Raw genomic sequence first — 576,716 nt, 5'->3', positions numbered from 1 at the left:
GAAATGTTTTGTAATTTTTGGTGGGAGTTATATCTTTTGAACACTGTATAAGAATGTGCTCGAAATAGTGCACTTATGCTGCACAGCAAACATGCTTCGACCTTTGCAGTACTTAAACCTGGTTAACAGGAAACTACTCCAGCAAAATCAATCGATAAAGTCTAGTCTATCCTCCACATTGAACGGTGGACTACACTTATGCCCATATATGGCACTTGCCAATAAATAATCACCGACTTGAAATCCCCTGGCTCGCTGCACTGACCAAAGTTATTGACAGATATGGGAGCTGTTTTTGCTGTTATCTGTCATTTACATATCAGGGAAGTACGGATATTTGCAGATGTCCCACCTACTCAGTTTTTAGCCTACATGTACTGTATACATTATTCTTGATTGACGTCAAGTACAAAAATATCCGTCAAGTGGTTTAGCTTTAATGCCCTTTGGAAGAGAGCGGTCTACAAGTGAGTGATAGTCACTAAAAGTTGCATTCGATTTAGGGAATTTTGCAGGCATGACGTGCCCTTCCTTACTAAAACACCAAAGTGCGAATATTTCCAAATATCTAAATTAGCTAAAAGGACATGTTACAAAACTATATTTTGTAGAATTTCAGAGAGTACAGATAATATTGGCCGGTTATTTTTCACACAGTGACGTTAACTAGGCAATGACCTATACCTCTAACATACACTGTTTGTAGAGGTCACGCGTCAATGGCGAGAGCACTGTCTATTGTGAAAGGAAAATAATGAACTGCAGTATGAACGGCTTCTTGCCAGGCCGAAAGGGGAAGCAAATTTTGGCAGACGATTATGCCCCGATATTACACATGCAGCTTATTATTTGATTTGCAATAAATGATTTCTCGTCGGTTTTGTGTCAGTTCAATTTTGCTTTAGCTGTTTAGAATTATAGCCTACTTGACTAGGAACCATATCCGTTGTTTTAATTGTTTCCAATTAATTTAAATTAGTTGATGACATGAAAGTACCGTGAGAAAAGTGGAGTTAAAAGAAACGTTTTGTGACATGTGCACTGACACATCCATATCGTATTGTTACAGTTACAGTAATCATGCTTAGTAATAAGCTTGCCAAGGGGCTCGTGCTGAACGGTCCGTACCAGGCGATGCCTATTAAAGAAGACCCACTCAGTCACTTAATTAGGCGTTTGAAACGACCCACTCCGAGTCAGTCACTTAATTAGGCGTTTGAAACGATCGAATTCGGTGTTGAAATATAAAGCAAAATTTTTACATCGGAGACAGGTGAAAACTATACTTTTTCTAAATCCTTCTGACTAGAGGAATACTTAGTATATTGGTATGGTTTTTTTAAACATGATTTGACCAACTCTGCCATTTTCACCCCTGCATTAGCGGCCAGTTGGGATTTATGCAAATTAAGCATTGTGATTTTCGTGGACTTTTGGTATGTTTTGGTGTGACCTTTTGGGAGATGGGCGCATGTGATTGTTGAAATTTTATTTTTTGATAGAAAATAATTATTTGTTTTATTATTCTCCCAAATTTGGCCCCTTTGGAAGCCAGTGTAAGGCCGAACATCTTCAAATCACTCCGCGCGCGATGTAATGTGGATGAGCTCCGGCAAAAACAAAATATTTTTAGAGGTATTTTGGGCCTTTTTGTGGACTTGTAAGCAAAAAGAGAAGCACGTTATTGCTTAAATAAATGTTTGGAGACCTACATGAACTTGGATCGCCCAAAATTTGTTGAAAATGATCAGAAATGGGTTTTCAGGGTTGAGAAAAAATGGTGATGGTGATTTAAACGATCATATCTCGACATTTAATGGGAAGACTACATGTACATTGAAACATACATAAATTTTTCATCGATTTGCAATCGATTATTGGTAGTTTTATATTTAATTTGTTGCCCAAAGGGTCTAAAATCGTGCAAAGAAAAGGCACGTTTTCACATGTGTTTCAATGGGACGCTGTATTGGTGAAGTGTGCCCGTAATTCAATGAGTTCAGACGTGATGCAGATGTCTTTTTTTGCAATAAAACTTGTTTTTGTTTTTGGATTTTGTTGATACCAATTAGAGACTATTAATCTATTACTAAGAGTATACGAGTGGCGGTCAATATGTTCCTATAACATATGGAAACTGCCTGGGTTATTATGAAAAGTCATAGTGAAGAAAAGAAAATTAATTCATTAATAAATTTAAAGATTACGGTCAATGGAAGTAGCGTGAGAAAAAGTGGAGTTAAAGGAAACGCTTTGTGCACGGATCATGTTTAATAATAAGCTCGCCAGGCGGGTTGCTATAGTATTGTTTGCCATGCATGGCGATCCAACATTTTCGCAAGCACTGAACAAGTGGTTGAAGGGCAGGGGGCAAAGCACCCCGTGAATTTAAAGTGCCCCCAAATCGAAGAATGGATCTCAGATGTCTAAGAGTGGACATTTGTTACCAAATCTCCTTAAGGTGTCCGTCTAGAGATCGGAAGGTCGTGGGTTCGATTCCCATGCCGGCACATCCCCTTGCTTTTTTTTCAAGTTGGGTTGTGTGCCGGTCGGGATTTGTATTTATTTGTTGTCTTGTTTAATTGTAACACTTTGGGTTGGTAAACTGTTCATTCTTTCTTAATGATATTTACTAAACGTATTTGTAGCTGGGATACTTTTCGTATTTAAAATGTATTTTTTTTAATGTGTATCTTCAATAAGAAAGGTCAAAAATTTCAAATGATCGTCGGCTTTTCCTCCCGGCTACATATATTTTAAGCATTGTTATTTTACTTCGAGGGCTGTTAAATATGAAAAAAAAATCAATTGTTAATAATATGCTATAAAAAAGTATATTATATCGCCAATTTCAAAAAGTCAAAATTATTTGAAATCAGAAGGACATTCCCCGTATTCAAAATGCAATTCCATATGTCTGATGTGCTCCCATGTCCCACAAAAAATACTGTGCAAACGTTGTTACCCAATCCCTTAATGAAGATACTCGCCAGTTAACGCTTCAGAGCAAATCCCAAAAAAATTAGTTCAGTATAAAAAGATACTCGGCAGTTGCGGAGTAGCTACTAAAGAAGTATTAAGATTTGGTGCACTCCGCCGAAAATGTTTTACAGAAAACGTTTAAATGTCGGGTAATACAAAGGGTATCAACACGTTTCACATTCAGTAAACAGTTTTGAAAACGTGATGCAAAACATTATGATAACATAATGTTATTTAACTGTTAACAAAATATTTTTCAAAAATGTTTATCCAACATATTTTCCAATTACTTTTTAAAACATATTCATGCAGGAAAGTCCCATATTCTTTAAAATGCTGCACACATTTTGGTTACCTTATCGAAAAATATCGAAAGTTAATCGAGTGGAGCGTACACGTACGCCTCACTAGTACAAGGAGAGCGTGACCTAATGGTTAGGGTACTTGCGGTCCTGGGTTCAATTACCGGCGCTGGAGATTTGCTGCAGGATATTGACTTGGGCATGTTGGGGAAAATGTCTGAAATTAATTGGCAATCTTTGTAATATTAAATTCAGATTTCCGCTCTCCCCGTGGTTCATTTAGAATTGGGTAGATGAATCATGAAAGTACTCCATCCTTCGGAGGGGACGTTAAGCCGTCGGTACAGAGAGGCATACGTTGTACCTCGCATTCAGTTTTAAAAAATAGGGTGTTTACCCCTGACTGTTTCCAACCCGGTGTTCAAATGAACCCCAATGGAAAATAGGCTTTAATATAGGCTTTCTTGGATTATCCAGGGTTGTCAAAACCCGAGCAAATCAAATCCAAATCAAATCAAATACAAGGGCGACTGCTCGACACGCTTGCGGTATAATCGCGAAAACGCATTGACGTTACTACTGAACTTTAGGTCAACCACATAGTATTATACTACGCCTTACTAAAAGAGTAAGGCGTGATGTGTCAGGGCAGGTGGTGGCCGCATTGTATTCTCTAAATTCAGTAAATTTTCATCGTTAACCGTGTAATTGAATGGGATTATTTTGAAATTTTAAAACGCTTGAAATATCACAAACAAATAGGCCTATGTTGATAAATAATATAAATACAAGCTGAAACCGTTGGGGTTCGATAATGAACCCCACAAAACTAACCGACTACTATATTGGAAAATGCCATACGGCCGGGCGGTTTCACAAGTTGCCGGCTCGATCATGTCATCCGCCGCCTGTGTCAGGGGATGTTTTTGAGAAGTAGCTTGCCAAATGAAGTGATGTGCGTGTAAAAGGTGAAACTGTTATTCTGCATCGGAACGTCGAACTAATAATGAAGTCTGCGTCACGTAATTAATTCCCGTACGTAAGTTGGGTGCTATTTGATAAACTCCTCAACAAAAGTTTGGAAAGTTACAAGCATCGATATCTCAGATTATATGTGACATGTTTATATCGTGTTGCATATCAATGGACAGCTAAGTTATGCCCTTTTACAATGACACCACCTTTGAAATAATCACCCTTTTCACGGCTGAGTACAAAGAATGTGCCAAATTGACAATTATTCTGTGCAGCAAGCTGCAATTCCTTTTCTTTGCAATCTGGGACCTAATGCAATCCTCCAAGATGACAACGCTCGCCCCCCACAGAAGACTCTACGACTACCTACAGAATATGGGAGTAGAGCAGTGGCGGCACCAGGAATTTTTTCCGGGGGAATAGTGGATTTCGGGAGGGGGGGGGCAAAATCAACTAATTTGCGCAAAATTACCGCAAAATTTTGTGTTTTTAAGGGGGGCAACAGGGGACAAGAGTTCTGACGGGGGGGGCATTTGGCCCTCATGCCCCCCCCGCGTCACTGGAGTAGAGAGAATGGAAGGGCATGCCATCATTTCTGACCTCAACCCAATTGAACACTTGTGGGACCAGCTTCGTCGTGCTGTGTGTCAGAGAAGGCAATGCAATCACATTGAATGACCTGCGACGAATCCTGGTTGAAGAATGGAACGCCATCCCACAGCAACGTGTGGCCAGACTGTCGACTGGTGAGCAGCATGAGGAGGTGCCAGGCTGTTGTGGCTGCGTATGTTTTTTCCACCCGTTATATACGTGGATTTAGGGTTTCTCTACCGGAAGTCAATTTGTGCCGAAATTCCTTCCCACAATGCAATATGCGTATTGCATAACAAAGGAGATGGATTAACCTCTGAACTAAATCTATTGTTATGCAAAATGCTTATTGCATTATGTGAAGGAATTTCGGCACAAATTGACTTCCGGTAGAGAAACCCTAAATCCGTGTATTGAGGTTAGTGACTAGTGTTGTTTGAGCACAGAATTTGCACATTCGGTTTGAGACCCCAGTACGTTCAAATATTTTTCTTACTAGAAAATTCTAGCCTGCTATTTTAAAACGATCCGAGACGTGAATGTTTGACAAAATATATTACTGTTCACGAGTTTTCATTTGTACAAGTAAATTAATCGGAAACAATGATAAGCTTTCAACTATAGCTTTTAACTATCAAAATGATTGGTTTTTTTTTTATCCGTGTTTGATGTTTTTGAAATACATGCCTCTTCCAAACCTTCCAGTGTATCGACTTGAAATGACCAGATTTTATATAATTAAGTGTAACAAGAACAAATTGTGGTCATTTCAAGACCCAATACACACATATTGTACATGGAAAACACTGTGACAATACGTAGTTTATTGTCACGGTGAAGACCATGCTTGGAAGAGTATGCTGTATGCTAGCATACGTATGGTCACGGTGTATCCCGTTGTCAAAATACCACGTACTTTAGTACAGTAATAGCGCCCTCTGTTGGTCATAATTCACTTTAAAACGTATTTTCAACGTAGTGAAGAAATATGTTAGGTAATATAACACTATAGAATATAAAACTAGTATTTTTAGAAGTTACATTTCAAGGTTACTCAAGGTTACTCATTAAGGTTACTCAGGGTTTTAACATTAAGGTTGATTTTTTTAATAATTAGAGACAGCCTGTCACCCTTAAGGTTACTCATTGTTGTTTGTTGATGCTGGGGCTCAGTATCAACCAAAAACATCAAGGCCGCAGGGCCGGCAGGCCCGAGGCCGGAGACTCCTACACGACGACTAAACACTCCAAGTGGGACCCCAATACAAGGGCCCTGCAGGGCTAGAAAGCAAGAGTAACCTTAAGTATGACGAACTGATAACGAACATTTTGTTATATTTACGGACAGCTCGTCACCCATTTCATAGGCCTACTTTTACATTTTGTTTTTAACTCTTTACCCCATAATTTCCCTCATTCTTCAGGCCCTGCCCTCTATCGGGGGCTAATTTATAGTTTAAGCTTGTTTGCTATTGTTTTTGGAGCAACATTGTTTCTTTATAAGCCTGCGAGATAAAGATTGAAAATAATCATTTTGATACAGCTTGTATTACTAACAACAACAAGAATAACAAAACAAAACTGCTTTGTATAAGGGACTCAAGAAAATTTCAGATTGTATTTGTCGTCATGATAGAACAAAAGTAGACGTGTGACACCTTCTTCGACTTTGATACCACCTATTTTTCTTCTTCTTCTTCCTTATTAGTACCTAACTCATGAGTATTATCGCACTGCGTACAGACAAGCTGTACTTATTTTTACTCTGGAACCTAGAGTAGATGAGTGTATTTTTGAAGTACAGTCAACAGTACCGGGATGATCCACTGCTCTTTTCGAATAGCATGTGACGTTCTTTAACGTGCACGCTGCATTAATGTCAGAAACACATGTACACGGGACCGACGGCTAAAAGTGCCCTCCGAAGCACTAAGCAAGTAGAGTGAAGTGCCTTGCTCAAGGACACAAAGAGCGAGCCGAGCTCAAGTGGACCTACTCAGATTTCGAACCCTCGACCCTTGGATTCACAGTCCAACGCCTTAACCACTCGGCCACGCTCCCCTCAAAACAGTACAAAGTAGTACTTAATTGTATAGCCCTTTAAGGCTTTAATACAATTAGTATAATTGAAAAATTTACGAAGAGAACTTAGTTGAGAAGTCTTGAATCTTTAGTCTAACTATATCTTATCATCGTTGATGTATCGAGCTTGGTTAAATCCACTTGGGCGAATAAAAAATAGATGAAATACAGAGTTACGAATGTTCTCTTTTACAGGATTTTATACATGTAGGTCTGTCCAAACTAACTAAACACTTATTTAAAACAAAATCTTTATAGAATTGTTTAAAGATGTTTATGGCTTGATTCGCATATCATACAACTTGCGATAGTGAGGTTCGCAGAGTTTGCCGTACTTGATGACATCAGGAGGCAATGTAGAAGGGAGCTCTTTAGCAGGTTTAAATTCAGTGCTAGCAAACGCCGCATCGAAGTAATGCATCAGTCGATTTGCTTGAAGAAATCCTTTTGAGATGATCCAACTCCTATTCACGATCCCATCACCAGCTTCCCATGACAGGAGACTTTTACTGTAAGGTATACCGGTTTTCACACAGTATTGGCTAATAATCGATTCTGGATGATTCTGCAGATCATCAGCATCTATGATTATTGGTTCTCCTTTCATTTGACCGCTTTTTTTGAGGTGCTCTATCAACTCCACCATCTCTCCAAAACCGTACCCAGGACACATATTCAAAATTGGGACTGCTGTAATATCTACCTGATCAGGGGTCATACCAGGTTGCAGAAAGGTTGCCACCACTCCAGTATGGAGGGACAAGCCAACCCTTAGCGGATTACGGATGATAAAGGTGTGTAGATACCCTTTCGGCAAATAATCGTGTTTTCCGTAAATGCCACTGATGAGATCTTTGCAAAATACCAGCTTCTTTCCAGGAAAATCACTTTCGAGAGTCTTTTGAGCCCACTCGTACGTGCAATATTTATCATCCCAGCCAACATCACCGCTGTCATGTTGTTCAATCTGGTGTGAAAGATCTTCTAATACTTTCTCCATTTCATCACCTCCACCTTGTTGAGTTCCAGCTCCTCCCATTATTCCTTCAGGTCCTAGAGTGGCTGCACATTGGTACGGCTCATTGATGATTTGGACTCCGTCAACGAAACTCAAACACTTTTCAAAAACAGTGGATAAAGATTTAGCCGGACCCCAGGTCATAATACGGAGTGGTGGGTTTGGTCTAGATGCTTCTTCGGCCATCTTAGGGGTTGGTAATAATCTGGATGGAGTGAAACGTACAAGAGTTTGAATATTATGCATTTTGTACATTTAGTTAAGTTTGAAATTTATTTAATTATTATTTGATTTCAAACATGAACTTTTTTACTCACCTTCAAATATCTTTTGTTAGGTTTGTTTGTTTGTTTATTTATTTATTTATTTATTTATTTATTTATTTATTTATTTATTTATTTATTTATTTATTTATTTATTTATTTATTTATTTATTTATTTATTTATTTTTTTATTTATTTCTTATTTAACCTGGGGTGACCAATCAATATATTGGCACTGTTCTCCCTTGGTTCCCAGGTATTTATATATGTGACCCGGCAGCACAAATGAGCCGTAAATTCCCTAAATTGTATTCTGAGTTACAGTGTAAAATGTGTACGAAGGTCATATTCATCGGTAACTTAAGCTGGCCCGACATCCGTCTCATTTCGATAGTCAAAATCTAATCAATAATCCTATTGTTGAAGTGGATAATAAGCTTCTACCTTAGAACTTTTAATAGCTCTGGTCTTTGTTTGCTTATATTGCTAAATCCTGTTCAAGTGGTGGGTTACCAGGCATTGTATTTTGTACAGGTATGCATAACCAACAATTAACAATGAGAGAACTTTCTTAAACCTCGTTGACTTGGGGATGATTTGAAATGACCGCCAATTATGACTGTTTGATATTTATTGCCAACAATGTGGAAAAAGAGACACATGTAAAAACGTAAAAAGCTATAATTTTGTTGAAGGAGCAAAGTTCTGGATATCGTTTGAAGTCAAATGATATACCATTTTTAAGTTTATGATGTTTATTTTTAAACACGAAATAAAACAAAATTGACCGGGGAGGAATTTACGGCTCATTCGCCGTGGACGGTCACATATGGCAGAGTTTTGATACACCATCGCATACCGCGCCGTTGCAAGTATACACATTACTGTCCAAAAGCAAACTATATATATATATTTGCGGGTAAATTTTGGAAATTTTCTGCCATGCCACATATTTTGATGTTTCACTCGGATCATAAAATGTAATGTTTGTTTCATTTAGGTCAAGCATTTTCGAACAATTTTTTCACACGTGTAAACACCGGGTTTCGTGTTCCTTTTTTTTTCTTTTTCTTTCAAGATTGAGTAGGTGACTGTTTGATAATATTCATTATTTTAAGACTGTGGCGCAGTGTCCAAACCATAGACGAATCCAATTTCACGCATTCCTACACCTACAATGGCAGCCATAGCTGGGTCCCCCCTTTGGTCTATCCCTCCTGAAATGTGAAATGACGTGGCCTTGGCGGGGATATTAAACTGCATTCTATCACCCGTGTGCACACGTAGACAAAAGAATGATAAAAGTTTACAACACAATACAATTCAACATCGATTTTTAAGCGGATTTAATCCACCCAATTGGGCAGTAACAACACTAGTTTGGTGCAGACGGGACCCAATAATGGCTGACTGAATTCCCCGCTGAATTCTGACCATCACTTGGCTCGTTGGATTCGTCTTTTGTATAAATGGATAGAGGAAGTGCAACGCCGGGGTGCAACGCTGGCCACGAACGATATCATGATAATTAAATTACCGAATAGGGCGCAACTTGCTAGACTTGAGTCCAGTCCTCGTTTACGGAGTTTAGGGTTTGGGTTGAGTGAGGTAGGGCAGTCGTGTAATAAGACTAGTAGAGTTGCACCCTATTCGGCAATCGCTCCGTTCGCCAGTATTAAACATGCAGTTAATGTGGCCTTGCTACATAATGTTCTTTTGAAATGAAATTGGTTATTTTGTTTTTTCATACCTTTTTTTGGCACATTTTGTAAATGTTTAGGCTAAAGGAAAGTCGATTCCCAGTTTCCTATTATCCGACCCAGTCCCGAAAAATTGCCGGTCAAATAATTTATTATTTCCAAATATTTACAAAATGTGCCAAAAAAGGTCTGAAAAAACAAAATAACCAATTCATTTCAAAAGAACATTATGTAGCAAGGCTACTTTAATACTGGCGAACGCCTCTTTTGCATATTATCATTCATTTCTGAACTACAATATATTACGGTATGTATGCACTCGGATCGCCATGCAGCCGTGACCTCTAATAAATTATATAAATATCGACTGTAGAAAAAGAACCGGTCGGAGGGGAAAAATTACATATTATAAGTGTACATGGTATACGTGTTTGAAGCTTGTGTAAGAAGCTATATATTTATAATACATGCATACAATATGATATTAAGCGCGCTTTGTTTTAATATTTTCGTATAAAACTGAATGAGATTTTCAAATATTTTCATAACCTAAAAACACACTTACCCTGCTTTGCAGAAACGATGACAGACAAATTAGGAAATATCTCCGTTTTATACGTTGAAAACAGCGTACAAAATCCAAGACATATGCACCATGGATGGCTGTCGGGTGGCTGTCTTACCAGAATGAACCACTAGACCTTCGGATTTAAATTTAGACTTCGTGCAAGGTCTCGACATGCATGATACATACTTTCCATGCATACGTACTGCACACGCAGCGCTGTGTTCCTTTATTGGTTTTAAAGTAACAATATTTTATAAAAATATATTCTAGGATAAATAAAAAACCCTTTAAAAGGGAGCGCTCAGGCACGATTGGAAAACATGGTTGTGGAATGTAGGTCGGTTGTAATTCACGTTTGTAGGTAGGAGGTAGTTGGTCAGTGTGGAATTTATGCACCCTTGTGGCTGTTATGATGGATGTGCAGGCATCACATTTATTTGAGCTGGAATGGGTATAGATTGAATGAACAGTTGGAGACATTGTTTTTTATCTACTAGGGCGATATTATGTATATTGACGCAGTAAAATGTTTAATTATATAAGGTAACAATAACATAGTCTTTTAGAGTAAAGCAAGAGGCAATGTATCATATGAGGCAATAGTGAAGTAGAATACAGTTATAATAATATGTATGAATTACCTACCTAGAAGAATGGACAGGGTAAATATTCTTTAAAGTGAAACTAATATTAAATGCGAATGCAGGAGACAGAGTAATATTCAAGGCAATTTTATTCTGTTATAAGCGTGTACTATAAGTCTATTCATGACATTATTTTACTGGTGAACTGTTCAAGAAAAAGTTTGAAATTAAATATATTTGATGACTGATCATTTTTCTTTTTCTAGTGATACTGCATTTTGATGTGAACATATGCAGTGTTTTATTGTAGTTGTTCATGTGCTCACATGTTTGAATGAGAATATGATTTTTGTTTAAATAGCGTTACTACTACTATAGGGTTGTCTTCAACACAAATCGACCTATGACCTCTTCCTACCCCTCCCCTGCCCCTCCCCCGAAATGGTTTAAGGCGCGAAGCGTCATGGACAAGGTCGCTGAACAAGTTATAACTTGTTTGTTAATATAATTCTTTTGTTTTAAGTAAAGGTGTCCCCCAAAACACCTGGGATCGTGTCAAAGAAGAGTGAATTGAAGAAAAGTCAGGGTTTTCAACTGCCCGCACTGAGTTTTGCATCTGATAATATAATTCTTTTGTTTTAAGTAGAGATGTGCTCCAAAACACCTGGGATTATATCAAAGAAGTTGAAATTAAGATAAATTGAATATAATTCTTTTTGTTTTAAGTAGAGATGTCCTCCAAAACACCTGGGATTATGTCAAAGAAGTTGGAATTAAAATCAATTGAAGAATTGAACAAAGAGGAATGGTAAGATCTGAAACTCGAACACACCTGGGTTTATGGCATTGTCTTAAAGAAGTTTTGAATTAAAGAAAAGTCAAGGTTTGCAATTAACCGTTTGTTAATATAATCGTGTAAAACGAGAAATAAAGGGAAGTTACAAAGAGTTTTTAATCATAGATCAAGTTGACCGCTCACTATTTGATACCCTTTTAGAGTGAATGATTTTGAATTGGAAGTCAATGACTTTTTACAGCTTAGGTCAATATATAAAGCGTGATCTTGCTCTACAAGTGTATTACTTGCAATCCGTCAAATAGCTTCATTGTATCAACTAGAAAACTTTTAATCCTCATAGAAAAATGGCAGCCGTATTTGCTTAAAAGGGTAAGTATTTTGAATGAATATATTTTACAATTATGCTTAAGAAACCTTTATAAGAAACTTTACATCTCAAATCATTATTCACCTCAAATTGTTGACACCTGGGATCGTGTCAAATAAGAGCGAAGTTGAAGAAAAGTCAAGGTTTCCAATTACCTGTTTGGTATTATGATTCTTTTAAAGAAAGTTAACTATTTAAAGACTCGAAGACATGGGTTTATGGGATTGTGTCATAGATGTTTTGATTTAAAATAAAGGGAAGAATGAAACAAAGAGTTTTTTAAATGATGGAATATCTAAAATTAGATTTAAAATGCCCTACCAGCAGTATGTGATCTTTGGTCGTGAGAAAAATGGAGCCCTCGTTGGTGACGTTTGGCCAATAAAAGCAGCGCCAATAAAGATTTTATGATGGTAAACAATGAATTCCTTTATAAGAAAAGAAAATAGTATCTGACATCAATGTAATTTTTAATATAGATCTGATTCAACATGGTACGTATTTCAGGAAATGGAAATGTTGTACTTATTATCAATCGTGAAAGCACTGTTAGTTTTTCTGATAAAGATGATGGAATGGAAAGAATAATTGTTACTGATAATGTTACAGAACTTCATACAGTGGATGATAAAATGGATGAAACAAAATCAAAGCGGAAAACAATAACTACGGGTCGCATAGATGGAATCTCCAAGAAGAAAAACAGAAGTAATGGAAGGGACAATAGTGAAAGAAAATCGAAATGGAAAACAGTATCTAGCGGTTGTATAGCAGGAGTGTCAAAACAGAAAAACAACAACACTGAATTGCAAATTACTAAGGATATCAAGGCTCGTATGGTGGAATTATTGAACCAAATAGCCAACAATGGAAAGTGGAAAGAAATGCAAAACAGAAACAATGGAAAACACAAATAACACCTCCTAGTACTAGATTGTGATATATAGCGGGATTTTTAATCAGATACTTTCACTTGCAATTTTCATCTTGAAGCAGTAAAGAGAAAAGAGATCTTGAATAACTTTAATATGACCATGGTATAGTACTTCCATGTAAGGGGTTGAACGCAACTTTCGACCATGGCAATCCAAGATTTGCAACAGCTGATAGCATAGGCCTCTACTCCCGCCTCTACTTATCATGCTTATATACTGAAAATATCAACCAGGCCTTCAGTACACTTGTGAAGGAACGTTCAGTGTGTTGGATGTCAGACTGATCATCCATCTCAGCCGCATAGCTCCTGAAGAGAATACATTGGCTCCCATTCTGTTTGAACTTGCAAAAGAACGTGTTGATGAATTTGATCTTCGACTACTATTTATTAAATCAGCAAATAACCTATTCATGGACTGTCGTGTCATCCACTTTCAACATTTTTTGTAAGAATTAGAAACATAGTCAAGAATGAAGCAATTTGGAAGAAAGCAGCAAGGTTTCTGTACATGTTGTGATGGTATTATTGACAGCTCGGCTGACACTTCTTGTCTTGGAGAAGAGGATCAATTCTTGAAAGACTATCGTGACTATGAAGAAGAAAATGTACCGGTACATATCAGCCGAGAGGATAGCGGGATTTTTAATCAGATACTTTCACTTGCAATTTTCATCTTGAAGCAGTAAAGAGAAAAGAGATCTTGAATAACTTTAATATGACCATGGTATAGTACTTCCATGTAAGGGGTTGAACGCAACTTTCGACCATGGCAATCCAAGATTTGCAACAGCTGATAGCATAGGCCTCTACTCCCGCCTCTACTTATCATGCTTATATACTGAAAATATCAACCAGGCCTTCAGTACACTTGTGAAGGAACGTTCAATGTGTTGGATGGAAATCTTCAAAATCTATGTTTTAGAGCACTCACACTGTATATCTTTACCATGGACCTGTGCCGAAATAGGCTCAAAGACAATGATTTGAAACAGGCACTCTTAACAATTACAAAAGATGCTATTGAACAGTATGACATTGATTGGACAGTTATATTGGAGAGACGCTTGGTGAAATGGGAAATTGTAAAATTCATATGCACAAGCGTCATTATGTTTGGATTTGCTCTTTTCATAAAATATCTGGTAAATTAACCATAATTAGATTTGTATATTTGAAAACAATTAATTTTTAATGAATCGAACATATGAATACATGTATTTGGATTTTCTTATTAAATAAAGAGAGAAAATACATCATTGACTGACTCAACAATGTGTTACATTGCGTTCTTTGTTGCGTAAAATGCGTTACGCCGCCAAAATAGTGCGTCCAAAAGCGTTACGCTGCGTTGATATTGCGTCACATTGCGTTACGGCGCGTCAAAATGCGTTACGCCGCGTCGATAGTGCGTCAAAGAGCGTTGCGCCGCCGAAATAGTGCGTCAAATGCGTTACGCCGCGTCGATAGTGCGTCAAATGGTCTTGAATCATGAGTTATTTTATGGTAACAGTCTATCTTCTTGCCATTTATACACAATCCTTCAAAGAGGCAACATGGATGTTCTTGATGCTAAACCTTACCGGTGTTCCTTGTGTGATAGAGGGTTCACTCGCAAATATGATCTAAGGCGACATGAGAAAAATGTACACGAAAGAGAGTCTGAACAGGAGGAAAGTGATTCAGAAGTATATGATATGGACTCGGATGGTTCACAAGTAAATGACAACAACGAATCTGACGATTCAGTGTTAGAAGCTTCTGAATCTGAGGAGGAGTCATCGGATGAAGAGACCAGCGATGAACTGGAAGACAACGCTACATATCAAGAATGGTACGCACAAGCTATGGAAAACACTGAAAAGATGAGAACTGAAAAATATGAAAAGTACATTGCCGAGGGATTGAACCAAGAGCAGGCTAAAGAGAGAGCCTACACGAAATCCGTGTGGGCTGTTAAACGTGTCTTTTTTGACCACTTTCTAACATTTTTATGGAGTTTTCAGCATTTGAAGGATGATGACCTGTATCAAGAAATCACGGAAGAGCTTGAAGACAAAATGGACAAAGGCGTGGATATTACCAAAGCTATAAAAAGAGTGGTGGCTAAATATCAAGCCAAATTCGATGGTCTATTCCTGTACGATGAAGATGAGGAGGAAAACATGGAAGACTCGAGCGGCGACAGTGACGAATAGTTCAAAGACATAGAGACTTTATACTTTTAGACTTCTTATACTTTTATACTTGTGATATTCTTGCATACCTTTTGACGATATGTAAACACAGTGTTTAATCAATGCATAAACAAAATTAATTACTTGGTAATACTGAATAAAATATAAATTTTTCAAATACACACATCTACCAGGTATACTTTGTTATCGTTAAAAATAATAAAATAATTAATTATCTCTTTATTATTGCAATCAGATATTGAACTGTTCATAACTTTACCCAATGATAGTGTCAAAATGTATACTAAATACATGAGTTTACACTAACGATACTGTATATGTTATTTTGTTGTTGTAGTTGTTGTAGGTAATAATAAACCAGTTTATTTGATCATGATTTGATCCTGTTTCTCGGTAATAGTAAATAAACTTATAAACGTGTATGTACTGAATAAAGTAGAATAAACTAAGGAGATACCCTGTTCATTAATTATGCATATACGAGTATGGTGCCTGGTTAGACAAAATAAAATATAATCGAAAAACAAATTTGCGAGTCGTATAGTACTTTGTTTCGTGCGTGTCGAGTTTCAAGGGTGGGTTCAATTGACTGCAATTCATAATCAGTCACACAGTAATTAGGTAGCGCTCAACTTTATCCATAATTAAAAACCTTGACTTTCTTCAATTCAAACTTAATTGATACGATCCCATGTGTTTTCGAGGACATCTCCATAGTCTTTTCTTATGGCCCTTGTAGAACCAACGCTTTTGGGCGCACTATCGACGCGGCGTAAACCGCGTAACGCATTTGACGCACTATTTCGGCGGCGCAACGCTCTTTGACGCACTATCGACGCGGCGTAACGCATTTTAACGCGGCGTAACGCAATTTGACGCAATATCAACGCAGCGTAACGCTTTTGGACGCACTATTTTGGCGGCGTAACGCATTTTACGCAACAAAGAACGCAATGTAACACATTGTTGAGTCAGTCAATGATGTATTTTCTCTCTTTATTTAATAAGAAAATCCAAATACATGTATTCATATGTTCGATTCATTAAAAATTAATTGTTTTCAAATATACAAATCTAATTATGGTTAATTTACCAGATATTTTATGAAAAGAGCAAATCCAAACATAATGACGCTTGTGCATATGAATTTTACAATTTCCCATTTCATCAAGCGTCTCTCCAATATAACTGTCCAATCAATGTCATACTGTTCAATAGCATCTTTTGTAATTGTTAAGAGTGCCTGTTTCAAATCATTGTCTTTGAGCCTATTTCGGCACAGGTCCATGGTAAAGATATACAATGTGAGTGCTCTAAAACATAGATTTTGAAGATTTCCATTCGCAAACAATGCATTTTCACACAAAGTTTTAAATTTGTCGGTTATTTTATCCTGTCCAAGTGGCCAATCTAGCAATATTCTATAGTCATCATGTACACCACATTTCGCCATAATATATTCTAGAAACGCTTGCTGTTAGAATAAGAAAAATTTTAATTGTAATTTTTGCACAGGTCGCGGCGACCCTGTGACCTTTCCGGAAAAAGCCGAGTGGCAGGTTTTTCAAATAAATATTTTCTGTGTAAAAACTGTACCATCAGACGGGTAATGGAATATATGAATATTAACTGTACATCTATCACAACAATTTTTGATAACAACTTGCGTCACAATTGATCTAGTATAGAAGGTAGAGAATTTATTTCAATCTTATATACGCCATTTTTTTTTTGGAATTAAGTGAAAATTAATTCTGTAAAAACTGTATTTTTTTAATGTAATTTTCACATTAGACCCGACAAAAGATTACAGTTTTGTTGTTATGATAATCTAATCTTTTGATTTTGTAAATAAAATTAGGGGTCTAATGTGGATTTAGGATGCAAACTGGAACAATCCAATGCCTTGTCAAAATCATTTGCTTCAAAATGGAGTTCGGATGCACTTCGTAATACAACTTCCGCCACTGCGGGAAACCACATGCACAGCAGAGCACATGGCCGATATCAAAATCGATTTTATGTATTGTGTATGTAGGCCTATTCATAGGACCCTCGTATTAATTGTCTCTATGCGCTTGAGAATTCAACAATATAAATAATGGTAGCTTTATTATAATACACATTAATGTTTTAAGCAGATAAAATTCCAAAATATGATGCAGTAATGAAGTTGTGATTTATTAATATTATATGTATACATTTTCACGATGACACTATCAAGTTCTTCGTGGTCGAGCGGTCTAAGGCGCTGGACGTATGGTATACGTGATACTAGCCAAAGCGGTGAGCCGTGAGTTCGAACCCCGCCTCTGCCAAACTTTAAAAGAATTAAAAATTAAAATTTTACTTTAAAAAATTTCATATTGGGGAAATGTGACTGGGAGAATTTATGTATGGCGTGGAGTGGTGTGGTCATCATGTTTTCGGATGAGGCGAATCATATTTGCTATATGCATCATTTCATCACGGTTCAACAGTTTGCTCTCAAGTCTCTCCTCAGCAAGATAAAGTTCGATATAGTCAAAAATGCTTTGTACACTGTTTACATAATCCTCTCGGCTGATATGTACCGGTACATTTTCTTCTTCATAGTCACGATAGTCTTTCAAGAATTGATCCTCTTCTCCAAGACAAGAAGTTTCAGCCGAGCTGTCAATAATACCATCACAACATGTACAGAAACCTTGCTGCTTTCTTCCAAATTGCTTCATTCTTGATTATGTTTCTAATTCTTACAAAAAAATGTTGAAAGTGGATGACACGACAGTCCATGAATAGGTTATTTGCTGATTTAATAAATAGTAGTCGAAGATCAAATTCATCAACACGTTCTTTTGCAAGTTCAAACAGAATGGGAGCCAATGTATTCTCTTCAGGAGCTATGCGGCTGAGATGGATGATCAGTCTGACATCCAACACACTGAACGTTCCTTCACAAGTGTACTGAAGGCCTGGTTGATATTTTCAGTATATATAAGCATGATAAGTAGAGGCGGGAGTAAAGGCCTATGCTATCAGCTGTTGCAAATCTTGGATTGCCATGGTCGAAAGTTGCGTTCAACCCCTTACATGGAAGTACTATACCATGGTCATATTAAAGTTATTCAAGATCTCTTTTCTCTTTACTGCTTCAAGATGAAAATTGCAAGTGAAAGTATCTGATTAAAAATCCCGCTATATATCACAATCTAGTACTAGGAGGTGTTATTTGTGTTTTCCATTGTTTCTGTTTTGCATTTCTTTCCACTTTCCATTGTTGGCTATTTGGTTCAATAATTCCACCATACGAGCCTTGATATCCTTAGTAATTTGCAATTCAGTGTTGTTGTTTTTCTGTTTTGACACTCCTGCTATACAACCGCTAGATACTGTTTTCCATTTCGATTTTCTTTCACTATTGTCCCTTCCATTACTTCTGTTTTTCTTCTTGGAGATTCCATCTATGCGACCCGTAGTTATTGTTTTCCGCTTTGATTTTGTTTCATCCATTTTATCATCCACTGTATGAAGTTCTGTAACATTATCAGTAACAATTATTCTTTCCATTCCATCATCTTTATCAGAAAAACTAACAGTGCTTTCACGATTGATAATAAGTACAACATTTCCATTTCCTGAAATACGTACCATGTTGAATCAGATCTATATTAAAAATTACATTGATGTCAGATACTATTTTCTTTTCTTATAAAGGAATTCATTGTTTACCATCATAAAATCTTTATTGGCGCTGCTTTTATTGGCCAAACGTCACCAACGAGGGCTCCATTTTCTCACGACCAAAGATCACATACTGCTGGTAGGGCATTTTAAATCTAATTTTAGATATTCCATCATTTAAAAAACTCTTTGTTTCATTCTTCCCTTTATTTTAAATCAAAACATCTATGACACAATCCCATAAACCCATGTCTTCGAGTCTTTAAATAGTTAACTTTCTTTAAAAAGAATCATAATACCAAACAGGTAATTGGAAACCTTGACTTTTCTTCAACTTCGCTCTTATTTGACACGATCCCAGGTGTCAACAATTTGAGGTGAATAATGATTTGAGATGTAAAGTTTCTTATAAAGGTTTCTTAAGCATAATTGTAAAATATATTCATTCAAAATACTTACCCTTTTAAGCAAATACGGCTGCCATTTTTCTATGAGGATTAAAAGTTTTCTAGTTGATACAATGAAGCTATTTGACGGATTGCAAGTAATACACTTGTAGAGCAAGATCACGCTTTATATATTGACCTAAGCTGTAAAAGTCATTGACTTCCAATTCAAAATCATTCACTCTAAAAGGGTATCAAATAGTGAGCGGTCAACTTGATCTATGATTAAAAAACTCTTTGTAACTTCCCTTTATTTCTCGTTTTACACGATTATATTAACAAACGGTTAATTGCAAACCTTGACTTTTCTTTAATTCAAAACTTCTTTAAGACAATGCCATAAACCCAGGTGTGTTCGAGTTTCAGATCTTACCATTCCTCTTTGTTCAATTCTTCAATTGATTTTAATTCCAACTTCTTTGACATAATCCCAGGTGTTTTGGAGGACATCTCTACTTAAAACAAAAAGAATTATATTCAATTTATCTTAATTTCAACTTCTTTGATATAATCCCAGGTGTTTTGGAGCACATCTCTACTTAAAACAAAAGAATTATATTATCAGATGCAAAACTTGCGGGCAGTTGAAAACCCTGACTTTTCTTCAATTCACTCTTCTTTGACACGATCCCAGGTGTTTTGGGGACACCTTTACTTAAAACAAAAGAATTATATTAACAAACAAGTTATAACTTGTTCAGCGACCTTGTCCATGACGCTTCGCGCCTTAAACCATTTCGGGGGAGGGGCAGGGGAGGGGGAGGAAGAGGTCATAGGTCGATTTGTGTTGAAGACAACCCTATAGTAGTGTTACTAAGGGGTGGTGCAATAATTATGTGTACCCCGGGGTGAATTATAGGGGGGCAAAGATTTTTGGCAGGCCAAAAGGGGGGGCAAGCATTTTTGGCAGGTCGAAAGGGGGGGTCAAGCGATTTTTGGCAGGTCGAAAGGGGGGGCAAGCAATTTTGGCACAGATATTTTGGGCACCGTTTCTATATTATGCCCTAAAAAGGTGTAGGAAAACGCTACGAACACGTTCAAATATGCAAAATTTCCTGCTCGCTGCGCTCGCATTATATGTTAAGACAATTTAAGGTTTTAAATTCGGGTTCCCCAAAATCTTGCATGTGTAAGGGGGGGGGCAAAGATTTTTGGCACGTCAAAAGGGGGGCAAAGGTTTTTGGCACGTCGAAAGGGGGGGGCAAAGATTTTTGGCACGGCCAAAGGGGGGCAAGCGATTTTTGGCAGACCATTTTGAGAATTCACCCCGGGGGTACCCATAATTATTGCACCACCCCTAATGTGATGCATGCCTCCGCACTAAGCTCCTTTGAATACTGAAACAATATGATATTATTAATAATATCATGCATAGGTATAGTTTCGCATACCTTCAACTGTTACCCTCCCTTTCATGTTGAAAGGCAGTGTCAATTAATTTTTAGGTAAAGGAACTTTGAGGAAAGGAGTCTTGAGGCAGCTGTCATTCTTGTTAGATGATAAAAATATAAATTTGGGCTGAGTTGTGGGTGAGTAAAAGTTGAAGGTATAGAACTGGGCCTGTTCTACAGTCCATGGTTAATTATTACGATCCACAACATGCTCATTTATTAGGGCACTGTTCTTCAACCCCAATATGTTTGTACGTTCATTGGATGACCTTTGAAAATTTGGATACCAAACTCATACTTGGCAATTGGAGGTTGAATTGGACACTATATTGTTTAACTGAGATTATTGAAGTATGCCTTTGGGATGAGGCCATTGGGGTATAGTGAGTGCTGGGAAGTTCATTAGTGGCCACTGTTCCGCTATAAAAAGTGAAGGTCTCCAGTGTGTGATGCTTGTAATTGTATGGATCAGTAATTGAGCTAAATAGCCAAAATTGTCTTGGGGCTTTTCTCTCTGACACACAAGACAATAAATTTGGTTCTGGTTAGTCGGCTTGTTCTGTGTATAATTCCCAGGTTAAAGTGTATTACCAATTAGTTAAAAACACAAGTATTGACAGATTTGGCAAATTTTGCATAAATGGGAAGGGAAATGGGACCTTGGCAGTGGGGTTAATTTCAACAAGAGAGGGATACATGTAGTAAGTTGAAGGTCTATGGAACTATACCTATTCAGGTATTGCATGTGTGCAATATAATGGAGAAGATACTTAGTAAGCTAAAATATATTGAAACAGGTAGTTTTAGAATTCAATATAATTAAGAATGTTGTTGTATTGGGCGGATCCTGCTGCGAATTTGCACTTCAGCCTATTCAGAATTTTATACCACTGGAAACCTCTGGCAAAATAGTTTCTGTATAAAATAATTCTTGCCGATTAATTCGTTTAACAAGCCTATGGTCAAATTTGTTCCCAAAATAACACAGCAAGTATATGGGCCATATATAAATATACATAGCCTGTATCAAAATGCTACCAATAGCTAGCATACATGCTTATTTATTTATTTATTTATTTGCAAACAAACAATCTGATCCTGGGAATCTGATCAACTGAAGTTGTGAGATTTAAGTTTTTGCTTGTGGATATAAATCTACTGACAAATCTCATAAAAAGTGTATGCTAGGATTGTGAAATACCCCTTTAACATGTCACATTTAGTGATTCGAAACAGACATGTATGCACTTGAATGTTACCCATGAAAATGAAAAGTAAATTTTAAGTTGTACATGTTATAACGATCTGAATAATACAATTCAATTAAAATGTTCCACCACTTTATCACCAATGCATCATAAAAAAAAAAAAACAGAACAGTCAGAACACGTCTACTTACTTACCTCTCAATACAAATTTAAGAAGTTCACGGACATTTGGTAAACTTGGTATACCATGCAGGCTGACCTAGCTTGCTGACATTGTCCATAAAACAAAATCTGTTCATGGCCAATATGTATTTAACTTGCTAACTTCCACACCACTATCAATCTGTCAACATGGTCAACGCTCATAATTATTGAAACTGATTATCATTCCCAGGTAACAAAACCCTCCACTAAGGGCAACAGAACATAGTTTTATTAATAATTTCATGGGAAATGAGGCTAATATTTCATCCCCACCTCTGTTTAAAATCTCACTGCTGCATATATTTATGAACTATGTCATGAGGAGTGAGGTTAATTTTGGAGCTGGCATTAATCTGCATGTAGTGCATTTCTATTACTGAGATACCATGCATTATTCTGCAAAATATTTTTAGTGATTACAAAGCAAAAGCATTTGCAAAAGAAGCTCGACTTAAAGCTACTTAGGTTCAGAGGTCGATTTTTTTAATTTTTATTCCAAGGTCTAACCTGAATGTATAGATTCACTCAGGTGTACCTGAGCGAAAAAAAATAATGCAATCACACAGCATAGTCCTACTACTACTACTACTGTTAATTATTAAAATTTGATATTTTTGATATTTAACAGTCCTCGCAGTAAACTAACATTTCTGTAAATGTCCTATTTTGTCTTTAATACACGACTTTGATTGAGACACGAGCAGACTATATTATCACATCTATAACTAACAAAGGTGAAAAAAAAACCCAGTTAAACCACCCTGAATTTTGATGATTTTTTTCCTAATGAGCAAATCACTCAATATAGGCGTTTAAAAATTTGTATTTCAGACTAATTAAAAAAATAGATGAGAATATGACAAGCACGAATTAATATGAATCTACACATATCTTATCCGTCAAAAACAGCAATAAGAACAACTGATAAAATTGGACTCTTGCTCGCTCTTTCTGACCACATTTAGGTTCCACCATCCCATGATGACCACATGACTATTGTCTGTTTTGTCTCAAGTTGAAAGTAAACGCCATGTCGGATTTCGCAGTGACTACGGAAAGCGATATCGGATACGGAAAGCGATATCGGACCCCACCGACATGCTATGGTTTACCGCCACCGACAAGTTACATACCGTGCCCGATATGTTTGCCGCCACTGACAAAATATATCGGTAGCGGTGACCTATGCCGACGCTTTGTATAAATCATCGGTGGCGTCTCAGTAATGCCGACGCCGATGTTTTGTAAAACGTCGGCTAAATGCCGACGCCGATATTTTCACAACGTCGGCAATTGCCGACGCCGATGTTTTGTACAACGTCGGCTAATTGCCGACGCCGATGTTTTGTACAACGTTTTGTAGGCTTTTTTGGGGGGGGTGGTGCGTATAGCCAGTGATCATTAGGCAGAGTAAAATAAAAAACATGTTTCACGTCCGGGTTTTTGAAAAAAAAGGAAGTGGTGGCTTTTTGTTTTTTATTTTTTATCACAAAATCGGTGTTTTAGCGTATACAATAATGCCTGGAAAAAGGAGGAGGCCTCTTTTTATTTGTTGTTCTGAGAGATAGGCCTCCTTTAACTATCACAAAACCTTGTAAAAGTGTTTCTTGTATATTAGCAAGGCTATAGAAAGCATCTCTACTTCCTAGACATGATATCTTGAAAGGTTATAACTGAATTTCAAAAATCCAAATATAATTGAAGAAACCTCCAAAAAAGCAGCGGGAGGAACGTGAAACATGTTTATTTTTTTATTTGGCCTTACCAAAAACGTATATAAAATCACACTATGCTACTACGATACACTGCTGTTGTTTGCGATGCCTGCTTGATGTCGCGGCGTATTAAAGCACACATTCGGCTGGAATTACCAGCCACAAACTTCGTTGAAACTTCGATATGAAGCGGTGTGTGGCCTAAATGGTGTCGGCTGTAATCACCAGCCGTCTGCGTTGAAACAATGGCGATGCATGATGCAGTCATGTCTACAGTAGAATTCAACTCGACCTTTGCAGGACTTAAACCCCATTAAAAGCTATTAAACCAAGATAACACTCATTGAAAACAGCTCAACTGATTAAATCATATCTTCTCTGGTTAAATACACACAGCATATGTGTCTGCTTTACACGTACAATGAAGCAATGCGCTGGGATTATACTTTCAGTTGGGTGAACGATTATAAAGCGAGCGCTAGAGAACAATTATGTGTGGTCTTTGTTTACGAAATGAGACAATACGTGCTTATTGTTAACCAGCGTTCTTGAAAATGAGAAACATGGTGGTTTGCAGACTTAACACGGTTTGGAAATAATTTCTTCATATTTTTGGTGTTATCTGTCGTTTACATATCCTTCCTAAAACACCAAAGTACGCATATTTCCAAACATCTAAATTAGCTAAAAATTTAGGACATGTTACAAAACTATATTTTCTAGAACTTTAGAAGAGTACTTTTAATATTGGCCGGTTATTTTTCACACAGCGACGTTAACTAGGCATATCCCCATACTTTTAACGTAGGCTATTTGTAGAGGTCACGCGTCAATGGGAAAGAGCACTGTGTATTGTGTATAGGAAAACGGACAGTAACTGCAGTATGGTTTTCTGTTAGGCAATGTGTATGTTGCTACCGTAACTTGTTACCTTTCGTGTTGAACCAATGGCGTACATGTAGCGTCATCGATGGCAAAATTTAATACAAAATTCAATAGGAAAACTGCGGAAAAACGACCTGTTGCCCCCCTCCCATCAGACCCAGTACCCCTAATCATGGTCGGTTCCCCCCTCCCAAGGGCGGATCCATGACTGGTTCCCCCCGGGGTGCAAAAATGTGCGCGAAGCGGGCGTCGCGTGGCGCTTGCGCGACGCAGGGGGTGTCTGAGGGTGATTCGCCCCTGAGAAGTAAGAAACTTTTGCAAAATGAAGACCTAATTGAAGCGATTTGGTGGACCATTTTGTCACTATTAGTGTGTAAAATTTTGATTGAAATAGCCGAAAAAATTGAGAAATGACAGGGCATGAAGCTGTTTGTGGACAAGTTTTCCCTATTGTTATAAGCCTATAAATTGTTTTAAATATAAATTGGCAAATGTTGAAAACAGAAGCGAAAATGGCCACTTGTACATGCACTATGCAGGGGGTGTCTGAGGGTGGATGGTGCCCCTCAGAAGTTGGAAATTTTGCAAAATGAAGACCTACTTGAAGCGATTTGGTGGACCATTTTGTCACTATTAGTGTGTAAAATTTTAGATTGAAAAAGCCGAAAATTTGTGAATGACGGCCCTACCAAATGAAGCCTTTAGTGGACAAGTTTTCCCTATTATTGTCGTCTAGTGACTTTGGTGACCGTGTAATAGGCCTTGCATATCGGCGGGCCCACAGTAATTTTCACAAGCTTTTGGTACGAGGACCCACCTTCAAGCAATGCGGAAAATAATTGCAGACCTATAGGGCCTATACTTATGATCGACCCGACTGTGCGGTTTTTTTAGGCATGGACCATCTCAATTTAACTTTTTCTCTCCTCCTTTTCTCCCTTTTCTCTTCTCTTTTTCTCCTTTTTTTACCTCTTTTCCCCTCTTTTTTCCTCTCATTTCCTCTTTTTTTGTGGGAGGAGGGCCACTTCCCCTAAACCGCGCCTGCTGTAAAGTTAGTGACCAATACGGGGTCCAGAGTGTTGGAAGGTAGTACAGGTGCGGAAGAACGGGAAGAAGCATGGAGATAAAATTAAAATAACTTTCTCCCCAGGGGGTAAAATTTCAAATGGCTCGCGAAAAATCGCCCCCCCCTCTCGGCCCGCCAAAAAATTCTTTGCCCCCACCCCTCAGCCTGCCGGAAATTCTTTGCCCTCCTCTTGCACATGCCAAATTTTTGGGATCCCAATTTCCAAATCTTAAATGGTCTATATACATGTTGCGATCGCAGCGAGCAGGAAAATTTGCATATTTAAGCGTTTCTGTAGCGTTTTCCTAAGCCTTTTTAGCACGTTTTATTTAAAAGGCGCCCCATTATGAATGTGTGCCAAAAATCGCTTGCCCCCCCCTTCTCAACTAGCCAAAAAATGCTTGCCCCCCCTTTCGGCTCGCCAAAAACCCCCCCCCCAATTTTACCCTCCCCCAGGGCTCATAATTATTGCACAGCCCCTTATGAGGGGGAACATCCCCCTCAGATACCCCCTGCGTATGGATAAAGAACTGGTCGTTGTCCCTTCTGCATTGGACCCGTACACTTTATTTTTAAGCAATAACTTAATAATTAGGCATAGCCTACAGTAATAGTAAATAACAGTTCACGAATGGCTTCAATTGAGCCTTTATTTTCACACTTTTTTTTCTAAATAAAATTTTACACAATAATAAAATTTTACACAATGATAAAATTTTACACAATGATATTGTTAAAATCGTCCACAAAATAGCTTCAATTGGGACTTCATTTGGCAAAATTGTATAACTTCTCAGGGGGAATATCCTTAGATACCCCCTGCGTATGCATAAAGAAGATGTCGTTTTCGCTTCTGCTTCGGACACCCGGCACTTGATGTTTGAAGCAATAATTTATACAATAACAGTAAAAACTTTTCCACAAATGGCTTCAAATGGGCCGCCTTTTCATAAATTTGTGGCTTTTTCAAACTGAAATTGTGCCAAAATGGTCCAACAAATGGCTTCAATTAGGTCTTCATTGTGTAAACGTTTCTCACTTATGAGGGGGAACATCCCCCTCCGACACCCCCATCATTCCCCCCTTCTCTGACTGTTCTAGATCCGCTACGGATTCTTTCACATATTGAAGAACAGATACTTTGACCAAAAACTCCACTGCATACAAACCGCATCAATATTACGGCATCACAATACGTCGCCAGAGTTTCAACGAACGGGCAGCTGGTGATTACAGCCGCAACTGTGGAGCATGCACACCGCGATATAACTATTTTGGTAAAACACACTACGTCGCCAGAGTTTCAACGAACGGGCAGCTGGTGATTACAGCCGAGTCTGTGGAACATGCACACCGCGATGTAACTATTTTTGGTAAAACACACTACGTCGCCAGAGTTTCAATGAACGGGCAGCTGGTGATTACAGCCGAGCCTGTGGAACATGCACACCGCGATGTAACTATGTTCGGTAAAACACACTACGTCGCCAGAGTTTCAACGAACGGGCAGCTGGTGATTACAGCCGAGCCTGTGGAACATGCACACCGCGATGGAACCATTTTTGGTAAAACACACTACGTCGCCAGAGTTTCAACGAACGGGCAGCTGGTGATTACAGCCGAGTCTGTGGAACATGCACACCGCGACGTAACCTTTTTTGGTAAAAAATTTCAAATATCTAAGTGTCAAATGACTCAATAACACGAGATCGGTGTAGAAAAGTGGTTTTAGATCAAAATTTGGCGAAATAAAAAAAAAATTAAATATTTTGTCAAAAATTTTCGGATGTCAAAAAATGATGTCAAATTACTCCAAAACACGAGATAGGTGTAGAAAAGTGTATTTAGATCGAAATTTGGCTTCAATTGGGCCTTCATTTTGCAAAATTTTATAACTTCTCAGGGGGGATATCCCCTTCATACACCCCCTGCGTATGCCATGATGCATAAAGAAGTTGTCATTTTCGCTTCTGCTTCGGACACCAAACACTTTATGTTTGAAGTAATAACTCAGCAAACACAAAAACGTTTTAAAAACGTTTTTAATAAGTTATATTTGGCTTTTGGTTTACATAAAAACGTTTTAATAACATTAAAATATCGGGTTATATAAAGGTCATGAAAACGTTTTAAAACGTTTTGTATGAAAACACTACAACAATATTTTTAAAATGTTTTCAAAAATGTTATTGTAAACTATTTTTGCAAACATTTTTTGCAAAATATTTTGTCAACACTTAAATAACATTATGTTAAAATATTTGCACTCAGCAAACACAGAAATGTTCTTAAAATGTTTTTTTTTTTCAAAACGTTTTAATAACTTTTTAAATGTCGGGTTATATAAAGGTCATGAAAACGTTTTTAAAACGTTATTGCAAATATTTTGGGCAAACATTTTTCGCAAAATATTTTTCAACTCCCCAAAATAACATTCTGTTTAGAATGTTTTGTATCAAGTTTTCAAGAATGTTTTTGGAATGTTATTAAAACGATTTTATACCCTTTATATAACCCGACATTTATATAACCCGTGTCATTATGATCCCCTTCCCTTTATAAATGCGTTTCGCTAATTGTGTAGGCCGACATAAATCAGTGTTATACGCGGTTTCAGAAAAATTGGAATTACAGGATCTGGTTAGGCCTATTGAATAATTTTATTCATCAAAATATTATGATGATAAAGCTATAGGCCCAGGCCCTATTGCAATGAGTGGTAAGCTCTCCTTCATATAATCTAAAGGCCTACATTTCATCTCGAGTGCCATCACATTCATTTTATACCCAAAACACCTAATTTTTTAGGTCTTTTGGGGAAAAAGTGTAGGGCCATATCTTCAATACAAATATGATGGAATCTTTTTCATCCAAGCTACATACACTTTAAGTAGGCATACATATCATTTGTAAAGTTTACTTCGAGGACTGAAATGTTAAGTGTCAAAAAATAAATTTAATAATTTGTTATAAAATTTGTCTCATATCTCGAATTAAAAAAATTGCCGATGCCGATGTTTTGTATAACGTCGGTGGCGGTCGCCGACGTTTTGTATAACGTCGGTACTTGCCGACGCCGATGTTTTGTATAACATCGGTGCCGGAGACTTATAGATAGGGGCGTAGCTATTACCCATACTAATAAGTGCACTACGTTTGTGATAATGCCCTACATGACGCGGCGTGTATGAAGCACACATTCGGCTGTAATGACCAGCCGCACACTTCGTTGAAACATTGGCCGACGTTCTGTGTTGCCCTAACATGGCTTAAACAGTTCGCAAAAACGCTGCAATGAAGTTGTCCTTTGAAGGTTTATTTTTAAGGAGAAATCGCACACGAAATGTGCAATAATTTTAAACTTTGGGGTAGGATATGATACAAATTTTATAACCAATTATTAAATTTCGCATTTTATAACAAATTATTAAAAATTGATATTTACTTTTTGACACTTAACATTTCAGTCCTCGAAGTATTTACAAATGATATGTATGCCTACTTAAAGTGTATGTAGCTTGGATGAAAAAGATTCCATCATATTTGTATTGAAGATATAGGCCTACACTTTTTCAAATTTTTGGGCAGCCGGGGGGGTCAAGTATTTTATACGGCACACATTTATGGGGCACTTTTTAAATAACACGGTACTAATCGGTAGGCCTACGCTCGCATCCAGTGGTGGCGCTACGCCCCCCATTTGACCCCCCCCACACACTTTTGAGGCAAAACCCCTAAAATCAGGTAAATTTCCACTTTTTTGCGGCAATTTCCCCCCTGAAATCACTTCACCCCATTCCCCCATGCCCCCCCCGAAAAAATTGCCTAGTGTCGCCACTGCTCGTATCATAATAGACCATTTAAAGTTTGCAATTTGAGGACCCAAAATTTTGCAAGGGGAGGGCAAAGATTTGTTGACAGACGGGGAAAACAATTTTGGCAGGTCGGGGGGGGGGGGGGCAAGCAATTTTTGGCACACCATTTTGAAATTCCATCATCCCCCCATCACGTCATATAATTCTCTTCCCTTTATAAATTCGTTTCGCAAATTGCGTAGGTCGACATATAGGCCTAGGCCTAAGTCAGTGTTATACAGGGTGTATCAAAATGATTGGTACCGTCACTTTTCTGTGATTATGGGACAGGACTGCCACATCACAATGTAACATGGAATGCACCTAATTTATAGACAAATAATGTGAACGATTATAAACTGCAAATTGGTGTCATTTTACTGTGATCCGCCGCTGCATTTGGAAGCAGCAGGCTTGTCAATAAACATGAAAACGGGTGGGTACCAATCATTTTGATACAGCCTGTACGCGGTTCAGAAACATTCGAATTGTGGGATCTGGTTGTTGAATAGTCTTACTCATCAGAATATTATTAGAGGCTGATAATAAAGTTATATTAAAATGAGTGGTAACTTCATATAATCTATAGGCCTACATTTCATCTCGAGTTGCCTATGTGGCCAACATGTATGCCATTTACTTGTCTCGTCTTGTCTTGTCTTCACAACAAAGTATTGTCTTTCTGAGTGTCCTGTTCTTTGCACTATTATACTACACTCAATATTATTATTGAGTAATAAAAGCATTTCTATTTTATTTGGATGACAATTTAAGTCGAGCTTTTGCTCTGTATGGTCTACCTACTACTATGCTTATGTATCTTAATTATTTAATTATTTAAAGTATATAGGTCTATATATTTGCATAATAAAAATACACTGAAACTGAGTGCTATTCATTTTCCCAAATCACCTAGTTTTTAGGTATTTGGGGGAAAAAGTATGTATCTTTAATACGAAAGGTTCAAATTTTCATATTTATAAAGTTTACTTTGAGGACTGTTAATGTTAAATGTCAAAAAATTTAATTTTTTAATAATTTGTTATAACATTTGTATTATATCGCGAATTTTAAAAAATCTATATTATTATTTGACATCCTATAGTATTCAGAATGCAATTTGATGTGTCTGATGTGCTCTCAGCATGACCATGTCCCACAAAAAATACTGTGTAAACGTCGCTGTTCGAGCCCTTAACTGTAATCATCATGGTAATGTTCCACACAGGGATTTAGATAATTTATTTACTTCTGTTGTCATACAATCGCTAATGAATTTATCTGATTTACAATTCGAAATAGGTGATAATTGGGATATTAAGTAGCCAACAATCTAGTGTGTATTTTGTTTAAATGTTGCACATTTATGGCTTTAATAAGTCAATTTAGGCCAAGTAAAAATAAAAATATGTTTCTCGTCCGGGTTTTTAAAAATTGGGAGGATAAGGGGCTTTTTATTTTCTATTTTTTATTGGAAAACGACGCTAAATACCTGTATTTGGCACCATATTCTGGGTATTCGACATACAGATCGATCATCTGAGAAAAAGGAGGAGGCCCTTTTTATTTTATTGCTTTGAGAGGTAGGCCCCTCTAGTGATCACAAAACTCTTCTTAAATGATGTATTATGTATTTACAAAGCCGTAAAATAAGTTTCAACTTCTGAAACATCTTTTTCAACAAGTTATAACTAAAAGTTTACAAAATAAAAAGAAATTTGAAAAATCTTCAAAACAGGAGGAGGGCGCGGACGAGAAACATGTATTATTTTTACTCGGCCTTATCAACGGCATAGGGTGAATTCTCCTCATGTCACTTTAAGCGGGACTTTAAGACGACATTATAGTTTAGTTGTTGCAAATAATTTGTTTCTTGAAAATTGAATCGGCAGAATCACAATTCGCATGTCACATTGTATCATTTAATATACTAACTTCTTGTCATCTCGATGTCAATTTCAGATAAATAGGTCTATACCTAAAATCATGAACATTTTGTGAAATGTGTCTCAAATATAGGCTCCACAAATCAATTGTAAATGGATAAAGGTCTGCTTTCCCGGGGTCTGCTTTTGGTCAGATTGAAGATTTTCTTGAAAATATCTAGGCCTACATCTGGAAAATCCCCCCCGTAAAAATCATTCGCTATCGGCCGTGCTTCACATCATGAATTCAAATCAGTACGTTCGGCAAAAGATAAAATAATTATGCCTGCGCCTGCATACAATCATGTAGGGTCTATGAGTTACTCATGTTTATAATCATATATACTTATACTCACTGATTATACACCATGATTGTGTAGTATCACATATTGATACGGCTGATACGACCTCGGCCGGTGTTTTACGTAATGTTTACTGCCATATGTTTAAAGTGGCATGGCTCGAAGATTATTGCCGATGATAATTCTTAATATGGAAGTCAAACATTACAAACATCGAGGTCGTATCATCCTTGACGGCACAAGTCATGACTGTATATAAGTGAGTATAAGTAGGCTATATATGATTATAAACATGATTAACCATAGATCCCCATGATTGTATGCAGGCGCAGGCATAATTATTTTATCTTTTGCCGAACGTTCGACTGATTTGAATTCATGATGTGAAGCACGGCCGATAGCGAATGATTTTTACGGGGGGGGGTATTTTCGTGATGTAGGCCTAGATATTTTCAAGAAAAATCTTCAATCTGACCAAAAGCAGACCCCGAGAAAGCAGACCTTTATCCAGTTTAATACAATTGATTTGTGGAGCCTATATTTGAGACACATTTCACAAAATGTTCATGATTTTAGTTATAGACCTATTTATCTGACATGTAACTAAAAGTGACATCGAAATGACAAGAAGTTTGTATAATGATACAATGTGATTCTGCCGATTCTTTTCAATTTTCAAGAAACAAATTATTTGCAACAACTAAACTATAATGTCGTCTTAAAGTGACATGAGGAGAATTCACCCTATGCCGTTGATAAATTGACTTATTAAAGCCATAAATGTGCAACATTTAAACAAAATCCACACTAGATTGCTGGCTACTTAATATCCCAATTATCACCTATTTCGAATTGTAAATAAGATAAATTCATTAGCGATTGTATGACAACAGAAGTAAATAAATTATCTAAATCCCTGTGTGGAACATTGCCATGATGATTACAGTTAAGGGCTCGAACAGCGACGTTTACACAGTATTTTTGTGGGACATGATCATGCTGAGAGCACATCAGACACATCAAATTGCATTCTGAATACTAGGATATCAAATAATAATATAGATTTTTTGAAATTCGCGATATAATACAAATTTTATAACAAATTATTAAAAAATTATATTTTTTGACATTTAACATTAACAGTCCTCAAAGTAAACTTTATAAATATGAAAATTTGAACCTTTCGTATTGAAGATACATACTTTTTCCCCCAAATACCTAAAAACTTGGTGATTTGGGAAAATGAATAGCACTCAGTTTTAGTGTATTTTTACTATGCAAATATATAGACCTATATAATTTAATAATTAAATAATTAAGATACATAAGCATAGTAGTAGGGAGACCATGAGAGCAAAAGCTCGACTTACATTGTCATCCAAATAAAATAGAAATGCTTTTATTACTCAATAATAATATTGCGTGTAGTAGGCCTAAATATAGTGCAAAGAACAGGATACTCAGAAAGACAATACTTTGTTGTGAAGACAAGACAAGACGAGACAAGTAAATGGCATACATGTTGGCCACATAGGCAACTCGAGATGAAATGTAGGCCTATAGATTATATGAAGTTACCACTCATTTTAATATAACTTTATTATCAGCCTCTAGAGTAATAATATTCTGATGAGTAAGAATATTCAACAACCAGATCCCACAATTCGAATGTTTCTGAACCGCGTACACTGACTTAGGCTTAGTATGTCGACCTACGCAATTATAAAGGGAAGAGAATTATATGACGTCCATTTTAATGGGGGATGATGGAATTTCAAAATGGTGTGCCAAATATAGCTTGCCCCCCCCCCTCTCGACCTGCCAAAATTGTTTCCCCGTCTGTCAACAAATCTTTGCCCCTCCCCCTTGCAAAATTTTGGGTTTTCAAATTGCAAACTTTAAATGGTCTATTATGATGCGAGCAGTGGGACACCAGGCAAATTTTTCGGGGGGGGGGGCATGGGGGAATGGGGTGAAGTGATTTCAGGGGGGAACTTGCCGCAAAAAAAGTGGAAATTTACCTGATTTTAGGGTTTTGCCTCAAAAAGTGGGGGGTCAAAGGGGGCGTAGCGCCACCACTGGATGCGAGCGTAGGCCTACCGATTAGTACCGTGTTATTTTAAAAGTGCCCCATAAATGTGTGCCGTATAAAATACTTGACCCCCCCCCTGGCTGCCCCAAAAATTTGAAAAAGTGCAGGCCTATATCTTCAATGCAAATATGATGGAATCTTTTTCATCCAAGCTACATACACTTTAAGTAGGCATAGGCCTACATATCATTTGTAAGTACTTCGAGGACTGAAATGTTAAGTGTCAAAAATAAATATCAATTTTTAATAATTTGTTATAAAATGCGAAATTTAATAATTGGTTATAAAATTTGTATCATATCCTACCCCCCATTGCACATTTCGTGTGCGATTTCTCCTTAAAAAATAAACCTTCTAAGGACAACTTCATTGCAGCGTTAATAGCGAACTGTTTAAGCCATGTTAGGGCAACACAGAACGTCGGCCAATGTTTCAACGAAGTGTGCGGCTGGTCATTACAGCCGAATGTGTGCTTCATACACGCCGCGTCATGTATAGGCATTATCACAAACGTAGTGCACTTTAGTATGGGTAATAGCTACGCCCCTATCTATAAGTCTCCGGTACCGACGTTATACAAAACATCGGCGTCGGCAAGTACCGACGTTATACAAAACGTCGGCGACCGCCACCGACGTTATACAAAACATCGGCATCGGCAACTTTTTTTAATTCGAGATATGATACAAATTTTATAACAAATTATTAAATTTATTTTTGACACTTAACATTTCAGTCCTCGAAGTAAACTTTACAAATGATATGTATGCCTACTTAAAGTGTATGTAGCTTGGATGAAAAAGATTCCATCATATTTGTATTGAAGATATACTCCTACACTTTTTCCCCAAAAGACCTAAAAAATTAGGGTTTTTGGGTATAAAATGAATGTGATGGCACTCGAGATGAAATGTAGGCCTTTAGATTATATGAAGGAGAGCTTACCACTCATTGCAATAGGGCCTGGGCCTATAGCTTTATCATCATAATAATTTGATGAATAAATTTATTCAATAACCAGATCCTGTAATTCCAATTTTTCTGAAAACGCGTATAACACTGATTTATGTCGGCCTACACAATTAGCGAAACGCATTTATAAAGGGAAGGGAATCATAATGACACATCCTAGTCCTTTTGAATGATTCATAGTGTTTAGACCGTCTTTAGATGGGAATGGATTGACGGTGGATGGATGGGGATATTTATAATCGATGGGTCGCTTCCTTGAGTCATTTTTTGGTTCATATCCTTAGATGTATGGATACGATTGATTAATCGATTGGACGGTTGATTGACTGATTGATTAATTATTACACTGCAAAAAAGAATTGCCCAGATATGAGCAAAATCTTACTCTTTTTAACAGTAAGAAGGAGAATACTCCATTTTTGAGTAAATTGTACTCCATCAAGTTTGATTGGGCAGGGCTAATTGTTTATACTCATCTTGTTGATAAGAATTAGGCCTACTACAGGATCGAGTATTCCCTTTTGACTCAAAATAAGAGTAAAACGGTACTCAACTGAGGTTGAGTAAGATTTACCACTTGAGTTGAGCAATTATTTTATTCAACATTTACTCTTCGATTCGAGGAGTATAGGCCTATATTTTGACTCAAATTGTGCCATATGATTTCAGGGTACGTGATTGGTGTAGAAAGAGGTTTTTGGTCACAAATTTTCGGATGTTAAAAACTGGCGCGGCTGGTATGATGCACATCGCTTTTGGTTAAAAAAAAATTCTCAAGTTTAAGACATTCGTGACTTCGCAGAATTTTCATATAAAATCCACTTTTCTATACTGATCACGTGCCCTTGAGTCATATGACACCATTTTTTGACATCCAAAATTTTTGACCAAAAAACTGAATTTTTAGACCTTTGTGATTTCGCAGAATTTTGATCTAAAAAGCGATTTGCTACACAGATCACGTGTCCTCATTTTACACTATTTTTAGACATTAAGAATTTTTTTTTAGATATTCGTAACTTCGCAGAATTTTGATCTAGAAACAACTTCTTTATGTATACGCAGGGGTGTATGAAGGGGATATCCCCCTGAGAAGTTATAAAAATTTGCAAAATGAAGGCCCAATTGAAGCTATTTTGAGGACGGTTTTGACACTATTAGTGAGAAACCTTTGCATGCAAAATGACAAAAATTTTAGATATTCCTTATTTCGCCCAATTTCGATCTAAATACACTTTTCTACACCTATCTCGTGTTTTGGAGTAATTTGACATCATTTTTTGACATCCGAAAATTTTGACAAAAATTTAATTTTGAGACATTCGTTATTTCGCCAAATTTTGATCTAAAACCACTTTTCTACACCGATCTCGTGTTATTGAGTCATTTGACACTTAGATATTTGAAATTTTTTACCAAAAAAGGTTACGTCGCGGTGTGCATGTTCCACAGACTCGGCTGTAATCACCAGCTGCCCGTTTGTTGAAACTCTGACGACGTAGTGTGTTTTACCAAAAATAGTTACATCGCGGTGTGCATGTTCCACAGACTCGGCTGTAATCACCAGCTGCCCGTTCGTTGAAACTCTGGCGACGTAATGTGTTTTACCAAAAATAGTTACATCGCGGTGTGCATGTTCCACAGACTCGGCTTTAATCACCAGCTGCCCATTCGTTGAAACTCTGGCGACGTAGTGTGTTTTACCAAAAATAGTTACATCGCGGTGTGCATGTTCCACAGACTCGGCTGTAATCACCAGCTGCCCGTTCGTTGAAACTCTGGCGACGTATTATGATGCCGTAATATTGATGCGGTTTGTATGCAGTGGAGTTTTTGGTAAAAATATCTGTTCTTCAATATGTGAAAGAATCCGTAGCGGATCTAGAACAGTCAGAGAAGGGGGAATGATGGGGGTGTCTGAGGGGGATGTTCCCCATCATAAGTGAGAAACCTTTGCACAATGAAGACCTAATTGAAGCCATTTGTTGGACCATTTTTGCACAATTTCAGTATGAAAAATCCACAAATTTATGAAAAGGCGGCCCAATTGAAGCCATTTGTGGAAAAGTTTTTACTGTTATTGTATAAATTATTGCTTCAAACATAAAGTGCCGGGTGTCCGAAGCAGAAGCGAAAACGACATCTTCTTAACGCATACGCAGGGGTATCTACCCAGCAAACACAAAAACGTTTTTAAAACGTTTTAAATAAGTTATATTTTGGGTTTTGGTTTAGGTAAAAACGTTTTAATAACATTAAAATGTCGGGTTATATAAAGGTCATGAAAACGTTTTAAAACGTTTTGTATGAAAACACACTACAACAATATTTTTAAAATGTTTTCGAAATGTCATTATAAACTATTTTTTTTTTTTTTTTGGCCAAATATTTTGTCAACACTTAAATAACATTATGTTAAAATATTTGCACCCAGCAAACACAGAAATGTTCTTAAAATGTTTTTTACAAAACGTTTTAATAACATTTAAATGTCGGGTTATATAAAGGTCGTGAAAACATTTTAAAAACGTTATTGTAAATATTTTGGGCAAACATTTTTTGCCAAATATGTTTTAAACCCCAAAATAACATTCTGTTTAGAATGATTTGTACCAAGTTTTCAAAAATGTTTTTGGAATGTTATTAAAACGTTTTTATACCCTTTATATAACCCGACATTTCAATATTTTCTGTAAAACATTTGTGTTTGCTATGCAATAGATTACCAACAAATGTTATTTAATGTTATGAACACGTTTTATACCATTAATGTACCCTTTATATAACCCGACATTTAAACGTTTTCTGACAACCTTTTATAACCTTTTGCGAATGATGTCGAAAACGTTTTGTGTTTGCTGGGTAAGGGGGATATTCCCCCTGAGAAGTTAACCAATTTTGCCAAATGAAGTCCCAATTGAAGCTATTTTGTGGACGATTTTAACAATATCATTGTGTAAAATTTTATTATTGTGTAAAATTTTAGTTAAAAAAAGTGTGAAAATAAAGGCTCAATTGAAGCCATTCGTGAACTGTTATTTACTATTACTGTATGCCTAATTATTAAGTTATTGCTTAAAACATAAAGTGCACGGGTCCAATGCAGAAGGGACAACGACCAGTTCTTTATCCATACGCAGGGGGTATCTGAGGGGCTGTGCAATAATTATGAGCCCTGGGGAGGGTAAAATGGGGGGTTGGCGAGCCGAAAGGGGGCAAGCAATTTTGGCTATCCGAGAAGGGGGGGGCAAGCGATTTTGGCACACATTCATAATGGGGCGCCTTTTAAATAAAACGTGCTAAAAAGGCTTAGAAAAACGCTACAGAAACGCTTAAATATGCACATTTTCCTGCTCGCTGCGATCGCAACATGTATATAGACCATTTAAGATTTCGAAATTGGGATCCCAAAAATTTGGCATGTGCAAGGGGGGGGGGCAAAGAATTTTTGGCGGGCCGAGAGGGGGGGGGCAAGCGATTTTTCTTTTTTTTTTTTTTAATTTTACCCCCTGGGGAGACAGTTATTTTTAATTTTATCTCCATGCTTCTTCTTCCCATTATTCCGCACCTGTACTACCTTTCAACACTCTGGACCCCCGTATTGGTCACGGTTTAGGGGAAGTGGCCCTCCTCCCAAAAAAAAGAGGAAATGAGAGGAAAAAATAGGGGGAAAGAGGTAAAAAAAGGAGAAGAGAGAAGAGAAAGGGAGAAAAGGAGGAGAGAAAAAGTTAAATTGAGATGGTCCATGCCTAAAAAAACCGCACAGTCGGGTCGATCGTAAGTATAGGCCCTATAGGTCTGCAATTATTTTCCGCATTGCTTGAAGGCGGGTCCTCGTACCAAAAGCTTGTGAAAATTACTGTGGGCCCGCCGATATGCAGGGCCTATTACACGGTCACCAAAGTCACTAGACGACAATAATAGGGAAAACTTGTCCACGAATTAAGGCTTCATTGGTAGGGCCGTCATTCAAACATTTTCAATCTAAAAATTTTACACACTAATAGTGACAAAATGGTCCACCAAATCGCTTCAAGTAGGTCTTCATTTTGCAAAATTTCCAACTTCTGAGGGGCACCATCCCCCCTCAGACACCCCCTGCATAGTGGCCATTTTCGCTTCTGTTTTCAACATTTGCCAATTTATGTTTAAAACAATTTAATAGGCCTATAACAATAGGGAAATTTTGTCCACGAACAGCTTCATGCCCTGTCATTTCTCAATTTTTTCGACTATTTCAATCTAAAATTTTACACACTGGTCCACCAAATTGCTTCAATTAGGTCTTCATTTTGCAAAAGTTTCTTACTTCTGAGGGGGCAAATCACCCCTCAGACACCCCCCTGCGTCGCGCAAGCGCCACGCGATGCCCGCTTCGCGCACATTTTTGATAGCCTACGATTCTTTTTAAAGCACCCCGGGGGAACCAGTCATGGATCCGCCCTTGGGGGGGCACCGACCATGATGGGTACTGGGTCTGATGGGAGGGGGGCAACAGGTCGTTTTTCCGCAGTTTTCCTATTGGATTTTGTATTAAATTTTGCCATCGATGATGCTACATGTACGCCATTGGTTCAACACGAAAGGTAACAAGTTACGGTAGCAACATACACATTGCCTAACAGAAAACATCGCCATTGTTTCAACGCAGACGGCTGGTGATTACAGCCGACACTATTTAGGCCACACACCGCTTCATATCGAAGTTTCAACGAAGTTTGTGGCTGGTAATTCCAGCCGAATGTGTGCTTTAATACGCCGCGACATCAAGCAGGCATCGCAAACAACAGCAGTGTATCGTAGTAGCATAATGTGATTTTATATACGTTTTTGGTAAGGCCAAATAAAAAATAAACATGTTTCACGTTCCCTCCCGCTGCTTTTTTGGAGGTTTCTTCAAAATATTTGGATTTTTTTTATTCAGTTATAACTTTTCAAGATATCATGTCTAGGAAGTAGAGATGCTTATATAGCCTTGCTAATATACAAGAAACACTTTTACAAGGTTCTGTGATAGTTAAAGGAGGCCTATCTCTCAGAACAACAAATAAAAAGAGTCCTCCTCCTTTTTCCAGGCATTATTGTATACGCTAAAACACCGCTTTTGTGATAAAAAATAAAAACAAAAAGCCACCACTTCCTTTTTTTTTTCAAAAACCCGGACGTGAAACATGTTTTTTTATTTAACTCTGCCTAATGATCACTGGCTATACGCACCCCCCCCCCAAAAAAAGCCTACAAAACGTTGTACAAAACATCGGCGTCGGAAATTAGCCGACGTTGTACAAAACATCGGCGTCGGCAATTGCCGACGTTGTGAAAATATCGGCGTCGGCATTTAGCCGAAGTTTTACAAAACATCGGCGTCGGCATTACCGAGCCGCCTTTATACAAAACATCGGCATCGGCATTTCTGAGCCGCCACCGATGATTTATACAAAGCGTCGGCATAGGTCACCGCTACCGATATATTTTATCAGTGGCGGCAAACATATCGGGCACGGTATGTAACCTGTCGGTGGCGGTAAACCATAGCATGTCGGTGGGGTCCGATATCGCTTTCCGTACAGTGACAGATTTGAATCGTGCACACTAATTCCGTGGGGCGTATACACACGTGTAGAAGGGCGATTTGGCAACGCAACCGCGTAAACGCACCGTATCTGCATGACTCGAATCTGCAAAATCCAACAATGCGTTACTCTCTGCAACTTGAAACGAGACTCCGGAACGAGACACACTATACGTATCAATAGCAAACATGTGAGCAATCGTGATTTTCCCGCTGAAGACATAGGATGAAGATCTCTAAACCACTAGGTGTGCCTCCACGATTTCATTGAGCATTAAACGGCCATTATACGCAGGATTTGATGCAAACAGACAAATTTTGCAAACATACAGTATAATAATAGGGATGCCCACTGTCCATACAGTTTCTATTAGAACGATTTTTCATTTACTGTGTGCGTGCACTCACACACGTATTGTCTATGGAGAAACTGATCAATACAAGAAATCCCAGGCCTGTTAAATGGCGTACATACTTGTTTTTGATCCAAATGTAGGCCTATATCAGGGTGTTTCAAGAAATTCCTGATTCCACCGGAAAACATTAACCAAACTTTTTCCTGATTGGTCAGTAAATAGAGAGGACCTTCCTCCATGCAGAGATCAACTTTTTTAATGAAAAATTTAATGAGATGAGAACTACAACAGGTTGAAGTGACACCATTCCGTGCATCAGGTGTTCAAACGCAATTATTTCCGAATTTGGAGTGAATCAGACAAGCAAACTTACATAGTCATAAAATGTAACTATTTTTGAAGACAAAATGTACAGGATGTTAAGAAATTTAAGAATGTTTAAGCCTACCGCGGCCCATCTCAAATCATGCACTTCTCACTACCATGTCCATTTCATATGCTATCCATCATGGCTTCCATGCACACACAGTGTATTGCTCAATGTATTAAAGATAACCTTTGAGTTGGAGCAAATTTCTCAAAATTGGTAGTGATTAATATTACCAAACTTATGCCATGATGAAATATAATAATGTTTGAAGATAAAATGTGCTGACCGTAAAAGATTGAACAATGTTTAAGACTACCGCCATTCATTTGAAATAATGCACTTATTGTTCATCTCCTCTATGGAGATATTTTCCATGGCGGCCATCTATGATCATGCTTGCGGTTTCACCAAACAAACCATGGGTTTTGAGGTCTTATATTTTTTGTTGTATGTCAACAAAATCGATTAAATTTTCAGGATGATCTTATTTTCATGTTGTTATAAGCAAATATAATGTTCCAGATAACGCTAGTTAATAAATACATTAAGAAAAAGTACCTTAAAATTGCACTTTCTGTTAGTAATCCTTTTTGGACTTTAACTTTTTAACATGTTCTAGCAGCCCTATATAAAACCGTAACACTCAAAAGGCCATATCACTGGAATGAAACGTCCGATTAAGATTATTTAAACGCCAAAATGTTTCTTTCATCAATTCCCAGCCAATAAGTTAGGTCTGAATCAATTTAAAAGTACTTCAATTTTTAGTGGACATGCCTAATAATAATTATCAGTGCACACAAAACTTTGAATTGGTTGACCCAAAAAATTGTAACCCTTAAGATAGCGCCCAAAGACAATATTGTTCAAGGTTGCTGCGCAGGGCTACAAAGAAACAATTAGCACTCAAAAACAATAGCCAACAAGCTTAGTCTATAAATTAGCCCCCGATAGAGGGCAGGGCCTGAAAAATGAGGGAAATTAACTTGTGTAAAAAGAAGAGCAAAGAAAAAAAAAGTGACGGGTTGTCGAAAACTAAAGGTTACGCGTTGCTTTCTTGCCTTGAAGGGCCTTTAATATATTGGAACTCCATTAGTCAATAACTCAACTATGGGAGTCTCCGGCCTCTGCCCTGTCAGGCCTTCGGCCATATTTTTTGTTGATACTGCCCAGTATCAACACATCAAGGCCGCAGCCCAGGCAGGCCCGAGGCCGGAGACTCCCAATATATTAAGGGGGCACAACACTAAATCCTTCCGCATTTGGTGTAACCTTGTATAGTTCCGGTTAAAAATAGCGCCTGAGCGAAATGTAGCAGACTCTCGAGGGTACTAAATTTAAGTGAATCGTGCTTGTTTTTATGAGAACAATAGGGTAGGACCTCAACATTAAAAATATGTTCAAAAAATGTTTCAAATCGATTGTGAATTGGTGACAGGCTGTCGGAATAATATTAAGACCGGAACTGGTAATGAGGAGCAATTCTCGACTGAAATTCGTGAGGGCGCTGTTCAGATGCCCGTAGCTCAAAAGTTCATCTAGATTGGTCACAAAAAACTAATTTTTAAAAAAAATTTCAGACTTAACACTTTAAGAAAGTTTTCTCATCTTCGAAAGAAAGGGTAGAAAAAAGAATTTACTTTCTTGTATTTCTACGTGTATTTCAATGGGATGATTATTTAGTGGTGTGCCCCCTTAAAGGACCAGCAGGGCAAGAAAGCAATGCGTAACTTTAAGGGTGACAGGTTGTCTCTATCGGAATTTGCATTTTAACTAGACCTTAATGTTAAAACCTTGTGTAACAAGCATTTAATTAGACGAAGGTCCAGTTTTAAAAGTTACATACTGGCCTATTCAAAAATTCACGGACTAGACATTTGGTTTGAGAATGGTGAATGGCTAATTTATGCGTGCCTTTAAATTAAAGCAAAAGGAACAAAAGAAACCGAAACAAAAGAACTGACAAATAAAATGAAAGTTATGAAAAGTACAGAGTAGTAAAAACTGAAATAAAAACTGCTTTAAATAAAGCTTCATTGAAGAATCTGTGTTATTTCTTTGTTGCGCTTGTTGGAATCTTTTTGCGTCTTGTATAGGACAGTTTGTCATTTTTAAAACTGGACCTTTGTCTATTCAATTTCTTGTAACTTTAATTCTTGAGGTCACATTGGATTCAATGTGGTGTCATATTGTGCAGGATGAAATAGTGCATCTATTATAAAAAAATACCCAAATACCGTTTTATTTTGAAATTGCAATTTTTTCCAAGTGTAAGGAAACTTTTTTGGCGCATTATAGCCTATAATCAGTTTATTATCATCTGTAAACTGACATAGTTTAGTTGGGAGACCAGGTTGTGTGGTTTTGTAGGTTAGATATGAAAGTTAAAACAAAAACTATAGCCTACACCTGATGAGTGTACTTTAACTTTTTTAAAGACTCTTCTTGTTTGTCTCAAAACCACAAGACCATGCAATACTTGAATTCCTTGACTTTTTCTCTCAATAATGCACATTATTTTGTTATTTTGTAATATAAATATCATATTTTGGCACGGAAAATAATGTCAAAACATATCTATCAAAAGGGCTGTTGACCTGCGCACAACCTACAGATTGTGAATAAATGTCAAGGCAATAATGATCCGGAAACAGTTCGATTGTATTATTAGGGGAATCCCCGTGCAATCATCGTACAACGCAACAACAGTTCAGTCGATGATACAAAAATACAACGCAAATAGGGAAATTGTCTATTATGGTATGATTTCATTTAGATCTTATGCAGTTTGCAAATTAATTGCTTAAAGAATTTTGTTTTTGTGTGTTGATTCGGTTCAAGTTGAAATTAGTAAAATTCAACAACCATTCCTAGTAAATTTAGGTAAGCAAATCGCACATCACGCTTGACGTTGCGGTATTAATGTGTAAGAATTGTATGTGTACGTACAATACATGGAGGTTCAAGTCAAGCCAGTATATATAATTCGATCATTTGAATAACTCTACAAATCAGCCAAAATGTCTGATGAGGAGGACTTCAAGCAGCTACTGACACAACATCGTCTTCAAGACTTTACGGAGAAGCTTATTCACATCGGTGTAACTGGCAGAGTAGATCTTGAAAATGTAGAGTCACAAAATCTTTCGGAAATGGGTAAGTACTTTGTCACACTAAAGTACCGTATTCAAGAAGCGATAAGCGTCGGCTAAAATACGTGTCATATGGTTGGGGTCACTGTGGATATGCTCATTTCCAAATGCTATTCATTGTGTAGAGTTTAGGACTATGTCATGACGCAGTATATTGATGTATTTCAACCTTAATTGTCATTCCAAAATCAATAAGCATTGATAATGAGTATATAGATACTATGTATTGTAACCTTTGTCATTCATAATCGATAAGTATTAACCATGGTAACCTCATAGATACATGGTTTGGTATATTCAGAAATCACCTTTTAGATTACCAGTTCAAATAAGTACAGGCTGAGTCTAAAAGAAGTAAACTCATGTTTGAGGGGCTGTAACTAGAGATCTGTAAGGAATCTGCTGAAAATGAAAATATCATTGGAAAGAGCACGTCCAAATTAAAACAAAAAAGAATTATTGCAATTGCTTACAGCAAACTCACGTTATACTCATTTGAATACAAGTACCCATTTTTGTAGCTGCAGACGGTTTCACTTCCCAAGTACCTATTATATTGATTGGTAAGGCGCGATATTCCAATGCAAATAAAGTTACGTGGCAGGTGTGGTTTCGATCAATAATTCCTACATGTTACTTAAAGGGTTCTTTTCAATATGAGTTTACCTCATTGCACTACATTCTAATGAAACGGGTCAAATGACAACATGGCACCACAATTTACCGAACGGGAGCGCACATTTCTGTCGACGAAGTATCATGATACTAAGAGTCCCACTGAAGTTCAGCGTCTTTTTGGTCTCCAATTTCCCACAGCTAATCGGTTTCCATGTAAGGGAACAAGCTCAATGTGCATGGGACACTAAGGAACCGACAACCGGAAGCTTCAGGCAGACCACGAACTGCTAGATCACAAGTGAACACTGCTAGAGTTAGACCATGCGTTAAAGCAAGACCCAAAGATCAGCTCAAGACGCAATCCTTTACCCAACATTCCCCAATCAAGCTTCTGCCGGATCGTTCGTAAAGACTTGAATTGGTATCCCTGCAAACTACAGTACCGTCATGGACTTCATCCTGGGTTTATATGCATTGTTTGTTAACATATTTTTTGAAAGTGACAATTGTCATTTTAACAATAAATCCTGTTAGTATTTTATTGATTCGTCAAAATTGAAATGTATGAAAATCAATCAGCCGTGTGCAGCTGCAAAAATGGGTGGTTGTATTCAAATGACCATAACTTGAGTTTGCTGAAAGCAATTGCAACAATTATTTTTTTATTTAGACGTGTAGAATTTGTTCCTTCCAATGATATTTTCATTTATAGCAGATTCTTTACAGATATCTAGTTACAGCCCCTCAAACATGAGTTTACTTCTTTTTGACTCAGCCTGTACCCTACCATTTTGTGTGCATCGTTCTTTATAAGTCCCTATTGAAAACCTACAATTGTGATCTCCGACTTTAAATGTATTTAAATGTTGTTTACATTTAATACCGCTTCTCTGCTATACTGTTTTACATTTTGTGAAACCGACATGCATATTTCGTGTAATACCTTTTTACCTATGTCTGTGTATGTCTCTCACTCGCAGGAATATTTTTCGGGGAGAGGGGGCAAAATCAACCAATTTTTTCTCAAAATTGCAGCAAAAAGCGGAAATGTTCGTAATTTTGGCTTTTTACTTGGGAAACGGGGGGGGGCTGGAGACGCACGAATTCTGACGGGGGAGGGAGGAATTTGCAGTCAGCTGCTTTGTGCTGTTACTAGCATATTTCCTACAAGTAAGAACATGAAGCCGGTTCAAGGCCATGACTCCACCTTTGTGGCGCTATAATGCAGCCCATACACGATCAATCTTATTGATCAATATTGGGGACCCTAGATACAAGAGTGGATACAAAATCTACCATTGATCCACTGCTGCATCTAAGGTCCCCAATATTGATCAATATTTTGATCGTGTATGGGACGCATTATTAAACCAATTCGGCCACATAGAGTCAACTCGGTCCCATGCCAACTCGACCACAAACTAATTCGGCCTGTTTCTGTTTCTGTTTACGTAACTTCCCTTGGGAAACTCAGTATCACAGACAAAGCTGCACCTACACTAAGCTGGTTAGACCAGTTACATTTTAGATGAGAAACGTTTTACGTCTAGGTTAATCAGTCATGCTGGCTGACCATGTAGACGTCAGAATGAGTTTTACTCTTGGACCTATCAATATTGATTAAAGTGAATGCAGCGACAGAGGTGGGGGTTCGAACTCACAACCTTGTGATCACGAGTCCGGTGCTCTATCCACTAAACCACAAGGCCCATAATAAACCCACTTAGGTTTTTTATGTGTAGATACCGCTCTATTCCCCCCTTTTTTCTTGGTATGTTAATGTATATAGTATAAACAGATAAATCATAGAAAGTTGTGTTTATTTTCTTTGGATTCAAATATGTAAAAGGAATGTCGCAGATTCAGAAGAATCGCTTCAGGAAGATGGTGACATCACTTGGACTTCGCCGATGGGATTCAACGGAATCAATGGCTAGTGTTAGTTCTGTGCAGCTGCAATTACAAGAACACGGGTCACTCTCTCGAAAACGTCCCAGGTTCTGTTCCCCACAGGTACGCCACAATGTTTCTGCATGTTTTTTAAAAACTCTAATGCCTATATAAAACATACTAGTTTTTAGGAAATTTTAATCAATTTATCCTGTACATTGTACAGTGTACAAAAGCGGCCAATGAAAAGGTAAATTTTAAACCACTTCGGGGACTTTTATAGCACCACTGGAGTGAGTAGGGGTGAAGTCATGTCAGAGATTTCTTTCCCCCCTGTCCTTCAGGAGTAACTTCGATAAGTTCGATATCTCTGAAATGCACCCTGTAACATAATTATGATCTTCACAAGTTGTGAAGTTGAGTCCTTCTAAGAACTGCATTATTGTCCGTCTGTTACCATGTTACCTCTGGCCCGATTTCACAAAGATTTGTGACGCTGACGCATCGGGATTGTACTAGTCCTACTACCCAACTCTAGCATCCATATGGAAAGAGTTACGACGGGTTTAAGACTTATGAAGCGCCGCAACTGTTAGTGATATTAACACGACCCGAAAGGCCTTTAGTTTTCATACATTGATTCTCTCGCTTTTCTAATTATTGTTCTTTTTGTTTTTAAGACTTCGGGATACACTCTAAACTACGTCGTTCTCCAAAGCATCGATCGTTACGAAGTGAAGTCGATTCCAAATCTACAAGCAGATATAACCACAATCGATACATTGAAGGAGACGATTCTCAAGAATGAAAAATTACAAGGATCTCATTTAACGTCCGAGTTATTTACGACTACAGGGGTGCCACTTAGCAATGATACTTACTTGTCAACGTGTGAGTTGGGGACAAATATACCAACATTAGTTGTATTATTATTTTCTTCTATATAATTACGTTAATGTCTGAGCCACTACGAAGGCGGGTTGCAACTACCCCAATTTTCTATTATAAACGCCATATACTGTTATATTTGGTACCAATGTGTATAGCTACAGGTCTCTTCTATCCAGTGATACCAAAATAAGTACAAACATTCCTCACACAATGTTGATATGCTGTCATAATATGAGCGCGCCGCCGCAAAATTGTGATGATTCTGGCTATGTACAAAAAGTATTGGCAATTGATTGCTGGCTGAAAATTCTAGGAACATACGATTTTCATTTTCTCCTAAATATGAAAGAAAATAAACTATTTTCAACTTAACTTCCAAGTAAAAAGTCAATATCTCTTCCAATAATTGTACAAGAGCAAAATGAAAATAATTTTTGATGTTTTTGATGTTCGGTCCTATCCCCGGGTAATGCTACGAGTAAAATAAGCGCAAAAGATGGATCTACGATTAGCTTAAGTCGTTTGGGCGTAGTACACGTACCTTCGGGGGAGTGTGAATTGTTTAGTATCATTGTTATTATTATTATTATTATTATTATTATTATTATTATTATTATCATTAATCATTAATATTATTATTATTATTATTATTATTATTATTATTATTATTATTATTATTATTATTATTATTATTATTATTATTATTTATTGTTATTATTATTATTGTTGTTGTTTTTAACATGTCAAGGGACCTTGAATAAACGTTGTATCAAAACCAACTCCACCATCTGCGTGATTTTGCGAGATTCAAACATCGGTCGTAGAGGCTACCAGATGTGGGATGACACCACGCGATCAGAACAGGGCGCAGAATACATCTTTTGTGAGACAAGTCATGGAGAGTATCACAAAATACAGGTTAATCTGGAGAAAGACACACCACAGGTGAGGGCAATTATATAAACCATATTGTCAAAAACAATGAGGTCAGGACCTTAACCAGTGCAAATTGAAGTACAGATATTACAGACAGCATATTTACAGTTATATTATTCCGTTTAGATGTTATTAACGAAAAAGTGATAGACTGATCCCCAATTGTGCTATACCGCACATACCGTTCTAATGGGCCGTTGTGAAAACATGTTTTTACTTCGAATATCAAAACGACAAGTGCAGTTAACTTTAAAACTTGGGATTTGGATTATTTTGGTACAGGCCTCAATGTGAGGTAAAAATACAATACAAAAAAACAACTCTGAGCACCTACCTTTAAGTATAAGCTATAACATTCTACCCACTGATTGCACTTTCAAACTCTTACTTCCGCCACGTCTTTATTTAACTCATAAAGACAAAACAATTCACTCGCAAGAGGATAGCGAAAGTTGAACCCAAAATAAAATTAATTAAGGACTAAAGTCTTGCAATCCAATATAGTCATCAATTATTGACTTCATATTTGTGTTTTGTCAAAATAATATAAATGTGACCGTACACCACGAATGAGCCGTAAATGTCCTAAATTGTATTCTGAGTTACAGTGTAAAATGTGCATGAAGGTCGTATTCATAGGTACCTCAAGTTGGTGCTACATGTATTTCAATTTGATAGCGCTGGTGAAACACCTTTCAGTGACCTTTTAAACCAACAAATAATCCTATTGTTGAAGAGGATAATAAGCTTCTACCTATGTCTATAGAATTCTTAAATAGCTGTAGTCTTTGTTTTGCTTTGGCTAAATCCTGTTCAAGTGTTGTGTTACAAAGTATCGTATTTTGTCTAGGTATGTATAACCAACAATTAACAATGAGAGGACATTCCTAAACCTCGTTGACTTGGGGATGATTTGAAATGACCGCCAATTATGACTGCTTGATATTGATTACCAGCAATGTGGGAAAAGAGACACACGTGGAACCGAAAATGGTATACCATTTTGTTGAAGGAGCAAAGTTCAACAAACCATATTCCCGCTTCTGGATATCGTTTGAAGTCAAATGATATGTGACTGGACACTACGAATCAGCCTTAAAGTCGGCCCGGTCAAATTTGTTTTATTTCGTGTTTAGAAAATATATATCATAAGCTTTAAAATAGTATATCATTTAACTTCAAACGATATCCAGAAGCGGGGTTATGGTTTGTTGAACTCTGCTCCTTCAACAAAATGGTACCTTTTTCGGTTCTACATGTGTCTCTTTTTCCACATTGCTGGTAATAAAGTCATAATTGGCGGTCATTTCAAATCATCCCCAAGTCAACGAGGTTCAGGAATGTCCTCTCATTGTTAATTGTTGGTTATACATACCTAGACAAAATACAATGCAATTGTAACCCACCACTTGAACAGGATTTAGCCAAACCAAACAACGACTAGAGCTATTTAATGAATCTATATGTAGAAGATTATTATCCTCTTCAGCAATAGGATTATTGATTGGTTTAAACGCTATCAAATGAGAAACATGTCGCGCCTAATTGAGACACCTATGAATACGTATGAATATGTATCTCAGAATACAATTTGCCGAGTTTACGGCTCATTCGTAGTGTCCGCTCACATATACCATTTTAAAGCTTATGATATATATTTTCTAAACACGAAATAAAACAAAATTCATGGTGTACGGTCTATTACAATAATGAATAATGAAGACTATTGCAATGATGAATGCTGCCTTTTCATGTCACATTATTCTACCAATAGGACGTGAAGAAGAAGATGGCATACCTGGCTTCGATTCCAGACAGTGTGCAACATCTCAGGTAACACTTAGCCTATTGCAAGATACGATGGAAAAAAGTACACATACAGCTCAACTGATCATACTTTTCCTACATTCGACCTTTCATGATTTTTGAGTTGACACAGTCATGAAAATAACTACAGATACTTGACAGACCATTAGTAGCCCAGTTCTGAACCTTAACATTGATCATTCATAACAATAGGTATCTGATGGATCAGTGAAGATAAGAAGGGATTATAATATATCCGTAACCTTGATATTATAGTATATCTCGAGGAAAAAGTGCAATGGACATGTTTTCATTTTATGTTTCAAATATCCCGCGCATGAAAATTGAGTATTTAACCCAAAATGGAAAATGGAACAATTTATTGACATCTTTTTCTGCACTGTATTTTAAATTAAGAACTTTTTATACCTAAAGAAAATATAGGTGATCCAAAAAATTGTGATTTTTACACATTTTGGGGCAAAAAAGGAAAAAAAAGCAAAAATATCAAAATCTGTTTAACAGCTTCATTCATCAAGTCATAACAAACGGCCTACATGCTTAATTTCTAATAAAATATTGAAATTGTGAAAAATATAGGTATTTATTGATTTTCATGTTTTTTCTTGCAAATATGCTAATAATATGCAAATTATGAAATTGCAAAATAAAGTTTCTACATAGCATACATCTTTCAAGTGTGATGTTCAAAATGACAGACATCAAAAAGAGATTCGTAGAAATGTAAAGGTGTAGTAACAATTTTGGCATGGACTGTCTGGTCAGGAAAAGTACGGTAAGTTGAGCTGTACAACTTTCACGCTATTCAGTATCGAAGTTACGTAATGTTACTATGTCAACGGGATCACGCGCTAGAGTAATGAACCACGATCGAAATGATCACCACATAAAGTATATGGCACTCGAAGGCATACCAAAGTAGCGTGATCCGGTAACCAAGAGAATTACGTAACCACTTCGATGCTGAATTCCCTTGCTTTTTATAGCTTCTTCAAAGAGAGTGTTTCAGTACAAATATTAATATCATTCGAAAATTGTGTCCTTGTTTAGTGTGTCTAAATTTCAATCGGTGATACCTTATGGTTGTATCATCGACTGAATTGTTGTTGCTTTGTATGATGATTGCACGGGGATTCCCCTAATAATACAATCGAACTGTTTCCGGATCATTGCTTTGATGTGACGGGTGTACTTCCTTTCGCTAACGTGTCTCTCCATTGCATTCAGCAGTGACTGCTCAAGGCTATCAAATACCTTATAACCCAGAAATTCTAAACAAACGTTGAAGTGGTGTTCTTGAGCTTTCTGAATAATTTGGCGGGTAAATGTTGTCTGATGTTCTGAACCACTGCTTGTTCTTGGGATTGGTTATCATTCAGTTGTTTTCTCTACCCTGTCAATTGGATGAGAACCAACCAAAAAGCAAGTAGCAAGCTGATTGTCTGTAGTTCCTAATATCCACAATATCCCCCTTTTTGGATCAATATGAAGACTTTGGTCTCATCGCATTTTCATTGAAAAGTTTGGCTAAAATATCTATGGTATCTTCTCCTTCCAACTTGTGTGTATCAGCTGCTATTATTGATTTTCTCCAGGAGCCTTTTTTATTTTGATCCAAAGCACTTTTATCTTTTAGAATTGGTGTTATTTTCTCTGCCTTGTCAGTCCCATCTTTATTCAATCTCCAGTTTGGGATATCTGTACTATACAGTTCTCTGTAAAATTCTTCAATTTTTTTCTGATGATCTTGATCTTGTCTGTAAGCTCTGATTTTGTCCATATTGATGATAAGAGATTTCCCACCCATCGTAGTTTCCTGTTGATGGCTTTTGGTCCTCTGTTGCTTTATATAATTTGGTCTTCAATTATACCACTTCTCTCACCATTTGTTTTCTTTATTTTCTCCGACTTTTTCTCCTCTTGCGAATTATTTGGTTAATGTGTATTCAATCTGGCTGAGTGTTAAGGTCTTTCGGAAGCAGTTGAGAGTTTTCCTCTTCCTCCTCTATCTCCTCTTGCTTTAAAGCTATAAATAGTGTGTGTCCATCTTTCTCTTCTATCTCCTCTTGCTTAAGCTATGATTAGTGTATTTCTGCAAGTCCTATCAGTGGCGTACCGTGGCCGCCCCAACCCCGGGGGGCTGAAGCAGAAACAATTTTGCCGCCCCTTCCTTAACAGCCCGAAAAGGTTGACCCAATTTTTTTCACGGTCGTTTGAAAAAGTTAAGAGCAAAAAAAAAAAAAAAAAAAAGAAGGATTTTAGGCGCTAGCGTCCCAAAAGCAACCTTTTAAAAAAAATGTTTATGCTTGGCGCCCTTTTTTCTTTGCTAATTCGTTTTGTCGCCCCTTCGTTTTTGCCGCCCCTGTTTTTGCCGCCCCTTCTTCTTCCGCCGCCCCTCCGTTTTGGCCGCCCCCTACTTTGACCCCGGGGGCTGGCGCCCCAAAGCCCCCCCAAATACGCGCATGCCTATTATGTGCCACTATTTGTTTGCTGTCTACTTCAAGATCGTCAATGACCTTACATTATAATGTTCATATATATATAAATCTGTACGATTCCTGAAGATACTTAAACCATCAGAGTTGGATCTTCCCATTACGGTTTTAAACTCCACATCCTCTGGTTTTTCACCACAAAAATCAACAGTCACCGGTTCAATCCATTAAACTGGACCCATTATTTCCAAGGTCGTCACTGCCAAAATAGTTTCTAAATATTAATATTAATTAATGAAGTTAAATAACAAAACTCAAATTTCTTGATGCACGATTCCAAAATCAAGTAAATTCCAGTGAAATATTACATTAAAAAATTGTGCTTCCAATATTTATGATATTTATGATAAGAAATATTATTATACAAAAACCCACAGACTTCCTGGTTCGTCGTTTACACTGAACTGCCACACTACTCTCCAAAATAACGGAATCAAAGAAGGCGATACCATATTGATCGATATCCAATCAGTCGATAGCAGAGCTCAAGGATGGCTCCAAAATTTCAATTGTGATGTGCAGCCGCATGTTGAGCAGACGCGTAAAGGATTGTCTACGTTTGCTTGTTTCCTGTGTGTTGTTGTAAGTGGTATCTGGTTTTACTCAATCTATACTGTGCATAAAAAGTATCCGAACACTTCAAAAGTAATATCTTAAAGTTACTAAACCTGATGAACCAAATGAAGTAATAAATAGGTGGAGTATTTTGTTCCGCTTATTTTGATACCTCATTCGACATTATGCGACTTTATTTTTCCAAATTTTCACAATTTGAATTTAAAAAAGAATTCAAAAAGTGACAACATAGATCTTTCTCTCGAAACAAGCTAATTATGAGCACTGCGTTGACGAGTGAGTGTTGATTTGTCACGCTATAATGAGCCCGTTAGAAATCACCCTGAAGGAGCCAGTGGCGGCGGAATGATTTTGAAAGTGTGTATGTGTGGGGGTGGGAGGGGGGTGTGTGTGTAGGGGTGGTCAGTGGTTGATGTAGAAAATGTAAATAATGGCTGCGAAGCGGGCATAACGCCGTGCTTGCGGGACGCAGGGGGGTGTCTGAGGGGGATATGGTTCCCTGAAAAGTGAGAAATTTGTGCAAAATGAAGGCCCAATTGAATTGGTGGACCATTTAGGTACTATAATTGAGTATTATTTTAGTTTGAAAAAGCCAAAAATTTGTGAAATGAAGATTTAAAGTGTCGGATGTTCAAAGCAGAACGGAAAAGGGCGAACGCATGGGGTGTCTGTGGGATGCGCCCCCTTAGACGTGAGAAACCTTTGCAAACTGCAGGCCCAATCGAAGCCATTTGATGGACCATTTTGGCACTATTATTGTGTACAATTTTAGTTTGAAAAATCCGCAAATTGAAGCCATTCGCCGTGGACAAGTTTTCACTATTATTATATAATTTATTAGCTATTATTGCTTTAAATATACAGTGTTGGATGTCCAAAGCAGAAGCAAAAAGGGGACTTGTTTATTTATTTATTTATTTATTTATTTATTTATTTATTTATTTATTTATTTATTTATTTATTTATTTATTTATTTATTTATTATTTAACCTGGGGTGACCAATCAATGCACTGGCACTGTTCTCCTTGGTTCCCAGGTGGCACAAGGCCATACATATAATACACAATAAAAAACGGCATATAAAACATTATATCATACGATTGCACATATTACAACAAATTACATCAAGAGCAATACAATAAAAACATCATTTAAGGCATAGGTCATATGATTGCACATTACATCAAAAGCATCAAGGAAATATACAAACAGTAGAGAAAATTTTTATTTTTTAAATATTTTTTTTATGACAAAACACAATGGATTATGGTATCTGGGGCCAAAGCTGGAGCAACGTCAGATCTGACCCAGCATATCCAAGAACAAGAAACAGAAGCGCAGGGACATAACTGAATGGAAAAGAACATCCCTGCGCCCAAGACATGCTACCAGCAGGCAAACACCGGGGTCAGCCCGAAAAACACTCCAACAGCACCCCAGCTACCTAAACCAGTGTAAAGATCTGGATGAAGCCCTGACCACCACCACCGCCCACTCCATCCACCGGAGCACCCCCACGGGTCCCAAACCACTACCCGCGAGCCAGCAGCCCCAGCATGCGTCCCATGAGCCAACATCCCAAGGCAAAAACGAGCACACAGGTGACTCCCAGGTCTACATGCCGCCACTACCAACCCACAGGCAGTCGGGATTAGGCCCATGGCCATGCCCCAGAGGGCAGAGCTAGAAATGCAAAAGTCAGGGGTTTACCCAGTCCGAAAAATTGCACACAAACATTTAAATAGTTCAAAAGAAATTAAAGATATAAAAATGCACCAATTAATATGAAACTAGAAATAGAGAGGAAATAATACGTTATTCATAACCTGCATTGGATGAAGCCCCGACCCCCACCACCGCCCACTCCACCCACCGGAGCACCCACATGGGCCCCAAAACACTACCCACGAGCAGGCAGCACAACATACGTCCCAGGAGCCAACATCCCATAGCAAAAGCGAGCACACAGTCAGGCTCCCAGACCCACATGCCGCCACTACCAACACACAGGCAGCCAGGTAATGGGCCCATGGCCATGCCCCGGGGGGGGGGGGGCAGAGCTAGTGGTGCAAAAGTCAGGGGTTCACCCAGTCAGAAAAATTGCACACAAACATTTGAACATTTCAAGATAAAAAAAGATATAAAAAAATGCACCAATTTTTGATGAAACAAGATCTAAAGAGAAAATTACATTTTTTTCATAACCTGCTTGAAGTTTTTAGTACTAGGTGGAAGGGGATTTTTACAACCAACTGGGAGTCTATTCCAGGAAATTGCTCCTCTGTATCTAAAAGTTCTTTTACCAGTGGAAATCCTTATTTTGGGTGGAACTAAGTTACCATGCTCACTACCTCTTGTTTGGTAGGGGGAGTTGTCACTGACTTTATGAAAAATATTGCACAAATACCTAGGGACATTTTCAGTGATAGATTTAAAAACCATAGTATTGAGATGAAGTAACCTTCTAGTGTCAAGATCCTTCCACCCAAGACACTCAAGTATGGATTTGGTGGGGAAACGCCTGTTTACTTTGAGAATGGTTTTGCCAGCTCTATTTTGTAACCTGGTCAACTTGCACATACATTTATTGGCAGCGTTTCCCCACACAACATCACAGTAATGGGAGGACTAAAGACTGATACATGGTATTTAATGTGTCATCTTGTAGAAAGGTCCTAGTTCTATTTTTTCTACTTACTGAGTTCTTAACATGATTTATGTGAGCCCCCCAAGAAAGTGATTGGTCTAGATAAACACCCAGGTATTTGAATGAATGTACCTCATCTAAGACTTCATTTTGTATCTTCACAGTAAAAGCTTCAGAATTTCTTGCCATTTTGGCATCTGTTCCAAACAGCATAACTTTATTTTTTTGACATTCAATGTAAGTTTATTTTTACACAACCATTTAGCCACTTTATCCATTTCATGAGTTAGGATTTCAGCAATCTGAGATGCACCCTGTCCCCTGGCAAAGATGGCTGTATCATCTGCATAGAGACATACTTTAGCTTGTTTCTTGTCAACAAGACAAGGTAGATCATTAACATATAAGCTAAAAAGCAAAGGCCCCAAGATGGAACCTTGGGGCACGCCAAAAAGGACAGGGAGCATATCAGATTGGGCATCATTAATTTTGCAAACTTGGAGACGTTCACTTAGGTACGATCTAAACCAGTCAAGCTCCAAACCATTTATTTCACTCTTGCTCAGCTTGCTAAGAAGCGTTTCATGATGGACTGTATCGAACGCTTTCTTTAGGTCAAGAAAGAGAGCACCAGTGAGCAAACCATCATCCATATTTTGGAGAAGGTAGTGTGTGACATCTAGTAGGCAAGTTTGAGTGGAATGTTTTGGTCTGAAGCCTGACTGGTCACATGACATAATATCGTTATCCTGTAAATAACTATACAACTGATCATGAATTAATCTTTCAAACACCTTCATAATTGCTGAAATTATTGAAATGGGCCTGTAGTTGTTTGTTTCAAGCTTGTCTCCATCTTTGAAAATAGGTGTAACTCTACTTTGCTTCCACATGGATGGCACAACCCCACTGCGAATACTCAGGTTCATAATGTGAGCTATAGGCTCAGCTATTGCACGAGCTCCTGCTTTCAGCAATCTGGGACTGATGTCGTCAAGTCCCGTAGCCTTACCGGCGGGCATTTTGGAGAGTTGTTTGTAAACATCTTCGGTTGTGATTTCGCGGAACTTGAGTATTCTTTGGGCAGTGTCATCCAAGTGGCTATCAGTCCCAGATGTATCATCAACAAAAACTTCTGCCAATCTTTGACCTACATTACAAAAATATGAATTGAAACAATCTGCAATATCTTTATTGTTTGTTACATACACACCATTACTATTTATACCTGTGATAGTCTTATTATTAGTCTTATTTGTTAAAATAGTTTTTAAGATTGCCCAGAGTGATCTTGAATCATTCCCAGCTTCACTAATTTTATTTGTATAATGATCACGTTTGAGTTTACCAGACAAAATATTCAGAGAGTTTCTTAAATTCCTAAATGAATCCCAATCAGATTGGGTCTTGGATCTTTGGGCTTTTTCCTTAGCCTTATTTGCCTGTAATCTAAGGTCAATGTACTTACTATTTATCCAGGGAGGGGGATTGACAGGAACTATGGGAACAAAAATGGAAATAAAATTGTCACAGGCAATATTAGGGTCATCAGTTTCAAAAACGTTCCAATTAGCTTTGTACAGTTCTTGTTGGAAAGAATCTTCGCTGAACCTTTTATAGGATCGAGCTTTGATGTATTTGGAACCATTTTTGATATTTGATTTTTGATTTTAATCATACACAGGGGGTTGGAAAAGTTGCAAAATGCAGGTTCAATAAATTGAAGCCATATGGTGCATCCTTTTTTACACTTTCTTCAATTGGCTAGAATAGATATTTGATTTTACCCAGACAGTGTGACACGGCACATTATGGGTTTGATTTAAGGTGAAGTGTCTTCAAGATTTTGCTTTTGTTTCAAGTGTTCGAATACTTTTTGTGCGCAGTATATCTCACTCCCTGTTAATTATTGTTTTGTATAGTATAGTTTTATTGATTCGTCGGGTGCATCACATACTGATCTAACTCAAAGACGGCTTTGTGTGATTTTTTCTTATTGTCATCTAATTGTTTTGTGAAGAGATCCCTCATTTCAAATCTTTAGTTTTGGTTTCTCTTTGTTCAGAAACCAAAAATCAAGGGATTAAAAAGTAGAGCAGATCTGGTCTGCAATCATAACACTATTATGCTGGGAGGACACAGTATAGGGTATATAACCAGAAGTATACAATAGCCTATTGTGGTAACATAATTATTATCATGATTGATATCGGAGATCTATCCCGCGGACGACAGTTGATGCTCTCTGTCGAAGGTGGCATACTACACTCACGAGTTCTAGGCCTAGAAATTATATACATGCGCGTATATTGAAGGATGGGGGTGGGGTGGGGGCTTTGTTTGTATGAAACATAAACGATGCATGGAGATAATTTGATTATGAATTAGTTTATTATCCCCGGGAAGCACAACCCATACCTCTGTAAGTGGGGGCTCCCCTCCCTACATAACCACCTCTTCCCTAAGTGGCTCCTTCTCCCCCCTCCTCCTCCCCTACATTCGATATCTTCATCTCGAGCTCGCCTCCCCTTCTCTTTCACTTCCAATGCTCTCTCCCATCTGTTTCTCTTTCTCCCGGCCCATACCCCCTTGCCCCCCCACACACACACCACACACAATCTCTTCTCCCCTCTATCTTCTACTTTTTGCAGTAAAAATTGCTTCAGTAAAAGTCATTAGGTTATTAGAGGTCATATAATGGCCTTCTATCGATTCTGGTACATGGGATTAAGGACATGAATCGATTTTGTTTATAGCACCTATACAATTACAAAAGTGGCCCATTTGTAATGTCGCATGCAAATATTTCGATGGTCTATATTTTTTCACAGGTGAAATAGCCTAGGCTTATTCGATTTTGTAAACCACGTCTTTCAATGTAGATTACCATGCTCGATTTATCTCCTCGTGAATATTGCACTGCGAAATGTAAACATTTCTTTTGTATACTTAGAGTAGGTAACTTCAAACCAAATAATTTTTTTCTTCACACCACTTATAAGAAAGGTAGAAAGAATGAGTTTGATATCTTATCATTCAAGTGGTTAGGCAGGACAATAGGCAACCACGTGACCAAAACCAAAACCAAAACTAAAACTAAACATTTGAAATGAGGCACTGTAAAATTAACTTGATATATACCGTATGTGATGCGATCAAGCCAAATCAGTGGGAACTCGGAAATATTGAATTTGCGATATAGCCAAACAAAGGAAATTTTTCCTTTTGTTTTCTGTTGTTTTGGAAACTCTTTAATTGCTCATATCATTGGAACTGGTTTCTCAATTTCAATCTGGTTTTCTGCAAAATGCAGCTTTGTAAATGTTTTTTTACTATCCTAGTTCCGACTGATTTTGCTTGATCGCATCACATATTTGATGTTGAGGTCTTATCACACTATTGTATAATCCCATATAATGTTCATTCATAAAAGAAAAAAGAATGCTGAAATTCTAGAATAACAATATGAACTACAATAATGATAATAAACATCACAAGCAGCCTATTGAGATCAGTATGTGATGCATAATTATATCATCAAGGCAAGTAATATTATCTCCATTATTTTTTGATTGCCCAAAATGATGGAAATTCATTATTATTTCACAAATTGTCCATACAGGGCTGTACAAAAAAAACCCACAGGCCTACTATATAGTAAGATTAAAATGTTGAAACCTTTCGATTTTATTAATATGCGGAAACCTTACTATAGGCTACTACAATTTTTTTTAAAGATTGGCATGAGATATTCATTAGATATTTCTAAATAATTAGTTTCAAATTGCATTCCTGGAAAAAATATTCATAGAAAAGACTAATAAATTATTATTTATCGCATAAAATGATGAATCTTTTTTCACGAGATTGCTGCTTCTGCAACGTGTTTACGTTAACTGATCAATTTCAATTAGGTGTCGGAACTTAATTCCAACTGTCTTCGATTGATTCCTTGAAACCTTTCGATTTTATTAATATGCTGAAACCTTACTATAGGCTACTACAATTTTTTTCTATAGATTGGAATGAGATATTCATATGAGATATTCCTAATCAATTAGTTTCAAATTGCATTCCTGGAAAACATATTCATAAAAAAGACTAATACATTATTATTTATCTTATAAAATGATGAATCTTTGCCAATTTTTCACGAGATTGCTGCTTCTGCAACGTGTTTACGTTAACTGATCAATTTCAATCAGGTGTCGGAACTTAATTCCAACTGTCTTCGATTGATCCGTGAGCTTACTAACTGGCCTCCGTTGATTGTAGCCCTCAAGAAACTTGCAGATAGAAGCTCCTTGATCTTCTGTGAGCAGGTAAGGATCTTCATTAATTATACATGGATCCTGGGTTTCTCTACCGGAAGTCAGTTTAACCGAAATTCGGTCCCACAATACAACAGTATAAAAAGCAGATGGATTTACCTCCGAGCTGCAGGCTATGCGATTTTACATTACAAAGGAGATAGATTATCCTCACAGCTGTATCTATTGTTACCTTGTAGGAAGAATTTTAGTCAAATTGACTTCCGGTAGTGACACCAATGATCCACGTATTAGTCCTATATATAGGGGTTTAATGTGTATCTGCCCCTTGCCAGGACTCTACCAAACTAACTTTTTTATCTTCCTTTTATGGTCCTATAAAATAAGAATATATGGTCCTAATAACAGTAATTCCTATCACTCCGGCCATATTCACGGTCAGAGGTCACATTTCACAAGTTGCACAAATTTGGTCAAAAACCATACCAAATTATTCCTCTCTTCCCCGTTTTACAGATTACCCTAGGTCAATCTGTAAAACGGGGACCCCAAAATTTTGTATATTGGACAACTATATAAGAAGTGCTTACTACTTTCATAAATTACATTTGTAATATTAGTATATCCATGGTGAATATTTTGTCGAGATTTGGAGACTCATCAGTCCTAAAATAGAGTGAAAAATAGGGGTCCCCGTTTTGGGGTCCCCGTTTTACAGATTACCCTGGGTCAATCTGTAAAACAGGGACCCTAAAGTTGAAAAAACAGGGACCCCTAGAAATTTGTCAGTAACTTTATGGGGTGATTTTAAGGGTTCCCCGTTTTCGGGGTCCCCGTTTTTTGGGTCCCCGTTTTATATACTCCCTCCGATTTCAACGCAAATGGTCTGAAATAGCTTGTCGAGTAAAACACATCTTTATATTGCAACATATCTGTTATCCCATTCGTAGCGACTTATTTTTGATAGTGATAATTTCACACAGGTTGCAGTTGTTGAAGGATTGTACTTCTTGTTCAGAAGGATTCTCCCAGCCAGTAAGTTTTAACATTATTGTTTTCTTATAACTAAAATGGTGCAATAAGATCTCTCCAATAAATGTGAATTTAAAATGTTTCCTGTGTATAAGGGGCTGACTAAAGCTAGGTGATTTTTTTACTGGAAAAAGATGAAATAATCAAATGCTGAAAAAAGCAGAAATGCGAGAAAGGTATTTTTAGTACAACTTTTCTGAATCGTATACATGCCACTACACGTGCTATAGCAATTTATTGTTGACAACTTTATACCTAATACCAAAAATTGAAATGCATTATTATCAATCAATCTTTTCTGACATGTTATTGCTTATTAGCTATTAAAGTATCCATAACTTGTTTACTTTAGTCATATGCATGTCCATACACGTGCCAGCTGTAATTGTTGACAGCTTCATGCTTTCAAGAAACAGAAAGGGAATTCTGAACTATACAGATAATAAGAATACAATATTTAGATTTCAAAGTTTTTCTTAGCAAAATTGCCGAAAATGTCTGGAAAACGTGAGTTTTTTATTGGAATTTTGCTAAGAAAAACTTTAAAATCGGAATTCTGAACTATTATAGTCGTATGCAAGGAGGTTAGAGATAGAAAGGAGCGGCAATAGATTACGTAATGCTTTGTTCATTTGATGCCGATTTGCGGGTATCAATAAGTGACCATAATAAAGTCATGTGTAAGGGGAGTCATGTGTAAAGTGGTACCATTGTTCTCATGTATCCCAAATGTGTGCTTGTGCGGGTCTGAAGTCTATAAGGAGGCTTTAGCCGTCGATGTAATCTTCTTTATCACCCACCTGACTTTAGGCGCTTCATTAATGAAGTTCATTTAAATAAATTGAATGCTCTTGCTGATCGAATAAACATCAAAATGTATTAAAGCTGCCAGGTCCACATATTTATAGTACTCTATAATGGTAGTCGCTACGAATGTGTGTAAGTATAAGTAGCCTATATGATAGTTCATAAACATATATAGAACTGTCAGCAGAATTTTGACAAAGTTGATGCATTTCTCCGAAAAGTGCAAGAAGTAGTCGCTACGAATGTGTGTAAGTATAAGTAGCCTATATGATAGTTCATAAACATATATAGAACTGTCAGCAGAATTTTGACAAAGTTGATGTATTTCTCCGAAAAGTGAACTTTCCTAATCAAGTAGTCGTATTATTCATCTTTTACACAGATGAAGTGCAAGATAAGGACGTGTTCGAACATTCGGCTCTTTGTTGGGCATACTTGCTGCACAAATCAAAAGTAAGTGTAAAATGATTATTAAAGGACTATTGTAACATTTTCATAAGGCGACAAAAAACAAACATGTCCTACGCGCGAACGGACTTGCCAGGTAGGTCGGTTCAGAATTTTTTCTGGAATATAAGACCTAAAAAATGACTGAAAGCTTTAAAAATAAAAAAAAAGAAAGAAGGAAAGATGACGAAGATTACCATGTGTCGTCTTGTCCTGTACAATTTCATTGTTCAAAACATCTGAAAAACAAAATCTCAACCATGAATAACAAATACAAAATAGTTACATGTAGCTATAGACTCATTTTAAAATAAGCTTATTGCAAGTCATTGACCTTTTTTTTTAAAAACCAACCATTCTTTTGTTGTGTATAATAGATTATCACTTGTCACTTGATTGTTTTCTATAATGTCGGCCCCGTGACCAACTAACGAATATCTAAATTCGATGTATACTAACTGGACTGATTATTATTAAGGGGCTGTGCAATAATTATGAGCCCAGGTGGGAGGGTAAAATGGGGGAGGGGGGCAAGACTCGACCCATATGGAAGTCCGTATAAGAAGTGTGAATTTCAAATGAAGACACCCATTCAGGTAACCCTATTAGAGATTCACACTCCCTGTGTGGAAGATTGAGGCCATGTCTTCCATATGGAAGGAATGGAAACTTCTACAAGGTGTGCACCATTTATAGATTTCCAGGTTAGGTCATGCATGGAATTTTTTGAACATAAATTATGGTGAACTTTTGAAGAAGAAGAACAAAACTATAATTCCATAATTCCCTCTACTCAACTCTTTGCATAATCAGTGATATTAAAGATGTAGGCCTACTAGTATATTTAAATTTGGTAATGCAGATTTGGTCGTAATAAAGGTTTTTCGCCCAACCCAAGCTCTGATTCCATGCTCTGATTGCTCTCCCTGGATAATGGTGCGCCCGGGCCCATACGCATGATTTTATTGGGGGAGGGGGTGGGGGTTGTGCGGATTTTGAAAACGTGGACCTTTTTTTCCAAGGGGCAATTTTATGAAAAGTGGATTTGTTCCCAAAATGTTGACCTTTTTTGACCAAAAAGCATAAAAACCCTGATTTTTCCGCACCGCCCCCCTGCGTATGGGCTTGGTGCGGCCCTAATGATGACCAGATGACTGGATAGGCTACTTGAGGACAGGCTGAGTATATTGATGGGGCAGGACTCCCTAGTGTAGACGGGGGGGGAGGGTCAGGTGATTACTTGTATTAACCACTGAATGAGTAACCGAGGATACAAAAGAAATAAAACACACAGACAGATAAGAGATCAAAACTGTTGGCATATTTCCCACTGTATCCTTTTAAATGTGCATGGTTTAATTCAAAACATCAAAGAATTTGATGTGAAGTTAGTTTTCGTAATCAAGTGTTCCCAAGACATCGACGTAACATAATTATTTTCATTATAACCACTCCTTTTTCACAGAAAATTCAAAAATTTGCTACCTTTTTTGGTATTATGTCCGAATCACAACGATATCAATTTGTGACAAGTTGTATAATGTACAACACAAGTCATTATGCTAATCCACCCTATTGTAATATATCAAAAACCACCACCTATATTATGTTATGCGTTGATAAAATCAATTATCCCGTGCGCGTACGATCAGAGTGTAATCGCCGTCTCTATCTGCCCAGGTTAGTTGCGTTCCTCTTCGTTAAATAACGCCCTTTGCTGCACCTGCCTGGTATCATCCTCTTGACGCGGCGGTGGAAGTTCTTCGCTTGAACCACAGCAGCGTTCCTCTTCATGTGCAACCTGTCCGGCACCCCAGGAACGTTCCTCTTGACGCGGCGGTGGCAGTTCTTCGCTTGACCCACAACAGCGTTCCTCTTCCTATGCAACCTGTCCGGCATGGTCCAAGAAGGAACTCACTTCATGAATCGTGAGCATGGCAAGTAACAACAAGATAACCGTCTTCGGCATTGTCATGTCCTGGAGAATTAGAGAAATTATTCTACAATATTATTTTACAGAAGCATTTTTTCCTCGAATTTCTACTCTTTGCATGCCTGTACCAATGGTGTACTAAAATAGCACATGAAAGACAAAGTGCTTTAAAGGTACAAGCAATTGACTAGACGAAGGTCCAGTTTTAAAATTGACAAACTGGCCTAAACACGGCACAAAGAGATTCCAACAAGCGCAACAAAGAGACAACACAGTTTCTTCAATGAAGCGTTATTTAAAGCAGTTTTATTTCAGTTTTTACTTCTCTGTACTTTTCATAACTCATTTTATTTGTCAGTTCTTTTATTTCAGTTTTCTTTTTTTCCTTTCGTTTTAAATTAAAGCCAAACGCATAAATTAGCCATTCACTTTGTCACTTTTGAAACTGGACCTTCGTCATGTGCAGAATTAAATAGTGCATTAAAAAAACAAATTTGCTCTAATGTTGTTCAGTTTGGAAATTGTGATTATTTTTCCAAGTGTAAGGATACTTTATTGGCGCAGTATACCAATGCTGCTACTGCACAGGACCCACCAGCAGTGGTACTGCTGCTACTGCACTGATACTACACTGGTACTGTCTGCACTACCAGCCAAGTACCTTGGTGATGGTGTTCCTGTGCAGGCATAGCAGGCGGCCCCAATAGAAATCTGGTAGTGTATATCACAGTCAGTTTCACAAAGAGTAGAGTGCGAACCTCTTACCTCGACCGTCCCAATGTACGGGTTACATTCAAAAAGGACCAGCAATACCTTGGCACTGATTATGGCTACCCAGTGGGTAACAAATGTGACCGTCCCCCACGAACCAGCCGTAAAGTCGGCAAATTGTATTCTGAGTTACAGTGTAAAATGTGCTTGATATGAAGGTCGTATTCATAGGTACCTCAAATTGGTGCTACATGTATCTCATTTTGCTAGTGCCAGTCGAACACTTTTTAAACCAATCAATAATTCTATTGTTGAAGAGGATAATAAGCTTCTACCTATGTCTATAGAATTCTTAAATAGCTCTAGTCTTTGTTTGCTTTGGCTAAATCCAGTTAAGGTGGTGGGTACAAAGTATTGTATTTTGTCTAGGTATGTCCATTGGAGGACACGGTAGCTCAGTGGTTACGACCTTGGACTTATAATCTGAGAGATTGCTCGACGTGCGTGGGTTCGAGTCCCCGTCCCACCACCGTGTTGCGCCCTTGTGCAAGGCGCTTTGCCTCGCTTGCCTCACCCCACCCATGTGCAATGGGAAGCTGTTAGGGGTAGTCACAGTCGTTGTACTGATGAACCCTGCGCCATTTGTAGGCTGCAAACGTGGTTCTGACATATTCTAATGACGGCGGAATAAATCTATAGCGCTTTGAGGCTGTTTACGGACGGCATAAAGCACTATAAAAATATCTACATTTATTTCATTTATTTATGTATTGTATAACCGACAATTATTAACAATGAGAGGATATTCCTGAGCCTCGTTGTCTTGGGGATGATATGAAATGACCGCCAGTTATGACTGTTTGATATGGAAAATTTAAAAAATGTGGAAAAAGAGACACATGTACAACCGAAATAAGGTACCATTTTGTTGAAGGAACAAAGTTCAACAAACCATAACCCCGCTTCTGGATATCGTTTGAAGTCAAATGACCATTTTAAGGGGGTACAACACCCATTGCATTTTTTTTGCATTTTTTGCATTTTGTGAAGAAATGAGAAAAAGAAATTGGACAAAGTGGTATGCAAAATGAAGGGGCAAATCTTCTCGTTCAATTGGTGGCATCAGTATCAATGACGTGTACATGCTTCTAATGGTATAAGCCAAAAAGTGGTACATCACTGATGTTTTAAATTCACTTCATTTTGGAAAGCTTACTATCAACGGATTTCGTTAAAATTTTAAAATGTGTTGCTAACACATTAGGGAAATAATGTTGATATGTAAAATGGGAATAAGTGGTCCCTGATTTCTTTTATGACTTCATTAACATGGTGCTCCACAACTATCAAAAAACGAACCGGTTAAAATGCTTCTATTTTCAATGTTGAGTTATATTTAGTATTTTGAACTTGCGACACTATTTCACTGAAACTTAATTAAGCCATAGGTAACAGGTTACCACAACCACACTACAGCAATGTTGAAAAAGATTGTATTATTATTTTTGGTTTTGTCACCTATACCACCATATTAGGTAGTTTCCCGTAAGCTTCATTTTTGTGATTTTGGTAACTATTTTATATTTATTTGCCCAATCCATCTCAACTAGGCAATCTAAATTGTACTCACCATTTACATCCCAAGGTATTTTAGTATATCCACCTCACACATTTCCATTATATATCCAGTAACAGACAAAATATCAAAATTGATGCCTCATTATGACATGTATGATATCACAGACTATCACATGTATTCAAAATTGATGCCTGAATTTGACCTGAACCAATGACCTATAACCTGACCTTTGATGACCTTATAGCCTTTTTTAATCTCTTTTCCTAACAACACATTATAGAAGATACATACCAGGAGGGTGAAAGTGCATAGGAACAATGCCGGAAACTACGTCACGCTATTGTTCGACTTAAACTACATCATTTTTAACCCCTTCCGTTTCCGTTAATACAGCTTTAGTCTCCTCCACCTTCGCAACACGGTACGTGGAGTGGCTGGAATCACAATGACAGCGGAGGAGAATACTAGCTGGTCAGACAATTAATTCTATCAAGCATATAATACCTGAACAATCACCGTCATTTGATCGATTTACTACAGAATATATTGTATACACAAAATATAATTTTAAAATTGTAAACCTGTTAACTTATATACTTGTGTACTAAAGTATAAGGACACGTGAATAAAATCATGTAGAAGACAAAATGGCCGCTAATCCGCCTATTGTCTAGACTTAAACTACATCTTCCGGTTTGTTACGTAATACAAGGATGCCATGCCCTGTACATACATGGTGTAGTATTAAATTGTCTATGTGGAAGAGATTAGGCCTATTTAATTTATTCAGTGTTATAATCAGTGAGTACATTTCTATAGATAGTATAACAAAGGATTTAATGTATTCTATTCATGTATTCTACTTGGACATGTTCAATAGAATAAATTATGGTTTGTTATGTTCACACATCTCAGTTACCAGGATACAGTAAACAAAACAATATGTAGGGCTAAAATGATTTTCTAAAATGGTTTAAAATCACTTTGTAGGTAGAGATATTTTATAAGTTTAGGACATGAGATGATGAACATATTTATGTAGTTCATACATTTGCAAGAAAAAAAAAGAAGAAGGGTACTGATGAAAATCAGGGTATTATTCCCCCTTAAAGCTTATGATATATATTTTCTAAACACGAAATAAAACAAAATTGACCAGGGGCCGACTTTACGGCTGGTTTGTGGTGGACGGTCACAAATGACAAGTCAACCATGCAATATTACTTATGCGGCCCATACACGATCAAAATATTGATCAATATTGGGGACCCTAGATACAGGAGTGGATACAAAATCTACCATTGAACGTGTTCAATGGTAGATTTTGTATCCACTCCTTGTATCTAGGGTCTTTGATATTGATCAATTAAGATTGAACGTGTATGGGCCGCATTAGGGGTGTATGAATTTCAACTGGAATAGGCCAATGCATTAAGGGATCTAGAATGAGCGTTTATTGCGTTTCGACAGTATTTTTTGTGGGACATGAGAGCAGCTCAGACCTATCGAATTGCATGCTGAATACGAAGCATGTCTTTCTGATATCAAATAATTTTCATTTTTTAAAAATCACAATATAATACAAATTTTATGACAAATTATAAAAATTTGATATTTTTCAAATTTTTGATATATAACAGTCCTCGAAGTAAGTTATATAAATCTAATGATATATTCTTAAAGTGTATGTAGCTGGGAGGAAAAGCCGACGGTCAATTGAAAATTTTGACCTTTCATATTGAAGATATTTTTCCGGATGAACTTAAACTACATCATTTTTAACCCCTTCCGTTTCCGTTAATACAGCTTTAGTCTCCTCCACCTTCGCAACACGGTACGTGGAGTGGCTGGAATCACAATGACAGCGGAGGAGAATACTAGCTGGTCAGACAATTTAATTCTATCAAGCATATAATACCTGAACAATCACCGTCATTTGATCGATTTACTACAGAATATATTGTATACACAAAATATAATTTTAAAATTGTAAACCTGTTAACTTATATACTTGTGTACTAAAGTATAAGGACACGTGAATAAAATCATGTAGAAGACAAAATGGCCGCTAATCCGCCTATTGTCTAGACTTAAACTACATCTTCCGGTTTGTTACGTAATACAAGGATGCCATGCCCTGTACATACATGGTGTAGTATTAAATTGTCTATGTGGAAGAGATTAGGCCTATTTAATTTATTCAGTGTTATAATCAGTGAGTACATTTCTATAGATAGTATAACAAAGGATTTAATGTATTCTATTCATGTATTCTACTTGGACATGTTCAATAGAATAAATTATGGTTTGTTATGTTCACACATCTCAGTTACCAGGATACAGTAAACAAAACAATATGTAGGGCTAAAATGATTTTCTAAAATGGTTTAAAATCACTTTGTAGGTAGAGATATTTTATAAGTTTAGGACATGAGATGATGAACATATTTATGTAGTTCATACATTTGCAAGAAAAAAAAGAAGAAGGGTACTGATGAAAATCAGGGTATTATTCCCCTTAAAGCTTATGATATATATTTTCTAAACACGAAATAAAACAAAATTGACCAGGGGCCGACTTTACGGCTGGTTTGTGGTGGACGGTCACAAATGACAAGTCAACCATGCAATATTACTTATGCGGCCCATACACGATCAAAATATTGATCAATATTGGGGACCCTAGATACAGGAGTGGATACAAAATCTACCATTGTGCGTGTTCAATGGTAGATTTTGTATCCACTCTTGTATCTAGGGTCTTTGATATTGATCAATTAAGATTGAACGTGTATGGGCCGCATTAGGGGTGTATGAATTTCAACTGGAATAGGCCAATGCATTAAGGGATCTAGAATGAGCGTTTATTGCGTTTCGACAGTATTTTTTGTGGGACATGAGAGCACCTCAGACCTATCGAATTGCATTCTGAATACGAAGCATGTCTTTCTGATATCAAATAATTTTCATTTTAAAAAATCACAATATAATACAAATTTTATGACAAATTATAAAAATTTGATATTTTTCAAATTTTTGATATATAACAGTCCTCGAAGTAAGTTATATAAATCTAATGATATATTCTTAAAGTGTATGTAGCTGGGAGGAATAGCCGACGGTCAATTGAAAATTTTGACCTTTCATATTGAAGATATGAATTTTTTTCCAAAAAAGACCTAATTTTTTTTGGTGTTTTTGGAAAAAAAATCCATATATTCAATACGAAAGGTCAAAATTTTCAATTGATCGTCGGCTTTTTATCCCACCTACATACACTTTAAGTATAAATCATCAGATTTATAAAGTTTACTTCAAGTACTGTTAAATATCAAAAATATCAATTTTTAATGATTTGCCATAAAATATATATTACATTTCGAATTACAAAAAATCAAAATTATTTGATATCAGAAGTACATTCTTCGTATTCAGAATGCAATTCGATATGTCTGATGTGCTCTATTGTCCCAAAATAAATATTGTCCAAACGTTCTTACCCCAGCCCTTAAGAATGTTAGAATTCAATAAATTCATACTCAGTTAATTAAAAGAGACTTACCGTGGTTGTTTAGAAGAACAATCTTCAGCAACGATATGTAGTATGGAGTTTGAAATTATTTCGAATTATACTGACACCGAAGGAAGATACATTATTTTAGACATGAAGGTGAACAATAACCCCATACTTTTGGTTAATGTGTATGCTCCGTGTAGAAATTCTCAGGAGCAAATGCCATTTTATAATAAATTAAAGACATTCTCTCTGATTTGTACAGTGTTGATAAATGTATTATCTGTGGCGGGGATTTTAATGTGATGTTGAATTATCATCTTGACAGAAGCGGGGTAACCTGCACCAAAAAGCCTGTGTTGTTGATGCCGTTTTGAATTTAATGGATCAGTTAAACCTTATTGATATCTGGCGGGTTCGAAACCCAAATCTTAGAAAATATACTTGGCGCCAACGAAATCCCTTAATTCAGAGTAGACTTGATTACTGGTTTATTTCCGAGAACTTACAAGATTGGGTTAAAAAGTGTGATATTTGCCCTGCAATTAATACTGATCATTCTTCAATTCATCTTAATTTGGAACCTAATGATAATAATAATCATGGCCCTTCGTACTGGAAATTTAATGATTCTTTATGTGATGATGTTAAGTTTATTGGTGAGTTAAGAGATAAAAGATCAGATTGGATTGAAAAGTATAGTGATGTGACTGATCAAAGAATCCTTTGGGAGTTAATGAAGTATGAGATTCGTTGTTATACACAGTTGTACAGTAAAATTAAAGTTAAAGAAAGAAATTGTAAGGTTAATGACTTGGAAAAGAAGCTCAAACAGGCTGAAGATATACTTAATACCAATCCTAGTGATGAAGCAAATACTAATTGGGAGAAGTTGAAATCTGATCTTGATGATCATTATGAGTATGTAACCCAAGGAGTAGTTGTAAGATCTAGAGCAGACTGGTTGGAAAAAGGGGAGAAAAATAGTAAGTTCTTTCTCAATCTGGAAAAGTCAAATAAAAGCAAAAGCACCATCAGATGCGTGTTAAGTGAAGACGGTACAGAATGTGTTGATGAAAAGAATATTTTGAATGAGATTAAACATTTTTACTCTACTTTATACTCATCTAAAGAAGTTGATCTTGACTCGCCATCATCTCAACGTTTTTTTAATGATTCAATTCCCAAATTGTCAAATGATGACCAAAAGAGCTGTGAAGGTGAGCTCACGATCGAGGAATGTTATAAAATACTTAGCAGTATGAAAAATGGCAAGTCACCTGGTAATGATGGTCTCACAGTTCTATTTTATAAAACTTTTTGGGTTGAATTTGGATGTTTCCTAGTTGACTGCTTGAATGCAAGTTATAATTTGGGTGAATTAACAAATTCTCAAAAACAAGGTGTCATAACATTAATTTTGAAAAAAAATAAAGACAAACGTAAGGTGGATAATTATAGACCCATTACTTTGCTTAATGTGGATTTGAAAATTGGGTCAAAAGTCATTGCCGAAAGGATTGCTAAGGTTTCTCCAAAATTAATCGGCTGTAACCAATCTGCTTTTGTCCCTGGTAGATATATTGGGGATGCTGTAAGAACTGTGGCTGATATTTTATATTTTACTAAAGAAAGAGACATCCCTGGAATTTTACTGTGTATAGATTTTGAAAAGGCATATGATTCAATAGATCATAAATTTATGCAACATGTAATGAAAAAGTTTAATTTTGGAAGTTCTATTCAGAAATGGATTGATACTTTTTATAATAATATCACAAGTTGTGTTATGAATAATGGTGTGTCGACCGGGTATTTCCCCATTAATCGTGGTCTTAGACAGGGTGATCCCCTGAGCTGTCAGCTCTTTAATTTGGCCATTGAAGTCCTTTGTATTCAGATGAATAATAATGAGGACATTGTGGGCATTCAAATCGATCCTAGCGATCGAGGTACACAGGTGAAAATGTCTTGTTATGCAGATGATATGTGTCTATTTGTTAAGGATATTGATTCAGTTAAATGTACTATGAAAGTGTTAAGGGAGTTTCAGTCATGTTCTGGTTTAAAAGTAAATAATAATAAGACCGAAGCAATGTGGATCGGAAGTGTCAGGGATAATAAAAACAAACCGCTGGATGTACAGTGGACTAAGACTGTAAAAATCTTAGGAATTTACTTTGCATATGAGGAAAAAGAGGTGATAAAACTGAACTACAATGATAGAATAAGATCTCTGGAATGTACATTAAATTTATGGAAACAGAGAGATTTAACAGCAATTGGCAAAATCTTGGTGATTAAAACATTTGGTTTATCAAAACTTCTCTATACTTCAGCAATGATTGGTATGCCATTAAGTATTCAAAAGAAGGTTAATGATATTATTTACAAGTTCATCTGGAATGGCCCAGATAAAATAAAACGGTCTGTTTTGTGTAGAGAATTAGATGAAGGTGGTTTGAAAATGGTTGACTTACAAGCAAAAATCAAAACACAATCTGTTATGTGGCTTAAGAGACTAATTATGCCAAACAAATCTGGGTGGAAAAGTATCTTAATATTTTATCTAAGAAACCTGGGTGGCACAGGTATTCTGGAGTGTAATTTTGATTTTCGAACACTATCAGGAATTATTCCCCCATTCTATTTGAATGCATTCAAATTATGGTCAAAGTTTAATTCAGGTGAGCCAAAAATGCTATCGAGGTTTGCAAACAAGTGATTTGGAATAATAAGCGTATTCTGATTGGTAAAAAGTCGGTGTACTACTCTAAGTTTGAGGAAGCAGGCTTCCATACAATTAACGATTTCATTGATGACAAAGGCAATTTTAAGAATTTTGCTAATAGGATGGGTGATAACTATAATAGAATTGATGTGCTTAAATGGTTTGGACTGATTAATGCAATTCCAAAAAGTTGGCGTGACATGATTGGTAAGGAGGGGACGACCCTTCCAGAGGACTTAGGCATAGTGATCAACTTATCGAGAGGAAGTGTTCCACTTCTGAAACTGAAGTCCAGGGATGTTTATAAGTCATATATTGATAGCATTAAAACTGATCCTGTTAGCCAATTTTCATTAAAAAGAGTTTATAATATGACCGAAGCCGAATGTTGCGAGTTGTATTTAATGCCTTTCAGAGCTACGCTAGATGTGAAATTAAGATGGCTTCAGTACAGAATTACTCATAACATTTTGCCAACTAATGACTGGCTGTGCAAAGTTGGTTTGGTTGACAATGATAAATGTGTCTTTTGTAAAACAGAGAAGGAAACCATTGTACATCTTTTTGGTAGTTGTAATATTGTGAACTCTTTCTGGCAAAGTATTCAGACTTATTTTGATTTCATACCTGAGTTCGATGAATTTAGTAAAGTATTTGGTTTACTGGATACAAATGTTAATTACTGGGCAGGTATTAATCAAATTATGCTCATTGCTAGAAGATATATTTACAAGTGTAGATGTGAGCAGTCTAAGCTATCTTTTAATGGTTTCAAAAATATTGTTGTTGATACCTTGAAGCTTGAACATTTTTGTGCACAAAGAAAATTGAAGTTGGATTTACATTTTAAAAAGTGGGATCCCTTTCTCAGCTTGTTGTAGTGCATGATATCTGGGATATCTCAGTTTGCCCTTATTGCATTTTATGTATACGGTTGAGGTGGTACTGCACCCCTGGCCAATTTGATGCCTATTTTTGCATTTTTCTACAAATTTGTTTGAGAGGAATGCAAGGATGGTCATGGTTTTGTCGGAAGGTGTGGTACCGCCTTAAATCCTTTAGTCCATAAAAGTGTACTAGAATTTGTTTGTTGAAAATTCATATTAATTTCATGACCCCATTTATATGCTTGTCTGGAACTTGTTGTGATGCATTATATCTTGGATATTTTAGTAGCCTTTATTGTATTGTATATTATGTATACCGTTAAGGTGGTGCTGCACCCCTGGCTAATTTTGTGCCTATTTTTGCATTTTTTCTCCAAATTTGTTGAGAGGAATGCAAGGATGGTCACGGGTTTGTAAGGGGGTGTGGTGCCGACTTAAATCCTTAACTCCATAAAAGTGTACTGGAATAGAATATTGTATTGTTTTATATACTACCCACCTTGAACTTATCTGTATTGTATATTCTTTTTGTATATTCTTTTTGTGCTTGTATTATTATTGTACTGTTTTTATTTGCAACGCATGAAATGATTTAAATAAAAGCCCGATTTCGGGCATGAAATACAAAAAGATATGTAGTATGGAGTTTCCTACTTTTAAACAGACGCTGGATGGCTGCGAGTTTCTGTAACGAGTGATCATATAAATTCTTCCACCAAAATATCTTTATATTTATACATGTATTGCGGACCTGATAATAGATTTTGGTATATGCGTTTATTAAATTAGTATTGTGTTAGCACTTTTGTGCTTATCATTAATGCTCTGCGTGCTAGGCTTCATCATAAAAATTTCAAGTTTTGAGATATTTTGAAATCTTAAGAGCTATCTTAAGAACCACTGAACCAATACTGGGCTTGTTTGTACTCATTTTAATGCATTTTTCATGCTGATTCCAAATATGATAATGATAATTTACAATTTTTGAAATTTTTAAATTAAAAAAAATTGAAACTTGTCGTCTGTACTAGACACCCGCATTGAGAGGGTTAATACGCAATATGTGCAGGGTTAAGTTAGTGTACTTTATAGCTAGAATTTTCCGTATCTCATGATTTATTTCAGTTAAATCCGGATGATTTTGTGCTTCGTAGAAACATTGTTTGGTAGATAAAAACACAACCGACGCGCGACGGCATATACAATTAAGGTTATACGAGGTATTGTTGGTCGAAGCAGCCATTATCTGAATCAATATATTATTGAAAAATAACACTTTGGTGTTTTGCAAAGGTTCATTCTACAAATCATATACTTTGAAAACTTGCTTAATTTATTGTTGTTAATGAATTATGTACGTTTCACAGAAGTGTTGTTGTTTCAGCCCTCTTTACAACATAACTCAAGAACCACAGGACCTACAAAAGTATATATGTGATATTTGAATTCTACTACACGCTCGCTATGAATTGAGCAATGCAATTTTTGCTAAAGCTCACTACCATTCGCAAGATGTTGTGAACAACATTTTTTTGCTGCTTCGACCAACAATACATCGTATACCCTTAAACCACGTCTATAAAGAAATGTATAACAGAGTTGAGAGTCCCAATGTACTTTTACCGCCATAGCTGTTTAACCCTGAATTTACACTTCATTTAGGTGTAATTTGTCTTGGGTCCAATCTCTACCATGGAAAGTTTGCTATATCTTTATGATGATTGTTTGTACTAGATTTGGGTTTTTGCGTCTTATATTTGACAGAACCAATGTTTAATTGCAATATTTCAAAACCACAAACCAAAACTGTGTGCTATAATGTACGAGATTGGGTTACGACATACATATTACCAAGTTGGCATGGCAATACGCGGATTTACGGTTTCTCTACCGGAAGTCAATTTGTACCGAAATTCTTTCCCACAATACAATAAGTGTTTTGCATAACAATAGATACAGTTCGGAGATTAATCAATATTCTTTGTTATGCAATACCCATATTGCATTGTGGGAAGGAATTTCGGCACAGATTGACTTCAGGTAGAGAAACCCTAAATCCGCGTATTTGAATTTGCTTCATTTTGCATATGCATGACTTTTTTGTGTGATGACCTTGAAGATGTCTATTTTCAGAAAAAGAGATGAGGTTGTTTATTATACTTTAGGCAGATTTAGGCAGTTATGAAATGTGCTGGATAGGTTTTTTTTGTTCAGTGGATGAAATTTGCTGTAATCATCGAAATCTGGCGAATGGCTCATTTTCTGTCCGGATTGACACCCAACATATTCAAATTGGTTAAATTTGGACGAAAATAGGATGTTTTTGTCCAATTGTTTTTCCGGTATCAGCCAAATAGTATTGAAATTCCCAGTAGCCAAAGTTCACTAAATATGTAATCAGTTATACCACATACATAAATCCCTGGTATCTGACTTTTTTCGTATATACTCAGAAACGGATTTTATTATAAGAAAGTTATCTAGTGCACGTAGTCTCCTTCACATTCAGAAAATACAAGTTTGCATTGAGTAATCAGTCTTTTTGATTGTAACTAACAGTAAACTATACATTGCGAATAAATATATTTTAAATAAAATGCCATGCTTTTAAGGGATTGCAGGAGCCATATTTCTTTCAGTTTTAACCATTTAATTAAAAACTGTAGCGTACTAAATATTGGTAAATGGTATAAGACAGAAAAGGCAAAAAGACAGAAGTTTGGAGTTATGAATGAGAGAGTTGACAGGAAGTTGTAGGAGTTAGATTGTTATAGACATGATGGGTGTACGCGCAAAAATGTTGAAGGTCAGGTCAAGGTCATCCGAGGTGAATTGAGTATTGATTGTCGATCACAATTCTGCACCAAAATTGTTAAAGGTCATCTGAGGTCGACAAAGTATTGATTGTCGGATTGTCATAAAACGTTGTGCATCTAATCACAACTGAGCGTCAAAACTATCAAGGTCATATCAAGATTAACAATTACTGATGATAGATAGTTGGATTGTCATAAAACTTGGTTGATATGATCACCCTTGTGCAGCAAACATTCTTAAGGTCGTCTGAATATTGATTGTTGGATTGTCGTGAAACTCGGTGGATGTGATTTCCATTGAGCTCTTGTTACAAGTAAATGTAGACCTATGTTGACCAATAAATGCTGATATTTCCCACCCGGTTAGTTGTGTCACACACAAACAATTACTAGCATTTCAAGTACTTGAAAATTATGAAACAGGCTCTTCATCCATGGCGTTGTCTTTTTTAAAGACAGTTCTTGTTAAAAGTTTGATGATTAAAAGCGTTTTGTATGCAGGTGGCTGACAAAATCAACATATAAACCATGGTAAAAAAGTACGATGATGAAATCATCCGTTTACAGTATGTTTCAAAATAATGTGTATGCCATTTTTCTTTAGGGAACCGGATAGCAACGTTTGCACAGTATTTGTTGGGGGACCTGAGAGCACATCATATATGTCAAATTGCATTCTGAATACGAGGAATGTCCTTCTGATATCAAATAATTTAGATTTTTGAATTTCGCGTTATATTTTATTGATATTTCTAATATTTTTGATATTTAACAGTCCTCAAAGTAAACTACATAAATGATGATATGTACTTGTAGTGTATATAGCTGGGATGAAAAGCCGACCAATTGAAAATTATGACCTTTCATATCGAAGATATACATTTCCCCCAAACAGGCCTACATTTTGTTGGTGTTTTGGTGTTTTTGTGGGGGGGTAATTTACATCTTCAATACGAAATGTCAAAATTTTCAAATGAAGGATGACTTTTCAACCCAGCTACATACACTTTAATACATATCATTAGATTTATACAATTGACTTCGAGGACTGTTAAATTTCAAAAATATCAATTTTTAATTAAAAAGGTTTAATGGCTTTTAACTTAGGCGACGTCTGCTTGTTCTATGTTGACAAGGGACAGTCTTCAGTGAACGGCTCTTTTCAGACTTAAAGCCTATGAGCCATTATACATGAGACACGTCCTGCAATTTTATTGGTTCCTAGCCGTGATTAAAGTGGCTGAACGCTTAAGTTCGCAAGGCCCAAGGTTTGCAAGTCCAAAAATAAGGTTCGCTTGTCCGAAAATAGTTTCTTTAGTCCAGTCCGAAACATAAAAAGGGTTCGGTAGTCCAAAAGTTTAGGTTAAGGTTAGAGTTAGGTTTACGATGGGGTAGGTTTAGGGTTATGGTGTAGCGTAACAGCGAACGTTCGGACTAGAGAACCTTATTTTCGGACTTTTTTAATTTTTGATCAATTGGTGGTCAAAAGTTTCAAAACCAACAAAAACAACAAACAAGGACAAATGGGGGAGTGGTTGGGGCTTCGTTTTGGTGGTGGGGTCGGAAGCTTATTTGACCCCCCTCCCCCAGCGTATCTTTACACGTCGTGTCACACCAGTCTATTGTATGTTCATATATAAATTTCTCCTGGTCAAACCAATCGAATGCGATGCGGACAATGACATATGGTTACAATGTGGTTTTCATCCAGGCTTATCGGGCTATTCCGTATGAAAGACATGACCTTAATCTCCCACACAAGGGGTGTACACTTCAATTGGAATCACCCAATCATGTAACCCTATTAGAAATCCACACTCCCTGTGTGGAAGATTTATGCCATTCCTTCCATAGGGAGTGTATGGTTTCTAACTATAGCCCATGGATGTTTATGATAAACACAGACAGTATTATAATAGGGTTTCTTTAAAAATATGGAGGGTCTTTTTTCCAAACTAATATTTCCCAAGGGAATTTTTTTCGAGACACTCTATTACCATATTGTAAAAATAAATAAATTGATTAGCCCATATAATTTGGCATTGTCTAGTACTTTAAATTGGTAATACCATACGTATTTGCATTGTTTATAACTGATTGGAACCATTATCTGCTGCAGACTGCACAAGAGCTGGATATTCCATAATGTTTCCAATAAATTCATTGTTGTGTTATGCATTTTGTTTTTGTTGCAGTCGATTTAATGACTATTGTGATTAGCACAATAAATTAGTACAAGTACAATAAATTAGTACACATAAGTTCAGTCATTATTCACGAGCTTCGTGTCTGCACTGTTAGAACACAGGGTAAACCATTTGGGTAAAATTTGGTTGTGTAAACTTTGCCCAACATGGATAAATGGTTGGGTAAACATTTTGTCTCTTAGTTTACCCATTAGTTGGGTAAACAGTGTAACACCACAGAATGTATATTCCTACTTTTTTGTTGGCATATATATATCTAAATGACGCCATGTAAAAGTGTTAAATGTTGAATTGGGTAAAGATAAAAAGATAAAATTTAGCCTAAAATGTAATAAAATAAATGCCCAATACCATCAGGAAATTGCCCAATATCATTGGGTAAAGGCAATATATTACCCAACAAATGGACCAATAATGTGGTAAAATAATTGCCCAATACCATTAGGAATTTACACAATACCATTGAGTAAGGCAATATATTACCCAATAAATGGACATAAACATAATAAAGTACCCAATAATGTAGTAAATTAAGTACCCAATACCATTTGGTAAAATTATATTACCCAACAAATTTTTTTAAACATATACCATAATTTTGTGTAGCCTTTACCATGTTTACCTAACCGGGGTTGGGTAACACGTTAACCCAGAAAAACTTTGTTCATGTAGCACCCAGTGGTTGGGTAAAAATTAACCCAACCGTCCTAACAGTGTGTGCACTCTCAGAAATGCAGTAATTAAAAGTATTCTGTATTATTCATGCAAGATGTTTATAGGTTTTTTTGGAATGGAAATTAATCAATAAAGGTAAAAACACACATTTTGGAGAAAATCTCAAATTTTGTCAAATTAATACACTATAGAAAAAGTAAAAATCCAAAATTGGCCGTTTGTGTGTTTTCTGTAATCTATACATTTCTTTCCATGAATCGTTTTTTTTGTTTTGTTTTTAGTTGTTAATATTGGCCTTATTTTGTTAATTATCGACCAAATAAGACAATTTTTGACTAAAATTGTCGTTTTAGCTAACATGGTAGGTCATACTTTTAGCCTGTGAATTGTCTCAAGGTATTGATATCAACCCTCAATCCTTCCTATGCTCTTGCGGTCACGAACACGACTACATTCCGGTGCAAAAACAAAAACTGATGCGAGTCTTGTGAATGCAATGATTATATGATTTCACGTTGTATTCATTTTATCGTGTTATCATTTCTTCCTGGTTTATCTACAGGGAAATAATTCAAATAACGAATTCAAAGAAATTGGTCTGAATTGCTCCCACTGCAAGACGCGTTTATTCTTGCCCGTCAACGTACCAAGAAAAGGTGAAGTTATGTGCATCCATGACTTTGAGAAAGATTTTGCCAATGGTGAGTATTACTTTTTTATAATTTAGATGTTATTCAGTACCAACGGCAGTCATTACGCTGCAGCTCCCTTAAAGTTTCTTAATTCTTCTTGAAGCCATACCATACTAGCAATCACAGCGTGCGAATCAAAAACTGCTAGTGATCAAACGCTGTTAGCGTTTGCACAGTCGCTACCAGCGGAAGTCCACTGAGCAACATTGGTTCAGTCGTAGTTGGCGCCGTTACGACAGAGTCAACTGCTCAGGCGGCATAGGACACGCAACACGGACGTACGAGGCTGGCGAAGATACAGGGCTGACAGCCCCATTCACAATACACGGTTAGCGATTATAAATGGACAATTAACATACTTGCAGTGGGGTACTTTGCAGAACCCCAACGGTTTTAGAGTAAGATAATTTTGCTTTGACACCACATAACAAATTTAGAATTGTTTGTGAAGATTTCATGATTATGTGTTAATCCAATGGCGACGTCAAAAATCGCGATATCGCATCCACCATCATCTGCAACTGCTAACGATTTGACGTTTGAGCATGCTAGCGCGACCTATCTATCAGATATAGAAAATCACCTTTCATGTAAGCGATGGAAGTTACATAACAGAAAAAGCTACACTCCTTGCGTTAAGGAGTATGACATGGGCATAAGTTCGTAAAGGAATTTGTTCCCTGTCCTTGACATTACAAAGTTACCAGTTTGCCGGGTGAGCATGGTAAATACAGCCAGGGACAATAACCCAGATGGGAATCAGTTACATGGCTTATATCAGAGGGTCTTGTTAAGTCCAGCTTTCCAGAAAGTGCCTTTCGCCTCAGGTAATTGGTTGTCAAATGTTGACAGTTGATAACACATGTCTGGAAACATTTCCTGGCATGGTTAAGTGAGATGGCCGCTTTTTTTTAAGCTAACACGTTGTCCCTGATGCTCTCAATCAGGGAAATCACAAAACATGTCATGAAATAAATACCTCTTGGTCATGTTGGTGAAACAATTCAAAAAGCTCGATTTCCTAATTATTACAAAAGGAAATTGGTATTTTCGATGCGGAGAAAATTGGCTGAAACGGCCAAGCCCTGTAGGCTTACACTGAACAACAGGGGTTTCACGAGGGTATCCCCTTTGACAGATGTGAGAAATGGGTAAGTGTATGCAATAGATGGAACAACCCCAACCGAGAGAATATAATAGTACGTATGTATGATAGTTCGCCTTTGCGAGAAACTGGTGCAATAACAACCAACTGCGACGCGGCACCGCCGCGAAAAAACGTCGAAGCCTTGAACAAACATATAAGGTTTTTGTCGCGTAAACGTCAGGTTATAAGAGTAATGACTTTCATTAAAGAATGTCCATGGAAAGAAATGTTATCTAGCTTTTATTTAATTTATTGTACGATTCATTTGTACATCATCCAACAGAAATGATGCAGGTTTTTCGCAATTTTCAGTGCTACGGGATGGCCGATACTCCCCCCGACGAAGAGTCCTGACAATACACATGATACAAGTCGATTAGAGTACGCCATCCCCGCGATCAAATGCAATGTTCAATAGTTAAATAGCGGTAAACACGTTGCAGGGGGCGTTAACTGGTTTATAAACCATGCAAGCAAGCATCAAGCATCAAGCACCGCTCATACTAAAAAAATCAGTGTTTTGAGTGATAAAAATATTATAAGGAAACAAACCAAAAGATCAAATCTTATCACGGCTGTTTGACGTGATCATTTATTAAATTCTTTAACAAAACATTATTATAATGTTCAATTCTAGACCTGAATCATATCAACAGCTATCACACTAATAAATTGTATATAATGTGCATATATTTTTCAGCAATTTTTAACATAGTTTTTCGTTTCTATATCAAATTATGCATCTTTTTCTGCTTTTTTTATGGTAAATTTAATTCTATAAACTGTACATTTGTGTGAAAATTGAGGGCGCTATTAACATATATTTTAAATTTCAATTGGCCAATTAATATGAGTTATACCTAACATTTCATGATAAAAAGGTTTTTTTTAAATTCACTTGTCATTTGTTAGTCTGTTTGCTGATGTTCTAATACCATTTTACAAGTGTCTTCCTCTTAGATAAATAGCGCCATCATTGTTCAACTTTTCTTCAGAATGACGCAGTTTTACATGCCATCGTGCTATAAACGTAACTAAGATCCGTTTCATAGTTGACTCCTACCTCCTCGTCTGTAACGAAACCGGAAATGGGTCAAAAAAATAACAAAGTACCTACATAGTACCGATGCTGCTACTGTACATAATCGGACCTAGTGCTACTACTCTGGTACTCCTCTGGTACTGCACAGTACCAGGCAAGTGTCTTGTCGACGGTGTACCTGTGCAGGCAGCCCAAATAAGAATCTTGTAGTGCAGTTTCGTTCGTAGAATTTCATCGATGTTTTGGTGTGTTCCCTAAAGAATTTTTTTTACTGATACTGTATAATAGCCTGAAAATGAAAATCTACCGCACACTAGGAACCCACTCCTCCCGTGGGTTGAAAGGCAAAAATAAACAAACACAAAATAAAAATACATCAGTGCACAATGACATTCGTTTCTTCAGAATAATTTTTTTTATAACAATACCTCGTACAATTATTCATATTGCACTTGACCTTTTACCTTTGAAACATCAGGAACATCCGATGACGAAGCCCTCCGATGCTCTGCCGACTTAGACATGCAGCAACTACTATTGTGCTACCCACTAACGACCGAATCATGCCATGTATGGGACCCTCCAAGTAATGTCACGCTGTCTTCGCGGTAAGGTCTCATTGCACAGAATGGTCATTTAGTTAATACGTTACAAGTGCCTTATAATAATATGCAATGTATCACATCACCGAAATGATGGGATATGAAACTCCTCCAAACTTTTAAAAGTATTGAAAACAACTACAGCAAATAATCAAACGGGCAGCAAGTTTCCTTCAAAATTCTGAGCAGAGTGTGCCTTTCGTAACACGATGACGACGATGATGATGATGATAGTCAGTGTTGATGATGGTGACGATGATAATAATAGTGATGACGATGATGATGATGCTTACGATGATGATGATGATGATGATGCTTACGATGATGATGATGATGATGATGATGATGATGATGATGATGATGATGGTGGTTGTGGTGGTGTAACGATGACGACGATGATGATGATAATGCTTAAGATGATAATGATGGTGATGATGTAGTAATGATGGTGATGATGTAGTAATGATGATGATATTTTACGTGCTTCTTTTGAAACTATGAGCAGGATGAAGGACATTACAGGAAAGAGCTTGAACGATCTACGAGCAATTCAGAGCAAATTTGACAGACTGAAGATAAAACCGCCACTGCAGCTAAAAGGCGGGTCCACTCCCGTACCGCTAGTAACTCTAAATGAATTTGGTAAGTGAAAGATGGTGAATTTCTATTCATGACAAAGACATCGTAGCCAGTTGTTCGGACACCCTGTCCAGTCATAATTTATTTTATGTTGTCCTATAGTGCAATGTTTAAGAATACAAATAATGACACCGAAAAAGGGTATCTTGCCCATCACACGTGTACAACGCGACTGCATGAATCACAGAAACGAATACGCCTAGGCTGATATCCACAAAAATGGTTAGAGAGAATTAGCCATGTTTTACGCACATTCTCGAGTTTTCTTCTATAACAGGCCTACCGTTGTCTTCTCTGAGCTGAGTAAATCTGCTGCGGATGCCTATCCTCTTCAACTTTACGACCCAGTTGCCAAGGCTACCAAAAGTGAAGATGCGGATACCCTCGCTGAAAGGTGAACATTAATTAACTAAAGTCTGCACAAAAACTAACTCAGCTGTTATAAATACGCCTATAGATTCAGAACTAATAATTGTTTTCACAATATTTTAACATAAAAAGAAGCATGATTTATTTACGCGCATTTTGATACCCAATTTGTCCAATTTTGTTCAATATTGACAATACAGCAGTGTTTTGAAAGAAAAATACCCCAATTTAAAAGTTGCAGTTATTTGTATTGATTTGAAGTAAGCGTGAAGATAATGGCGGGCTTTACGTGTTTACAGTGCTGGCATTATAACCATTGATCGCTGTAAACGGCAACTTTTAAATTCGGGTATTTTTCTGTAAAAGCACTACTGTGTTGTTAATATTGAACGACATTTGACGAATGTGGTATCAAAATGCGTGTAAATAAATCATGCTTCTCTCTATGTTGAAATATTGTTAAAACATTTATTAGTTCTGAATCTATATGCGTATTTATAACAGCTGAGTTACTTTTTGTGCAGACATTATATTGCAGAACTATCTTTAAAATAATACAGAACAATTTGTTTATCCACATGAAATGTCATTATTTATATACGGTGAAAGAAAGAAAATATATATCTAAATGTTAACATGGTAAAGCCAAATTTACATTCAGTTGCTGAGCAATGAGCGATGGATTTTTGACCAATCAAGAAATTTCCTGTTTGTCTCTGGGCCCCTTGTATTGCAAAATCTTAACCTTAACATCGAACAATTATGTGTATTTCGTGTATGTATGATGGGGTGGGGTGTTTGTAGGGGTGTGTAGACTGTGGTGGCTCAGAGAGGTGGGTGGGGTGCGAGTGATGATGTGACCAGTGTACATCGAAGGTATTTGGAATCTATTAAAAGGTGCGCAGGGGAAAAATTTGGAAATACTCACCCAGCTTTGGTCTTTCTTTATTTTTCTTTCCATCTCTAGAACAAAGAAGTATTTTAGCACAACTGATGTGGTGACGGGTACCGACTGTCTATTTACTAGGACTCCAACAGAAGCTATCGTGGTGAATATAAATTAACATATTTTGTCTTCCCAACTGCATGTGTAAAATATAAAGATCAGACAGGTGTGGATTAATTTCAACACCATAAAAGCTCTACCTAAAAAATTGACGTTCGTAAATGGAAACTTTTAATGTAATGCAGCCTTTTAACTATATAAATGTAGTGCGGGTGACAAAACTTGGCCATTATCATGGAAAGTGCAAATCGTTCGGGTTTTACATTGCGTTATAAAATAAAATATAATGAAATTATTATTTTGTTACTCATGTCGTAATAATTTAGATAGCTGTTGACGTCAGCGGATCGATGGATTCAAATTCCTTTGCCAGGTATTAAGGCTACATTAAATTTCTCTTTCTTTCCTTTTCCTCTCTCTTTCTTGCTCGCTTTACTTTCTTTTTCCCATGTATTTTGGTCTTCTTTTTTCCCCATCAATTTGTGTCTTCTTTCCCAATGTATTGGGCTATTCCAAAAATTAATGGCACCCCCTAGAAGAAGACATGTAAGTTTGTACCATAAATTTTTGGGAATTCCCAGACCAAAATTTTATCAAAAAAAAATAAATAAAAAATGTCCCTAAAGAAGATAGGCAAATTTTTGCCAAAGTTTTTGGGAATTCCCAAGCCTAAAATAAAAAGGTGTATTTTTCTTGGGAATTCCCATGTCTTCTTTAGGGTTGTGAAAATAATGACTTTTTTAGGGGGAGAGGTGCCTTTAATTTCTGGAATAGCCCATTCATTAGGAAACGAATTTGGAGAAAACCTTCTGTTAATAAAATACTCTGCTGAACCACCAGCCTGGGTGGCTCACGCTCCAGTAATTTCAGATGATTGAGCTCAGTAATACATCAAAGAATGTCTTCCAATTCATGAAAACAAATAGATAATCAGCTTATCGGATTAAAAGCTTAGAGGGAAGGTCTTGCTGCTCAGCGAGTGTTTGTAATTATCAGAAGGTTTTCCAAATTCATTCTCTAATGTGTTTCGTTGCTTTCTGTGCTGGGTATACACCTCGAATTTCTTGATTTGCCGTAAAACTATGTCATTTAACATCAAAGAATATTGTACATGTTACGTATTATAATGCGTATGCCTAATCCTTTGGACATTAACCTGAATTCCTTTATATTTTTAACTGTTTTCTTTACAGGGACGATTCAGATGACGGGTAAGTCTTCAGTTTTGTATTTGTTTTTAAATGTACGTTGTCTTCATGCATAATAAATTGTACAGTAATACGGTATCATATTACATTATATCATTATAAGTTAAAGGGAATATTATACTAATGTCAGAAATGTTATTAACGACAATAATTATGACAATTATGTACATAAAGTCTCAAAACAATATCCAAGATTATGTACTCACAGTTTTTTGAATCTCAAAGTTTCGAAACCTTGTCAATCGATCTGCCATAGGCACTACTGGTGTTTCTTTAGAAGTTCATGTGTTTCTAGCATTAGACAAGAAGTTTTCGAAACTTCGAGACTCCAAAATTCCCTGGAAAATGTTGCCTTCAGAAATGATGAAATACATTACAAACGGGGAAATAAACTAATTATTTCTAGGAACTTATGTTTTGTCACAGTGTTTATTATAACTACTTTTAAATCCCTCACGAAATTTTACATCGTACAATTTCAGGTCGGATCAATCGAGACTTGAAGTGGTTCAGCAGATGTTTTGTACATTTGCTGATAGGAGTATGGCTTACAATTTCCAGCATGTTGTAGGATTGGTAACATTTAATTCAACACCTACGGTTACCGGCAGATTAACCGAATTCTTTGTTGAGTTTAAGGTAAAGTAGACGTCCTATTTAAAGACGAGCAAATGTTTAATTTTGTTCTCTACTTCTTTGATCATATGGAAAGGTTTCTATACAAAAACGATTCTCTTATGAAACAACTACGCACAGTTTCCACCTCGATACACCTGAGTAAACATTTTCGTCCAAGAGCTTCCAAGCAGAGAACAGCAAGCAGTGAATTGTCTCCACCACAGTCTTTGATTACACCACACGGTTGAGTGCATAGCATCGGATGAACTGTGGAAAATAACTGGAAAATGAGCCTCTATAATTGGTTTTTGTCGAAACCTCAAGTGTTCCCTTCATCCAATCAGAATTCTTTTTTTATATCAAACGAAAGCTAACACTTCCCCTTAAAAACACTTTTCGTCACTAGATCAACAGATAACAGATATGTTATAGCAAGGCGAATGTGGTAAATCTGTTAAAAACTAATTTCCAAGCACATTTTTTGACCAAAATATAGGTTTTAAAAGTAAAAACCTCAAGTATTCCTTACAATATTTGTCAAATTTTATGTCATTAAATGAAAAGGCACACTTATATTGTCCATAAACTAGCGTCACTAGAATGAGCAATGGCCAATTCTCTTTAAATTCAAATCTTGTGCAAAAAGTTACTATTTTCGCCTGTTTTGTCATACGGTTGTAAATTCAATGAACTATGACTTGCTAAAGAGCGCTTACAAACTGATATGGTTTTTCCTCTTGTGGTAGTTTAAATACCGTATGAGTTTTGACCCAATACTATTTGAATACATAATCTTATGGCCTTTATGTTAATGTTTTCAAAATGCTGAGATTGTCATAATAAGTGTAATTTCCAAAAATTGTTTTAATAAATTGCAGGCAAAGCTAGAAAAAATGAGAGCATTCGGCATGACCGCCATCTACGATGGAATAAGTACAGCCATAGATCAGTTTGAAGAAATCAAGGCACGATTTCCTCACTGCAAAAGGTAGAAATATATAAATTATGTCCAACTTGTAACGTGCACTCCTGACTGAATTACTTTTAAAAAAAGGCCGAAATTTGACTTTTACACTTACATACAACCTTGGTTATCGGTAATATTTTAAAGTAACTTTTTTGTGCTTTTAGACGAATCATTTGCCTCTCTGATGGAGTTGACACCAAATCAACATCAAACCCTGTGACGATCGCAAAGAAATTGGAAGTAAGTTGAGGTCAAATTTAGGCAACCATTTTGAGCAACATTTGAGATAATTCTCACAGATTTCTTGTGCTGGGTGCCAATTATTGGACTATGAATGTGGTCAGGATGCTATTCCATGTCAGTACATTTTGCTGCTGTGTCAGTTGGACAACTGACAGTGTTTAGAGTAGAGTATTGAAGTAATCCTGTGTGTAAATTTTGGTTCATTTTGATGGACAGGATTTTAAGATATGACCTTGTGATTATAAGTTTCTTTTTTTGGCTTAGTGTATATTATGGCTATCATTACATGTATTTAACCTGAAGACAGCATATTGATGGAATTGCAAAATAGTTTCTACTTGACTGATTTTCTTGTGTGAAATGTACTTTCTTTCAGTTGGAAAAAATAGTTCTCGATGCAATTCATATTGGAACCGAAAACGACCAGACACTGAAAGGCCTTTGCCATGCTTCTGGTATGTTGATTATGTTTAAGGCAGCTTGCATGAACCTTACGGTACTTTCCCGTAAACTTGACGGTTATTTACCGTAAAATTGGAATGACTATTTAACTGAAAATAGGCATGTTAGTACCGTTAGACTGTATTGGTTTATTTATTTGTGTGTGGGGTATGTTGGGGGGGGGGGTGTAAAGTGCTGCATCTTCAATATTTTTAAATAGTAAATAGCCGTATTATCCTGACAGATTGTGTGTAAATACTATTTCGTATAATGTGCAGTGTACATTACGGCAACAACTGTAATTTTAACGGTAGAATGTTGGCAAACCAGTTTCTAGGTATTTTACCGTAAAATATACGTGCCTTCTACCGTATTTTATACATGATTAAGGTCATTCTATCGTAAATTTATGGCAATATACCGTAGATATGCTAATTATACGATGAAATACCTGTAAAATCGTCGTTTTTATGATAGACTTACATGGCAACTAGTTGCCAGGTATTTTACGTTTGTATTTTGGTGTCCCTCGAGCCATAATGACTACTATAAATATTCAATGCGGGTTTTTTTTCAATTAAACACACAGGTGGGTATTGTTTTCGCCCTATCAACATAGTAGAAGCAAGCAAATTATTTGAGTTGGAGACGATGTTGTCATCAACAGTTCGGGAAGAAAGATCTAGTCAACCGGTCAGAAGTTCGGTAAGTATTATGATCAAACCATGAAACCTCTATAATGTATCGCGCAGTTAGTCTGGATGTTAACCTATGACTGCACTGTCCATTCTTCCCGGTGCTTTTTGAATATGCACAATCGTAGCATGATCTGAACTGTGATCAGCCCGTGTATATATGTAATGGCTGTATTTGCTATTGTGTGATCAAACGAATTTTACAGGGAATTTTATTTACTTTTTAAAGGCAAGCCTATGACTGTTCTAATATTCTGGAGATATATTTCTTATTTCTGCTCAGTCGGATTTGGAAAGGTTGTCGAGGACCAGGCCATATGATGATCATCCAGAGCATAGACTCCCATCTGATGTCAGAGGGCCAGTTACAAACACTGATTTGTGAGTTCACGCTACTACCGTATATATCATTATTCAACCTGGTCTCTCTATTATTCAGTCTATATCGCACTGAATCACATTCGATATTCAGACTATATCGCTCTGAATATACGGCACAAATGTGGCAATGGGTGAATGTTAAATTGAGGTTATTGTTGATCAATGTTACATTACGGTTAATTTTGCTTTTTTGCTCAGCGGGGCCCTTATATTGGGGTCGCACTTGGAGTGTTTAGTCGTCGTATGGGAGTCGTGGGGCTCGGGCCTGCCGGCCCTGTAACCTTGATGTTTTTGTTGATATAGTATCAACACATCATGGTTCGGTATCAATATAAAACATGAAGGCCGCAGGCCCGCCAGGCCCGAGGTCGGCGACTCTCATACGATGACTAAACACTCCAAGTGCGGCCCCGATATAAGGACCTCACAGGGCAAGAAAGCACGAGTAACCTTAATGGTGGACTGTCTCTACTTTTTACTCTTTTTAAAATACTCTTTACCCCATAATTTCCGCATTCTTTAGGCCCTGCCCTCTATCGGGGTCTAATTTATGTATCCATTCTTGTATTCAGGGTCTTTGATATTGATCAATAAGCTTGAACGTGTATGGGCCGCATTATGGGCAAAAAAATACTTTTTTGCATTTATATGCAAGACAGATGGGAATATCAAATGAACATGATGAATATCCTGATTTTGACTGTGTAAATTCATGCATGTTGCAGATCTCTCAAATATGCCGCCAACAAAGGTCAATCTGCAATGGCTACTCGGCCAATAGTGTTTCGTGTTATGCAAGAGATGTCCAAGATACACCGGAAACCTCATCCAGCATTTAAGATATTTCCATCACAAAACAAGTAAGAATTAACACAGTAATTAACACACAATATACTCATAGTATACTTTTGTTCCCAAGTAAATTAGTTGGCAGATTATTTCCATGAAAAAATCTGAAAAAAATAATTGTCCACCCAGTAAACACAGAATGTTTTTAAAACGTTTAAACGGGGGGGGGTTATTTTGGGTTTTGGTTTTTAGCAAAAACATCTTTAAGTAACATTTTAACGTGACTTCCAGTTGAGATGAGTTTGGTATTTATTCTCAGAGCTATTATCATGATTATGTAAAAAGAGACGCATGTAGCAGCCAACAAATGCATTCTTTATGATATGGATATTTTTGTATATAGTTCAAAATGAGAAGTCGTGGTTCTCGGTATTTTAGCACCATGGCTTCATGTTGACACTTGCTCCTCCAAAGGACATTCTATTCCATGGCAAATTCACACACCTTTCGTTATTTTCTTTATTTCAGCGTCTGTTTCTGGCGTATCTTCATGACTGGTCCAACTGGAACACCCTACGAGAATGGCGTATTTGCACTTTTCGCTGATTTTCCAAATAATTATCCAACAGTTCCACCGGTCGTCCGTTTCATCACACCAGTATCCTTTGCTATGATATTTTAGTCTTGGAAGCCTACAGCTCACTGACAGAGTAAAAAGAAAAAAAAATTGAAAAATTGCAAAATTGTCTCTCCAACAAGTGTGCGCTTTACAAAATTAGAGGTGCGTTATGATTAGCACTCAAGGCGAATGCAAGGGTGCACTATTTTCATTAGCGACATTATGCTGTGTCGCTAATTGTTCTGTTGTGACGATAATTCATTCGATAATTGATATTGATCTTAGTGCAGTAAGCCATGATAACCATTCATCAAGTGAACGTTTTATATCCGTGCATCAATTGCACTGGCTGAAGCGATGTTTTGTTTGTGCGTTAATGAAGACTTCACTCCTTGTTAACCCTGCGACCGGTGTAGACGTGCTCAGGGTGGCTCATGATGATTAGATAGATTGGTCAACATGATGACGATTATATTGTCATCATGTCTTGCACGTGAATCATATTCAATTATAATTATTATGATGCGATGTAACTCTGGTAAGACTTTATATTAATACATACATTATATTATTTTGATCAGTTTGTCTGATGATGTGAATTCATAATAAATTGTTATACTTAATTTCTGTTTCATCTGGTTCATTTCGTGATAGTCATTCCCGTTCCCGTTCATTCCCTCATCCCTTGGGACTCCAAATCTGGTACCTCGCTTTCCTTTCCCATGGACTAATTCCCCAATTTAGATTCATAATAGTTCTATTGGTATCGTCACATGTTAGGTTTGGGAGGTATGCCCATGGGCGTCAATCCCGGGTGGGTGGGTGTAGGGGTACGTGTTCCCCACCTTTCGGCAAAATGACAAATTTTTTGTTCTTTTCACTCACTTTTAACAATTTTGGCTGGTTACCCCCCCCCACACCCACACATCCCCATCTTTCAAGCCGGATTGGCGCTAATGGGTAGGCCTACATGATCCCAGGTAATTAAGGCTGGGGGAAATGACTAATACAATGGGCCTTTCTAAGTTTTCAGTTCTGTATTAGTGTTTTTCATTTCTGCTTATGATTTCTGATTTCTCCCAGATTTGAGTGACATTCTCAATTGCTGGGTTGGAGGATGTGTGAAAACCCCCCTTAAGTGTTGCTGACGTACCTTCAACTTTTATCATTAAGCAAAAAATTGTCCTGACCAAATATTTTTATATGCTCCGTTTCACCTGTAATATGCCCAATTAAATTATCGCTACGGAAGGATGCTGTTCTGAGCATATCTTAATGATTTCCTAAGTTATTCCAAGCTCTCGACAAGAGTACTCCAGGGAAACCCCTTAGCTATAAATTTATGCACTCAAAACCATCGTCCCAATTAAGATCTCCCGTATGAACTGAGAAACGCTGAAATATTATTCACACAATGTGATTCAATAATGTCTGTGATTTTAATCGATTGCAATTTAGAGATTGCATTAGAATAATATACACTATACCTTGCCAAACTGCATTATTCCCTGGCATGGTATTGTGTTCAGCTAAACGTTGATCTGCAGATCTGTGGCATTGTTAAAGTAGCCACAACACACCTGTGACACCATATTGTACACCAACATAATTATCATGTTGGGCCGAAATAACGGGATTTCGGTATAAGCCTGCCGAAATCATTTCGGCAGAAATTTTTTGCCGAAATCCTGGGATTTCGCAGCTCCGAAATCACAGGATTGCCACCCTAACCCTAACACTACCCTAACCCTACCTAGACCCTAAACCTGAACCCTAACACTAACACTAACACTAAAGCTCACTAACTTTAAGCATCCCGTTATTTTGGCGTTACAATCAGGAGGGTGAAAGTGCATATTGTAATGTAGAGTCAATGGTCACAAACAATGTTCGACCTAAGATACACATATCCGCCATTTTATATTTATAACGCATGGTATGTGTTTGAAGCGTTTCCATCGGGTAGTCTCTGGCTAGTCTTAGAGCACCTTCGACCATGCGTTTTAAACTCCCACCCATGCTAAATCAGACAGACGTTTTACGTTATGCGCAGGTATCTCAAAGTCACCACCATATTTGATCTATATTAACTACAGAATAGTTTGTTCCCGGTAGTTCGTAGCCTGGTTATATTTAATAACTAGAAATAGAGCATAAATTCAACATATTAATATTTTTACCTACTGGTATTACAACAGGTAATTAGAGAGACTGCCTGAGTGACCTAACCATATTTAAACCTTTGACGTTTCCCCTATGAACTCTAACCCTTGGACGTTTCCCCTCTGAACTCTAACCCTCTTCCTACAATATAGCGCCTATTGTCTAGTCCTCTGCTTGAATTTGAAAGGTTTCAGTTTTCGTACTTCGAGAAGATTTCGAGTTGTTTTATCGCAACTGATGCATCAATCTGTAACTTACAAAATTTCTTCACGTGCACATTTATAAATTTTTGGTAGTTATTAATCAATTGTATCAAAAATTATGACCTTGAGAGAAAGGTGAACTTTCTTTTTGTGCGGTGTGTATATTTGTGAACTATATATATGTGATCCTTTACCAAATACACAGATTCATCATTGCAATATCAATAGCGTTGGTCGGATTTGTCACAGCATATTTGACCGTGATTACAGTTCAGACATCACGATGTACAAGATACTGAGCGCCATTTATGGGCTTCTCATGACTCCAGAACCGGATGACCCACTCGACACGTAGGTATAGATCTTAAGTGTATAGTTCTACATCAAAATATATGAGCATTCGTGAACTGGCCTGCTTATAAAGGTAACATTAAGAAGATAAATATACATAATACAAATACTATATACACACTGTTTATATCGGGGAAATAGGGCAACTATTTCCCCCTCGGTACTAGCTACGGGCTATCACCGGGTTTGGGGGGTGATAGGCTCGTAGCCAGTACAGTGGGAAAAATAGTTGCCTTAATTCCCAGATATAAAGCACGTAGTACCTGAGAGTGTATGTTATTCATTACACCGAACTTAGGCTACAGGGATGAGCTTGTCATGTAGGTATTGAAAACTATCGCAAGGTGAAATAGGTCGTGTCGTTTGCAATTGACCAATAAAGTGCTATGATTTGCTCATGAATATGTATGAGGTGTAATAACAGGCTCTGTCAATTGGCTAATGGCTGGTTTTTCCCGAAATTAAAGTGGGGGTTGCACATATACATGATGTAGTGCACTGTCTTTTGTTTTTAAGGAGCCACTGAAAATTATTGATATAGCCCGAATAAACATCATTAACTTATTTCCTTCACACAACACGTGACAGTTTTATCTGAATTATTAAAACTTGTACATTACAACACGGGTTAAAACCAAACAAGATTTCAATGTATAGTGGCACCCGAATTCCCTTTTGCGTCATTCGTTATTCCCTGGTTGTACTTTAGAGTAAACAATATGGATATCAGACGACAGTCCTGGATTCCTATCAAAATGAAACTACGAGGTCTAGTTCTAAGTGGATCGTATGGCCAACGTATAGCAGCTTATGCAGTGAAATGCATTTAATGCGACTAATGAGTTGATGAAAAAAGCCGCGTCTCACATCATGATGATGATGAGTTCAAAAGACGCAACAACAGAGCCAGAAAATGTACCTGGGAACAAATTACGTCACGTGTATTAAGGAGTAGGTAGGACCGTAGATTGAGAAATACCTTTTTATTTTGTTAAATTTATTTTCCCTTTATATGAAAAAAAGACAAAATGTAGAAGAGAAAGGCATATAACATAAGCGCCATTGACGTTTTTAGACAAATAGCTTTAGCAGAAAAACTCACTGAAAATGTATAAAGTTGAGATTTGCAATGCCTTTTAGCCTTTTGAAGTTAATTTTCGGTTTTATGTGTTTATTTTCCTTCTTCGATTAATGTTTTTCTGTTTATTTCCATTGTAAAATTTTCATCCTAACTGTACACTGTACAGGGTGTCCCAGAAAAAATTACCGGGCAAATAAATTTGAACGTAAGTCGAAAAATAGACATCAGAATCCAAAAATCTAAACATCGGCGTGTAATCCATCTTATTCTGCATCTTATACGCCAATTTTACTGGAATCAGTTGACTAATCGCGAAGATATGAGCATGTGTTAAATCACTTCATTCCAAGTTTGCAAGAAAGATCATTCAACACAATGCGCACTAGTGGTTAAACTGTCAATGGGCTTCATATTTTGTTCTATGAAATCGTTTTCGTTCTTTTTAAACAACCTGTTTCTTGCAAAACATTTAATTGGGTTTTGTTCAAATTTGAAAACCTGCACGATATTGAAAATGAAAGCTTGCATGTAAGATGATGCTCGGTATTTGTAAGTATCTTTTTTCGTTAATGTTGATATAAATGTTGCATAAAGAATTACTACATAAAGAATTCCAGCTGGTTTAAAAATTTCACACACACATTAATGTTTTCGGAATATTTCCAAGAAATTGTAATGCAAAGTTAAAAACTTCAACATTAATGTTGCGTGGTATCAAATATCACACGTAAAGCTGTAAGCACTTGATCATTGTCATTCTTGGCTCAAATGTCCTTTGTAAAGTATATTTGCACAAGCTAAAGAATTAAAGTTCGAGAGCTTCCAATTGCAGAAATCAAAGTTTTCTCGGAAAAACTGTTATTCATCTTCAGTGAAAGCATGAATGACATAAAACCGTCGGATTTAAATAGGTAATGTAGACTAAATTTAATGAGATACACAAGCTTTAGGAAGCGGTGAGTGAGTATGAAAAAAGCGCCTGTAGATCAAACTTGGAATGAACTGCATTGATGCACGCATTATGCAATCGTTCATTTCTCCGGAACCAGTCAACCGAATCAAATAAAATGTTCGTATGTGATGCACAACAAAATAGGCTATGCGCTACATTTTGAATTTTGATTCTGATGTCTATTTCTCGACTTACGTTCAATTTTATTCACTCGGTAATTTTTTCTGGGACACCCTGTATATCGCGATGTAAGATATACTCTCCTTGAAATGGAATTTTAATTACACTCTGGAAGTATTGATTACATGCCTCCCAATCTTAAACGAAGCTCGCCTTCTTGAAATCAATAGAAAGTTATTTGCCCGTTGCTTTCCTATCTACTTAAAATATAATTAGAATTTTGAGCTCCTAGGAATATTTCTCATGACATGTAAATTCTTGACTTCTTTCTGCAAAAGTATTTCCCCTCAAACTGAAGTTTTATGATTTTATTGGAGATAACTTGCGGCATGCATCAATCCGTATACCGATTTGTGCCCATCGACTCAATTCGCTGTACAGACTCTTTTACATACCAGTCTGTCCTATTTCACTGTCCTGTTTGGTTGAATACCTCATGCATTTCACTCCACTGTGACCCAACAATTGACACCCAATTGCCTCAGGCGAAGGGCACTTTCTGGAAAGCTAGACAGAACACGATCATCTGATGTAACTGATTGCCTATCATGACACCTGTTACCAACTGTCAACATTGGAAAACCAATTGCCTCAGGCGAAGGTCACTTTCTGGAAAGCTGGACGTAGCTGAATAAGATCATCTGATCAGCTATTTAAAATTCTTTGTCAAGATCAAAGGAAAAACTTATGCTGATAGTTTCGCCAGAAACCTTCCGGGTTTCTCAAAGCGTTGATGTTTTGGAGGAGAGGATCGAAAATGTGAAAAAGAATGTCCCCTCGTCTCGATCTCTTCCCTTTCAAGGATTGATGAAGTGTCCCAGTCTTTTGAACGGTTAGCCCTTGACACGCGTTTAGTAATGGCTGATTATGTTTATTTCGGTGAGCGATTCCTTTATTTTTGATCGTGTGTAAAGTTGGTTAACTTTCTCCCTTTTGCCCTTTTGTGTTCATTCATGCAGAAACCGAAGTGTCTTTTTGTCGTAACAATGTATCAGGGATTTTTGCAAGGTATTTCATACACGCATGTCACCTGATGTAACTAAATCCCAATCTGTGTTATATATTCCTCATGGCTACACTGAAAGCCAAATTGGAGTCAGGGTGCCTCAAAAAGCAGAGTCCAACCACTCTGCGACTCTATGTCTAATGACTCCATATTGGGAGTCATCTGACTCCCCTGAAGAGTCATAATTTTCTTGACTCCGCGGAAGAGTCACCGTTGATGACTCTACACAGGAGTCATTTGACTCCCAATATGGAGTCATTTTAGACATAGAGTCGCGTAGTGGCTGGACTCTGCTTCTAGAGTAATCCAGACTCCATTTATAAAGTCACCCTGACTCCATTACAGGTTCACTCCGACAGTTTGGAAATAGCACAAAATAATGATACACATAGATGTACATCAACATAAAAATTCAAAGTATATACCTACCGGAATATGAGACTTTACTTTGAGTTTCACGCCATATGTGACCGTACAGCACGAATGAGCCGTAAATGTCCTCAATTGTATTCTGAGTTACAGTGTAAAATGGGCATGAAGGTCATATTCATAGGTATTTCAATTTGGTGCTACGTGTATCTCATTAAATGAGGTACACGTAGCACCAAATTGAGGTACCTATGAATACGACCTTCATGCCCATTTTACACTGTAACTCAGAATACAATTGAGGACATTTACGGCTCATTCGTGCTGTACGGTCACATATAGGCGATCGTCAGACGACAGGATAAAAAAATTAGGCTGAACATCATCCCTTAGGTATGGGAGAATATACATTCCATGATGTCAACAGGTAAACTATTGCAGAGTCTGACTCTCTTCAAGAGTCATAAATTTATTGACTCCGTCGACGACTCTGCATGTAGAGTCAATTGAATCCACAAGTAGAGTCAAGGTGACTCCTTTTGAGAGTCAGTGCTTGTTTAGTCCACTTAGAGAGTCACTTGACTCTAGTCTGGCTATCAGTGTGTGTGACAATTTGGTAAAGTGGTCATTGCTGGGACAGTGAAAGAGTTCCGTTGGGAACTAAAGATGTTATAAGGAGAATAACTGAAAACCTGAAATGGACCTGAAGCGTAATGTGAATATGTGACCTGGTACCATGATATGGGCATAAAGTCGCAAGTTGGTAGTTTCGAGACACTCTAGCTACTTTGTTGTTTATGAATGAGGGCACTTCACGAAGGACATACTTCTGACTTGTACTTTGAGAGCGTGGAACGTGTAGCATTCTGGGGCTTCACGTGAGGTCACGAAAAATATATTTATTGCACGACAACACATTTTTGGTTCTGGTTTATGCATGCAGGGTCGTTGCCGAGGAATACCATACAGATCCAACAGAATACAATACCAAGGCTCGGAAAATGACAAGGAAACATGCTGCAAAACCGCTTACGGAATGCATACAGGTAATCATATTTAGGTTTGTTTTTAATTATCTGGAGAACATTACATTCATACATTAAATGAGCTTGTGATCTGTTAGAGGCGAATGATTTAGTCACACCGCAATCAATGAATCTGCGCAGCCAGAATCAGCGTCCTGAGTTGTGGAAGTGTATTAAGGGGGTACTACACCCTTGCCCAATTGTGTGCCTATTTTTGCATTTTTCAGTATAGCGCATTGGTGACAAGTAAGATATGTATATTATAGGGGCAAGGACTACAACTACTGCACTGGAAATTTTATTTCAGTACAGACAACAGTTGTGGAGTTACAGTCAAAAATGAGGGAAAACCAATATTTGATCGATAAACCAATAACTACTTGCCTTGAGTTGCTGAATTTTCAGTGCAGTAGTTGTAGTATTTGCCCCTATAATATACATATCTTATCTGTCACCAATGCGCTATAATTTTTGAGAAAAATGCAAAAATATGCACAAAATTGGCCAGGGGTGTAGTACCCCCTTAAGCTAGCGTAAACTAGGACAATTTAGTATTTGATTCGTCATGATCCTTGACTAGGATATTGGGAAGGGGGGTATTGTCAAGGTACTTAACTTTTAACAGGAGCATTCTGCCCCGCATTCTGCGAAAGTTAACATATTTACGAATTACATTGATTACACACAAAGCACCATGCGAGTCGAAAGCCATACCGATTGAATTAACTTGACTTTGCACGAATTTGGTACGCGCAAGCATTCATTCTAAAACATTTTGCTCGTTTTATTCTATAGCTGATTTAAATTGTTTTTTTATTGTTTAATTGAAGTCAACCGCGAGAGGTCTGTTACACAACTGTCTAATGTATACTTCATGGTACCTTATTAAATGTCGGCGTTACATAAGTTGTAGATAGTCGATTGCTTGAAGGGTCCTTGACTCCTTGTATAAGTTGTATCAAATGATTGATACCCATCAGTTGAGTTTGGATGTTTATTGAAAAGCATGCTTCTTCAAAATGTAGCATTGAAATGACCAGAATTTGTAGTTTTATAACACCTTATAACAACTAAAGGTGGGTCTTATGTTATATTTTGATGTGTCCGTCTTGTCCATAGAAAGTGCAGAGGTAACAATCATTTTGATACAGACCTGACAGACTGTGACGTTTCTTGTTGTTTTAGCGGATCGGGTTATCAACATAAACAGTAGACTTCGGTTATATATATAAATGCGCTTTTATAAATGCGCACGTGACCAGATGGCCAGCGCCATATTTGCATCACATCACTGTCAATCACTGAAATGGCGACCATTGAGGGAGTGGCTACAGTTGTGACCTTGTTTCGTGGCTAGCACTGGCAAGGAACATTGGCTGGAGGTTCGATGCTAATTTGCAAGGATAAATCATGGATATCGAAGGATAAACAATAGATTACGTAAAGCATTGTTCCTGTGATGCCGAATTGATTTACACCCGGGTACAAACATAACTAATTTTTTATAGTATACATCTTCCTCAATATCTTCCAGCCGGGATGATCAGATCATGTGCAGTCATCTACGTGTTTATACTCTAAGTTGTACATCAAAGGGTGTACATATTACCGATTTAGCATGCAGAGACACAAAAAGGTGCTAAAAACACATTTTTGAATTTGTTTTTTGTCCATTTTAATATGTGAGCGAGCGAATGAGTAAGTTAGGGTTGAGGGGTCGGGCGGGGACATCTAGCCTATTAATTCGAGAGGGTCATTATTCCGAAAAGGGCTAAAGTTATAATAGTTTCGTCAATTTACGTTAAAATTCGAGTTAAAATTAGGGTCATGGTTATATTCAGTGGCGGCACTACAGGGGGAGGGGAAATATTTCTCTTTACTCCCAAATAAATAAATTCATGACCCATTCCTTCCGAAGAAAATGACAACCCCTACGTTCCCTATCATCACGTGCAAAAATTATCAAATAACATCATCGGCAGCTACACAGTTCTGACCCTAATGCCCGTAAGAATCCCATTTCGTCATCAATATGGCCAATTGCCACGCCCATTTAGCACGGAAATAATTAAATATAAGTTTTTAAATCAGCTATATCTAGCTTTTCCGTCGTTATTTTTTTTTCCGTAATGGAAAACCCAAATAAAGAGTTTATGTTTCGGGTCAAATTATTTTACCCTTTGCAATAAATGCCACTATTTTGCAATAACAATTTTCCTTGCAACCTGTCATTTTCGCCTATACTTTTGCGTGTGGAGTTTGTGTACATCCGGGTACCTTACATCGTTGAACACGGTATCAGTGGCGACTTGTAGGATACTTTTGTGGGACGAATTTTGTTCGTCTCACTAGTGGGCGATTTTTTTCCCAAAACACCCACATGCCACCTGGAATTCAGCTGGTGTACGTATGGACCATTTTGAAATTTAAATGAGTTTGGTGAGAACGAACCAAAATGTCAAACCCAAATCTATATGTCAGACTTACATGTTGTCAAGGAAGGTCAACAAGCTTTGACGATGTGTCTTCAATTTAGACATCACCTGTTGCGGATCACCTGTTGCTGTAACCATGGTAACATCCAATTCACAAACATCATTAACTTTGCATTGGACGATTTTACTTATCACTCTAGATTTGCGAACATCCCATGGATTACATGTATATGGCCTTACAGGGTTTAGGACTAATCTGAAGATTTACTTTGGACATTATGTTTTGGTTAAGTGACAATATGAAGAGCGAAGATTTCCCTGAGGTTTACCGTAAACATGGTAAACAATCGCAAGCAAACTTAGCCAAATGCATACGTAGCTATTATGTTTGAAAGATCTTGAGATGATTTGCATGTCGCATTTGTCTGTCACAATATGCAAGTTGACTCTTTTTAACTTAAAGTTTGCAATCGATAACCAACCTCAACTCGTAGAGATTTGTTTGAATTCCCGGGTTTAAATTACTGTCTGACTTGTTGCTGCTAGGTGGGGTCCATTTCACTAAACCTTTGTAACTCCAGTAACCGTTCATAAAGTTACGAATACCCAATACTAGATGTAACTTTACGAAGGGTCCCTGTAGTAAATCCCTATTTGTAGGATACCGTTCGTAAGTAAGTTTATTGAAATGGAACTTATGACTCGTCATTACTAGTAGTTACGAACGATTTCGAGACTTACGAAGCATCGTAAAGTTGAGTGAAATGGACCCCTGGTCATGTATAACATATTTTCAGTATTGATTTTCTCATTTTGGTACACTTGGCATGATATCCTTTCCACTGATTATGTACAGTCTTTGACATTCAATGCATTTGGTTACTTTGTATTTCGAAACTTTCACTTTCAACATATACAAAAAGTGGGTAAATGAGGAGTTCGTGCTTTTTATAATGAATTGTGAAATTGTATTATCATACGGTTACAACACTTCATTCAATCACTTTCTTTTTCCTGCCCATTAGTCATTTTACTTTTTCTGTGTGATTCTCTTTCAATTCTTTTTACTATTCAGGAAATTCTTGGATCCGCATCTGATCATGCAAGCCGACCCACGCCCAAACATCTTATCTGTCCGTTGACAGAAGAGCTCTTCGTCCAACCAGTAGAAACTCCTGGTGGCTATGCCTACGAAAGATTGGCTATAGAGCAACACCTACGGACACATGCGACCGACCCGCAATCGAAAGAACCGCTTACCATAGGAGAGCTTCAGGATGCTACGTCAATACGTAAGGCTGCTGATGACTTTAGGGCGTCGCAAACCAAAGTGACGGCTTGGTGGTTTAACCGATGATCAAGACGTGTTAAATGGTGTAGTGTTTATAACGTACATCTTATGTACAAAAGTTTATCGCAGTTGTGGTCATGGCGATTGTTCTCTTCACACAGTTTTATTATTATCTCGGGAATAAAATCTGTGCAGAAAAGAAAACATATTATAGTTGAAATATTCATATGTATCAATATGTGTATATGAGCAATTTCTTTCACGTCTTAGTTAAGCAGAAGAATATATGAAAACAAGTTATAACTTTCCAAATGACCTTGAAATAATAGAAAAAAAGCATTTGTGGCAAAAAGTGGCCCTCAAATGTACAAGAGGGGTCAAACTGCAGATTTACTCAATAAAAGATCAAACCAAAGTAGTATTCGGGTCATAAGGATTCATAAAAAAGTATAGTTTGATCTGTGGTTTAATGATGCGACAAAATCAGGCCCTATCAGTGATCGGGTCAGTGATTCGTTAAATAATCAAATCTAAAAAAGATCATTCGAAAATCAGAGGTTGATGGAAGTTTTTGCATTTTTGTCAAAAGTATAGGGTGATAACATACCTGCAAGTGATACAACTGAACACTTCATAAGGGTAAAAGGGCACATATTAGTCCCGGGTATTAGTCAATCTTGGAGGATATGTCTTTCATACGGACACTTGTACAGGTATATTGAATAGAGCAGATTAGAGCTTCATATTTCTGCCATTTAACCAATTGTTTTCATATGAAAACACCAAAGGACAATTTTATATTGACTTATATCCTTCAATTTTAAGCCATTCCTAAAAATAAAATATTTGTCTCCTTTGAGGGGATAAATGATAGTGCCTCCATTATGTTGCTGTAATGCCAGGCAGTATAATTGTATCAATCATAGAAAACTGTTCATGGATCCAAGGTCAACTTAAATGCTTGACAAGTCCCACATTATGAGGCGTCTATTTCAATAGAAATATACATGTAAGCTCAGGTCGGAGACATAGTCTTACTAAAATGCATTTGCTTAAGAATTGCGTCTTTCTGTCGAGTTGAGCCCCAAAACGTTATTACAGCACAGTTGCATTTGAGCAACTTTATGTGTGTTTGTTGCAGTTCAAATCTCCCTGGCATTTGTTAGAAAATTGAATAGTGGCCTAAATATTTTGTATATATTCGTATATCTGATGTATCCATATCAAACAACTAACAAATAAATCACGGAATGTCTCTCTTTAAACTTGGTTTGGGCGTATGGAAACCTATCATCAAGTATCATATAATACTATATAGTAGCAGAGGAGATTGATTTATCTGGTAAGGATAAAAACTAAATACAGTACTGCTACAACTTCTACATTATCATGGTGATACTAACACTCCACATCCTGATGTATATGATGTAGGGCATTTTTATTCCTCGCCAATATGTGACCGTCCACGGCGAATGAGCCGTAAATTCCTCCCCCGGTCAATTTTGTTTTATTTCGTGTTTAAAAAATAAACATCATAAACTTAAAAATGGTATATCATTTGACTTCAAACGATATCCAGAAGCGGAGTTATGGTTAGTTAAACTTTGCTCCTTCAACAAAATTATAGCTTTTTCGTTTCTATGTGTGTCTCTTTTTCCACATTGCTGGCAATAAATATCAAACAGTCATAATTGGCGGTCATTTCAAATCATCCCCAAGTCAACGAGGTTTAAGAAGGTTCTCTCATTGTTAATTGTTGGTTATGCATACCTATACAAATAACCCACCACTTGAAAAGGATTTAGCAAAAGCAAACAAAGACCAGAGTTATTAAAAGTTCTATAGCCATCTAAGGTAGAAGCTTATTATCCACTTCAATAATAGGATTATTGATTGGTGTTGTGACTATCAAAATAAGACAGATGTCGCCGCCAGCTTTAGTGACCGATGAATACGACCTTCGTACACATTTTACACCATAACTCAGAATACAATTTAGGGAATTTACGGCTCGTTTGTGCTGCCGGGTCACATATAGCACATGGCGGGAACTGCCCTGGTTATACGGAAATCAATGCTGCATCGCGTCATAGATTGATACCAGGCCTTTAAAAATGCCAAGAGTTGAAAACATATAGTGTCTATCTAAATATACATGTATTATGTAAGTTTGTTTGTAGTATTACTTTTTTCGTAAGTTTGGATTGCACTTTGCAATATATACAAATCAAGGAACCTGTTTGCAATGTTGCTGTTATGAAAATAGGTGCAACCAAGGAGAGAAGTAACCAAATTTGACATAATCTGAATTCCAATCAGGTCAATTAAATTGCAAAATTGAGATAGAGGCAAAAATGGAGCAAAAAAGAATAAAATACACAATAAGAAAAGATATTATAAAGTTAAATAATAAGCTGATATGTAAGGATTTCTGCTCAGTTACTTGAAAATTATAGTAACTCAATTTGCAAAATTGTCTCCTTTGAACTAGTTGGACCAGCTTGTGACAAATAGTTTTAAAAGTTAACAAATAATGCGTCGTATTGTTTTTTTGATTGAGAAAACAGAGATCATATGAGGTAGCTTAAAGCTTAATCCATCCCTGATCGACGGGCGATTGATATTATTTTGACCAATAAGGTAACACGCTATTCCGAAGGCAGCAAATAAAAAAGTACTTCATTGGCTAAAAAAAAAACCCACTCGCTATCACTCAGCGATGTAGTATAAATTCAGTTTTCAAGCTGAACTTAATATAAGTGCGTACCATACCATTACAACTTTATTATTCATATAATACTTATCCATTTCTAGATCTAGGTCGAACCTATTTATTGTAAAATAAAGTATGTCGTGGTATAAATATTGATAATAACACTACTGTTTGTAATAGATTATGCTATCTTGTAGCTATTTAGAAGAGTATCAGTGTAGCTTGTGCTTTATTATGAAAAATTCAAAATCTTAATGCATATTTAACATGTAATGGGAAACAGATTTAGAACATAGTAAATGACTTTAGCTATGTGGAATGTAAACTACACACACAGCACACAAAAGTATGGCAACATTGCTAAAAAAGATGAATTCCGCAAACTGTATGTTGAACATTGATCCAATATCCAGTCGATTTTACATGACTCACTGGATGGAAATGTTAAGTTGCATGAAATAAGTAAGATTATAAATAAAATCACAGATGGAAGATGTTACTTGTGATCACATCTTGCGTCTATTCCAGTGCCTACAATGGCGGAAAAACGAAAATCACGTTTGAATGCAGAGGTGAAGAAAAATATTTTGGATGCTAGCAATAAACTTGTCATAAATAACATTCGTGTAAGTGTTTTTTTTTTATCATCAACAATGTGTCTTTTTTAATTGGACCGCTTACCCAATTTCACGATATTTATCAGGTTTATTCTGAAAATTACTTCGGACATATGTTTTGCTTAAGATGCTAATATGAACAGCTAAGAGTTCCAGCGGTTGGAGTTGGAGTACCCCCCCCGCCACCCCGGTCTAAGCCGAGCCTCACTCAAAAACCTTATCTGCCCACCGTCAGGGCAGTTGTTGGTTCAACCAGAAGATTAGAAACACCTGTATGGTGGACATGCCTATAAAAGATTAGCTTAAGCAACACCTACGGGCACAAGGGATTAACCTCAATCAAATTAAAGAACCGATTCATGATGCTACGGCATTGCGTATTTAAAAGGCTGTTGATGACTTTAGAGCGTCGCAGACCCTTAAGTGACGGCTTATGCTTTAACCGATGGTCTTTCCAGGATCTGTGGTCTAAGTATCTTGAATGGTATTTATAACGTGCTTCTGATGTACATAAATTAGGCAGTTGTGATCAAGGTGATTTTTCCTTCAAACGGTTTACTATTCTCTTAGAACAAACAAAACCTCATATATAAATTATATGAGTTTAGTAGCTTGGTTTTAAGAATATATATATATTCGAATCTATCTATATCAAACAACGCGTACAACTAGACGACATTATATTGAATATATCATGTCAGTGGATGCTTCTTAAACTTGATTACAAATATGTCAGGGGAAGCTTTTAAAACTACTTAATGCTTCTTTTAAACTTCTTAATGCTTCTTAAATGTATTTAAACTTGATTTGGGTGTAAGTGTGCGGTAACCTCTATTTCTTGTAAAGAAGAACTAAATAAAGTATAAAACCGCTACATTTTTGTGACACTACTTACACCCACCACTTTCTATAATGTTACTTGCCTGATGTATCACATGAAGGGGTTTGCCCTGGTTATACTTAAATCAATGCTGCATCACGTTATAGATTGATACTTCCATTGAGTATAATATGCCTTTAAAAATACAAAAGTTGGAAACATGCATAAGCGTCTATCTAAATACATTATGTAAGTTTGCTTGTAGTATTATAAAGTACATGTACCATTTTTCGTAAGTTTGAATTGCAATTTGCAAAACAAATCAAGAAACGTCACAACGTTGCTGCTTATGGAAATGTGCAACCAAGGAAAGAAATAATAAAATGTGACATGATCCGATCGACCCTTTATTGAACAGCAATATAGCACATGGTGGGAACTGCCCTGACCATACTGAAATCAACGGCTGCATCACGTAGATTGATGTCAAGCCTTTAAAAATGCCAAGAGTTGAAAACATGTATAAGAGTCTATCTATACATATTACCCGACAAACACAACAACATCACCAACAAATACGTTTTAAAACGTTATGTAAAATGTTTTGAAGAATTCCATTGTGAGGGATCCACTTTCCAAAGAAGCCAATAGGTAGAAAACGCGGTAAATCGCACATTATTTTTGCTAAATATACGGTCCACAACTTATAAGTTCCCCCTAATACTTAGAATAAGTCAAAAAATATTTTACGAAATGTAAAAAGTAAAAAGATATGTATAGCGATCTTTGTTTTACACATGTGGACCAATTTATAGCGTTACACGTCACAATGGTTAATTGTGTAAGAAAAGAGGCTGTTTTAAAAGTTGCACATGAGTCCATAGCAGTCAGGTTTTCGTTAACAAACACATGAATAGACCTGGTCTACTCTATTGTTTGAGAGCTGACTCCTACGGACTCAGATGCAACTTTTAAAGGTCCGTAACCCGATTTTTTTCATTGTTGATGAGGTTTTGGTATCACATAGATACTATTTTTCTCATTACTATCCTGAAATTTGACGCTCCAAGTCGATGTATTTCCGGAGAAATCATGAAACACAGCGGTTTTTACAGGCTACCAGTTATTCGCATTTTACACGACACGGGAGTTTTGGGTAGTTATAGAATGAAATGGGAATAGATTCGGAAGATTTCACCCCAGTACCAATTCGTCCGCAAAAATACATCAAATATGCCCCCTAATGTCAAACTATAGATGGCGCTATAATGATATAAAACAAAAAACAAAAATAAAGAAATACATAAGAGGCGAAATAAATAAGGAAACATGACCTATATTGTCAAGCATGATACGAGGAATATATAAACAAAAAAAATTAAACAAAGAAAAATCATAAATATGTGAAAATGTGCATCATATAGCTAAAAATAAAGAAATAATTAAGCGAAGTAAATACAGCATGGGCTATCTTGTCAAGAATGGTAATGAGCGCAGTGATATGTAATGTTTTTTAAGATTAATCAGTATGAATAGAGGGTATAAAAGTGTACAGGGGCGAGCCGGTTTTCAGTGCCAAGGCGAACACTTCCTGTTTCCACCGGGACATGCGCTCGGCCGTTGTTTTCGGGATGCCTGATCAGAATGCAATTCACGCGTACCAGTGTATTGGCTTGCTAATATGCTAATTATTCACATTTATGCTGAAATTGTTCCCGTTTTCTCACATAGATGGATAAAGGGGACAATATTTGACATTGTATGTAAGTTTGAAGAGAATCCATATTCTAAACCGATAGGGTTACCCCCCTTTAACACTGTTCAAAACGGTCTCTTTTTTTTTACATAATGAACCATTGTGACTGAACGCAATGACGTGCGACGCTATAATTTGGTCCATATGTGTAAAACAAATACGGCTACCCATACCTTTGCATTTTGTAAGATAGTTTTCGATTTATTTAAAAAAGTATTTAGGGGGAACTTACTTATAAGTTGTGGACCCTATATATGGCCAATTTGTAGATTTTTTAAAAGCTTTCATAGCAATTTTGTTGGCGATTTTAGCCAATTGGTCAAGATTTGAAACAATTTTGTAAAATTTATCTGAGTTTGCTGTGGTTGATCAATTTAGCACAATTTAGCATCATTTTCAGCAATTTACTGTGATTTCAGCCATTTTGCAGATTCCGTGTTTTCCCTTGTGACATAGGGCCTTGTTAAGCCGCTGATCAAAGTAAACAATCGGCTTTCCATAGTATAACATTTTGGTATAAAAATAAATGTAACCTTTCAATTTATTGTGTGTATACTTAGAAGTGACTTTTGAAAATCTTGAGTGCCGAGTTCTGGTGAAATCGAGCTAAATACGGTGTTAGTTGTCATTCTGCTGTATCGGTCCATCTGCATGATAGAATTCTATTCATAAAATAACAGATATGTTATTTGATAAAGATAAATAATCGAGTATACAGAGAGTTTGCGAAATGAAGTTTGAAAATTTACTTCAACTTTAACGGCAACTGCACATACATGTATATGTATATCGATACGTCTGATTGGTTACTGCACCAATAGCATCTTCTCGCTTTAACTCGGGATGGCGTTCAAAAGAAGGGTATGTGTAAACAGGGAGGTTCATGTGAGCCACTGGACCATTATGTCTGATTATAGTGCAGATTGATATGTTTTCACAGATTCATGTACAGGGTAATAAAAATGGAGAGAAAAAAGATTTTCTTTGAAAAACAAATATCACTGCTGCCTGGTGGGATCATAGTAGATTCACCCATTTCCGGAGGTGTGAACTTGCTAGAGGGCGTTTTTATTCTCTTCAACAGGTACGATTCTCTAAACTTACGACACATCCATGTGGTCACCTCAATAAAAGGGTCGAGTAAGAGTTATGTGAATTATTCATAACCGATTGATACCTTGCCTCACTTTGTAGATCACAAACCTACGGAATTCGCATAGCTTTGCGTTGCTAATATAAAAACGTGAATTTTGTGTCATCCCCTGCTATTAATTATTATCAGGTGAGCCATTCTCATAAGGATATAAACATCATGAATATTGACAATTCAACGTTGGTTTATATTTTGTTTTAAGCTCTGTCCTCCCTTCACGAGATGTTTGCAGATTATGCGAATGTCTGTTTAAATTTTTTGGAGGCGGGCAGACTATAGATTTGTGTACAATCTATTACGTCGAGTGTTCGTTACATTTTCTCCATAATACGTAACATTTAGAAACGTTTCATACTGTGAAGATGTAAACCGCTAGTTAAAAGCGACTGGAATATTGAGGCTTGTGGGCCCAGCTGATTGATAGACGCAATTTGAAGGACTCATGATCACAAGCGACTGAATGGTAGAGCCTAAGGCCCAGATGCTTTGACGAAACAAATGCCGGTTTATATATTTTCGTAAACCGGTATTCAATCAGAAACTTTAAATTTGGGTTATCCCCACACATAATGTGTGTGGCAAATTCGCGCCTGATATAAACTCCTATCGAGATATTTCACGCGTAACGTGATACGAATGTTTGCATGCAAATATACAGTTTAAAACCAAGATGACATAATTCTTGCAATTACTAAGCATCGACTTAAAAGGATTTTGTCAAGTATTAAAGCACACTGGAAAGCTTTCTCTCTGGGTCACTTGGGGCAATGCACTAACATACTTCAAATGTGTGAACATATTTATCCTAAAAGATATTACCCTAAAAGAGGTTAAGTCTGTTTCAAAATGAAACACGGCATTCTTTGTTCATTTTCTAAAATGATAGAATGCCGGGATGGAGAGGGAATTAGATGTTGGGAAAAACGGCTGGAAATGCAAGGATACATAACATCGCAAGACGAGTTAGACATGATTTTATATTCAGGAACAAGAGCCACTTGAGAGCGATGAATGGTAAGATAAGACTTTGCCGGTTTCATGTGATGTCATGTATGTGAAGAGCCAGAGTTTGCACATCGGCATGAAGCTTGATATTTTGTGAAAATCACGTGATCATGATTTTCTAGGTGCGACGACGTAGCCGGGACTTTTCAGAGGGGGAGTGGGCAGGCAAGAAGACGGCCAGCATTCAACAGGAGGGAAGGAGGGGGGGCAAGACTTCCGCTTGCCCCCTGGCTACGCCATTGGTGACAGGCTCCATAATAAAAGATCGGACATCTCCCATTCATCCGTGTGGTGAATTGACTACGTAAATAATCAGACACTCACTTGAAAAGCACATACTGGTTAAGGTGTGAGAGGTCCCGGGTTCAAATCCACTCCTTTCGAAAGCCGTATCTTGCTAAACAAATGTATTTAGGCCAAAATATCACAATTAATATTGATTTGAATTATGTTATCTTCATCTTACATGCAAAAAAAGAATTTAAAAAATAAAAAACCGACCCATGTACCTGATGTAATTTCAACCAAGAATTCCACCTGACATGTACAGAAGGCTGTGTGCTACCATTAATAAAAAAAATCATAAAAATTCATTCATTTTTGTCCGTTTTTCCTATTCAGTGCACACACAGCGCTCCAATTGATGATTGACCTTTAGCTCAATCACTGTACTGTAGGAATAAGCAATATACTAGTTAGTGGACTGGAGGGAAACCCCTTCACCCAATAATAGCTATAGAGGCTCACTTGTGAATTATAATGTTCATCCTTAACATACTACAATTTGAAGTAAAAAATGTCACGGGAAAGCTGTTGTCGAGTTGTTTTTCCGAAGAGAGTCTTCCAAAATTTCATAACAGTCGGACGTATAATTTTAATGGCAAATTGTGCTCAACAGCTGACTCGAGATAGCTCCAACTTCGAGCTAGCACCATCGTGTGATCGGTTTCATCAATTTTCCCCATAGAAACTGTAAAAAAACTTCAATTCTTTCCCTCTATGGTCATCTAAAAATGATTAAAATGCGATTTTGGGAAGATTGTTGTCGAGCCCTCCCAAATATTGAGTGCTGACTGCCCGATAGGGAGCTAAAAAATGGAAAAACTTTTTCCAAACCGTGTTAAGTCTAAAAGGACATGTTTCTCATTTACTTGTGTGATACGATCACAATAAAAGTGACAAGTTTGACATGAGTTGTACCATCAACATGGCTGGATAACAATATGCAGACTTTTGTTCTCATTTCGGAAACAAAGGCCACGCTCAGTATTGTAAATGTGCGTTTGCTTTGTAATGGTGCATCCAACCGAAATTATAATACCTATTTCATCACAGCACATTGCGATATCGCACAGGTAAATCAGACACATGTTTATGGATTTAACCAGGGATATCAGACGCATCCCTGATTTAGCATAGTTGAGCTGTTTTGAATGAGGTTTATCTTGGTGTAATGGGGTTTAAGTCCTGCAAAGGTCGTGGTGAATTCTGCTGTAGACATGACTGCATAATGTCATTATTAAAAATATGAAACTCACTCGATAGTATGAACCTTAACGTATATTTGAGCCAAATTTGGACATCATTCTGTTTATGTTTATGTACCATGCTATATTCATAAATATTGGTCGGAAACCACCCAGTCGAGCCAACTTTATGCAAATCGATCACGCATCGACTCATGACCACTTGACGCAATTTTCCAGAACTGCTTGGCTGATCGATATTGCATAGCATGTACACTAGGGTGATTCACAAAAAATGAAATTGGTATTTTTCAACGGGACACCCCCTCATTTTGTTCATTTTGATAATAAAATCATACCTGCAAAATATTAAAAAATTCAAAAGAGTTTAGGGGTGCTACCGGTCAATGAACTTTTGTACACAAAGTCAATGGGATTTATGAGCCATTTTCTTTACAACACAAAAAAGCCATGTTAATTTTCCCTGATTGTGCCAAAAATATTTGATCATAGTGTGAGTAATGTCCTTAAAATAAATGCTAAAGAAAATTGTAAAAATGTTAAACCGCTTTCCAGAAAATTGCATTTTTGTGAAAACTGTTACATTTGGGGCAAGGCAGTTGCTGGAACAGCCAAAATATTATGGTACTTGGCTAATATAAAGTTGTGTTTATGGGGCTCTAGTTCTTTCTTTTTTTTTTAAATGATTGAAATGTATGTAGGTTTGTAACTGTAAATTATGTTATTCAAGTGTTGAATGTGTGTAGGTTTGTAATTTTATGTAAGTGTAGTGTAATGTTTAATGTGTAATCCAGTAGTAAATGTGTCTTAGCCACTTGTCACAAGTACCTTGCACAAGGTGTAGTTTTGAACTGGCCACTATCCAATGTTGTGACCCCAATTTATATACATTTCTTTTCAACCATGGTGAATCTAATCCTTCCTGTGGTCATTCAATTCAAACAATACAAATCTTCATCAGGTATGGCCATAATGACCACCCCTGATACAGATGTATGGATTTTGATAGTTACTATTACATAAGATTTCAAAAGCTGGTATCACCATTTAGGTAAACTAATATTTATCAACAGTTCAGTTCAATAAGGTATACATTTGGGGTGCCTGGTGGGATTCCAGGGGATATCCCAGGGTATTCTTTTCTTGAGCTACACTCCCTCTGTCACTTTTGAAACATTTTTTATTATTACAGTCAACTATGTACTTTAATTTGGTAAAACCCATGTTTTCACAAAGTTAGGTATATCATTGAACATTTACTTCAGTTTTGCAAGCCTGATAGACTTTTTAGGCCCTGAAATAAGCGTTTGAAATTTTTGACAAAAAATCCCATTGACTTTGTGTACAAAAGTTCACTGACCGGTAGCACCCCCTAAACTTTTTTGAATTTTTTTCATATTTTGCAGGTATAATTTTATTACCAAAATGAACAAAATGAGGGGGTGTCCCGTTGAAAAATATCAATTTCATTTTTTGTGAATCACCCTAATGTACACATTTCAACAAAGGATTTGAACCGGTGTCCTTTACCGGTATCAGTAGCGCAGTACAGTTCATTCAATCAAATGTTGTCATCAACATATTTGATGACTGTGCATTTGTTATGTGTGTGAGACGAACTGTCGAGGTAGATTGCAATCATGCTTTTGTTGAATGCATTTGAGTAGTCCGCCATATTTGCGGTATGATACGTCATATACACAACCTCTATAGCCGTGCACTGTGTACATTCTCATTTACATGATCATCCTCTCATGGTATTACCAGCAATTACCAAGAAGTGCAGAATAACAACAAGTTACCATAGACTGAGTGACAAACTATAATGAGCTGTGACATCATCACCCAATTTACATATCGCCGTCCACAGCCAATTCAATTTGCCAAATATTCATGAGAACCGCGTACACTGCCATTGTTTTCTTATTATTTTCAATAATTTACATACTCTTTTTACACTTCTCTGAGAAACCATATTTGCATCTTACCTTTGTTCTTCAATTAAATCCTAATCAAATGATGGATCACAAAACATTTTCATGCCAAATATACTCATGGTTTATTTGTTCCTTGAATTATGGTTTAAATTGAAAGCTTTCAAGCTGCACATGTTTAAAAGGGTGATGAATTGTGCTCTCAGAATCAATTACGCTGGTATATAGTAGCTTTGTAACGTAAAAAGTATCATGGTACGAAGTAGCTTAAACACGTGGTTGGAAAGTCAACATATGGCCATAAAGCATTTTCTACTTACACGAACATATGATTTATATGAGAGAGCTCATATAAGGAATATGAACTGTTTATCCCTAAGATCGATTTTGAGTTACGACTGAAAGAAGTGGTCGTTTGTTTTCAGGGGGAGCGGGTTAGCGTAGCTTCAACATTTGCAGGTCTGTCAACTCTCACGCATTTGAAGTGAGTCTCGCGCATTTTCACCCATTTGGACACTTTTTCGGTCTCAACAACAGGGGTCAACAGAGTTTTGGAATTAAATCTAACAACCAGACTTCATCAGGCAACTGACCCGCTGGGCTGTGATAGACGGCTATCACGTGACCAGTCCAGCGGGTCATTTGCCTGATGAAGTCTGGTGGTTCCAGACGCAACGTACGTCGCAACAGTTGCAAAAAGTAAGTTCCAGTATTATATAGATTTAATTCCAAAATTCTGTTTGAAACTACTGGATGACTACGAACATTCACTCATTGAACAGGGGTCAACAATTAAGAATAGTTTTATAATCATTGAGGTATGGTACTTTTAGGGGCAGGCAGGGCAATTACTTGATTATATTTCTTCTGGCACATCATATTCTGAAAATTTCATATTTTTAGAAATTAACTTTTGCCTAAAATGGAGGCTGTATTGCCCTCAACGGACACATTATCCATAGAATTACATGTAAAAAAGAGAGAGCTATAGAGAAACGGCCCTAACATAAAAATGATCGATTCGTTTTTTGCCCAAATTTGGCATACGAGGTAGATTTAACACTTGTAATGTAACCCCCCCCCCCCACGTAGCGCCGCCACTGCGCTTGAAAGTACAATTCATACTGCAGTTACTGTTCATTTTCCTATACACAATACACAGTACAGTGCTCTCACCATTGACGCGTGCCCTCTACAAACAGCCCAGCAAACACAAAACGTTTTCGACGTCATTCGCAAAAGGTTATAAAAGGTTGTCAGAAAACGTTTAAATGTCGGGTTATATAAAGGGTATATTAAGAGTATAAAACGTTTTCATAACCTTAAAAAACATTTTGTGATAATCTACTGCTCAGCAAACAAAAATGTTTTACAGAAAACGTTTAAATGTCGGGTTATATAAAGGCTATAAAAACGTTTTAATAACATTCCAAAAACATTCTTGAACACCTGATACAAAACATTCTAAACAGAATGTTATTTTGGGGTTGAAAAAATATTTTGCGAAAAATGTTTGCCCAAAATATTTGCAATAACGTTTTAAAAACGTTTTCATGACCTTTATATAACCTGACATTTAAATGTTATTAAAATGTTTTGAAAAAAACATTTTAAGAACATTTCTGTGTTTGCTGGGTTTAAATATTTTAACATAACGTTATTTAAATATTGCCAAAATATTTGGCAAAAATGTTTGCAAAAATAGTTTACAATAACATTTTTTGAAAACATTAAAAAATATTGTTGGAGTGTGTTTTCATACAAAACGTTTTAAAACGTTATCATGGCCTTTATATAACCCGACATTTTAATGTTATTAAAACGTTTTTACCTAAACCAAAAGCCAAAATATAATTTACTTAAAACGTTTTTAAAACGTTTTTGTGTTTGCTGGGAGTGTATGTTATAGGTATAAGGCATTGCCTAGTTAACGTCACTGTGTAAAATATAACCGGCTAATTTATTTTGTACTTTCTGAAAATATAGTTTTGTAACATGTCCTAAATTTTTAGCTAATTTAGATGTATGGAAATATTCGCACTTTGGTGTTTTAGTTAGGAAGGGCACGCATGGCCTGCAAAATTCCCTGTGTAAATCGAATGCAACTTTTAGTGACTATCACTCACTTGTGGACCGTTCTCTTCCGAAGGACATTAAAGCTAAACCACTTGACGGATATTTTTGTACTTGCTGTCAATCAAGAATAATGTATATATTACATGTAGGCTACAAACTGAGTAGGTGGGGCATCTGCAAATGTTCGTACCTCCATGATATGTAAGTGACTAATAACAGCAAAAACAACTCCCATATCTGTCCATAACTTTGGTCAGTGGAGCGAGCCAGGGGATTTCAAGTGGGTGATTATTGATTGGCAAGTGCCATATTTGGGCATAAGTGCAGTCCACCATTCAATGTGGTGGATGGGTGCGGGCTGGGCTAGACTTTATCGATTGATTTTGCTGGAGTAATTTCCTGTTAACCAGGTTTAAGTACTGCAAAGGTCGAATCATGTTTGTTGCGCCGTATAACTGCACTATGCTTTATCAATTCTATAAGCTTACGTTTTCCCATCGTTTCCTATGCAATAAAAATGTATAATGACTATATAAATGAATAACAATAAAATTAAATGAATTAAAGTTTTAACTTCAACACTACACTATTTTTCGCTCACCTGGAACGTTTTCACTAGTCCGACTAGCGTCTTCAGCAGATGGTGATGCTGTGTTGATATCTGCTGAAGACGCTAGTCGGACTAGTGAAAACGTTCCAGGTGAGCGAAAAATAGTGTAGTGTTGAAGTTTATCTACCACTACGTATGAATATCCACTCGTAAACAATAAAATTGAATAGCACAGCTGTAACCCTATCTTTCTAACATTTTCTGTTAGTATAGTGTCTATTATCACAAAATTTGCAATACCAAATTTTGAAGGAAAAAAACACTGATATTTGTAGGGCGCAATATGTATATTTCTATGATTATGGATGTGTGTATGGGGTGCGTTGGTGGGTGGAGTTGGTGTACAGGGTACGTGGGGGGGGGGGTGTGCGTGTAGTTTGCATTAATGTATATTTTGTGTTCTCTTCACCTGCTATGATATGTAACGTAAACTTTCTGGTTTCTTTGTTTGCCTCACACCACTTAGGTGTTGTAGGGAGCTGTTGAAAATTTTATGCTATGTCACGCACAATGTTGACGCAAAATCTAAAATAACTTGGCGGCTGCATAAGAATTGTAGCGGTGTTCCCAAGTGATAAAATCCATAATGTTTTTCTTTATTCATACTCATGTACCAGAATGCACATTTTTCTCAGAATTCTGTTTTTGCAAACCGCACACTTTTACTCAAACTCATCTTCGTTGCAATCTGGCTTGATATTTCCATCAATCATTTATCACAGCACAAAACAAATTACAATGTTTGAAACATTCAATTTCACTTTTTGTCAAAGGTAACGACAAAATGTCAACATCCAGACTTGTTATATCTACAAGTGTCAATTTGTTATGAATAATTTGATCAACCAGTTTCTTCTGTATGATCAAGCATGTTCTATGGTACAGACGTAAGTTTTACACATCGATTTGAAATAAAAGACGACTAACGCTGTATATGAAGTAAATTAAAATGATATTTTATACGACTGACAATATGAGACTACATGATGCAACACGTGAGCATAATGTGACGTAATTGAGCAAGATGAGACGCTTTTTACTAAAATCGATTTTGAGACGGGTCAAGAGAAGTGTTGAATTTGTTTTGCATTTGACTGTATACAGTAATCTGAAAATATATTTTTATTTTCATGAACATTCAACAGTTCGTTCAATCTTAGCGGCTTTTTTTTACCTGGGCAAAAATATGAAACGGAAAATTCAAATACTAAAAAAGTACATGTAGATATCAAGCGACATTCATGTTGCCCTTCCGCCATATTGTCCAAAAAATGGTTGAGGTTTTGATGGCTGCCACATGTTGTTCTAAGAAGTAATAAAAACAAAACCAAAAAACACATCCAGTAATAGTGGGGTTAATATTAATAGCAGCGTAGTCGATGTTTTGTAACATTTGTAGGATCATATTTATTTACCGTAAAAACTCGATAGTTAGCATATGTGTTTACTATCGAGTGATTTTGAAAACATGAAATTGTACCAAAGTCCTGCGCTTTCCCAACTGAGCTAATGGGGTTGAGAGACACATTTGCAGGTTTGTTCGCATATAACTATATGTGTATCGACGATTTGCTGAAAACCCTTTACACTTTGGTGGACGGGCTCTTGATTTTTGCAAACGTGTTCTCAAAGAGTATGTAAAACGTGGTAATGTTCCCTTTAAAAAAAAGGAAGTAAAGTCACATTTGTCAAGAAAATTAGTATATTTTCATATTTTCATAGTGGGTTTTCGGTTAACACCAACCCACTCACCCAATTCAAAATCAAGACAATACATGATAGGGACAGGAAATACAATCGTTTCATTTGAGCTGTCTGTTTCGCATGACTTGGCAAACATGTCAGTTCTTATTGCAATAAAACCTTACGTAATGTACACCCTGCTTCGGGCTTCATTGATGTCTTGGAGATCATTGTCTGAACGTGTTATCTTCCGCATGATCAACACAGCTTATAAATAAAACTTATATAACAACTATACATGTAATAAATTATTGTCTGGACATGTTATCTTCCACATGATAAACGTTGATCATATTAAAGACTTCTACATAATTAACTGAAGAAACGGCTAGTACCGTAGTACGATTTTATTTTCACTTATATGTCGATTTACTATTTGTTAAGGAAATCTGGAGATAAAGCTGATCATTTTAAACAGAACCAACAAAGTATCAATCTGTCTCTGTGACCTTTCCCCCTGTTACAGGTATTTTCCACAAAGATTGGCACCAACTACTTTTCAAGGTAAAGCTCATGGCGATGAGAGAACGGCGGTTTTCTAATCATTTCCGACATTTTCTCTTTTCACAAAAATATATGTGCGTGTCTACTTGGGGTAATATATTCCAAGCATTGATTTGGTGAGCCTTGGGATTCTTCAAGATGATTTTATTTAACAAGTTGAGTCTCATCTTAAATTGAAAAAATTAAATCAAGAATTATGTTAATAGGAAGCGATTTAAGACTTCTACACTACTCAAATTTCATTCACCGGAGCGCTTTCACCGGGCCAACCGGCGTCTTCAGCGGATGTTATTGCTCTGTAGATTGTTGTTAGTGATGTTATTGGGACACCTCCGATGATGTCACAGATTTAGGTGTTCTAATAACATCACTAGCAACAACAAATCTTCAGAGCAATAACATCCGCTGAAGACGCCGGTTGGCCCGGTGAAAGCGCTCCGGTGAGTGAAATTTGAGTTGCGTAGAAGTCTTAAATTGCTTTCTATTTACGTTTATATCACTATCATTAGTTATGATGATAATTCATAAGCATTTCAAACTTAAGCCTGCAAAACGGTACGAATAATGACATCAAACAGCAAAGTGTGTTTATCCGACTATATTGTGCAATATCCGGTGTACTGTCAAGTTGTTGAAAAACTCGCCCCTTGTGAGATATTGATCGCAATTACGTGCTATTTTTCTTGCCTACTTCTCACCCTGGATCTGCTTCATTGTGTACAGAATATTTCTGTCAAACCGATGTTTTGTGTCACCTGTCTGTGGAGAATAGAAACGTTCAAATGCGGATATTTGCCATTGAATGATCGATGTCTGGGGTTGCCTCGCTCAGCAGTTTTATGACGGCAAACTTTAAATGCCTGCGCGGATTGCTTGGTTTGTATGCCTACGTATGTGTTACGTGCTAAATCCTGAAATGAATTTGGTTGGGCGAGGGGGCAGACTAGATTTTGTATAGAGATTTACAGAAGAGTTTTTATCACATTTCTCCATAAATGAAACATTGAGCACCAAAACTTCCAGATTAGTGATATTATTGGCTTGTTTATAATAACAATTGAAACGTTTCATACAGCGGATGTATAAACACCAAGTTCATTAAACATTGTGACCGAACTCTACTAAGCTACTGGAATATTGAGGCTTCGTGACATAATTTTTATGACTCGTGATCACAAGTGAATGGAATGGTGAAGCATAAGGTCCAGGTGTTTTGATGAAACAAATGCCAGTTTATGTATTTTCGTAAACCGGTATTTCATCAGGATATTCATCCTCCCACATATGTGTGAGGAAAGTACGCACACGGAAAGAGTGTTATATAAACTATCCAGACTTTTCACGCGTAACTTGACACGAATGTTTATATGCAAATATATAGAGAGTTCAATACCAAGATTAAATATTTCTTGCAATTACTAAGCATCGACTTGAAAGGATTGGTCCAGTATTAAGGTACACAGGTAAGCTCATGGGTCACTTGGGGCAACGCACTAACTTATTTTAGGGTCAAGATTGAACAATGAAATACACTATCTTGGCCTATATTCTAATGATAGAAACTTAGAGAAATTGGATTTTCGAAATGTTATGATGGAGAGCGAATTATATAGAATTATATAACGGCTGGAACTGCAATGAGGCATAAGATGGGAACAAGGCAACTTAGACATCTGATTTTACATACAAGAACAAGAACCAGTTAAGATCGGCGAATGGTGAGACAAGGCGTATGGATGAGAGATTACCACTCAACAACAAACATTTGCCAGTTGCATATGCCCATGTGAAGAGCCAGAGTCAAGAAACTTTACGACGTATATTCTTAGTTTTTGTGAAAATCATGTGATCATGATTTTCTCGGTGAGGCAGATCCATAATAGAAGTTCCGTTTTATTCCACACCATTATTTAACACCATTGTTTCCTTATTATTTTCAATTATTTACAATAATTATTTTACTATTTTTATTATTCTCTGAGAAACAATAATTACATCTTACCCGTGTTCTTCAATTAAATCTTAATCACATAATGGATCATAAAATATATTCATGGCAAATATAGACTTTAATCATTAATCATTAGTTTATTTGCTCCTTTAATTATGGTGTAAATTGGAATCTTTAAAGCTGCACATGAGATGATAAATTATGCTCTCAGAATCAATTACGCTGGTAGTAGCTTTTGTAATGTACAAAGTATCGTGATAGGATGTAAAGGGTGAAATATAGCTTGAACATTTGGTTGAAAAGTAAACACATGGCCATAAAACAGTTTCCATGTATTCACGAACATTAATGAGACAGCCCATATATGTGACGCACCAAGGAATATGAATTGTTTGTCGCTGATATCGATTTTGAGTTTCATCCGAAAGGAGTGGTCATTTATTTTCCATAGGAGCAGATTAGCGTAGGTTGAACATTTGCAGGTCTGCAGACTCTCTCACGCATTTTGCGTGAATCTCACACATTTTCACCAATTTGGGCACTTTTTCATTCTAGCGCACTCGCGGCAAATTCAGGGGTCAACAATAAAGGAGATTTACTTCGGAGAAGAACAGGTAGGGCAACTACATGATAATACTTCTGCACGCTCATACCACTCATTCTGGAAATTTCAGAAAAATAGCAAGGGTCATTTTTGACTTTTTGTTACTAGAAATGGAGGATATAGCGCCCTCAACGGGTAAACTATCCATAGAACTATATGTAAAGACCGGTTACAGAAAAACGGCCATAAAATAAAAGTGCCCAGTTCTTTTTGCCCAAAATGATGCAGATTTACTCTGGAATGTAATGCAAGTGGTACGTGTCATAAATTCATTATTTCCGTTCCCCTGCGTCCCGTCTTTGACAACATCTCACGCCAAATAATTCTAAAAAGTTGACAGCCCTGAATTGGTTGCAATGTCAACAAATGGACATAACATTTTCCACATATTTCAACATCAGCCCATATTAGACCTTCTACCACGAAATGAGCGAAACTACCATCTTGAGACTTTATACTCATTTCGTTGTAGCAGGTCACCTTTGTGACCTAATCAGGGGAAATTAATTATTTGTCGCTGAAATTTATTTTGGGTTACGACCAAAAGAAGTGGTGGTATGCTTTTCTACTTCATTGTTGTCCAGGCGAACGGGTCAGCGTAGCTGCTCTGTCCTCGCTTTGCACCTGTGAGGTACTGGGTTCGAGCCCCGGTCATTCACAGATTAGTGTTCTAGTCCATATTCGCCCTCACAGGTTTTGTCCGGGTTCTCCAGTTTCCTCCTGCATCTAAGGTATTGTAAAATGAGGCAATGCTCTGAGTAAGCGATAGACGCCAATTAATAAATAAACGTAAAAATAATCATAACCAAGTTAATGTTAGATGTAATTTTTAGGCTATTGTTACCTGTTAATCGAGGACGTATGTTGATTGGGGAAAAAAATGCGTCAACTGGCTCGTTTGCTTGATCGCGGTACATATGCTGCCGACGGTATGATCTCGACATGCCTTTTATTGTACATGATATTTTACATAAAAGAATATATATATTTATCTGATACATATGGGAGAGAAATGTGTGTGCGTGTAATACATGTATGTGAGGGTGTGGGGTGTTTTATGTATTTTATGCAAAGCTAAGCGCCTGTGTGAGGAAACACCACGAATTATTAGTAAAATCCATGCACAGAGTAAATTATATGAATACTAGGAAACATCTGTGTAGTAACTAAAGTACAATCTCTTTCAATTCTGTACTTTTTCATATGCAATAATATAATTATGAATAACAATAAAAAAAATTAATAGCACAGCTGTAACACTGTCCATCTGAAAGGATATAACATTTTCTGTTAGTATCTGTTAGTGTCTATTATCACAAAAATGAAAAAATAAAAAACACTGATGTTGGCAGGGCGCAACCCAGCAAACACAAAACGTTTTCGACATCATTCGCAAATGTCGCATTCGTTTAAATGTCGGGTTATATAAAGGGTATATTAAGAGTATAAAAACGTTTTCATAACCTTAAAAAAAACATTTTTGTATAATCTACTGCTCAGCAAACAAAAATGTTTTACAGAAAACGTTTAAATGTCGGGTTATATAAAGGGTATAAAAACGTTTTAATAACATTCCAAAAACATTCTTGAAAACTTGATACAAAACATTCTAAACAGAATGTTATTTTGGGGTTGTAAAAATATTTTGCGAAAAATGTTTGCCCAAAATATTTTCAATAACGTTTTAAAAACGTTTTCATGACCTTTATATAACCCGACATTTAAATGTTATTAAAAGGTTTTGAAAAAAACATTTTAAGAACATTTCTGTGTTTGCTGGGTTCAAATATTTTAACATAATGTCATTTAAGTATTGGCACAATATTTGGCAAAAATGTTTGCAAAAATAGTTTACAATAACATTTTTTGAAAACATTTTCATACAAAACGTTTTAAAACGTTATCATGATCTTTATATAACCCGATATTTTAATGTTATTAAAACGTTTTTACCTAATCCAAAAGCCAAAATATAACTTATTTAAAATGTTTTTAAAACGTTTTTGTGTTTGCTGGGTAATGTATCTATATGAGGATGATGGGTGTGGGGTGTGTATATAGTAGGTGGTGTGTGGGTGGGTTGTGTGCATGTACGGGGTGCACATGTTCGGGTGTTGGTATGTGTGTGTAGTTTGCATTGCCCTCTATCGTATGTTCTCTTCACCTGCTATGACAATGTAACGTAACCTTTCTGGTTTGAGTTTTAAATATGCTCATGACTCGAGCCACGGAATGCCTACTTAGACGAAGTGCTTAACTCAAGTTAACTGTACTGTATTTGCTGTACAACACCTAGGTGTTAAGGTGGTGTAGGTAATTTTAGTCCTGAAAAAAGCTATGTCACGCACCATGTTGAAGCAAAATCTAAAATAAATTGGCGGCTGCCAAATAACTATTGCAGTGTGCATAAGTAATCAAATACATTATGTGTATTTTATTTATATATCAGAATTGCAGGATATTATTTCCAGAATTGTGTTTGTACAAGCCACACTTTCTCAAAGTCATCTTGATTTCAATCTGGCGAGATATTTGTATCCATCATTTAACACAGCACAAAACAAATTACAATGTCTCTGAATTTCCATCTTTTATCAAATATAACGACAAAATGTCAGCATACGGGTTTATTACATTCTACAAGTGTCAATTTATTATGAATAACTTGATCAACCCATTTCTAATATGTGATCAAGCATGTTTTCTAGTGCAGACATACGGTTTGTCCATATACATTGATTTGAAATCGAAGACGACTAACGCTGTGTATGAAGTACATTAAAATGATATTTTATACGACTGACATATGCGACTACATGATGCACCAACAAGTGAGCATAATGTGACGTATTTGAGCAAGATGAGACGCTGTTTACTAAAATTGATTTTGAGAAGGGTCAAAAGAAGTGTTAAATTTGTTTTGCATTTTATTGTATAGGCCTACAGTAATCTTAAATATTTTCTTATTTTCATGAACATTCAACCGTTAGTTCAATTTTAACGGCATTTTTTGACCTGCTAAATGGGAAAAAATATGAAATAGATAATTCAAATAGATATCAAGCAACAAGTGATTCGAATAAAACATTCATTTTGGATTTCCGCCATATTGTTCTAAAAACGATTGTGGTGTTGATGGCTACCGCATTTTGTTCTAGTATATAAAGAAGAATAAAAGCACATCCAGAAATAGTGGTAAATAAATAGCAGTTTTTTGTTTTGTTTTTTCTTATGTCAAGCATAATTATCAGGGGAGATAAGGCTGACGAAACTTTAACCAGGCCAACTGACATGGTGAACGGGGCTGCCGTCATAACATTATTACAGGTCAGGCTAGTGTAGCCGACAATCGCAACCGGCGGTAAAGAGGTCTTTATCATGGGGCATCTGCCTCGCCGTTTCTAGATGAGCCACGTGTAGAGCAGATTAGATTTTGTTGGTCCTGCGGAGATTTGAACCCGGGACTTCTCGCACCAAAGCGGGACTTCTCGCACCAAAGGCAAAGACCTTAACCAGTGTGTGGTTTTCAAAAGTGTTCTCTAAATATGTAAAGCTTATGGTGATGGAAGAAATTAACGGTTGCCTAATCATTTACGACATTTTCCCTTTTCACAAATAGTTGTATGTATGTGTGATTGTCTACTTTGGATAATATATTCCAACATTGATTTGGTGAGCCTTGGGATTATTTTTTACATGTTAAGTCCCAGGGAAAAGATGTTTTTTTGCACACTAGTATAAATTGAAAAAAAAATCAAGACTGAAAGTGTTGTAACAAAATATGGACAACACAGCTTTGATACATACATACATACATACATACATACATATACAATTTATACCGCGCATATTATCTAATTAAAGGTCAAAGCGCCTTTACAAACTACAGCCAAGGCTGGAATGAAACAAACAAAACAAAAATACATAAGGAAATAATTACAAATTACAATTACATAAAAAGATATGTTTTTAAAAGTTTTTTGAAAACAATAAGGGAAACAGCTTCTCTGATGGAGAGAGGAAGCATGTTCCATAGCCGGGGTCCAATAACGGAAAAGGCTCTGTCACCTGTTGAACGATGGGTTTTGGGAATGTGGAGCCTAGTATGATCAACGGATGAACGGAGGTAATGATGTGAAATGCTTTGACTGTTGTATAAAGTAATATCGGAGGAGAGGTATGTTGGTAGTGAGCCATTCAAAGATTGATACATATACACAAGCAACTTAAAATTAACACGTTGGCGGACAGGTAGCCAATGAAGCCTCGCTAGGTAGGGAGATATGTGTTCACGTCTCTTAACACCGCAAATCAGGCGCACAGCTTTGTTTTGAATACGCTGAAGTTTGTCAAATTGCGCATTGGTGATGCCTGCAAGCAATGAATTTCCGTAGTCAAGGCGAGATAGAACAAGAGCCCTGATAATACGTTCCGCATAATAAAGGCAGTAAGCAAATTACACAAAGAGAGATTCTAGAAATAAATTAGAACTTAATATTTCATGTTCATCATGCGTTAGTAGAGAACAACAGGTTAGAGTGGATGCTAAGGAGGTCTGTCTAAACAAATCTGCATCGAAGCTATACCGGTTTCATTGCACAATGTACAAAAGCTGATGCTAAGCTTGTTTGTACTCATTTGAGCGTAATTTTTGTATGACTCAAATATGGTCATCAAAATGTAATCTTTTGATGTTTTTAACAAATATTTTTTTGGTAGGCTGAAAGAGTGGTAACTTTGTAAGAACATTGTTTTTCACTAACAATATTTTGAGCTGCTCATTACTTTATGATTGCCTCTGGATAGTTCGTCATATGAAAAAGTGAAATTAAAATAATGATTGCAATATCCGGTTGATACTAATTTTTCTTGATCTTCGATTTAGTTCCCCTCCCCAAATACACCTTCGCTGAGGCAGGCAATAATATCACTATCATTAGTTATGATGATAACTGATAAGCATTTCAAACTTAAGCCAGCAAAACGGTTCAAATAAACACATCAAACAACAAAGTGTGTTTATCTGACTATATTGTGCAATATCCGGTGTACTGTCAAGTTGTTGAAAAACTCGCCCCTTGTGAGATATTGATCGCAATTACGTGCTATTTTTCTTGCCTACTTCTCACCCTGGATCTGCTTCACTGTGTACAGAATATTTCTGTCAAACCGATGTTTTGTGTCACCTGTCTGTGGAGAATAAAAACGTTGAAATGCGGATATTTGCCATTGAATGATCGATGTCTGGGGTTGCTTAGCTCAGCAGTTTTATGACGGCAAACTTTAAATGCCTGCGCGGATTTCATAGTTTGTGTGTCTACGTATGTGTTATGCGTTAAATCCTAAATAAATTTGGTTGGGCGAGGGGGCAGGCTAGATTTTGTAGAGAATTTTGTTACGAAGAGTTTTTATCACATTTCTCAATGAAATAAACACTGAGCACCAAAACCTCTAGATTGGTGCTGATACTATACCGTAAAGATTCGCCTAATCGCATGGGTTTAACATAAGTGGAATTTTAGGCACAAACTAAAAGTGCCCTCTCGTAAAATTCCCACCAGCAAATAAGGGCACGAAACCTTATTTCTTGTTGGGATTTCAGAGGAGGTAGCTCTCTATTTGCACATGCAATTTACCCAAAGACAAAGGAGCCCAAGTGCGCCATTAGGCGAATCTTTACAGTATGGTAATAACATTTAGAAACGTTTCATACTGTGAAGGGGTAAACACTGGAATATTGAGGGTTCTAGGTCCAGCTGCTTCAGAGACATAATTGAAAGACTCGTGATCACAGGCGACTGGAATGTTGAAGCAGGTGTTTTGATGAAAAAAATGCCGGTTATACATTTTCGTAAATTGATATTCCATCAGAAAGTTTAAATTTAGATTATCCTCCAATGTGATGGAAGTTTACGCCCCGCAAAATGTCTTATTACCGTACACTGTAAAAAATATTTTACTCAACACTGAGTATAAAGGTCACAGCTCAACAGTTGAATAAAGAATTATTGTGACCTATATGAGCTCAATGTTGAGTAATGTTTTACTCAACTGTTGAGCTGTGACCTTTTTCCTTAGTCATGTTAGTGTTGAGTAAAATATTTTTTGCAGTGTATGTTAGAAATATGATGCAATATTTCTTTCAATCACTAAGCATCAGGCTAAAAGGATTTGAGGATTTGAAATTTTAAAGTACACAGCAAAGTTTTCTCTGTATGTCACTTGGGGCAATGCATTACGATACTTCAATATGTGCCAAGATAGTGACATGTTGTTAACCTATCGGTTTCAAAATGAGTGTAAACAGTGAAATAAATCATTTAGGCTCATTTTCAAAGGAAATACGTTATGTTATATCCCATGTTTCAAGCAACGGCTTATGAGTAAAAGGAAACTGCTCTTAGAGGAATTGAACTTCAAATGCCAGAATGGTGACTCGCGAATTTGATTTTTAAAAAAGTCTAGAAGTGCAAGGAGACAACAGATCAAAACAAAACAAGTTAGGTATGATTGTATATACATGAACAAATAGAACAACACATCAGCAAAAAGCTTGATATCCTTAGTGCGATGCGGATTGAAGGAAATGATTACATCTCGTTTACCATTTAGATGGGTGTGTCTGATGGAAGTGTGCAGTGATGCCATATTTATTGAAAACCCGCTGTATGCGTTGGGAGAGCCCTTCTTTATAAGGAAGGACTATCATCCCCGTGGTTTGGGAATCAGTTTGTTTCTTGTCCTGTGGTTTGCTCTTGTTCGGCGTTTGCTTGAAGGCCCATTCGGGTTAGCCATATCCTTTGAGAGCTTCTGTGATTTTGTGCACTTCCTCCTTTTTGTCTTCCTCTTCCTATCCTTTAATGCCCGGGGGGGCCTCTTGGAAAATATTTGTACGGGGGTGCTAAAAGTAGACCTCTGAATGTTGACCATCTCTATACCTGCATAGTGCAAAAAAACACCCGATCACTATACCTCGCTTCTATCAGTAAACCAACCCATCTCTATACCATTTTTACTGTAATCATGGTAATGGTGACCCATCATTATATCATCAATATAACCAAAACTTACAACAGACCATCTCAATACCATCACAGAAATAAGGGGTCATTAATATACCCGAAACAACTTCAAAACCACCCCATTGGTATACCAAAAACGATGAAAATGCACCTCAAAACCTTTGAGCATCCCCGTATACCATTTCTCAGGGAGAGGCCCCCCGGGCTTTAATGTTCTTATGACGCTGAGTTTATGGTGCGATGGGTGAACGGAAGTACAAATATTGGCATGTGTCTTTTTGCGATAACCCAATAATTTGATGGATTCATCCTTCTTTTGACGATTAGTGGTGTCGAGAAATGGAATCTGCTGGTCAGCTTTCGTTTCATATGTGAACTTGATGTTGCCGGTTTTATCAATTTGGTTGATATGTGCGTTTAATTTTACTGCCGTACCCTTCTTCACAATTTCGAGCACATCTTCTACATATCTCTTCCATAGTCGGGTTTGATGTCTAATTGAGGTTGGTTGCTATTGGGCTGACGGGGGACCCCATCGCGGTTCCAAAGTTTTGTTGGAATATTAAAAAAGAAATAGGTGGTGAGTGTAAATTCTAAAAATTCCATAATGTTCTGGATAGTTAGGGTGTCATCTTTGATTAGCCGCTGAGGAAAGCCATGTAATTGGTTGGGAACAATCAGAAATCAAAGACGGAGAACAGAACAGAAAAAACATATTTATCAAGGAAGCCATTTGGGTTAGAAAGAAGGGGCCAAAACACTCGACAGAGACGACGGGAACTTTCTTCCGCATATATATGACCAAGTCCTAAATCAAACAGCGTCGGTCACGTCAGCTCCGCCAGGAAGTAGCCGTTGAGGTGCAGGGACTGGTCATGCAATTTGAGAAAGTGTTAGCACAACACTGTTATTGATCGGGGTGTGTAACATCAAATTTTGGATTTGTTTAGAAGAATTTTGAACGATATAACTCTCATGGCTTATTTGCCGAATTTCAAATATTCCTTATCGGGGAGGACACAATTTGTAATTTTCTACTCAATTGAGCAGCATGTGAACCAGCCGTGTATCTAACGCACATGAGTTGAAGAGTCTATGTAGTAAAAATGTTTTGATCATGATTTCCATTTGTACATTAGTTCCAAGTAATACAATGTATAATTAATATGTTCAATTATTTAGTCTACGTGCTATTTTTGTACTTCTCAGACAAACCCTAATTGCATCTTATCTTTGTTATTCAATTAAATCGTAATCAAATGATGGATCATAAAACATTTTCATGGCAAATATAGCTTTAAATCATTAATCATGGTTTATTTGTTCCTTAAATTATGGTTTAAATTGAAAGCTTTCAAACTGCACATGTTTAAAAAGATGACAAATTATGCTCTCAGAATCAATTACGCTGGTAGTAGCTTTTGTAATGTACAAAGTATCGTGATAGGATGTAAAGTATGAAATATAGTTTGAACATTTGGTTGCAAAGTCAACATATGGACATGACATTTTCCACGTACACGAACATGTTTGAGAGTTTCTTATGTGATGTAATAATGGAATATGAATTGTTTGTCGCTAAATAAATTGTTATGAGTACATTGTTTTCAAAAACGTAAAGATAACTCTCAGGAAACGTAAGTTAAATTTTGCTGTAGAAGTAATAATCGGATTAACTACCAGAGCAATAGATGAATACAATTGTTGACTATATCGCCCCGCACTACAACATTCACGTGGCATAAAATCAAGTGGTACCTGTGGAACCATATCATGTTGATCACTCGCACCTGTAAGATAAGTATGTTTGAAAACAGCGGTATTGTATTCAATCTATACTGCGCCAATAAAGTATCCTTGCACTTGGACAAATAATCACAATTTCCAAACTGAACAATATGGGGGTAAATTTGTTTTTTTAATAAATGCATATTATTTAATTATTTAATATCCGGCACATTATGACACTTCATTGAATCCAATGCGACTTCAAGAAGCAAAGTTACAAGCATTTGATTAGACGAAGGTCCAGTTTAAAACCTTGCGCAATGGACACCCTGCTTTGGGCTTCATTGCTGTCTTGGATATCACTTTTAAAACTGGACCTTCGTCTATTCAATTGCTTATAACTTTACTTCTTGATGTCACATTGGATTCGATGTGGTGTGCAGGATTAGATAGTGCATCTATTAAAAGAATAAATTTACCCCAATATTGTTCAGTTTGGAAATATTATTTTTCCAAGTTTAAGCATACTTTATTGGCGCAGTATATGATTGAAGACATACACAGGTGATGAGTGCAACCTGCTCGTAGTGAAGGGCGATATAGTCCAAATTGTATTCATCTATTGCTATAGTGGTTAATTCGCAATCAACTCGTTTTGCGTGACTGTCATTATTCTCAGACAGTCTAATCTCTTTTTGTTGTGCAGGATATTTTATAAACGAATAATTATTCATCAGGATAATGTATGTATTAACCCCCTCAGCACTACCTGCCGATCTAACATTGCCTCTGATTGGTTAATTACATGATGTTTTCACTTTATTCACCAATCAGAATGGAGGTTTGCAAATAATTCATCCCAATTTTATTTGAAAACTTCATTTTGGCCAATCGGCAGGTAGTTCTCATGGGGTTAAGCCTGTCAAGTATCAGGAAAGAGCATATCAATATTGGGTTAAGAGCGGAGTTCAAAGAGAAATATGAATACTACGACATCATTATGTGCAGTTACGAAAGTAAAATCTCATTCAATTCTATATTTTTCCTCTTTTTTGCTATGCAATATAATTATTATAATGAATATAAAAAATTATATGAATAACAATAAAATTGACAAGCACAGCTGTGACATTCAAAGCCACATTAAAGCCACGCTAACTAAAAATAAACTAAAACGACTTCATATTTTGCGTAATATCTATTAAAACGATTATAATTATGCTAACAGTTTGAAGGAAAACAACACTGATGTTGACATGGTTGATAAGGCGCAATATGAAGATGTGTTTAGGATAGGCGTGTTGGTTGTGGGTCTGGTGGAGGTTTAGGTAGGGATGTGAAGTGGCTGTGGGTGTCCACACGGATATACGTGTTATTTGATTCAATATGTATATTATGTCTTCTCCGTAATGGAATATAACGTCAACTTTTTTTGGGTTCCACATAAAATGGTTATCAAAATACACCTTTGAGGATTTGAGATACAAAATTCTACCTGTTTAAGGCAAAATACATGAAATGAGCTATGTCACGATTAAGAATAATATGGAAAATAACAAATTATAGCAGAATGCACACAGTTCAAAATTGGATTTTCTCTCTATGTATAAGCGTTTCTAATTTATCATATATTAATTATTAAAGTGAAAATGGTGTTTGTGCAAGCCGCACACCTTTATCATTCAAAACTTATCTGATTTCAATCCGGCACCAGTATTTTCATCCATCATAGTTTATGCAACATTCAATTTTATTTTTTCAAATGTGACGACAAAATGTCAATATGCAGGTTTATTACATCTAGAAGTGTCAATTTATTATGATTGATTCGATCAACCATGTTCGATCAACCATGTTCTGTAGTACAGAGGCATTTACATCGATTTGAAATCAAAGACGACCAACGCTGCGTATGAAGTAGATTAAAATGATATTTAATGCGACTGACATATGAGACTACCTGATGTACCAACAGCTGAGCATAATGTGACGTAATTGTGCAAGATGAGACGCTTTTTACTAAAATCGATTTTGAGAAAGGGTCAACAGAAGCGCTGCACTTGTTTTGCATTTGCTTGTATTCAGTAATCTTGGAATATTTTTATTTGAATGAACCGTAAGTTTAATTTCAATAGAGTTTGCAGCCGTTTGTGACCTGTTAAATGGGCAAGAATATCAAATAGGAAATTAGAATAGACATGAGGCGACAAAGGACACATTTAGCTGAGACGCATCGCGCAAACATCTATGTTAGACTTCCGCCATATTGTTGTAAAAAATTGTGTTGTTGATAGCTGCCGCGTGTTCTTCTAGTAGAAAGGGTACTTTATACTTCTTCGTGGGAAGATGCTATATACGAGTATTAGCGGCAGATTCGGGAAACATATGCAGGCCCTTAGGCCTATGTAAAAAAACAGCTCATATCAAAAGTCCGTGAATAAATTCATGAATGATCGGCTATCGCAGATTTGCTAAGTTCGCTTTCAAACTGTTTTCTAGTCTGACGGGTGTAGTTCTTTTTTAAACCCGTAACTAAATATTCAGTCCAACAAAACCATGTCATCGATTGGAAAGGGTCCAAAATTCCTAGCAAGGAAGGTGACGCGAGATCAAGAAGAAAAATGGAATCCATCTGGATAAGCATGATAAGAAAGAAATCCCCGCAAGTCATGAACAGAGACGAGGGGCCCATTTTCTAAGTCACATCTATGACCCAATCATCTCCGCGAGTAGTGCGCCCTCTGCAGGCCGAAATTCGCCGGAGGTGTGTGGATATAGCTCACTCTGAAGAAGAGTGTCGCCCAAGACACTCGAAACTGTCAGGTCAGTGAAAAACAGTATTTAAAAAAAACGAACTTTGTATTCAGCTCATATCAAGATTCGGCAATCACATGTCAGTTCTAATTGCAATAAAACCTTGCTTAATGGACACCCTGCTTCGGGCTTCATTGATGTCTTGGAGAGTTTAATTTGAATTCGTTATCTTCCACATGATCAACACAGATTAAGTAAAATTAAACATTAACAAATTATATATAAATTATATAAAGAAAGGCCTATAAATACGTGCGCATTTAATTTGTCCATAATGTCGACTGTTGATATTATTAGTTATAAATATTGGTTTAAGGGATCGGAGAAGTAACGTTTTCACAATGGGACCTGTAAACACCAAATTGCATTCTGAATACGAGGAATGTCCTTCTTAATATCAAAAAGTTTGATTTTGTTTGAAATTCGCGATATAATACAATTTTATGGCATATTATAAATACAATTGATATTTTTTTAAAAATATTTTTGATATATAGCTGGAAGGGAAAACCGTCCATTATTTGAAAAAATTTGACCATCCGAATTGAAGATATGCAAAATGTAAATCTTCAATACGAAAGTTCAAAAGTTACAAAATGTCAAAAATATTAATTTTTAGTAATTTGCCATAAACTTTGTATTATTATTATTATTATATTATAATTATTTGATATCAGAAGGACATTCCTCGTATTCAAAATACAATTTGACATGTCTTATGTGCTCTCATGTCCTACAAGGAAATAATGTGCAACGTTGCTATCCAATCCCCTAAGTGAAGCTTGAAATAATGCTGATTATTTAAGACAGAGCCTATACGCCGTAGAAGTGACGTCATAATCGGATTAACTACCATAGCAATAGATGAATACAATTTTTAAATAAACCGCCCTGCACTACAAGCAGATTGCACTAATCACCTGTGCATGTCAGCAAACATAGATTGAATACAATACCGCTCTTTGCAAAGATACTTATCTTACAGGTGCGAGTGATTAGCATTTCTTTGACATTATGGTTCAATGCATCGGTACCGCATGAACGTTGTTGTGCAGGGCGGTATAGTCAAAATTGTATTCATCTATTGCTATAGTAGTTAATCCGATTAACTACGTCACTTCTACGGCGTATAGAGTCATACACAATCTGTCCCCACACCACATTTCGCCAAAATACATTCTAGAAACGCTTGCTGTTAGAATAAGAAAAATTTTAATGCTAATTTATTGCACATTCTAGGGAAGCGTGGTTACCTTTTAAAATAACCGAGTGAGAGGGTTTTCAAGAAAATATTTTTCCTGTCAAAACTGAAGCATCCTCTGCATAAAAGAAAATATGAATATTAACTGCACATCATATATAACGATTCGTGATACCCAATTGTGGCACATTTGATGTCGTTTAAGAAGCAGAGAATTTTATTTCAATTTTATATACGCCAAAATATTTTTTTAATTGAGCAAAAATAAGGATAGAAAAACGTTGAAAATCCTATGTGAATATTACATTAGACCCGGCAAAAGATTACTGTTTCGTTTTTATGGTAATCTAATCTTTTATTTCCTGAAAAAACATTTGGGGTCTAAAATGGAATTTTTATGTAATTGATAAAAACATCGAACGTGATACAAGAAAATGGTAGGTTTTCCTCTATAGTATTTTACTGACCATGGAAATGTACTGAGACACAAGCACGTGTCAAAATCGATATAATGTATTGTCCATACAGACGCCCAGTTATCACTGTTTATTATTGGATTTTTTTGTATAAAACACGCAGTTAACTTAATTGAGCGCTAATAATACACATAAATGTTTTTAGGCAAATACAATTCCAAAATATGGTACGTTTTCTGCCTTTGCTTGTCACGTGGTAGGCCTATGTTGAAGTTGCGATTATACCTTCAAATAAGTTTCAAATGAATTCCAAGAAGACAAATGGCCGAGTGGTCTAAGGCGCTGGGTTCATAGTGTATCCAAAGCAGTCCGCCGCCGCCGTGAGTTCGAACCCCGCCTCCGCCAAACTTTAATGAAGTAAAATTAAAATTGAAATTTTACTTTAAAAAATTTCATATTGGGGAAATGTGACTGGCAGAATTTATGTATGGCGTGGAGTGGTGTGATCTGTCCCTGTGACTTTTGAAATGCTATACATGTTTTCTATAGAGAATGGTGACAGCTGCTTTGTAAGGTAAAGCTCATGGCGGACAGAAAATTTCACGATTGCCTAATAATTTACGACATTTTTTCTTTTCACACGACAATATGATTTTTTGTTGTCATGTTTCATGCATTGATTAGATGAGCCGTGTAACTCTCCATGATGTTTTTTACACACCGAGTCGCTGGTTTTTGTACATTTAAATTGAAAAATAAAATTTTATTTTTAATGCCAATATGGACAACACACGGCTTTGGTTGTTATGAAGATAAAACAATATGTTCCGCATGAGAGTAAACAAATATACAGAGATAGAATCCAGGGCAAACCAGAGCTGGTCATGATATGTTCATCATGCGTAAGTTTAGAACAACAGGTTGGAGTGGACGATATAGGAGGGCTGTTTAAACGGATTTGCATTGAGGCTATAAGTTTTACGCATGACTTTTAGAACAGGCTTTGTTCGAACAGGTTATCTTCCGTATGATCAACACAAATTAAATAAGCCTTATACATAATAGACTGAAAACGATTTTTATTTTCATTTTGAAAAGCAATATTTGCGAAAAACCTGTCAGTTCCTTTTGCAATAAAACCTTGTGTAAGTATACACCCTGCTTTGGGCTTCATTGATGCCTTGGAGATAATTGTCTGGATACGTTCGTCACATGATCAACACAGATTAAATAAAACTTTGGCATAATAATTGACTAAGAAAGTACGATTTGAGATAAAGCTAATCATGATGGTCAGAACGCATAGACTCATAATTTCTTCCTGTGACTTTTGAAATGCCACATCTATTCTCTACAGAGACTGCCAATAGTTGCTCTTCAAGATAAAGCTCCAAGGCAAATATATAAAGAGTGACTCCAGGGCAAATGAGAGCTTGACCTGATATGTTTATCATGCATAAGTTGAGAGCAACAGGTTAGAGAGGGTGCTAAGGAGGGCTGTTTAAACGGATTTGCATCAAGGATATCAGTTTTACGCATGACTTTTCAGAATTTAAAGAAAGATGCAGCTGATATCGAAGACTCTGCCAAAACCTGTCAGTTCCAATTGCATAAAACCTTGCGTAAGTGTACATATTGCTTCGGGCTTCATAGATGTCTTGGAGATCATTGTCTGAGCACATTATTTTCCGCATGATCAACACAGATTAAATAAGACATACATAATTGACTGAAAACTCTACAAGTACGAATTTTATTTTCATTTAAAATTTTTTAAAGTAATATTTAGGAGCATGTTCCAGAAGTTAGTACATCAACCATAATTTTTAACACTAGGGAATTTTAGAAATTCGGAAAATGAGTATAATTATTAAGGTCTCTTTTGCCGTCAAATGTTGTATATTTTTGGAGTAAGTTTTCAGAATCCCAGCCGCACATGCCCACCCAATGCAAAGACCCGCCCACGTCTGTGATTCAAGGTGTTTGATACAATACTTGGTAGGACCATGAAATACAATCGTTTCATTTCCGCATGACTTTTAGAATTAGATTATTGAAAAGATACAGCACATATCCAAGACTCGGCAAAAACATGTCAATTCCATTTGCAATAAAACCTTACGTAATGGACACCCTGCTTCGGGCTTCATTGATGTCTTGGAGATTGTTGTCTGGACACGTTATCTTCCACTTGATCAACACAAATTAAATAAAAACTTTCCACAATTGACTAAAGAAAGGTCTATAAGTACGAGCATAATATCGATTGTAGATATTGTATAAAGCATTGGTTTAAAGGATGCGATATGAGCGTTTGGAGTATTTTTCATGGGATATGAGAGCACATCAGACATATCGAATTGCATTCTGAATACGAAGAATGTCCTTCTGTTATCAAATAATTTTCATTTTTTGAAATTCACAATGTAATACACATCTTATGGCAAATTTTAATAATTTGTCATAAAATTTGTATTATGTCGCGAATCTCAAAATATGAAAATTATTTGATACCAGAAGCACATTCTTCGTATTCAGAATGCAATTTGATATGTCTGATGTGCTCTTATGTCCCACAAAAAATACTGTCGAAACGCTCATTCCAGAGCCCTTAAAAGGGAATCTTGAGATAAAGGTGATCATTTTGGACAGAGCTCAAAGAGTCATAATCTCTCCCTATGACTTTTGAAATGATTTTTGAGAATGAGTTTCAGAATATTCAGAAAGATGCAGCTCATATCGAAGACTCGGCAAAGATACGTATGTCAGTTCCGATTGCCATAAAACCGTGCGTAAGTATACACCCTGCGTAAGCTGAGAACAACAGGTTGGAGAGGATGATAAGGAGGGCCGTTTAAACGGATTTGCATTGAGGCTGTAGGTTTTACTCCTCATAATGTGCAAAGTGCACAGGTTCTTTATAGAAATGTCAAATTTCACATGAAACATTTGGAATCTGCGACTGAGTTAATATATTCCAAGCATTGATTTGATGAGCCTTGGGATTCCCCATTGGTTTTAAAAGTGGAATCTCAGAAAAAGATGTTTCTATGATGTTCCTGGTACACAATTATAAACCAATACGTTATGTATGAGACAGTATTACAAAATATACAAAGATAGAATCCAGGGCAAATGAACTGGACATGATATGCCCGGGATAATATGTTCATCATGCGTAAGTTGAGAACAACAGGTTGGAGTGGATGTTAAGGAGGGCTGTTTAAACGGATTTGCATTGAGGCTATGTTTCACTAGTGACTTTTAGAATATTACGAATGATGCAGATTATATCGAAGACTCTGCAAAGATATGTCAGTTCTAATTGCAATAAAATCTTGCACAAGTGTACACCGCATCGTGCTTTGGGCGATTGTTGATATTGTTTAAAATAATACTAAAATCTTGAGATAAAGCTGATAATTTTGGACAGAGCACATAGACTCATAATCTGTCCCTGCGACTTTTGAAATGCAATACACGTATCTATTTTCTATAGAGATTGGCAGCAGCTGCCTTTCAAGGTAATGCTAATGGTAGAGAGAAAATTTCACGGTAGCCTAATCATTTGCGACATTATTTTTACCTTTTTGCTTTAGTTAATATATTACATGCCTTTATTGGTGAGCCTTGAGATTTTTCATGATGATATTTTTACAATCGAGTTTGAGGAAAACACTATATATTGAAAAAAATGAAATCAAGGATTACAATGTTGTGACAAATATGGACAACAGGCAAGTGGTTGTTACGACGTTGTTCCTTGTACACGACGATAAATCCATGTTATATATTCCGTATATTAGGCAGCAAACTAAGATATACAAAGAGAGACTCCAAGGCAAATAAGTTCATCATGCGTAAGTTGAGAACAACAGGTTGAAGAGGATGCTAGGAAGGGCTGTTTAAACGGATTTGCATTAGGCTATAAGTTTCACTCCACAAAAGTGTACAGGTGCTTTACAGAAATATCAAAACTCACATGAAAATCTGGAATCTGCGCTTAACATGCTTAATATATTCTAATCATTTGGTGAGCCCTGGGATTTTTCGTGAGTATTTTTTAGAAGTCCAGTTTTAGGAAGAGATGTTATTGTACACTATGAATTGAAAAAAATGAAATCAAGGATAACAGTGTTGCGACAAAATGAACAATAGACAGGTGTTTGTTACGACGTTGTTCTTTGCATACGAAGATAAACCAATATTACGCATAAGGTATATAGTAAACAAAAATATACAAAGAGAGCCTCCGAGGCAAATAAGTTTATCATGCGTAAGTTGAGAACAACAGGTTGAAGAGGATGCTGAGGAGGGTTGTTTAAACGGATTTGCATTAAGGCTATAGGTTTCACGCCACAAAATGTGCAAAGTGCAAAGGTGCTTTACAGAAATATCAAATTTCACATGAAAAATTTGATTACTGTACTTGAGTTAATATATTCCATGCATTGATTTGGTGAGCCTTGGGATTCTGCATTACGTTTACAAGTTTACAAGAAAAATATGTGATGTGCACTACAAATTGAAAACTACGCTGTTCCTTGTACCCGACTATAAAACAATACGTTTCGCATGAGCAAGTAAACCAAATTTCCAAATATACCGTATAATCCAGGGAAAATGAGCTGGTTGATTGGTTGATTTAGTGAGCCTTGGGAGTCCCCATTGGTTATACAAGTGGAATCTCAGAAAAAGATTTCTTGTGCACTATAAATTGAAAACTAAAAAATGAAATCAAGATATTGCACCAACTGCAGTTTTTACTATGCTGTTTCTTGCACACGACGAAAAACCAATACGTTCTGTATGAGACAGTATTACAAAATATACAAATCCAGGGCGAATGAACTGGACATGATATGTTTATCATGCGTAAGGTGAGAACAACAGGTTGGAGTGGACGCTAAGGAGGGCTGTTTAAACGGATTTGCATCGAGGCTATAAGTTTCACGCATGACTTTTATAGTGTTACGAAAATGCAGCTCATATCGAAGACTCTCTCAGTTATATGTCAGTTCTAATTGCAATAAAATCTTGCGCAAGTGTACACCGCACTGTTGTTTGGGCTTCATTGATGTCTTGGAGATCATTGTCTGAATACGTTACCTTCTGTATAGACTTATACATAATGGACTGAAAATTGTCTAGATGTAGATTTTATTTTCACCTGCGAATGATGTCGTTTGTCGATTTTGTTTAAAATAATACAATGATCTTGAGATAAAGCTGATCATTTTTGACAGAGCACATGGACTCAGAATCTATCCCTGTGACTTTTGAAATGCTATATCTATTTTCTATAGAGATTGGCAACAGCTGTATTTCAAGGTAATGCTCATGTTGGAGAGAAAATTTCACGATAGCCTAATCATTTACGACATTTTACTCTTTCGCATGATAAAAATTAAGTTCTGTACTGAGTTAATATATTATATGCAATTTTGGACCATCGTGATTATTTTGTAGAAGTCCAGTTTTAGGTAAAGATGTTTTGTACACTATGAATTGAAAAATAAGATTAAGGATTACAACGTTGTGACAAATATAAACAACAAGCAGGTGTTACGACGTTGTTCTTTGCATACGAAAATAAACCAATACTAAATATTACGCATAAGGTATATAGTAAACAAAAATATACAAAGAGAGCCTCCGGGGCAAATAAGTTTATCATGCGTAAGTTGAGAACAACAGGTTGAAGAGGATGCTGAGGAGGGTTGTTTAAACGGATTTGCATTAAGGCTATAGGTTTCACGCCACAAAATGTGCAAAGTGCAAAGGTGCTTTACAGAAATATCAAATTTCATATGAAAAATTTGATTACTGTACTTGAGTTAATATATTCTACGCATTGATTTGGTGTGCTTTAGGATTCCCGTTAAGTTTTACAAGTGAAGTCTCAGAAAAATATTTGTTGTGCATTATAAATTGAAAACTACGCTGTTCCTTGTACAATACGATAAAAGAATACGTTTCGCATGATATAGTAAACACAATTTACAAAGATATAATCCAGGGCAAGTGAGCTGGACATGATATGTTCATCATGCGTAAGTTGAGAACAACATGTTGGAGTGGGTGCAAAGGAAGGTTGTTTAAACGGATTTACATTGAAGCTAGTTTCACGCATGACTTTTAGAATATAAAGAAAGATGCAACTCAAATACGTCAGTTCTAATTGCAATAAAATCTTGCGCAAGTGTACACCGTGCTTTGGGCTTCATTGATGTCGCGGAGATCACTGTCTGAATACGTTATCTTCCTTATAATCAACACAGACTTATACATAATTGACTCTTATTGACTACGTTTTTATTTTAACTTATAATGTCGATTACCGATATTGTTTAAAATAATACAAACATTAGTTTAAGGGAATCTTGCAATAAAGCTGATCATTTTGGTCAGAGCTCATAGATTCATAATCTATCTGACTTTTGAAATGCTATATCTGTTTTCTATAGAGAATGGCAATAGCTCTTTTAAAGGTAACGCTCATGGCGGAGAGAAATTTTCACGGTAGCCTAATCATTTTCGACATTATTTTTACCTTTTCGCATGACAGAAATTGAGTTCTGTACTTGAGTTAACATAATTATTACAAGCATTGATTTGATGAGCCTTGAGATTTCTCATGATGATTTTTTGACAAGTCAAGTCTCAGGTAAAGATGATTTGGTACACTATAAATTGAAAAATAGAATCAAGGGTTACTGTGTTGTCACACGTATGAACAACATACAGGTGTGGTTGGTACGACGTTGTTCCTTATATACAAATATACAAAAAGAGACCCCAGGGCAAATGAGAGATGGACATGATCTGTTCACCATGCGTAAGTTGAGAACAACAGGTTGAAGATGATGCTAAGGAGGGCTGTTTAAACGGATTTACATTAAGGCTATAGGTTTCCACAAAATGTGCAAAGTGAACAGCTGATTTTCAACAATATCAAAGATTGTGTAAAGTTGATACTAGGCATGTTTGTAAAAAAAACAATGAGTGCATTTTTCATGTATAACTCAAATATGGTCGCCAAAATTTATTTTTCTGATATTTGGTAGCAAATAGTAGTTTTGGGTAAGTCGATAGCGGATTTGGTAGGCTATACAAGACAGGAACGGTAACGGTATCTGCGTCATCAAGAAATTTGAGCACGGCAATCGTATCAAGGCAAGATAAAGTTTCTTCAGTATCATTTGTATTTAGATATTCTTGATAATTGAAATTGTCATTCGGCTGTAAGAAGGCCAATAATCAATATGCATGTTTGAGATTTTTTTGTTGGTGTGTGTGTGTGTGTGTGTATCTTAATTTGTTTTAATCACTTGAAAAAAGCCCGGGGTGGGGTCACACACCACATATCTTGCTACTCATACGCGTCCAAGAAACACGTCTCTACGGGGTCTATTTTTACCACACGACCTTGGTGACGTCTTTTTGAATGGGGTACCTTTTTTCATTTAGGGGTTTTGAACAAACAAATACTTCGATGTTTAAGGTTGGTTTGTATTTTATTTGCATTTGCGTGACTTTGAAATAAATTGGAAAAATCAGCAGTTCTTTGTTGATTGTTATGGAAACAAATGCCACAGAAAATGCTTTGAATAAAACATGTTTTCGTGGGTTTTGCGTTTCCTATATAGGAAACCTAAGGATATCCAATTAGCACATGTCCCTGTTTACGCCATTTAGGATCACCGTAATTTTCTATGCCTTACGCCATTTAGGAGGTAGCACTTGTAGGGGCTCCTCAAACATCCCCAGGACAATCCACAATTTTGGAACAGATATTCATTGTTGATTTTGGTTGCAAATGTTTATCCTTTCTATTGTACAGATATACATGATTCAACAGGCGTTTATTCATCTTTCTTCCTGCCATTTTTAGAACATAAAGTCAAAAACGCGCTTTTACACAATGCCAGTGCAACTAAAGATTGACTTTTCACTTTATACCTTCCTCATTTAATTGTATTCGAATGAGGAAACCAAGCGTTTGGCAGTGATAGTTATTCTGCAATCAAAGTAAATAAAAATGCATGGAAAGGACATGTAGTTAGAAGTTTTGATTTAATTTAGTGATTGACCTACCATTCGCCCTTGTCCCCATCATCAAGTCTAACGTGAAAATGTACCGCGCCCTGGGCAGTTTATGTTGATGAATATTGATTGTGTGCCTAGTACTCCGAGAGTCGTGGCGGATCACTAGATTGCGCAGCTAGCTTGCTTGCTATGCTGCAAAAGCATGGACTGTCTTTAATTTCTACACCACTGTTCTCTAGTGTGCAGAGTACACATGTCTTGCTATCTGAGTTATCATTGAACCCACTGTGTGTTGATACTTGGAACTTATACATAATTTGTCATTTTTCTTTTGGATTTTTTAACAGGAACTACTAACTGCTTCATTGTGCGTGTGTAAGCCTGCCACATATAGCTATCAATTTTACGTGGTGGTAAAAAAACACACAGTGTGACATAGTCAATAATATATACGCTTTTCTGTGATCGATGTAACGGGAATGTAATACAGGCAAACCAAGGGATTTCTGTGTTAAACTGAAAATCGTGGGATTGTAGCGAGTACGACGTGAGAGGAATATTTGAGAAGGGGGAAATATACTCTTGCTTCAACTGTACAACTTGAAAAGTAGATAGTGCGTAATAAGACGACAAGATATACCTGGCGATGTAGCCGTTTAAAGATGATAGACCAGTTTCGGTTTCGGAATAGACAAAAACAGTAAGTTACGATTTCAATTTGATGTGGTTTCGTGTGTCTGTGCATTTGTATGTTGTAACGTTTTTATTAAGGAATTCTAATCCGTGTTACCGATTTATCAACGTAAAGCCAAGTGGTTAACACAATATTAGACAACATAGCATTGTGGGAACGTGTGTAATATCTTTGGAAAGATAATTAAACATTGACAATTAATTACGGGTGAGACAACCGACCTAGACTAATGAAATTGGACAGTTTTTTCTTAATTGCCTATCGGCTAACGATTTCTTAAAAGCAACTAATGAAAAATTCAAGACATTTTAAGGAGCATGTGTATATTTCTTCTTTGTAATGGTACATTTGGAAGATGTTTGAAATAAGTTCTTAAAATAAAGGGATTTACAGTTTCCATAAACAGGTGTTTACAATTTGTTTTTTTGTTTTGGTAAGAGTATGAAGCTCCAATAAGTAATGCAATGTGAATTTAAAGTGTTTTGTGAGACTTTCTGGTGTTAGTGGTTTTCTTATTCGGAAGTGACCACAAACACCCAACCCCACACACCCAACATTACACAAGTCACACACCCACCCCTACTAACAAACACATTTCATTTGGAAATCTTTAGTCTGGAAAGAGTACATTAGAATCGTGGTTGCCAATCTGAACAAAATATCGAAATGTAAAGACAGTCGAGACGTAGGACGAATTTTCCATTCTAAATTTGTCAATCTGAAAATAATTAGTCCTTTATCTCTAAGCTTATTTGAAGAAGAAAAATACTAATGCTAGTCGTAATGGTCATTGAGTGAGTACAGGATTACACGCATTATATATGCAATAGTCATTAAATAATTGAATTTCCGTAAAAAGACTTTACTAAGTATAATTAATACCATCAATGATACCGCGGTGATTATGTCGTATCCTTGCATCTTATTAAATACAATGTATTAATATATCATTAAACACATGTTAGCATGTCATTATTTTGTTCTGACAAATCACACACCCACAGTGAGACGACATTACAGTGAGACGACATTTTGTCAATGAAATTATATTCCTGTATAATTGTATATTATTTTAAATACATACGGTGTATGCTATTACTTCACTTTAAACCCAAATGTTAACATCGTTAGTTCTGAATACTCAATATGCATTAAAGCGAAACAAAACTCTACGGTATGTCTTTTTACTTTCACTTTAAACTCGTACGCTTGTGATGCATACGTACAGAAAATAAATGTAAAACATTAGTATGAGCAACTACGAACTACATTGCGATATTCCAGAAATGCGCACCAAATCTCAACTTCTTGAGACCCTCAGGGCTTGAATGTCAATGGCTTGTGGCTCCAAGAGGAATACTATCATTTATTATGAGCATCATGTTTGCAACCTGTATACTGGGTGTATAAAAAAAACAGGACCTAATAAAATAATTTGAATACTAACGTACAACATTTTGTGACACAAGTTACGTGGTTGTCATGTCAACCAGTGGTTGAAATGAGTTATAATAGAGTTGCGGGTTTATTCTTTTATGGAACAACAAACTGCAATATTCCTTTTAAAAGTATAATTTCAAGGTACTGTGAAGATTTTTTTTCATACCAAAATAGAATGGTTTTCTGATAAGGCAGAAACAGAATCGATTCAAAACGCATTTTGTAAATCCTGTTGTTTGGTTCCTGACTTACTAGACAGAATCTGTTGAAAAGAATGGATGCGTGAAACATCTCAATTTTGAAACATGGATCACACTGCGCAAAGGCTAAATATACTTCTTTGTAATTTTGTTTGTTACATTCGGAATTTGATTGACAACACCCTATTGTGGACTCTATTACCTGATAATACGTTTGTGGAAAACGGAATAAATTGCAAAAAGATCAGATATTTGATAGAGAAAATTACCAAAAACTTGAAGCTAGCCACTATAGACCAGTGTAAGAATAAACACATTGCTTAATTATTTAGCATCTTCAGAAACAACAGCGCCTTTCACGTGAATCAAATCGCTTTAGTAGTTAGAATATGTCAGTTGCCATACAATACCCAAGGCATGCTCATACCTTTGGGAGGCGCTCAATGTACAATAATCCTAACAGCTCAAAATTTCACTCCTGGGTAGTGAGAAGCAAGTAAAGGTAAACCGCCTTTCCCAAGTGCACAACGCGATGGCACCACCGGGGCTCGAACTCGTAACTCTCCGATTGCGATGCAGAGCCAGTACCGCTACGCAACCACCACAACTATGACACACAGGTACTCAGCTGTGACATATATTCTGACAACAACGCCCGCTTTTGGAACACCTCACCTTGGTAATAGCTTGAACTTGAGAAACATTTCCTATGTTCAAATAGGTGGTATAAGGGCTCAAGTTGTATATGTTTCAGGCCTGACGTTACCATTGCTGCCATTTTACCTTACTTACTGTCATCCCCTGATTTCTTGTCGTGATTACAAACAGAAAGCAAGGTATTATTTGTTCAATGCTAAATACGCATTGAAATGAAACGCAATCGTACCTTAATTAATTAACTCAGATTTTGTTCACTATTTTTCATGGGAATTGCACAACTGGACTTACAGAAACAATAGCTGTGGTATAAATAGGCATACTAGTATCCCCAATGCATTAAATTGATTTTTGTGGTTTGCAATCATTTTGTAACACACGTACATTAATGATGCAAACGTTTATATACATAAATGAAAATCACGTTTCATGTGAGTTAATATTATTTTGGAAAAGTGTAAGAAACGCTCTTAGATTTGCGTTGCAACACATCTGCCTTGTAAATAGGTCCTACGTGCTGCCATTAACAATCCATGCTATCTTCATTGATGCATAAATGCTTAAGAAGTGTGTTCGTAAATTGCGCTGCGAAATTAGGTTTGCGACCCACTCTTTCCCAATAACCTATTGAAGGGTTTTGGCGGGTGTTTGATGCTAATCGGTGTGATCGTTTATATTTGATTTTTGAACTATTTTTGATTTATCTTACAGCCGAGAGTGCATCTTTGTAAAAATAATTATTCCAAATTGGTCGGATTATGATTGATTTAATTTATCGTTTGGACAAATGATTTTCCCCTAATGCTTAACAGAAATTGCAATTCTACTCTTATGGAAATGAATAAAGCACTGGTTTATGGTGTACAAAAAAGCCCTTCTTGTATTCATATTGAGCGAATACTGATGAGTGAATCCATATTGGAATGGTGTGTGAATCCGATGTGTTACTTTGTAATAATACATATGTAGATATTAACATACAACTGTGATCGTTTTGGATTTAAATGTAACAACTTCAGGCGAGGTTGGAATTTAATTATGACTAGACGTATAAGGGTCGAATGCTTGCGAAATGAAATCTTAATTTATAGTTTTATTACAATGTATTGGATTGGGTATTAGCGGCGCCGGTGCATAAAAGCGCATTAAATTATTTTGGGCCTCAGTATATCTAAAATAAGTATTTCGGTATTTTGGAAACAAATTGAAAAATGACATGAATAAGTTTCTATTGGATCCTATGAGTGACGCGTATCTGTTATAAGGATTTACACAGTCTAAGATCAAAACATTATTTTACTGTACCAAATAAAAACACCTTTCCCTTCTAAGGGAGCACGGTGGCCGAGCGGAACGGGCCCGACTCATAATCAGAAGGTTGCGGGTTGTGCCCTTGAGTAAGGCACTTTATCTCGATTACTCCTCTTCATCCAGGTGTATAAATGGGTACCGGCATTCTTAAATGCTGGGAAGGTAATCGCTGTGGAGGAGGTGTAGCGATCCCTCTATAGCAACATTACATGGAGGAGTCTGGCCCAATCGCCAATGAAAGAGAGATGGGCACTCCGATCATTGTTTATACAGGATCGTCTCCTTTACCTTTACCTGTTTTACCCTTCTAACAAGAGTGGTTTACGACTTTATTGTTTTTTAACTATGCTATCTAAGTAAAATATTAATTATGCAATATTTATTTGCATGTCCCAGTACTTCCCGGGAGTATTTCCTGATCTTTCACTTCAGTTAAAGTTCCCTGTATGGTAATGGGTAAATACCAGTATTTACCATGTTTACCGACTTGGTATTTACCCCCCCCCCACCCCCAACATAAAATAAAATACATCCCAAATTCTAAGTGGTCTTGGTGTTACCAATAATTTGAAAACCAAGGAAACAACAGCAATCAGCAGCTATAATCATGACATAATTCGAAACATTGGGATTAGGTACAATCATTGAAATATTCTAAATCATCATCAAGAATACTCAAAGGAATGTTCACCAAAAGTCGCCAATGGCCAACAGAACGGCAAGTCTATCACAACATCATAATCATAGGACTTCTTCTGATGAAGATGTATGTCACACATTGAAAATTCAAGGTTAGTTGAAAGGAAAGTCACTTTAAACTTTTAGCAATGGTCAAGAATACCTTTTCTTTTTAATTAATACATGTATCATTACTTTCAAACTGTTATTAATTCTTAACAAAAAGGAAAAGCTACCTACACGAAGGTCCAAATTTGAAAAAAAATCACAATAGGTACATTCATGTAGGAACTATAATAAAAAGAGCCTCCAAAGTACATTTAAGGGGCGGGTTTTGTTTACATTGAAACCGATTTCCTCGCAAAATAAGTCTACGTTTCGGAAAAATAAGTCTACGTTTCGGAAAATCTATACGTCAGTAAATTATTTTATTTTATTAAACCCTTACACTTGATTTACCAAACAACAAAGGCGACCAACCGGCAAAACTGTATGCAACGACCATTGATGCTTATCATAAAGGAGGATTCTTTTCAGTGTTTAGTGGAGACCATAATTCTCACTGGAGATAATATATAGAGTCAGTGATGCAAAAGAGCCTGGGTCAAATTTCTTTAATTGCTACTCTCCATACCCTGGATAAAACAATAACAATATATAGAGACTAAAAATATGGATACTTCTTCATTTATCTCACCTTTATTACAGAATCTTTAATTCTTCAAATGTTTATGCGATATAAATTTACATGATAATTATGCTTCTAGTGCGAGATGATATAATACTTACTCTTTCATTATCATATTCTTGTTTTGATATTAGGTAACTTAAAACCAGATGAATAACTCTAATACTGATATTGGCAACTGATTCAATAGAACAGAAAAGGGTTTGTCACCTGTGATTTCCATAATGCATAAAGAGAAAATGCAACGTAATATTTGAAAGTTTTAACAAATCCTCTGTTTTGCGCTCATGCACATGGATACACTCTAAATTACAGGGATTTAAATTCAAATCCAAAAGACTTACTTTCAAAACTTTCAGAGACTGTAGTTAGGGACCAATCAATATAGGATTAAAATAAGTCTTTACAAAGTTTTATAAATTTCAGTCCCACAGGGATTAAAAAATGCAAGTCCATTGCATTTAATATTCAAGTCCTTTAAGATTTACTTTTAAGCATATCTGGGATTTATTTCAAAATAATATAAATCTTTATGGGGATTTAAATATCGATATTAAATACAAGTCTGTGTGACTTCTTATCAAGCAATACGTCTATTCACGGCAGTAATACCAAGTCAGGACTACTTCTTTCATAAAGTTCAAGCAATAGTCTGCAGTGCCGGTGACAATTCCAGTGTCACTGCAGTGGCCGAGTGTGATCCTTCATGGAAATAAGCTTACCCATTTATAAATTATATTATGTGTATAGGTAAGCTTATACAGCAGAAGCACAGACTACTACCTCGGCGATTGAAGATAATGTTCACATTGGCCCTTCGTGCACAACAATGTAAGCTTTTTCATGGAAGTTATAGTCACTGACATTGGCAATTACAGCATCTGGGATGCCATTCTGCAAAACAAATTCGTTCATTCGCTCGCCACCACACGAAATCGCAAAAGAAAGATGGCGGCTGAGCAGTCCAGGAAAACGTTTCGATTTGATCACGTGCACGCACCATCGCGTTGTGATTGGTTTAATGTTTAAGTCTTTCGAAAGATTTAAAAATAGATTTTCTTTTTCCCGATCCCAAAGAAAATTTAAATCAAACCCCGCGTAAAATAAATCTTAAAGACTTAAAAATTTACAAGTCTCAACTAAGATTTAAATTTTAATTCTTTCTAATTTAGAGTGTACAAAGTTACGACTTTTCTTAATATATGCAACTCTAATACTTCCATGAAGTTAATACACACCTATGACGTCGCGCTATTGTTTTACTGCTCCATTATGTTCCACGAATGGAGCGATGATTAATAACACGCCATTCGTAAATGCCTTTTCTTTTTTCTGAAAAGCAAATACTTTTTAGGTAAAAAGTACTGTCATTTACGAATGTAGTGTTAATAACAATTGCACTTTCGAAAAGCACGTATTTGCGTAAAGTGCAGTATTGTTATCATCACTTCATTCATGCAAAACAATGATACGAAAAACAACAAAACTATGATTTTCATTAATACAATAAATTAAGGAAGCGGATAGCAACATTTGCACATTATTGTTATGGGACATGAGAGCACATCAGACATATCGAATTACATGCTGAATACGAGGATTGTCCTTCTGATATAAAAAATAATAATAATTTTGATTTTGTGAAATTCGTGATATAATACAAATTTTATGGCAAATTATTAAAATGTCATATTTTTTAATTTAACAGTCCTCGAAGTAAACTTTATAAATCTAATAAATGATATGTAATGAAACTGTAGGCCTATGTAGCTGGGATGAAAAGCCGAATTGAACATTTTGACCTTTCATATTGAACATAAACATTTTTTCCAAAAAGACCTACATTTTTTAGTGTTTTGAGGAAAAAATCTATATCTTTAATAATGAAGGTCAAAATTTTCATATGATGGACAGCTGTTCATCCCAACTTTATAATCTTTAGGTGCATATCGTTAGATTTATACAATTTACTTTTTTTTACAATTTACAATTTTAATAATTTGCCATAAAACGTGTAATGTATATATCGCGAATTTAATAAAAATCAGAATTATTTGATATCAGAAGGACATTCCTCGTGTTCAAAATCCAATTCGATGTGTCTGATTTGCTCTCAGGTCCCACAAAAATATATATATAGGCCTACACGTGAAAACGTCGCTATCCGAGCCCTTAAACATAAATTTACAATGCAATCTGTGAAAAGTAAGGCAAGATCAAAACGGGCAGGTTAAAAGTTGTATATACTTATTATGCAAGATGTGTTTTTACGCTCACTTTGGAAAATGCTCATTTAGGCTTCACTTAGTAAGCCCGTAACTTTAAATTATTTGGACCTTTCTTTCTACGCTTACTGTTTTTTATATCATTTTTTTGTTCTTTATATTTTTATACGTTTTTAGTGGCTTGGGACCAACGTTTAATTTGTTACATTTTGGGCAACATTGCTACATAATACACATTATGTATCATGTATTTAGGCCTATGTATCTGTTTATTTTTAAATCGTTTGCTTTGGGCATGTTTAATAATGATAAAAGCCACAGTAGGTCTATTTTCGGTATAATTTTTATTTCACTTTAGTACATCTGATGTTTCATCTGATAGTATTTTGGCATGTTTGAATATTTACTTACATCGATCAGTAGGCCTATCCGATAATTAAATATTATAATGTTAGGGACGCTCCAGTTGATTTCGGGAGGGGGGCTGAAAGTTAAGCTTTTATTTCGCGTAGGAAGCGGCGAAGTTTGTTTGTTGTTTTTTTGCCGCCGAAGTTCAGGGACATAATAGGCCTAGGTAAAATGGGTTGTAATAAGGCCAACCAAATAAAACAAAGTTTACACATTTAAAATGTTCGTACCTTACTTCGGCTTAAAGTAGAATCATACCTGGTTTAGGTCCTTGCTGCGAATCAACGATATATATCCTCGGAATGATTCCATCACAAAATTATAATTACTAGTATCCAAGATAAATAAATAGTGTCCATAATTGCAAGGTTGTCCAAAATCGAACACTCGATTCATAGAGAAGAGTATCATTGCATAGCGGCAGGTCTAACTTTCTTGAGGTACAAAACTGCAATGATCTGCATTTAACTATTTCATATTAACCTATGACCATTTTGCCAATTTTCTTTATTATGCAAAATAGAGACCTAAACGCAACTACTTCAATCATGTCAATAGTTAACACATTAGAAGTGGGCATAAAGAACTATTGATTGTACTTCTAATCACTTTAATGATTTTACGAATCTACGTTTATTCAATTTGGGTAACAAACATTTTAGATCTTTATAATTCAAGAACGTGGTTACGGATGATTTAAACTAAACACCTGGATCGTGATATGATGGGTAATTCTATAGAAATTTTACATAAAGCTGAGTCCGTGTATTTTTCACCCGCGCCTAGTACGATCATTCTATTAGTGTATTTGATAGTGTATTCAGTGTGAGCAATTGATCAATTTGTAAAGAGCACCAAATTTCAATAACACTTCATTCGTGGAAAATAATGGAGCGGTAAAACAATAGCGCGACGTCATAAGTGTGTATTAAGTCGAAAGATGGTCGCGGATTAGAACGTGAGTGGCTAAGAATGGCCTACGGCCTCGGCCCACGGCCATTCTTAGCCACTCACGTTCTAATCCTTGGCCATTATCCTATACATAATATTTGCTACACATAGCAAATGTTTCACACCCTTTAAAATTAACTATGTTAGCCAACTTTATACCATGAATACATAATTAATCGATTGCCCTACGATCATAAAAATTTAAAAAAACTAATTTTATGATACTGACATTTCATTTAGTGGCGAATAGCAACCGCAACCATTTAATTTACCTTTGAGGCTTTATTAATACATTTAGCTCAATAATGTAATTTATTTAAACTAATTAATTATTTAAGTATAGTTATTAAATTTTGACGTCATGACGATGTATAACATAAACATGATATCACCTGCCTATTTCTTGTTTACATTATATATTGAGGGCTCATTGCACCACTTATCTCTACAGATTGCAGAAGAATTCGCGGAAAGAAAGTATATTCGCTTTTACTAACACAAACGTTTTTTCCAAAAAATAGTCCAGTCGCTATTAATTTTGGTCCAATCGACTGGTTTGTATTTTGTTTTAGAGGTTAATAACTGCGCATCGGTTATTTGGAGGCATTGTGAAAATCTAAACATTTTGCCTTTGAACCGAGGAATATCCGAGGGCGTAGCCCCGAGGGATATTCCGAGGTCCAAAGCAAAATGTTTAGATTTTTCACAATGCCCGACATATTACCGATGCAAAGTTATTAACCTCATTCATAACCGTCAACTTGATCTTTTAACTTTACAAAATAACACAAAATGTTCCTCAAAAGTTTGTAAAAATAAACTATTTTTACATCTTCCCTTTCCCAAAATCGATCAGGCTAAAACAAGACGACCAATAACAAAAGTGCGTATCAGAATCTGTGCAAATATGGCAGCGGGCAATCCAAATACGGCAGCCAGCGCGCGCGCAGTTTGTTGGACGCACAATACGGCGCACGCAGAAGTCAATTGTGTGCGACATTGGAACAATTACGCATTTTGCGGTCAATTGTGAGATATTAATGACCTCGATTTGCGTTCGCGTTTTCGCAAATAATAAAATATGATTGGATCGCACGAATCGCGTTTATTAATGAGGTTATGAATATTTAGTAATGTTAATACAGTTAATTGGTGAAAGTTAAATGCTTATTCCGAGATCCCAACAAAAGTGTAAAATATTGAAATTGTTTATAAATTGCATAAAAGTGAAAAATAAATAATTAAAATCATTAGATATTTTTGAATTGAAAAGTGTGACCAAAACGAGGAAAACCGTAGTATTGTCAAAGTTGAAGCCACATTAAAATACTTGTAGCTAATTTCTTTACTTAGGTAGGGAAATTACAGATTCATGTAAATCACTTACTTTGTCTTTCGACATCTATAACACTAACAAAGGTGCCAAAATCTGATTTGTTGATTTTTACGTTCCTCCGGAATGAGCAAATCGTTTTTCATGCTAGCGACTTCGATAATATAGCTCAGTCCTATTTAATGCAATGGACAGGGCATACAAGTAGCCCAGTTTTAGCTTGAATCTGCTTTAACATTACGGCTACGTATATAATAAAAGTGTTTTGATTAATGGTTTCAACAGAGATACACTACACAACACAGATTATCATGCTAATGATGAACATCATATGCCTTTTAAATCGTGTAATGCATTATTAAGTACTTCAATTACTAAGGTCATATATCCTCTTAGTTGGTCCGTCATGTATAGTTTTGCTCTGTTCGATTAATATCATGATATGCGTTCTCTTGTTACAGGCTGTGGTTCTGGCTATTATTTGTCGGACGTTGTTTTTCATACAAAAAAGAGACTTTTACGAGCCAAATCGTTCATGACCATGACAATTACTATTGCTCTTTGCATATGAGATGATCAGGTAATATGATACATTTAATTTGGCAACCCTAATTTTTAAAGCCAAATTTAAACATGTCAAAATATGAAGTGAAGTGACGATTTTTCATTCTAAGATAGCAAAAAAAAACACACCCAAAAAACAAACAAGCAAATGTTGTATATATTGGGTGTCTCAAAAAAGCAGGCCCTAACAAAATAATCTGGTTCTACAAATTTGCTTTCTTTTATATTAAACCGCAAACTGCAACATTCCTTTTTGTATTATTTCAAGGTATCGAGAAGATTTTTTCATACCCAAATAACTATGGATATCTGAATGTATGACACAAACAGAATCGATTAAAAATGCATTTTTGTGACTCCGGTTGTTAGGTTCCGCATTTGCTTTACTGTGATTCACATCAAATTTGGTAGTAACGTCAATGTTTTTTCGCGTATGCGCCGTTAGCGTGCAGACAAACTACCCTTGTACGCGTGTGAGTATGCACTTCGCAATTAACTTTACCCGTGCGGTTCCATACTGCGTACAGCGAAATACGCACCTACGCCACTACCGAACCACAGTATAGACAAGATATGTTGAAGTGTTGGATGCGTGAAACATCTCAATTGTAAAAAATGGAACACAACACAAAGGCTGAATCTATTTTGTAATTAGGAAATTTGATTGACAACGCCCTATTGTGGACCAAAACCTTAAACCGAGCCACTGTAGACAACTGTAAGAAAAACAAATTTGCTTAATTATTTAGCATATTCAAAAACAACAACAACGTTATACAGCAGATACATAGCCGCAATATGTTTTTACATCAACACCGGTTTTTGGAACACGTCGGTGATATTATCGTTAATACTGGTTTGACATTTCAAGATAAGGGGCGCAAGTTTGAATGTTTTCCGGCCTGACTGAACATTTGCCGCCATTTTGGCTACACGGTTGTTTGATGTGATCATTTATTAATTTTTCTAACAAAAAACATTATATAATGTTCAATTCTAAACCTTGACAATACCAACAGCTGTCGCACTAATAATGAAATATATTTCAAAGCTATTTTAAGCTATTTTTAATTTTTATTCTATAAACTGTACATTTGAATGCAAGTTGAGGGCGCTATTTACATATATTTTAAATTTAAATGAGCCAAATAATATGACTTATTCCATGATAAAAAGTTTTTAAAAAAATGTCCTTGCCATGTGTTTGTCTTTTTCTGATGTTCTAAATACCATTATACAAGTGGCTACCACTTGTAAAGATGCAAACAGGATTGTTGTTAAGTAGCGCCATCATTGTTCAACTTTTCTTTAAAATGACACAGTTTTACATTACATCAAACAACCGTGCCTGATAACCTTATTTACTGGCATCCCTTGATTGCTCGTCGTTATAGCAAACAAAACTCAAAGTATTATTTGCCTTATGCTTAATACCCATTGAAATGGACAGCAATCAGATTTTGTCCACAATTTTTCATGTGAATTGCACACCTGGACTTAAAAAAACAATAGTTGTGGTATAGTATCCCCAATGCATTAAATACATTTTTGTGGTTTGCAAGCATTTTGTAACAGAATTTACGTACATGCAAATGTTAGTATATATTATTAATGTATTTATATGAGTTAGTATAACAAACACCCTTAAAGTTGCTTTGAAACGCATCTGCCTCGTAACTAGGTTCTACGTGCTGCCATTAACAATCATCGATGCTCTCTTCATTGATGCATATTAATGCATGACATGTGTGCTTGAAAATTACGCTGCGAAATTAGGCTTGCGACCTAATTTTACTCAGTAAAGTCTTGAAATGGTTGACGGATTTGAGATACTAATTGGTGAGATTGTTTATATTTGATTTTTGAAACATTTTTGATTTATCTTATAATACAATCATCATACGAATGATTCCTCTACCTTGTTCAGAATATTAACTTACAGTAGCAATTTTATTATTGATTATTTATTTTAGTATTTAAGTATATATTTTAAACAAATGATTTTCTTCTAATGCTAAACAGAAGTTGCAATTTTACTCTTAAACATATTATTAATGGATAAAACATGGGCTTCTTGAATAAGAAAATCGCTTTTTGTATACTTATTGAGCAAATATTGATGAGTGACTCCATATTGGAATGGAGAGTGAATCCTCTGTGTTGCTTTATAAATATACATAATGTGATATGTCGATGACATTAACATACAACTGTGATCGTTTTGGTTTTAAATTTAACAACTTCAGGCGAGGTTGAAATTTAATTATGACTCGATGTATAAGGGTCGAATGAATGCAAAATGCAATCTAAATTTACAGTTTTATTGCATTGCATTGGTAAGAGGTGCTGGTGAATGAAAGAATATTCAATTATTGTATCATATCTAAAAAAATATTTCGATATTTTGGGAACAAGTATCAAATGAATGACATGAACCGGTTTTTCTGTTGGAAACCCATAAAATCCTTGCTCTGACCATAATATTAATCATATCTTGGAAAATAAATTATATGATTTAGACTTTTATTTGCTCTACCACCCAATATCATATATTAAGAAACATACGATATTCTTAAACACTTGAGAAAGTTTCTGCAATCTTAGTCATGATACGATGTTGCACGATTCAGCGAGTCCGAGTCGATGCGATACGCGTATTAAGAACTATTTGTACCAATCGGAGGCGTATAGCAACAATGGGACTGGTTGATTCGCTAGGTAATTCTTTGCAAAATGTAGTATTTAATTTTGATAAAAATTTGGTATACTTATGATTAATATTTGAATTTGAATTAAAGTGTTCACGAATGAGAATAGAGGTATTGGTTTTAGCCACTGTCTTGCATCTACAGTCTCATATAACACGGGCGACATCATTATGTTTGGCATAAATCAACTCTGCTTCGCCTCATTGTATAACTTAAAATAATGATGTCGTCCATATTATATGAGACGATAGATGCACGACAGCGGCTAAAACAATACCTGTAATCTCAACATATTCACTCATACATTTCACGGAACAACATTGTTAATAAGGAACGTTTTACTCTAGGGGACAGAACAACCAGCATCCCATATTACTGTCTATATCGAGACTGTTGCAGACAAATGCGTATACCTTCAAAATGATCTGAATATATCTTAATGTTAGTGGCAGAGAAATGCATGAAGCATTTGTGGTTAGAAAGAGACACGAGTTAATAATCTCTACTTACCCAAAGGTTCAGAGTAAACAGGTTTTGTCTACAATATCTGTTTAATGTTTCTCATTCTAAGACGTTAAAATGATGTTTTTTGCAAATGGCCATTTTCCCAGGGCCAGATCTTGGGTGGGGATCCATTCGCTTGCCAACTTTGCCACGAGCATTGCTAGACAAACGTGACTACCGGTATATCATTTGTTTTACCAAATACCATTTTTCTTTGCAAAATTACATTTTATGTTACCACTTTACTTTCTTCACCAAATAACGAAGTCGACCAACCGGCTAAACTTTATAAGAGAATGATTCTTTTTAGTTATTTTATTTTTGATAGACAAATCCAGGCTCACTGCATCTCCCGCGGGAACTGGTAGTCTCGTTCTTACGATGTGATGTATGCTTAATCAGTGAGTCATATACGTGGTCAAGAGAATACATTCCAATGTCCCTGTTCATGGTTTTGTCGACCCCTCTGCGAATCCATATTGCTTCGCGGATCTTTCTGGTGTGTTGATTTGAGTCCTTGTCTATGATTTTCGCCCCCTCCCAGTTGATAACATGGTTTTCTTGAGAAATGTGGTCAGTAATGGCAACATATATCGCCAACGCTTCGGGACAGCTATGGGTAGCCCAGTAAGTGCCATAATCGCCAACATTTATATGGAGTGGTTGGAAGAACAGGCCATTGTCAGCGCACCACTAGATTGCAAACCAAAATTATGGCGGCGTTATGTCGACGATGTCCTCGAAATCATCCAAAAGGGCACAACCGAGCAGCTAACCGAACACCTCAATTCCATAGACCCCACCGGAAACATAAAATTCACCCATGAAGAGGGGGACGATAGAAAGATACCATTCCTTGACACCCTGATCGTTCGAAAACAAGATGGAAGACCAATACTTGAACTTTACCTCACAACATCCTCTACACCAAAAACTCGGCGTAATAAGAACACTCTTAGATAGAATGCACAACATAATGACTGAAGACGAAGACAAAAAGGAAGAGGAAGAAAGAATAAGAAATAGCCCTTGCAAACTGCGGCTACCCAAAATGGACAATTGAAAAGGTCAAACAACAAATGAAAAACAAAGCTAAGAAAGACACAAAAACCAAAAAATCAGACAACGATCCATCTAAAGGAATGGTCGTCATTCCATACATTGAAGGACTTTCAGAAAAGCTTCAACGCATTTTCTGGAAACACCGGATCGCTACTGCCATGAAACCCCACAACACGTTAACGAGCCTTCTAGTGCATCCAAAAGATAAGCGGGATCCCAACGAGACTTGTGAAGTGGTATACAGAGTGGATTGCAAAGGATGCGACAAAATGTATGTGGGCGAAACAGGTAAAATGCAACAAGACAAAGAACATCAAAAGGACGCCGAGAAGATAACAAGCAACAGAAATTACACCAGAGCAAAAAGAAAAGAATCATTGACAGAACAAAACAAGTCCGCCATTACTGACCACATTTCTCAAGAAAACCATGTTATCAACTGGGAGGGGGCGAAAATCATGGACAAGGACTCAAATCAACACACCAGAAAGATCCGCGAAGCAATATGGATTCGCAGAGGGGGCGACAAAACCATGTGATCAAGATGGCATACCCTGCTATCGAAAGCTAAGAAACGTGAGTTTTATTCTCTGGATTTGTCTATCAAAAATAAAATAATTATTACGAACAATCCTACAGATGAAACTTTTCAGGTATTCTTTTTAGTGTTTAGTGGAAACCATAATTCTCACTGGAGAATTATATAGAGTCAGTGATGCAGACGAGCTTAGGTCAAGTTTCTTTAATTCCTACTCATCATACTCTGGAAAAAGGAAGTAAAAACATATAGAGGCTAAAAATAGGGATACTTCTCTATTTAACTTGTCATCTAACACCGTTAATCTTTAATATATACTTCAAATCACCTAAATGCATTGTGCGATATAAGGCAGTGACAGATCCACTACGCTTCTAATGCATGGTAAAATACACATCCTTTATATACTTGTTTTGATATTAGGTAACTTAAAACCATATTAATAACTCTAATGCTGATATCGGCAACTGATTCAACAGAATAGAAACGGGGTATGTCACCAATAATTTCCATAATGCATAAAGAGAAAATGGAACGTATTATTTGAATATTTTAACAAATCTTCTGTTTTGCGCTCATATGCACATGGGTGCGAAAGTATGTTTTATTAATATCTACAACTCTATAAAACACATCCATGAAGATTATTATTTTCTACACATAACAAAATGTTTCACGCCTTTCCCAATTAACAATCTTCGCCAATTGTATGGAATGGATACATAATTAATTGCTTTTCGTACGAACAATGTAGTGGTTCAAACTAATTGTGTAAGACTGAAATTTAATTTCGTGGCTGATAGCAACCATTTAGTTACCTTTGGGGTAGTACATTATTAATTTAGCTCAAGAATGAAATTATTGTAAAAGAATAGTTAATTATTTAAATATATAGTTTTTAATTTTTGATGTCATAAAGAATATAACATGAATATGATTTCACCTGCCTTGTATTCATGTTACATTATATCGAGGTCTAGTGCAATTTTGTTGTAAAATGCTATTTTAAGTAGCAAATTTTCAGAAAGAAATTCTCTTCTCTTTTAGTAACACAAGCGCCATCCTCATACCATACTATTCCAGTGGCTATTTACCAAATACCGTTTTTCTTACAAAATTACATTTGCTGTTGCTACTTTACTTTCTTTACCATACAACGAAGTTAAATAACCAGCAAAACAACTCTGCAAAGACCTGGACACTTATTATAAAGGATGTTTAGTGGAGACCATAATTCTTACTGGAGATGTTATATAGAGTCAGTGATGCAGAAGAACCTGAGACAAGTTTCTTTAATTGCAACTCGCCATACCCTGGAAAAAAATAAGAAAACTATATACAGACTAAAAATAGGGATTCTTCTTTATTTATCTCCTCATCTAACACCGTTAGTGCAGAATATTTAATACTTTAAAACCTCTAAATGTATTATGTGATATAGATGGTGATAAATCGGTTATGATTCTAGCACGTGGTAAAATAATACGTCCTATTAGCCTATTTCAATATAATAATCTTGTTTTGATATTATAACGTATTATTTGAAAATTTCAACAAATCCTCTGTTTTGCCCTTATAGGCGCATGGATAAGAAAGTATATTTCATTAATATCTGCGTCTGTATAAAACACCACCATGGAGATTATATTTTATATACATAACTAACTCACACTTTTTCAATTAACTATGTTCTTCAACTATAGCATAGCTACATTATACATAATTAATTAATTTTGGGGTTAAAAAAATATTGGGTACTGTGAAATTTCAATCAATCGCTTATAGCATCCATTTATTTACCTTTGGGCTTTTCCTGATAAATTAGACCTCAAGAATGTAATTATTTCTTAAATAATACTTTTTAGTATACTTAAAAGTATTTAAATGTAGTTATCATATTTTGATGTCATAACGATGTATGAGAAGAAGATGATTTCACCTGCATCGTATTTATCTTACATTATATCGAGGGTTCAGCGCAATTCTTCCTCATCTAACAAAACAACAACAACAACAACAACAACAACAACAACAACAACAACAACAACAACAACAACAACAAAAGAAAAACAATCTGCAGATACTTGGTCCTTTATGTATATAGGTTCATTTAGGACAAAATAAATGCTAGTAATACTGATCAATAATGAGAAAATGAATGTCTAATATAATAATTCAATTTCAGCAGTGAGACACCAAAGATTAATACTATCACACTTATGCTGTAATTATGTCCTGTCCATGCATGTGAATAAAATTTATAATTAAAGGGTATTTGTATATATTATTAAATAATACAAATTTTAAAATCATTAGTTCTGAATGCTCAACACACATATTACTGCATATTTCTTAAAATAAATAATCCTATAACTTCACTTTAAACTAATTTTGTCCGTAATGCATATGTTCATTTAAAAAATAGATGTAAAGCATTAATATGTGCAACTACGAACTACATTGCGATATTACAGAAATGCGAACCAAATCTTAACTTCTTGAGCCCTTTGGCATGTTTGGGGCTTAAATGTCAATGGCTTGTGCCTCCAAAAGGAATACAATCATTATTATGAGCATCGTGTTTACACCCTGTATACTGTATAATAATTTTAACACGTACAACATTCTGTCACCCAAGTTATGTGGTTGACCCGAGTAAAATATAGAGTTGAAGATTACCTTTTTTCGAACAACAAACTGGAATATTCTTTGTTAAAGTATAATTTCATGGTACGGGGGAAGATTTCTCTTACCTAATTAAGTATGGTTTCCTGAATCGATTCAAAAATTATTTTGTAAATCCGGTTGTTAGGTTTGAGACTTAAGCTAGACAGGATCTGTTGACGTGGTTGGATGCGTGAAACATCTCAATTTTGAAAACGAAAAACATTTGTAATGCCCTTTGCTAAATTCGGAATTTGATTGACAACACCCTATTGTTGACTCAGATTTTGCATGATAGTACGTTTCTAGAAAATGGAATAAATTAATATCTACAACTCTATAAAACACTTCCATGAAGATTATATTTTCTACACATAACAAATGTTTCACATCTTTCCCAATTAACTTTCCTCGCCAACTGTATGGAATGAATACATAATTAATATATTCAAAATCTACAACGTACGGCTTAAGAACTTATTTTGTGACATTAGTATTTCATTCAATCGCTGATAGCAACCATTTATTTACCTTTGAGGCATTTCCTGATATATAATTCATTTAGCTCAAGAATGAAATTATTTTAAAAGAATAGTTAGTTATTTAAATAAATGGTTATTAACTTTTGATGTCATAAAGATTATAACGTGAACATGATTTCACCTGCCTTGTATTCATGTTACATTATATCGAGGTCTCAGTGCAACTCGGCTTCATCTCTATTTGTTGCAAAAATGCTATTTTAAGTACCAAATTTCCAGAAATAAAGTCTTTTCTCTTTTAGTAACACACGCGTCATCCTCATAACATACTATTCCAGTGGTGTTAGACCCTACCGAATAAACTCAACCGGAACGGTTTAAAAATGGCAGACATATTAGTTCTAAGTGGCAGAGGCATAAGTCTCTAGTTCGATTCCATTTCGAGACTTGCTAGACAGGATCTGTTGAAGGGTTGGATGCGTGAAACAGTCTTAATTTTGAACGATGGAAAAGATAACGCAAAGCCTTAATCTATCTTGTAATTCCTTTTGTTAAATTCGGAATTTAATTAACAACATCCTATTGTGGACTCGGATTTGCTTGATTGAATTACCAAAACTTGAACCGAGCCACTGTAGACGAGTGGAAGAAAATATGCTGAAATATACTTGTCTATTTATTTAGTATCTTCAGTAGAAATATTATACAGCAGGTACAAAGCTGTAATATGTTTTTTTACAGCAAAGCCCAACAAAAGTTCAATTAGGTGGGATAAGAGGTGCAAGTTTGAATATGTGCCTTGTAAGTAAATAAGTCCTATACGTTCTGCTTTGCATTTGTAATCATCGATGCTATCTTCATTGATGCCTTAATGCATAACAAGTATTTTGGAAAATTGCACTTCGAAATTAGGTCTGCGACCCGATCCTATCCAATAACCTATTTAAGTGTTTGGCGGGTGTTTGATGCTTATCGGTGTGATCATTTATATTTGATTTTTGAACCATTTTTTGTTTAACTTAGAGGTGGTAGTGCATAGTACAAATGATTCTCCCAACTTGGTCGAGTTATGATTAATTTAATTTAGCATTTTTTACCACTGTTTTTCTTGTAATGTTTTGCCAGCAGTTTCAATATTACTTTTAAGTTATGAAGTTATAAATTTTATTGTATATGATAACAAATCCTTTTTTGTATTATATTGAGCGTATAATGATGAGGGAATCCATATTACTTACTGTGTTGCTTAATTATAATCATGATAATATACACATGTAGGTATTAACGTACAATTCTGATTTTTTAAATTTTATATTCAACAATTTCAGGCGAGGTTGAAATTTAATTATAACTCGACGAATCGAATCGAATGAATGCAAACTGCAATCTAAATTTATTACATTGGATTGGTAAGCGGCGCGGGTACATGAAGGCATATTTAATTATTTAGAGCCTTATCATTTCTAAAAAAATCATTTTGGTATTTTGGAAACAAATATGAATTTGACGAATGACATGACGCAGTTTTCTATGGGAACACCATAAAACCCTGCTATGACCATATTGTAAATGATATAATTATTATATCATTTAATGGGAAAATTAGCTATACGATTTAAACTGGTATTTGCTCAACCATACCCTTGTTTAGAAACAGACAATTATATTCACTCATTTGCTCACGTTAATTGTCAAAACGGGACTTATATTCTGGGGGACATAATCCATGTTAATTACTGTGCGATGCCATCTATATGGGCTTTGTTACAGTCTAATGTACCTACCTTTAAAATGATTTCAATATCATCTTCATGCAAAATGCATGACGCATCTGTGGTTAGAATGAGACTCGAGTTAAAAATCTCTTGTTAGGCAAAGGTTCAGAGTAACTTGATTCGTCTACAATGGAAACCATTATGTTTTATTGTTCTTTCTCCTAGATGTAAAAAAGAATGTTTCTTGTGAGTGTCATATCGCCAAGGACAGCTCTATGGGTGAGAAATCACTAGCTTGATGACTTTCCCATTTAGTATCTACAATCCGCGAAAAAAATAGTTGGCACACCTGTACTAATTAATTGAAATACGTGCCCTATCACAGTTGGAGAGGATAGTCAAACATACATGCGATATATGTGACGCACAGACGAAAATAATCGGCAATCATATAATATTCTTTTGACTTATCCCTTATTTCACAATATTTTTTATTAATATGACTTTAATATATTGATATGAATGTGAGGAGTATTTTCTGAAAATTTGGTGGCCATACCTTTTATGGTTTTTATTTTATAAGCCAAAATATGAAATTAGATGTATATTTTTGGAATTGATTCGGACAATCCGCGAAAAAAAAATAGTTGGCACACCTGTACTAATTAATTGAAATACGTGCCCTATCACAGTTGGAGAGGATAGTAAAACATACATGCGATATATGTGACGCACAGACTCCCCCCTGTATCTCACCCTTCCCCACTCCCTATCGTTCAATGTTGGAGTGTCTCACGGACCTGTTCACAACATGGCTTGGTCCAACATTGAATTGGGGGAGCGGGGGCAGAGATATACCAAAAGACAGGCAAAGTGTGCCAACCTTTTTTCGTGGATTGTAGCACTGCTAAACAAACGTGGCAATTATCGTATCCATTCTTTAAAAAAGTTACTTGCTTTGACGGATCGGCAAAACTGCAACGACTGTAGATACTTATCATAAAGGATGTATTTTTTAATGTTTAGTGGAGACCATAATTCTCACTAGAGATATTATTATAGAGTCAGTGATGCAAAAGAGCTTGCGTCAAGTTTCTTTAATTGCTACTCGCCATACCCTGGATAAAATAAGAAAACTATATACAGACTAAAGATAGGGATACTTCTTAATTTATCTCCTCATCTAACACCGTTAGAATATTTAATGCATTATGCGATATATGCATTGATAAATCGGCAATGCTTACGCCCTAATTCATTCTTGTTTTGATATCAGGTAACTTAAATCACACGAATAACTCTAATGCTGATATTGGCGAGTGATTCAACAGAATAGAAACGGGGTTTGTCGCCAGTGATTACCATAATGCATAAAGAGAAAATGCAACGTATTATTTGAAAATGTTAACAAATAATCTACAAAATCTCTGGATAAGGAAGTATAAGTATCATTAATATCAGTAACTCTTTAAAATTCATCTGTGAAGATTATACACGTAAGCTTGCTCGTCGTTAATAAAAAAAACCAGAAATTAAAGTATTATTTATTTTTGCTAAATACGCATTGAAATGGACCGCAATTTTAAATTAAATCAAATTTACTGTAATATTATTTGCTAAGTTTCAATTTATTTTATAGCATTGTAATAGGTGTAGTATTAATCGTAGTTTCTAAATTCTATAAATTCTGCATTACATTGATTTTTGTGGTTTGCAATAATTTTGCAACACAATTTACGTACATTAATGCGAATGTTATTAAAATTGGAAACCACATTTCGTGTGAGTTAATTATTTCTGTAAAGTGTAAGACACGCACTTAGAAACGCATGTGCCATGTAAGTAAGTTCTTGTAAGTCCTGCCGTTCTGCCTTGCATTTGTAATCATCGATGTTATCTTCATTGATGCATAAATGAATTATAAGTGTGTTTGATAATTGCGCTGCGAAATTAGGTTTGTGACCCAATTTTACTCAATAATCTATTGAAGAGTTTGGCGCATTTAGATGATAATCGGTGTGATCGTTTATAATATTTGATTTTTGAACCATTTTTTTTATTTATCTTAGAGCTTTTAATACAATCTTGGTCTTAATATTGAACACACAGTAGCAACTTTACTGTTTATTGCGGGTGATTATGATAGCATTTTTTGGACAATTTATTGATTAAGGATGGTTTTATTGCCTTTTTTGTGTTCATATTAAGGGAATAGTGATGAGTAAGTCCATATTGGAATGGTGTGTGAATCCACTCGCAGTCGCACATATGTAGATATTAACATACAATTGTGATCGTTTTGAAAGGCCGATTGCATGCGAAATGCAATCTACATCTATAGGTTTATAACATTGGATTGGTAAGCGGAGCCGTGCATAAAAGCACACTCAATTATGTTGGACCGGAGCACATCTAAACACATATTTCGGTATTTTATGAACACATATCAAATTGACGAATGACATAAACAAGTTTTTCTATTAGAACCCCGTAAAAACTGTAAAATCTCTGCTATGACCATATTGTAATTATGTCTTTTAATTGGACCATTATCTATACCATGTACAAAAACAGACTTTAATATTCACTCACTTACTTCAAGGAATATACAAGATTGTCAACGCGGGATGTAATACTCTAGGGGATAGAATAACCAGCATCCCATGTGTATTACGGTGCGATACTGTCTACTGTCTGTTATAGACTAATATGCATACCTTCAAAATGATTAAAATAGTAGTATATTCATGTCAGTGATAAATAAATGTATGAAGCATCTGTGGTTAATAAACCAGAGTACTACAATGAAACCGTTAAAATAATTAATTTTAATTAATTATTTTAACGGTTTCCATTTTAAAATGTTTTACGGTTCTCTCTTCTAGACGTAATAACAGTGTTTGTTGTGAGTGAACATTTAACAAGGGCCAGCTCTATGAGTGGGAAATCACTCGCTTGCTAACTTTCCATCTTTGCCAAATACTAATTTTCTTAAGAAATTATATTTGCTGTTACCACTTGGACTCCACTTTAAATACTTTCTTTACCCAATAACGAAGTCGATTAACCGGCAAAACTGTATGCAACGACCGTAGATACTTTTATAAATATGATAAAGGAAGATTTAGTGTTTAATGGAGACCATAATTCTCACTGGAGAAATATATAGAGTCGATGATGCAGAAAAGCATGGGTCAAGTTTCTTTAATTGCTAATCCCATATCCTGAGAAAATATATAGAGACTAAAATATAGGGATATTTCTCTATTTACCTCATCATATAACACCATTATCATATCATCTTTAATACTTTAAATCACCTAAATGCATTATGCCAAATAGGCAGTGATAGCTCTACTATGCTCTAATGCGTGGTGAAATCCACATCTTTATTTCAAAATAATATACATATTTTGATATGTGTTAACTTAAAACCAGATGAATAACTCCAATACTGATATCGGCAACTGATTCAACAGAATAGAAACGGGGTTTGTCACCCATAATTTCCACGTAAATGCATTATGTCAAATAGGCAGCGATAGCTCTATTATATGCTTCCAATGCGTGGTAAAGTACACATCTTTATTTCAATATGATATACATATTTTGAAATTAGGTAACTTACTAAAACCAGATGAATAACTCCAATGCTGATATCGGCAACTGATTCAACAGAATAGAAACGGGGTTTGTCACCCATAATTTCCATAATGCATAAAGAGAAAAGGCATCTTTATTTCAAAATAATAATACATATTTTGATATTATAGGTAACTTAAAACCAGATGAATAACTCCAATGCTGATATCGGCAACTGATTCAACAGAATAGAAACGGGGTTTGTCACCCATAATTTTCATAATGCATAAAGAGAAAAGGCATCTTTATTTCAAAATAATAATACATATTTTGATATAATAGGTAACTTAAAAACCAGATGAATAACTCCAATGCTGATATCGGCAACTGATTCAACAGAATAGAAACGGGGTTTGTCACCCATAATTTTCATAATGCATAAAGAGAAAAGGCATCTTTATTTCAAAATAATAATACATATTTTGATATTATAGGTAACTTAAAACCAGATGAATAACTCCAATGCTGATATCGGCAACTGATTCAACAGAATAGAAACGGGGTTTGTCACCCATAATTTCCATAATGCATAAAGAGAAAAAAGGCAACGTACGAGATAGTACGAGTTTCATTAATATCAGCGACTCTATAAAACACCTCCATGTAGATTATGTTTTGCGACTCTGTAAAACACCTCCATGAAGATTGTTTCATACATATAACAACTGTTTCCCACCTTTTCCAATTAACTATCTTCGCAATCTGAATAGTATGAATATATAATTAATTGATTGCCATACGATTAAAAATCTACAACTAATTGTGTGAGACTGAAATTCCATTCAGTCGCTTGGAGCAACCATCTCATACATTTTGCTCAAGAATGTAATTATTTAAAAAAAATACTATTATTAAATTTTGATGTCATAACTATTTATTACATGGACTTGATATCACCTGGCTTGTGTTCCTGTAACATTTTATCGAGATCTTGGCACGACTCGGTTTCATCTCTATTTGTGGCATAAATTAAATTTTAAGTACCAACATTTTCAGAAATAAGTTCTCTTCTCTTTTAATAAAACAAGCGACAAGAACACCCCAGTCCAGTCACTATTACATTTTTTGACCAATCAACAGGTTTGTATTTTGTGAAGCAGTACTAAACGATTATGTTCATTGGTCAAATTTAAATTGTTTCTCATCCCAGCAAACACAAAACGTTTTCATAACATTAAAAAACATTTTTGATTATCTACTGCTCAGCAAACACAAAATGTTTTACAGAAAACATTTAAATGTCGGGTTATATAAAGGGTATAAAAACGTTTTAATAACATTCCAAAAACATTTTTGAAAACTTGATACAAAACTTGCTAAACAGAATGTTATTTTGGGGTTGAAAAAATATTTTGCAAAAATGATTGTGCTCAAAATATTTGTAATAACGTTTTAAAAACGTTATCATGACCTTTATATAACCCGACATTTAAATTTATTAAAACGTTTTGAAAAAAAAAACATTTTAAGAACATTTCTGTGTTTGCTGGGTACAAATATTTTAACATTATGTTATGTGTTGACATAATATTTGGCAATAAATGTTTTAGTTTACAATAACAGTTTGAAAACATTTTAAAAACATTGTTGTAAGCGTGTTTTCATACAGAACGTTTTAAAACGTATGACCTTTATATAACCCGACATTTTAATATTATTAAAACATTTTTACCTAAACCAAAAGCCAAAATAAAAACTTATTTAAAACGTTTTTAAAACGTTCTTGTGTTTGCTGGGATGTCACAAGCGAGTAAGATACAGCAGCTCAGTCCCATATTAGGCAATGGATAGGGTCTAAAATTGGTCCTATTACCTTGAAGCTGCCTTGTTATTACTTCTTATTATACAACGAATGTGATTTGTTTAATGGTTTCAAAACACATGCATACACTGAAAAACATAGATAATAATGCTAATGCCAATGATGACCATGCGCGTATTTTTTGGGGGTGGAGGTGGGGGCTTTGGGGGCGCGAGCGGGCGGCCAAAACGAAGGAGCGGCAAAAAGAATTAGTAAAGAAAAAAGGGCGGAAAAATGGTACTATACATCAACGTATGTTGCTTTTAGGGCGCTAGCGCCTATAATCCTTTTATTTTTTTATTTATTTTTTTGCTCTTCACTTTTCAAACCACCGAAAAAATAAATTGGGTCAACCTTTGCGGACTGTTGAGGAAGGGGCGGCAAAATTAAATTTTCTTCAGCCCCCGGGGTAGGAGCGGCCACGGTATCGGTAATTAGTATACCTTTTAAATCGTGTAATACATTATTTATTACGTCAATTACTAAGGTCATTTAACTCTTACTTAGTAAGTCCATCATGTTAAATTTCGCTCTGTTCGATTAATATCACGATATGCGTTTTCTTGTTGCACCTGTGTGTCTGTCCATTATTTGTCAAACGTTTTTTGATACAAAAAAGACACGTGTACGAGCCAAACTTTTATAACCACGATAATTAGTAAAAGGGCATTTGGGATGATCTGGTGTGAGTACTTGAGTAATGATGCAGCTGGAAATGAAATATAGATATTGCCTTTTTAAATGAGAGAGTGATATATAATTTATTTTTCCTTGCCCAACGACGATTTGGTAGAAAGAAAGGGTTGACTGTTCTAAAGTCTTTTTCAGAAGTAAAGGCCAATATCTGAATGATTTCAGATATTTTCCCGATTAATAAATCAGATTATTGCGGCTTGATCCGTAAGGGCAGGATTATTGTTTGTTTCTGTATATTTAATTATATTATAATCTGCGTTCAGTTGTGGGTTTGTGCAGTGTGAGTTTCCTATATTTGTTTTCCTATCAAAGTCCCATTTAGTGATCCCAACGAAAGTGTGAAAAAATTATTGTTTGTAAATTGCTTAAAAGTGAAGGATAAGTCATTCAAATTATTATTTGGTATTTTTGAAATGAAAAATTTGGCAAACAACGAAGAAAACAGCAATATTGAGAAAGTCGAAGCCCCATTCAAGTACATGTAGTTAATTTATATACTGTCAGTATAAATTACAGATTCATGTAAATACGTTATTTGTCTTAAATACACAGCTTTCGGCTGAACCACTAGCATGCTATGTTAGCACATCTATGACAATGACAAAGGTACCAAATCTTAATTTTGATGATTTTTACGATCCTCTGGATGAGCAAATCACTAAATGGGCCTTTAAACTTGAAATATAATATATATCCATGTACCTACAATGCGGTATGCCTGCCTACCTGCAGAAATACAAACGTTATAATTTTCCAATTAAAGTAATGTACGATATTGGTGCTGAGAGGTGTATATTCATTGCTTCATTTACTATATCTAATCGATCTATCACTGCCTATATCGCATAATGCATTTAGATGATTTAAAATATTAAAAATATATGATAACGGTGTTAAATTATGAGGTAAATAAAGAAGTATCCCCATTTTTAAGTCTCTATATATTTTTAGGGTATGATAAGTAGCCATTAAAGAAACATGACCCATGCTCTTCTGCATCACTGATTCTATGTAATACTCCAGTGAGAATTGTGGTCTCCACCAAACACTAAAAAGAATCATCTTGTATAATAAGTATCTACGGTCGTTGCATATAGTTTTACCGGTTAGTCAACTTCGTTATATATATATATATATATATATATATATATTTATCTCTAATCATAAAAAATAAGAATGTTTCGTGTTACACTATCAATAGTCTCCATTCTAGTAGGCACAATTCATCAAACACTATTTACCAATCATAGCTCCAAATTTGACCTCACGTTGTGGATAATGGGATTTCTACCCAATTAACACAGTCTAATGTCATTTGTATGAATTTGAATGTACAATCATATCAGACGTAAAGAACTGTGTCCTTATAGATGAGTTAGTTTGAGATTCTGTGTTAGTGATCAAACACAAATTGTAATACAACACTTTATTTCCTATTATAGCAAATAAATGCAGCAGCAGTTGGTCAAATGTAAATTTCCCACTTTGTATTAGCAATGATTAGGTGACTAGTGGCCTTCTTTCATTGTTATTAATAGATAAAAAAACAAACATTGCAGAATGATATATTGTTTTCAATACGGTGTTTTATTAACAATCATAAAATTGCACAAAGTGTTGATCTATTCATCCTACATTAACCAAACATTCTTTACCAAACACAGTGTTTTATCTTATAACCTCTGGCAGTGTTTCTATATCAAAGTGCTATAGCTCAAGGGAATATTCTGGTTTGAAAAAAAAGAAAGAAAAGTAGCTTCATAGAAATGGCTTAATCTTATATGCACACAACGCAAATGGCACTGGCACTTATTTGCCGAGAGTTGAAAAGAAGAGCATTTGGGTCACTTCATTCACCGGATAGCAAAACTACTTAAGAGTCTGCGAGAAGAATCTTGTTACTAATGTATCAAGTAAATGGTGTTTCTAGAAGATATAAAGCAATTATATTCTTCAAGACGACATTATACAACCAGCCAACTACACTGTAACATGTGATAAAAATGAACATTAAATCTACACGTTAATATAAACTACCAACTACCAATACTAGTACTCTACTCAGTGTTAAGAAAAATAAATATCCAAATCGATTTTATGATCTTGTTATTCTATACTAATTGAGTTGTAATAAATTATACGTTGTATGCAACGTATGTGAATTTAATTAGAAACAACCACTTGAAGCATAATAGTAAGTTATTAAATTGAAGGTCACTTTTTTCATTTTATAACAATTGAGCTCAGATGGTATGGGTACAGTGCATTATAATAATGCTGGGTTTTGTCAGTACAAAGGACGCAACAAATGTTACCAAACAATATACAAAATAAGTGTTAGACATGTATAGCCATTTACATTTTGTGCAGGAAAATAAAAAAAGGTATTACACATACGCATTCATGATAAACAGAGATTTTAAACAGTTCTCTCAACAAATATTTGACTTACTACATACATATCCACTTGTGGTTTGTTGTTCCATTTCGTCTAGAACACAGCATTGGTACTTAGACTACTAAAAACACAGACCACCATTTCCTCAAATCCAAAAGTACCAGGGGAAGAGTGCAAATCTTCAGTTACATATATTTAACATTGGGACCTCATGCTCCACACTCTCTGTCTGATCTTACCTTCATGTAAGCATCACGAAAATTTTATATCCCAAACCCTAATCACTAACGCTATCACTAAACCATAACCCTAAACCCTAAATCCAAGCCAAAAAGACCCACCTTTCTTGATTTATTACTTCTGTTTATATTTGAAAGTGTGAACACTATATATTAAAACATTTTAAGGCCATATAATTCAAAAGGGACCACAAAATGATTAAGAGCTGACATTTGGCAAAGATAATATTCATAAAAGTGAAAAATATATCCTTCAGCTGTGAGAAATTCCAGGTTTCAAAATACCAGGAAAATCAATAAATATCTTTGTTTCTTTCAATCAGGCTATTGATCACGTAAATAATACTGCCCATTTTATAGAGCAGTTTCTATTCTTAGCTATTATATAACTCAATTTTTTCATTAACGATTCAAACTACTATCTTCAACAGTAGTCATATATTTATATTAATACAAAAACGTTTTCTTTACCAGTGTTTATATTCTGAATCTGTGTAAAGAATTTATTACAAAATGTCTGAAAATTGCTTTTTTAAAGCACCGGATATGATAAACATAAGTGTTCTTCCCGCCGGAAACTATTGCACTCAATAAATATATCAGACGAGAGAGTTGTCGTCTACTTCGTAGGTAGTATCTTCAGCATTAAAGACCCAGACAATGTAAAGATTTTAAAAATGTCATGGTACATTTAATATAATTTTGTCCATTGACCATTATGGTCAATATGAAGAACACATTCCAATATCCAGAATAAAATCTGCGATTTAAGAAGTTTTAGCATGTAGCCATAAGCAGTCAGCATCTCAATCCTTTTTATATTCGATAAGTTGTGCAATACGGACATTTATTTCTTTGGCGTTTCTATTTCTGAGTATTATCTAGTGAATAGAACTCTCCAAATTCTAGGACTCTCGACTCTTGAAATAAAGAGGTCCCGGGATCGATTCCCGGCGCTATCTGTTTAGAAATCAGTTTATTTAATTAAAAAAAATTACAGTAGGAAAAACTCCGTCTCAAAGTCCGAGATATTGGTTGGCGGAATTGAAATGACGTAAATTATCGTATGAGGTACAGGCTGGGTATTCAGTGGTATTCGGGAACTTTAATTTTGGGTACTTTAATACCCAAACCAAACTAAACTAAAACGGTTATCACATACTTTGCTTGAATTTATAGCGTCCAAAATTACAAACATTGAAATTGTGAGACACCCGTTTTCCGAAAGCCCTATGTACATTTATTTGCAAATACATCGCAATTGCATGACTTTGTATTTCGTAAAAAGTTATACAACTATGTATGATTATCATAATTGTATTGTATTGTATTGTATTGTATTGTATTGCATTGTATTGTATTGTATTGTATTGTATTGTATTGTATTGTATTGTATTGTATTGTATTGTATTGTATTGTATTGTATTGTATTGTTTTCACCCACCCTAATTATACCCGCTGGTCATCGTGATATATATCATGTTTAATTGCATACTTGAATCAAATATCAGCGGTTCAGATGTGAATTTAGAGAACCTTAACGAAGTTCGTACCAACTTAAACCCATATTGTAACATTTGCTGCGGAGGACGCCCTCAATATATTTCAAAGTTCTGTTTTATACACGACTATAATGTACGTTATTAAATTAACATACCCAGCAAAAAAGACTCTGGGTGCTAAAGCTAACATTTTATGGAAAAGAAATACTAATCTATTTTTTATGGAAATGTTACAACATGGCTTTAATAGAAATATCAAAGGAAATGACAGATGTCAAAAATGTCAAGGCAATCAGTTGTAAATAGCTTTTAAATTTCACGGTATTTAACGGATTTACTTGGCCATAAATCTTGTCACGTTCAAGAAACGTGTATCGATCTCTATCATGGACGTGTCACTGGTTTTTATACATTTAATGGGAATTGTGGTTATGTTAGAAGTGTACTAAACGTAAAAGAGTGAAATTCCATTATTTTATGGATTGCCCACAGTGATCACTTCAATGAGTGAAATTGCATTGCACTCGATTTCTACTCTTTTATTTCACTCCATATTTGACCTTTTAGATTGACCTTTAGGATTGACATTTGGATTGACCTTTTAGAGTAAAATTCTCTCTTTTTAGAGAGTCTCGTATATAATTTCACAACTTCATGTAGCAAGCTTGTCCATAATAAAAGATTAATTTTGAACAAAACCAAGTGAATGTGTACTCATTACAATATTTTGGCCTACACATCTGATATGACTGATATGGTTATCTGATATTTTTTACCGGGAAACTGATTTCAAAAAGTATAGAGAAGTCCAAGAAACCATGGAGATACGAAGAAGTGTGAGCAAGACAGTAAACAGAGAGGAGGCACATACTTCTTAAGGTGGTACTACACCCTTTGATAAATGTTGTGACTAATTTTGCATTTTTCTCCACACTGGTAACAAAAGTTATGTAAACTATAGGGGCAAGGAATCCAATTACTTCTCTGATATTTCAGTGATTCAAGACAAGTGGTTCATTATGTAAGAAATGAGGTACATTCTAGCGGTACCTCTTTTCTTATCATAAATAACGTACCGCTTAATTGTCTTGAGTCACTGAAATTCCAGTGTAGTAACTGGATTCCTTGCCCCTATAATATACCCAACTTTTGTTACTAGTTTATTATTATTACCGTATTATTTTAAATGCAAAAATAGGCACAAATTTATCAAGGGGTGTAGTACCACTTTAAGCCACGCATACGAGCTGCTTTTTAAGACTGGCAGAGAAACTTACACCGGAAATCAGTTTCTCCTGCAGTAATATCAGATGACCATATCAGTCATACCTGATGAATTGAGTTTGTTTTGTGACAGGACAAATCAATCTATAATAATAAGAATTAAATATATTTACATAATTCATGATAAATTGAAGGAAACAACAAAGAGAAAAAATACTTCAGCTGTTCAAAGCTTCTCATTATGCTCGTATTGACGAAGAGGTCAAAAAGACATTCACCATAATGGGCCAGCCACAAGTGATTCTGCAAAAAAAATCATATTCACGATGCATTGTGTTTGTGTATTTTTAGCAAAACTTGCAGTCAGCCAGCATGGTTAGTGACAAAAATGGTTTCAGGGGTGCGTAAATAAATAACTAGTGAAAATTACTGGCGGGCATAATAAGAGTGGGTATTTCGGTTAAATTTGGTCACACGTGTGTACACTTTCATATTCGGTATCCCTCGGGTTAAACACTTCAAATCAACTCTTCCTTCTAATATTAGCTAATAAGTGAGTTCACACGAAGAGCTGAAACGTAGCTTAACCTGACGCTAATACCCGAAAAATCTAGAAATTTCTGCTCGGTCTCGGGCAAACTCAGCTACAAACATAAGATTAAATGTAATTCCATTTATTCTGAAGAAATGGTGTGGACATGAAAGTGAAACACGTTAGGGAAAAATATGTTCCATATTTTAATCTGAAGCGATGCTCTTTTAAAAAATCCCACCAGGATTTCAAAATGGCTTTTGTACTCATATATTCTATCATCCTATACTATGGATTTGCCGTATTTAGTAATCATGGTAATACACATTATGTCTTTAACACAGAAGTTTCTCTCATCGAGTCATTCTATTGCTTATAAGTACTTACATACTGTGTACGTATCAAATTAATTGTTGTGGGACTTATATTCATGTGGAAATAACGAAGTCAATGGGAATGTCGATTTTTATGTTGTTCCTATGGTATCTAAGATGGAATCTGAACAAAAACACCTCTCTACGAAATTGAAGAGGAAAAAACAAAATGCTTATTAAGGAATGTAACTTCAGTCAAATATAAACGAAAGTGTTTTAGGTAAAATGTCAAAGAGATAATATTGCTGCATCTTCACCCAAATAATTGAGATGTTATCATCCCCTACAGGCACAATTTATGTAAAAACTTAAAATACTAGTATTATGAGTACCTAAAAGTGATGATGTATATTAAAAGAAGGAGCACCAATACTCTTATTGTTCCTGCTGCGTGGGCGTACGTCAGTAGAAGTAAGTTGTCAAGAATGCCCTTTGAAAGGTTTTGTAATCGTAAGAGCAGCATTGCTATTGAATCAATCTGTGTGATTTGGAAGTACCTTCAATTGCAGCTTTTAGGCGTAAGGATAAATATTTGAGAAGTAGGATTCTCTATCTCCATAGCGTTAAATACCACACTTTTATTCAAATATACCAAAAGGAAGAATAAATACTACTCGAGCTATTGTGTGAGTACCATTTCGTGGAACATAGTAGCTTCCCAGCAAACACAAAACGTTTTCGACATCATTCGCAAAAGGTTATAAAAAGTTGTCAGAAAACGTTTAAATGTCGGGTTATATAAAAGGTATATATTAAGAGTATAAAACGTTTTCATAACCTTAAAAAACATTTTTTGATAATCTACTGCTCAGCAAACAAAAAAGTTTTACAGTAAACGTTTAAATGTCGGGTTATATAAAGGGTATAAAATCGTTTTAATAACAATCCAAAAACATTCTTGAAAACTTGATACAAAACATTCTAAACAGAATGTTATTTTGGGGTTGAAAAAATATTTTGTGAAAATGTTTGCCCAAAATATTTGCAATAACGTTTTAAAAACGTTTTCATGACCTTTATATAACCCGACATTTAAATGTTATTAAAAGGTTTTGAAAAAAACATTTTAAGAACATTTCTGTGTTTGCTGGGTTCAAATATTTTAACATAATGTTATTTAAGTAATGACAAAATATTTGGTAAAAATGTTGCAAAAAGAGTTTACAATAACATTTTTTGAAAACATTAAAAAATATTGTTGTAGTGTGTTTTCATACAAAACGTTTTAAAACGTTATCATGACCTTTATACAACCCAACATTTTAATGTTATTAAAACGTTTTTACTTAAACCAAAAGCCCAAATATAACTTATTTAAAACGTTTTTAAAACGTTTTTGTGTTTGCTGGGTTATGTATATGTATTTTAAAATATAAAATAAGGAAAGGACGCAACAACTTTAAGGGTATACGATGTATTGTTGGTCGAAGCAGCAGATAAAAATTAGTTCACAGCATCTTGCAAATGGTAGTGAGGTTTAGCAAAAATTGCATTGCCCAATTCATAGCGAACGTGTAGAAGAATTCAAATATCACAGATATACTTTTGTAGGTCATGTGGTTCTTGAGTTTGTTGTAAAGAGGGCTGAAACAACAACACTTTTGTAAAACGTACATAACTCATTAACAACAATAAATTAAGCAACTTTTCAAAGTATATGATTTGTAGAATGAACTTTTGCAAAACACCAAAGTGTTATTTTTCAATAATATATTGATTCAGATAATGAAAATCGATTTTTTTTGGCTGCTTCGACCAATAATACCTCGTATACCCTTAAATACTAACTACACTCAGTAAATCAAAATCAAATAATTACAAAAAATGGAGTAAACCACTAAACAACACATAAGAAATTACACATCACAAAGTCTCAGACCTTTAGAACCAAATATTTTAGACCTTTGTAACTGAATGTACCAATTATAGTAAGTCAATTTGGGTTAGCGGTAGCCACTCTTGACATTACAGTTATCTTGAGCTCATAAGTTAAGTTGTTTTTAAGATACGGAGATGAAAGTAGCAGATAATTACAAGAAGGATGAATAAATAATATCTGAGAAAAATAAAGTACATTGCTTTTTTTGTCCCATCACAAAATGCGGTTCATTTTCTACATGTAACCTTTTTATGGGACTGCTTGCTTATGGAACAAATAAAGCTGATTACAATATTGTTATGAATCTAAATTGGGGAATAAGTCCAAGGGGAAAGCAGAGCGAGGTACCGGATTTGGAGACCCAAGGGATGGGGGGAATGGACGGGAACGGGAATAACTATCACGAAATGAACCAAATGAAACAGAAATTAAGAATTTATTATGAATTTACATCATCAGACACACTGATCAAAATACATAAGGTGTATGTTAATAAGTCTTACCAGAGTTACATCGCATCATATTAAGTATAACTAGAGCGGTTCTCGGCTTTCGCGGTTCTCGGCATTCGCGGTTCTCGGTAGTGTGGGTTGGTCCGTATGTGACGTTTCTGTTCAGAACCTTGTGTGACCCTTCCCCCAGAAAAAAAATCATCCGCCACCACTGGTTATAACAAGGGCCTTGTAAATGCAACTGGTGAGACAGAGCCTCGAATGACGTTTGTGTTTTCAGTCTGATTTCAGTTCCCTAACAGGTACAAAGTTTACGCATTATCATTAGGCCTACCAAGTATTGTATGTCCTATAATCTCTTATGTATGACATGGATCTTTACTATGATTGTGCAAGCCAAAAAATATCATTTCAATACCCCAAACATGCGTTAAAAAAAGACCATGTTTTACACATGCAACCTCAAGTTTAGACATATAATTTAATTTTCCCTAAACCCTCATGCACGGGAAAAATCATGCCGCCACCATTGGTTATGACAAGGGCCTTTTAGGGTGCACACCAGTAAATAACCCCACTGACTTTCTGTACAGACAGGGGCCGGGAAAACAACTCAGTTCTTCAAAACTTCCCTTTCTGCAAGCAGAAGGTCAGATGACGACATCCATTGTAAAAATTAATATATGGATTTCAGGATTTTTTTTCCAGAAATATTGTAAAAAGTTCAACCTATAACCCATACAGCTAACGCCACCTCACAAACAGCTTGGTGTTTCTGAAATGTAACACATTTTGAAAGTCGTCATAAAAAGTCGGATCCTGCTAAATTTACACAGACAATCTAATTTACAGGCCTAAATGATGATTAAATATGAATCAGGGCCTAATAGTTGCCTTTTAAGCCTTTTCTAATGTATTACATTAAGTCATATTGCACATTTCCTCGTTTCAAATACTGTTTTTTTTCCTTCCAGGGTGTAGCTAGACTTCTCCGTACTCCACTTGCCAATTGTGCTTCTGGCTATTGCATTTAAGCTTAAAACTCCGATTATTATTTGTGCACAATTGATAGATTTTCACATCTAATCTTTTCAGTCACCGTACGCCCTCTGTTTGTTAGCTTCCCAAGTGGACTACTGACTTTGGATTGCGGATAACTTTTTAACACGGGATTCTATGGAGAGTTAGGCCAATTTCTGGCCTAACTAAAATTGGTCATGATGTAATGCATCTTTAAATGAATCTGGCTTGTGATTGGTCCCCAGATATCGTTATTGATTGAACAAATTCATCAGGATCGGTAGAGTAAACTAGTAAACCAGAGTTCGTAGTATCTGATCCAAGAAAATGCACTTACTGTGTACGTTTCAACAACCACTGTTGTCTTTGTCAACACTTGATGAGGAGTGACTGCAATCTACTGACAACCAACGCTAGAGGGATATGTAAAATCAGGCGGTTTTTGGCGATTTTAGCCATTAAGCCCCCCCCACCGCATAAATCTGAAAGCCCTCTGAGCCCCCCTCCTGGAACGCTATTGCAAAATCAATGGAGAGAAACTATACTACCTTGTTTCTTAATAAAATGTAACAGGGTACATCAGGCAACTGTGAGAGCCAAAAAGGCCTCAAATTGAGCAAAGAAAGACATTAATTTTCACGTGCATTTCAACCAAGACGCTTCATTAGTGGTATTCACCCTTAATGTCATATTATCATGACCGTTTTATTTTGTTTTATGTTAAGGGCTGGGGTATGAACGTTTGGACAGTATTTATTGTGGGACATTAGAGCACATCAGACATCGAATTGCATTCTGAATACTAAGAATGTCCTGATATCAAATAATTTTGATTTTTTGAAATTCGCAATGTAATACACATTTTATGACAAATCATTAAAAATTGATATTTTTGATATATAACAGTCCTCGAAGTAAATTTTATAAATTTAATGATACATTCTTTAAGTATATGTAGCTGGGAGGAAAGGCCGACGATCTATTGAAAATTTTGACCTTTCGTATTGAAGATATGGATTCCCCCAAAAAATAGGTCTTTTTGGGAAATAAAATCCATATCTTCAATATGAAAGGTCAAAATGTTCAATTGATCGTCGGCTTTTCTCCCAGCTACTACACTTTAAGAATATGTCATTAGATTTATAAAATTTACTTCGAGGACTGTTATATATCAAAATTTGAAAAATATCAAATTTTAATAATTTGTCATAAAATTTGCATTATATCGTGAATTTCAAAAAAAAAAAAAATTATTTGATATGAGAAAGACATTCTTCGTATTCAGAATGCAATTCGATATGTCTGATGTGCTCTCATTTCCCACAAAAATACTGTCGAAACGCTCAAAACGCTCATTCAGATCCCTTAAGTATATGTCATATTACATGTTTCACATTTGTACGATTTTAAATAATTCTTTATCATGTTTATAGGACATGCTCTGTTATATTTTTATATCCTCTTTTCATTCTTGAAAAGATAGATCATGCTTTTATTTCACCCATTGGGTATTTCTTTATTAATTTGTGTTTATATGGCGATTTCAAGTGGGATAATAACTCCTGGATGACGTAAGCATAATGTTGATAGATTTAAATATCATTATAAATAGGCACTTAATAATAATGATATTGAAATAAATTGATAAATAGATAAATTAATAGATAAATAAATAAAAGATATATAAGCCTAGATAAATAATAAATAAATGATAAACTAGGAGTAAATTGCAAACATTTTAATGTTTAAAAATATTTTAATATTTAAAAATATCTTAGAGCAAATGAGCATTTAATAAGTTTTTGCGACAAATATTTTGCCCCTTCTTGTACGTTTTATCATTATTTTATCTTTTACTAATTTTTTTTGGGACATGCTCGCTTATTTATTTTGTATGTGTTCCTCTTATCATTTGTGAAGTATTTCTTTATTTTTGTTTTAGTACAAGTGATCACTGAGTATGTTTAACTGTGGAAATATCGGTAGATAAGGTGTTTTTTATTTCACCCTTGAGTATTATTTATAAGTGTATCAACATACATTTCACATGTCATGATTTTTCATTGTTTTATTTTAAAGCAATTCTTTATTGGGGTGCATGCTCTCATATATTAGGTGGTTTTTTTCATGTTCCTCTTGTCATTCTTGATAGATGGCTGTTTATTTATGTCGCGTGTTAAGTATTTTTTTAATTTTTGGTCGAAGTGTATAATTATCATCAGACACATGTCACATTTTTATGTATGATTTTGCATTATTTAATTTCAAATTATATAATTTTTTAAACGTACTAACGTAGTTCTTTATTTTTGTTTCTGTGAATATCATCCGAAAAGTAGGCCTCCTGCACATTATGATTTTGCCTTGCTTTATTTAACTCTTTACTGGGGTGCATGCTCTCTGCTGGTTTTTTTCATGTTCCTCTTATCATTATTGACAAGATAGCACCTGCTGTACGCTGTTTATTTATTTCGCCCTAAATTATTTCTTTACTTGTGTTTTTAGATTTTGAAGTTTATATCATGATAGCACACGCTATGTTTTTATACCAACCGCGTTTTCTTTTTGAAAACAGTTCTTGTTTCAAATCCTGGTCCGCAATGTCAACATTCAGTTCGTTCATAAAATATGGCTATTTATTTATGTCGCGTGTTAAGTAGTTCTTTATTTTTTGCTCGAAGTGTATAAATATCATCAGACACCTGTCACATTTTTATGTATGATTGTTCATTATCTAATCTTAAAATATATAATTCTTTAAACTTATTTCTTTTTTCTGTTTCAGTGAATATCATCCGAAAAGTAGGCCTCTACACATTATGATTTTCCTTGTTTTATTTAAACTCTTTATTGAGGTACATGCTCCTCTTATCGTTATTGACAAGTCATCACATGCTGTACGCTGTTTATTTATTTCGCCCTCATTTTCTTTACTTTTGTTTTTAGATCTTTAGTTCTTTATTTTTGTTTCTGTGAATATCATCCGAAAAGTAGGCCTTCTGCACATTATGATTTTTCCTTGCTTTATTTAACTCTTTACTGGGGTGCATGCTCTCTGCTGGTTTTTTCATGTTCCTCTTATCATTATTGACAAGATAGCACCTGCTGTACGCTGTTTATTTATTTCGCCCTAAATTATTTCTTTACTTTTGTTTTTAGATTTTGAAGTTGATATCATGATATCACACGCTATGTTTTATACCAACCGCATTGTCTGGTTAAAGACAGTTCTTGTTTTAAATCCTGAATACAATGTCAACATTCAGTTCGTTCACCTCACAATGCGGTGCGATGTTATATAACTGTATATATTGCAGGGTTGCCAAACCCGCGATGTAATAGGCCTAGGTCAATAGGATGAGTTTTGAAGATTTTCCTCGCGACAATTTCCTGTCCTATAGACACCAATTGATGGTTAAGAAAAATATTGCATGACTTTTCAACATTGGCTTACGCGACTTCTGGTAGTTTTTTATCTCATAGAAACCAACGGTTGATAAAAAAAATATTGGGTGACTTTTCAATGATTTGACCCGCGGTTTGCCCTCATTTGTTTGGCAACCGTGGTCTGTGTTAAGTGAATATATTTCGGTAAGAAAATAATTATCATAGACCATGTAGACAGAACGGACAATAGTCATAGGCGCTCTCCTCCATTTTGAGAAATATACTTTTACACACACACTACATTTAATGATCAGCCTTAAAGTTTTACCTTTTAGTGGGTTAAGCCAAACCTAAGTGGATGAAATATAAATCAACACTTCTGGCACTGATTGGTTTCCGTAGTTGTTATATGGAATACGAGCTGTCTGTAGCTACAAAATTGTCTGCAAATCGGCTTTTGCCGGGCCTCTCTTTTTCTTCGTTTTTCTCATTAAATTAGGGTCCCGTTCAAATAAAAAATAAACTGGTGTCTAGATGTAATCACAGTTAACACACCAGGAAAATTATAGAATATACAACAACCTAGTTACACCTGTAGACTGCGAACAAACATGCACCTGGCCAGACCTGGCCGTAAAACAAAGTGTTCTCCCTACGGATACCCTTAAGGGTCACACAATTAAAATAATTGAATATGATTCACGTGCAAGACATGATGACAATATAATCGCCATCATATTGACCAATCTATTAACTAAACATCATGAATCGATCCAGGGCACGTCTGCTTCGGTTGCAGGGTTAACAAGGAGTGAAGTCTTTATTAACGCATAAACAAAACATCGCTTCAGCCAGTGCAATTGATGCACGGATATAAAAACGTTCACTTGATGAATGGTTATCATGGCTTACTGCACCATGATCAATATTCAATTGTCGAATGAATTATCGTCACAACAATATTCCCTTTCTATTTACCATGTAGGAATTAATGATTATGAGAGAAGGAAAACACATTTCGGTCTATATTTAATAATAGTCAGTGAAACATTACGTACTTTAAATTGGGATGTGAAATTGTAAACACAAATCATATGTTCTTGCGGAAGGAAGAGATATATTACTGGACATTACTATACATTTCATTCCTTCCACTTTAATAACGATTTATTGTAAAGCGAATACCAGATGAAATCAATGCGACCATCGACCTACGAAAAATTGACCTCGTATAAACATGATAAACCACCTGTCATTTGACACCTACTTTAAAAATCATCTGACGCTTCACGACGTTGCTTTCAACTTTCACTGCACACAACTTTCCATTTACAAAATGTATTAGTCTCAAGAACCTCTCAACCAATACCGGGCATGTTTGTACTCTGATTTTAATGCATGACTCCCTTTTAAGCTTTTTTAACAGGTTCTTCCTTCATTTGACTCAGAACAAAGGAATCGAACAGGCGTGCTATACCGTGATAAAGTCCATTCAATTTGACATGACCTACTACTACCAAAATGTGAGGCAATAACTGAAATGTGGATATTGTTTTCTGTTACCATGCATCCAGTTACGTTGAAAGAACTTTAGTAGTACGCCATATTTACGGCATAATACGTCATAGGCAAAAGCTCTATATTTTGTTTAATCATTGGCGCTGTCATTGATTTTGAGGTCACCATCCGCCTAAAGACGCTAGCCCGCTAAGGCCCAATCGATGTAAAACGCCGGTATATTAGGCAACTCCGTTGCTTTTTGACGAAAGAATTGCCTTCCACATCTCATTTTGTTAAAGTCCATAATCCTATTTTTTCTTTTAAAATATTTCAATATTCAGATATTTGTTGCTGCCCAATTTTTTCTTTTGATGAAAATTTCGACTTCTTAAAAACTTCAATTTCCCCGTTGGGTTAATATTGATCCAAGCATTTACACGTTTCACCTCCTGAAGGTATCAGTTGGTGAAAAAAAAAGCGTTGGTCAAAATGAGGCGGCAGATGAAAATGAAGGGCTCTAGGTTGGCAGGTGGTAAGAAGAAGCTTTTAAAGAAGTACTAGCAGGTGTCCATGCGTTACTAATACTACTACGACAACAACAACAACAACGACGACGACGACGACGACGACAACACACGATAATAATTATGTTGATGATATAGAACTGCAATGCGTGGGACAAAATGTGTTTAACGAAATCAGGACAGTTTATGTGATGTGATCCCTGCACGATGTTGACCCTCCAAATATCATATTGAATCTGACATGCGCCAACGTTGCATGCATCTTATAATCTGACACGGATGTCTTTTAACGATACGTTTTGGTAGGTTTGTTGTTTATATCATTATACTACATTGCTGAAGATGTTTCTCTAAAAGAGCTCGTGCGCGGGCTCGTGCGATTCTAAAGGACAGGTAGTAAGTCCAGATTTGATTATAAATAGCTGGGTTATAATAGGTTGTGCAAAGATTTTTAATGTCTATTTTCCTATTTCCGGGGCTCCACATAAAACGATTTCCTGCTCCCGTCACTGCTCATCTAAATGTCGTTGAACTGATAGAGTATGATAGTATAGGCATTTTGCGAAATGATGATGATGATGATTATGATGATGCTGCTGCTGCTGCTGCTGCTGCTGATGATGATGATGTCGATGATAAAAAAAAATGAAACAAAATTTTTACTTATTAATGTATAACATTTTACGATATTGCTTAACTTCTGTTTTAAGGAATTTAGGTATATTTCAGATGTTTGAAAAGCTTCATATATTGTTTTGTTGTTGGTCGTATAGAACTATCTACGTCGCCTTGAATGTGCTAAAAAATTACCAACGGATAGGAGGGAGATTGCGTCTAACAGTATTCACAGTCAATTAATTGGTAGCCACCTGCCTTTAGTATATTCATTGAAATGATATGTGTACGCCTCGTGACCACTGCTTGTCATCATAACCATCAAGTCAAGAGAAACGTACATATTCGAGTGGCGATTTTTGTCTGTGACATTTAAAGAATAAATAACATATTAATCTCTTTTTTTAAACATAATAACTTGTTAACATTGAGTGAATGTTTGAAGAATTGAGGATATTACCTACAACAATCTCATTCCCAATGGTTTGATTCTTTTGCAATAAATTAACCTTTCAGATTGTGAGTGGTTCAAACGTGTGTGTGAATGAAATTGAATTCAGACTAACACAAATTGACTCCGGCTTGAAGTTTTGAACCCATCACAGGCTTGGAGATGTACCTTTATCTCACCGCCAATCTCGAGCGTTTCGTGTGAATGCACGGCTAGAATTTGATTATTTTGAAACAGTAAGCACGATAAACTTATCATATCCGAATTATATATATATCGATGATATCCAGTGACTTGCTCTGAATGCTTTACTAACCAGCATATTAACATTGTCATTACGTATTGTCTTTCCATTATAGTTGATAGTCTGCTGAAGCTTGGTAAATTTTTAGTTCAATTAATACGTATTTTATTATTTGACAAGCCTTTTTACATCACGTAAAACCTTTAATCTGATAGAAAGAGTTGTCCTTCTCAAAATGGCTTAGTAGACAGCACAATCTCAAGTGATCTCAGTTGCTTCGTATTTCTAGTTTTATAGCAGCTGACAGCCTGGGTCTTTTGAGATTTGCTGCCAACGATTTGGACAAAAGAATAAACTATACGTCTTGGTGCCACAACAAACCATTTCTACAGGGTTCCAATCAAAATAGTGACGTTTATCCAGACGATCTACATGATTAAGATGGCGGTATAATTCCTTACATAAATTTTACATCGAACTTCAATGACTCACATAACATTTCGTAGCATGCTGATAAAGTGCTGGTTAAAGATTGCGACACTTTACACATTTTCTGTGCGTAATTTTGCTGACATCAATTTCCATACTTTACCATTTTTCTGTGCGTAATTTTGCTGACATTAATTTCCATAGTTCAGATGCAACTGACACACTTTCAGCCCTCCCTGGAAATCAAATGGTGCGTCCTTTACTAGCAGTTGAACTTTGAAATTGATACAAGGTCGTCGCTCCAGTATAATTAGCTCATTAAATCTGAATTTATACTCCATCGCTGAGCGACGAGCGATTGGTATATGACCAATGAAGTCTCGTGCTTTTCCCAATGCAACAAAAAGCCTCATTGGCTAAAAAACCAATCGCTCATCGCTAAGATGGAGTATAAATTCAGCTTTATTCGTACGATAATACGATACATTAACAGTCCATTAAGGCAATTAATTATAGAAGCAAATAAATTGGGAAGAGTTACTTGATGACAAAATTTTTCATTAAGTCACTGTCAAATGCATACGTTAACCAATTGTTAGAAGAATAAAATTACATTTAAATACTCTTCCAATAGTACAATTATTGTATGAAATTGTATCAGGTATTTATATTACTTACATAATATTTTATTTCATCACTTGTTAACCTGATTAGCACGCCATTATGATAATGATTAGGTTCTTGATAGTGAAAAGCGATATTTCTATTATGTATCGGTTTAAGCATTTGTTATGTGTAAATCTGGCTTACAAATCAAGTTTCTGGGCTTCAAATCATTAATCATTAATCTAAAAGGCAACGCATCAGTAAATCGAGCCTACACTCATGTCTCGGGCAACATATGATTTAATGAATTTAGAGTAATAATAACAGAATAATTCTACAATATTTCTCTAAACCCAACTATAAGCGTACGTTAAAAGTGTATTATATCAGGCAATAAAGATAATAACACCAAACAGCCACTCAACGACACTATAAATAACTTTCATTTAATGCATTTCAACAAATTTCGCCATTGCAGATAACACTGATTTTTAAGATGAATGTGTGTTTTTTATGCATTAGCAAATAGCAATGCTGATTTGTAGCATCTAGGGATAAAGGATAATACTTTTTATGCGTTTCTTATGGTCATTTCTAACTCACAATAATTTGAAGCCTGGGGTTAAAAATAGTGCAAAATTTCAAATTACTACTATCCAATTACTACCCAATTAACATGTACTTTCCTGATTTAAGTTTTAAATGTGAATGCGAGTGAATGCAAGGATTTTTGTTTTAAGTTTTAACGTCATTGATTCAAGGTCTGTGAATTCAAAACAGGGAATGGCATGGTATCAGGCATAGAAATCACCTTGGGTTTCTTGTTTGTTTGATACGATTGTCTTAACACTGAGCTCAGAGTCAGACATTCAGTCCTATTACATAAATTCTTAGTTCTGAGAAATTCGCCACAGAGCTAACAGTAACACATTTCAGCACATGCCTCAATGTATACGCTTCGTGTAAACACTTGAGTACATGCGAAGAGACAACTTAATCTTAAATATAATTATATTAGTTTGTCCCAGCTTATTGTCATAGACGAACTGAATAGAATAGATGAAACTAATTACGGATATAGGCCCCCAATATCGATAAGTTGCCTGTATAGCAAACTAAAAACGTGTTTTTATCCATCTATTAATCTGAATTTAATATTATTCCGAGCTGCGCCACACATTAAAACAATAGCTTATTTTAAGGACTTATGATTAATCATTAATCTTAAAGGCAACGCATCAGTAAATCGAGGCTTTTTTCAATGATATAATGATATTATGATGTTGAGGCTAAAAATGAAATATAATTACACTCATGTCTCGGGCAACATATGACTTAATGAATTTAGTAATAATAACAGAATGCTACAATATTTCTCTGAACCCAAGTATATGCGTACGTTAAATGTATATTGCGAGTACTATAAATAACTTTCATAATACAATTCAACAAAATGTCACCATTGCAGATGACACTGATTAAAAAAAAATCTTTTAAGATAATGTGTATTATTTCAATGCATTAGCAAATAGCAATGCTGATTGTAGCATCTACTGATAAAGGATACAACTTTCTGTGCGTTTTTGGTAAAATTTAACCCACAATGTATTTATTTTTTTAATCACACAATGAAACCTGGGGTTAAAAATAGTGCAATATTTCAATCTATTACTATCCAATTAGTACCCAATTAATACTTTCCTGATTTAAATTTAAAAATGTGAATGCTAGTGAATGCAAAGATTTTTAACATCAATGATTCAAGGCCTGTGGAGTCAAAACAGGGAATGGTATCAGACATAGAAATCACCTTTGTTTTCATGTTTGTTTGAAACGATTGTCTTAACCATGAGTTCAGTGACATTCAGTCCTATATCATGTATATTATAAATTCTTAATTCTGAGAAACTCACCACAGAGCTAACAGTAACATATTTCAGCACTTGCTTTAATATATACGCTTCGTTTAAACACTTGAGTGCATGCGAAGAGACAACTTAATCTTAAATATAATTATATTAGTTTGTTCCAGCTTATAGTCCATATAGACGAACCGGATGGATTAGATGCAGCTAATTACGGATCTAGGCCCCCAATTCGACAGGTTGCCTGTCTAGCAGACGTACTTAGAACATGTTTTTATTCATTACAATCTATTAACTTGAATTTAATATGATTCCGAGCTGCCTCACACTTTTAAACCTACCGTTTATTTTAAGGACGTAACGATTTTACAAAGCAATAATATTCTCATAAATATCTTCTTCCAATTTCCTGTCTTCCATGGTAAAAAAAAAGGGTAAAAAGTCATGCTCACGTGATTTTTAAAAAGTCAAGGATTTGCTTAGCTTTGTTATGTATATAAATTAAGATTAGAAATTTAAAAGCATAATGATGAGCTTTCGAGAGTATTATCAACATAAGTTTTGTTTTAAACATCAAATTGGCATTCATAATAACATGCCATTGGTATTAATCAAGGTACTTTAAAACATGTAGTTTCAAATGATTTTTTTTACCTGTATAGTTAAATTTAATATATATGTATAAGACAAAATTCCTATGTATGAAATTTTTATATCGGCTGAATATTGAATATCCCATTACTAAAAAAGACGCGTGTAAGGAACTTTATATAAAATAGCAGAAGAGTATAACAGATAAACCTTACCACGCGCTGGATATATGTAGTTCATTTATCTCCTGTCATTTTAAAGGAACCGCGGAAAAGACATTTTTTTATTTTCTTCAAAATCTCATTACTTCATGTATAGGTTCTTGATCTTGAATAATGCATTGAAGATATAAATTGATACAAATAATTTACTCAAAAGCATAGAAATCCAACTACTAGTTAATAACATTGTCCGCCATGATGTATTCTTCAAGAATTGAATCAATATTGATCACACAGAAGCATTTGCTATATTCTGGGTTTACAAGAAGCATGTAGACAGCCAGAATAGTCGGTTTGGATATAAAATCAATACTTACGTGTCAAAGTAGCTATCTGTTGTTCTTGTGAAAACACTTCAATGTGATAGGACAACTGTTCTATATGTTGATAAAATGAATTTCAAATGTCATTTCAAAATACCCACAGAAGCGATCCGTTTTTTTATCTTAGGTTTTACAAAATACAATTATTATGGAAAGTATTATAGCATATTTTGAGGTTTCAAGCAGTTCACTGCACACGAGAATCTCATCAAATTGAATTGCCTGTGGTTGCATGCGATTAGAGTTGACTATTGGAGTGGAAGCATGGCGTAGCACCTTGGGATGTCACTGGCTACTATCAAGAGGAAGTATGGAGAGGAGATTATTATTTAAGAAATAAATGGTGCAGCATTATCCCTTACACCCAAATAATGTGTCCGAGGCAGTAAAAACGTAAATAATGGGTGAGGCGCAGTTTTATTCAAACGTTTTTACTGCCGAGGACACATTATTTGCATGTAAAGGATAATGCTGCACCCTTTATTTCTATTCTATTACCAGAAAATAGTGCGATTTAAAGGGGTAATATCATTTTTTGGCACAAATAAAAAAAAGTGACGGCGCGTATCGCGGACATATTGCACGCGTAACCAAGCGTAATGCTGTGCGTAGAATGTGTTACGGCGCTTGACCCATTATTTCAGAATAATGGGCTCTCACGTGACGTGTTTTAACAAATCACAGTGCGTGATTTTGAATAATGGGTCGTGAGAGTAATAGAATTGGGTATATTTGGTAAGTTAAGTCGATGAGGACATTTAATTGTCAACGTGATCTATGACAGGGAATCTATTTTGTTTAAGAGGGTTTTGAGTAAATTTCAAGTCATTCCCCAACCAAACTGATGCATTTCGTTTACGAGGTTGAATTAATTAATACCGTCATTATCTAGGGAATTCATTGAAGAACTTGGCAATTGTAATCAATTGTCTGATACTCGTATATGAAATGGATATACATGTAGGTGTAGGACTGGCACTTTCGCACTAAGGGGCATTCGGAGAGAGCAAAATGTAAAAAATATGGGGTCATTGGGTGAAAACATGACCCGGGACTCGTCTTTACGTCTTCAACATCAAAAACTATGAGTTCCATGCTATTTTTTGTGTTGAAAAATAGCACCCTTGCAAGAACCAATAAATAAACTTAATGTGTATGGTTGTACTCATTTGGTACGCGATTTTAATTTTTTGAATTTAAATTGTGTCACGCGCTCCAAAACACATTTCAATTCTCTGCTACTGTCTATGTATCAATAACTAAACCGAGAGAAAATTGTCTTGCTCTTGGGTATGAGTTAAATTTCCGTGCTCCAATACATTCAAGATCATCCATTGCATCATGGTTGCATGTATGGGACAATATATATTAGCCAGGCATGTATACCGTTGTTACGTCATTAAACGGTGTCACGAGTTTAGTGGAAACAGTCTACTAATTTGGCGTCAGGCAAGTTGAAAGGTGCTGTAGGTGAAAAATCTGAGTAGACATGTGCAATGTAAGACAGATTGCTCGCTAACAAGGAGAAATGAAAATAAACGGAGGCTCAGTTGCAATGTGGTGTGTTTTGGTAACCTTTCTCCTCAACGAAACCTATGTAAATTTTAATTCGCTTGATAGAAGAAAAATCTGTGTGAAAAAACATCCTGTCATTTTGAATGGTGGCCGTAACACGATGAGATTGTAATGTGTAACGTGAGAAGGTTCTGGGACAGTGATGCTGCAAGGGGGTAGCTGAATAGAAACATTGTACACCTGGAAATGTTGCACTTTACCCTATGATGATAAGATATATGCTAACTTACGCAGACACAGACGCTTTCTTTTTCCGTTTTTCTCCATCTGCCTCTCTATCGATCTCCTCTTCTCTCTTGCATTGATTTCATTGTATGACGCTCTTTTGTTAGTTGTTGAATGACCTTAACCATCATTCCTAACCTGAAGAGTTTCTAAGGCACTACAGCGAATTTGGTCCTATAGACATGATAGAACTATAGCGCTATAGGACCAAAAAAGATGTTATGCCTAATATTTTTAAATCTGTGAAGACACAATGTGCATTGGAATGTCCTGTAGAGCACTGTGTGAATAATAAATGGGTTAATCTGTCTAACAGGCTGCCTAGCAATAATCATATAATATCGAACACCTTTTGGCTTATAAAACCTTTACAAATCATTTCCTAAAGATAACAACCTCGTTGTGTACGATGCTGCCTATTTATGAATTAAGCTAGATTTATAATTCAATTGCTAGCTATTTGGATATAAAATCAATGCTTACGTGTCAAAGTAGCTATCTGTTGTTCTAGTTAAAACACTTCAGCACTGTTCTATATAGCATGTATTTTAAACGTCACTGCAAAAATACCCTCAGAAGCGATCCATTTATATCGCAGGTTTTTACTTATAAGTACACTTATTATGGAGAATATCATAGACATCATAAACATAAGAACTCTTAAAGAGTTTGTCCAGTCCAGTTGCTAATAGGTTTTACGTAGAAGCTTGTTTTTGCTGCTTAAAGCCGTAATATACGATTTGGGTCCAATTTTAATTAGATCTTTCTTTGCCAAATATTATAAAATATTATTAGTAACAACTGTCATGTTATTTTAAGCCAAACAAATGAGGTAAAATGAAAGTAACTCACTGAATATCTTGGCCTCTTGAAAGAGCATTGTGGCTAAAATGGTGATAGCGTTGTACCTGTTTCGTCAATTTGAGCATATTGGGCAGTTTTGGATAGATTAATTTTCTTTAATATTTCGAATTTAAGATGAAAAACTTTTTTTTCATAGATAATTTTCATAGATGGCACTTCTCTGTCACAGTTAGCAGTTAGAAAATGTTTCTTCTGTAAAGTGCAGCATTTCCAGGTGTACATTATCGTATTACAGGCACAATATAAAATGACAGAATGGGTTTTTTTTCGCACAGATTTCTTTCCTATCAAGCGAATTTACTTTTTTTTATTTGCTAGATTTCGTTGAGAAAAAAAGGTTACAAAAACACGCTGCATTACAAGATGAGCATCCTTTTTATTTCATTTTTTCTTTGTTAGTCAGCAATCTTACATTGCATATGCCACTTAAATTTAAAGTATAACGCTATCACCATTTTAGTTACAATGCTCTTTCAAGAGTTCACATTTACTATGAAGTTACCGTATTATTACTTTCTATTGTTAGAAAAACATGCAGTCAGCCGGCATGTTACTGACAAAATTGTTTTAGGGGTGAGTAAATAAATAAATAGTAAAAAATTGAGGGGATGTTAACTTTAGTGACATTTGTGTACACTTCCATATCCGGAATCCCACGTTAAACACTTCAACTCAACTTTTCCTTCCAATATTAGTGAGTTCACACGGGAATCTTGTAGTTACATAACATTGCAGGATAAATCACAGTTTCATCACTCCGAATAAAACTTAGTTTTAGATCAACATGACGCCCCAACCTAAGAGACATTTTGCATCTTCTTGGTAAATTTAGAGACATAAAGAAATTGTACGTACCATTTATTCTGAAGAAATGACTTTAAAACACAAACACAGATGCTAGTTGAACAAGTTTTGTATTTAAAAACATATAATTCACTCTTGCCTATACTTACATTACAAGTTCCATTAATCTGAAGCATTGCTCTTTTGAAAACCCAACCAAGATTTCAAGATTGCTTTTTTAAAACTAATATAGTCTACCATAATGTGTATATTCTGTGTTTTGTAACGTACATTCTTTCAAACCCAGATTGTTCTCTCCTTGAGAAAGTCCAATTGAATATAGTCCTATCTAATGTCATATGTACTTGCCTACGTTGTATGTATCAAATTAAATATTGACTAATAACTATTCGTGTGGAAATGAGTAAGTCAATGGGAAAGTCGACTTTTATGTAACTGCTATTTGGTATCTCAGAGGGATTCTGAACAAAAACACAAATGCTCATAAAGGTATGTAACTCAAGTCTAATGAGGAAAGCATATAGATAAAATGTCAAGAAGATAATATTGCTGCATCCTCACGTAGTAATTGCGATGTTATCATCCCCAACAGGCATAATTTAGGTAAAAAAACCCCTCTAAATACAAGTATTACGAGCACCTAAAAGTAATGATTTATATTAAAAGAAGGAGAGCCAATTCTCTAATTGTTCCAATACTACGTGGGCGTACGTCAGCAGAAGTAAGTTATCATGAATGCTCTTTGAAAGGTTTTGTAATCATATGAGTAGCATTATTATTGAATCTGTGGGATTTAAAAGCACCGTTTGCAGCTTTTAGGTGTAAAGATAGATATTTGAGAAGCAGGATTTCCTACTTTCATAGCTTTATATAGCTTAGTTTTATTCAAATATCGCTGATATTGATATCTATAGAACCAAAAGGACTAGCTATTCGAGCTGTGGGTGCCACTGTGGGTGCCATTTCCTTATTATGGAACATAGTAGCTTTAATATGTTCATGTATTTTAACACCTAAAATTGAAGTAATTTAAAAAGAAAACTCAAATAATAGTGAACAACAGAGGAAAGTGGAGCAAATAAGCAAATAGCGTATGCAAGCGGTATAAAAGTCAGTGAAAAGTCAACAATGTCGACATGACACAAACAAATATCCTTGAATGTTAAAATAACCGGGATAACACTGATTGAATGAATGCAATACACACCCTTTTCAAAAGTATTTAGTAATCTGCTTGACGAAAGACTGCTGAGGTGCGATTTGTCGTATTGAGTCCGACTAACCCAAGGACACTCAATTCCACTCTCAAAGAAAAAAGTTAGGAAGTAATGGTTCTGCAAAGAGCGAAGAAAAACAAAACACAACAAATTATGGTATATTTTTAAGAAGAGTCAGCAAAACATTACGTACTTTAAATTGGGGAATATAAAACTCAATAAACACAAGTCATAAGTTCTTGCGGAAGGAAGACATATTACTGGATATTCCATTTTGATAACGTTTGTTAGCCGAATACCATATCAAATCAATGCGACCATCGACCTACGAATATTTGACCTCCTATAAACCACCTTTCATTTGACACCTACTTAAACCATCTGACGCTTCACGACGTTGCTTTCAATTTTCACTGTACACAACTTTCAATTTGTGAATTTCTTATTTGTCTCAAGAACCTCTCAAGCAATACCGGGCATATTTGTACTCACTTTATTGATTGTAATAGCTTGGAATGCATAATCCCATTTTGGGCAAACGCATTTCAAACATGTTATATATTTTGTTTAATCATTGCATTGGCGCTGTCATTTGAGGTCACCGTTTGGCTAAATATTCCTAACCAGCTGAGAACCAATCGATGTAAAGTGCCGGGAGATTAGGTAACTCCATAATAACTGTTGTTTGTTTTTTGACGAAAAAATTGTTTTCAACATCACAATTGGTCAAAATCTTACGTGTATTTTTCAATATAAGTATTGCAATATTTGTTGCTTCGCTCTTTTTGCTGTTCCCTTTTGAGAATTTCGACTTCTTAATGCACCAGTTGCCCCCTTTGGGTTAATATCGATCGAAGTATGACAAGTTTTACCTCCTGGGGATATCATTTGATGAAGTTGGTCAAATGGACGAAGAAGATAATGTAGAACTCTAGTTCAGGTGGTGCAAAGAAATTGAATTGATGTGCTTATAGATGTACGCTTATTTATCGAAGGGATGACGGGTTAGTGTAGTGGTTTTCTCAATTGCTTCTCAACGCTGCGTCTCGGGTTCAATTCCCCGCGTTGTAACATATTGGTTTGGTTCCTCGCAGATTTTTCTCCGGGTGCGCGTTTCCCACCTGCTTCTTAAATTGGACCTCCTCCCATATCCTTGTAACATCATATGTGACCCGTTACAGCAAAAGGTACCTTAAGTCGGGAGCTACATATGTCTAGTGCCAAATGCATTCTAAACCAATCATTAATCCTATTAATGTAGAGGATAATAAGCTTGTACCTGTCTATTTGCTATGGCTAATCCATGTTCAAGTTCATGAGTGGTGGGTTACAAAACCATTGTATTGTATTTGTATAGGTATATATTAGCCACTTGGATATGATTTGAAATGACCGCCACTTCAGATTGTCATTGTTGTTTGATATTTTCTGCCAACAATATGGAAAAAAAAGAGACACATGTAGAAGCCGATACCTTTCGAAGGTACCTTTCGCTGTAACGGGTCACATATTTGATTGGCATCGCTTTAATTTAGTATCCTCTGAACATTATTGGGCTTGCCTGGCTCCGGCCAAATGTTATAAATAAAAAAACAAATACGTCGTACTCATGCCTAGTGTTAATGCATTACCAACACAACAACGACGACAACAACAATAGCAAAATCAATTATACCACCACAAGCACGACAACGATGTTCTAAAGGTTAGCAACTATTTTAAACTATTGTGATTTGGTAGTTCACAGTATCTTGCGAAAAATTGCATTGATCATTTCATAGCGAGTATGTAGAAGAAGTCAAATATCACAGATATACTTTTGTAGTTGCTGTGGTTCTTGAGATATGTTGTGAAGAGGGCTGAAACAACACCACTTTTGTAAAACGTACATAACTCATTAACAGCAATAAATCAAGCCAGTTTTCAAAGTATATGCTTTGTAGAATGAACTTTTGCAAAACATCAAAGTGTTATTTTTCAATAATATATTGATTTACACAATGAAAATCGACTTTGTATTGATCTCTTTACACAATTGGGCTCTGTTGGACAAAATCAGTGGACAAGAGCATACATGTGATTGTGATTCTTCTACAATGCAGACCGTCAAAATATGATATAGAGCCTGACATCCGGCTACTTTGCATCTTATAGCTGACACGGTTGTCTTTTACAGATTGGTTTATTTGGGCTCGTGGTTTATACCAGGATACATGTTCCCTGTAAAGAGCTCATGCAATGCCTAAGGGCAGGCAATAAACGCAGTTATGATTTAGGAGCACCACATAAACGATTTCATTCTCTGATCAGTTCCGTTTTAAACGTTGACTGGAACCGACAGTATGGGCTTTTAATAGTATTTAGCATTTTCTGCAATGATAATGAATGATGATGATGATGATGATGATGAGTGATGATGATGAATGATGTTGATGATGATGATAATGATGATGATGGTGACGATGATAAACAAAACGGAACAAAAGTATAACTTCTAATCACCTCACATCACATGATATTACATACTTTATGTTTTAGGGACTTTATAGCAGCTATCTATGTGACCTCTTTGGCTGTATATATATATTCTACAGGATTTTATGGGTAGACAACCTATGTACAGTTGTATCGCGCCCATCTTGTCCTCTTGAACCTGGAGGGTTGAGTGCAGATATCAGAACCGGGGATGATCCCCCTTCTCATTTCGAATAGCCCACGACACTTTTACGTGCACAGGGATGAATCCTCCTGAACACGGGACCAACGGCTTTACGTGACTTCCGAATCACGGACGAAGCACATACACTACCTATATCTGCACGTGATAGGCAGTGTATGGGGGCGAGAAGAAATTCTTCAATTAAATTCTGAAATTAAATTACTGAACTTAATTGAAGGATTCCCGACCATATAGGAACTTTTTGGGAGGGAAGAGAATTTTCACCTAAGGCAAGCCCAAGGCTCGAACCCTCGTCGATCGTATCTCCCGGCCGGCAGCGCAACGCCTTAACCACTCGGCCATCTCGCCCTCCCCAAATATATACACATCTTTTTTCATCTGTTCGTATAAAAGCTTATAAAACTATTTACTTCGGCTTGAATATGTTAAATAAATAATGACGGAGGGAGATTGCGTCTAACAGTTTTCACAGTCAATTACTTGGTAGCCACCTGCCTTAGTATATTCATTGAAATGATATGTGTACGTCTTGTGACCACTTGTCATCACAACATCCAAGTCACGTAGTTGATCACCTGAGAATTCGTCTGTGAAATTTAATGAATAAATGAAATTGTAATATATTTTTTACATATTTGTTTAATATTGTTTGAATATTAAGTATATTGTTCACATTGTTCTAATTTTTAATGGTATCCATCAATGACCCCAACAAATAACCGTTCAGAGTGTGAATGGGTCAAACTTGTGTTTCAACTGTATTGGATTCAGACCTTGGATCGCTGTCCATCTTGAGCGTGTCCCTACACTTTGCTTATTTTGAAATAGTAAGCCCATAAATTGTTAAATTTTATCCAAATTATTTATTTTTTTAAATCCAGTGACTTGTTCTTATTACTTTACCAACCAAAAAATAACATTGTTGTAAAATGTTGCCTTTCCATAATTTCATATGTATTTCATTTTTATTTAACATTTTACCTTTCAATGTACTAGCATTGTTCTTCCAAGATGCCCATATTGGTCTTGGTTTTGATATTTGCTCAATTCTCAGTATCAATACCGTATAACATTATTTGACAAGTCACTTTACATCACTTTAAAACTTTTATCTGATAGAGACAGTTTTTCTTCTCCAAATCGCTTAGTAGACGGCATTTCGTCAAGTGGGAGGCATAAATATGCGTGTTTGCAATCTGAAGTGATCTCTGTTGCTTCGTTTTTAGTTTTAGCAGCTGCCAGCGTGGGTCTTTTGAGATTTGATGCAAACTTTGACGATCTCCGACAAGAGAATAGACTAACACTGGTGACGTAACAAACCATCAGGATTTGTTACACAGTGTCTCAAAATGATAGGTATCCATCCATAGAGCAAAATATACAGATTTGCAATATTCCACTACCACTTTACTTAACATATCCAGTTTGTGTGATTTAAGTTTTTAAATGCAAGGATTTTTGTTCCAAATTGATACGTCATTGATTTCAAAATATGTGGATTAAAACAGGAAATGACATAAGACATGGAAATAACCTTGGTTTTCTTGTTTGGTTGATACACGATTGTCTTAACCCTGAGCGGAGACACTCAGTCCTATACTTAGTTCTAAGACATTCACCACAGAACTAATAGTGACATATTTCAGCACTTGCTTCAATGTATACGCTTCATTTAAGTACTTGCGTACATGTCAACAGACAACTTAATCTTGAATATAATTATATTAGTTTGTTCCATTCAGCTTACTGTCCATTGACACTGGATGGATTAGATGAAGCTAATTACGGATCTAGGCCCCAATTCGATAAGTTGCCTGTCTAGGAAACTAAAAACATGTTTTTAACCATTGTAATCTTTTAAACTGAATTTGATGTGATTCAGAGTTGCGTCACACATTGAAACTTACAGTTTTATGTATGGACGTAACGATTGTTCAAAGCAATAATATTCCCATAAAGATCTTCTTTCAGTTCCCTGAAGTCATGGTTACGTGATTAACAAAGGTTTTACTTTGCTTTGTTATGTTAATTGAAATAAGAAATTTAAGAATATAATGACGAGCTTTTGTGAGTATTATCAACATAACTTTTGATTATTTTAAACATCAAATTTGCATTCATAATAACATACCATTGGTATTAATCAACGTATACTTCATAACATAGGTAGTTTCAAATTATTTTTTTCTAACATACGTTTTTACATGTATAGTTAAATTTGATATTTATACATTCAAGACAAAACTCCTCTGTATGTAACATCCGCCGGATATTGTATATTTGATTGCTAAGAAAACAAGACGCAAGCTTATTGCATTAAGCATTAAAATTATTTCAGAAAATATAGTTTCAATAAGTTAAATATGCCCTCCTTTCAAATTTTATTTCATTAGATTTATTTAATGTTATATAATTCCTTATCAATGATGTTTTATTGTGACTGGGCAATGAATCCTATATACAATAGCAGATGAGTTTTAAAGATAATTCCTACCACGCGCTGGATATCGTAGTTTAAGTATGTGATATCATTTTAAAGAAACTGCAAAGTATGAAAAATGTGACACGATCTGGTCCACGGGGACCAAAGGCGGCAAATTTGAAACTGAGATAAAGGTTAAAATGTGGAGTAAAAAAACAATAAAATACATAGAAAATATACATAAAAAAACTTCATAACTTTAGAACCAAGTATGCTAGACCTTTGGTTTTTCAATAAATGATAGCCTATTGCCTATATCACACCTGTGCTTGAAAAGTTGCACTGGCTACCAATTCAACAGCGGATAGCGTTCAAGATATTGCTTCTCTGCTACAAAGCCCTTCACGGATTGGCCCCTGAGTTTATTACTGACCTTGTCCACCAATACGTACCCACCAGAACGCTAAGATCTGCTTCTGAATGTCGTTTGGTAACAACGAATCCATCTACAAAATCGTATGGTGCTAGGTCCTTCTCATTCGCTGCTGCTAATTTATTGAACCAGATTCCAAAAGCAATCCGTCAATCTTCATCTGTCGACGTTTTCAAGTCCAAGCTCAAGACGCATCTTTTTACCATGTATTTTCATCAGGATCAGTAATGCTGTATTTTTGTGTATCCATTCACTTTGTGCAATTATTTAAACCCAGCCCACTTACCATCTTTGGGAGCAAAATGCTGTTGCCTTGATCTTGCTGAAGAGTGCACGTGCTAGTAACCTCTCCTCTCCTGGGTTATTTCTCGCCTTATGTGCCGGTCACATTCGCTTAAACCCCATGCTTTATATTATTGTTTATTTGTTACTTTATAATGTGCAATTAACACCCAGCCCAACTTACCATTCAATGGGAGCAAGATGCTGTTGCCTTTATCTTGCTGAGAGTGCACGTGCTAGTAACCTCTCCTCTCCTGGGTTATTTCTCGCCTCATGTGCCGGTCACATTTCGCTTACTTCCATACTTTGTATTATTGTTCTTGTATAACGTTATATTGTGCATTTAATAACACCCAGCCCAACTTACCATTCAATGGGAGCAAGATGCTGTTGATCTTCGCTGAGAGTGCAAGTGCTGGTAACCTCTCCTCTCCTGGGTTATCATGCTTTTTCATGTGCCGGTCACATCACCAAATGTGTTTTGTATGATATCATATTTTGTATTTTAATTTGTACATTTTATATTACTTGCTACTTGTATTGATTTTAAAAACAATTTGCCTATTCTCATGTTATAGTAATATTATTGTATTTTGTATATATTATCATGTTGTATCATGTGTAAGTTTAAGTTATTTTTGGTAGTTTTAAGGTTTTGCATTGTTTTATCTGTAAAGCGCCCTGAGGCTTTTCTGCATAGGGCGCTATATTAAATCTTTGTTTATTATTTTATTATTATTATTATTATTATTATTATTATTATTATTATTATTATTATTGTATGTTTAATGTAATAATTACAATAACTCAATTTTCAAAAATGCCTCCTTTGGCCCCCATGGACCAGATCGTGTATTTAATACACTTTTTTATTTACTTCAAAATCTCATTTCTCCATAAAATGTTCTTAATCTTGAATAATGCATTGAAGATTGATACAAATAATTTTCTCAAAAGCATAGAAATCCAACAACTAATTAATCAAATTGTCCGCCATGATGTATTCTTTAAGAATTTAATCAATACTGATCAGAAACATTTGACTATTCGAGTTTTACCAGATACATGTAGACACAGAATAGTCGGTTTGTATATAAAATCAATGCTTACGTGTCATAGTAGCTATCGTTTGTTCTTCTGAAAACACATCAATGTGATTAGAACACTGCTCTCTATGTATTGGTAACATGAATTTCAAATGTCATTACAAAATACACACAGAAGCAATCTGCTTTTACTCTAGGTAATATTTTGACGCTTTAAACAGCCCACTTCACACGACGATCTCATCTAGTGGACTTTCATGTGGTTGCATGCGATTAATTTTGTCTAGAAGAGTAAAATCACCTTGGGATGTTTAAAAAGATATCAGGGATTAATTTCAGTGATCTAGCATCCCGTTTTAAATTAAGGAAAATCAAGGCTAATTATTAAGACATATAAGAGGAGGTAGGGAAGGGAGATTGTTATTTGGGGGAGGGTATATTTGGTAACTCATGTCGAAGACGTTTTATGGCTGCTACCGCGGCGTAATCTCTGACAAGATAAATGTTTGTTTTAGGGAATTTTGCGTAAATTGTAACCCATTCCTGAGTAACATGTTGTATTCTTTGTTTACGGTTAAAAATATCACCGTCATTACCTGGGAATTCGTTGAAGAACCGTACATGCAATAAATTGCTTCATGCACATCTATCATACGCCTTCACCATAAAAACTATGAGTTTTATTTTTGTGTGCATAGCGCAATTGCAAGAGCAGTGGGAAAAGTTGACTTGTTATGTTTGTACTCGTTCCTAACTTTGTATGCGTAGTGAATTGGCATATTGTTGAGTCAGCATGAGTAAGCAATACGGCCAAATATTTTGGATAGAATTTAAGGGGGTACTACACCCCTGGCCAATTTGTGCCTATTTTTGCATTTTTCTCAAAAATTATAGCACATTGGTGACAAGTAAGATATGTATATTATAGGGGCAAGGACTACAACTACTGTACTGAAATTTCAGCAAACTCAAAGCATGTAGTTATTGATTTATTGATCAAATATTGGTTTTCCCTCATTTTTTACTGTAACTTCACAACTGTTGTCTGTGCTGAAATAAAATGTCCAGTGCAGTAGTTGTAGTCCTTGCCCCTATAATATACATATCTTTCTTGTCCCCAATGCGCTATATTTTTTGAGAAAACTGCAAAAATAGGCACACATTTGGATAGGGGTGTAGTACCCCCTTAATTCTGTCGTCTGCAAATGCCACCGTGAATTCAAATAATGTGCTCCAAGATATAATTCAATAATACGGTCGAGTGAAATCTTGAAAATTGTCTTGCTATTGGGTATGAGTTAATGTGATATCCAATATACATTCAAGAGCATTCGTTGCATGTATGAGACATATTAGCCATGCATGTGGACCAGTGTTACGTCATGTTACGGTGTTATAAGTTTAGCGGAAACATTCTACTAATTTGACAGCAGCCAAGTTGAAAACTGTTGTTGTATGAGGTGACAAATCTGAGTAAACATGTGCAGTGTACGACAGAGTGCTACACTGCAAAGAAATATTTTACTCAACGTTGAGTAAAAAGGTCACAACTCAACAGTTGAGTAAAAAAATACTCAACATTGAGCTCATATATATATATAGGTCACAACTCAACAAATGAGTAAAAAATTACTCAACATGAGCTCAATGTTGAGTAATATTTTTTACTCATTGTTGAGTTGTGACCTATATGAGCTCAATGTTGAGTAATTTTTACTCAACTGTTGAGTTGTGACCTGTGACCTTTTTACTCAATGTTGAGTAAAATATTTTGTGCAGCGTAGCTAACAAAGGAGAAATGAAAATCAACGGAGGCTCATCTTGCAATGTGATGTGTTTCTCTTCAACGAAACCTAGAGAATGTAAATTCGCCTGAAAAATCTGTGTTAAAAAACATCCTGTCATTTTGTATTGTGGCTGTAACACGATAAGATTAATGTGTAATGTGAGAAGGTTCTGGGACCGTGACGCTGCAAGGGGTAGATGAATAGCAACAATGTACACCTGGAAATGTTGCACTTTACCCAATGATGATAAGAGATATGCTAACTTACGCAGACACAGACGCTCTCTTTCTCTATTCTTCTCTCTCCACATCTCTCCCCTTCTTAAAGGAAGATGCATCGATTTCCATGTAATTTAATTGTATGGTGCCCTTTTGACTGTGGTTGAATGCCCTTGACCACCATTCCTTACCTGCGGAGTTTCATGATGGTTTTGTAATCTGAGACAGACACAATGTGCTTTTGAATTTCCTGTAGAACACTTGTATGAATAATAAGTGGGTTAGTCTACCGAATCTTATAGAATCTTTACAAATCATTTTTCAATTGTATTATTTTAATACGCATGTCTTCAACTGGAGCTAGTATCAAAAATATCATGGGGGCTATCAATTGGAACATATCCTTTGATAAACATATACTAAAAGAAACACACACAAACATCAACACACACCACTACACCACTAGCATTATACATATTTAGTAGAGAAATATATATAAAAAGATATTATCAAAATGCTGTTAAAAGTATGAAAATTATTTTCAATTGGCTCAAGAATAGCAATACAATCTTGTGCGATGTTCCAAGGGCTGGAAAGAGTATCGTAACATATATCTTATATGGTCTGACTTGCTTTTCTCATTAAAATGGATTAGTAGGGTTTTTTGTCTTAATAATCCTTTATTGTCTCCAAGTCGGCGCCATAGGCAAATCTAACAACTAACAACATACAATATAAATGTTGTTTGTAACGCAAGTCCTTGTACATAGAATCGATAACATTACTCGCTGTATACGATGCTATCTATTTGGTATTTCTATTTATAACATTGTCACATGCTTAAGCTAAATTCATCATTCAATTGGGTGCTATGTTGGCAATCGACCAATGATGTTAACAGGAACTCTTTGTGACGTAAAGTACGACTCAGCGGATTGGCCAAAACATAATACTGATTATCGCCTGCGATTGAACTTAAAATATTGAGCTTGGGCATTTTCTTTATTACTTGATAGAAAACTTAAGCATACACCATAAGAATGCAATAGATATTAAATAACTTATTCAGAGTCACAGGTGTGATCCAGACATTGGCAAGTTAACAATGTAGAAAAACAAAATGCACCTACTGTTTTCCCCAAGGACAAGGTTGTCTATTATTTTCCAGGGAATTAAAATTACACAACCATACCAGTTGTTCGCCTGTGGCTAAAACAGTTACATGTCTAGCGTTGTGTAAATTCCCCCCTTTAATACGCGCCACCATTCCTTAAGTGTTATGGATTTTGATCAACATTATTGGCACTCAGAAGAAGTATTTCCGCTATCCTATAAATCATTGGGGTATTGTTTCGGATTTTTTGAATATAAAATAGTCAATTTTACTGATTTAAGTAATCTATTTTCCTGATTTCTACAATGCATGTATTGTTTTAATTTTGAAAGACGCAATAGATCAAAGTTTGTATACACAAAGTATGTGTGCTTCCCCCGATGCTTCCGCATAGGAATATGATTCAGCTTTGTTTGTACCATGTATCAGTTTTTCCTTTCCAAAAATCCTTACGAGGATTAATATGACAATGCACTACCACTCAAACTTATTAAAAGAGGGACTGACCTGCCCAAAATAGGCAGCATTGTTACCATGGTTACGTTTTATCATGCCATAGCCTCCCGAATGTTGCGTGATCAAGGACGTGCCTTTCACATTACGAGTGACTGTCTTTATTCGATAGCAAAGTGTTACACGTAAACCGATTATCACTATGTCTACTGGATCATGCTTTTGAGTTCTTCACCACGATCGAAATGATCACAACACAAATTCTATGGCATGTACTTCCAATTCCAAAAGGGGCATGATCCAGTTATCAGGGGGTTATGTAACCACTTCGATGGCGAATAACACCATAGCCGGGTTTTGCTGCTGATATTTTGTTTGGGGTGATAGAGGGGTGGGGTTGCTTTGATCTATGGCATTAGCTTTTGAAAATATATTAAGCATATTTTGCCAGTCTTGTTTATCTACTCTTTTCTATTTTCTATTTTAGAAACATTACCTTATTTTATGCATGAATTATGTCATGGAGGCTGCCACATGAATGCTTCTTTTAGATGGCCTTGATATTTATGCATATTTTACTTTGCAGTGTTTTGCGTTGTATGCTGGGAAGAGCCGACACTTACTTTACCCTGGTTGGCACTTAATATTACCAGACTGCTAATCCTTATGCAATAAGGCGAATAGCTAGAAGTTACTTGAATATCATACAACATTGACGGCAAATCTGCAAAATACAATGATTGTACAATCACATGTGTAATTTAGGAAGACAGGTTAGGTAACCCAAAATGCCTAGATAACGCAAAACTAAAAACATAACACTTGTTTTTTACATTAGCCATAATTCTAATTCTAATTCTTTTATTAAAATAGCCCTGATCCTTATACTTTTTACCCTAGCCCCTTACCCTAAGCAAACCTCAAAAAGGCCTTAAATTTTTAGTTGTTTCTGGGAAAAAGTGTATATCTTCAATACGAAAGGTTAAAATTTCAAATGATGGACAGCGTTTCCTCCCAGCTACATACACTTTAAGTACATATCATTATCTTTAAAGTTTACTTCGAGGACTGTTAATGTCAAAAATATCAGTTTTTAATAATTTGCCATACAATTTGTATTATGAATTTCAAAAGATCAAAATTATTTGATATCAGAAGGACATTCCTCGTATTCAGAATGCAATTCGATACGATATGTCCAACAAAAAAAAATCTGATTCCTTAAGGATTGCTCTTTGCTCAATTTATTTGCACAGTTTTTGCTTGTTCCTTAAATGACAAAATCTGAATTTTGGTGAATATGTATTCTGATTTAGCAAATCAATGGTAGTCTCTTTAATATCGAACCAGGAATCTGCAATATTGTCTATAGCAGGCACTGGGCTGAACAAACAAGTTTACCGAACAACGTTTTAATAATGTTGCAAAGAAACCTCAACATGAAAGCAATGATGTGATTTTGTCAATGCTGCGCCACTGAATAAACTATATAAATTCGACGAGATAATTATTACATTAAAATGCGCATATAGACCTGTATATATACATGCATAAAGCTATTTACAGCAACAATATTCTCCATGGCTGCATTTGCCCCTCAGTCAGAAAAGTTTTCGTTCCTTATTTAACTCAAAACTGTCTTTTGGGAATCTATGGAAGACGTAAACAAACAGGGCATAGTATCATGCCGAAAAGGGTTAGTGCTTGCTTTGTATGTTATCCAGACGAAAATGTGTTGCACATTGACATGTTTACAAGATAATACTACTAGTGATAGGACCATTTGTTGATTCAGCTTAAAACAGAGATGCACCACCAGAGTACCTTTTTAATATATGCATGTAGTATGTTTCATGGACGTAAAGTTCACTGTTGTCCCGATAGATGAAAATGATGATAGCGTTGTTATTATTGATAATGATGTGATTTAGCTATATCAAGCTGCTCAAGTCAGTCATTTGTGTGCTAAATGGGGTGAGAAATGATGTCCCACAAGATAAGCTTGTGTCATAACGCTTTAACTTCTGCCTGACTTGGAGTGATTAGTTAATGTGATTAGATTTTGTCCCAAGGTAGCCAATATATAATAGGTAGTATATTATATGGTAGTACATGTATTAAAACATGGCATGCTGTTTTTTTTCTTTGAACAAGTTCATTAGGAATGTTGATTTCAACCAACAAGACAAGACCACCAGGTGGCTGAAAGAAGCCATCTGGATCCGCCGAAAAAGACATGACACTCTAAACAAGGACGAGGGGGCCTACGCACTAAACAACATATTTGAACAACTCACCACGCCCTCTACGGTGCATCCTGTTGCCTATAAAAGTGAGCAGTCAGATGTGATGAGTACATCAGTTGGGATGCTGGTTGTTCCGTCTTCTGAAGTACTGGAGAACAACAGCCCGTGTTAAAATTGAAATATTAACATGACTGTAAGCATCCTCGACAAATCTAAACGTTTATTTGCATATCTTACTATTTAGATTGGTAGCCCAAGATACATACAGACTTAACAAGATACAGACTTTTAGTAAGAGTTGTCATGTGCGTCACACGGAATTGGTTTCATAATTTTAGCCTTACGGTTAGCTCGATAATCAATAATTTACATTTTACAAAAACAATGCCACATTAAATTTATAAATCTCACTATTGAATTGCATTCATTGATCCCTTCCATTGCGCATAGATTGCGAAGAAGTATGATACCAACAGCACAGTGCCTTTGCTTTTTATCTGCCAGGTGCTATTGTTAATAATAATCTGTGATGTATATATAGTGCTATGTTACTCGTGGAAACTACTGCAATAACATCCTGAAACAGAGGGGGAAATAACATTTCCCACAATGCTTTGCGACCTTCAAACAAGAGCAAACGAATGCTTGATCGCCGTAGGGCAAGCCCGTGGGTCATAACAAAGAGGAAACACCGTAGTGTTGCATGCCAACTGGGGTTACCAACATGTGGCGAAGACGTTTGCAGCATATTGGAACAAGTTTATGTTTCTGAAATTTATGCCGTGAGTAAAGATTTACCTTTATGGAAATTGTTGTTGTTGAAAATGTGGTTTGTTTTTCTGCACGGTTTTTGACATTTTCATGGTACTCTCTGTGAACAACAATCACAAGCCCTTTAATATTTCAACAGGCTTCTTCACAATAACGACGATTTTGTTTACGCATCTGCATGAGTACAAATTATTGATTGTTATAAATTAACACACTCGCACCAGGTATCTTTTGTACAGAAAAACAAAGTGCCGGTAATAAAGAGACAAATTACATTATAAAAGAATACACTATAATTATTATGTTTAACCTTAAATGTTACATCCACTATTGCTAGGGAATTATAAGGCTCCCGCAAGTGTTTATCAAAGCTAAGTACACTCTATTCCCGTCTTCATAATGCCGTGTAAGGGGACATGTTATTTGGAAACTCTCATGTCTTGAGTTTTATTAAATATATGTGTAGTATATAATATTGACATAATTTACACCTCGATAATCCAGGGCAGCCACACTTGATGCGAATATTACCTGTATGTACCGTAGCTAAGAGCTGCTAAGCTGTTTTAGGTCACTTTAATGGTAAGATTAAAAAAGATACCTAAATAATATTTAAGCTACTTAGACTTTTCACGGCCTTTCTAGCATTTTAGACTAGAATAAGGAATTCTCAGACGCTGCTTGGTATCATAAATATATCAATGATAGTGTCATTGTAAAATGATGTCATATGTTTGATCGACATTGGCCTGAGTCACAACTATGAGGAAATACTAAAGATTGACAGGTGGCTACGTTGTCATAAGGTTAAATACCACTTATTATGTATTACACTGGTTTCAATGGGAAAATGGCTAATTTCGGGTGGAATTTTCTTATATTCAGAACCCTCACAGTTAAATGCCACTAATATCAGGTGAAACTATATTATTTAGATGCCAAATGATCAAAAACTCAACATAGGTTGACCTGAGACTTCTTGTTTTAACGCACTGAACCGTAATCACGTTAAAATGGCAGTGCGCCCTCGAAGCTGAAAGTTACAATATGGTAGGGCGAATATTTACTAAAAACCGAAGCCGTACGTATGAATTTTGGTACTATTACAACAAAAATGTCATATAATGAGAGAAAATATACCATTTTGAAGCATCAAACCCTAAAAAGTACTTTTTTGGCTATATAACTTGATTAATATCAGCGATTTTAATGCAGTCTTTTCAGATGCCATGCAAACATGTATCGCCCAGGCCTATTAGTGGTACATAAGGCAGAATGTTTAATAAAATTTTACATTTATGGAACTTAGCACTGAAAATGTGATTAATTTCTATGTCGCTATCTGGATAGAACAATCACATGCCCTTTAATGTTTCAACAGGTTTCTTCACATATGTTGCTTACTCATTTGCATGGGTATAATTGATTGTTATAAATTAACATAATCGTAACAGGTGCCCTTTAGAAAAGGGTGTTTTGCTTTTGGGAAAAATAATATCCAATATCCCAAAAAGAAGACAGACAACTTACATTATAAAAGAATACACTGATAATGTTTTATACCCTTAAATGTTACATCCACTGTTGCTGGGGAATTATAAGGTTCCCGCAAGTGTTTATCAAAGCTAAGTAAACTCTATTCCCGTCTTCGTAATATCGTGTAAAGAGATATGTTATTTTAAAACTCTTACGGCTTCACTGCTTTGAGTTTTATTAAATGTATTATACATGTAGTATATTAACACATTTACACCTTGATAATCCAGGGCAGTCACACTTGATGCTAATATTACTTTGACGTAAGAAGCTGAGAGCTGCAAAGCTGTTTAAGGTCAATATAATGGTAAGATTAAAAAGATACCCAACATTTACTTAGTATTTTTACCGCCTTACTAGCATTTAACTTACCAATTAAAACCATCCGTTTTATTAGACTAGAAGAAGGAATTCTTAGTCGGTACTTGGTAACATCAATATCAATGATAATGAAATTATAAACATTGGGAACCTTGCAGTGCAAATGTAAAATGAGGTCACGTAATCGATATGCTACTTACCTACAGCATCGGCACAGCATACGGTAATTGCAATACTCAATTATTGTATTATCCTTCTTCCCGCCAAAATGAAAAGCAGACGACGCGATTAAAACATCGTTAAAATATTTTAAAAATATACTAGTAATCAATCCACAAGTTTCTTGACTAACATTGATTCATTTTCGTGACGAATGTATTCAATCAAGTAAAACTGTGCTTTATTCCGGGGTTTTATTGGATTAAAAATTCTTGGTATAGCTCTGGAAATTATGTAGATACCAGATGAGTTCTGGACTCGTTTCGTCATGTTCGCCTCAATGCTAAATTAAATTGGAGTGCTGGTTTGAAGTTCCCTACAAGGTCGTAATTCTATTATATTTCATATTATATGATTTTATTTTACGGTTGAAAAACAAGAACTCGGAATGTATCCGAAATTGAAATCAGGTGTAGTAATACACAAGAAACTCTAGCCAAAAGCATAGTATAGGTATATACAAAACACTGTAATACACAGTGTCATCGCCCCGATATCTTCATGGCAGAAATCGCCATGGTTGGTTGAATTCACGTGTATCGATCCCGGGTATTTATTTTAGTGTCTCTGCTGACAAAGTAATTATTAGCCAGGCGATGTCGGTGTGTAATATACTTCGATGTGAGACGCAGTGCAGTATGCACTAAATATTAAACTCAGTTCGTTAAGTGTAAAATACCACCAACAGGTCTGAATTTGATAAATGTTTTATTTTTTGTTTGAACCAATAATTTCCTGCTCATTCTGTAATATGTGACATGAAAACACATTTGTAAACTATGCTTTAAAATAACCTTTTTGCAACACACACCACACTTAAACTAATTGTATGGGCCTATTATACACGGATAAGATATCAGTCAATAGAGAGTTGATGGCGGAAAGGAACCAATCAAATAGAACAAGACGGTTATATAGTTTTCATAATTTGCGGTCATTGAATCAGAATTCGAATTAGAACTTTAAGGTAGTCATGGTAGTACGATAAAGCGAAGATATAGCAAATAGTTAACTAACTCTTTAACAGTTTATGTATAAAAAGGCAAGGGGTTTCTAATCAGTTACCTTGGGGTTTCTGTGAGCCGTTAACTCCCTCCCCACCTCCTCCCCGCCTTGGATCAACATAGGAATTTAAGATACAAGATAACTTTAAATCCATGATAAGGGTATGAGGCAATATTGCAAAGTTTTTAATATACCGGTAGAGCAAAACTGGGAGTATTTATAAGAAAATGACATAACATTAATAAAATGTAACCTAGCTAAGAGGGTTTTAGCATCACAGCCTGACACTACTTGTCATTAGTAATTGTCAAGATAATGATAGTAGCACAGTTTGACTAGCTAATTTAACTGACTATTGTACAATAAAGTCAGTAGTATAGTGCTTATATATATTTTGATATTTAGCTTAGTGACATTAGAAGCTTTTAGTCACATCAAAATAGTTTCCAATTTGCTAGTTCTAGTGGTTAGAATACGCAAGGTCGTATTTATTCAGCGTTGATATATTATTTGAAAACACATTATTTAGCTTGTTGTGTAATTGAAAAACGTCCAATCAGCTAGTGATTTTAATTAATGGCTGCGTTTATTAAAAGCAAACTACTCTTGTTTAATCAATTTTCAATAAAAATTTCCTATCAAGTGAATCAACTTTTATTGTTTATTATCAACACTGTATTAGGAAAGAAATGAATTGAAATTGACAAACCAATGTTGGTGCAATAGGTAAGTCGTGATACGTAAATTGTAACCTTTGCAAAAATCAGCGAAAATATATTTGAGTGAGGTCAGAAAAAGTATGAACAATTATTAAAGCAATAATAAAATATAAAGGTTTTCTTATCGCGGGCTTACAAGCTTTTAATAGCATCATAGATGTAGTTGATTATGTTTTTGCATTAATTTATTTGTATCGATACATAATATAAAATAACAAAAAGTATTTCTATAAAGCTTTTTCCTAGCTGGGCAATGGATGATCAAAGCGCTTTACAATGATAACGAAGGAAACATATATGTATACAAAAGGATCACTCACAAAATGATCTAAATAATGTGGCAGCTGGGGAAAGGCCAAAATACGCAGTGTATCATGGCAAAATTTCGACATCCAAAGCCCGCGTAATACGAATACAACACATGAACATGTGTGTTTAAATGTCAATATAATTATGTTATATGCGAATGTACACTAAACAGCAGTTTACAATAATTGTAGGAGATCTATTGATCACACGGAATCGTTCGTGAAGCTGTTTTCAGCATTATTATTATCACACTCGCGTTAAAATCCAATGGTGGCTAGGAAGGAGATTTCGACACTGGAGGTCAAAAATTAGACAAGCAAGAGCAACCGTTGGCGGCGCATTGTATTGTGAATCGCGAGAATTACGACAGTCACATTATTTTGACATAATGTGTCAAAAACACTCACTATTTTAGAAACAAAATGTGTGTTGAATTTAAAGATGGTAATATATAATACCAGGAGATTAACTCAGTGGTTCTGGTAAAGTATTCCAATATTTACGAGCTAGATTTGAAAAGGCTTTATAACCATATCTCGTGAAAGTCTTGTTACAAGTAAGCTGTGTTTGGTCCAATTTGTGAGCGTAAGATAGTGCCATAAGAAACTTATTCTATGGGACATATTGAACAGTTATGATATAGGTAAATTAATCAAATGGCCATTCAGACTCCGCTCAGTGTTGCTCACTATGCAGCCTTTCCGCCCAAGGTCAGAACTACTCAAGCGTGAGCTGATATGTTTAAAGAGAATGGTCTTACACCCAACCCTGTCTTATAGATGCAATTGAGTGGACAAAAGAGTGGGCACGATTAATCACGAAAGTACACGAAACTTAAAATCTTGATGAGAAGAAATATTGATTATGAGAACAAGCAGAGTGTCAAGTTAAATTTGCCATAGTTAAGGTTATTAATTATTTTAAACTGTTGTGATTTGGTAGTTCACAGCAGCTTACGAATGATATTGAGCTTTGGCAAAAACTGCATTGCTCAATTCATAGCGAGCGTGCAGAAGAATTTAAATATCACAGATATACTTTTATATGTGCTGCGGTTCTTGAGTTACGTTGTAAAGAGGGCTGAAACAACAACTCTTTTGTAATATGTAAATAACTCATTAACAACAATAAATTAAGCAAGTTTGCAAAGTATACGATTTGTAGAATGAACTTTTGCAAAACATCAAGGTGTTAATTTTCAATAATATATTGATCTAGATAATGAAAATCGATTTTAGGTTGCTTCGACCAACAATACCTCGTCTACCCTTAAACTGTAGTAGTCTTGTGTGCGCTTGGATGCATAACTCAGTATGCATGTAGAAATGAATGAATTAGTTTGAAATGAGTGGATGTATGATTGGATAAAATAAGATCCATGAGATACGAATTTCAATACGCTAGATGCTAGTATAAATGTCTAGCCCTGACAATATTCAAGTAAATCTATGAAGTAAAGTAAGTATGAGAAGATTTTTCTTTACTGTTTTCCCGAAACATTCAAAAATATAACATACATTTCATAGTGTTGACGTCATCCATTGTTCAGAAATCTGTCCGACACCCCCCCCACACACACACCCTCCCTACCCTCCACACCCACCCCCCTCACCCAACACCGTCCCCAAACAAGAACAACCCCAGACAAAGACACCCCTCACAACATGTTAATGATATGAATTCAGTATTAACTAGAGCCGCTGTGGCTCTCGAGCCACATATATCGTAGGTTTTTTCTGTGATGGCTGTTGTTACTCTGGATGGGGGCGGGGATGAGGTGGGGTTGGGGCTTGGTTGTTAGGATGTTGGTGGTTAGTTGTGCCTAATGCCCTACCAAAGGCTGATATCCTTCCCAAAACCTTTCCTATTGCACCACCAACTGCAAATTAGGTGTGTTTAGACGGTAGCCCACTTACAAGCAAGCCGGCAATTAAATTATGCCAGGGAAGTGAGACTAGGCTGCAAGGGAGTGTGTGTCCACACGGGACTTACTTGTAAGCCAACATGGTCTATGAGCCAACTCAAAAGTAAGAGTGACCTTCACTGGTAAATTATGCCATGATTATGCACAATCAGAATAGAATTGGGTCATCAAGGTCATGCTTACATGCGAGTTTACAAGCAAGTCTTGTTCACACTGGCCTTACATTCGAATGTACTTCGCTACCCCTGGGGGGGCACTTCAATATGAAATGGATATAGGTGTAGGGATGGCACTTTCGCAGTAAGGGCCATTCGGTGAGAGCAAAATGTAAACAATATGGGGTCATTGGGTGAGAACATGACTTTTGGAACCTTTGGGTGAGAGCCGAAACAGTGTCAAAAAACCTCAAAAATCAAATTTTTAGTTCAAAAAGGCTTCAAATTTCTTTGTTTTGTCAAATAATAGGTAACAAAATCAGTGATAAATGAAAATTGCTGTTCAAATTGAAAAATAAGGGTCTTTGGGTGACAGATCAAATGGAAAAATAAGGGGCCTTCGGGTGACAGAACATGTGTTCGTAAAAATATGGGGTTTTTGGGTAGAGCGACGATGAAAAAGGGGGTCTTAACAGCCCTACATAAGCGTGACCTCCAAAGTGGGAGTGCCCCCGGGCTCGCTACATGTAAGATATCTTACATGTAAAATCGTCACTTGTAACTTGCATGTAGCTACATGCGAGTGCGTTTAGACGGGCACTACATGCAAGTTTACATTTGAATGTAGTTACAAGCGACTTTACAAGCGATCGTCTGAACAAGCATATAGATGGGCGGTCGAGTGCCACAATAGCTTTGTTATTATATGGTTTACTTGGGGGCCAGAAACCAATCACTCCAGTGATGACCTATTATTAACTTGTTGCTTGTTTATAAATACCATTTTTTTTGTGGCTATATGCCCAAACCTGAGATATTTTCCCCAATATTCAGAACTTATGACTCTTATGAGTTCGTTCTGTCAATAAGAACTAGCGATCTTGATTGTACTTATCATTTCCCCCATTTCATTCTGATCAATAGGCCTACTGCTGAAAATTCTGATCAATTGACAATTTTTAGAATGATTCCCTCATGTTCCATTGGCATTCATCAGTTCAAACTTGGTTCAGAAGCTTACCTTTTCCACCAACACAACTCAAAATACACATCACGAATAGCAAAAATTACAAACACAAATAACCCAACAAATCTGTCCAAATCCATCAAAATATTATCCAGTTCGGATGTGAAGACATATTAACATTGTTGCAATACCTCTTTATCTCAAACAAAGGTTAAGTTGTTACATCAACTTACATCATAAAACTGGTTTCAAAAGACTTTTGACTGTTTGATACAATCAAGATAATTGCACTATGATCATTTTGTTCAGATATCTCCCCTTTCGCACTGAAACAATACCATAATATGTTTTGACAGAGAAAGTCACTGACCTGGTCAAGTTCATATTCATATATACCACAGTCCCTATAATCTGTGGGTATGTACAGTGACACCATCTCCGTAAAGGCTATCGTTCACCAGCATAATACCAATCATTGCTCAAATTTGACCTCATCTTTTGGAATATGAGTTTTTGTACCTAGCACATTCAAAGGTCATTCAATTATTGTACAGAAATATTGGGCAAAAGAACTGGTGCGATGGGGATTGATGTTAGTGTTACTACTAAATATTAAACAGACTCTCCCAATGGTCACCCATTCTTACAGGGCCTTCTCCTCTAAGGTTTACTATCTCCCGGGTACTATCTACATGTATACCCTGATGAGGCAAGCAAATGGTTAGTGACATATTCCTCAAGTACTAGTAATATCTGTCTTTAAAGCTCTTAAACAAACGTTTTGTAATGAGTCAATGGGGTAAGCCTACAGTACCACACGCTTACAACAACTAGGCACTTTACTCGACGTATAAATACCCAGTTTACTCGAGTTAAATACCCCCTCTCGCAATACAGCTAGTGTGAAAGTACCTTCGCATACTTACAACTGAACACCCCTTAGCTAGTGTGAACACCACTCCCTTCATTACAAAACAGCCACACCAATCCTGCCACTAATATAACAGCTCCTTTAAACAAACGTCCCATATTACGCACAATTAAGAATAACACAAACAGCACCCACTCACCTTACAGCAGCTATCACACAAGTCATCTACAAAACTTTCTGAGTTCAAAGTAACTAAATTATTTGGTTACAACTTCCTACAACCTTGAACTTGGTTCAAGTCCATTCAATCAATATCACATTACTTACTGCACTTACAACTCCTAAAATCCCTACTGGTATTTCACTTCTAGTAAACACCTTTCACTACTCCCTAGGGATCATTGTGCATTCACAACCTTATCAATCCATATGTTAATACTCTCTCCATTAATCTCCATCAACTGAAAACAAACAATTTGGCCAAGTTCAACTAAACAAACTTACCAATTCCCACTGCAAATTCCAATTAATATTAACCCTTGAAACTCCACAAAAACCAGTCCAAACATTCATTAACACCACATTCATTAAGGGATGGGTTTATATGTGTGTAAATGGAGGAGAAATGGGAGGATTTTGGCATGTTTGCTGTGATTGTTTGCCTAGCAATATTGATCACAAGTACACAATTGATGGTGCATATCAAGGACCAAACTCGATAGTTTTATATTTGAGCACGATCACTTCTGTAAGGTCATGGGAAATTATGTAAATCGGCTTTTATATTTGATGTTGCATATCGGCTCACGCACTTTTTTTTTGTACCCAGTATTTCACAAAGTCCCTGTACTCTGATGACCCTATGACTTTTTGCTGGTATGTTGAGCACTTTAAACAATTAATTATAGTACTTACCTCCTACTTTAGGAACATGCGTATGCCTTAATGTATGTCGACCATGTCAACAACCCAGTGTAGTTTTACATGGTTGGAAAAGTCTATTTCCTTTCGCTATTTTGCCAATCATAATTCATAAATTGTCCAACTTTTTGACAAAAAGAGTTTTGCAACTATTCCGCCAGCAAGGAAACACAAATTTATGTGTATCCAGTGCGTCCTTTACGTTTAAATAGTTCAGTTTATTGTCAAGTTGTGCCTCTATACGCCATATTTACGGAATTGATGATACAAGCTGATACGGAATTTTTGAACCCAAATTTCTTGAAATATACATTACCTTTTTAACTTCTCGCCACGAAATTGGATTCATAAGAAGGTCAAATACAAGCCTTCCATTATGGCTGGTATCATCATCTCGATTGGTGTCTTGTGTTAGTATTATTCCATATTTTGCTGGTAGAAGTTCAATGAAACCCTCCATAATTCACGAGTACTGTCACTTGTGTTATAAACTCGATGTGTTTACTATATTGTCGCTCGGGTCCGCGACTAATCGCAGGGACCGGTCTATCATTAGCTATTCTATACACTTTTCAATAGCCTTATTGTGATGTGTGGGAGTTTTAAAAGCCGAGCCATGAACAAAATATACTGCGAGCCCCCGGCGGGGCATCAACTTTAGAGATGACGGTATGTGCCTGTCAATATATGCCCCTCTTTTGAAGCCGACTATACCCGATGACCAGGCACCTTCAGTTTTCAAAATATTATACCCAATTACCCCTTTTTCATTTTGATTGTACATAATGACCCTTTTTTTTAAATAAAAAAACCCCAACGTTTTGTACTGATATGCGCCTACTTCGCGACGCTTGTAGGCACATATACCCATCAATTCTAAAGTTGAGTGCCCTGGGGCGAGTGCATACTGCGGGCCAATGAACAATGAGATAGTGGTTTTTCTGATATCGCTTTGAGGAACTGTTGAAGTATAAATCAGCCAACGAGTAGGTGTGTCCAAATTGCACATCTTGAATTGAGACCAAGACATGCTGTTATTTCAATTGTTATACCGTTCCGGTTGGTTTATTACCTACCATTGCCTACGAGATGCAGTTCTAAGGTGACAGAGGGACAGGTCTGCAATTCGATTCCACAACCATTCATACCTTTCATCTGTTTTATTGTATTATCGTGCGAATTGCTCCGTGGTACCTTACGGGTACCTGAATTTTATTTGAATGAAGATGACTCTGTCATGCTCGACGTCATATTGCATAATTTCTATACAGTATATGCAATAAACCAACCAGAACAGTATAACAATTGAAATAATAGGCAGTTCTAAGATAGGTTAAGAAGAATATAACGTCACAATTCTGTATTATTATTCAAGGTTGTAACGTGTGTCTATGCTGTCATGTAGGCCTACCTGGCAACAGACACGCCCCGGTACAAACAGATGAAATTTGTAGAAAAGCGTGATTATGACAAAAACATTAAAAATGATACTTTGAGGTATTGTTTTTTTAATTTTTGTATGGCAGATCATACATACACATGTGCTGAGGTCAAAAAGGTCAAAATTTTGTTTTTGACCCCTGACTCACCTGTCATTCCAAACAACCCCTTAAATCATCAACTCCTCCCAAAACACATTTTTCTACCCTGTCACGCTCCACTACACAAATCGCAATTGAAAAAACAATTCAATATCCATTAATTACTACACCACAATTTATCGAAACCTAATACCATGTACCCAAGCACTCACACTATTTCACTGAAAATGAAGTAAGCTCGTGGCCACGTACAAATTCAAGTATCGTAGGAGGATAGCTTCCCTACGATAAATAACGAAATTCTTGATCAATATGTACTTGGTTATACCATGGAGGTATATAAATAAATGGAGAATGATCTAGCCAAGCATCTTTTGTACTACGTTGGTTATGACCAATTATTGTTGAATAGGCAATTTCAGGGGATATTGATTATGTTAAGCTGATTACATTGTTAAGTCTGTTTCACTGGTCATTTATTTCATTGGGGTGCTAAATGCAGTTACTTATAATGTTTATTGGAAAGTGCTCATGTTTCAGGAAATTTAATATCAAAATGTCATTTTCGCCAAAAAATTGCATTGAAATCAGTCTGTTTGAATAAAATAACCACCCTATCTGTAGGCCTATATCTGTGGTCATATTGTGACCCCCTACATTTTGGTCATGATTCTTGAAAAATTAAATTAGGCTATGACCCCTATTTTTCTTTCCAAAAGTTATGACCCCCCCGTATAGGCCTATTTGGAACCCCCTCCAAAGAAAATGATGGCCCCTAATTAATTATAGTAATAATCATTTAGGCCTAAATACTGATAATTATTTATTATAAAATGAGAAGTTTAATGATGATGAAAAGATTTTAGCTGAATTCCGAAGTACTTCCGGTAAATTTTACTCGCTCTTAACTCAATTGGCCCAAATTGGCCCAACATAATTTTTTTTTCACAATCGGAAGGTAAAAACGTTTTGCTTTCATTTGCACTATATTTGAACTCCCTCAGACCCCCTTAAAAGCTTAATATATGAACATGAAAACTAAGTATATTTGTCAAGTTACGGCACAACTAGTGTTGAAAACAGTTTCATAACTTGAGAACAGAACATCCAAATTTCATCGGGTTTTCGCACAATCATACATTGAAACTATAAGCTATCAAAACTGGCGACTTTGAACAGCTAATTGACTAGCTGACGTCATTATACAGTCTCTTTTACAAGCCTTCCGGTACGGGTCAATGTAGGGTCAATTCCTATGAGGACATTTTGGGAGTAACGATCAATGAACCATGGTAGAGTCTCATAACCATCGTGGAGATCAATAGCTTGGCTGAAGTGGCTAGTCATTCAAGTTTGGTGACTCATTGAATAGAGGTAATCGGATAATCTCCACTTAAGAGATTAGAATTCTGGCGATCATTCTCCATTTATTTATATACCTCCATGGTTATACGAGTTCATACCTTAGGTTAAATGATCAAATAGTGGTTATATAGACTGTCCTTTGTTTGTGTCTATACGTTATTGATTCCATTAAACTGGTGGCACTTTGAGTTTATTTTGCTACAGTCAATAATCACCCTGGGTGAAAATGTTTCACAACCACCTGTCCCTCAATACTATCGAGGTTAAGTTTTCCCTGCGGAGTGCTATGCGGAGTGCTATTTAGATGGTTATAATAAGATCGCATGCCAGATAGTAAACCGGGAACTATATAGTTCTCGGTGTCGTAACTTTATCGTCTACCACTCATGTTGCTATACTTTACTTGGGAATTACCTGAATAACACTTCGCATAGCGATGCGCATAGAAATCTTAATTTCGATGGTGCTTCGTGAGTGCAAGTCGGTTTAAAATATCAAAGGTAATTAGTTGCTGTATATCGATGGATGGTTCACATCAGAGATGCACAATTTTGACAAAATTGGACACTTTCCGTGAAAGTTAGGTATAATTGGTTTCTGCTTTACATGTACAATGGAGCAATGAGCTGGTATTATAGTTTCAGTTGGGTGAACGATTATAAAGCGAACGCTAGAGAACAATTCTGTGTGAGCTTTTGTTTACGAAATGAGACAATACTCTGCTTATTGTTAACCAGCGTTCTTGAAAATGAGAAGCATGGTGGTTTGCAGACTTAACACGGTTTGGAAATAATTTCTTCATATTTTTTGGTGTTATCTGTCGTTTACATATCCTTCCTAAAACACCAAAGTACGTATATTTCCAAACACCTAAATTAGCTAACAATTTAGGACATGTTACAAAACTATATTTTCTAGAATTTCAGAAGAGTACTTTTAATATTGGCCGGTTATTTGCCACACAGCGACGTTAACTAGGCAATGTACTATTACCTATAACATACACTAAAACACCAAAGTACGAATATTTCCAAACATCTAAATTAGCTAAAAATTTAGGACATGTTACAAAACTATATTTTCTGGAATTTTAGAAGAGTACTTTTAATATTGGCCGGTTATTTTTCACACAGCGACGTTAACTAGGCAATTACCCATACTTCTAACATACGCTATTTGTAGAGGTTACGCGTCAATGGTAAGAGCACTGTGTATTGTGTATAGGAAAACGGACAGTAACTGCAGTATGCTTTTTTTACAGTTATATAGAGAGTATTAGCATACCGAGGCCCAGTGGACACATGTCCGTATTAAAGATCCAACATTTTGCATGCATTTTCTCTTTAAAAATCATACAATGCTTTAAAAACAAACACACATACCTCCAGAGAGAAGCAACGATTAATAATATACTCATGTCATGATTTTTCTAACATTTAATACTGAAAGCTCCAGTTAACTATCTAAACAAGCACGCCACGATGTTTTCCATGTTTCAACTAAATTAAGATTTACAACGGTAATTAGCCACTAACTAGCTACATTTTGTTGCTGTTTATTTCAATAAAATGCATTGATGCAAAAATTTGACCCGACATTAAACATAATGCACTTAATAGCAGAGTGTGTTTGCTATAATCGTTGTCGCATCATATTTTACTCACAGAACTTCATAACAGTGTATAATGGATCAAATTCTCTCTCTCTATTTCTAGAAAATATTGCAATGATGTCATTTTGAAAAAGGACCAGCTGAAAACGTTTGAAGGTACGTTGTTATTATTCATATCTTTTTTCTTTTTTTTGCATGTTTTTAACAACACGAGGTAGTTGGTTGAAATATTTACTTTCCTACATGTACGTGCAGCAATATCGTGTGGACGGTATAGGCATATCATACTAAGCAATCGCTAGGAGTGTAGCGTTTTCTTGTGACGTAACTTCAGTCCTCATTAAAGTTGTTATCCTAAAAACCAAAATTATAATCAGGACCTGAGCTGTATCTATACTAGAAATTTCAATTGAATGAACACAGCTGACAACAGCTGTACGCTATTCGACCGAGATTGTTTAACGCGAACGCACGACCATGGATACAGTAATGAAAATACTAACCAATCACGAATGAGTTGACATGTTTGGATTCACTCCCGCGTTACGCACACGCAGGCGCTGATCACACAATGTACGCGGAGAATAATTACGCTGTTGACAGCTGTGTTCATTCAATTTCAAGTATAGATATACTGGGCTATTAGCGATCACTAGATATTTCGTGATCAGGGGGAATGGGCCAGGGGAAGGGGCAGTCTCAGGACCTGTGTGATCACATGGTTTGTGCCCTAGTTACTAGACTACATATGTCATATCACGAGGTCTCTGATTAAAAGCTACAGACGATCAGCAATCAGCAATTACATAGGAACTTGTACAAAAAATAAAAGTGTAAATTGCAATTAACATTTTCAGTAAATCCCATAAGCCTTTGCGAGCATACCTGATTTGACGTCACGCCGATCTGCGCCGATGCGCACATCGTTTATCGAACATCGTTACTGCGCATTGTAAGTCGGCGTGACGTCAAATAAGGAAATCTCAGGTGTACTCGCAAAGCTTTATGGGATTTACCGAAAAATCAATCTATCTACAGTGTCGACTGATAGCGTACGTACGCTGAAAATGGCTTCCGAATTCGACAGCCTCATTCGAGGTAATATAAGCACGGCCGTAATTTTATTCCATTCTCATTTGATGTCAGAATTTTCCTTAAATTGGTATTTTGATGAATTTTAAGATGTTCTGGTTCGACAAATCACTGATATTCCCTTTAATTTATTATTATATTATTTTCGTTTTATATTATCATGATTATTTATATATTATCAATTTATCATGTTCACGTGGTGTGTGGGTTGGGTATATTTGGGTATGGGAGTGTGTGCTATGTTGGTGTGGGTGCTAGACTGTAAAGTGACGTGTGGGGGAGAGTTGTGTTGGATGGTTTTTTTTGGTAAAATGTCGTTTATCATTACAAAAGAAATCTCATGTACAACAATATCAATCATATCACAGTAATTATCATGTGACAATAGAATTGCATAATACTAGAACTACTTATTGTACACCAATAATTAACAGAATACCAACGTATTTGCCGGCGTATTTGGACCAAAATGGATGTCTCAAACAGTAGCCTTGACTGTGTTATGTGAATGCCTAGTTTCTGAGCATAATAAACAATTACCATCATTGTATATATCGCAAGCTTTCCCCGGGAAGCTTTCATTGACATGTTTATTCAGGGACTCTTTATATGAAATGACCTTTCTATAACTAGCAAAGAAGCACTCATAGTCTTCACCTGTAAAGAATTGCATACATTTGGTCAATTCTCATTCTCTAATTTAATTCCTATCTCTTGACGTCAGTTTGTATTTTGTGCGTAGATGTTATACAAATTTAAACTGCCTCCTGAGACGCTCTGTTAAACCACTGTGCCCGAGGTGATATAAATAGTGCTATAAATTACAGCTATTATTCTGAGGAGCGCTATAGCTCAGAATGAAAATTGATGGCACTAAGGGCCAATGATTTGGTCACGTGAAGTACTTTTTACCATGAGCAGGAATCTTTTACCCGCAACTGGGGGGGTGGGGTGGTGTGAGGGGATGTGTGCGTATGGGGGGGGGGGGGGTATGTGAGGGCAACTGTTTCTGTCGCTGTTGTGGTTACTTAAAGGGGTATTTGGTGATAGCATTCTCTTTTTAGGGCACGTTCAATAGATATCCACGAAAAGTTACGCATAACAAATGTTGTATTTTCGGGTTGGTGACAGCCCGAAAGTAGACATTTAACAGTATCTTTGTCAAATGATCAAATTTGCAAGAAAGCTTATGAGCACAATCATGATGCATTCGATTTCCAGGTTTTTGATGTTATTAAAATCGCAACTTTTTTTGGGTATTTTGGGGGATGAGGCTGTAGATCACGACGTTTTCCTTTAAGAATGTACATTTGCATAGAATTAATAAAAGTCAGGAATTCAGGAAATTGGTCAGCGTATTTTAGTATTCCATAAGACGTCCGTGCAAGAAGGGGACTATTTTCATATTGTGATTTCTAAGGTTCCGTGCGTGATGGGACATATGTAAGTTAAAGCCGGTGATATTACCTGTTCGTGACCGACCACATCGACCGGTTTGCTTGACCTGTTTTGTAAAATTGCTTGTAGTTTTACCTGGTCAAAATTGGTGTTAATTAAACTGCTAAAATTGACCTCGCTGTCTTTGACAATTTAGAAAAATCACTGGAGAGGGATAATTCATGATGGATGAATATTTTGTTTACTCCATGAATATACCAATTACCCCTATAACTGCTCAATTATTTCGGCTATCTTCGTAATTTCTTCAATCGTCATTTTGTTTATAATAGCATATAAATCTACAACTGTCTTGGTTTATCATTACCTTCGCCCATGACAATATGGCATTGTCCACTAACACTCCGAAATGACATACATTTTAGCCCGTGATATGACCTGCTCATTCAATTTGAATTTGATTCCCTCCCTTTCACATGTTCGAGTTTAGTTTTTTTGTAACGTTTTGTCATCTTCCCCTTGTTCCATACCCTATATTAAATTTGCGCTTTGAAATTGCATCCTCCGTTTGCATTTGCCCCACTGTGGGCTTTAATGACCAGCTGTTTGAGCATTTTTAATACTCAATATACAGTATTACTCAATCACAATATTTGGACAAAAGAAAGGCAGCGTCTCTTGTTGTTGATCCAGGCAACGCAATTACCTTAATGAATGATTGCTTGTGTTCCATATTCATAGTTACCTGTACTGGGACTTTTGTATAGGGACAGAAAATGGGCACTAATGAGCGTATGATGGGGACACGATAAAGTAGAGCATCGCATCGTGATTGGTCAACGTCGAACAGTCACAGAAGTGAAGTCCGCATTACGCTATTGGTCCGTCTTAAGTTTCCAGGAATTATTCTTGACAATTGGGTACTAATGAGCGTGTGACGGTGACACAACGAAGTACGGCATCGTATCGTGATTGGTCAATACCGGACAGTCACAGAAATGAAATCCTCATTACGCGATTGGTCCGTCTTAAGTTTTTAGGAATTATTCATGACAGTTTGAGTCCCCAAGGGAATTCTCTTATGTCTCTAAAAAGAGCAGTTTACAGGTTTGGGCAATATATGACCTAGATTGGAATTCAGTTACATCAGATGACTTTGTTCAGTACTGCTTTCCAGAAAGTGACCGTCGCCTATGGCAATTGGTTGTCAATTTTTATTAAGGGGGTACTACACCCATTGATTTTTTTTTGCATTTTTTTGCATTTTGTGAAGAAATTACAAAAAAATTGGACAAAGTGGTATGCAAAATGAAGGGCAAATCTTCTCGTTTTATTGGTGGCATCGGTATCAACGTAGCTTACATGCTTTTAAAAGTAGAAGCCAAAAGGTGGTACATCACTGATGATTTAAATTCACTTCATTTTGGAAAGCTTAATATCAACGGATTTCGTTAAAATTTTGGATATGTGTTGCTAACACGTTAGGGAAATAAAGTTGATATGTAAAATGGGAATAAGTGGTTCCTGATTTCTTTTATGACTTCATGAACTTGGTGCTCCACAACTATCAAAAAAAGGAACTGGTTAAAATGCTTCTATTTTCAATGTTGAGCTATATTTTGTATTTTTAACTTGCGACATTATTTCACTGAAACTTAATTAAGCCATAGGTAACAGGTTACCACAACCATACTACAGCAATGTTGAAAAAATTGTATTTCTTGTCACCTATACCACCATATTGGGTAGTTTTCCGTAAGCTTAGCTTTTGTGATTTTGGTAACTATTTTATATTTATTTGTGAAATCCATCTCAACTAGGCATTCTAAATTGTACTCACCATTTACATCCCAAGGTATATTAGTATATCCACCTTGCACTTCTCGATATATATCCAGTTAAAGACAGAATATCAAAATTATTCCTCATTATGATACATTTTGTATCACAGACTCTCACATGTGTATTCAAAATTGATGCTTAAATTTGACCTGAACCAATTGACCTATAACCTGACATACGGTGACCTAATAGCCTTTTCTTCTCCTAACAACACATCAATAACAACATCAATATCAAATTGACTAATGACTATGCATCTATTGTGTAAGTGTTTATTTAATTTATTCAGTGTTATATATTTTGCAAGCACCACTAGATTTTCTATAGAGAGTATAACAAAGGATTTAATGTATTCTATTCATGTACCCTACTTGAACATGTTGAAAAGAATAAATTATGGTTTGTTATGAAACACGCATCTGAGTTACCAGGATACGGTAAACAAAAAATATATAGGGCTAAAATGACTTACTATACAATGGTTTAAAAACACCTTTTTATTTATTTTTTAAATTTTTTTAATTTCACATGATCCGTGCATATATCGCCTCGCTATAAATGAAAAAATATTTTTTTAGACCAATCAAACCAATATATGGGTGTAGTACGCCCTTAAGATAAATAAGACAAAATACGCGGATTTAGGGTTTCTCTACCGGAAGTCAATTTGTGCCGAAATTCCTTCCCACAATGCAATAAGCGTTTTGCATAACAATAGATACAGTTCGGAAGTTAATCAATATTCTTTGTTATGTAATACCCATATTGCATTGTGGGAAGGAATTTCGGCATAAATTGACTTCCGGTAGAGAAACCCTAAATCCGCGTATTCCTTACATCCGTCTTTACCATGTTGCCAGAATTGTTATAGAAAAGCCCAATGCAATGCACAGTGGCGGATTTAACCTGAACAGCTTGGCTTTCTCTTATGACTTTCAAAATCCTTTCTGGGCTTATATTTCCAGAGTCTTCAGAATATGCAGTGAATATGCAGTGAATAACCCAGTTTTTTCGCCAGCCCATAGGGCTGGTATCTAATTCTGAGATGGGATTTGTGTACACTAAAGATTAGCTAAGATTATAGCCTTCTTCTATTGGTATGAATTATTTGTTTTACTTCTTGTGGTGGAAATGTTTTTGATGTCTGCTAATTCGATTTGCAAGGAAAAGAAAGTATGTTTTGCCGTTTCAACGAAAGAAAACGATTGAGTACTGCCAAAGTTATGTTTGAATTAATTATGACTTAAAAAGTTATCATAGGTTAGGCCTACACATATAAACATAAACTTGTTCAGCAATCAGCATATCAAAAAAAATGACAAAAAAGTAATTAGTGGGGAATGATCACTGGAACAAGGTCATGTCAGTGGACTACTGAGCATAGCATGATGTTTGGTTGCCTGTGAGTGCATAATTGATATGTTGATAACAGATCTAATAATGTTGTAGAATCAAAATCTTCATTGATTATATGGACCACATTGAAGTCAAAGTAATTATCTATCCTATCCTGTATCGTTTTATGGATAAAATTGACTCAAAATGTTATTGATGATATTATTGCTATCTTTAACATCAGTTTTGTCTTTTCAACGGGAAAAATCCGATGGAAAATAAAGTTTTTAGGGGCTAGCTATAATATTGAACAATATATCCCATATTTTGACATGCACTTATAGAAAATAAATAAATTATTGTCTTACTTTATAAATTATAAATACTGTAAAATGACACATAACTAAAGTGAGGCCACTTTCTATCTTTTTTATTTGATTCATAAAATTACATTAAACAAAATGATTGAAGACTGAGAAAACACATAGTGCAGACTATTACAGAATGTAGTAGGTAAGATGCCATGTCCATAGCTTTGCAGGAGTTTCGGGCTAACAATCAACACAAAAAAAAAAAATACAGTTTAAAAGTGAAGATTGTAGTGAATGATCAGTCCTTTATCATGTGCTTGCCACTATCTACTTTATAGTAAACTATACATTGCGAAATAATATAAAATCATTTTAAAATAAAATGTGCATGTAAGTTGAGTTTACATAGCGAATTAACTAACAACTGCAGTGTATTTTTTGATTTTAATAATAAGCATGGGTAAAAAGCAGTAAAGACAAAAATACAGAACAATTTGGAGTAATGAATTAAAGAGTTGACAGGAGATATAGAAGTTAATGTTTTTTGCTGTTCCAGTGTGCATGTTCTCACCATTGATGGTTGGTGAACTGTCATGTAACATGGATGTAAGCGTGATCCTAAAAATGCCTTTCACGGTGACCCAAACTATTTACAAGACCTCTTCAATTTTTTTCTTTTTCTGTGTGGTGGTAGATATTGATGAGAAAGTAAAATCCCGAAAATTTGAGCTTCATACTCCATTTCGTTTTCCCGTGGCATCAATTTGAAATTTAGGGGGGTCAGCGTAAAAAATGTGTCGCAATGCGAAAGACAACGTTTGGAGGTCCATAAATGTATAAAGGGAACCCTTTACAACTTTGAAAAGTATGTATCCTGGGGTACTTATTTGTGTAGAATTCAAATCTGGCATCAGAAAACTTGTAACTCCTTTACTTTAAAAGATATAGGGCCCTCAAAATGCAACTTCGTCCATCCAGGGCCAACTTTGGGGGGGTCAGAACTCCAAAAGTAAAAATAATTTTATTGTCCATTTTTTGCCAGTCAGAGCCCTTTGGTAGGGCATTACTCTTATCCAATATTGAGCCTATTAGAATACTTTTAGCTGAGATATTACCTATGCAAAACCCCAATTGTACATTTTTTGTACATTTTGACCCCCCTGAAAACCAATGTCAGACATTTTGCCCCACCATCAACTTCAGGTATGTTGAAGATATGTCCTTGGAGAACATTTCTGAGAGATATTGGCTTTGGGACTCGATGGCTTCAGCACATCAGTTAGGTTTGCATTCTCCATAGAGTTGTACGTAAGTCATTATACATGCGAAATCAAAAATGTAGTTACAAGTTTTCTGATGCCAGATTTGAATTTTACATAAATAAGTACCCCAGGATACATACTTTTCAAAGTTGTAAAGGGTTTCCTTTATACATTTATGGACCTCCAAACGTTGTCTTTCGCGTTGCGACACAGTTTTACGCTGACCCCCCTAAATTTCAAATTGATGCCACGGGAAAACGAAATGGAGTATGAAGCTCCAATTTTCGGGATTTTACTTTCTCATCAATATCTACCACCACACAGAAAAAGAAAAAAATTGAAGAGGTGCTGCGGTGCACATCCCTGGAGTTGACATGGAATGGGTCTTCTGCATTGAGGCTGGCCTTCCCTTTCAAAGGGAATTTTTATTAAATATGTTTTTCTTCACATGTAGTTCGACGAGTACTCATTCAGCCTTGTTTTATTTTACTAGAGGCATTATGAGCCAGTTTGCAATTAAGTAAGATTAGTGCAATCAGATCTTTAACCTGTAGGCATTTTGCAATCACCCACATTGCACCTGGGAACTTAAAAACACCTCCATAAAAATCCACTCTTCCCTGGATTTTATTTTCCTATCTCCACCACTGCTCAATACTCAGTTGTTAAGATATGGTGATAACAGATATTGAACTCCCAGACATGTGAAAAGTACCTAAGAGTTTAACAATTCTGCACTTTCGTGGGTAGTCGTCTAGCCTACAGTATTACAAAAACATCCGACATATTGCTTTCGAAGCTTATCTACCAAACTAAATATTCAACTCACCCAAAACACTGGTTTTTATTAAATTATTAAGTTATAAGCATCCATTAAGTATTATAGTTTGGAGAATATTGTGCTTGCATTTTTAATATGTCTTAATTTTAATAGGTTATTAAAATTTAAAATAGGAACTAGTTATGGTAAGTGCTCCCGTAGGAATCTTTAGCATTTCTCATTCATATTTAGTTATTTGGGTCAATTGACATAAATTGGTTATTACGTAAATGAAATGTACATATTAAATATACCCACTGAAAGCTTGGGGCTCCACGACGTAGCCTTAAATTTCAGCACAACCAATTAATTACATGTATAGTGTTCATTTCAGAAAAAACTCACTCACGCTTTTAACTTTTGGAGTTATCTAAATATTCATTAGAATGCTTTGAGTAGTTGCTGCTGGGCATTGTGTAGATAACGAGATACGGCAAATAATAAATCAAGGGCCTGATTGTCCAATATTACACCAATAATGTTTATAAACCAAGCTTTTTTACTTAATCAAGTTGCTTTACTTAATCATGTAGCTCTAAATTGGTACCCTATTAATGTGTATTGTAACAAAGGGTATGTTATATTACTGATGACACCCGTAATCAAAGTGGCAAGATTTAAAAACAATACTCTCTCCAGAGACAAATAGCAATCTAAATATTAATAACTTCTAACTAAGGTAACAGAATTGAAAGTATTCAAAGATAATCACAGAACTATTTGCTTTTCCAGATTAAATTTGACATGCAATTATTGTAAACTATGAGGTTTCTTTATAGAAAACCCGTCATTTGAAGTAACTCGACTTGTACCATCTAACAATGCATAATAAAACTTCAAAAGCTCTTCGCTGTGTTTTGCTGTTGTCTGGTTTCATTCATGAAGCTAGATGCAGTACAGAGGCGTGCCATTTGCATCATACATGTCATTTAACTCCTTGGGCCCACAGTAGAGCAGTTGGTGCCACTACTATGTTCCGTCAAATGTTCTTTGTGAATGCTCCGGGGTTATTATGCCAACTACTTCCTGACCAGCTCCAGGCTGACGCTCGTCTTCGCCGATCCGTTAGATCTTACAACCTTGCAGTATAAAATCCAAGATCTAAACTTGTCATGAACGGTCCTTCATTCCATATACAGGCCTAACAAGGAATTCACTCCCGCCTCACATTTCAGGAATCGTGAAGCGGACCAACTTCCAAAAGGCTGGTAACAGCTTTCTAGGCGCCAACCCGTGAGCTTTATCGTAATGATAACAGCTGTTAATGCCTAAATATGTCTTGACAAAAATGCATTACGCTACAGTCTCCATAAACAAATCTCCTCGAAAAAGTATTACTATTTTATCAACTTTCCAAAGAAAATGTCGGTAATAACTAATTCAACCGTACAATTGTCAAAATAATTGAAAGCTTGACTGAGTACGGTATGGTCATGATTCCTCATCTAGGTCAAATGATTATAGCTAGAATTTCGATTCGGTATTGTAATATCTTACATAATGACTTTAGATAGCATAAAGCGTTCAAACATAAAAAAATAGTCTAAGAAATAAAACAAGCCTGTAAGCGAATTTGATGTGTTGATTGTATTTAAAGTCATTGATATTTAGGTAGAGATAGTCACATATTTCCCATGTGTAAAAAAAGATTGCCGGCGGAACGAGATTAAGTAGCCGGTGTGTTCCCATGCCACTGGGGTTTTCGGGCAGAGTACAATAACATATCACACAAGTAAAAAGGAACTGTATTCATAGGTTAGTCTATTTAGAAATATCAAAATGAAATCTGTCAACATTTGTAATGGTGAAGATCTCAAAAGTTTTCATAGTATTCATAGTTTTGTCGCTATAAAAATATTAGTAGCGATTTCTTTGTGGCCACTAAACGGAATCGTATTATCCGGAGCAGACATCTCATTGTTCATTGATCAACCGCTCATTGTTATAATTGACCGATAATATTAAAATTATATGCTTTTGGTGATTGTGTTGTTACAATTTTGTGGGCTATTTCTTCAGATTCAATGAACAACATTTCTGATTAGGTCACCAAATTACGTCCAGATTGGATACTCAATCATAGCATTATCAATGAAATGAATTTCATAAAGCATTGCTTTTGTTATTTTATGTGCTTGAATATGCACTTATTTCCAGTAATAATCTGCGGGACTACCGCGACTCGGGAGTTCATATCTTCGTAGCAGGCTATCACACCGTCTGTACGAAGAATTTATAAGCCCACAGATGGGTTTTAATACATTTACCAGCTCAAGGGCTCTCATCTTTAAAGATACATCAAGATGTACTCCAATTTCCTTGAAACCTACTGGGAAATTCCGACTCAAACAACGGCATTATACCGGATATTCTATTTTGATACGTTGTAACCAGACCTGTACATTGTCAGCTTGAGTGCCTGAAACCTAATTAGACCAAGGATAATAACAATCAGGAGAAAATGAAATTATCGGAATATTTAATAAAAAATGATCAGGTTACTACTATTAGTAGTAAAGGTGGGAGTAATTCCAATATTTGACTGCTTGAAACTCGCTTCAAATCCGTCACGCAATAGATTTGGGTAAAGTAGAGCAAAGTAAGGAACTCACGTACTGGATATTTTGTAATTTTCACATTTGCACGTTTGGGAGTGTTGAAATTGGAGTGTTGATGTAAACTAGGCTTGGAAGTTAATTAATTCACGATAGGAAGTTGAGGAATCGGAATTTAAAATGGCAGTGTTCAAAATAACGAAGCTATAGGGTGACCGATGTATACTGATCGTGCGATTCACTGAGGTAAGTCAGGAGTAAACTTTTAAACTTCAAATGTGAAAGGCTGTCAGTTACATTTTAAAATAACAACCGCTGACGCGTTTATCATTCTGGTCTACCAAAACTTATAACAAATATATTTGCTATTGTGAATCTCAAAGAAAATGAAGATGATTGACTCACATTTTAATGACTTTTACCACTTCACTGGTGGCTTCTTGAGACGAGCAACACATCACATCTGATTGTTTTCTTTTATAGGCAACAGGATCCACGGAAGAGAGCATAATGAGTTGGTCAAAGATGATGCGTAGGCCCCCTCCCCCTCGTCCTTGCTTAGAATGTCATGTCCTTTTCTGCGGATCCAAATGGCTTCATTGAGCCGTTTAGTCTTGTCAGCTTCACGATGAATGACTTTTAGAGTCATCCCAATTGATAGTGTGATTTGTAGAGAGGCCACATTTGTGAATGTCTGTGACACAGGATTTTGTAAATTGCACGCATAAATGGCCTCGATTCAAATTTTCTCCACCTTTTTTATTGCTCTTTAAGCCGAATGCCAAAGTGACGGCAAGTTTCAGCAATGTAGGAACTGAATATCATTCTACGGCGTTTCCTGTTGCCTATAAAAGGGAACACTCAGATGTGATGGGTTGTCAGTCTGATGAAACCACTAGTATTTCAAACTCTAATGGTGACCCGCAGGTCAAATTGCTAGAATTGAACATTAAACACACCTAAACAGACACAATGCAATTTGCAGGCAGCAGCTTAATCAGCGCCAATATTGCAACATTGAAACAAACAACTATACAAACATCCAATCCAACCCAACCCCATCCCCAGTAGGCAATGAGGATAAAGTGCCTTGCCCAAGGACACAACACGTTGGCACGAGCGGGGCTCGAACTCGCAACCTATGGATTATGAGTCGGGCGCCTTATCCACTCGGCCACACGTGCTCCTGCATCACTAAAATGAGAGAAACATCTTCATTTCTCCTTGGAATTGTTCAAAATTAACAAAACTTTCATATTTGAAATTAAAATGTGTAATGAACATGATGATTTTCTTCAAAAATTTCAAAATGCTGTTTAACGTTGAAACTCTTTAATCCCGACCTTGCACTTCTTTATCTAAAGAATGAGCTACTGAGACAAAAGACATAATCATGAAGTCTGATGAAGTTCAATGACCACATGATTAAGCAAAGCAAGATTAAAACAGTAATCGTCCTGTTTGCAGCTAAGCATAATTTAAGGACAAAGCAAATGCCTTTTTAATGTAGTGACATATTCACTTTTCGCAGAATCATGAATTTCAAAATAAGGTGGACACGGAAATGAATAATAAATACAGTATTTAGTTTCTGCTATTTAAATGCCATGGTCAGTGGCATTCTGTAAGCAAAAATCTCTCCTAAGAAAGGCCACCATTAAATGATATACGGACAATGCCAGCCTCTCCTTGCTTGTATCACATGGTCGGTCAATGGCATTAAATTAGTTTAACCATTAGAGCACAGCGCTCCTCCAGTTATTTCTTTGTAAGCCACTGAACTCAAAAGATTTATTGTGTCTGTCCCTTGATAAAAATGAGCTTTTATGCTGAGAATTGGATATGACAACTCAGTGATGAACGTCAAATCAGATGACCACAAGACTTTTAAAGTGTCAATGACAATCTTGATCATTGAAGTGTTGGGAGATAATGTGGGTCATTCGTATCTTAAGGTGATACTAGTTTTTCTTTAAAGGGTTCGTACACAATCTAACTTAGGAATATGATATGTGTCTGACAACCATAGAGCTTAGTGTGGATATCATTGTATAATGTTTAAATATTATCTTCAAGGTTAATCATCAATTGACTCGTAACTCAAGGTTGAGGTACATAAGGGGTTCCAGCCCCGGCGGCGCCATTGTGCTGTGCACTACTCACGAATCGCGCATTTGTTCCACTTTTGCACCATATATCATCATTCTTGCTTCAATATGGCACATTTTTCGCGCGCTTCGTATGCATTTGTACCATAAACTTATTCTGTCGCCAGAAGGTGCTAGATTCACTATACTTCAAGAACCTTTTACCAACACCCACTCCCCCATGTCCAAACGGAAATCTCCGCCACTGCATAAAAGGGGAGTGTAAATAACGGAGAGCGTCCGATTTGATAGCTTTTTATGCGTTACGAAAAAGAAGATTTGGTTAGACACTTTGGTACAGATTGTACCTTTCATTTGTATAAAATAAGGAATGGATTTCGTCCAATATTTCACACACTTTACATAATTTATCAGCACTGTTAATTTATTATTCATGGCATTGTTGTTATTATCTACAATCCATGTTTGTTTGATGGCATAGGTCTGTATTCATTTTTAAGCAAAGTTTAACACTGATGGCGCTATTTATCTTAAATCTTGTTTCTATCTTTACAAGGGGTACACACTTGTATAATGGCATTAAAACACCATACAAATGAGTAAGATATAGTGTGTAAATTTTCAAACTACTTTTTATCATGAAGTGAAAGAAATAACTCATATTATTGGGATAAATGAATTAAAATTATATATAAATAGCGCCCTCAATATGCACACAAATAATATACAGTTTATAGAATAAAAATTACCACAAAAAGGCAGAAAAAATTACAAGCTTGACGGATTAATCTTTAATTTAAAAGACACCCAGTTATTAGAGTAAATGTGGGGTGAACACAAAAACCAACAACAAATAACGAGCTCCTGCGATGCAATATTTTATCCAAACGAAGTGTGTTCAAAACAATATATGACAAATATTTTTGCATTTTCTTTTGACCTGTCTAATTTATTGAAACAGCCGCACAGACAGTGATAATTTCAGTGCCCACTATAATGCTATAAGCTCCCACTAGGTCCCTTTTAAATCGATAATAAGGTCCAAGTGCATATCCGATTTCCTGAAGCTAGTTTTGAGCCTACGCAAGAGTTGAACCTCTGAGAATTCTGAATCCACATTATATTTATTATTCTTTTTTGAGATGATATTCCTCCCGGTGTGCCATTAAGTCACGAAGTCCCGGTTGGACGAAGTAAAACCCGGTTTTTCTCGGACATGTCGCTCATTTGTTTTTCCTAATCATAGTAATTGACATCAGTGAAGGACTGTCTGTTGAACCAGCTAGTGTGTCTCAACTGAAAGATGAGGGAAGGTGACCTTTTAAGTAACTGCTTTCAAAACTTTTGAAGGACCATTACTTGACCCTCTCATGTGTTTCCACCACAGAAGGGGAAGTGCAAGATTTAAATAACTCGCCAATGCAGTCGCTACTATTAGTTTCTCGCCAATGTAGCTCATCTTCGGCTTTGAAAATCTTCATCTCGTTATTTAATTACAAAAAGATGTTAGGTATCGCTTGTCGACAGCGATTGAACAGTAAAATTAGCTTTTTACGCAGGCGATAAGACATGTCTTTAAGGCGGGTTTGAGAGGAACATGATCTGGCGATATTTGAACTCAAATATTGAGACAAATAAAGCTGACATATACGAATAGTATGGGTTCTATAAAGGCGATACCAATATTTGATATTAGGGGTATCGTTTTCACGACGTTTGCATGATTCTTCTTGGGAGGGGGAAACGCTCCAAACTTCGTTTCGATATATTAACTCTAGAACCACAAGATCTGTGGAAATATAAATGCAGTTGTTATCTTCTTTGACTCTTTTCCAAGATCAATTTGCTAATATAAAGAAGTACACTGCAGTCATTTAGTTAAATGACTAAAACTTTAAAAAAATATGACACTTGCCATCCCACTCGCTTTGAACGGTCGCTATTTCATCTTAGGTCATAGACAGTAATATATGCGTCGCGCTTACGAGTGGTAGTAAATCACCAGTGGATTTAGTTGCCCGTTTTGGAAGCCTTGGATAAATAAGGCCCAACAGGCGTAGCAACCAGCTGGATGATTACGTATGAAACTAAATATTAAGCCGAAAACACTTTCTTCAAGTGTTCAACCGGAGAACTTTTAGCTGTACGATAATGGGAAACCACGTGACCAGGAATCAAAATCAGGAACTTTAAAAGACCCAATGTTGATGTTTTTAGTTTGTCCGAGAGCGACCTAATTAATAGGGTAAATTTGACCTTATAGTCAATGTTTGAGAGGTTTAGCTTTTCATGTGAAATACTAATTAGAATACTTAACATTCGTCAAATAAGTTGTTCCCCCAAACATTTGTATGCTTTCTCTGATATCACTGATGCATTTAAGTAATCAATTTATTCAACATGTAAATTGATAATATAAATTTAGTCGAACAAATATGTTAGCATATTTAACATCAATATATACTCATCGTTATTCATAATCATTGACTAGGTATAAAGGAAAGATTACCTGATATTGTGTAGGGGTTTATAGATTTTCCTTCTGAATACCTTCAAGCTATATAGGTATTAGGTAGGTATTAGGTTCGCAAACCACTTTAGGCTTATTATAGGGTAGTAGATTATTTCCTTAATCATTTTTCACTTATATTTATACACTTCAATAAGATTACTTTAATTTCTTCCGCTGAGGTATATGACCTAATTTTACTGCTTTCACTGTGAATTCTCTCGTCGTCCCGACGGAAAATGGCGTCAGTTAAAAATTAGGAAACTTACATTATGTTCAAAGATTCATAGTTATCGTAAGAGCACACTTACATCAGTTTACATCCAAAAAATCTAGGCAGACGTTCAACTAATACTTCACCGTTGCTGTACCTTAAGGTATAATATTCACTTTCCTTTGCATGACGCGTGCCTTTCGCTTTCCGCTATAGTAGTTGGCTATAATTTATACGGTAACACAGGATTTCCCGTCATACGTCGCACTATACGTCATCTGTCAATCTATAATCCCTGATCCATGATTGGATAACGATTTAAAATATTATCCCAAAGAGGATTGTCCCACCCATAATTTATGCTACGGCCAATCGCAATTCGGCTTTCAGCTGCATGCGATGACGTAGAGTGCAACGTATGTGATTGTTGGTTTCTCTGACTAGAGTAGAGCTCGAATTTTTCGCTCTCACACACACACACACATTACATGATAGAAAGGGAGTACTGAAGTTGGGCGCATGCTGTTAGGATTTCATAAAATTTTGCCTGTCGGAAATTTATCTGGCATGCATAGGATGTGCATTCGTATCATTGAGCCCAAAGCTCGTCAGTATCACAGTTACGTAAGGTGATTCGCGCCCTCTTTCCATTTGTGTGCGTATGGGACAACATGCAACACAGCAAATTACAGAAATCATTGGAGGTGTTCAAAATAAAATTCCACTGTTAAGGCTATTAAGCATGCCCTTAAGAAATAGGTATCTCGGACCTTATAACATATCCATCCCTTCAATGTTTAACTTAATGCGATCGAACATTTGCCTAGGTATATTTAGGGTACTATATATTCTAATATTTCATTAGATGAACATTCTATATCAAAGATACATGTCAGCAGCCTCTTGTCACATTTTCACGATATCCGACGGGTACCCGAACAAGCGCACCTAGCATTCTACCAAGCATCCACCGGGGTTCGAACCAGCAACCTATCGATCCATATTCGAGGCACAACACACTATGCTACAAGTGGTTGTGCTAGAAAGCCGTCTATTTATTATACTTATTGTTTGCGGAATAAATCGCGCGCACACGGTATACTATTACTATTACTATTACTATTACTAGTATATTACCAATGAATAACCCTAACCCTAACCCTAATCCTAACCCTAACCCTAACCCTAATCATAATCCAACCCCTAGTCCTAGTACTAATGCTCTGCGCCGGGCAAAACAGGTACGCCGGGCAAAACAGGTACCTGATCGACGCTACTAAGCGAATCCATAAAAGTCCTTTTGATCGCTACGAAGCGAGCTAAAATGTGACAACGGGGTGATGTCAGCCAGCAAGAGCCATTTACACGTGATATAACTCCTTGCATTATGTCTATATCCTTTATGTCTATTTTGCTCGTTATTTTCATAATAGATATATTTGTACCCATAAGTATACCATTAGGTCCGTATGCACAAAAGAGTTAGACCGGGTCTAAAGTTAGACCTGGTCTAAGCAGAATTTAGTTCCACCAGCAATGGACCTTTACTCTTATTTCCTTCCTAAAGTAGCTAGCAAATTTTAAAGATTTAAATGCAAAGTTCAAAAATAATACAAAAGAACTTAAGAAAATGTAAAGGAAAATGTCCTTTCTCCTGGTATTAAATTCCACTTAGACCAGGTCTAACTTTAGACCCAGTCTAACTCTTTTGTGCATACGGACCTTAGGGTTTAATAATGCTAACCATGAAAAATAAAACCTATATCGTTATATAAATGTAAAACCACTCAAGCTATCAATCCACTTGGCTTTTTAGAAAACAATATATGCATGGATTTATTTGTTAAAAACAATATATGCAGAGATTTGTTTTGTTACATCTAACTGGCCGAAATCAATGGAATGCGTAGGCGCGAATAATGCTATAAGCATTTCAAAGACACAATCATCTGCTTATAAAGGAATCGGTTTTGATTATATTTGATTGTACTCATTGAATACACTTTTTCTCGCTGCTGTTAAATGTGGTTATGAAACTACAAAGGTTTGGAAAAAATACAACTTTGGTGAAATTTTATCTTCTCGCGAATTGAGGGGTTATTATCAAGCCCATTTTAGCCTGAAACTAAACTTACCTAGACGACCAAATATATCGAGAGTTCAGCGTAAGGAGGCCCCACCTGCAATAGCTGCCGGGTGTAGTATTTTTTTAGATGTGTACAATAAAGAATACAGAATTGTCAAATGTCTATGTGGCAGCTATTTGCAGATAGGACATTCTTTCACTTAACCCTCGATATGTTTATTTATGCTCTTTTCCTAAACGACTGCAGGGTAAAGGATTTGACACCATTACAAACATTGAATTTCAATATCCCAACCTCGTGCGTAATAATGTTATCGGTGCTCGGGTATTGGGTTACTATTATGACATCACATTCAATCACACTTATAAGGACAATAATGCTTTAATGATTTATATTACATTTTATGAAATCTTATTTTTTAACAAATTGCACGGCCCGTTCATGTCATTTAAATATCAGAGGAAAGTTATCATAAACTGCTCAAATAAAGAAAGTCCGCAGTCATGTAACTCGTCCTACTTCAAAACCTGATCTTGTTATGGCAATTTGATTGATACGGTCGTGTGCAGGATCTTGTTAGCTCTAATTTGATACCAAATTTACTACCAAACACTCAACAGTAACAAGGAGTGATACCAGTTTATGGCATTTGGTGCATTTTCAAAAGTTGCAAATCAAAACGATACACGCGGTCGAAATTGCTTAGCGTGTCAATGTGGTCAAGCTTGTTTGCCCACGATGAACCCATGTCGACTATCCGAAGTGCGCGCTTTATTCAATTGTTAATTTAAAACGCATGGATTGTTACAGTGCTTTACTGATGAATACTAGGGCACGATGCGATCGATATGACCTAGCGGTTGTTTCGGGCTATGTCAATGGTCGTACTCTGCCATTCACCTACAGATCCGCGTGCTCCGTTTTTAATTTGCAACTTTTGAAAATGCACCAAATTTCATATACAGGTATCAATCTCTGTGAATTTAGAGTTTTGGGTAGCAAATTTGGTATCAAATTGGAGCTAACAAGATCCTGCACACGACTTTATCAATCAAATTGTCACAACAAGATCAGGTTTTGATGTAGAATGGGTTACATGACTGCGGACTTTCTTTATTTGAGCAGTTTATATGCACTTTTTTCATTATCAGAATACTTAGTATACACTTTTTTCATTATCAGAATATATGTTGACGTTACAAATTTGGTAGAACATAGTTGTGTTTGTCATTGCGGAAATTAAAGCCCTGACTACATATCTTTAGGAAAATTAACACATGCATTTACTTCGACGCATTTGCAAACAGTGCTGAGGGCTGTCATCAAAATGTGTTTTATTGTACCATCACTTTCATCACCTTTTGCACAACAAAGAAGGTATTATTCATTTTTTATGGTTGAATGCTGTTCAGGTTTGCCAGATTGTTTAACACCGCCACCGATAGATTATACCCGTAGAGGGCGGACGTTATGAATGATGCCAAGGCATTTTTTAAGATTCGTAATTTATCCATATCGCTTTTATTCTATGAAGTAGAATTGCAGGACAGTTTATTTTAAATCTCCAATGATAAACACAGATCTTTCGGCATTTTATGCCATTCAAAATTTAGAGAAAAATATTGATTGAGATATTTATTTAAAATAATGACCAGAAGTGCTTACATACTGAGGTGTTACAACGCCCTCAATGGCAGAAAACACAGCATTTCAATTTTTAATGACTTCCTTCTCTAGACTTAATAAACATTTTTTTAGCCTATTTTACTTATTATGTTAAAAGATATATATTTCACTCTTAAGTGTATGGTAAAGGTTTATCAGTGGTAATCTTGAAAACTAAAACCCATATCGTTATATCAATGTAAGCCCATTCAAGCAATCAGAAAACTACTTAGCTTTGAACATGAAATCACATTTATTTTGTTAGTAATTGAGCAAAAGTAATGGAGTGCGTAGGCAGGCGCGAATATCGAATGCTGCATTTGTGCATTTTCCAAGAAAAACCGTCTGCTTTAAAGAAAATAAATTTTGAGTCTATTTCAACAATAAATAAACAAATGCTAAGAATATTGTACTCATTAAATATACTTTTCATGCTGCTTTCAATCGTAAGAAAACTACAAAGTGTTGAATTTTGTTAATCAATACATTTTGGATGACATTTTATTTTCTTGCGCGTGGAGGTGTTATACCAATCCCCTATCATTATACCATGAATCTAGACTTACGGTGAAGACCAAATTTATCGAAATGTTTGTGTAAGAAGGTCCCACCTACCATAGCTGCCGGGTACAATATAGAATACAGACATTGCCAAATGTCTATGTGGCAGCTATTTGCAGATAAGACCTTCTTTCACTTAACCTTCAATATATTTATTTATGCTCTTTTCTGCAGGGTAAAGGACGCCATCACAAACATTGAATTTAAATATCCCAACCTCGTGCGTAATAATGTTATCGGTGCTAGGGTATTTGGTTACTATTATAACATCACATTCAATCACACTTATAAGGATAATAATGGGGTAACGATTTCCAAGGGGTTCTTCCAGGTTGAAGGTAAACGGGCATGTGCGGTTTGGGATACCCTTTAAGCGATTTCGGTATATCGATGGGTGGGTTTTCAGTGGAGACCAATTGGGCGAATTTGGTCAAAAGTCCCCATAAAATCGCCCGATTATGGCAAATCTGGGTGCTTTTGTGAAAAATTGGTACACTGATTGGTGGCAAAAACAGAAAAAAAATAGGTATAGAGAAAGTCAGCGTCCGAAAGTTTGCGTGGCACATCCCTGTACAATTTTTTTTTCGAAGCCCCCCCGGAACGATTTATAAACAATAGTGCATTTTACTTATTTGTAATAAGTGCCACGGTTAGTTCATGTATTTTTAATTTCAGGTGAATGATATTACATATTTTTTCATTATCATGATGTGTCAAATTAGGCGGAGCATAATTGGGTTTACCATGGCGGAAATTAAAGTCCTGACTACATATTTTTCGAAGAATTCAAAATGTCATTAAAATGTATTTTATCTTATGTTACATTCACCACCTTTTGCACTATGTAATTACTAAGATAATGAATTTTAGTGGTTGAATGCTGTCTAGGTTTACCAGGTGTTATGAAACCGTCACCGATAAATTATACCATTAGTTGGCGGACGTTATGAATGATGTCAAGATTCATTAATTGATATGACGCTTTTGATTCTTCTAAATTTCTAATGAAATGACACCTGACTTATCGTTATGTATGCCATTCAAATTTTAGATAAAAATATACGATGAGTCTTCATTCCACGGTTGTTTGATGGCATATAAAACTGGGTCATTTGTTTGCATCTTTACAAGAGGTAGACACGTGTATAATGATATTAGAACGTCAGCAAAATGACAAGGGAATGTTCAAAAAACAGAAATGTAAGGTGCAACTCATATTATTTGGCTAATTTAAATTTAAAATATATGTAAATAGCGCCCTCAATTTGCGCACAAATGTACAGTTTATAGAATAACAATTACAGCAATTGCTACAAAATATAATGTGTATATACTGTTTATTAGTATGATAGTTGTTGGTATTATTCAGGTCTAGAATTGAACATTATATAATGTTTTGTTGGAAAACTCAATAAATAATCACATCAAACAACCGTGATTCAGGGATGTAACCAGCTTTCTGGGTCGGGGCAAAATAACAATTTCGGTTGAACCGTATTCTCGGTGGGATATAGACATATATAACTGTTTTTAGAGAGACTGTACATATAAAGTCTTCGAGCTTCCAAAAAGGGCTTTATTGGGACATTGTGCCTAATATCAGGCCCAAAAGGGCTTATATACTAGGTCTACAACGCACTCAATGGCAATAATAAATAATGGTTTAATTTTTGTACTAATTTACCCTCTCCAGCTCCAGCTTAAAAACAAGATGCAAAGTTCTATAGAGTACCACTCCATAAAACTTTTCTTGTATGTTAGTGCATTTTGTTCATTTTTTAAAGATATACGTTTCAAGTATAGCGTAAGGGTTTACTAGTACTAATCATGAAAAAATAAAACTTATATCGCTTTATAAATGATAAATATCAAACCACTCAAGCCATCAAACCACTTAGCTTAGAACATGAAATGATATTTATTTTGCTATATCTAATTGAGCGAAATCAATGAAATGCGTAGGCGTGAATATTCTGCTTTAAGCATTTCACAGAAAAAAATCGTCTGCTTATAAAAGGAATCAATTGTAAGTATATTTGTTTATACTCATTGAATACACTTTTTCATGCCCTTTTCAAATTTGGTGTTAATGTTTTAAATGTTGTTTAAAAAAACCCTCATTTGGTGAAATTTTATCTTTTCGCTAGTTGAGGTTATTATCCAGCCCATTTCATTACACCCTGAATCTAAACTTACCTAGACGACCAAATATATCGAGCGTTCAGCGTAAGACGGCCCCACCTGCAATAGCTGCCGGGTGTAGTATTTTTTTAGATATGTACAATATAGAATAAAGAAATGTCAAATGTCTATGTGGCAGCTATTTGCAGATAAGACCTTCTTTCACTTAACCCTCAATATGTTTATTTATGCTTTTTCACTAAACGACTGCAGGGTAAAGGATTTGACACCATTACAAACATTGAATTTCAATATCCCAACCTCGTGCGTAATAATGTTATCGGTGCTCGGGTATTGGGTTACTATTATGACATCACATTCAATCTCACTTTAAGGATAATAATGCCGTAACGATTTATATTACATTTTATGTCTGCGGCAAAATAGTGCATTTTACTTATTTTTAATAAATGGCACCGCCCGGTTCATGTAATTTAAATGTCAGGCAAATGCTATTACATTATCCGAATCTATGTTGATGTTTCAAATTTGGTGGAACTTAATTGGGTTTGTCATGGCGGAAATTAAAGTCCTGGCTACATATCTGTAGGAAAATTAACACATGCATTAACTGCGACGCATTAGCAAACAGTGCTGAGGGCTGTCATCAAATGTATTTCATTATGCCATCACTTTTTTCCACCTTTTGCACCACCTATTAAGTCTAGGATAATGATTATTTATATGGTTGAATGCTATCCAGGTTTACCAGAGTTTATGACACCGCCACTGATACATCATAGCATTAAATGGAGGACGAATAATGCAGAATTCTAATTTCTAATAACAACCAGTGGTAGCATCAGGATTTTTTTCCGAGGTGGAGGGAAAATAAGGCAAAATTCCTAAGATATTAGGTTTTTAACCCAACATATTGGGATTTACGGTTATTTATTGTCCTGATTGAGCACCTGGCACAGTGACATCGCCCCGATATCTTCATAGTAGAAATCGCCATGGTAGGTTGAATCCACAGCCACCCATGACCATTTTATTCGGACCTTATGAGATGCATATTATTAGCGAAGTGACCTGACTAAGGCTACTGACATAGACGGGGTAATTGATTTCTCGCTCTGTGAGCAAGCTTGTATACGACATTGCGGTCAATGGTTATACTCTCTCCACTTGAGTGAGTGCCGCTATAGCCTGCTGCGCGCTGTAGTCCATACAAGACCAACGCAATATAAAATTGAGAGTCTTGGTCAAATTTTGAGTTCAAAGCGCACGGCCAATTTTCAAAGCGCACGCTAACGACTATAATATCTGTTCAACACGTATTTTCAAGTGTATGAGACCACATCTGGTTTCTTGAGAAAAATTCATTTACGGGAGATATTCATCATTTTCTAACTCAGTATCCGAAGATTTTCGTCTGATATCAAAATCGTGCATAGCAATTCACGTGTATCGATCCCGTGTATTCATTTTAATGTCACTGCTGCACCAAATAATTATTAGCCAGGCGATGTCGGTGTGCCTGGGGCCAAGCCATAGTTTTGGGAAACGAATGTTTCAATGTCCCCAGCCTGAATCAAATTTGAGGACAGGTTTTGACAAAAGATCATATAGCCTTAAGTCATTTGCATGCTTTAACAATAATGACACTGTAATTTTCAGCATGTAAGCACTTTTGGGCCTTATTTTAAGATTTTGCATGGCATAAATGTAGATAAATAATTAGCAGTTAGGCAAAAAAACCAACATGTTTGTTTCCTGTAGCGGGTTAAAAAAGTCCAATGCGAAACTTTTTTTTGCTGCAAATTAGAATAGGAATTTACAGTGAGTCTCTCCGACACACACACACACACACACACACCCCCACACATTTCTTCATATTCAAGAATATATATGAGCCCTTTCAATCTGAAGATTAAAAAAGTATTAAAAAATGTGTGATGTTTTCTCCAGTAGTTTTTCACTACGCTCGTTTGTTGTGTAAATGTTTACTCCATTAGTGTTTTATATTATTTTTTTGTGATTTTTCCGTTTTTGGGTTTTTTTCTTTGAAAAGTGAAAACAAATTCTAATGTGCAAAATGTAATGCGCGCGCTACATTCTCAATATTCTGTTATCTCAGTGGCAGCGCTACTAATTTGGGTTTTTTGTTTGTTTCAATATATCACGTTCCCTCTTGATCAAAGGTAATGGTAGATCAACTAAATTGAAATTCTATAAATTGTTATAATATATTCCAAACGATCGACCAGTTTGATTAAGGATAGAGGGCATTGGATCTGATGGATCATGACTATTGTTACAAATAGTGAATTGAATAAACACAAGCATACTTTGATCTCTTCATGAACTCCTCGATTACTGATAGGTTACTCCAAATTCGCCGTAGAAGTAGTGATGTAACAGGATTAATTATATTATTTTTGAATGTATTGCCCCGCACTGTAAGCAGGCGGCACTCATCACCGGTGTATGTGTGCAATAATAGACACTAAAGGTGCGAGTGATCAGCATGATGTGAAAATGAAATTACAACCCAGGTTTTTATCCCTGTTCTTTGATAATCCATGTGCAATGCAGTGGAACGGCGTAACGTCTAGTGCATGACAATACATTAAAAAATAGTGTAAGGCAATCGCTATGGTAATTAATCCTGTTACATCACTACTTCTACGGCAAATTTGATTGAAACATAAAATAATTATAATGATGTCAGTTAAGGGCTGGGGTATGAGCGACCTTAAAGTACCGGTATCTGGAGAGGGGAAGCAATGAGTTACCCCAAATCACAGCGGCAGGTAGTGACTGGGCCGCCGAGTGCTAATATATATTTATTTTGGAAGGTTCGTGTTTGTTTTAAATTTTGGGGCGTTTTTCCAAAATTTGATATTTTTGGTGATATTTCAAAAAAGCGACATGCCAAAGACAACTCTTTGGGCACATAGTTTGTTATTGTTATTGCAGTTATTTTCCACATACCTACGTTAACATTCGATTGGGTGATTTACTAATATTATATATTTTATGACTGCAATTTGGCGTTTTCAATGCGTTTTACACGTATCATGAAATTAACGAAAATATCTAGTAACGCTGCTTTCAGAATTTTTACCTGATCGTCGGCTTTTGCAGGCAACAGAATGCAGATTGGCTCACGATAGATGTCGTATTCCTCTATGTGGTTCACTTATTGATAATTTGAGTTTGCCTTCCTTGTAACAACACACACATTGCCGTCTGGAAACCGGGTCTGGTACTGATTTTGGGACAGCCATTAGACTTCAGCGCCGTATCAAATCTCATAAAACCACACGACTGACGACTATGTGTTTATTTTCCCGCACGAAAGCTTGTGTCTACATCTATTACTATACTTCTTTGGAAACGTTGACCTTTGACCATTCTTTGTATAACGCCCTGATATGACCTTGATATGTTCGCTTGATTGGGTACGTTATAGCATCCATTTCATTGAGGTGTTAGGACTTGGTCAGTAGATAATACTCCAGGGATACAATAGTTTAACATGGTGTGTGAGCATGGTGAAAGACTCATTATTGATTAGGCGCGGACATATTAAAGGCACAGGTCCTTTGCGTGTATAGCAGAAAATTATAATAGAATGTGTGAATAGAATGTTTGGAATTTTGCAACTAAAATACTAACTGCATTCTGCATTCTGTATTTATTTATTTATTTAGGCCTATGCCTATTTATTTATTTACTGACTTATTTATTTATTTTATTTATTTGGTATATTAGTTAGTAGGCCTAGTTAGTAATATTCCATGATAGGCCTACGTCGGTTTATTATTGATTGTTGATAACTTGACAACTTGATTGATTGATCGATTGATAGTCATTTCACATTATATTCCTAGTTTATAGGCCAATTTGAATAGCATCGTACATTAGATAAATAGACCTATCAGTATTGATTTATTCTATTCAGCAATATCAAGGATTACTATCAAACTTCTCATAGCTAATTGTCAGTTGGCTCAGTGGTAACGCAGTAGGTTTTACAACACGGAGGTCCCGGGTTCGATTCCCACCTCTGCCTATTTTTTGCAAGGCTGAGAAAAAAATGAAATTTCTGGACTTATTTGGCGCGCGATCTGAGCTGGTCCTTTTCTGGTGGCTGTGTCTGTTACAGGCACACTCCCTCTGCATCCAAACCAGGTTCACGCTCATTGCAACTCCCTTAATGATCATTTAAAAAAAATTCTTTAGCCCGTTTAGTTTCGTTATAGTTGGTCATTCATTTGGATCAAGGTTTCTCTGGTTTGTTAAAGGAGAGCAACATTGAAGACTACGAACGACTTGGAACATATTAAAAACCTCGCGTCGAGGTTTTGCCAAGTTTTAAAAATAACGGTTACTTAATGAAATAACGGTTAGTTCATGAAAAGAAGAAGTGAAATTTAGCAAAACGCGACGAGGTTTATTTGCCCGTAAGAGAGCTCTATTGTTCCGCTATTGTATCCGCTATTGTATCCACTATTGTATTCTATTCATAAAAGCTACTGCAGGAATCGCGGCAATCCCTGATATTGCTGGTGTCTACAGCCGGCGTTTCGTATTTATTAACATTCAAAATGATCCGATACTCTTTCATTTATAGACTTATTCCCACCTTTTATATAATATTCAGAAATTGCAATTATGAAAACTACAAACTTTGAAAGTGAAAATATATTACCATCGAAAATATATCATACTTAAATTCTATAGAATCTATAGAGGCATTGCATGTGACGTATCATCCCGTAAATATGGCAGACTACTCAAATGCATTCAACAAAAGCATGATTGCAATCTACTGTGACAGTTCGTCTCACACACATAACCCTGCACTACGATCAAATAGGTTGATGACAACATTTGATTGAATGGACTGTACTCCGCCATAACTACGGTGAAGGACACCGGTTCAAATTCTTTGTTTGGCGCCAATCAATAATTTCATGCAGGGCCTCTATAGATACCCAACCCAGAAGTGCCCATTTATTTTCTAATTTTTTGTAATCGCGCCCAAATATCCCCGCAAATATCTTATACACGGTTTTATTGATTCATTTGGGGCATTTCAAAAGTTAGAAGTCGTCAAAAATGGCAACATCCATTGATAGCAATGGTTGAGTAAACATTGTCTAAACACTAGATAAAAAGACAGCTTTGTACTACAGAGAAGATGTGAGGAAAAGGAGATAGATCCAGCTATCCTCAAACAAAATATGTGTGCTGCCGCTCATTCAAAAGTAATCACGCTAATCATGTTTAACAATAAAATACAATAAAGGGGTTCGAACCCATGATGGGTGTGATACACAACTTGCTGCTTAATAGTTTTAGGGAAAGGTCAGTGTCTGTATATCATCATACTATGCATACCATGCATGCAGACCCTAACATCCAGTTATATTTCAAATAAAATATGACCGAAGTTCCATGGCAAATTATAATTTCTGACGCTTGTTGACTCTTTCAATACGATTTATGATAAAGACTATTTTCAATTATCAAAATATCTTTATTAGGTTTGCAGGAAATGACAGGAAAATACATATATAAACTATAGGGTTCATCTATTATTTTTTTAAATAATTCTTTTACCCCATGCAGCTGATTGGGGTGGTTACGGGTCGTTTAAAAACCACTAACCGCGAAATGAGGACATCGAACATAGGCCCCGCAGGGCTACAAAAACTGCTAACCGCAAAATATGGATATCCAACTAGTTTGCCCTCGAAGCTGTAAAAACCACTCATCGCGAAATATGGATATCCAACTAGTTTACCCCGCAGGGCTACAAAGAACCACAAACCGCGAAATATGGATATCCGGATGGATATCCAACAAGTTTGCCCCGCAGGGCTACAAAGAACTGCTAACCGCGAAATATGGATATCCAACTAGTTTGCCCTCGAAGCTTCAAAAACCACTCATCGCGAAATATGGATATCCAACTAGTTTGCCCGCAGGGCTACAAAGAACCATTAACCGCGAAATATGGATATCCAACTACTTCGCCTCGCATGGCTACAAAGAACCACTTACCGCGCAATATCTTTTACCTCAAAAAAGAATTAATATCTACCAAAACACGTTTCAAAACGTAAAAAGGGGCCAAGTTTAACCAATCTTGCTTGTGTGGCTTTTCACCCTTTTTTAAACTTGGTCCCATTTATGAAAGTTTCTAAAGACCCATACGAAGTCATCTTTAGGCTACTTGTTTGTTTTCTTAGTTGTCAGTGTTCATTTTGTAGAGTAAATTAATTAATGTTCGTGCTTGATTAAAGTTTTTCCGTAAAGACGTTATAATGTATTTTGATTTAAGCAAAAGTAGCAAATACTCACTTTGTTCAATTCTTCATCGTCTTGTGCGATCCTGCGCCTTATGTACAGATGTAGGGCCTATAATATGTAACAGGTTGACAGACAGTCAATTTGCTAAGTATATATAATACTCTACTACTCTTTATGAACACGCAATATAATGAAACATAAACCTTCAAATGTTTATGATAATACATAGCCTACGTCATATTGCACCGCTTTCGAACTGTCTTAAACCTAATTGTTGCATGTAGAAATTAGGGCTCATTCTTCATGTTATTACGGTACCACTTTACTGAATGGGACCAAGTTTAAAAAAGGGTGAAAAGCCACACAGGAAAGATTTTTTAAACTTGGCCCCTTTTTACGTTTTGAAACGTGTTTTGGTAGATTGTACTTGCAGACTGTATACTCGAGGTGACAAAATACGTAGATTTGAGTCATCTTTGACGGGCGGTGCCGATAACCGTTTTAGTTGTCTGCAGGACAATCTGCTAATAAATATGCACTAAATGCAAATGGCAGAAATGAAAAAATCACTGTGACAGGTGAATTGGTTGAAACTACAATGCTTAAAAGGCACAAAAGAAGGCACAAAAACAAATTCAGGTCTGCTGTGGATGTTACTATATCAATAATATGTATGAAGCCTTTACAAACCCTTACAATTCGCCTCTATAAATGTGTATGATTGAATGATTGGATATACCTTGCATATTAACATATCACAGTAGAAAATAGGATAAACCGGTAATACCGTTTCCCGTGCCAATAGCTAACAATTATAGAGGTTTTTAATCTGCCCCTCGTAGGTTTACACATTAATTTGAGGTGTCCCGCAACGTGGTTAACATTTCAAATGACATACGATTTCACCCATCTGCTCGGATGGCGCACTTTGGTACATTTCTTCGGGTGAAAATAGAACTAGAAATACCATACTTAAACGAAGAAGACCTTTACACGTAGTGTGTGTATCTATTTGGTTAATCTCTCACCGCAACACTTGAATGAAGGCGACATAGACGCCATGTTAAAAACAAATTCCTCAAGCAAACACTGGAGATCTTCAATATAAGTTTGAATGTAAGTGTTAAATGGGAGTTAAAACATGCATAGTAATGGTTCAGTTGTTCTTGAGAAATAATTGTCTAAACTAGAGCAAACATGTAAAAAGCCATAACCTTTAAAGGTAATCTTCGACTGAGAGCATGATTGGTTAAATTCAAATTGTTTTCAAAGGTGCAAAACATAATGAAAGCTATCAGGTTTCCTGTGTGCTCTAGATAGTGTGAAGGAAATTACTATGGTTGCATCATATTGGTGATGGGTTTATGAGCATCATAATGTATTGAACAGATAGATATGGGACGATTCCTATGTAATTGCTATGTGCTTAGTATATATTTCACACCATGTGATAATTACTTAACCATATTATTAATAATGACCGTGTCTGCATAATTGAGGAAATAGTATCACCTAAACAGTGGTTTAGGTATATGCTTTTAAAGAAACTAATGTACCAAATCGAGACAAAAATTATGCTTGGCTTTACCCCTCCTCCCTCCACACACACACCTTCAATGTATGATGGTCACTGAAAAGCAGAGCGCAAAGTTTACTCCCCATTCCAGAAAAATACAGCAATAATTCTTTTTTTATTAAACCCCGGGGATTAAACAAATATTATCAGGTTCTGCCAAATGAATTTAGTCCTAATTGGAGATAAAAGAAAAAGTTCACTGATTTCTTGAAAAAAGGAGCCAAAAACATGCATTTTCGGCATGTTTTCTGACAATAGAGTCACAAAAATCAAAGACTTGGAACAAGTCTAAGCATTTAAAATCTTGATTATATGCTGAAATTTTGCTATATTTTTCATTTTGTTGTGTAAATGGTTGCTTATAAGAAGGAAAAATCATTGTCTTTTCCAAACATTAGAATGCATAAACTAAAATTAGTCTTAGGGAGTAGTTCTACGATTATCTTGAGTCATTTGGGTGTAAATATGAGCATGTACTATACCGGCTGAAAACCCTTAGGTACGAAGTACCGTTATGTAAAGTATGCCCTTCAAAATGCAGAATTGCAGTCAATGCAAGAATAGTATATTACACTGACCTTTTTGTCAATGTTTTAAATTGGTCAATGATGACAAAGTGTCATCAGCTCATTCATTGTCAGGACGTACCAGAGAGAGTCATGATGAGCAAAACAAAAAATGCAACTTTGCTGTCTTTAAAGTCGAAATTCATCTCTTAATCGAATCGACTGCTTTCAAAACTGTACCAAAAGTGAAAAGTAATTATAAACAAACATTTTTATGTACTAATCCAAATATTAGGGATTAGATACCGGTATTCATTAAGATGCAAGTTGTATTTATACAATTAGTCAAGCTATCCACTATTGAAGAACTTTTAACAACTTGTATTCAGCCAAATTCATTGTGTTTTTAGGAAAACATAGTAATTCATATTATGACGTTAAATTCCTCATAGAACACTACAGTTAAGAGGCTAAGATAGTAAGTGAGTTTTCTTTCATTCGACTTCTTTAGTTTGGTGTAAAATGACCAGTAAATTTGTTAACTTACTGATAATATTTTATAATATTTGGCAAAGAAGATGCAAATTTCGCCGAAATCGTACACGAAAGCTTTAATAGCTGGTCACATAAATGGAATTTCTCCGGGCCTGATGTTTTTAGCCATTAGCAAATCAACATTATGAAAATAAATTTTGTTATTACACTCACTAGCATAAGAATACCCTACCCATAATGACTTTCAGGTGGTACTACACCCCTTGATAAATTTGTGACTCTTTTTGCATTTTTCTCAAACTGGTAACAAAAGTTATGTATATTATAGGAATCCAGTTACTACTGGAATTTCAGTGACTCAAGACAAGCGATGCGTTATTTATGATAAGAAAAGAGGTACCGCTAGAATTTACCTCATTGAATTCCTTGCCCCTATAATATACATAACTTTTGCTACCAGTGTGTAGTTATTTTTTTGAGAAAAATGCAAAATTAGTCATAATATTTATCAGGGTAGTACCATCTTTAAGGGTTAGGGAAAGAAATGTTGTTCCAGGATCTGTGCTTTAGGTTGAGTTCTGTTGAAATGGGCGAGGTTATATACACACAAAAACATAACTTTTACAAAAACTCTACACAAAAATACTTTTAGACTTAATTAAATAAAAGAGTATTTCGTGATCCTAGCATCCTCTGTTTATGACATCGAATTAATCTGAAAGAAATTTATTATTTAGAGAGAATATTCATCTAGCTGTCTTTGGCAATATTTCCATTTACAAATTATGTTTTTATCTTATGACTTCAAACAATGGATTCGAACTTGCGTGCGTATCCGGTTGTAATACAGTAAGAAAGTTGCCATGCAGCAAAGAATACGTACTACGAGTAGACAAACGTTTACTCAACAACGTTTGGTAACATTATCAGTAACTTTTGTGCAACGTTTTTGCAGTGTATGCTTCTATTGAACAAAGTTGAACATACTAATAAATAATAATAAACTACATCACATGCAGGGCCTCTATCCAAGCAACTGCGTGATTCAATAAAATCACTCAGGGCGAGACAATAGGGATCTTACAAACTGTTTTTGAGAAATATTTGTGTAAAAAAGAAAATATAGTTGCAATTACTCAAATTACGGCAATGCTTGTATCCGATGTTGGCTTTCAGTAAAATCTATATCTTGATGAGGCCCCTTTAGAGAACCCAAACATACTAAGCCCTCAGCTTATCTGTCTTCGTATGCGACTATTCAATCGACAAATCGATGATGCCTCTTTACATGGCGCACTCACAGACTGCATGCAGTCAGCAGAGTGTATTAAAGGCATTCGAGGGGACTACAACGGTTTCTGTCTTTCAATTTTCTTTGATGACATGAGAAATTGAGAAATTTAACAGATTATTGTAGCCATAACATTGAGTAGCCTTTGACGACTGATATTAAAAACTGTTTCAATTATTGGTATAAATTATAGAAACACAGATATCTGTTCAAACTCATCAGAAAGGTACAAATATTAATGACGGATCTGAAATATATAACAGTGCCATACTGTACAAAAGGGTAAAACTGGAAACAAGATTAATGTGACACGGCATCCATTTGGGGAAGCAACTTCTGTACCTGTCAACTCATTACCGTGATTACTGAGTGTATTAAAGCGGTTGAGGTCGTATACAGAACGACTCTTTGCATGTATTTGAATTAAAATACCCGTAGAAACTATTGTATATCTGCTTGCTTAAGCCCCTTAAAATAAATTTCATAGGGGGCTGTCCAATGTTACAAATGCAGACTACTTCCATTTCGAAAAGGAAGCCACTTCAGTACATATCAGCTTATTAGGGAGTGTAATCAAAGTTGCTGAATATAAAAGGTCTTACAGAACGGCTCTTTGTCTTGTATTTCAAACAAGAAAACCTTGGATATATGCCTGATTAAGCCCTTAAAAGAAAAATTATACTTTTGTTTGTCGTGCGTTAATAATTGCATTTTGACAGCCACCTTAATGCCTGTTTAGGTAATATATATAAATAATCACAGGCGTGTCATTAACATTGCGATTTGATTAAAGGATGTTTAAATCCCCGGGTTTAAATCATTGGAACAGGGTAATGACTAACCACAAGGAACCACCTCGAAGAAATATTTATGAGTCCAACATCGAAGCAAAATCCTCATATCTTTATTCATTATACTTAACCACTGGCATACAACCAACACAGCATGTCTAGGCCTGAACAGGTTTTTAATTATTTGATTTGTGTATAGAAATTCAATGTTTATATCATCAGCAGATTTTAGCCCTTGGAGTCCCCACGATTTTTCTCACCTAAGAGCCACAATCATTTATCAACTGTCAAATTAAACTCAAATTGCCAACACGTGTTGCATCAAGTATACATTTGAACAAGGTGCTACAAATTCCAACAGCTATAGGGTCCCCTTTAACGCGCCGGCGCAAAAAACAAATTCAAAGCATGTGGTACTATACGCTATAGTGGCTCCCGTTGTGAAGAAAAAAAAATCATTCCATTACACTTGCTTGCACCGTACTGAAACATATTGTATGTTTAGCTGGTTCGAATATACTGTCACAAAAGAGCATATTTTTTGGAATAATCACTATATTTTCGATCAAATGGAATAACATATATCGAGTGAGGTATTCTGAAGTGGCTAATGAGTTAATGCAATCGGTTAATACCGTTGGACCTGTTCTATTGTGTATCTCCCGAAGGCAAGATAACCAAGTATTAGAAGTGGAGATTACTTATTTCTCTCTTGTTGAACTACTGATGCTTTTAAAAATGGAGCAGAAGATGAGCATGTATGAGACATTGATCCGCTGGAGTGATAGGGTAATTATTTATTTACGTGTACAATGTGTCATCTTTATTCCATGGAAATAATTAGCGATGATCCGACTCCGCATGTGTGTCATTTGCAGTGTTGTTGTTTTTTCTTTATGTATATATTTGTTTATGAGTTAAATTCAGCAAATGTCTATTACAGTTATAAAGGTAATCATTTATTTCACCTGTTGACCATTAATAGATTTAATCATTGAATTAACCATGCCCTCTTATTGCTCTTGATTATGTACATGATATACAACTTCACCTGCCCCTTTGGGAAGGAATACCCTCTATTGAATGTGTTAGGTAGTGTGATTTCGATCTCGTTTATCAATGTTTCGATGTAGCACAATGCGAGAGTTAGAGAGAGGGGGGAGAGAGAGGGGGAGAGGCAGAGGGAGAGAGAGAGAGGGGAATGAGAGTGAAGAACAGAGATGAGAATTTCTATACGAAAGAGAAATCGCCGACCATTAGATATAAACATTACATATTGAGCACTGTAAATTGATCTATCATAATTACATTAATACCTTAAGTCCAATTTGAATGGAAATGTTATCCACATGGAAAATTATCGTATGGAAGGGCAGGGTTATTGACATATCACTTAAACATATTAAGGATCAATGATTTATGTAGGATGGCAGTCCTTATCATGGGACTCGCCGCTTTCTATCACAGAGCTCGTAGTATCGTTGTGTATACCATAAAAGCTACACCACTCTGGTGAGTTACTCGAGTTTTAGTTAATTGCATTACATTATGAAGTATTCCCAGGTGACCCTTCACGTGTACTCCCTAGTCATTTTCTATAATGACGGGCAAGGCGTTTGACATATCACTTAAGCATATTAAAGATCTATGATACATGTAGGATGGCGGTCCTCAGGACTCATCACATTCTATCACAGAGCTCATAGTATCGTTGTGTGCCATAAAAGCTGCACCTCTCTTGTGAATTTTAGTTAATTCAGTTAATTGCACTAAAAGGTAAACCAGGTGAAACCTTCACTTGCACTCCTAAACAGTCTCTCCCGGCATGCCCGGGCAGTCGCTAATGAAGGGCAAGGCTTTTGACATATCACTTAGGCATATTAAAGATCAATGATACATGAAGGGTGATTGTCCTCAATCATCTTGGAACATTCCATCACATAGTATCTTTTTGTGCCATAAAAACTACGCGTCTCTGGAGAAATTTACTAGTTCTTTTAGTTAACTGAGTTAGTCGAACTAAGAGGTATATATCCCGGTAAAATCTTCAATGAACACCTAATCATTCACTATAATCAAGGGCAAGGTATTTAATTCAATTTCACACATCACCATTAATTCAATATGATTTGTAACAAGATCTAGCATGTCAAAATCATTGTTAATTATTTAATCATGTATTTACGGACAGATGTAAAATTAATGTTTTGTCAAACGAACATAAATAAAAATGAATAAGCCCAATTAACAATCGATATTATGCAATTTGGAACATCTGTGGCAATGCTTTAGTTTGGATTCAACATATTTTATAAGCAATTGTTTAATTTTTGCATAGCCGTTATATATACTAGTTATGCATTAGTTCCTACTACAATTATTTGTATCTGTGCACCATTAGCATATTCTCTGAAATGTAACAGTTTGAACATTAGCTGTTCTACACTACGCGTGTGATTTTAAATTGGCAATAAAATTCAGTATGTTGCAGTTTATCATTATTATTAAAATATTTGTGAGGTCTTAACGGTTCGGGAATATCAAATTAGCCTTCCTAAATGGGCGGGTGGCCGGGGTGATTTATATAGCAATTTGTTTTGGTTGACCACTGTACGTTCTAGGAGAAATGAGGGCTTAGAGCCAGAACCATCTATATCCATTTGTTTTCTCAATTACTTATTACTCATTTCGGCAACAAATGGTCGGTTAATTATGCCCTCCATACTATATGCAAGTGACTTTGGGGTACATGCATGGTCACTTAAACAGTTAGTTACTTACATTTTCTTACATGGAGGGCAGAATTAACCGTCCATTTGTTACTGAAATGAGTAACATGTAATTGAGAACACAAATGGACATAGGTGGTTCTGGCTCTAAGACCTCGAAATGAGGTAGTTTGACATTAATTATGACACCTGTCCACTCCATTCATAAAGAAGCTCTTAAAAATATTCAAAGTCAAATCGTCATTTTTGTAACTACATTAACATGAGCATAATATATTTTCTCCTTAGTACAGATAATACAAATATGAAATCTTCTGATAATTGTAAGGTGATTCTCCCCCTACTTAACCTCATTTCACCCCACCTCACCTCACTTCACCCCACCTCACCTCACTTCACTCCATCTCACCTTACTTGACGTCACCACACCACATTTACACACATGTTGATAGCCGCAAGCGGTGTTGCATAGTTTAGTTCTATCTATCGTATCATCGTAATATAAAAATCATTGGTATCGCCGCCATTCTAATCAAGCATTATTCTAAATATGTAACAGTTGACAGTAAGCAGTTCTCTAAGAGAAGAATATGTAACTTATAACTGGATATTGACTTAGCGATATGTGTCCCTCTCGGCAACTCTCGTGTACATATCGAAGAAAACAAACTTGGATATTAAACGAGCCGTTATACGACTGTGTGTTTAATCATGGCATGTGCATTTGCGATATATATTGACATTTTCTTCTCTTCAGAACATTCAGTATCGTTTTTATCATAACCTTCATAATCAAACTGGTTTAATAGCTCAAAGTAGACATGATTGTTTCATTGCTTAGATAATTAATCAAGTTTAGTGTCTCGCTTCAAAGCATTATGAACTGTTGCTTGAGGTTCGTGACATATTAATCTGGATTGGAATCAAGGTCTGATAGGTACCATCAGGTCAATACGTCAGATGAGATGAGGCCATGTAAAGGTAACAACACTTACGGTGATCCCATCTCCGAAGATACTAGTGGTATGCAGTGTAAGAACTTTGAACACAATTCTTATTCAGACTAGAAGAAGTCACTTTTTCCCAAAGTTATAAAGAAATGATAGCCGTTGACTCCTGGCCCTGACTGCATCGAACTTACCTCTACGCCATTAGCTACCATTGGTCAATAAAACCAAACAAAAAAGCTTTAAAGGAAAGCACTACGAAAACAAAATATATTTGGTCTAGGTTAAACTAAGAACGAACATCCCTTATCTTCCATGATATCTAAAGCCTTCATTAAGACAAATCACCCGGTAATACCTGGTAACAATTATCTGCCATTTACAAAACGCATGGACAGTGGACACCCATTTTCATTATGCTCTCTTTGCTTTAGGACGAATGTCCTAAAATTAGTATACTTGGCAAACAAACCTCAGGACACAAGGGAGCATTTTGGATTAATTTTATGCAGAAGAAAAAGGGAAACCATTTGAACGAGAAGACTATTGACACTTGTTCATCGCGGACCTCGGATAAGGAGGATCGCAGACTCTGACAATACTTCACTGAAATCCCCTCTACAAGGCTCAGTCTACTATATACCCTCATTCAAATAGCCTTTTACATTTAATTGACTGAATGTTTACAATGGGTTTTTGTTTGTGCACGATGGCCTCAAGACCACGCAATTTATTTGTAAGGCATGAGGATAAAGCTTTACGGTGGCTTGTTACATGGATACCAAAATTGCTGTTAGTGTAATTGTGTTCAGTACAAAAAATGGTGAGAATTAGAATAAGAAATTATGATAAAAAACTCCTTTAAGGCATTTTGAATTAAATGATGTTGATCAAAATTATTTGTTCCATAATAACATCTAAACCTACCAGAGATTAATCTTAGCTTAACAAAATATTACACTTATCCAAACAACAGCTATATACATGTATACATTCAAAACATCAATCATTCCTTTTTCAGCTCGATCGAAATGATATGGGTTAAAAATCCAATCAATTTTAGCGCAAATGTAACTGTTCAAACACTTTTCATACTTATATGTAATGAAATATTTGTATATTCTATGTAAAAAACTGATTGTAAGATTTCAATATGTATAGATGATGACAATGTTAAACTATATATGTCTGATAGTAATAAGGCAATTCATCAGCGGAGATACGCAACATTATGTGCATTAATCTAAAAAACCGTAGCAGAACATTTGTGCTAGCTAAGTCATGATAATGTATTAGCATAGAATTCGTGCTCAAAGTATGACAGGTTCGTTCAATTATACAGGTGTTTTTGCAAGTATATTTTTTTGTGGTTGAAATTTGTAGAAAAACACATTGAAATCGTGTGTGTATAGTAGTGTCATAATAAAAGAAGGGCTCTGTTTTGTTTGATTGGAACAAAATAAATATATATAAACCAAATTATAACAAATATTGCAGTTTGTATAGCTAAAGATAAACAAGCTTTCTTATTGTTAGGATATTAAAGGGGCATTTCGTGATCCACAGCCTCATCCCCCCACTTTTCTCAAAAAAAAGTTGAGATTTTTATATCACTGGAAACCTCTGGCTACATAATGTTTATGCACAAAATATTTCTTGCAGATTAATTCGTTTAGCAAAGATATCGTGAAATTTGAATTTCATTCTGGTGCACCAGAACGAAATTACAACGCATTGTCTATGGAGCAGTGTAATACACATAATCATGCATAACTCGCGAACGCAAAATCGGAAGCAACTGAAATTTTGGGAATTGGTTTTTTTCGTGGATATCTAATGAAAAATGACATAAATAGAGGATGCTAGGATCACGAAATACTCCTTTAAGCGTAATACTAAGAATTATATAATTTTACGCGCTTTCTCCTATTTTCACTATTGAAACTAACCCACATAAAACAATGAATATTTTAAAATTAATGAAACGTTGACATCAGCGATGTTTACTTTTAATAACTCAATCGTAGGATATAAACAAAGAGGAATACTATATCTGAAATCACTGATGTACTTCATATGAAGGGTAAAGTAGGTCATAGATTCAAGTACTTCTTGTTGCATTTACGTTGCAATAGCATTAGCATTAACAAATAAAGTTCGTTTAGATGACTCTTATTTTCAGATTTTGTGTTATATTATAAAATCAGTCCTTATACTTAAAGGTCCGTAACCCATCATAATCAAAATGCACTGAACTTACCTCTACACTATTAGCTACCATTGGTCAATAAAACCAAACAAAAAAGCTTTAAAGGAAAGCACTAAGAAAACAGAATATATTTGGTCTAGGTGAAACTAGGCATGAACATCCCTTATCTTCCATGATTCTAAAGCCTTCATCAAGACAAATCACCCGGGAATACCTGGTAATAATTATCTGTCATTTACAAAACGCATGGACAGTGGACACCCATTTTCATTATGCTCTCTTTGTTTGAGGACGAATGTCCTAAAATTAGTATACTTGGCAAACAAATCACAGGACATGAGGGAGCATTTTGGATTAATTTCATGCAGAAGAAAAAGGGAAACCATTTGAACAGGGACCAATTTGATCGAGAAGACTATTGACACTTGTTCATCGTGGACCTCGGATAAGGAGGATCACAGTCTTTGACAATACTTCACTGAAATCCTCTCTAAAAGGTTCAGTCCACAAACTCACTTTCTGTCAAATAGCCTTTTACATTTAATTGACTGAATGTTTACAGTAGGGTTTTTTTGTGCACGATGGCCACGATGACCACGCTATTTAATTGTAAGGCATGAGGATAAAGCTTAGAATTCTTTAAGGTGGCTTGTTACATAAATACCAAAAATTTAATTGTGTTCAGTTTAAAAAAATGGTGAGAATTAGAATAAGAAATTATGATAAAGTAATTTCAGGCAATTTCAATTAAATGATGTTGATCAAAATTACTTATTCCATAATAATGTGACGCCTAAACCTACCAGAGATTAATCTTAGCGTACCAAAATATTACATTTATCAAACAACAGCTATATACATGTATGCAGTTAAAACATCAATCATTCCTTTTCAGCTTAATCAAAACGATATGGGTTAAAAATCCAATCAATTTGAGCGCAAATGTAACTGTTCAAACACTTTTCATGCTTATATGTAATAAAATATATTCTATGAGAAACAACTGATTGTAAGATTTCAATATGTATAGATGATGACAATGTAAAACTATGTCTGATAGTAATAAGGCAATTCATCATTGGAGATACGCAACATTATGTGCATTAATCTAAAAAACGCAGCATAACATTTGTGCTAGCTAAGTCATGAAAATGTATTAGCATAGAATTCGTGCTCAAAGCAAAACAGGTTCGTTCAATTATACAGGTGTTTTTGCAAGTACAATTTATAGTTTTTTTGTGGTTGAAATTTGTAAAAAACACATTGAAATCGTGTGCGTGTATAGTAGTGTCATAATAAAAGAAGGGCTCTACTTTATGTCTTATTGGAACAAAATAAATATGTATAAACCGAATTATAACAAATATTGAAGTTTGTATAGCTTTAATAAAGATAAACAAGGTTTCATATTATCAGGATATTAAGTGTAATATTAAGAATAAAGAATTAAGAATACCAATTCGCACCAACTGAAATAGGTCCAAAATAATAGAGGAAATTGTATGTAAGTTTAAAGTTAATCCATATCCTAAACCGATAGGGTTACTCCACCCCCTTAAATACTCCTTACATAAATGATAAGAGGTGAGGTGGATTAGAATGCAATGTGATTGATGAATATGCAAACCCTTCAGACAATTATGTTTCTCTTTCATTAAATGAAAAGTTACTTATTGGTTGGGAGTGGGCTTTTTTATTATCCCATGTAATAGACAAGTATAAACATATATAACTTGTCCAAGTCCAAATGAAAATATTGAAATGCAGTATTTCCAAGATGTTGACTTGCAAAACGTTTAATCCCAGCTCGCAAAGGTTTGGCAGTTCTATGTTTCATCCAAACTTATTCTTCTCTTGGTAAACTTAGCACTGTTAAATAGAATGTGTCTGTCATTACTATTAAATTACAAAAGTGGCGACAGTTTAGTAAATCCGTAGCAGCCATCTTTCATTGAGCATAAATCTGGTAATTCTTTATCTTCAAAACTTGTCTTGATTATGTGACATGGCGGTGTTAAAAGACAATTTGCTTGTACTGTGAAATATACATACAGTACACAGTTATTGTTGTAAACATCAAAAACAATAATGAATGAAGGAAACCAACAAACTCGTGTATGATTATAATCTTGTGGTTGTGCTACAATGGTCAAATAAAGCATCTACACTCAAAGCAAGCTTTGCAGCATCGTACTGCTTAAGAACACTTACTCTAAATAATGAATAGGTTTAAAAACTAGGCCGGTATAACACTAATGCCTTTTTCCCTATCTACGCCGATTTAAACAAATCACGGTCCATTATCGTCAATACTAAGTAGGAAAAACTCATCTCTTTTATTTGTATGAAATTGGATTATTACTTATGGATGAAATATGGTGTAAATAATATCTAAAAAACTATCTGAGGATTGAAAACGCATTGAACTGTGTATGTCGTGCCTTGGAGCTATTATACATGTATCAAACAATAAATAAACAAAACACTTACACACATAAACCCCATCCACCCCACCTACACCCCCCCCCCCACACACACACACCCAACAATAGGGAAATTATTTTGTATTCGTCCGACTCGGGTTCCACATAAATGTTGCTGTTTTTACAAACATCTGGCAGGACGAGTGCTTTTATTTTTGTATCACCAAACATCGGTTGTCACAAACAATTGAATACATGAATCCAAAACCCACCCAAGTCCATGGGAAGTGATTTTGAGAAAAAAACCTGTGTATCATTTTAATTCCTTCAGTTAGATTTACCTGGTCAATATGGTAAGTTGTACGTGCAAATGGGTGGGTTAAACTGTATTAGGTATGACGATTAGCATTTCAGGGACTTCGTGGGGTTCATTTTAAATTCTGGACTTGGGTGGTTTTTTGAATCATATACTAAGACAATAATGTTGGAATGAGATTACCACTAGTAAGATAATACAAAATAAAGCACACAGTTATGTATAATGTTGATAAGCATTCTGCCATGTAACATAAACCACACACTTTCCTTGATTAAACCCATTTTTTTTTCAAAAGTCACTCTCCAGCAATAAATGTGTTACAAGTGGACTTTTATACATACTGGATTTCAATCAATGTGTTACAAGACTCAAATCATGGACTTGGGTTGATTCTTTCATACATGCTATTTTTCACATGTTCAATAGACACAGAGGATGAATTTGAGTTGTTCTTTCATACATGTGACAGGCATATGTATAGCAACATTTTCCCATGCTTAACTCAATTTGGCCAAAGAATGGACTTGGGTGGCTTTTGTATTCATATATTCAATTTGCAAAGTAAAAAAACAACTACATGGATTCAGGTCAATCGGTACATTGGTTTTAACATCAACACAGGTGTAATAATGAAACACACATGTTTCAAGAATTAGGGTATATTGGGCTTGAGTACGTTTTTATCAGAAATGGAAAGATTATAATAACCTATGTTTGTATAATACATGTGGATGTCTTAAGCGATTCTCTACCAAATTAAAGTGAATCTCTTAGGTACCGGGTTCGCTAGATTCGGGTTGAAGAAAAATAAAAGATCTGATTTGTAGTAGGTATGCAGGTGTATATAGTATATTGGCATGGCCTGGGTTTGTACAAAAATAAGTTGAACTTTAAAGTACTTTATTTCGCACTAAAAGGGTCGCTGGTCGATGGTGAGGAAGATTATCTGTCTGTTTTGCAATACGTATGCAGCTGTCTGGTGTGTTGGCCTGCGACTGTACCGAAAATAAGATGAACCTTTACACAAAAAGGATCGTTAGACGGAGTTTAAGCGAGATTACCCATATTTAGTTCTGTCATGTAATACGTGTGCAGATGTATATAGCATGTCGGACTTAGCATAAGATAAATAAGATAAACTTCCAGGTACTTGCTTCACTTTAAAAGATCGCTTGATGGGGCTAAAAAAGATCGCCTATATTTAAGTTATGTAATGTAATACATATGCAGGTGTCTGGCATGCCAGCCTATAGTCTGTACAAATAAGATAAGGTGAACTTTAAAAGCCTTGCTTCGCTTTGAAAGGATCACTAGACGGGGCTAAAGAAAAATTACCGATGTTTAAATATCTGTTATGTAATACGGGTGCAGGTGTCTCGGGTGTCGGTACTGTGCCTTTACAAAAAATTATTTTGTATTCGTCCGACTCGGGTTCCACATAAATGTTGCTGTTTTTACAAACATCTGGCAGGATGAGTGCTTTTATTTTTGTATCACCAAACATCGGTTGTCACAAACAATTTGCAAAGTAAAAAAACAACTACATGGATTCAGGTCAATCGGTACATTGGTTTTAACATCAACACAGGTGTAATAATGAAACACACATGTTTCAAGAATTAGGGTATATTGGGCTTGAGTACGTTTTTATCAGAAATGGAAAGATTATAATAACCTATGTTTGTATAATACATGTGGATGTCTTAAGCGATTCTCTACCAAATTAAAGTGAATCTCTTAGGTACCGGGTTCGCTAGATTTGGGTTGAAGAAAAATAAAAGATCTGATTTGTAGTAGGTATGCAGGTGTATATAGTATATTGGCATGGCCTGGGTTTGTACAAAAATAAGTTGAACTTTAAAGTACTTTATTTCGCACTAAAAGGGTCGCTGGTCGATGGTGAGGAAGATTATCTGTCTGTTTTGCAATACGTATGCAGCTGTCTGGTGTGTTGGCCTGCGACTGTACCGAAAATAAGATGAACCTTTACACAAAAAGGATCGTTAGACGGAGTTTAAGCGAGATTACCCATATTTAGTTCTGTCATGTAATACGTGTGCAGATGTATATAGCATGTCGGACTTAGCATAAGATAAATAAGATAAACTTCCAGGTACTTGCTTCACTTTAAAAAGATCGCTTGATGGGGCTAAAAAAAGATCGCCTATATTTAAGTTATGTAATGTAATACATATGCAGGTGTCTGGCATGCCAGCCTATAGTCTGTACAAATAAGATAAGGTGAACTTTAAAAGCCTTGCTTCGCACTGAAAGGATCACTAGACGGGGCTAAAGAAAGATTACCGATGTTTAAATATCTGTTATGTAATACGGGTGCAGGTGTCTCGGGTGTCGGTACTGTGCCTTTACAAAACTTTTAAGGGTAGACGAGGTATTGTTGGTCGAAGCAGCCAAAATGTCGACTTTCATTATCTAAATCAATACATTATGAAAAATAACACTTTTGATGTTTTGCAAAAGTGCATTCTACAAATCATATACTTTGAAAACTTGCTTGAATTATTGTTATGTATGTTTTACAAAAGTGTTGTTGTTTCAGCTCTCTTTACAACATAACCATGATAACTCAAGAACCACCGGACCTACAAAAGTATGTCTGTGATATTTGAATTCTTCTAGACACTCGCTATAAAATGATCAATGCAATTTTGCCAAAGCTCACTACCATTCGCAAGATGTTGTGAACTACCAAATCGTAAAAGTTTAAAATAGTTGCTAACCTTAAGAACATTTAAGGTATCTGGTATGCTCAAAGAGCGCAAGAAGGGCTGTAAAAGGTTATATCTGCTACCAGAAAAAGTACATCCATGCAATGAAGTCAAATATAGGATCACCAAAATAATAGAGAGAATGTAAAATCGACGTAATATTTGATCCGTGTCTGATCTAATATATCCTCTCCTATTTGTCTGGTCTAGCTCCTTGTGTTATGTGTGCACATGAATTATAGTTGTTGAGACAGAAACGTGGCGCAGTGGTTAGAGTGCTCATTTCTGGTGCATAAGATCCTAGTTTTAATTCCCGGTGGTGGCAACTTGTCAGTATTGACTTTGAAAAGAGCAAAACTTAATTCGCTATATCGGTTTCAGATTTGGGTTAACGAACCATGTGAGTACTTCGTCCTTAAACCCACATGTCTGTTCCCAATCCGTCTTGGTTTGTTCATTGGGAGTCATAAGATTACCATTGCTATATAATTTGGGTACCCTTCTGCTTAATGTTAGAACGATAATGTTTTAATTCCGTCCTGATGATTGGAATACAAAATCCCTGAATACAATATTCCTAGATAATTAGTTTTCTCATAGGGCTCATCACAAAATAATAATAATATCAACAACAACAGCAGAAGCAGCAACAACAAGAACAACAACACCTAAGAACAACAACAAGAGTAACAATAATAATAATAATAATAATAATAATAATAATAATAATAATAATAATAATAATAATAATAATAATAATAATAATAACAATGGTAATAATAATAAGAAGAAACCTTCAAAACATTTCTGGATCCATGAAAATTTATTTAACAAATTCTTGGATGTTTTTGTATTTCCTGTTGTTTGTCCTTGCACTCGATATCCAAGTCAAACGGAACACCGCTTTAAAATATGCAGTTCCACACGCTATCACAAAAACCTGTTAACGTTGACGGTTTACCAGATCGTGGAAAACACATATTACACATTATGTGTCGATGTATACAGAGGTATTCATGTAGTCGTAATACGGACATCACATTCTCTCATACAAACATGAGGTCATTTTGAATGCAACTTCCACCTGGATAGGTAATCTTGAAGGACACCAACATACCGAACCACGATGGCATTATAGAATAATATTTACAACGGGACAAGACAAAACCGATATTCATATTCGTATAAAGACAAATCAATAATTTTCCAATTTTCATTCGATTGAAATAGGTTTTTTTCAATACAAACTAAAAACTAAAGTCATTTAAGAATTTTCTTCAAATGTCATTTTTACAAATTTCCCACCTGATACACAATGTCTCATCCTCTAGCTGTTTACATGGAAAAAGTACGTGCATCAGATCATATTGTATTGAGAATGTAACATAGCATGCTTGTAGTATGCTTGTAGAATACGCGGATGCTACTTGAGTAGCCCACGGATATGCACATGCTAAGATACGGGGTACCTATCAAGAGGGACATAAATAACGCAAGTACACTCTAAATCATATGTATGAAGTACTAATGATAAGTCTTATTTTGTTTCGTACGTTCAATTGAAGCACGATTTAGCTATAAAGTTTATCGAATAGGTTAGCTTGCGTGATTTCATTACAAAATCAGGACGTTTTAATGTTATATATATTCTGTGTGCTTGTGAGATTTTCTTCATTGATTTACCATTGGGATATAAACATAAGTTGTTGTGTATGGAACACTGATAATCAGTCCCTACTCTACAAAAACAGATATGGGAAATAATGAAGGTATTAAGATTATAACCAGAGGCAGTTTTATGAAGTTGTGTAAATGAAAGTAGAATTAAATTCAATTTTGTTATTTCCTTGTGGGAAAAGATAATGTTCTTATAACAAAGTGTGAGCTGATTATAGTATATAAATAGGCTAAATGCTTACTTCTAATACTTCTAATATGTTCTATATTAGTCATGTTAGCATAAGTATATTAATGGATTATAAGATATTACAAGTAATTGAATAGTAACTTGAAAGAAATCTTGATTTGTTCATATTCTTTGTTTCATATTCCCTGCGGTACATGTACTGGAAATATATTAATGCCCATCCCCATAGAGTTTTAGAGCATTGTAAGTTTTAAAATCAAGCTACGTAATAAAATATCTTATACTTTCATGGTATATTTGTAGCAATTTGTCGGATATGTTTGCTATTCTGTTTTACCTTATGTCATTTGTCTATTTCCTGTCATTCATGCCATTAGCCAATTGTTGCTATCAATGACTTTACTGTATATTTCATTTAGATTTCGATTTAAGATTAGAACATCTTTTCAGAAACAATGAGCGATTTTTTACTTTTAAATATGCGAGCTTGGCAGTCAAAATGTGTAAATGTTTGTGTCTTAATACATGTATTGGCACAGTATTATACGATTTGTTTTAATAAGAACATTCAGGTTAGCGAATCCTCATTTTACACTGTGGGCTGAGCCGGTAAATACAGATAAACAAACTTGAGAAAAGAGAAATAGTATAGGTATGTTTATATGGTACACTTTGGTGATATATATCACGTGAATGCACGCAACCTTTAAATCACATCAGACTTGAGCTACTAAAGTTTCCCAATAATTGTCCCAAGTAATCAGGGGATGTAGCAGGGTGTCATATATCAAAGGGCAAACAAACCTGGATGGTTAACAAGTTGAAGAGAACGCATTCTCTTATTCTTTCTTTTGCATTTCAAGTAGTTCTTAGCATAGTTCTGTCTAATTTCGTCTAGTACCTCACAAATTTAATAATTTAGGTGCTTCGTCTCATCCATCAAATAAAATTGAAACCTATCTATCGCTGATACCTCACTCACATAATCTTATTTCAAAGCCATTCCCAAAAGTACATACAAGCGACTCGTTGAAAAATTATAACACACTTTCAAATTTGTATTTCTGTATATGTGATGCGATCAAGCAAAATCAGTCGGAACTCGGAAATATTGATTTTGAGATATAGCCAAGCAAAAGAAATAATTCCCTTTGTTTTCTTTTGTTTTGTAAACTCTTTATTTGCTCACATCTTTGGAACTGGTTGTTCAATTTCAATGGGGTTTTCTGCAAAATGCAGCTTTGTAAATGCTTGTTACTAACTTATAAGAAACTTAAAATTTAATATTTCCGAGTTCCGACTGATTTTGCTTGATCGCATCACATATAGCCTTTACATAACAAATTCTTTTTATGGGAACAAGCATCCATTTGGTCATTTCGGTTAGAAAGTCAGGATAATTACTTTTTCAAGTCAAAACTATCCCCACCCTAAAAACAACTACCTTGTGTAAAGACCAAATGCAGACACACATGTGTTCATGTTTAAAAAATCAAACGATGTCTATGAAGTCACCTATGGACGTTCGTATTCAGAGCATGTATGAGTCAGTGATTATCTTGTGTTATCTGATTCCTTCGCGAACCGGATTTCCCATGATTCCATCTTACCATAATCAATATGGATTAACAGCACGAGGTGCAGCACATAAATGAAAAGATGAAAAAATTTAAAGGTTTTACTAGATCTAGCACAAAGTAATTGTTAAATATCTTTAAATCAATTTCAATAGGTCAGATAAGATAACAAGGTCAGATAAGATGAACAAGGATAACAACGTTCACGATGAACTCTCGCTGTCATTATAAAGTTCAGAAGAAAGGAATTTTTGTGTCAGTTCTGTGTCCTTTCTTGTACAGGTTTGACGATCACCTGACAAATCGAATCTGTGACGTCAATATTGATATCGATATCAATTTAAGGCTGTTCTAGTTAAATTACATACCCATTGGCATTTTGGCTGTTCCATTTAATTTACATACCGGGTACTCAACATTTCCCTGTGCACTTTAATAGTCCATGAATTGATCTTGTTTTGCATTGTCGTATAGAGTTATTTTTTGTACACAACAGGGATGTTACTATTGTTTAACTAAATGAAGCATACTTTTGCTTTTATCTTTCTTTGTCCTTTATTAATTATAAATTAGGTGATTTAATTAATATAATTCTTTGTTTCAGCGACCCTGGGGTAAACAGACAAACAAAAACATGGGTCAAAATCCTTCAATTTCTGTGAAAATTGAACAAAAAGTACCCAAATCCCTACATTTTATATCTCCCTGTGTTTATAGACAAATTTTATACGTCACATTTAAAATCATTTAAAATGACTTATAAATTGCCTTATGCTATAATGGGGTCTTTATACATTTGTATTGTGTGAACTTTGTTTTTAAATGCCTTTGGCTTCCAGGTTAGTTTCTCGGAGCTGGTGAGGTGTATTGGGGTGTAACTTGGTAGGGTGGTGTAAGTGGCTGCCCTAAGACTTGATGCAATTTTTGGCGCAAAATATGCAAATTAGGTAGCTAATTTGCATATTTAACTTAAAAATTGTTTTTGGGTGTGTTTTTTTTGCCATTTCGAAGAACTGATGAGGCGTATAGGGATGTAACTTGATGAGGTTGTGGTAAGCGGCCGTCGTAAGATCCGATGCAATTTTTGTCGCAAGATATGCAAAAAATGACCCTATGTCTTAAAATCAACATTGCACCAAACTTAACCCTACACTTTTGGTCAATAGAAAACAAAATATCTTTGGTCTGAGTTAAACTAGAGACGAACATCTATTATCTTCGATGAATTTTTAAAAGCCTTCATTAAGACAAATCACCCGGGAATACCTGATAAATAATTAACTGTTACCTAATTTAGTAAAGGGTATGGATATCGGACACCCATTTTCATTATGCTCTCGTTGCTTGAGGATGAATGTCCTAAAATTAGTATACTTAAGCAAACAACCTTCCGGACATAAGGGAGCATTTTGAATTAATTTCCAGCAGAATAAAAAAGGGAATTCATTTGAAGAAGAACCAATATGATAAAGAAAATTATTTATACTTGTTCGCCGAGGACCTTGAATAAGGCGGATCACACGCTTTGACAATACTTCACTGAAATCCCCTCTACAAGGCTCAGTCTACTATTTACTCTCTGTCAAATAGCCTTTTACATTTAATTGACTGAATGTTTACCATGTTTATAGTGGGTTTTGTTTGTGAAAGATGGCCTCAAGACCACGATATTTCTTTGTAAGGCATTATGATGACGCTGATAAGTCTTCAACGCGGTTTGTTACATCCATGAATACCAAAATATATCCAGTGTCACTGTTATGTTGCTTTATGCCGTGTTGATTATGAAAATGGTGATGAGTGTTAGAATTATAAGAAACAGAATTATAAATTTAAAAATAAGATAAGCAACTTCTTTTTAGATATTTGATGATGATGATTTTTTTTTACATTGATTTCAGGGGGTACTACATCCCTGCCCAATTTTGTGCCTATTTTTGCATTTTTCTCAAAAATTATAGCGCATTGGGGACAAGTAAGATATGTATATTATAGGGGCAATGACTACAACTGCTGCACTGTAAATTTTATTTCAGCACAGACAACAGTTGTGGAGTTACAGCCAAAAATGAGGGAAAACCAATATTTGATCAATAAATCAAAACCCACTTGCTTTGAGTGGCTGAATTTTCAGTACAGTATTTGTAGTCCTTGCCCTATAATATACATATCTTACTTGTCACCAATGTGCTATAATTTTTGAGAAAACGCAAAAATAGGCACAAACTGGCCAGGGGTGTAGTACCCTCTTAAATATACGCGGTGACGTCAATATTTAGTCAATTGCTACAAATGAGGTGTCAAAATGTGAAGAAATAAATTCTGCTTCCAATGCATTTCACAGATTTGTAATACAATCGCCCATTTTTTAATAATGGTCATTATTTAAGGGGGTTAGTTACTTTTTTTGACATGTTTATATCTAAACCTTATTCATTCGCCTCTCTATTATTGCAAATAAAATCTGGCAAACACCTCCTTCATACTCGATCAAAATATTATATGGGTTAAAAATTCAATCAATTGAAGCGTAAATGTAGCTGTTAAAACACTCATATGTAATGAAATATTCCATAAGAAAGAATCAGTATGCATGTATCATTCTATCTACGGATGATGAAAACGCTTAGCCACATGTGGCTCATTGCAACAAAGGCAATTCAGACTTTCATCAGCGCAGGTACGCATTATCTAGAATAGCAAGTGTAATTTAGTCATAATACTGTATTGATAAAGTGTGCAATAGAATTCGTGCTCAAAGCATCACAGATTCATTCAATTATATAGGTCTTTTGCTAAGTATATTTTTATACTTGAAATTTGCAATAACAAAAATATTGTAATCGCGTGTGTGTATATGTTTATAGCAGCGTCAAATTCAAGAACTTTATTTTATTAGAACAAAATAAATATGCATAAACCAGATTCTCCGAGATATCGAAGTTTGCAGCATAAGATAAACAAGCTTGTCAGGATATTAAAAAGTATAATACTGAGAATTAATTATATATATACATTTCACATACTTTTCATTCCCCTAATAAAAGCCATTGTCAATGAATATTGAAAAAATTATATTACAGCGATGTTTACTTTTAATAATCGAATCGTAAGATATAAACAAGAGGAATACTATATCTGAAATCACTGATGTACTTCATAATAATATGAGTAAAGTAGTTCACGTGAAATGTAAGTACTTTTTGTTCTGTTTACTTTGCAATAGCAAATCATGCTCAATGACTCCTCAATGCAGATTTTGTTTGTATTATAATATCAGAAAAACAATTACCCCACACATAAATGTGGAGGATGTGTGGCTGCGATTGCGGGTGTATTATATGCAAATTAATTTGAAGAATATGCAAAAAACATCCGACAACTTTATTTCTCTTTTATTAGAGGGAAAATAATATAGGTCGGGAGTGGTCCTTTTGTATACCGTACAACTCGATATTTAACATACGTGCTTACTATCGAGTGCTTTTGAAAACATACAATTGTACCAAAGTCCGGCGCTTTACCATGTTTACTAACTGAGCTAACGGGGTTGAGATTGAGACACACATTTACAGGTTTACTTGTTCGTATATTATTATGTGTATCGGTGATTTGCTCAAAACCCTTTACACTTTTGTGGATGGGGCTCTTCATATATGCATGTTTTTAAAGCGCTCGATAGTAAGCACATATGCTAACTATCGAGTTTTTACGGTAAACACCTATTATAACTTGTCAATATCTGAATTTAAATGTTTGAAATGCAGTGTTTTCATAGGTACCGGAACTCAAAAACTCACCTTTGCAACACCAACTTGCAGATTTGACAGTTCTATGTTCCATCCAAACTCACTCCGCTATTTGTAAAGTTAGAACTGTTTCGCTAGAATAATGTCTGTCATTACTATTAAATTACAAACGTGGTGATAGGTCAGTAAATCCGTGAGAGACATCTTTTATCGAGTCTAAACCTGGTAATTCTTTGTCTTCAAAACCTGCCTTGGTTATTTGAAATGACTATTTGCTCGTACCGTGAAATATAAACATACAAATTGTGCTTCAAAATTATATTAAATCAAATTAATATTAAATTAAATGGCTAAGCTAATAGGTTAACTTCTGTAGCTAAGGGGTTTTAACTATTACTTTATCATATCTATATGTCTGTGGGCTAACTTTGTGAAAAATTTGTGAGCGATTCTAATGAATTACATATCAATTTGCACAGTTTTGGTATTTCATAAGCAATTTGTTGGGCGAAATATCCCTCATAGTTCTTCTAACAGCCACAGCTGTTCACGAAAATTGACAGTGTTTTTGTCCAATACACCAATGAAATTGCAATTATTAAATCAATGCAATTTGTCTCATACACAGAAACTGCAAAAAAAGGAAACCATGCATGATTCAGTAATCTTGTGGTTGGACCATATAAAACATTAACACTCAAAGCAAACTTGTAAGCAACGTATTGCTTAAGAACACTTATTCTAATAATGAAATAGGCTTAGAAACTAGACCGATATACCGCTAATGCCTCTTTCTCCCCCATCTATACCGATTCTGCAAATCACGGTCCACCAACACAGAAATATTATCTACATAAGTTAGGTTCCACGTACATGTTACTGTTTGTTACAAGCTTCTGACAGGACGCGTGCTTTTATTTTTGTACTACCAAACATCAGTTGTCACAAATAATTTGCAAAGTAAAAAAAATTTACGTGGATTCATCAATCGACACATTAGTTTTTACATCAACAAATTGCAGCTAACAAACACACACATCTTAAGAATTAGGACAAATTGGGCTTGAGTACGCTTTTATTAGCCATGGAAAACTCCTGATCACCTACTTTTCAAGAACTGTTCTGTAACACGTATGTCCTAACTAGGTCTGTATTCAAAAATAAGATGAACCTTTAAGGTATACCTGCTTCGGAAGTTTGCTCTAAAAGGATCACAAGTTGAGGCTAAAGAAAGATTACTTAAGACAATCTGTTTTAATAGGTAAGCAGGTGTGTTGGCCTGAGTCTGCCCAAAATAAGTTGAACTTTAAGCACTTTAAGGTGGTTTTTGCTTCGCTCTTAAATGATCACTACACGGAGCTAAAGAAAGATTTCCTATATTTAAGTTCTGTAATATAATACGTATGCAGGTGTCTAGCGTATCGGCTTAAGTCTATACATTCAAAAGAAGGTGAACTTTAAAAGCCTTGCTTCACCCTGACAGGATCACTAGACGGGGCTAAAGAAAGATTACCTATATTTAAATATAATGTTATGTAATACAGGTGCAGGTGTCTTCGGTATCGGTCTATGTCTACACAAAATAAGGTGAACTTTAGGAACGTTTAAGATATCCGCGGTGCTAGAAAAAGAGCGCCAGACAGGGTTTAAAGAAAGATCAGCTATATTCATGATATTTGTTATGATATTTGTTACCTGAAAAGTACACCCATTCAACGAGGTAACATATATGTCTACAAAATGTCTGATCTATTTCCTTGGTTTAAAATCAAGTCGTGGATATGTAGTGTGAAAGTAACCTTCCAAACATTGCTGGATCGCCATTCTATCATTCATCGAGCATAGATCTAGTAATTTTATGTCTTCAAAACCTGTCTTGAGTATGTGAAATGAAGATGTTAAAGACATTATGTTTACACCGTGAAATATACACACTGATGTTGCAAAATTATTGTTTTCAACATAATCAACAAAATGAAAGGAAACCAAAATAAACTTGTGTATAGTTCTTATGGTTGTGCAAGCTTGGAAGCACCGCATTGCTGAAGCGCACCTGTTCTAAATAATGAACAGGTGTACAAACTAGGCCGGTTACACTTTAATGCCATTTCCCCTCCATTTACACTGGTCAAGAGTTAGTAGTGAAAACACATCTCTTTTATTTATATGAAATTAGATTATTAACTTATGGATTAAATATGGGACAGATGATATTTAAAAAAACTATTGGCGTATTCAAAATGCATTTGAATTGTGTGTAGAGGCGCTGGAGCAAATCATATCAAATATTGAACCAAAAAAGAGCACATACACCCACACCCCTACGCATTCCCAACCCACCCCCACCACCCCTACACACATACCCAGTTGTAGGAAAGTATTATCTATGAAAGTCAGGTCCATGACTCCATGTAAATGTTGCTGTTTTTTACAGAATCTTGCGGGGCGAGTGCTTTTAGTTTTGTGATACTAAACATCAGTTGTCACAAGCAATTTGCAAACTGCAATAAACATGATAAAACTACATGGATTCAGGTCAATCGGTACATTAGTTTTTACATCAACAAACACAAACATCGAAGTATAGGATAAATAGGGCTTGAGTAAGCTTTTATTAGCCACTGAAAACCGCCCTGATCACCTAAGTTTAAGTTCTGTTTTGTACTACGAATGCAGGTGTCTTTTAAGACTTAAAGTGTGTCTCTGGCAAATTAAAGTAAACCTTTAAGGTACCTGGTTTGTTCTAAAAGGACCGCTAAATCTGTAATGCAATACGTATGCAGATGTATAGCGTGTCGGTCAATGTCTGTCTAAAATAAGGTGAAGAAAGGTTCCTGCTACCTGAAAGGGTACATCCATTCAAGCAGGTAACATAATAGTTTACAAAATAGAGAAAAATGTAGAACAGACATAATATATTTGAATACACATGTCCGATTCCCCCCCTAGGATATATGTACCTCTTGAAAATTAAATCATCGATATGCAGTTTAAAAGTAGGAAACCTTGTGCAATTTCTGGATCTCAGATAATATTAAGACCATGAAAATCTAATTTCCAAATTCTTGGATGTTCTTGTATTTCCTGTTGATTTCACTTGCGCTCGATATCCAAGTCAAGCAGAAAACCCGCTGTAAAATATGCAGTTCCACGGTATTATGAAACACTTTTGTCGTTGACGTCGGTTAACCAGATCGTGGGAAATGCACATTACACATTATAGACTGGTTCTATTTTGGAAAAATCGCGTTCCGATCGGGAAGTTTGCATGAGAGTTGGCAACTAGCTTATTTTTGTTAATTTGAGTATATTGAGCTCGAATCTGTTGTCCACCAAGCAGTATTTTGAGACCCCCAAATGACCCATATAATCGTATAGGGAGGGGGAATTAATTTGATTTCAATGACACTGTCAAATATGTCATGTGCGTCTAGCCTCACGGATCCCAGAAATGTAATGAGTGTGCGTGTACGATCTATTGTTAAGAAGTTATGGGGTACAAGGGGCACAAAAGGTCTATGGTCGATTTGCTTGTTGTGTATGGGTTAAAAGTCAAAGTTGCTCCATTTCCGTAAAAGTTGAGGTAAATTGTTCTCCTTGCTTAGAGATTTCAGAAAATGAATAGTTTGCACTATCTGAGATGTCTAGTTAGCATGTTACGCAGCAAAGGGTTAAACGATATGTAGGATTTCATAGGATTCAATGGCATGTGTATTTATTTATCTTCAGATAGTAAAAAGTAAAAAGGAACATTTTGCATCAATTTTAACAAAAATCGGAATAACTTTCAATTTTCACCCCTGTACATCATCCAAATTGACCTTGGACCTGTTGAGCCTCATACCTTCGTAACTTTGTGTTCTACGCGCAAATATGTTACATTTTTGTCATCCTTAGGCCGAGGCAATAATTTGACGTACTTTTTAGTGAATTTGGAGCATGTTTAATTCCCCTCCACCTTCTATGATCATCTAGGTTTTTTTGGGCGGGGTCTTTTTAGGGTCACGGGGTTCAGATTGGCAGGCAAAATTTTTGAATTCAGCATACCCGACTTAACTAAAATAATTGATTTGTGCGAACATGCCGTTTGATGCTTAAATAAGCACATATTTCAAAAATAGAATGGCGATTCGGATGAATACGAGGTCAGTTAATGTAAATTTAACTTGGTTAGAGAATTTTGAAGGACACCAGGACACTAAACTACGCTGCAATATTCTAGAATATTCTAAAAAAACTTGCACAAGAAAAAAGTTGTATTCACATTCAGACGTTTCCAACAATTTTCCAATTCGTTCGACTGAAAGTAGTTTTTTTTCTAATACAAAATAAAACCTTGTAAAATGGGTCATTTAAGGCTTTCCTTCAATTTATTTGCACAAATTGCCCTGCTGATACAGAGTGGTTCACACTCTCGCTACTTACATGGATAAAAGTACGTGCATCAGATCATATGATCAGATCTGTGCATTGAGATTGTAGCATGCTTGTAGCATGCTTGTATAGAATGCGCGGATGTTACTTGGGTAGCCCGCGGATATGCACATGCTAAGATGCGGGGTACATTTCAAGAGGGACATAAATAACGCTAGTACGAGGGGGTATCAAAAAGTTTTAGAAATCGCCCAGAAGTGAAAGACCTATATCAATGAAATTTTGTCAGCGCAATCACTGGTCCTTATGTACATTATGGTTCAAAAATGGTCTCATATGTATGTTTACTTTTTTTACAGGTGGCACCAGATGCCAATAACCCGCTGCCCCAGTTACTGCGCATAAACTGCAAGATTGAGAAAATTGAGGCAAGCAGCATTATTAAGATCCTGCTTTTGAAGGGTTGCAGTGCCTAGAAAATTGATGATGAAATGAAAGTTATCTTCTGTGGTGATTGTGATATGTCACTGTCACTTTTTGGAAAATGAATTTTTATTTCATCACAGATTTTCTGGGCACTGTAGCCCTTAATATGGAACTTAATCATGCTGCATGCCTCAATTTTCTCCATTTTGCTGGTTATGCGGTTACATAGGCAGGTAGTGACATCTAGCTCCTGTAAAAAAGGTAAACATACTTATGAGACCATTTTTGCATCATAGTGTACATAAGGACCAGTGATTGCACTGACAAAATTTCATTGATATAGCTCTTTCACGTCTGTGCGATTTCTAAAACTTTTTGATACCCCCTCGTACATTCTAAATCATATGTATATTTTAATATACTTAAAAGTATAAAAGCTAAGCTTATTTTGTTTTGTACATATTCAATTGAAGCAGTGTTTAGCTATAAGTTTATCGAATAAGTTAGCTTGCGTAATTTCATTATGAAATCAGTACGGGATTACAAATAATGCGTTTTATATCTTTTATGTGCGTGTAATTTTTTCATTGATTTACCATTGGGATATAAACACTGATAATGAGTCTTTACAAAAACAGATATGGGACATTATTGAAGGTACTTAGATAATAACCGGAGGATGTTTTATGAAGTTGTGTAAATGAAAGAGGCAATTAATTCAATTTTGTTATTTCCTTGTTGGAAAAGATAATGTTGCTATATTACGAATGCTTAATTCTAATAATGTTCTGTGTTAGTATAAGTATATCCTACACATTAGAAGTAATTGCATAGTAACCGGAAAGAAATCCTGATTTGTTTCCACATTCCCTGCGGTGCTGGAAATGAACCAATGATTTCAAGATGTGTACAAACACATAGTCATTCCGAATAATATATCCTGGTAGAATAACCTCCTCCTATCTTCTGTAGAGCTTTTTGCTGCATCGAAAGTTTGAATACTACACAATCTTATAATATCGTAAGTAATTAGTTGAATACATGTATGTTTATGTTTATACTGCTTTATCTTATGTCATGACAATTGTCGCTATTACGCTGAGTATTTTACTAGATTTCGAATTAAGATTAGAACAAAATTATTTCAGAAACAACAAGCTTTTTAAATAATACATTCAGATTCTTTAACATGATTAAAATGCATATGTGCACTTAATAGTTATAAAGATAGCACAGTTTCTTGCCATATGGACACATCATTATACTTTTTGTTTTAATAAGAACATTCAGGTTGGAGAAGCCTCGTGGCATACTTAGTTTGTGGGCTGAGCTGGTAAAAACAGATAAACAAACTGGAGTAAAGAGAAACAGTATCGGTATTTTTATGTGATACACTTTGATGAAATACAACATTACAACGTAAATGCATGCAACCTTTATATCAGACATAAACTTCTAAAGTTTCTCAATAAGGGGATGTAGCAGGGTGTCATATACCAAAGGGCAAACAAACCTGGATGGTTAACAAGTCGAAAAGAACACATTCTCCTATTCATTTATTTTAGATTTCAATCAGTTTTTAGCATACCTCTTTAATTTCGTCTAGTACCTCACAAATTTAATAATTTAGGTGTTTCGTCTCTTCCATCAAATCAAATTGAAACCTATCTACCGCTCATGCCTCACTCACATAATCTCATTTTAAAGCCATTTGCGCGCGAAAGTACATACAAGCGACTCGTTGAAAAATTATTACACATTTCAAATTTCCAAATGTGTATGTCCGTATTTAGCCTTTACATGACAAATTGTTAAAACATCTATTTGGTTAGTTCGGTTAGAATGTCAGAATAAATAGTGTGCTGCAAAATCATCCTTACACTAACTTCAAGAACTACCTAGACAGAGACCAAACGCAGATAACACTTTGTTGACATTATTTCAATCTAGCTATGACCATCAAGTCACATGACACCTGCGGACGTACGTCCGCTCAGGTTAAAAACATGCATGAACCAGTGGTCGTATCTCATGTTACCTTGTTCCTTCGCAAATCGGATTTCCCTTGATTCCATCTTACCATGGTGCTATATGAAAACATTTTATCGATATTGTATTTATTACACTTATATAAAATATTCCAATGTAGCAGGTCACATTTCGTTAAGCCCAAGGTTAGTGAACAATGCCACTGGCAATGAGGTCATTGGGGCTGATGATTCCAGTGGCTTGTGGTTATATTTTACTACTAGGAGTATGGGAATTTCACATTATGCAGAGTCCGTGTGCGTTTTACTCGCACCTGTATGGTTATTGTCTTTGAAAAAAGCGGTATTGTATTTAATCTATGATTGCACACATACACAGCACACATACACACACATCCCAGATGATGAGTGCAGCCTACTCAAAAATTGCTTTCACCTATTGCTATGGTAATTAATCCTGTTACATCACTACTTCTCTGGCAAATACGTACGGTATGTCAATAACGGGGTCAATAGGTTAGCTTCATGCGGCATTTTGGCAGTAAAGATAAACAATCAGAATGAAAGTTTGAAAGAATGAAACGACCATGGAACATCCATAGATTTGTTTTTCTAAATTTGTAATATAATGCCGGACGAGGTTAAAACTACGACCAGGAATGACCAGAGTGGTAACCTCGTAAAGGTTGTTAACATTACGTTTCTAAAAAAACCACTTAATGTAAAGATGTATATATGGACAGGACATCTTTATTTTATGTAAACACATTAAACTGTGCATTTATTTCTGGTAGGCCTTATCTATAAATTAGACAAGAAGAGAATACATATTGGGGTTTGTTAGACATTGCAAGGAACAAATGAAAATCAAATGAAAACCACAAGTGGGTTATATTTGGATAACGTATTCATGAACAGGTGTTAAAAACGAAGGTTTAATAGAAGGGTCCAGTCAAATATCATTTCTCAAATCGTTCCTGCTGACTCGTGCAACGCATGCAAAAATAAAATCGTGATTGAAAGAGAAATCTAAACCTGGCCGGTAAAGAAAACCGATCCCTCAAAGATTATTTGTTTTTTCATTTCAATTGACCTCAACCTGTTGAAAACAAATCACGTTTTTACTAAGAAAGGATGATAATAATAATCTAATCACGTCTACTATCATATCAAAACAGATAGTTTCAAATGTCAATTTTTGAATACAATTGGCCGATTATAGTTGAAATCCATACACCCCTTATGGAAGATACGACCTTAGTCTTCCACACAGGGAGTGTGAATGTCAAATGGGATTACCTCAATGGGTGACCCCATTTAATATATACCCCCCTGTGTAAGAACTCGTGGATTTCAACTTCAATATCACATTGCGTCATGTGGCAAAAAAATTAGGTCAAATTTTCCCCGTAGAGGTTAAAGAGAAATATTTTTTGCTGAGATTAGGTGAAATCAAGTAGACACTGATCCACCCGTTTCGGTGCAGATGAAGCGCGTGGGTATGCCCTGTCACGGATAAGATTTCTCATCTCTCTTTTATAAATCAGGTTTCTTATCTGACACTTTATTTCCCGTCTCGCTATCGGTCGACAGGTTATCGATAAACTATCAGGGGTGTACATAGAATTAATACCTACTATACTTTCCAACATTTCTTAGGGGAGAATGGCGTAAAGGACGATAAAGCAAGCAGCTCTGTTAAATCTTGAATTGCTATGAAAAAGGACAAAAACGACTGATCAGTGCCAGAAGTGGGTAAGTCCAATAACTGCAATGTGAGTACAATATATTATGTGTAAATTGCTAAATGTTCACAGGGCAGCTAATGCATATACTCACTTCTGGCACTGAGCAGTCGAAATGCAAACCTCAAAATTAACGATATTTTGTGCTTTGATGAATTAACGAAGGTTTTTTTTTTTTTCTGATTGTCTAAATTTAGGACCTTCCTTGTATCATTTATAGTGCAATTGACAACGTTTAAAGGCAGCATAGCGTAGTGTACTGATTGAACTTTTTGTCCTTTCGGAAGAACCCTCCCTCTTGAACATCTCAAAAGGTTCTTTGATTTTGGAGAACCCTTGAAGGTTCTCTAAGGAACTAAAAACGGTTCTGTATCACATTTTGGGGCCATTTTCGACGGTTTTGGAACCAAACCAGTTTTGGTTATTTAGAGAACCTCTAAGGGTTCTCCTGAGAGGACAACTTTAGAACCTAGATGATTATAAGAAATACATCATCACGATTTCTAGATACAATAGAGTAAATTAAATTCAATCTGACCGCTTAACTGAAAATCTCTCCATCTATACACCTCATCAATATACGTTGAGTCTATAGAGTCCATTAGCTTCATAAATTGCACAAACATTATTGTAATTCCAGTTGAAATGTTTCTTGTTTAAAAAGACACCTCTTGCGATTTGCTTGATGTCCTTAGAGAATGTTAGTTATAAGTCTCAATGTAATACATGTCCCAGGTCACGGGCACAAAGTGCGTAATGCTGCAGCACATTATATCATGCAGGTAAAAGTGCGTAATGCTGCAGCACATCATATAATGCAGGTAAAAGTGCGTAATGCTGCAGCACATCATATAATGCAGGTAAAAGTGCGTAATGCTGCAGCACATCATATAATGCAGGTAAAAGTGCGTAATGCTGCAGCACATCATATAATGCAGGTAAAAGTGCGTAATGCTGCAGCACATCATATAATGCAGGAAAAAGTGCGTAATGCTGCAGCACATCATATAATGCAGGTAAAAGTGCGTAATGCTGCAGCACATCATATAATGCAGGTAAAAGTGCGTAATGCTGCAGCACATCATATAATGCAGGTAAAAGTGCGTAATGCTGCAACACATCATATAATGCAGGTAAAAGTGCGTATTACTGCAGCACATATAATGCAGGTAAAAGTGCTTGACGTACTCCAACTACTAATTTGGTACTAAGAACCATGCCAACCTCTATTGAAATCAATTAATGCACTCATTAACATATTTGGTTCTATAATAACTACGATATATGCTTTGTGTACTTTGCAACGTTTTGGAAGTGGCGTGTAATGACAACGGTGTCCGCGGTCGTCAGTTCTTAGTTAATAGGTAGTTTTGTGACTTCGTTATTAAATGTTTTGCCTCTGGTTAAGTGTTAATCTGTCGCAATTCTTTACAAAGTGTCAATGTCCTAGAGGCATCAACTTATGTTCAGCACACCTATGGTAAAGAAGTATTGAGTACACTGTGACTTGCTTCCATCTCATTATCGATTAATGTCATTTAAATGTTATATTAATTGAATACTATTGAATACTATTGAATAGAAGTGAATACTTGATGGTCGTGAATGATGATAACTAATAAAACGTGCGCAATTGGACATCATAGAATGATGATTCAATACTTGGTACTATATACGCTCATATCGCGTTTGAATCCATTTGTTTAAATTATAGAGTCTACATGCGGCTTATAAACACATGTGATAAACCTAGGTTATTACTTTTCATGTCTTTGTCTCAGATAATGAAAAGCATTTTGAAGGTATATACCCTTACAACCTTTTTGAAAGAATTAAATCCTGTTAGAGTGACCGAAGAATTAAATCCTGTTAGAGTGACCGACATCCCTGGATGTGACTATAAAATAAAACACGTCAAAAAAGGGGAAGCAAAGGATATGAAAAAAGAAGCCAATAAAATAACGGACGAGACGCCTTTCTAGCCTGTTCACTCTTATATCTTATTTTGTTAGTTGTCTTTGCATCTGAAGGCTATCCCGCAAAGAATCGACCTGTTGTGTTTTCTTAGAACTCAATCGTTCGTGACTGAAAGATTTAAAGGATAACATCAACTTTCAATTTAATACTACTTAAAATCCTGCTTGTCTATCAAGATTAATCTTTAGTTGTTGAATTAGCATTACGTATTTAAGTAATATGTTAAGAGGTTTGGCGTTAATGTCCAATACCCATAATTCATAGCGACCGGCAGGATACATCATGTATCAACATGATTAATAACACTTTCATTTTTGGTGTTTTTAAAAAAATCTACCCCTTTAAACGTACCATTGGAACTACTTGAAATGACCAGACATTTCAACTTGCAATAATTATGGGATATGGCCATCTGCAGGGGATTTGGTTAACGACATCTAAAGCCAAATCTATCCTCCTGTCGCCACAATCGAACGATTGGATTTTGACCAATGAACTGGATGATCTTTTCAATGACGCAAGTAAGGACCGAGTCAATTCGTAATTTGTTAGTCGCTCCTTACTGATAGAAAGAAGAATCATTGCAGCTTCAAGATGATTTTTAGGGTTCACCGACCGACCGACGCTCCAACGTTTGCCAGGTGAAGCAAATGAATTATTCTAGGAATGCTCTCCGTGAGTTTTCAAATCTCACCATTCAGAAATATGATTTGAATTTGATTGAAAACCTTTCAGACCATTTTAGTCACGATTCAAATCATTGTGAGTGCAATATATCTGACATGTTAGATGAATGGCAAAGATAATTGACAACCAACAAGTCACAAGTCACAAAATTAATTTCATTGAGGTGTTTGACATAACCTGTAGCATAGAATAATGTGGCGTGAACAAAAAGATTTCTGTACATGTCATAAAGTTAAAAGTTGAATCCTTCCCAAGCCTTTCGGCCCATTGGGCGGCGCCTATCTCCGTTTCATAACCCTAGGCCACATGTCTGCAAGCAGAAAAGCTACAGCAGGGGGTTAGTCCACTGGTAGCCATGTGTTTAACATTCCCTACTCCATTCTTTCAATGCCGAACGCCTGGCAAGAAGGCAGTTTTTAAAGCCTTTGGTATGGCCCGGCCAGGATTCGAACCTGCGACCTCCCGATCGTGAGGCTGACGCTCTAACTACTAGGCCACCACGCATGTCATAGCTTTGCTAAATGCACTGTAAAATTTAAGTAAATGACAAATCCTTGCGACTACTGGTTATAGTGAAATCACTATGGATGTGAAAGCGTTTGAATGACAGTTTGCCTTCCATAATATGACAGTACTAATTCTATATGATAAATGTCCAATCGGATAATAACACTGAGAAGCGTTCGTGCCTCGGGTTCATGTCTTATTTTCTTCTTGCATCAAAGATTCCACCCGGCTTGCTAGAATATATCGAAAACATCCTTTAATTGTACCCTAGATTATGAAAACATACGTTTTAATCTGCCCTGGGAATTATTGTTATCAAAAACATTGATTCAGGAATAAAACCAGGTGCGTCATTTGTATTTGCATATCTTTTCAGAACTCGATAGTTTCCCGTTTGGCACAACGAATGTGTTCTTAATGTGCCTTTTGCACTTCTCTAGATTTCTATAATGTAATGATATTACATAGATGGAATAATCAAAGTGAGTATTCAAATATATTTGGTTGTTATGATATGGAATTATACTGTTGATAAACCGGGTTAAGCTGGTCTCTCACTCTATCTATATCCACAATCTAAATCATTGTGTTACAAAATCGTTTGCGCGGGAATGATACATTTATCTAGAATAATAGAAGCGTTGAATAAGGCTACGGGTTTTGACGTATTTACGTCATACTACTGCGGGTTCATCTCAAATTTTAAAAAAGGCAATCTCAAACTTAAGATGGGCTATTCTATTACAAAATACCATTTTGGGAAATATCTTCCACGGGGGGAGTATGAATTTCAAATGGAATGTCCACATTAGGCAGCTCCATTTGAATTTCATACACCTTCTGAGAAAGATCCAACCAGAATCTCCAACTGAGGGAGGGTGAGTTTCATTCAATACATACTTCCCCTGTAGGAGATATTTCCATAATCTTCCACAGGGGTAATGTTGATTTTAAATGGAATAGCCCAATAGTATCATGAAAAGCAATACTCGTGTATTTTCATAGTTAATCTCTAAATCAACCAAATATCTTTTTGGAGGTGTCGTCTGCATCGGCACATTTTCGCGCGAAGAATACTTCACAAAATATACAGTCATTTATAAGCGTTCATCCTGTTGATTTTAAATGGAATAGCCCAATAGTATCATGAAAAGCAATACTCGTGTATTTTCATAGTTAATCTCTAAATCAACCAAAAATCTTTTTGGAGGTGTCGTCTGCATCGGCACATTTTCGCGCGAAGAATACTTCACAAAATATACAGTCATTTATAAGCGTTCATCTTAATGCACGAAGGATGTGCACATGTCATAGGGATGCCTTAAATAATCTTTGGTTATCTCAAAAGGAGTATGGGTAGTACTTATTCATAGATTTGTCAGCGCATAACACGAATAGATCACCAATTTAAGTAATGATGTATAATGAACCTTTAGGTTAGTATTTTCAAGAAATAGTTCTGCTTATGATTATTTAAATCCCTAGGTTGTTTTTAGTTTACCCACTCTGGCTGCTACTGAAGACGAGGTTGCTAGCCTCAAGTGCTCTTGGAACAAAACGACTATTGCCCTTTAAACGGAGCAAAACGCGAGTAGAATTGTATCTGAAATAGAGAGGACAGTCGCCATGTCGACTATCTATCTACTTTATAATGTAACTGTATGCGGACTGTTTTTGCAACCCATCAATATAATAATTTTTCACACAAAAGCACCAACATTTGGTGCTTTTAAATCGGGTGTTTTTAACGACACTGTTGCCATTGGGCGCATTGGTCTTCACTGACAACCTACCCATAGATAAACCAAAATCGCTGAAAGGTACCCCAAAACCGTGGCACATCCCAGAACACCTTCAAGAAGGGAGAACTCCTTCCAGGGAAATAACGACATGATTGTTAAATGTTGACGACGCACTTTGAACAAAAATAACAGATTGGCATAATCTGAGACTGACAAAATACCGTTTTGAGGATGTTAACCGCCACCTTTGATTTATGTGAACATTTTTTATATTTTTTTGTCCATATAACCAAATTAATCATGCCACAAAACTGTGAGGTGCTTGAAAACGACAAAAGTGGAAAAGAAGATAAATGTGAAGCACGTCGTATTACATAATGAACTTGTCCTGACATATGAACCCGACGCCTAAGTAGAAAAGACTATCGAATGCTTTAATTACACCCAGCTTTTAACAAAACCAATTCTTCCTTTTTTTCTTGCTCAATTTTGGCTCAATTAACGACTACGAGTAATTGCTATGAAACTTTATCTCCAATGTCACTATAAAAGATGCTCCCAACATTCATTGAACTCTTCCAGAAATGCCACTCTCCCTGTTCAATAGTCTAACCCGTGCGTATATGAATTGAGCTCTGATATAGTATAGAAGAGACTAGAATATGTGTTAAACCCCGTGGGTTTCAGCTTACTGCATGATCGGTAGGTATAAAGTAATGTTATAACATTCAGCTGTATATGAGTGGATCATTTAATTAAATTGGGATTGTCTCAAACGCCGCCTTCTCCTATTTTGGTGATACAAATAGACTTTGAATAATAGTTCAGACTATTTAAACTCAAAAAGTGTATGACTTCTCATTGTTACGCGTCAGCTAAGTTGCATTTAATTACGATCTTCTGTTTGACAGCGTGATTACGCTTTACTATGATTTTCAATGAGTCGATAGCACATAGGCAACGGCAAAGCCTTTCTATCGTCATTAAATAATACGAAGAATGGATGTTGCAAGATTCACTAATGCAGATTATGTCAGTGAGAATCTTTAGTTTGTTTTCACCTTGATTTTATATGAGTTATTCTACAAAGTAGAGAGGCTTGGATGTATTCTAAATTTGAAATCAGGAAAAGCCCAAAATACCTCAAAAATGTTTCACCGGAACTCAGTATGGTTGCATAACATATAATTTGTAAGCGATCTTTAGCAAAGTCATAATTCATTGAATGTATAACCGTATGATAAAACAGGCGAAAATAGTAACTTTTTGCACAAGATTTGCAATTTAAAGTGAATTGGTCATTGCTCATTGAAATGAAGCTAGTGTATGGACAATATAAGTGTGCTGTTTCATTTAATGACATACAATTTGAAAAATATTGCAAGGAACACTTGAGAGTTTGACATTTAAAACCTACACTGTGGTCAAAAAGTGTGCTTGGATAGGTAGTTTTCAACAGATTTACCACATTCGCCTTGCTATAAAGATTGAATAGCGTTATCTGTTGACGGAATGAAAAAAGTGTTTTTTAAAATATAAAAAACATTCTGATTGGATGAAGGGAACACTTGAGGTTTTGACAAAACCAATCACAGCTCTTAGGATGCAATGCACTCAACCGTGTAGTATAAACACAGACTGCGTAGAGGCTAGACTCACTGTGCTTGGAAATATCAAATATCTGTGTACTCGGGTGTATCGAGGTGTGCATAGATGCATTTATAAGAGAATCGTTTTGTAGCCAAACCTTTTCATATGATAGCGCATTGATTTAATAGTGTGCTCCCTGTATGAAACGGGCTGTCTGTAACGGAATTGGCATTCCTCTATAGACAGCCCATCACACTTACCTTTTTATATTTGCCCTCAATTTCCCTCATTCTTAGGCCCTGTCTATTGGGGGCTAATTTATAGTTTAAGCTTGATCGCTAAGAATATTTCACCAAACTGTGATGGGATTAAAAATTAAAGGTAAATAGGTAAAGGGTATGGTACAGGGGACAGAGGATTAGGTTAGAGTTAGTATAATTGTGTTTCTCAGTCCTATAGATCAGGTATCAGGAAGATCGAAGTATTAACAAATAGGTAATCTGATGTTTTAATATGATAAATACGAGTTTCAATATTGCACTTAAAAATTAAACATGTTAAATTGTAAGCAAACGTTTACAATGGAACTATCAGCGCAAATGAATTGTAATGGTATGTTGAAAACAGAATGTCTTTGCAACATGAAATGTAATCAGATAATATTATTCGAAGACTGTGGTAATTTTCTTTGTTTTTTCTTAAAATATTAGCCGAGAGCATATTTCGTTTTATACTCCGGTCTTTGGTAACAAGCATTTGATACAGACACAGTATATACATGTACATGGTATAGTTCGATGTGCTGTAATATGCATGCCGCTGATTTGACTAGGCCCCTTTGATTATTGAATACATGTTCGCAGGGTTTAGGAAGCATGATGTCATCATACTGGTGCCTGATGCTAGACTTGGAGGAAGTGCTTTATATCGTCACGTTACGTACATAATGTATCTTTTGCACATAAGATATAAAATGTCTGTCTTTGATGCATGTGATATATAATTCATCATTCTGATACTAGCAATGTATACTGCAGTTACTGTCCGTTTTCCTATACACAGTACACAGAGCTCTCACAATTCACGCGTGACCTCTACAAGTAGTGTATGTTAGAAGAATAGGCAATTGCCTAGTTAACGTCACTGTGTGAAAAATAACCGGCCAACATTTAAAGTATTCTCTGAAATTCTAGAAAATATAGTTTTGTAACATGTCCTAAATTTTTAGCTAATTTAGGTGTTTGGAAATATTCGCACTTTTGTGTTTTAGGAAGGACATGAAAACGACAGATAACATAAAAAAATATGAAGAAATTATTTCCAAACCGTGTTAAGTCTGCAAACCATTATGCTTCTCATTTTCAAGAACGTTGGTTAACAATAAGCACACTATTGTCTCATTTCGTAAACAAAAGCGCAAACAATATTGTTACCTTGCGTGCGCTTTATAATCGTTCACCCAACTGAAACTATAATACCAGCTCATTGCTCATTGCACAGGTAAAACAGAAACATGTGTCGTGTAGATTTAACCAGAGAAGATCTGATTTAATCAGTTGAGCTGTTTTCAATGAGTGTTATCTTGGTTTAATAGCTTTTAATGGGGTTTAAGTCCTGCAAAGGTCGTGGTGAATTCTACTGTAGACATGACTGCATCATGGGTATAATTCCGATTGTATTCCTTTATGCTGTTCATCATAACACACTTCTCTATACAAGTATCATACTTGTTATTGGTACTTACAAATGCAATCGAAACCCTTGTAATTAAACAAGACCGATTGTATCTTATTATCACAGAGTGTCTAAGAGTGATAAAGCGACTAAAACTTTCAACCTGCTCTTCAAAATCAGACTACTAGTACTAAGGAGTATTGAACTTGGATCCAGTAAACAGACGATTGTTGACGTGGGAGCCTCATTATCTTCGTACTTGTTTACGAATAGATAGTGATGCATGGATACTTTCCATATATTGTCTGCAATCTTGTCTAAAGGGGCAAAATTGCCTCGGGGCAAAAAAGTTCATTGTAGTATCTGTAGCTACGTCTTTAAAGTAAGGTCAAAATACGAGAGATGAGGGGGTATACCAGGGCTTGACTTGATGTTAATTGACTTGATGTCTTTTTTAATTTCAATGATGTCCTCACCACATTCAGAATTGTATGGCATTGTAAGTAATCCTTATCAATTATCATTCTTTAGAATCATGGTAACTTTACCCTATATCTGTTTTGAGGCTACACATTCAAAGGAAACACTTCTTAGTATAAACGTATAATTGCAAATTCCAAAGGGTTGTGGATTCCGTGTTTTGTTGGTTTTACCCATTGTTGTTGCTAATGGGTAGTTAGTGACATATCACGTTTTTTGTTAAATACTGGACACTAGCTGAAGTTGCTCACCTAGATCTAGCCTTTTCTTCGGTCTTTCATACGTATAATTTGGCTGATACTTACCATTATTTTAATGATCACTTATCATCGCAATGTTTTAGGACCAATGAACATTAGTTAATGAGATTTCTGAAGAAAATAATAGCTTAATTGAACATAGCTCCTATTTCGGATCAAATCTCGAGAAGCTACTTAAAAGCATTTCCCTGAATGACACTTTTATAACAACCGCATAAGTGTGCTATCCATCTGTGAATTTGTAAAAAACTTTCTATAAAATTACAATATCGTCACCACGATATAAAATATTTTGCAGGCAAAGAAGACTGTAAACAATACCCCATACCATATTTGGTATCGTCACTATTTCTTCCTGTTATCGGTATCGATTAAATTTCATGCATCCCCAAAACTGGGCCAACATTCGCCTCAGCAAACCTATTTAGATCTGCGTCAAGTGCATTAGACTACATTGCTTTATATTAAAGCCAGTGATGGTTAAGTGCATCGTTTTATTTCTTCTTTACATTGTTCTTACACTCACTTAATACTCTTTTCTATAATAGAATGTTAAGCCTCTCAATGTTCATTGGACTAAACGTTTGATCAAAGGGTTAAGTGCATCAATATAACCTGGTAATTGTTTACTCAAATGCTTAAATAGCTGATGCCATAATTTGAAATTGCCAAATGTGGAGCAAGGACAAATCGAAATTGCCATTTGGACCATTTTGTCATAATTATAGATTAGTCAAAGCCGGTAAACTTGTGTAAATCCTGAAAATATTAACTAAATATAATTTCACGCCCCTTTTACCATTGGCACACCACATGTGTATGTGCCATTTAACAACTACAGGAAAGGTGTAAGCGCATCAACATGCATTAGTTCCATAATTTTTCATAATTCAACTATTTGTTATTCTGTTGGGCCATTTATTTGACATTGCCAAAAACAGCATTTAAACAGCAATAAACATTCCGTAAATCAGTTTCGTGTTTGTTCTTACTTAAATGATGTCATATAACCCATTTGATCCCAAGGCATGCACACGAAATTACGGCGCCGAGCGTTAAGTGGGCCCTGAAGGTAATGTAAAAATGCAGTTGAGAATCTGGACCTAAACATGCAAGTTTCTAGTCTTGAATTAAAAACGAAGATTCAATGTAAGAACAACATTGTTCAATTTTACAAGGCAGTACGGTTTACTAAATAAGTCAAAATAATAAATTGTGTATAATTTTCAAAAGGGGGTAGGGAAAAATATATTGAATAATCTTCAAAATGTATACATAGAATGTTTCTTATTTCCTTCGGTACAAATCTATAGTTTCGATAAAAGTCCAGCAACTGTAATGATTCACAAGTGTTATACATTACACATTAGGTCAGCAAGGCCACATAATGTAACACGCTACTCTATTAATATAATTTACTTTTCTCATGGACTCTTGGTCGGACCCATTTCATTCTTGTTATGACGTCAGTGCAACCATAATAGTCATACGTCAGTGTCAATTCTGAGAGTGAAACCCTAAGGCCAGTGGCTAAATTCAATAGTGTATGGCCAACCCAATCACACTGAATGCTACTAACTCAATTACTCGCGTTTTGTACTTCAGTCATTGCTTAAAGTCTTGGCACGGTACGCAATCAGTTTGTTGTATGTAACGGAGATTTATATCTCCTATTAAAGTCAAATTTAGTTTGTAAATTGTTCGTGGAAAAAACAAATGATGTAATAATACCATTTAAAACTAATGACGTTTTAGGTCGCCTGTTTCAGTTTTCAGTGGTCAGACAAAAATCATATGATGTCGTGTTTCATTATACAGGGGGTTGTTGCGATCATCTTTAAACATCTTAAAAATATTCTGTATATGCACATAACAACTGACGTAAACGTAATGTTGTAGTACAAGTAAAACATACGGTAGTAATCGCAAGCGTATTTTTGTATCAAAAATCCCTGGATGATTTTCAGAGAACCATCGATATCCAAATGCTTACACGTACGCTATAAAAAGTAGTTTTTCTCCTTTTATTTATTAATATTTTTGGTCGAAGAAAAATAAAAGGTATTATGATCAGCAACAGGTACTGTTTCAATTATTTATATCTCTTCATCAACAAGTGCCTGGGAATGGTGTAAAAGACGTGGATGGTTTCTATATGAGCCACCTGTCCGCTGATAAATAGCTCTTAATCTTATATCTCTTAAGTTATTGCAGATCTGAGAAAGGAAACATGTTCTTAACTACTATAAATATCCATCATGGCGTTAAAAAGGATGGACCGATCAACAACCTCATCTCTCTTTTTATCCATTGAGTTTTTTATCAGTGGAATGCTCGCTAGCGACTGAGAAAAGAATCATTTCAGCTTGAGGATTATACTTATAGGCTGATTTCAAGGGTTACCGACCGACGCTCCAAGGTTTAACAGTTGATGCAAAAAATATACTGATTCTAGGAATTCTCCCCGTGAGTTCTCAAGATATGTAATTTGAATTTAACTGGAAATCTATTAGAATTATCTATTTATGATTCACCGCGCCAAATTGGTTGAATTTCAAAAATAATAGTCAGCCAACAATTCCTTGCCATAACTTGGTTATAAAGGCAACGAATGGTGAAATCACTACGGACTTCACGGAAGTAAAAACGCTTGAATGACAGTTTGACTTCCACATGAGAGTGCTTTGCAATACATGTCCAAGTAAAAGTCTAAGAAATCAAACAGAAAACCGTGCATGCCTTGTTTTCATGTATCTCAGATTTCTACTTGGCTAGCTATATCCAAAACATCCTTTAATTGTAAACTGGATTATAAAAACATGCGTTTGAAAATCTGCCCTGAGAATTATTGTTATCAGAAAACAGGGTTTGGGGGTAAACTAGGTGCGTCATTTGTATTTGCATATCCTTGCAGAACTCGATAGTTTCCTTTCGGCACAACGAATGTTTTCTCAAAGCAACTTTTACACTTCTTTTGTTTTGTATTATGTAATGATATTACATAGTTGGAATAATAAAAGTGAATATTCAAGTATACTTATGTTATGATATGTAATCAGATCGTTGATAAACCGGGTTAAGGCGAAGTGTCTATGTCTATAATCTAATTATTTTGTTACGAATTTACTTGCGAGGTAATGATACAATTTCTGGAATAATATTAATAGAAGCGCTGAATAAGGCTACAGGTTTTGACGTATTGACGTTATACTACAGTTGATTTATCTCAACTTTAAAAAAACAGTATCTAATTTGAAAATAATATAATTACTGTATGTCTCATTTGAAAGTAGTATTCAGATATTTCCATAATTTATTTATAAAGATGTTGTATTAGTTGAACAAATTTGTAAATTCTACTAAAATCAGTAAAGGTGTAATCAGCGGGACACATTTTTGGTTCGATAAAAGCGCTGTTAAAACCCTGGGTAAAGCAAACTACATTTCTTTAACATACATGCCGCAATTCATGTGCGAGTTCATCTCCACATTATGTAGAAGGGTGTACATCTCATGTACACACAGTGATATCTTTAACAATTTTGGTTATCTCAAAAGGCAAAATATTGGTAGCTGATGGGAAAAAGTGGTACCTATTCAAAGACTTGCCAGAGAATAGCACCAATAGAACACCTGTTTAAGTTATTAAGTATAATGAGCCTTCAGGATAGTGTTTTCAAGAACAAACTGTTTATGGTTATTTGAATTCCTAGAGTTTTTTTTAGTTTACCCACCCTGGATGCTACTAAAGACAAGGTTGCTAGCCTCAAGTACTCTTACGGAAGAAATCGACTATTGCCCTTTAAACGGAGCTATACGCGAGCAGAATTTTAGGTAGAACGGGGAAACAGAAAGCAGTCGCCATGTCGTTTTATAAACGTAAATGTATGATAACCTTTGCCATGTTTACTTGTGGCATCAACGAATATTGTTAGTGTATTTTTACGGAAATTTACTTGTGTTAAGGGATCGGATAGCAACGTTCGCACAGTATTTATATGGGACATGTGAGCACATCAGGCACACCAAATTGCATTCTGAATACGAGGAATGTCCTTCTGATGCCAAATAACTTTAGAAATGTTGTGGCAAATAATTAAAAAGCCGTCCATCACTTGAGAACTTTAACCATTCATAACATCTAAACGGAACATATTTAAGGCCTAAAATGTCACCGAGATTATGAGAAAAATATGAGCTTTGTTCCAATGCTAAAATCTCTATTTTGATAAGAAAAAGTGGGGGATGATGCTGTTGATCAGGTCGTCCATCTTTAAGACTGAAACACACTTTTAAGGATTAGTGGGTTTGTGAGCACTAAAAAGACTTTTGAAGTAGAAAAGACTTTTGAAATCTTTAATTACACCCGGCTTTGAGTAAAACCAATTCTTCCTTATTTTCTTGCTCATGATTTTAGTTCTAACAATTAAATTACCCAACATACTTTGAGTAATTGCTATGAAACTTTATCTCCAGTGTCACTACAAAGGATGCTCCCAAAATTCGCTGAACTCTTCAGAAATGTCACCCTCTCTGTTCAATAATCTAACCTGTGCGTATATAAATTGAGCTCTGATATAGTATAAAGCGTGTTAAACCCCCTGGGTTCCAGCTTACTGCATGATCGGTAGGTATAAAGTAATGTTATAACATTCAGCATATACGAGTGGATCATTTAATTAAATTGGGATAGTCTCAAACACCACCTATTCCTATTTTGAGGGTAAAAAAAGACTCCTTTCATATTGAAAAATAGTTCAACTCAAAAGTGTGTGACTTTATTGTTACGCTTCGGCTCAGTTGAATTCGATTACGATCTTCTGTTTGAGAGCTTGATTATGCTTTACTGTGGTTTACAAGTTGACAGCACACAACGCTAAAGACAATATCAAAACCTTTCTATCATCATTAAATATCACAGGAAATGTAGGTCATCTTGTGTGCTGTTAGAACCACAGAAACATATATCTGACATTGAGTCATTGAGAATCTGCCATTTGTTTAACGTTAATTTGGTGTGTCCTGTTATTCACACATAAAAATTAATTACAAAGGAGAAATTGCTGAGCTTATGAGCTACTCCATAAATTGCACACAATTAATACACAAAGGTGGCCCACGCTGTTTTGGGACCATTACACAATTGGCCATATTTTTGCTTGTACACCACCGTTTTATTGAAACAAATCTCATTATGCAGCAGATTAAGTGAAACTCAATACAATCAATAAGTGACATGTTTCTGATATTTTTTTATTACAACCTGTATATTAGCTCATTTGCTAAATTGTGTAATTTTATTTTCCTTTGCACAAATTTTTGCCGTACAAAGACATATTTGTTCAATGATGTAGCTGTAACTGTAGTGTGCTAATGATGTTATCACCACATCTGCAAGTAAACTCATTAATAGCCTCGATAGAGGAGGTACATGCATCGTGGTTTACCAGACAAAACTATAGAAATTAATGTATGTACCCTACAGTTTGATCAGCTCGTAATCGGCGGGCCTTATAACATCGCGGATTGATATAAATTATTTTCTTTTCTTGTGACAACTCGTCAGAAGTATCGCAAATTATTAATTAAAGTCCTATAGTTGGCTACTTTATTTAACGCACATAATATAGACCAGACAGGTCAACCATATCACTCTTAATGTGGATCTATTTTTCGGCGTATTGGTAAAAACCTAACATTTTCCGCCGATTACGAGCTGATCAAAGTATAGTACTGAAAAAGCTTCCCATCTTGTTGGTTTCCTTTTAGTAATATACGTTAAATCGATTAATGTTGCATTGTAAATTTAATATTAAATTTGAGCCAAGTACATTTTCAATTATTTATGTCAGTTATGTAACATCAGCTTAATCTGTATCTATGTAATCGTAATTACAGACAACATGGTGTAAAGGAAGATGGAACAATGAACAACCTCATCCATTCTCATCATTTGGGGATGTGATTTGAATTTGATTGGAAACCTTTCAGACTATTCTAGCCATGATTCTAATCATTACGAGTGGCATATATCTAACAGATAACAAGTCAAGGAATGCATGTTACTGAGGTGTTCGACATTACCTGTAACATATCCTAATGAGGCGTGAACATAACTTATCTGTTCACGTCATCGCTTTGCCAAACTTGCTGTTAAATTTAAGAAAATGACAAATACTTGCCACAACTGGTTGCAATTTAAAGGTGACGAATTGTTCGAATGACAGTTTTACTTCCATATGATAGTACTAACATTTCATGATAAGTTTCCATTCTAAAAATAACGCAGAGAAGTGTTCGTGCCCCGGGTTTATGTCTTATTATCTTCTTGGATCTAAGATCCATCCCGCATAGCTAGGCTTTATCCAAAACAACCTTTAATTATATCCTGGATAATGAAAACATACGTTTGAAATCTGCCAAAGGGAATGATTGTTATCAAAAAATAGGGATTTAGGGACAAAACAGGTGCGTCATTTGTATTTACATGTACATACCTTTCCATGTTTTGAGGACTAGATCGTTGTTCTTTTCACACAATTGAAGTTTTTTCAAAGTGCCCTTTTGTACATGCGCATAATACCCTATCCTCTTGACTCCACCTGGAGTGTTGGACAGTATACTATCAAAATCAAGACTTTGTAATCAAATCGTTGATAAACCGGGTTAAGAAATGTCTAAAATCAAATGACTTTGTTACCAAATCACTTACGAGGGAATGATACATCATCTGGGAATACTAAAATCTTTGAATAGGGTTGCAAGTTTTGTCGTATTTACATCATAATTACAACGACTCATCTCACAAAACGATCTTAAGATCTAATTAATGCACCATATCGGGTTGTAAATCATTTTGATTGCAAAAGTTATGAAGTATGATGAGCCTTTGGGTTAGTATTTTCAAGGAACAAACTGTTTATGGTTATTTTAATTTCTAGGTTGTTTTTAGTTTACAGCCCTAGCTGCTACTGAAGACGAGGTTTTTAGCCTCAAGTATTCTTACGGAACAAATCGACTACCGTATTGAAATGAAATATACCGGTCTGTCAATGCATCAATTTAACACACGTTGTTTTAGGCCAAAACAACAACTCTCGTAACCATAATCTTAAAATTGACAAAACAAAAATATTAATTTGTTGGGCAATATTAAGATATATTTGAGCTCTTAAACAGCTTTTATATGCCCCCAAAACGGTGCATATTTTTTACATAATTAGACTTGAAATGGAATTCTTATTCAGGCTAAGCTGCAAACGATAATGCAGAGGATGTTATGGGTTGTTATTTTTTATTCTATCAATTTATCTATCAAATACTGCTGAAGTCGTATTCAATCTCTGTTCGTTTTTCTGTGTATATGCCTATCAAAAATACCATTCACGTGTTGAATGCTGGGCTTGTATGAACATGGAGTGCTAGTTTTTGCAACTAGAATCTGAATCGATCGAGATCAAAAGCTATACAATAAGGTACAATATTGCCAACGCCGCGGTTAAGCCTCCACATTGTGCTAGTTCAGTTTATAACACCAAAATAATATAACAATAACATTATATCCCGGTTTTGGATATATATTTTTAAGAGTTAATAGAGCAACAAACATCAATAGGTATTAGGTGGTTTATCAATGAAGGGTTCCTCCGTTGGCTAAACGTAACATTGACTGATATCGAGATGGTGTCAGAATGAGGTTTTACTGCTAGGTCAAACATACGTGCCCATGTCACTACAAACTTTGTTTTCAACATGCATTGAACTCTTCCAGAAATGCCACCCTCTCTATTCAATAACCCAAGTCTAATCTGTGTGTATATAAACTGAGCTCTGATTGAAACAGTGATGGAAGATTCTTCTTGACGTGTGAGTTTCAATATCTTCCTTCTTGGTTAAGAATAGATAGTGAAGCCTTTCTTGCATGGGTATTTATCATAATAAGTCTGAGCCCTTGTCTAAAGCTAAAGAGACGGAATTGCCTCGGGACAAAAATGTCCATTGTAATATCTTTCGCTGTATTTTTAAAGCAGGGTCAAAATGCGAGATATGGGGGTATTTTAGGGCTTCATTAATTCAATTGATGTATTTTTATAATAAGAATGATGTCCTAGACACAATCAGAATAGTAGGTTGCTGTTGGGAACTTGATTATAAATTACATTATTGTTATTGTATTTTAAAGCAATAGTCCTAATCATTCATATCATTTTGCCTTTAGTTCAACCGTATAATTGCAAATTTCATTTGGTTATGTGTTCTGCAATTGTTCCTTTTATATTTAATTTGAATTGTCAATGTAATCAGTTTTAGCGTTATTCTGGCTGTGATTCTTATATTCTTTGTGTAGGAGGTATAAGTAACGACATAAGACTGTCTACTGACATTTAACTCGATTTAGTTGTGTAAATGATTCTCCTTTTCAAAGACATTGGTCGTGATTTGAAAATAATCCTCAAACCTGGAGGCTTGCCTACCTTCATCAGACGTGCATAGATCTTTTCCTGATTTATAAGGACTTCGAGTGTATAACGTTTCTTTGCTTAAAACTGTTGAAATCATTAACAGTATTTATTAACATATTTCTACTAACCGTAAAAGGCTGCTATTCCTTTTCGAAAGTACCCTTAAATATTGTATATCAATTATTTCATAACACATGGAGCTTTCTCTGGTTCCAGGTTCTCGCGCCCAGGATAGGGGTGCGCGCGAAGTGGCCATTGAACGCGCTCATGATCACTGAACAAGTGCTACGCTTTGCCGGCTAAGAGTGTTAAACAATACCCCATAGGCCTACTACATCTGGTATCTTTAGTGTTTGTGTCCTGTTGCCGATATCGATTAAATTTCAAAATCATCAAAACTTGGTCAGTATTCTCCTCAGCAAACCTATTTAGATCTGCGTCAAGTGCATTATATTAAAGTCATGTGATGGTTAAGTACATCATTTATTTCTTTACTTTGCTCTTAATTCGCCTTGATACGCTTTTCTACATTAAACGTTTGATTCAATCTTTATAGTGGTTAAGTGTATCAACATAATTGCTTAAATAAATGTGTTATTTAGGTGCATCGATACAATATGGCGTGAAGCCAAATTGCCATTTCTTGTGACCCAATTTTTGAGCACTTGTTTCCCAATAACATGGTTAAAGTGGCAAGTCGTCACATTTTGATAAATTGTCTACATTTCAAGTATAACTAGTATATTAAATTACTTTATGTCCATATTTAACCACCATTTTACGCGTCTACAGGAACGGCGTCTGTAGTAGCACGTTTTAGTTCCCCTAAAACCATCATATGTTTAATTCAAATTATCGGACCCATATTAGACATTGCCATAAAATAGCAGACAGTAAATACACTGCGTATCGAATTTAATGTATTTTCCATAATTCCCCTTATGAATGATTTCAAAGACCCCATTTGATCCCATGGCATGCAGACAAAACTACGTCGTCGAACGTTAAGTGGGCCCTGGAGGTGGTCTACAAATGCAGTTGAAATGTATCTTATACCTGAAGATTCAAATCTTCATTTTATTTGTTCAAGTTTAAAAAAATTAAAAAAGAATATTTACGTTATACAAAACAACACATTTTAATATGTAGACCAAAACTATTTGAAATTGTGTTTCTATGCCACAGCTGCAGTGCGTCTGGGACACCGCTTTTATGATACAAATACCATTGCCAAGCTGGTGTAAAGCTTTCATTAGGCTTTAGCTTTTTGTTGCCCATGAATATGAATGTAAACATGAATATAAAATTGACTTTTTATACTATTTTTCAAATCATTATTTTTGATTAAAAAAGTATATGCAGCAGCTGTTACGATTCATCAGTATAATATATTATACATTAGGTCAGGAAGACCACATCATAGTGTAACTCGCTACCACTGTGTCAATTCCGAGAGTGAATCCTAAGGCCAGTGGTCAAATTCAATATTATATGGCCAACACAATCAAACTGAATGCTCAATTATTCGCTCAATCTCTTGGCACGGTATGCAATATTATGCAATCATTTTCTTGTCACAATTGGTTATAATTTTAAAATGACAAATGGTGAAGTTGGTAATGTGAAAGCGTTCGAATGACATTTTGACTTCCATATGACAGTACAAATTTTTCGTGATCATGTCTAATCGAAAAATACAACATTCATACCCCGTGCTTATTTTTTTCTTGCATCTAAGATTCTACCCGACTAGTGAAGCTATATCCAAAACATCCCTTAATTATATCCTGGATAATGAAATCATGTGTTTGAAATCTGCCCTGGGAATGATCATAAAACAGGGATTATGGGACAAAATCAGGTGCCTCCTTTGTATTAACATACCTTTTCAGAACTCCGTAGTGTGCCTTCGGCAAAACGAAAGTTTTCTTTTGTACTTCTCTAGTTGTGTATTATGTAATTATATTACACAGATGAAACATAAACTAATAAAAGTGAATATTCAAATACTTATGATGTGTAATCAAATCGATGCCTATCTCTGCAATCAAATCACTTTGTTACCAAATCGCTTGCGAAGGAATGATACATTATACATCTGGGAATAATAAAAGCGTTGAATAAGGCTGCAGTTTTTTACGTATTTGCGTCATACAACGACTCATTTCACATAAAACTACACATCTCAAGATCTAATGAATAAATGTAAGGCTAAATTGTTTTAAGTTTGAAGGCAATAAGCACGTGCTTTCCAAATGTATTCATTAAAATGTAACTTGTTACAAAATGGCAAATTCTGATTATATTTTTTTGGGTTGTCTGCAAAGCGCATTGCACGTGACACAGGAGTGTTAAAACTTACTATATCGCCATTGATATGAGCGTGCATCTCAATACCTTTAATTTAGAAATACCAAACAGGGATGTCTTTAACAATCGTGGTCATGGCAAAAAGGCAGCTAATATAGCAAAAGTAAGACATATTCAACGACTTATACCAGGGCATAGGACGAATAGAACACCTGTTTAAGTTATGAAGTATGAGCCTTTAGGTTAAGTGTTTGCAAAGAACAAACTGTTTATGGTTATTTGAATTCCAAGGTTGTTTTTATTTTACCCACCCTGGTTGCTACTGAAGACAAGGTTGCTAGCCTCAAGTACTCTTACGGAAGAAATCGACTATTGCCCTTTAAACGGAGCTAAACGCGAGCAGAATTGTAGTTGGAATAAAGAGAGAGCAGCCCTCATGTCGACTATCTATTTTACAAATGGAAATACAACAACCTTTGACATGTTTACTTGTTGCATCATCGAATACTATTGATGTATTTTAGGTAATTTACTTGTGTTATTAGTCATATATCTGCTTCCAACAAACTCGTGTCATCCAAACCTGGTGATAATAATCTTTGAGTAGGGGGACAACACACATGAGTGGAGATATTTGAGGTCAAATGTCATCTAGGGGTCAAATGAGGTCACTTTTGATTTTAGATTCAATGGTGGGGAAATTGCCCTCCTTTGATAAAGTAGATTTCAATGCCAACCTTTACTTAGTGATAATAATCTCTGGGTAAGGGAGCATTAGGTAAGTGAAGATTTTTTTGAGGTCATAGGTCATGAAGGGGTCAATGTTAACCCGTAAGGGGTCAAATTCTAAAATTGTTGATGGACGTAAACCTGAGAAGGAGTATTAAACAACATAAAGATTATAAAATTATAAGAATTGGAATGGAATTTTAGTAAGGAATCCATCAAAATTTTGGAAAAGTGCCCGATTTTTGCACTTCAAAATTAGTTAATAAAAAAAAATATGGTATTACTCATTGTGAAAAACCTTGTCCTTTTTAAAAGGATTTTTTTTATTTATCCATTATATCAAATTACCGTTACTATTATCAAATTACACATGCCATCACACTGGGCTTTACCTGACTATGTGGTGTGTTTGAAAGAGGAAAGAAAAAACTGAAAATGAAAATGAAATAAAAAGTGAACCCGACGCCCAAGTGGAAAGAGCTATCGAAATCTCTAATTTATTTCACCTGGATTTTTCAAAACCAATTCCTTTTTCTTGCCCATAATTTTAGTTAAAAAAGTTAAATTGCCCAACAGACTTCGAATTAATTGCTATGAAACTCTATCTCCAGTGTCACTACAAAAGATGCTCCCAACATGCATTGAACTCTTCCAGAAATGTCACCCTCTCTGTTCAATATACCTGTGTGTATATAAATTGAGCTCTAATATAGTATAAAGCGACTAGAATACGTGCTAAAACCCTTGGGTTCCTGGTTACTGAATGATCGGTAGGTATAAAGTAATGTTATAACATTCAGCTATATATGAGTGGATCATTTGATTAAATTGAGATTGTACCAAACACCGCCTTCTCCTATTTTAACGATAAAAATTAGACTCTTTTGAAATTGAATAATGGTTGAACTATTTAAATTCAAAAAGTGTGTGACTTCTTGTTGTCACGCTTCAGCTAAGTTGAATCCAATTACGATTTTCTGTTTGAGATTCTGCTTGATTACGCTTTATTTTGGTTTTCTTTTTGCACATAATATACAGCAAAGCCTTTCTATCATCATTCAATATCACGGGAATGTAAGTCATTTGTATTCTGCAAGATTCACTGAAACAGATTACGTCATTAAGAATATGCAATTTTATGTGTATTAATAGTCCTGGTATTGACTCACAAAAATAAACTAATAGGACATCGTTGAGCTAGAGTTTTTCCAAAGAGTAGGTGCGCACCCCACAGAGAGAGGCTTGAATTGCTTTCTTTATAATATTCATTATAGCTGGAAATCCAGACCTTGAAAATCATCCAAAAGGAATGTTGATTTACAACCACATAGGGCTATTCTAAGTCAAAAATATGTATTCTAAGTCATATGAATATGATTTCCTAAATATTTTATCAGGAAGAGGCATAGAGTATTCGGCATTGATAATGTGGTTCCATTTTGCCCTCATTTACATACGATCGTATATGTGAGCACTGATATGTGATAACGGTTGTCAAATGAATCATATCTCCTTCATATATAAGTAGACTAGACGGTGCAATATTCTGTCTTAGTGAGCACTGAGAATGTACTCATTTTATATTCAAGTCATATTTGAAGAACCTACTATATTTATGTCTGAGCATGTGAATAGACTCCGTGATCTTTTTAAAGATATGTCTGATAATTTACGAACAGAATGTGAAAGGACACATAATTAAAAGTGACACCCATATCTAAACGTCATATTTGGTTAATGCAACTGAGAAGTATTAAAGAAGAGACTAATATAACGTTAGTTTCTAAGAATATTTTATCCAAACTTTGGTGCGACTATTGGAGGGAAAGAATAAAATTTATGGTAGATTAAAGGGAGGAGGCAGAGGACAGAGGAAAATATGCGTGGCGAAATTAAGGTTTAATTAACAAATGGGTAATCTGTATGCTTTGTAACAAAGGTACGTTACAAAATACAAGTATGATAAAAAAGCATTTGGAATGCACAGCGCTAATGAATAATGGTGGAATGTTGAAAATGGGGTTTCTTTGCAAGATGAAATGTAAGCAGATTATATTAATAACAGATTTTGGTAATTTTCATGCTTTATCTTAAAGTATTATCTCAAGAGTCTTTTCGTTATATACGCCAGTCTTTTGTAGCAATCATTTGATACAGATATATTATAGTTCAATGTGTTGTAATATGCAAGCCGCTGATTTGAACTGATCAAGATGAAGTGCTATACGCAAAAGGAAGACCACAGTGTAACCATAGATCATGGTGTAACTCGCTATACTCACCCCTGTATATCCTAAATAAGGACAAATATGTCAAAATTAAAACAAGCATCCAATACCTAAATATTTAAACCTGGACATTTAATTACCATACAATCAAGTCTTACGACTGCTTGAGACGCTGATTTGAACATTTATTAATGTTTCTAACAAAACATTACATAAATTATTTTTAATTCTAGACCTTTTACAATACCAACAGCTTTAACATTTATATACATATTTATTTTGTAGCTATTTTAACTTAGATTTTCTTTTTCTTGATCAAATTTTACATCTTTTCTTCCTTTTGTAGTATTTTTCTATAAACTGTATATTTGTGTGAAAATTGAGGGCGCTATTTACATATATTTTAAATTCAATTTAGCCCGATAATATGAGTTATTTCTTTCATTTCATGATAAAATTCAGTTTGAAAATGTCCTTGCTATATGTTACTTACTTTTATGATCTTTTAATGCCATAATACAAGTGTTTACCCCGTGTAAAGATGCAAACAAGATTTAAGATAAACAGCGCCATCAATGTTCAACTTTTCTTAAAAATGAATACAGTTCTACATGCCATCAAACAATCGTGATCAAGCGACTAAAATCAGACTATGCGAATACTAAGGAGTTTATTGAACTTGGATACAGTAAATAGAAGCTTGCTTGACGTGGGAGCCTCATTATCTTCTTTCTTGGTTAAGAATAGATAGTGAGGCTTTTCTAGCATGGATATTTGCCATATATTGTCTGCAAGTCTGAGCGCTTGTTTAAAGAGGCGGAACTGCCTAGGGATAAAAACGTCCATTCAATTTATTTGTAGCTGCATTTTTGAAGTAGGGTCAAAATGCGAGAGATATGGGTATTCTTGGGCTACTTTTAGTGAATTGGTGCCTTTGTAATTAGACTGATGTCCTACACACAATCAGAGTAGTTTCTGTTGGACAATAGATTATCCTTACCACTCATTTGAATCAGGGTTATTTTAGGAACAAAGAGCAATCACAAAGAGCTAGAGGTTCTGTGTTTTTTACTGGTTTACACTTATTTAATGTAATTTTAAGTCCGTAGGTCATTTGAGCTTTTTGAGTAATAAATAAGAACTTCATATTAATAAGTACTTCTTTTACTAACAGGTAATACAGTGAATTTTCTTCTTCTATCAATTTGACGACTTGTGTGTTGTTGATGGTGTTTCATCGACATTGATATTGACATTGTCATCGTCATTGATTCGGTCAAGTAATGATTATTATTTTCTCACACATGTTGGTGATCCTCAAAACTAGACCATTGCTCACCTATATCTAGCCCTTAGCTTCATTTCTTTATAGAATTATGCTTGCAATAATTACTTTTATTTACTTTTGTTGTGTTATATTTCAAACAGTTCCACTAATTATTTCGGTATGCGATATTTGCATGAATAAATACTGAGATTACTTGAATTGCTTCATAAAATAAAAACTAAATATTGTCTGGAACATTGTACCTTTTTTACCAGACCACAGTGATGAAATATACACCTAATCTCGAGAAGCTACGCATCATGCTGCTTTGATAGCAGCCGCAAAGGTGTTATCTTATTTGTGAATTTCAAATACTGTATGATTATATTACACCTTTATATCATTTTATAATCAATTATTTCATACCACAGAGAAATATGGAGCTTTCATACAATCATGATATCATCACCACCACATTAAAATGTTTTGCTGTATGGCTGAGATTGTAAAACAATACGCACACTATATCTGGTATCGCATGCCCTCAATGTTTCTTCCTGTTACCGATATCGATCAAAAATCTCCCAAACTGGGCCAGTATTCTCCTCAGAAACCTATATATCTGCGTCAAGTGCATTTAGACTACTTTACCTTATATTAAAGCCTCATGGTGGTTAAGTGTGTCGTGTATTTCTTTACTTTGTTCTTAAACTCACATAATTCGCCTTTATACACCTTTCTATAATAAAACATTAAGCCTTTCAATGTTCATTGGACTAAACGTTGGAGTAAGTCTTGGTAGTGGTTAAGTGCATAGATCCTTGTAGATTGCCACTCAATTGCTTAAATAACTGTTTTAATGCAATTTTAAATGTGTCATATAGGTGCTTCAAGAGAATTATTGAGTAAAGACGATTCCGAATTACGTCTCATTAAGACAACTTTTGATAACTTTGTCATAACCAAAGTTTTAACATTAAAAATTGTCTCCAATATATAGTCTACGAAATATGAAGTCTTCAAATTTCAATGAATAGTCCAAATTTTAAGTTAAACAAGATTGCAAACATCTTTAAGCGCAGTTGATAGGACATCAGACTGCAGTGGGATAGGTTTCGAGTACGAGCCCGATGAGGTTGAAAAGTGTTTTTTGTAAAAATAATTGCGCTAGCTTGAAATTTATCTGGACAAGGAATTATTTTTCTATTGTCTCGGTTTAATTACTCGTATGTTATTCTGGGAGCTGATTCTGGTTGCGATAGTTATATGTGGGTAGATTTTAATAGGAGACTTTGCCCTCTGGATATTGGAAAATGGATTATAAGGTGTGTCGTGGACCGCACTCGTCAGCAAAAAAGTGTACAATGTGCAGAGGCGTGTGGGCTGGCATCCTGCGTTATAAATCCGCAAATGTATTATTTATTATTGTTATTATTTAAATTTGGGCATTGTGCGATTTCACAAAAATAGCGCCCTCATTTGGGTCAAAATCCAGTTTTTAACATAGGCGTTTGCAATGTTTTTCTAAATAATAATCAGCATCTGAATTTGTTATAAAGTTCCGGATCCAAAACATATTCCACAACATATTTCAAGAGCAGATAAGCTTAATGCGGCGCTAACAATGGTATCTGTTACCTATTATTTTCAATATCACAAATTGGTATCACTAAATTCTTCTAAAAAATATTTTCTCATTTTGTGAAATCTCTCAATGCCACCTTTAACTTTTACCTGTATATGATTAACCGCTTCAAATGGTTGGGCAAATACTTGACATTGCAATTAAGTAAACATACAGCGTATCAATTCCGTGTTTTTCTCTTCAATACCCCTTGTGAACGATGTCAAAGAACCCATTTGATCTAAAGGCATGCAAACAAATTCACAGCACCAAACGTTGAGTGCCCTTGAAGGTGATGTGCAAATGCAGTTAAGTTTTGAGTTAAAGTCTACATTCTAATTTATAAGTTTACAAAAAATCGCAAGAATGTGTACGTTTTACAAAAAGCACAACATTTTTAATACTACAATTTGAAATGATCTTCAAACTTTTGCAAAGAGTATGAACAGCAATTGTTACCATTCGTCAGCGTTATACATTGCACATTAGATCATACTGTAACACACTACTCTACTAATATAGTTACTCTTCTTTGGGCTAGAGTATAGGACCTATGTTATTCTTTTTATGACGTCTGTGAAACCATAATAGTCATACGTCAATAACAATCCCGAGAGTGAAACCCTAAGGCCAGTGCCCAAATTTAATAGTGTATGGCCAACCCAATCACGCTGCATGCTACTGACTCAATTACTTGCGTTTTGTACTTCAACCATTGCTCAAACTCTTGGCACGGTACGCAATATTATGCATTCAGTGTGTTTATAAAATCATATTTCTTATTAAAGCCAATTTGTGTTTATTCGTGGAAACATATTGAAGGCAAGAGCGTAATACAAAATAATGTAAACTTGTTGTGCTGAGAGAAATAGCCACATAACTTCCAAAAAATGAAACGTTACGCCGCCATTCGTGGATTATTTTTGTTTGTTAAATGACCATAGTTGTTAACACTCGTCAAAACCTTTGTGTGCTAACGCTTAAACAAATCAACTTCGTAAGTGCTATAGAAAATAGAAAGAAATGCACTATTTGCTGAAGTAGAGGCCAAAGTGGAATAGAGAGACAATATGGTTCGTAATTTTGAAAGTTTGGAACCGGAATGCCGGCGGGAAAAAAAAAGCCAGTCCACATGCATAATTGTCTTTATTTGTTTGTTTGTCAGACTTTATAAGAGTGTTCATCTACTTTTCTGCCAAAACCTAACGTTGATGGCGTCTTTAAAAGTGTTGCGCTAGATGATGTACGGCGATTGGACTAATGTTTATTAAAAACTGGCTGTTGCATAAATGATGAGGCAAATGCGATCACAAGACTTGATATAAGTGGTGTTATTTCCAGCCTGTGTGCGTGATTTTTCTCGGGAGATGGAAAACGCCCAAAACATTCGGTTTGTTATATTATTTGTCTTAACTCAAGAACTACAATATAAATGCGATTAGTGGCTTCCATGACTAAGTTAAGCATAAGATCAATGTATACATATTTAAAAGTACATTGCAGTGGGAAAAGTGTATGGTTTCTGCCATTCCACTCACCTACAAGTGATCAGATCTTGTAGCAAAATAAAACTTTCTGTCTTAAATATACAAATAATCATGTAATTTCAAATAACATCAACACATAGGCAACCAACCGTTTGGCCTCTTGTACGGCATGTACTTTGACGAGATTTATCAAAAGGAAAATAAGAAAATAAATCCTAGCAAGCCTCATTGTTCCACTGGGATTCTTCCTGCAGACCTTTCACAGCAGCGGTAAAAACACACTTGTCATCAGAATACGGTAAAACAACAGCGGTAACAACAACAATAACAGCAGTGGCCACTTGTCCACCAAAGGTGCATTAACCTGACGGATGGATGTGGACAATTTCATCAAACTTGAAAGATTGTAAAGGTTTTTGATGAAAATTTGACAACTTCTTTTCTTGACAACAATGGCTGTATTGATTACAAGTATAACACTATCAATAATTTTATGAGACGTTTTAAGAGTATTGGCCGAGTACTGAGGAGGCAGAAAATCTTCTGGGCCAGCTTTGAGAGACAGATACATGTAATTTATTCATTTCAAAAAATGAAAACAAAAATTTGAAACTAAAGTGAAAGCTCAATTGGATAAGATAAAGAATGGTAAAGGAATCACTGTAGAATAGTTTTTACCTCAAGCTGATTGAATAATATCATTTAACGCAACCTTTTCCAAACATTTGTCGGTACATTTGCAATTTTTGGCTCTTTCTCTCTCGCAGCTTCAAACTGACTACAGCAACGGCGTAGCTGGGATTTTTTCCAGGGGGGGCAAGCCTGTATGGGGCGGGGGCCCAAATCCACCAATTTTTCCTGCACTTGGGGGAAGGGGCGGGGCCCAAATAGACATATTTTGCCAGGCTTATTGATAATAATCGTATGATATTGCATATATCGTATGGATTCCCCATCTCTCTGCCCCTCCTCTCCCTCTCTCCTCTCTTTTTTCCTCTTTCTCCCTCCTTTTTCCTCTTTTTTCCTTGCACTAGGGGGCGGGGGCTCAAATCTGCAATTTTTTTTCCAGGTGTGTAATTTCCCCCCTGCCCTCCCCCGGCAGCTACGCCACTGGACTACAGACATTAACCGTGTTAAGGATACAGATTAGATTTAGGTTTGGAATCACGGGATAATAAGTAACAACTAGATTACGCATAGTCTGGTCCAAATGTGACCATGCAACAAAGATCACATTAATTTTGTTTAATGGCATGTAGAACTGTGTGTTTTAAAGCAAATTTGAACACTGATGGCGCTATTTATCTTAAATCTTGTTTTCAACTTTACAAGGGGTAGCACTTGTATAATGGGATTAAAACATCTACTGTATTCTTTTTAAACAAAGTTGAACACTGATGGCGCTCTTTATCTTAATCTTGTTTTTCAACTTTACAAGGGGTAGACATTTGTATAATGGGATTAAAACATCTTAAAATGAGTAACATATATCAAGGAAATTCGCAAACTACTTTTATCACGAAAGGAATAACTCTTATTAATGAGCTAAATTTAATTTAAATATAAATAGCGCCCTCAATTTGCACACAAATATACAGTTTATACAGTTTTATAGAATAAAAATTACCACAAAAAGACAGAAAAGATGAAAAATATTAAGTTCAAAATAGCTAAGAAATACATGTCAACATTAGTATGATAGCTGTTGGTATTTTAAAGGTTTAGAATTGAAAATTATGTAATGTTTTGTTAGAAACACTAATGCAGTATCTTCTTAGTTGATGGATATATGTTTGCTGGTTAAAGTCGTTCACAAGTTTGACCTGAATTTGACTCTTACTATTAACAAGGTACCTCAGCTTCCAGCAATTTATTGAAAAGGAAAACACATTGATCAGAAGAAAAAAGTGACGGGCTTAAATCACGAAATGTTTTCATGATGACACGACACTCGGCTCGGTGCATATGTATCAGTATAATAGAATAACGGAAGTGGGCATAAACCCTATCAATTGAATGGTTTAACAGGATAAGCTTACATGCACATTTTGAAGCATCCTCTGACATCGTTTGAAAACTACTTGACCCGTCCAGGATTGCCCTGATTTCATTGTTATTATGATTATAATACAGTTTAAGCTATAAGGCTTTATTCCATTCGAAATGAGATGATATCTTATATCCTAGATGAGCTACGTACGTGACAAGCATTGTAAAGATTAAAAAGCGTTTTTGCAATAAATTGCACACATTGGCGTCACTGTCGAAAATTAGCCATCTTTGTGCGAGTATCGGGCGTAGACGATATATTATATGAATACAATTTTTACCAAATTCAATATTTGAAATTTGCACGAGTTAATTTAAAATCAATACATTACACTTATGTTGGTTAAGTAGTTTTACATATTGGTTTTGTCACTTAAAAGGCAAAAAGGTACGATGAATCTACATGGCAAAGGCGAAACCCAAACCAGTTTCTTCTTATAGGATGTCGCGTAGACATGGATACCCACAAGTGCAGAGAAACATTTACGATTTAATAAATTATGTAGGGTTGTAGCATCCGGGGCAAGAATATAGAATGCCCCTCCCCCCAACATACACACACAATTCCTGAAACGATTTCTCGCAGAGCGCGTGCAAATATACACAATACCACAAACTATTTAGTATGTTAAAATACGCGTAAAGTTTTGACTTTCACTGCTTAGATGAGGCGCAGAATTGGCGCCAAAATGGGCGATTCGGTGCGCTCTCTCTAAGACGGCGCCAAAGGCACGTGTCCTGCATTACCTCCTAGCTACGCCACGCCACTGACGATTTGGATTTCAGTTATAATGGCTCCCGATGAACGCCACCAACTAAGATTATCATTATAAGTTATGTCGAACTGGTAATAAACAGGTTAAGGAGATGAAAACAGATTTTCTGATCAAATTGGATCATTATAAATACATATTTAACCAATATATTCCAATAAATACATATATATATATAATCTATTCAACTTGTATTGCCTAGCCTATGTCTATCTATTTTCGGATTGAGGCCCTTTCATGTTGTTCTGTCTGTTATCTGTCTCTTAAATCTGTTTTATTAAGATGTCTCCGATGCGCGTGTATACAAATGCACGGTACTGTCATTTCTTCCCGTTGTCGACTTCTTTATTGCAGTTTCTTTCAATGCTATATTCTGGGACATATCACTGCTTTCAAAGTTCGCTAGCCGTCCATTAGGTAATAAACAATCCTTGATCATTTATTTTGCTAAAATGTGTAGTGTCGCTTGTGTATATTTATGGGATTTACGAAATGAAAGCCAAACTTTAAATTTAAAGTACATTTGATCAAAAATGTTCGTTTATTTCGATACCGACAACAAAATATTTGTCTACGACTGTCGTCAGTATTTTTGATCATAGTCCAAACCTGCATACCAACATTTGCTGTTTTATTGGACTAGAAATAAGAATAATCTGCAATTATGCTTCAATAGCAGTCCCGATACCCAGGTTCAGTTATATTTGTTTCTTTTACTGCAGAAACTGGGGCATGGTGACGCAGCGGTACGGGCTCTGCCTCACAATCGGAGGTTTGCGAGTTCGAGCCCCGCCGATGCCATCGTGTTGTGCACTTAGGCAAGGCGCTTTACCCCATTTGCTTCTCTCTACACAGGGGTTAAATGGGAAGCTGTTATGAATATTGTCCGCCAAGCGCCGCCCATAGGTATAAGCATAACTTGGGCAATGTATGGCAGCTGACATTTTTTACGACAACGGAATAGATGTAAAGCACTGTGATATACGTAAAAGGCGCTGTATAAATGCCAACATTTATTTTATCTCATTTAACTGCTTTGACTGATATACAATTATACATGTATGATATAGAATACAAACAACTTATGGATTTAATACATTCGCCAGCATGTTATCTCGTCTTTAAACCAACACAAACATGTTTCCTTCTATCTTTGCACCCGGGTCGTTACATTATGTCTTTCAAACAACGCGTCAATATCTCATATCCATAATATGACATCCTTGTTTCCCATACTCATAGTAGCAATTGTATCCAATGCAATATCATAATGAAAACTTCTAAATGTGTAGGGTAAATCATGCTTCGATAATTGAAGGCACTGTACTTGTGAACATGCTGTGTAGCAGATATGGTTCTTATACACAATAACTCCTTTCGCAAGCAATTGTATTTCTAACTGTGAAATTGACAATTTAATCTGAGATATGAAATATATGCCATGGGAAATGACACATTTATCATATTAATGTCGAAATTCATATGTGATTTGAATTATTCAAATTCCGACTTCCCAAGCACGATAGATTCACTTTAAGCCGCTACTGGGTTCAACATATATTTTGAAGAGAGCTTTCTTCTCTGCTCATAAGCATCGATCAGTATATTTTCACAGCTTTTGTCTTGCGTGTGAATGAATAAGGGAATGAGCAATGAGTGATGAAGCTTTACATGATGTAACATAAATTCAATACGTATCAGATTCATAATATTAAGATAAATGTTCCATATTCTAGCAGTTATAACGTCATGATGATCCATTATAATGAACTGAGAATCATGTTTTGATTAAATAATGTATTGGTTTTTGTGTATGCGATCAATATGAGCCAAATTTGTATCATTTCCAACGCCACAGTTGTTAACCTCTATTCGGCATTCATAGGCCAAAAGTTGACCTCGTGTTTTGGACTACCATTTTTTAGTACCTAATTTATTTGAAGTCCAAAATATAAAGAACTGTGCCGGAGAACTGTGTCCTGGCAGATGAACAAGTTTGAGATATTAGTAGATGCATATCTGAGCATCAATTACTACATCCTGACGACGTGCTTCTTCGATGTTGATACTAAAGATACCTCGTGTGTTTCCAGACATGATTTCATGATTGTTTTCATGTTATTTTCTTTGGGATAAAAAATCAAACTCTTCCTTAAGACATAACGTACAAGCTTGTTTATCAAATCTAAAACTTCTGGCTTTTTTTTCTGTACCACAAGGTGACGTCTGTCAGCATGTTAGAGAATATTTTTACGGTTATAACTTTATAGTATCAAGGTGTTGCATGATAATATCCGTCTAATAATTCTGAACTTTAAAGCTCTGAGGTAGTACCCTACTCTTTTAGTTTTTTGAACATCCACTGTATTAAAGAAGCGTTTCAAACGCCTGTATACCTTACATTTTCCAGCAACGGATATTATAATGTAACGTAATATACTGCAGACAATGGGATGATGATATATAGCGAGACGTTTTCCTATCATTTTCCAGCCTGATTATGGTAACGTTTTGCCAATTGGTCATAACCGGGAGAGTAGAATATTGCATAGAGGAAGATTGGGTTATTTTTAAAAAGGAATACAAATCCGTAATAAGTGAAAAGTTTGGTCAGGTAATAGATTTTCAACGGCGAATTATAGACGATCAGTTTGTTAATTGTATTCATACTTTTATCATGTTTAAGTGAGACAATTATGTTTCAACACCAGTAAACTAATAGAAACATGGTAAAAGTAAAAAGCAAGATATGGAGGTTAATTGGTTACATCATGTACATGAAAATTATTATAGGACAAACATGTGAGTAGCAAATGCAGGAATTGGAGAAACCATTGACCATTGGTGATATGATAAGCAGCGAACATCATTAGGCGGAGGCGTCGTATTTAGCGTTAGCTTTGGATATTTAATTTTTGCTTTATTATGTTGTGCCGGCAAATGAACGGATTCCGGAATGAAAAAAGATAAGCAAAGTGAGGCAGGGTGGGGAGAAGGACACAAGTGAGAGGGAAATAAGTAGAGACCGAGGAAAGAGAAAGAGAAAGGAAGATGTAAGGGAGACGAATGAGGGCAGGATGGGTTGGCAAGTGGGAGGCATGATTTTAGTAGAGGAGTAGAAAAGTAAAATGAAACAAAAATATGAAGAACACTTTCTTAGAATGGAGATGGAAATAAAGATAAGAGCATGTGCTGTTTGTGTGATATTTTGAACATTTTAATAGAAGTGGCATTTTGTATGTGGATGAGAAGTGATTTCCATGTCATGGTAAATAGTCACATACCTTTAACATTCATTTCAATGTTCTCAAGGACCCTTAAATCATGCAAACACACAATGTTTACACAATTCCTTTGCGAAATGTGTTATTTTTACGCTCAACTTCACAAAAAGGCAGTTGTTTCCGCACAATTGACTAATTCCACTCAACTTGTTATTCTTTGCGCCAATGTTTGGCTTTGACATTTTAGTTACAATGTTAGTATTCTTCTGTTCCCTCTCCATGGTTTATTCAATGATTCCACTGACAGTAAATGTCCTTGCTAATGATGTTATCAAACATTAACTCGACGGGGGTGCACTTGTATCATAGCTTACAACTAAAAACTGTAGAAATCGTCGTATGCCCAAGAACTGACGGAAGCTGCCCACTCTGTTATTTTAAATGTAATCCCCGGCTGTAATCCCTAATCGTTGCACCGTAACAGCGTCAAGAACAGTCTCAATTATGTATTTGTCTCTTGTGCAACAAATACCTGGGAACCGGAATAGTGAAAAGACGAGGATGGTACGTGTCTCTAAAGCACCTGTTCTCTGACTAATACTTCGAGAATAGCGCTTAATCGTATATCTCTTGTGGTATTGCTAATCCTTGGAAGGAAACACGTCCTTAACTAGATAATCCGGGGGATAATCCCTAAAGTATAAACTCTAGATAAGTATGCCCTACTGCACTGAGCTCTGTCTACGGCAGATACTTTTTAATACAGAAATAATTTCAAGCGAAGTTAAGGTTCATATACATGACTTGTACAAGAAAATAAAAAATACGTCTTCTCTCTCCAATCACCCTCCAACCCCAACTCCCTAATCGTTGACCGTTTGGAAATGAAATATGGTTTTAAGTGGCCACTGTAGTGCACCTTTTTGACGTTAGTAAACCTATTTCCAATGATGTCCATCCTGTCAAGAAAACGAATTGATGACTTTGTTTATAGTCTCTGCTTAATTTATTTCCCGTTTAATGCCTTTCCTTTCAAATAAATTTGTACATCTCTTCCGGTCACATGAAAGCGTTTAAATATTAACGTGTAAGAAATCTACCGTTAAGTTCTGTAGCTGATCAAGCCTGATTCAAATTAATCATATCTGATCTCATCGCATTAAAGTGATCTAACTAAGTCCACTGTCAATGGCGTAGCGTGAGCTATCCTATTGAGGAGGACCATGATGGGTACACCGGGCCTGATGGGGGGGGGGGGTGCAAGCGGTTTTTCGGCAATTTTCCTGAATTCACCACCCGGGCCCCTATGACGCTACGCCACTGTACAATCTTCAGGAACAACGTTTATAAATGATTCTGATTTTATGTAGCTATGCTTATAACGATTATCCTCTCGGTATATAATGAGCTTAAATAAGTACATTTATTTTTCTCTGAAGAATATATACAACTTTTTATGTTAACCAATTTGCAGTAAGCATCTGGAGAAGGTTATTCATAATCAAGTTCTGCAGCACCTCGTCAGCAATAACGTTCTCACCAACAGACAGTTTGGTTTCTTACCTAAGTCTTCCACCACGGATGCACTATCAACTGCTATCTATGAATGGTACAATCACCTTGAGGATCACAAATGCATCGCCATGGCTCTTTTTGATCTATCCAAAGCCTTTGACCGCGTCCCCCACAGTCCTCTGCTCCATAAACTCAGAGCTGTTGGTATTTCTGGTCCACTCCTCTCTTGGTTCAGGTCTTACCTGACAGGTCCCAGTTGGTTGCTATCCGTGGTGTAGACTCGCAATCTGTTCCTGTGCTTTCTGGAGTTCCCCGGGGCTCTGTCCTGGGGCCTCTGATGTTTCTTGTCTATGTTAATGACTTGTGTCTTTCTTCCTTTTCTCTTAACAGTTCTTTTGTTCTTTATGCTGACGACACTACTCTCTTCAAGCCTACCTCTGCTCCAGAAGACCTGGTTGATTTCCAATCTGACATCGATTCCACCCATTCTTGATTCGTCCTTAATCACCTTTCTTTCAATGCCTCCAAAACAAAAGTCATGGTCATTTCCACTAAGAAGGACCCTTTTCCGGATCTCAATCTCACTCTTAAAATAGTCTGCCCATTGAACGTGTGTCTTCTGCAAAAATTTCTTGGTGTCTGGCTGTCTGACAAGCTTTCCTGGAATCGTCACATCGATCACATATGCAAAAAAGCTCGCAAAATCATCGGCTTCATTCATAGATCATTCCAGTCAATACCTTCAGTATCCGTCGCTCTTTGTACTTGTCCTTGGTTCGCCCCACTCTGGAGTATGGTTGTACAACTTGGCATCCGCTGAACATAACCCTTACCAACCGCATTGAGTCTACTCAAAGATTCGCCTGTCGTGTCATTCTTCAGTCTTGGAACCTCTCACATGAGGACCTTCTCTTGGATTCCGACCTACCTCTTCTTAGCAAGCGTCGTGGTGTTGCTTTTCTGTGTCACTTGTTTAAAATCTTTGCCAATCTTTGTTCTTCTACAAACCCTTTCCAGCCTCATCTCAGACCCGGTCTACGAAACCTCAATTCCCGCGCTGTTCAAGTTCCTTTCCGCCGGCTTTCACTATCCTAGATATTATTTTATCCGTTTGCCTCTTCCATCTTGAATTATCTCCCTGAGGCTATTGTCAATGCTTCTTCTCTCCAGGCCTTGAGGCTATTGTCAATGCTTATTCTCTCCAGGCCTTCAAATTGGCCATTCAGTCCCACCTACTCTAACCAGTTCGCCGTAATTTATTGTTTGTTTTATTTTATTTTGTCTTGAATATATGTATTTTCTATTAATGTTTTGATTTTAATGTAAGGGCAATCCTTCAATTTATTGTGTTTTCAATATTGGATATGCCTGGCCTTGTGTCAAATGTTATAAATAAATAAATAAATAAATAAATAAATAAATAAATAAATAAATAAATAAATAAATAAATAAATAAATGTTATTTCAATAAACATCAACACATATTCAAGCCAATCAGCCTTTTTGCGCATACCTTGTCAACATTTATCTAAAGGAAAATAAAAAAAGAAATCCTAGCAAGCCTCTTGACTCCACTGAGATCCTTCCTACAGACCTTTCACAACAGCGGTAATAACACACTTGCCATAGAATACGGTAAAACAATAGCGCTAAGAACAACAATAACAGCAGCGGCCACTTGTCCACCAAAGGTACATTAACCTGACGGATGGATGTAGACAATTTCATCAAACTTCAAAGATTATAAAGGTTTATGATCAAAATTCGACAACTTCTTTTCTTGACAACAATGGCTGTATTGATTGCAAGTATAACACTATCAATAATGGGATGAGACGTTTTTAGGATATTGTTTGATGGGATCATTTATTAGTTTTTCAAACAAAACATCATGTACAACCAAATTTTAAGCTTAAACAGCTAAATGTGATATCATGCTAATGTATACAGATGCTTTTGAGTCATTCTCAACTTTGATTTCCCCTCTTTTACAAAATTATTCACTTTTATAGCATTTTTATAGCTTTTTCGGATATATGTATCTATTAATGACAAAATTGGTGGCGCTATTTAGTTACTGGAAATTAATCTTTCAAGCTTTTAATACAGATAATTCCTTTTATTGTTTGATGAAATATGTTTATAAATATTCCTTGTTTCACCTATTCCAGCTGTTTTAATGGCAGTATTAATCACCTACCTCTTGCAAATAAACAAATATGATTTAGGATAAATAGCGCCTTCTATACTTTGAATTTAGTTAATAATAAAGCCAATTCTATATACATCAAACAACCGTGGGCCAGCTTAGAGATAAATACATGTTCAACAAAGTTGAATAATTTTAAATTGGTGTCAAAGTAAAGTCCTGAACGAAGCACTGCCACTTGGCATTGGGTTGGGTTTGTATAATGTGGGGTTTGTCAAAGGGTGGGCCCAGCTCATCACATCGTTCATGTTAACTTGTAGGTGCGTCTGGCGGGTAATCAAACTACATTGTTTATGAAATCAGGGGTTTGATACTGGAGTGAAAGGGATAAAACATACAATAGTCTTTACCTAAAAGCAGCTCGTGGTTCTCAAACAGATTGAACATAATTTGAGGCAACCTTTTCTTAACTCTTAATTAAGAAGGTTACCTTCCAGCAATTTATTACAAAGCTTTGAAAGCAACACACAGTAATCAGAAAACAAACCCATAGCGAGCGTAAATCACGGAATGTTGTCATGATGACACTCTACTCGGTCGTGCATTTACATCAGCATAAACCCTACCAATGCAATGGTTTAACAGGAACAAGCTTTTATGCTAATGTTAAGCATCATCTCACATCATTTGAAAACTACTTGACCCGTCCAGGATTGCCCTAATTTCATTACTATTATGATTATTATACAGGTTGAGTTATAAGGCGTTATTCATATTCAAAAAGAGATAATTTCCTATATCCTATATGGACTACGTACGTGACAAGCATTGTAAAGATTAAAAAGCGTTTTTGCAATAAATTGCACACATTGGCGTCACTGGCGAATATTAGCCATCTTGGTGCGAGTATCGGGCGCAGACGATATATAAATATAATTTCCACGAAAATAACTAAAATTATTTCCATTTTAACGAGTTTATTTAACATCAGCAAAGCAAATTCTTTTTAATCTTGGTTAAGTGGTTTTCGAGACGGTTTTATGTCATAAAAGACAGATCAGAAAGGGAATAATGTACGTCTAATGGCGGAAACTCGAACAGTCTTGTTTGGATGCCGCCTAGACATGGATACCCACAAGATACGACAAATTAGTGCAGATAAGCAATTACAATTTTGGTTTCAGGTACATGTACGTGTGTATATAACTAGGATAAATAATGCTGAGCTTGCAATAATATACAGGTAAAAGAGATACAAACAGCGTTTCCATAAAATTGGATCATTTCCAATATATTGATAAAATATATAGAATTTATTTCTAGCTTTAATATATCTTGTTTTTGCACTGTCTTGCTTAGCTCATGTCTATCCATTTTTGAATTGAGGCCCCTTCATGTTGTTCTGTCTACTATCTGTCTCTTGAATCTGTTTTATTAATTCCCATGTCTCCGATGTGCGGGTATACAAATGCACGGTAATGTCATTTCTTGCCTTTGTCGATTTCTTTATTGCAATATCTTTCAATGCTTTATTCTGAGACATGTCACGGTTTCCGAATTTCGCTAACCGTCCATTAGGTATTAACTATCCATGATAGCTCATGATCATTTCCTTTGCTAAAATAAAAGTGCAGTATCATTTTAAAACTCTTTAATAGTTATGAAATTGATCGAAATCAGGTATGTGATCACCTTATATTAAAGCCAAAAAGCCCAATTTGGAACTCACAGAACATTTTATCAAATAAGGGTAAAACAGATATTCTTGCTTTATTTTGATATCAACAACAGCTTTTTGTCATTTAGGCTGTCGTTGGCATAATTAGAATTATGTAACCCTGGGTATTTTAGATCAAAGCCCATACCTGAGCATCAACATATACTCTAAAAGGTGGGAAATGTATGTTTGCTTCTATTGCCGCCATAGACTTGTAGAGTGATAACGAATACAACTTTAATATGCTACTGCTTTCGGCAGCATGTCATCTCGGCTTTAAACCACTATTTTTTTATATAAATAAATGGTTATGACATTGATTGAAATCAGGTATGTGATCACCTTATATTAAAAGCAAAAAGGCCCAATTTTGAACTCACAGAACATTTTATCAAATAAGGGTAAAACAGAAATTCTTGCTTTATTTTGATATCAACAACTACTTGTCATTTAGTCTGTGGCTGTTGTTGGCATAATTAGAATCATGTAACCCTGGGTATTTTAGATCAAAGCCCATACCTGAGCACCAACATATACTCTAAAAAGGTGCGAAAGGTATGTTTGCTTCTATTGCCGCCATTGACTTGTAGAGTGATAAAGAATACAACTTTAACATGCTACTGCTTTCGGCAGCATGTCATCTCGGCTTTAAACCACTACGAGCATGTTTTCTATCGTTGCATTTAAATGTCTTTCAAATACAAGAAACACGACTGTTCAATATTTCATATCCATAATATGACATCCATGTTTCCCATACTCATGGTAGCAATTGTAGCGAATATAATGCCATAATAACTACAAGTGTAATGTGAATCATGATTCGATAATTGAAAGCCCTGTACTTGTGAATATGCTGTGTTGCCGATAGGGGTTTTTCACACATTGATTCCTTTGGCAGAAAAAGATTTTTATTTCTTATCTGTGAATTTCGAATTCTGATCTGAGATAAGAAAGATATCTATTTTTACAATTACAGCAGCATTAAAAATGGCAAATTTACATTTAAAGCCGCTACTGAATTCAACATCTTTTGGAAGTGAGCTCTTTCCTCTTCACTGCATCTAATTATCAATTAATCAGTATATATTGTGACAGCAACCACCTTGCGTGTGAAATAAAGGAAAGAGCAAACGTGACGTGATCAGGTTTCACATGATTTAACATAACTTCAATACGTATCAGATTCATAATAATGAGATTAATGTTTCATACTTTACCAGAGTTATTATGTCATGACGATCCATTATCATTCATTGTATAAGCCATAATGGACTGTCACCCATGTTCTAATTAAATGATGGGTTATTCCAGTTAAAATCCATACACCCCTAAGGCAGACATGACCTTAATCTTCCATACAGGGAGTGTGAATTTCAAATAGGGGTACTTGAATTAGTGACTCCATTTGAAATCTACACCCCCTATGTGGGAGATTAAGGTCATGTCTTCTATAGGGGGTGTATGGATTTCAACTGTATTAGCCCAATGCATTAGTGTTTGTTAATACGATAAATAATGAGCCAAAACGACCCCATCTCCAAATGCCGCAGTTAAATAATCTCCATTCAATTCATTCAATATTCATAGCTCAAAAGTTGACCTTAGGTTGCACCCATAAGGTCATTCTATCAGTGGAAAGGGTACTAGGGTTAAGAACAGCGTCCTGAGCAATGAGAGTATTTTGAAATGGTAGTACATGCATGTCTGATCATCAATCACTACATCCTGCCGACGTGCTTCTTCGATGTTGATACAAAAGATAAGTTGTGTGTTTCCAGACACGCTTTCATGGTTGTTTTCGCATCATAAATTTCTGGAATAAAAAATCTATATATTCCTTAAGACATTATGCACAAGTTTATTTATAAACTTGAAAACTTCCGAATTTGTTTCTGCAACATAAGGTGATGCAACACAAGGTGACGTACGGACGTACGTCAGTATGTTGAAGAATGGTATCAACGTGTTGCATAATAAAATCTGTCTGATAATTTTGAACTGTAAGGCTCTGAGGTAATACACTACCCTTTTAGTTTCTTTGATCATCCACTGTATTAAATAAGCGTTTCAAACGCCTTACATTTTCCAGCAACGGATATTATAATGTAACGTGATATACTGCAGACAATGGGATGATGATATGGGACGAGACGTTTTCCTATCATTTTCCTGCTTGATTATGGTAACGTTTTGCCAATTAAATTGGTCATGGAAAGTAAAATATTACATTTATCTCAGGTCATATGGGTTGTAAGTGATTATTTTGAATATTGTGCATTGCACATTGTGCATAATTAAATAGTATAAATGGTTTTTAGAGCCGCTTTTTGAAAATGTCGGTTGATTTTGCAATTTGTGACAACAATATTTCAACCAGAATATGTGACGTGGTATATCCAAGGAGACACTTTTGCGCAATATCGAAAATAGAGAAATAGGTGAACTTGGGTGATTTTTTTCACAATTATGGTTTGTTGCGAATTTGTGATGTTAATAATGTTTAAAATATTGTCTGATAGTTTCAGACCGGAATATACGAGCGTAACTCGCATCTTGTATTTTTCAGGCATTTTTCAAGGTCATTCCTACTCTCAACATTGTCAATAATACTTTTAAAGGCCGATATCTCAGTTTTCAATTCTATAATACCATAACTCAATATCTTCGCTTAGGAATGTCCGATTTCACTGGGGAAAACGGCGTTGTGGAGCAAAATATCTCTGCATTTAAGATATGTATATTGAAAATTGATAACCTGCCCAAAAGTATGTGGACAATTCCGGTGATGTAATATTACAGGATATTATAGCACCAGATAATGTCACACGTACTCGCTTCTTTACTCATATCACTCCTGTACCACGCAATCTTAACTGGTTGCCTGTAAAATATATTATTATGCATAAAAGTCATATTGATTTGAATTATATGGATTTGCTCCTGACTATCTAACAGATCTTATTTATGAATACAAGCCATCCAGGAACTTGCGCATATCTTCATGATCTTCGCAACTTCAACATATTTGTTTCAACTCATTTTTATGGTCACCGATCTTTCTGCAAAGTATCTACTCAAAATAAACTGCCTATTCATGTCAAAAACCCGCAGACTGTTTACCAATTCAAATACGCTCTTAAAACTAATTTGTTTACAGTAGCATTTTGACATGCCTCCACTGATCGGGTATGCACTAATCAGGACAATGAAAGACTAAGATGAAGTATTGGCTATCCGGAATTAGTATTACCGGCAAAGCCTTGCAGTGTGCCCCATTGATTATGGATTACGGTAATTCAGCTGACAATAGATATTGTTGTCTGAGTCACTCAATGATAAATGCATTGCTCGCTCCCGTGAACATGAAGTTCCAAGGAAAACAGGTTACCCCAATGTATTACTTTCATGATCTTCTCTGCTTTCATGTAATCCTACACAGAGCTAGCCTAGTATCAAGACAAGGATTATACACCTTACGAAATAGAGCTGTTTTATCTCTCAGTAAAGTCTTGACAATAGGCTAATTTCGTGTAAGCTCACATGAAGGATAACACAGATAACACAGACTTAAACTAAATCTCTCACAATTTATTTTGTATGCATCTCTACTGACACATTATAGCAGCAGACTTGTTGTAATGCATCGCTGTTCATAAAAGGTTTCGTATTTCCTGAAAAGTTTGCTCTTTTCTTTTTCAACAAGATACCTTTGACTACACATCCAACGTAATCTACTGATGTTTAATATCGTCGAACTATTACCGGGCTGTTATTGCAATAAACCACATGTTTGTTATGAGGATATTTTCATGGTATGTGCGTACAGGCAATACACTCATGGTATTTTACTTAAAACAATAACAATAATTGCATATAGCCTTATCGCCGATGATGTCTAGTACCCACGACATCAATCATTATACATTAAAAAGTGCGATCAATTTGCAATAATGAGTCGACAATAATGAGGGGTGGACCATGATTGGGGCACCGGTAGCCGTTTTTCGGCAATTTTCAGATCGATGGGGAGAACGTGCCCTCCCCCGCGCCCGTATGACGCTACGACACTGATTTTTTTACAATATTGGTCCTAGATATGTTTTAAATATTAAAGTACAATTGAAGTCTAAATTAAACGATCTTCTTTTAGATAGTTCTTCCTTTTTAAAACTTGGTTGTATAGTCTGATTGCATATTCTGCATGGTTGTACATTCTTACACAAAATATTTTATGTACAAACCTTACACAATCCATTTGTACTTTTAAAATGAAAACTTTAACTTACATGTTTCTGCGGCTTCGCATACATGCAAAGATGTTGAAATGCAATCATCACGTTGTCACATTTTTATTTTAAATAACCCGTTAACTTCTCTGTTTCCAGCGCTTCACATGTAAATATTTTGAAATGTAATCATCATTGTACTTCATTCTCCATAGTCCCATATGCAATACTTTTCTATATGCCTATTCTGAGTGAAATCTATCAAAAACCCCATAGAAAATAAGGACAATAATAAGCAATGACACTGGTTGACCTTTAAAGGTAACAAAAGCTTGTAAAAGATGAGAATCTGCATTGATGAAATAAATATTTATAGACATATTGTCAAGGTCACACCAACTCAATCTAATAAACACTCTTTGTAGCAAACTTAAAGCCGTACTTCTTGTGAATTTTTCAAATATCTTTTGTCTACCTCAGTTAAAACGCATTTACTTAAACCATGTAAAATATTCAGTGAGAGGCTTTTAAGGGCCAGAGTTAGGACGCCCTTGGCATATTAATATTTTACGCTTACCTTAAGTCGTAAGATTTATGCTCTTAACAACAAAGATTATAGAATGTTGTTTATTTTTTGCATGCGGATTTCATTTTAAATAAGATCAAAGAAAATCTATTTAAAAACAAAATGCAGTAACAACAACAACAGCAACAAAATCTAGACATTCTTTTACAAATTTGAATGGATTTTTACATTAACTATCATAACATTTTCAATATTTTTTTTTTTAATATTTCAAATAAAAAGTACAATTTATGTCGTCTGCTATCCACTTATAAAGGTAAAACTGTCTGATAAGCTGCTGTCGAGATGTTAAAAGCGCGGGAAAGCCGGCTTGTGCATGGTGTCGTCACAGGGTGCTTTTAAGATGAATAATTTAACAACCCATCTGTTATAGTTTGTGAAATCAACTTGAGACATGCCGATTAACTCTTAGCAGATTGTGCACTACAGAGAGTATTTGAAAATACTTGAAATATTAACTATTTTTGCTAGATTAGTGAAATTTTAAGGTATTTGTTTATTGAAAGACAGGTAATGTTAGTACTCAAAGAGCTGCAAGTCTAGGTCAAAATTTAATTTTTATTCGATACTATTATGTATCCAATCATTCGACTCAGATATCGGGTTGTGTAAAGAGTGTTCATATTAGTTTTCGATGCAAGATATTTTATTTCCCAGTTGAAAAGCAACAAGAACAAAGAAGGTGTTATTGCAGTGTCTTTTGTACTTAAAAGTATAACGTTTCCTTACCTTTTACATTAAATTTGAATCCAGCTTGTTTATAAATAATGCAAACTATAATTTGCAAAATACACCACTGTCATGCATTCGAGATTGTAATTGTCTCCAAAGTTGTCACCAAAAACGCGGAATGTAAACTGTTGTAAGTTCAATACATACAAAGAAGGATGGGTGTTGTTTTCGCTTTGGCTTTGTTCAACAGCATAATTCACGAGATATTTTGTTGATTTATACTCAAGTTATATATTTGCTGTCAGCTTTGAAATTCTGCCATTGGTTTCCTGTCGTATATTTGTATAATATAAGATAGCACCTCACAATTGTGACTATAAAATGACAAGCAGAAACAAGTAGAGATCGATGTGAAGGCAACAAGACATAAAAAATATAGCCAAGGTTATGTTTGGAATGAACTGTTTGAAACATTAAAGTAAAGAATAGTATTAAGAATTATCACAACCGGCGGCGTTCAAAAATTGCGATAAACAGAATTAACCAAAAGTCAAGCCCTTTAGCTGTATTTCAGATCAAAACGTACCTCATTCGTGCATTAAAATTGCAGATGTTTGTGCTGTTCGCGGGCATATGTCCAGATGAAGTCATAATAGGAGTGCGCGAATTTTTGCCTCCCTTGAGAAACTGTTAATGCCATTCTTGGAATAGGTTTAACGAAGCTCGTAGGACTGAATGTGACAATGTTTAATTATCTAAGAAAATAAGCCAAATCCATACTTTTTTAATACACGAATTACAAAGCACCTTCACTTGCTGTGTACCAAAAAGGTTGCCTTAAAATACTCAATTATGCATATCTCTCTGGTATTGTAAAGGTACTCAAAGGTAAATGTATAGTAAACTATCAGGCCGATGCAAATGCTTTCCCTTATATTGGCGCTCAAACTGGTCGCACTCTAGTGAGGACACCCCGCTCTGGCCCCACTCAAATCTGGTATAGATATTTACAAAATAAATGGTCCCAACACCAATTGGTCCAAGTATAGTATTGGGAGGCAGGTATCATGTACTTGAGTCAATACTGTATGATTTGCTTAGTAAATATTAACCATTTATTGTGTAAATATCTACACCACATTTGAGGGAGACCAGAGTGGGGTGGCTCCAGTGATGCCGGTGTGTGCACTCATAACCTTTTAAAGGTTCGTTACATGTCCGTGAGGATACTATTATCATACTAGATCAAAGCCCTTAATTTTGTTCCCGTTTTTTATTTTTCTCTTTCCAGGTGACACCATCTAATCCGTCATGGCGTCTCCGGTCGTCCTTGCTGTGCTAGGGGCCCTTGCAGCATGCATAGTTGTGGTGTGCATCTTTTACCTGTACAATAAGCATACGGAGTATCCATGCACTGGGGCGTACGCTAAGAAAGACCCAGAGAGTATACCAGGAAACGTTGCATTCTCACAACCACCACAGGTAAGGATATGAAGATCTGAGCGCAAGAAGACCGTAAGTCCACTTGGTCCCTCAACATGTATACACTAAAGTTACGTATAGTTTCTTAGGGTTTTATAATGTCTAATACATGTTCCAGGGTGAAAACATCATGAAAGGTTGTGAAAGATTTGTTTTGGCCCCTGAACATGTATAAAACATTACCAAACTATATATCACTTCCCTGGACGCTTTTGAAAACACAAAACTTTCTCCATCACATGAGCAAAAATATTTACTTCCTCCCTATCATTATAAACACCTATAAACGATTTTTTTAAACCTAGCCAATACCTAGTGCAAAAACGAAACAACGGCGAATAATAGTTTTCCTGACCTCAACTTCCGGCCCCTTCCAAGTCAAATGGTAATCGTAAACAGACGGCGGTAGCTCATTCAAATATACTATACCCATAAAACGCCCATCCTGCCACATGTTACCAACTGTCAACATTTGATGACCAGTTGCCTTAGGTGAAGGTCACTTTGTAGAAAGCGGAACTGAACAAGTCATCTGATGTAACCGACTCCTCCATCTGGGTCATATGCCATCGGCTGCATGACAAAATGTTAAATTGTTCATTCATTGTGAACTTTCTTACGGTTCTAGTTGTCAAGAAGAATTACTAAAAACTTTAAGGACACCTGTAGCGTAATGTAATGGAATCTTGAGCCTATCCCACGGTTGTTTTATGTGACCATTTATTATTTCTTCTAACAAAACATTATTATAATGTTCAATTTCAGACCTGAATAATACCAACAGCTATCAAAATAATAAACTGCATATACACATAATTATATTTTGTAGCAATTTTTAACAAAGATTTTCCTTTCTATATCAAATTATTCATCTCTTTCTGGGTTTTTTTGTGGTAATTTTAGTTCTATAAATTGTACATTTGTGTGCCAATTGAGGGCGCTATTTGTGACCGTTCACGGCGAATGAGCCGTAAATTCCTCCCCCGGTCAATTTTGTTTTATTTCATGTTTAGAAAATATACATCATAAGCTTTAAAATGGTACTAGGTATATCATTTGACTTCAAACGATTATCCAGAAGCGGGGTTATGGTTTGTTAAACTTTGCTACTTCAACAAAATTATAGCTTTTTTCGTTTCTACGTGTGTCTCTTTTTCCACATTGCTGGCAATAAATATCAAACAGTCATAAATGGCGGTCATTTCAAATCATCCCCAAGTCAACGAGGTTTAAGAAAGTTCTCTCATTGAACAGGATTTAGCCAAAGCAAACAAAGACCAGAGCTATTAAAATTTCTATAGTCATCTAAGGTTGAAGCTTATTATCAACTTCAACAATAGGATTATTGATTGGTGTTTGACTATCAAAATGAGATAGATGTCACGCCAGCTTAAGTTACCGATGAATACGACCTTCGTACACATTTTACACTGTAACTCAGAATACAATTTAGGGAATTTACGGCTCATTCGTGCTGTACGGTTACATTTATATATATTTTATATTTGAATATATTTTGAAATATTTTGCTGATGTTTTAATATCATTTTACAAGTGTCTACTCCTTGTAAAGATGCAAACAGGTGGTATGTGCCGTGCATTCTCTAAATTCAGTAAATTAAGTAAAACCGTGTAATGAATGGGATTATTTTGAAATTTTAAAACGCTTGAAATATCACAAACAAATAGGCCTATGTTTATAAATAATATAAATACAAGCTAAAACCGTTGGGGTTCGTTAATGAACCCCACAAAACTAACCGAGTATATGGAAAATGCCATACGGCCGAGCGGTTTTGCCGGCTCTCTCCGACCATCATGCCACTCACCGCCTGGATGCAAACATGATTTTAGATAAATATCGCCATCATTGTTCAACTTTTCTTTAAATGAATCAGTTTTACATACCATCAAACAGTCGTGATTCCATTGTCGGAGACTGAGCGCGTAACTGACAACTCTACCTGCTGATATTGTTGTTTCTGGATGATGTCCAGGCCATATTTAAAAATAACATAAGCCCCACAGCTGTTGTTTAGTAAGGATATGAAAACGACCTTCAACTTTAGAACGCGCATATCTCTATTTATGAGTTTCCCATCCAGCGCATCACTTTCTGCTTTAGAATGAACATAAGGGCTTCGGGCTTATTTAAATGACAACTTAAAGCTAAAAGCGTACTGTATTGAAATTGCACCAATACGCAATTTTCAAATTTTTCCCACATGCCTCGTTTTTTGAAAGAATGGGTCACAATAGTGATAATAAGTATGCAATATGTGCTTGATACTGGAAATGCTGAATTCATTGTTCTGAACAATATATCACGCTCTGTAGAAAGTGCCCTTTAGGACCCAAAGAAGCTACAATCCCTCACGTACGTTCTTTATTTGATAATTTTGCGATGTATTATATATTCGGTGTTCTACATGCTATAAGAATGTTTGGGTATGCTGGAATTCTCAAAGGTCATGACTAATACAAAGGCGTATATCAGTATTAACATTCTGATTATTGTAAAACTGAGTCATTATTAAGAAAAGTCAAACAATGATGGCGCTATTGATCTAAAATTTTGTTTGCATCTTTACAAGGGATAGACACTTGTAAAATGGTATTAGAATAGCAGCAAACAGACCAATGAATGACAAGGGAATTTTCAAAAAACTCATATTATTTGGCTAACTTAAATTTAAAATATATGTAAATAGCGCCCTCAATTTGGACAAAAATATACATTTTATAGAATAAAAATTACCAGAAAAAAGCAGAAAAAGATGAATAATTTGGTATATACACTTTATTAGTGTGATAGCTGTTGGTGTTATTCAGGTCTAGAATTGAACATTATAGTAATGTTTTGTTAGAAAAAATGATAAATGATCACATCAAACAACCGTGGTGGTTAGAGTTCTCACTTCTAGTGCATGAGGTCCAGGGTTCGGTACCCAGCGGTGGAAAACTCACTGTGGTATTGACTTGGAAAAAATCCGAATTAAACAGACATGAATGAGCCATGAGAGAATTTCGTCCTTCGGAGGGGACGTTAACCATTGGTCCCGTGCACAGAAGAGCCATGCCTGTACACGTAGCTCGCAGTAAGTTGTTAACCACTGACTGTTCCTAACCCGTCCCTGTGTTTAAATGGACCCAAAACAACAACAAAATATACAAGGATAGTGGTTTAAATTATCCTTTAAGATATTGACATGAAAGTTGCAACTTGTTTTATGATGAGCTCCGGAAACTGGAAAATGTACACTGCGAACTCTGTACAGTAGCATCAAACAAATTGTATATCATCAGATTGGATTGCCATTTATAACCCTAATTGAACCCTAGGCTAAAAACGTGTAAGCATAACCTAGATGATTGTAATCAAAACTGGGTTTGTTGCCTGCCCTTTGGCATTGCACGAACTCTTTCAAAGTACTAGTAAAATGGAATAAACCACAAACCCACTTGACCTGTCATTAAAAGGCAACCATGTCGTGATGTCAACGATCAGGAACAAAATGGACGGCTAGCGGCTCTCTCGTATTATAGAGAGAGAGAGCCATTTGGAGGGTCTGAATTAGCTTAGATTCTGAGTCAATATGAGTCCTCCATAAAGTTGTTATCTTACAAACTAAATGTTAAAACCATTTCAGGTTTGTCTGCTTGTTTGTTTAACATTGTTGGTCCAATTATTGAGACTAATGTATCAAATATAAACCAAATAAATACAAAACCTTAAAAATCATGCTAGCAGTAATACAGTTAAGATGGAACAGGGAGAAATAGAAAGAAGAAAAAAAGTCCACTGGGCTTACATCATATCATGAGCGCTCTGATTAACAGCTAGGTCTGCATCAACTTCACCTCCATAAAGGTCATTGCCGTTACAAGAAGCAGCTCCACATTATACTACACAATTAATTGGGTTGTTTTTAAATTTTCTAGAGTTTTGTGTAAAGAATTGTTGGCGAAACAAACCTAGTGTTAATGTTGTTAATAACAGCATTAAAGAGTGTCGGACGCCGGGGTCGGACGGGAGCACTCAACTATTGAAAAAAATAAAGTTGACACAAAAAAAGAATAGTATGAGTTCTATAAAGGAGATCCCAGGGCTTGATATAAGGGGTATCATTTCAGCTCCGTATGCATGATTTTAACCACCACAAGGTAGTTAAAGCCACCAGTTTATAATAAGATAATTTCACAGTTTCAACAGAAAAAATATAATTTGTATCATTTAGCGTAGTATTTGAAAGGTCCATCATCGTATTGGTGCATGGACCACAAACAGTAAAAAAACTCAAGGAGAGCAAATATCGACAGCTATTCTAGAAAACTTGTATCGATATAACATATGACATCTTCAGTGATGTGGCAATGTCCTTTTTACACAGTCCATTAACATTGGTCCAAAAGGTTAATGGAAAAAAAAGATGAGTACTGCCAATACGATATTTGTTTACTTATAGTACATCGATGACATTTAAAGTATCAAACCATTTTATCTTAAGTCTTTCAGAGGTTTAAATATTGATCCGCGGACAAACAACATAAAAGCATTTCAAATTATGTTTATAATGATTTTAGTACCTTTGTTTGCTCATCCAATTGACAAAATATGCTCTAATTTGTTTCCCAGGGTAACGAAATCTGAAGTAAAACATGACCTTTAATTCCGGACAGGATATGGTTGTGACGTGGCTGAGCGTCAATATTTATGTTGTCTCTTGTTCTAGAATAGCTGTCGATATTTGCTCTCCTTGAGTTTTATTACAGTTTGTGGTCCATGCACCAATACGATGATGGACCTTTGTAAATATTGTCATGAATGATGATGTACGGTGTCAGTATTAGATTCAGAGCAATACGGTGTGCGCAAAGTTATGATTATAAATACGAGTGTGTCAGAGGGATGTCTAAGTTTGTGAATTGGTATGTGTGTTGCCGGGGTGGGTATGTTTGTGCGGGTATGTGATTTAACATGGCACTCATGTTTACAGGCTACCGATTCAAAAGAAAGTCATTTGGAATCCCGGAAACTGAACAATTTACATCACAAATCCTGGGTTAGCAGCATCAAAACTATAATTCATAGCAAAAGTCTCAAACGTGATATACCGTATAGTAAAGTATCTTATATCACAATACATATTGATGCTTCGAATATAAAAAACAGAGATATTACAAATAAAGATATTTTATCGAGACAACCATTACTTTTTTACATCTGTTCAAATACGGAGCACGCATGGGTAGTCAGGCAGTAAGATAAATACTAAAAAAAGCACATTGCAGTCACAAAAAGCTACATGTAGTCTTATACTTACGACACAAAATCTGTCGGGTTTTCAATTGCTAGTTTTAATTACCAATAGAATTCATTTGTGAGTCAACAAACTTGTGTAGAGGTTTCAATTACTGCATTAAACATCAGTAAAAGCCTTGTATCCTGTATTACAATCCTGACATTGCTAGTAAATGCGGTTTGATTTATAAAGGGACGAGACTGTGTTCACAGGCCGGAATGTCCGTCTCTCTTTCGACGCAATTAGGCCAGAATCTTAAATGTAATGTTTCTACGGGGAGGGGGCGTCGCTAAACCTCTTCCACAGCCTGTTACTTTCCTGGCAATTAATAAAGGCCGTACCGAATTGTACATCTGGGTAGGGAGAGGCAATAGTGTGAAGGACAACACATTGACACCGCTGGGACTCGAACGCACGCCCTCGAGCAACCTAGCAACTATGGTTCGAAGTCTTAGACCGCTGCGCCACCGAGCTTCTTGAAACACAAATATGTATATATATTTATACTGACCATGTATCCCATTAAATTTTAATTCACAGGTCTCCTGGCAATTTTAACCCTAACGTTTAAGTCTCGTTCTATCGAAGCAAAATATATTTCACGAACTACGAACGGGGTTTGCAACCGTTCTATACCATGTGCACTATTATATTTGCTAGCGATGCACAGCTACGTGTCACATATCCAGTGATACCAAAATAAGTGTAAAAATTCCTCGCGTAATATCGCTATGACGTCATAATGTGAGGCCGCCCTCCCGTATAATGGCTAAGTATAAAGTACACACCAAAATTTATTTCCGACTAAAAAGTCACACGGGGATCCGATTTTTACCAAATTTTCTGCTAAATATGACAGAAAATGTCTATTCAAACCTATTAAAAACTATCACTTTTTCCATGATACCAAAGATACCGATATACTAAGTATATTACGTATCTATAAACCTCGGTGGATCTCCGAATTTGTTTCCCTTACAAACAAGATAATCTTGGCCAAAATTGACATTTCTGCCAATAAAAGCGAATATTGACATTTCATGGGATTTTGTACTTGTTATTGTGGCATAAATCTATCCCTACTCTATAATTTTTGAGTTTCAAAAGCAATTTAGACACGGTTTGGATGTTTTCCAGTCCTTGGACGTTGACAGCATAGCTTACCCTTGGGTATGGTGGTATCATCATTATATTTAAAAAACACATAGGATGGCCGATATGAGCCCTTTCAGCACTACATAAGGGACACCCATCCTGCGTAAGATAGGAGTTAAGTTTTATTTTAACTGCCATAAGGCAATGAGACGGTATTCACCACTGCACTTCATACCAAGAAGATGTTATGTCATTAAGAGCATTGCTTAAAATATATCAATATAACTTAACACAATCTAACATGATATAATCTAAAATCCTCAGTGATGGTTTAGATTTCTCAAATTATTAAAACGGTCAATAAACTCGCATAAAAAACTACGAGGATACAAATAATGAAATATTGTCTATGACTAATATATTTCTATACAAATATATCAATGACATTAAGTAACCAATCATGTTTATCTTACGTCTGCCAGGGGTTTCAATATTGATCAAACAACATAAAAGCATTTCAAATATAACCTAATTGATACCTGCTTTGCTCATCAAATGAAAAATATACTCTTAATTTGTTTTAAAGGGCAACGTAAATCTTAAGTAAAATATTACCTTTCCGGCCAGGATATGATTGTGACGTGGCTGAGCGTCAATATTTATATTGTCTCTTGTTCTAGAATAGCTGTCGATATTTGCTCTCCTTGAGTTTTATTACGGTTGTGGTCCAGGAAGATGATGGCCCTTTGTAAATGTTGTCCTGAGTGATGATGTATACAGTGTCAGTATTGGATTACTTTCTTGATTTCGTAAGAACGTGACGATATGTGGTTGGTAATACCGGTGCGCGTTGTTGTATGTCAAGTGGTATGTGTGGGGTGGGGATGGGTTGGGGGGTGTGTGGGGGGTGTGGGTGTGTGTGTGTGCATGTGTCATAAAATTTAGGGGTATAAACTGTAAGCTTTCCTGTTTCAGGAACTTCACATAAAATGAATTTATTTGCACCGAGGCCTTTTTAGCTTTGCCAGCCATAATGTTAGCACGTTTTCTTTTATCCAAATTCCAACTAAGTCTAAATAGTCCTGTTTTTAGTTCATTCTTTGCCAATTCAATACGTGACAATATGTTGTTTGACATGTGGGGGTGCGCGCGTGCATCCGTGTGATGTGAGCCCGTATCGGAGGATAAAAAGAAACAGAGATATTATAAAGTTGAATTTTAATAATTCACATAATTAATAGAATATCCCAAGAGAATCATGCAATTTTCAGATATTAATTTACTTAACAAAAATTTGAAATTGAAATTCTACTCTATTCTATTCTATATTGAGTTATTGAGACCAGATGACATACTTCATGTGCCGTTAGAGCGAGGTCCCCAGATACCAACTGTCAGCTCACGTTAGATCTAAAAGCAAACATAAAGGCTTAATCTGACCTGAATATAGTAGGGCAAGGCTTCAAGAAGAAGTTTGCCGTACACCACCAGTGGCAGGTGTCACCACTTGTGCAAGGAGAATAAAATTTAAAAAAACGTGAGAAATTCATTCTTGAGAATAAATCGATAAATGACCTTTCCTTGTGTAAACTCACTTCACAAATGCTGCTCTCTCGCTAGGTTTTGTTCGCTTAGGTTGGTATAAACATGTAACTTAAAATTATTATTATTATTATTATTATTATTATTATTATTATTATTATTATTATTATTATTATTATTATTATTATTATTATTATTATTATTATTATTTGCTTAAAAAGTTTCCTTTTTCAGAGTCTTGGTTAGCAGCCACGTAGCTTGCGACACCATCACGGCGTCTTCATTCAGCGTAGTGTTTACAATCCTCCGGTCACATGACCACCCGATGGGTGGTCAAGTGTCAGCAGATCATTGTAGATGCTAACCAAGACTCTAAAAAGGGTAACTTTTTAAGCAAATGTCAAGAATGATGAGTTCAATATCCGTATCCATGCTGCTATTATTATTATTATTATTATTATTATTTTGCAGGAATTTTTCATACCAAAAGGGGAAAAAGTGACAATACAACCGGGTGCTTCCAGGATTACAATAACTCATCAAACTTCACAATCATCAATATCATCAGTCTCAGAGGTTAACGGTCACAAACATCCAGAATCTCCGCATCCACGAAAACAAGGGGATATACCCAGCCCTCCACACTATCGCAGGCACGGAGATTCACCAAGTCCTCCATATCAACGTAAACAAGGAGGAGACACACCCAGCCCTGTTGAACATCCAGAATCTTCTCCAAGTCCGCCATCGGATCCAGAGAGACAGAGTATAACCAGTCAATCAAGCATCATGAGTCACAGTTCATTCGATTCAGATATAGGGGCGGTTAAACCAGAACTTTACGCCCGTAAGGATGAGAAACTAGTACTGTCTCATAATGGCGAACCAGTGAAAGGTTCGAAGAAAGGTCCGAAAAAGAGAGGGAATATACACGTGAAACTGCAATATGACTTCGACAAATCGGACTTCATTGTCAGGATTTTAGAAGGCAAGTAACCCAAGCAAAGTTTGGATATTAGCATGTTCTTGAAATTTGCCCCGCATTTTGAGAAATAAGCTCAGAGGATGTTAAGGAAAAAACAACAGTAATCATAGTGATTGAAATCACTTAAAAATTAGGAGGCAATTTTTTCCCTTGAAATTGCAAAAATTTCCAAAGCTGAAAACTCTTAGAGGGATTACTAGATTTTAGCAAATAAATATCGCGTATTTAAAATAAATTCATTCATTGTTCATAACAATGTTGCTCATTTCTTCAACTAGGTGCACGGCGATCACTCACATCTTTATGCATTATTTAGAACTTGCATTTTAATTAGGCGCTGAATCCAAATTGGTACGATGTTGGGATAATCCGCCGGTGGATGCTTGGCTGATCCCTAAAATTGTTGAACTATCCATTGACTGTTGTTATTGTGCAAATTCTTAATCTTTGAGTGTAATGTATTTAAGAAATAAAGGGCAATGCCGAATCCTTTACGCCCAAATAATGTGTCCAAGGCAGTAAAACGTAAATAATACGTGAGGCACAGCCGCATTCATTATCTAAACGTGTTTACTGCCAAAGACACACTATTTGATGTAACAAATAAGGCAGCAGCCTTTAATTTCTATACTTTTACCGCAAAAATATTGCGATTTAAAGAGAAAATATCCCTTTTCCTCAAATATTTGAAGTTATTTACATGCACGTAAAGCGCGTATGTATCCAACGCGTAACCAAAGGTAATGCTATGCGTAGAATATGTTACGGCGCTCGACCCATTATTGCAGAATAAAGGTTTTTCTCACGTGATGTGGTTCAGCCAATCAAAGAGCGCGATTCTGAATAATGGGCAGTCGGGGTAATAGAATAACTGATACAATTTTAAAACTTACTAATTAGTCAATAGTTCGTTAATGAGAGTATCAATATAACATCGACGTTTTGATCCAAAGATGGAACAAATTTGAAAGCATCCAAGCCTAAGCAAAGGCTCGTGATTGTTTGGATTTTGCCTCCTTATATGAAACAAAAAACATTTTGTTGAAACGGACTTTTTCGCGTTAAAAAAACCAATCTGATCACAATAATAGGCAGCAAATCACACATTATAAACCTACAGAATTGTTTTACCAATTGTCTAAGGATTGAAAGGCATGTACAACTTTCTTGAAGATAACTCCAAATCCTACATGTACATTGAATATCTGTAATATCTCACAACTGTTTTGATCTTTTCCTTTAAACAGGCAAAGGATTGCCAGCTATGGACTTCGGAGGATCGAGTGACCCTTATGTTAAATTATGGTTAGAACCTGATGAAGAAAGGAAAATTAAACAGACAGCAGTGCAGGTATGTCAACACATCCCCGGTGGGCATAGTTCAATAATACCCATCAACAATTATGATTCAAAAGTTGACGTCAAATTGTGCAGTGTACGTTTTGTCCCCAACATATTCAAAGGTCATTTATGAGTATACAAATATATTAGGGTTTATGAACTGTGTCCTGGTACATTGAAATGTTTGACCAATATCGTAATTGTCCCTCAGGGTGCATATCTTGCCAACATTGTGGATACAGCTTGTTGGGTCTGCAGGCAAAACCAGGTCATGCACAATATTGTAACCAACGTACGGTTCAGTAATGCTAGTTTTATAATTCGAGTGGTTAAGGTGGTACTACACCCCCTGATAAAGTTTGTGACTAATTTCGCATTTTTCTCAAAAATTAACTGCACACTGGTAACAAAAGTATAGGAATATAAAAATATAATAGGGCAAGGAATCCAATTACTTCACTGAAATTTCAGTGATTCAAGACAAGTGGTTCATTATAATATTATGTTAAGATATGAGGTACATTCTAGCGGTACCTCTTTTCTTATCATAAATAACGTACCGCTTGTCTTGAGTCACTGAACTTCCAATGTAATAACTGGATTCCTTGCCCCTATAATATACATAACTTTTGTTACCAGTGTGTTATTATTTCTTGAGAAAAATGCCAAAATAGTCACAAATTTATCAAGGGTTGTAGTACCACCTTAACATCGAGCGACTAGAAATTGGCAATTGAACTAAAACTTTGTACTTTTTCATCCATATTAATGCGCATGCTCAGGAATGACGACATCATCGCAGACTCCTGCCCTGTCATTGTAAGAAGCAGTATATACAAACTAAATACATAGCCGATAATGCATTTTTTTTCAAAACTAGAAAATCAACATCGTAGTAATATCCGGGACAGGGCGGGTGGTTGGGTGCATATTTACATGTTATTCTATAAACAAAGAACTTTAATTTACTCAGCGAAACTGTCGGTCGGGTATTGGATCAGCGAGGCGCCCTTTCGCAGAGATTGCATACGTACGGGTACTTACTTGTGTTGAAAAATAACACGAAATAATGTATTTCAATATTGTGAAATGGAAGAATTTTATCTTCAGCGTAAATTTATTGGAATATGTCTATTGAAATTTATAAGTCAATACATTCTATAGAATAATAGGTAAGACTGCGTGATCAGATGAAAGGAATATCATAAGATGTATGAAAAATAGGTTATTGTAATTTTTAAAATGATATCTCTCTTTATAATTGACATAAGTGTTGTTACTTTATAAGCAAATGTATTTATCTATAGTTTAACCGGTATTATCAATAATTATTTCCACAGAGGAGAACATTAAATCCTACCTTTAATGAAGTGTTTAAATTTCCTATAACCTACGAAGAGCTGCAAGTACGCTCCTTGCGACTTAGTGTTTTTGATTTCGACAAGTTTTCCCGCCACGACGCCATTGGTGACGTAGAAATTAAAATTGCTGATGTGGACGTGTCACGTGAGCTGGACGTATGGAGTGATTTAGAAAGCCCGATTAAGGTAGGTTTAAATGTATAAGAATATGTTTGTATTTCAGCTGCAGTTTGGTCAGCTTGATAATGGCGGGAATTGTTACTAGTACCTCTACGCCGAAAAGTAGACCCACATTACGAGTGATATAGTTGACCTGCCTGGTCTATATTGTGCGTGTTAAAGAAAGTAGATAAAGTATAGTATTTGAATTAATAATTTGTGATGCTTCTGACGAGATGTCACAAGACAATTCTCAAAATAAAATATATTAATCCGCGATGTTATAAGGCCCGCCAATTACGAGCTGTTCAAACTATTCAGCCACCACTCTGATCAATAATTCTCTCATTCATTGGCACAGTTCATTGACCTGAATTTGACAATCATGATTCAAAACATTTGACCTGAAGTAGTGGAGTATGAGTTTTGAACCCAACATATTCCAAGGTCATTCGCATCAATGTTCAAACTGGGTTAAAGAACTGTGGCGTGGTGGATGAGCATATTATTGGGATCCTATGTCTCTTTCATTGTGCACATTCGCGGCAGATATCACTAAGTGATCGAACCAGGACGCTGTACGTAAATACGCAATGTCACGTGATGCCGATGTGACCAATCGGTACTCGTGAATGGTATTAAATTGACATTACGCGTTTACGTTGCGCGTTCGATCAACTAGTACTGTACATTGACCATGTTGACTGCAAACCGACTGGAGGACATTGTGATCTGATTTTCTCTGGATACTGTAAATCTAGCTGTAGTAATCATCCGGTTGTATGTCAGTAGAGAAACTGCAGTGCACACTAAAGATACAGCTGTATAGCCAAACACCTTGCCTCATTTTTATTTAGACAGATATGCCTCATAACCTAGATCTTATATGCATATATAAATTTATAAGCTTACTTACAAATTTGAAAATCGTTGGAAAGGTTATGAATATAGAGTGTCTTTTCACTTTTTTACATTTAGAAAGAACTCCTAAGAGGCATCGAGATTTACCATTAGTATAGTTAACAGCCTAGGCAAGTGGTAATTGAAATATGAAAAATGTTCCCAGCAATGTTAGCGATCGAGTACCAATGTCAGATAGAATCGATGTGTAGTAAGAGATGCCTGATATGATCAGATTACCTCTATTTAATAAAAAGTAAAATATTCTGCACTCTTATCAAAATATACGCGAATAACATTTTTTCTATGCTAAAAGGTTCAAATGCTTCCGGACAATCTAGCCTCGTAAATGTACTTATATTTCCCACAACTCAAAACTATCAAAATGTACGCGAATAAGATTTTTTATATGTTAAAAGCTTTGCTTCCGGACAATCTAGCCTCGGAAATGTAATTTTATTTTCCCAGACTCAAGAGATTTATATCTATTAAGCATATAGCACTCACCGCCATTTTGAATTTACGTCACTACGTGTAGTAGCTAGGTCAGGTGTACCGTCACTAAAACTTTCAAAGCGCAATCCATCTCAGGTCTCCCTGTCTCTATGTAATGCTTATCACCCAGCGGGCACATAGGCAGCCCACAAGTATTCTTTATTGACCATCAGAAAGCTTTAATAAGTTATTCAGGTCGAAAATGAACTAAATGTGCATCTTGACTGTCAGTAGATAACATTGGGTTTGAAACCAAAGTGTTTATTACTAGGAGAAAAAAAAAGATAAGGTAGATTCTCGACACAGATAAGGATTGATAGTATAATGAAACTATCTATTTTATTCTGAATTGTCATCGTTGAACTTTATTAAATGCAATTTAAGTCTCATGTGGCACTTAGCACTTAATTCAATTAAGTTGTATTTATCAAAAGCCAAGACTTTTAATGGATAATTGTTATACATTAAAAAAATATATTAATAGCCATTTTGTCTTTGACATATGTCTTAATCCAAAATCAAATTGCCTACTTCTTCTCCATTACCTACCTTTTCTTGTCACGACCAACAATGAGCAATAAATATTAAAAAGCACAATAGCGTCTATGTGACCTAATTTCATTTATATTCTGTTTAAGGTGAATCTGAGAGGAGCATGGCCTTGCGGTGTTTGCACTCAAATATTGAGACAAGTAAACCTGAAAAGAAGACTAGTAAAGGAAATCTCAAGGCTTGAAATAAGGATTGTCATTTCCACCCCTTAACTCAAGACTTTTAAAAATATGAATGTGATTTTAGTTTCCAGGACTCATTTCATATCTTATAACATCAATGTATTGATATTAAGAAGTAAATACACTGTAGTTTTTAGTTAAGTGGCTAATTATGATTTCCGAAGTAGGCTAATTAGAATTATTTTAATAATTTAAATTGTTCAGGGTTCTTTTAAAAGCTACATAATTTTGTCTAGGTAATATAATAAGCTAATTTGCGTCTATATATCAAACCTATTATATTTTACTCGCAACACTCAATATGTTACGCCATGTCATAATATTAGCATCAGCAATGCCTGTCTCAGGGCGTTTAAATCTCTAAATATCTACTGATAATAGGTGAAATGATCTTTTTAATGTGTTGCTAAAATTTAAGATAAAAGACACTTTCCAATTATGATAGCTCATAAACTTACGTGGATATAATTAACTCTAAAAAATGAACGTAGATATAATTAATTCTAAAAATAATTTACACCGTATAATAATTACAGGCTCTGTTTAATAAGCATCTCATATTTCCATTAAGCATAGCAGACATTAACTTAACAATGTTGTATTTAGATTTCATTAACTGTGAAAGATGAACCCGTGTAAATTGATAATGCAGATGTTCATATGGCATGTTAAAACATTATAAGCGAATTTGGCTTTTAATCATACATATGATGCTTTAATACTGCTAATTGACAAAAACCGTGTTTAGTTTTATTAGACTAACACTAGACTTGCCGGGAATGGTTTAAAATCATTTAGTCATGTAAAGTTCTAGTATGACTTTGCAAGTGCGAAATTGTGGTGTATTGTTTCTTATAATTTTGCAATGACGTGTGCACTGTACATCTTCGTTTCGTTAAAAAGGTTCAATGAATAATGTAAGTCTAGCTGTAATAAGTCATCCGGCTGTATGTCAGCAGAGTAATACACAATACTAATGTGCGCATTAAAGATACAGCTGTACAGCCAAAAAACTGTGCCACATTTTGATTTTGCCATTATGTGCCCTATATCCTAGATACATACATCTCACTTTACAGATTGTTGGAGAAATCAGGAATATATTATTACTGCATTATAATTATATACCGGTATTAAAATGACACTTTCCAGGCAAATGGGCTGTTCCAGTTAAAACGTATACACCCCCAATGGAAGACATGGATTTAATTTCCTACACAATGAGTTTAGATTTCAAACGGAGTCACTCATACAGTAACCCTATTTGAAATTTACATTCCCTGTATGGAGGTTTTAGATCATATCTTTCATAGGGGTGTATGACTATGAATGTCAACTGGAATCTAGTAAGCGTCATCTCTGCGTTGCCAGGTATATTATATTTAGCAGATGTCGTTAATCTTTATTATTATTCTTTTGTCATTTCATTTGAACATTGACATTTGCATCTGTAATTTTGTACTGCTCCAGAAACCTAAAAAGTCATGCTCAACAATCATCAAATGATTAAAAAGTTAGCATTTATTTTTATGCAGGGATTTTATGCTATGTTTCTAACCGAGTTGATGAAAACTGTTGACATATTTAGGCTAACGATTTTCAGATAGTTTCCCAACAATGCGAAACTTTTAGAGTGAAAGGTAAACGTCTGATTCCCGCAAATTCAGCTTCCGCTAAATTAATAGCCAAATTGTTATCGATAAGCAATGCATTTGCTTACATTGAACAGTATCGCATTTTGTTTATTCACGAAGCATTAAAATACGATTTATTCCATTGGTTAAAGACCAAACGTTCAATACTAACGACGCATCCCATTTGTAAGTGGTTTAACACTCTATACTATTGATCCATCTGATTGGTCAGAAATAAAGCACTCAACACTAAACGTTCCATTTAATTGGTTAATGATCAAGCGGCCAATAGTGACGATCAAATTCATTGGTTATATGAAGCGCCCAGTGAATACAATTCAACTCATTTTTAAGTGGTCATGTGCAGGTTATAACAAAATCTTCCCAACCTAACACTGGATCCTATTGAAATGTTAATTTAGAGCCGAACAAATGAGTCAAAACAAAGAAAATCGCTATTTAATTCCAGCGCCTTTATCGCCAATGCGTGTCACGTCGTCGATCGTGACAGGCCGGTGCTGTTGATGTGTTATGCCCAATCCTTACGCCATGTGCGGACAGTGATATGAACTTTGCATAAGCGTTTGACTAATATTTTGATGTTATGAATGAAACGACGGGACACATAGTTTTATTTGTAAAAAAAAACAATCTTAGACTTTCCACAAATATAGCATCTAAAGCCTTGGGTGTGTTAGTACATTCAAGTACATGACAATCGTGTAAAAATCTGAAACATTTAGGACGTCCTCTTCAGCAAATGTTACAATATGGCTTTAAGTGATTTATCGACGAGCACGAAATAATATTTGACGCTTTTTGACATATATCAAACGCAAGAGATGACAGTTGTTATTTTGCTATTTGCCAAATACCAAGTAATTCCAAAAAGCATTTTAATAGTTATATCTAATAGGGATATTATTTATTTCATTTTATGTTTCATCTACATTTGGAGTGGTTAGTCAAGAAGGCCCTGTTTGCAATAGCTGCCTTATAAACATTTGACAATTTCTGTATTCTATATTGTACACATCTAAATAATTATGACACATGGGAGCTATTATAGATAGGGACTTGCACAAACCCATCGATTTAAAGGCTTCGAAATATTACACTTCAAGGCCGTAACAATTAGCATTTTGTAATTTTCATCACCAAATGGATTTTAAATGAAAGCAAATACGTCATAAATTTGATTATTTAGTTCTTGTTCCTAAGAAGTCCCTTTGTATTTTGCAAATTTTTAGCACAGTAAAGAATACATTCGCCGGCTGTATGCCAGGCCAGGTTTTAAAAGGATTTAAAATCTGATGGATGGTGCTTAGAGCATGCACAGAAAAGGGTTAGAACCTACAATTAACCCCTTGTTTTGCGCGTAGAGCACAGTACATAATGCGTAAATACACACACTAATACGTAAATATAACGATCACATTGGAAGTCAAGCGCCTCTAGAAATGCATTAATATATTTTTGTAGCAAATGATGTATTGTAAGCTCCTCGAGATAAGTACTTTATAGTATTGTGTACAACCTGCATTATGTGACATACTTAATGGGTATTTGGTATTTTTTCTTGTGAAATTTTACTTTGATTTCATATTCGTCGCAGCTATCATCATCATCACCATCACCATCGTCATCGTTATCATCATCATTATCATCATCTATATCTTCAGTTTCGTCATCTTCAGTCATAAGTATCGTGATCATTATCATTAGTTCCATCATCATCGTTGTCATCTTTGTCGGTATCACCGTCATCATCATCATCATCACCATCATCATCATCATCATCATCATTATCATCATCATCATCATCATCATCATCATCATCATCATCATCATCATCACCATCATCATCATCATCATCATCATCATCACCACCACCACCATCATCATCATCAAAATTATCAACCTGATCACTGAAAACTAGGACAACGCTTCAATTTTGTAGAAAGTAGCGCATTTTATCTTAACTGATGCCAAATTACCTGATGCCTAATTACCTAAGCGTGACTTTCTACCCCTAAAATATAAACCCCATTTGTTATCACCCGGCAATAATATTATAAATAACACAGAATTGTATCGAAGGCGTATTTCGTTTCTCATAATATAACAGGAAAATAGGACAAATTTTCCACCAGACGACACAGGCTTGTACTCTAGCGATTCTTAATTGACATCAATCATTGCTAATTTCCGATATTGTTTATCTTATTTTGCAAATACCACTCTCTCAACATACCACACATGTTATCATCTTTCAAATCCATTACTTTAAATTTTCTTTTTCTTGGTTTATTCTTCATGGCAAAGAGGGAATATGGAGGCGTATATTGGCGCCTAAAAAGTTGTCGCAATTTTCTTTAGTACGCATACAAACCGTATGTTTTTCTTCCTGTTATACTTTTCACGACGACCCGGGAATTGGAAAGCGTACATTGATGTCGTATATTGTTACTGTTTCCTGTTTCCTTTTTTTGGAACTTTTCAAGATATCTGCCTTCGCTAGTAAAAACAGTGTATCTGCTTTATTAATAATAAGCACTTGCTACCTTTTACCTTTAGAGCAAAATACATTAAAAAACGCATTAGAAAATATTGGAGGACATCTCCCATTCACTAGTGTGTAGCGAATTGACTACGTAATAATCACACACTCAAGGATACAGGCCAACTACACTCCTTTCGAAAGCCGTATCTTGCTAAACAAATGTATTTAGGCCAAAATATAACAATTAATATTGATTTGAATATGTTATCTTCATATTTCATGCAAAAAAAATTAGAAAACTTAAAAAACCGACTCGGGTTCCAATGTAATTTCAATCAAGCATTTCACTGTTTCGTAGTGAATCAAGGCCTGATAATGCCATTGCTACTATTCACACTCCATAGTATCAACCATATGGTATATTCGAGCCAAATTTGGACACCATCCGGGTATTTTCCCTTGAAGTACCATGCAACATTCATAGATATTGACCAATGGTGATCATTACACAGATTTACAGCTATCTTCTTTTTAAATGTTAACTGAGGTATGGAGAGTGTAGCCTTCAACACGTAATATTGGCATTCAGCACCGGGATTTAGCATAACAAAGGGTTATTTCCCGATACACCGTGGAGCAAGGAAAGTGGTTATTTGCATAGTAAACACACTATTAAATCATTTTCTATCGCATTGTGTATAAATGATATGTCATGTCCAATTGTATTGAACGGCGATATGTAAATTGGGTGATGATGTCACAGCTCATTAGAGTTTATCACTCGGTCTATGTCAACTAGTTGTAATGGTTTGACTTCCAAATCAAAACACAGCATCTGCTGTGTGAGTTACTAGTAGATAAAGGATCTTTACTTTGAGACCCTGCAGATCGATGCAAAAAGACCTGTCTCCAATCGAAATGGCAGTATCCATTTTACAGATGCTGAATTGGTTGGTTAATATTTTGTCCATCTTTTACAATTATGTCAAAGAATACAAAGAATAACCTAATTTGTTTTCTTCTTTCTCTCTTGTTTTTCAGAGACACGAAGAACTTGGTGATTTGTTATTCTCCTTAAGCTACCTCCCCTCTGCAGAACGTTTAACCGTTGTCATTATGCAGGCAAGAAATCTGAAAACTATGGATATAAGTGGCAGCTCAGGTGAGATTGGTGTCTTTACTAGTCTATACTAGGGAGGGCGAGTTAGCGCAGCGGTAATTCCCTCGCTTTGCACCACTGAGGTCCCGGGTTCAAGCCCCGGCGCGGCCCAAGGACTCATGTGCACTTGGTTTATCCCGATTCCATGCTCGCTCTCGCAGGTTTTCTCCGGGATCTCCGGTTTCCTCCTGTATCGCAAAAATCGGTGATTAGTTGTTTGGTTATCAAAACTTCCTTCACCCAATGGAATTTGGGGAGCTGCACAGATAATTGGTGGATGTTACAATCTAAATGCGGATAGGTGTGCGCCGTTCGGCAGCAACCTAGTTGATGCGATCTGATTGTGATGATTCACCATTGCAGCGAAATTACAGCGCTTTGAGTCCTCTAAGATCTGGAGAAAGGCGCTTTATAAATCCAAAATTTATTATTTATTATTATACTCTACACGAATTTGAACTGTTGAGGGCATTCCGGTATATCTTGGTCATGATAAAGATATATTGAATCCTTCAACAACAAACAGTATTTTCATAACTTGGGGGAACAAAGTAATTATTTCAAGCAAAACCGTCAATCACCTTTTTCTATGAAATGTGAAAAGTTTAAGACACAAAAAAAAATCCCAAAGCAGCATCCGCAAAGCAAAATGTGATAATTTGTGAATCTTATGGACTACTTTAGTATTGGATTTCAGTGGCACGGTTGTTTGATGGCATGTAAAACCACGTCACTTTTAGGAAAAGGGGAAAATTGATGGCGCTATTTATCTTAAATCGTGTTTTCATCTTTACACGGGGTAAAATCTGGTATAATGGCATTAAAACATCAGAAAAAGATAAAGATATTTAAAAAAAAACCGTTATCAGGAAATGTAAGGAATAACTAATAATATTAAGCTAGATTAAATTAAACGTATATGTAAATAGCGCCCTCAATTTTCACACAAAAAGCAGAACAAGATGAAATAAGTGATAAAGAAACAAAAATCTGTGTGATACTTATTGGTATTATTTGTCCAGGTCTAGAATCTAACATTTTATTATGTTTTGTTAGAAAATTTAATAAATGACCGCATCAAACAACAGTGGTGGAGAGTTATACACTTGTGCAGTATGGCATTTGCGGGTTTCCGATAAACTTATAAACTTGCTAATGTTTTATTACAGATCCCTATGTAAAAGTCTCATTGTTACAAGGTGGTAAGAGAGTGAAGAAAAAGAAAACATCAGTAAAGAAAGTCAATTGTAATCCAGTCTGGAACGAATCACTCATGTTCAACGTGCCATCGGCAGCATTAAAAACCTGCAGTCTTGAAGTAAGTTATTTAGACATATTTTTCACTTTACAAAGTCCATTTCTTTTAAACTAATCCAGAGCCGAGCTATTTCCTTCATGTGAACCTCTACTCTTCTGTAAATTAATTTCAGGTGTGTACTGACTACACCATTTACTAGGTATCCTGGTGTTGTTAAAATGGACAGTATGCAGTATTTGCGAAAAAAACGTTTTATGTTCATACGATATATCACCTAAAACTATATATTTACTAGAACTTTAGGTGCTTCCTTATGCGATATAGTTATATAAAAGTATTCTATAATAATTTGGTTACATCTACTCCGTATAAAGCTGATGTAAACAAGATTGAATTGACGTCCCTGACAGCTTCTAGCTTATTCATTTCAATGTCCTAAAGGGATAACAGTCCTGGGATCGATTTCCAGTCCAGCCGCGGCTTCTTTTGAAAAACTTATTTCCTTGAAGAAGAAAAAGCTCGGTCCGAAATATTGGTTTTATACATGTTTATTCCGAAGATCACCTTGATGTCAACTGAGTTGATAAGCTGCTGTACGTACGTAATCAATGGAAGTTGTCGTAGTATTGATGTTGAAGGGGCCAATAGAAGTTTAATTTGTTACTTTAGAGAATTGTCCAGATTTATCCCAAACTATATGTTGTCTTGATTGAATGACATTGATTCCCACCCGCCTACAGTGCGTATTATGTAAAATGGTGAAATAATATCTTATACGTTCCTTAAAACAGTTAAATAAAGCCACCACCCAGCAAACACAAAACGTTTTCGACATCATGCGCAAAAGGTTATAAAAGGTTGTCAGAAAACGTTTAAATGTCGGGTTATATAAAGGGTATATTAAGAGTATAAACCGTTTTCATAACCTTAAAAAACAATTTTTGATAATTTACTGCTCAGCAAACATAAATGTTTTACAGAAAACGTTTAAATGTCGGGTTATATAAAGGGTATAAAAACGTTTTAATAACATTCCAAAAACATTCTTGAAAACTTGATACAAAACATTCTAAACAGAATGTTATTTTGGGAGTTGAAAAATATTTTGCGAAAAATGTTTGCCCAAAATATTTTCAATAACGTTTTAAAAACGTTTTCATGACCTTTATATAACCCGACATTTAAATGTTATTAAAACGTTTTGTAAAAAACATTTTAAGAACATTTCTGTGTTTGCTAGGTACAAATATTTTAACATAATGTTATTTTAGTGTTGACAAAATATTTGGCCAAAAATGTTTGCAAAAATAGTTTACAATGACATTTTCGAAAACATTTTAAAAATATTGTTGTAGTGTGTTTTCATACAAAACGTTTTAAAACGATTTCATGACCTTTATATAACCCGACATTTTAATGTTATTAAAACGTTTTTACCTAAACCAAAACCCAAAATATAACTTATTTAAAACGTTTTAAAAACGTTTTTGTGTTTGCTGGGTTGCAAATGACTTGGACTGATGGTGGGACTACTCTTTGCGTTCATTGAAATAGACAAATAAAGCCTACAAATGACTTGGACTAATTATGAGACTACCCTTGTTTGTGGGATCACCATTTGTGTTCCTTAAAGCAGGCAAATAACCCCACCAAACTTTGCGTTCATTAAAACAGGCAAATAAAGCCATCAAATGATTTGGACAAATTGCATGACCACCCTTTTTATTCATTGAAATAGTCAAATAAAGCCACCGAGCTATTTGATATAAATCGGAGGACTACCCGTTGCGTTCATTGAAACAATCAAATAAAGCCACCAAATGACTTGGACTGATGATGGAACTACCCTTTGCGTTCATTGAAATAGACAAATAAAGCCTACAACCGACTTGGACTAATTATGAGACTACCCTTGTTTATGGGATCACCCTTTGTGTTCCATAAAACAGGCAAATAACCCCACCAAACTTTGAATTCATTAGAACAGGCAAATAAAACCTCCAAATGACTAATTGCGGGGCCACAATTTGCATTCATTGAAATAGTCAAGTAAACTCACTAAACGACTTGATATAAATCGGGGGACTACCCTTTGTGTTCATTGTAACAGTCAAATACAGCCTACAAACGACTTGTGAGACTACCCTTTTGGAATCTAACTACGAGACTACAATTGTTTGTGGGATCCCCCTTTGCGTTTCTTTCTGGCAAATAACCCCACCAAATGACTTTAGGTATTCCCTTTGCATTAATTAAAACAGGCAAATTAAGTCACCAAATGACTTGAACTAATCATGGGACTACCCTTCGCGTTCATTAAAACAGTTAAGTAAAGGCTACAAACGACTTGGTCTAATCGTGGGAATACTCTTTGCGTTCATTGTTGGTACGAAGAATGTCCTTCTGATTTGATTTTTTGAAATTCACGATATAATACAAATTTTATGGCAAATATTTTTGATATTTAGCAATCCTTAAAGTAAAATTTATAAATCTAATGATATTCACTAAAAAAAGCTAGGTCTTTTGGGGAAAAATTGTGTATCTTCAATACGAAAGGTCAAATCATTTGATCGTCGGTTTGATCGTCGGTTTTTTCTCCCAGCTACAAACACTTTTAGTACATATCAGTAGATTTATCAATTTTACTTCGAGGACTGTTAAATATGAAAAATAATAAAAATATAAATTTTTGCCGTATTAAGAATGCAATTCGATATGTCTGATGTTCTCTCATGTCCAACAAAAAATACTGTGCAAACGTTGCTATCCGATCTCTTAAACTAATCCTAGGATTACCCTTTGCGTTCATTTAAACACTTAAATATAGCCCACCAAAGAAATTGGGCTAATTGTGGGACTACCCTTTGCGTTCATTAAAACAGTCAAATAAAGCCGCCAAACGACTTACAGTAATCATGGGACAACCCTTCGCGTTCATTGAAACAGTCAAATAAAGCCTACAAACGACTGTTTGTTAATTGTGGGGCTACACTTTGCGTTCATTAAAACAATCAAATAAAGCCGCCAAACGACTTACAGTAATCATGGGACTACCATTCGCGTTCATTAAAACAGTTAAGTAAAGCCTACAAACGACTTGGTCTAATCATGGGAATACTCTTTGCGTTCATTAAAACAATTAAATATAGCCCGCAAACAACAAAAGCTAATTGTGGGACCACTGTTTGCGTTCATTAAAACAGGCAAATAAAGCCACCAAACTACTTACAGTAACTTTCAAATGACTGGGGCTAATTGAGGAACTACCCTTTGCGTTCATTAAAACAGGCAAATAAACTCACCAGACGACTTGGGTTAATTGCGCAAAATAAGCACCAACCGACTCGTGCTAATTGCGCATGAATAGCCATGTGCGCTTGTTCATACTAGGCAGCTATTTTATATACAGGTAGCGAAATAAATGTGAAGCGTTTTGATGATATGTGTCCGTACACTACGAATGAGCCGTAAAGTCGGCAAATTGTATTCTGAGTTACAGTGAAAATGTGCGTGAAGGTCGTATTCATAGGTACCTCAAAACCGTTTAAACAAATCAATAATCCTATTGCTGAAGAGGATAATAAGCTTCTACCTATTTCTGTAGAATCCTTAAATAGCTGTAGTCTTTGTTTGCTTTAGCTAAATCCTGTTCAAGTGGTGGGTTACAAAGCATTGTATTTTGTCTAGGTCTGTATAACCAACAATTAACAATAAGAGGACATTCCTGAACCTCGTTGACTTGGAGATGATTTGAAATGACCGCCAATTATGACTGTTTGATATTTATTACCAGCTATGTGGAAAAAGAGACAAAAATGTACCATTTTGCTGAAGGAGCAGAGTTCAACAAACCATAACCCCGCTTCTGGATATCATTTGAAGTCAAATGATATACCATTTTAAAGCTTATATATATTTTCTAAACACGAAATAAAACGACTTTACGGCTGATTCGTGGTGTACGGTCACATATTATGTTCTATGTGATTTATGTAAATTTATAGCGACACAATCACCATACGTGTTTGTTTATTCCATACTGGCAAAATATTTTTTCAGTGTTCATATCTTTCATATCCTGAAAATAAAAGGTCTTATTAGAAATCTCTTTATTTTTGATGACTCGTGCCTGAGGTTGCAATGGCGACATAATCTCATAATCGTTATCAAATTTGATAGATAAGGTCATTCTCTAAGTACCTTGTTTCTATAATCAGCTGATGAAACGGAAGAACCAAAAGCACGCCGACAGTGCTTTGAATATATTGTGTTAGCAATAATATATAATCTATTTTATGTATGATGGCGCCAGACAGTATTTTACTATTACTCTGGCATTACGAACAAGAATAATTGACAATAACTGTATTTGGGTGTCTCGGAAAGACAACTTATTTTAATGTTCAATTGCAGCGATGAGCGACTTGTACTAAATTGTATATAGATTACCGTCACCATCAATCTAATTGGTCAGTGAACAATCGCTTACAGACAGCGTTTACAATATTAACCCAGTATGCGTGCGACACCATCTTACATGTACGATAAAAAAATAAGACCCACAGTATCCCAATAAACGGGAACGGAACTGTGACCGAATCATCTGGCTCCCAAGGGTACACCAATAGTTATGGCACCCACGGCAAGTAGGGCATTACACTACACTTCAACGCTTCATGTTGTATAATTACATGGTATAGAATTATTACCACGAGGATATCAACGAGTCTAGTAAATCAGACAAAAACAATCTTTCTGCAAAGCGCGGGCAAGCAAGAGACGGTAAATCAACAAATTTTAAATGTATGTATCACGCCAACAGGGGTGAGTGAGGCAGTGTGTCTTATATAACTTTCAGCATTACGAATTTCGTCGCGTATTTCACCTTCATTAAGAGGAATGTCCTGATAGCAAATAATTTAGTTTTTTTAAATTTGCGATATGATACAAATTTTATTGTAAATTATTAAAAATTTAACTTTATCAATCTAATGATATGTACTAAAAGTGTATGTAGCTGGGAGGAAAAGCCGACCATCATATGAAAATGTGGACACTTCTTATTGAAGATATACACGAAGTTACATAAAAGAACTAAACTCTTTTGCTGGTCATCGCTGGTCCTAAGATTAAGAATTGCCAGGTCAGGTCCAATCCCTGATCAAGGCCTGATGATTATGTTACATTTCTGGACCTCGAGCGAAAGAATTAGTTGAGATCAACTCAATGTGCTGTCTAATTTTAGCTGCATGAGAAACATACTCGCTGAATATCATAGTCTTCTCAAGTAGCAAACGAAATCTGTTAAACATACATCTATGTTATTTCCCTGGGCTTCAAATTTGTGCCACAAAATTAAACTAATGTTTGTTCTATTTTGAGCCTGACCATTTTCAAAGGTAGCCATGATTTCCTTTGATAATAACACAGCATAGAAACATAAGGGATCTCCAGACAACTTGCAATAAACTATTTGTATGCCGCCTGTGTGCGTGGGTTGGTTTGTATGTATGTTTTGTATGCGGCTCTTGCCCGAGGTCTACGTAATCGCTTTGCCGTCTTAAAATGCATCTGACCCGTCAGTTTGATGATATGTATCGAGTTTTCTTACTACTAAAACGTATATAGTTCAATAGCTTGCTGTCAAGGAATGATTGATCAATTTCCGATTATATAGGTCGTATATTCTCGCACTATCAAGTATAATACTGATCATTTGTCAAAATGCAATATAGTTAGGGATGAGATTGATTAATATTTTTTCAGGCGTGTTTTATCCAAGTCAATTTTGCCCACCCTTACGGATTTGATTTCACACGTACAAAGCACATTGATCTCATAATATCAGTCAAAATCGAACAGATTTTTCATCCATAATTAGTCCAGTTTTTGATGTTGTGACTTAATGAATTATTAAAATAGAGCACACATCAATAACCAGTCTATTTTGATACTCTATCGGAATACATTATTTGTTCTACATATATGTAATGCATCAAACCAATCAAAAAGGACCCTAAAGAAATCAGCCTTTATCCAACAGGGGCATACCAATAACATTTATCGTGCCTATATATAAGCACTTCCCACGGCTTCGTGTGTACGTGCCAAATTTGGTTCAAAAGTTTACCAATCCCAAGTTTCCTTTCCAAATTCTCATATACAACTTTAAAATCATTAGCAAAAGGCGTGGTTGAATGTAATATCTAGATGACATTTTCCAACCAATCAATTCGACTTAACTCGGAATTCGCCTCCTTGTATATCTCCTTAAAGATAATCCCTGAAGTGAATACCGCGCATCTAAATATAAATGTGTACAAACAAATTCGAAAATTGGCGACACTATATAATCAAAATCGCGGCACAAAGTCTCTATTATTGGCTATGGCCTCAGTCTTACTGATTACCAAATAGGTCGATCTATCTGAGAATATGTTGTGTATCAAAAGCTTTAAAGGAGTATAGACCATTTTTATTATATGCTCTTTTTTATTTGCATTGCATCATCTACTTCTCAAAGCAAAAGTAAACAAATATATTTCCTACAGTCTGTCCACATAGAAGTACAAACCAAATCTGTGGCATCGGGGGTCGATGCTTTGCGTCACGCGCACTGCGTGATAAAAAAAAACGCGACGCATAAATAGCGTGGTGCGCTCGGCAAGTACAAATCGCGCAGCAGTTAGCGCGCCAAAGAAGCATTTACACACGCATTGCACTGAAATAATCATTCTCATACCTCCCGTTTCCGAGGTCTATTTACTTTGTACTTTGTAGAAAAGTTGCAGTAAGTATGTGAACTAACATATCTTGTATCTTATATCACCCACAGTTCGTCGTCATAGACTACGATCTACTTGGCCACAGTGACAAAATAGGATGTGTCCTGGTCGGACCAGACTGCGACGGACTCGGTCAGCAACACTGGGAAGATATGGTAGAACAACCTCGAAAGCCAGTCGTTATGTGGCATACTTTACAAGAATAACAAAACGACTGATAAGCATGTCTTACTATGTAAAACCTATAGCACACTGTTGCTGTCTTTTGTACGCTCGGCTTCGTGATGAGTGAGTTAAAGTGGATTCAAGAGTTGATGGAGAGATAATATTGCAGCTGATTATATAGTTTACATTGCATGTAATGGTATACATCGGGGAAATGATAGATATAGAGAGATATAGAGGATATAGTCGTGAAAACCTTGGCTGACGTTTATGGAGTAAAGAGCGACGAAGTTGAATCCCCCGCCTATTTAGAGGTGTTTCTGTTTTACGGAAGATAGTTTGTTGGAACCAACTGTCGTGAACATGTGTTCAACCTTTTAGTCACCTGCTGTATGACTATTTGTTCATTGAATAAAATAAGTCCAAAAGGAGGTAGTTTTGAGTGAAAAAATACAACAAAATCAATGTACCGATAATCGTAACTACCGGTACCATTTAGACATTTGTACAACCTTTGAGCGTTAGTGTGCAGACTGTATATGGTTAATTGACCCTTCAGAGACAGCGTTTGACCTTCCGGGTCACAATAGGTTTGTATTTGTTGCTATATATCTAAGAACATTGTAGATAATAATAATCGTTTTGGTTTTGCATAGTGACGAAAATCAAATTACTATAAAATCCTCTTTGTATCGTATACACCTATGAGGGCAACCATATCACATTTCGATATCGGCGCCTCACCATAAGACAACATTATCATATAGGAACGATTTATAGTAAGCTGGTATTCCTCACCAAACTAAACGCGGCGATATATATTTGTACAAACAACACGTTGAGGGTGTGTTATATTATGTGCATAAGAAGCGATAATTTATGATGTACCCTTGGAAGTACCCTGTCTAAAACATTGACAATACATTATTGTTCGACGGGCTGACATTATTTCTCGCACGTTTTATAAAGACACGATGTCATTATGATAAAAAGTGATATTCCGTCGCCATTTTGTAAAGCGACCTGTGCAGAGGTATATTGTCAAAACATAAATATAATGGTGATGGTATTTCAGTACTAGATATTCGTATCCAGGATATTTTTACCTTCCATAATTATACAGACCAGTTAACCATGATGGTACTGGAGTAGATATATATGTTACATAACTTGTAATGATTGCCATGTGATTATATTGTGTTGTTTTTATGACGTTTAAGAGCATATTGTTATATAGGCTATCATTATTTACAGAAAAGCATCAATGACAGTGAAGGAAATCGATTATTATTGTTTTAAGCAAGTACATTGGAAAACATTGCGTATGATCTTTGTTTGCAATTTGTAGCCAGCATATTTATAGTACAGGACCAGTGTCTGGCAATTAGCGATAATTCATCATAAAATGGAGTGTACCTATTTGATAATGCCCGAGCACCGGAATATTAATCAATCGTCGAGCGTCAAAGCTTGAGATTTTTCTTAAACATACTTCATACAATAATAAATACAGTTTTACAAATATGCGATATCCAAAACGCAATATACACATTAAACGACATACGGTATACAATTTTAACGACATATTCTATTGAAGTACACATATTGTATGTAAATTAAAGATATTTTAATAATGGTTATATCGTAGAAGCCCGCATATTGCCGAACAGCATTCAACTATAAGCCGTCCGTTTGTATTATATTATACTATATAGGGCGACGGTGGTCCCTATGGTCGCTATCCGCGCTCGACGAATCACTATAAGAACTTCATAGTTTATATTCAGACGGTTTATAGTAAAATTGCTATTCGGCATTATGGAAAATTCAAAATAAAAATTCAACCATTTTAGTATTATACAGCTTGCTGTCAACAAAAGTGAATTGTTATCTTGATACTTTCAATCAAGTATTTTGTTTTATATACTTCAAAAGTAAAACTAAGTCATATATCGAATGAAAAGGTATCATGTAACGCTTATACATTCCAATATAAATATTTATCACTAATATTTCTACGTAAGAGGACATGGTCGAAGTAACCTACATGCGTTTCGCAACAAAATTCACACCACATGCACGGTGATTTCAGGAACCATTTGGTTATCGTATAAAGTAGGATAAAGGATCGCTTGCTGTCAACAAAACCACATATCAAATGAAAAGGTATCATGGAACGTTTACACATTCCAATTTAAATATTTATGACTTATGTTTCTACGCAAGAGGAGATGGTCAAAGTAATCTATGTTTTCGCAACAAAGTTCACCCCGCGGGTGATTTCAGAAACAATTTTGGATGTGGACTTTTCAGGTTGTCGCATGAAGTAGGTATCCATGGTATCACACTACCAAATGAATGACAGTGAAGATTCGCCCCTAGTTCTTCGCGTCAGCTATGATGATTGAAATCAGCCTTTGCCTGATCTCTCTCACTAGGAAAAACGTTGACCGTCATTATTTAACGAATGAACTACAAAGTGACTGATATCTCTATGTTTCTTGGCGGGAAGCAGAAGATGAAAAGGCTGCTTATAATCATTTCATTAAAAACTGCTTAATCTCTCACATCTGTGGTAGATTTGCAAGATTGTACACTACTAATCTTGACCAATCCAATTGTTTACCAAAGTCGTGAAAATTTCTGCTCAATTTAATCTTTAATTTATCAATCCTTCATTTTTTCATTATTATAGAGGGCGCTCGACCAAATATCAATTTGGTGGTGTGAGATCTAAAGGCATCCGCAGGATTTCAGATATTTTTCTTATATTGCCTTCCCATTAATAAACAGCTCCGCTGCTTAATTTTGTGTGAATCTAAAAGTTGAAGAGCTTTAGTGTGGGTTTACCCTATTTGTTCAATTTAATCATATTTATTGAATTATTTCCTTTAATCAGGAAAAGTTAAATTGTGGTGACAATGTCAATGATCATAAAAATGTACGTTATTATGATGATCATAATTTGAGATAATGAAAACTTGGGAAAACCATTTCACTTGAATTGTTTTAATAGAATATACATACGTCATTATTTCAATAAAAGCAGAAATATATAAAACAAAATCTTAAAATTTATGATAAAACTTATTTTGATTGTATTTTCCCAACACATTATTATAAACGTAAATTATGATCATCTTATTCACAAAAGAAGATATAAATTATTTTAAGCATGTATATTGAGAGAAGTATATCAATACATTTATGTAATGTATATTATTAAGTACTATTATTTGTGTTCTATATTTTATGTCAAATTGGGTGTTTACCATGTTAAGTATTGCGTCCTTCTTCGTAGCTTCCAAACCTGAAAGCCATTTGTAATATCATTGTGAGTTTTAAATACAAATATCAATTTATATATTTTATTTATGTATTCGGTTCGGGATATTCGTCGCTAACAAGAAGTTTATAGTCTATAAAAAGCAATTTTTAGTTGCACTTACTAAAATGGGAAGACCTTCATGAACTTATTTAATTGATGGTCATTTTGGTGTCAAATTTCAAAAATAGTTAATCCACCCAAGGAAGTGAACTTTTTAATTTGTAGTAATAAACTAAAAATATACAAGAATATCATTAGTTGCGTTGAGTTGGTTACAAATTACATGACCGCCGTTAAATACTGGCGTCATCTACGAGATCAAAACGTTATTAAAGCGTAGCATTTAAAGGTTACCCACGAATCCAAAACGTTATTAAAGCGTAGCATTTAAAGGGTACCCACAAATCTAAAACGTTATTAAAGCGTAGCATTTACAGGGTACCACCGAATCAAAAACGTTATTAAAGCGTAGCATTTAAAGAATACAAGCTTTACTTTAGCATATTCCTTAAACTAATCTAAATAAATGCGTGTTTGATAGCATGGAATAAGAAAAAAAATACTTCAAATGTAAATGTCAATGAGAAGTATAATTGTTATCTCATTACTTTGTAGAGTTTTGTAAACTTTTATAATGTACAGTAACTTCCAAAAAATATTAAAACATATCAAGATCCTACTCTTTAATCAGTCAGAAAGAAATACATTTTACTTGAGTACATTATCAATCTGTGATGCGGTGACGGGATCCTTAAACTATTATACAGACATACTTTTCAAACGGGGCAATATGCACAAATTTTTAACCTATTTTTTGCCACAAAACAATCTTTTAAAACGTATCTTGCCAATTCTATTTAGGTTAATGAGGTATTTTATAAAATAATGTAAGATTAATTATAAAATTTCGGTTTAACATTTTGGTAATATTTAATATTCATATATCTAAAGTTCATTTTTATTCTGATTTTTTTATTCTTTATCATGTTTATGTTAATAAATTAAGCGAAAGTTATCATGAATATTGAAGTGTTAAGTGGAATTGTGAAAAGCATAATTGATGTTGGTTATAATTATATTATATTTGATCTGAAGTAATAAAACTCTGCAAAATAAACCCAAAATTAATAATATATTCGGTTCGAAAGAAATATTAGGCTACGTGTACCATTTCATGATATACATGTTCTCAATCTCAATGGTTCAATACTAGTTTCTAGTTGCTAGTTTCGAATATTTTTAACACTAATGAAATAAGAAAAATAACGATGTTCTGATGCTCCTAAAATTGTTACTTAAGGCAGCTGTGCACTCTCAGACATGCATGTAGTAAAAGCGCCATAACTTTTTACTTATTCACACAAGATATATGAAAGTATACATTTTTCAAAGGCAAGGCATCAAGGAATCTAAATATTAAGAATTGTGGTAAAAACAATGGTAGAGAAAATCACAAAAAAATAAATTGTTGGAAACCTTTTTTGATACATCATATCAAATAAATGCTCTTTCCAAACGTTTTTATTGTATTTTTTTGGTTTTTGTATTGGCCTTATTTTTTGTAGATATTGAACATATAAGGCAACAAAATTAACTTCGTAACATCCACTCACGCCAATATGCACAAAATGCTGCATAAAATCGGAAATAGACTAAAATATTTAAAATAGAAAACGGTTTGTATTTACAAAAATCATTTCAAAGTACACACATCGAAAAAGCTCAATAAAAAATAAAAGGCTGATCAAGCTCGATTTCACTCGATCCCAAAAACATGTAGATAACTTCCAATATGTTTCAAATCTATTAATAAAATCATGAATGTATTGTATATTTCATATAATAAAATTATCAAAAACCTCTTACTGAGATATTGTGTTAACACACCCCAACACACCCCCACGAAGGTACAACCCACACCCACATCACACACCCCTGCACACTCAACTCGCAAACACAAATTGAGGTTAAATCATTCAACAACATCAAACATGCATTTGTTTACACACATGACACATTTGCAAAAAAAAGGATACACCCCTACCCCAAACACCCCCATAGATATACACACCAACAACCCCATACAATCTCTACACGAGCAAAAGCTACATTGTGTGCGTATCAAATACCACATATGATCTTCAGTTCAGATACACACCCCACAGAAACACACCTCACCTATTCGCACACACACCCCTGCCCCAATCTACGCATGCACCAAGTAATGTTGGGTATACAAGTCAGACATAATTATGCTCCTTTTAATGCCGACATTACAGTCACCGGAAAATATACAAATAGGGATCCACATACACACCCCTACCCCCAACACCTCCCCCACAACAAACACACGGCGTAGCCAGGGGGAATGGGAGGGTAGCAAGTTACCCTTCACATAACGTTTTCAGGGATAAAATTAGGACGGCAAAGAGTAAAGTGTCCTTAAAATGACTAAAAATGGGACAAAAAATTTGACAAATGGGGACGAAAATTTAACTTTCCCACGCACACCCAAAAATGCACCTTACACATAATTTGCGACATCCATGGTTTTTTTGAACCCAATTTTATCATACTGAATTATCACGCGGGTAAGCAAACGTCAACTCGACGTCACGTGTTACAAGCCTAAAATATATGTCATGTATGTGGAGATCCAACCCTTCTTAATGTCTTACTTTTAATACCAAAACAAAAACACGTTACTGCTAATAACATTTTATTTCATTTATTACCAAATAGGTTGTGTAACTTGTCTTGTAAATAAGATTATTTATGAAAATGTGTTGAATAGCAATCAATACGTATTGTTTCATGACTTGTAAATAAAAAAATAGATATTCTTATATCCATGTACAGCGTGTGAGGCACGGTATCTCAAACAAATCTACGTTGAAAACAATAATATCATATCATTATCATTATTCTTGTGTTGATAAGTAAAACCTTTCTCAAATTTGATACCGAATTTTACCATTGTTCAATACAAGAAAAATACATCGTGAAAGCTAATTCTAAAACATTTTTTGTCTGTATACTTCATTGGGACTAGGTAATAACATGTGATTCATTTCTGTAAACAAAAATGCTGTTGTTCAGTTCAAATGTACTAATTTTAAAAATGGTACTGATATATCTCAAAATGGCGGCTTAGTAGCCATAGCAACCATAAGTTTAACCGTAACATGTTAAGTTGTTGTTGGTAGCTTATTGGATGTTATATGTTCTATGTTATAGTTGCAAAGACCGACAGAGAATTAAAACTCCATTATTGTCATGGTAGTATCCTTCTCCGAGTATACCACCACCGAGACAATAAAAACAAATCATCAGTATACTTTGTGATTTATTTGTAATCTTTTCATGTGTTGAGTAAAGTGAAGAAATCATATCAGCAGGCATGATTGGGTAAAGTTTATTAGCTAGATTACTTTGAAATGTCAACAAAACATTCAAACATACAACAGAAAACATAACAATAGAAACACGCATACACAGAGCACTAAATAAACCAGAAGTGAGCTTCCGAAAATCGATGCACAAACTATTATCCGTAGCGCAAAGCATCATGGGACATTGAGAACTTCTGATCATTTTGGAAAGCATAAGATGACGTAGATAATATCTCAGGGTTTGACCATTGATTACCAATTTATGACTCCAAATCAAATATATGTAACTGATAAGCTTATGACGATAGCAATAAAACTCCCGTTACCTCAGTAACACCAGCAATGTTATTAAACAATTTCAATTGTCTTTCCGCATAATGCACTTTGTCTTCAACATGTTCAAGAGCGAATATCGATTTAACAAAAACACATTTTCAGTCAAGAAATCTTTAATTTGAATAAATTTGGATAACATTGAATGGATTAAACTTCAGCAGCTCCGGGGGCCTGACTGGCGAATAATCATTCGTCGAATGCTTTCTGGTATCTTCAAATTTAAAGTACATCCACAAGAAACAGACACATTTGAAATGGATATGGAACCAATAGTGCCGGTTGGAGGCTCCAAACCATCGGATGCTTCTGGTAACACGTCACCTACAGTACGGTATCTAGAGGTGCAACCGATGTCTGGGTCAGAACCACCGAAATATGAGCAACCACAGCAATCGGTATGTGTAAGAATGGTAGTGATATCCGCATTCTGATGAATAAATGATTATTATCTATTCCAGCGCCAGTGACACCTCAATAGTTCCAATGGGTCATTGGATGCATTGGAATAGGTATTAGCATTTTACTTTAACAAAATCAGTGTATCCGCGGACTGCTAGTTTTCATGTCCCTCCAGTGAACATTGGCCTAATCCTACCCAGGACAGTAGGCATGAGGTGTCACTGGAGTTGGAACAGATAATAAACTGAGCTCAAAAAGAAACTTATAATTTTTTACAACTTGTGAATCACAAGGTCATATCTTAAAATACTGGCAATCAAAATGAACCAAAATTACACACAGAATTACCTTAATACTCTACTCAAAACCCATGTCAGTAACCAAGCAGTTGTCCAACTGACACAACAGCAAAATGCACTGTCATGGGACAGCTTCCTGGACTTCCTTCACTTTCACAGCCCAACATTTGGCACCCAGGACAAAAAATCTGTGAGAATGCACACAAGATCCTTGCACAGATAATAAAACGGTGCTGCTTTCTGCTTTTCATACACTTTTTTCATGAAACAGGGCTGGGCTGTGAATGTGGTTCAGGAAACTGTCCCATGTCAGTGCATTTTGCTGTTGTGTCAGTTGGATAACTGCTTGGATACTGACATGTGTTAAGATTAGAGTATTGAAGTAAATCTGTGTGTAATTTTGGTTCAATTTGATGGACATGATTTCAAGATATGACTTTGTGAAAAATTATAAGTTTCTTTTTGAGCTCAGTTTAGTATAAACCGTTCCTTTATAATCCGTGGAGTCTAGTGCCTTTCATTATTGATCATCTAAATGCTTTCATGATTCGCCGAGCGCGGATAGCGGCTATGGCAAAAACGGCTTTTACCTGTAACACTCTTGAACGTCGCCAAACATGCCAAAGGGACAGTTTATAATTATGTGATGTTCGTTAGTATGAGAAAAACACAAGGGATCATGAAATCATTGCTTTCATCATGATTTAGTGTTTGGTTACCAACATGAACAAATATCAAGCATGTTTGTCTATTAGGTCCACACATGATAAAGAAATTACCTTTTAAATTATTTTTTATCAACAGGAACAACAAATCTATTAAAAATTTTGGAAACACTGCAAAATAATTCTAACAAGTTATCGAAATATGTGGCAAAAAATGTTTGCAAAAATATATTACAATAATCACATTTTGGCAACTTGTTATAAATGTTGTTGCCAGTTTATTACGGTTATATTTATAAATGCGCTTTTATAAATACGCACGTGACCACCTCCGCGCTGCCCTCACAGCTTGTAAAGTCTCATGTGACCTTCTACATAGCGGATGGTCTTCCTATACATTTGAATGCAAAAGCGGAACAACATGAGACTACTGTGCAGCAAAAGTGTCTATTTTGTTCAACTTTTTGATTATATTGTAAACGTTTCCGTCTTTGAATATATTTTTCGTCGTCAAATACTTCAAAATGTTGTTTTTGATAACATATTACAAATTTAGAATACCCCATGTGTAATAATTTTGCTATTCAATTAATACTTAAATTTGATGATATTTATCTACAGAGTTCCTATCCTTTTCTTTATTAGAGTGTGGGTTGCTGGTCCCCTCACCCCAGATACACACCTAAGCGGTGCGGTGGGGGTGTGCACTATACTCTGAACATGACCTAAACTGAAAGCATTCTGAGATTCAGTACAGTTCGGGCATCCAGATGGCAGACGATACCTCTCGGTAATGATAGGGTGGTCAGTGCTTTAGGTTACACCCCTCACTACCCTACATTTAATGTTATTAATTTTGTTTATCATAACCAAAATTCAAAATATAACCCGTTTAAAACATTTTGTGTTTAATAATAGCTCTCATCTCAAAGATTCAGAAAAAGTATCCATCTGCGACCGGCTGCGTTCCCTGTACTTTGGGTATCAGGGTACTTATGCTCGTCAGAAATTTCGCGAAATATGGGGTGATTTCTGCAGAAGAAACGAGATTCGCGAAACACAAAAAAGGGTAATTTTTTGAACACATTCGCGAAATAATAAAAGGTATGTTCTTCATCTATGAATCAAGTAAAATGAATATGTATATTCATTTATTATTCATTATTCTCATAATATTGCTCGAAATACACAAACTTTACTCAGTTTCGGGACTTAGTCGTTAGTGTTTATGTCACTGAAAAGGGACATCTTTGAAATATCGTTCGCGTTTAACCAAAAACAGACAGTTAAAACTCGTCAATACCATCCCCAAAGGTTTAGAGTTATGACACCTCATATAAACACCTACAAATATAGTTTCTTCCCCCGGACAATCATAGAATGGAACGCCCTACCTCCTTCCGTGTATATTGCCAAATCAGTTGACTGCTTCAAGAGTTGTATTAATAATATGTAATTTAATGTATTTTTTTTTTCTTCAGTTTTGTATAGCCGTGTTGTATTCAACTGGCGCCTTTGATCACCTCAACTAGATATTGCTTTCATGCAACTTTGTTGAGTATTTATGTAGATGTAGATGAAAAGGGCATTTTGTAGGACAAAAAATTAGCAAAATCGTTCTAAATAAACAAGCGGGTGTTTTCCCTCTAAAAAGTAAGCGAAATGAGATGCAAAAGTGGTGCTTTCATAGTTCATCGACGAGCATGAATACCTACTGATAGACGGAGTGCGGGGATCGGGTCTGCGGCATGCCGTTCGTGAGTTTGTTACGAGTCGTACTTGACTCAAGGCCAAAATCACCTTTTACCCAAATTCACACGAATGCACAACACAAATACACTGTTTGATTTTAAGCTAACAAATCTAAGTCTTTAATTGAAAATAGAGTATGCTTGGTACATATAACAACAATTACAATAAAATCACACAATCAGTTTTACTATATCGGTACTTAACCAGCGGTCTTCTTGTTGGTGATTCTAGAGTTCTTGCAATGTTCTGGACGACTGATGTAATATATCCTTATTCACTTGTTCTGCGAAAATCAGCGAAGTCCATCGTACACTTGCATTTATAAATCCTTGCACATAAAATCCTCATACGAAAATGATGATGCTTCCTCCAATCTCCTTTGCGCTGCTATCTCCACAAATATATCTCCTTGCGCTGCTTTCTCCGCAATATCTCTTTTCGCTGCTTTCTCCAAAAATGGCGTTTCTTTCACCAATCACTCTTTTCCAGGGAACAGGTTTCTTTAACACAGCTCCGCTGTTTTGACAGATGCGTGGCCTTCACAAACTCAGCAAACTCCAGCAATTTGACAGAAGAACTTTTAATCCTTTGATGAGGAAGAGCACTTTTGTGTGCTCGCTGTCTTCTTCGTTGCTGTATTACAATTAGCTCAATTATTGGCTATATAAACTGGTTAAAATGTACTTCTTTTTTGAAGCACGAAGACCATCACACACATGTGGAGTTTTCAATCTCACATGACATTCTGTAAAGTCCCAACAAAAGTCTCCAGCTTTTTATATCAGTACTCATGCAAAAACCCATCATCTATTAATAAACCATTACTTCAATCACATTTTCACAACATTGCTGCAATCTTGGGATTTCCCAAGATTAATTATACATTCACCTTTCACATTACATCACTTCCTGGGGGGTTTTTCCTGATGGTGCAATAATGAACTGGGGCTTTCCAAGTTCCAAACATAGCTCTGACTTTGTTTACAATAATTTGGGGAATTCCAAAACGACTTTCCACACCATTATCTTGCACGTACAAGGGGTTTCCCATCTCATGAAATACTTTCAGCTTGTAAACAAAGTTAAATAATTAAATTAAATCAAATTACTCAGGGCACATCACACCCTCCCCTTAAAAGAAGAAAGTTCAGAATGTAATGAAAACTTTCTTAAATGCTTTCTTCTTTTACATCAACTTCAACATATTATCAACTTTGAGTATTTAACTCATCATACACAGTGACTACTTGTCACACAAGTTCCCTTTTAAAAGGAATTTTTGTTTATCAGCCCTTTTTATGCAATTCTTGACAGGGCATCAGCCATTACATTGTCTTTTCCCTTAATATGTTTGATGTCCAGATTGTACTCTTGCAAGGTCAAACTCCACCTCACCAGTCTTTGGTTTTTGTTCTTCATCCTGTTGATGAAGGTGAGGGATTGTGATCTGTGAAAACAAGCACAGGGTATACTGTGGTACCCAAATACACATCAAAATGTAGCAATGCCAATAGCAATGCTAGACACTCCTTTTCAATTGTGGAGTAATTTCTCTGGTGCTTGTTGAATTTCCTTGAAAAGTAACAAATGGGGTGCTCTATTTGATCTTCACCCTCTTGCATCACAACACCTCCACAGCCTATGTCACTGGCATCAACAGTCAACTTGAACTGCTTCTGAAAATCAGGTGCAGTAAGGACTGGTGAACTCATGAGTATCGATTTGACTTTGTGAAAAGCATTTTCACACTGTTCTGACCAAATGAATTTTGCATCTTTCTTCAACAAATCAGTCAAAGGACTTGCTATCTCTGAAAAGTTTGGGCAGAACTTTCTATAATAGCCAACCATTCCTAGAAATCTCATGAGTGCCTTCTTGTTTACAGGTGTGGGGTATTGCTCAATTGCTTCAACTTTGGCTTTGATAGGCTTCACCTGACCTTGACCTACAACATATCCTAAGTATGTGACCGTGGCATGGCAAAACTCACTTTTTACCAGATTGACTGTCAACTGTACTTCAGACAGCTTCTCAAACAATTGATGGAGTTGTTCCATGTGTTGTTCCCAAGTTTGACTGTAAACAATCAAATCATCTACATACGCTTCACATCCCTCTATGTCTGCCACAATTTGGTTCACCATTCTCTGAAATGTTGCTGGCGCATTTTTCAACCCGAATGGCATAACTTTGTATTGGTAAAGACCAAATGGTGTACAAAAAGCAGAAATCTCTTTGGCACGGTCTGTGAGTGGAACCTGCCAGTACCCTTTCAAAAGATCAAATTTGCTAACAAATTTTGCATTCCCAATTTTGTCAATGCAATCATCAATTCTTGGAATTGGGTACGAGTCTGTCTTTGAATGAACATTTGCAGCTCTCATGTCTGCGACCAATCGGTATGAACCATCAGGCTTGGGAACAAGAATACATGGTGAACTCCACTCACTACTACTTGGTTCTATGATATCATTGTCTAGCATATAATTAATCTCATTTTTGAGATGTTCCATTTTCAATGGATTGACTCTGTAAGGATGCTGCTTGATTGGTTTTGTATCACCAACATCTACATCATGAAATGCAGCATTTGTTCTACTTGGCGTATCAGGAAATATATTGTCAAATTTATGAATCAAATTTGCAATTTGACTTTGTTGATCTTGAGAAAGATGACCTAACTTTGAGTCCAAATTAGTGAGCACATCAGAATTGTTCAATTTTACATTATACTCTTTGTGCTCCAGCTCTTTATCCTGGTCAAATGTGACATCAGAATTGTCATCTTTACTCTTGTCTACATTGGCGATTTTGTCTACATCGGCATGTTTGTCTACATTATCAGCATGTTTTACTGTACACACAGGTTTTGGAATGCCACTGTCACTTCTTTCAACATACTCTTTGAGCATATTTATGTGGCATAACTGCCTGCTCTTGCGTCTACCAGGAGTCTTGATAATATAATCTACTTCACCCACTTTTGACTCTACCTCACATGGACCATGATATCTGGCTTGTAATGGGTGTCCTGGAATTGGAAACAGTACTAGAACTTTGTCACCTGGTTTGAACACTCTTTCTTTGGCATGCTTATCATACCATTGTTTCATTTTGGCCTGACCCTGTTTCAAGTTTTCCTTGGCGATATCAGTTGCTCTGTTAAGCCTATGCTTAAAATTGGAGACATAATCCAATAAATTGATATCTGATTTCTCATTGAGCCACTTTTCTTTCAACAACTTTAAAGGCCCGCGCACTGTGTGTCCAAACACTAACTCAAAAGGACTAAATCCTAAAGTTTCCTGAACAGCTTCCCTAGCAGCAAACAACAACAAGTGTACTCCCTCATCCCAGTCCCTCTGAAATTCCAAACAGTATGTCCTGATCATGTTTTTCAATGTTTGGTGGAACCTTTCTAGTGCACCTTGTGATTCTGGATGGTAAGCACTTGAGGTATACTGTTCTATACCTAATTGATACATGACCTGCTGAAATACTCCAGAAGTAAAGTTTGATCCTTGGTCTGACTGTATGGACTTGGGGAGCCCCACAAATGTGAAGAACTTGGTTAAAGCTTTCACTATAGTCACTGCTTTAATATTTCTCAAGGGTATGGCTTCAGGAAAGCGTGTTGACGCGCACATAATTGTCAGAAGGTATTGATTACCTGACTTAGTCTTTGGTAGGGGGCCTACACAATCAATAATAACCCTACTAAATGGTTCATCAAAGGCTGGAATTGGCTTTAATGGAGCAGGAGGTATTTTCTGATTTGGCTTCCCTACTACTTGGCATATGTGACATGTTTTGCAATATTCAGAAACATCTTTTCTGAGAGTGGGCCACCAGAAATGTCTCAGAATTCTTTCATGAGTTTTCTTAACACCCAAATGCCCTGCCATGGGACTATCATGTGCTATGTTAATTACTTCAGTGTGGTATACTTTTGGTACCACAATTTGGTGCACTACCTTCCACTCTTCATCGGCAGGAACATCAAGAGGGCGCCATTTTCTCATTAGCACACCATCTTGTTTGTAAAAACAGACAGAATTTTGTTCTGCTTCTTCTAGGGTCAATGCCCTTTGATTGATCTCTTTGAGTTCTGGGTCATTTTGTTGCTCCAGAATCAGCTTGTCATGACTTAATGGGTCTCTCATGGTTTCCTCAATTTGTTCATGCTCAGAGGCTGTGTCATTTTGAGGGGTCTTCTTATCCCCTGGAGAAGGAAGTTTATCTTCTTTCTCATTCAACTGTGACACAAATGTGTCTTCCAAATTGTAGCCTAAGTCATCAATTTGGTTGTCCTCAATTGTTTCTAATGAGGCTCTCTTACTCATTGCCCGTGTCACTGCACATGCAGGAAATATCTCCTCTTCCTCACTATTATCATCCTGTAAACAGGGCTTATCTGTAACTATTGGGTCAGGAAACACCTTCCCCCCTGCCAAATCATTTCCTAGCAACATGGACACTCCTTTGACTGGCAATTCATGTCTAACTCCTATGGTTACCGGACCAGAAACCAAGTCAGATGTCAAGTTAATTTTGTGGAGAGGTACACTAATTATTTCCATCCCAATACCCTGGATCAAAGCATTACCTGCTGAACTATCCTCAGTAAAGGGCAAAGTTCCTTCCAGAATCATAGACCGTGCACAACACGTATCTCGCACAATCTTGATGGGCTTTGGACTACCATTCTCACCAAGTGATACTACTCCCTCTAACACAAATGGTTCAAATTCTTCACACACCTTGTCTGTCTCACCTCCCTTTTGTGGGAATTCTTGTTTCTTGATTTGACTGACTTGTTTCTTTGACACAAGTGACACTGCACATCCTACAGTATTACTAGCAGTTTGCTGCTGTTTTTGTGCGTCTTGTCTGCCTTTTAAGAAATAACACTGGGTCATCGTATGCCCTGGTCTCTTACAATGAGTACAAGTTACTTTGGCTTTAAATTCAGTCCCAAATTTTGCTCTGTTACCTGAACTCCTGGGGTCCCTCTACCACCAGCACTATGCTGTGAATTAGACTGAGGTTTCACTTCTTGTGTACCACCCTGATTTGTTCTAGGTTGATTATGGCTGAACCTGTTTGAATAACTTCTGTTATGACCAAATCTACTCCCATTCAATTTGTGAGTTAAGCCATAGTCGTCCGCCATTGTCGCCGCTTCATTTAGCGTCTTAATTTTGCTAGCACTTTCATCCAAATGAGTTTTTATGTCAACGTGGACACATTTCTTGAACTCTTCTATAAGAACTAATTGCTTAAGTTGGCCGAAATCATCTTTGACTTCTTTTGACCCAAGCCATCTGTCAAACATTTGTTCTTTTACTCTAGCAAATTCTACATGGGTTTGATCTGCTTGCTTTCTTGAATCTCTGAACTTTTGTCTGTATGCTTCAGGCACCAGTTCATAGGCCTTGAGAACTGCCTGTTTGACTTCTTCATAATCATTACACTTCTCTATTGGTAGAGCTGAGTAAGTGTCCCTGGCCTTCACCACAAAACTACTTTGTAACAGTAGGGTCCAATGCTCTGGAGGCCATTTCAAATTTGTAGCTACCTTTTCAAAATGTTGAAAGTACTCGTCAACTTCTTTTTCTTTGAATTTAGGCACAAGCTTTACATACTTTGTAACATCAAAACCTGACTTTGACTTTGAGGAGAAACTTGATGAGTATTTGTCACCTAGCTTAGCCAACTTCTCTTGTTCAAACTCAATTTCTTTTTCTTTCAAATGTGCTTCCAGCGCCATCTTTTCATGGCGCGCTTTGTCTTCCATTGCCATTTTCTGTTTCTCAAGTTCCAATTTTGCCACCTTTTCCTTTTCTTCAATAAACATTTTCTGTTTTTCCATATCTAGCCTTTCTTGTTTTTCTTTATTTTCATTCTCTAACTTGATCATTTCCAGTTTTTTCTTTTTGGTCCATTTCTATTTTCCTCAGTTCTAATTGAATTTCCAACTCTTTCAATTTAACTGCAGAGTCCCCACCGATTTCAGTTTCGACCTCTTTTCTCTTGCCCAAAATGGATTCATCAAAATACTCTTCATCAACTAAAACCTCAATCAAGACATTTTTGATTATTTGTCTTCTTGTAGTTTGCTTTACTTTCAAGTCATAATGTTTGGCAAGTGCTAATAAATCAGGCTTCTTCAACTTATCAAATTTCTCCCAATCTATAGTTTCAAGAAACTCTTCAGCTTTGAACTCTGCCATACTGTACTTTCACTTTTAAGACTCAGTAAATGAATGTCAACTTTTTTACAGTGTATTTCCCGGACGACGAGCCCCCAATTTTGTTACGAGTCGTACTTGACTCAAGGCCAAAATCACCTTTTACCCAAATTCACACGAATGCACAACACAAATACACTGTTTGATTTTAAGCTAACAAATCTAAGTCTTTAATTGAAAATAGAGTATGCTTGGTACATATAACAACAATTACAATAAAATCACACAATCAGTTTTACTATATCGGTACTTAACCAGCGGTCTTCTTGTTGGTGATTCTAGAGTTCTTGCAATGTTCTGGACGACTGATGTAATATATCCTTATTCACTTGTTCTGCGAAAATCAGCGAAGTCCATCGTACACTTGCATTTATAAATCCTTGCACATAAAATCCTCATACGAAAATGATGATGCTTCCTCCAATCTCCTTTGCGCTGCTATCTCCACAAATATATCTCCTTGCGCTGCTTTCTCCGCAATATCTCTTTTCGCTGCTTTCTCCAAAAATGGCGTTTCTTTCACCAATCACTCTTTTTCCAGGGAACAGGTTTCTTTAACACAGCTCCGCTGTTTTTGACAGATGCGTGGCCTTCACAAACTCAGCAAACTCCAGCAATTTGACAGAAGAACTTTTAATCCTTTGATGAGGAAGAGCACTTTTGTGTGCTCGCTGTCTTCTTCGTTGCTGTATTACAATTAGCTCAATTATTGGCTATATAAACTGGTTAAAATGTACTTCTTTTTTTTTTCACGAAGACCATCACACACATGTGGAGTTTTCAATCTCACATGACATTCTGTAAAGTCCCAACAAAAGTCTCCAGCTTTTTATATCAGTACTCATGCAAAAAACCCATCATCTATTAATAAACCATTACTTCAATCACATTTTCACAACATTGCTGCAATCTTGGGATTTCCCAAGATTAATTATACACATTCACCTTTCACATTACATCACTTCCTGGGGGTTTTTCCTGATGGTGCAATAATGAACTGGGGCTTTCCAAGTTCCAAACATAGCTCTGACTTTGTTTACAATAATTTGGGGAATTCCCAAACGACTTTCCACACCATTATCTTGCACGTACAAGGGGGTTTCCCATCTCATGAAATACTTTCAGCTTGTAAACAAAGTAAATAATTAAATTAAATCAAATTACTCAGGGCACATCACAAGTTATTAGCAAAAAGGTCATAGCCGGGGATGGTCAATTTTTTGTTGGGTTTTTGGGAAATGATCACGAAATAGGTCATGGGCAAAGAACTTATAGGCTGCAATGACGGTCGACCTTTATTGTAGGATCTCAGCAGTAACGAAGCATTCTAGACAGTGCACATTATTATATATGTGACTCTATTTTTATACATGACAAGCAGTTTGAGACAATTTATGTTGAAATCGAAGCACCGTTAGTTTCTGACCTATGTGTTTTATGTGTGGCTACAAAAGCGTTTCCATATAAACACATCCCAAAAACTAATTACCCCCTTTATTGCTAGACAATAACTCAAAATCTATGCATCACGTTTTAAAACTGAAATAGCGAAAGAAACCCATTTTAGTTCTGCAAATTTTGATACCACATTTATCTGAAAAGTATGAAGGGGTAATTACTTTTTGCGATGTGTTTAAAATGATACATGTTGTTGTTATTGTTTCATAGGTACCAGTGGCACCCGCAGTACCCCCACTACCTACATCATCACAACCCACAATAGTACAAGAGCAACCACAACCATTCATGGTAACAGTTCAATCACAGCCAGGTGTGGTAATACAACCAACAGGAACCATGTTTGTCACACAACCACCACTACTGCCACCACCAGACGATCACATGGGCTGCGCCGTCTTTGTCCTCCTATGTTGTTGCTTTCCATTAGGAATCATAGCCGTCGTCTTTTCGTCACAGGTAAGAAGTAGTATTTTATTATTTTATTATATCATGTGCACGCGCTGATGCATTTTGTTGTAGTCAAAATGATGATACCCATTCATCTGGGTGTTTTTATGTTATTGAAAAGACACACTCTTCCATTGCAACATTGATCCTCTTATAACCGTACATTGTGGTTTTTATAACATTAATATTAATAATATCACTCATACATGAATTCTAGACAGTTCATTGGTTGATTGCCATTTATCATTTTTACCATCAGCCTCTCCGTGTGTCGTGTGATAGTTTTTACCATCATAGTACTGCGCCGTACTGCGCCTGCTCCAGGCCGTGCGCTGACTTTTAGACTCGCCGATTTAGTTACGGGGTGGACACCAAAATGTGAAGTATGCACGGCAAAACATGGTGTTATGTTGATGAAAATATGTATTCCCTATCTTAAATAATATTTTAAGTAATAGAATTTATGTATGAGTGATATAAAACAAATATTAACTGTCTTAAATTCGTGTAATGTTCGAAATATAATCACTCGGTGAAAGATGTATTGTTCCATTCCACTCGCGTTCCGGCTCGTGGAATGGAACAATCCATCTTTCACCTTGTGATTATATTCCGACCATCACACTCATAGACAGTTAATATTTGTATAACATCAAACGTAGTGGCGTAGCCGAAGTAGTATCAATGATCCTTAGGTGCATCATGTCATACAAAATGTCGTGTGTAAAAGAAAAATTAAACTCAGGGTGTAGCACAAAGAAATAAAGACCCATGATGAATTGATAGACTTGGCAGATATGATTGTAAATTCATAAAAAACCAAACGTAGCTGATTGTGATGCGCTGACTGTAATTGTGTCTCCACTAAATTACTGAACTGATGAGACCAAGTCATTTTGAAAGAGCAGACAACACTAGGTGAACGAACGTGAACTGGTGGTACGTAAACGCGCGATGTCACGTGATTACCTCTGTAACCAATCAGCACTCTTGAATGGCAGTAAAATTGACATCACGCGTTTATTTACGCGTTCACGTTCTTTTACCTAATTCTGCATTTTATACGTCATCGCTACTCGTACAAGCACGAAAGTTAGTTTTTTAACAGCACATGACTGTATTAAACATCTTTTAAAAATGTACCGACAAATAAGCGAGTAACACTTACTGTATACATTATTGTGTTGTGTCTTGTGACATGCGTAACACACATTGTTCAAACATTTATAAATACTCATCTTCACAATCACAATAATATCTTAATCTACCCCTTTACTATTTCAGAGTCGGAGCCAATACTACAGCCAAAACTACACAGATTCTGTTCATTCATCACGGTGTGCGTATGGCTGGGCATGTGCTGGTCTCACGATAGGAATATTCTTATGGCTCTCTGGTGTCACAGTTATAATTATATACTTTACGGTATTGTTAACACTTGCTACATAGAACATATCAGACTGATAAATACGGTAAATTATTGTTCATTATGTTAGCCATCATGTAACGAGAACTCGGACAACAATTCAGTTGTGACAATTGGTCTTTTCAGGTTTTCAGCTCAGTTAGCCTCTCTATTGTTCAGAAACTAAAAAATCTAAGACTAGAAAAAAGAGACTAGAGCTAACAACTCCAGAAGCCTGCAGAAACGTACAGCAGTCTAATAGAGCTAGCATATCTATTACGTTATAGTTTGACATCACATGGTTAATCTAGGAGTGCCAGCCGTGCTCTCATTTAAATGTAAAAAGCATCATTTGGAAATTTGTCGTCCCAAAAACCAAAACTAGTACCACGAACTTGAAAGGACCAAATATTGCAAATTATTATCATTATTATTATTATTATTATTATTATTATTATTATTATTATTATTATTATTATTATTATTATTGTTATTATTATTATTATTATTATTATTATTATTTTGGTAATCTTTCCAATAAAACAATATTGTCATCGGGATTTCCGAATTGAGACGGAAAGTTCATGCATATGTTTAAAAGGTATACCAATTCCACTTTTGGTAAAATACCATGTCACAGTTTGAAGCTGCTACACAGCTCTTCATCAGACTTGCAACCCTGCTTTTCCTATAGGAGGCTACCGTTGGTGGCGCTAGAGACTGGGCGAGAATATTCCATCACATCTGTTCATGGTTTTCCCTTCGACACCTAATCCAAACTGCCTCCCTAATCAGTGGACTTCGGTTGTATATATAAATGCGCATATATAAATGCGCACGTGACCAGATGGTCAGTGCCATGTTCGTGTTACCTCACTGTCAATCACTGAAATTGCGACCACAGTTCCAGGTGGTGGCCTCATTGCATTCTCTAAATTCAGTAAATTTTCATCGTCAACCGTGTAGTTGAATGGGATTATTTTGAAATTTTAAAACGCTTGAAATATCACAAACAAATAGGCCTATGTTGATAAATAATATAAATACAAGCTAAAACCGTTGGGGGTCGATAATGAACCCCACAAAATTAACCGACTATATTGGAAAATGCCATACGGCCGGGCGGTTTCACAAGTTGCCGGCTCGATCATGTCATCCGCCGCCTGCACATTTCTGACCTTAAAGCCAATCATGTCCCTTTCATACTTTCATGCCGTTGCGACAAGAGGCATGACTTATCAGCCATTCACAAGTCTTGATTGTGTCTGTTTGTCTACAATGCGCGTGTGTCACGCCGCTCGGCGGCAAGCAGCATGATAGTATGAAACCAGCACTACGTCATAGATATGGCCAATTGGCACGCCCATTTAGCACGGAAATTATGAAATATAAGTTTGTAAATCAGCTATATCTAGCGTTTCCGTAGTTAATTTTTTTTTTCCGTGATGGAAAACGTTAATAAAGAGTTTATCTTTAGGGTCAAGTTATTTTACCCTTTGCAATCAATGCCACTATTTTGCAAAAGCAATTTTCCTTGCGACCTGTCATTTTCCCTATACTTTTGCACGGGGAGTTTATGTACATCCGGGTACCTTATATCGTTTAATACGGTATGGCGACTTGTAGATGTCACGTGCGCATTTATATATGCGCATTTATATATACAACCGAAGTCCACTGCTAATCGGTCTTTTATGTCGTTTGTTCCTGTTGGATTTCCTTCATCTTGTTCTGATATTGGAATATTGGTTTAAAGCACCATATTCTTCAGTTCTCCAAACAATGAAATATTAAAATACACTTAGGTGAAACGTATAAACCCAAACAAAGCCATTTCGGAACTCGTCCGAATATTATCCTACTCGTTCTAAACGTAATACAGCTATAGTTAGGTTATTTATAATTATTCGAAAATAAAACAATAAAATGTACTTTTACAACTGAAATCAACCATGTCAAGATGTTTCTACAAAGGTAGGTGAGAAATGCGAGAGAAACGCTTTAGAGGTAGTTGAGAAACCAGATAGAAACATTTTTAGTTTTAAATATTCCTATTAAGGGATCCAAAATGAGCCGTTTATTGCGTTTCGACAGTATTTTTTGTTGGACATGAGAGCACCTCAGACCTATCGAATTGCATTCTGAATACGAAGCATGTCTTTCTGATATCAAATTATTTTCATTTTTTTTAAATCACAATATAATACACATTTTATGACAAATTATAAAAAATTGATATTTTTCAAATTTTTGATATAATAACAGTCCTCGAAGTAAATTATATAAATCTAATGATATATTCTTAAAGTGTATGTAGCAGGAGGAAAAGCCGACGGTCAATTGAAAATTTTGACCTTTCATATTGAAGATATGGATTTTTTCCCCAAAAGACCTAATTTTTTTGGTGTTTTGGGAAAAAAATCCATATCTTCAATACGAAAGGTCAAAATTTTCAATTGATCGTCGGCTTTTCATCCCACCTACAAACACTTTAAGTATAAATCATCATATTTATAAAGTTTACTTCAAGTACTGTTAAATATCAAAAATATCAATTTTAATGATTTGCCATAAAATGTGTATTAAATTGCGAATTTCAAAAATCAAAATTATTTGATATCAGAATTACATTCTTCGTATTCAGAATGCAATTCGATATGTCTGATGTGCTCTAATGTCCCAAAATAAATACTGTCCAAACGTTCATACCCCAGCCCTTAATTATCATGGTTCCAAGAAGTATTTCTATTAATAATTGTATTTGATCCATGGATTATTTCTATTGATTATAATAGTTCGTTGGGGTGAGCAAAAAAATGTATGATTTTGAACGATTTTTTAATCTTAACCCAATTATTACAATGTGTACATTATTCTGTATCATGAGGTGTAGGTGGGGTGGACTGAAATTGTGTGCAGGGTGGGTGGGCTGTTGATTTGTTCGTATGGGGTATAATGTGTTATAGTGTTTTGTTATTGTCAATATTTTTTGTAATGTTAATATTATTGTCCGAAACAAACGAGCTTTGAGTTTTCAATCTTTGTGATTCTTCACCAATTCGGACTTTCTTCTTTCTTCTTAATGAATTTCTCTTTTTCGCTGATATATGTGCTGATATTGTGTACAAATACGGGTTAATACATGAATTAATCGGCAAAATAAATACAACAGTCCAGGCATATACTTCTACTGGTATTTCAACCGCCCCACTCTGAGATAAAATCCCCATGATAATGATTGCCACCCAGCAGCACAAATCTGTCCACACTATAAGCGCCATTTTGACGGCCATTTTGATTTGTTCATTTCGTTCGTTTTGTCCTTTAGTACATGCATATCTTCGCCCTTCCGATCGCTTAACGGAAATAAATATAGCAATATAGCAGACTAGTACAATCAAGAAACAAATTAAATTTAACACGATGAATAAGAAAATTGAGTAATACCACAGCGGGCCTTCTTCACTTTCGTTTGCGTAGTAAACAAACCCATTGTCGTTTGTTTCATCTATGCTCATGGTAAAATTTTTAGCAGACGTTACTAGAGGTAATCCAATACAAACATCGGAAAGTCCGTAAAAGCCTTCGATGTGGTCAGACAAAATGGTCGGGATTATACTAAATATAGCCGCTAAACTCCACATTACTGTGATGACTATCACAGTAGATTTCTTTCGAAGACGCACATTGCCAAATGGAAACACCACACAAAGAAACCGATCTATACTAATGACGGTCACCATAAACACAGAAGCTTCACTCGAAAGAACTGAGATGATTCCAGCAAATTTACACAATCCATGTTCCCGCCAAGTTTCTCCATATAAGTAATAACGATGACCATAAAAGGCATCTGCACCGCCTATAATCAGCATGTAAATACCCATCAGTAGGTCTGATATGGCCAAATTTATGATGAGTAATATTTGAACTTTGTTCGTTTCTGAGTGTTTTCTATCCTTCCATCTCCAAACAATGACAAAGATATTGCCAATTATTGCAGATAATCCTAGAATCCAGATACAAAATCTAAGCGATAGACGACGAAGTAAACCTTCACAGGTAGCGAATGGCGAGGGTGGGGTCTCACAACTCAGTAGATTATCAAAGAAACAGCAGAAACGATAATCATCGGCTGATCTGCAGTTTTTAGTTAAAATAATACATACAAATAATAATAAATTCATGATCAATGTTTCTAACACAAGTATACACATAAATAAAAGACAATTGAAGAGTTTTGTTTCAAAACCCCTTACATCCACTTGCCCAATTTTGAGAACACATCAGAAAATCATCAAAATAATCACAGATATAAGGTGTTTTTCAACAAAAGCAGTTTTTGGCAGGATGCTCATCCTACCCGGGATCCTACCCAAGCATCCTGCAAACTGCTTTTGTTGCAAACCCCATATATCAGTGATTTTTTTGATGATTTTGTGATGTGTTCTCAAAAATGGGCATCTTCAATTATTGAAAAATCGTTGACTATCCAGGATAGAGTTTAAGATTCGTTTAAGCTTAAGTGTTCGTTAAATATTTTCCCAAACTTGAGACGATCATTGTCACAAAGGCACAGAAAATTAACTACAACGGGGTTTGCTATTTAGCCTTCTTTCCCCATTTTCATCGTTAGTTAAATTAAGAGCACTAAACTAACAACTGTATGATCCAAGCTCAAGAAGGGAATATCGGGTTTTTGTTTCTTTCTTTGTACATGTTTCTTGAGTTGTTACTGCTACTCGTTGCATTGTCAAATTTATTTATCTAAGGCGACGAAAAAAGAAAAACCTGTTCTACAGGCCCGACCAACCCAGATTTTGAACAAATTGGGGGAAAAGTTTTCCTGTACAAATGAATGCCGATCCAAATTTCGGAAATTTCAGGAACATTTTTTTTTCTTTCCCAAATTGCAAATTATTTACAGATTTCAAAGGTCCGTCCGCCCGTAGAACAGGGTTTCTTTTTATCGTCGCCTAAGCGTTACATTCCGCATGTTCGTTGTATTCGAAATCGTAGTGAAATGTAAGGCACAAACTAAGTGTCGTCACAACTTCGTTCTTTTTACTGGACACACACAATTCGTACTAACGATCATAGTGCTGTAGTAACACGCAGTAGCGTAGCCAGCGGTTGGGTGGGGGGGGTGGGCAGGTGGTGCAGAGTGCCCCCCTGACCAAAAATGAAAGAAAAAAGTGCCCCTTTGACAAAAAATGAAAGAGAAAATCAGGAGGGCAAAGGAAAAGAAAAAGGGCAAGGAGCCCCTTTTCTAGCAAAATTCAGGGCCAAAATAGTGTAAAATACAACATTTTAACAATAAAGCCCTTTTCAGCCAGATAATGGGCGAAAATAATGTAAAATACCATTTTTTTTTATCGCGCTGCGAGCGCACATCATCCCAATAAGGCCTTTTAGGGAAGCTCGAAGACATACAGTCTCTATGTATTGTATGATGCAACTGAAAATTTTTTCGTCTGTGCCCCCCCAAATTTTATTTTGCCCCCCCCGTGACCATGAAAGCTGGCTACGCCCCTGGTAACACGGGATGTAAATGATTACTTACAAGGTTTGAAGGCTCTCCAATCCCGAAAATGCATTTTTATCTGGTGACTTCAAATCAGTGGGAAATATCATTCTTTTCGGAAAAAAACCAAGAAAATCAAAATACATCGACATTACTAACAAGGTTAATGCTATCATTTCAAAGGTTAATGCTATCATTTCAAAGGTTAATGCTATCATTTCAAAGGTTAATGCTATCATTTCAAAGGTTAATGCTATCATTTCAAAGATTAATGCTATCATTTCAGACTTTTCTGATATTTTGTAATTTATTTTGTGTTGTTGCGATTAATGATACTAGCAATACATTTAATAAGGTGATTTGTGTCGCATACACCTAGGTTTCATTATCATTGAGGTATAGGACTTTTTATTTTTTCGGAGAAGAGCAGGTAGGGTAACTACTTTTTAGAACTAAATTTTAGAAAATTAGCACGGGTCTTCTTTTTTTTTAAATTACATTTTTGTTACTAAAATGGGGGTTATAGCGTCCTCAACGGGCACTCTCTCCATAGGAACACATGTAAAGACCAGTTATAGAAAAATGGCCCTGAAATAAAAACGCCCCATTAATTTTTCCTCAAATTCTGCATATGATGTAGATTTAACATCTGGAATGTAATGCAAGTGGTGTTGTTGCTGCTCTTCTAAATTCATTTTTTTAAATGTCCGCCCCAGACCAAGGTGATATACAGCACATTGGTTTTGGGAAAAATAGATATTAACTACATTGGATATTCTTGGCTAAATTGTGCTGTGCTACGATATTTAAATTTTTACCACTTTTCTGCATTTAATTACTTACAAATCCGTTAGAGAAGTAAGGTTTGAAAATGCACCAGGTTCAATATGGGTAATGTAATTATCGGTAAGATCTCTGCAGTATAAACAAAATTACAGATACAATAAAGATAGTAACTAAATTTGGACCAGGGCACCCGGTTTAAGCAAGATTTAAAATGCTATATAAACATTCTGGCTAATATAGGAAGAAAAGAAAGGCACATAGTTGAAGTTAAGAAACAAGGAAAAAACCACTCCCATGTTAACAGTTTTACTGACGAGACAATAAATGTTTGTACGTATAATTCATGATGAGATATGTACCGTAGCAAAATCCAACCTTATTAAATATATACAAAAATCTGTCACATTTTATAGATTATATAGGCCTAATACAACTTTTCAACAATTAGATGTAAATAAGGACATTGCTTTTCATACTTACAAATAAGTAAGATTGGTAAGTCCGTGAAATAATTCTGCTTGTAAGGTATTCAATTTATTGAGATATATGTGTCTGCAAAGATCATTGAAGTAAAATGATAACAAGGTAATTAAGTGTGTTCATACTAGTAGTCATACTAATTACAGCTTAATTACAGCGTGACGATCCAAGGACGGGAACTCGGGTCCATATTATAATACAATAATTAGTCCATCCGTAAATAAATATCTTACCATACAAATCAATGTGGTATGATTTAGACATAATTTTTTTTTTGTTGATTTTTGGACATAATTGCAACAGACATCTTGTTTGGTTTAAGCAGGGAAGTGTTTACTACACTTCCCGTATCTACTTACGTTCGTGAGGGGTTGTAGAGATGCTTGCAACCAAACATCTTTAAGTTGCAAGTATTTCCAGGTCAAACCTGGCGATCAATTGAAAATTTTGACCTTTCATATTGAAGATATGGATTTTTTCCCAAAAGACCTAATTTTCTTGGGTGTTTTGGGAAAAAAATCCATATCTTCAATACGAAAGGTCAACATTTTCAATTGATCGTCGGCTTTTCATCCCACCTACATACACTTTCAGTACATATCATCAGGTTTATAAAGTTTACTTCGAGTACTGTTAAATATCAAAAATATCATTTTTTAATCATTTGCCATAAAATGTGTATTGCATTGGGAATTTCAAAAAATCAAAATTATTTGATATCAGAAGGACATTCTTCGTATTCAGAATGTAATTCGATATGTCTGATGTGCTCTAATGTCCCACAATAAATACTGACCAAACGCTCATACCCCATCCCTTAATGTGAAACCTTTGTTTTTGAATGTGAAAGAAATATCTTTGAAGGATAATTCTGGAAAATTGATCAAACCGCTGGTGGAAACAATATTCCAATCTACTCTCTGTATTTAAAAGGAAAACAATCATCGCATAATTTATAATATTCATATTAAAATTAGTTACAATTAATAATACTTACAACCATTGCAAACTGTTTAAAGCAGCAAAACTTTTTGACCGAATAGACACAATTTTATTGTCTCCAATGTCCCTATGTAAACAAAAAATGACAACAAAATATTACAAAGTATGATGTTATCCAAGGATACAAATTTAGCTTGAGAGTTGGAATTTGGCAGACACTGGGTCCCAACCTGACTGAAACTGACTGAAACCTGTTCCAAGCATTTAATATTTTGACTTCTGATTGCCTGGTAGTATGCACGCATCATCATCGCAATTTCCATTGTTTTTTGACTGGCAGTACGCGCGCGCATTTTGTTCAGGGCCCGTTTTAAACCTCCCGCCACATCACAATAAGGCTTTTGAACAGTGTAGTGGTTGCACGGAGTTTCAGTCAAGCATATCGATATACCAGTCCCTTGCCTTTATTGATTAACATTGACGTCAACTCATCTATAGTTCAAAACATTATATTCGGCATTAAACATGTTGTTAAATTTAATGCGGCTCTGGAAATACTTTTAGAATCCCCATTCTACAGTCACCAATCAGATGCCGGGTGCAAGTCCAATGATATCGAACGTACTCTATGGTAGTGTTGCAAGTGCATTTGCAAACATTTATTTCACATTTCCAGTATTATAGATTAAATATTTTAAAAAAATGCCTTGACATTGATAACACATAAACATGTAGTTTTATTACGTTATTTATAATAAACGGATGTAAGATATTCAATGAGTGCAAAATATTGTATTCATAGTTAAACAATGACCACATAATGTCTCTATGACGTCATAATGTGAACGCACTCTTGCAAAATTGGGAAATTCTGGCTATGTACAAAAGTATAGGCAAAAGTGATTTTCGGCTAAAAATTCTACGAATATGCGGTTTTCACCGAATGTTCTCCTAAATATAAAAGAAAACTAACAAAGTAAATATCACTTGGAATAATTTTACAAGAGAGAAATGAAAATCATACATTCTACTGTAGAAATATAATGGTGGAACCTTTAATGGTCGGTCTTACCTCCGCGTAAGGTGATGGGCTAAAATGAGCGCAAAGGATGGATCTACGATTAGCTTATGTATTTTGGGCGTAAAGACGCTAATTTTTTCAACGACGGATGAAAAACCTTTGATTCAATCCCCTTCGTAGTTCAAGGGTTAACTCTGCCATATCTGTAGTAATACTAGTATTCAGACAGAGTAAGCTTTGCGATATTTACTTATTACCTTCTACCAATATTTTCTTTGAACAAAATTAAAATAACAATATTTTGAAAATGATAAAGAAATGCTTAATGTTACTTACAAGTACTGTAAACTTGACAAGCCATCAAATGCTCCTCTTGTTATTTCACTGATATTATTTTGAAACAGACCCCTGTAATTGGAAATTGAGAATTGCATTAAAGAGACAACGATACTCAGTAGAAGAGGCTACCCATACCATTATAGTGCCTACGGCACAATACTTATTACATAATACACTGTTGTTTGTACTTACAAGGTTTTTACGCTAGACATGCCTTGAAACGTTCCCGGATAAATACGCTTGATGCTATTTCCTTGTAGAAATCTAAACATAAAACAACAAACAATTTATTAAATATATACATACAGCTTGATGTGAAGCCGGGCTGTTAACATGCATGTTTTTCAACATTAATTTCAGTATTATGAAAGGTAGACACTACGTTTCAGCTAAACTTCTCTAGTGGGATAATCGTTTAAATTTAAATATTGATATCAGTGGCATACCGGGTAGGATTTCCAAGGGTAAGGAAAATTGCAAAACTATGATCCGCAAGCAAAATTACCGGGACAAATGCGAAGCTTTGCCGTTTCAATGCTAAAATGGGCCAATATAACGTTAATTTGGGCCTAAAACCGACAAAGGGAAGGTGCTTATTACCAATGTTAGTCAATTTTGTCCCTGTACTTCAAGCCGGGCTCAACATCCCCCTTCCCCCGGTCGTTACGCTACTGGTTGATATACACAGTATATGAAAAAAAATCAAAAAAACTTACATAACTTGAACTGACGTTAATCCAAGAAAAGCATTCGATGCAATCGTATGAATCCTGTTTCCATGTAGATATCTTAAAGCAAAAATTACAGAAATATATTATGGCCAAATCATTTACATACCAATCGATCGATTATTAGAGAACTTAGAATTCAATTTGCCCAAACCAATCAAAACTGTTCTATCTTTAGAGGTACTATAAAAACTGGTCGTGATCGAAACTGAAGCAGTTACGATCCAGCCCGGTCGCAAAATTCGGTCGTAAACTTACGACAATCACAGGTCACGCATGAAAAGGCTATTAGGCATAATCTTATTTTAATACATCGAGTTTGGGGGCACTCGTAATTCACGGACGTCTCTGATTTCAAAGACGGTCAGTGATATCACATACGTCGAGCTTTATTGTCAGCTGGACACTCGATGCAGCACATCGGAACGAAGCTGAATGTATTAGAATATAAGCTTTCCTATGTTTAGCAAATATCTACCTGTCCAAAAATTATATCTATCTGTGCAAATTCTGACATATATTCCCAGAACACACTTAGATTGCAATGGCCAAAAATGTTTTGAAGTATTCATGAATTGGATAGTAAAATTAGCAGGCACTCAACTTGAGCTAGCTACAACCCTGATAAGGCATACCCACAAAATTATTCCAACTGCGCCGGCACGTTCACCAAAATTACTAATTTCGTTTGCGACTGGATTTTGAAACTAGGGAGTATGTGATTTATGAGACGTCTCTGAAATATGATACTTTTATGTGACATGACGCTTCAAGGGTATTTGATATCAGAGACGTACGTGAATTATGAGTGCCCCCGAACTGATATGTGCATTGCGTATGACATACGACCAGAAAACTCACGGCTTTTTGTTAGATTGAAAAATCTACGTTGGGACCAAAACCTTTGCCAGAGCTAGAGGGATGACCTAGGGCCGTCCGAGGTCAGCCGGTGCGGAAGTTGCCTAATGACCCGATCTCAATCATGTGACAGTATAACTCTTATATACTACCGCTCCGGTCAATGTCGGTGGTTATTCCGCACGTACCTACTGCTTCTTCCCCGCCCCCTTCCTTCCTCCTTCGTCCCTGACTGACCTTGGAGATCATCCAATCAGCTAAAGACCAAAGGGTTTGGTCGCAAAATCGATGTTTCAATCTCAAAAACGTAAGTTTTCTGGTAATAAACCAGATTTAATTGATCGGAATTTGACAATTTACCCAGATGATTGAGAGTATGCGGTTTTAAATAGTTGTTTAACTTACAGTTCACGGAGAATCCTCAAGCCATCAAATGTCAAATTCTGCAATTCTGTTATCTTATTCCCTGACAAGTCTCTGTGAACAACGTAAATTTATATGAATTTTCTACTTCAAAATGCTCAAAGAATACTTTTACTACGTTTACAAAAAGTCCCAAAATGTAAGAATTCGCGAGCGTAGCATATTAAAAATCAGATTTTTAAAGCTTTTTTTGTCAAAAAAGGGCCAAATCTGGGGAAGAAAGTCCACTATTTCAAAATTCAGCACCTCCTCTCCCACACACACACACACACCCACACAAATCCTGGCTACTGGTCTGGCTACTAACTATTAAAACTACTACTTCACATTACAAAGAAATGAACAGTGTTGACACTTACAAATACTTTAATGAATGTTGTTTCTTGAAATTGGCTGTTTCCAGATGTTCTATCTGATTCATTGAAAGAACCCTGAAATAGTAAAAAAACAAAACAATTTAAATATAATGCTACTTTTGTTTTATATATTTTTACTTGTTCATAAAAATAATAACTTTGCCCCTTAAGTCCGTCCGAAGTAAATACAACCTCCTCAAGCTAACCTCTGCATATTCTAACCGACAATTACTGGACATTATTGGAAATTGCCTAAAATATGCTAAATTGTGACCAGTCACTATGAATCGCGTTAAATTTTGATAAATCACAGCAAATTGAGGTAAATTTTACAAAATTGTTTCAAATTTTGGTCAAACGGCTAAAATCGGCAAAAATCACCATAAAATCTCCTAAAAAAGTTACAAATTTGTAAAATAGCTGGAAATCACAGTAAATTGCTAAATTGTGCTAAATTTTGATCAACCACAGCAAACTGAGGTAAATTTTACAAATCGCCAAAAAAAGAAAGCGGGGTTAAAATCCACAAAATGCCTATGCCGTCATGCTCGAAAGTAAACTTAAGCTGTCATGTGTGCAGGTAAGCTTATGCCGTCATGCTCGAAAGTAAACTTAAGCTGTTATGTGTGCAGGGAAATGTCTTCCTTTCACTATACCACCCGTCTCGAGGTCAGAAAAAATACTGATTCTGCATCTTCGCATTACAAATGCTGTAACTGTTACCAAAAGTCTTACAGGTCAACGTTTAATTATTTTGTTTGGAAAATTCAGGAGTGGGCTAAATTCGTAAAAAAAGTTTATTACAAACTTACATCATTTTCAATCTGTTCATAGAGTACAAGTTGACGATATCAGATACAACGCGTCCATCATTTGTTTGATTGCTTCCGCTAGGCATTGTCAGATTTACTAGATATCTGAAAGGAAAATATTGCGTAACCAAATACTTTTAGCGGGTCTTCCCGATATCCATAATTACGTTTTTACAAAGGGAATGTACAGCATAGATCCCGGGGGATGGGGGATAACGCACCCCCAATATTTTGCTAGGGGTGGTCCATACAATCAACAATATGGGTGTTTTTGACCAAATTAACCTAATATCTGGCCATTTTAGCCTTTAAAAAAACATTTTTGCGCGCTCCGCTCTGCGCGTATTTATTCCACGTTTGTACCATATTTCACCAGTTTAGCTTCAATATGTCAATAATTTTGACGCGCTTCTTTTGGTGACAAAAGGTGCTGGATTCACTATACTTCAAGAAAAATTTTCCAACCCCATCCCCCAATGTCAAAAAGAAATCTACGCCACGGATGTAAAGGATTTACACGTTTGCTCAGATAAAAAACATCCTCTTTTGTAGAACGTGGATGACGTACTAGTACGAAACTATGGAAATGTGTACATCAATAAAAAGGTGCCATATCTTCATTTTCATAGGTACACCCAAACCAATTACACGTACCCCTGAACCCTTGTAAACGTTTTTTCCTCTCACTACATCCATTTAACGTTAATGTTGACGCTCGTCGGAAACGAGCTGAAAAGGTGGTATTTTCAAAACCCAAAATCAGGATTTGGGGAGCAGACTTGAAGACACGTCCGCACTGTCCGACGCATGCGCACACAGCCATGAATTAACATGAATTAATTATTCAATACCACATTTCTGGCTTAGAAGTGGTCAGCGACCAATCGCTCACGTACCTCGCGTCAAGAATACTATGAACCAACTTTACACTATAGTTCAAGAAAATACCAACAAAACAACAGATTAACCATCCAGCAAACACAAAACGTTTTGGTAAATATTCGAAAAGGGTTGGCAAAAAAGACAGAATGCGTTTAAATGTCCGGTTATAAAACGTTTTAATAACGAACATTCTTTAAATATATTTTACAATAACATTCTGACAACATTTAAGATGGTAATATCACGACTTTATGTAGCCCGACATTTTTTTTATTAATGCTAGAGTGAACAATAGCCCATAAGTCAAAAACTTATATAGGCACCTAGGCACAACCACATGGGCCAATCAGTGGTTCACAGCAGTTAGGAACTACAAAAGTGAAGGGGTACAGTAACTTAAGCATCAGACACATGAAATGAGATGCTTATGCATTGAAGGATGATGCGTCGTTGTCAGTTACGTCTCCGACTAATCCATCTGGTAGAGTATATAACGGGAACTGCAGTGTGGATGAAGGTCCTGCCAGTAGATAAGGTTCTAGAAACTGGTACTGTGAGTGAGAGAATGGCAAGGCATGGACAAGCTGGAACGGGTAGCTCTTCTGACAACAAATGGCTTTGGTAGCAGTGCCTTCAGATCTGGTGGGCACAAGCTGGAATGCATTTTGTAGAGGACTGTTGCTGCAGCAACTTGACGTCTTAGATGGAGAGATGTGATGTTCAGCTCTGTAATCGCTTCCTCTTCGCTCACACCTATGATTCGAAGGGCCTTTCTCTGGATAGAGTCTAATAATCCTAGAGTGGTGGCACTGGCACTCATCCAAGACAGTGAGGCATATTTCATCACACTGCGAAATTGGGCCTTGTAAACGGTTGTTGTGACTCTCACATCAAGTTTGTTCGCAACTCTCCTCAGAGCGCACGGCTTCTGTCCTGCTCTGGATGAGATATTGGAGATGTGCTCTGTCTAGGTCAGCTTGCTGTCAACTGTGACTCCCAGGATCTCCAGCTCCCCAAGAGTGGGTGGTTCCTGGCCCCCTCACCCTAGATACACCTAAGCGGTGCGGTGGGGGTGTGCACTATACATGACCTAAACAGAAAGCATCCTAAGATTCAGAACAGTTCGGGTATCCAGATGGCAGACGATACCTCTCGGTCAAGGATGGGGTGGTCAGAGCTTTAGGTTACACCCCTCACTAACCCTTTAAGGTTATTAAAAACGTTTTAATCAAAACAAAAGAAACATTTTTAGCACCATTAAGTTGTCAAACTTTTAACACATTTTTTTGTTTGCTGGGCAAATGCATGCATTTATAAATGATACTAATGAAACTGTCTATCATGCATTATAGAGAAAGAAGATATGTATATAATCTTACAGTAAAGTCGTTTCCTTTGGTACAGCTATAGATAAGGTTTCGTTCCAGCCAATGCTCTTACACCGAACATTAAGTCCACCACATGTGCACTTTGAACTTGGGCATGTCAAATCTGACAATAAAAAATAAATCAAAACAATATTAATTTTGGAAGTGAATAAGGAAAACCCATCATTAATGATGATATCGTGCAATTGAAAATTGATTATGCAATTGAAAATTGATTACCAATGTTTTTACGATATTATGCAATTGAAAATTGATCCAATGTTTTTACGATGTCTGTAACACCATGCAACATTTATTTCATGGTCTTTTTAATCTTCACGTGTACATATTAAAAGGCGCTATATAAATCCAAAATGTATTTGTTATTTATATAGGCGTATATGGGTATGTGGGCGCATGTATTTGACAGCAAACGCGAACGATTTTTTAAACCGAACTTTACATTCCAACCGTGGACGTTACCGCCGACCGTTTCCTTTCAACTGAGATGTGCAATTGACTACAGACAGCATAGGCCAAAAAAGATAGTTTGCTTGTCCTCCACAACTTTTTCAAAATTGGGTCGGTCGGTCGGGATTATTAGAATTTTTTTTTTTTTAAAGGTCATAGCCAAAACAAGACTGTATGCCTTTAATTAGCTTAATAAATAGCCCAAATAGTTTGTGAATTAGGATATTTCTGTACTGTATACTACTTCATTCATGTTTTAAAACAGTTTAGAAGTGTGTAGAAACTGTAAAAAAAATCAGCATGTCAAAAATGTTGAAAGAAAAAAAAACTTTTCTGGAATTTCCAAAATTAGGGTCGGTATTCATTTGTACAGTAAAACAAAAAAATCCTTTTTTCCAGATTAGGGTCGGTCGGTGGAGGACAAGCAAACTATCTTTTTTTTTTTGGCATAATCTAGGGGGTGTCGGATGCGATATCGCATTTTTGACGTCGCCATTGGATTAACACGTAATCTAAATGTGCTATGTGTTGCTAACGCAAAATTATGTTATTCTAAAACCGTAAATGTTGGAAAAAATAACCAACTGTTAGTATATTGTTACTCAATTTGTAACTGCTAACCGTCTATTTTGAACGGGATCTCAGCCTTGTACATGTAGTAGCTTGTGGTTTCGTCAGCCTCGTACGTCACGTGTCCTATACCGCCTGAACATAATATATGCATTTTATAGTGCGTCCTCTATTGTTGATACAAAAATCAGTCCCCGGTTCATAGATTAAAATCCGCAAAAACTGTGTATAATTCGCTGGTATAATTTGTGTAAACAGGTCAACGTCCCCGGTTAGACGCAGAAAATTTTAAAAAAACACGTCGCTGTTATGTAGGTATGTGTGAGGTATGCGTGCGGTGGGGTGGGTGTGGGGTGGGTGTATTTACTTACTACAACCAATCTCGTCTCCACCTTTGATGCAGTCTTTCTTCCCATTACAGACGGCGGCATAGTCAACACACGATGCATCTTCGGGACACACGAATTTACCATGGCAACTGCTATTTCTTGGCATTTCTAATGAGATCAAATTTCAATAAAAAATGAATGCAAACGGACATAAATTTCTGCACATAGGTACAGTAAACTTTGATAATGCCATACATTGTAATGTATACTGCGCCAATAAAGTATCTTTACACTTGGAAAAATAATCACAATTGTCAAACTGAACAATACTGGAGTAAATTTGTTTTTTTAACAGATGCACTATCTAATCTTGCACATTATGACACCACATTGAATCCAATGTGACTTTCAGAAGTAAAGTTACAAGCATTTGATTAGACGAAGGTCCAGTTTCAAAAGTGACAAACTGGCCTATTCAAAACGTCACAGACCACAAATCTGGTTTGAGAGTGGTGAATGGCTAATTTATGCGTTTGGCTTAAATTTAAAACAAAAGGAACAAAAGCCAACTGGAATAAGTGCTGATAAATCAAATAAAAGTTATGAAAAATACAGAGAAGTAAAAACTGAAATAAAAACTGCTTTAAATAACGCTTCATTGAAGAAACTGTGCTGTCTCTTTGTTGCGCTTGTTGGAATCTTTTTTGCGCCTTGTATAGGCCAGTTTGTCAATTTTAAAATTGGACCTTCGTCTATTCAATTGCTTGTAACTTTACTTCTTGAGGTCACATTGGATTCAATGTGGTGTCATAGTGTGCAGGATTAGATAGTGCATCTATTAAAAAGTTCAGTTTTGAAATTGTGATTATTTTTCCAAGTGTAAGGATACTTTATTGGCGCAGTATATATCAAACACGAGTTTGGTTACAGTAAACCCAATATGCTATTTTCATGTGTATTTTTTATGACGGATGAAAAACCGTAGGGGGTGATACAACCCCCTTCGTAGTTCTAGGGGTAATGAACAGCAAATAATGTAACCTATCCAGATGAATGCAAATGAAACAATACACCTCATAATTTCCTGTCGAACATATCTTAGTGGATAATGGATATGCCGTTGTTTTAAACGATGGCTATAACAATATATACATATATATGCGAGTATGCATGTTATGGATAAAACTTTTGATGTCCTAAAATAGCATAATGATGATGGTGATGATATGATAAAATTGATGATGATAACAATAATAATGATGATGATAATGGTGATGACGACGACGATGACAATGACGACGACGATGACAAACGAATTTACGTTTAAATTAATTTGACATACCTTTGCAGTAGAACTCATCATCCCCGACGGCGCAGTCCACATTTCCATCACATACCATGGTTAGAGGTACACACGTCGTATTATCATTATCAGTTGGTAGTGCATTGTAACATGTATAGTTATCCTTTGGACAAGATTTATCATCTGAAATTGTGAAAATGATCGATTCGTGTAAAGGCAGGCCCGTAGCTAGTCTTCGAATTAATTTTGTTACCTTGGGGTGCACTTTTGAGTTGTAGTATTGCAATTTAATCTAACGCAAAGCAATTTGAAGCGCAGTTTCAGACAATCAACACATAAAGTTAGTACAATGTGGTATCACAATTTTGTACCCCTTTTAAAGTTGTATCGCAACCGGCGAATTTTGGGATGCAAATTGCACTGCGATAGGGCCTATACCGAACGCTACCCGCAGCTAGTGGTATGTGGTACGAGGTGCGATAAAAACGGCAAAAGGTCAACTTCTCAGGATACAAAATTAGAAAGAAAATTGACAAAGGGACCACTTTTTCCTATTAAACTGTAATTCAAAACAATAGTCACAAGACGTCAACTTTTTGCGTGGAAACGATTTGGGGGGATGTTCACATTTTGACATTTCTGCAGACTGCAACCCCGTTTGCTTCAGACATTGAAGTCGAGATTTCGTAATGTTAAATACGATTTATACATTTGAAAATGACGGAAATATTTCTTTACAGGCTTTGATTTCAGGAGCAAATTTATCACAAATATTACTGTATTCTTTTCCAACATTGGGAGAATAACAATTTCCTTTCAAACACAATTATCAAACAAACAATAAAATCGCTGATATTATCTGAATATTGATTACTAACATTAGTTATTATTTCTAGATATGCTAATAAAAAAAAGCAAAGATTGTTTCCGGGGCATAGTTCCAATATCTGGTTATACTATTAAAATTCTTCAAAATTGCAAAAGCGGAAATAAATTGCAATAAAAACAACGCGAAAAAGCTTCTCAGAGAAGATTAATCACGTGTGTTTGCGCTATATTACCAAGATATCGTATTACATTTGTTGCGTCAGGAAATATTTGTGTTATATTGACAACTGAGTATCATTACATGATTTATGACCCAATATAAACATTAAAGGCACTATTCGTGATCCCCACAAATAAGTAATTTTTTAGGAATGGCTTAAAAGCTCGGGTTGTGACATCCTTCCTCAATTACACTGGACTCCTATCCCCCATAACATTGTTTGCAAATTAAGGTGGTACTACACCCTTTGATAAATTTGTGACTATTTTTGTATTTTTCTCTATAACACACTGGTAACAAAAGTTGTATATTATAGGAGTAAGGAATCCAGTTACTACACAGGAATTTCAGTGACTCACGACAACCGGTACGTTATAGGGGTACCGCTAGAATGTACCTCATTTCTTAACATATATAATGAACCACTTGTCTTGAATCACTAAAATTTCAGTGATGTAGTTGGATTCCTTGCCCCTATAATATACATAACTTTTGTTACCAGTGTGTAGTTATTTTTTGAGAAAAATGTAAAATTAGTCACACAATTTATCAGGGGTATAGTACCACCTTAAAGCTTGTCTTCAAATGTATTCATGCAAATGCACCTGATTAAACGACTGAACTTTGCGCTCAAAATCAAAATTACTTCTCTATGAACCAAAACTAAAATATAAATGGCATGACAGGTCTTCCACGTTTATGGCTAACTGTTCACTTCCTGAAGATGTTAAATCTTCCACTGCATTGAACATGTTACTGCTTTTAAAAACGGCACTGTATGTACAGTCTATTTACATGATGTTTTAAACTCTTGCTACTCATTCATTCAAAAGTGAAGGATAAATTATAGGTGCTTTTTTGTATGACAAATATTGACAAACAGGGATAAACATACATATTTCGATTATTTGGTGTTCATTTGTTTGAATTAGCTCCTATATTCAGAGTTTCAGAATAGGACCTCTTTTATAGAAAACCACATTCTCAAAAACAATGAGGAAATACATCTTTCCAATGCTAATTAAAGTATAGACATCATAATTATTTATGTTAGCAATATGACCTACCCCTTCTGCATACACTGCACCATTATGTCCCTGAAACCTCAGACTACGTGTCTAGCATTTCAAAGGTCCTGGGTTCAACCATTTCTAAATTCCACCCACTTATTGGTATTTGAAACTCTTGCTTCCATTACGTTTTTATTTAAACCATGAATACAACTCAGTCCATTTCTTGCTTCTTGACTGCATGGTTTGGATTCAGTTTGGTATAAAATTTCTGTCCGACTCTTACTTTAGCACGGACGACTGGCCGTGGTTGATATATGGAAACACATTTAAGACAGATGCGTTTCGAGGTTGTTAATATGAACTAGTCCGTACTGTTTACAAATTGTAATCATGCTTGAGGAAGTTTATATATTTTACAACATATGGCGAAAAACTGATACGTGTAATATGTGTATTTTAATACTCTTTACATTCCTCTTCACTCATCCGCCTAACTCTTTTCAAGTTTCATAATTATTCATCTTATTTACCACATTACATTACTTTCAGTACAAGTTCTCGGAATAGTCGCTCATACGGTCATGATGCAGTCATGTCTACAGTAGAATTCAATTCGACCTTTGCAGGACTTAAACCCCATTAAAAGCTATTAAACCAAGATAACACTCATTGAAAGCAGCTCAACTGATTAAATCATATCTTCTCTGGTTAAATACACACATCATATGTTTCTGCTTTTACACGTACAATGGAGCAATGGCTGGGATTATAGTTTCAGTTGGGTGAACGATTATAAAGCGAGCGCTAGAGAACAATTCTGTGTGGGCTTTTGTTTACGAAATGAGACAAAACTCTGCTTATTGTTAACCATTGTTCTTGAAAATGAGAAACATGGTGGTTTGCAGACTTAACACGGTTTGGAAATAATATCTTCATATTTTTTGGTGTTATCTGTCGTTTACATATCATTCCTAAAACACCAAAGTACGAATATTTCCAAACATCTAAAATAGCTAAAAATTTAGGACATGTTACAAAACTATATTGTCTAGAATTTTAGAAGAGTACTTTTAATATTGGCCGGTTATTATTCACACAGCGACGTTAACTAGGCAATGTACTATTACCTATAACATTAACTAAAACACCAAAGTACGAATATTTCCAAACATCTAAATTAGCTAAAACTTTAGGACATGTTACAAAACTATATTTTCTAGAACTTTAGAAGAGTACTTTTAATATTGGCCGGTTATTTTTCACACAGCGACGTTAACTAGGCATATCCCCATTCTTTTAACGTAGGCTATTTGTAGAGGTCACACGTCAATGGGAAAGAGCACTGTGTATTATGTATAGGAAAACGGACAGTAACTGCAGTATGTAATATATAAAGGGAAACACCATCTGGTTCGTGTTTTACTATGTGAAGTTCAGTTCAATTCATTTTATTTTGTTCTCATCTCAATTCAAAACAAAATTGATTGCAAAATAAAACCACAAATTGAAGAAAGAATAAATCATCGATAACTCATAATTTTAGCATACTCTTTTTAGGGTATGGTTCCGGTTCAATCCACAAAAAAGCTTATTTCCAAAATTTCAGTTAATTCGGATATTTAATTAGCTTATTACACATAATCACATGCATTCAGCGTCCCATAGGCCAGTCTTGTAGTTTCAGGCTGTCAACAGGCTATCAATAGCCGGAAAATACAAATTCGGCGAAATCTTTATCGAACGAGATTATCAAATCTGCAAGAAATTTTAAGCACACGAACATCTTTTCCATTTTATTCGACTGCGGAGCAGGCGACTGCAAAGTTTCTCGAAGCACCTTTTACTGGTACCCTCAGGATGTGTCCGTGGAAGTGAAGTTGATGAACCACGGAGCCAAAAAAGTAGCGTCTCTACACAAAGAGAGATCTCTTTCTGCAGAGACGCTACTTACTATAGTGCAATGCCAGTGTACACCTCCATGGTTTACACACTGCACTAGTTTTGATCTACTATTGTCTGTGTCTTGTTCCCTACATAAAGTTAGTATACCCGACTTGAATCGTTCTGTTTTTATATATTCTAGGTATCCTCTTGTATCATCATTTGATCCTTGGTGTATTTTGTACCTCGTCCGTAGGAGACACCATTGCCTACTTTGTTGTAGTAAAGTAAACCTATAGCAGTGACCAAGGCCTCTGGCATACCGTATTAGCGGAGGATTAACATGACACTCCTGTTGATTTATTCAAACGCCTTCTTAAAGTCAGTAAATGTGACGTTAGGTGGAAGTTGATAGCTCTCCGGATAGCTCGGGAAGGCTTCAATGATTGTTCTAGGAATGCGGATTTGCTGTGAGCAACTTCTGCCTGGGCGGAATCCGGCTTGGTTCTTCTTTTCCTATATATTGGATCTATATGGTATCTAATTCGCATCGGCAATATCTTGTTGTATACATTTGCAGCAATGGACATCAGTGTGATCCCTCTATAGTTTAATAATCATGATACTGAGATCTTCTTTCTTTGGTAATGGAACAATGACATTGGTGATCCATTGCTGCGGAGGAATAATTGTTATGGATACTTCAACAAATAATTGTTTTATGATATTGGTCATAACTTCACCGTCACCATCTGAGGTAGTCGCAGAATCCTGCCCAGCAGCGTCGTTGATTTTCATGCGCTGGATATCATATCTTGTTTCTTTGTCATCTGTTCTTACCAAAGATGTTATGAGTAATTTTCCAGTTGGTGCTACAGTCGCCCTTTGTATCAGCTTCATTGGAATCCATCCCATTCATTCAGGCTGATGTTGATCCTGCTCCAAGTTTCTCTCGACTACTGGGTCCTATTAATCAGATTCGGGTACCTCTTCTTTGCTGCATTTTTGCCCTCTCTTAGCTTCAGAGTCTTGTCAGACACCCAGCTGCGCATGCCACGGGGATTTCGCTTCCCAACCGCCTTCCCTTAACTGATCAGAACAGATCATACATCTCAGTGATTCAAGTTGAGGTATTGTTGTACTGGATTATTTGACTTGGAAACGGTTGGAAAGCTCAATATAGACATTGGTTTTAGTGTCGGCATCTTAAAACTAACACTTCCAGTTGTACTTTGGCATCTTCCATCGTTTCCCTCTGGTAATTCGAAGACTGGTGGTAAGAACATCGAGTATAGGATGACCAGAATCCAACTCATGTTTCTCATTGTAAAGCGCTGTGTTCTTTGTAGAGCGCTTATAAATGCTTGTATAGAATAGAATAGAATAGAATAGAATAGAATAGAATAGAATAGAATAGAATAGAATAGAATAGAACTCCACAGAGTTGTAGGTTTTACAATTCCGCAATGCCTTCAGCCACTTACTACTAATAAGGATATAATCTATCTGTTGCGTGGAGCCTCTATCTAATATGCATCCAGATCCAAAGGCGATTTATAGGCTGCAGAAATCTTGTTTGCGATTGGTCGAAACTTAAGTTCTTGGCAAAGATTCACAAGACGCCCCCATTCTCGTTTGTTTCACCACAGTAACAATGGAGTCCAATCACCATTGGGTATTAAAGATATGCAAATGTCCTGGTCAATTTTAGCATAGCAGTCACCAATAGCAAGATGTTTGTCAATGTTTCTTTGATGCTCTCTGAGTGAGCCATCGAAATCATTCTTTTCTGCAGCACTAGCAAACTCAGTTGGTGCATAGATAGCTGCAACACTTTAATAGCCGCGGATTGCCATGGAATGTAGCTGTTAGTATTCTCTGGCTGATGGAGTTGATGCTTTTCTACACTTGATGCACTTATAGATGTGTTTCAACATAACAAGTCCGACGCCTCCAAGTGTCTTGTTTGGGTTGCAAATGAGTACCCAGTTCTTGTCATCTGACCATAATTAGTCGATGGGGAATGATGTTATCGGACGGTCAGTGGTCTTGGATGCCACACAAAGTGGTTTGGAGGTATATCTAGGTAGATGAGACATATCAGGACCAACAGTCTGTGCTAGCGTGTGTGTAGCAGATTCCAGCTGGTCCGTCATAGAGTCAGCAGAAGGCATCTGCCTAGCTACATTCGATCTTGTATTTGGATATTCATTTGCAGTTTTCGTAATCATATATATTTACCAGACTTCTTTTAGTCGGTATCTGAGTGAGCGAGTGATTAGCCCTGAACATCATATTTCTGAAGACAACAGCAGCCGAAACCCACATTCATTGAGTCGCTTGCAGCCGGCTTGCACCATGTCCGTATGATGACGTGTTCAACGCCATCCTGTTGACCGTTGGAATAATAATAATCATTCTCATCCACTCTTTTGGAGGTAGAGTTGTACTCTTCATCCGCCGTTCTATTTAAACCATAGCTGGGTTTGATGAAGGACACGACACTGTATGGACATTGAGCTAGGAAAGATAGACATGGCAGATCACCTTTGAACTAAGACTAACCCTGCCAGAAACACAACACATGGTCTAACCGCGCTGTTCTCCAGCAGTTTAAGGACCATGTCCAGCCGGCACATAACTCACAAGGTGCTATTGCAGGACCAGTGTTAATCTTGACCTATCGAATGCCATGAAACACCGCCTATATAAATCTTTATGCAATATTCAGCACCGGACATGTGTCTCCTTTGACAATGCGCTTCGCTGGCTGTACTATCTACCAATGCAGGATTCGGACTCGAATCCGGACTCGAGTCCTTTTTTGGACTGGGACTCAGGATGTGCAGGACCTGGACTAGGACTCGGGCAGTTGGGACTCGGCTCAAGGAATCAGACTCGATTCCACCAAAATGTGGCCTTTTTATCATCATTTATTTATCATAATAAATTGTTGCATTGAGCTTCTGGATTCATCAGTCAATATTTGAGATTAAATTCTTAGATTTCCCTTAAAAAAATACAACAATAGTACATAAAAAATAATAATAGTATAATAATAATAATAATAATAATAGTAACAAATGTTTACGGCGTTACGGTAGCAGTTGCGTTTGTGTTTGATGGAACAAACTTACTTTACCTACTAAATAAATAAATACAACTTTTCAGACTGAAACATTATAGTCCTAGGTTTCTGATGGTGTAAAAAATCTCAAGTTGGGGGAATGATGCTGTTGATAATGAAGTGCCCCTTTAACGAAATAAACCTAATGAATAAATTATCTTAATTGACTCTAAAAAATAACACCAAACGAACATTAGCAATTTTTCTTCCTATTAAGGCGACTCAAGGGAAGTATTAATTGCAGTTAAAGGGTTGGGTGGAAGCTCTGTAGTCCGACGGTTCTTTATTCCGACGGTTCTTTAGTCCGAAGGTTCTTTAATCCGATGGTTCTTTATTACGAAGGTTCTTTATTCCGACGGTTCTTTATTTCGAAGGTTCTATAGTCCGAATTTAAAAAAAGGTTCCCTAATCCGAATATTAAAAGAGGTCCTTTAATCCGAATTTTAAAAACGGTTCTCTAGTCCGAATATGAAAATAGGCTCTATAGTCCGAATTAAAAAAAAAGGTTCTCTAGTCCGAATATAGAAATAGGTTCTCTAATCCGAATTTGAAAAAAGGTTCTTTAGTCCGAAATTGCAAAACGGTTCTATAGTCCGAAACGGATACCGTGTTCTTTAGTCCGAATTGGTAAACGGGTTCTATAGTCCGAATTTTATTTTTATCATTTGTTTCAGTGTCAAATCATCAATTGAATACCTGAGTGGAAGAAGGGCCCAACTCCATCAAAACTGTTTTTGAGATATTAAGAAAAAACTTAATATTTGGAAAAGTTTGATAGACAGAATGTTTTCATCTTCAGGGGACCTTTAATACATGAACATATAATATTACATACATTCTTAATTATATATGATGTTTCCATGGCAACGGTACAGGTCTTTATACGAGCTGGAGTTGGGCCCTTCTTCCACTAATATACTGCAAGTACCAGTTCTGTGTTATAAATAGCTACAGAAATTAGGTAATCATCATTAATTGCACAAGTAGAACTCATGTAATATATTAGCAAGAAAGTTAACTGTAGCGAAAAGCAGATTTCATAGATGAACAGAATTCCTCTTTAACCCAATATTTGTAGAAGAAGGGCACAACTCGATGGAGTTGGGCCTTTCTTCCATGAAACCCATGATGAAGTGTACGAAGAAGACAATTTAGAGAGTGGACTTTGGCTCATCTTTCACACACAAGGAAGAACAGTATGCTGGCAATAAAATGCTGGGTCTAACTCATTTTTGTAAAAAATTGGAGTTGGGCCCTTCTTCCACTCAGATATTCAATTGTTAAATACAAATCCGCTGCGGTTCAACATGGTTGGTTTCTCTGGATATTTTCTGTAGCGTACATTGACGTTCGCCTTTATTCTGGTGATATTTTCTTCATTTTTATCCGTTTTTCATTCCATTATAATATTATATACTATAGTAATACTCTACGATGTATTCGGGCATTGTCGAGTTCAAATTTTCATAGCGCCTTCCCGCCATGTAAATGCTGCAGCTTTTTCATTTAAACAAATTTTAGTCATTTAAACAAATTAATTTACAGAATAGTTAAAGTATAGTTTTATCTTGCGATTTTGGGGGTGCCCGGGGTGTAAACTGTTTCAATGTACGGGTAGTCTTGTGATTAAATCATCATCATTTTCGACCCGTACTCTTATAACTCTACCCTGAAAACCCGTTTCTGGCCATTTTTCAATCCGAGAGCCTGCTTTATTCAAAAATTGTGTTATGCAACTTTTTTGGCGATCCAAGTTCATGTGCAGGTCTCAAATATTTATTTAAGCTATAACGTGCCTCTTTTTTTTACACAGAAAGGCCAAAATATCTCTAAAAAGACTTTTGTTTTTACTGGAATCCATCTACATTACATCGTGATTTGGTGGTGTACGCCCTTTTAGCAGCAGAGTCATCTCGTTTACCATAAACTCTGCTTTAGTCTTATTTAGCTAGAGGTTATGTTAATGTTTTAAAAATTCGGACTATAGAACCTTTTTACTAATTCGGAATAAAGAACACGGTATCCGTTTCGGAATATAGAACCGTTTTGCAATTTCGGACTAGAGAACCCTTTTTTGAATTCGGATTATAGAGCCTCTTTCTGTATTCGGACTATAGAACCCTTTTTAAAATTCGGACTATAGAGCCTATTTCTATATTCGGATTATAGAACCCTTTATTAAATTCGGACTATAGAGACTATTTTCATATTCGGACTAGAGAACCGTTTTTAAAATTCGGACTATAGAACTTTCGAAATAAAGAATCGTCGGAATAAAGAACCTCTTTTCAATTTTTTTTCGGACTAGAGAACCTCTTTTAAAATTCGGAATAGCGAATGCTATGAACACGTGTGCGGACTAGCGAACCTTCGGACTAAAGGACTTTCGGATTATAGAACCTTCGGATTATAGAGCAGTCCCCAGTCATACCATTAACCTTGAGTGCTGACTTAATGTTAATCACCATTTTGCCTCTAATTAATTCCCTAGCATTAATGATATACTGTTAATAAAATATTTATAATAAAAAAATACCATTAACGCTTATAATACTCTTCGCTAGAGAGGCGGGATCGGGATAAACGTGGGTTTAAAACGGAGACTCAAGAGTCGGGTTGAAATTCTAGTCAAGAAAGACAATTGCGTCTCATAAATTTCTAGTCCGTCTCGATGGAAAGAATAAATTGTCATTCTTGCGTTAAAAATAAACGCGTGATCTAACACCAAGAATGGTTCTTTGAAACTTACATTATGCGTAAATTACGGGGGATTAGGGATATCCCCTCCCAATATTTTGATTATCTCCTCCCCATATTGACGCCTGTATGTAGGTTTCTGACCAAAATAACCTCATGAAACCTCACTTTTTGTACCATATTTCACTATTTTAGCTTCAATATGGCAAAATAATTATTTTTCGCGCGCTTCGCACGCATGTACCATAAACTCATCCTATCGCCAAAAGCTACTGGATTCACTAATGTTTAGACATTTTTTCCAACCTCATCCTCCCAACGTCAAAAAGAAATCTACCCCACTGGTAACTTATAATACAATTGACCTTGACTCACACCTTTATATTGAGAATAATCTCAAATCAAATCATAACTCACATCTTTATTTTCTGAATATTAAATCTCAAATTAAATAAAGATATCAAATATAATACTCAGTAAGCCATCAATGAACTTGACAGAGAACTTGTGTGGATATTATCATCAAATAAAGAAGGCTTTTATCGTAACAAATCTTAAAGCACTAAAACATTTTGGCGCCGTAATTTAAGGGAACGTGATATCTCATTATAAATCATACTGGTCACAACCAAAACGTCCTTGGAGATATATAAGTGTATTATGCCTTTAGTACCTGCCAACAAAATGGGACTAGACAATAAGGAAATAAAATTATGTTAAATTACAAGTGTTTCCACTCTGTGAAGAAACTACTTTCGAGTTTCGTATAAATGTTGGCATTTATACAGCGCCTTTCATATGTATCAAAGCGCGTAACATTTATTCCGCTGTCGTTAGAAAATGTCAGCTACCAAACAATGCCCATGGCATACCTTTAGTCCTTTAGGCGGCGCTCAATGGTCAATATGCATAACAGCTCCCCCATATCACCCTGGGTAGAGAGAGGCAAGTGAGATAAAGTGCCTTGTCCAAGTGCATAACACGATGGCACCGCCTGGACTCAAACTCGCAATCCTCCGATTGCGAGACAGAGCACGTTCTGCTAGTAGAATTCTCATTATTGAGTGTTGATATACATTTATCATGTTTATAGGTGTCTGTACGGACAAAAACCACCAACAATGCCTAAAATGCAAATGTTATCCTAAAGTGTTTTCGGTGTAATGTTATTAGTACTCCTATACTCCTTACAAAAATGCAAACATCTAATTTTGGATTAGTTTCTGAATAGCGAATCACTTAGTGCCTTTAATGGAATTCAACAATGTGCAATGAAAGATGATGAGTTTGCTACCAAATTTCAAAGCATTAATGTATCATAGTCTAAAAAGGAAAAATAAATATTCTTGGCTCTGTCCAGTGTCCCTAACTGTGACCTGTCCTTTTCCCTTTTATAATTGGTATGGAGGAGGCGGAGATGTCCGGAGAGACGTCATTAAAAAGTATATCCTTCGGTTCTTAATCACACTTTTTAAATTAAAACTGCCACAAGATGAGGTTTGACCTCTGTGTCAATATGTACAGATGGACACCAAGATACGAAGCTATGTGTTCATTCCGGTTAACGTACTTAGGTTGTCAGATAAGAGTTAATATATTTTTATTTCATTCGAATTGTAAGAATTTAAAAGTTTATTTGAATCAAATAAAAAGATCTTAAACTTAAACTTGAGAATTGTAAAAAAAACACCTAAAAATGAATTAACTTTCCAGGTTTATATCAAATACGGTATTGAATTTTTATTTATTTTTTAATTCTCGAGTCACTTTTAAGTGATTGCATACCATTCGCATGGAAAAATCGTAATAAATATTCCTGTTATTAAATAACTTGCCAGAATTTTAATCTTATACTATAGGTGCTTAGTCGCGTTTAATTCTTAACTTTACATTTACTAGTATATTCCAATATTTTGGAAGGTATATTACCAACTTTGAATAAAAATATTAAATATTCTGTTTTAATAAATATTTCATATTTGTAATTTTTCGATGTAATCTTAGACTAGTATAATTACATACAAACCTTCTACATACTTTTAGCATAATTTCGTGCGTTAACATTTACTATTGTAATAATTACAAATGTCTATTTTATTAAAATTTCACTTTCTCATTTTTTCCGAATAACCTTTGAGTCTATAAACCTTCCATATGTTTTATCATGATTTTATGTATGTAAAACGCTTACGAATGCAATTGCAAATACAGTATTTAACATGTTTAATAAACATTTAATTTTCTCATGTTTTCGAAGTAATCTTTTACTATATCTAAACTATCTATTTTGTGTGTGGACAATACTTACTATTAGAATAATTGCAAGGCTGATATTGTTTGTACATCACTGATACTACTTGCAACATTTACATTTTAATTGCTCTTCTCCATTAATAACAAAAATCCATAATGAATAATCTAAAGTCTTGCATGAGATATATACATCAAAATTGTAAATAGAGATGGGAAAACAATAACAAATCATGATAACAGACACATTTTTAACCGTGGTCTATATAACTAAGACATTCTCGCTATAAAAACGTCCGATATCTATTACTTGGTACCAATGGATACGTATGGGTCTCAAAAAGTAGATTCAGTCAAAATTGGCCAAAAATTAGATTTCAGTCAAAAATCAAATTAGCAATGATAGGAAACTACTATTATGACATAATATTCGTACCCGTAATATCAAAATAGTTACAAACCATTAGGAAATGAATTTGGAGAAAACCTTCTGACAATAAAATACTATGCTGAGCCATCAGCCTGGATGGCACACGCTCCAGTAATTTCAGATGATTGAGCTCAGTAATACATCAAAGAATGTCTTCCAATTCATAGAATGCATGGAAGAAAATGTGCACCTGGGCCTCAACAAGCACCCCTCCTCCAAATTGGATGGCATATTACCCCGAGCAAGGCACAAGGTGGTAGGGTGCATTTTGTTCGCGAAATGAGCGAAAATGACAATTACATGGCGCCGTTTGGTGGTTTGTTTGAGCGTTTTACGGTGACAGGGAAAATCATAGCTGAGGCTAATGTTAATACATTAAAGTAAATGTTAAATGTAATTATAATATAATTATTTATCGTCATCATCATTATCATTAAGGCGGGTGGTTTTCCCGAATATAATTATTTACCTGCAATTAATTTGACTCTTCCAACATGTGCCATGAGCAGCATCCAAATCCATAAGGCAAGCATTGCCAGAGTTGATACGCCAAACTCAGGACAGAAGATGTATTTGCTCTTCAATGGATACGGTCTAGCAAAAAAAGGAAAAATAGTGCAACCTATATAATATCATGCAAATGTCGACTGCTCACTGCCAGAGGTGGGTAAGTGAACATTTGGCAATTTACACATAATTATATTGTACTCATCTACATTATGGCAGCCTCACAATGACAACTATTGCACTTATCCACTTCTGGCACTGAGCAGACGATGTATTTTAGCTAAGCGTTCTCAATCACTTAAATTCAGTCACAATATATAATTTGCAACAAAATAAGCTAAAATACATATATGGATCATAAATAGTCCATTACGTTACAAGCGCCTTATTAAGAATATGCAATGTTCCCCCGCCTATGTCAGTCAAATTGATGGTAATAACTCATAATTTAGTCAAATAATTACTGTAGCATACTACATGTAGTGAGACTGTCAGCGTTTGACTATCAAATGCCTCAGGCGAAGGTCACTTCCTAATGATCTACATGACTGCATGCATAATATTAGCATATAATTTATTCCAGTTTTTGTTTTTAACGAAAAGGGGGCGGTTTGCTTGGTGTGACCACAAGTTTCTTAAGAACATTAATTACTGTTATTAATATTTTACTATGATTGACGGGCATGGCACTCGGTGAGCTGGGAGTGAATTTGGCAAAAGAGGGGTTAATTACCAGCAATTGGGCAATTTTGTTACTTTGTCGTCGCAAAATCCACGTATATCAATATGTGTGCTATATAGTATGTGGTCGCCTCAATGGCAGATAAAAAAACCCATTCGGTGAAAGTGAAAATGCAACCTTTTTATAAGGCAGTGTTAACGTAATACAAATTGAATGATATATTGATCATCACCTGCTTCTGATACAGAATTTCTTGTTACAATCTTATATACATCAAGTTGTGGTTGAGCTAACATACATACGGAACTACACTTTTAAAGGAACGGCTGAATCAGCCTAAAAACTCATTCTATTGTTTAGGTTTAGAGGTTCGACGCAATTTGTAGGCCCAATATTTGTATCCACAATAATACAGTTTACTGGATTTGTACAGTAACCATTTAGGCATAATCATGTACTCAATACTTGTCCAGTTACCAAACACCTTATAACCATTTACAATCAGGCACCAAACAGTTTGGTACATACTATCCAACGGAGTTCCACAAAGCACTCTGGAACACAATATCTGTGATACCAGCTGCCAAATATTTACCCCGGACAAATTTTGATCGATAATAATTGTTCAACACTGTCACCCATAACATAACGAATATCCATTCTCCGGCTAAACTGTTGCCATAGGCGGCGTATATCCCAGGGGATGGGGTATAACCCCCCCCCCCAATATTTTGCCAGGGGATGGTCAATACAATCATCCCCCCAATGTTGACGCCTGTATGTGGGTTTCTGACTAAATTAACCTCATAATGGCCATTTTAGCCCCCAAAGTGCCAATTTATTCCATTTGTAACCTATATTTCATCACTTTAGCTTCAATATGGCAAATTTTTCACGCGCAAAACCGTAAACTTATCCTGTCACCAAAAGGTGCTGGGTTAAATATACTTGAATATTTTCCAACCCCATCCTCCAATGTAAAAAAGAAATCTACGCCACTGATTGTTGCATGCAATATACACTCATATACAATTAATGTGCTTTGGTTGCTCAAATTTGACAAATATTTACAAATATTTACAAATAATATCATCCTACGGAGTTCAATCCGATAGTTACGTACAGAAACCCCGGACAAAATATATACATGTAATACTTACCAAATTTTGATTGATAGTAATTGTCCAACACGGTCATCCTATACATTATATCTTATCGGCTGAACTGTTACATGCAAGAAAAATACACTCACATACAATAGTGTGCAAATCACACCAAATCATGGTTTATTCCGGGGGTTTATTCCGTGCCAGATTCCGTGTATGTTTCTCTATTAAATGTACATTGTATGTTACATTCAGTCCCATTTACTAAAAAGTACCCCTTGAAACAGAAACCTAGTAACCTTATGAGCCGGTAAATACGGTGTGATTCATCCGGTCAATAATATTGTCTGTAGGTTTATATAAATAGTGTTGAGTTCCTAAAAGTTGTACTTTGACCATGCTGTAAACTTTTAATTGGTTGTTTGTTTAACCAGTGGTGAACACAATAACAAGACTCAGTTATTTTTGTCTTTGTCTTTCAGTGTTTTGGGGTTTTCTTCTTTCAAAATGTACGGTACTCTCGCAGTTTGTTTCTTGAAAATTATTAAGTTGATATGAACAATAGTAGTAAATAGTGGTCAAAAATCAAAACGAATTTTCATTCATTTTGTGAGACTTTTAAGCCATTTAGCATTAGTGTTAACACTCGTGTGACAACAAGTATTTTTTTGACATTTACTCATCATGGAAACGCACACATCTACCATGGTCATGTTCACAAACGTGGTAAAGCGGTGTTACGTAATTTCTGGTAATGTGGTAATTAATTAACAACTTTTAAAAAACGTGATTTGCAGAGGCAGTACAAAAAATGATAGCCAATTGGACTTAATTCTAATGTTACAATTTTTTAATCAATGACTGAAAAAGTATGATGCATTTCAATTATCCAATCACACTTGGACACAGATAAAGCACAGAACACATCCGTACACATTCAAAAAACGCACATACGTAATCTAAAAAAACTATTCTTACCGTAATAAGAATTTATATTCCGTTTAGCCCAACACGTGCAGTTTATAGTGCAACATCAATCAGGAACTCCTCATCTGAGAGCTGGATAGAATTACGGTTACAGTATGTCTCCTCGATGCGATGTCACCTATACCAACGCTGAGACAATGTGCGACCAATTAAAACGGCGTTTCTGGTTAAACCGACGGCGGAATGGTCAGAGAATTGATACATACTAAAATTCAGGCTGATGTACCCATCCCCCTAGAGTTTTGGCACATACCAATTTGCTAAATAGGGATGAGTTATTGATAATCCGGTCATAAGATGGTGTATGTTAGTTTCCCGATATTTTTCGTCACAACTGTTACCGCAGCCGCGATTTTAATCTTCCTGAAATACCCATCACAACCACATCTTGAAGCCATTACATGATTATACGAACACTCCCGTCGTCTCTATTCGTTATGTTGCGCATATCGAATGAATAGGACCAGGGATATATCCCTGATAGGATAATGTAACAACTCTCATCTGAATTCTGTTGCGCTATAAAGAGAGAGAGTGACATCCATGAGCAACACAATAAACTGGTCAGTATCCCGGGTCAGTATGTCAGTCGAGTGGCGGAACTTGAATACATTAAAGGACTATTTCGTGATCCTAGCATACTCTTTTTATGATATTTTTCAGTAGATATCCACGAAAAAAGCTAATTCCCAAAATTTCAGTTGATTCCGATTTTGCGTTTGCGAGTTATGCATGATTGTGTGTATTAGACTGCTCCATAGACAATGTGTTGTATACCAGAACGAAATTCAAATTTCATGATATCTTTGCTAAACGAATTAATCTGCAAGAAATTTTTTGTACATAAACATTATGTAGCCAGAAGTTTCCAGTGATATAAAAATCTCAACTTTTTTGTGAGAAAAGTGGGGGGGTGATGCTGTGGATCACGAAATGCCCTTTTACATCTGATCGTCATATTAAATCCACACATAATGCCGAATAGCGATTCGTTTCTTTGTTAAATTCATGTTACGCATCTGATCCTCTATCCACTGCCATCTAATTCAAGAGTGTTCATACGTAACAGTAATTTAACTAAGAGCAATTTGTCATTCTGCCAAACTCATAGTAATCTATACAAGTTTTACATGGCGAGTCAAAATGATCTGTACCCAACTTTCTTCTTGCATCTTGGAACACACTGAATGATCATGTTCCTGGGATGCAATTGGTTGGGATCATGAAACGAGAGTGTAATTCTATTGAACATCCGTGTGCAACTTTGCTTGGTTTTTTTTTTCAAATAATCTTGTTTTATAAACTACATTCATACAACTTTCACATTATTAAAGTTGACAACATATTAATATATTGTTACGGGTCGCAACGACCCAAGACCCCAAACACCTTTTAATTTAAAAGCTTTTAAATCTTTAATGAAAAGTATTTATATATAACTCATACAAAGATTCTTATCATTTGATTGGTCAATTACTATTGAATATTTTTGCTATTCATAGAAAAATAGTATTGCACTCCGCGCCAATGCAATCGTCCATTTCCAATGCACTGGCTCGCAGCTACCATGGCAACTCGGACAGACGCGGGCGTATATCGCGAACGGTGACTACCTCGACTCGCCCATTATAGGTGTGGGTGTTGCTTCTAAAATGAATACAGTTTGTAATATTTTTGTAATTTATTTTGTTTTCCTGGTGATTTATAAAATTAAGTGGAAGATAAAGAATTTTATATGAGTTAGGCCTATATAAAACAAATAATTATTGAATGTTTTTATTCGTGCAATGGAGAGAATATTTTCATTCGGTGAAATATGAACTGTTTCATTCATCTCGACAAATCCTCGTTGAATGGAACAGTCCATATTTCACCTCGTGAATATATTCTTACCATTGTACTCATAAACATTCAATATTTGTATAATATGATTTTTTTCTTGCATATAAACAGGAATGCATACAATCAATGAATAACAATGATTTTACCATAAACCAGACTTCAGCCAGTTCACAGAAGAATATATTCCCTATTTGGGAAAGATGCATACTTTGGCGTACTCCAGATCTTCGTTATGGCTGAATAGTAGCACATTGACTACATCAAATTATGTCTGGCTCGCAAGGGGGCACATAGGCCCATTAAATAGCTCACAGCAACCCTTTCATAAACTGCCCCGAAAAGCTCTTGCATCCGTCTTTTGTACCAAATTAGTCAAACTGGACAGTCCCAGTTCTATTATTGTTCTCTCACAGACGATGAAATGCAATGTTCATGCTGTGTAGTCTGGGGATTTCCCGATCCATATATAGGTCTGACTGACTTTGTTATTGTGATCTAACTTGGTTACGTAAGAGGGGATTCCCATCTCTCGTGAAATAGATTTTTTTAAAGATTTTTGTCAAATTGGGTACAGATCATTGTGACTCACCCTGTACATTGTCCCAATTATTTCTAAATTCATCTGGGTTTTATTTTCCTATGTTAAAAGATGTCTCCGGCAATCACAACATTATGCCTTATATGTTAAAAAATATTTATCTAGCACGAATCACGGTGGTTTTATTGAAAACAAACTCATATTGACCATAAAATCCAATAAAAACAGCCTCAACACGCGACATTCAAAATTCCCGCGCCGAAATCTAGTGCAATGGCAATACTTGTGCTCACTTGTTGTCATGCAGCCTTCAGTGTATTACTGGGATGTCATTGCACCGAACAATTTCGGCGCCCGAATATTTTGAATATTGCGTGTTGAGAGACGGCTGTAATAATTCGTTTTTATGGACAATATGAGTTTGTTTCAAATAAAACCACGTGATTCGTGCTTGATAATTAATGTTCTATCACATAAGGCATAATGTTGTGATTGCAGGAGACATCCTTCAAGCAATGGGAAAAACGAACAATTTCACATCCAGTTTTTCCAGGTCTAGTTTTTACTGTGATCAAAACCGGCATCGAGTCATTAGACATGCAGTCATCATGGTCATGGGTAGGAAACTCTCAAAATAAGACAAAAAGTGCATTTTTTTGCCTTGAGTAAAAACTTCAATCCATCGCATCGCTTATCACTTTGTTATTCACTTTATTTTTAATTCCTCTATCAATCAGATACCTTTCCAATATCTATGAGAAAAGTGGTGATGAATTAGATGAATTAGTAGATAATGTAGGAAATAACAGCAGCTGAACAGTAAGGGTCGGTTCATAGTGCATATTCGAAGACGAATATTCGGCTTCGAATACTTTTTGTGACGTCAAAATATATACGGCAACGAATAAAATATGAGTTGAATCGGATTAAATATCGCGCAACTGATAGCGAGATACTATTGATTTATATGAAAGGCTCGAGGTCACCTGAATATCGTTCGACGAACGATGATTTCAAAAATCCCCAATGAAAATTAAAGGATCTGGAATGAGCGTTTTGAGCGTTTCGACAGTATTTTGTGGGACATGAGAGCACATCAGACATATCGAATTACATTATGAATACGAAGAATGTCTTTCTGATATCAAATAATTTTCATTTTTTGAAATTCACGATATAATACAAATTTTATGACAAATTATTAGAATGTGATATTTTTCACATATTGATATATAACAGTCCTCGAAGTAAATATTATAAATCTAATGATATTTTCTTAAAGTGTATGTAGCAGGGAGGAAAAGCCGACGGTCAATTGAAAATTTTGACCTTTCATATTGAAGATATGGATTTTTTTCCCAAAAAGACCTAATTTTTTTGGTGTTTTGGGAAAAAATCCATATCTTCAATACGAAAGGTCAAAATTGTCAATTGATTGTCGGCTTTTCATCCCACCTATATACATACACTATAAGTATAAATCATCAGATTTATTAAGTTTCATTTGAGTACTGTTAAATATCAAAAATATCATCTTTTTGATTAATAAGTCTAAAGACCAGCCCAAAATACCCCAAATAGTTTCTGTATTTTACCGGAACTCATTAGGGTTACACAAATGGCGCATTGATTTAGTGGTGTGCCCCCTTATTAGTGCGGTACAAGAGTACCCATTTTTATATGATTAGTAATGTTTTATGCAAATAATATGATATTTAGGCTTACAAACATAACCTAAATGTACAAGTGAATGTTTCCATATTAACGTAGCTCTCTTTAAATCGACTGATGCAGAAAAAAAGTCTAACTCCAAATTCAGATTTATGCCTCCACCCCGGTTTTACATAAATAATGTTTGGGCCCCAGTTCTAGGTCCCCATATGCATCTGCCCCTGGCAGAGGACGTGTGAGGGTCCGGGGTGGTAAATCATTGGTTATTGATATAAAATGCGTTTGCCATGGAAGTTCACCCATTTTTGTTATTTTGGGCCGAATAAAGATGTAATGCGTTGTTATCAGTCAAATTCATAATTATAATTAATAATTAAGAGGGCAAAATAAGTAATATGTAGGAATGGATATATAGCGCTTTGCAATGAATCTCTTCATAAACTATGCAGAACAACCAAAACCACGAGCGTTGGTACCCTATCATTGCGTGTTCTTTTAAAATAAATTCTTGTTTATTTCTATAATTTGTGAATCAGGCATAAAACACACTTAGGCCCTAGCAATGTAGGCCTACACAAGTTCGGAACGAGACCTTTATCTTTTGACGCGTATTTCGGTCAAATGCCAAAATTGATTGCTCAATGAATCATGAAATGAGAGCAATACTACTTTGATGATACCGATCTCAAGTGGATATCAGCCAATGAAAAAAGTATTCACCGGAAATATATTTGTGGGAGTTGAATTTTGTTGAACTCGACAGATATATATTTGGTGGGTCACCGTGGGTGGTCTCATATATAACACTTGTGAGGGCTGTCTTATTTGCTTTCGTTTTAATTATATTTTATGATATTGATATATTTATTTATTGATATATTTATTTATTTATTTATTTATTTATTTATTTATTTATTTATTTATTTATTTATTTATTTATTTATATTTATATTTATTTATTTATTTATTTATTTATTTATTTATTTATTTATTTATTTATTTATTTATTTAATTATTTATTTATTTATATATATTTATATATTTATTTATTTATTTATTTATTTATTCATTTAATTATTTATTGACTTATTTGACTTATTTATTTTTTTTTTTTTTTTTATTTATTTTATTTATTTATTTATTTATCTATTACTCATTCATTTCTTGATTTGCTTTGCAGTTGAAACCTACAAGAAGGTATGGGTCAACCTCCGCGCCTGTTACAGGCAGGTCGTAAATGCCCTGAAAAGCAAATCTTTTTGACTCCTATTCAGGTCAGGGGCGTAACCAGACCTGACCTTCCGGGGGGCAAGATTGAAAAATTTCCCAATTTCTGATCAAAAGTTTTAGTATTTATATTCGAGAGAACGCTCGCTTGCCACGAAGCGTTAAACGGGTGGAGTCGGTGGGGTCCAGGGGTCCAGGGGCAAAGCCCAGGCGGGGGTCAAGGGGGCTGAGCGCTATGAAGCTCCTGGTTTTTGGCATATTAGAAAATATCAGTGTTTCAGAGTACAAATTTCACAATGAAAGTAGTAGGCCTATAGATCTTCTTCTCTCTTTCTTTCCCTTTCTCTTCTCCCTTGAGTCCCTTCCCTTTTCTCTTCTCCTTCCCCTTTTCTTCCCTCTTTTTCTTTTCTTCTTTCCCTTTCTCTTCCCTCTTTTTCCCTTTTTCTCTTCTCCTTCCCATTTTCTCTTCTTTCCCTTTCTCTTCCCTCTTTTTTCATCCCTCTTTTTTTTTTTTTTTTCCTTCCCAATTTTTTTACTCTTCCGGGGACTCTTCTTCCAGGTTTTTTTGTGTCCGGGGGGCAGCTTGCACCCCGGCCCCCACTGGTTACGCCACTGCTCCTATTTAGACCCATTTATACAGACATAAAATCATGACAATAGTTCAATGGAGTTTACCTATTATGATTTTATTAACTTCGTTAAAGAAATTCTCTAAATTTTGCTTACCTTGGTCAACGGGCAATACTTGTTAACAGTCGGGCAACGCTATGAATTGTAGAAATATATCTTTCTCCGGTTCATAGTTTTATATTCGAAGCCGCATATATTTTGACGCCCAAAACGTATTCGAAGCCGAATATTCGCCTTCGAATATTCACTTTGAACCAGCCTTTAGAGATGCTCGATCGTGTTACTAATGAAATGGTAATGACATGAATGATCATGGTGATGGATGGATGGGCTTACTGAAAACAATGTTATTTAAAATGTGCAGAGCCACTCCACTAAGGTATAGTGAGGGTAGTGGTGTGTGTGAGCAAGACTATGTCATAGTTGATTTTTGAGAATAAAAAAATGTTAAATTAAGCCATCTTAATTTAATAGTTCAAGTTGTCTTAAGCCCTTCCCAAGTTGAAAACCTAATGCGTATGCGTGTTTGTGGTTTCTTTTACTTTAATTTTCTTATCAAACTGTGGGACGATCTTTTGACAAGAATATGCTGGGGAATACGCACGCATAGTTTTACTGTGTTCAATATGAAGTATATTATTGAGATTTGGAATCTACCGTTTTATTGACCGCGAAACACTTACGGAACTAGTAAACAGAGGGAATACGATCACTGAAAAGATACAGGGTCCTCAAAATGCAACTTTGTCCAACCAGGACCAACTTCGGGGGGTCAGAACTCCAAAAGTAAAAAAAAAAATTTGTCAATTTTTTTACCAGTCACACAGCCCGTTGGTAGGACATTACTCTTATCCAATATTGAGCCTATTAGAATACTTTTAGCTGAGATATTACCCATGCAAAACTCCAATTGTACATTTTGCCCCCCGAAAACCAATGTCAGACATTTTACCCCACCATCAACTTCAGGTATGTTGAAAATATGTTCTTGGACAACATTTCTGAGAGATAGTGGCTTGGGGTCTTGATGACTTTGCTTTAAAAACATCAGTTAGGTTTGCCTACTCACGTATGAGTCATTCCAGTCACATCAACAAAATGGGTTGGTTGGTCAGTGATCATCCCCTCAATTTTGCTGAAAATCAGTTCTAGCACTCCTCTATGAGCATAATGAACACATGGAAAAAATTAATGCTCAACTCCAAGCAGTTTTGCAGATATGGCTTGTCAAAATTTGGCCCAGACCCCCACTTTTTGCTCTCTCGAGTCGCGTCGTTGAATTAGTAGCGTTTTGGGACACTCATATTTTGACTTTGCAAAAAAGATATTATGCTAAAAAGTACTAAATGTGGTGACTTTTACCCAGAAAAACAGAATCTGGCCTCAGAAACAGTGTATCTTATCTACTTAAGAAGTTATGGGTTCAACGATGCGACTCGAGAAGCCATATCTCCAAAACCGCTTGGAGTTGAGCATTCATTTTTTCCATGTGTTCATTATGCTCATAGAGGAGTGCTAGAAATGATTTTCAGCAAAATTGAGGGGATGACCACTGACCAACCAACCCATTTTGTTGATGTGGCTGGAATGACTCACTCATACGTGAGTAGGCAAACCTAACTGATGTTTTTAAAGCAAAGTCATCAAGACCCCAAGCCAATATCCCTCAGAAATGTTGTCCAAGAACATAATTATTTTCAACATACCTGAAGCTGATGGTGGGGCAAAATGTCTGACATTGGTTTTCAGGGGGGTCAAAATGTACAAAAAATGTACAATTGGAGTTTTGCATGGGTAATATCTCAGCTAAAAGTAATCTAATATGCTCAATATTGGATAAGAGTAATGTCCTACCAAAGGGCTCTGACTGGCAAAAAATGGACAAAAAATATTTTTACTTTTGGAGTTCTGACCCCCCGAAGTTGGTCCTGGATGGACGAAGTTGCATTTTGAGGGCCCTATATCTTTTAAAGTAAAGTAAAGTAAAGTAAAGTTGGAGAGGGTTCTCTTTATACATTTATGGACCTCCAAACATCGTCTTTCGCGTTGCGACATATTTTTTACGCTGACCCCCCTAAATTTCAAATTGATGCCACGGGAAAACGAAATGGAGTATGAAGCTCAAATGTTCAGGATTTTACTTTTTCATCAATATCTACCACCACACAAAAAAAAAAAAAAATTGAAGAGGTGCTGCGGTGCACATCCCTGGAGTTGACATGGAATGGCTCAGAGGTGAGCGTGACTTTGCGTTTGGTAGACATACAAAAACATACATTGTAATTTGTTCCTTTGAGTTCTTAATGTTTATTTACAAGCAATCATGGGCATCAATCCCGGGGAGCCAGAGGAACGTGTTTTTTGTTCTTTTCATCCACTTTTTGACAATTTAGGTCGATTGCCCCCCCCCTCTTTTTTTTTTAAAGCCGGATTGGCGCTAATGCCAGGAATGAGACTCCATTAAACATGGTAAGATGATAATGATGAATTAACAGTATTAATAGGGATATATAATGAAAGAAAGGGCAATGGCATGACTAATGGATGTGATGAATGACCACATAATGAACATGATGTATATATTTATAAAACAGTTATGATTCGATGTGAAACATTTCAACAAAGTTAATAAGTGTCAACAAAATATTTTGCAATAACATTTTGACTAACATTTTAAAATATTGTTGTAGTATTTTTTCATATGAAACGTTTAAAAAAATTCCATGACCTTTATATAACCTGAAAATGTTACTAAAACGTCTTGACCAAAACGCATTAAACATTTTTGTGTTTGCTGGGTATATGGTTGGGTTTGGACATGGTGTATGTGCCTGTGTGGGTGTGACCATGCCCGAGTTATTTTTGTGGGGATAACTAAGGGAGGAAAGGCTGCCTTGTTTTTAACAATGATAAGCCCTTCTAGTTGGCTGCTTCTGTGTAGGGGTGTCTATGTGTGTGTCCCCCTCCCCCATGGCTCTTACACAGCCGACCAGCTCAATCTACCAGGCAACAATTTGAACAATCATACAGTGTACATCATTTTTTTGGTCTATTGAACATCAAAATTCACCAAATTTATTATTTCGTCTGGGATTATGGGCTAAAATAGTGTAAAATTATAAATTTTTCACGCACGGGTCAGCAGGAAGTCATAGGTCAAAATTTGGACTGGTCGCAATTATGCCACTGAGAAAATCTTTGTTCTTGCTGCTCTTGATAACCATGGTATACCCCTACACTACACTGTAACCAGTAATAACTATCAAAAACTCAAAAGCATAATTTGTATAAACTAGAAATTTTATTTCATTTGTAGAAACTCTAAAGATTCAAGTACCACTAATACTATAGTTCACATAAAAAGGTACCATTTACTTTTCACATGTAGATTAGCGATTACAAATCCATTTTTAGAGTCATTAGCTAAAAAAAAAAACCGCCTGAGCGACCGACTCTACTTGAAGAAAGGTCCATTCGCCTATAGAACAGGTTTTTTTTATTTTTCATCGCCTTATTCCGTAACCACCCGGGTATAAGCCCACCTTCAGGTATAAGCCCACCCCCTATTTTTCAAAACATTCTGGAAATAAGGGTGCACTCGGCTATAAGCCCAGTACTAAATTTTGGCCAAGTTCTTAAATTAAATCAATGCTTTCTCTCACATTTAAGAACAAATATATAAAAAAAATCAGTTGATAATTAACATTCCACACTTAGAATTTTAAGAAATTGACATAGATGATAAAAATTACTGGTACATTGGGCATATATACAAATGTGGATGATTTTTCTTATTTCTAAATTCAAGTACTAGCCCCTCCCCGGTTATAAGCCCACCCCCATTTTTTAAGTGAAATCTGCCATCTAGGGGGTGGGCTTATACCCGAGTGGTTACGGTAAAAGAAAACATAAATAAAATGCTTATTTATTTGATTTTATTACTATTATTACTATTATTTATCTGCTAGTTTAGGTAAAGTGTCAATTAGTAAATATTTTTACGGGGAATATCCCAATTATATTAATTTACTACATTATGAATTAACAATCAGAAAGTGTATGTAGTAATGTAGTAATTAGTAAAGACAGAAATAAAAAAGTACATGATGTAATGAGATATGTAAATCTATAATAAGATAAAAAAAAACACCATGGAAGCAAGATATACGTGGGCAAGAACGATACACTTATTTAAAGCTCATTAAAAATGTTTTACATTAAAAAAATTTAAAATATCTAGATACTTTTTACTTCAGCTTTGTGTTATTTCAGGCATGCCCTGTATTATATGAATACTTCCTCATGTTCAGAAACCTCCTTTAAGGACCTTTAAAGAACCCGTTTTCTAAATCTTAAACTACATATTTAAAGGGGCATTTTGTGATCCACAGCCTCATCCCCCACTTTTCTCAAAAAAAGTTGAGATTTTTATACCACTGGCAATCTCGGGCTACACAATGTTCATGTACAAAAAGTTCTTGCAGATTAATTCGTTTAGCATAAATAATATTGTCAAATTTGAATTTGAAAAATTACAACACAGTGGTCTATGGAGCAGTGAAATACACATAATCATGCATAACTCGCAAACGCAAAATCAGAATCAACTGAAATTTTAGGAATAAGCTTTTTTTATTGGATATCTACTGAAAAATATCATAAAAAGAGGATGCTAGAATCACAAAATACTCCTTTAATATTTGGTGTCATGAAGTTATTCTGACTATATTCTAATAACAATAATAAGAATAATACTGTAAGAAAATCAATGTCAAAAACTAAAACGACAGATATAACTAATCTTAATTTTAAAGTTATTTAAAATTATTTAATTAAATACAAATAAATAATACAACATAATGATGCATGTTCATACACAGCGGAAAATGTAAATAGAAAGCAAAATTAAACTTCTACGTTACTCAAATTTGGTGCACTCACCGGAGCGCTTTCACCGGGTCAACCAGCATCTTCAGAGGATGTTATTGCTCTGAAGATTTGTTGAAATCAAGGGGGCACCACAACATCTTATTTGATGTCACCTACACATATGACGTTATCTCATCGGAGATGTCTCAACATCACTAGCAACAACAAATCTTCAGAGCAATAATATCAGCTGTAGACGGCGTTTGAGCCGGTGAAAGCAGTCGGGCGAGTGTACCAAATTTGAGTAGCGTAGAAGTTTATTTTTGATTTCTAAATAAATACAAGGTGTCTCAAAAGTCTCTTTACCATATTTAAACTCTTAATTTTTTCTACAAAATATTCTTAAGAAGAATAAAAAAACCTGTGTAGAATTACTTTTCCTTCTTGGCAATGTTTAGGCGAAAACATTCGAAATGTTCAGATGCAAACGATGTGATATATACCATAGCTGTCTTGTGTATTAACCCCCTGAGCACTACCTGCCGATCTAACATTGCCTCTGATTGGTCAATTACATGATATCTTTACTTTAATCACCAATCAGCATGGAGCTTTGCAACTAAATCATCCCAATTTTTTTGTGTGATGAAATTATCTAACAATGTTGCTGATTGGTCCAATTGATAATGAAAAATTCTTTTTGGCCAATAGCCAGGTAGTTCTCATGGGGTTAATATTGATAATTTAATAATAAGAAATATCATAATTAAAAAATTCCCAAATTGATGAATAGTTGAAATAGATCAAATGATTATCTACTAAAAAGGAACCAATCACATAATTGAATATTTAGACAAAAATAAATTACACAAGGCAGCATATTGATATTTCCTATTGTGCACCTAGTGGGCATGGAGAGTGCAAGACCATCATAAGTGCAGCAGAATATAATAGCTGCCTTATGTGAAACCAGTGGCGGATTTCTATTTTTTGCAGATCGGCGCCTGACTTTGTGTGGGCGCCGAGCTGTGGCGGCGGCGGTGTTGGCTCGGCGCCCCCTCTATTGAAAATTCCTGGATCCGCCCCTGGAAACCCATATTGTTTACAGCACAACCCTCTCATTGTAAATTGTTTTGTATTACACTCCTTACTGCAATGTTGCAAGTGGCAGCTACTATATTTACGATAGTACATGGAACATTGGACAGTATTTCTTCAAAGGCAAAGTCAAAGGTAAAGTGACTTTTGAGACAATAAATAAAACAAAACTTTTAAAACTGCACATGTTTGCGCTTGTGCCAAATTTACCTTTTGCTGGCCCGTGGACACGGCCACATTATTGGCTCCAATGGACTAACAACTCACTTTTTAAATTTTTTTAGACCTATATAAAAATAATTTTATTTGTTCCAAATCAATTGGCTACCACAGTAAAACAAAATAATAATTTTGTTAAAATGTAAAGCAATAATTGCATAATATTTTTGTGCAGATCTAAGTGTAAAAAAATATCTACAATTATAAATGAAACATGGACATGGTTGATCTGCTAGTAAAAGTGCTTGTGGGTGCAATTCTATATTAAATAACAGTAGAAAATATGACAATTAAATATGACGTCACAAAAATATGATGTCAACTGTCAAAATCAGTCAAAACTAAACATTGAACTTTATTGGGTTCAAAGTTCAAATCACAGTTCAAAGTTCAAAATTACAAAAGAAAAATGTGCAAACGGCATATTCTTTAAAATAATTGATATGATCCTAATACACACCTGGAAGTTGTTTTTAAGTCTAAAAAAGGTTTCAAAATTATTAAAATTGGAAAAATTCTTAAAATTTGTACATGAGCTGCTTTTGAACTTATATGTTTACTTATAATAATTGAAATTCATTATTTATAGAGGGCGGGGGAGTGCATTAGATGCATCAACATCTTAGTGCATTATTTTGTACAATGTTAACCTGTTTCATACACTAGAAACAAATCCCACCAACTCTTCCCTTAAAATTCAATAGTGCTATTAAATTTTTCCACCTCATCAGTAACAAAATTGTAATGTTGCCAATCAGTCAAGTAAGAAAATCCGACCTGCAGAATTTCTCTCTCGAGCCCTGCCTGATTGTCTTATTTTGTTGTCTTATTTCAAATCCTCTTTCATTATATTATGATATACAGCTGACTGTTAAGGATTTTGCACACATTTCATTTTTTTACCTCATATTTTGCTATCCATTCTCATTAGCAGTGTTTTATCCTCTTGGTCAGCTGTGCCATTTGCTTTTAATGTCTTCTATGCTATTCTCATTAGGGGGAGGGGTAATAGAGGAGCGATCTATGCTATTCTCATTAGGGGGAGGGGTAATAGAGGGGCGATCTATGCCATTCTCATTGGAGGGGGTGATCTATGCTACTTGCATTAGTAAGGTGATCTGCATTATTCTCAATACAGGGCAGATGATATATGCTATTCTCATTAGAGGGGTTGGTCCATGCTATTCTCATCAGAGAGAGGGGGTCTGTGTTATTGTCATCAGAGGGTTGGTGATCTATGCTACTGTAATTAGAAGTGGTGATCTATGCTACTGTAATTAGATTAGAAGTGGTGATCTATGCTATTCTCATTAGAGGGGAGTGATCTATGCTATTCTCATTAATAATACTTATTAATAATAATCAGAAATTATGAAGCGCAACTGGATCAAAACCGCCTCAAAGCACTGTACAATTCAAAACTTAAAAAAATACATTAAAAATGCAGTACAAAATAAAATACTGGTAATAAAAATATAATACTTGCATATAAAATCTTAAAACTTTAGTAAACTTTAAAAAATCCTCTCACAAGAGGAGGATTATCAGTGCTATTCTTATTAATGGTGATTATGCTATCCTCATCTTCACTTAATTAAATTACAATTTTCATTATGTTTCAGTACAATTGACACCCACAATTCTTTGGCCTATTCAAATCTTGTTGCGGATGTAATATGCGACTGTTATGACCCCCATGGTGATGAATCTTAGAAGTATTCGTCTTGATAAGCCTCACCCGAATTCTGAAAAGAAAGAAAGAAAATAATAAACATAGTGATGACATATCTGATATCACAGTTATGTTATTGAAACAACAGAAAAAATTGGAAAATTGTGGAATGGGGCATTCCAGTTAAAATCCATACCCCCTGAAAGACATGGGGTGTAGATTTGGAGTCACCCATTCAGGTAACACTATTTGAAATTCACACTCCCTGTGTGGGAGATAAAAGTCATATCTTCCACAGCGAGGAAGATATGACCTTGTTCTCACACATAGGGAGTGTGGTATAGAGGGTGTATGGATTTCAACTGTCCAATGCTGCAAGTACAGCACCATATATTGACCTCTGCTGGGCAAGATAATGAATCCTATTTGCTAGAAAATGTGCATATGCACAACACATACTGATTGGGCTGTTCCGTTTAAAACCACACCTCCCTTTTGCAAGATTTTGGAATTCTAACCAAATTCAGTACATAGGTTTAATTACTTCAGATCCAACGATTTTCATCCACAAAATGTGGAAAAGGTGTGAATGATTTTGGAATTACAAACAAAATTGTCTAATTTTAGGCCAATTTAACTGCATTTTATAAATTTTAACAATTTTTAACTGGAATTTAGCACTGAGCAAATTAAACATTTCTAGCTAAATTGAACGAAAGGTGCAATTAGAATTGAGATAGCAATGAAATCTTCCACAGGGGGAGTGTGGTTTTTCAATGGAATACTGTATATGCTGTTACTTTCGTGTTGATTTATTTTATTTTCCCGAAATTTTGTAACACACAAAAATACTGTTTTTATATAAAGTTACTTTACACTTACATACATAAAAATTCCCAACTTGTACAATTTCCCAAAAAATACTGTACATGACAATTACAGCGCATACAATAGCCCATTTCAATCGTAATTTATTTACAAACAAATCCTAGGTATGAATGTGCATCATACACATACAACAGTATTTACTAAATAGACGTATTTTGACTGTGTGTGACATTTTTCACATCAGTAAAACTACAATGTACTGACAAGCGCCTCATGTACATGTTCATACACGTGTTATCACCAACAATACAAATTGCACTTGATTAAATGCTTACCCATGTGGGATTGATAGCACTGGGACGACCATTCGGGGGAGCTGTGGGTTGTACTTGTAGATCAGGATATATGGATCGTACTTCGCCAGCCTGAAAAAACAACCAAACATCATGAATTACAAATCTATCTATAAACAATTGGAACAACTGACATTGGTTATTAGATAGGTAGGTATAGGTTAACATCAGGGTCATGCTAGAGCAAAGTTCACAGGTCAAAGTGCATGCCCAACTCTTTTTACATTGCATTGGTCACATCTTTGACACATGCACACTAAAGTACATATCAGTTACTTGGAGCATAGAAAGGTTAACTGCAATTATAGCTGCCTGGTGCACAAAAGGGTTAACTGTCAAGGTTTAACAAAGGTAGTTAATACTTATGTACTCCAGGCAGCCCAAGCAGTTAGCATTTTTGTGCTCCAAGCAGTCAATATGAGTCAACATTGAAATTCACTTTTACAACTATTAGAAAAAACTAGTACATCACTGGAGATCTCGACTGTATGTGCAAATTAAACTATGCAGGATGCCCCAAAGGTTAATGTGAGGTGTGAAGATCAAAAACAAAAATAATATTGGTTCCACTAATGTAGCAAGAAAATTCCATCAAAACACATCACCATGTACTATACAAATTCCCACTGTTTGAATAACCTCAATGACTGCCATCTCAATTCTTTCTTACCCTCACTACAGTGCTGCGCCCACGTTCTCTACGACGACGTTCTTCTTCTTCTCTCTAAAAAAAGGGAGAGAAAGGATAAGGGAAGTTATAACATGATTTTAAGTTTACCAATCATGCGGTGACATTTAGAAGTTATGCACATTCATGATATTCTGCATTTTACCATTTGCTATTTCACCATAGTTCGTTTTTTAATTTTTAGAGTGGTTTGAACTTCTTGTCATGATATTAATGAAATTCCATTTTTTTAACAATCCCAGTGGTATCTCTGATTATTTGGAGATTGACTGCACTATTAAATATTGCTGTTTTTTTACAGTGTCCATTTTTTCATTTTACAGCCAACTTGGAATAGAAGACCGGAAAAACAAATCATTTAAGAAAAAACTAAATTCCGGTAAGAACCTGTGCAGTTTCATCTCTGAATGATGGTGAGCAAACACTTACCGGTAATCTTGTCCTTGTCCTAATAAAGCGGCTCCTCCGTTGACGCTCCACATTTTGGTATTCTTCTTCTTCTCGTTCCCTTTGTCTATAGATCCTACTAGCCTCGTCACCAGCGGCAACGTATGGCCTGACAAAATCGCTGCCATCTGTTGATGATGCCGTCTCCAAAGCATATACATCCTGTGTGTGTCTTGATGCCCTTGCTCGCATGCGTGTCTGTACAGGAGATAAGAGATGTGACGGTAAAGAATTTTAAGAAATTTAACACACCAGTGATAGAGAGCGAAAGATGAAATTTATATTAGCAAAATATTTATGTTCATTTATCTAAACTACACTGATTTGCTATGTGTTGGTGGCTAAAATGGACAATAGCTCCTAACAGCTTAACTGTTTTTAACGCTGCACAATATGGGTGGCTAGCTCTGCTGCAATGGGCTATTCCAGTTGAAATCAATACACACCCTATGGAAGACATGACCTTGAATCTCTTACACAGGAGTGTAGATTTCAAATGGAGTCACCCATTCAAGTAGTAACCCCATTTGAAATTCACACTCCCTGTGTGGAAGATGAAGGTTATGCTTTCCCAATTCCATAGGGGATGTATGAATTTTATCTGGACAAGCCCATTCATAGTGGATGTTTCATAAGAGTATTGTAAACATATATACTTTGAATAGCTTGTAATCGGCGGGAATTATTAGGCTTTTATCACTACGCCGAAAAGTAGACCCATGTTAAGAAAGATATTATTGATCTGCTTAGTCTATATTTTGCGTGTTAAAGAAAGTAGACAAAGTATATGACTTCAAATATTAATTTGTCATACTTCTGGAGATATTAATCCGCGATGCTATAAGGCCCGCCGATTACGAGCTGATCAAACTATAGTGTTGGTATCTTACACCAACGGGTTCTGAAAACTCAATAATATAACACTCATAGTTGTGTGATCATGGAAGTATCACTTGATCAAGTTTAGGCATCATCATTATAACCATGATCATCAAGATTATCATTGGCATTATGCATTAACATTATCATAGTCTTTGTCATCATCGTTGTCAATCATTAATATCATCCATCATCATGTAACCAAACAAACTTACATTGAGAGCGTCTGAGTGCCTCATTGCTCCCAAGATATGCTGCATTCTCCTGTCTTCTTCCTCTTCATATACTATGCTTGAGTTACCCGAAGAATACTCATCAAATGAGTCTGAATCATACTCGTAACCATCTGATTCTGTTTCTGCATACACATACTCTCTACGTGTTCTACGAGGTGAACGTGTTCTACGCTGTGATCGCTGCACAATAACTGGCCGTAAAAGAGTAGGTGCTGTTTCAGATTCTAAGAATGTTTCGGGCGCACCAGATGTGGATGGGCCAGGAATGTCACGTGGATCTATGTCATGCTCAACCAATTGTCTCTTATAGGTATAAGGTCGTGATCGTGCAAAGTCTGTCGCAAAGAATGCTGGCGATACGCCATAGTCTCTAGCACCACCAGAAGCCACGGCTGCCAATGCCGGGGGTCGTGCAACTCCACTTAATCTCTCCGCATGGCCTCTATTAAATACGACACCATCATTGTTAAAGCCACCACCGTATCTAGGCGCGACAGCTCCAGGAGCAGCAACTTGTCTTCCATCATCCCAATACCTATCCAATTGCTTCTCACGTCGTCGTCGCGACCATACTGCGAACAGACAGCAGCAGAGACAAAATGCCGCGATAACGAAGATGAATCCAACCGAGCCTAGGATGATGGCCAGCAGCTGTGTGTCTGATAATCCGGGTGATGCTGTTTGAAAGAAAATAATATATACATATTAAAGGTTTTGATGTTTGTTTATCCAGGAATGAATATTTGTATCCTCACAGAATTGCCTCAGGAAAAAGTTAGGTAGGTAGGTGTACATACAAAAACAAACAATTTTTTTTGTGTGTACGGACTTGTTTCAAATCACAAATTTTGGTGGTCAATCAAGTTGCAAAGAAAGTTAGATATGATTGGTTGCTTTAAGAAAACTACAAATTCAAAACAATTACATGTACCACCCTTCCTGCATGTTTTAAAAGTTCTTGATTATTGGACCATTTTCCTCCTGACACATTTCAGCAACACTTTTGAAGCAGTGTGTCAATCTTGCACTGAGCACTAAGACAAATGGGGTGGGGTTACAGGGGCATCCCAGGGAGGAGCATGCATTAGTGCCCAGGGACAACAATATGGCAGGATCCATTGGGCTATTCCAATTGAAATCCATACACCCCCTATGGAAGACATGACTTTTAATCTTCCACACAGGGAATGCAAATTTCTAATGGGGTTACCTGAATGGGTGACTCCATTTGAAATCTACACCCACTGTGTGGGAGATTAAGGTCATGTCTTCCACAGGGGTGTATGGATTTAAACTGGAATAGCCCATTAACAGCTTTTGGTTGCCGACCCCTCCTGCACCTTATTTTTCATTTTGAAACCGATTGATGAATACTTACATTTACATTTCCCGCCTTCACATTCACAACTATAAGAGCCAGGTGTGTTGACACAGGAAGTCATGTCATCAGTTGCATTAGCACAGGGATTGTTGTCAAGACACTCATTTATATCTGAGAAGAAAAATTTATGACAAAACTAAATTTTAAAACTTAATCATTGCGATTTATTGTGTGCTGCCAAACCAAAATAGCCTTACTTTAACAGATTGAATTTATCTTGCATGTAAAACTGCACCTTTAGCCTAGCACAGAAATCTTCTATTGAAGGATTATACAAATTTATTCCATAAGCTGCTAAATTCCTCAATGGAGTCTTTACACTAGTCTAAATCATGAATAGAAGCCCTGCATGGTTTTATCGATTGGCTCAAAACAAAGGATTTGAACCAGTGTCCTTCACCGTAATCATGGCGCAGTGCAGTTCATTCAATCAAATGTTGTCATCAACCTATTTGATCATAGTGCATTTGTTATGTGGATACTGTCGCGGTAGATTACAATCATGCTTTTGTTGAATGCATTTGAGAAGCCCGCCATATTTACGGTATGATACGCCACATGCTCAACCTCTATATCTTACATCAAGGATATACCACAGATGGGCACTGATCACAGTAGTCCACGATATCTATAAACCATTTAAGGTGGATAAAAGGCTTTGTCTTGAAATAATAAAATGTTCTGAGCATGTTGTAAGTAGATTGCAAAGTACACTGATCAAAATACCTTTCCTTTGAAGAGAATCCGTCCTACAGGTTTCAAACATTGATTTATTTATGACTTCTGTTTCTTTTGATTTTTGCAATAATTAAAAAAATAAATAAATGTGACCATGAATATACAATTTTTACCAATATTTTGCAAAAATGACTATTTATAAGGATTCTATTTTGCAGACAAATTGCCTCCAAACTTTTTTTTGTTCTTTTAATTTCACTAAAGAAAACAGGAAACAATTCTTTTCAGAAATAAATTGGGAAAATATGAATAAAAATTAAACATAAAAAAGTTGTGATGGCTTGCCTGGTAGAACATATTAATTGATGGGAAAAAACATGAAAATTCATATACATACCGTTACATGTCTGTCCATCCTGCTCATAGCCATCTTTACATATATCACATGTATGCGCATTGCTGATACCATTGAATACACATGTCTGGAAGTTTCTCTCATCACAGTCATCTGTATTCTCCTCACATGGATTGACAACTGTTGGAATATCAATACAAAACCGTTATTGAGGATTTAGTCATTAACCCCATGAGAACTACCTGCCGATTGGCCAAAAAGAAGTTCCATTATCAATTGGACCAATCAGCAACATTGTTAGAATAATTTCGCCACACAAAAAAATTGGGGTGAATTATTTGCAAAGCTCCATTCTGATTGGTGATTAAAATGAAGATATCATGTAATTGACCAATCAGAGGCAATGTTAGATCGGCAGGTAGTCCTCAGGGGGTTAAAGGTTATAAACAGCAAATTATTTGGTTCAACAGAGAATATAGACAAATTGAAGGTCATACACTGAGATGTTGATATGCCTAATAAATGCCTCAATCCCACAGCGGAAAGTACATTTCACAAGCACCAATATTATCTAAGCCATTGTTATATGGACACAAACTACTCTCATGACTTTCCTTTTTTCAGGCTCCTCTACCATTCACATTACCCCTATTTCAACAGGCTTCAGTTCCTATGCATTCAGTATAGTATAGTTTAATCTTTAAATAATCTAAATTTCATCCAGGTCTTTTATTAGCAACTCCCTAAACAAATTAATATTGTAATGTTAAATTCAGGCCCATTTTTAACTACATTTCATTTCTCAATACCCTACTGAAGTAATTTATAATCCAAATTAGTTCAAAAGACTCAATTTCTTTTGAAGGAAAATTAGTTCTCAAGATCCAACTTTTAGAAATCTAAGTAGCACATACTACATAAATGTTGAATACTAAATGACACCCCTACATAGTGAGCCCATCCCCCTGTGTAAGAGACAAACCTATAAACCTATCACATACCTTCCGTATCGATAGAATCTTCTTGTATCGTCACACTGTTGCCATCCGCATCATAGAGCCTGTTATCCGCATCTTGCATGTCCAGTAGATAGCTTCGCAACGAATCGCTCGTCTGGGTAGTATTGCTTAGCAACAGTATCCGATATGTGACAGAGATGACGACTGGTCCTCCATCTGCAGCACTTGCTGGCTGGAAGCTGAGAATCTGTGTGCTGTAGTAATCCCTATTCATGGCTGGGTTGGCAAGGAATGCATTGCTTATCTGTCAAAAAAGAAGTGTAAATTTAAAATTGATGATAAAAAAATGGAAAGAACAGAATGATAGCATAGAGGAAAATAATTGATCTGATGTAGTTCTGTGTCAATCTGGTCCACTCTGTGGCACACACCTTAAAAGGGTCACCTGATTACTTGCAGAAATGTAAAGTCTTTGCTAATGTACATCCCAATTTTTTTTTCAAAGCCAAGGTATGCAATTCTTGTAAGTAGATAGGCTATCTCAATGGGAATTCAAAATAAGTTAGTATTTCTATAGTATTTCTACAAGAATGGTGTCTGTTATCACAGCACCGTTGCAGCCTGTCCCTGTGCGAGTGGTCGGGCTTTCGTCAGAAGTGTCTCCGACTAATGAAGTCAGAGACACATCTGATAAAAGAATGGGCCAAACCCTAAGGATCCTATCCTCCCTTTTCAGCCACAACACTAGGCCTTCTTTTCAAACTCTGATAAAAATGTCAAGCAATAAAGGTCAGGTAGAAATGGCAGCTTCATAAATGTCAGGAATACATTTCCCTTCAAATTCATATCTATATTAAAAAAATTGTAATTCAGAGAGCACATACCACATCATAGAAGTGTTGACTATACAAGTCATAGAGTGCGCTGTTACTATCTGTCAGCTCAAATGAAAACTCTGCCAGACTAGATGAGGTGTTGACTTCTACGACGGTAAAAGATCCCGTGAATGACACCAAACCTGTTGAAAGATAACCAAAAAAATGTTTAAATTGACTACAGTTACAAGCAGGTCACTAAATTGTAAGCCTTAATTGTTATCATCTGCCTCACTCTTCCCAAATGCATTAGGGAGCCGTTTTGGAATATGTGCACGAAGCGATATATATCTGATCTTGCCTCACTGCAATGGGCTATTCCAGTTGAAATCTATACACCCCTATGGAGGACATGACCTTAATCTCCCACACAGGGGTGTATATTTCAAATAAAGTCACCCATTCGGGTAACACTATTTGAAATTCACACTCCCTGTGTGGAAGATAAAGGCCTTCCATATGGGATGTATGGATTTTAACAAGAATAACCCAATATATCATGATTTGAATGGGTGACCATAGCTGCCTCCTGCACGAAACTGGTTAAAGAGCTTTCAATTCGGGAATCACATCAAAAATAACAAATTTTGAAGAAAGTTTTTCACATGTGGCTTGTTTCTTACCCCAGCATGTTCCGCCAACGAGTACATATCCATTGTCATTGCATTCACATCTATATGAGCCTGGTGTGTTCACACAAGTTGTGCCTTCAATTCCATTACATGGGGTGCCAAGGCATTCATTTGTGTCTAAATAACAGGAAAATAAGTAACAGATTTTATTCAAAAATGCTGCAACAACAGAAAAAAATGTTTAACTGGATTTTCATAATTGCCTGTTACTTGAAGGGACAGGACTCTATGCCTAAAAAGAGTTCTAACTCTTAAATGGTTAAAAACATGGTCATGAAGTGCACTTGTTTCCAATATCAATTGTAAAATATTTTTCTCGAAAAAACAAAACTTAATTAATGTCAACCATACACCATCAAAACAGGCTATGCTTTAACAGTATTTTTAAATATTTCACAAAACAAATTCGTAAACCAGTTTAACTAGGATTGTCAATAAGATAAACTTCTTTTGATCAAAACCAAATATTATTACTCATTCTTGACGGTTTTGCCTATCGTGGTCGATGGGCATCATCAGAATGATGTTGGTAGATCCTTACCTCCGGTAGGACGTATCCCCACTGTAGGGGGTGTATTTACAGTCAGAAGAGGACCATACACATGACTTAGGTAGTGGATCCCCTCGTCTCTGTTCATGATCCATATTGATGATGCCCATTTGGTTTCGTTCAAAAGAAATTTATCTTACTGTGTATCTACAAACCTGCTGAATCTATTTAGCAATTTTAGGATTGTCAAACTTGTTCATAATTTGTTTCGATGCCCAGTTTTAATATGCACACGTATGTATACTCATAAATTGTGAAAAACTATTTCTCATAATATCCCCCTTTTACAATAAAAATATAAGAAAATCCAAATTTCTCTACTTGAAATCATTTGATGGTTACAGCTTGATCACAGTATGAACCAAAATATATTTTTACACATACCGTTACATATCTGTCCATCTTGTTCATAGCCATCCATACAGTCAGCGCATGTATACTCATTGTCGACACCATTGAATACGCAAGTCTCAAAGTTTCTTATAGTGCAATTGTCCGTCTGTTCCTCACATGGGTTAATTGGATCCACCATCACTAGCAAAACAATTTAAAGAAACAAAAGATTATAAAACTGAAAGGAAGAAAAAAATTTATATATCCATTAATGTAATAGATTATTTCAGTTGAAATCCATACACCCCCTATGGAAGACATGAGCTTAATCTAAGGGGGTGTAGATTTCAAATGGAGTCACCCATTCAGGTATCCCTATTTGAAATTCATACTCCCTGTATGGAAGATTACAACAATGTCTTCCATACGGGGTGTATGGGTTTCAACTGGAATAGTTCGATGATATGGGAAATCTGTAAACATGAGGACTATCAGTGTTCCTTGTATTCTAATTTCAACTGATTTCTTGACCAATGTTTTTAACTAACTGTTTGTCTTTTAGGAGCAGTAGCAGTTACATTAAGACAGTTACACGACTGATCGAAAATACCATAACAACAGCTTTGTTGAGTTCAAATCTTGGGACACTCTGTAGAGAGCTACAGTACAAACAAAGGTACATAAGCTGCTTGATGGGGCATCAAGAACTTTCATGGAGACCCTCAATTCCTTTCAATTGTTCTTAATCCTCCCCTCGCCCCCCCCCCCCCATAAAAAAACCCTCACATTATTTGTATTAGATAGCATGCATCCCAATAACTCTATACCTTTGATTACAAAGCAGTATTTAAATGAACTTACATTCACAATTCATTGTCCCCCTGTCATATATATATCCATCTTCACAGTCTCTGCATGTATGCTCATTACTAATGCCTTCAAATACACACGTCATAAAGTTCCTTGATGCACAGTCATCGGTCTGCTCTTCACATGGGTTGACAGTCATCTCTACAGCTGAAATGAAGAAGTGTTAGAAGTGTAACAGCATGTTATGTAGAAACCATTGAGGCACAGTTCAGTCTGCAAATAATCATGCTTTAATTCATGTTAAGCCTCTTTTCAGGCACAAGCCCATTGCGGCCATCTTGGATGTGTGAGTCAGGGAAAACATCGAATGCTCTGTGCCAGAAATGGGTAAGTGCAATAGCTGCCCTGTCAACATTTGGCAATTTACACACAGTATACATTATTCCTCTACACATGGCAGCTACACATGGCAACTATTGCACTTACCCATTTCTGGCACTGATCAGTCGTTATGCTACAATTACTTCATAAACATTTTAAATATTTATTCCTCATAAACAGTTTTTAAATTAGCCTTTACAGCATATCCAAGATGGCTGCTGATGCCATGACAGTGCAGGAGGAACATGAATTTCGATCTACTCTCTTAGATCTTTATCAGGTAATGAATATGGAATAAATCGCAAATATGTAGGGCACTAGGCAGACACAGAGTTTATTGCCATGACAGCCATCTTGGATACACAACAAAGGGACTAGTCCCATGGAAGAAGTGCTTATACCCAGCATACAACACATACTCACTGAGGTTTGCGATAACAGTTGCACTATGAGCCATGACCACCATATTTTTATGCACTTGCATATATTGGCATGCATCATGTGCCTGTCAATAGACCCCCTTTTTTCAGCAAATCTGCAACCCAATGGCCCCCTTTTTTCATCAGCTTACACCCAATGACCCACAATCGCCACCGATAGACCCCTAGTGTTGTACTCCGGTAAGCACAGATACGTCACTTTCATATTTGAGTGCCCCCCCAGATGGACAGATGGACAAGACAGACAGACACCCACACACCCAGACAGACAGACAGACAGATAGACAGACAGACAAAGCAAACTTACGCATGCAGTTGGAGCCGTCCATAACAAAGCCAACCTTACACAGCTCACAGGTATAGGTGTTGTTAATTCCTACGAATACACATCTTTCATAGTTTTTGACTGAGCAATCATCAGTGTTGATTTCACACGGGTTGATGAGGACTGGAAAAGAGAACCGAAACTGGTTTAATATTGGTTCCATGACAACAAGCATTTGGAAGCCAGCTATTTAAGGGAAAATAACTCACTGACTGTAACTATAAATCATAAAATGACGAGTGTTTACTCCCCGAAGTTGCCTAAATGCAAAAGAATTTCCATTCAAATTTATTTTCTTCAGAATTCCGACTTTTGCATAGGAGCACCACTGATCTTCACAAAATTGCAGTACTTATGTATATTAGTATTTGTTCATGAAACAGATAGACATATGTATGTGGCCGCCCACCACAAATGGCCTGTACTGTCAGCATTTTCACTATTTGATATATTGGATAGGTAACTTTTTCTCAAAATAAGCTTTACAATTATGATTATATTACATGTCCTTGTTACTTGTTTGCAAGGTAGTAAAAGTCAGCGCAAGAGTTGGGAAATCCTTTGTATTAAGAATCATGAATTGATGTTTATTTTTTCTGAAAACATTTTGCCAACAGCACCACAAAACAGTCATAAATGTTCTGTACAAAATGACACAAAATGGTATAAAAATCTCATCTTGTTTTTGAGAAAAGTGGGGGATGAGGCGATGGATCACAAAATGCTCCTTTAAGTTTGATGTAGACTCAGCAAATAAAAGCACTTTTCTGGTGACAAGGGTTAACCCTTTCCTTTGTAAGCTTACCATCTGTTATAGTCTCATTCGCCACAACCTCCTGCCTGAAGACTCTACTGTCCGGTTCAATGAAGTCGCTATTCCTGCCCGTTAACTGGCTGTTGAATGCTACAGTGATATCCTGCAAAGTGATGTTAGAATTCAGCGCAAGATCCATACGGATCTCCACGCTTATACCGGTTTCCACGGTGGTGTAAGATTCGATGATGACCCCAAGTAGATCATCTTTTACCGCTGTGTTGCTGAACAGGGCCACAATCTGAAACGTAAATATGAGAAGGAAGTTTCAATTAAAGGCCCATTCGTTGATTTGCATGAACCTAAAATTCATCAAGATTGAGATTTTTGCATTTTTGGAATAAGCATATATGATCCTGTGTCATATACTGGGGTACCCAAAAAGGTGGTTTTGTTACATTTTGATGTGCAGCTTGGATTTCAAAACACTGTCTCTTGAGTATTCCTTCACTTAGAAGATTCAATTAGGTCTTAAATTGAGGCTAATTTATTCTATATTACTCATGTTTTTAACCTGTTTTAAAATAATTTTTAATTATTTTCTTATGATGTTTGGCATGAAATGTGCCAAGGGTGGTTGAGGATTAGGAGGATGAGGATTAGGAGGAGGGATATGTATCGTTAATTTGATCTAAAACCCCCATTAAAAATTTGAATCTAGTAAAAAAATGTGTAAATGAACTCCCAGACATCTAAACCAAGTAAATAAATGCAGAAGGTCATTTAAAAGACTAATACTTGCTCAGAATGATTGTAAATGTGGAAAAAAAAAGAGGTGGGGTTAAATCCCACCTACTTTGTGATTGTTTTTGCCCGCATTCTCTCATTTTTTAACCGATTTCCATAAAAAAGGTGTCAAAATGCTCAGGAGGATGAACCACTTCAAATGAGACGTGTAGGTAAAATGTTTGAAACATTTCATTTTTTTACTATGTAACACAAAGGTACCCTAGGTTGTGACACCGGACCAGATGTGCTATTGAAATGGACCAATGGCAAACATGAAAGCAAATCTGATAAAGAAAAAATTAGACATCAAGATGAAGATAGACTTCACCGATCGCATAGTCATATCAAAACGAGATTCTACCCCAAAGTGTGTGTTGCGGGTGCGTATGCCCATCAAACGCATGCTTTAAACTGCTGCATACGCTTAGCAAAAGCCTTCCGACGCATTGCTAGAAACGTGTGAGAAATAAAAATGCACTTTTTGTGCATGACTTTGCAGGGAGGACCTCGCTTTGGTAACAAGATGGCGGATCAGTGCAAAAGGGTGAATACTTATACTCAAGTACAAGTATTACTTCCATTTTTTTCTTATCGCAAAACAAAGCAGTCGAATTCGGCACCGTATGATGCTAGCAGCAGACACCGAACATGCACCGAGGATAGCATTTCACACTTTCAGAGCGGTTTTAAGCAATATACATGATATGTTGCAATCAAATCGGCATATATACAATTCTTTTTTTGTTGATTATTTGTTGGTGTTGTCAGATAAAAATATTTTGCACAGAAAATCTCTAAATCCAGAAATCAAATTCAAATTTCAAGATGTTGTTTCACTCGCTTGATTAATTTTTTACTATTTATCAAAATATCTCCATCTGGGGCATTTTTATTTTCATTTCCCAATTCTAAAATCTACTTACATCAGTAGCCAGACTTTCTCTGACTTGGTACAATTCCTCCAAATCTTGAAATGTACCCACTTGCCATCCTTTGATATCGGTGAACACGTCAGTATATATTATTGACTCTGCCGCTGTAAAAAAACAAACAAAAAAACTAAGTTTTATGAAACTAGGTAACAAAATTGATCTTCTTGTCCTTTTTAAAAATCCACCTGAATATTTGTTAAGCCCATGGGTAGGTGTGGGGATAGGGGTTGGTGTCAAGCCCCTGTGCTACTACAAAGACCTCCAATTTAAGCTTCTCTCAGTTCCTAGGCTCCATGTTTTCCAGCTCCGTCAAACCTACATTTCCATGCACAATTCTTGCCCATTTTGACTTTATTTGTGAATACCCTAATCATCTCCTTTTAAATTACTCTTTGTCAGTGTACTTTTTGCATAATGCATCAACTTATTTTTATGCAACAAACAATTTGAGACCAATTTCGCTGAACTCAGAACAATTTTCAGTTTTGACCCCTGTGTGCCTTAAAATTTGACCTCTCGACTTTTTTACTTATAACTTATGAACAGTATGTCCATTTTGACTTTCTTAACATGGCATAATTATAATATTTTTAGGGCTAAAAAAATTGTTTGATTAGCGTAACATAAAAAAAGTTAAGAGTAGGTAGGTAGGGAATTTTTCTTTTTAACTTTTAAAGCTGTAAATTGTGTAAATTGCATTTGAAAAGGGCCTCTGAATTTTTTTTTCCTTTTATTTTTTTTTGGGGTTTTTTTGCAAAAAAGTCAAGGTTGAGCCTACTTTTAGGGTAGGTTGGGTTACGTCAATCAAACAATTTTTTTTAGACCTAAGCATCCTCCTGAAATGACTTGAGATATAAAACATGGAATTTTGTTGCCCAAAACAGCTGATTTTACATGCATACAACAATTTACGTCAAACTTAGTCCACTTTTGGCCCAAAACTGGCTGATTTTACGTGTATACAGCAAATTTTTTTTAAATCTCAAAAACAGAAAATCTAGGTTGGTCAGGCCCGGAGAACAGGGCAAGGTTTTTTCCGTCGTCTTAAGGCACAAAATATATATAGTGAAAAGTCTCTTTAAAAACCTAACATCCATTCAAAAAAGAAATACCTACACTAAAATACAAAATTATATCAATAGTTACTTCAAAAAAAATAAGCATGGCAGCATGTGGCAAATAAACCACTTTGCATTGAAACAAATAACCTGCTGATACATTTACTACTTACATGTACATACACCATTGATTCTATAATAGCTGGTCTGACAGAGACATGAGTAATTGCCAAAGGTATTGAAGCACCTCTCATTCAGATTAGTTGGACATGTTGCTGGGTCTATACACTCATCCACATCTACATAATAAAATAGCAACATGAAATATCAGGTAAAATTACAGAAGTTACGTGAATTCTTGTTAAGAATTTTGAAGTGTTCAAAAAATTCTTAAAGGGGAGTAGTCCATTTTTTTTTTCACATTCTGTTTTCTATATCTTACATTGAGGCCTACCAATAAATGTTTTCAAATTTTAAGTTGTATTGCTCCAGTGGTTTTGATGTCAGGAACTAAAATGTTAATTATAACTTAAGCCAAACACAGTTTAACTGCAGTCATTGCTTACAATATTCTTAATGCTGTTTACGATCTAGAAACACACTACATATCCACATTTACACAAATATTTCTTATGTGCGTCCTTGTTCACCAGTGTTTACAAAAGCACCCTCACAAACACACATCAGCATTACCTGTACAATTGAATCCATCGCCCTCAAAACCCGCTACACAATCACACATGAAGGAACCAGCAGTATTTGTGCATGTGGCATGGGTATCGTGACAGCCTGCTAAACCGAACAAACACTCATCGATATCTGCAAATTAAACAAGTTATTACTTGTTAACTATAGCAAGCATGAGAATACAATTTAATGAAAAAAATGGAAAATGCGTAAATATGAATAAAATATGGCAAAAATGCTCAAAACAGGCTAAAAAGAAATAAAAATGTGGAAATTTGGGCAAAAAAAAGGAATTTCTTTAAAAAAAGGGAAATTCTCATGCCTGCTTTAGGGGTGGAGTCATTTAGTGTATTTCATAACATGTAACATAAGAGGTCAAACACACTCATGTTTCATGTACACTGGAACCCCCTTTCACTACTCTATAACTTACAAATTGCATGAAAATTGCTCAATTTGATAAAAACTTTTACACTTCAGAAGATCAAAGCTTTAGAATTATACACACTATACATGTACAATAATATCTAATATGTTTTAAGCATAAAAAATGCAATTTTAAATGATAAGAAAATTATCTCAATTCTAAATTTACATTATGACAAGTTTTGAATATTTGGCCATCACATTAACATGATTTTCAAGGATTATAAAGCATTATTTATGTATACATGTAGTCAAATTTATAAACTCTAATGCATCATGTGAGTATAATGCTCTGCGTGCTAGCTATGCGCTTCAATGGAAAAGGTTCAAGTTTTTAAATATTTTCTCAAAATATCAAGAGCTATCTTAAGAACTACTGATTCAATACTAGGCTTGTTTGTACTCATTTTAATGCATTTTTCATGCTGATTCCAAATATGGTCATGAAATTTTACATTTCTGAAATTTTTGATTTTTCAAAAAAAATTTGAAACTTGTCGTCTACAGTCGACACCCGTGTGAAGAGAGTTAAATAAGAAATAAAATTTCTACACATGAAATTGGTAAACCGTGCATGACACATGTTTTTATGTTTAAATCACTTTTTAATATCAAAATGTTCACCCTCATTGGTGGCCAATCTACTTTATCACTTTGCTGAAACATGACATATTCAAACCCACATACCAAGATTAAAAATATTTCAGCTTACCTAGACAAGTCCCAAGTCTGGCATTCCCCCTTCAAAACTGTAGTAGCCATCTTGACACGAACATGAAAAGGAGCCAGGGTTGTCTGTGCAGTTTGCTATGGTGTCACAATCATTGGTGGTACCAAGCTCACATTCATTTATATCTGAGGAGGTCAAATATATTGTCCAAGTTTTAGATGATATGAAATATGCTTGACAACAAAACCAAATGTGGTGAATACCAGTAAATGAGAATTTGTGGTTGTTGAAATATGCATGATGATGAGTGTATTTTTTTTAGCTTTTGCAAAGAACATATACCTTGATATCTGCTCTTTCTATAATTAATTTTATTGTGATAATTTGTAATAAAGTGACATTTCAGTTAATTTTGTGACACTTTCAAAAAATGTCTCTGAAGTTGGTCACCTAGGGTAATAGATCATGATTACTTATTTATGATCTATGATTTACTGCTGAATAATTTTGTGGGAAGGTATCTGCATACAGAGCTTATTTGCATATTTGATTTAAAACAATGTAATTAATTCACAGTTTTGGTGATGTATAATTTTGTGTGTAGTCAACTAATAGACTGATGGTAGATTCATTCAAACTCTGGTGCTACCAAGAGAATCCTAAGGGTATCGTGGACAGAATAGAGGACAAATGAATGGATCCTAAGAGATTGGAACAAAGAAGACACTACATGCTGAAATGTTTTCACAAAACCTGTCCTATATGGGATATGTTACCAGACACTTATGCCTTGAGAAATCAGTTGTGGAAGGGATGGTGGAAGGTAGGCGGAAGAGAGGAAGAACAACAGCAAGCTGGCTAGATGATATTATGAAGTTCACAGGATTGAGCATGACTGATGCAACAAGGACTGCTGCTAACCGAACTCAATGGCGAGCTCTCATGAGGATCACACCTGCAGATGTGTATGCTATAAAGAGAGAGACAGTATTGTGTAAAATTATCTGCATAAAAATTAATATCCATGAGCTCACTTGCATACTTTGTCATTGGGAAGTACTGATAACAAATTATGGCAATCTTTTTTAACTTACTTTGACAATATGTTCCATTGCCAGTGTAACCAGGAACACATTCACAACTATAATTTCCTGGGAGATCAGTACAGGTAGCTAGTTCGTGACAGGCGTCTACAATCTCAAAGCATTCATCGATGTTAACACAACTCAGTAAAACCATCTCCTCTGAACCGAAGCACACTGACAGGAATAGGATCGCGGGATGTTGGTACAAATCGCATTGACGGCGCATGATCCTGTAATGTTACACTCATTAATATCTGCAAAGAGTCAAGGTGAAAACAAAATACATGATAATAAAAACCATAAAGATTAAATCAAAAATCCAAGTTGTTGGTCTTGGTTGATTAAGCTATATTTCTTGAGTAATTCGGATGAGTAGAAGTGATGAAAATATGTTCTCGCTATACCATTTTCAGCGCTGAAGTATACAGGCACATGCTTAAAGACAACACATAGATTCAATGTTACATCAACCAACAAACCCTGGTTTATTTAAGACTATGTTAGAAACTAGAATAAAAAAAATAATTTCAAAATTCATATTTTTGTCAGAAATGTTACCAAAGAATGGCCAATGAGTATTCAGTCTACCAAATATGGATAGTAACTCTTACTGGCTTACAACTACCTGTACATTGGATTGATAAAGGTAAGCTTACCTGTACATAGATTATAGCCGTCTCCTTCACAACCATCTTTACATGTACAATTATAGCTCCCTGCTAGATTTGTACAAATTCCATCTTCATGACATGGACTGTTATCACATTCATTTATATCTGGAAAAAACACCAATATGTGAATGTTATGCTCACAACTTATTATTAACATTATCTATGCAAAAAAATATGACAGACATTCACAATCAATTTTCAACAGATGGTGTGCTTTAGAAAGAGTTTTGAATGAGTTAAGGGACTTACCAACACAGACTACTCCATTGCCTATATAGCCAGCACTACACATACACATATAGGATCCAGGTGTGTTACTACATTCAGCATTAGCATGGCATGGTGTCAGGTCATTAGTACAGGTGTTATTTACACACGTTACCACTCCTACGGTACATTCATTGATATCTGAAAAAAAAAAGGTTATAATTAGAAAAAATGATTACTTTCACATATATAATTTTTTTAATCAAAATCAGCAAAAAATGTGACTAATTATTGGCTGTTGGGAGCTATTGGAGATACATCAGAGTTGCACTGAGCCATCATAAAGTCAGCTGGCCATTCTTATGATACACAGGAAGCTATATTACTCGAAACATGTTTGTCCAATTAGGCCATCACAATTTGGTTGCTATGGCAATTTAGTGATCTCAATAAGAATTCAACTTCATTCACTAGAAATTGGCTTCAAAGGTAAGGTTTTCAGCATGTCAAACTTTGGTATGCTAAGCTAGTACGGATATTTTCTGCTAAACTGGTAAGGACAATTTCTGCAAAAGACGTCAAGATCAGATGATCAAAAAGACAAAAGAATAAAGAAACAAAGGTTACATGGAAGCTTACCTGTGCAGTTGACTCCATCTCCTGAATACCCTGTGTTACATTCACACTCAAAGCTACCAATGGTATTAAGACAGGTAGCATCTCCATGGCAATTGTTCATGGCATCATCGGAGCACTCGTCCATATCTGTATAATAGTACAAAAGTAAATAAATCAACGTATAATGATATCTACAAAACTGATTTAAATTTGAAATATTTTTGGATCAGACTCTTTACTTGATGATGATAATGATAATAAAAATGATGATACAGCAATGCCAACAACGATGATGATGATGACATAAACAACAACAATGACAATCATGATCATTGTGATGATAACCATAAGAATGATAATGACAAAAACAACTTCTTTGAGTCGGTCTAAACACTCACCTATACAAGTTCTCTGGTCACTATCAAGTGTAAAACCAGCTGGACATGAGCATGTATAGCCAGGTATTGTATTATTACAGATACCGAAGTTAATATCACACTGATCGCTAACACCACACTCATCAATATCTGCAAGAAATCAAAGGAAAATGGCACTGTAAAGAAACCTAATTAGATACCTGCTGATAATGCCTATAGCCTTCACACTTAAAAACAGGTGTGCAAACGAAATTTTCCAGATTAATTGGCTGAAACATTTAAATATATGTTGATTTTTATTGGAAAATAACACCAAAGATGGTTTTGGATTTCTCACAGGTGAAGGTTTAATTGAAGACCGAATTAAAATGACTAGTTTGCATCTGAGGTCATTGGAAAGGGACGACGTGATTGGTTGCTGAGCTGCGCAGTACGGTATTTTAAGTCTGAATGACAGGAGAACTTGAGACAACAAGGCAGGTGAAATGAATCATTATTTTTTCTTGCTATAATATGCTGATCATGATGTAGATTATGACCAGCAACAATACCAAAAACAAACTTTGATGTTAATTTGGTCTTCAATTATACCATATTTGATATAATTAGTAGCATTGATGTTGTAGTAAATAATTTTATTCATTTCATGCAGCACCCTGCTTGTGTATATTCAGAAATGAAATGATTGATATAATATATTACACAATATCTCATTAATTGCAATATTTATTGCACTATAAATGTCAATGTCATTAGAACTGCTTTTGTTACATTAATATGTGTGGGTTTTTTTGTCTTCAATTTTCCAACTGTCTTTATGAAACCTCTGCATGACAAAATTGATTGTCCTATCACCTTTCAATAAAGTTAAGAAAAAAATCAAGAAGAAAATTCACACAAAAACTTACCGACACAAAGTGAGATGTTTGTGATAGATATTTCATATCCCTTGTCACACATGCAGGATTCTGCTGCTGTGTCTGGGTCACGGACACACCTGCCATCGGTGCAGGTCAAACCAGTCTGACATTGAGTCTCAGCTAGGAAGGAGAAATATAACAAAGTCAGTCAAATTTTACTATATTGGTTTGTAGATTACTGTGATTCATGTATGTACGACAGCTGTTGACATCACTGATGAGAATTTTGCAGCTAGTTAATACCAACTGTAATTAATACAATGCTGAGCTTGAATCAATATCAAAGTCTGAGAAAGGTTTTTAACACAAGTCTCCACATACATAAATGACAGCCAGTGAAAAAATTTCACTGACCATCCAGGATTTGAACCTGGGACCTTCGGATCACCGGACCGATGCTCTACCAACTGAGCTAATGAGTCAGATGGAGAAGAGCAGTGATGTTAATATCTATAGGCCTTCAGTTCAATACCCGCCTTTCAAAGTTATTGACATCTCAGAGGATAAACATACTCATAACTCACTCATTCATTCACACTTGCTTACTTATCACTCAATCACCCATTCAATCACTCACTCATCCTATCAATCACTCTCACTCATCCGTTCACTGTCTTGCTTGTACTCACTCACTCAATCAATCACTAAGATACTCACTTTCACAGTTGGAAATGCATCTCACAATGATATCATATCTCTACCAGTTACAGATTACTTACGGACACAAGAGATGCCATCGCTGACCAGTATTGCAAATCCAGAGTTACAATCACATTCAAAACCAGGCACCAGATTGACACACACTTGGCCACAGTTATCAAGGGACAGTTGGCATTCATCAATATCTATACAAAAATAGATGTATCATGAGATAAGATTAAGGGGATTTGATGTCCATTTCTTCTGGCAGTACTGACAGTACCCTAATAATCGTATTGCTGCAAAACAAAAATCATCTTCTTTCATTTAATGGAATTAACATTATTTTGTACAATTGCTTGCAAAAAAACAACTGTTGTGTGAAGAGGGATCATACATCTAATAGTAAACCATGACTCGCTCAATATCCCTACTATTACAAAATAACATTCAAAGTTAGTCTCTTACCAGTACATGTGATTCCATCTCCTGAATATCCATCCAAACAGTTGCATGTGTAAGAGCCTACTACATTAGTACAGTTGGCATTGGCATCACATGGAGAATTCAAACATTCATCAATATCTGTAAACATACACACAAAAACAGAATTCTTTGTTACGAAAGTTCAAAATATTAGAAATGGAAAAGTTAAATAAACTTGTCCGTCAATCCTGATTGCTGACCAACAAATGCAATGAAAGCAATTAGAACTCGGTGTGTCCTAGCGCCGAAGAGAGAGCAGCTCCCATTGGCTGAAACCATGATGCCACCACACTGCCATGGCAACGGCCAATGCCTGACCCAGAATTGTCTCTGTGTGGGTCAAAAACATTGTCTTACTGTTGCACATCAGAAAACTTTATTCTATACTTACTTCAATCATATAGTTTCATTTAATAGAGCATTAATCTAAGAGGCCGAAATGTTCTGGATTAAATTCCTTCTTTCTTCTTCCTTTTGTTGTTGTCCTTTTTTTCTTCTTTTTTCCTCTCTCCGCCCTCCCCTACTGATATCCCTCTCTGCCGCTATCTCTTGTCTCTCTTGTCTCTTCACTTTCAGCCGTAGACCGCAACACATGTGGCATGATATAAACATTGAAACTTTTGAATTAATGTAACATGGAATTATGAAAACAAACTTACCAGAGCATGTAACTCCATCTCCTGAGTACCCTAAGTCACATGTGCAGTTAAATCCACCAATGGTATTAGTACACCCAGCGTTGCTATCACAATCGTTCAAATTGGCTTGGGAACATTCATTGTTATCTGAAAGGAAGCAAGAAATAAACATGAGATGTAGACAGTATAATGGGGAGAATCTTATTGCTATATTAATTTTTGTGAAAAAAAGAAAATACATATCAGCACACTTCATTCACTCAATTATTATTGGGCAAATTATTATTAGGGGCAGCTTCAAAACTTGACCGCCGCTTGCCCGGTGCTTGGTAGCATTTGAACCGTGTTTAGAACAATAGAACTGCTCCAACCGGATGCTAGTTCTAAAACCAAACTTATCTCTAAATATAATTGTCTTGTCTTTTAGTTATGTTTATGTGAAGTTGAATTGTTTGGTTAATTTCATGTGATTTTAGGGAAAGGCTAACTTTCAGACCTTTTTGATCTTCCAGCCTTTTCCTCCATATGTACCATGTTTTTATATATTATTTTTTATGTAATGTCTTTGATTTTTATGGAAATAAAATATGAATATGCATACAAATATGAATATGAATATGAATATGAATATGAATATGAATATGAATATGAATATGAATATGATGGAACTGGCGATTGAGTTTTGAAGCCGCCCCTAAATTAGTCTTCATTTAAAGTATGTCTTTACCATTGCAAGTTCTCTCATCTGATCCGAGTGTAAAACCAGCTGGACATGAGCATGTATAGCCAGGTACTGTATTATTACAGATACCAAAGTTAACATCACACTGATCGCTAATACCACACTCATCAATATCTGAAACAAAACAAAATAAGTGATTAATTGATAGCTATTTCAACATAATAAATGGTATTTATTGTCAAACTAGTGATCTATCAAATTGATCAAAATAGTGAATATTTGCCAGCGGGTCACTTGCCTGGTGAAGTCTGATGGTATCACATGCAACATAGCAAGTAGTAAAAGTAAGTTCCAGCAAAAATTTTAATTCATAACTTTATGAATCAAACTGATTCTACGCAGAGCTACAGTCAAACAATATCTATATGCTGCATGAAGGACTGAAGGTAATGACTTCAAATATGAGAACAATTTCAGTATCTTCGTATTCTGAATTTATTGAAGTAATCAATGTTGATTATTACAAAGATATACACTGGAAAATAATTCAATTAAGTGCAATTAATGCATTAATATTAATAAATTTGCAACTTATGTGACACAAAAATTATACAGAACCAGGACTCAATATGCTCTACCACCTTACAAAGTTTACTGGACTAGGTAATTGAAAATTGCCAAACTGCCAAGATCATCTTAATATGTCATTGTGTTCCCCCATGAAACATTCTCAAGTTAAAGTATTTGATACACCAGCCCGAAATTAGCCTTAATGAACCCGTGAATCACCATTACTCTAATTGCAAACTTACCAACACACAGAGAGCTATTGGTTGGTGATAACTCATAGCCCTTAGCACATACACATGATTCTGCAGCAGTAGTAGCATTCCTCAAACATGCTCCATTGGTGCATATTAGCCCAGTCTGACAATCAGTCTCAGCTGTAATGATAAAAAATAAATTTGCATGAAAAACAATTCAATTTGTTACAATCATAAACAACTGACCTTGATCTAAGATTAATCATTCATAGAAAAAAATTCCCTAGCTTTAAATGTTTAAATGTAATACTTACGAACACAAGTAACACCATCACTCAGAAGTATTGTCAGACCAGCATTACAATCACATTCAAATCCAGGCTCCAGATTAATACAAATCTGACCACAATTGTCCAAATTCAGTTGACATTCATCAATATCTGAAAAACAAAGGGAAGGAAATCAAAGATTGATCATAAGGTAATGTGTACGGCCCTTGCATGTACGTTATAGATTTTTGCCTTTTATAGAGTCATACAAAAATGCAGTTTTACTGTTTTGCACCTTTACTTCTTAATTAAGGATTGAAGACAGGACATATATTTTTGGATGAGCCCAATAAGTGAGCTATAATATTGCGGATCAGAAATTCCACCATCATGTGAAAAAAAGTAAGTTACAAGTCTAAGAACTTTAGGTTACAGCATCCTCAATCAATCAATAATCAACCAATCAATCAATCAATCCCTCAAACATACAGATATGTTCGATTAATACTTCCTAAAACAGAGCTTGTTCTTCAAATGATATATCCTCTACTAAAATATTTATTTTCAAAGATAGAATTGTCAGTCTCAACTGTAGGATTAGTCTGTTACCTGTACATGTGATTCCATCTCCTGAATATCCATCCAAACAGTTGCATGTGTAAGAGCCTACTACATTAGTACAGTTGGCATTAGTGTCACATGGGTCATTCATGCATTCATCAATATCTGTAAACAACCAGGTAAACAAACAAAACTGCATGTTAAATCCAAGTTCCTAAGAAGAACCACAAAGTCAGGAACACCATACATCTTACATGTTACAAAGCATTAGTCTTTCAGTGATATAGCATTCATAAGCTTATTCTGTACTTGCTAACATGAAGAATATACCCAGATTCAGGAGCATAACGTGATTGAGCGGGAAAAACCTCGTATGTACTTTTGGCCCTTGAACATGGATAAAGCCTTGTAGGTATAGACTTTATATTGAATGGTTTGCTTTATCCATATTCAAGGGCAAAAAGTACATATGAGGTTTTTCCCGCCCAGTGACGATATTAATTACTGTAGATTGTTGCACTTTACAATACATTACAAAGTTGATAGTGCTATCTCTTCATACCCTTATCCATTCCTCATCATTCATGACCTGCTCATTACGCACATACCCTTATCAGCCTACACTGACATAACCCATCAAAGCCAGGATAAGTTCCTAATTCTGTTTATCACCACTAACAACCAGCAATAACATCATTATCAAAATGACATTTTCTTTTTGCAAGCCAGTGTAATTTACTATTATTTCCTCTACACTATGGTGGGAGCTCAAAATTTTTAATTTTAACAACTGTTTGAATTAAAATTCATTCTCTTAAAACTTACCAGAGCATGTGACACCATCTCCAGAGTACCCTAGGTCACATGTGCAGTTAAATCCACCAATGATATTTGTACACTCAGCGTTGACATCACAATCGTTCAAATTGGCTTGGGAACATTCATCAACATCTGTAAAGCAAGAGCAAAATATGGCCTATTAGCATGCAGAGACTTCACATGAAAAACAAATACATAAGAATTATTTTTTCTGGAATCAATTACACAGGTAAATAACATTTACATCAATGTTCGCTTTAAGTGTTGTTGCTGCTCTTAATGCTCTGCGTGCTAGCCATGCGCTTAAACGGTAAAAATTAAAGTTTTGAAATATTTTCTCGAAATATCATGAGCTATCTTAAGAACTACTGAGCCATTACTAGGCTTGTTTGTACTCATTTTAATGCATCTTTCATACTGATTCCAAATATGGTCATAAAAAACATTTATGAAATTTCTGACTTTTTAAAAAAATTTGAAACCTGTCGTCTGCAGTTGACACCCGTGTGAAGAGAGTTAATGTTACTCTTGTCCATCAGTATTGGCATATTATAACGATAAAACAGAATGATTCATTCCACCTGCCTTGTTTTCTGAAATTCTACCTTATAAACTTGACAGTCAATTAGCTGGCAATTGGGCTATTCCAGTTGACATACACCCCCCTATGGAAGACATGACCTTAATCTCACACACAGGAAGTGAATTTCAAATGGACTCACACATTCATGTAGCCTCATTTGAAATTCACACTCCCTGTGTGTAAGATTAAGGTCATGTCTTCCATAGGAGGTGTATGGATTTCAACTGGAATAACCCATTTTGGAGCAGACGACACTGAATGGGCGACTCCATTTGAAATTCACACTCCCTGTGTGTAAGATTAAGGTAATGTCTTCCATAGGGGGTGAATTAACCCATTATACTTTGCACCTGAACAGTTTGAAAAGTGGCTAGTTGCAGTGCTGCAATAAGTTACATATGCACAGATATCGCTGCAACAAATGCATATCCACCCTTGCTATATTGCATGATAAACAAAAACTAAAATATTTGTTTATCTATATATATACCTGTGCAGGTCCTTTGATCACTTCCCAGTGTAAAACCAGCTGGACATGAGCATGTATAGCCGGGTACTGTATTTGTACAGATACCAACGTTAACATCACACTGGTCACTAACACCACACTCATCAATATCTGAAAAGCAAAGAGGATAATAAGAGGACACATGAGCTATATGTAATAGAAAATTTCAATATGCAGAAAAAAAGACACTGATTCAACTAACAAACCGGTTACCAAAGATTTTACATGCAAAACATAAAAAGGCTAATGTTTGTGACACAACATCAAGGGGGTACACATTTTTTTAAATTAATAATGAACTACTAAGAAACATGATCAATAAATATCTGTTGTCACTTATTTGTAAACTTACCAACACACAGAGAGCTATTGGTTGGTGATAACTCATAGCCCTTATCACATACACATGACTCTGCAGCAGTAGTTGCATTCCTTATACATGCTCCATTGGTGCACATTAGCCCAGTCTGACAATCAGTCTCCGCTGCAATAATAACAATAATTATAATTAGAGAGGGCGGCCTATCTGCTGTGTCCTGGCAGAACATCAGTCAATATGAGGCATTAAATATTAAATGCGAGGATCCAGAGGATGCATGCCTGAGAAAATATATAATAATTAAAGAAACGGAGCTCAGACAAACTGCCAGTGCACGCTGGTTAGAATCCGAACGGTTCTGATTTTTTCTCTCCGTTTCTTTAATTGTAATAATAACAAATAACTTTACATGAAAAGCAGTTCATCTTGTTAAAATTACAAACAATAAAGTCTGGATTTTTGCAGAATAAATGCATTATATAAATAAGTTAAATGTTTAAAACGAAATACTTACGGACACAAGTAACACCATCACTCAGAAGTATTGTCAGACCAGCATTACAATCACATTCAAATCCAGGCTCCAGATTTATACAGAGCTGACCACAGTTGTCCAAATTCAGTTGACACTCATTGATATCTGAAAACAAAGGGAAGGGAAATCAAACATTGAGCACTTGGTAATGCATAAGGTACCTGTAAGTCATAAGTTAATAATTTGCTTTTATCATTTTTATAACATTGTCTTCTGTTCTGAGCCAGCCATGCTGCTATAATATGGTTCACTTCAAGTTCGGTAGTGACGTACGTGCATATTTTGCTCGCCGCAGTATCAAATCGGGAGCGTAAAATTAAACACGCTGAGTGTATACGCATGCGTACAGAGGCAGTTTGTCAGCACGCTTGCAGCGCAACCGTGAACCAAATTATATACTCTGATCAGCTTGTAATAGGCAGTACTCATAACATTGTGGATTGATATAGAATAGCGTACACACAGCTATATTCTTGCAAGTAGCTGAATATAATTGCAGGATTTCAGACCTTATATGAACATTTGGGAAAGGAAGAGAATTCTTATGCAAGGCAAGTCCATGGTCTGACCCCCTCGTAGGTAGTATTCTCTCAGCCGATAATACAGCGTCCCCGACCACACAGCCTTCTCACCTGCTACTATTCTAAAGTTCCTTCAATATGTTAATTCTTAAAAGACAGAATTAGTTCATCTATAAAGTTAGTCTCTTACCTGTACATGTGATTCCATCTCCTGAATATCCATCCAAACAGTTGCATGTGTAAGAGCCTACTACATTAGTACAGTTAGCATTGCCATCACATGGAGAATTCAAACATTCATCGATATCTGAAAACAACCAAGCAAAACATTATAAATGCCAAGTTTCTATATGAGACACACAACTACACTATGTATCCTTTCTTACAAAACTAAGAATTTGATTCAAGTATTAAGGTATTAAACAGCACACCCTCCCCTCACACACAAGGCTAATTACGTGCTTGCATGAACAATATGAACAGAGTTTGTAAGGCACAATTACTTATGATTATTGCCCAAGTTGATAACCCAATAACACTGTTTATACCAAGCTACACTGGACACCTTCACTACTACAGATGAAACTACCAATTAAGAGCTCAACCTCAGGCGGCATAGGAAGCGCAACACGTGACGTACGAGGCTGGCGAAGATACAGGGCTGACAGCCCTATTCAAAATACACGGTTAGCAATTACAAATGGAAAATTAACATACTTGCAGTGGGGTACTTTGTAGAACCCCGACGGTTTTAGAGTAAGATAATTTTGCTTTGACACCACATAACAAATTTAGAATTGTTTGTGAAGATTTCATGATTATGTGTTAATCCAATGGCGACCTCAAACTTGGCAATATCGCTTCCATCACCGCCTGCTCAACCTCTAGGATGGAGCTAAATAGAAAAACTTAACAAACAGTATTGATAATACTTTTAATTCTAAATTTCTAAAAGAAAACTTACCAGAGCATGTGACACCATCTCCTGAGTACCCAAGGTCACATGTACAGTTAAATCCACCAATGGTATTTGTACACTCAGCATTGACATCACAATTGTTTAAATTGGCTTGGGAACATTCATTAACATCTAAAAAAAAGAAAAAAAGTATTCACATTAGCATACAAAGACATCAGATGTTATATTCAAATGCGTAAGGATCAGTGTTATCTTGTAATCAAAAACATGCATGTAATAAGATATACCGTAAAACCTCGTCTACAAGCATAGTGTTTTTGATGAAAGCTAAATTAATACGATACATGCGTAAATATGCCACTACAACAGATTGGTCTTACAATAATACTTGTTTGTATGATTGGTTCTGTAATTTATTTGCTCAAACTCCATAATGGTGCCTGGATTAATTTAGCTTTCATCAGAAGCACTCTATATGCTTGTAGACGAGGGTTTACGGTAGTTTACTTGTTTTTGTCTTTGTTCCATATCATAATAAACATATCATACAAGACAACTCTTACACTGCTCTTACAGTGAAGGCTACCTCAATCACCATGCTAATGTGCATATTTTGTTTAAAATTACACAGTTTTGCACACAAAGTGCACAATTGTCCCGGTAAAACATTTTTTAACAAATTAAAAGTAAGACTTAATTTGCCTCCAAGAAGTTTTATTCAGAATGGCCTATTCCAGTTGAAATCCATACACTTCTATGACATAACATTAATCTCCCACACAGGTGGTGTAGATTTCAGGTAACCCCATTTAAAACACACACTCCCTGTGTGGGAGATTAAGATTATATTTTCCATAAGGGGTGTATGGATTTCAACTGGAACAGCCCGATACATAAATGCCACTGAGCATAACAGACCACAGTAATGCCACACTGGGAAAGTTATTATCTTTACCCTTTTTGAAAATTGACCCCTGACCTAAGTCGCATATCACAGATATCAAACCCTACACATCTGCAAGGGATATCATATGAAAAAAAAATCATTATATACCTGTGCAGGTCCTTTGGTCAGTTCCAAGTGTAAAACCAGCTGGACATGAGCATGTATAGCCAGGTACTGTATTAGTACAGATACCAACGCTAACATCACACTGATCGCTAACACCACACTCATCAATATCTGCAAGGCAAAAAGAGGATTAATAACTTATGAGGACACATGATTGGATTTGGGAATTTCCGCCTATTATTCAGGCGCACCACTGCTCAGCAGTGTACTTTGAAACATCTATCTATCTCTATCACCATTTCACAACATTACATTAACACAACTAATCTACTACCATCACTGTATACACAACTATTACTGCCCCTGGGATCTAGGGAGGGTGCAGGTAACAAGCCCGGGATGATTCCCCTACTCTTTTCGATAAGGCCTGCAACTTTTACGTGCGCAGGTTTGACTTGTCTGACACACGGAACCGCCATTTTACGTGACCGTGCGAACCACGAGACGCCGGGCACCCACTGTGTACACCTGCACATTCTACACAGTGGATGGGAGGGAGGAGAAATATCTCAATTATATTCTACTAGACTGAAAGAGAATAAGATTATGATATTTCCGACCTATTGGAACTATTTAGAGTGAACACCAAGGATCGGGCAGGATGGGGTTTCAAACCACGGACTCCTCGCTCAACTCTCCCTAATGGTCCAGCGCCTTAGACCACTAGGCCACCTCGCCCTCAAGGTATATGAAAAAATCAATATACAAAATCAATATGCAAAATTACACTGATTCAACTGACAAACAGATAACCAAAAATTTTACATGCAAAACAACAAATTGAAAGGTCAATGTTTGTGACACAACATCAAGGAGGGGGAGGGGTAAAAACAATAAACAACTCTTGAGAATTTTACAAACTTTAGTCAATAAACATCTATTTTATTGTATACTTACCAACACAAAGAGAGCTGTTGGTTGCTGATTGCTCATAGCCCTTATCACATACACATGACTCTGCAGCAGTAGTTGCATTCCTTATACATGCTCCATTGGTGCATATTAACCCAGTCTGACAATCAGTCTCCGCTGTAAGGATTGAAAATAACTTTGCATGAAAAATTTCAATTTCAATTCAATTTATTACAATCATAAGCAAATGACATTGATCTAAGATAAATCATTCATAGCAAAAATGAACTAACAATAAATGTTTAATAAATTACTTACGGACACAAGTAACACCATCACTCAGAAGTATTGTCAGACCAGCATTACAATCACATTCAAATCCAGGCTCCAAATTAACACAGAGCTGACCACAATTATCCAAATTCAGTTGACACTCATCGATATCTGAAAAAAATAAATATAATAGTGAATATAGCTTCCTTTGTTTTTGAATGAGAAATGTGTGATTTTAATTAATCCATTTTAACACATTAATCTGATGATGTCATTTTGGTTCACTTTTATGACAGAAGTTCGCAATGTTGACCAGTTATCACAAAACTTGATTTTAAAATAACACAAAAATCACATTTATAGCATGCCCATCACTTGATTATTCATAACCATTGCGTATCACACATGTGCGTATCAATCAAATTGCTTGTCAGATAACATATGCATAGGTTACCAGTCCGGTCCGACTGCCTGATCAGGAAGTACTACCGAATCAGGCAGCATGTTGCCGAGTCAGGCAGTATGGTATCCCACAATGCAATACTCTATTTCAAATAGAGCATCCTTTATTTCTTGGTTTAGAGTAAAGAAGTGGGTAAAATATATAAAATTATCAATGAATGTACAATTAGTAGTAATTTTTCATCAATATTAATTAAAATAAAGTTAATTTGCATATTTAAATCAAATTTTTAAAAACCGTTAGAAATTGTTTTGTTATTTTAATTATATTCCTCCCGGTGGAATTTTTTTTCTCCATGTGAAAAATTGTCAACTTACATGTAGCTCATGTGTGTCAAAGTAAAATTTCCACCGATCTTTTATCAAATCACCATGAACAATTTAGTCCTTAGTCTGTCAAATTCGGAAGGGTTACCAAAGCCTGTGTTGCCTGATTCGCAACATGCTGCCTGATTCGGCAGTACTTCCTGATCCGGCAGTCGGACCGGACTGGTTACTGATATCCATCAATTACTCCCGCAAATAAAACCCTCTCAAAGGTAACCACTTACACAATATTTGACACAAAATATCACACACAAATTACAAACAAGCGAAGAATTAGAGGTAAATGACTGAATAGGAATTTGCTGTAGTGCAAAAACTTTTGTTACGTTTTTCAATCTGTCTATAGTCCTCCAGATTATACATTAGTCTCTTACCTGTGCATGTGATTCCATCTCCTGAATATCCATCCAAACAGTTGCATGTGTAAGAGCCTACTACATTAGTACAGTTGGCATTGGCATCACATGGCGAATTCATGCATTCGTCAATATCTGAAAACACACAAATGACACCAAGTGATGAAATTCTGGAATACCCGGGGCACAAGTATAACCCTAACCCACCCTAATTATAACCTTAATCCTAATCCACCTTGATTATAACCCTAACCCTAATTGTTACCAAAATTATAAACCTAACCTAACCCTAAAACATAGGGTACACAGGGTGTACCTGAACTGTACCGAGAGTTCCCTCCTCTAAAAATTCCAACAGGGATTAATAGTCTGGGCCCTTATTTGCCGGTGGAATTTTTAGCAGAGGCCACTTTTAGCCTGTGCTTAAAATTCCATTTGTGTCAAGGGAGCCCATATGCGCCATTACGCATCTTTATGGTATTGCAATGATGTAAACGATGATGTGCAAAAGAGAAATATCTTCCACATTTTGTAAGCAACAATTTTTTGATTATGGTATGCACATTTGTATAACAAACTTACCAGAGCATGTGACACCATCTCCTGAGTACCCTGGGTCACATGTACAGTTAAACCCACCAATGGTATTAGTACACTCAGCGTTGCCATCACAATCGTTCAAATTGGCTTGGGAACATTCATTGACATCTAGGAAAATGAAAAGAGTATTCACATTAGCATACAAATATATGACCAGCTCCAACAAAACCCGGAACAAGTCGCCAGACATGTTTTTGATTTATAGGCTACCGTAATCAACAATACTAAATGTGCATCTCCTCTTTAATATTACACAGATTTGCACACAAAGTGCATCATTATCCCAGTAAACATTGTTTAATCAATTAAAAGGAAGACTTACTTTGCAGTCCCTCTAAGAAGTTGGAATGTGCTAATCCAGTTGAAATGCATACACTTCTATGGAAGATATTAATCTTAATCTCCCCATTTGAAACTCACACTCCCTGTGCGGGAGATTAAGATTATGCTTTTCATAAGGGTGTATGTAATTCAACTGGAATAGCCAAATACATAAATGCCACTGAGCATAACAGACAACAATAATCCCACACTCAAAAAGTTTTTATCTTTACCCTTTTTAACAACTGACCCCTGACATAAGTAGCATATCACAGACATCAGAGCCTACACATATGTGAGGGATGTCACGAGAAAATTATTTGATTATACCTGTGCAGGTCCTTTGGTCAGTTCCAAGTGTATAACCAGCTGGACATGAGCATGTATAGCCGGGTATTGTATTTGTACAGATACCAACGCTAACATCACACTGATCGCTAACACCACACTCATCAATATCTGCAAAGCAAACAGAGGATAAAAACTTATGAGGATACATGAGCTATATGTAAATGAAAACACCAATATGAAAGCAATACTGATTCAACTAAAAACAGTTAACAGATTTACATGCTCTCTCTCTCTCTAGGTGCCATATCCTAAGACGTTGGCGATCATGTCGTGCCACAATTCTCTGTTATAAGCCATCTCCAGAAGCTCTGTCGCTTTATGTTCAGCTCCCCTTTCTTTTAGCCAGTCTTTCAGATTTGATAACCACATCACTCTCTTCCTGCCTCTGCTCCTTGTTCCTTCTATTCTTCCTGTCAATACTAGGTTCTCGAAACCATCCTTTCTGAGGATATGACCAAGGAATTTGAGCTGCTTAACTCTGATTTCAAGTAACAGCTTCCTGTTCACATTTGCTCTACTTAGGACATCGTCATTAGACACTTTATCAGTCCACGGGATCTTCATCATTCTTCTAAGGAACCACATCTCGCAGCTCTCCAATCTTCTTTTAATGTCTGTTGTTATTGACCATGCTTCACTTCCATACATTAATACAGGGACGACATAGCAGTTGAGTACCCGAACTCTAGTCTCTATACATGCAAATAATTGAAAAGTTAATGTTTGTAACACAACATGAAGGGGGGAAGGGTTACAATAACAAAATCTTGAGAATACTGGCAAACTTAGTCAGTAAGCATCTGTTTAACTTACCAATACAGAGAGAGCTATTGGTTGGTGATAGCTCATAGCCCTTATCACATACACATGACTCTGCAGCAGTAGTTGCATTCCTTATACATGCTCCATTGCTGCATATTAGCCCAGTCTGACAATCAGTCTCAGCTGTAAAGATAAAACAATAATTACTTATGAAAAACAATTCATCATGTATATTACAATTAAAAATCTTAAACTTTAAGTTTAAGATTAGGTTTTAAATTTAAATTTTAGATTAGATGCAGGCTAGATCCAGAATAGATTAAATTAGATCCAAGTTAAGAAATTTATAAATCTTAAAACAAAAAACCTGGATCTAATCCTCACATTTGTTTTGGTTTAAATCTGTATCTAGGAAGAGTAATTTACAAAAAGAATACATAAAGTTAAATGGTCACATAAAAATACTTACGGACACAAGTAACACCATCACTCAGAAGTATTGTCAGACCAGCATTACAATCACATTCAAATCCAGGCTCCAGATTTATACAGAGCTGACCACAGTTGTCCAAATTCAGTTGACACTCATCGATATCTGAAAAAAAATATATAATAGTGAATATAGCTTCTTTTTTAATGAGAAAATGTTTGATTTTAATGAATTCCTTTTAATGAATTAATCTGATGACATCAGTTTGGTTCACTTCTTATGACAGAAGTGTTTGCAATGCTGACCAATTATCACAGCAGTTGATTTTTATATTAACACAAAAATCACATTTATACCATGCATCATTTGATTATTCATAACCAGGCCCGTAGCAAAAGTATACAAAAAGTCCAAAAATCTAAGAATTTGCGAGCATAGCGGGCCAAAAAAATTGATTTTTTAAGCTTTTTTGATCAAAAAATGTCTAAATTTGGGGAAGAAAGTCCACTTTTCACAGAATTGCCCCCTTGGAAAAAAAAAAAGTGCACTTTTTCTAAATCAGCACCCCCCATTCATAACCTTTGCATATCACACATAAGAGTGTACCAATCAAATTGCTTGTTAGATAACATACAAGTAGGTTACTGATATTCAACAATTACTTTCACAAATAAAACCCTCTCAAAAGTAACCACTCACACAAATTACAAACAAGCAAATAATTAGAACTTAATGACTGAATTGGAATTTGTTGTAGTGCAAAAACTTTGTTTTGGTTTTCAATCCATCTATAGTCCTCCAGATTATACATTAGTCTCTTACCTGTGCATGTTATTCCATCTCCTGAATATCCATCCAAACAGTTGCATGTGTAAGAGCCTACTACATTAGTACAGTTGGCATTGGCATCACATGGAGAATTCAAACATTCATCGATATCTGAAAACACAAACATAACAGCAGGTGATGAAATAGACGGTTCCTATCTCTGAAAATTCCAACAAGAATTACGGGTCTGTGCCCTTATTTGCTGGTGAGATTTTTAAGGGATGGCACTTTTAGTCCTAAAGTTCCACTTACATCAGGCCAAAAAAAAATATTGTTGTGTTGCCCGCAAGTGGGAAAATGGGAAATTTGGGTCGGACGGTCGGATTTCTTGTTTGTTTGTTTTTGTTTTGTTTTTTAAACCTTCAGTTTTTAAAAATCCCCTCAAATATTAAATAATGTTTCTTCAATTAGGGGACATTTGTCAATTTTGACTTCTGGATACCTGTTAGACATCAATTAAAGACTAGTCTTTCAATAAAATATTAATTTTAAGAGAAAAACATTGAGTTTTTGAACAAATCTGTAAAAATCATCATTCAAAAAAATAAAAAATAAAAAAATTGCGACCCTGATTTTTCAGGATTTAGAGTAGGACGGTTGAGGGCAACACAACAATTCTTTTTTTTGGCCTCATGGGAACCCAAATGTGCAATAGGAGAATCCTTATTGTATTGCAAAGATGTAAATGATGATGTGCGAAAGAGAAATATGTCAGCATCAATGCTTTGATTATGGTATGTACATTTGTATAGCAAACTTACCAGAACATGTGACACCATCTCCTGAGTACCCTAGGTCACATGTACAGTTAAACCCACCAATGATATTAGTACACTCAGCGTTGACATCACAATCATTCAAATTGGCTTGGGAACATTCATTGATATCTAGAAAAAAGAAAGAAAAACAACAGATTTGTTAATGATGAAAAGCAATTATTATTACTTGCACACACAAAGATAGCATTGGAAAATTGAAACAGAACTGAATTGATTTTTTCGTTACTTTACCTGTGCAGGTCCTTTGGTCACTATCAAGTGTAAAACCAGCTGGACATGAGCAGGTATAACCAGGTACTGTATTTGTACAGATGCCAACGTTAATATCACACTGGTCACTAACACCACATTCATCAATATCTGAAACAAGAAAAAAATCAAATATTATGCCCATACCATCAATAGAATCATTGGGCTATTCCAGTTGAAATCCACACACACATTATGTGAGATTTGCTTCACAGCGACGCCTTCAATTTTACTCGGATTTCTACTTTTTGCATAATTATAATGCCCAGTGGTGAACTAAAATATCACGTAAAAAGACTAAGCTTGAAGTGCTTTAATAACAGTAAAATTTAACTTTTATATTAAAACCGGTCGACCGGTTTTATTCAGAGTTCATTGATCGACTGCTTGCTAACATCTCCCGTGGATGTCAGCTAATGTGTACACACGTCGAGCGCAAAACTCCGTGCAGTATTACATGTTACGATCGGCGAGCATAGCATACGCATTGTAGGCGCTGGAATGAAATCGCAATTTTCTTCCTTATACCTCATTTGTTTGGCTTGAAATTAAAACGGGATAATGTGATCAGTGAAAACAAACATTTAAATAGGAATCTATTTTTTATGTAAATCACACATTATTGCTTTACATGTAGAGTCATATAAAGTCATGAACATGTTTTTTAAAATGTTTTTTTTTCTCTTTGTTTAGTATTTCAATCATCGGTTTTAAATTAACTTACCTACGCAAAGGCTCGTATCAGTACTGTCAAGTTCATATCCACTGTTGCACACACACGATTCAACAGCGTTACTATTATCACGGAAGCACACACCATTGGTACAACTAAGTCCAGTCTGACATTGAACATCAGCTGAAATTCATAGGGAAAATTGGTTATATAAATTAATATTAAAACAAACATTATCAGATAATATATAATTAATAGTTTGGTTCTTGAGACTTTAAAAATCTGATGAAAAACAAGATTTTAAAAACCCTTATATATACTATAAGTGAATTCCATATTTAAAACATAGATCTTGATCATCAGAGTAATTAGTCCATATTTTGTTGAGGTCATTGCCATTTCAAAAAATCAATTAATCAATCAATCAATCAATCAATCAATCAATCAATCAATCAATCAACAAATCACAGACACTTACTGAGTGCAAAACACTATACAAGAATTTGCGCTAAAAACTAGACACAAAAAGAAAGAACAATGTTTTTTCAAAGAAAATGATACATGTGCAAAATATACTACTATAGCAATTAAAAGCAAAATAATTTTAATGGTAGTAGGCAATGAAAATTTCATGTTTCAATAGTTTCTTGAAAGTATCCAAAGACCCAGCAAATTTGATGTGATCTGGCAGTTGGTTTGAAATGTGTGGAGCATGACATAAAAATGACCAGTCCGCAAATGTTGAGCGCTAGTTCAACCAATTGAGGTGCAGATGGTATACTTACGGACACAGGTTACGTTGTCACTGACCAGTAGAGTGAACCCAGCATTACAGTTGCACTCAAAACCTGGAACCAGATTGACGCAGACTTGAGCACAGTTGTCTTGATCCAGGGTACATTCATCAATATCTGGAGTGAAAGAAAATATTTTCAAAAGCATTGATTTATTATAGTGTCCTATGCTTAGCCATAAACCCACAAGTGTTAGCACACTTAACATGAATTCGTTGACCGCTGTAGCCCAAGACATACCATCTAAACCAGGGATGCAGCTCTATATTGGGGTATTACCCTAGTCAGCCTACATGTAGAATAACCATCACAGCCAGGATCATATCCCTGAGTTTGCATACAGGATACTAAGATAATAACTTAATAAGCAGTTAGTTAGTTCCTTGCCCATTGAAATTTCAAGTTAGCTCAATTAGTCAACAAGGACAAACTTGGGCTCAAACTCCCATCGCTAAACACAAATGCAACGGAGTCTAGAGCCTTAACTGATTGAGCGAACATGTAAACAACAAATAGTAAATAATTCCAAAATGAAAATAAAATAAAAATAAAAGACTAAAACAAGAGGACAAAAGGATGAAAACATGACAATATCAAGATATGTGATGATTGTATATGAGTTTGATCTACAGATAATATTACATCAAGATATTTCATTTTGAGCTTTATGACTGCATGGGTTTATCATTGCTGGTCCGATTTTATGTTTTTGTTTAACATATTATTACACTAAGCAAGCTGCAAATGGTGGTCTTCCAAAATTGCAGCACTGCCAAAAACTGAAGCATCTTCAAAGTCATTTTCCTAGAAGTGGCAACTAATATCTCAGCTCTTAAAAGTAGTTGAAGAGCTGAGATATTCGTTTAAAAACCCAAAACCGTTCTGGGTTTAAAAACCCAGAATGTTTGCATCCACAAAAACTACAGAAATATATTTATTTCATTCATAGAGGGCGATATTTTTATACTTAAAAGTGCTTTTCAAATTCTTCATTACCTGAACAAGTCAGTCCATCGCCACTGAATCCACTGTCGCACTCACACTGGAAGGAGCCAACTGTATTTGTACAATTAGCATTCGCATCACATGGAGCAGTCAAACACTCATCAGTATCTAAACAACAAAATATTAAACCAATTAGTGCTGAGTTAACCATCCTTTCAGTTGTTATATGATGAGAAAACAAAAAGCCTTTATAATGGAAATTAATAATTTTTTCAGGTTTCAACATTTCAGCCTCTGTTTTGAGACATGGAATAAGAATTTCCAATTTTTTAATTCTCAACTCAATGTCTAGGAGCAAATTATACATTTGATTTGCCGGTAGTGGTTTTTCTTTTCCTTGTTCTTTTTTTTTTCAATCATGTTTCTTTCTTTTCCTCACTATACAGCCCAGCATGCTTATATAAGATTTTAGCTTGGCTTGAGCAATTTGTTTGAGCATGGTCCCATTAGGACCCAAGCATATGTCCATCATTGACTGGTTAAACAACAACCAAACATGTTTTTGAAAAAGGAGGAAATAACAAAAAGATTTTTGGGACCTGGGCCTTAAACATTTGGCCATGGGAGTTTGATGATCATACTGGCTAAAAAATTAATAAATAAAATGTCACTTGATTTAAAATTTGTGCTAAAGGTCAACTGCACTCCTCAAAGTAATTAAAGGATCAAAAAATTTCATCCACATTATCTTGACCATACTTGTACCTAATCGAAATATCTTTTTATATTATGTGGCCTTGTCCATGCTCTACTAAACACTCTAAAAAGTTTCATCATGACTGTTTCATGTGGCACTTAAAACATCTTGAAAGATAATTTTGTTTTTGAAAAATATTGAAACTCTAGCTTCTTAGACAAATAAATAAAAGTAAGACTTACCCTGACATGTTTTTCCACTGCCTTCATATCCTGTATTACACTGACATGTGTAGTTGCCTATCGTATTCACACATATGGCATTACTATCACAGCTGTATAGAGGTATGTCTAAACACTCATTGATATCTGCAAAACAAATCATTATTTCAAATGGGGTCACAAGTGGTCTTATTTTTTTTAAATGGGGTCACATTCCATTCAAAACAAAATTTTAGAAACCAGTTTTTGTTTAAATACTTTGTATTATATATGAGTTTCCAATAATGATCAAAATATTAAAATTATTACTTTCCTGTTAAAGTTCTATATTTAATACTGCAAATTATTGTAAAACAAAGTCCAATACAACTGGAAAATGACACTGGACTGGAGGCAACAGACTTCAAGACAGCAATGGAGGACAGGAAGTTGTGGAAAGCCATCACAGTTCGAGGACATCACTCGAATTAAGCAAGTAAGCAAGTAAGCAATACAACTAGAGTTGATCTAATAAACATGAACAATATTCTTACCATCACAACTTCTCTGGTCACTTCCAAGTGTAAAACCAGCTGGACATGAGCATGTATAGCCAGGTACTGTATTTGTACAGATACCAACGTTAACATCACACTGGTCACTAACACCACACTCATCAATATCTGCAAGAAATAATAGATATCACAATATTAACATGTGAATTAGCACATTAACCAACTCTATTTTAAAGCCAAAAATTCTCCGCGTTGCGGAAATTCCGCGAAAATCACAGAATTCGGAGGTAAAGCGGAAAACGCATTTTTGAGAGAGAAAAAAAAAGCAAAAATGACCTAGAAAAAGAAGAAAAAAATAAAATTGAAAAGAAATAAATAAAATACTAAATGAAATGGGTCTTCAAAATTCATCAAAATAAAGTAAAATCTGTCATAGATTTACCATACAACGCCTGTCCTACCTCCCATTGTAGCCAAATACCCGATCAGTTTATTCTTGGTAAGATTCTTGTGAAATTTTTTTATGTCAGAAATGTGCTAAAATTACAAAGCGGAGAAAAGCGGAATTTAGCATTTGTAAAGCAGAAAATTCTTGGCTTTACTCTATTTGAAACTCCCTCTTCTGTGGAAGATTCAGGCTGAATCTTTCTCAGAGGGTATATGTCATTCAAATGGAACTACCTAATGTATTCATTCCATTTGAAATGCATACTCCCCCTGTAGAAGATATTTCCAAAATCTTCCACATGGGGAGTGTGGACTATAAATGGAAGTACATGTGCACACAATTTTAGCATTCACATTGCTATTCACAATGCAGTCAGATTTGTTTACAATGTTACTTACCTACACACAAAGTACTATCACCACCAGACAATTCATAGCCATTATAACATTCACACGCTTCACTTGCGTCCACCGGGATTACGAACACAATCGCCATTTGTACAGGTGAGTCCGGTCTGACACTGACGCTCAGCTGTAACAAACATTCAACATCAAGTTACACCATTTCAAAGTTGTGTTATATTTACATAATGAATTTCTCTATAAGAGCAGAATTTAAAAGTAACATGAAAAACATTGGGCTATTCCAGTTGAAATCGATACACCCCCTATGGAAGATATGACCTTAATCTTCCACACAGGGAGTGTGAATTTCAAATAGGTTTATCTGAATGGGTGATTCAATTTGAAATCTACACCCCCAGAGTGGGAGATTAAGGTCATTCCTTCTATAGGGGGATGTATGGATTTCTACAGGAAAAGATAAATGGTTTTATTACAGCTATTCCATAAAGCTATTGCCCTATGTCAAGCAACATTATGACTAAATGCACTTGAAAGTTTGTGACGTTTGGAATTTTGAATTTTATATAGTGACTAAAAACTAAAAGACTAAAAGAAAAAACACTATCATATATTGCGATTGACATTGATATGTTTGTGCTCGTAAATATTTCTGTTCCCTATAGGCTTAAGAAAATGTATAAATTTCATAAAAATGACATGCTGCAAAAATGATGATCGCAAAAATGTTTGCACTGTAAAAATATTGTGCTTTATAGAAGTGAATGGTATCCATTGAAGTATCAATTGAAATTTTAGGACACTTACGAACACACGAGATGCCATCGCTGACAAGTATAGCAAATCCAGTGTTGCAAGCACACTCAAATCCTGGTACAAGATTGATGCAATTCTGGGCGCAGTTATCCTGACCAAGCTGGCACTCATTTATATCTGGAAAGAAAATAAAATGCCAATAAAGATATGTTATGACAACTTGACATCTTTGAGCTAATGTGGGACTCGAACTGATAAAACTAAGAACATTACAACATACGAAGTACAAATTTACATAAATTGACACCAAGATGATAAATAGTTATTAGTTTTTCCATTTGACACCAGAGTAAATGTGGATGAACATAGTTTGATTGTTTATTGTTCAATAATAATCCCCATTTCAATTGTCTCTTTTATTTGAGGGCACATTAAGCTCCCTTCCCCCAAGATAAGAATGTCATATTTTCATTTTACACTTCAAAAATTCTTGAAGAGGTTCATTAGGTTTGTAAAAACTCATAACATACATATCATCTTGTCAAAACCGATTATGTTTTACTGACCTGACAGTTTCGACCATCTTGGGCGATGGCCATCTTCAGAAAAAATAATTATTGTCTGGCAACTTGTTGCTAGTTTTGTGGGAACAAGTCGCAAAATAACATCAACACTAGAACACCTTGTTTCCTTACCTGTACATGAGAATCCATCACCACTATAGCCACTGTCACACTGACATGTAAATGACCCCACAGAATTAGTACAATTTGCATTGGTATCACACGGGTCTGTCAAACATTCATCAACATCTGAAGGAGAAGAAAAAAAAGGAAATTTATTGTGCTTTTTAGTATGGCTTGAGAAAATTTGTTTGAGCCTGGTCCCCAAACATACTAACATTTTTTATAAAGACAGAAACAAAAAAGTGATCTTGGTTAAGAATTGAACCCAGGATCTCTGGTTTTGGGGATCTGGGTCTTAACAACCTAGAGCTTGATGATCAAGCCAGATAAAAACTTTGATAAATAAAACGTCACTTGAAATTTGAAATATAAAATGTGACTTGATTTAAAGTGTGTGCTGGAGGTAGCCTATATGGCAAATTTCCCAATATGGCAAATTCCTCATAGTGTTACACACAGGAGAGTCTGCACTCTACTCCAGCCTCTTAGACTAATAAAAAAAGACTTACCCTGACATGTTTTTCCACTGCCTTCATATCCTGTATTACACTGACATGTGTAGTTGCCTATAGTATTAACACATATGGCATTACTATCACAGCTGTATAGAGAGACATCCAAACACTCATTGATATCTGCAAAACAAAATCAAAATTTTAAATGGGTCTGCCTTTTAAAAAGACGTGTTACATTCCCAAAAAAGTATGGGAACCATTTTTTAAATATTGGGGCTAAAGACGCCCTAAGCTTCCTCTTGGTAAGCAATTCAAGTTTGTGAGAAATAAGAAAAGTTAAACATTTTTTAAATACTTTGTATTATGTTTGAGTTTCCAAACTGAAAATTTGAAACTGCAAATTCTTGCCAAAACTAAAGTCAATGCAACTATAGTTGATTTAATAAAACATTCTATAGAATACATAATATTCTTACCATCACAACTTCTCTGATCACTTCCAAGTGTAAAACCAGCTGGACATGAGCATGTATAGCCAGGTACTGTATTTGTACAGATACCAACGCTAACATCACACTGGTCACTAACACCACACTCATCAATATCTACAAGAAATAATAGATATCACAATATTAACATGTGTACATTTGTGCATCCAGGTCTGGTGTTACTGCAAACTAAGGCAGTCTAGGTCAACAAGGCTCAAGCAAAATGTTAAAAACAACAAAACATCAGCCCTCTAAGTCTGTGAGAGGGCAGTAGATCGGAGCCTACCTAGGCCTGCAAGAAAATTTGCAGCCCTTTATGCCAGCCATATGTGTAGTTCACATAAAGCCAGAAAATAAGTAAGAATAAGGAAATTTTTTTTCAAATTTTCCTTAAACATAAGATTTCCTTGAAATTATGGTTTCTTAAAGTTATATTTTTTTATGTATTTTTTACCCGCTTTTAAGTGGCTGCAAGTGCAAAATGATTTCAAATGCCAAACCATGGACACAAAATATATCACAACTAGTCATGACTAGAATGAAGGGTAACAGTATCCACATATAAAATCAAGTCTAAACTCAACACTTTCATTCATGTGTACCTCACCAATATTTTGTTCACTAATTTCATTAATTTACTTTCAATAATTAGTTTTTGATATGTACATTTTTGTTTTTTCTTTGTTTTTCCTTAAATGTTACCATAGGATATGTCATTGATAGACAGGACAGCTGGTTGGTTGGACTCGGCATTTTTGTTGTCTACCAACCTGCTGTCATGTCAAATAAATGCCATATACCTGTATCAAGGGGTTACAGAGCTACAGGCCTCTGGGCCTCAACTGTAATTCCTTCACTCATCGTTGTATCATGTAATGAGTGAAAAGATAATAAGATAATAATAAATCTATCTATAATCTATCTACAGTGCTCAGTTAATGAAGTCCAATCAATATTTAAATATCTTCATACCCGCTGTATATATCAACCTTCAATGTTTTGCCACCTGGCCATAGCTAAATGTTTCAGGAGACAAATGTTGATACTTTGATGCAATGGGATATTGAATTTAAAATCCACACTATCCCTGTGGAAGATGTTAGAAATATCTTCTACAGGGGCAGTATGAATTTAAAGTAGAATTAGCACATTAACCAACTCTATTTGAAACTCATCCTCCCTCTGAGAAAGATTCAACCTGAATCTTCCACTGAGGGTGCATGACATTAAAATGGAGCTACCTAATGTGTTCATTCCATTTGAAATTCATACTCCCCTGTTGAAGATATCTTACTCATAATGCAGTCACATCTGTTTACAATGTTACTTACCAACACATAAAGTGCTATCACCAACAGACAATTCATAGCCATTGTAGCATTCACACACTTCGCTTAAGGCCACCAGGATTACTTAACGCAATCACCGCCTGTGCAGGTGAGTCCGGTCTGACATTGACGCTCAGCTGTAACAAACATTCAACATCAAGTTAGATCAATTCAAAGTTGTGTTATTCTTTTAAGAAATAAAGGGTAATGCATGATCCTTTACACGAAAATAATGTGTCCGAGGCAGTAAAAACGTAAATTATTTAAACGATTTTACTGCCGAGGACACATTATTTGCGTGTAAAGGATAATGCTGCACCCTTTATTTCTATTCTATTACCACAAAATAGTGCGATTTAAAGAGAAAATATCACATTTTTTGCCCAAATACCGTAAACGTTCGCCTAATGGCGCTATTGGATTCTTAGAAATGTGAGAGCGCCTCCTTGTAAAATCTCAACAGCATTAAGGATACGTGTATGTTAAATTGAGCAACCTGGACATAATGCCTCAGAAAAAATAATCGTGACATGACCCAATACTTTAGGTCACTAAGTTGATTGCTAGAGCAGCAAATGTTTTGGGTTTTTTTCAGGTATTCTTTCTCAAAGTGCCATTGGACATAATTTGTAAATCGATTCATACGTTATACCTAAATCATTTTGGTAAATATTTCTATAACATTGTAATTTCTTCACATTTTTTAAATATTCTTCAGTTTAAAATTACACCCTTCTGCTGTCTGACCCGTTAGCTCAGTCGGCAGAGGGTGCGCCTTGAATGATGAAGGGTAGGGCCTTCTGGTTCGAATCTTGATTACTGCCCCCACTTTTATGTGAAGAAGGGTCAAGAAATGTTTTTGGATTTTGTCCCCATTTTACGAACGAATATTGTGATTTTTAACAATTTAATTTTAATGTTCTTATTTTTTTTTAGATAAATAGGCACTGCGAACAAACGGCAACAAAAACCGCGGACAAAATTTGCTCCACCTGCTACCTATCAGTGCGTGATATATTCCACTACATTTAACAGTTAAATGACCTTTGAAAAATAGAACGGCCTCAATGTTTCAAATTGTGTAACTACATTACTTTATTCATTTATGCATTATATCAGCTATTTTTTCTTTTCTTAAAAGGATCGAACCCAAGTAGATCAGACCAGAGATCAGACCAGAGATCAGACCATTCATCATATAACTATCAGACCACGAAGTAGTTACGTAACACTGTTTGTATGGCGATCATTACGATCATGCTATTTTGGTATGCCTTTTGTGCACTGATTGTTTCGATTGTGGTTCATTACTTTTAAAAGCGCGTGATCCCGTTGACATAGTAACATTACGTAACTTCGATACTGAATAGTTGTTGAGTGCACATAATATGGAAAACCATTGGGGTATTGTGTGCCTTCCAAAGCGCCTTATAACATGTTCTCATTGTGTTGTGGAATCCTAGCCAGTATTCAATGATAGTCAGTCATTTATCTATAGAGGCCTTGCATGCATTAATCGATTGGCTCCAAACAAAGGATTTGAACCGGTTTCTTCCCCGTAATCATGGCGCAGTGCAGTCCATTCAATCAAATGTTGTCATCAACCTATTTGATCGTAGTGCATTTTGTTATGTGTGTGAGACGAACTGTCGCGGTAGATGCAATTATGCTTTTGTTGAATGCATTTGAATAGTCCGCCATATTTACGGGATGATACGTCATTTGCACAACCTCTATTGGTCGTTGTATGATTTTGTTCGTTCACTCATTTAAATTTTATTTATATCATTTGAAGACTGAGCCTATTATGATACATCCTCCGTGGAACAGTTTCAAACAAATATAGCTAGGGATTATTGGGGCTATAATTTTTTTCGGAAGGGGGTCCCAAATTTACCAAAAATCTAAGCGTCAATAAAATTGCGCACCCCCTATTTCGGCATCAAAATTTTATGATCCCCAACCCCAAAATTGTATTAAAATCAGTCTTTTTGAATAAAATAAACACACTATCTGTGGTCATCGTGTGACTCTCTACATTTTGGTCATGAAACATTTTATGACCCCCTCCTATTTTTTCTTCCCAAGAATTTATGACCCCCGATATTTGGGACCCCCTTTCGAATAAAATGATACACCTCTTATGACCACTGAAGCATAGGCAAGGACACCCGCGCGAATTGAAAGACTTGTCGCTCGCGACATTTCGTCTCACACACATAACAAATGCCTATACGATCAAATATATAGGTTCATGACAACATTTAACTCTAAACAACGAAAAAGAAACGATAAAACCTATAGAAAAACAAAGAATCATGAAAAAAGACACATAAAAGATAAAATAATAAAAATATATAAACAATGTTAAAGATAAAATCAAGAAAATTGAGAATAAAATTTGCTCAAATCAGAAAAAAAACTTTGACAGACAATATCATAATCTGTCAGAAATTACTGCATGAGATTTGAACCATCAATCTTCTCCACAAGTTCTTTTTATCCTCGCACTAAAGTCTAATGCTCTGCTCACTGGGCCACAACGTATCAGGTGAATGATTACCGAATTATCATGAACAAGTTTGTTTGATCTTGTTCATAATTGTATGTGTCGATAGGTTTCACCCTTTAACTACACGTATCCTTAATGATCAGTGATAAAAGTCGGCTTTTACAGGGATGGCGCCTCTCATTTCCATGAACTCCGTGAGCGCCATTAGGCGTAACGCTCACGGTATTTCAAGTTGTTTACCTCAAGGTGTAGCTCCTACACGTAGCCAAAGCGTATGCACATTCCAATAACACATCCTAACATTCCATTCTCCTCTATAAGCAGGTATGCACATACAATAACACACCCCTGGCATTACATTCTCCCCTACATAAGCAGGTGTGCTGTGCGCTTTGCTGTGCGCTGTGCTGATAGAAGAACATGAAGTTCGTTGCCCCTGACACTTTATCGCTAATTAATGGTCTGTCACGTGACGCGTTCCAACAAATCACAGTGCGCGATTTTGAATAATGGGTCGTGGGGGTAATAGAATATATAATGAAGTTCTGTATTTTAAAAAAGTACCATAATATTAAAAATATTGGTGTATTCCAATTGAAATCTATACACCCCTATGAAAGACTAGACTGCTGCCCTCATTCGTCAATCTTCTGGATTGACGACTGAGAAAACTACATGGAAAAAAAGTGGTGGACTTTTGCAACCAGATTCTGGTTGCACATGAATATTAAGTAGGTTGCAAATTTTCAATGAGACTGCGCAGTTGTGTCCAAAACCGATTTTGTTGGTTTTAGAACTTCAGAGCGTGATCTTGTCACAACGGCACGCCGCCGCGCAGTACACACGGCGCAGTACACGGGCGCCGCTAGTCAGTCGCACTATGGCGCATTAACCAAAGTCGCAAGCATGGGTCCGCCACAATTTGAACTGTAAGATAATCAGTCGTCACTACGAAGCATAACACAGTACATGCGCAGTGTAGATGGCTGGTGGAATAAGTCTAATGAAAGACATGACAGGGAGTGTGAATATATATTGCCCTATGTCAAGCAACATTATGACTAAATGCACTTGGAAGTTATGATATTTGCAATTTTGAATTTCATAGTGACTAAAAACTAAAGACTAAAAGAAAAGACTTACTTGTAAATATTTCTGTTTCCAATAGGCTTTTAAGAAAAAGTATAAATTTCACAAAAATGACATGCTGCAAAAATGATCCTCACAAAAAGGTTTGTACTGTAAAAATATTGTGCTTTATAGCAGTGAATGGTATCCATTGAAGCCCACAAAGATAACATACGTCACAAGTGTGTTTAACATTGACATTAATGCCACAAAGAAGCAAAATGAAGGCCTAAATATGAAGAAATTTGATGACACTTACGAACACATGAGATGCCATCGCTGACAAGTATAGCAAATCCAGTGTTACAACCACACTGAAATCCTGGTACGAGATTAAAGCAAACCTGTGCACAGTTATCCTGACCAAGCTGGCACTCATTTATATCTGGAAATAAAAATAAAATGGCAATAAAGATATGTTATGATAACTTGACATCTTTGAGATTTGTAAATTGGCCTCAAATATTACATGTATACCTGTGAGCAAATGTAGGACTCGCACAGATAAAACTAAGAACATGTTACAATTTTGACATACGCAGTACAAATTTCCATAAACTGACACCAAGATGATGGATAGTTTGCATCATTCCTATTTTGAAATATAGGCCAATTAGTTTTTCCATTTGACATCAGAGTAAATGTGGATGAACATTATTTGTTTAGTAATAATCCCCATTTCAATAGTCTCTCATGTATTTGAGAGCACATTAAGCCCCCCTAAGAAGACTATGGATTAATTTTTATGGGAATGTCATATTTTCATGCATACACCTCAAAAACATGTCTTTTTGCAGGCGTTGTGGGAGTAAGTCACAAATAACATCATCCCCAGAACACCCTGTTTCCTTACCTGTACATGAGAATCCATCACCACTATAGCCACTGTCACACTGACATGTAAATGACCCCACAGAATTAGTACAATTTGCATTGGTATCACACGGGTCTGTCAAACACTCATCAACATCTGAAGGAGAAAAAAAAAGGAAATTTATTGTGCTTTTCAGCATGGCTTGAGCAAATTTGTTTGAGCCTGGTCCCCAAGCATGCATTCGCCCTGACCAACTGGTTAAACAACAAACGAACATGTTACAAGATCTTGGTCAGGAATTGAACCCAGGATCTCTGGTTTTGGGGATCTGGGTCTTAACCACTCAGCCACTGGAGCTTGATGATTAGGCCAGCTAAAAATTTGATAAATAAAAGGTCACTCGATTAAAGTGGGTGTTGGAAGTAAACTCTTTTGGCCCCAATGCATGACATTCCAATATGGCAGATTGATCCCAGCATTACTCAGGGGGTTCTCAAGTGTTACCTCTTTTAACAATACATAAAAGGTGATACTTACCCTGACATGTTTTTCCACTGCCTTCATATCCTGTATTACACTGACATGTGTAGTTGCCTATGGTATTCACACATATGGCATTACTATCACAGCTGTATAGAGATATGTCTAAACACTCATTGATATCTGGAAAAGAAAAGAAAATTATCACCAATACTTATTTCACATGTACTTCAGATTGTGATGTGAATCCAAGAAAGTCATATGTAGTGTGATCAAGCAAAATCAGTCCGAAGTTGGACATATTCCATTTTCAGTTTCTTATAGCATTGTAAACAATATTTGCAAAGCTATATTTTTCAGAAAACCCCACTGAATTTGGGCAACCCGTTCAAAAGATATGAGCGGTTAAAAAGTTTCCAAAACAACAGGAAACAAAAGGAAATACTTCCTTTGTCTGGCTATATCTCAAGATCAATATTTCAGACTTCCGACTGATTTTGCTTGATCGCATCACATATGAATAATGGCTGCCTCATGTTAAATTTGGAGATTGCATTTGCAGAGGAATCTAAAACATGGCAAAATGTTTATCTCATGAGGCATTGGGCTTTAAAATGTTGATCTAAATGAATAAATAATATTCTTACCATTACAACTTCTCTGGTCACTTCCGAGTGTAAAACCAGCTGGACATGAGCATGTATAGCCAGGTATTGTATTTGTACAGATACCAAAGTTAACATCACACTGATCACTAACACCACACTCATCAATATCTGAAACAAGCAAAAGATATCACAATGTTATCATTAGAAAATGTGTATTGCAAAGAGAGACAGAATAAAGACAATGTTAAAAGGAATATAAGTTTCACTTGGCTTCACTCACATCTCTAGTAATTTTTTTGTAGTTGCTTTAAGTGCAAGATGCTTATTTATGTCAAAGCTAAGGACACAAACTATTTTGAATCACACCTAGTATCAATCATAACCTTATTTAAAACGAAGCTTAAAGAGGAAGCTTCGCCAGAGCAGTTCTTCTGTGGTGAACCAAACCTCCCTGGTTATCAAATTAATCAGTGACAAGGTTATCTCTGAATTTGACAGGTGCTAATTGATGCATTAACATGATTAAAATATCAGTTAAGACCTGTCAAATTCAGCGGTAACATTGTCACAGATTAATTAGATAACCAGGCAGTTTTGGTTCACCCCAGAAGAACTGCTTTGGTAGGGCTTCCTCTTTAAACCCTGAACAGTTTATCACAGCTAAATTTTCTGATATCCACAGGTCATTCCCATCTTCAACTCTTTTGTCAACTACCTGTGGTTCAATGTGGCAATGGACACATTTTAAACAATTACTGCATTCAAGATTTTACAATGCTACTTACCAACACACAAAGTGCTATCACCACCGGATAGTTCATAGCCATTGTAACATTCACATGCTTCACTTGCATCATCAGGGTTACGGACGCAATCTCCATTTGTGCAGGTGAGTCCGGTCTGACATTGACGCTCAGCTGTAAATTAACATAAACATCAAGTTACACCAATTTAACTTATCTTTTGTAAATAAAAATTTCTCCATAAGCAGAGTAAAAAGAACTACACTAAATTTGGGTTTACTTCATCATGAAGTTTGCCAGTTTGAATAAGGTTGTTTCATACACCTCCCTGCAACAAATGGCATTATGATTGAATACAATATAAGACTGTTATATTTGGCATTTTAAGCTCCATGTACTGATGACTCGACAGAACATTATCGGAAAAAAAGCATCATTCAAAAGAGGCAAGATATTATATTAGAGAGATTGCAGTTTCCAAATGTACGTATTGAATGAACATGAATCTATTCAAAATCACTCTCCTGTGACAAGATTTTAAATAGATTCCACATATGTTTGATGCTACGTTTGGAAATCGTAATCTCTATTAAGGAAGTAACTTTACTTGGTGTTCTTGCTATGCTTTTGCAGATTATCAAAAAATAAGAACCATTTGATGATAGAATTCTTTTCAACAAATGATATGTGTACTTTTCAATCAGTGAATAGCATCCATTTACTAATTTGTACTGTACATAATTATGCACACAAAGATGACAATCTCACATGTGTATCTGACCTTGACATTGATGCCACAATGAAGCAAAATGCTCTCTAAATATGAAGAAATTTAATGACACTTACGAACACATGAGATGCCATCGCTGACAAGTATAGCAAATCCAGCATTACAATCACACTCAAATCCTGGTACGAGATTGATGCAAACCTGTGCACAGTTATCCTGACCAAGCTGGCACTCATTTATATCTGGAAAAGAAGCAAATAGCCATTATAGATATATTATCAAAACTTGACATATTTGAATTTTGCATATTGACCTCAAAACCTCTACTTTAGACTAAATGTTGGACTCCCTATGATAAAACTAAGAACATGTCACAATTTTGACATATGCAGTTAAATTTTACATGAATTGACACAAATATCAATAATAATTTTCAAGATATGAACTATTTCGTAATGGATAAATAAATATTTTGCATCATTCCTATTTTGAGAAACAAGCCAATTAGTTTTACATTTGACACTAGAGTAAATGTAGATTAACATAATTAAATGTTCATTAAATAAGTCCAATTTCAATGGTCTCTTTCATGTATTTCATGTATTTGAGAGCACACATTTAACCACCTCCCAGTAACCATGAAAGTTCTTAAATTTAAACATATGTTATACTGTCATATACTTCAAAAACATGTTTCCACAAACCTGGAACAAGTTGTTAGACTTGTCACAATTAACATCATGCCCAGAATGCCCTGTGTCCTTACCTGTACATGAGAATCCATCACCACTATAGCCACTGTCACACTGACATGTAAATGACCCCACAGAATTAGTACAATTTGCATTGGTATCACAGGGGTCTGTCAAACATTCATCAACATCTGAAAATGAAATACATTCCAATTATTTTACTTGCTTGGGTAAAATCTATCTATCTGTGAAGAGGCAACCATTTCCTTCAAAAAGTTAACAATTTTTCCATTAAAAACTAAACAATGTCATGTGGAATTGGTGCTAATTAACCTAAAGTGACAAAGCAAAGTTGTAAGCAAAACTTACCCTGACATGTTTTTCCATCTCCTTCATATCCTGTATTACACTGACATGTGTAGTTGCCTATAGTATTAACACATATGGCATTCCTATCACAGCTGTATAGAGACACGTCTAAACACTCATTGATATCTGGGAAAAGAAAACCATTGATATGATAATCTAAGAAATATGCCCTTTATATTCCACCACATGGGAAGAGGAAACCGGGACGGCCACACACACTGTACTTCAGTATGTCCAGCACCTCCTGGGAGATACTGAAGGGATGCTGCAGCCAAACAAAATTGTTTCGCTTGCCCAAGGTCGCAATAGTTGGAGAAAGCTTGTAGTAGCCTGCTCCGCAGCCGACTGATGATGATGATGAAGCAAAGAAATTGGAATGTAGAGCACACAGAGGGGGTCATGTGAAAATACAATAGATATATAAAAACAACACAAACAATCAGGGCAGCAAACAGCATACCCTGGGCCTGGTGTGTGGGGGCAGGTGAAAAAATTCAGATTTGGTGGAATGTAGCGACATTTTGACACTGAAATGACCAACTTTTGGGCTTTGTGGATGCTCTCTGTCTCTCATACTCTCTAGGACCTGGCCTGTTACATCCCCTTCCATTGTCTACCAGCCAACAAACAACTAAGCTAAGATATGATTTTAAAGAAGATGACTTAATACCAGTTCCTTACCATTGCAAGTTCTCTGGTCACTATCAAGTGTAAAACCAGCTGGACATGAGCATGTATAGCCAGGTATTGTATTTGTACAGACACCAACGTTAACATCACACTGGTCACTAACACCACACTCATCAATATCTGAAAAAAACAAAACAAAACCAATTAACAATAATGAGACAAATGGTACCAATTGATACATTGAAAACAGGCATGAGGTTGGGAAGCACGGTGGCCTAATGGTAAGGGCGTGAGCTTTATAATCAAACGTTTGCAGGTTTGAGCCCCACCACGGCCAGTGTGTAGCATCCTTGGGCAAGACAGCTTAATTCCCAATTGCTTCCCTCCACCCAGGTGTAAAATGGGGAGCTGCTGTGGGTAATCACAATTTAAGTCAGCTGAGAGTACTTGCGCATCAGTTGCGGACTTGTTGAAGCGGAAATGATTCTGATATATCCCAAAGGCAGCAGAATAATTGTTGAAGTACGCTGGTACTTAGGTGAAGCGCATGCTAAATCACCAACATTTGAAAAGCGCTTTGCAAGCCAACATCACATAGAATAGCATGAGTACTAATAAAAGTCAAAGGTGACCAAGAAGATGGCTGTGATATGAATATTCTGCAAAGAAAAACACATTTTACTTACCAATACATACAGTGCTATCACCACCAGACAGTTCATAGCCATTGTAACATTCACACGCTTCACTTGCATCATCGGGGTTACGGACGCAATCACCATTTGTGCAGGTGAGCCCTGTCTGACATTGACGCTCAGCTGTAAATCAATAACAGAAATAATCATGACTAAATTATCAATAACTTTGTATGAAAAATAATATGAACAATTTGTCAGTTTCATTCCACATTGAGGTGATTTTTGGTGATTTTTTAGCCTATCCAGCACTTGTGATGATAAACCTCTACTTAACCCTAATGCCCTAGTAGAAGGCTTGGTTGGAGTTGGCTTTATACCTGTTGCCCACCATTGTATCACTCCAGGGGAAGCATGCATTCATGTTGTAGCATTCTATAGCTTTTAGGAGAGTAAGATTTATAACAAAGCATCTACTTACGAAGACATGAGATACCATCGCTGACAAGTATAGCAAATCCAGCATTACAATCACACTCAAATCCTGGTACGAGATTGATGCAAACCTGTGCACAGTTATCCTGACCAAGCTGGCACTCATTTATATCTGAAGAATAAAAAATGTAACAATAGCATTGATGATGATTTACAACAATGTGCACATTATATTAGTTTCATTAGAATACCGTAAAACCCTGTCTATAAGCATATATAGTGTTTTTGATGAAATTTAAATTAATACGATACATGCGTAAATATTCCAATTCAATAGATTGGTCTTACAATAATACTTGCTTGTATGTGCTTGGATCTGTAATTTATTTGCTCTAATTCCATAATGGCGCCTGGATTAATTTAGCTTTTATCAGAAGCACTCTATATGCTTGTAGACGAGGTTTTACGGTAGGTCAGTACAATGAATACTTTTTTTCTTGGAAGGAACAAAGAATGGATTATGTAGCTAATTTACAAGAAATTAACCAAATATTTGGTTATTGAAATTAACTAAAAATTGGCTGATACAATATATTTATATCAAATTAATACAAAATTTTAGTTTCCTTACCTGTACATGAGAATCCATCACCACTATAGCCACTGTCACACTGACATGTAAATGACCCCACAGAATTAGTACAATTTGCATTGGTATCACAGGGGTCTGTCAAACATTCATCAATATCTGAGGATAAAGGACAGAAAAGTTAGTATTAATCATTGATGGACATCATGAATTACAAATGGGGTGGTACTTCCATTCAAGAGGTATGTGTGGATATGGTGCCCAAATGTGTCAGTTATTCACAGAATATCCCTTACCATTGTCCGTATTTCCAGGAATTTAAATACCTACACGATTCAGTCAGAATTTGATGACCTTACTAAATAAGAAAACAGGAAATGTGTTTTACAAAAAAATTCTTAGACACAGTTATATATATTTCATGTATAGGATTATACCAGTATATATTTCATGTATAAAATTATACTTGCACCAATGATTTGTGTGTACGCATATAGGCCCCTGAATGAATAACTTGGGTACATCTCCCTCTTGATAATTATATACCTGTTTATCTGTGATCATTTAACAATGCATAATTCTAACCTACGGTTGCCCAGGGTTGGGGCCTTGCCGGTACACCTCATTCTTAGTTCTTTACCTCAGTCCAAACTTAAATAAGTTAATAACTTAAATAACTTAAGTTAAATAACTTAATGACGAGGCTAGGGGAAATCAGGTACAGTGTACTTACCTATGTGTAGACTTGGTTGCAAATTCTACTTCATACAAGAACCCCCTCCCCCACAAAAACCCATTGACTTACCCTGACAAGTTTTTCCATCCCCTTCATATCCTGTTTTACACTGACATGTGTAGTTGCCTATAGTATTCACACATGTGGCATTGCCATCACAGCTGTACAGAGAGATGTCTAAACACTCATTGATATCTGGTGATGGTAAAGAATAACATGCACAAATCATAATAACTGATGAATTACTTGGTTCCTTAGGCAAAACCCTATGATGCATCTATATCACTATGCTATTTAGGATTGCTATGCACTGTACTTTTAAATTCTCAACTTCATGAATAATGGCAATATTGTGCGATCCAATCATATCTTCTGTATGTGACATTTTATGAGACCAAAAAATACATATAGGGGCATTATTACCGGATTTGTACTTCACATAATTAAGCGGTTTGTAATTTGTTGCTAGTGGTAAGTTCCTAGCTGGCTCATTTTTTTTCAGGGAAAATTTAAAACAGGGTTTAAAAGAGGAAAATATGTAAGTAGATGGAATTAAAAAAATTGAAAATGACTTTACATCACTTACTTTTAAGAGATAATGTATAAAATCTAAAACTTGTTGCTTGAACCTGAATATCCCTGAATATTCTTTGGGGATATTCCTCAGATCCAAAGCAAAATGCTTAGATTTTTCACTATGCCCTCAAAACAACAGATATATGCAGTCACCTCTGACATTTTAGTTATGATATAACTTTCAATATTATATGTTTGGCATATCATTCTATTTCATAAATTCCACCATTGCAGCTTGGTAAAACAATATGTACTTATTATCCTGACTTACATCTCAAAACTACAATTGTCAGTGTTTTTTTCAAATCCTGCTAAAGCTAGCTGATCAAAGAGGATCTTTATTCTTACCATCACAACTTCTCTGGTCACTTCCAAGTGTAAAACCAGCTGGACATGAGCATGTATAGCCAGGTATTGTATTTGTACATATACCAATGTCAGCATCACATTGGTCACTAACACCACACTCATCAATATCTGTAAAAAAAATCAAGGACATGTAAAAAAATTAAGTCTGGTACTATTCCAAGCCATGGAGTTGAATTCAGAAGCCATGCACATGACTACATATGGACACAAGGTAAACAACAATGGATTTCAACAATGAAGAAGACATGCTTGTTTTACCAAGTTATTAGGCATTACCTATAGACCACTTGACATGTGACGTCATTGCCCGGCTGTATGCGCGCAAATTATGGCAATTTCCATTGTTCTTTGCCCTGCAGTGTGCATACGCATTGTAGTTTGCTCAGGGCATGTGCATTTTAAATCGCCAACCACATTTCATATTTTACAAAAAAGTCATTAAACAGTGTAGCGGTTCGTTCAAGCATACCCATAGACCATACATCGCCTAAGTTGATAAACAATGATGTCAAGTGGTCTATACAAATGTTCATACATGAAAAGAATACAAACATTTTGTATGAGAACCAATTCATAATAACTGAAATGAAAAGAACAGATTAGTGTATATCGCATGTCAATAAGAAAGTGTCTTTATTAGGAAAATTTATGCCACATACCAACACATATTGTGTTATCTGAATCGGATTTTCTGTATCCATCGTTACAAACACATGACTCGCCAGTCGTCACTGGGTCTCGTACACACAACCCATTGGTGCATTGCAGACCACGTTGACACTGAGCTTCATCTGAAAAACAAGAAGAGAGCAATTATAGTCAATGATTACAAGAAATTTACCCAAATGATAGCTGATGGAAACATCATTAGTTCATTACCCACCCAGGAATCGAACCCCAGTCACCAGACCTTTAAAACTCTGATCAAATGTATTGGCAAAGCGTAGGGTCAGCCAGGCAAGAACAATGACATACCCACAGCTGTTTTTTCTTCAATGCTTGACAAATGTTTTGCAATGTCAAAGATTTGTATATTCCACTCAATTTTTCTATATTCTCCTGCAGATCACATCCATAACATTCAGGCTTAGTATTCGTCAATAAAAGAAATATAGTAAATTCTTTAGTATTCAAGCAGTAACACTCAAGCTTAGGCACAACATCTAATTTGGTCCTATATAGCACTATCAGTGCCCAGAGGACTTTTTCCATCATACCCATATAGAAAGAGCCATTGATAGGACCAAATTAGACATTCATAATTGCAAGAATATAACATATTTCTTACCAACACATGTGAGATTATCCGCCAGAAGTAGAGCAAATCCAAAGTTGCAATCACATCTGTAGCCTGGTCTCTCATTGAAACAAACTTGATCACATTCATCAACTTCCAGTTGGCACTCATTGATATCTTATAGAGGGAAAATATGTGAGATAGGAAACATTAACAAGATGCCACACATTACATTTAAAATAGCTGTAAAAGCATATTTGCGATATCGTAAAAACTCAATAGTTAGCATTATGTGCTTACTATCGAGCGCTTTTAAAATATGCAAACCTGAAGAGCACCATCCACAAAAGTGTTAAGGGTTTTGAGTAAATCATCGATACACATAGTTATATACTAACAAGTCAACCTGCAAATTTGTGTCTCAACCCCATTAGCTCAGTTGGTAAAACGTCGGACTTTGGTACAAGTTCATGTTTTCAAAAGTGCTTGGTTGTAAGCACATATGCTAACTATCGAGTTTTTACGGTATTAGTAATATAGAGCTAGAACATGGAGGGAGCCTACTGCCATATGCAACTACTTGGGAATAAGGTGTAACATGTAACATAATTTTGATAACTCATCCTACTATCAAGAAATTGGATAGTGTTCCAGAATGACATCAGGATTCTCTGCCATACAGTTGCAACTTCAGAGAGAAAAAAAATGTCAAGACATTGAAAAGTGATCAACGTATTATACTTCATCCGCAAACTTACCAGCACAGTTAATTCCATCACCGATAAATCCATCCTGACATTCACATGTAAATGATCCTTCTGTATTGATGCAGTCTGCTCTTGGATGACAAGGGTCTTCTGAACACTCATTAAAATCTATGGTAAGAGACAAGATTTCAACATGCAATTATAAGTAGAAAAGTTAAACAAGTTGAATAAAAAGAAATCAACCACATCAGTGGTAGACTTTGTCATGCTGAATGCAACCAACTTTTTTATTTTCATAGATTTACACTAGCTTCCAGAGAAGAGAGTCACTCTCTTGCTTGTGGTGAGCGTACACAGCATAAACACAGAAGTGAGGTTCTGATGGGCTGATTCATTCATAACACAACAGACCAGTAATCTGATTGGATGATTACACATCAAACTTTTGATCTGCACTCATGAAGGGAACACAAAGCCTAGTGAATGTCCCTCATTAACAGGGTGCATATGCATGTGTTTAACTATACTTAAAAAGTACCAGATAAAAACATATTAATTATTAAGTTATATTAAGTTATATTATTTCAAATTTATTTGTATACTCACCGACACAAGTTCCATTTACTGCATGATACCCCACAACGCATCTGCAGAAGAAAGCGCCCTCAGTGTTTACACATTCCTCATTGAGAGAACAGTTGCCTGCTGCTTCTAAAGCACACTCATCAATGTCTGCAAGAATATAATATAACAAAATATATAAATCAAAGTTTTGAAATAAACAATTAATTAGAGCCCTGCGGGGACAAGATTTTTTTCAAACTGCTCCGGGATTTCCTCGTCCCATCTACCCTTATCCAGATCAGAACTGAAATATTTTAAGGTAAACCCTATGTACTCCGACCAGCCAAATGTTTTCTAGACCTGACTGAACCGGACCAGACCAGACCTTTTTGTCAAATACCCTGTTACCAGCGAGTCTATGAACTTCCAATGCAAAGTGTGCGCAGAGCAAAAACATATTGACATCACTACCAAACTCGCGATAACCACCAGGCGGCGGATGACATGATCGAGCCGGCAACCTGTGAAACCGCCCGGCCGTATGGAATTTTCCAATATAGTCGGTTAGTTTTGTGGGGTTCATTATCGAACCCCAACGGTTTTAGCTTGTATTTATATTATTTATCAACATAGGCCTATTTGTTTGTGATAATTCAAGCGTTTTAAAATTTCAAAATAATCCCATTCAATTACGCGGTTGACGATGAAAATTTACTGAATTTAGAGAATGCAATGCGGCCACCACCTGGCAACCACAGTATAATCAATTTTGCTACTGCTCTTTCATGCTATAATGGGCTATTCAAGTTGAAATCCACACTACCCCTGTGGAAAATTTTGGAAATATCTTCCACGGGGGAGTATGTTTTTCAAATGTAATTGGTCAGAGTTAATCATTTTGAAACCCATACTCCCCCTGTATTATGGCTTTACCTATACCTTCCACAACTGGAGTGAGTATTTCAAATGAAAGTTACCCAATTGTCTATTCTATTTGAAACTCATACTCCCTCTGTGGAACACTTAAGCTCAATCTTCCACAGGGTAGTATGGATTTTAGATGGAATAGCCCAATATAAAACTTACCAATACAAGTAATACCATCTCCAGTAAACCCTTCTGGACAGATACACACATAGCTGCCAGGTTGATTTGTGCATACCGCTCTCGGATGACAGCCAATGGTACGGAAATCGCATTCGTTGATGTCCGTACAATTCTTCCGTCTCCGTCCCAACCAGTATTGCATCGGCAGAAATAGGATCCTTCATTATTGTTGCATGTTGCCTGAGGATCGCAGTCGTATATGTTCTGCTGGCATTCATTGGTATCTACAGCAAAGATACAAACAAAGATGGTAAAGCCGATTTATTCTGAGAAAATTTAGTGACAAAATCAAGAGCAATATTTATTTGGGTTTGTGTGCTTATTATTGCCACATGTTTGAAATTTGACATGTTTGAAACCAACCCATGATACTCTGCTGCCATGGTCACTCATGGTCCCTGTACAAAAGTGTAGGGAGACATATGGCTGGTTCCCATATTTATTTCAAATTTTATAACCCTATTCTGTCTTACTTTCAAGAGCTCTTTAATTGTTTAACATTTGTAATGAGGATATGAGATCCCCACTTACTCAAAATACCATATAAAACCTAAAAGCCTCAGTGATATTGCTATTGTAAGACACTCCTTCATGTGCATATACAATGGGAACTTGCATGCATCAGGAACCAGTTTTTGGGTGTTTTGCAAAATGATTGAAGCTGGTATAAAATAATGAAAAATGGTTCCCAACCAGTGGGTCATAAGTTGAACCCCATACTGTGAGATCACAAGACTACCCTTAAGGTGTGGCATACACACAATTTTGATATGGTATTGAGAGTGGTCTAACAATATAGGGTTTTGTTATTATTTGCAACCCACACTTTTTAAAAGATGGATTGGTCCAAGCATTTAAAGTCTTTTTGTTTCTTGTATGACTAATTGAATGTATTCTCATCAAAACCAAGCAGATAGAACCGACAGACGGACAAAGAGATAAACAGACACAGTTTATTAAGTAATGCTGGTTTCATACTTTCCTGCTGCTTGCCGCTCTGAAGATGATTTTACTTCACTGCTCCACTGCTTTGCCGCCACGGCAGCACAGCTGGGAGTTGAATTCAAATCAACTGGGAGCGGTGCTGCTCTGACGAATGAGAACAAAATACAATTTTGGAGCGGCGGGTGCTGAGCGGCAAGAGTGGCTTTCGGACTCATGCCGCTGCCGCTGAGTAGTGTGCCGCTCTGCTTGCAGACAAGTGCAAGCGGCATGATGAAGCGTTACGCCGCTCAGCGTCATGAAACCAGCATAAGAAAGGGAATTTGTGAGTCTTACCAGTGCATGTGATGCCATCGCCTTCATAGCCAACATCACAGTCACACATAAACGATCCTATGGTATTGGTACAGCTGGCTTGCACTGAACATGGAGGCGATACAACACACTCGTTGATATCTGAAATATAAAATCAACAAATAAATCAAAATTCTTATATTTGTTATCCTTACGACCAGACGGATAATTTGATATGCTAATGAGTGAAATTGGAGCATGTTTAATTTTCGACCCTGTATCATTTCTGGGGTCATTTTGAAGGTCATACACTCAAAATAACACTTGCTCACCACCTTTTTTGGATTCAGCCGGTCCAAATTACTAAAGATACCTAGATGATCAACTTTTACTCAAAAATGCTTCAACAATTTTATACAAGCACATATTTGAGATTTTCCTCCAGTCTATAAGGCCTTTGGACGACCTAAAAATGCTTCACTGGGTGCACCTAATTTCCAGGAAGAGTAATCAGTGAAACCTAACCTATTGTTCTTCAGTCTATAATACACTTTTGGGGCCTAAATAACTAAAACAAAACAGGCAAAAAGTATACAAAACAGACACTCAAACAAAAACTCACCGATACAGACATTGCTGTCTACATTTTCCTTCTCATATCCTTCATTACATGTACAATTGTAGCCACCAATGGTATTTTGACAGGTTGCAGTACTGCCACAGATCAGCGGATTCACATCACATTCATCAATATCTACAAAACAGAAACCGCAGATTTAAAAAATGCAATATTTTGATTTGTTCACTAAACTGATGCTTTTTAATGATAATTTGACATTGTTTGTATTACTTTTATGTTATGTGATTGCAGATGTGTTTTTCTGGGTTTTGACATTTGTAGTAATTATTTGATCATCAAAGTGTCACATATAATGGTTCAAAATGACGCTATAGCTGTGGGGTGTGTGTAGGACTTGTAGGTGTAGGTGGGGGTGTTTGTACATCTGTCTGAAGTAATCACCATAAAATGAGTATGTCAGTATATCCCTGTAATGTCAGATCAGCAACTGATAGTGCAACTCTTTTCAAATGCATAGAAACCAAGTGTAAACCTGTGCACGGAAATCTTTGTTTGTTCTGTGTTTGTAGGGGTGTGGCTTGTAAACACTGGCAAATGAGGACACTCACAAGAAAAATCTCTGTACAACAGTGGAATCCGATGCCTAGACAGTGTTTCTAGCTGTGAAACGCCATAAGAAAATGTTATAGCTAATGACTGCAGTTGCAGGTATAGGGTGAGTCTGCATGCAAGTCAAATGTGTGTGTCCACAGTTGGATATTAAAAACTTGTTTGTCATTGTTTACATGCATAACATAGCGATTTACTCACCTATGCAATCCCTTTCATCCGGATGTAGATCATAACCTGAATAACAGCCACACTCATAGCTACCAAGTGTATTAGTACAAACTTGTGAGCAGAAATCTTTGGTTGGATCTTGATCTTGTTCAGATTGGCATTCATCAAAATCTGAGAAGCAAAAACAAAAAATTAAATATAATTATCAACAACAAAACGCAACAACATACGCCAAGCAGAGAGTTGCGCCGGCGTCACGCTAAGCTTAATCACAGCGTAATCAAAATATTTCAGATTCGCAAGCATTTCTGACTCATTATTTCCGCCAATTTACTAAGCTGTCTTGAACCATGTGACTTTTTAGAGTTGAAAAGAGTGAAACAAATCAAGCAAAAATACGAGTAAATATTAGCAAGTTGTATTTTATCAGTTTCAAGTGAAAGAATCTTAGTGTTGATAAATATCAAGAAATCTCAAATTCAGGCGTTAACGAATGTGTCTTCCATTACTCTGGCCTTAAGAGTAGGTGCAAGAAGTATAACACTCTGCTCTTGGTTGCAAAAAGTATTTCTTACCATAGCATTTGAAGCCATCTCCAATCAGCCCAAATGGACAAGGCCCACATGTTGCATTCACAAGGGGTGCTACATTGTCTTTACATGTCACCCCTGGATAACATGGATTATCTAGGCATGCATCATAGTCTGCGCTACAGTCATCTCCGGTATAGGCGGGTGGACATGTACAGGTCACTTCCTGTGAAGGAGAATAAGAGGTTAACATTGAAAGGTGAGAAGAATGCTTGTCAGATAGTAAACCTGTCGACACCCTCAATTACGAATACCACATCATAAAAGCCCATCAAGCAATTTGGTCGATTCACAATATGATGTGCCTCCAGCGGTTGCTGAGGAAGAGTCCAATTTATGCAGGGCATCATGGGAAAATGTGCATATCCAAAGCCGCAATACAAATACAACACAGGCACATATGTCATTGTGTGTTTACATGTCAATATAATGATATTACACGCTAATAGACAATAAAACAGCAATTTACAATGTTAGCAGATCCATTTTTTATCTATTGATCGAACACACAGAATCCTTCATGTTTTCAACATTATTACTACCACACTTGCATGAAAATCTAATGTGGCTAAAAAGCAGCGATATCTACCTTGGAGGTAAAGAATAAGCCAAATCGGCATTAGAAGTTTGCAATGCATTGTGGGACAGTTTTTGCATTTTTAGGACACTTTGTCCTTTGACCTTTCACGAAAATTGTTTTTTGTGCATACAAAATATAATCAAAAAAGTTTTACTTGAATAAAAACAAATCCAAAAAATATATTTATTATATAAATCAATTATCTAAATATTTTTAATTGTAACATTATTAGAATAATAAAAAAATAAATAATAATTAGAGTAATTTTTCCGAAATGTCAGAGGTCAAAGTGTCCTAAAAGTGCTATCAAAAACCGGAAGTCACAATGGCGATTGGGCTTATTGAACTGGTCACTAACCAAGCATGTCTGGGGTTGTTGTCTGTGGTCAATATAAAGTCAATTAGGTGTCAAGGGGCTGTCAATACAAGTATGGTCGCAAAATAGATTCAAGTCAATGTAGGATCAGAATTAAGGTGTGTGTAAATCCAGCAAAGCCTGCCAGTTTTCTACAGGCGTTTTATGAGTTTAGGCTTTGCTGAAAGACGGGTACCCCTTTGCTAGAATACTTTACCAATGACAGCAAAGCTTGACAGAGCTCAGTGAATTGTACCTAGCGACCGCAATTGTTAATTATATACAGATTGTTCAGTTATCACTTACAGAGAAACGATCATCTACAATATCGTTATTATCCACAAGCTGATTGAAGTTACATGTGCCGCCATTCTGACAACTACATAATCTGACTTCGGGAAAAACTGTTGATGCCGTTCTTTCATCACTGGCAACAAATCCCAGTGTGGTCATCTGTGCGTTGGCAGGAGTCCACTTAAATACTGCAGCTGTAGAGGACATAATAAATACAAGAACATGCAAGGCATTGACTATAAAAGCAATAATTGATTTCAAGACACAAGACATATACACCCCCTATGGAAGATATGATCTTAATTGCCCACACAAGGGATGTATATTTCAAATGGAGTCCCACATTCAGGTACAACCCAATTTCAAATTCACACCCCCTGTGTGGAAGATTAAGGTCATGTCTTCCAGAGAGGGATTTCAACTAGAAAAGCCCATTATTAAGTTGTGTCAAATCGTCGCTGGGCAGTTAAAACCTCCTATGTGCTTTTGGCCCCTGAACATGTTTAAAACAAAACTGGCAACAGGTTTCATAGGAGGTTTTGCTTTAAACATGTTCAGGGGCCAGTGACACATACGATGATTTTGAAATACTAGTTTTGGTGAATTCTGAAATTGAATCATGATTGGTCAATGATTTGGATAACTTTGAAATACCCTTACATGGATTTGTTATAAGATCATGATTAGGCCTTTCACTATTTCAGTGCTCTTACCATTCTCGGACATTTTAGTGATAGTAGCATTGGTGATACTGCGATACAATGCATAGTTGATGGTGTCCCCTTCAGCATCGTTCGCTGATATTGTATACTGCATCTCTTCACCCACAGTAGCTAAAACAATGCTTGGTGAACTGGTAATATTAGGTGCATAATTAGCTGAAAGAGAACAAATAAATATATGAGGTGATCTGGTATTGAGTGGAAAATCAATGGGCTAATCCCTTTAATGTTCACACTCCCTCTGTGGAAGATTTTGGAAATATCTTCCACAGGAGGAGTATGAATTTCAAATGGATTCAGCACATTAACCAACTCTATTTGAAAATCATACTCCCTACATGGAAGCTTCAGGTTGAATTTTGATCAATAGAGCATGTTTAACTGCCGGTTCCAATAGTGCACCAGTAGTTGGGTTTTGAAGCTGTCCCTTGGCTATGTTGATGATCTAGTAGACCTTTAAAATACAATGGAGAATGTTATATGGATGGTTTATTGTTCATTTTGTTTAGCGAACATCATAACTGCGCATTGCAAGTCAGCGTGACCTCAAATGATAATATCTTGGGTCTAACCGCAAAGAATTATGGGATTTACCAAAAAGGTCAATTAAAGAGGAAGCCCGCCAGAGCAGTTCTTCTGGGGTGAACCAAACCTGCCTGGTTACCAAATTAATCAGTGACATGTCATCTCTGAATTTGACAGGTGCTAATTGATGTTTTAAATGTTAATGCATCAATTAGCACCTGTCAAATTCAGAGATAACCTTGTCACTGATTAATTTGGTAACCAGGCAGGTTTGGTTCACCCCAGAAGAACTGATTCTGGCGAGGCTTCCTCTTAACACCTTCAAAAAAAAAAAAAAGTTGAGGATGACAACACTTACCGAGTGACATAGCATCATCCAGTAGACTGACACTTGTAATCAAGGTATTCATACCAACAGCTGTATTCCCAGTGGCAAGGGTATCATATAGGCACTCTACATCACTGTTGCATAGAGTCTGTGTATTCGAAAGAAACGTGGTACCAGCATACTGGTCCAATAGGTTGACCAGGAAGGTGGGTTGAAAGGTCAGGTCATTGTAGGACGACCAGGAAGTGCCACTCGGGTAGGTGAACTGTGTTTCAGATTCTTGTACCCTCCCTGAAATAGCAATGTGAAAAGAACAAATTATACTTATGTAACATCTCCAGTTTTGTACAATATCTGATCTACTCAGACCAGAGTAGGATATTTTGAAAATTAAGGTATTAGTTACTATCATTACTAACTTACTGTTTATGAAGTCCCTGGCATACTTCATTGCAAAGTTATTAACTTTTTATATTTTCTTCATTATTTAAACCTATATCTCAATTTCATCATTGTCGTCTTCGGTCTGATTGGATGAGATTGTGTCACATATAGACGAGGGGGAGTATATATGTTTGTAGAACATAATATCAAAGTTTGTTACAGTTGCAAGATGTTGGCATCATCATTGACTCACTCATTCACATACATTATATAGTCTTTGGCGCGCCAACTGCTGCGCGATTTGTGCACCACGCTCTTTACGCGTCACGTCACGTTCGCGTGTGACACAGAGCATCGACCCCCGATGCCACAGATTTGGTTTGTACTTCTATGTGGACAGACTATAAGAAGCACTTACAAGATTCTCCAAAGCTGAAAATTTCATCATCTGTAAGTGATCCCAAGCCTGTCACTGTCAACACCTGCCCATCACGGAGAAGAAAATCATCTGTGAAGTCACCATTCCATACACCTGATGCACACAAACAGAGTTATCATATAACAGTAACTTAATTACTTGGTTATAAAATCAGTACCTCATCTCAAGTTCATTTACCACTCTCAATACCATATTCATTCCATTCAAAGGGCATTTTATGATTCTAAGCAGCAACATATTTGTAGGTGCTCATTAACTGGAAAAAAAAGGTGTTTTTACATACATTTCTTTATCTATAGTGAGATTGCAATATCATGGTACAAGATTAATAAGGGAACAAACCAAAAGATTGATGACGTCCTATAAACGAAACTAGTTTCATTTAGGGGGAGGGGGTAAAATACTCGATTACGTTTGTACAAAAACATCGGTCTGAAGAATGTGTCATTATTATTATTATGTCAACATTTTCAACATTTCTTTATCACGTTTCTGGCAGGGAGGGAGGGGGTCGGCTGAGAAACGAAACTAGTTACATTTATAGGACATCATCGATCTTGTGGTTCGTTCCCTAACTACCGCCCTCTGTTGCTTAATAATTGGCAATAATTAGTGAAAGATGTATTTTACACAGATTTTTAAAATCACATTTTTTTCCACAAAAATAATCCAGAATATTTTCTCTATCCAAATTTTTATTTTTAACAAATCTGGAATTCCAGAAAAATGAGATGTTCTTGTTTACCCAGTAATCCTTTGACTCCTCTTTGTACTTGCTGGCCATTGATGCGGGTACCGACCAAAAAAATAATATCCAGCATCTGCTCGCTAATAGCGACCGAGACTGAGATACCACTGCTATAGTAGACGACCACCCGGTCTTTGCCGGTTATTGGGGAGGTGTAGTCATCTCGCTGAAGCTCCAAGTAGAAACTACGATCAGCTGGGTTGAAATACGGACCTGAAGAATCATAAATATATTTGAGTCAAATTTAATGGCATGCTTATTTATGTTATACTGATGGCAATTATTTTATAAGAAAAAAAAACTGATGTTACTTTGTGAACATTCGTTCTCAACTTTGTGGCATATCTGGTAGTGTAACAAAATTTTACCATTGACATATCCAAATTCTACTTAAAGGGTTAAGAGCACATCTGGATTTATTCATTAAGTGTTACACAAGCTCAGTATTTTATGGCATAACATAATCCATGATAATAAAAGTGTCCAACTCGCCAAAGTCTTGACCATCTAAAAGAACACTGTGATATTTAAGGACAAGGTTACCTGCCCAAATCCTAGTATAAACATTTAGTAATTGTTGGTATTTAGTTCCTGCACAAACCTGCCAGTTGACTAGGCCAACAATTGTGGACCTTTAAAGCAATATTGTTAGCCTGGGGAGGTCGGATGCGATATCGCCATTTTTGATGTTGCCATTAGATTAACACGTAAACCTGAAATCTTCATGAACAATTCTAAATATGTTATGTCAGAGCAAAATTCTGGCTTTCAGCCTTGTAGTTTTGGCAGCCTTGCATGTCACATGATGTATGTCATGTACCGCCTGTTGAAAGATTTACTCAAGAGGAGGCCCTCAATTTTTCTCAAACTTCAAATTTGTACGTAACTGTAATGTACTTGATGAACTAAATAACATGTGAAAACCAAAGCTTAAGGTGCTATATTCGTTACAGCCAGTCAGATTCACCAATACATACATTCATGATCTAGGTGCTGGAATGGAATAGCAAAATTTTCTTACATTGGGTTTTACCATTTTGAAATCCATAAACCCCCTATGGAAGACATGAACTTAACCTGCTCCCACACAGGGGGTGTAGATTTCAAATGGAGTCACCCATACAGGTAACCTCATTTGAAATTCACATTCACTTTGTAGAAGATAAAGGTCATGCCTTCCATAGGGGAATATGGATTTCAACTGGAATATCCCATTTTTATCTTGAGCATTAGTTTGGCTCAAAATTAAAATGGAAGAAATCTGATATTAAAAGCTAGTATCAGTTTAGCATATTGTTAAAAAAAAAGTAACAACAACTTATCAGAATTTTTATATTTGGTTATGTCCATAAAATAGCATACCATTGAGAAGTGATGATTTGTCAATCATTGTGTTTCCATTGAGTAACACGCTGAAATCGGTTCCCTCGGCATTCATCACCATTTCAACTTGTGCAGAGTCCGTTTGCATAGCTGCCACACCAGTGAATATTGTAGCACCCTCACCTCCTACCGTCACATTAAGAGGTTCTCCCATACGAGCTGCAATTGGTACAAGTGTAACATTAGATTTGTTAGGCAATGATGAATCAGGGCTCTGAATGTGAAATTTGACTGATCAATTTGTGTATGCACAGAGCCTAAACAACAGGGCATACTGTACTGCAAATTTGACTCATTAGGTGTTGGTAGCTGACGATTTGACGGCACCCAGCACCATGTACAATGTCCATTCTTAACTACGATTTCCAATCTTCTTCCAATCTTCTTTTAATGCTCTGCGTGCTAGCCATGCGCTTCAATGGAAAAATTTCAAGTTTTGAAATATTTTCTCAAAATATCAAGAGCTATCTTAAGAACTACTGGATCAATACTAGGCGTGTTTGTACTCATTTTAATGCATTTTTCATGCTCATTCCAAATATGGTCATGAAAATTTACATTTCTGAAATTTTTGAATTTTGGTGGAAAAAAGCTATGTGTTTCAAAAGAATATAAAGTACGATGTTCTTTGCACATCAAAGAGAAGGAAAGTACTTTGTGCTAGAAACTGGAGATTATGTTACAATTTCTACCTTGAAGGACAAAGAGTCCATCATCGACCTCTGCCAGGATATATTCTCCTTTGCCATTGAAAGTATACTGATAACCATCCATGGTCCTCATGTGGGGATCACCAAACAGCCAACCTGGGAGGAAAAGTGAGAATAAGTATAAGAAATTTATTTTGAAGATTCATTAAATAAGACCATTAAGTTAATTTTCATTACAACTTATTTTTTTAACAATGATTATATAATCATACTATCCAAACTATTACAAATTATATAATGAACATACTCTTAAAATCAATATTGCAAATCAAAATAAAGATAGTAATGAAAATAGGTTGGACACAAAAACAAATAAAACAGAAAGAGAGAAGGGATAAAGAGACAAAAAACAAAGAAGTGGAAAGAAAAGAAAACTGATCAAGAAAACAAAAGCAACAGAAAACAAGAATGAGAATTACAAAAAAAAGAAAGAAAGCATGACTGTGAGTACATACCTGATTGTGGTGCTTCGTATCCATTGCATGTGCCAGCAGGCCGCTTTTCATAATACAAATCGCAGAAACTAGGATCCTGTGACTCTGTGCAGCAGTAGTACCTTGGTAGCAGATCTTCATCTGAAATGGAAAGTAAGATTATAGATAATTGTAATATTGAATTTCTTTGGCTTTTTAATGTAAAAAATTAGGGGTTCATTAATAGGATTGAGGGCATAAACAGCGATCGTGCCCGAAATCCTATGAATGAACGGGTTCATACATACCCAACATTCTTAGCAATTCAATACAGATGAAAATAATAAGGGTTTACAAGTTTAAATAACATTTCCATACCGTTTTCCTTCATAAATTGGTAGGCCTACTTGCAGGAAGCAGCTCGGCTCATGAGGTCAACGGCCGGGAGTCAACACGTGATACGCGTCATCTTTTGCGCTCCAGCGTGAGATGGGCGCTGTGACATGCGCTTGGCGATGTACGCATAACACTAGCAAATCGTGGATCGTGTTAATTGGGTTCCAACGCTGCGTGGCGCAGCTTGTTTATGCCCTGTGTGCTGGTCATAAACGGAATTTATGACCAGCAAAAAAGGGCCCAAATCCAATCAGAAACGTCGTTATATCGTGAGTATGTATGAATAAGGTATCATGTTTGACAAAAGTCAGACCATTATTCTGCACTGCATGATCAGCATTATCACTCGCAATTGATTTTTGTTTCATGGACAAGAATAGTCAAATATGAACACCAATTGTGCATTACAAACATTTTATTTATCTTAATCACATAAATGCAGAACTGTGCAATTGGTTACATGGCTTGTACAATGTGCGAGGTGTCAACATTTCATGATATAATATGATCAACCAATCTGCACTCCAAACCCTTCGTTTCATAATAAGCATGCTCACTACATTGGCAAAAAAGGCAAAAAAACTTTGCTACAGTGTACAGACAGATCGCATTCACTACTCACTCAGATAATCCACATACTGCTGCTCATCGTAAAACTGTCCCGTGATGTAGTATTGACGTTCAATGAAAGTACTTGACCACGGTCCTTCATACCCAATGATCAAAGACTCGTCAGATCTGTAGCAACACTGCATGCTCGCTCCATCATCAGTTGGAATAGTTGACTGAATACACAGAGTGGTGTCTGTGAAAGAGATTATGATCAAACACTAAATTAGATTCATCATATATATTGAGGATTCACACAGGTAAACTGTCATACTGTAGTTTGTCATAAAATTGGCCTGTGACTTAGAATTGAGGTTTCAATAATTTTCTTATTCCGGCTGGGTTTTTTTGGATGGAAAACATGTGACAGCGTGGTTGACAGACTTCTGTAATTTCCCATTTTAGATGATGTCAAAAATGATATTCTTGCCTGCTTCTGGTTCAAAAGTATGTCCACATCTTTTTTTTTTTCACAATTCGATTCGATTTTGGTTTGGTTTTTTTCTATAAATGTGACCGCACTGCCCCTCAAAAATGTAAAGGAAAATTTTTAAGGAAGATCAATGAGTTCCTCTCAAGTTCATTGATTTGTCCTGATCATATGTGACACCTTCTAAGCTGGGCAAGTCATACAATCTTGTATACTTTGTCATGTACTGATGATATTTAGAAATTTAATTATTTTATATCAGTTGCTCAGATCATCAAACATAGCTGTAAATAATAAAAATGCCACATGTGACTTAAATTGAAATATGCTATTCCACTTAAAATGCATATTACCCCTGTGGAAGATTTTGCAAATATTGTCCACAGGAGGAGTATGAATTCCAAATGGAATAAACACATTAGGCAGCTCCATCTGAATTTCATACACCTCTGAAAAAGATTCAATCTAAATGTTCCACAGAGGGAGGGTAGTTTCAAATAGAATAGGTTATATGGGCTAATTCCATTTAAAATTCATACTCCCCCAGTGGAAGATATTTCCAAAATATTCCACAGGGGGAGTGAGGACATTAAATGGATTAGTCCAATATAGGCGCAGCACAATCTCAATAAGCAGCATGGTACATGTAAACCCAATGGCAGGGAAGAATGCTTAAACAAAGAGACAGATTAAAAACTTACTTAAGGCGACAAAAAACAACAACATCCTGTTCTATAGGCGGACATGCCTTTTATGTATGGTTGGTTTACATATGACCATAAAACCATCCTCAAAAATCACCAAAATCTGTCAAAATAATAGCAATTCACTTGCTCACTTTGCTCTCTTATTTCAGTCAAAATCAGTTACATTTTGTACCAAAAAAAACCCAAAACAGCTGATTTTACATGCATACAGCAAAACAATTTCCAAAATACAAAATCAGGGATGGTCTGGCCCATAAAACAAGGTGGTGTTGTTGTTGCCAAAAGGTGCTTTTAATAACAGATATTAACAGATCTTAGGTTCGCAGAGGTTCACAGATAATATTGCTTTAACAACAGCATCAGTGAAAGATATGGAAGAACAACTAGAACTAGCCAGCTTGAAGAGAGACAGTAAACACATTAGCTTGCAAATGCACAACGGAAAAACAAAGTTCAAGACCAATTTTGATACAGAAGAAACAATCATAACAGAATATCAAAAAGATTGATAATTATAAATATCTAGGTCAGTACACATGCCCAGCTGAGAAAATCCAATCAGAGTAAAATCAAGATGCAGATGTTTTGGAATGCATAAAAAAATTTTGACAGGCAAGGCTATACCAATGTCATTATTCAGGAGAAGAATTTTTTATCAGTGTGGCTTAACAACTATGACCTTTGGAGCAGAGACACAATCAACAATGGAGGAGATGGAACAGAAATTGATAACAGCCCAGAGCATTATGAAAATAAAAATGCTTAATTTCTCACTGTGTAAGAAAATAAGACACAGATAAATAAGAAAAATAAATCAAGTCAAAGATATTTTAGAGAAGATTAGAGATTCATGATAGTGGGAATTCGGGATTAGAGAGGAATGTATGCAACAAGATTAAAAATATAAATGTACAATGTAAAGTAAGATTTTGGGGGAACTTAAACCAATATGTTTGATATTGAGGAAGGTTTGATTCACTCGGGTAGTGGGAAATTCAGGTAAAAGGAAATGTATTTTTAAATACATTATTATCATTTTTATTTTATACATTTATCATGTTTGTATATATTCTTAATCATCTTAAAAGATGATTAAGAATATAATTATACAAACATGATAAATGTATAAAATAAAGCAAGATTCAGAGAAATTGATATGTTTGATATTGAGGAAGGTCTTATTCAAGATATAGTGGGCAACTGAGATTATACGTGTTTATGAATTCAACATGATTAAGAATATGTATAAATATACAAAGCAAAGTACAATTTGGGGAAACTAAAACCGATACTTGGATATCAAGGAAGGGCAGAATCAAGGTAGTAGGAAATTGGCATAAATCATATAAATGGGAATGTATATGGTTAAGAATATATATATGTACAATGTAAAGTAAGATTTGGGGAAACTGAAACCAATGCTTGATATTAAGGAAGGTCTGATTCAAGATAGTGGGAATCTGGGAAAGAATGATATATGTGACAGAATCTGGTTCATGGGGCCAAAGGAGGCATTTAAAAAAATTGAGTTACACCAAAGGTCTAGCATACTTGATTTTAAAGTTGTGAATTTTTTTGATGTCTATTTTCTTATGTATTTTGTTGGGGTTTTTTACTCCACATTTTTACCTTTAACTCAGTTTCAAATTTGCTGCCTTTGGCCCCCATGGACCAGATCGTGTCACATATATGTACAATGTCAAGTAATATTTGGGGAAACTTTGATATTGAGGAAGTTATGTTCAAGGAAGTGGGAATTTGGGATAAGAAGAAATATATTTAACATGATCAAGAATATAATAATGTACAATGTAAAGTAATATTTGAGAGAACTGAAACCGATATGTTTGATATTGAGGAAGGTCTGATTAAGGTAGTGAGAAATTGGAATAAGAGGGAATGTATTTAACATGATTACAAATATGTATAAATATGATGTATAGGTATCAAATAAAGTAAGATTTAGAGAAAATGTATATATAATATATCGAGGAATGCCTGATTCAAGGTATAAGAATGATTAAGAATATGTATAAACATGATAAATGTTTAAAATAAAGTAAGATTCAGAGAAACTGATTTGTTTGATATCGAGGAAGGTCTGATTCAAGGTAGTCAGAAATTAAGGCGTAATATTTTATATGATTAAGAATATGTATAAACATGATAAATGAATAAAATAAAGTAAGATTCAGGGAAACTTTTTATGTTTGATATTGAGGAATGTCTGATTCCAGGTAGTGGGAAATTAGATCCAGAGAAACTGTATGTTTAATTAATATCGAGGAATGTCTCATTCCAGGTAGTGGGAAATTAGAATAAGAGGGAATGTATTTAACATGATTAAGAATATATACAAACATGATAAATGTATAAAATAAAGTAAGATTCCGGGAAACTTTTTATGTTTGATATCAAGGAAGGGCTGATTTCAGGTAATGGGGAATTAAGAAAAGGGGCAATGTATTTAAATTAAAATTGATATGTTTGATATTATAAGGGGTACTACACCTGTGGTAAATTGTGAGTATTTTTGCATTTTTCTCGAAAAATAATAACACACTGGTGACAAAAGTTATGTATATTATTGGGGCAAGGAATCCAATTACTACACTGAAATTTCGAACCGCTTGTCTTGGGTCACTGAAATTCCAGTGTAGTAATTGGATTCCTTGCCCCTATAATATACATAACTTTTGTTATCAGTGTGTTATTAGTTTTGAGAAAAATGCAAAAATAGTCACAAATTTATCGAGGGGTGTAGTACCCCCTTAAAGGTTTGATTCTATGCAGTGGGCTCTCCCAAGTCCTCTTACATACAGTCCAACCTCCCTTATCCAGACCTCTTTTATATGGATCTCTCTGTTGCCTGGCCATGTGATCTTTACAGGAAAACATGACTTTATTGCTTTCACATGTTAGTTCATGCTACATGCTCTGGAGCATTAAGAAGGACATATCTATGTTGCATAAAGCATTCAAATACCACAGTCTTTCAGTGTTATTACCACATATTGAGTCATCTTTTTTGCTGTCACAATTTCAGCACTTCATACATTCAATTCAGAATTACACATAATTCTTTATACAGATTTTTCCCTTGACAGGCCGATGCTTGGTCCCATTATGGCTGGGTAAAAGAGGCTGGACTGTATGGACTTGCATTTATGATTAGAGAAAGGTATACGGGTGTTAAAATTATATAGCTGGTCTGCAAATAGGATGTTTATTCTGGGCTGAAGATGAGAGAATCTTAATAACTTACTTAAGGTGACCAGTGGGTCGTCTGCAATGAAATGAAATGAATGAAATGAAAAGGCATACTTATAAAGCGCATTTCGTCAAAATGACCCCAATGCGCTGTACAAAAATCTTACACTACAACTTAAAACTACACATAATATATGCAAAGATACAAAATAAACACAGTCAAATGTTGAAAAGATGAGATTTTAGTGAGCCCTTGAATTGATTGAGAGACTTGGAGTTCCTGACATGAATTGGGAGTTGATTCCACAGTTCCAGAGCTGAATATGAAAAAGATCTCTGGCCGTAAGTAACAGTATTGACAGACTTGCGTTGCAAATTCACCTTTTCAGTAAATCCCATAACCCTTTGCGAGTACACCTGAGAACTCGTCATTTGACGTCACACCGACTTGCAATGCGCAGTAATGATGTTCGATAAACCACGTGCGATCGGGCGCAGATCACCGTGGACGTAAAATGACGAAGTTCTCAGGTGTACTCGCAAAGGCTTATGGGATTTACCGAAAAGGTGAATTGGTGGTAATGTTAGATCTAAGAGCACGAGTTGGCTTTTTGATGGTGATGAGATTACATAAGTAGTCAGGTGCCAGGTTGTTGAGGCATTTGAAAGTAAGAAGCATAAGCTTGTATATGATGCGCTTCTCTACAGGCAGCCAATGAAGGATTTAAGTATAGGAGTTATGTGTTCACACTTCTTAGTCAATGTAATGCCCCAGCATACTTTCCTGCCGCTTGCCGCTGCGGCAAGCAGCAAGGCGCTTCAACCAATGACAAGCCTTGATTGTGGCCGTTTGTCTGCAATGCGCGTGCGCCACGCCACTCAGCGGCAAGCGGCAGGGTAGTATGAAACCAGCTTAACAAGCCGGGCGGCAACATGTACAATGTACAAATTAAGATTCAAGTATGACAGTTAATCAAATTTTAACATACATTAAATATTGCAACTCAATTACCCTGTACTAGTAAATTGTCATCATGTCATCTCAGGCCGTTTGTTGTATATTCCTTGCATTGTATTTATCATGTTTCTACTTATATACTTATTGTCTTTTATGTGGATGAACCAACATGTATAAATGCCACTGTTGTAAATAAAAAATGAAATCCAAATAAAAACTATCAAAACTCACAATTCCTGTAACAAAAACTAACAGTTTATTACAAACAATCCCTGGTCATTGTCTGGTCATTCATATATATAAAAACCATAAAAAACACAAAAAGTCGACTTACCATACAGATTAGCAAGTCTTTGTAGTACAGATTCATCCAAGCCATATTGTGTAGCATTAAGTGCTAATATCATATCAGCCTGGTTTACAATACTTTCACCTACGCCATAGCTACTGTCTGTTCTAGCCTGTTCAAAGCTGCATGGGCAGGTTCCAAGAGAAGAGCTCCATGTTGATGGATCCGGTTGGCTATATGTGACATAATCGAAAATTAGGGGTTTATTAATAGAATTAAGGGCATGGTCGGGTGTTCATACATACGCGCTACATAACAGCATGCAGGCTCGATCGATAGGCGGGCATAAACATTATTTATTCCTGGCTTTCCTGTCGTAAACGAGCCATGCTAGAACCGATGGATGCTCACAAGTAGGATATATGCACGTATCCTTGCGAGGTATTTACGCAAAGAGCGAGTGATGATGGTGATGTTCGCGCACGTGCAAACACGATGGACAGAGTAAGTAAATGTTTTCTCACAATTAGCGATGGAAAAACTTTTAAAATTGGAAAAATTTTATTGGAAACACTTTCTATTAAAATTTTATGTAATGTTTATGGTGCTCATCAAATGTAGCAAAATAAATATAATGATAATCAACAGTCCTTTCTTTTCTTTAAGACAAAGATACAATAGCAATGAAATTACGCTACATTGTTCCTGACTTTGGTCAGAAATGTTAGGAAATTGAGTGACTTGGAACATTTTTCCATGCACTTTCCTTCTGCATAGAGAGAGCACTGAAGACATGTGCAACTGAAGTGAATGTTGCTTCCTCCTATAGTTTGCTTCTGGTTATAATTGGCAAAAATTATTCATATTTTGTTACGGAATGCATCAATAATGCCCAGTAACTTAAATTCACATCAGCTTACACCAATCACGCATTACGAGCATAATGCTGCTTTACGCTCCACGCAACAAGGGTGATACTGCACCTAACTGCGAGTCATGTGCATGCACACAATTCTATATCTATACAATATGTTACAAGTCTCAATTTTTCGCCAATTATAAGCGGAACAAACTATACCAGATACATACTCAGCAATTGAAATGTCATTTGACTCTATATACGTACTTGTTGTACCATTGCAAACAGCGGTTTTTATAATTCTTTGTATTCTGGTCATTTGTTTCCAAGCGCAAAACCCATCTGCCATTCTGTCCGGTGTTTCCGACCACCTGGTCCGGGCGATACCTGGAATTTACTGATTCAAATGGTGGGTTTTCCTGCTGTACATTTCTGTACATCTCGGCTCCACTGTTGTAGCCAATGAGAACATCTTTGCTCTGTAGAAGGTTGGTATCCCACAGCATTTCCTCTTCTCTGTAGTTGAAGATAGCAAAGCTGTAGACTCCATCTGTTAGTATTGCAGCTTGGAATGTGTTAGGCTGAAATGATGAAGTTGATTACAACTATAATAAGCTTTGGATCAAGTTTCTTGCATTAAAAGTAATCAGCAGTCACTGATAATTTTAACACATCCTATGCACAAATCACACTTACAGAATGAGTCTTAATATTGCTCACAGGATAATGGCTGCTGTCTTGGGTATGCGGGTATGGGAAAACATATTGCAATTACTTCATAAACATTTCAAAAGATTATTTCTCATACACAGTTTTGAAAGTTACCCAAAACTTGCATTGTGAATAATTTAATACCATTCTCATGCCATGGCAGCATCTGTGGATGTGCAATTAAGGGAAATGCTTAGTTATGGGCTGTGCATAGGAAATGTTAAGCTAGCTCAATTTTAATCTGTTTTTATTTTTGTTTAATAAAACAACACATGCAGATTCAAACAAGAGATCATTACATTGACAAACACCCACAGACACACAACACCCTATGGAAGCCATGACCTCAATCTATCAGAGGGATTGTTTATTTCAAATGGGGTTACCAGAATGGGCAACTCGATCTGAAATTCATACACCGTGTGAGAGATTAAGGGGCATATGGATTTGGATAACTTGGATAGCTAAATAGGGTGCAACACTTCAACAATTACGCTAACTTGACCGCATCGAATAGAAAAAATGCAATTTTTTTTAAATAGTGCTGTCACTGATGTCAAGGCTTCAGATAGGCCTTTTGCACACATAACTATTCAGCACCAGTACACCAGTGATTTGAGCAAAACATCATGATTTGAAGCTGCACCTCGACCCCACTAACTGCACTGAAGAAAATGCAGTAGCAGTATAGCATTCCTCCTAAATACTTACCTTACTGCCTGTAAACTGAGCCCGGAATGCTGGAACTTTCTCCCATGTGACTAGCAGCATCCAATCAGCTTCAAACGTAATACCGAGAAGATCCAGGCTAGTGTCTGTCTGTCTGACTCTATCAGAAGCATCTGCTAAGACAGCCAGCTGACTCGAAGTAGCAGTAGCTGCATCATACACCTATCAACAAAAAATACAGACATCTTTTATACAGATCTTTCTGGTATCCGCCCCAGTCACCTTCCATAGGAAACATGCATTTAACAGCTTATACCCTTTTGTTTTCTATGTCGTCATTGGGCAGGAAAACCCTCCTATGTGTCATTGACCCCTGAACATGTTTAAAGCAAAACCACCTATGTAACCTGTTGGCAGTTTTGTTTCAAACATGTTCAGGGGCCAGAAGCACATAGGAGGATTTTCCTGCCCAACTACAATGTGTTTAAGTACCATGAAGACCAATTCTTTGTCATATGCAGCACTATTTAGAGCAAGACTGGCCAGTCAGATTGTCTGAAATTTGCAATCTGGCCATCAGGTCCAGAAAAGTTAATCATCAGTGTTGTAGCTACAGTGGGCGGTGGCAGGCAGCACAGACTACCACTCAGTTTTGGAGTCCACCACTCAGCTGCAATTTTCGCGCTGGATTCTTATTGAATGAGTCAAGAATTTGGTCAATTTTGGCAACATGTTACCAAATATGTCTCAGCAGGTAGTACTCATAGGGTTAAACCTCTTCAGCCTTACCACCATTCTTACCATGTTGCTGATTGGCTCAATAAAGGTATAAGGTTACTTACCTGGAAATAGACATTTCCTACATCGGTAGACAAGTCAATGTCAGCCCAGAATGGTGCCACAATCCTGTCCCCAGAGTCAGCAGCAAACCCAGCTTCATATGGGTAAGGGAAACCGTACTTATCGTCATTCTCACGGATGAATAGGAACAGACCATTTTCAGTGAACTGCATAAATTAGAAGGTTGTAGTTAATAGAATATAATATAAACATGACCTAAAACAAGGGTAAGCAACTTCCAATGGCATGCAGTCAGCCATTTATATATTAAAGTAATAAACAAACAAATGGTCATTTACATCACCTTCTTCCAAAAAAATCCTCATCGTCATTGGGTAGGAAAACCTCCTATGTGGTCCTTGAACATGTTTAAAAAATCTACCACGAGGTTGCATAGGAGGTTTTGCTTTAAACATGTTCAGGGGCCAATGGGACATGGAAGTACAACAAGTGCTTTAGCTACAAATCGGGGCTAGGTTTACCCTTCAATCATTTTGAGGAAAATTTCCTGTTTTAAATTGGAGGTTCAAGGCATTATAATATTTGTTACTATGGCCTTTATTTATAAATCTTTCCTTAATTATAACTGCAATTCAACATCTGTTAAATTTAATTATTTTTAATTTGCCCATTAGGAGTAAACTTGACTATGCAAATGATGGACTGACATAATAATGGCAGTTAATTAGACACTCTTAGACACTTGTATCCCACTTACATATATACTGTAGAAATATTCTCCAAAGAATGGATATCCTCTCGGTGGTCTAATGGTTTCTGATATAAGCTCTGTGAATTGTGTGTCGCTGTTATCAAAGGAGACCCGTAGGCTTGAATCACCAGCACTTAAACCCCAGGAGAAGAAGAAGTTCTCTGTAACATAAAATGAAAAATATTTTAGTGACAAAACATTATTTTCCCTAAGGTCCCTCTTGATTGCAACCCAAATGGATTGGGAAAGACATTAAGGTTTTTCAAAAACTGATTAAATATATGCTGGTTTCATTCTGCCATGCTGCTTGCCGTTGAGTGGCATGAAGCATGTGCACTGCAGACAAATGAACACAATCAAGGCTTGTCATTGGCTCATATGCCATGCCGCTTTCCGTAGCGGCAAGCGGCATAACAGTATGACAGGGGCATAAGATATAGAGGTATGAATATCAACATTTTACTCATAGTTAGACTATCTTTTGAATGAAGTGCTCAATCCCAAAAGGGAGAGCGTATAAAAATTCAAAGAACAGACCTTCCAGAATAGGTAGTCGTTACTCTGAGTTTCATGCCTAAAAGGCAATCGTCAGACGACAGGTATGAATATCTGTATGTAGGACAGACAACTTAACATCCCCTCCAAAGGACAGGCCAACCTCATGGTTTATTTACCCAATGAATCATAGGGAGTACAAAAGCTAGTGAAGTTTAGCATAAAATATATCAATTAGCTTTATACATTGTCAGTGCATTACCTAGGCAACTTAATCCATCTCCTCGGAAACCAACCAAACAGGTGCAATTGTAAGAGCCCTGCAGATTACTGCAGACAGAGTTGGCATGGCATTCATTGAGGTCGGAACTCAAACACTCATTGATATCTGAAATGAAAAAGATTTAAAGTTTAATTTTTAAGTATTGTATCATCTCAAATCAATATTTATTATGATAAAAAGTTTTTAACAGTATTTTATGCATTAAATGTGCCAAAGCAAGTTTTTTTCATCACAAAATCAACCTCTCCAAAAATAATTGGAGGAACAAATCAGTCTACTGAGTTACATACCACTGGTGTGTACCATATGTGGGGGTGTGCATGTATGCAAGACTGTCTGTCTGTCTGTCTGTACATATACATACCATCATTACACATTACCAGTGATGCCAACGCCGCGCCTTAGGCGCACAATTGGGCTACTTGGCGATCACTTGCCGCTACTCAAAAAAGCATGCCGCTACTTGTCTAAAATTGGGCTACTGTTGACAGTCTCAGGCCGCGGCACTAATTTGATGTATTTTCCTTTCAATTTAGCCGATTTATAAAGGTTTTGAGTCTTTGAAGCTCCAAATTGAAATTACAATGGGTTTTGTGACCATTTATTGATCGGTCAGTAACTTCCCAGTAAGTACCGGAAGTTTCAAAGTCAAGTGTTTTTCCGCCTAATTGGGTGTTTTGCGTTCTAAATTCGGGTAATCCGCCCAAATATCCAATATTGGGCGCTTTTTTGAAGCTTAGAAAATTGGGCTACTTGAGAATCCTTTACCGCGGCCTGGCGAGTCAATGCGCCGCGCCTTGAAGCTGAAAAGTTTTGGCAACACTGCACATTACAAAGAGTTCCGTTTCATCCTTGAGCACAGGTGCATGGAATGTACTGATCTCATAAATACATGTTATCGCATTCCTGACATAGAGTGCCATCACATTCATTAATCTCTGTGGGGGTGTGTATATGATGGATGTGGGGTGGGGTGGGGTGGCTGAGTGTTTACATACATTCACCACAGTGAGTTCCATGGGCTGACATCGCATTCATTAATCTCTGTGTGGGGGTGGGTGTGTATATGACGAATGTGTGTGTGGGGTGGGGTGGGGGTGGCTGTATGTTTACATACCTTCATCACATAGAGTTCCATTCCATCCTTGAGCACAGGTGCATGTGAATGAGGCGATGCCATCAATACACGTCGCCCCATTCTGACATGGGCTGACATCGCATTCATTAATCTCTGTAAACATCAAAAGAGGAGAAGAGGTGAAACAGTGGAAAGATTAACATAATGGTTTGCTTCTTAATTAATGATTTTCAAAATCTCCATAACAATGGGCATTTTTAAGTATATGAAAGGTCACTATGTTAGTACCCCCACTCAATAAATATTAAAATTGCGTGTGATAAAGGATTTGGAACTTTCTTGTTTCTTTTTTTTAACTTTTTTTTTGCAAAAAAAAAGAAGAAAAAATGAAATACATCATTGCTACCTTGTGTTATTTTTTTATTTTTTTATGATCACAAGTTTTCAATACCATACATAGTCACACTAATTTGTGTCCCCTAATTAGCAATTACGCTAATTAGCAATTATCTCATTATATAAAATAATAATGTTCATACAAAAACACACAAGGCAGTACAGTATTTGTATCTATTGCATGAACTTTTCTATTATACAAACCTGAGCATGTGGTGACGCTGCCATTGTAGGAGCCGTCAACACACTCTAGAGGATATATGCTGCTTTCTTGATACCCAGTATTACATGCGAAGGTAGTCAATCCACCATGACCAGTATCTGACATATCGATTGCTCCATTCCTAGGTGATGTCAAGTCAGTGCAACTCTCTGTGGAGAAACACAAAAACCTAAGTGTGTGGCCTGAAGCTGTTTACAAGTTTTACTTAAGTTCATCTGTATTGGTATATTGAATTATTGATGTTTTTAACTTTTGATCCAAACACAAGAAAGTTACTCCTACCTCTCGGAATTTTCATATGGTTACTCCATCTTTCATCCATGATCAGTGTTTGGATCAAAAATTTAATCATTATTACATGGTTTTGAGGTTTTCAAAATTTTTACAGAGGCGTAGACCCTGTGGCAGCTGGTGCTCCCTTTGCACACCCTCCTGTGGAACACACCCTTGTACTTACCATAACAGAAAGGTAAGTCATCACTCCAGACTCCATTTACACAAGTCACTGTAGCTGAACCAACCATGGTGTAACCAAAATTACAACCAAATGTGGCATTCTCACCACTCTTGTAATTGTACTTGAATGTCCCCATCTCTATTCCGTTCTCGGGAGTTCCACGTGTGCGGCAAGTACCTGCATTTTAGAAGGACAACAATTTGTTATGTCACAATTGCTTTATTGACATGACTATACATTGTAGACACAGATATAAGTATGTTGGTAACATGAATATTATTGGAGTTGGTAGTATAACAGTCTAAACATGTCTGAAAAGAGAGAAGTTTTTATCTTCCAATTGAATTTATTTGCGTAAAAATCATACAGTATAAAATGAAAAAGTTGAGGTCAACAAAATGATGCATGAAACAATGAAATAAGGTTAAGATATGCATCAAGATCAATCTAGTTTTGAACATCTGTTGTATTCTTTTCGAAACGATCCACTGATTTAGCAAGCAACATGATCATTAGATTCAGATCTAGGGTGTATCAGTGCATTACTAGGTATGACATGTGCATATCACATTATACCCTATAGTGTATAGTCTATATCCTATATATCTACCTCGAATCACCAGCACTAGCTTTGAAGTTCAATATGGTCTGCATTAGCTTAGCGTTACTTGGTGTGTGGACATACTTTTACGTGTACGATCAACAAGCTGAATATGTACACGCAAGAAAGCACACTAAGCCAATGCAGCACACGTTGAACTTCAAAGCAAGTGCCGGTGACTCGAGGTAGATATATAGACTATAGCTGTTACTCACCTAGGCAGAGTACATCAGATTCATCATAGTTGTCCAAGCAGTCATTAGGATAGTCATCACATATGTTATCCTTTGTTATACACAAGCCTTCAGGACATCGGTATTCAGACGCTGCACAAGGAGCTGTAGAACAAAATTAAGCAAAAAATATTATGGATAAAAAGAGAAACACATTGAAAAATAGTTTGCTGTTTATGATTTTACTTATTTTATTATTAATGATACATTTTATCGAAGTACAAATTGGGAAAACTATATCACAAAAAACCAGCTGAGCACCGAGTTGCAATGACTGTTAAAAATTGTTCTACAGTTTATCATCTTGAGTTATAACATTATATATATGATATTTTGCAAAGTGAATTAATCTGCAAGAAACTTTTTAGACATACACATTATGTAGCCAGAGCTTTCTTGTGGTATAAAAATCTTAACTTTGTTTGAAAAAAGTGGGGATACGGGGCTGTGGATCACGAAATGACCCTTTAAGTAAAATACTAAAAATTACATACCACATCCAGCTTCCACAGACTCATCATAATAATCCAAGCAATCACCAGGTCTATTGTCACAGAAATAATCCTCTGGTATACATGTTCCCTCTGGGCATGCCAGCTGACCCGGTGGACAGCCTACTGTACGAGCTGTTGGGGTTGGTGGTGCTAGTGTTGGTAACGTCTCTGTGGATAATCAGATTTGAAAACAAAGTTGCTTTGTTAGCATATTAAAACAATAGACAGTGTAAATTGTTCATGAGAATCTCCAGTAAGCCTGGAAAGAAAGTTTACTTCCCAGTTATGTCAAAATTTCCCACAAAGATAGCATCATTTCCCACAATTGGTCACAAAATGTCTTTCTTTCTTTGGAAAGGCAACATTTCCCTCCAACTGCAAAAATTCCGCACCAAATGCCAAATTTCTCCACACCCCATGCCAAATTTTAAGTCAAATTTACTCTTCTTGGGTTACAAAGATTGCCCAAATTTCTTGTTTGTCTACGTGTACTTCACAAGTAATACGGTCACAGTCAAATGAGGTCAATTAACATAAATGATTCATCAAAGTTTGTTCCTCTCGATATGGTCCCTACTCACAATACTTTTTAAAACTTATACCGTAAAAACTTGATAGTTAGCATATGTGCTCACTATCGAGCACTATAAAACATGCAAACATGAAATTCCCCATCCACAAAAGTGTAAAGGGTTTTGAGCAAATCATCAATACACCTAGCTATACAAACAAGTAAACCTGCAAATTTATGTCTCAACCCCATTAGCTCAGTTGGTAAAGTTCTGGATTTTGGTACAATTTCAAGTTTTCAAAAGCACTCAATAGTAAGCACATATGCTAACTATCGAGTTTTTACGGTATTGCCATCATTTTGAAGAAAAAAAATTTGTTTCAATTTGAACCATGGTTGTAATGGAAAAAAAAAGTAAAGTGCAAGATATTGAACATTGATTATAGAAAATCAATAATTGATTTGAAGTGGTATATTGGTATCACTTTACTCCTGCATGTTTTTGTTCAAAATAATCAACTTTGGTAGTGCAGTGAGCCTGGATATCTGTGATCAAGATGATATAACCTGTCATCAAAAACTCAGAAAGTGAGTAAAAAACATTGGATTTGCCTATCAAAAAAATCACCAATAATAAACTTTGATCTACAGTCTTGAATTATTCAAATATTTTTGTTCAAGCAAATGAAGACACTGATCTTACCATTTATAGTGACTATGAAAGAGAAAGAAGCAGTGTTGCCAGAGCTGTCTACCGCAGTGTAAGTAACATTGGTGTCGCCTATTTGGAAATCACTTCCTGATCGTTGAGTTGTTGTTATTGTATACACGCCCGAGTTATCGATGGCAGTTGGTACTGTCCACGTTATTCTGGTGTGGTCTAGGCCCAAGTCGGCATATTCAAACAGGTCGCTGACAGTGGTGAGGAAGGTTGGTGGTTCATCGTCTGTAATGTCAGATTTGGGGAGAAATCATATCGATTAGAAAGTAGTAATCACTCCAAGCTTGATTTGTAAACTTTTGAAACTTTAAAACCTTTGAAATGGTATTTGGTGGACTTCAGGATAAAATTTAAAGGTTTGGAAATTTATACACAAACAATAAAATGAATTATCACTTGTTTATTGAGGCATGGAACTACATTCAGTATCAAAGGTACACTACCAGATTTGTATTGCTGCCTCACCAGAGGTACACTACCACATAGATACTTCATTGGTACTACAGAGTACCTGTGTAGGCACTCTTAGAGTACACACATCAGAATCATATGTACAGTACCCACACTGGTACTGGACTGGTACTGCACTGGTGAAAAGCCACAAAGTAGCTGGGCAGCAGTGTACTTATGGGGGTGCCAGCAATAGGAATCGGGTAGTTCAGTTTTAGTGTATGTGGAATAATTAACCTGTGTGTGGAATAATTAACCAATTACATCACTAATATCAAGATTGGTCTTGGAAGATAAAACAATACAAATGCAACAGAAAATTGCTAATGCATTAAATTACATGTAAACCTATCATTCACAGACAATTTGTTACTATTTTGGACCACATTACACACCATAATATCCCTATGTCCCGAAGAAAATAATACTATTCATCTTTATGCTCTGTATAGGCTTCAACATAAAAAGCCAAGGTTTTGATATTTTCTCAAAATATCAAGAGCTATCTTAAGAGCCTCTGAACCAATACTAGGCTTGTTTGTACTCATTTTGATGTATTTTTCATACTGATTCCAAATATGGTCATGAAAATGTACAATTCTGAGATTTTTGAATTTGTAAAAATTATTTGGGGAGCACGAGTGGCCAAGTGGATAAGGCACCCGACTCATAATTCATAGGTTGTGAGTTCGAGCCCCGCTCGTGCCAACGTGCTGTGTCCTTGGGCAAGGCACTTTATCCTCATTGCCTACTGGGGGATGGGGTTGGGTTGGATTGGATGTTTGTATAGTTGTTTGTTTCAATGTTGCAATATTGGCGCTGATTAAGCTGCTGCCTGCAAATTGCATTGTGTTTGTTTAGTTGTGTTTAATGTTCAATTCTAGCAATTTGACCTGCGGGTCACCATTAGAGTTTGAAATAAAACCTTCCTTTTTTTTTTGTTCATTTGAATTTTGTCATCTGCAGTCAACACCCGCATGGAGAGAGTTAATACTGACCTACTACATCAATATCAAATGAATATTCTGCTGTGTTGCCTCTCCAATCCACTGCACTGTATGTTACAGTTGTAATTCCTAAACTAAAAGTTGATCCAGGGGTGTAACTCGATGTTACTGTGTAAATTCCTGATTTATCAGTCACTGTTGGTTCTGTCCATGTTACATTAGCTGTAGCAAGACCAGAATCTGTACTCTGTGTGACGTCACCAACGAGATTGGTGAATACAGGTGGGTCAACATCTGTATATTGGGGAAGAATAAAAGAAGAGTCACAATGTAAGACATTGTGAAATGAGTTTCAAGGCTGCCAATATTATGCTTTCAAATGCTACCATCGTCTTTGTCATCCTCATCATCAATCATCAACACAACCATCATCAATCATCAGTAGCAAAATTGTCATATCATCCTTATCCGAATCATCATCATAAGCAGCAGCCTTACATTCCAAGCACCATGCTCAAGAGTGACTGCATGCTCCTAATACTATACTACAAGATCCCTATTGCAGCCGCCTGCACAGGTATACACCATTGCCAATGCTACAGACAAAGTACCTAACAGAACCAATGTTGTTACTGCACAGGACCCATTAGTAGTGATACTGCACTGGTACTACAATGGTACTCCCCTGCTCCTGCTACTGAATAGTACGGTGTACCTGTGCAGGTGGCCACAATAGGAATCTGCTAGTGTACTAACTTCTTACTACAAGTTCTTCAATACCAAAGTTGCAAGACTTATTTACAACATTGATTTACTGACCTTGAACGGTAACATTAAATGAATACGAGACAGTATTTCCACTCTCGTCAACTGCAGTGTAAGTCACCGTTGTGACTCCATAACTAAACTGTGAACCAGAGCTATGGGTTGAGGTTAATGTGTAGAAACCAGAGTTATCGGTCACTGTTGGTTCTGTCCATGTTACAGTGGCGTAATTTTGTCCAAAGTCTATGTCTGCTATGATTGAACTTGGTGTGTTGAGGAGCAGCGGACTTTCATTGTCTGAAAAGATGAAATTAATTTGAGACAAAAAAAACAGGTTGTGATATCATTAAATATTCACCAGATTTGCAAGTGTATCTTTATTCAAAGTGCATTGTATGTAAAACAGAAATTTAATTCCAGTAGAATAAATATGCCTTTGACCTGGAGATGATCCCTACTGTTTCAGAAAAAGTGTGTACTTTGTAAGATGTGTAGTGTAATGTGCTCAGGTTTCCCTTTTGTGAGACAGACACTGCACACCTTATACCAGAATTTCCTGAACTGCCAAACTCCCATAGTATTATATACAATAAGTGAGATTTAGGACAAATTGGAAAAGGCTGAATAGAAGTGCTATAATTTCCATCCTAATAGAAACTATGAAGATTGTATGAATCTTATTCTGAACATACATGGACTGCAATAATCTTTCAAGTATACACAGGAATAATGATGAGAATGAAGAAAATCTGTGAGATGAGTGGAAGAAAATCTTGGTAGATTGAATTTTTAACCATAAAATCCCTATCAAATGATTCAAATGTGATACCAATTTGATTTTTGTAAGAAACAAAAGCACTCAACCGTGACTAACAGAGAGAAAGGAATATACAAACTTAAAGCTAATATATATATTGAATTCAAACTCACCTATAACAGTAATATTAAATGAAAATGAAGCATAGTTTCCTTGTTCATCCCAAGCAGAATAGATCACTTGTGTTATACCTATACCAAAACTCTCTCCAGATTGATAATTTGATGTTACTGTGTACACCCCTGAGTTATCAGTCACTGTCGGTTCTGTCCATGTTACGCTGGCAGTAGCTAAACCAGACTCAGTGTTGACGGTAATGTCACCGGGCGTATCAGAGAACATGGAGGCTTCATTGTCTGTAATATAAGCAAACCATGATTAAATGATATTTCGTCAGTCACATCACATAGGGTTCTATACGGAATCGGACAAAAGTTTTTCACATACAAAGCTATACAATGCTGGTTTTAGAATTAGCCTCAAACTAACTTAGCCTCAAGCTAAATTAATTTTCCTGAAAGGGAGTCTTTATGAACAAAACACTTGAAAGTACTAATTTTGGTGAATCTTTTGAGTAACATTGTGTAACATGGTATTAAAGTTATAAGCTCTGTATGTGAAACAATTTTATTTAAAATGGTATTAAACTTATAGGTCTGTATGTGATGTGACCGACGATTTGTGTGAATACATTTTATGATGGTTAAGCGAGTCATCACTTGTTAAAACACAAAATGCAAAACAAAGAAGTATTAAGACATGCAAAAAAGGGTGTTTTTTTACAATATTTTAAAGGAAGTGTACAGCAATCACAACATTATGTTAGAAAAATAATTATCAAGCATGAATCACATGGTTTCACTTTAAACAAAGTCTTATTGACCATAAAAATGAATAAAAACAGCCGGCTCTCAACACACGATATTCAAAATTCTGAATATTGCCAAAATTGTCTAGAGCAATGACGTCCCAATAATACAATAAAGGCTGCCGACAAATGAGCACAAAGAACCATGATGACATTGCTCTATACAATTTTGGCGTGGTAATTATGAATATAGCATTTTGAGAGCCAGCTGTTTTTTATGGTCAATATGAGTTAGTTTACTAAATAAAACCATGTGATTCGTGCTTGATAATTATTTTTCTAACATGTAAGACATGATGTTGTGACTGCCGTACACTTCCTTTCACTAGACATGCAAAAAGGGGGTTTTTTTTGGCAAAAATTTAACTAGTGTTTCCCCAGTCTATATTAGTTATACTCTTGTTGACTCAGTGATATTGAGACACACTCTCATTGCCTGTTCATGTATGATGAAAAGTTTGTAGGAAAATATAGATTCTTTTACTTAGTTCCAGAACTAATATATGGCTGTTTTTTAAATCATCCATATCATTATGATATTTCATAAAAGGGCTTTATTGGTAAATTACTGCCATCTTTTTTGAGCTTCAACAAATCAGTAGCCAAATCATTATATTGCATATTTCAATATTTACCATTAAAAAGATCAAAAAAATAATTTGACAAATTCACATTTTGAATGGAAAGAAAATTAAAACCTGACACTGAATTTGCAATATTTAGGGTTGGGGGAGGACAAGACAACAATTTTATTGCACCTAATACATGATTGATTTCCTTAAGCATTGGGTTATTCCACTTGAAATTTACACTACCCCTGTGGAAGATTTTGGAAATATATTCCACAGGGGGAGTATGTTTTTCAAATCTAATTGGTCATGGTTAATCATTTTGAAACCCATACTCCCCCTGTATTATGGCTTTACCTCTATCTTCTACAACTGGAGTGAGTATTTCAAATTGAAGTTATTACCCAATTGTCTTTTGATTTTTATTCAACACTCATACTCCCTCTGTGGAAGACTTTAGCTAAATCTTCTACAGGGGTAGTGTGGATTTTAAATGGAATAGCCCATTGCCTATCAGACAGAGAGACACTTACCAATGACTGTAACATTGAATGCATAGGAAGCAGTGTTTCCACTCGCATCCAATACAGAAACACTTACCAATGACTGTAACATTGAAGGCATAGGAAGCAGTGTTTCCACTCGCATCCAATACAGAAACACTTACCAATGACTGTAACATTGAATGCATAGGAAGCAGTGTTTCCACTCGCATCCAATACAGAAACACTTACCAATGACTGTAACATTGAAGGCATAGGAAGCAGTGTTTCCACTCGCATCCAATACAGTGTATACAACTCTGGTTGTTCCTATTTGAAATCTGTATCCAGAATTGTAATTTGAAGTAATCGTGTAGACCCCTGAATTATCACTCGCTGTTGGTTCCGTCCATGTAACAATAGTTCCATTTTGTCCACTGGATGTGAATGCTGATATTGCGCTCGGTGTGTTCGACAACACTGGGCTTTCATTGTCTGTGAATAAGAAAATAAGAAAACAAAATTTAATCAACTGGAAATGTTTTTGATAACGCATAATTGAAAATAATATTCAAGAATCATCAATATTGGGCTATTCCATTTAAAATCCACACTACCCCTGTGGAAGATTTTGGAAATATCTTCCACAGAAGGAGTATGAATTTCAAATGGAACTAGCACATTAACCAACTCTATTTGAAACTTGCCCTCCCTCTGTGGAAGATTAAAGTTGAATCTTTCTCAGGGGGTGTATGAAATTCAAAGGGAGCTGCCAAATGTGTTCATTCCATTTGAAATTTATACCCCCCCTATTGAAGATATTTCCAAAATCTTCCACAGGGGTAGTGTGGATTTTAAATGGAATAGCCCATTGTTAGCAACACTGTTCGAAAGTATGTACTAAAGGTAATGCAAATCAAAACTCACCTTCCACAGTGACATTAAATTCAAAAGTGACATTATTCCCACTTGCATCCCATGCATAATATTTAACTGTGGTTGTTCCCAAAGGAAACCTGTATCCAGAATTGTAATTTGATGTTACTGTGTAGTCTCCTGAGTTATCAGTCACTGTTGGTTCTGTCCATGTTACAACAGCAGTAGACAGACCTGATTCTGTATCCACAGTGATGTCACTAGGGGTGTTTGAAAACAATGGATCCTCATTGTCTGCAATACAATAAATGGTAATTAGGGCATTTGTTTAGTAAGAAATCAAATTTTGAAATCAATTTTTTTCATGCTGTCACAGGAAAACCAAAAAACTAATTATATTCTAATAAAGATGCAACTGAAGCACCAGTTTGATAGAACCATGTTTAGACAAAAGCCCAGGGAAGCGACTCTCATACATTTTAATTAATCATTGAGAAACAGTTTTATCGACAGAGTGATAAATAAACAAACCAAACTTACCTTCAATAGTAACATTAAATTCAAAAGTGACATTGTTGCCACTTGCATCCCATGCATAATATCTAACTCTAGTAGTCCCCAAAGGAAACCTGTATCCAGAATTGTAATTTGATGTCACTGTGTAGTCTCCTGAGTTATCAGTCACTGTTGGTTCTGTCCAGGTTACAACAGCAGTAGACAGACCTGATTCTGTATCCACAGTGATGTCACTAGGGATGTTGGAAAACAATGGATCTTCATTGTCTGCAATATAACAAATGGAAAGAGTATTTGTTTAGTAAGAAATCAAATTTAGAATCAAATTTTTATCAGGATTGTCACAAGAAAAACACAAACCAACCATGTTCCATTAAAGATGCAACTGAAAGCAACAGTTTGATAGATCCCTGATAAGTTTTGACAAAAGCTCAAGGAATAGAATCTCTCATTTCATATTAATCATTGTGGAAAAGTTTTTTATCTGGAGAATAGTAAATGAAACATAAAATCAAATCAATTAAACTCACCTTCAACAGTAACATTAAATGCATAGGTTACATTGTTGCCACTTGCATCCCATGCATAATATCTAACTGTTGTTGTCCCCAAAGGAAACCTGTATCCAGAATTGTAAGTCGATGTTACTGTGTAGTCTCCCGAGTTATCCATCACTGTTGGTTCCGTCCATGTTACAACAGCAGTAGACAGACCTGATTCTGTATCCACAGTGATGTCACCAGGGGTGTTGGAAAACATTGTATCTTCATTGTCTACAAATATAACAAATGGTACCAGTAGTTTGCTTAGGAAGAAATCAAATTTTGAAATCAACTTTTTCAGGCTGGTCACAGGAAAACCCCAAACCATTTATGTTCTATTAGAGATGCAACAGTTTGATATATCCCTCTTTTAAAAGTTTTGACAAAAGCTCATTTTATTTATCATTGTGCAACGGTTTATAGTTTCATAGTAGTAAACAAAACATAAAAATCAATCAAACTTACCTTCCACAGTGACATTGAATTCAAAAGTGACATTGTTACCACTTGCATCCCATGCATAATATTTAACTGTTGTTGTCCCCAAAGGAAACCTGTATCCAGAATTGTAATTTGATGTTACTGTGTAGTCTCCTGAGTTATCAGTCACTGTTGGTTCTGTCCATGTTACAACAGCAGAAGACAGACCTGATTCTGTATCCACAGTGATGTCATTAGGGGTGTTGGAAAACAATGGATCTTCATTGTCTGAAATACAAATGGTAAGAGCATTTTTTAATAGGAAAAAAAATTTTGAAATCAACTTTTTTCAGGCTTGTCATAGGAAAACTACAAAACCAAACTGTTTGGTCTTGTAGTCTTGACAAAAGCCCAGGAAAGTGACTCTCACAATTTTTAATTAATCATTGCGTAACAGTTTTATCGACAGAGTGATAAATAAACAAACCAAACTTACCTTCAATAGTAACATTAAATTCAGAGGTGACATTATTTCCACTTGCATCCCATGCATAATATCTAACTCTAGTAGTCCCCAAAGGAAACCTGTATCCAGAATTGTAATTTGATGTTACTGTGTAGTCTCCTGAGTTATCAGTCACTGTTGGTTCTGTCCATGTCACAACAGCAGTAGACAGACCTGATTCTGTATCCACAGTGATGTCACTAGGGGTGTTGGAAAACAATGGATCTTCATTGTCTGCAATATAACAAATGGAAAGAGTATTTGTTTAGTAAGAAATCAAATTTAGAATCAAATTTTTATCAGGATTGTCACAAGAAAAACACAAACCAACCATGTTCCATTAAAGATGCAACTGAAAGCAACAGTTTGATAGATCCCTGATAAGTTTTGACAAAAGCTCAGGGAAGTGAATCTCTCATTTCATATTTATCATTGTGCAACACTTTTTTATCTGGAGAATAGTAAATGAAACATAAAATCAAATCAATTAAACTCACCTTCCACAGTAACATTAAATGCATAGGTTACATTGTTGCCACTTGCATCCCATGCATAATATCTAACTGTGGTTGTCCCCAAAGGAAACCTGTATCCAGAATTGTAAGTCGATGTTACAGTGTAGTCTCCTGAGTTATCCATCACTGTTGGTTCCGTCCATGTTACAACAGCAGTAGACAGACCTGATTCTGTATCCACAGTGATGTCACCAGGGGTGTTGGAAAACATTGTATCTTCATTGTCTGCAAATATAACAAATGGTACCAGTAGTTTGCTTAGGAAGAAATCAAATTTTGAAATCAACTTTTTCAGGCTGGTCACAGGAAAACCCCAAACCATTTATGTTCTATTAAAGATGCAACAGTTTGATATATCCCTCTTTTAAAAGTCTTGACAAAAGCTCATTTTATTTATCATTGTGCAACGGTTAGTATAGCTTCATAGTAGTAAATAAAACATAAAATCAATCAAACTTACCTTCAACAGTGACATTAAATTCAAGAGTGACATTATTTCCACTTGCATCCCATGCATAATATTTAACTGTGGTTGTCCCCAAAGGAAACCTGTATCCAGAATTGTAGTTTGATGTTACTGTGTAGTCTCCTGAGTTATCAGTCACTGTTGGTTCTGTCCATGTTACAACAGCAGAAGACAGACCTGATTCTGTATCCACAGTGATGTCACTAGGGGTGTTGGAAAACAACGGATCCTCATTGTCTGCAATATAACAAATGGTAATTAAGGCATTTGTTTAGTAAGAAATCAAATTTTAAAATCAAATTTTTTTCAGGCTGGTCACAGGAAAACAACAAAACTAATTATATTCCAATAAAGATGCAACTGAAGCACCAGTTTGATAGAACTCTGTTTAGTCTTGACAAAAGTCCAGGGAAGTGACACTAATACTTTTTAATTCATCAATGTGGAACAGTTTTATCAACAGAGTAATAAATAAACAAACCAAACTTACCTTCAATAGTAACATTAAATTCAAAAGTGACATTATTTCCACTTGCATCCCATGCATAATATCTAACTGTGGTTGTCCCCAAAGGAAACCTGTATCCAGAATTGTAATTTGATGTTACTGTGTAGTCTCCTGAGTTATCAGTCACTGTTGGTTCTGTCCATGTTACAACAGCAGTAGACAGACCTGATTCTGTATCCACAGTGATGTCACTAGGGGTGTTTGAAAACAATGGATCTTCATTGTCTGCAATATAACAAATGGAAAGAGTATTTGTTTAGTCAGAAATCAAATTTAGAATCAAATTTTGTCATGATTGTCACAAGAAAACACAAACCAACCATGACAGCAACAGTTTGATAGATCCCTGATAAGTTTTGACAAAAGCTCAGGGAAATGAATCTCTCATTTCATGTTTATCATTGTGCAACACTTTTTTTATCTAGAGAATAGTAAATAAAACATAAAATCAATCAAACTTACCTTCAATAGTAACATTAAATTCATAAGTGACATTATTTCCACTTGCATCCCATGCATAATATCTAACTGTGGTTGTCCCCAAAGGAAACCTGTATCCAGAATTGTAATTTGATGTTACTGTGTAGTCTCCTGAGTTATCAGTCACTGTTGGTTCTGTCCATGTTACAACAGCAGTAGACAGACCTGATTCTGTATCCACAGTGATGTCACTAGGGGTGTTTGAAAACAATGGATCTTCATTGTCTGCAATATAACAAATGGAAAGAGTATTTGTTTAGTCAGAAATCAAATTTAGAATCAAATTTTGTCATGATTGTCACAAGAAAAACACAAACCAACCATGACAGCAACAGTTTGATAGATCCCTGATAAGTTTTGACAAAAGCTCAGGGAAATGAATCTCTCATTTCATGTTTATCATTGTGCAACACTTTGTTTATCTAGAGAATAGTAAATAAAACATAAAATCAATCAAACTTACCTTCAATAGTAACATTAAATTCATAAGTGACATTATTTCCACTTGCATCCCATGCATAATATTTAACTGTTGATGTCCCCAAAGGAAACCTGTATCCAGAATTGTAATTTGATGTTACTGTGTAGTCTCCTGAGTTATCAGTCACTGTTGGTTCTGTCCATGTTACAACAGCAGTAGCCAGACCAGATTCTGTATCCACAGTGATGTCACTAGGGGTGCTGCTAAATACTGGACCTTCATTGTCTGAAATATACCAAATGGTAGGAGTACTTGTTTAGTCAGAAATCAAATTTAGAATCAAATTTTTTTAATGATTGTCACAAGAAAAACACAAACCAACCATGTTCCATTAAAGATGCAACTGAAAGCAACAGTTTGATAGATCCCTGATAAGTTTTGACAAAGGCTCAGGGAAGTGAATTTCTCTTTTCATATTTATCATTGTGCAACAGTTTTTTTATCTAGAGAATAGTAAATAAAACATAAAATCAATCAAACTTACCTTCAACGGTAACATTAAATTCATAAGTGACATTGTTGCCACTTGCATCCCATGCATAATATTTGACTGTGGTTGTCCCCAAAGGAAACCTGTATCCAGAATTGTAAGTTGATGTTACTGTGTAGTCTCCCGAGTTATCCATCACTGTTGGTTCCGTCCATGTTACAACAGCAGAAGACAGACCTGATTCTGTATCCACAGTGATGTCACTAGGGGTGTTGGAAAACATTGTATCTTCATTGTCTGCAAATATAACAAATGGTACCAGTAGTTTGCTTAGGAAGTAATCAAATTTTGAAAATCAACTTTTTCAGGCTGGTCACAGAAAAACCACAAACCATTTATGTTCTATAGCAGATGCAAATGAAAGCAACAGTTTGATATATCCCTCTTTTAAAAGTCTTGGCAAAAGCTCCTTTTTTATTTATCATTGTGGAACAGTTTATACCTACATAGTAGTAAATAAAACATAAAATCAATCAAACTTACCTTCCACAGTGACATTAAAGTAAAAAGTGACATTATTTCCACTTGCATCCCATGCATAATATTTGACTGTGGTTGTCCCCAAAGGAAACCTGTATCCAGTATTGTAATTTGATGTTACTGTGTAGTCTCCCGAGTTATCAGTCACTGTTGGTTCTGTCCATGTTACAACAGCAGTAGACAGACCTGATTCTGTATCCACAGTGATGTCACTAGGGGTGCTGCTAAATACAGGACCTTCATTATCTGTGTGATAAATGATGTGAATTTGTTAACGACCACAAATTTTGAATGACTTAATTTGTTTTCATATTGACAAGCATAATCCCTTGCAAATATGACAGTTAATGCAGTCCCAAGATGAACAGAAAGCAAAGCTATTTTTTAAAACCAATTAATGGAAGTGAATCTCTCATTTTTTATTTATCATTGTTTAACAGTGTATATCTACATAGTAGATAGATGTAACTTAAGGCAACAGTTTTATGGAACCCTGATTCAGGGAAGTGAATCTCTTATTTTTTATTTTTTATTGTGAAACCGTTTATATCTACATAGTAGAAAATAAACATAAAATCAATCAAACTTACCTTCAACAGTGACATTAAATTCAAAATTGACATTATTTCCACTTGCATCCCATGCATAATATCTGACTGTGGTTGTTCCCAAAGGAAACCTGTATCCAGAATTGTAAGTTGATGTTACTGTGTAGTCTCCCGAGTTATCCATTACTGTTGGTTCCGTCCATGTTACAACAGCAGAAGACAGACCTGATTCTGTATCCACAGTGATGTCACTAGGGGTGTTGGAAAACATTGTATCTTCATTGTCTGCAAATATAACAAATGGTACCAGTAGTTTGCTTAGGAAGTAATCAAATTTTGAAATCAACTTTTTCAGGCTGGTCACAGAAAAACCACAAACCATTTATGTTCTATAGCAGATGCAACTGAAAGCAACAGTTTGATATATCCCTCTGTAAAAGTCTTGGCAAAAGCTCCTTTTTTATTTATCATTGTGGAACAGTTTATACCTACATAGTAGTAAATAAAACATAAAATCAATCAAACTCACCTTCAACGGTGACATTAAATTCAAAAGTGACATTGTTGCCACTTACATCCCATGCATAATATTTAACTGTGGTTGTCCCCAAAGGAAACCTGTATCCAGAATTGTAATTTGATGTTACTGTGTAGTCTCCTGAGTTATCAGTCACTGTTGGTTCTGTCCATGTTACAACAGCAGAAGACCGACCTGATTCTGTATCCACAGTGATGTCACTAGGGGTGTTGCTAAATACTGGGCCTTCGTTGTCTGCAATTTAACGAATGGTAGGAGTATTGTTTAGTAAGAAATCAGATTTAAAATAATTTTTTTAAGCTTGTCACAGGAACATCATGAACCAATCATGTTCCATTAAAGATGCAACTGAAAGTAACAGTTTGATAGATCCCCGATAAGTTTTGGCAAAAGCTCAAGGAAGGGAATCTCTGATTTTTTATTTATCATTGTGGAACATTTTATATATACATAGTAGTAATTAATACGTATATCAATCAAACTTACCTTCAATAGTAACATTAAATTCAAAAGTGACATTATTTCCACTTGCATCCCATGCATAATATTTGACTGTGGTTGTTCCCAAAGGAAACCTGTATCCAGAATTGTAATTTGATGTTACTGTGTAGTCTCCTGAGTTATCGGCCACTGTTGGTTCTGTCCATGTTACAACAGCAGTAGACAGACCTGATTCTGTATCCACAGTGATGTCACTAGGGGTGTTGCTAAATACTGGACCTTCATTGTCTGCAATATAACAAATGGTAGGAGTACTTGTTTAGTAAGAAATCAAATTTAAAATAAATTTTTTTCAAGCTTGTCACAAGAACATCATGAAACAATTACGCTCCAATAAAGATGCAACTGAAAGTAACAGTTTGATAGATCCCCGGTAAGTTTTGGCAAAAGCTCAAGGAAGGGAATCTCTGATTTTTTATTTATCATTGTGGAACATTTTATATATACATAGTAGTAAATAAAACATATTACATATCAATCAAACTTACCTTCTATAGTAACATTAAATTCATAAGTTACGTTGTTCCCACTTGCATCCCATGCATAATATTTAACTGTTGTTGTCCCCAAAGTAAACCTGTATCCAGAATTGTAATTTGATGTTACTGTGTAGTCTCCTGAGTTATCGGTCACTGTTGGTTCTGTCCATGTTACAACAGCAGAAGACAGACCTGATTCTGTATCCACAGTGATGTCACTAGGGGTGCTGCTAAATACTGGACCTTCATTGTCTGAAATGTAACAAATGGTAAGAGTATTTGTTTAGTAAGAAATCAAATTTTAAAATCAACTTTTTTCAAGCTTGTCACAGGAAAATTGTGAACCAATTATGTTCCATTAAAGATGCAACTGAAAGCAACAGTTTGATTAGAAATACATGTTTGTGCTAATGTTTTCTAATCAGAAACGAGTCCCCAAGTATTTCTATTTTATATTACTGGGGCCCGAGCACTGATGAAGCATCGCTGGATTTAGATGTTTTTGCTGACTTCGAACTTTTGCCATGTTCAAAGACTTTTGTCTGACACAGCGTTTATTTTATAGACTTATTGGTCTAACGGCACGCATCCAACACTTTACTTGGAAAACCACTTTTTCAACAGTTTGATAGATCCCTGATAAGTCTGGCCAAAATCTCAGGGAAGTGAATCTCTCATTTTCTATTTATTATTGTGAAAATGTTTATATCTACATAGTAGAAAATAAAACATAAAATCTATCAAACTTACCTTCAATAGTAACATTAAATTCATAAGTGACATTGTTGCCACTTGCATCCCATGCATAATATTTAACTGTGGTTGTCCCCAAAGGAAACCTGTATCCAGAATTGTAATTTGATGTTACTGTGTAGTCTCCTGAGTTATCAGTCACTGTTGGTTCTGTCCATGTTACAACAGCAGTAGACAGACCTGATTCTGTATCCACAGTGATGTCACTAGGGGTGTTGCTAAATACAGGACCTTCATTGTCTGTGCGGGAAAACAACCAATGGAAAAATGTTTTTACCACATATTTTGAAAAACTTAAATGACTTATTTTTATATAACATGCATAATCCATCACAAATATGTGTCAGCTCAACCAGTCCCAAGATTATGCATTTTCCATAGTTATTATTATCATCTATATAATAATACTGGTAGTCTGTGACTCTGTGACTCTGTGCCTCTGTCTGTGCCTCTGTCTGTCTGGATTTAGATGTTTTTGCTGACTTCGAACTTTTGCCTTGTTCAAAGACTTTTGTCTGACACTGTGTTTATTTTATAGGCCTATTGGTCTAACGGCATGCATCCAACACTTTACTTGGGAAAACCACTTTTATCAACAGTTTGATAGATCCCTGATAAGTCTGGCCAAAATCTCAGGGAAGTGAATCTCTCATTTTTTTTATTTATTATTGTGAAAACGTTTATATCTACATAGTAGAAAATAAAACATAAAATCAATCAAACTTACCTTCAATAGTAACATTAAATTCAAAAGTGACATTGTTGCCACTTGCATCCCATGCATAATATTTAACTGTGGTTGTTCCCAAAGGAAACCTGTATCCAGAATTGTAATTTGATGTTACTGTGTAGTCTCCTGAGTTATCAGTCACTGTTGGTTCTGTCCATGTTACAACAGCAGTAGACAGATCCTGATTCTGTATCCACAGTGATGTCACTAGGGGTGTTGCTAAATACTGGACCTTCATTATCTGTGTGATAAATGATGTGAAAATGTTTATGACTGCAAATTTTGAATGACTTAATTTGTTTTTATATTAACAAGCATAATCCCTCAGAAATATGACCATTCATCCTGTCCCAAGATGAACTGAAAGCAAAGTTATTTAAAAAACCAAGCAATGTTTTAAGACAGAAAATACATACTATGATTGTCAAGGGAGTTGTGTTGTAAATGTGACACATTTTTATTAATGACCATATTAACCAAGTCAAGGAGCTCAAATATTTTAAAACATATTAAAAAACAACACACAAAGTCCAGCTGCTTAAGGGGTGGGGTATGAACGTTTGGACAGTATTTATTTTGGGACATTAGAGCACATCAGACATATCGAATTGCATTCTGAATACGAAGAATGTCTTTCTGATATCAAATAATTCAAACAAATTAACACACAAATTATTATAAAGTGAACACCGCATAACAAAATGGAATTCATCTTCAACCTCGTGAAGCTCGCAAAAGTACAAAGATGATCTTCAGGAGGAATTTTTGGTGAGGAATAATGACTCTTTTCAACCATGAGCAGATGTGCGCTGATACGAAGCTTACAAAAAGCAGATCTTGCAGATCGATTTAATAACATAACATAATTCTCCATTGAACAAGTATATTTGAACTGACAGTACGTTTGCAATTTAGGGGAGTGATTAGTATTGAATTTAACTATAAGTTATCGTACGTTGCTTTCAAACAAGAAACAATCATCAAAGTTACTCTTAGAAATAAGAATAGGTTTATACCATATATCCTCTTTGTTAAGGGGTGGGGTATGAACGTTTGGACAGTATTTATTGTGGGACATTAAAGCACACCAGACATATCGAATTGCATTCTAAATACGAAGAATGTCCTTCTGATATCAAATAATTTTGATTTTTTGAAATTCGCAATTTAATACACATTTTATGGCAAATCATTAAAATTGATATTTTTGATATTTAACAGTACTTGAAGTAAACTTTATAAATCTGATGATTTATACTTAAAGTGTATGTAGGTGGGATGAAAAGCCGACGATCAATTGAAAATTTTGACCTTTCAGTATTGAAGATATGGATTTTTTCCCAAAGCACCAAAAAAAAATTATGTCTTTTGGGAAAAAATCCATATCTTCAATATAAAAGGTCAAAATTTTCAATTGACCGTCGGCTTTTCCTCCCTGCTACATTAGTACATACACTTTAAGAATGAATCATTAGATTTATATATTTACCGGTACTTCGAGGACTGTTATATATCAAAATTTTGAAAAATATCAAATTTTTATAATTTGTCATAAAATTTGTATTATATTGTGATTTTCAAAAAATGAAAATTATTTGATATCAAAAGACATGCTTCAGTATTCAGAATGCAATTCGATAGGTCTGAGGTGCTCTCATGTCCCACAAAAATACTGTAAACATAATAAACGCTCATTTTAGATCCCTTAATGTATAGCAAAACCCTTTTAAGATTCAGTCCTGTTTAGTATAACATATACCAATTATTGTTGAAAATTTACCCAAAAAAATTGTATTCACTCTTTTTAGACTGGTCACAAGAAAACCACAAATCAATATTATGTTCCATTATAGATGTAACTAAAAGCAACAGTTTTATGGAACCCTGATAGGTTTTGCCAAAATCTCAGGGAAGTGAATCTCTCATTTTTTTATTTATCTTTGTGGAACAGTGTATATCTACATAGTATTAGTAATAAATAACATGGTAAAATCAATCAAACTTACCTTCAATAGTAACATTAAATTCAAAAGTGACATTGTTTCCACTTGCATCCCATGCATAATATTTAACTGTGGTTGTCCCCAAAGGAAACCTGTATCCAGAATTGTAATTTAATGTAACTGTGTAGTCTCCTGAGTTATCAGTCACTGTTGGTTCTGTCCATGTTACAACAGCAGTAGACAGACCTGATTCTGTATCCACAGTGATGTCACTAGGGGTGTTGCTAAATACAGGACCTTCATTGTCTGAAATATAACAAATGGTAAGAGTATTTGTTTAGTAAGAAATCAAATTTTAAAATCAACTTTTTTCAAGCTTGTCACAGGAAAATTGTGAACCAATTATGTTCCATTAAAGATGCAACTGAAAGCAACAGTTTGATTAGAAATACATGTTTGTGCTAATGTTTTCTAATCAGAAACGAGTCTCTGAGTATTGCTATTTTATATTACTGGGGCCCAAGCACTGATGAAGACCTCAGCATCGCTGGATTTAGATGTTTTTGCTGACTTCGAACTTTTGCCTTGTTCAAAGACTTTTGTCTGACACTGTGTTTATTTTATAGGCCTATTGGTCTAACGGCATGCATCCAACACTTTACTTGGGAAAACCACTTTTATCAACAGTTTGTTAGATCCCTGATAAGTCTGGCCAAAATCTCAGGGAAGTGAATCTCTCATTTTTTTTATTTATTATTGTGAAAACGTTTATATCTACATAGTAGAAAATAAAACATAAAATCAATCAAACTTACCTTCAATAGTAACATTAAATTCAAAAGTGACATTGTTGCCACTTGCATCCCATGCATAATATCTGACTGTGGTTGTCCCTAAAGGAAACCTGTATCCAGAATTGTAATTTGATGTTACTGTGTAGTCTCCTGAGTTATCAGTCACTGTTGGTTCTGTCCATGTTACAACAGCAGAAGACAGACCTGATTCTGTATCCACAGTGATGTCACTAGGGGTGTTGCTAAATACTGGACCTTCATTATCTGTGTGATAAATGATGTAAAAATGTTTATGACTGCAAATTTTGAATGACTTAATTTGTTTTTATATTAACAAGCATAATCCCTCAGAAATATGACCATTCATCCTGTCCAAAGATGAACTGAAAAGCAAAGTTATTTAAAAAACCAAGCAATGTTTTGAGACAGAAAATACATACTATGATTGTCAAGGGAGTTGTGTTGTAAATGTGACACATTTTTATTAATGACCATATTAACCAAGTCAAGGAGCTCAAATATTTTAAAACATATTAAAAAACAACACACAAAATCCAGCTGCTAAATGGATAGCAAAACGCTTTTAAGATTCAGTCCTGTTTAGTATAACATATACCAATTATTGTTGAAAATTTCACAAAAAAATTGTATTCACTCTTTTTAGACTGGTCACAAGAAAACCACAAATCAATATTATGTTCCATTATAGATGTAACTAAAAGCAACAGTTTTATGGAACCCTGATAGGTTTTGCCAAAAGATCAAGGAAGTGAATCTCTCATTTTTTTATTTATCTTTGTGGAACAGTGTATATCTACATAGTATTAGCATGGAGGTATATAAATAAATGGAGAATGATCTAGCCAAGCATCTTTTGTACTACGTTGGTTATGACCAATTATTGTTGAATAGGCAATTTCAGGGGATATTGATTATGCTAAGCTGATTACATTGTTAAGTCTGTTTCACTGGTCATTTCTTTCAATGGGGTGCTAAATGCAGTTACTTATAATGTTTATTGGAAAGTGCTCATGTTTCAGAAAATTTAATATCAAAATGTCATTTTCGCCAAAAAATTGCATTGAAATCAGTCTTTTTGAATAAAATAAACACCCTATCTGTAGGCCTATATCTGTGGTCATATTGTGACCCCCTACATTTAGGTCATGATTCTTGAAAAACTAAATTAGGCTATGACCCCCTATTTTTCTTTCCAAAAGGTTATGACCCCCCCCCCCCGGTATAGGCCTATTTGGAACCCCCCTCCAAAGAAAATGATGGCCCCTAATAATATTAATAATCATTTAGGCCTAAATACTGATAATTATTTATTATAAAATGAGAAGTTTAATGATGTTGAAAAGATTTTAGCTGAATTCAAGTACTTCCGTAAATTTTACTCGCTCTTAACTCAATTGGCCCAAATTGGCCCAACATAATTTTTTTACAATTGTAAGGTAAAAACGTTTTGCTTTCATTTGCACTATATTTGAACTCCTTCAGACCCCCTTAAAAGCTTAATATATGAACATGAAAACTAAGTATATTTGTCAAGTTACGGCACAACTAGTGTTGAAAACAGTTTCATAACTTGAGAACAGAACATCCAAATTTCATCGGGTTTTCGCACAATCATACATTGAAACTATAAGCTATCAAAACTGGCGACTTTGAACAGCTTATTGACTAGCTGACTTCATTATACAGTCTCTTTTACAAGCCTTCCGGTACGGGTCAATGTAGGGTCAATTCCTATGAGGAAATTTTGGGAGTGACGATCAATGAACCATGGTAGAGTCTCATAACCATCTTGGAGATCAATAGCTTGGCTGAAGTGGCTAGTCATTCAAGTTTGGTGACTCATTGAATAGAGGTAATAGGATAATCTCCACTTAAGAGATTAGAATTCTGGCGATCATTCTCCATTTATTTATATACCTCCGTGGTATTAGTAATAAATAACATGGTAAAATCAATCAAACTTACCTTCAATAGTAACATTAAATTCAAAAGTGACATTGTTGCCACTTGCATCCCATGCATAATATTTAACTGTGGTTGTTCCCAAAGGAAACCTGTATCCAGAATTGTAATTTGATGTTACTGTGTAGTCTCCTGAGTTATCGGTCACTGTTGGTTCTGTCCATGTTACAACAGCAGAAGACAGACCTGATTCTGTATCCACAGTGATGTCACTAGGGGTGTTGCTAAATACAGGACCTTCATTGTCTGTGCGGGAAAACAACCAATGGAAAAATGTTTTTACCACATATTTTGAAAAACTTAAATGACTTATTTTTATATAACATGCATAATCCATCACAAATATGTGTCAGCTCAACCAGTCCCAAGATTATGCATTTTCCATAGTTATTATTATCATTATATTATAATGTATTATTCTTGTATCATGTAATGAGTGAAAAGACATTAATAAATCTAATCTAATCTAAAGCAACATTATATCCAAACCAAGCAAAGTTCCTAGACTTGAAATACATAATTTGTCATGACAATTTTATTTTTAAACTTATGTGACACTGAGACTACATTTACTCAAGTATTTCACATTTACATTTACAAACAGATTGAAAATGACATACACATGTTAATTGGTTTAAAGTAACTGCTTATTTTCATTTTGCAAGTAATTCCTTATGGCAATAATAAAACCCATAAAAGCTCAAGCTAATATATGCTAATAATGATTCAATTTTGGGCCTATGAGGCTATGACGCCTATAACGTCTATAAGTCTGAAGTATACTTTTGTGGTCCCAATGAGCTAATATTGTTTATATAATGTGCTACTTGATGTGAAGGACATTTACTGGCTCTTAGTTGTCTGAGTTGAAAACATTTGGAACTCAAGATTGACTGTCAGTAGCCTAATGGTAATTCCCCATTTTAATGGGAATGACCATTAGGCTACTACTGACAGTCGACCTTGAGTTTCCCATCACATAATTTCTGAAAATAAGTAAGGTAAGTTTTTCATTATTTTTCTGCCTTTCATTATAAGACCAAACATGTGTGTAGAATGTGTTACTGTGCATCCTTGTTCAGGCTAACTTTCAAACCAATTATTCGCTTTGGATGTTTTTATTGGAGTAAAATCTTTTTTATAGGGTTAGCTTGAGAAATATTCAACATTCCTAGCTTAAGGGTCATTTTTGAAAGTTAATCCACACGGATGCTTACAACTTTTATACATGAGTGGCTGCCCCCCGGCTTTCATTAGCCTTACTTTACTAGAATGGTAATCTGCAATCAAACAAATTTGAACTTATAACTAGTTTTACAACATCAAAAGTCACTGGGTTTGAACTTAGAGGGGGTTAATGGATTGAACACAGTAGTTACAATGTCTGCTTTCATTCATTCAGTGCCCTGCTAAGGTAGATTGTGTTTTCTTCCAATAAAAAAGTAACAAAATTCAGACCAAAGCTCACATTTTCTGGCAACGTGCAGCAACCTCAATCCAAAGATTAGATCAACCTTGGATCACCCTCATTCTAACAATTAGGCCTAAATCTGCTTAACAGTTACCTTTTTAATATAAAACCAGGTGCTTTTGGTTGTGGTGTTAAAATAACTGTAGAGTAAAGCTGTTTGAAGGATTTCTTTTTATATAAAACCAGAGAAGATGTAATAAAGAGGAGGTTGATCAAGCTATCCTCAAACAGAATATGTGTGAGACCGCTCACTCAAAGTAAATGATGAATCACCCTATTTAGCAGCTTTACAATAGAAGACCACAATAGGGTTTGAACCCGGGATTGGTGTGATACACAAGTTGCAGCTAACTGCTTTTAGGGATAGGTCAGTGTGTGCATGTCATCATGCCATACACACCATGCATGCAGACCCTGTCATCTTGTCAGATTTCAGATAAAATATGACTGAAGTTCCATGGCAAATTATAATTTTTGCTACTTGTTGCCACTTTCAGACTCTATTATTTATGATAAAGAATGTTATCAATTATCAGAATATCTTTATTATGTTGGCAGGAAATGACAGGAAAATACATAAAACAATAAAATAGAAATGATCAACAATCATCACCTATCTAAAAAAATCCTAAAAATTTCTTCTTTAGAAATTTATATATTTACAAAAACAATGGATTTGGGGGAAAATTTTACAGCACTCGATTTATTTATTGTATTATCCACATGTGGTATCCCATCCAAGCAGCAGGTCCTTAACACACGCGTTTCATACTTTTTAACAAATTCTTTATAGAAACATTGGAAATATTTTCAATTCTGAAGTGAAAATTGGTCAACCATGGGCGGTCACACACATAACATCATAGGATATTTCAAGTGGATGTCTAACTACTTGAGAATAAAGGACTATGAATAGATGCGACAGGATTACATACGGGATTATCTCAAGGATATAATTCCGTTGACCCTCCTCTTTATTACATCTTCTCTGATAAAACCAAGTAAGCATGTGGTATTTTCTTTGTGCCTGTGTAGGCCTAAAACCCCGGTGTCGTCACTTAACATTGACTATATGTACGCATGATCGTTCCCAATTTCGCGAAAAAAGGGGTTATTTTTAAACTATGTTCGCGAACATAAAATGTTTAAAAATAGGGTTGTTTTTGACGACGGTGTACTCGAAATTAAAAATAGGGTATATTTTGTGAATCATGATAAATTGATAATGTTGAAATCCCAAGAAATCTTACCATTTCTCGCTCAATTTACTCCCGGATTTCTCTTTTGTGAAACTTTTTTGCCTTCCTAATATCCCGGCTTAAATATTCAGCAACACGCTCGACTCGGTTTTATTTGCTTCATGGTTTGTTTACACCGATTACGTCACTGGGGACTTACCCAGTTTGGCCGCTGATTCCATGAGACTTTTTTCATCGGCTTTATTAATGACGCGCCCGGCCTCCGGAGCCTTGACAAACTGGGTACCCCTAAACCGGACCACAAACTCTTGAAATGGCACCTGATCAAGCTGATCATAAAGGAATTGTTCGTGGCAAATGCCAGAAATAGTGCCGCGATTGTGACGAGTTTGAAGCATCCTATTGGATGTATTTGTATATATTTTTCTGTAATTTTCCTCATTTATATATTAAAAGGACAACAGAGTTCTCCTCAGAAAAGAAAATGAATCAGAACAAGTGTTTTTGTAGCTTTTTGTGTGTGTTCTTGAAATGTTAAAAAAGGGGTACTTTTGTAAAAGTGTACTTGAAATGCAAAAAATAGGGGTATTTTTTAAGGCTAATTTGTACCCGTTTTCGTGTAAAATAGGGGTAAAAAATGACGAAAATGTTCTTGAAACCGCGCAAAATAGGGGGTATTTTTGACTTAGGGAACGATCATGCGTTACGCCTTTGAATGTTAAGTGACGACACCGGGCCTAAAACTCTTGCAAGGTTGCCTGCTTTATATCTTTATAAAACCAGACACTATTATGGTATGTAGTGTGTTAACACTTGTAATCACAAGTATTGTTATCAATTACATGAAAGCTGAGCAAATTAATGTTAGGTATTCTTTTGGGGTTATTGCTTACATACATTAAACCATTCAGTATTTCTATGAAGGATGGAAGGTGATTTTAATTTAAGGCATGGTACTTCCTGGTCATATAACACCCCTAATATGACAATTTCCTTTTATTTTCTGATGTGAAAAGTATAATTCACATTTTTTTCTAGACCCCCCCCCCCCCTTTCTGACATAAAATCATTTTCAGGCCCCCCACCTTTTTGGCCATGAAAAATAAACGTCAACCCCACAGAAAATAGTGTAAACTCATGTTCTACAAGAAAAATTAAGGCTCCCCCTTCAGATGAATAAACAATTTCAGAGCCCCCTTTTTTATGAACGGTCCCTAACATTGGGCTATTCCAGTTGAAATCCATACAGCCCTATAGAGGCCGTCAGCGTGACGTCATATGCCGCTATCTTGTGGGTACACGCTGCGATGGTCGTTCGATCTCCTTGCGTGAACAGCAAAATGACTGCGTCGATGCGTGAAAACAGCTGTGTGGCAAGCTGCGCCCTGCGCGTAGTGTCTGGCGCATGAACACGCGTATCATTTGTACCCACAAGATGGCGAAAGGCTGATGGCCTCTATAGAAGACATGACCTTAATCTCCCACACAGGAGGTGTAGATTTCAAATGGAATCACTTATTCAACCCCATTTGAAATTCACACTCCCTGTGTGGAAGTTTAAGGTCATGTCTTTCTTAGGGAGAGTGTGGATTTCAACTGGTTTTGTGTATTGGACGTATGACTTCAGAAAACAATTTTTCAGATTTTGAAAATTGGTGCTTTTATGGTGGGTTCAGTCTTCACTGACAATGTGTACGCATGATGGTTCCAATTAGGGGTACTTTTCAAGAAATGTCCGCGGAATTTTCTAGGACAAAATTGTTCGCGATTGTCCAAATTAGGGGTGTTTTGGAGCAAAATTGTCCTTGAAATGAAAAATAGGGTGTATTTCTAAGACTTTCGTCCGCGTTTTACTGCTACAGTTTTCGTTATTGTCCTCATTTCGCGCGTGAAATAGGGGTAAAATTCAAAAGCGCCCTTGAAATGGTAAAAATAGGGGTATTTATTTCGGAAAAATGTCTTTGATTCCTCGTGATAAGGGGGTGAAATGAAAATGCGTCCTCAAAATGATAAAAATAGGGGAGGTATTTGGGGGCAAATTGTCCTTGATTTCGCGCAAAATAGGGGGTAAAATTGCTGCAAATGTCCTTGATTCCCCGTGAAATAGGGGTCATTTTCAAATCCTGGAACGGTCATACGTCCTACCTTTAAATACAAACTGAACCCACCGGGTATATGAGGGAGCACAACACCAAATCAATCAAGCACACAATTTATGCAACCCTAATGAGTTCTGGTAAAACATAAATACTTTTTGGGTGGGTTTATCATTGGACTTGTAATGAAAGAGAGTAGCATGTTATAGCTTGAATAGAAGTTTAAGGCCTATACATGAACTTGACTTGCCAACAGTGTCTCCACATGGAGTTACCCTTTAAACATGAACAAAGTAGCATTCCACACTAATGAAGAAAATAGACCCTCAAACTTGCATTGCAACTCTTTGTCAAAGACTACTCGCGATTGAGGGGGCACAAGCCCTATTCGCAAACCGCAATGCCCCTCGAATAGCAAGCGAAGCGGGCATGCATGGTTTCCAAGAGAGTGTGATTCCCAGTTTTTCTCCCTATGGATAAAATATATTACACGGTCTGTAGCACTACTTTAAGGTGACTTCTGAGGCTGAGAAGAAAAAGAGTACATTTTGCCCAATCTCAGCATATTTTGCTGCAAAAGGTTTTTTAAGATGATTTTTAGATCAAGTTCACAGAAAATATTAAAAAGTTTTTTAAGACAAATCTTGACTATTCTGATGGTGACCCCCCCCCATGCCTCTAAATTTATTCTGACAAATTCAATTTTGGGTGATGTTTAATTTGATATTTTAAGTGTCCCACTCATGGAATGGGTAGGTAATTTTTAGCAACCCTGTCCCAAAGAGGTTTTAATTGATTTGCTATTTTTATTACATTTAGTATCACAACAACAAAAATTGCACTACAAACTCTACTGGAATGTGGATAATCCGTACGCCCCCATGAGGTTCCGGCACATGATTATTGATCTTTACTATTATTGTAATTCACAATGAAAAAAAAACTGTGGTTACACCTTGCATGGAAGAAAGAGATGAGAAGGAACCACAACGACTTCGATCGGCCAAGTTTTAATCCGCATATCTATTGACGCATGAAAAGAAAAGCTATCAATGGTACTTACTTTCATGTATGATCCATTTACCGCGATCGATGCTTGGCGAAATAATTACTGGAAAAAAACTATAACAAACCCATCCAAGAACAAACAAACGCTACCCAGAAGTAAGATTATGGAATTTCACTGATGCTCTGAACTTGAATAGTAGCTTTGTTTTGGGATCTACAGTCAAACTGTTTTCTTGATCGTGTTATGTAGAAAATGTCTTTAAAACATCGAAAAGGTCATCAAAATCGGCCGTTTTTTGCTGAGTTTCATCTTTAGCAAATAAGGTAAGATTTTGGTGACTTTTTCGATGAAAAATAGATGCAAAATATTCTTAAATAATGTACAATGTTCCGGTTGAGTCCGGTACATGAAACCTGTTTAATTTAATAGTTTATATGTGTATAATCGTAACTACAATCAACGAAAAAAGTCCTTGGAACGCCTGGCACACTCTGTCAAGATTCCGTGCAGAATTTCTTATGTTCATGGAAATGACCTATATTGTGTTTGGGAAGAAAGCGTGACATCTACAACAATGATTTCCCTTCCCTCTCCCCATCAAGCAATGTTGGAACACATTGGGGAACCGCTGAAGACATTGGCATTTCTCAACATTGCACGGGGGAGAGGGGGTGACAGTTTTCCGTTATTTACAAGCAAGCGTTCCAAGACTTGTTTCGTTGATTGTCTCTGCCGAATGCAAAATATTTCATCTAAATTTCGTTTTTGTCTCATAACTCAAAAACGGAATGTCGTATGAGCTTCAAATTGCACACGAATTGAGAGTGGATTATATGCTTTGTAATCATAATAAAATTGTTGATAAAGAATTTGGTTTATTTAGGAATGGTCATTGGAAACACCCCTATGCTAAATTACTCACGTTTCTTAATCATGGCTCTAAAATGCTCTAAAATGTCGTTTTTGTCCATAACTCAAAAACAGAATGTTGTATGAGTTTCATATTGCACCAGATTTGAGAGTAGATAATATCCTTTTGAATCATAATAAAATTGTTGATAAAAATGTTGAGTTATTCAGGGAGTGGTCACTGAAAACACGTCCTATGCTAAATTACACAAGTTTCAGTAATTATGCTCTCTACTTCAGTCAAATTTCGTTTTTGTCTCGTAACTCAAAAACACTACAAATACATTTTTTACAATATCACAATGTTTTGGAGCATGTTTCCAAAATATTTTCAATGTTATTAAAACTTAAAACATTTTGTACCCTTTATGATATAACCCAACATGTAAATGTTTTCTCTAAAACTTGTGTATGCTGAGTATAGGCATATCCGAGCGAATCAGAAAGATTATGATATAACAATTTTAAACTACTCATTTCTGAATATTATTTATATTAAAACACGCTTTTGAGATGAGAAAAAAAAAAGAAAAGAAAAAAAAAAACACAATTGAATATACTATTTTAAAAAAAGACCACCACTGGGACTCGAACCATTCACATCGGTCAATAGTCAAAAGGTTATCAGTCTGAGGACTATTCCGCTACGCCACGCTGCCATTTCGCAATCAAAGTAACACGTTTTGTTCTTTTATAGTATTCAGGTATCGGCGAAAGTGTAAACTTGTATAGAGTGTTTGCACGAAGGTCATGGGTTCAAATCATCCTCCAGACACGCTCCATAAGATATGCTAATGCATAGAGTACAAAGAATTACTTCGATCAAAACCAGTTAAACAGGTGATTGGTATTGTACTCCGTGCATTTGCATGTCCTCTGGAGCGTGTCTTTAGGATGGTTTGAACTTAATGATCTTCCATGCAAGCACCCTATAGTAGAAACGGCAAAATGTATCAGTTTACCATAATGACAAAATGGTCCAAAAGCGACATTTTATGTTTTTAGGCCGCATCTCACGAAGCGTCACGTTCGCTTACATTTGCTATACCAATTGAAAATGTTTTATTGCAAAAGGAATGAAACATTCGTTTTATATATGAAATTTGTTAACAGTTAAGTTTACCAATTTGAATTGAAATAAATACGCATAAACAACTCATTTCTGAATATTATTTATATTAAAATACGCTTTTGCGATGAGAAAAAAAGACAAGAAAAGAAAAAAGAAAACAACAATTGAATATACTTTTTAAAAAAGACCACCAATGGGACTCGAACCACATCGGTCAATAGTCAAAAGGTTATCAGTCTGAGGACTAATCCGTTCATGCCACGCTGCCATTTACGCAATCGAAGTAACAAGTTTTGTTCTTTTATAGTAGTCAGGTATCGGGAAATGTATAGCGTGTATAGTAGAAATGGAATTGAAAGTGTATAGTTTATTTCAACAAAATGGTCCAAAATGTTAACACATTTTATATTTTTTCAGGCGCATCTCATGAGCGTCAGGTTAAAACGTTTACAATTGCTATACCAATTGAGAATGTTTTAATGCTGAAAAATTAAACATTGATTTCATTTATGTCATTATGGTAAACTTGTTAACACTTTGCCATTTCTAATTACAAGAAATACACTTTATACCTGACTACTATAAAAGAACAAAACTTGTTACTTTCGATTGTGCAATGACAGCGTATGAGTGGATTAGTCCTCCGACTGTTAACCTATTGGCTATTGACTGATGATGGTTCGAGTCCCAATGGTGGTCTATATTTTTCTTTAAGTGTATTAAATTGTTGTTTTTTTTTTTTCTTTTTTTCTCATCGCAAAAGCGTATTTTGTTATAAATAATATTCAGAAATGAGTTGTTTCAAATTGTTACATCATAATCTTTCTGATTCGCTCGGATGTGCCTATACTCAGCAAACACAAGTTTTAGTGAAAACATAAATTTAACACGTTAGGTTATATCATAAAGGGTGCAAAACGTTTTAATAACATTAAAAAAACATGTTGGAAAACATGTTGCAAAACATTGTGATATTGTACGAAAAATTCATTTCTAGTGTTTTTGAGTTATGAGACAAAAACGAAAATTGACTCAGTATCATACAGAAGAGGGCCATAATTACAAAACTTGTGTCATTTAGCATAGGAGGTGTTGTCAGTGACCACTCCCTAAATAACTCAACATTTTTATCAACAATTTTATTATGATTCAAAAGGATATTATCTACTCCCTAATCGTGTGCAATATGAAGCTCATACAACATTCTGTTTTTGTGTTATGGACAAAACGACATTTTAGAGCAGTTTAAAGCCATAACTATGAAACGTGTGTAATTTAGCATATGGGGTGTTTTCAGAGCCCACTCCCTAAATAAATCAAATTCTGTATCAACAATTTTATTATGATTGCAAAGCATATAACCCCCTCTCAAATCGTGTTCAACATGAAGCTTATACAACATTCTGTTTTTGAGCTATGGACAAAAACGACATTTTAGAGCAGTTTAGAGCCATAATTATGAAACGTGTGTAATTTAGCATATGGGGTGTTTTCGGTGACCACTCCTAAATAAACCAAATTCTTTATCAACAATTTTATTATGATTGCAAAGCATATAATCCACTCTCAAATCGTGTGAAATTTGAAGCTCATACGACATTCCGTTTTTGAGTTATGAGACAAAAAACGAAATTTAGATGAAATATTTTGCATTCGGTAGAGACAATCAACGAAAAAAGTCCTTGGAACGCTTGGCACACTCTGTCAAGATTCCGTGCAGAATTTCTTATGTTCATGGAAATGACCTATATTGTGTTTGGGAGAAACGTGACATCTACAACAATGATTTCCCCTTCCCCTCTCCCCATCAAGCAATGTTGGAACACATTGGGGAACCGCTGAAGACATTGGCATTTCTCAACATTGCACGGGGGAGAGGGGGTGACAGTTTTCCGTTATTTACAAGCAAGCGTTCCAAGACTTTTTTCGTTGATTGTAGCTAACTCGTTTCAGTGCCAAAGACTGCCAACTCTGAGAAAAAAGTCATCAAAGTTCGGGAAAATTGGGCGAAATGGAAGAAAAAGATGTAGGCCATCAATGACCGATGATCACGTCACCAGAGAAAATCCTATAGAGTGCTTGCACGGAAGGTCATTAGTTCAAATCATCCTTCAGACACGCTCCAGAAGACATGCAAATACATGGAGTACAATACCAATCACCTATTTAACGCGGGGTATTTATCAAAGTAAATCCTCATGAATAACAATGTCAATTAAATGTCGGTAAAGGGAGTGTACAAAGTGAATGCGTTCGTTGTGGTTCCTTCTTATCTCTTTCTTCCATGCACCTTGTAACCTTCTTCCTATGCAGTGGATAATCCATATCATTGATTTGCCAATATAAGGGGTTGTGCATGGGTATGTGAACGCAATATTGGGTAGATGAGTGCCACTGATACAAAAGCAATAGTTCAAATAAATAATAATAATAATGTGCAGCAGTCAAGGGTCCCTTTTTAAGGCTCTCCAGCAGTTCCTTAAGACCCATATTTGGATCATGATCCAGTTCATTGAGCCTCAAACTCTGACAATTGCAGCTCTTTAGTCAAAATTTGGAAAATTTTTGACTTTTTTTTAGCTCCAAAGCCTATAATTTGGCCCAGGATTTTTAGGTCACAAGACCTATCAAATATGTTGAAATTTCAGTTCATCAAGCCCCTATTTTGCCCAAAATTAGTTCTTAGTTCCCATAGTTTGGCGCTCCACGCCGCACACCCTACCAAAATTACAGTTTAGCCCCCCCCCCCTGCCCGGGTTGTGCAATAATAATGAGCCAGGGGGATAATTTCAAAACATGGTGACAAAAATGCTTGCCCTCCCTCAGCTTGCCAAAAATTGTTTGCTCCCTTTCATATCCTGCCAAAAATATTTGTACACCGGCCCTCTTGCACATGTCAAATTTTTGAGATCCCAATTTGCAAACCTTATTAAGGCATATTGTTTGGACAACATCATATCATTGGAAAATCAATAATATGAGGACATTGAAAATGACTGCTTTTTTGAGAAAGTAAGTCGTTTAAAATTGATATTCCACAAAAACCAACTGTAAACGGGTGAGTTTCTTTGAACAAGACAGATTTGTCCTTGAAACTACAGTGATGTCATGATATGAACATAGCCAGCATTGTGAGAGAATGGATGTCATGCCAACACTGTCAATGCACTGATCGTAGTGTTGTTTCCATCAGAAAAAACTCTGAATCAAGTATTACAAATTTAATGGTTTTTGCACTTCAGGCAAATTTTGTCTTACATGATTTTCCCTATTAAACTCCTGTTAATTTCAAGTCAAGCGTAATAAGCAATTTTCTTTCAAGAAAAAGTAAAATTGGATGGGGAAAGCATGGGAAAAAAAGTAAGAAAACTGAAAGTGAACGTAAATATGCGGCCTGAAAGTCGGGCCCGCACCCGTGAATGAAATCAATAAAAATATGCGATTGAAAAGTAAATAACCAATAAAAGAGTGAAATTGATGCATGAAATGGCTTCATTGGGGCTTTCATTTTGAACATTTTTCAAAATTCTGAGGGCCACACCCACCCCCCAGTGTTGCGCAAGCACAGGTGGTGCTGTCGTGCCACACAAAAAAGCATTCAAAAATTGGAAGTGCATCCCCCATCAAAATACCCTGGCACCTCAGGTGTACTAATGGCAACATAAAAAAAAATAACAACTTCTGTAATAAATCATTCTTGGAAATGATCTGAGATAAATAACAACTTCATAAATCATTCTTGGAAATGATCTGAGATATTCGTCTCAGGAAATGATTATATCATTGAGCTTTTCAAAGTGATAATAGCACCACAGACACTGAACAAATTTGTATGAAAATATATAAATGGCACTGAATGGCACTGAATGGCACTGAATGGTAGAGTGCTTCACAAAGAACATACAAAATGCTTGCTTGCATCATAATCACTGATGATTGCATGCTATGTATATCATTGTGTTTATAATGTTACCATGACACCATCCTTGTTGAAAATAAAATAAGACTTATCCAAGGACATTCAAATAATGTGCCAAGTCACGGCCCTGCATGCCGGGTCCGCATGATTTTGATTAAATTAATATTTTTCAACCTGGGTTTCAAAATTTATTAGTTGGAAATTTGTAACTAGCTGTAGTGTAAGGCAACGAAAAAAAAAGTTCTGCGGGCGGATGGACCTTTCAAGTAGGGTCGGTCAGGGTTTTTTAGCAATTGACTCTAATCACCAAAATCTGTTGACCCATGACACATGACCCATCTCCGAACTCAACTTGAGATACTCTATGCTGCGAAGATGGACACCCATAATTGCTTTCAAGAGGTATCACGTTGACAAGGTTTATAGCAATTTCACACTATTTGACCCCATTTGACCTTTAAACCATGACACATAACCCAGTTTTTTTAGAAGCCAAGGGTTAAAGTAAAAATTTAACAACTTTTAGATAATTTCACCCGTGATTCGGGTAGAAATTTGTTGGCATCCAACCCTGATGAATGAGTAATGATGTTCTGATGCTTTCCCTTATATGTCCACACACAAGTTCAAATCAAAGTATCTTCCAAATGACTTTAAATTTTTCAAATCAAAATACCTCAAAATATTCAAATGTAAATGACAATATTTTATAAAGAATCCTCAAGTAAAATCACTAGTGTTATCATGTGGTTGTGGTCTCAGAACTTGTTCTGCTGACATTACTCCCCCTTGTGGTGGATGGTCACCATGATCACATCATGAAATTGAGTGGGCAGCTTTAGTTGCCCTGTAGTCTGTCCCATACAAAAGGTTCAATTTTAATGAGATACAGAATTTCAAGAAGCATTTTTGCATGAATAGATCAATATAATAGGCTTCCAGTGGGCAAAGGTTTTTTTTCACATTAGGCCTATTCTATAGAGTGTGTTGATGATTACACAGCTGTATACCTACACAATATACTAAACTTATTATACACTTGATACTGTCACAGTCACGTTACAGTTCACTGATGATGAAAAGTGTGTGTCAGATGTTATAAAGAAAGAGAAACAGAATTGTCAAGTGGTTCTTCTACTAGCCATTTTGAAATAGTTGCATCAATGCATTTTGCTTGCATAATAACTTGCAATGATGTGATATTTTTACATATTTATTTATTTATTTTATTATTAGAACATACGCTTTTATATCAGCGGCACACGTCTACCCGACGGTGCATTCACAAAATTACAAAGTAAAACAAGAAAACACAATAAATCAACAAACATAAAACATGGCAAAATGTTAATGAGTACAATATTATCGATCCACTAGGCACAATCCCATTTACATGATCACGAGCAGGAAGCGGTGCAATGGCAAAAGCGGGACCCTACAACGTAAGTGAACGGCGCGCATTTAACAAACATACCAGAGCACAAGCATTCAAATATGGCTGAGGAATAAAGTGTGATTGTGACTTGTGGAACAACAAATTTTACTCCAATACAAAACATAATTTACACAGCAATTACGCAAAATGTACAATGTACATATAAAAAATTAAATTACTTGCATGGCTATCTTAAAAACTTAATTTGTGAGTTCATTACGAAGTCGCCACACCTTTTTTAGGAATGATAATGTGCCCAATATTGCCCATACTGATCCTGGCTTAGTCCCACCTCATTAGAAACTGATAATGCCAAATCAATTTTTGATTGGAAGGGGAATGGAATTGTATATGGGTGTTTAAAAACTTACCCCAAAATATTTGAGCAATTTTTAAATTCTTTTTGGCCACATTTTAAAGGCATTGGAGGTGCCATGAAAGCACAAAAATAACTTAAATTTAGAAGTAAAGGCAATTCTTAAAAGTCTGATTTTTTTCAAATGGAGATATGACAAAAAGTAAGAAAACAACAGTTCTGAAAAATATGAAGCTCAAATCAATTGTGTCTGACAGTGTGTTGACCAGTATATATACAAAACCTCCATCATTGGCTACAATGCCAAATTTTGTTCTTATTCTTATTTTAATCAACTTTAAAGTTGCTTTTGGTCTTGTCACAAGCAGGGTTATGTCAGCACACCTATAATGGGTTGAGACACATACACCCCTAAATGGAAGACATGACTTTAATCACCTACACAGGGAGTGTAGATTTCAAATGGAGTTACACATTCAGGTAAACCCACTTGAAATTCACACTCCCTCTGTGGAAGATTAAAGTCATGTGTGCCATAGGGGGTGTATGGATTTCAACTGGAATAACCTAATAGTACTTCTTACAAATATGCAACAATGTTTCGATAAATCCCATAATTCCTTGCGGTCAGACCCGAGATGTCGTCATCTGACGTCACGCCGACTTGCAACATGCAATAACAATGTTCGCTAAACGATGTGCGCATCGGCGTGATGTCAAATCCCAAATAATGACATCTCGGGTCTAACCGCAAGAAATTATGGGATTAAATTTATGATTTTGTATTTTCTGGTTTAACAAATCACTGATAATGCCAAAACAATGGGAAAAAAACAATACATTTGGTAAAAAAATACTTACCATAAACTGTGACTATAAAAGAAAAAGAGTCCCCATTTCCCGATGCATCTACAACGGTATAAGTGACAGTTGAATCGCCAAGCGGAAAATTGGATCCGGATGCGAAATTGGAAGTTACTGAGAAAACCCCAGAGTTATCGGTCACCGTTGGCTCGCTCCAATTCACTTGACCGGTATCTTGTCCGGAATCAGTGCTAGCCGATTGATTGCTTGGCTGACTCGAGATCACTGGAATCTCATCATCTGTGTAAAAAATGAAGAAAGAAAATATTTTTAGAACTCAAAATTTAATGCTAATTAAATTTAGTGGAATTTTATCAGAAAATGTTTTTTTTTAATTTTTCTTATGCATTTTTAGCATGAAAATTATTTTTTTTTTGGGGGATTTCTCAAATATGCAGTAAAATTGTGCCCCAAAAAAGACAAAACTTATGTTATTTTGACCAAAACAAGACTTTTACTTCCAATGGGTTATTCCAGTTGAAATCCACACACACTATGGAAGACATGACCAGGGACAGGCGATAAAAAAAAAAAAAAATAGCAAATTGCGCGGAATTGCGCTGAACTTTTTTTTTTAGTGCAAATCATGTATCCCTAAATTGCGCGGAATTGCGCGGAAAGAAAGTTCCGCGCAAATCGCCTGTCCCTGGACATGACCTTAATCTCCCACACAGGGGGGGGGGGTGTACATTTCAAATGGAGTCACCCATCCAGGTAACCCCATTTGAAATTCACACTCCCTGTGTGGAAGATTAAGGCCATGTCTTCCATAGGGGTGTATCGTGGATTTCAACTTGAGTAGCCCAATGCATCAAAAATATAGGGTAATTCCACACCAAAGTGGACATGAAAAACAAATTGAAAAATGCTCAGAACTTTGAAACTACACAAATTTTGTATCAGATGAAAGAGGTCAACATGCTCTTGAATTTGAGCCATCTTACATTTACATTAAAATATGTTTACTATGATTTTTCTTCAAAAATCCTGTTTTAGGTCAAATCTTTTTTTTTAGATTTTTTATTTTTGTGAAGAAATGCCTTCTTTTGGATCCAAATTACATGCCCTCATTAAGGTTTTATGTGGTTTTTTTTTACAAAATTGCTCAATGAGGGTTGAAAGTTTTATTTTAATACTCAAGTGTTTTTCACAATTTGTCCATTCAACCATTTGTCTTTCCGGCCGTTACGAAAAATCTAATCCAATTCAGGCATTGTATTTAATTAATGAAACACATAATTATGAAACATAATTTCAAATGAAAATAGGTGTAGCATATCTGTTAAACACTCTGGAGGATTATATTTCCCAGGTAACAATATTCACAGACTTTATGTAAAACGCATTTTGGTGGAAAATCCATGTCTGTTTGATTGTCCTGATTTCTACGAAAATAAAATGTGGAATTTGAAGGTAGTATTTATAGTAACAGAAATTGGAATAATCCAATTGTAATCCATCAGGGATGTGAGAGGCCTCAGACAAAAAAAGAGGAAAATTACTAAAAAAAGCTGAAAAACAGCGTAAAATCAGGGTAAATATAAGCATATATCCTAGATGTGTTGGTGTGCTGTGCATGTGTGTGGGGGGGGGGGGGGGTTGTAATTTACTATGTTCCCAGGACTTAAACCTACAAGCGCATACATTTTCCAAGGACCTCACTTCAGTATAGACCCTATGAAATAAACCAGCTTGAACATGTTTAGTAACATCTGAAATGGCAGCCATGTTGGGGATCAAGCTACATGGTATTTCAGAATGGCAATTGAATCACCTGTTCGAATCACGTCTGATGTATTGTTCACACAAATCTTGTGGGGCGGTGTTTAATGATGTAGTATTACACAAGGTATATACCCGGCTTTACCCACGCTGTCCCATGACCTTGCCCGTGTCCTCAGAAGTAATCTATGGTGTTCTATTCCCCCAAGGACTGTCACACCCAGTCATTGTGACTTTGTAAGGACATTTTTAACAGTCATATCTCCTTTCCATGGACATATGTTTCCAAGTACATAGTGTTCTCTGACTTTGAGGACATTTTTGACATCACATCTCCATTCCAAGGACATATGTGCAGATGTCTTGGGTCTGTCTGCTGTGTGTGTGTGGGGGGGGGGACTGGGGTGTGTGTGTGTGTGTGATGTAGTAAGTGTACTAATAAAATGTATAATGTAATCTCTTATCTGATATGTATTAGTAACACTTACTTGATACACAACTCTCCTGATTTACCCTAATAATCTATTTAATTTTGCTAAAATCATGTAAAATAGACAGACCAACCTTAGTTGAAAGGTCTGTCTACCGTAAAACAGGGTTTTTTTGTCACCTAATGGGATTTCTTTAGTATGATTAGTAATACTGACACTTGTTTCACCCTGTATACATCTACATAACTTCATTACTTGTCTGACTTACCTATTACAGTTATAGTGAAAAAATGCATAAACATACTGCCCTCATTATCTGTGGCAGTGTATGTGACAATTGTGTCACCGATGGGAAACTCATCCCCGATGCGTAGTCACCGCTGAGGCGCTTGAGCCCGAATCATCTTTGAGAGTTGGCTCTGTCCACTCTACAGTGGCAGTGGGTTGTTGGTAACGAGTATTTGTTACAATCTCATCGGGTACTTCAGCATATACATCATCTTGAAAATCTGAAATGAGCAAAAATAGTCAACAATAATTAGTTATATTATTTCACTTTCAGTTTCAATAATGAATGTTTTTGCTGTATCTTCTATATTTGACAATTCCTACAAAGTTGGACTTAATCAGAAAATCGTTTTTAATTCTCCGATATATATTTTCATAATGCTGAAAATGACTTTTTTTCAAGAAGTAAACTTACATGTTATCATCATCCTGTTTGCAACACATAGTTGTTAAGGGATGGGGGCACTCCAAAGAAGATATCTTACCCTTCCCAGAATCCCTTGCAACATAATACATTACTCATTTCATCAAAGGACACTCTTTGTACAGGTTCCATTTGTTTTCAAGTTGAGACTAAATTATAAGCATATTTTGCAAGGTCCTTTGTTACTTGAGGTACATTTCATCATTATGGAACCATGTTGCCTATAGTAAATCAGTACAGGAAATTGAAATGGGAGAAATGCATTATGGGAAGTATAAGATATCTTCTCTGGGGGCACTCAACTTTCATCTTTGGTAGAGTTGTACAGCTCTGGTTTAGAAAGTAGGGTCAAAGTGGGGGAGGGTAGGAGGGAGCATGGTCTAATCAGTTCCTTTGCTCCAAATTGGAGAGCCATATGTTTTCAGTTTGAGCCATTTCTTACTAAACTGCAGAATTCTTCTTTATGATTTATTAAAGTCATAATGTACGATCTTTGGTTAATTTTTTTCAAACCTGATTTTTTTGCATATTTGTAATGTTTACACATGTCACAACTTGCACCTAAATGGAATCAGCCAAATTTGTTGTGTTTGTAGGTAAACAGAGCAAAGTTCGACATAAAGTCATAATTCAAGAAATTGTGACTTTATGTCCGCCCATAGAACTGCGTGTTAAACGGCCAAAATAACAAGCAGTGTTTCTTTCACGTTACCTCGTTATTTCAGCTCAAAATGGACAGAAACCATTCCCGATCATTATTACTAGTATTATTTCAGCATTTTGAGTATATAATGACAAATTTAAAATTTGAAGGAAATCGTACATTAAGCCTTTAATACAATGATCTCATAGGAAATGTGTCCAGGAAGCCAATAATCACATTTATATTTTCATAGGTCTAGCGATTCTTGAGTCAAGGCCAATAATATATCAAAACAAAAATTTTGGGCATTTTCCCCCTTCTGAGAAAAATCATACACATGGGTGATAAAATCAAGCCTTGTAATCTCCTTTATAGAACCCAGATCATTCCTCTTGTGTGTCAACTTTATTTGTCTCAAAATTTGAGTGCAAACACAGCTAGGTCATGCTCCCCTCTAACCTGCCTTTATAAGAAACTTATTCAGAAAGAAAAATTGGGCCATTTGGGCTATTTCATTTGAAATCCATAAAGCCCCTAGATGGAATACATGACAATCTTCTACACAGGGGGTGTGCATTTCAAATTGGGTTACCTGAATCGATGACTCTATTTGAAATTTAAGGACCTGGTTGGTGTAGTGCTAAGAGTACATGTAAGCTAAGTGTGGACACACAGTAGGAGTAGGGAATATATTTGTGGAATTTTTATCACTGTTAAAGGTTAAAGGCCCATTCAGTGGTTTGCTCATCTGGATGATCGTAAAAATCATCAAAATTCAAATTTTGCAACCTTTGTCATTATCACTGATGTGCTAACATAGCCTGCTAGTTGTTCACATAAAAGCTGTGTAGTTAAGACAAATAAGGCATTTACACTGAATCTGTAATATATACTGACAGTATATAAATTAGCTACATGTATTTGAATGGGGCATCAACTTCATCAATACTGCTGTTTTCTTTGTTTTTTGCCAAATTATTCAATTTATAGATAATTGTAATTTTTTTACACTTGTGCTGGAATCACTGAAGGGGTCTTTAACTTTACTCTGGGTGTAACTCAAAATGTGGACACGCCTATCAAACTGAAGCTTATCCTTAGATTTAGGGTTTCTCTACGGAAGTCAATTTGTGCGAAATTCCTTCCCACAATGCAATATCGTATTCCATAACAAAGAATATTGATTAACCTCTGAACTGCATCTATTGTTATGCAAAACGCTTATTGCATTGTGGGAAGGAATTTCGGCACAAATTGACTTCCGGTAGAGAAACCCTAAATCCGCGTATTATACTTGTCAAGTAACACTACAAAAACATTTATTTCGAAAAAAAAGAAAAGATTTTGATGTTTCAAAATCAAATGTTCCATTTTCGCAAAATTAACCCTCACCTTCTACAGTGACAGTAAAAGAATGAGTTGCCACTGAGCTTCCACCGGAGTCGGTGACGACGTACTTCACGACGGTTTCCCCGATCTGAAATTCAGCTCCGGAGCCAACGTCTGACGACACTGTATAGGTCTGTGAGTTGTCTGGTAATTCTACTGATGGGGATGCCCATGTCACTATTGCAAAATCTAACCCTGAGCCTTCGCCAGTGTACGTACTGGCTGAGATACTGACTACGGCATTGGTGAAGATCACATCTGTGGGTGGAACAAAAGAAAAGACACAAAGTTTAAATGACAGGCATATTTTTGAAAGATATTAATGTAAGACCCACAAGGCTTGGTGTTGATATGAAAGTACAAATTAATGTTAATACAGAAATTAACTTATTTAACTTGAAACATTATTCGCAATTGGAGGGTTGCGAGTTCAAGCCCCGGCGGTGCCATCGTGTTGTGCACTTGAGCATGGCGCTTTACCTTACTTGCCTCTCTCTACCCAGGGGTGAAATCGGGAGCTGTTAGGAATATTGTCCATTGAGCGCCGCCCAAATGTATGAGCATACCTTGGGCATTGTATGGCAGCTGACATGCTCTAATGATAGCGGAATAAATGTAAAGCGCTTTGATACATGTGAAAGGCGCTGTATAAATATCAAACATTTATTTTATTTTACTTATTTCAATAATAGAATAGCAGATCACAATTGAGCTAAAACTTGCACAAAAAATGCAAATTTACCTCGCAATTAATGGATTAACTCCCAATCTTTTTTTTCAATGGTAACACATGTACATCCACTGGCAAATCATAATTTGTGATAAGCATATATTACTTACACAATTTCAACTCAGAACCTGAATTTGTAACTCACACATGATCTACACCAAACTTCTTAAACTTTAATAAAGGCTTTAATATAAACTTTAATAATATCATTGTATGATTTTAACAGTGCCCCGGTGGCATGAGCCAGTAAATTTTGTGTTGGGCCATTAAATAGTCTATAATGCTGACCCAGTGGGCCTGGTCATTCAAGAAGAAACTCGGCTACTGGGGGAAGCTTGACAAAGGCGTCCTCACTTCTGGATTTTTTATTTGAACCTCAGTTGAGAGTCTTCTCGAAAGACTACTACATGTGGGTGTGAGAGACGGTATAATTTTGAGATGATATGAGACAAGATATTAATTATGAGAAATCTGTTATTTGGAACACAATTTCTCAGTGTATAATCTATATATGGCCTAATTTTTGGTCTATCTATTCTTTATCACAAGTTGCAATGTACTTTCGAGCTCTTTTGTGCCCTGCCTGGACAGTCATGCATGAGTATTCCCATCATCATCAGAGTGGATCAGATTGTCATATACATTATATTAATTGACCTTTTCGGTAAATCCCATAACCCTTTGCGAGTACACCTGAGAACTCGTCATTTTACGTCACGCCGACTTGCAATGCGCAGTAACGTTGTTCGATAAACGATGTGCGCATTGGCGCAGAGCGGCGTGAAGCAGAATGACGAGTTCTTAGGTGTACTCGCAAAAGCTTATGGGATTTACCGAAAAGGTCAATTATTATGAGGTAGACATTTTTAATAGGAGTTATCTCATTATCACTTAATGGAACAACTAACATTTACCTGATGAAATCTTTGAGTTCACAGTAAGGCAGAGTAAAAAAAAATACATGTTTCTCGTCCGCGCGCGCGCCCTCCTCCTTTTTTGAAGATTTTTCAAATTTATTTTTATTTTGTAAACTTTCAATTATAACTTCTTGAAAAAGATGTTTCAGAAGTTGAAACTTATTTTACGGCTTTGTAAATGCATAATAATTAATACATCATTTAAGAAGAGTTTTGTGATCACTAGAGGGGCCTACCTCTCAATACAATAAAATAAAAAGGGCCTCCTCCTTTTTTTCAGATATCAATCTGTCCGTCGAATACCCAAAATATGGTGCCAAATATAGGTATTTAGCGTTGTTTTCCAATAAAAAATAGAAAATAAAAAGCCCCTCATTCTCCTAATTTTTGAAAACCCAGACAAGAAACATATTTTTATTTTTACTTGGCCTAATGCACCATGCTTAAGTGAATGGGGTCGTTTTGAAAACTCAAGTTTCTCCCTTTTTACTTTTAGCAGCCCCACCCCTCCACCATTAATTATAAAACAGATAAACATGCAGAAATTGTGCAATTCCTACTCTAGCCACTATTTACCAAACAAAATTTTAAGTCATTCACTTGAAAATTATCAGTTGACAGCCATCTTATTTACTCCCACACAAGAATGTGGAAATGTACTTTACATAATATATCCATTATTTTAATAATAAAGAAATCCTATTCACCTATTGTGTACTTACTGGGTGTGTCCCACCAGAAATCCTGGTCCCACAATACTTTGTTTATCTTTGTGGAATAAAGATGTTCAGAGGATCAATGTACATGTATTGTTATCTAGCCAAGCAAACCACTTAAGCTACTGGCTATTAGGGGCCTATGGTGTCTGCGCAAATAACCCTATTCAGTATCGAAGTTACGTAATGTTACTATGTCAACGGGATCACGTGCTTGAGTTATGAACCACGATCGAAACAATCACCACACAAAGTATATGGCACTTGAAGGCATATCAAAATAGCGTGATCCGGTAACCAAGAGAATTACGTAACCACTTCGATGCTGAATTGCATGTACCAGTGATGTAAAATAATAAGCCATTTTCTAAAAGTTTTAAAATGTACATGTTATATTATAGAAGCCACCAACTTCTGCATGGCATACCAGGGACATGTGCGTATTAACCCCCCCTCCCAGCACCAGGGTTGCCAAACCCGCGATTTCGGCGCCCAATTGGGCGATTTTCAACTTCCGTCCCGCGACAAAGAAAGTGCTCCCGCGATTTCGCGACATTTGGGCTACTTTGAAACTCTCACCCGCGAAATGTATTAAATGTTGGGCGATTTGTGACAAAGCCGACTTCAAAACTTAATTTTTGATCATGATTGCCAATTCTTTCAATGGTCATTCAACAAAAGCACCAAACAACTAATTCAATAAGCAAAAGTTACAAAACACTCTGTGGTCAGTGTGCTTCCCATGACAATGAGACGCACAGGGAGGGGGGCTGGTTAATCGCATCACATGTTGTTGCTAAAGACCACTTGAGCTGGAGGATTATCCTTAGAATATTCCCATCTAAATACTCACAAGTACTTAAGTAGCTTCTTAGTGTCAGCGGGGTGCCAAGTTCAGTCTACTTCAACATAAGTTTTTGGGGTTTTTTTCGTTGGTGGTTCTTTTGAAATAAAAATGTGTAAACACCTACCGCACATTTTCTTTTAAAACGGCATGATGATAAAAAAAAACGGCCGTTTTGAATTTGATTAAAAATAGTACATGCACATGTTGTTATCACTCAGCTGAAGGCAAATATTTGTAGGCCTATGTTTGTTTTCCTGGCATTTTTTAAAATACATTTTGTTTGTAATTTGTTTCAGCATTTCCAAAAAATTAAAAAGTCAACATTTTATTTTCCTTGCAGTTAATTTTTTTCTTACATTTTTGGAAATGTTTGTTAGTTTTTCATTATTTCAATTTGCAGTTTAAACATTTTTTTTTTCAATATTGTTAGTTTATAATTTATTTCAATATTTCCACAAAAATTCACAAATAAATTTTCCTTACAGTAGGCCTAGGCCTATAACAAAAAATCAGTTTTTGTTAGTTTTTTCAGCATTAAAAAAATAGAAAGAAAGGGTTGTAGAACTCCCCTGAGCCGTCTTTTAATTTTTCTTTTTTTAAAACTTTTTTCATTTTTTGTTAGTTTTTTTATAATTTATTTCAGCTTTTCCCAAAAAAAACAAAATAAAGGGGGGTATAGAATAATAATATTTATTTGAATTACTTGCAAACTACAAAAGTAACAAAATAACAGTAGATTAATACACACTCTACATTTCTTACACATGATAAAAGCAAGTAATTCAGGATGAGTGAATGGGCTGAAAAGTCCAAACACAGAAGTGCCCACTCATCCTGCACATGAAAAGTATATAAAATAGAGAAAAGCAACATTTTTGAAAATAAAACCATTAAGAAATCTTGAAACAATATTATAAATATGTAAAATACAGGCATTAAAAATACATAGGCCAAAACATGTTACACCACAAAATCATTTAAGCAGATTCAAGTAAACGATTTACATTCAGACTTAAATACGACAAGGCTGTTAACATGATGTAATTCAGAGGGAATTCCATTCCAAAGACGTGGAAGTGAAACAAACATAGAATTAAAGAAAGAAGAAGATTTGGCACCCCCTCAAATCGACTTTAAATTTTTCTTCAACTTTTTTTTAATTTTATTTTTTTCCATTTTTTTCAGTTTTTGTTGTTTTTTTAGAATTTATTTCAGCATTTTCCAAAAATTTCAAAATAAAACGGGGTGTAGAACCCCCCTAAATCCACTTAAAAAATTTGGGCGATTTGTTTGGCTATTTGGGCGACATTTCATGGCTAATACCCGCGACTTGGGCTAAAAAGTTTTGGCAACCCTGCCCAGCACATGAACGAAAGTATCCGGGGCGAGGGGGTGTATGAGCAGGGAAGTGGTATGACCAAGCTGGCATGAGTGTGGGAACTGGAGCCTGGCAACTGGAGATGGGAGTTATCTTATGGCATGACCTGATACTTTGATCCAATCAGGGATATTGTCTCATATCCCTGATCCAATCAAGCCAAGTGATGCAGTTTTGAAAATATAGCTATAAACAATATTTATATCACCAATCAACTTTGCCTGTAATCTAGTGTAATATTGCTGAATGATCCTCACATCCTTACTTCTGCATGTAGTATTTATTACTGGTATACTTGATTGAAATTGAAGTTTGAATAATGCAAATTTTCTTCTGTATAAAATCTGTTTTTGTTTTGGGGTGTTTTTTACTTCTCCATACCTGCCAACGTTGAAAACCTAGAAAACAGAGTTCAAAACGTAATCGCGGTATTCACGGCCACAATTTATAGTTATATAAACCCTAAATTTTGGCACAATATGGTCAATGGAAAAAAATCAAAATATAAATACATATCTTTTTTAAAATCAGAATTGGAGTATTTTGATTTTTGGGGGTTTAACTCTGGAAATTGGAGTGACTCTGCTAAAATTGGAGTAGTTGGCAGGTATGCTTCTCCCCTTTTTTATGCCCTCACCATTTTTGCTCTGATTTTTAAAGGAGGCCTGGGCCCTCTTGGTCCACCCTTATGCTGTGAGGTCTGATTGTTCAGCATGTTCAGTTGTGAATATTTTTATTTAACCATTTCACTGAGTTAACCTATGAACGATTGGTGCCAGTGATCAAGATCCATGATCAGAATAGCGAATATAGAAGCTAATATCAATAGCGCAGAGTTTCCAAATCCTTATCTACAGATTTTCCAGAGCAAAAAAACATCCACTTTTTTTTTGCACCAACTGAAATATTTTATTGCACAAGCAAAAGGACAACTTCAAATTTTTCATTTTTTGCAGACACTGATCCAAACACAAACAAAGCCAACAACTAAGTGAGTATAAGTCCTTCATACATCTATTTGTACATAATACTTTTAACCAATACTCAGACACTTTTCATCCTTTTATTCCTAACATGCAGTATTTATTTTACCTTTTCATTGGGCAAGTAAACCAGCCAAGGTAAGTGACAATAAAGTAAGTTTTCACCCTGGGGCTTGGGTGGTGGTTACATGGGTGTATTAACATTCCTAACAGAATACAAAGTAATACATGTTACTTTAACAAAAAACATTTGTTGATTTAAATTGATTTTAATGGCATTTGCTGTCCTTTCGGCTCAGTCCAACCTACACTCCAGCAACATGAGTACAATGTATATGATTGTGTTTGAATTGAATACAACCAATCATCACTAAAAAGCATGGTTATTAGGTCATAGAAAGTTCTTTTCCTTTTATGGGGAAAAAGATGACAGCCAAACAAAGTGAACGATGACAGAAGCAAAAATGATATATAATGTAAAGCCAAAAATAGAATTCGGCTTAAAGTTTTGAGTTTTTCTACCTGATGACCCCCTTCTTCAAAATCCTAAATGACCCCATTTTTCACATTTTATACCCATAAAATATTGGTGGAAACTCAATAGTAATTGTATGGAAACAAATTCAATGCATTTTGAAATCATTAATATAGTATGACATGAACACAAAACACTAACAATTTTTTTTGTTTTTTTTTGTACTAGGTCAACCATGAATGATCCTAGCATTTAGCTCTAGGTCCAGGGACACTCATAAACCTGAAAAATAGTTTTGTCACTATTCTCTTGGTATGTGATTTGATGAGCTCAATGATTCATTTGTCACTAATATTGATTTTGAGATAAAGCCAAACCGTAATAGATACTTTGGTAATAGTATTCAACTTGATTTTTATATTTGTATGTTCTGACCAAAACTTAAATGACCATAACTAATTAGAACTGTAAGTCCAATTGTGACAGAGTTTTCATTGAAATAAAGCACTGAAAATGTCACATGCAATAATATTTATAACTAAATTTTGATTTTGTTCGATTATAAATGACTCATTTAGCTTGATCGCATCACATAGTTATTAATTATTCAGTTTTCTCATTAAATTGATCCCTGGAGCTCTTATTTGTTCTGGTTCATAAATCCTACTTTCTACTTTCCAAAAGTTTGAATTGTAGTCTGATATTGATTAAAGTAAGTTCTTTTTGTCCTGAAAGTCAAATATGGATGATATTTGCTCAGCAAATGCAAAAATGATATGGGTAAAGTCAAAAATAATGGCACCGTTTGGTTTTTGATGCCTGCTATGCAAATGAAAAAGACCAGCAAAAAAATTCATCTCTCAAAAAGTGTGTTATGATTTTCTCTTTAACCACAGCAATTTGTAGTGTCATAGCTGTCATATAAAAAATAAACTGCCCAATTTTCTTCCCCATATGGTCAGGAGTGTTACACTTTAGCGTGACAAGAAAAGAGGTACTTGTTTTTTAATCATGCACTGTAAAAAATATACAAGTTGCAAAGTGTTGATGGGTTTTCACGGCATTTTGTGAAGTGCCTGCTATTATTAAGTACCAAATTCTTTCATATTAGTTGCTTAATAGTCTACTTAGGAACATGTGAAGACTACATGGTGCAAAAAATAAAATATGTTCCAAAAATCACTTCTCGCCAGATTGTGTAGCATTGTAAGGTTATGATGACAGTAATAATCTATTTCAGTCTGTTTAAAGTAAAACCAACATTTGGGCCAAACTTGGAAAAAATAAAACTTGCATGATATCAAAACCGTTTTCTTTTTAGAGCGGGTTAAAAAGAGAAATTCTGTCTCGTCAGGAGTGTTACATCAGAATTCAAGTTGATTTTTTTCATACACCAAGTTGGCAATATTCATACATTACTTTTTATTTTATTAGTGCATTGGGATAGGAACTCAAAAACAAGAAAAATATTTGCCGTTGCTTGAACATGTTTGCTACAGCTATCTAAATAGTCAATGTCAGGAGTGTTACACAGAATTTATTAATTGGCAACAATTCAAATTTCTGAAGAAATTACCAGTCTGTTGGTGTTCTTTTAGCCCTGAAAATATATTCCTAAAGCCAAACTGCTGCAATCATGATGTAAAGACCTTCATATTCAAGAAATATGTACATAAAAACATGGTTTTCATAGCTCGACCAAAATGTTACACTCCTGACAATCAATTGTAAGTAATATAGGCTCAACAATAAAATTGAACTAATGTAATTAAATTTTGTACCCCTTTTTGAGATAGCCATAGAAAGTGTCACCAAAAAATTACAAAAACTACTTTAGAAAATGTGATTTGCAAATTTATATATTTGAAGCTACAGTTACTGTAGCAAAGTGTCAGGAGTGTTACAAAAACATGCAAGCTGGGCTCAAAAAACAAAAATGAACGTAAATCACTAAATTCTGTGTCTTTTTTGAGAGGGCCATAGATGTTGTCAACAAAAAATTACAAAGACTGTTTTAGAAAATGTAGTTTATAAAATATTTCAGGCCATACAGGTAGTGTACAGTGTCAGGAGTGTTACACAATAGCACTACTTAGATAGATCCTTACATCAGTTTGAAGAACAGTGTGATGCTAAAAACTTCAACACAGTTTTTGCACATCATATTGCATGATATAAACAGAAACAGAAAATAATTCAAGATGTTTCTTTTGACAAATAAAAACATTTGTTCATGATTTCCACGAATTTTTAGGTGTTTGAATGAAAATTTTTATTTTTTTTCAAAAACTTTGTTTCCATGTGAAAAATTCTACATGACTACTTTAGTATAGTGTCTAAGTAATTAATTAAAACTCAAAGAATTGCATATTTGCATAATTTTGTCAAAATATAACAAGGAATGACATGGATCTTTTGTGTTATGTTTCTGAAGATTTTGGACTACTTTTGCCTATAAACCAGTTGAAAAAATATATTTAGTAATATTACTGAAGTAATTTTTAAATTTTTTCTTGAATTTAGATATGTTTTCCTTACAATAAGACAGCAATTATATCTCTGAACACTGTTTGTAATTTTGACACTTTTGTCACACTTTGGTGCCATTATTTCTGATTATACCCATATGCAACTACTACTAAAATCAATCCTCCCAAAGACTGTCCCACCCAAGGATTCTCAGAAAATGAGTGTGCAAATCAAAATTGATTCTTTTTTTCAGTAATTTATAAAACATATAAATTAAATGACATATTGAGTTGTTAAGGGGGTACTACACCCTTGGCCAATTTTGTGCCTATTTTTGCATTTTTCTCAAAAATTATAGCGCATTGGTGACAGGTAAGGTATGTATATTATAGGGGCAAGGACTATAACTACTGCACTGAAAATTCAGCAACTCAAGGCAAGTAGTTATTGATTTATTGATCAAATATTGGTTTTCCCTCATTTTTGTCTGTGCTGAAATAAAATTTCCAGTGCAGTAGTTGTAGTCCTTGCCCCTATAATATACATATCTTACTTGTCATCAATGCGCTATAATTTTTGAGAAAAATGCAAAAATAGGCACAAAATTGGCCAGGAGTGTAGTACCCCCTTAAAGTAAGTTCTTTTTGTCCTGAAAGTCAAATATGGATGATATGCAACTACTACTAAAATCAATCCTTCCAAAGACTGTCCCAAGGATTCTCAGAAAATGAGTGTGCAAATCAAAATTGATTCTTTTTTTCAGTAATTTATAAAACATATAAATTAAATTACATATTGAGTTGTTAAAGGATAAGTAAAAACAATTAAAAAATTCTATATCAAAAAAAAATCAAAATGTTATTGTAAAATATTTTGCAAACATTAAAAAAAGTTGACCAACATTAAATGCTAATATTATTTTCTTCTTAAAACTTTAAAAAATGGGAAAAATTGGTAATTCACTTCTTGATTATCTGTACTGTGTTTGCAAAGAAACAATTTTGATTCCCATTCACAGAAAATCTACTATTTGGGGCTATAATCACCCAATTTTAGGAAGAATTTCTTATTTTGGCCCCTCCGTAAAAAAAATGTGCCCAGTAAAGTATATCATAATTGTGTCTTTGCTCTGTGGCATTCTACCACCATGATAGAATCTGCTAATTATTTTGTAAATCTAAAACCAAAGCTTTCTTTCACATATTACCAAAGATACTAAATTTTTTAGTATCTTTGATATTACATACCAAGAATGATTAAGTGATCTTGAAGTATGTGTATATATTTTACCTACCGGTATATACTCTTGACTGTTTGGTAATGTTTGCTGATGTTTCCAAAGCTTTTGACATGTTTTATTCATGTTTCATAATTCCATGCTGGTGGCATTTTAGGGTTCCATGAAGTTAAACCTATGTAAATACATCCTTAACTAGGACTCTGTTTACACAGAGCCTGAAGATAATGACCAGGAGCAACTTTTGTGGAATTCAAACTAGAATGAACTAGAATTCAAACTAGAATGAAGCATGAGCAATTAATCGCAGAACAATTTGTTTTGAAGTTTACACCATGTAAACACCCCACCAGTAAAAAATAATTTTTGCTAATCGTTAGTTGCAATCTGAATTCAATGTCCCAATTGAAGTCCTAAATATACTAATTTTTGCTCATTTCTGCTCAAACTTATATATATTTGCAAATTTTACTGAAATTTTCACAAACTTTGCTGAAAAAATCTGTGCTCTTTTCCAGATTGGAGGGGAGTTTGGAGAAAAAAAACCTCTACTCTAAACCAGTTTTCAGTAAATTGCAACCCAAATAGACTGAACATGCACCCAAATCTGCTGCACATATCCATACCCTCCTTTCCACTATGAACTCAGTTCCAATAATTGAAACTCTGCCAGCACAAAAAATCTTGGCTCTACAAATGATTGGAAATGGCAAATATTTGTAATCATTTTTTATCACAAAATATGATATGAACACCAAGGTAAGGACAATCAAAGTCAGGATTTCTTTTTAAATCGATATATTGGCCACACAATATCAATTTTCCTCCAAATTTTAAATTACTCATAGTCATATACATGTATATCTTCCTACAAAATGTAGTTCATCCCCCATTTTTTTTCATTCGTTGCTGGCATGGAAAGCCATTCTCCTTGGAACCCAGTAGTATGATATACATATCATTAAATGACCTAAGACAATTGTTCAATTTCAGTCCTTTTTTCCTGGTTTTTGGATACTTTTGTTTCATTATCGGCAACTTGGATATATTGATTTTCTTCAGAAAGTGATATCAATATTATTGGATAGTATTGATTATTATAGACATATCGACTGTCCTTAATAATCACACAGGTAAGCAATGTCAGTTTGTCACATGATGTATGAATGTATGGATGGGTCAAACAGGTTCTATTTTACTAAATATACTATGCAATAAAAAATCCCCGCGTCACTTGCACAGAAGGTTCTACAACTTGAGGACAAGTCCTCAAATGTTTGAAATTTGTAGACTACAACTGACTATGAACCCCCAAGCCCATGAAGCATGATCAGGAAATTTCCTAATGATGAACTGTAGCAATGTTGATTCCTTCAAATTTTTAGTATTTTTTTAAAATTCAAAATGGCTTCTTGGGGGAGAAATGAAAAAATGGGGGGAAAAGATTGGAGGTTGTCAGCTTTCTTTCAGCTGTACAAGTATTCTACCCATGCTATTATAATTAAAATCACAGAATCTGTGTTAAAATTAACTGCAATTTCCCAGACATGACCAATACTCTTGAGTGACTGATTATGTGTCGAAACGTTGGTCGCCCCAGATCTGCGCTCTGAAGGGAACACAAAGCTCCGCGTATGTTGCTCATTAACTGGGCGCTCGCGTCAATCTGAGAAAGGGACTGCCGTTCTTCTCTGATACCGAGTGTAGTCAGGCCCTGCTCTATTTATGCATTTGACATGCGTATGTCAAATTATGTATACGATTACGAGATTGAAAAAGATTTTAAAAAGATTTTTAAAGGGCAAAATGTCAACAAAATAAGGACAACATAAGTTTTTTAGTTGTACTACTAATGTTCATGTCATGTGTACGAAATCAATGCAAAATGTGAAATTTATGCATTGTATTTAACTAGTATATTGCTGATAGCAATTGATATAGGGTCATTTTCACGGTAAAGGGTGTAACTTTGGATTTTTAACACTTTGATCCGTAGTGGTCTAATAAAGCTACAGAATTCCACAATTTTTGGCCACATAAGTCATCAAGTTAGCAGCTACCTTGGGTAGCATAATCATCTTTGGGAGTTACTGCATTCAGTTTTGACAGGCTAAAATGTCCATAAATATGGCCTTTTTGATGTACTAAAAAAATAGTAACATTTTTGTAAAGCCCTGTGTTTTCTTCTTCAGTTAGTTCATGGATAATTTTTCTTATGCTGAAAGTGTAGTCAATAAAAACTGCCACATTAGTTTTAATTGTGAACAGCCCTGTATTTTTGAGAACCGGACTTCGATATTTGTCGTTTCGGAGGCTTCATTTTCCGTTAACAATTGTTAACAAACTTTGTGGGTATAGCTCTGGTTCATAATTCTTTGTTATTTCTTTATTTCTTCTTGATTCATAACAGTTGATTACTTAACTTGAAATAGGTAACAAAAATTAGCCGACTTGCAAGCTTTTAAATTTTTTATAAAATCTTGACTTCATAGAGGCGATTTTCCGTTAACAATTTTGAAGCCTCCGAAACAAACTGTTCAGCTAGCTTGTGCAAATATAAATAAAAGAGCTCATCCAATCTATTTATCAAAATGTAGCAAAGTAGATCCTCAAGTCACTTGTTTTTGAACAGTGGAGATATACATCACCGTTTGAAAATGGGACCCAATACAAACTTTCCGTTAACACTTGAAGCCTCCGAAACAAATGAAGCCTCCGAAACAACACTAAGATTAATTATCATCTTTGTACATCTAAATTGGTGTGTTCCATATTGATATCTGCATTGTAATTGTTACTTGATATGTGCAGAATGTCATAAATCTAAAAAAATTTGGATATTATGGTTAATGTTTGAAAAATATACTGATACCCAAGAAAGCCTGTTTCGGAGGCTTCACATGCAAGTTAACACCATACTTAACAAATGGGTGAAAAAATTTAAGTGTGATAAATCTACGATATCTTCGGCATAGAATTATTGATTCAATACACACAAGAAAATAACAGCTTAGCTGATCCCAACAGTGTTCTGTTCAAAAAAACTACTTCTGCAATGTTTAACAATTTATTGTTAACATGAAGCCTCCGAAACAAAAAATCATGACTTGCTGTGATAATTTACTTTTTGTCACAACTGAAATTCAATACTTAGAAGCAAAGCATGAAAATTGGTAATTGTGATATTTTGTCCTATTTTTTCATGTCAACTTGTAGTAGTTAGCCAAATATTTTACTTTTATGATCACTTGTGTTGTTAACTGAAGCCTCCGAAACACAAATCGCTTGAATTGCCAATTCTAAAAAATAACTCCAATTTCTATGAAACTTGGCTGGGAGGTTCCTTTTATCAAGTAGTATTTGTACATGAAGTTAGACATTCAAATTATTTTAGGAACCCAATTAAAACTTTAAAAATATGTATAGGTGGGGAAATTTCCATTGTAAATGACACTTGATGTTAAAGATTTTCAAAACTACAATTACAAACATGGCAAAACATGGTATAAAATTTAACTTATATCTGTTGACTTACTTTGAAATGGAATTTCACATGTATTTCAGCTTTCATTTCATAATTTTCTGAGCTTATGTAAAACACATTTTTTCTTAGATTTTAACCAAAATGTTATGGCAATGTCAAATTTTTTATTATAAATCAAAAGGTTTAAGCCTTGAAACATTATTTTACTGGAATTTAAGTTGCTTCTATGCATGATTTCAGTAAACAGAAACATATTTAAGTGGTTTGAAATTTTGACCCCAAAAATCAAAAGTTACACCCTTTACCGTGAAAATGACCAATTTATATGCAAAATTACTTAATAAGTGATGCATGCTGGGAATGAAAAGGGCTCAAATTGGCCGCAGCAGTCTCGCAGATGATGAGTTCAATAACTTTTGTCCTGAGCCTTTTTCATTCCCAGCATGCATCATGATTGATTGCCTAAAATAATGATTGCATGATTGCTACTCAGCATTATTCACTACTTGCACGGTTCCGCAATTATGTACTATGTGCAAGGAGAGCCTTGATCTGATGATCACATGAAAGGAATAATTACACACAATGTAATATGACTGGTTCGCTTCTCATTCATGTGTGTGTGCTGCCAGTTTGAGGCTCTCCTCGCAGCACGTTGACATTGTTGTGCATGCCATAATAATGGCGGACCGGACCCGTGCAAATAGTGATTAGTGAATACCTTAATCAGTTAATGGTTAATTTGGTTCTTGAATTTTATATCATTGACTATCGTACTACCCATTCCCAAACCATCATGATTTATTAACATTAAAATAAATTCAATTTAATGTTAAAGCCATATTATAACATTTTCAAACAAAATAAAATGTTAGCTTTTACTGTCAGATATATCCCTTTTATTTTTGAGCCGAACAACTACGGCAAAGCAAAGAAAATTGGAATTTACTACCAGCGCACATGTCGCCAATATGTACCACTCCTTCGGTCATGTTGTGGTACAACCCTTTGTTGTGTATATCACTGTCCCGCACGCCGTGTACGTACTGTGTGTTATGATACATTGTGTATGCGTTCGACTAATAATTCCATCGTTATTATTACGATAAAAGCGCCGGATTCCGGCGTTTTATTCAAAATCTCGGATTTTGACAAAACTACAGCAGGCTAGAGTCTTGATTTTTGCAGGGTATATTGGTTTAATAAAGTACAATTTAATCGTGCAAAAAAAGGAATTTTAAAAATTCAGTGAGGGCGTCTTCCTCAGCGAATGTTATAATATGGCTTTAATTAAAGTAGGTATCCCAGGCAAACCTTAGTTAACACATTTGCTAGTCAGCGAAATTCGCCGAGACCGGGGCCCAAACACAATGCATATTTACATGGAAATTTGAATTTTTTTTTTTCGATTATAGGCCGGTGAAGGAAACCTACATAAATATGTTTTCTATACTTCACTTGACCCAAATATATGATTTTTTATGGTGATAATCAAGTCGCTCATGGAATTTTAGTGGGATTTTGATAGCAGTTCCATTAAAAAAAGCTGCTATCGCCATGAGACTAAGATCTAGAAACACCCCTAAATGCCGTTTTGGGGATTTTGATATCTCAATCTTTTTGATGAAAGTCAATCTTTGACAAGATGTAACTTTGTTACGGAAAGTGCTATGACAAAAATGTTTTCAGTTTTGGCTTTCTTTACTCAATGGCTTTAATTTGATATGTAAAATGATGCAGTTTGATGGCAAATTTGAATTCACCTAGCATACCTAATTAAAGTTTTACATGCATTCTTCGACATGTTCGAAACACTGCAGGCTACAGCTCTATGCGCCTACTAACCTAAGTAACAGCTTACGGGCCTGCTCACCTACCTGACTATGATCTAGTTTATATACAAAAGCAACCAGCAATTTGATTTAAATAATAATAATCAGCATGTTGGTGTCTTGGTGAAAAGAAAATGTAAAATTGTCGTGGTGTCAAATTGAACTTCGTAGCAAAATAGACAAATAGCAAAATAATGTTTGGTAAGTTCAGCCCGTATGATAAACAAGAACATCTTTAAAAAGGAAAACAAGAACGGGCTCAGGGGAGGGGGCACTCGGGGGTCGGGGTAGACTGGCCCCCAGTCTCGGTTCGGTTCCATCTCTGGATAATGTAACAATAAATAATTACGTAATGCCTTATGACAAAAAATGCCAACTCCCCCCCTTATTTTCTTCAATGCCAAAACCCATTCCTCTTCATCCACAAATCGACGCCACTAATTACACCCACCACAGTCAACCATGCAGCAATATAGAAATATACTCGTATTATAAGTGAACGCGAAAGTCCATTGGGTTGATTTTTAATGCTATGTAATCTACATTACCAGTCGTTCTCCACGGACCCGAGGGAGGGTCTAGGGTCGGGGGCGGGGGGCACTCAACTTTAGAAGTGACGGTATGTGCCTGTCAGAAGGCCCCTTGGTTTGAAGTCCCCCTTTTTTTCTTTTTTTTCGGCTACCATTTTTTCTAGAATTTCATGAACATCAAAATCGGAAACTTTTCCCATTATTTCAACAAATTTATTGTAGGCCCCTAAATTTGGCAAAATCAGCAAATCATTGGAACAAAAATCATTTAATACCAATAGGCCCTACCTGCGTTATATTAGGCCTACGTGTATTGCTATACCCGAGGGGAACACAGGCCTACTAGGCCTACATGTATATTGTATGATAATATCAGCGGACCACTCACCTTGATTGTTATCTTCAAAGACCCCATAATTGATGTTTCTTGCATGCCCCCTCCCAGAACCCTATTACCCTTTTGTGTGTAAAGTCTTCACTGAAAGAAACAATTCCTATACCATGTATAGCCTACTGTTACAATAAGATTTTAATGACCCAAAAATAATGTAGGAATAAACACTGAAAGACCACACATAAAAGGCCTACATCAGTAAATAAATCGGGAAAGAAGTATAGGGCCTACATTGTGTAGGGCCAACAATAATTTTGTAAGGATGGGGTGTAACATGGAGGATTGAAACTATGATGTAAAACATGATTAGACCCCATTTTTGCCCCCCCCCCATCCCATTATGTCCCCAAAAGCTGCTTTTTCAAATGCCATGCGACAATCATTTCTTTGCAGTTTGCAGTTTTCAGCGTTACAATTTGCCAAACTCCCGGATTTAAAAGATGCAAGTGCAAGTTGTTGCTCATCCTTCCCAAGAATTTCCGATCTCGGGTTCTGATCACTCCCATGAAAGTGAAAAAACTTGTTTTGTTTTGTAGGCCTATATTATGTAGGCCTATCGATTTTCCACCCGCACCGTTTATATAATAGGCCTACAAACTAAGTGAGCACATTACATTATCGATATCTATTTTTATCTCGATGGTTCTTATGTGTATTGAATCGATGACGATAATTAAATAAAAGTGAGCCCTATTATTTCAAGACGAACTCAAAAAATATCTGCATGGAATTTTAAAAATCTACATTCATTTTTTATTTCAAAATCATACACATATCATACACATTAAGCACAGTGGCGTAGGGGGAAGTGGGGCAAATTGGTCCACCTAATGTCCCATTTTGCCCCACCAGATTTTACTCGGCTATAATACTAATACCCGGCAACTTGCGACAAGTGACCACTACAAAACAAAATGTACATCGCCAAGAGTCTAGTAGACTTACGTTTCACAAAAATTGGTGCCGGTCGGCTTCCGGCTTCATTATTTTATTAAGGTGTCTTTAAGGCGTCCCATTTTACCCCACTGCAAGATTTTTCTGTAACAGAGGCTGGGGTAAAATGGGACAGCTGGGGTAAAATGGGACGCCATTGATTTACTATGGGACTTTTTTGTTGGGGCAAAATGGGACAGTTTGAGTTAGCACACAGTAAATCAATGGCGTCCCATTTTACCCTAATTTAACATATTTCTAAAAGAAAGCTTTTCTTATAATTTTCGAAGAAAAAAGTTACAATTTTTGTCTTATTTAATTGAAAGGGTAGCTTAGAAGTTATTTTTTAATTTGAGAAACACTAATCCGGAACATTGATTCAGATATTGAGCCACAAGTCGTGACCTCTGCTTAGACATGACAAAAAAATGGAATACTTATTTTGATGTGTTAAGCTTACGGCCCTCAGAAGTTCCTGTTTAATGAAGAATGGTACTTTTAAACGGTTTGAAATATAAATAGACATTATATCAAAGTTATTTTGTTGCAAAAATGGGCAAAATGTGACTATTTTAAGGTATAAAAGTATTTCTGAAATCACTGTCCCAAATTACCCTGTGTCCCAATTTGCCCCAAGTTACCCTACCGTGACCGCTCCTATCCGGGGGGGCAGCAGAAAAGGTAAATTTTGCCGCCCCCTCATCAAAAGCCCAAAAAGGTTGAATCAATGTGAAAGGACCGGTGTAGCCAGTAGGCCTACATGTATTATCATGGTATTATAAAGGGGTTAAAGTGTTCTGTTTCAGGAAGATATCTTTTGACCAAATTCCAATTACTTGAACATTTCTTCACAAATCCTTCAATAGAATTCTTCCAGGTCAGATTTTGATCAACAGTAACGCCCAAGAATTCAAATGCATTCACATGAATTATTTCTGTGTTATAAAGTGAAAATATAAATTTATCATTAACTTAACATTGCTTAATAAGTTATATACACGTGTTTAATCAATAATGTAAAAGCATTTCAGTCAGCTGCATAGAGAATAAATAATAAATCATGAACATAATTGAATTTGGAATGTCATTTATACATAATGAAACCTGGAGGTCCTAAAATTGAACCTTGTGGTATTCCAGAATTAATTTGTTTTGTTGCAGATGTATGGCTATTGTAATCGCCAAACTGTTGTGTTTTTTTGGGTTTTTTTATCAATGAGGTAATTTTTGAACCAATCCAAGGCAGTACCTGAAGTCCACAATGTGCCATTTTATCCAAGAGGATACCATCATTTATAGTGTCAAATGCCTTGGAAAGGTCCAAAATTACACCAGCAGTTGTTTGATTAATATCATTTTGCTGCATGTATACAACTTTGTCAACAAGCTTAGTTATCGCCATTTTGTTATGCTTTGCACGGAAACTAAATTGATTTCCAAAAATATATTACGTTTTAAAAAAAAATGAAATACATCTATTGAAGACCAGTCTTTCGAGGATTTATGAGAATCCTGGCAGAATTGACAATGGTCTAATTGGTGATGATATTTTTACTTTCTTTTTATGAATTGGAATAACTCTATCAATAAGTGGGAGCAGCGTGGCACACTGGTTAAGGTATTTGCCTTTGGTGCAAGAGGTCCCGGGTTCAATTCCCCGCAGGACCAAAAAAAAGAATAATTCCGCTCTCCCCGTGGCTCATCTGGTAATGACGGGGCAGATGTCCCATGACAAAAGACCTCGTTACAGTCGGTTCCGATCAGGGTGATAAGCCCGATTGTTGGATACACTTGACTGTCATGCAAAAATTCCCCGACCAGCTATCTACGGCGACCCCCTTCGCTCACCAGGTCACTTGTGCCTGGCCGAAGTTTCGTCAGCGTTATCTCCTAGATTTCAGCTGTTAATGCCTAGATATGCGCGACATAAAAAAAAATAAATAAACACATTTTTAGTTGATCTGGAACAGTACCACTTTATAAAGACATAATTATTGTAATTCTGTCATTAGCGTTTCCTCAGACCTATTTCTCGTTATTCTGTATAAACCAAATTATAAAACTACTTCCTTTTTTTAAACTTGGAAACTCACCTTGAGTTGAAGATGCAGCGAAGTTCAATCCGAATACGATAGTCCATAAAATGATAATCCTTAAACATGGAATGTTATCAGAAGGATGGGACAATATCCTGAATAGCATCGGAATATATTTGAAATGTTTCCTCAGATAAAAATTTAAAAACACAGAAATTAAAGTAAATATCTCGTTGAATTAATCCTAGATGTGGAATATATGATATACGGTGATGATGCTATTTTTCCGTTAATCAAAAGGAGACCCAGTAATAATATCATGTCGAAGTCTTCAGCGATATACCTTTATTCCGTTAACATGGTGAAGTTCCACACAAATAAGAGTTTGTTCCGGGTGTTTACCAATCAAATTTAGTCATCACTGCGGCAATTTGAAATAATCATCTCCTGTATATTGCGATTCCTTCATATTGTTCCATTAGTTTACAATTCCTAAATATTCGAAGTTTAAAATATAGATAGGAATTAAACACAATTTTATGTAATATCGCAGTGTGACTCCGTGTATGTTTCGCCGTTTCTGTGCTATTACATAAGGTGATTTTACTGATTAGGCCAGATAGCCTATGCATGAACAGTTACTGATGAATGTATGACTTTTTGTAGTATTGATTATATGATCGATATACGTCATCAAGATTATCCTCCTTTCTTGCTGTTTGATACATATATGGTTGCATAAACGCATTAACACTGGTGAGACATGCCCAAATCAATTATGCTTGATCAGTGAGCTTTCAATGGAAGAAAGAGGTATTATCATTTGGGTAATCATGGTAACATAAAATATGTGATTTAAACTATTTTATTTCCTCGTTTCAATCTGTTTATTTCTGTATAAAATAGGTAGTAATAAAATATTTAAATTTATTCTTCGTTTTTTAATGTAGGCCTATTCGAGGAGCGTAGACAGGGCTAGGGGAGGCTCCCCACAAAAAAATTAAAGAGAAAAGTGTAACAAAAAAATAAACAGAAAATCGGGAAAGAAAAGGAAAAGAAAGATGGTAAGGAGCCCGTTTTCACCAAAATTCACCCCGATCGTGGGCCAAAATAGTGTAAAATACAAAAATATTGCGCGCTTCGCGCATGTGCCAAAACTGTGTAAAGACTTTAAATTTATATTACAGTATCTCTAAAAACGGTATGCAAGCCTATAATACTGTCAAAATATTAATTCACTCACCAGGAAATTGTATTTAGCTCCGAAATTTGTATCCCCAAAGCCCCCCCCACCCCAACTAAAAAAGCCTTGGGGAAAACCTTAGTGACTCCAACGCGTGGGTTAAACTTCTCACCACACAACATAAATGATTGCCAATGAAATCAAAGTCCACTGACCATACAGAATTCGAGCATGGAACCTTTGGTTTACCGAAGGTTCAAAGGTCCCCGGTTCGAATCCTGGATGGTCAGTGGAATTTTTGCACTGGTGATCATTTATGTTGCGTGATAAGAAGTTGAAATCCAGTTATTCACATAGTGTGAGAAAACAAATCTTTATATTATTATTATCATTATTATATATTATTAGTGTTAGTGTTATTATTATTAGTAGTAGTATAGTAGTATTAGTGTCATCATCATCATTATTATTATTATCATTATTATTATTATTATTAGTGTTAGTATTATTATTATTATTAGTAGTAGTAGTAGTATAGTAGTAGTAGTGGTAGTGGTAGTGGTAGTGGTAGTGGTAGTGGTAGTGGAAGTGGTAGTGGTGGTAGTAGTGGTGGTAGTAGTGGTGGTAGTAGTGGTGGTGGTAGTAGTGGTAGTGGTAGTGGTAGTAGTAGTAGTAGTAGTAGTAGTAGTAGTAGTAGTAGTTAAGTAGTAGTAGTAGTATGTCTATTCGCTACTTGCACGGTTCCGCCATTATGCACTATGTGCGGGGAGAGCCTCGAACTGGCAGCATACATGAATGGGAATTGAACTAGTCATAACGTTCTGTGTAAGGTTACATAATTCTTCCTTTCATGTATGCTGCCAGTTCGAGGCGCTCCCCGCACATAGTGCAGAATGGCGGAACCGTGCAAGTAGCGAATTAAATAGGCCTATTATTATTATTATTATTATTATATTATTTATTATTATTATCATTATTATTTTAAATAGGAAATAGAAGCTATGATACGCATCGCGAACCAGACCCCCCCATCCGCCTTATAGGTGCGCCTGTACAATTTACAAAAGGGTCCCAAATACCAACAAGGCAGCTATTTCAAACTCTGTAGGCACACCCTCGTAAATCGATTTCATAATTGATAATTCCAAGTATACTGCTTTTTGGCATGTGATGGTGGTTATAGCGCCATCAGTTGGCCAGATCTGTGATCAGACAGCAGTTTATAGTGGACATAATAATTATTTATTTATACTGCTCCAAGAAAGTATCCTTACACTTGGAAAAATAATCTCAATTTCAAAACTGAACAATATTGGGGTAAATTTGTTTTTTTAATAGATGCACTATCTATAATCCGGCACATTTTGACACCCCATTGAATCCAATGTGACTTCAAGAAGCCAAGTTACAAGCATTTGATTAGACGAAGGTCCAGTTTTAAAAGTGACACACTGGCCTATTCAAAACTCCACGGACTAGACATTTGGTTTGAGAATAGCAAATGGCTAATTTGTGTGTGCCTTTAATTTAAAACAAAAGGAACAAAAGAAAACTGAAACAAAAGAGCTGACAAATAAAATTGAAGTTATGAAAAGTACAGAGAAGTAAAAACTGAAACGAACACTGCTTTAAAAATAAAGTTTCATTGAAGAAACTGTGTTGTCTCTTTGTTGCGCTTGTTGAAATCTTTGTATAGGCCAGTTTGTCACTTATAAAACTGGACCTTCGTCTATTCAATTGCTTGTAACTTTACTTCTTGAGGTCACATTGGATTTAATGTAATGCCATAATGTGCAGGATTCGATAGTGCATCTATTACAAAAACAAATTTACCCCAATATATTTCAGTTTTGAAATTGTGATTATTTTTCCAAGTGTAAGGATACTTTCTTGGCGCAGTATATTTATTGGAACCGGGATTGGAACATACACTTTTATATCAGTACAGTGGCACACACCTAACCAGCGGTGCGTTCAAAAACAATATACATATAGAAACGAATTTAAACACAATTGAATATACATGCAAAATTATAATATATATAAAACAAAAGCAAAAGAAATTGCCTGTCTCAACCCAAGTTGACTTGAACTTGAAGTGGGATGTATAAAGCAGGAAAATAAAACAAAATATAAAAATATTCAATTATATACAGTTTAGCTAGCAACGCAGAATTCATCACATACAAATAAATACATTAAATATCAATAGCGTTCAAACTCAATTCGGATCTTGCCTTCCATGCTCTTTTTACGAAGGATATGCAGAATTTATCAAAGGTATGATAAAAATCTTCTGCCTTACTTATATTATCAAACAATTTTACACTTCCAAGGGTCATATTATACTTTACGTCTACGCTACCAGAGATGAATAATTCCCAAATACCATTTAAATTGATTAGCTCTTTCTCAAGTTTATTGTATTCATCAGCCCTGATTGTGTTAAGTGAGTGACATGTGAAAAGGAAGTGTTTTACATTCTCGCGATCAATATTACATAATTTACAAATACCATCATTGTCTGGTGTCCATTTACAAATTTTACTGTCTTAAAGCAGTATTCAGACTTTTTATTGTACGTACAATATTGTATGCAACATATCTACGTTGTTTAAGGTTACACGAAGAAACGTATAAAAAACGTATAAAAGACGTATAAAGTTGCTCTCTAAAACCGCGTTTTCTCAGCAATCAAATATCGCAGTGAGTCAAATGTTGGTGCATGGATGTATCTTAACATTATTTTTGTTTGTTTATACAAATTTTTAGAATCCGTTTGAAAATCCTTCGTTTAAATCATTTTTACGCACCATGTTCACAAGATCAAAAACACGTTCCATGCAGTTTTTTTCAAATATTCGCTCCGTATAAAACTACGCCGAGTGATTGTTTTCTCCTTTTTTGTATTGTACTACAAATCGACCAAAGAAATAATGTTGCCATGGGGAAGAACCAAAAACAGTACCGATTAAATTTTATTAGCCCGTTTTTGGGAACAATTTTCGAGAATCTTGTACCACAAAACACTGTTATGTTACATTATCGATATCTGGATTGTGGAACATTAATTTTGATTTAAAACTGCCTACATTATTTCTCAAAAGTATGTCGATTCCTTTACCATTTGAATTTCACTCCATATTTAAGCTACTTTTGCAAAAATCGAGGTTTTTCGCCATCGATACCTCCGACATTTACAGCGGTGATGAGATTGTTTATCATAAGAGCCTGGTATACACTATTCCATAATAGTCAGTTTGAGATCAATCGATTTCACAGGTCACTCAGTAGCTCAATCGGTTAGCGCGCTGGTGTCACGTTCGACTATATAATACTATAGTTTTGAGCTGGAAAACTTTGGTACGTGTTCGAGTCCCTATGTGGTCCATTCCATCTATTTTATTTTTCTCTCACTTTTTTTCTTTTTTCTTGTTCGTTTCTTTCTTTCTGACTGCAGCGATTGATTGTTTTTGCCGTTTTTTTTTCATTATATAATTCAGGAATTTTTAGGCTATACTAGTCTAATAGGCACGGCCTATGAATATATTTTTACAAATTAGATTAACAAAATATTGGTTGTTGGTTTTGTTACTGTTGTTGTAGTTATTGTTGTAGGCCTACATATTGCAAAATCAGGGTATAAATAGGCATACTAGCTATTATAGCCTATAGAAGCATTGATTTATTTCACGACATATATCATCCAGGATAATTTTAAAAAATGAAAATTTAGAAAATCCAAAGGAAAATTGCCGAAAACGGCTGCCCACAATCACACCCCCCCCCCATAAGCCCATATGGTCCTATCATGGTCGCCCCTTCCCTATCCCTGCAACATATAGGATGACTCACGAGCCGCGGTTTGTCCGTGGCCCTAGTTCAGATTGATACACTCTTGCACGCGTGAGTTCATTCTTTTCTGCATGGCTGTTTCCATTATTAACTTACGCCCCTCTGGAATCAAGCCTTGAAAATCAATTGTATTTAACCTTAAGGTTAGCTGAGAGTTTTCATGCGCTTGATTTCAGAGGGCGTAAGTTCATAACAGAAACAGCCATGCAGAAAATGAACAAGCGTACCGGGACGTAGGCCTACTTACAATAGAATATCGATCCACGGTCAAGACATGAAAAGGCTATGAAACTTGGCTTAGCTCGTGCCCGGAGCTCGGATGCCGGGGGGTGGCACAAGCCGTTTTCGGCAATTTTCACAAGGATTTTATAAATTTTAAAATTGATTGGGGCACTTCGTCAAGCTACGCCCTGGAAAATGTGTTGATTTTGAATTTATAGCCTTGATATCTTTGATGAAATCAATGCTGCTATTCCCCTGATTACAATGTAAGGGTAGGCAACAACAACAATATCAAAAAGCAATTATTTGTATTGAATTTGGGATGAAAATCAACAAGACAGACTTAGCAGGCCTACAAATTTCTGAATTATATAAAGTGAAAAACAATCAATCACGATTCACTGCACTCAGCGAATCAATCAAATAAAACTAAAAAGAAAGGAGCAAGAAAGAATAAAGAAATAGTGAAAAAGAGAAAGAAAGAGAGAGAAAGAAAATGAACGAAAAAAAAGAAAGAAAGAAATGAAAAAAAAAGAAATGAAAAAGAAAGGAGAAAGAAAAGAGGAAAGAAAGGAAGTAAAAATGAAAAAGAAAAAAAAAGAAAATTCAGCCACACGGAGACTCGAACCCACAAAAATAGATCATACTAGATTCCCAGTCCAACGCTCTATAGACTCGGCCATAGATCAGCTTACGCAATTGACTGTTCTCAAAGCGGATGATAACTATAATTGCAATAATTTACATGATTACAATCGCGTCCGCATTATGGCTCTTTGAATAAACACGCATGTCGGCGCTGAAATTTTGAACGAACTGATGGAGGAAAACCTCGTTTTTTGCAAAACTAGCTTCAATTTGGAGTGAAAATCAAATGGAATAGCAATTGGCAGAATGTCGAGAAATAATGTAGGTATTCAGATGTCTAAATTAACGTCTCGTAATCAAGATATCGATAATTTCACAAACCAGCTTTTTCTCAAGCAAATTCTCCAAAATGTTCCCCAAAACGGGCTTTTAAAATTTAATCGGTACTGTATTTGGTTCTTCCCCATGGCAACATTATTTCTTTGATCGATTTGTAATACAATACGAAAAAAAAAGAAAACAATCGCTCGGTGTGGATTTATACGGAGCGCACATTTGAAAAAAAACCTCATGGAACGTGTTTTGATCTTGTGAACATGGTGGGTAAAAATGCTTTAAACGAAGGATTCTCAAATTTATTCTAATAATTTGTATATAACACACACAAAAATGTTAAGCTACATCCAATGCACCAACATTTCACTCGCTGCGATATTTGATTACTGAGAAAACTCTGTTTTAGAGAACAACTTTATACGTCTTTTATACGTTTTTTATACGTCTCTTTGTGTAACCTTAATCTATTGCCATTCTATTTCCAGTAATGTTTAAGTTCTAACGAATGTTTGATGACGTAAAATCGATAATATATTTCTACTAGATATTACATGTAACATATTATCGATTTTTCGTCATCAAACATTCGTTAGAACTTAAACATTACTGGAAATAGAATGGCAATAGATTAAATAACGTAGATATGTTGCATACAATATTGTACGTACAATCATAGATGAACTCCGGTACAATACTCGGAGTCTGTGGAGCGCTTAACGGGAGAGTGTTAGAGCGAATTTTGAATGTCAACGAGGCGCCATGAAAAGATATGTCTCCATGGAGCTTCTTTAATTGCTAAGTAATCAACGAGTGAAGATTTAGTTTGAGCGTCCTCTTTCCATTTGTTATTAAAGATGTCATAAATCATAAAATACTACATTTAATCGAATTCACCCATAAACTAGAGCGGTTACCGCACCATAGCTGAACCATGGGGCTTCGGCAGTATACAGGGCGTATCAAAGTAAAGTATACAGTTTGAAAAATGCCACTAGATTAAAAATGCTACAGTTGACAACTGAATCTACATGTTGTCCTCCCACAACTGTAAAATCGATGGCCATTAGCCTATGGATCAACCAATCAGAGACCTGCTCATCACAGCTGGTCATTGATGGAGAACCAATCAAAAGTCAGCCTGAATAGACTGTTAGACAGTTAAATTTGTAAATGGACACCAGACAAATTATGATGGTATTATTTTGTAAATTATGTAATATTGATCGCGAGGATGTATTATAAAACACTTCCTTTTCACATGTCACTCACTTAACACAATCAGGGCTGATGAATACAGTTAACTTGAGAAAGAGCTAATCAATTTAAATGGTATAGATATTTGGGAATTATTCATCTCTGGTAACTTAGACGTAAAGTATAATATGACCCTTGGAAGTGTAATTTTTTTTGATAATTTAAGTAAGGCAGAAGATTTCTATCACACCTTTGATAAATTCTGCAAATCCTTCGTAAAAAGAGCATGGAAGGCAAGATCCGAATTGAGTTTGAACGCTACTGATATTTAATGTATTTATTTGTATGTGATGAATTCTGCGTTGCTAGCTAAACTGTATAATTGTATATTTTTATATTTTGTTTTATTTTCCTGTTTACAACCCATTTCAAGTCAACTTGGGTTGAGACAGGCAATTTCTTTTGCTTTTGTTTTTATAATTTTGCATGTATATTCAATTGTGTTTAAATTCGTTTCTATATATAGGCCTATATATTGTTTTTGAACGCACCGCTGGTTAGGCGTGTGTCACTGATATAAAAGCTGAGACCATAATACCTATGGTCTCAGTATAAAAGTGTATGTTCCAATAAATAAATAAAATATCTACACCCTCACTTGTTTATGATGCTCATCAGCTTAGATCACTCAATCCCTATAGAGTACCGAAGTGTGACGTCATAAAATTTTCTTATTTGCATTTCAGCATTTTCATGACCATTCAGTAGAACATGATGAAAAACATCCACAGTCCCAATTTGGTGGGAATCGGATTATGAGGGCCCGAGATATGGCCGCATGAATACCTAATTAGCCACATTGAAATCAGTGTCACGGTAAATTGGACTGGTTCATAACTGTTTGGAACCATGCCAATTTACACTGATTTCAATGGGGCTAATTAGGTATTCATGCGGCCATATATCGGGCCCTCATGATCCGATTCCCACCAAATTTGGACTATGGATGTTTTTCATCATGTTCTACTGAAATATGGTCATGAAAATGCTGAAATGCAAAAAAAGTTTTTTGTGACGTCATCACTTCGGTACTCTATACAAACCAATCACCACCACGTCTCATGAATGAAACATCAGAACTCTGCAAATCAACAGGTTACCTATCAGACGTCGAAGGAAAAGAGGTGGTCGTCGTAAACCATGGAACCTCCTGCCTACGAATGAAGCAACTGATAACCCCATAGAAGTTCTGACTGCAAATAAACATATATAGAAACAATGATCACGATAAACCTAATGGTGCTAATCTATATGTAACCTCAAACCCATACCAATGCATAATCCCAAAATAATTTCTGACACTCAAGTTTGTTTTTGGAATGCACGCTCTATCCGGAATAAGAACATTGAACTTACTGACTATATTGATGAACATGATGTAGATATTATGATAATAGTTGAAAGTTGGCTCTTGAATAATGACGATGTTGTAATTGGCGAGTGTAAACCTCCGGGGTACACCTTTATTAGGATGTCTATAAAACTAAGACCTAAGATCTAAGACCCCATTCATCATGTACAAATTCTTAGGACCAGTAAAACTAAGACCCCAAAACTAAGACCCCAAAACTAAGACCCCAAAACTAAGACCCCAAAACTAAGACCCCAAAACTAAGACCCCAAAACTAAGACCCCAAAACTAAGACCCAAAAACTAAGACCCCAAAACTAAGACCCCAAAACTAAGACCCCAAAACTAAGACCAAAAAACTAAGACCCAAAAACTAAGACCCAAAAACTAAGACCCAAAAACTAAGACCCAAAAACTAAGACCCAAAAACTAAGACCCAAAAACTTAGACCCAAAAACTAAGACCCAAAAACTAAGACCCAAAAACTAAAAGACCCAATTGGAGATAAATTATTGTGATATTCACTGCGGAATTCCGTTTTCTATGATGCTGAGTGCCCTGTGCGGCATATGTGGCAGAATGATCATTGATGACGGCATCCGAGTATTGAGTCTTCAACCACAGATTATAGTCTGATCAGAGCTATAGTTAGGTCAAAAACCTCAATTTGGTGACCACTCTCTGGCTAGTAAGGTTTGACGATTGATTCGAATTCTATGGACCATTTAGAGAAAAGAAATAGCCCCCATGTCCCTCGCGAAAATCCCGGCATTTTTCGCTAGAGGCCAAAATCCAAAATGGCCGGCGCCACCATTTTGAAACTTAAGTTTTGAACCAGAGCACCTATAATCATGCACAAAGACACTTTTTCGGGTATGTCGAGTACAAGGATTCCGATTCTGACATTAGTTTGACATTACGGCATCATTTCACCCAAAAATCCAAGATGGTGGCCAGCACCATCTTGAAAAATTTAGTTTTGAACCAGAGGACCTAAAATCGTGTACAAAGACACTTTTTTGCATAAGTCGACCACAAGGATTTAAAATCTGACATTACTTTGACATTACGACCTCATTTTTACCCAGAAATCCAAGTTGGCGGCCGCCGGCGCCATCTTGAAAAAATAAGTTTGGAACCAGAGTAGGCCTACCTAAAATCGTGTACAAAGACACTATTTCGGGTAAGTCGACCTCAAGAAATCCGAATCAGTATGGCATTTTAAATGAGCACCAGTCAGGTTTTCGGCCAGGGCATTCTACTGATACCGCTCTTATAGACATGGTGGATGACTGGCTCTCAAATATTAATTCAGGTAAAATCAGTCCAAGAGAGCGCCAAATATGGATCAGGAGTATTACATAATAATACCCTGCTATGACAATAGCTGCACTAGGTTAATCGTATAATCTCCTTATGTGGTAAGCATGGCTGGGCCAGGAAATCCACAAGGTCAGCCAATGTATGTACATGTATTCGGTACATGTGCCATATCTTTTACAATGGGTGATAAATTTCTGGTTTGTTTTATTTCAAAACGCAACAGTCGATATTCTAAAGCTTGGTCCAAATCCAAGAGAAGAACCAACTCTAGTAATTTATGTGGTTTCAAATTATATCGGCCGTTGCCTTTTTGATAGAATTGGTGTTTGTTGATGTGCACAGTTTCCCATTAGATCATAACATGCTGTTGTACATCCAAGGTCAAAGGTCTTTTAATCCATATTTGGCGTTGTTCTGGGACTGAAAATGACCGGCGTGGCCTTTATCGACTTACGTAAGGCATTCGATACTGTAAACCATGATATCTTGATTAATAAATTGTGTGATATTGGTGCATCTAGTAACACTCTAAAATGGTTTAGGTCATATCTGACTGGAAGAATGCAAAGAGTTTTATTTAATGGTATTGTTTCTGATGCACTTCCCGTGAAAACGGGAGTTCCACAAGGCAGTATCCTTGGGCCACTTTTGTTTCTTATTTTTATTAATGATATGCCAATGGTAATTAAACATGGAAAGATCTCAATGTACGCAGATGATACCACACTATATGTTAGTGGAAGTGATGTTAATGTAATATCCAAGAAGCTTACCGATGATATGGAAGAAATTACTAAGTGGCTTCGTAATAACATGCTTTTTCTCAATACTGACAAGACAAATGTTATGCTATTGGGCAGTAGTTCAAAATTACGCAATGTTCATGATGATTCGTTTTCAGTTATGGTAAATGGTTGTAAACTTGACAGGGTAAATAAGGCTAAATGTTTGGGTGTGATAATTGACGATGAGTTGCTGTGGCACAAACAAGTAAATGGTGTTACTCAGAAAGTTTTCTGTAAGATAGCTCTTCTAAGGCGTCTTAGCACATTTCTTGATGCCAATATTTTTAATATGTTGTATAAGTCATTGATTCAGCCCCAGTTTGACTACTGCAGTGCTGTATGGTTTGGTAGATACAACGAGGATGTCCATAAACTCAGTGTATTACAAAAACGTTGTGCCAGAATTATATTAAGTGTTAATTATCTAACTTCATCTGATATTATGTTTCCAATGTTAGGATGGAAGTCACTTCCAGACCGTTGTAACTTGTAACTATTTTAAGGTTTTATTGATGTATAAATCTCTAAATGGTTTGGCTCCATCATATCTCTCTTCAAAATTCAATTATATTTCAGATAGACATTGTGTTAATACGAGACAAGCCGCAGCTGATCTGCTGGCGCTACCACCATGTTCCAATGGCAATGATACTGAATATTTCAAGTCTTCATTTTCCTATAGTGGTGTTCAAGTATGGAATAAAATTAATCTTGACATCAGAAAGTCACTAAGTATTCAATGTTTCAAGCGCATGTACAATTTATAATGAACATAACATTTGTTGCTTTAGGACCAATATTGGTCTATTTTGCATTAAGAGTATATCGTATATTTTGGTTAATGTTGATGAATTTGGTTGTTACTTGTATCTTATTTTATGTTATTGTTAATCATTTCATCATGGTTGATGCGCACAAAACATCATGATAAACATGATCTTCATTTTATGTTTGTATATAAGTATGTGGGTGTGTGGGGTGTGTGTGGGGGGGGGGGTGGGTGAGTGTATAGGGTGTGAGTTTTTACGTGAGGGGTGGAGTAGTGTGGGATGTGTATGTTTGTGCGGTAGTGGGGATTTGAGGACGATAATGTTGTGTGGAGAGTAGTGCAGTGGTGGATATTTGAG

The 576,716-nt window shown here is 35.8% G+C and overlaps 13 protein-coding genes and 1 long non-coding RNA gene across 16 annotated transcripts; 3 read left to right on the top strand and 11 right to left on the bottom strand.

The window, feature by feature from the left end:
* Positions 1-5,270: 5,270 nt before the first annotated feature.
* LOC140166109 (uncharacterized) lies at positions 5,271-10,611 on the bottom strand. The gene is made up of 2 exons (XM_072189496.1): positions 10,479-10,611; positions 5,271-8,155 (listed from the first exon to the last, which is right to left on the bottom strand). Exon 2 carries the CDS (start codon positions 8,134-8,136, stop codon positions 7,207-7,209), a length of 930 nt encoding a protein of 309 aa, XP_072045597.1. The 5' UTR covers positions 8,137-8,155; positions 10,479-10,611; the 3' UTR covers positions 5,271-7,206.
* Positions 10,612-44,088: 33,477 nt separating this feature from the next.
* Positions 44,089-84,268, top strand: LOC140166106 (uncharacterized). Its single transcript, XM_072189492.1, has 12 exons — positions 44,089-44,540; positions 47,004-47,167; positions 47,725-47,935; positions 48,684-48,880; positions 50,646-50,704; positions 53,571-53,775; positions 60,623-60,739; positions 61,672-61,723; positions 62,910-62,980; positions 80,590-80,728; positions 83,387-83,516; positions 84,016-84,268. Exons 1-12 carry the CDS (start codon positions 44,405-44,407, stop codon positions 84,158-84,160), a joined length of 1,626 nt encoding a protein of 541 aa, XP_072045593.1. The 5' UTR covers positions 44,089-44,404; the 3' UTR covers positions 84,161-84,268.
* LOC140166108 (uncharacterized) lies at positions 64,283-70,811 on the bottom strand. Its single transcript, XR_011860814.1, has 2 exons — positions 70,760-70,811; positions 64,283-64,952 (listed from the first exon to the last, which is right to left on the bottom strand). It is a non-coding gene; the product is annotated as an uncharacterized lncRNA (long non-coding RNA).
* Positions 84,269-84,373: 105 nt separating the features above from the next.
* On the top strand, positions 84,374-105,873 carry LOC140166105 (uncharacterized). Its single transcript, XM_072189491.1, has 15 exons — positions 84,374-84,543; positions 85,486-85,567; positions 85,851-85,897; positions 86,718-86,735; positions 87,215-87,371; positions 88,229-88,338; positions 88,482-88,557; positions 88,937-89,015; positions 89,591-89,706; positions 89,980-90,077; positions 90,803-90,937; positions 91,395-91,524; positions 94,057-94,202; positions 98,734-98,836; positions 102,326-105,873. Exons 1-15 carry the CDS (start codon positions 84,389-84,391, stop codon positions 102,605-102,607), a joined length of 1,734 nt encoding a protein of 577 aa, XP_072045592.1. The 5' UTR covers positions 84,374-84,388; the 3' UTR covers positions 102,608-105,873.
* Positions 105,874-142,899: 37,026 nt separating this feature from the next.
* On the top strand, positions 142,900-361,127 carry LOC140166107 (synaptotagmin-5-like). 3 transcript variants are annotated; one of them, XM_072189493.1, is made up of 9 exons: positions 142,900-143,444; positions 221,787-221,839; positions 326,861-327,051; positions 335,463-335,979; positions 337,224-337,327; positions 338,658-338,864; positions 346,145-346,265; positions 347,432-347,580; positions 354,359-361,127. In XM_072189493.1, the coding sequence occupies exons 3-9, from the start codon at positions 326,881-326,883 to the stop codon at positions 354,512-354,514; spliced, it is 1,425 nt and encodes a 474-aa protein (XP_072045594.1). In that variant the 5' UTR covers positions 142,900-143,444; positions 221,787-221,839; positions 326,861-326,880; the 3' UTR covers positions 354,515-361,127. The 3 variants fall into 3 exon arrangements, with proteins under 3 accessions (XP_072045594.1, XP_072045596.1, XP_072045595.1); XM_072189495.1 differs by lacking the exon at positions 221,787-221,839; XM_072189494.1 differs by lacking the exons at positions 142,900-143,444; positions 221,787-221,839 and adding an exon at positions 255,021-255,338.
* Positions 361,128-377,168: 16,041 nt separating this feature from the next.
* Positions 377,169-379,844, bottom strand: LOC140166775 (G-protein coupled receptor GRL101-like). The gene is made up of 2 exons (XM_072190267.1): positions 379,772-379,844; positions 377,169-378,348 (listed from the first exon to the last, which is right to left on the bottom strand). Exons 1-2 carry the CDS (start codon positions 379,840-379,842, stop codon positions 377,169-377,171), a joined length of 1,251 nt encoding a protein of 416 aa, XP_072046368.1. The 5' UTR covers positions 379,843-379,844.
* A 727-nt stretch (positions 379,845-380,571) lies between these two features.
* LOC140166774 (uncharacterized) lies at positions 380,572-391,496 on the bottom strand. Its single transcript, XM_072190266.1, has 12 exons — positions 391,439-391,496; positions 390,139-390,264; positions 388,739-388,850; positions 386,478-386,582; positions 385,669-385,740; positions 385,292-385,363; positions 384,017-384,088; positions 383,493-383,564; positions 383,298-383,369; positions 381,996-382,067; positions 380,999-381,070; positions 380,572-380,647 (listed from the first exon to the last, which is right to left on the bottom strand). Exons 1-12 carry the CDS (start codon positions 391,494-391,496, stop codon positions 380,572-380,574), a joined length of 981 nt encoding a protein of 326 aa, XP_072046367.1.
* Positions 391,497-420,596: 29,100 nt separating this feature from the next.
* Positions 420,597-438,409, bottom strand: LOC140166773 (uncharacterized). Its single transcript, XM_072190265.1, has 18 exons — positions 438,394-438,409; positions 436,270-436,395; positions 435,750-435,875; positions 434,510-434,622; positions 432,849-433,098; positions 432,026-432,166; positions 430,949-431,104; positions 430,139-430,288; positions 429,196-429,321; positions 428,582-428,715; positions 427,740-428,001; positions 426,781-426,918; positions 425,703-425,816; positions 424,304-425,001; positions 423,192-423,407; positions 422,745-422,798; positions 422,057-422,146; positions 420,597-420,966 (listed from the first exon to the last, which is right to left on the bottom strand). Exons 1-18 carry the CDS (start codon positions 438,407-438,409, stop codon positions 420,931-420,933), a joined length of 2,946 nt encoding a protein of 981 aa, XP_072046366.1. The 3' UTR covers positions 420,597-420,930.
* LOC140166771 (uncharacterized) lies at positions 432,855-482,549 on the bottom strand. The gene is made up of 36 exons (XM_072190264.1): positions 482,429-482,549; positions 481,130-481,374; positions 480,086-480,211; positions 479,531-479,647; positions 478,824-478,949; positions 478,195-478,326; positions 477,515-477,643; positions 473,566-473,691; positions 473,271-473,387; positions 472,621-472,746; positions 471,817-471,948; positions 454,074-454,202; positions 453,405-453,530; positions 452,841-452,957; positions 451,723-451,848; positions 451,450-451,581; positions 450,535-450,663; positions 449,526-449,651; positions 448,752-448,868; positions 448,020-448,145; positions 447,539-447,670; positions 447,169-447,297; positions 446,102-446,227; positions 445,325-445,441; positions 441,957-442,082; positions 441,226-441,357; positions 440,339-440,467; positions 439,962-440,087; positions 439,365-439,523; positions 439,101-439,220; positions 438,454-438,698; positions 437,402-437,544; positions 436,270-436,395; positions 435,750-435,875; positions 434,510-434,622; positions 432,855-433,098 (listed from the first exon to the last, which is right to left on the bottom strand). The coding sequence occupies exons 2-31, from the start codon at positions 481,290-481,292 to the stop codon at positions 438,586-438,588; spliced, it is 3,831 nt and encodes a 1,276-aa protein (XP_072046365.1). The 5' UTR covers positions 481,293-481,374; positions 482,429-482,549; the 3' UTR covers positions 432,855-433,098; positions 434,510-434,622; positions 435,750-435,875; positions 436,270-436,395; positions 437,402-437,544; positions 438,454-438,585.
* LOC140165513 (uncharacterized) lies at positions 461,019-471,724 on the bottom strand. Its single transcript, XM_072188802.1, has 12 exons — positions 471,712-471,724; positions 471,071-471,199; positions 470,481-470,606; positions 469,983-470,099; positions 469,389-469,514; positions 465,493-465,573; positions 464,150-464,278; positions 463,728-463,853; positions 463,228-463,344; positions 462,584-462,709; positions 461,813-461,945; positions 461,019-461,134 (listed from the first exon to the last, which is right to left on the bottom strand). Exons 1-11 carry the CDS (start codon positions 471,722-471,724, stop codon positions 461,872-461,874), a joined length of 1,164 nt encoding a protein of 387 aa, XP_072044903.1. The 3' UTR covers positions 461,019-461,134; positions 461,813-461,871.
* On the bottom strand, positions 481,412-516,572 carry LOC140166770 (uncharacterized). The gene is made up of 32 exons (XM_072190263.1): positions 516,328-516,572; positions 515,354-515,596; positions 512,250-512,492; positions 510,192-510,434; positions 509,316-509,558; positions 508,548-508,790; positions 507,082-507,324; positions 505,868-506,035; positions 505,356-505,478; positions 504,540-504,716; positions 504,064-504,231; positions 503,503-503,616; positions 502,365-502,490; positions 501,614-501,768; positions 500,898-501,062; positions 500,098-500,277; positions 498,943-499,256; positions 497,862-498,049; positions 492,236-492,418; positions 491,260-491,379; positions 490,787-490,900; positions 490,074-490,253; positions 488,709-488,924; positions 487,943-488,056; positions 487,171-487,431; positions 486,279-486,443; positions 485,578-485,759; positions 484,322-484,502; positions 483,777-483,917; positions 483,009-483,140; positions 482,429-482,548; positions 481,412-481,416 (listed from the first exon to the last, which is right to left on the bottom strand). The coding sequence occupies exons 2-32, from the start codon at positions 515,580-515,582 to the stop codon at positions 481,412-481,414; spliced, it is 5,436 nt and encodes a 1,811-aa protein (XP_072046364.1). The 5' UTR covers positions 515,583-515,596; positions 516,328-516,572.
* LOC140165512 (hyalin-like) lies at positions 512,914-515,190 on the bottom strand. Its single transcript, XM_072188801.1, has 6 exons — positions 515,184-515,190; positions 514,848-515,090; positions 514,397-514,639; positions 513,920-514,162; positions 513,414-513,656; positions 512,914-513,167 (listed from the first exon to the last, which is right to left on the bottom strand). The coding sequence occupies exons 1-6, from the start codon at positions 515,188-515,190 to the stop codon at positions 512,914-512,916; spliced, it is 1,233 nt and encodes a 410-aa protein (XP_072044902.1).
* A 171-nt stretch (positions 516,573-516,743) lies between the features above and the next one.
* Positions 516,744-522,063, bottom strand: LOC140166769 (hyalin-like). The gene is made up of 7 exons (XM_072190262.1): positions 521,823-522,063; positions 521,093-521,335; positions 520,352-520,594; positions 519,849-520,091; positions 517,289-517,531; positions 516,808-517,050; positions 516,744-516,766 (listed from the first exon to the last, which is right to left on the bottom strand). The coding sequence occupies exons 1-7, from the start codon at positions 522,061-522,063 to the stop codon at positions 516,744-516,746; spliced, it is 1,479 nt and encodes a 492-aa protein (XP_072046363.1).
* Positions 522,064-522,165: 102 nt separating this feature from the next.
* On the bottom strand, positions 522,166-565,272 carry LOC140166768 (hyalin-like). Its single transcript, XM_072190261.1, has 8 exons — positions 564,751-565,272; positions 545,736-545,990; positions 543,257-543,497; positions 540,833-541,075; positions 526,549-526,791; positions 524,584-524,826; positions 523,832-524,074; positions 522,166-522,185 (listed from the first exon to the last, which is right to left on the bottom strand). The coding sequence occupies exons 3-8, from the start codon at positions 543,288-543,290 to the stop codon at positions 522,166-522,168; spliced, it is 1,026 nt and encodes a 341-aa protein (XP_072046362.1). The 5' UTR covers positions 543,291-543,497; positions 545,736-545,990; positions 564,751-565,272.
* Between the last annotated feature and the right edge of the window lie 11,444 nt (positions 565,273-576,716).

Source organism: Amphiura filiformis, chromosome 12 (assembly GCF_039555335.1).
Source record: "Amphiura filiformis chromosome 12, Afil_fr2py, whole genome shotgun sequence".
NCBI classification, from domain to species: domain Eukaryota; kingdom Metazoa; phylum Echinodermata; class Ophiuroidea; order Amphilepidida; family Amphiuridae; genus Amphiura; species Amphiura filiformis.
This window is presented reverse-complemented; position numbering and strand designations above follow the sequence as displayed.

Bases quoted from the DNA above. Each gene is read 5' to 3' on its own strand.
- LOC140166107 (XM_072189495.1), top strand. From the start codon at position 326,881: ATGGCGTCTCCGGTCGTCCTTGCTGTGCTAGGGGCCCTTGCAGCATGC. The intron at 327,052-335,462 runs GTAAGGATATGA...ATTATTTTGCAG, and splicing joins CATTCTCACAACCACCACAG to GAATTTTTCATACCAAAAGG. The intron at 347,581-354,358 runs GTAAGTTATTTA...TATCACCCACAG, and splicing joins TAAAAACCTGCAGTCTTGAA to TTCGTCGTCATAGACTACGA.
- LOC140166773 (XM_072190265.1), bottom strand. The intron at 425,817-426,780 runs GTATGTATATGA...TTTTCTTCTCAG, and splicing joins GGATGGACAGACATGTAACG to ATATAAATGAGTGTCTTGAC. The intron at 422,799-423,191 runs GTAAGTGTTTGC...CCCTTTTTTTAG, and splicing joins GGACAAGGACAAGATTACCG to AGAGAAGAAGAAGAACGTCG.
- LOC140166775 (XM_072190267.1), bottom strand. From the start codon at position 379,842: ATGATATTTCCCACTGATTTGAAGTCACCAGATAAAAATGCATTTTCG. The intron at 378,349-379,771 runs GTAAGTAATCAT...TAAAAACTGCAG, and splicing joins TTGGAGAGCCTTCAAACCTT to ATCAGCCGATGATTATCGTT.
- LOC140165513 (XM_072188802.1), bottom strand. The intron at 470,100-470,480 runs GTAAGTATCACC...TTTCTCCTTCAG, and splicing joins CAGTGGAAAAACATGTCAGG to ATGTTGATGAGTGTTTGACA. The intron at 461,946-462,583 runs GTAAGTGTCCTA...TGTTTGTTACAG, and splicing joins CGATGGCATCTCGTGTGTTC to CTGAGCGTCAGTGTCAGACC.
- LOC140166770 (XM_072190263.1), bottom strand. From the start codon at position 515,582: ATGTTTTCCAACACCCCTGGTGACATCACTGTGGATACAGAATCAGGT. The intron at 483,918-484,321 runs GTAAGAAATACT...TTTGCTTCTCAG, and splicing joins AGATGGCTTCAAATGCTATG to ATTTTGATGAATGCCAATCT. The intron at 482,549-483,008 runs GTGAGTTTTTGT...TTTATATTTCAG, and splicing joins AGACAGCAATGTCTGTATCG to ATATCAACGAGTGTGTTGTA.
- LOC140166769 (XM_072190262.1), bottom strand. From the start codon at position 522,063: ATGAAGGTCCAGTATTTAGCAACACCCCTAGTGACATCACTGTGGATA. The intron at 520,092-520,351 runs GTAAGTTTGATT...GTTATATTGCAG, and splicing joins ATTTAATGTTACTATAGAAG to ACAATGAAGGTCCAGTATTT. The intron at 516,767-516,807 runs GTAAGTTTGATT...ACTATTCTCTAG, and splicing joins ATTTAATGTTACTATTGAAG to ATAAAAAAAGTGTTGCACAA.
- LOC140165512 (XM_072188801.1), bottom strand. The intron at 513,657-513,919 runs GTGAGTTTAATT...GTTATATTGCAG, and splicing joins ATTTAATGTTACTGTTGAAG to ACAATGAAGATCCATTGTTT. The intron at 513,168-513,413 runs GTAAGTTTGGTT...ATTGTATTGCAG, and splicing joins ATTTAATGTTACTATTGAAG to ACAATGAGGATCCATTGTTT.
- LOC140166774 (XM_072190266.1), bottom strand. From the start codon at position 391,496: ATGGTATGTGATGGAAATGTGGACTGCGCCGTCGGGGATGATGAGTTC. The intron at 385,741-386,477 runs GTAAGTTTGTAA...TTACTATTTCAG, and splicing joins ATGAACAGATTGAAAATGAT to GGTTCTTTCAATGAATCAGA. The intron at 383,565-384,016 runs GTAAGTTTTTTT...TTTTATGTTTAG, and splicing joins TTAACGTCAGTTCAAGTTAT to ATTTCTACAAGGAAATAGCA.
- LOC140166768 (XM_072190261.1), bottom strand. From the start codon at position 543,290: ATGTTTATGCATTTTTTCACTATAACTGTAATAG. The intron at 541,076-543,256 runs GTAAGTCAGACA...TTTTTTACACAG, and splicing joins TTTCACTATAACTGTAATAG to ATGATGAGATTCCAGTGATC. The intron at 522,186-523,831 runs GTAAGTTTGATT...CTTTGCTTTCAG, and splicing joins ATTTAATGTTACTATTGAAG to TTCATCTTGGGACAGGATGA.
- LOC140166771 (XM_072190264.1), bottom strand. From the start codon at position 481,292: ATGCAATACTGGTTGGGACGGAGACGGAAGAATTGTACGGACATCAAC. The intron at 477,644-478,194 runs GTATGTGGCATA...TTTTTTTTACAG, and splicing joins AGATAACACAATATGTGTTG to ATATTGATGAGTGTGGTGTT. The intron at 454,203-471,816 runs GTAAGTAGCATT...TTTGCTTTGCAG, and splicing joins TGATAGCACTTTGTGTGTTG to ATATTGATGAGTGTGGTGTT.
- LOC140166105 (XM_072189491.1), top strand. From the start codon at position 84,389: ATGTTTTACGCACATTCTCGAGTTTTCTTCTATAACAGGCCTACCGTT. The intron at 90,078-90,802 runs GTGAGTTCACGC...TGCATGTTGCAG, and splicing joins CCAGTTACAAACACTGATTT to ATCTCTCAAATATGCCGCCA. The intron at 91,525-94,056 runs GTATCCTTTGCT...CCAAATACACAG, and splicing joins TCGTCCGTTTCATCACACCA to ATTCATCATTGCAATATCAA.
- LOC140166106 (XM_072189492.1), top strand. From the start codon at position 44,405: ATGTCTGATGAGGAGGACTTCAAGCAGCTACTGACACAACATCGTCTT. The intron at 61,724-62,909 runs GTAAGTTTTAAC...TCTTTTACACAG, and splicing joins CAGAAGGATTCTCCCAGCCA to ATGAAGTGCAAGATAAGGAC. The intron at 83,517-84,015 runs GTAAGGTCTCAT...AACTATGAGCAG, and splicing joins AATGTCACGCTGTCTTCGCG to GATGAAGGACATTACAGGAA.
- LOC140166109 (XM_072189496.1), bottom strand. From the start codon at position 8,136: ATGGCCGAAGAAGCATCTAGACCAAACCCACCACTCCGTATTATGACC.